The sequence below is a fragment of the Lacerta agilis genome, chromosome 14 (genome assembly GCF_009819535.1).
Source record: "Lacerta agilis isolate rLacAgi1 chromosome 14, rLacAgi1.pri, whole genome shotgun sequence".
Lineage (NCBI taxonomy): Eukaryota > Metazoa > Chordata > Lepidosauria > Squamata > Lacertidae > Lacerta > Lacerta agilis.
In genome coordinates, this window is record NC_046325.1 from 1,233,120 (window position 1) to 1,786,898 (window position 553,779).

At 53.3% G+C, this 553,779-nt stretch overlaps 24 protein-coding genes and 1 non-coding gene across 48 annotated transcripts in view; 14 read left to right on the plus strand and 11 right to left on the minus strand.

The window, feature by feature from the left end:
- Positions 1 to 12,130: 12,130 nt before the first annotated feature.
- On the plus strand, positions 12,131 to 16,952 carry PSMB6 (proteasome 20S subunit beta 6). Its single transcript, XM_033170552.1, has 6 exons — positions 12,131 to 12,252; positions 13,963 to 14,030; positions 15,484 to 15,615; positions 16,133 to 16,262; positions 16,438 to 16,582; positions 16,698 to 16,952. The coding sequence occupies exons 1-6, from the start codon at positions 12,169 to 12,171 to the stop codon at positions 16,823 to 16,825; spliced, it is 687 nt and encodes a 228-aa protein (XP_033026443.1). The 5' UTR covers positions 12,131 to 12,168; the 3' UTR covers positions 16,826 to 16,952.
- A 3,255-nt stretch (positions 16,953 to 20,207) lies between these two features.
- PLD2 (phospholipase D2) lies at positions 20,208 to 55,455 on the plus strand. The gene is made up of 25 exons (XM_033170150.1): positions 20,208 to 20,580; positions 25,706 to 25,828; positions 25,944 to 26,071; positions 30,584 to 30,726; positions 32,693 to 32,789; positions 33,795 to 33,860; positions 34,150 to 34,208; positions 35,204 to 35,296; positions 35,398 to 35,550; positions 36,880 to 37,029; positions 37,149 to 37,232; positions 38,620 to 38,698; positions 38,791 to 38,901; positions 39,653 to 39,832; positions 40,333 to 40,465; positions 41,342 to 41,460; positions 42,016 to 42,132; positions 42,966 to 43,070; positions 44,856 to 44,944; positions 46,526 to 46,639; positions 48,047 to 48,096; positions 48,589 to 48,723; positions 48,840 to 48,993; positions 54,657 to 54,768; positions 55,046 to 55,455. The coding sequence occupies exons 1-25, from the start codon at positions 20,223 to 20,225 to the stop codon at positions 55,268 to 55,270; spliced, it is 3,177 nt and encodes a 1,058-aa protein (XP_033026041.1). The 5' UTR covers positions 20,208 to 20,222; the 3' UTR covers positions 55,271 to 55,455.
- Positions 55,456 to 59,534: 4,079 nt separating this feature from the next.
- MINK1 (misshapen like kinase 1) lies at positions 59,535 to 112,334 on the plus strand. Of its 10 annotated transcripts, XM_033169099.1 has the most exons (34): positions 59,535 to 59,602; positions 78,264 to 78,329; positions 83,360 to 83,416; positions 83,686 to 83,811; positions 84,652 to 84,762; positions 84,904 to 84,994; positions 85,553 to 85,683; positions 86,800 to 86,854; positions 87,901 to 87,979; positions 88,369 to 88,544; positions 88,755 to 88,824; positions 89,411 to 89,621; positions 91,141 to 91,257; positions 92,270 to 92,356; positions 92,752 to 92,964; positions 94,804 to 94,989; positions 95,685 to 95,981; positions 97,048 to 97,145; positions 98,136 to 98,300; positions 98,511 to 98,623; positions 99,729 to 99,817; positions 100,615 to 100,638; positions 102,397 to 102,569; positions 103,834 to 103,948; positions 105,150 to 105,296; positions 106,203 to 106,314; positions 107,073 to 107,231; positions 107,355 to 107,498; positions 108,190 to 108,324; positions 108,671 to 108,771; positions 109,168 to 109,317; positions 109,411 to 109,570; positions 110,772 to 110,911; positions 112,106 to 112,330. In XM_033169099.1, exons 1-34 carry the CDS (start codon positions 59,546 to 59,548, stop codon positions 112,187 to 112,189), a joined length of 4,239 nt encoding a protein of 1,412 aa, XP_033024990.1. In that variant the 5' UTR covers positions 59,535 to 59,545; the 3' UTR covers positions 112,190 to 112,330. The 10 variants fall into 10 exon arrangements, with proteins under 10 accessions (XP_033024990.1, XP_033024989.1, XP_033024992.1 ...); XM_033169098.1 differs by having other exon boundaries at positions 109,168 to 109,570; positions 112,106 to 112,334; XM_033169101.1 differs by lacking the exon at positions 92,270 to 92,356 and having other exon boundaries at positions 112,106 to 112,331.
- TRNAN-GUU lies at positions 69,542 to 69,614 on the plus strand. The gene has a single exon. It is a non-coding gene; the product is annotated as a tRNA-Asn (tRNA).
- A 5,687-nt stretch (positions 112,335 to 118,021) lies between the features above and the next one.
- On the minus strand, positions 118,022 to 120,406 carry LOC117058818 (platelet glycoprotein Ib alpha chain-like). Its single transcript, XM_033170187.1, has one exon. It carries the CDS (start codon positions 120,404 to 120,406, stop codon positions 118,022 to 118,024), a length of 2,385 nt encoding a protein of 794 aa, XP_033026078.1.
- A 5,273-nt stretch (positions 120,407 to 125,679) lies between these two features.
- On the plus strand, positions 125,680 to 138,540 carry CHRNE (cholinergic receptor nicotinic epsilon subunit). The gene is made up of 12 exons (XM_033169114.1): positions 125,680 to 125,883; positions 126,512 to 126,651; positions 128,960 to 129,004; positions 129,299 to 129,408; positions 129,575 to 129,730; positions 130,407 to 130,510; positions 130,707 to 130,907; positions 132,373 to 132,487; positions 132,965 to 133,079; positions 134,619 to 134,832; positions 136,481 to 136,611; positions 137,966 to 138,540. The coding sequence occupies exons 1-12, from the start codon at positions 125,835 to 125,837 to the stop codon at positions 138,122 to 138,124; spliced, it is 1,539 nt and encodes a 512-aa protein (XP_033025005.1). The 5' UTR covers positions 125,680 to 125,834; the 3' UTR covers positions 138,125 to 138,540.
- Positions 138,541 to 140,582: 2,042 nt separating this feature from the next.
- LOC117058144 (platelet glycoprotein Ib alpha chain-like) lies at positions 140,583 to 143,048 on the plus strand. The gene is made up of 2 exons (XM_033169111.1): positions 140,583 to 140,648; positions 142,040 to 143,048. Exon 2 carries the CDS (start codon positions 142,040 to 142,042, stop codon positions 143,033 to 143,035), a length of 996 nt encoding a protein of 331 aa, XP_033025002.1. The 5' UTR covers positions 140,583 to 140,648; the 3' UTR covers positions 143,036 to 143,048.
- A 3,477-nt stretch (positions 143,049 to 146,525) lies between these two features.
- Positions 146,526 to 159,632, minus strand: SLC25A11 (solute carrier family 25 member 11). The gene is made up of 8 exons (XM_033169112.1): positions 159,480 to 159,632; positions 154,569 to 154,721; positions 153,469 to 153,675; positions 152,490 to 152,580; positions 151,112 to 151,202; positions 150,806 to 150,905; positions 150,170 to 150,221; positions 146,526 to 146,712 (listed from the first exon to the last, which is right to left on the minus strand). Exons 1-8 carry the CDS (start codon positions 159,551 to 159,553, stop codon positions 146,557 to 146,559), a joined length of 924 nt encoding a protein of 307 aa, XP_033025003.1. The 5' UTR covers positions 159,554 to 159,632; the 3' UTR covers positions 146,526 to 146,556.
- A 12,784-nt stretch (positions 159,633 to 172,416) lies between these two features.
- Positions 172,417 to 189,179, plus strand: RNF167 (ring finger protein 167). The gene is made up of 10 exons (XM_033169109.1): positions 172,417 to 172,550; positions 179,817 to 179,947; positions 180,144 to 180,224; positions 180,872 to 180,994; positions 181,527 to 181,614; positions 181,718 to 181,808; positions 182,908 to 183,013; positions 184,640 to 184,733; positions 188,194 to 188,274; positions 188,587 to 189,179. Exons 2-10 carry the CDS (start codon positions 179,852 to 179,854, stop codon positions 188,994 to 188,996), a joined length of 1,170 nt encoding a protein of 389 aa, XP_033025000.1. The 5' UTR covers positions 172,417 to 172,550; positions 179,817 to 179,851; the 3' UTR covers positions 188,997 to 189,179.
- A 4,135-nt stretch (positions 189,180 to 193,314) lies between these two features.
- Positions 193,315 to 200,538, minus strand: PFN1 (profilin 1). Its single transcript, XM_033169113.1, has 3 exons — positions 200,342 to 200,538; positions 195,298 to 195,490; positions 193,315 to 193,516 (listed from the first exon to the last, which is right to left on the minus strand). The coding sequence occupies exons 1-3, from the start codon at positions 200,471 to 200,473 to the stop codon at positions 193,419 to 193,421; spliced, it is 423 nt and encodes a 140-aa protein (XP_033025004.1). The 5' UTR covers positions 200,474 to 200,538; the 3' UTR covers positions 193,315 to 193,418.
- Positions 200,539 to 221,973: 21,435 nt separating this feature from the next.
- Positions 221,974 to 230,053, plus strand: ENO3 (enolase 3). The gene is given in 14 exon segments (XM_033169108.1): positions 221,974 to 222,059; positions 223,416 to 223,502; positions 223,640 to 223,735; positions 224,464 to 224,522; positions 225,339 to 225,408; positions 225,497 to 225,630; positions 226,479 to 226,701; positions 228,064 to 228,219; positions 228,222 to 228,260; positions 228,621 to 228,822; positions 228,921 to 228,948; positions 228,950 to 229,030; positions 229,273 to 229,331; positions 229,772 to 230,053. Coding segments are annotated over 13 exon segments (1,491 nt in total). The 5' UTR covers positions 221,974 to 222,059; positions 223,416 to 223,417; the 3' UTR covers positions 230,031 to 230,053.
- Positions 230,054 to 233,339: 3,286 nt separating this feature from the next.
- SPAG7 (sperm associated antigen 7) lies at positions 233,340 to 240,085 on the minus strand. The gene is made up of 7 exons (XM_033170518.1): positions 239,937 to 240,085; positions 238,441 to 238,508; positions 238,246 to 238,334; positions 237,220 to 237,304; positions 237,007 to 237,096; positions 235,210 to 235,366; positions 233,340 to 233,745 (listed from the first exon to the last, which is right to left on the minus strand). The coding sequence occupies exons 1-7, from the start codon at positions 240,022 to 240,024 to the stop codon at positions 233,459 to 233,461; spliced, it is 864 nt and encodes a 287-aa protein (XP_033026409.1). The 5' UTR covers positions 240,025 to 240,085; the 3' UTR covers positions 233,340 to 233,458.
- Positions 240,086 to 242,384: 2,299 nt separating this feature from the next.
- Positions 242,385 to 293,651, minus strand: LRCH4 (leucine rich repeats and calponin homology domain containing 4). Its single transcript, XM_033170253.1, is given in 21 exon segments — positions 242,385 to 242,541; positions 245,210 to 245,287; positions 246,195 to 246,238; positions 246,241 to 246,331; positions 247,233 to 247,339; positions 248,060 to 248,167; positions 248,723 to 248,771; positions 250,064 to 250,124; positions 251,006 to 251,140; positions 252,150 to 252,226; positions 252,801 to 252,922; positions 253,058 to 253,145; positions 253,688 to 253,761; positions 253,764 to 253,783; positions 253,994 to 254,112; positions 254,414 to 254,550; positions 254,698 to 254,803; positions 255,911 to 256,037; positions 256,608 to 256,650; positions 256,653 to 256,751; positions 293,406 to 293,651. Coding segments are annotated over 21 exon segments (2,001 nt in total). The 5' UTR covers positions 293,599 to 293,651; the 3' UTR covers positions 242,385 to 242,418.
- Positions 293,652 to 296,440: 2,789 nt separating this feature from the next.
- Positions 296,441 to 306,964, plus strand: FBXO24 (F-box protein 24). 6 transcript variants are annotated; one of them, XM_033170890.1, is made up of 10 exons: positions 296,441 to 296,640; positions 297,948 to 298,046; positions 298,370 to 298,556; positions 298,834 to 299,049; positions 299,793 to 300,054; positions 302,604 to 302,762; positions 303,802 to 303,923; positions 304,952 to 305,083; positions 305,505 to 305,675; positions 306,496 to 306,964. In XM_033170890.1, exons 1-10 carry the CDS (start codon positions 296,567 to 296,569, stop codon positions 306,823 to 306,825), a joined length of 1,752 nt encoding a protein of 583 aa, XP_033026781.1. In that variant the 5' UTR covers positions 296,441 to 296,566; the 3' UTR covers positions 306,826 to 306,964. The 6 variants fall into 6 exon arrangements, with proteins under 6 accessions (XP_033026781.1, XP_033026783.1, XP_033026780.1 ...); XM_033170892.1 differs by having other exon boundaries at positions 297,951 to 298,046; XM_033170889.1 differs by having other exon boundaries at positions 296,445 to 296,779; positions 297,951 to 298,046; positions 298,811 to 299,049.
- Positions 306,965 to 312,849: 5,885 nt separating this feature from the next.
- On the minus strand, positions 312,850 to 313,986 carry LOC117058821 (membrane progesterone receptor epsilon-like). Its single transcript, XM_033170196.1, has one exon. It carries the CDS (start codon positions 313,984 to 313,986, stop codon positions 312,850 to 312,852), a length of 1,137 nt encoding a protein of 378 aa, XP_033026087.1.
- Positions 313,987 to 318,740: 4,754 nt separating this feature from the next.
- On the minus strand, positions 318,741 to 328,648 carry PCOLCE (procollagen C-endopeptidase enhancer). The gene is made up of 9 exons (XM_033170554.1): positions 328,475 to 328,648; positions 327,339 to 327,447; positions 326,685 to 326,946; positions 324,168 to 324,292; positions 323,787 to 323,923; positions 321,689 to 321,963; positions 320,341 to 320,412; positions 319,556 to 319,726; positions 318,741 to 319,083 (listed from the first exon to the last, which is right to left on the minus strand). Exons 1-9 carry the CDS (start codon positions 328,564 to 328,566, stop codon positions 318,923 to 318,925), a joined length of 1,404 nt encoding a protein of 467 aa, XP_033026445.1. The 5' UTR covers positions 328,567 to 328,648; the 3' UTR covers positions 318,741 to 318,922.
- An 834-nt stretch (positions 328,649 to 329,482) lies between these two features.
- Positions 329,483 to 334,507, plus strand: MOSPD3 (motile sperm domain containing 3). The gene is made up of 5 exons (XM_033170199.1): positions 329,483 to 329,498; positions 330,806 to 330,928; positions 332,235 to 332,360; positions 333,467 to 333,631; positions 334,428 to 334,507. Exons 1-5 carry the CDS (start codon positions 329,483 to 329,485, stop codon positions 334,457 to 334,459), a joined length of 462 nt encoding a protein of 153 aa, XP_033026090.1. The 3' UTR covers positions 334,460 to 334,507.
- A 3,005-nt stretch (positions 334,508 to 337,512) lies between these two features.
- KIF1C (kinesin family member 1C) lies at positions 337,513 to 379,280 on the minus strand. 3 transcript variants are annotated; one of them, XM_033168882.1, is made up of 22 exons: positions 378,984 to 379,280; positions 360,118 to 360,262; positions 355,100 to 355,176; positions 353,936 to 354,115; positions 353,205 to 353,270; positions 352,909 to 353,087; positions 351,479 to 351,590; positions 350,859 to 350,936; positions 350,216 to 350,281; positions 349,369 to 349,447; positions 348,593 to 348,671; positions 348,131 to 348,276; positions 347,129 to 347,301; positions 346,545 to 346,624; positions 345,266 to 345,341; positions 343,628 to 343,707; positions 343,327 to 343,421; positions 342,699 to 342,782; positions 341,598 to 341,778; positions 341,311 to 341,383; positions 339,199 to 339,840; positions 337,513 to 338,581 (listed from the first exon to the last, which is right to left on the minus strand). In XM_033168882.1, the coding sequence occupies exons 2-22, from the start codon at positions 360,221 to 360,223 to the stop codon at positions 337,829 to 337,831; spliced, it is 3,405 nt and encodes a 1,134-aa protein (XP_033024773.1). In that variant the 5' UTR covers positions 360,224 to 360,262; positions 378,984 to 379,280; the 3' UTR covers positions 337,513 to 337,828. The 3 variants fall into 3 exon arrangements, with proteins under 3 accessions (XP_033024773.1, XP_033024774.1, XP_033024775.1); XM_033168883.1 differs by lacking the exon at positions 378,984 to 379,280 and adding an exon at positions 376,977 to 377,089; XM_033168884.1 differs by lacking the exons at positions 360,118 to 360,262; positions 378,984 to 379,280 and having other exon boundaries at positions 353,936 to 354,141.
- A 6,881-nt stretch (positions 379,281 to 386,161) lies between these two features.
- Positions 386,162 to 401,397, plus strand: INCA1 (inhibitor of CDK, cyclin A1 interacting protein 1). Its single transcript, XM_033170739.1, has 6 exons — positions 386,162 to 386,286; positions 390,039 to 390,143; positions 391,094 to 391,136; positions 394,984 to 395,195; positions 397,634 to 397,835; positions 399,372 to 401,397. Exons 1-6 carry the CDS (start codon positions 386,246 to 386,248, stop codon positions 399,522 to 399,524), a joined length of 756 nt encoding a protein of 251 aa, XP_033026630.1. The 5' UTR covers positions 386,162 to 386,245; the 3' UTR covers positions 399,525 to 401,397.
- Positions 401,398 to 405,658: 4,261 nt separating this feature from the next.
- On the plus strand, positions 405,659 to 451,841 carry CAMTA2 (calmodulin binding transcription activator 2). 6 transcript variants are annotated; one of them, XM_033169564.1, is made up of 23 exons: positions 405,659 to 405,737; positions 406,771 to 406,880; positions 407,913 to 408,016; positions 412,308 to 412,375; positions 415,134 to 415,269; positions 417,137 to 417,208; positions 418,886 to 419,039; positions 419,530 to 419,670; positions 421,138 to 422,324; positions 424,156 to 424,282; positions 425,096 to 425,224; positions 433,223 to 433,392; positions 437,382 to 437,560; positions 438,504 to 438,582; positions 439,509 to 439,812; positions 440,844 to 441,205; positions 442,068 to 442,255; positions 443,697 to 443,937; positions 445,824 to 445,895; positions 446,048 to 446,068; positions 446,860 to 447,086; positions 450,764 to 450,838; positions 451,650 to 451,841. In XM_033169564.1, the coding sequence occupies exons 2-23, from the start codon at positions 406,853 to 406,855 to the stop codon at positions 451,714 to 451,716; spliced, it is 4,131 nt and encodes a 1,376-aa protein (XP_033025455.1). In that variant the 5' UTR covers positions 405,659 to 405,737; positions 406,771 to 406,852; the 3' UTR covers positions 451,717 to 451,841. The 6 variants fall into 6 exon arrangements, with proteins under 6 accessions (XP_033025455.1, XP_033025459.1, XP_033025457.1 ...); XM_033169568.1 differs by having other exon boundaries at positions 446,860 to 447,053; XM_033169566.1 differs by having other exon boundaries at positions 445,839 to 445,895.
- Positions 451,842 to 458,653: 6,812 nt separating this feature from the next.
- Positions 458,654 to 464,860, plus strand: SAP25 (Sin3A associated protein 25). Its single transcript, XM_033170201.1, has 6 exons — positions 458,654 to 458,835; positions 461,577 to 461,686; positions 462,171 to 462,310; positions 463,255 to 463,393; positions 464,081 to 464,181; positions 464,458 to 464,860. Exons 1-6 carry the CDS (start codon positions 458,660 to 458,662, stop codon positions 464,698 to 464,700), a joined length of 909 nt encoding a protein of 302 aa, XP_033026092.1. The 5' UTR covers positions 458,654 to 458,659; the 3' UTR covers positions 464,701 to 464,860.
- Positions 464,861 to 475,821: 10,961 nt separating this feature from the next.
- LOC117059165 (insulin receptor substrate 1-like) lies at positions 475,822 to 491,885 on the minus strand. Its single transcript, XM_033170716.1, has 5 exons — positions 491,418 to 491,885; positions 488,671 to 488,697; positions 485,820 to 485,830; positions 483,791 to 485,441; positions 475,822 to 476,144 (listed from the first exon to the last, which is right to left on the minus strand). Exons 1-5 carry the CDS (start codon positions 491,770 to 491,772, stop codon positions 476,137 to 476,139), a joined length of 2,052 nt encoding a protein of 683 aa, XP_033026607.1. The 5' UTR covers positions 491,773 to 491,885; the 3' UTR covers positions 475,822 to 476,136.
- A 14,172-nt stretch (positions 491,886 to 506,057) lies between these two features.
- LOC117058677 (rhomboid-related protein 4-like) lies at positions 506,058 to 508,319 on the plus strand. Of its 2 annotated transcripts, none has more exons than XM_033170002.1 (3): positions 506,058 to 506,537; positions 506,930 to 507,071; positions 508,171 to 508,319. In XM_033170002.1, the coding sequence occupies exons 1-3, from the start codon at positions 506,180 to 506,182 to the stop codon at positions 508,238 to 508,240; spliced, it is 570 nt and encodes a 189-aa protein (XP_033025893.1). In that variant the 5' UTR covers positions 506,058 to 506,179; the 3' UTR covers positions 508,241 to 508,319. The 2 variants fall into 2 exon arrangements, with proteins under 2 accessions (XP_033025893.1, XP_033025894.1); XM_033170003.1 differs by having other exon boundaries at positions 506,061 to 506,537; positions 506,936 to 507,071.
- Positions 508,320 to 511,383: 3,064 nt separating this feature from the next.
- AGFG2 (ArfGAP with FG repeats 2) lies at positions 511,384 to 524,902 on the minus strand. Of its 2 annotated transcripts, none has more exons than XM_033169926.1 (12): positions 524,676 to 524,902; positions 522,073 to 522,166; positions 521,405 to 521,520; positions 521,050 to 521,170; positions 517,222 to 517,357; positions 516,324 to 516,449; positions 515,296 to 515,398; positions 515,070 to 515,134; positions 514,819 to 514,905; positions 513,642 to 513,773; positions 512,660 to 512,745; positions 511,384 to 511,816 (listed from the first exon to the last, which is right to left on the minus strand). In XM_033169926.1, the coding sequence occupies exons 1-12, from the start codon at positions 524,864 to 524,866 to the stop codon at positions 511,745 to 511,747; spliced, it is 1,329 nt and encodes a 442-aa protein (XP_033025817.1). In that variant the 5' UTR covers positions 524,867 to 524,902; the 3' UTR covers positions 511,384 to 511,744. The 2 variants fall into 2 exon arrangements, with proteins under 2 accessions (XP_033025817.1, XP_033025816.1); XM_033169925.1 differs by having other exon boundaries at positions 516,312 to 516,449; positions 524,676 to 524,901.
- Positions 524,903 to 544,905: 20,003 nt separating this feature from the next.
- The window catches only part of NYAP1 (neuronal tyrosine phosphorylated phosphoinositide-3-kinase adaptor 1), an 18,743-nt gene continuing 9,869 nt past the window's right edge, over positions 544,906 to 553,779 (minus strand). The window contains 6 exon segments of the mRNA XM_033170750.1: positions 544,906 to 545,709; positions 546,501 to 546,610; positions 547,386 to 547,598; positions 548,123 to 548,924; positions 548,926 to 549,425; positions 551,483 to 551,775. Coding sequence (XP_033026641.1) covers positions 545,452 to 545,709; positions 546,501 to 546,610; positions 547,386 to 547,598; positions 548,123 to 548,924; positions 548,926 to 549,425; positions 551,483 to 551,775 — 2,176 coding nt within the window. The 3' untranslated portion in view covers positions 544,906 to 545,451.

Here is a 553,779-nt window from a genome sequence, read left to right on the forward strand (position 1 = left end):
CCTGGGAGACAGTCTGGGAGAGCAGAAGGGAATCTCCTTCTCCTGCACTTCCCCCTGGAGTATTTTATTATACACAGGCAAAAACATTACAGATTCAAACAAGCCAATCAAATCAAAGGAAATCCCACGTGGAATGGCATAAGGTAACAATGGTCTCATGGGGGAAAATCAGGAAGCTCCTTACACATCAAAGCACTAGAATAAAACAGAATTGCCGGAGATTTAGCATCCTTGCACCAGAATCCCTGTTGTTTACTAGGGTTTGGGAATGAAAAGAGAGAAAGGAATTCATCCTGAGATTAAACACCGGGATGCAGAGGTTAACATTTGGTTTGCTCTTGGGGCAAGACTCTTGTTCTCCTGGTAAACGTGACTTGCCAAGTCGGAGAAATGGAGAATAGAAAAAAAAACCAGATGGATGCTACAGAGGTTGACAAGCTGGAAACGGGTGCAGAGGATGATAAAAGGGTCTGGAAGCCAAGTGTGATGAGGAACAGTTGAAGGAGCTGGGGATGTTTAGCCTGGAAAAGAGGAGACTGAGAGGAGATAGGAGAGCCACCTTCAAATGTCTCGAGGGCTGTCCCATGGAAGAGGGAACAGGCTTGTTATCTCCTGCTGTGGAGGGTAAGACTCGAACTCATGGCTTCAAATTGCAAGAAAGGAGATCCTGACTACAGCTCAACTGCCCCATTTTAAGCGGGACATTCTGGAATTACAGAAGCCGAACCCGGCTTCTGACATGATCCCAGAACGTCCAGCGTTTTTGGCCTGGCACTCTGGCTTATGCCAGGACGCTGGACCGAAACACGCTCCTTTTTCAGCCTAGCGCTGTGGCGGGAGTTTGGTGGGCTGCGTCAGAGCGCTGGAACAAAAACGAGCATCTACCCCCCCTTTCAGACAAAAACTCTTGGCATAAAAAGGCGGGTCCTGATTTTGGTCCCCAGGATGTTGGAGGGTATGCGGTCACTGGCAAAAAGGGCAAGGGACAGGGGGGTGCAGGGATGAATCCCCCCCTCCATATGAAAGCAGGGTTTAAAATCAAAGGCTCAATGGTCCTGATCCTCCACCCCCACCCCCCAAATGGACTGGGGTGGAGGAGCAATGAAACTGCTGGTACATTTGCAAAGCTAAGCAGGGTGCAGCACAGTTTCCAACAGAATGGGTAGATTCCTGCCTTTCCAGGGCTGGACTAGAGGACCTTCAGAATACCTTCCAACTCCATGAAAAATTGCACTGGCCTACATTGCAGGGTGGTTTTTATTGTCGGAAAAGCAAAAGAGTTGGAACATCTCCCCTGACAATGTGCCTTTCCAGGGCTGGTATGCAACTATTATTTACTCAGAGTAGACCCAGTGAAATGAATGGGGTCCTCTCAAGCCGTTTACTCCGAGCGGAGCCTGCGCAGAAAGCCGCCTCTTGCCTCGTATGGGCGGCTGTAGCTCCTACTTCCGCCCTTCCCTGACGAACACAGGAAGTGGCCTCAAAGGGAATAAAAAAAGGGGGGAAGCTAAGGAAATGCCCTTCTAGGACTTCATACCTAAAGGTCTATGGTTGTGAGGTCAGGTGAACCCCAGAGATAGGAAAGGGAAGGGTGATGCACCCAATTTTCCAAAACATCCTCCGAGATGCCATTTTCAGTTGGGGGGGAACTGCTGCCCAAAGTGGGGTCCTCCTGCAAAGGGGAGTGCAAATCTCAATACAAAGAGTGCCCCCCCCCATTGAAGGTTGGAGGGGGCTGGGAGCGAGTCCTGCAGCTTCGTGCGCTTGGGAAGACAGCAAACAACAGCCCTGCCTTGTACCTCCAGGGGGGGCCAAGTTGAATAAAATGTTGGGGGGTCCCAGTTAAGACCCGCCCTGCATAATCGACCACAGGACACGGTGCACACACACTAACCGGGATGGCAATGCCCATCAACATTGGGGTTTACAACAACCCTGCGGTGCAGGCCACCCTCCCCGCTGCTGGAGTTCGGATGAAGCTGCGAAGGGATCCTGGCCCAAGAGGCAGCAGCAGAGGAGAAGCGACTTCTCCGGTGCCGGGGCTGCCACCGGGTTTGTTTTTTTGGGTGCCCAGTTCAAATTCTGCATTTCTCCCTTGGGAGGAGCAGCTGTGCAATAAAATATAGACTTATAAACAACAGCCTCTGCCTTTTGAATGTCCTTCTGGAAGCGGCTGCTAATTTGCTTTCGCCCGTGTTTTTATTATGGGCTATGTGTGTGTTTATGCTGTGATCCTCCCCGAGGGATAGCTGTCAACTTTCGGGTTTGAAAATAAGGGATCAGCAGCCTCACCTGTCCCGGGGACAGTCTACGATTCTCAGGGACAGCCCACGCCACGGTAATCCCCCCCCCAGGCTACAAATTAATTTACACCAGGCTACACACCATCATCTTTCCCCACCTCAGGGCCTCTTCTCTTCTCATGTGATGCTTCAGGATCTGTCCTTCCTGTGAGCAGCCAGGGCCGATGTCCTTCAGAATGGATCTTCTTGCAGTCCATGGGACTCCAGCACCACAATTCAAAAGCGTCAGTTCTTCACAGGGGGGATTATCAGGTTCCCAGCTGTCAACCTTTCCCTTTTTTTTTTGCAGGAAATTCCCTTCTTACAGCATTGGGAAACAGCAAGAAGGGTTGACAGCTATGTATAGATCAGAGGGGAAGAGCAGGGAGGGTTGACGCTCTCTGGCCTGCATTAACGACTTATTATTCAAACGTGTTGCAGACTTTGCATCCTTTAACACTCTTTTGGAAGGAGTGTATTTGTGGGCCGGGCCAGAGTGGTTGATTTTGCACGCCAGCAAAGCACAAACGGTGCTGTTGTCTAATGACATCCTATTCTCCGTCACCATCTTTCTCACCATACTAAACACCCTTTCGGAACTGGCATTGCTGTGGGGAATACAGAGTAAAGCCTTCATTAATCTTGTCAGCTCATTGAACCTCACATCCTTCCCTAGCAGGCCCCAGAATCTGTCAATTTTTCCTTCTTGGGGGAGTTGCTTGTTCTCTGTGAGCTGGTAGTCGATGAGTTCCTCTCTCAGCCTATCTTCATTCAAGCTCAACTGAGGGAGCAGGGCCACGAGCCTTTCCACTGTAAAACAAAACAAGTGTTTAGAGTGAACACTGCTGGTCTAAACTATGCACGGACTCAATCGTTCTATCAATGGGGAAACTGTCCCAAACATCTACCTGCCCCTGGAGTAATGTCAAGGCGAGCGGCAGGATCCAGCACTTTCAAGTCCCTCAGGAGCGGGTTGTCGAGGGGAAAGGAGGAGAACATCTCCTGAAGCGCTGCTTCGTAGAATCTTCTCACAGATCTACAACAGCATGAAGAGTGGAAAAAACGGATTAGTGGCAACATTTGAGGCACACAGCCTATAACAGTGGTGGCGAACCTATGGCACGGGTGCCAGAGTGGGCACGCAGAGCCCTCTCTGTTGGCACGCGCCATCACGCCACCAGTGCCGTTGTTTGGGGATTTCAAATTGGCCAGCAGCTTCCCCCCCCACCTCCTTATGAGTAAACTGCTCCCACCCGGCCGGCAGCAGCTTAGAGGCAGTTTATCTCCCCAAAGCAGCTATATTCCTGCCTCCCCGCCCCCCCGGCCATTGGTGGGATTTTTTTACAGCCAGCAGGCTATAGTTTGCATGATTGTGGTTTTGTCAAGGGTTTTTGTTGATTGGTTGCTGCCTGCAATCCTTGAGACTATGTGTTGTTTCTGCTCCTTGTGCCATAGGAAGTGTTTATAATTCGTGTGAGTGTTCTTCTCCCCCCCAAAAAAACAACTGTGATCCAAGCCCCCCCAAAAGCTCTGCTAGTCTTGGCAACCCCCCCCCAAAAAAACTGGGCAATGCCCCCCCAAGCTGAATGTGTTGTTTCTGCTCCGCGTTTATAAGGTGTGTGAGTGTTTTTCTCCCCACCAAAAAAACTACTGTGATCCAAGCCCCCCCCCTCAACAACTCAGGGCAGCCCCCCCACTCATTTTATTACAGTATATTAATTATTATCCCATATTAAATTGCTGTGTTGGCACTTTGTGACAAATTAGTAGATTTTGGGTTGCAGTTTGGGCACTCGGTCTCCAAAAGGTTCGCCACCACTGGCCTACAATCTCATACTGAGATGATACCATGATTACGTAACTGCTGGGTGATATACTCACTGAAAGATTTTCTTCTTGGCGGAGGCAGGGAACTCTGTGCTTCTCATGAACGCCTTTGTGTCTGCCCCGATAAAGAGGTCTTCATCAGCCAACTGGTGTCCTTCTCCGTACTCCACCTCCCTGAGAGGGACACCCACGATGGCCCCGGCTGGTACGAGGTAGCCCAGGATCCTCCTGATCAGCCGGCACATCTCCTCTTGAAGCCTGTGAATTTGCACTTCCTCCGACTGCAGAAAACGCCAAAAAAAAGAGAATTAGGAACATTACAATTAGCACAATCCTATAACTTGTTATGAAAACTTCCCGCGGGGGCAAGTTGAGAGACTGACCCCCAAGGCGGACGAAGCTTCTGTGCCCTCTGGCTTCTGGAGTCCAGGGGCACAATGTAATATGCGGTTGCTCCCAACTTGAAAACAACACACACAAGCCTCTTGGCTAAAACCTACTTTATTGTATATAAAGAGCAGAATGTCTCTGCGTAGCCAGCTCGTTATTTCAGAGCTGTCTATTAAAGCGTCTGCATCTCCTGACGCAGAACAGAAAGTAAAGAGTACAAAAGTAAATTACAATGACATCACATGTGTGGAATGATTGTTGGATTTCCCACAGTGTGAAACATGACTCTTGAGTCAAGTGACCTCACTGACGAAGCTCATCGCAGCTCGGGTTGTACTGATATCACAACATAGAATCATAGAATCATGGAATCCTAGAGTTGGAAGAGACCCCAAGGGCCATCCAGTCCAACCCCCTGCCAAGCAGAAAACACCATCAAAGCATTCCTGACCGATGACTGTCAAGCCTCCGCTTAAAGACCTCCAAAGAAGGAGTCTCCACCACACTCCTTGGCAGCACATTCCACTGTCCAACAGCTCTCACTGTCAGGAAGTTCTTCCTAATGTTTAGGTGGAATCTTCTATCCTGTAGTTTGAATCCATTGCCCCGTGTCCGCTTCTCTGGAGCAGCAGAAAACAACCTTTCTCCCTCCTCTATATGACATCCTTTGATATATTTGAACATGGCTATCATATCCCCCCTTCACCTTCTCTTCTCCAGGCTAAATATACCCAACATATCATGCAAACTGTCAGGGATTGCCTGGCCCCTCGTGAGGAGAGGGCGAGGGGAGGTCCTACTCGAGAGGAGCGCTGGGGCAAAGGTATTCCTTGTGAGGAGCGAGGAAAGAGAGATCCTCCTCTCGAGGAGGAGGGAGACAGGAGAACTACTTGAGAGGAAGGGCTGGTTGGAGGTCCTGCTCAGGAGGGGGGAAGGGAAAGAAGTCCTCCTCGGGAGGAGGAGTGGGAAAGCAGCTCTTCGCGAGAGGAGGGCTCTCTACGTTACAGGGAACCCCAGCCGCTTCTGTTGACGGACTCCTCCTCTTCCTCTAGCCTTTCCCCTGAGCTGTCTCCAAAGGAGGGGGACCCAGCACCACCAGCCAGAGGATCTGTGGAAAACAGCTGCTTCCGGTGCCTGCACAGCATTGGGGGGTCAGGAGGCGCCACTGACGTCGTTTTAGGGTGCCGAGACTGTGGTGTTGGCCAGGAACTAGGAGAGGGGCACTTCCGGATTCTGCAAGTGACTGAGCAGTCATGTTTTGAGCTAGCTCCACACTGTAAATAACTACGCACAATAAATGGTCTTAGCAAAAGAAGGCTCTGTCGTTACTCATGAGCAACCCTCTGGGGAGATTCTGAGACATACATACAATGTCATGGGTACCCACCTGGAAGGCAATATTAAATTCAGAGAAGGGCTTAAGGGCAGCAGCCAGGAACAAGAAGTAGATCTTCACAACCGGATCACCCAGATGGCTGGCTAGATCACGTAGTTTGGCACTCTTCTCCACCTCCTCAAGGCTGTGAAAGTAGGCCTGCGGAACGTAATTAAAATGAAAACAAAGCACAATAAAGCTTGTATATATCTGCTGCACTTACCATCAGGGTGGATAAAAATCAAAGATTTTTTTAAAATCGATTTTTTTAAATAAAATGCTTATTGAGTTAAATATATTACCATCCAAAGGTTATTCAATCATGAAATAAAGATTAGTTTTTTAATTATGTAGAATAAGGCTGTATATGTTCAATTTTTTCCCCACAATGTCATTTATGCTCTTCCAGAGGTTTTTGTAAGATTATTGGGCAGTTTCTCTGCCTACAAGATATTATCACAGATGCTTGGTTTACTTTGGCAGTTCTCAAAACTGAATTTGACTCAGCAGAGATCACATGCCTCTTCTTCACAGAAAAAATGTTATAACATGAACAGAGTTGAGAAAAAGACCTTAATCCTATTGTTCTACAAACCTATGAATACAGAATCAACCCCTTCAGTGTTTCAAGAAGTTCAGTGAATAGAATAGAAACAATATTTTTCTGATTGTTTGGAGTGGAATGGATCTAATAAATCTATTTAAATTGTTATTATTAAGGTAATGATTATTTTTCTCCTTCCTAAGTACAACAGAAAAGTTGTCCAAATATGAATGATTAACCTATTAAACTGGGGATTAAAAAAACTAAAATGAAAAGTTGTTATTCTAAAAATCTTCATCTACTTGCATATTAAAGTTATACCAGCATGAATTAGAGTTTATGTAGAAAACTGTGATTTAAATCAAGCCTTACTGACTAGTGATTTAAATCAAGCCCACCCTGCTTACCACCCTCACCTTTAGTACGGCCCATCGGTTCAACACTCTCTGGATGCAGGTTAACAGACTCAGCCACCGGCTGCTGCAGTCCTTGAGCTGCTTCAGGTGCTCCGAATCAGTAAAATCTACAAACTCCTTGTAGATTTCACATCTTTTTGCACTGCAATGTAGAAAATAATTTCATTAGTGGCCGGATATGCATGTGTATGTTTGCAAGGCCTATCTAATAAAAAAACGTGCATGAATTTCACCTTTTATCGAAGTGGGTGTATATTTTGACCAGGACGTCTTCAACAGGCACCTGTGCTGCTCTGATGGCACAGCCGGCGGCCAGCTGTGCAAGGTGGCAGATGCAGCCCAGATCCTGAACGTGGGGCTGTCTGGTCTTCAGTCGGCTGACAACAGAGTTGTGTTTGTCTTTCATGACACTCGCATTTTCTGAGTTAAAGGCTATCAGGTTCTCCCACGGAATGTCTCTTTTTCTATAGGAAAAAAAATGCAACAAAATGTCAGACAAAAGGTTATAGTTAGGAGCAAACTACGGCACACGTCCAGAACACACTGCGGCTTCCCTACCTTAATGCCTCACTCAGCTTTTCATAAAGATTTTCTGCATTTCCAACGTTGCATATGGGCATCTCCAATAATCTGGTCACCACCTCCAGATTGGCCTCATCGTAGACTCTAGCCAAGATGACGAACTCTTTGTCTGCTTTTCTGTTGTTCGATTCGTCACACATCAGTGAAAAGGGCTGAGATCGGCATGTTTTGGCCAACTCTTCATCCAGCTCTGCTGCTATGGCACCTGTTGAGTAAGAGCACAGTAACGTTAGCTAACAATAAGCTGACAATATTACAGTGGTACCTCAGTTCTTAACCCAAGGTACCATTGTTTTCTTAATTTGAATCAACTCACCTTTTATGATTTGCGTAGTTTTGGTTTTCCCCGCAGAATATTTTCGTGCAATGGCAGAGTCCGGGAACATGTCAGCTACACACTTGTTGAAGTCGTCGCAGAAGGTGAAAGAAATGTTGTTTTTGGCACACAGCATGGCCATTTTAACCTCTGCATTTATGACCTGGTCAGCCTCTGTGGTATTCCTAGTCACAAATGCGGACATCGTCGGGACATGTTTCTGTGCCTCTAGCCCGCGCTTGTGCTTGGCAGATTTTCTATGCTGAGTGACATCGGTCCTTCCCCCGTGGGAGACACTAAAATTGCAACGGCAAATTGTGCAGAATGCGTGACCGGGGCCCACGATGCTCTTCCTCACGAAGCTAAATTCGCTTTCCCATTTCTCAAGATACTTGCACAACTTCTTTGGTTTTTTCAAAGGAATGTCTTCTCCACCTCCATCCATCTCTCTCTTTGTTTGAAAAAGAAGAAAAGCGACACATCAGAGTAGCCACACATGCAATTTGCAAAGAGATTGCTCTCCTGTAGCAAGCCTACCTTCTCCGCATTCACACGTGGGGTTTGATTGGAGTAACATAACACATGACTGGAAAGGCTGGCAGTTCCGCAAAAATAGGTGTGCACTGCCTGGAAATGAAAAGAAGTGAACAAGAAGTCTCACTAGGGGGGGCATTGCTGGAAAGAAACGTCAACTTTGTAACCAGAGACAGGTGGGTAGCCGTGTTGGTCTGCCATAGTCGAAACAAAATAGAAAATTCTTTCCAGTAGCACCTTAGAGACCAACTGAGTTTGTTCTTGGTATGAGCTTTCGTGTGCATGCACACGAAAGCTCATACCAAGAACAAACTTACGTTGGTCTCTAAGGTGCTACTGGAAGGAATTTTTAAATTTTATTTTGTTCTGACTATGGCAGACCAACACAGCTACCGACCTGTAACTGCCTTTTTCTCAGTAGCCTGGCCCTTCCTTTGAGATTGTAAACTTCTTTAATTCCTGGGACAATTAAATCCCTCACCCCTCTGTAATAAGGAAAAATCTGCCCTTATTCCCTTATGGGGTACACAAGAGCCCTTGCAAAGTCCTTTGCAGGTTCTCCATTGGTAAGAGTAAAAAACAGAGGCCAACCAGAGAAGATTGAGAAGCAAAGCAGCTAGTAAGCTTGATCTTTATTGAAGCGGTGATTTTCAGGGTAAAAGACCCAGAACAAAGCAGGCATGCTCTTATAAAGACATTTCAAAATCCCTCTTGGAATCTAGTCCACCCCCAGAAACAGCATCCAATCACAGAAGAGATGTAACCCAAGACCACCACCCCATACATCTGAGCTACATCACAAAATGCGGAGGGTCAGAGGAGGTAACTTGGGAATTTCCCACACCTGTGCCATCTCTCCTTGACCCCTCCCAGACACACATTTCTGCAAAACAAAAGGTTTCCTGCCCTGGCTGGTAGGGCTAATGGCTGTTCCTTTGTGAGGGAAATGGCCCATCACCTGGCCCTCAGGCAGAGACTTCTCACCTGCTCCCTGAAGATGAAAACACTTGGCCAGCTAGGAGTCAAAGTGGAGTGAGGCCTGTCTTCCTGCTCTGTTTTCAGACATGTGGCCTTATTTGTTTGGTACATTAATAACAATTATTATATATGAAAGACCTTAAAATTCTTACAACACCTCCTTCCTTGCAGAGACCCATTTGGTAAACATTTGGTCAGTTTTGAGAGTCAAAACTATCTTCCTGTGCTGCTTCAAACACTTGGCCTTGTTTGCTTGGAAGACTTACGAACATTTATTTTATATATATATATATACACAGTGGTGCCTTGCTAGACAAATGCCTCGCTAGACGAAAAACTCACTAGACGAAGGCTGCCTCACTAGTGGAACGCTGCCTTGCAAGACGATTTTTTTGGGGGGGGGTTGCGAAAACCTCCGCGCTCCATTGCCGCTTCGCTAGACGAAAAATTCGCTCTACGAAAAAACTTGTAGAACGAATTATTTTCATCTAGCGGGGCACCACTGTATACACACACACATATATATTGTTGCTGTTCAGTTGTTCAGTTGTGTCCGACTCTTCGTGACCCCATGGACCAGAGCATGCCAGGCCCTCCTGTCTTCCACTGCCTCCCGCAGTTTGGTCAGTCTCATGTTGGCAGCTTCGAGAACACTGTCCCACCATCTCATACTCTGTCGTCCCCTTCTCCTTGTGCCCTCCATCTTTCCCAACATCAGGGTCTTTTCCAGGGAGTCTTCTCTTCTCATGAGGTGGCCAAAGTACTGGAGCCTCAGCTTCAGGATCTGTCCTTCCAGTGAGCCCTCAGGGCTGATTTCTTTGAGAATGGATAGGTTTGATCTTCTTGCAGAATGGATAGGTTTGATCTTCATATATATATATATATATATAAGACCGTAATTTCTTACAGAAATTTCTTAAAGAAATGGGAGTGCCGGATCACCTCATTTGTCTCCTGAGAAATCTCTATGTGGGACAAGAAGCTACAGTTAGAACTGGATATGGAACAACTGATTGGTTCAAAATTGGGAAAGGAGTACGACAAGGCTGTATATTGTCTCCCTGCTTATTTAACTTATATGCAGAATTCATCATGCGAAAGGCTGGACTGGATGAATCCCAAACCGGAATTAAGATTGCCGGAAAAAATATCAACAACCTCAGATATGCTGATGATACTACCTTGATGGCAGAAAGTGAGGAGGAATTAAAGAACCTTTTAATGAGGGTGAAAGAGGAGAGCGCAAAATATGGTCTGAAGCTCAACATCAAAAAAACTAAGATCATGGCCACTGGTCCCATCACTTCCTGGCAAATAGAAGGGGAAGAAATGGAGGCAGTGAGAGATTTCACTTTCTTGGGTTCCATGATCACTGCAGATGGTGACAGCAGTCACGAAATCAGAAGACGCCTGCTTCTTGGGAGGAAAGCAATGACAAACCTAGACAGCATCTTAAAAAGCAAAGACATCACCTTGCCGACAAAAGTCCGTATAGTTAAAGCTATGGTTTTCCCAGTACTGATGTATGGAAGTGAGAGCTGGACCATCAAGAAGGCTGATCGCCAAAGAATTGATGCTTTTGAATTATGGTGCTGGAGGAGACTCTTGAGAGTCCCATGGAGGGCAAGAAGATCAAACTTATCCATCCTTAAAGAAATCAGCCCTGAGTGCTCACTGGAAGGGCAGATCCTGAAGCTGAGGCTCCAGTACTTTGGCCACCTCATGAGAAGAGAAGACTCCCTGGAAAAGACCCTGATGTTGGGAAAGATGGAGGGCACAAGGAGAAGGGGGCGACAGAGGATGAGATGGTTGGACAGTGTTCTTGAAGCGACTAACATGAGTCTAGCCAAACTGCGGAAGGCAGTGGAAGACAGGAGTGCCTGGCGGGATCTGGTCCAGGGGGTCACGAAGAGTCGGACACGACTGAACGACTGAACAACAACAACAAATTTCTTACAGCATTCTGCAGCCTCAACTTAAGATGGCTCCCCTGCCTGCGTTCAAGACCCCCCTCAGCTTGCATCAACTGTCAACCTTTCCCCTTTTTTGCGGGAAATTCCCCTTTTATAGCATTGGGAAACAGCATGGAGGATTGACAGCTATGAGACACACACACGAAAGAGGCGGTGGCAGCCTCCCCGCCCACCGCCATTTCAGCCAAGCAGCTCGTTTCCTTCCCCCCACAACAGTCAGTCCCTCGAAGGAGCCTCCAAAACAAATCCAAAAGCAGCCGCCCCCCCCTCCCACGAGACCGCCATTGTGCTCCTTCCCTCTCCCCCCAGACAGACAGACAGACCTCGTCCCCGCCCAGGGCGAGGGGGGCGTCCATGTGAGCATCCATCCGAGCCCAAGGCAGCGGCCCGACGAAGCCTCGAGGAAGCGACCCGGAAAAGGGAGACGGGGGGGGCGGAAGCGGGGGGGGGGGAGTGTGTCCCACCCCCCAGCAAGGGGCACGAGGCAGGCAAGCTCCGCCCCCCAGACGCTCCCAGGCTCCTGATTGGCTCCCTGGCCGGCAGGGAGGGAGGGAGGGAGGGAGAGGAGCTGCTTCCTTTCAAATCAGGGAAATTTGCCGGAAACGGCGATGGAAGAAGGGAGTTTCCCGCCCCCCCCAAAAAAGGATTTATTTTTTTTGAAGAAAAATGGGGGGGGGGACTATGCCCCGAGGTACACTCAATTGTAATACGCAGTGGAATAAAACGAGAGAATAAATAAAACCCGGAGTATCGGCGCAGGCGTCCCTTCTGCTCCTTACAGCTCTGCGGCGCGACAAATCCCCATCGCTACGGGGACCCGGAAGCTGACCGCAGACCCCGCCCCTCCCTCCTTTCGTGCTCGCAGCTCTACATGCGCGGCTCTCCCGTAAAGCGCGCCCCGCGCGATGGCTCGGCTCTTTCGCGACAGTGTCGTGGCTCTCAAGATCCAAGATGGCGGCGCCGGCGATGCTGAGACCGAGCGTCGGGATGGAGGCGCGGTGCCCGGACTGGACCCAGCAGGCCGTCACCACCGGGGTGAGTGGGTGGGAATTGGGGGGGGGGAGAAGGAGGGGTCAGGGTGCTCAGGTCCCTGCCCCGAAGAGGCTGCTCTCCCCCATGGCTGGCCTGGGAATGAGCTCCCCGTGCCCCCCCCAGTGTGGCTCCCTGTCCTGTGTAATGTAGGATCGTCCCCTCTTTCGATGCAAAAGGCTTCGTCGTCCTGCCTTGGAGCAGCTTCGTCCCGCGTTTCCGGCCTCCGATTTCCCTCTCAATGGCAATTTAGGGTCGCCCCCCCCCCCAATGCCCGTGTATGAAAGGGTCGCGTGTCTAAGCTCTGCGTAGCCCAAGCCCAGGCAGATTTACAAGGTCCTGTGTGTGTGCTATAATAATAATAATAATAATAATAATAAATAATAATAATAATAATAAATAATAATAATAATAATAATAATAATTTATTTGTACCCCGCCCATCTGGCTGGGTCTCCCCAGCCACTGTGGGCGGCTTCCACCAAACATTAAAATACATTTAAAATATCACAGTTTAAAAACTTCCCTAAACAGGGCTGCCTTCAGATGTCTTCTAAAAGTCAGGTAGTTGTTTATTCCCTTGACTTCTGGTGGGAGGGCGTTCCACAGGGCGGGCGCCACTACCGAGAAGGCCCTCTGCCTGGTTCCCTGTAGCTTTGCTTCTCGCAGTGAGGGAACAGACAGAAGGCGATGGATCTCAGTGTCCGGGCTGAATGATGGGGGTGGAGACGCTCCTTCAGGTATATGCTAGAGCGGCCGTCCTGTGAGGCTGCAGTAGATTGTAATGGATTGCTTTGAAGACCCTTGAGAACTAGATTTAAAATAAAAACCCTTACCCCCCCTGCCCTGTATTTTCCAGAACAAAGGTGGCAACCCTCTCTCTCCACCCTGCGCAGGCAGGTTTGCTCCCTGGTAGGCACACGCAGAGGACAACTTACCGGTTATTTATTATTACTGCCTTATTGTTGTGTTGTAAGAAAAAATTGTTATTATTACTGCCTTATTGGCATGAGTTTGGCCCAACTGCGGGAGGCAGTGGAGGATAGGGGTGCCTGGCATGCTCTGGTCCATGGGGTAACGAAGAGTCGGACACGACTGAACGACTGAACAACAACAAAATAGTTGTTATTTATTAAATTTGTATGCTGTGTGAGTGTACAAACATGTTTGCAACTACATGCTGGCACAATTAAAAGGGGGTGTGTGGAATCGTGTTGGTTTGTGTATACCTGAAGCCATGGGACCCAGGCTTCAGAGTCTAGGGCTTGCTGATCAGAAGGTCGGCGGTTCAAATCCCCGCAATGGGGTGAACTCCCGTTGCTCAGTCCCAGCTCCTGCCCACCTAGCAGTTTGAAAGCACGTCAAAGTGCAAGTAGATAAATAGGGACCGCTCCGGCAGGAAGGTAAACGGCGTTTCCGTGCGCTGCTCTGGTTCGCCAAAAGCGGCTTTGTCATGCTGGCCACATGACCCGGAAGTTGTACGCTGGCTCCCTCAGCCAGTAAAGCGAGAGGAGCACCGCAACCCCAGAGTCGTCCGCGGCTGGACCTGATGGTCAGGGGACCCTTTACCTTTACCCAAAGCCATTCCAAAGCGAGATGCGTAAAGCAAAATAAAATAAATCACACTGTGAAAATAATAATAATCCGAGCTTTGCACTCTGCCACATTAAAAAACGGTCCTTGCTTGTTCCTCACCCTCTTCCTCCCCTTCCTCAGACAACCATCATGGCTGTGGAGTTTGACGGTGGGGTCGTCATCGGCGCTGACTCCAGGACCACCACGGGGTGAGTGGGGGAAGGGGGGCCTCCCAGCCAGCACCCTCTCAGAAAACCAACTCCACATGGCTTTTTTGTGGGGCTGGCTGTGCCTGAGGAGGCATTGCCCTCTGTTCTCGGGGGGCTGGGAGCAGACTAAGAATAATTGGAGGAATTGCAACAGCATGAAGCTGGCGCTATCTTGTGAAGGGCCATAGCACAGCAGTAGCTTCATGGTTAGGGCTGGGAATGTCACCCTGCCTGAAATCCTGGAAAGCCATTGTTTAAATAAAAAAAGAGTTTCAAAGCTTTACTGCAAGCAGCCTTAGCCTAGTTACCGTATTTTTTCGCTCCATAGGACGCACCGGACCATAGGGCGCACCTCATTTTTAGAGGAGGAAACAAGCAAAAAAATATTTTTCTGGTTTTCCTCCTCTAAAAGCCCTGGGTTTTTTTGAGGATCAGCTAAAAGCTTTTTTTGGAAAGGGAAAAGCCCTGGTTTTTTTAGGATCAGCTAAAAGTTTTGCAGCTTTTTTTGCAAAGGGGGAAAAGCAAAGCTCCTTTTGCAAAGGGGGAAAAGCAAAGAGGAAAAGCCCCATTTTTATGGGGTTTAACTCACATTTCTGCAGCTGCTAAAGGAAAGGGAGCCTTTTCTACAGTTTCCAGACAGATAATCTAATCAGCCAGTCACATGTGGCTGGGGAAGCAAACAACCTCCCTCTGCAGCACATTCAGCAATGGAGGGCGGGGCTGAAAGGGAGCCGGGGACTCTTATCTCTCTCCCGATCTCTTGCTGATCAGCTGCTGAGCGGGGTCCTTTCAACACCCCCTTTTTCTCTTTGTAAAATAAAAACCATGATCCTCTTTTTGCCCCTGGGCAATTCAGCTCCAGGGACCACCATTCGCTCCATAAGACGCACAGATATTTCCCCTTACTTTTTAGGAGGAAAAAAGTGCGTCTTATGGAGCGAAAAATACGGTACATAATAAACACTGCAAAATACAAAGAAACTCATTGCTTTTAAACGAATCCGCCGTGCAGTGAGCCATTGGTGCTGGACAGTGAGGTCTGAGTTAATGTGAAGCTGCTTCCTTGGGCCTTTTTCGATTCTGCCCTTTCGCAAGAGCCATGAGGACCGGAATCTTGCTCTGACTTTGAGGGAGGGGGCGTAGGTCTGCGTCAGAGCCCCTTCATTGCACGCAGGAGGCCCCAGAGTTCAGTCCACAACAGCATCCCTGGGTAGGGCTGGGAGAGAGACCCTTCAGAGCCAGGTCAGGGGGGACGCTGGCTGAGTGAGGGGGACCCTGAGGGTCACGAGACGCTATCACAGGGCAGCTTCCAACTTCCTAAAAATGTGTGATTTCCCCTTCTGGTTCGGGAGGTTGTGGGCGGCTTCTGGGCCCCTCGGACGCAGCCGCCCTGAAATTCTTTGTGCGCCATGAGCTCCCAACGCTGCTGCCACCCCCTGCCTCCCTCTTGCAGTTCGTACATTGCCAACCGCGTCACGGACAAGCTGACGCAGATCCACGACCACATTTTCTGCTGCCGTTCGGGCTCCGCTGCCGACACCCAGGCCATCGCGGATGCTGTTACGTACCAGCTGGGCTTCCACAGGTACGGAGGGTGGGGGCGCTGGGGGCAGGGGAGGTAGGTGGGGGTGCATCTCTGACCCCCAGGCCTGCTGGGGCTCCACAGAACCACACTGCTTTTCACTTGTGACAAAACTCGGCTCTGGAAGAAGGAGAGGCCTCTTAACATATTCTCTTGCTTTTCTTGGGGAATGTTATTCCCAGCTCGAGATTCTGCCAAGTCAGGGGTTCACGCGGATCAGGGCTTGAAGAATCCAGAGACGTGGATCTAATGATTTAACTTTGGGGGATCAGAGAACCGTAGAGCTGGAAGGGACCCCCAAGGGCCCCCTAGTCCAGCCCCCTGCAATGCAGGCGTTGCCGGGAGGGCTGTGCTTAACGCACAAAGGCCACAGTAGAAGCCTTTTCTACACACTAGAGTTGGTGGTGTGGGGTCTGCGTGGATGTTCACAGCCCACTGTGGGTGCCGGTCTCCGCCCTGCTTGCTCTGTGTGTGACCCGTTTCTCTTCTTCCACCACCCACCCCAAAAAATCCTGCACAGCATTGAACTGGACGAGCGTCCGCTGGTGCATACAGCCGCCAGCCTCTTCAAGGAGATGTGCTACCGCTACCGAGAGGACCTCACGGCCGGGATCCTCGTGGCCGGCTGGGACAAGCGCAAAGGGGGACAGGTGAGGAGGAGGGGCGCCCCCAAGCAAGCAAGCAGGCCGGCCACCTGCCCACCCACAGGGCCAGGCCTGGATCCCCGGCACGGGCAGCCTGTGCCTTGACACTCTGAGTCCTGATGGCGGGCGGGGTCTGTATCCTCTGGATTGGCTCATAACTGTGTTCCCCCCCCCTTCCCAGGTGTATTCTGTCCCCATGGGGGGCATGATGGTCCGCCAGCCCTTCTCCATTGGGGGCTCCGGCAGCTCCTACATCTACGGCTTCGTCGACGCCACTTACAAGCCGGGCATGAGCAAGGAGCAGTGTCTGAGCTTTGCGGCCAACGGTAAGGATGCAAAACAGGGGGGGGGCCCCTCCGGCCCTCAAATTGGGGTGTGTGTGTGTGGAGGGGTGTCACATCCCTCCTGGGGGGGGTCCTGTCTCACTCTCCTCTCTTCCAGCCCTCGCCCTGGCCATGGACCGCGACGGCTCCAGCGGGGGGGTCATCCGCCTGGCGGCCATCACCAAGGACGGCGTGGAGCGCAAGGTCATCCTCGGAAACGACCTGCCCCGGTTCTCCACCCTCTGAGAAGCAGCGGGGGGGACGGGACGGGAAGCGCCAGGTCTTTGGCAGGAAGCAGAGGGGTTTGGGGATTCCGTATTTTGTTCTGCTGTCAGATTGGCTTGATGCTGCATTAAAATTATGGGAGTTGAAAGCAAAGCGCCTTTGGTGGTTCCTCTCAAACGCCCGGGTTTTGTTGGGACAGAATCAGGGGGGGGGGTTCAGAATTATCGTTTATATCCCACATTTTTCTGCAAGGAGCTCAAGGTGGCGCACGCGGTTCTCTGTCTGCTCCTCCAATAACTTACGCATCTTCTGTATTTTCAGCGTTTTTTCTCTGCAAGCTGCCTCAAGTCTTGTCAGGGGGAAAGGCAGGGTAGCAAGAAATATATAAGCACCCCCACGATGACCCTGCGAGGTAGGCTGGCCTGAGAGGCGTTGTGACTGGCACCCAGGCAGCTTCAGGGCCCAGTGGGGAGGATTAGTCATCATCGTTTCCATTATTTATGCCCCGTCCGTCTGGCTGGGGTGCCAGATCTGAACCCTGGTCTCTTCCAGGACCTCATGCAGCCCTGACTACCGCACCGGACTCGTAGTTTGATGACATGGTTAAACTGTGGAACTCCCTCCCACAGGAGGCAGGGACGGCCACCAACCTGGGTGGCTTTGTGAGAACAGGATGTTGGGCTTGATGGGCCTGATCGCTGTCTCACGTCCTTATGAATTCCTGGAAAGGGAGGGGTGTGACCTTTCTCTGTCCCTCTGAGGCTTAAGAGCCCAGCGCCCTGCTCTTCTCCCTGTGCCCTCCCAGGAGCCAGCAGAGGGCGCTGGTGCCTCCCGTCCCCCTGCGAGGGTGGCTGACTCCGCAGGGCTGGCTGCCTCCCTCCCTCTGCTCCCCATTGAGGTTTCTCCATCTTGCCCGCAATTGTTCCCAGGCTGTGATTACCCTGGTGAGATAAGGGGTTACGCCCAGCCAAGAAGGAAGGTGCCCAGCCGCCCTCTCCCAACCCCCCCCCCCTTTTTGGGGGTGTGGAGGCACAATGCAGAAAACAAGGATCCTTGAACCACAATTTCGGGGTCTGCCGTCCTTTAATTTTCACTTTCAACGGCCGGGCGTGTTTTCTTCTCCGCCGCCTGCCTGGTTTGGTGGGTGGGGTGTCTGGTTTCGCACTCGGTCCTTCCCTCTTTCCTGCTCCAGCCTGCCTTCGGCTTGGACCGGGCTGGGCGGGCTGGGCCCAGCGCCAGTGCCAGAGGAGAGGCGTCGACACGCAAGCGGCTCACAACACTGGCTGGCCCCCCTGCCCAGCAGCTCAACGTGGCAAAAAGAATGGGGACCTGCCCCCCCTCCCTCGGCTTGGAGCCCCAGACCCACCTGCCCCATGTGTGCTGGGCCTAGTTTGAGAAGCGCAGGAGGGACGGCGGCTGGAGCTTGACTCTCGGGGTCTTGGAAGGGGGAACCAAGGGTCATCTAGCCCAACCCCGACTCAAAAAAACACCACCTGAAACGAGGATGGGGGAGTAACACCTTTTATTGCTCCATATCCGCTGCTGGGGCTCTGGGATCGGGACCCAAGCCCGCAAACCTATCTGCTTCGAGTTACACCCATCTGAGCCCCACAACTATTCCGCTCCAGTTTGGGGTCGGTGCCCAAATCCTGGCCCCCTGACCCCTTCCTTATTTGACCTCCCCATCTTCCGCAGCAGGAGGGCTGATCGTTGGGGGTGGGTGGGCTGGGAAGCAGCCAAGCCTCCTCTTCTCATCCCAGTAGCTTCCAACAGGCAGGCTGCACTCTCTGTCAACGAGTTTGCTGGGGGGGGGGGAGTGGGGGGCCTCCACTGACCCCCCATCCTTTATTGCCAGCAGTCTCCTGTGGGGCCCAAGCTCAGTCGTCCTGCTCCAGGGGCACCTGCTGGGTGGGGGGAGTGTTCCTCTGAAGATGGGGGGAGCTCAGCTGGTCACTTCCCTCTCGGAGTCCAGCTGGTGGCGGAAGGAGACCCTGGCCTTTCCGCTGAAGTAGGCCCGTCCACTCTGGGAGTCCGTCTCGCTGCTGGTGGACGGCGTGGAGCGTGTCCGGGGCGCTGCGGCTTCGGGGGTGTCGGAGGAGGAAGAGGAGGAGGTTGCTGCAGGTGGAGGAGGAAGAGGAGAGGCTCAAAAAGAGTTTGCAATCCCTGCTCTCCAGGGGGTTGGTCTGGATGACCGCCTGGGGTCCCAACTACAATTTGGTGATTCTCCCAAAAGGCACCCATGGACTGTGGGGGACGGGACCTGGGATGGAGGGACCAGGTCAGCTCTCTGGCAAGAGGGCAAGGGATCCCCACAACCCTGCCGTGGGGGTTGGGCTGCACCTAGGTCAGGAAGAAGACACCCAAGGGGAGTGCAAGGGACTTGGGGGGCCTGGGACGCCCTCCTTACCTGTGGGGGGCTCCTTCTGTTCCGTCTTGCTGTGGCGTCTGGAGCGCCTGCCCCGGGGGAAGCAGCTGGGGAACTTTGATCCCATCTTGTCGGATCCTGAGGCAGACAGAGAGACGTGAGAAGGGGGGGCATGTGGAACCTGGGGGGTGTGTGCTCTCCCTGCCCCCCATTGTTGCATTCCCACAAACACGGAGGATTGCAGAGGAGAATAAGGTAGGGGGCTTTGGGTGGGGAGCACAGAGAGAACCTCAAAGCATGCCCGATCTGTCTCTCCCCCCCCCCATTTTTATTTTTATTTTTGCAAAACCCCTTTCACATTTGCAAAGGGCGGGGTTCTGCCTTCAGGGCTCTGCCCCCCTGCTGGCCTCTTTCTCTCCCCACCCCACCCCAAAGTAGAGACACCCCCCCCCCGGTTTCCTTCCCTTTGGCCCTGGGGTGGGGTCTCCCCTGGGTCCCTGCTCACCTGCCTGCGTCTCTCTCGGACTCTCGGGGCTCCCGGAGTGTCAAGACGGGGAGCTCCCCGCCCCCCCCCCACGCCCTGGGTGGGCCAGGCCAGGGGAGCCGCCCCCCTCTCCGCCTCCTTTGGCAAACAGCGCCCGGTACCGCCTCCCTAACTCCCTCCCTCCGGCCAGCCGGAGCCTCCGGGGTTGGGGAAGCACCCCAAATATACCTGCTCGTCTCCAGCACCCCCGACGCACCTGGAAGCACGCAGGGCGGCTGGGAGCCCCCCCCCAAAGGCGCCAGACACCCCTTCTAAGCACCCAAGAAGAAAAGCGGTGTTTGGGGGGGGACGGGAAGGGGGCAGAGGACCCCCCATCCAACTCTCCAGTTCTGCCACAAACTCGGGGAAAACCGGCGTGGGGGGGTGTCTGTGCGCAGGAGGGGACCTTGGTAGGCGTCTAAAACAAATCGGTCCCCCCTTTTTGGATGGGGGTGGGTGGGATTCCAAAATAAAAAGCAAAAGTGCCCTAAAATGGCCCCTTGAAACCCTGCTGGCCGGGGTTGCGCTAGATGACCCTCCGGGGTCCCGAGAGCAGAAAAGCGCGTCTCAGGTTCTGGGAAGCGAAGGCGCTCTGTGCATGCTCGAGAGGCCTCGGGACAAGCACCCTTTTTGCGAGGAAAGTGGGGGACCCCATCCTCACCTCGGCTTGGCCGGGGGTTGGGCGGAAGGTCAGGGACGGCGTCGCCGGCCCTCTGCACATGGCTCGGGGCCCTCTGGGCGGCTGGGCGGGGCTGGGGCGGCCCTCCTTCCTCCCCGGGACGGCCCAGCTCCCTCCCCGCACCCACCGCCGGCCGGCTTCCCAGCAGCTGCAGCAGCGACGGCGCCCTGCTCGCCCCCCGCTGGTCCCTGCAGGTCCCTCCGCCCCAGGTGAGCCGCGGGAAGCGGGAGACCCCCCCCCCACACACACACACCTGGCCTCCCTCCCCCATCTGTAAATTTCCACGAGGTCCTCCCCCCGCCCGCGCGCCTGCCTCCCTCCCCACCCCACGGAAAATCCCAGGAGCTCCCGTGTGGTTGCGCCCCCCCCCCAGGTCAGAAGGGCTCTTGCTTCGGAAAGACCCCCTTCCCCACCCAGGAAAATCCCCAGGCCCCTCCCCTTTCTCTCTCTCTCCTCCCCCCCCCATCCTTATGACTCGGGATGAGTCAAAATCTCCGCTACTCGGAGGAGAATTTGGCACAAGGGGGGGGGGGTAGGCGGTACTTCCTTCTCCTCCTCCTCGGAAACTGAGGCCGGGTGTGGGGGGAGCACTGCGCTTGGGACAGGGGCCCGGACGCCTGGGTTCTTTTTCTGGGGAGGAGGAGCAAGGTGGGGGCGTCCCGTCTCTCTCTCTCTCTCTTTCTCTTTCTACCCCAGGAATGTGGGCGCGGCGGTGGATAGGTGCCGGGGCTCAAGCACGGTTGGGAGGAAGGGAGGGGACGGCTCCGGGGTCTCCTCGCACTAAGTCCCGGGGTCCTCAGCGCTTCTGGGTCTGGCTTCGCCCGCTTTGCAGGGCTTCTGGGCGTCCCCGCACCGTGCGCACAGAGACGCGTGTCGACCCCCTGACTGAGGGCCCAAACCTCCTGCTGCTTTTGGAGGGGGGGTCATGAGTCTTTTGATCCATCCCTGGACTCCTGGGCGGGAGTCTCTGTTAGCTCCGGAAAGTGCTATTCATTTATTGATCTATTATTGCACTTATATGTCAAGGAGCCATCCACGTTGCCCCCTCCTCCCCTCGTTTGATCCCCAGAACTGCAACCCTGCGAGGTAGGTTAGTTTGAAAGAGGCAGGGACTGGCCCCCAAACTCCCCCCTCCAGAGAGCATCATGGCCGCCTAGTGGGGATTTGACACTCTCAGAGGCTAGCTCTAACCACTGCGCCACACTGCCTCTCTAGTCAAAGCCCCAGGGCACCTACCTGAGCTGCTCTTGGAGCTCAAAGCGGACCACCCTCATTGCCTACTCCCAAGTAGACCCGAGAGCATAGTTCTGAGTCATTATTGCAGGAATCATAGAACTGTAGAGTCGGAAGGGACCCCCAGCGGTCATCTAGTCCAACCCCCCTGCAAATAGGAAACAAGCAGCTGAGGTTTGAGAAGTCCCCGGCTCCTTTTGACTTTCAGCCTTTCTGTTGGACCTTAATGAAGTTTCATGACTGGACTTGCAGGGTTTGGGAATCCCCCACGTGCCTAAGAGATCCCTTTCGGTTTCCTGCATTTGGAGGCCTATGATCCAGAGGGGTTCAAGTCAGATTTTTCTCTTGGGGAGAGGCAGGTGGCTCTGTGCTCTCTGGCAGGGACTCCCAGGGGTCATCTAGTCCAACCCTCCCTGAAATGCAAGAATCTCCAGTTCCTCGCTTTTCTGGTGACCTGCATCTTCCAGGCAAGGCCCGGAGGAGGCAAAAGAGGAACCCCTGCCTGGGGCTGTTGTAATTCTGGGATTCCCAGTTTCAGTTCAGTTCAGTTCAGTTCAGTTCAGTTCAAGCCCTCTTTTAACCTTCCGGTATGGGGATGTGTTGCTTGGAGGGCGCAGTGCCAGGTGGCGGGTGCCAACCAAGGGTGCAGGCAAGTGGTATTTCGCCTGGACTTGATCACTCCCAAGGCATCAATAGGAGTATAGCGTCTAGATCAAGGGAAGTAATAGTACCACTATATTCTGCTCTGGTCAGACCTCACCTGGAATACTGTGTCCAGTTCTGGGCACCACAGTTCAAGAAGGATACTGACAAGCTGGAACGTGACAAGAGGAGGGCAACCAAAATGGTCCAAGGCCTGGAAACGATGCCTTATGAGGAACTGCTTAGGGAGCTGGGTATGTTTAGCCTGGAGAAGAGAAGGTTAAGGGGTGATATGATAGCCATGTTCAAAGATATAATAGGACATCCTATAGAGGAGGGTGAAAGGTTGTTTTCTGCTGCTCCAGAGAAGCGGACACGGGGCAATGGATTCAAACTACAAGAAAGAAGATTCCACCTAAACATTAGGAAGAACTTCCTGACAGTAAGAGCTGTTGGAGGAGTGGGATTTGCTGCCAAGGAGTGTGGTGGAGTCTCCTTCTTTGGAGGTCTTTAAGTGGAGGCTTGACAGCCATCTGTCAGGAATGCTTTGATGGTGTTTCCTGCTTGGCAGGGGGTTGGACTGGATGGCCCTTGGGGTCTCTTCCAACTCTAGGATTCTATGATGCTAAGGTTGCCCGGCTGAGCTCCCAATTTGGAGGGGGGGGAGAAGATCAAGCTAGGTTCCTGCATTACAGGGTGTTGGACTAGATGACCCTCGGGGTCCCAACACTACAATTCTATGCAGAGTTGAGACCCTCTCCCCTGGCATTACTCTTTCCCCCTCCGAGGGGCTGCCCCTCCCTGCTGCCCTTCACCCCATAGAATTCCTGGGCGGTGGGAGTTTAACATGCCAGCAAACCAAGCCCCAAAACAATCTTCCCACAAAAGACCCAAGCCGTTGTGTTGCTCCTAGAGAATTAAAGCAAACCACTTTACTGCAGCAAAAGGATTTGGGGCATATGATTTGGCCTTCTCCAAGAGGATTTCGAGGGGCCAAGTGGGCTGATCATTGGGGGAAGCATTCCTTTGCAGATTTGGGTCCCAAGTCATTCGTTCAATTGCATTATCCCGCCTTCCGTCTCCGAGGACTGTGGTTCTCCACCCCCCCCATCTCAGGTGATCCCCTACAACAGCCCTGTTGGGTAGGTCAGGCTGAGAGAAGGCAGGGTTGCTGTTGTTGAGTTGTTCAGTCGTGTCCGACTCTTCGTGACCCCGTGAACCAGAGCACGCCAGGCACGCCTATCCTTCACTGCCTCCCGCAGTTTGGCCAAATTCATGTTAGTAGCTTCAAGAACACTGTCCAACCATCTCATCCTTTGTCGTCCCCTTCTCCTTGTGCCCTCCATCTTTCCCAACATCAAGTTCTTTTCCAGGGAGTCTCCTCTTCTCATGAGGTGGCCAAAGTACTGGAGCCTCAAATTCAGGATCTGTCCTTCCAGTGAGCACTCAGGGCTGATTTCTTTAAGGATGGACAAGTTTGATCTTCTTGCAGTCCATGGGACTCTCAAGAGTCTCCTCCAAGGCAGGGACTCACCCCCAAACTCACAGCCAGGGAGCTTCATGGCTGCCAGTTGGGGGGGGGATTTGAACCCTCGTCTCCCCGGTCCTAGTCTGGCACTAACCACCCCACTGTTCTGCCTCTATCATATAGAGGTTTATGAACTCACACCAGTGCCTTGTCTCAGGCAGCCAGTGCGAATCCTGGAATATTGGTGTTCGAAGGGCCCAATTTTCCTGCACTCTCACAGGACCATCTTCACAGTGTATTGCAGTAGTCTAGTAGGTTACCAGGGCATAGTTCGCTGTGACTTGGTGAACCTAGCCTAGGAGCTGGAGCTCACCCCCCACTGCCCCCAGGCAGCCCCACATGTGTCCCTCCTCCAGGCAGCCCCACAGAGAAAAGGCGGTCCCTCCCAAAAATAATCCAAATATTATGCAGATACCGTGCCTCTTCCTCTAGTATCCTACCCACCAATTTGCAGAGTCCTCTCGCATCGGAGAGAGTTGCCTTGCATCAGGCCCATTTCACCCCATGACGTCTGCACAGACTGGCAGCAGCACTCGGGGGTCCCTGGCACAAGGCAGAGTTGAACTGCGGAACTCACTGCCGCAGGAGGCACATGAGTCAACCGTGTGATGCAGCAGCTAAAAAAGCCAATGCAATTCTGGGCTGAATCAATAGGAGTATAGCGTCTAGATCAAGGGAAGTAATAGTACCACTGTATTCCGCTCTGGTCAGACCTCACCTGGAATACTGTGTCCAGTTCTGGGCACCCCAGTTCAAGAAGGATACTGACAAGCTGGAACATGTCCAGAGGAGGGCAACCAAAATGGTCCAAGGCCTGGAAACGATGCCTTATGAGGAACGGCTTAGGGAGCTGGGTGTGTTTAGCCTGGAGAAGAGAAGGTTAAGGGGTGATATGATAGCCATGTTCAAATATATAAAAGGATGTCATCTAGAGGAGGGAGAAAGGTTGTTTTCTGCTGCTCCAGAGAAGCGGACACGGGGCAATGGATTCAAACTACAAGAAAGAAGATTCCACCTAAACATTAGGAAGCACTTCCTGACAGTAAGAGCTGTTGGACAGTGGAATTTGCTGCCAAGGAGTGTGGTGGAGTCTCCTTCTTTGGAGGTCTTGAAGCGGAGGCTTGACAGCCATCTGTCAGGAATGCTTGGATGGTGTTTCCTGCTTGGCAGGGGGTTGGACTGGATGGCCCTTGGGGTCTCTTCCAACTCTAGGATTCTAGGAGGCAGGAGCGGCCACCCACCTGGATGGCTTTAAAAGAGGATGGGACAAATTCCTAGAGGAGGAAGGGAGCTAAGTTGGAAGCAGGAAATGCTTCTGAATGCCAGAGGGGTTAGTGTTCCTCTTACGCTCGGATCCTGCCCGAGGGGCTTCCCTTTGGGGTATACCAGGATGCCGGGCTAAGGTGAGGACCCCCTTTGGCCTCTTCCAGCGGCACGTCCCTTCTGCTGTCCTTAATAGACCCTCCTGGCGCAGAGGCAGTCTATCTGGATTGCTAGGTCCTTTGGGACATTTATCCGCTGTGAGTGCAGGAGGGGCTGAGCCAAGATGGGGACCCCCTTTGGCCTCGCCCCGCAGGGATCCTCGGACGTCCTGGGCGAGGCCCCGCTCCAGCCAGCCTGCCCTTCCGGCCCAACACGTCTGTCCGGCATCCAGACCCGCCTGGGATCAGCGGGGAGGGTGGGATTGGCCCCCCCTTTCCCGGAGCGTGAGTCAGGCGGACAAGGCAGGGTGGGGCAGGAACTGGCTGCCTGGAGGGCCGGCTGCAGCCTGTGCACAAAATTTTCCAGCAGAATCGGGGAAAGAGAGAGAGAGAAGGAGAATTTCCTGTGCGGAAGAGTTTGGAGACGGGAGAAGGCTTTATCCGCCGAGAGCCAGTAGGGCTGGCATGAGGGCTCGGACTCCTGGGTTCTTTTTGCTCCTCCTCCCGCAGCACCCCAGCAGGACGGCCCCATGCTGACCTTGGAGAGACCCCACCCCGGGGGCGAGAGCCTGGACGATTCGGACCTGGAAGCGGACGACGAGAGAGATGGTCTCCGCCGGGACGAGGCGCCAGGTCAGTTGACGCAGGGACAAAAACCGCCCTCCCACTTTTTGTAGATTATGGGTTAGCAGCAGGGGCAGGAATTTGGGGTTCCCTAACCGTTCCTGCTGCCTCCCTTGCTCCCCAGGTGACCTCAGCCCCTTCCTGGCCGTTTACCAGCAGACGCCCCTCCGATCTCAGGGACCCCTTTTTCTTAGGGGGGTCCCCGTCACTGTGCGGGTGGAGAGCGCCGAGAGATATGCCAGCGGCTCCAAGGTAAGAGCAGGGGGCTAGGGGAGAAGTGGGGCGGGGGCTGCATGGGGGCGGAAATCGTAGAGTCGGAAGGGGCACCCAAACCTCATCTAGTCCAGCCCCCTGTGGTGCGGGAATCACAGCAATTAAAATCACTAGAGTCGGTCAAAAGATATATATATCTTCCGAAGGCAAGCTGGACTTCCTAATTCAGCACATCAACTGCAGAGTCTCATATATTTTTAATTTTTTCCTTGGGAGTGAATGAAAAACAGGACATCAGGTATGGTTTTGCCAGCCAGGCAACCTTTGGCTTTTGGGAGGGGGGGTGCCACTGCCTCCCTCTCCCACTCCCGGTTCTGCCCCAGGGAGGATCCTGCGCCCCTGAGCAGACAAGTCCTGTGAGTCTCAGGTTACACCCGGTGGTGGCTGGGACAAAGAGAATCCGGAGAGGGAGGGAAAAGGAGCTCTCTTTGCAAATTCCCAGTTAGCAAAAAACAACAACACAACCTTTCTCAAGCACCAAGAGAGCAGCAGCAGCATCAGGATCAGGCCCAAGGGGGCCCCAGCTAGCCCCGCACCCTGTCCTCACAGCGGCTAACCAGGTGCCTCAGTGGGAAACCCGTGAACAGGATTCGAGCGCAAATAGGATTCCTGCAATGCAGGGGGTTGGACTAGATGACCCTTGGGTCCCTTCCAACTCTACGCTCCTACTCTTCTGTGAAACGCTCCCTGACCACTGAGCCAGGAGTGGCCTTATTTGATCTCTTTGCTTGCTTACTGCACTGATATCCCACCTTTCCCTCCCAGGAGCTCAAGGTGAGCTATACCCAGTTTAGTTCCCCATTCCTCATTTAACCCCTGCAACACCCCTGCGAGGCGGGTCACGCTGAGAGGCAGGGACTGTCGTGGCCCCAGGTCACACCCAGGAGGCTCCATGGCTGAGTGCAGGGATTTGAACCCTGTTCTCTCCATGGAACTCGTCCGGCGCTCTAACCACTACCCCACACTGTTGCTCCAGCCCCCAATCCTTTTTAGGAATTTGTGAGTGCTTAGACCAGGGGTCAGCGAAGTTTTTCAGCAGGGGGCCGGTCCAGTGTCCCTCAGACCTTGTGGGGGGCCGGACTATATTTTTTTGGGGGGGGAAATAAGAATGAATTCCTATGCCCCACAAATAACCCAGAGATGCATTTTAAATAAAAGGACACATGCTACTCATGTAAAAACACGCTGATTCCCAGACCGTCCGCGGGCCGCATTTAGAAGGCGATTGGGCCACATCCGGCACCCCAGGCCTTAGTCTGGGGACCCCTGGCTTAAACTGAGAGGCAGTGACTGGCCCCCCAAACTCACACCCGGTGGGACCTCTGTCCAAGGTCCTCAAGGAATCCCTGCAACAACCCTTTGAGGAGGGTCAGGCTGAGAGGGGAGTCCAGTGAGAACTTTATGCTCAAGTTGGGGAGATCTGAACCCAGGTCTCTCCCAGATCCTCAAATTACACTCCCCTCCGTGTAAACGGTCTCCCTTGGGAGGTGGCATACTCTCTTTCCTTGGAGGTTTTAAAGCAGAGGTTGGGTGACCCTCTTGTCATGGATGCTTTAGCTGAGATTCCTGAATTGCAGCGGGTTGGACTGGATGACCCTTGGGGGTCCCTTCCAACTCTACAATGCTATGCTTCTAAAGCAGGTGCCATGCGGTTGAGCTGTGGGCACCTCCTCTTGGCTGGCAACACCGAACCCGTGCAAATCGTATGCAAATAGTTTGCCCCTCCCTTGCCCCCTCCATGTCCGTTACGCAAATGAGGCGTGGGTTTTGTTGACAAGCTGTTTTTCAACAAAACAAAGCGCTGCACAGATTTCTTAATGTCAACACCGAGAGACTTGTGAGCTGAATGTTGGAGGATTCGGGGCAGGAGGGGAGAAAGGAAGGGCTTCTTCACACAGTGCGGAGTTAGACAGTGGAACTCCCTCCCACTGGAGGCAGGAGGATGAGACCTAGTCAGGATGGCCCCACTCTGCCTCCTCATTTGGAGGCAGAGATGCTTCTCAACGCCATTTTCTGGAAACCCCTGGAGGGGAGAGTGGCTCTTGTGATCGGATCCATCTTGCCGGTTTCCCATCATGGAAATGCTGGCCAAGAGGGGCCACGGGCCGGACTCTGCAAAGCTCTTTTGATGTATTTCATTGACTAGTCATCTCTCAGCCAAACAGAAACAGCTGAGCAGATTCCCTCCCCCCCCCAAAAAACGACCATGTCAAAATCCTTTGCCTGCTGTGGCTCTGGGCCATTTTGGGGCGCTTTGCTCGGATCTCTGGCCTGATCCTGCAACCTGCACCCAGACCTTTCCCTCAATGCCTCCCCTTCTGATCCTGCCGCCACCAGCTGCTGCTTCTCCCATTATTTTATTTTTAAAATGTGATTTTTATTGTGTTTGTCATCATATACAGGGTGTGTGTATACACACACTCACACTGTATACATAGTTTCTTCTGGACTTCCCGCCCATCCTATCCTGATGTTTAAACAAATACATAAATCAATAAAAATTCCTCCCAGTCGCACCTTAGAGACCAACTAAGTTTGTTCTTGGTCTGAGCTTTCGTGTGCATGCACACTTCTTCAGATACACTGAAACGGAAGTCGCCAGACCCTTCTTTACTCCTTTTTCTTAGCTGTTTCATATCACGTATGTTTGAATTGCCTAAGCCCTGATATCGATAGCTGCTGCTGCTTCTCCCTTCCTGAGCTCATGCCGCCCTCTGGCTCCTCAATTGGCAGGGAGTTCCGTGGGTGCCCTTTGCAAGCGGGCTCCACCTCTCTGCCAGGCCGCTGGGTCCCCTTTGAGGAGGGTGCGAGAGGCCTCTTCCTCCTCCTCCTCTTCCTCCTCCTCCTCCTCTTCCTCCTCCTCCTCTTCTGGCTCCTTGTGACAACAAACTTTGCAGACAACAAACCGGCCAGCTCTGAATGCGCCACTAAATAAAGGGGATTGCAAGGAGGAGAGGAAGGAGAAGCGGATGAGAAGGAAGCCTCTTTTCCGCTTGGTGTGGATTTGACCAGCTGCAGGAGGGGAGAGCATGTTATGGGGCTTGTGTCCCGCTTGCAGGTTTGCCTCCGTGGGGGCGCCTGGCTCCCCCCACCCCCCGGAGAACAGGATGCTGAACCAGAGAGGCCCCTTTGGCCTGATCCAAAAAGATATTCTCGAGGCCCTTCTAGGAGTTGTTTGAGCTTGGTTTTTCGTAGAATGGTGGCCTCGGAAGGCCCTCCAAGGGTCATTTAGTCCAATCCCATCATCACCACCACCTGTTTGTGGTTTCCGAACGCAGAATGTCTCAGAATTGGGGGAGGGCGTGGAAAGGGGAGGGCAAATGGGAAGGGTCAGGAGGAGAAAGTCCTTGGCTAGTGGCATAGCTGGAGGGGGGGCTAGCTGGGTGTTTTGCCCCAGGGGAAGCCTCATCAGGAGAGCCAGGCTGCATGAGGCCAATGGGGGGACCCCCCAGTCCAGCCAGATGCCCGTCACGGGACCTGAGTGCAAGAGGAACACTCTTCCTCCCTGTGGTTTCCTGCAACCTGCCTCCGTCTGCGGAAGCAGAGAAGAGCCACGGAGAGCCCTTTCCTCCATTCATTTCTCCGATCCATCTCTCCAGCTCTCCACGTTGGCAGCCATCCCTGCCTCCTGTGGCAGGGAGTTCCGTAGATAATCCAAGGGGAGGGTTTTCTTTTCCGTGTCCCGAATCTCCCACTGTTCAGCTTCATTGGATGATGGTTCGTGAGAGAGAATTGCCGTTTTTCTTTTGCACTCCCCCTCCCCACTTTCTCTTCTCCTTTTCGCTCTTTGGCCTCGAAAAAGCACCGTTTCTGCGTCTCTCCCCTATAATTCCCTGATTTCATCAGAAGTCTTGCAGCTCAATATCCGCTTTTCTCAAGGTGCCCTGAGCCGGTTGGCAAAGGCATCCTCTCTGGCTTTTCACAATTCCTCCGTAACCTTACAGCAGCGATCCGTTTCTCTCTCTCTCTCTCTTTCTCTCTGTGTTACCTCGCCAGCAATTAGGCTCTTGACTCAGAAAGCATGAGGGTCTCCTCTAGAGGTGCTCTGCCAGACAGAGAGAGGTTCCCCTCCTCCTCTCTCGCAACACCAAACTCCTGGTCATCGGATGAAGCTGAATGTTAGGATAGATAAAAGGAAGTCCTTTTTCATGCGGCGCAGAGTTAAACTGTGGAACTCCCTGCCACAGGAGGCAGCGATGGACGCCCTCTTGGATGGCTTTAAAAGAGGATGAGACAGATTCATGGAGGAGGAGACAGCCTGTTCCTTTTCCAAGGCAGCTTCTCACCCGATATCAGATGCACGGCCACCCTCCAAAGGGGGACCTTCATGTCACAACTGCCCCGATTCCCAGGGGAATCATATAAGTGCAGAGTTGGAAGGGGACCTCCAGCGAACATCTAGTCCAACCCCCTGCAATGCAGAGTTTTGTCCGGACGCCGCAAAGGACTCATTGTGGTGATTTCAGCTGCCGGCTTCTCTCTCCTGGGCAGGTGCGGCCAAACACGGTGTACTCCTTGCGCCTCACGCACGGCGAGTTCACCTGGACGATGAAGAAGAAATTCAAGCACTTCCAGGAGTTACACAGAGATCTCATGAGGCACCGCATCTTGATGAGTTTCCTGCCTCTGACACGGTGAGGAGAGAACCTGCACAGGCGAGGGTTTTTTTAAATTTTATTTATCTATTTATTCCATAAAACGCACACTGCGCTCGCTCGCTCGTTCTTTTCCCCTGCTAAACCCTCGGAACAGTTTACAAAACGATAATGCTATCGGTAACGGCAACATTCGAGAGATAAAATCAGCAATAAAGGAAAAGCAGATTAAAATGTACCCTGCCAGTCTGCATGTCTGGGCAGGCTTGTGTAAACAAAGGATGTTTTTAGCAGGCGGGGCGGGGGGGGGGGGAGAGAACAGGGCAGGCGCCTGCTGGGTCTCAAGTGGCAGGGAGTTCCAAAGGCCAGGCGCTGCCACACAAGTTCTTACAAGAGCGGAACTGGTATTGTGTGGCGCCTGTTGTATTTATTTATTTGCTGAATTTATATAGTGCCAATTCTGACAGGTGGGGTCCGCATCCTGCACCAACTGCAGCTTCCGGATCAAGGGCAAGGGAAGCCCCACAGAGAGTGCATTGCAGTAGTCCAGCCTTGAAGACGCCAACGCATTTCAGGGGGTTGGACTAGATGACCCTCGGGTCCCTTCCAACTCTACAATTCTTGGATTTTAGGAACCAGGCTTTCCCTGTCCAGGAACGGCCATAGCTGTCGAACCAACCGCAGTTGGTGGATCTGCCGTCTCTGTTTGTGTGTCCAAGTCTGTTGTAGCTGGACTTGGTAGCCAAGTGACCTTTCCCAGTAGCCAAGCTGAGAAGCCGGGGGGGGGGGCAAAACGGTCATGGGTGTTTTTTCAGCAGGGATATCCAGTCGCATGAGAAGGATGTAAGAGACTCGAGCTCAGGGTTTATCCCGGGTGACGGGCGTGTCGAAACGGTTTTGGGCAAATGCCTAACCTGCGGTGGGTTGCACAGTTGCGGTTGTTTAATTGCGCGCATAAATTGTTGCTATTAATTTGCAAACAGAAGTGTAAACGTAACAGGAAGAATAAGAAAATATTGTTTATATATATATATATATATGAATGATTTATTGGTATTTCCACACAAAATAACAAATAAAAACATACATTCTACATATAAAACAAACGCACCACAAAATACAAATAACAAATAAAACTAATACATACCTATCACCCTACAAAAACACTAAAACACACCAATCTGATTATTATAATCTTATTTCAAATCTTTCTTGGGGGACTTCCTCACGTTCTCTCTTCTGCCTTCAATTCTAATTTACTTTAGTAGCTTTGTAACTATTTTAACAATCATTCACCATTATTCTTAATCTTCAATTAACATCTTATCTGATCTCTATCAACTTATTCATAACCATAACTTCTAATATAAAAAACAAATTCTTAACTTCTTATATACTATTTTAACCTAACATTGTATAGCTATCGCCTATTATATTCAGAATAAGAAAATATTGAAATGTCACAGCCTGGAAGGACTGGAGTGGCAGAGGCAGAGTTGGCCCCCAAAGGACTGGCCCTCCTTTCTATTATTCCGCGATAGGCAAACCTCCCCCTTGCCAGAGGGGATTTCCTTCTTCCAAGGAGAACCGAGGGGATTCTGAGCAGTGGCCGCATCCCTCCGGCAGCCCCAGGGTCTTTCGTCAGGCAGCTGAACTGTGGAACTCCCTGCCACAGGAGGCCTCCAACTCGGATGGCTTCCGAGAGGATGAGGCGGATTGCAGGAGGAGGAGGAGGAGGAGGAGGAGGAGGAGGAGGAGGAGGAGAGGGCTAGCAATGTCTGCCAGCCCCCGGGGCCACGCTCCGCCACAGCAGGAAATGCCGCTGAATCCCACTTGCTGGAAACCGGGGAGAGCAGCTCTTGCGTTCGAATCCAGCTTGCCGGTTTCCCTAAATGGGCACCCTATGAGAACAGGATGCTGACCTCGATGGGCCACTGGCCTCATCCAGCAGATGTCCCCTTGATGTTCTAGAGCGTCATTCGTTGCCTCTCTCTCTCCTGCCCAGGTTTGCCGCACTGGGTTCTCGGTCCGACGGAACAGTCCTGGGGCTGCCCTCTTTGCCCCACGGAGGGGAGGTGTCCCGGCGACCGTCCAGCAAACAGGTTTGGGGCTACGGCATGGGTCTGCGCGCATGTGGGGCGAGGAAGGCGGAGCGGAGAGGAAGAAGCGTGGTCAGTGGAGCAGGAAAGCAAAGCAGCAGCGCCACCTGCTGGGCAGCTCCGGGAGTCGCAGCACAATGCCCTTCAGTGCGCTTGAGAGCTTTCCAATTCACTCCAGGGCTCTTAGTTTGCAAACAGCGGAAAGCATAGCTGTCAAGTTTCAGATTTGAAAATAAGGGATCAGCACCCTCACCCGTCCCGGGGACAGTCTACGGTTCTCAGGGACAGTCCACACCGCGGTAATCCCCCCCCCCCCAGGCAACAAAGTAATCTACACCAGGAAAGAGCTCCCAGGAAAGAGAAATCAGGGCAGAGAAAAGAAAGCACTTATTCACACAGCACACGGTTAACCTCTGGAACTCCCTGCCACAGGGAGCAGCGATGGGCACCAACTTGGATGGCTTTAGAAAAGGATTAGGCAAATTCATGCAGGAGGAGAGGACCGCTGGTGGCTTCTGGCCAGGTTGGCTCTGCTCTGCCTCCAGTTAGGGGCAGCAATGCTTAATCTGAGCACTTGTTGCCGAGAAACATTCGTCTATTTTATCTTCTTCTTTATATATCTGTCTGTCTGTCTGTTTGTTATTAGGTATTTATATTCCAACTTTTTCTCCAAGGAGCTCCCTGGTCCTAGTCCTCATTTAATCCCCACAACAGTCCTGTGAGGTAGGCAGGCAGGCAGGCAGGGCTGAGAAAGGCAGGGACCCAAGGAGTCCCCAGACTCCAACTCTCCTTCCCGGAAATAAGGGAAATTTAAGGGATATCAACAATAAGGGATGGCAGCGGGAAACGGCTTGGAATAAGGGAGTTTCCCGCAAAAAAAGGGAGACTTGACAGCTATGGCGGAAAGGAAGAGGAGGAAAGCGTCGGCCTGGCTGCTAAGGGACACACACAGGGTTGCAATATCCCCAACAACCCACGGTAATGTGTCTTCTCGCTTGTTCCTTGCAGAAGCAGCTGGAGAATTACCTCAACACTTTGCTGGATATGAGCGTCTACCGCGACTACCATGCCATGGTGATGCCCCTTTTCTCTGCCACCCACCCGTGCCAGGAGGGAGGGTGCCCTATTTTCTCTTGGGGGGGGCAGAGGGGCCCTTCCCCTGGGCTTTAAGAGAAGGCTTTCCCTTTCCATCTGCTCGCCTCCTTGAGCTGCGCATTCCCCCGATACGCCAGCCGCCGTCTTCCTAGAAATGCAGGATTGCGCGGGCGGAAGGGCCCTGGTGGGTCATCTAGCCCAACCCCCTGCCATGCGATTCCCGGCGCTGACTGATGCTTTTCTCTCTCTCTCTCCTTCTCTTGGGCAGGCAGAGTTCCTGGATGTGAGCCCGCTCTCCTTCATCCGGGACCTGGGACCGAAAGGCCTGTGAGTGAAGTGGGGTCCTGGCTGTGTGTGGCCTGATCCTGCCAGGGGGCAGAGAGCTTTGCTCCAGTGCCTGCGAGGACCCCTGGCAGGGGAGAGGTTTGGGGGCTCCTCCGGCATCCAGACCAGCTGTTTGCGAACGTTTTGTGCCAGTGGATATATAGCGCTTACGTGGCAAAACGGCTTCTGAGAAGCTCATAAAATTGACATGCAGAAGGGAGCCCCTGATTCAAATATAGTTAATATACCACTTGAAAGGTGTAACTTTTCAGAGAGTTGAGAACCGATTCCGACCATTAGACCAGGCTTCCTCAAACTCGGCCCTCCAGGTGTTTTGAGCCTGACCACTGGTCCTGCTAGCTAGGGGTCATGGGAGTTGCAGGCCAAAAACATCTGGGCTCCCTCCCCAGGTGGTGGTCTCTCCATCCTTGAAGGTTTTAAGGCAAGGATTAGGGAGCTGCGATTCCCGCATTGCAGGCGGTTTGACCAGATGACTCTCAAGGTCCAAACTCTGCAGTTCTGTGATTTCTCCTCTCCCCCGACCCTTCAGACAAGGGTAGCCGGCGGGATTTCCCCTCCAGACATTATAGGAGGGACCCTAGGGGTCATCTAGCCCAACCCCAGCAACATTGTGGGACATCTCCAACCCTGACCATTGGCCGTGCTGCGGGAGGGGGCCGATGGGAGGAGGAGTCCAGCAACACCTTTCAGAGGGGGCAGGAAGCCATGTTGGCTGCCCCTCCCTCAAGAGATCGACAGAAAGTTGCCTTTCCTATTGGCTTTGGTCCCTGAAAGGCAGGGGGTTGGGCTGGATGACCCCTGGGGGTCCCTTCCAGCTCTGCAGTCCTTTAAAGAGGGTCCCCTGCCTGCTTGCTCCGGACCACATTTTGCATTCAATCTGCATGCACCCAGCACGGAAAGCTAGGCGCAGATCCCTGCGGGTGGGGTGGCCCCTGATCCGCAACTCTCTCTGCGTTTCCCCCCCCCTCTTTCTCCAGGGAGGGCATGATCCTGAAACGGTCTGGAGGCCACCGCTTGCAGGGCCTCAACTGTGCCGGGCGCCATCAGTTCTGCTACCGCTGGTCGAAGAGGTGAGTCTCCCAAGGGTGCTGCTGTGGGGAGAGGGGTGGGTGCTGCCCTGGGTGCTCCTCTCTCGCCCCCCCCCCTTTACACCTCCGGGACCCCTTTCTAGGTGGCTGGTGGTGAAGGACTCCTTCCTCCTCTACCTGAAGCCCGAGTCGGGCGCCATCTCCTTCGTGCTTCTCTTCGACACCGGCTTCAACATCCAGGTGGGAAAGAAGCCCACCGAGACCAAGCACGGCGTCCGCATCGACAACACCTGCAGGTCAGGACGCCTGGGTCCCCGTGGCCTGGGGAGATCGGGGAGGGCGCCTCGAGAGAGAGTCCCGTCCGAGAGGCGGAACCCGAGCCGAGATGAAGAAATCGCTCCTCGAAGGGAGTGGAAGGGCTTGGTTGTTTACCTGCCTCTTGGCTCAAGAGTCTCGGGGGAAGAGTGTTTTCTGCCCTGCCCCTCCCAGGAATGAATAGGAGGAGAAGGGGAGAATCGGAGAGTTTGAAGGGACCCCAGGGGTCATCTAGCCCAACCCCCTGCAATGCAGGAACAATAAATGAATAAATAAATAAATAAATAAGGTGACCCGGAAACTGCAATTAATCCAGAATGCGGCAGCTAGACTGGGGACTGGGAGCAGCCGCCGAGACCATATCACACCGGTCCTGAAAGACCTACATTGGCTCCCAGGATGTTTCCGAACACAATTCAAAGTGTTGGTGCTGACCTTGAAAGCCCCAAACGGCCTCGGTCCTGTATACCTGAAGGAGCGTCTCCACCCCCATCGTTCAGCCCGAACACTGAGGTCCAGCTCCGAGGGCCTTCTGCTGGTTCCTTCCCCGCGAGAAGTGAGGTTGCAGGGAACCAGGCAGAGGGCCTTCTCGGTGGTGGCGCCCGCCCTTTGGGAACGCCCTCCCGCCAGATCTCAAGGAAATAAACAGCTTTCTGACTTTTGAAAGACACCTGAAGGCAGCCCTGTTTAGGGAAGTTTTTAATATTTAATGCTGTATTGTTTTGAACACTTGATTGGGAGCTGCCCAGAGTGGCTGGGGAGACTCAGCCAGATGGGTGGGGTATGTAAGAATGAATGAATGAATGAATGAATGAATGAATATTATCTGGCTGGGTTCCCCCAGCCACTCTGGGTGGCTCCCAATAGAATAATAATACTAATACTAATAATAATAATAATATTTCAGCTAAAGCGTTTGTGACGGAGGGCCACCCAACCTCCGCTTTAAAAACTCCAAGGAAGGGGAGTCTATCACCTTTTGAGGGAGCCTGTTCCACAGTTGAGCACCTCTTACTGTCACAAAGTCCTTTAGAATATTTAGTCGGAATCTCCTTTCTCACAACTTGGAATCTGTGGGTTCGAGTCCTGCCTTCCGGGGCAGGGGAAAACAAGCTTGCTCCGCCTTCCATGTGGCAGCCCTTTGAGATATTTGGAGATGGCTCTCCTATCTCTCTCTGTGTCCTCTTATGGAACCTCCAGGTCTGGAGGCAGTCTATCTCGATTCCGAGATCAGGGCCGGGCGCTGGTCCTCCTGGGCCCCCTTTGGCCTGACCTGGAAACTGGACTCTTACGCTGCCCCCCCCCACCAGGTCTCTCATCCTGAAGTGCAGCAGTTACCGGCAGGCCTGCTGGTGGTGTCAGGAGATCACCGAACTGGCCGAGGGAAAGGGCAGAGACTTCCTGCGGCTGCATCGCCACGAGGGCTTTGTGCCCCTTCGCAAGGAGACCCCCGCCCGCTGGTGAGCGCTGGGGGCCGTGGTCTGGGCAGGCGGGTCCTCAGCACCCCAGGGTCTCCCTCTCTCTCTCTCTCCCCACCCCCCATCCCTCACCCCTCTCTTTCTCTGCGACCCAAATTTAGGTTTGTAAACGGTGCTGGATATTTTGCGGCGGTGGCTGAGGCCGTGGCGCAGGCGAAAGAGGAGATCTTCATCACGGACTGGTGGTCAGTGCCGGGGTCTTGGGGAGGGGGCCGTCCGAGGGGAGGGCGGTGGGCTGAGCTGCCTAGCTTCCCAAAGTGTCCCCCCCCAATCTCCATATTTTTGAAGTTGTGGAACCCCCCCCCAGGAGATTTATGGGTGGTATACAAATGCAATCACCGTGTTTTTCGCTCCATAAGACGCACCCGAACATAAGACGCACCTAGTTTTCAGAGGAGGAAAGGGGGAAAGCCCTGTTTTTTTGAGGATCAGCTCAAAGTGGTGCAGCTTCTTTTGCCAAGGGAAAAGCCCTGTTTTTTGGGGGTCAGCTCAGTGGTGCAGCTTTTTTTTGCAAATGGAAAAGCCCTGTTTTTTTGAGGATCAGCTCAAAGTGGTGCAGCTTTTTTTGCAAAGGGAAAAGCCCTGTTTTTTTGAGGATCAGCTCAGTGGTGCAGCTTTTCTTGCAAATGGAAAAGCCCTGTTTTTTTGAGGATCAGCTCAAAGTGGTGCAGCTTTTCTTGCAAATTTAAAAGCCCTGCTTTTTTGAGGATCAGCTGAAAATGGTGCAGCTTCTTTTTCAAATAGGAAAGGCCCCTTTTTTATGGGGTTCAACTCACAGTTCTGCAGCTTCTAGTCCTACAGCCATTTCTACAGTTTCCAGACAGATAATCTAATCAGCCAGTCACATGTCGCTGGGGAAACAAACAGCCTCCCTCTGCATTCAACAATGGAGGCCTGGGGCTGGAAAGGGAGCCTTATCTCTCTCCCCATCACTTGCTGAACAGCTGTTCAGCGGCTTCCTTTCAACACCCCCTTCTCTCTTTGTAAAATAAAAAGAGCACGGTCTGCTTTTGGCCCCTGGGCAATTCGGCTCCAGGGACCATGCATTCGCTCCATAAGACACACAGACATTTCCCCTTACTTTTTAGGAGGAAAAATGTGTGTATTATGGAGCGAAAATACGGTAATCATAATAATAAATATGTTCTCTCCTTTTTTAAAAAAGGATATATTCCTGCTCCAAAAATAGGGGTGCCAGAAATGGACCCCTTCTCTTCCCCTGCCTGCTCCCTTCTCTCCGCAAGGCCAGCCTGTGGGAGACTTGGGTGCGAGGCTTCTGTGGCCAGCCAGAGGGCAGCAGCTAAAATTATTATTTATTAAATTTGCATTCCGCCCTTGAGGTCACGGGGGGCGGCTCACAACTCAGCTTCTAGGCTAATCCCAATTGAATGGGGAATGGGGCAAATGATCCGGGGGCGGTGTGACTCTTACTTTAAAATGCAACCAGCACGGACATGCTAAATGCAGGATGGAGCCCCCGCCCCACTCTCTTTGCTCCCTGCATTGCAGGGGGCTGGACTAGATGAGCCTTGGGGGTCCCTTCTAACTCCACGATGATTCTGTGATTCCCAGGCTCAGCCCGGAGATCTACATGAAGCGCCCGGCCCAGTCGGACGAGTGGAGGCTGGACCTGCTCTTGAAACACAAAGCGGTGAGCGCCTGCCTGCCTGCCTGAGGTTTGGGGTTGGGCTAGATGACCGCTGGGGGTCCCTCTCAACTCTGCCCGTTCTGTGATCCTTTCAGGAGCAGGGGGTGCGCATCTGTGTGCTGCTCTTCAAGGAGGTGGGGTTGGCCTTGGGCATCAACAGTGACTACAGCAAGCGGGCCCTCATGCTGCTGCACCCCAACATCAAGGTAAGGGAACCCCCACTTTTGCACAACCGGCTGGGGCAAATTCGCACCAGGGATTTTGCCCTCTTCCCGCTGTGTCCCCAATGGCCGTAGCCCCACAGCCCCGTTCGTGCCAACCTGGGCAGTTCCCAGTGGCACCTAGTGAGCTTGATGGCCGAGAGGGGATTTCAACCCTGGTCACTGCAAGTTCCTAGTCCTCATTTAGTCTGCACAACAATGAAGACGATCTGGAAACCAAGCCTTGTGAGGAATGGTTGAAGGAGCTGGGTGTGTTTAGCCTGGAGACGAGGAGACTGAGAGGAGATATGAGAGCCATCTTCAGATATCTCAAGGGAAGATGGAGCAAGCTTGTTTTCTGCTGCTCCAGAGGGCAGGACTAGAACCCATGACTTCAAGTTACAACTTGTAGATTTTTAAGCAAAGGTTGGATGGCCATCTGTCATGGATGCTCTGACTGAGATTCCTGCATTGCAGGGGGTTGGACTAGATGACCCTATGGGTCCCCTCCAACTCTACAATCCTATTATTCTATTCTAACCCTGTGAAGTCTGAGAGGCAGGGACTGCCCCCCGAGGCCGCCCCTAGAAAGCTTCACGGCCAAGGGTGTGTCTCCCAGGTCCAACCCTCTAACCACTACACCACACTGCCTCGGGGCTCAGGGCAGGAGGGTGGCTTGGTGGACTCACAGAGCCGCTTCCCAGACCCCCACGCAAGGCTGAGCCACCCCGAAATGTCTCTCTCCCCCCACCGGCAGGTGATGCGCCACCCCGACCACGTCTCCTCCATCGTCTTCCTGTGGGCCCACCATGAGAAGCTGGTGGTGGTGGACCAGTCCGTGGCCTTCCTGGGCGGCCTGGATCTGGCCTATGGGCGCTGGGACACCCACGAATATCGCCTGGCGGACCTGGAGGAGGATGACTGCCGGGGCCCCAAGGTAGCATAGGGGGGGTGGGGTGGGGTCCCTCTCCTCGCTGTCCCCCTTTTCCGGGTGGCAGAAGGTCGCTCCTTCTTTCACCCCCAGACCCCCAGCCTCGTTCCCCCCCCCCAATAGATTCTTCTCCACTGTTGGCTCCCCCAGATCCCCCAAGCACCGAATTGCAGCCTGATTTCTAACTCCTGGGGTGCATGGGCTGTGTGCGAATTCCCCCCTCTTTTTCCTCTTGCTTTTCTCTGCAACTGCTGTTCTGATTCGTCTACATTCCGTGACATCACAGCCGCGCTCGGCCAATGGCTGGCAAGCGGGTTCAGAGCAGGCGAATGGGCGCCACCTAGTGGCCGGGAATGCTTCTTTTGCTTTCCTCTTTCTCCCTCTCATCTTTCTCCTCCTCCTCCTCCCCCTGTTGCTTTCCTTCTCCCTCTTTCGCCCCCTCCCTCCCTCCCCACAGGGACGCTGGTGGCCGCCTGCTCCTCCCGCTGACCCCCTCTCTCTCTCAGGGCGGAGGGGCTGCCCTTCCAGGGGGGGACGAAGCCCCCGTTGACCTGGCCACCAACCAGCGCCTCTGGCTGGGCAAGGACTACAGCAACCTCATTGCCAAGGACTGGGTGCAGCTGGACAGGCCCTTCGAAGGTGGGTGAGGGGGCCGGGAGGGAGGGGGTTGAACCCAGGTCCGGCGTAGCTGCCCCAAAGCCACGCTTCCCTCCTCCCCCGCCCCCAAACGGGGGGTCCATTGCAGCTGTGGATCTCTGGGGTTTTAGGCAGGAGGGGCTGGAGGGGCTGTCAGGAGTCGAACTCGGGACCTCGGGCCTCCAAGGTGGGTGCTCCACAGTGGCCCTTCACTTTGAGTGATGGCGGTGTAGGGAGCCGGGGGGACACAGACCCAGAGGGATGGCTGCTCTCTGGGGATAAACAAGCACCCACACAGCAGCGCCCCCCTGAAGTTTCAAAGTGGTGGGGGCACCTGTACTCGTGCACCCTCCCCCCCCCTCAAAAAAAGAAATTTATTTGCTTTTACGTTTTGGAAAGTTACCCCTCCCTCAGCTTCTAGGTCTAAGAAGTGCCTGCAGGATCAGGCCCATCTAGTCCAGCGCCAGTAGCCACCCAGGGGCCCCAAAGGGAAGTTCCCCCCCCCCCAAGCAGGATCTGAGCCCCCTCCGGCAGCTTTCTCCTCCTCCAGGAATTTGTCTCATTCCCTTTTAAAGCCATCCAAGTGGGTGGCCGTCGCGGCTTCCTGAGGCAAGGAGTTCCACAGTTCAACTGTGTGCTGTGTTATGAATGACTTTCTGAAAAGAAAACCTCCAACGTTCATCTTCGTTGGGTATCCAGTGTTAGGAGAGAGGGAAGAAAATTTCTCTGTACCCTACTATGCCGTGCATATTCCCTTCCCTCCAAAACAAAGCCCCTGGGTCCATCAATGGGTCTGGTATGTGGGGGACGCCCCCAGAGGCAGTGGGGGCTTCCAGGGCCCCAGCACCTCCCCGATCATGCTGCCTGGGTGTGGGTCAGATTTCATTGACAGGTGCCAGACTCCGCGGATGCCGTGGAGGGACGTTGGGGTGGCCGTTCACGGCCTGGCCGCGCAGGATGTTGCCCGGCACTTCATCCAGCGATGGAACTTCACCAAGGTGAGTCCTGGAATCGCAGAACGGTAGAGAAACGGTAGAGAATTGTAGGGTGGGGAGGGACCCCCCAGGGTCATCCAGTCCAACCCCCCTGCGATGCAGGAATCGCAGCTAAGAATTCCTGGCAGGTGAACGTCCCCCCTCCGTTGGGAAACCTCCAAGGAAGGAGAGTCTATCTTCCTCTCCGGAATTCCCCCCTGCGGCTCAGTCGTAATCTTCCCTTCTTGCAATTTGGATCCTGCCCTCCGGAGCAGCAGGAAACGAGCTTGCTCCGTCTTCCGTGGGGCAGCCCTTCAGGTGTTTGGAGGTGCATGTTGAGAGGAAGGGGGTGTAGAGATGGTGGGGCTGGACAGCACCCCACCACCCCCAGATCTGCTAGCGGATCCGACAAATATCTCTTCTGCCCCCCAGCCGATAAGCCCCCCTTGCAAATAAATACAATTCCAGGGTTAAGACTGCCTGAGTGCAGCAGATCTGGGACTCCATGGTCTCCTCTGCTGGGTAAAGATGCCTCTGGGGGGTGTCTCACCCCTCCTCCTGTTTTCCTTCCCCCCCCAGACCATGAAGCCCAAGTACAAAGGGCAGGACTACCCCTACCTGCTCCCCAAGTCTCCTCGAGCGACACCCCTGCAGGTCCCGTTCGTCGTGCCCGGGGCTCAGACCGCCAACGTTCAGGTGAGAGGCTGGGTGGGGCTCTGATCCCATCATGGGCACCTGGTTGGCAACCGCAGGGACAGGATGCTAGACCAGATGGGCCCCTTTGGCCTGTTCCAGCAAGATATTCTCAAAGCCCTCTAGGATTAATTTATTTTTTTTTTTTACAAAGATTTTATTGGTTTTCCACAAAGACAAAAAACAATACAGTAAAACAAATACAACATCAACAAATACAACGGCTAAAACAAAAATAAACAAAGATACAAACCTAGACTGGAATACCAACATTCCTTTTACTAATAAAAAAAATCTTGTTTCGAATCTACTTGGGGGATCTCCTTTGCTTCCAATTCTAATTTACTTTAATAACTTCTCATCTCTGAAATTTAAATCTATCACCATCAAAATATCCAGATATAACTTCTTAATATTTATTTTTACTTCATAATACAACATATTACTTCTTAAATCAAATCCTACATCTTATTTTACTTAGACTGCTGCTAATAAATCAATTCACAAAGCCCTCTAGGATTTTGAGCTTGGTTGTTCGTGGAGTTGGAAGGGGGCCCCCCAGGGTCATTTAGTCCAACCCCGGCAAGGCCTGTTTTTGGTTTTCAGACACAGAGTGTCTGGGAATTGCGAGGGGTGCGTGGAAAGGTGAGGGCAAACAGGGAGGGCTGCAAGGAGAAGCCCCAGGCCAGCCGTGCCGGGCTCTCTCTTGCACCTTCTCCGGCTTGGGCTGCCCCGCCTCACAGGGCTGTCGTTCTGTGGCTGTAGGAGAGGAAACCGTAAAAAAAAAAGAAGTTGAACCAAAGCTGCTTTTTTTTGCCTCCCTCTGCTTCCTGCAGGTGTTGCGCTCTGTGGACCGCTGGTCGGCCGGCCTCCACGAACACTCGATCTACAACGCCTACCTGAGCGTCATCAAGGAGAGTCAGCATTACCTGTACATTGAGGTAGGTCTAGGGACAGGTGAGGGGAAGGCGGGGGGAGAGACTGAGACCCGGAGGCCGTTTGGGGACACTCTTCCTCTTCCCAAAGGAGAAGGGTGGGGGAAATAGGAATCGGGGAGCAAATTCAAATTTGTGGGTGGAATACAATAGAATACTGTGTCATTATTTCCGCGATTGTGAGCTGCTTTGAGCTGCTCTGATTTTAGTATATTTTATTTTACTTCGCCAAACCTTTATCAGGCATTACAAATATAAGCCACCCTAAAACATCCATGGGACCCAGGTGGCGCTGTGGGTTAAACCACTGAGCCTAGGGCTTGCTGATCAGAAGGTCGGCAGTTCGAATCCCTGCCACGGGGTGAGCTCCCGTTGCTCGGTCCCAGCTCCTGCCCACCTAGCAGTTCGAAAGCATGTCAAAGTGCAAGTAGATAAATAGGGACCGCTCCAGCGGGAAGGTAAACGGTGTTTCCGTGCACTGCCCTGGTTCGCCAGAAGCAGCTTTGTCATGCTGGCCACATGACCCAGAAGCTGTCTGTGGACAAACGCCGGCTCCCTCGGCCTATAGAGCGAGATGAGCGCCGCAACCCCAGAGTCGGACACGACTGGACCTGATGGTCAGGGGTCCCTTTACCTTTTTAAAACATCCATATATAAAATTTTAAAATATATACAAATAAACAGCCATGCAAAAATACAGGTGAAACTCGAAAAATTGGAATATCGTGGAAAAGTCCATTTATGTAAGCAATTGTTTTCATTAGCTACTGGAGTTTAATATATGAGATAGACTCATGACGTGCAAAGCGAGATATGTCAAGCCTTTGCTTGTTATAATTGTGATGATTATGGCGCACAGCTGATGAAAACCCCAAAGTTGAAATTGTGAATTTGGGGTTCTCATCAGCTGTACGCCATAATCATCACAATTATAACAAATAAAGGCTTGACATACCTCGCTTTGCATGTCATGAGTCTATCTCATATATTAGTTTCACCTTTTAACTTGAATTACTGAAAGAAATGAACCTTTCCACGATATTCTAATTTTTCGAGTTTCACCTGTATGTAATAACGAGGATTTTCATTGGAATTTCTTCCCGCTAAATAGTGGGAAGCCGAGAAAAGTTGAATCCTCTGACAAATCCAGATTTGCTAATTTTCACATATTTTGCACAATGTGGGCTATTTTGTACATTTGTTGGGTAGGGAGCTTTGCAGGGCAAAGGGAGTCCTGCTTTTAGCTCCTAGAAATTCTGCTCAGCTGCTTCTCCAGAAGCTTCTAAAGGTTCAGCAAGCATTGCCCACACGCTGTCAAGCAGCATTTACAGATGTGAGGGCTAGGAGGCTGCTTTTCAAACAGCTTCTTGGGAAGCTTCTCAATACCACGTTCCTTGCTTTGATGGGATTTTGACACGCACATCGCCTCGCCTAATTCATTCTGCATGCAGCCCAGGAACTCTCTTCACTCTGAACTGCTTTTAAGGTAGCAACCCACTTTGGAACCAGAGTGGAGTGCAGATGATCAATCACAAAAAGCAAAGAACGATGAGCAAGAGGGTCTCTGAGGAAGGGCAGAGTGCTGCTTTTTTATTTTTAATGCAACCCATGTTCCCCAGGCAGCTAAGAGGAGCCCTGGGAGGGAAAGGCAGGGGGTTTCTGTTGATTTCTTTTGCAGCACAGACACACACACACACCTCTCTCTCTCTCTCTCTCTCTCTCTCTCTCTCTCTCTCTCTCTCTCTCTCTCTCTTTCTCTCTCTCTCTCTCTCTCTTTTCTTTCTTCCCCAGAACCAGTTCTTCATAAGCTGCGCAGACGGGCGTTCGGTGATCAACACTGTGGGAGACGCCATTGTTGACCGAGTGCTGCTTGCCCACAGGTCTGTCCGATCAGCCACTGTTTTGGCCCAAATTGAGATTGGCTGCAATGGTTCACTAGCAGGGGGGCGGGGTAAGCACTCTGCGCATGCTCAGTGGTGCACACCTCTTCCCTTTCCAGGGATGCATTGTTTACACACTCCAGGCCTCCAGGTTCAAGTTGCTCCCTTCCCTAACTCGGCTCAGAGGCGCTCCCATAAAACCCAAACACCAATGCCGGCCTGGCAAAATTATTCCTTTGATTATACCATTGATTATTCCTTTTATAAATGGCTAGAGACCTGATAGATCGGTTCCAACTAGCTATAAAATAGTTTGGCTTTTTTTAAAAAGTGAAAATAGGATCAGCTGAAGGAGGGTTAAATGAATTAAGAAAAAAGAAATGTGGATCTAATTATTGGAGCCCTTTGTTTTGATTGCAATGGTACCTTGGCTCTCAAACTTAATCCATTCCAGAAGTCCATTCCAAAACCAAGGCGTGCGTTCCCATAGAAAGTAATGCAAAATGGATTAATCCGTTCCAGAATTTTAAAGACAACCCCTAAAACAGCAACTTAACATGAATTTTACTATCTAACGAGACCATAAAATTAAAGCAATAATCAACGTACTGTACTGTAAAATAAATAAGACAGCATTGTAGATGATAAAAATTAAAATTATTTTTTCTTCATATCTGCACTGATGATAGTCATTTTTGGATGGGAGGGGGGCTTTTATCCATTTCTACAGTCATACAATCAATCAATCAATAAATAAATAAATAGCTGAACTGGGTTCCACACAGTCACAAAAGCAAATTAACCGAAAAAGCCTTTAAAAACGCAAAATAAATAGCAAAAACAAAAGTGCCAAACTTAATCCATTCCAGAAGTCAGTTTGACTTCCGAAATGTTCAAAAACCAAGGCGCAGCTTCTGATCGGTGCAGGCGTGCCGGAAACAATAGCCAACAGCCACATTGGACGTTCGGCTTCCGAAAACCGTTGGAAACTGGAACGCTTACTTCTGGGTTTTCGGCATTTGAGTAACAAGGTATAGATAATTGTAGAGTTGGAAGGGGGCCCCCCAAGGTAATCTACTCCAACCCCCTGCAATGCCATCTGAATTCTGAAAATGCTGTTCATGGTGGGAGCAGGTATAACTTGTGCTTATAGTGTGGCAGCCCCTACACTCTGGAACTCCCTGCCGATTGATGGCAGCCTTCAGCTGTATACTTTCTGACACCTGCTGAAAAACATTCTTGCTTCGACAAGCCTGTCCGGATGTGAATTTTAACCAGCATTCAGTACTTGAACCTTTGCATGTTTCAAAGTATTGATAGTTTTATTGGTTGTTGTTTTTAAGGGTTGTTCCTGGCTCCCTCTTTTTCCCTATTTGATATTTACTTCTGTAATAATGGTTTTGGTATGGGGGGGGGGGATAATTATAAAAATGGGGAAAACAAAAAAAACCCAAGCAATCCCAGAGGCATTCCCACGGTGCCATGCGCAAAGAGTTTTTTTGCGAGGGACTTGGGGGCCAGGAAGTGCTTCCGGGGGCCACGGCCGCTAACCACGGTGGGGGCTTTTTCCCGCACTTGCAGTGAGAAGAAGCCCTTCCGGGTCTTTGTCCTGCTCCCGCTGCTGCCTGGGTTTGAGGGAGACATCGCCCAGGGCGGAGGGAACTCCATCCAGGCCATTCTGCACTTTACCTACAGGTGAGTTTGGAAAGCGGGGCTGGGGGGGGGGAAACAGGTGCAGGATGGGTTGGTGGGAGTGTGGAAGGCAACTAAAGACACAGCTCGAAAAAGCTCTTTTAGCACCACATCCCCTTTGGGTAACTGGCGCCGTCTTTGAGCCATCGGCCTTTCTTGAGGAACAAGGGTAAGTTCTGGGCATCGCAGGTCCCCTTGAGATCTTGTGCAAGCTTCCCAGATCCCTGTGAGATCTCACACCATCTTCTCTGAAGAAGTGCGCATGCACACGAAAGCTCATAAAAAGAACAAACTTAGTTGGTCCCTGGTGGCGCTGTGGGTTAAACCACAGAGTCTAGGGCTTGCTGATCAGAAGGTTGGCGGTTCGAATCCCTGCCACGGGGTGAGCTCCCGTTGCTCGGTCCCAGCTCCTGCCCACCTAGCAGTTCGAAAGCACGTCAAAGTGCAAGTAGATAAATAGGGACCGCTCCGGCGGGAAGGTAAACGGTGTTTCTGTGTGCTGCTCTGGTTCGCCAGAAGCGGCTTTGTCATGCTGGCCACATGACCCGGAAGCTGTCTGAGGACAAACGCCGGCTCCCTCGGCCTATAGAGCGAGATGAGCGCCGCAACCCCAGAGTCGGACACGGACACGACTGGACCTGATGGTCAGGGGCCCCTTTACCTTTACCTTTACCTAAGGTGCTACTGGAAGGATTTTTTTGTTTTGTTTTGTTTTGACCGTCTTCTCAGATTCCCACGAGATTTCGTGCAAGCGTCACAAATCCCCACGAGATCATAGAATCCTAGAGTTGGAAGAGACCCCAAGGGCCATCCAGTCCAACCCCCTGCCAAGCAGGAAACACCATCAAAGCATTCCTGACAGATGCCTGTCTGAGATCTTTCAGAGCTTCCCAGACCCAGTGCACTGAGCACGCCTTTCCCCCCAAGAAAGGAAAAGAGTTTAAGAACTCTTTTTTTTTTTGCAGAAGCAGGGCCACTTAAAAGAGCTTTCATGCTTTCTCTCCACCTTGTTTGGGGAGTATTGGGCCCCCCACCAACCTCTCTCGCCCCCTAGCCATGGGGCAGCTTCCAAGGGTTTGGGTGTCCAGGATTTTCATGTATGGGCCGAATCCTTGGAAGCAAACCCCTGCGTAAGATGCGATTGCACTGTAGATTACCCCCAGCCCACCCCAGCCCACCCCAGCCATTCCCCATTTTCCCTAAGATGTTGAATGGCTATCTCAGGGTGCCAAGGAGGGTCCCCAAGACAGGCTGGGGGGGTCTGTCCACATTCCCCATTCTCAGCAGGGTGCTTTGGGTTGATATCTGGAGTGGGGGGGGCAACAGGGTGGTGGGGAAGGAGGTGCATTTGTGGGGGGGACACCCCCTAAGTGACTCCACTCTCTAATTTCCCCCTGTCCTCTTTCCCAGGACCCTCTGCCGTGGGGAGGCATCCATCGTCAGCCGGCTCAAGGCAGTCAGTAAGTGTGACGAGGGGGGGTGGCGGCGGCGGTATAATCCTTCTTCTGCCCCCCTCCTAGCCTCAAACTCACGGGTGGGGGGAGGACTTCAGAACTCTTTGCCTGAGACTGCATGGGGCAGGGTGTCTCTCTGCCAGTCGTAGAGTCGGAAGGAGGACTCCCGAGGGGGGCACAGAGGGGGCTCGTGGTTCTGCTGTGGGGCTGTGCTGTGCTGCCCCTAGCTAAAAAGCCCTCTCCTGCAATCCCAGGTACTGTCTGGGCTAAGTCATAGAATCGTAGAGTTGGGCGGCACCCCGAAGGTCATCTATTCCGACCCCCTGCTTCCACAGTGCCGAGGGGAAAGGCTCTTTACACATGCTCTGAGGCGCTCCTGTTTCCGCGCTCTTTGCAAGCTCCAGAGTTTACCCCCTGGAATCGGAAAGGGAAGCCCCCACAGGCGGGGCGCAACGCTGTCCCGCTAACACCCACCTCTCTCCCTCTTTCCTCAAAAAGTGGGGGATTGCTGGAAGAGCTACATCTCCTTCTGCGGGCTGAGGACCCACGGGGAGCTGCAGGGGAAACTCCTGACGGAGCTGGTCTACATCCACAGCAAGCTGCTCATTGCGGACGACCGGCGCGTCATCATCGGTGAGGGGGGGGGGGGGGCCCTGGGAACGCCTCTCCCCACAGGAGGCCACTTGCAGCATCCAACGTGGGCTGCCCCCCCTTTCCCTTAACGGTTCCCTGCTTTCTCCTGCCCCAAGGCTCCGCCAACATCAACGACCGGAGTCTTCTGGGGAAGAGGGACAGTGAGCTGGCCGTCCTGGTCGAGGACACGGATCTGGTGCCGTCCGTCATGGGCGGGCAGGAGTACCAGGCGGGGAAGTTTGCCCTGAGCCTGCGCCTCGACTGCTTCAGGTGGGTGCCAGCAGGGTTGTCTTCTAGGGGTAAGGGAGGAACCGAGGCAGGGATCAGGGCCATGGGGCCTAGAGAGACCCCACCCCACTGCGGGAGTCTGGCTGGACAGCAGGGCAGGTGAGAAGGAACTCGGGGTCCTGGTCGGTGGCCTTTGCTGCCTCCTGCAGGGGTGAGTTCCATAGTTCAACGAGGGGCTGCGTGGAGAAGCACTTTGTTTTATCTTCCTGCATCTCCCAACGTTCACCCTCTTTAGTTGCCCACAACTTCTGCTGCAATTTTGACAGAGGGAGCAAAACTGTCCTCTCTCCACTTTCTCCCCGCCTTGCCTCTCTTTCTCGGCTGCTATTGTGTTCTCTTCTCTAAATTATTTTTTTTTGAATATAATTTTTATTAATTTTAATTAAATACCAAACATAAAACTTTACATTCAAAACCTTAATGGATACAAAATGAAATATTAACATATAAAAACATACAATTCCAAACTATATCTGTAGACTTCCTTTCTTTCATGTTATGTCTTCTTTATATCTTATTTCTAAAATTCGCACGTCGATTTACTTCCTATTTCCTTTTATTTACCAAATTTCACTTCTATGACTTATAGATCTCTCATGTTGTAATAATTCCACTTGTAAACTAAGAATTTACAATACATTTTCCATAAACTTTATACACCTTGAGTTGTATGCCAATCTTTCACAGTTTGCATATCTTATCTAAATATTCCCTGTATTTTTCCCATTCGTTTTTAAATGTTTCCTCTCCCTGTTGCCTGACCCTCGATGTCATCCTTGCTATTTCCATATATTCAGTGGTTTTTTGTTGCCACTGCTGAACCGTTGGAATTTGTTTCGTTTTCCAGACCTGGGCCAGCAGAAGCCTCGCCGCTGTTGTCGCATATAGAAAAAACTTATGGTCTATTTTTTTTATTTCTGTTCCTACCATTCCTAGAAGGAATGCCTCCGGTAATTTTTTAAAAGTGTATTTCAATATTTTCTTGAGCTCGTTGTATATAATTTCCCAGTACTGCTTTACTGGGTCACACGTCCACCACAGATGGAAAAACTCCCCGTCATGTACCTCACATTTCCAACAATACTTAGTTCCTGTTTTAAACATTTTCCTTAATTTAATTGGGGTGAGATACCAACGGTACATCATTTTATACAAGTTTTCTTTCAATGATGAACATGCCGTAAATTTCCAACTATTATTCCATAGATGAGTCCATTTAACAAATTCGATATTATGCCCGATGTCGATAGCACACCTTGTCATCACCACCTTAACCTCCTCATCTTTCAGGTTCCATTCCAGTAGGTAATCATAGGTTTTAGATAATATTTTTGTATTGTTTTGAATAACCTCTTTTTCCAACCATGACTTCTCTTGTTTGAAGCCTTTTGTTTTTTTATCTTTTAAGAAAACACTATGCAATTGATGATACTCCAACCAACTTCTTACCTTCCCTTTTATTTTTTCGTATGACTTCATCACTTGTGTATTATTTTCCATCTCTATTAGTTCATTACATGTTAACCAGTTCCCTTCTGTGTCGGGTTTTATAATTGCATAGGCTTCCTGTGGTGACACCCAGCCAGGTGTCTTCGCCTCAAACCAGTCTTTATATCTGCTCCATACCTGAAAAAGTGGTTTCCTGATGGTATGATTTAAAAAACCTTTATGTACCTCTACCTTGTTATACCAAAGGTAGGCATGCCATCCGAACCTATTACCTACCCCCTCCAAATCAAGTAAGTCAATATTTTTCAGTCTGAACCATTCTCCCAGCCAATCAATACATGCTGCCTCAAAATAGATCTTAAAGTCAGGTAGTGAAAAGCCTCCTCTTGTCTTTTTTTCTGTTAGTAATTTGTATGCAATTCTAGGCTTCTTCCCTTGCCAGACATAGTTCGAAATGATCTTCTGCCACTCTCTGAAATACTTTTGGTTGGTTATAATGGGTAGGTTTTGAAAAAGAAAAAGGACCTTGGGTAGAATCGACATCTTGATGGCCGCTATCCTCCCTAGAAAGGATAGGTTCAGTCTTCCCCATATTTCTAACTTATTTCTAATTTCTTTCCAGAGCGACACGTAATTATCATTAAATAAGTTTACATTTTTTTGACTTAACCAAATACCTAGATATTTAATCTTTTTAACAATCTCAATTTCCGTATCTCTTTGGATTTGTTCTAAATATTGTCCCTTTAGATTTTTAATCATCATTTTTGTTTTATTTTTATTGATTTTTAAGCCTGCCAGATCACCAAATTCCGTGATTACCTTCAGGGTCTCTCCAATACATAACTGTGGTTCTTCAATTGTGATAACAATATCATCAGCATATGCTTTGACTTTATATTCTTTAATTCCATATCTTATGCCTTTAATTTGCGCTGATGTTCTAATCCTTTATAATAGGACCTCCAAAGTCAATATAAATAAAAGAGGAGAGAGTGGACAACCTTGCCTTGTACCTTTACTAATATTGAAATTTTGCGTCAAATCATTATTTACAATTAAACTCGCTTTTTGTTCTTTATATATCGCATCTATACCTCTTCTAAATTTAGTGCCAAATCCTAGTATTTCCAAATTTGTTTTCATAAAGGTCCAAGACAGGTTGTCAAATGCTTTCTCAGCATCTAAAAAAATTAGTGCTGCTGGCTTATTAATCCTCAAATCTAGGTAATCAATGATGTTCAACATTGTTCGTATATTATTTTTCACATGCCGCCCAGGAAGAAAACCCGCCTGGTCCTGGTGGATAAAGTTCGTCAAAATCTTTTTCAGTCTTAAGGCCAAGATGCTAGTAAACAATTTATAATCGTTATTTAACAGTGATATTGGCCTATAGTTCCTTACATTTGTATGGTCAGAATCCTGCTTTGGGATAAGCGTAATATGTGCCTCTTCCCAAGACCGAGGCAACTGTCCCTTTTCCAAAATATTATTCATAACTTCTTTCAGTGGTGAGACCAGCTGCTGATTTAGTTGTTTATAATATTTTATTGAGATACCATCCGGTCCAGGGGCTTTTTCATTTTTCCCTTGTTTTATTACCTCTGAAATTTCTTCTTCCGTAATCTGCTTCTCTAGTAGGTCAATTTCCTCCTGTGTCAACTGTCTTAATTTATGTTGCTGTAAATAACTTTTTATCTTGTCAATTGATTCTTTTGGTGCTCTATATAGCTCCTTATAATACTTGAGGAAGATGTTTTTTATCTCTTTTTGTTTGTCCGCTATTGTATTATTATCAATCAGTTTATTGATCGTACTCTGTGCCCTTCTTTTCTTTAATTTCCATGATAACCATTTCCCTGCCTTATTTGCAGTTTCAAAATGCTTCTGTTTTAATAATTTTATTCTCCATTCCACTTCCTGATTTATCAAAGTGTTAATTTGTATTTGTAACAACTTATAAGTTTGTTTTAGTTTTAAGTCTGTCGGTTTTTCTGTAATTCGTTTTTCTACTTCCTTTATTTTAGATAATATCTCCTCCTTATTTTTCTCTCTTTTCTTTTTGAGTATAGAGCTTTGTTGTATAAAAAACCCCCTCATAACCGCCTTACTGGCGTCCCAGACCACATTTATGTCAGTCCCTTTGTTCAAATTTAATTCAAAGTATGTATTCAACTGTTCTTTAGCTCTTTCAAGAATTTCATTGTTATCTAAAATACTTTCATTCAATCGCCAACTCGATTGTTTAGGTCTTAAATTTTCGAGCTCTAACATGACCGCATTGTGGTCTGATATAATTTTCGGTAGTATCTCTGCCCTTTTAACTTTAGTTGTTAATTCTTTAGAGATCCAGATCTGGTCTATTCTACTCCAACTTTGGTTTGGTTCTGAGTAGAAGGTGAATTGTTTAACCGTTGGGTTTTTAAAACGCCATATATCCACTATTTCGTTCTGTTCTATTATCTGCTCAAAAGTCCTTGGTAGTTTCCCTAAATTTATTTTCTGTTTCTTACTCGACCTGTCCATTTCTGCTGAGGGAACTCCATTGAAGTCACCCATTATTATGGTTTTATACTCCACATGCTCTATCAAGATTTTTTTAAATTTTTCATAGAATTCAGTTTTTTTATCATTTGGAGCATAAATCCCCACCACCAAAAACGTCTGGCCTTCCAACTGAACTTCCACTCCTATAATCCTTCCTTCGTTATCCTTAAATTTTTGTTGAGCTGAATATTTACTTTTAATATATAACACCACGCCCCTTTTTTTGTACATCTGATGATATAAATTCGTTTCCTAATTTATAATTTTTCAAAACCCTATTGTGTTTCCTAGTAATGTGGGTTTCTTGCAGACATATTATGTCTGCATTCAATTTATTTAAAACATGAGACACCCTGTTCCTCTTGGCCTTATCGTTCAAGCCATTTGTATTCCATGATATACACTTTATAGTCATTTTTTATGCTCAATTAAATATTTTTATTAGAGAGTTTCAGAAATTAATTCTCAGCTGTTGATTGTATCTGTTCTTTTTCAATAACTTCTTCCTCATCTTCATCCTCGTCTTCTTCCTCTGTCCCTCTACGGAGTTCTTTATATCTTCTTCCAAATTTCTTTAATTCTAATTCTGACCTTATCTTATGTTTCTTTTCTTTATAGTAGAACGAAACTCCCCCTGGATATTCCCAACGAAATTTTATTTTCTCTGCATTTAGAATATTAGTTAACTCTTTATATCCGTTCCTCTTTTTCAAAAAATGATTTGGGATGTCTCTGAACACCACAATTTTCTTTCCATCCATAATTAATTTGCCTTCTCTAGCTTTCTGTAATATTATATTTCTTCTCTCTATTGAATTAAATGTCACTAGACTGCCAGTCAGAGCGGAGAACAAAAACCGTATTTTTCGCTCCATAAGACGCACCTTTTTCCTCCTAAAAAGGGGAGTTATCTGTGTGTCTTATGGAGCGAATGGTGGTCCCTGGAGCCGAATTGCCATGGGGCCAAAAGCAGATAGTGCTTTTTATTTTACAAAGAGAAAAGGGGGTGTTGAAAGGACCCCGCTCAGCAGCTGATCAGCAAGAGATCGGGAGAGAGATAAGAGTCCCGGCTCCCTTTCAGCCCTGCCCCCTTGCCCAGGCCTCCATTGTTGAATGTGCTGCAGAGGGAGGCTGTTTGTTTCCCCAGCGACATGGGACTGGCTGATTAGATTATCTGTCTGGAAACTGTAGAAATGGCTCCCTTTCCTTCAGAAGCTGCAGGAATGTGAGTTGAACCCCATAAAAATGGGGCTTTTCCTCTTTGCTTTTCCCCCTTTGCAAAAGGAACTTTGCTTTTCTCCCTTTGCAAAAAAAAAGCTGCAAAACTTTTAGCTGATCCTCAAAAAAACCCAGGGCTTTTCCCTTTGTAAAAAAAAGCTGCAAAACTTTTAGCTGATCCTCAAAAAAACCCAGAGCTTTTCCCTTTGCAAAAAAGCTGCAAAACGTTTAGCTGATCCTCAAAAAAACAGGGCTTTTAGAGGAGGAAAACCAGAAAATTTTTTTTTCTTTTTTCTTCCTCTAAAAACGAGGTGCGCCCTATGGTCCGGTGTGCCCTATGGAGCGAAAAATACGGTAGTCTGCCTGGGGGCTGAAGCGCCTTCGTGTGTCGCTGACCTGGGCAAAACTCCTTTCTCCTACCCCGCTGGCAGGTGCGTTTTGGGGGTGGACTCTGACCTGGACATTCAAGACCCTCTCAGCGACCGTTTCTTCTGGGATGTCTGGGAAGCCACAGCTTCGTCCAACACCAGCATCTACGACAAGGTGTGTAGCGGACCCCCAGGGGTCATCCAGACCAGCCCCCGGCAATGCGGGAATCACGATGGAAGCGTCCTGGAGAGGCAGCCACCCGACCTCTGCTTAAAATCCTCCCGGGAAGGAGGGTCTTAGGTTCCCCATTGCTGCCCCATAGCTTTCCCTTGGACCAGGATCTTCCTTGGGGACAGCACCAGGACTGTACCTCCTTGAACAATAGGGCCTGCGCCTTAATGTTGAGCATTTTTTTCTCTTTCTCCCCGCAATCCCTCCTCCTCTCTGCCAGGTCTTCTCCTGCCTCCCCACCGACGCTGTGAAGTCCCGGAAGGACCTGCACAATCACATCAGCAAGACGAGCCTGGCTTCGGAGAGCCCCATCCTGGCACGGGACCACCTGCAGAAGGTGCAGGGCCACCTGGTCCACTTTCCTCTGGAGTTCCTGGCCGAGGAGTATCTCCTGCCCCCTCTCAACAGCAAGGAGGGCATGATCCCCGTGGAGGTGTGGACTTGACGCAGCAGGCGGGGGGAGCCCCGAGGGGAAAAAAAAGAGGAGACACACAGAGAAGAGAGCATTTGCACTCTGTGCGCGACCCGTGAGCCTCTCTCCCCCTTAGGACTGATAGGGTGCATTTGCAGGTCCGGCTTTTCTGGACAAGGAATGACTCTTGTCTTCGGCCAGATGTGGGTGATGAGACACCACCCTCGGGGGTGACTTCCGCCATTGCGCCCCCCCCCCAGGAGACATGAATTGGTTTAAGGCCTTTCGCCAACCTGGTTTAAAGCCACAAAATGCATCTCTTCCACCAGCACTAATTTTGTATTCCTTTTTTTTAATAAACTTTATTTAGATTTAACAATTTCACAACAAATTTGAAAACCATTCGTAGGTACAAATACAAAGGAATAGCAACAACCACAAAAGATAAAAAACAAACAAACAAACAAAAACAAAAACAACAAAAATAGAAACCACAAAAAGTTGAAAAGGAGAAAGGAAAAAAAAAAATAAAGAAAAAAGAGAAGGAAAAAAGGGTAAGACTAAGTGTATAGTCACGTAAGTAGCTTCTACCAATGCAAGAGAGACACAAGCAGAGGAAACAAAAAACAATAGTTAATTCTAATTACACATTATTCAACTTTTTTCCTTTCCTATATTCCTCCCTGCATTGCTACAATTCTACACAAATAGTCTATACAGTGACTTCCACCTTCCATACAGTACTTTGCTTCAGATTCATCATTCCGTCTGTTTTAAATCTTTTTCCTATCTTTCATCTTTCTTAATTTTAATTCAAAATAATTTTGTATTCCTAAGTGAGGAAGGTCACGTCTCATTTTCCAAAATCCCAAAAGCTTCCAGGAGGTTGGCACTGGAGCACCCCACCATTTTTTGCACCCCATAGTTTGGCGACGTAGGCCTAGAGACCCCCTCCTTTCTCTCAACCTCCCTCGCTTCGGAACCACTTTCCGTTTCAAGCCGGAGCCTTAAGTTGGGTGTGAAACCGGTTCGGCTGCCGCTCGGAGCGGGAAACAGCAGGGACCGTGCGAAACATTACTCCGTTGCAGCAAGAAACGAAAAACGCTGCCTCCTTGGTGCCTTAGGAAGAGTCTCCGTTTTAAAGCAATAATAAAGATTCCATTAGTCCTGAAAGCGCCCTAAGACTTTCTGTCGCCATTTCTGCCAGTGGGATCCGGAGAGTCTCACAGACGGCTGCAAACATCTTGGCCCGTTTTGAATCTGGCGCAACTGTGTAAAGACGAGAAATTGGCATATAACGCAGTAGAAAAGGCTTTGAAGGAAAACACGGTGGAGGTGGAACTGTTGAACTGGAAGTTAGTTTGTAAAAAATAGGAAATCGGATAAAAAATCATATTGGGGGGGTAAGGAGGGGAAATGGCTCTGGCCATTCCTATGATAACAAGGCAGGTGGGGGGCACTTCGCCCCATAGTCTAGTAACAGGGTGGCCATGTGTCGTCTTTCCCCAGGACAGGCCCTCTTTTTCAGGGGTAAAATTTGAGACAAATTGCATTTATTTGCTTGGAACGGCTGCCACTGCATCGTCTTCTTTGGCAACCCTCTTAAGAGCGATGATGGGGCTGATCCAGATCGTTTCCATCGCCTACATTTGAGGGGGGAGAGGATCCGTAGCAAATTTTGCCTCTCAACAAACAGCACAACACAACACAAGGTCCTCCTGCTGCCCCTCTCAGACCTGAGAGGAGCTTCATGGGAGGATTCGAACCCTGAACTCTCCCAGGTCTTAGTTTGGCTCTCTATCTTTAAAAGCATTGACAAACGGCCTGGTATTTAAAACATAGCTTCCGTCTCCCTCAGAGCAGCAACAGGGGCCCATCTTTGTTTAAAGTTTAAACAAGCCTGGCCAGATATCCAAAATGCTGGTGCACCTTTAGTTGTTGTTTTTTTGCTTTTATTAATGATTTTATTGTCGTCGTCTTTTGGCAAACCTCTTTTGGGTTTGTTTGGGGTTTTTTAATCCAATTTAATAAATAGTAAGAATGAAGTGGCGTATTGATTTTACAAAGTAAAATAACAATAAATACAATCTTTATTTTGGGCCGTGTTGTTTGCGATGGCGCTGTGGTTATTTCTGAAGCGCTAAGAAGCGGGACGGTTAAGATTACGCGAAGTAATCCAATTGATGCATTAAAACGAGAGCGGCAGTTTTAATTGTGATAGGGAAATTTACCCGCCACCACCTTCCCCCACTGCTATGCCTCCCCGGTAGCGAGTGCGGGACTCGTGAACTCGCTAAAAGCCCGACGATGAGCGGGCATTCTTTCCCCCCCTTTTATGTCCATCTCCCTACACTTTACATGTCACACAAGCACCACATAAAACCCTCGTGATGAAGGGTTCCCCCAAAACCCCAATCTGCGTTCCGAAAAAGCCCCTGGAAAAGCGCTTCTGTCAAACAGCGCTCCGCTGGTCTCCATTTTCTCAATGAACGGGAAACCCACCAATCAGGAGCATGCATTCAGCTCAGCCTGCAAAATGGAACGTTCAGCTCAGCTACTATGATTCAATCATCACCTTCACGCTTGACTGAACGCTAAGTGGGTATTGACAGGCTCCCTGCTGCGAGAACAATGGAACCGAAACCAAAATGTATCTAGTTTGGGAAACTATTAATTATGAAGTGCAACAATGTTGCAAGTGGACTTATTTAGACTGTGGGTGGCCTGTCTGACAGCTCAGACAGTAAAATAGCATAAAATTCAATATCTCAGCAACGCAAAGTCCGATCTGCTTGATTCGAGTGTCTATCTGCTCCTTATAAAATAACCTTTCTGACCCCTCGGTCCCCGCCATCCTCCGATCATCAGAAGTATATTATTTCGATACTGCATAATTTTTGGACTCTCCACTCAGTAGCTTTCATAATCCCCTAAGCAGCGAGTCACGTCCGCAGGAGGAGATACACCCCTCCCGGTAATCCATTCAAGCACCCATCCATCAGTTACCATAGCAGCAGACATCCTCCTAGGAGCGTTCTATTGTCCCGACGCAGAGGAAACCTTCAATGTGTATTACACCCCACCTAGATCCATTCACCGGTTCCTGCCATCCTTCCTGTTATGCAAAACTTGTTTTTCCTATATGTAAATTCCACTAGAACCTCCTCTCCCTCCTCCCATTTCTGACGTTTTTGTGATGTATTTCGCTATGTATTCTGGGCAATGGCGGGAAGTTTTAAAAGTCCGTGACACCCTTTGTTCGGGGTTCGGACCCTCCTGAACCTTGTTGCGCAATAAACTCCTTTGCTTTTGCTCCAATCTCCGGCTGGTCTCCATTGCCTCCGCAGTGAACCACGGGCTTCCTCCGTAGGACCGGGAGCTGAGCCTCCTCGACCCGGTAATTTCCGTAACAATTGTTTTAGACAGCATTAGAAGGTGTTTTCTGAGGAAATATAGATCTCGACAGGGACAATGTCTGGGCGCATCTGGTGTCTTGTCCTTGAGTTTCTTCACACGATGACTCTGTGGGGCTTTTTCACCTCACGAAAAACAGCCGCTGGGGGAAAAAAGGCGGGAAAAGCCGGCTCTCCGCGCCGCTCCACGGAGCATGCGCCTCGGAGATCTAGCGTCGACCCTCCGACTTCCGCCACACTTCCATGAAGAAGTGTGCATGCACGCGAAAGCTCATACCAAGAACAAACTTAGTTGGTCTCTAAGGTGCTACTGGAAGGATGTTTTTTTATTTTTTATTTTGTTTTGGCTACAGTACTGTATTCCACTACAGTATGTGCAAGTCCCCGCCTCCCGTACGTGTTTGCACGTCCTTTTAGCCACATTCCTTCCGCCACCCTTTGCCTTCTGCGCACGCTCGGGAAGGCGGGGCGGGACCGCGCCTGCGCCGCCAAGGGCCTCTCCGCGTCGTGACTTCCGCCGCTCCCAGCCTCTTCCCCCAACTCAAGCTCCGCCCTTCCGTGCCCTCCAGGCGCTTGCGCGGGAGCCGCCTCTCCCCGCCGCCGCGCGCGCGCCGTGCCTCGCGCGGGCTGCCCCTTGCAGCGCGCCTGCGCGGAGCGGGAGAGCCCCCGCCCACTCGGCCCCCCGCGCCTGCGCAGTGCGGAGCTTCTTTTCCCTCCCTGGCGCCTGTCAGTCCGTCCGTCCGTCTGTGAGGGGGAAAGAGCGAGGCGAGGGAGGAAGCGGCGGAAGGAGCAGCGAAGAGGAGGAGGAGGAGGAGGAGGAGGAAGAAGAGCATGGGGCAGCAGCAGCACTGAGGAGGGGACGAGCAGCCGCCTCCCTCCCTCCCGCCCGCCCGCCATGGCCGACCCGGCCCCCGCCCGCAGCCTCGACGACATCGACCTCTCCGCCCTCAGGGTGAGCGGGGGAGGGGGGGTCAAAGGTCAGGGGGCGGGAGGGAGGGAGGGAGGGAGCAGGGATGGTGAGGAGGGGGCTCCGTCCGCTCCTCCCTCCCATGGCACAGGCTAACCCCCCACCCCCACCCCCAGAAAAACCTCCCGTGGGGCTGGGAGGGGAGGCGGGGGCCGCAGCTGTGACGCCCCCCCCCTCCGGTGTAGCCCGTGGGTTGGGTTGGGTTGGGGGGCGCGCCAGGAGGGGGCCTGGCGGGGATGGCGGCAGCGAGGAGCCCTCCCGGGGCCCCCGCTCGCCTTCCCTTTGCAGTGTCATCCCCTCCTCTGGCAACCTGCAGCACCGGGGGGGGGGGGAGGGGGCGGGTTCGCCTCTTCCGCCTCTCTTCTTCTTCTTCTTCATCTGCCGCCTCCCCACCCCACAGCGCACCCTACGCAGCCCCGCTCCGCTGCTGCTCCTTCTTCCCTCCTGGTTGCTGCAGTCGTTTTTTGTGGGTGGGGGTTGCCGTCTCGTTTTCTCTCAGCTGCTTATGGGGGGGGGTGAGAGATTAGGGAGAGCCAGTCCCCCCAGCAAAGGGATGGTGGGGGGTGAGCAAAGTAGGGGGTGGGGGACAGACCTACCTTCTCTCTGCCTAGGTCGCTTTCTGTCTCCCAATCGGAACACACACACATTTTGGGGCGGGGTGGGGGACCACAAGCGTGTGCCTTGCTTTTAAAAGCCGGATTGTGCTAATGGGTAGGCAAACCTTTTCCCCCCCCCCTCCACCATTTCCTCCCTTGTGCTTTCAAGGTCCTCTGCTTATAAAGTCTTCTATCTGGGCCCTGCAATCTCCTTCCTGCTTAACCCTTAAACTGGCAGGCAGCTCCCCACCTTCGGCTGGGTTGGTTCCATGGTTGTTAGCTAGCCTGCGCAATCTAACTTGTTCTATGAATATTCGTCATCTGTAATAACTCTTGCCACCTGAATTTGCTGAGGTTCCCTTTCCACCATCTCGCTTTACCCCAGAAGAGTATCACCCTGGTTATTCAGTGTCACTGTTACCCAGGAAGACTCCTGAGAGTTTTTGGATAATTGTTGCCTTGCTATATTTCAGACCCTCTTTTAAAAGTGTGCCTTTTGGTGTTCCGGAGCCCTTGGGGTCCCCACAGCTCAGTTCAGGTCTTCATGCTTTCCTCTGTGAGCGGGGAGGAGAGACTCAGACTGGGATCACCTCTCCCTTTCCTTCCTCTGTTTCCTCCCACAGCAGTGAAAATGATTGGTATTGGAAGCTCCTTGCTGCAGGGACCTGCCTCTTGCTTATGAAGCCCCATTTAGTACCATGCATAACTGCTTATATCTCCTAATAACCTGATCAGCAGGCTCTTTGTAATGCTTTGCAAAATGACCCTTTTAAAGAGGAAGTCTGCACAGAAGAAGATTTGACTGTCGTTGCTTGCAAGGTGGCTCTGGGGATACAGGGATGGGAGAAGAAACTTTCCTCTTCCTCCTTTCCTTTTAACCTTCATGCTGCGCCTGCTGCAGCTGATGGGTTTGCCTAAAATGCCCCCCTTTGCAGATGGCACATGGGAGGGGTGCCGGTCTGAGGCCTGTTTGCCCTCTTGCTGAGTGTAGCAGTGGGCTTTTTCGTTTGTGTGCGGGAGTGTGCTTGTGGCTCCTGTTCCTTGCAGTTAAAAGGGAACGTGGTGAGTCATGGCTGGTGATGTGCAGGGCTGGATCGTTGTGGCGAGATTGGCCACGGTGGGGTTTACGAGGTGGAGTTTTTCACCTGTTGCCTCCTCCCAAGTTGTTTTCCTCACAGGCTCACACGCATGCGTCATTTTTTAGGAAGGGCTGTAGCAGGATGGGCTGCTTTCATCTGTGCGCTGCTGTCAGCAGAATCGGGGAGCCGAGGGAGCCCTTTGGAATGCGGCCTGCCTTTCCCTTTCATTCAGGGAGGGAGCCTCTCGGTATCTGGAATCATCACCTCAGGGAGGTTGCACAAGCCGTGTCCTGAAGGATGGGGGAGCGCAGCCCTCCCTCGCCTCAGCTGATCCCATGTTTCCCCATTTTGGAAACATAAGAATATATCCCTGCTGGATCAAGCACCGTCTAGCCCAACATCCTGTTCTCACAGTGGCCACGGGAAGCCCACAAGCAAAATCTCGGCACAACAACAGCAAGTGATATTCAGAGAGGCACAGTCTGTCTCCGACAGTGGAGGCAGGGCACAGCTGGCATGGCTAGTAGCCATCGACGGCTCTCCTCCTCCTCCTCCATGAATTTGCCCAGCCCTCTTTTAAAGCCATCCAAGTTGGCGGCCATCCCTTCCTCCTGTGGGAGGGAGTTCCACAGTTTAACTATGCGCTGCGTGAAGAAGGACTTTGTTTTATCCCTTCCTCCTGTGGGAGGGAGTTCCACAGTTTAACTATGCGCTGCGTGAAGAAGGACTTTGTTTTATCTCTCCTGAATCTTTCAACCCATACATACACCTTGTGTGCCTCCTTGTCAGGATCCATCCCAGGAGGATATGTGGATGAAGGAAAGGATAGGAGTGGTTTTCTTGAAACCAGGATCGAGAAATAGCTTGTTGTGGTGGCTTCCTGTCAGAATGTGTGAGCTTCCCAGTTTCACAAGTTCTCACTGTACAGAAAAGAATCAAGTTTTTCCCGCTGTTTGAAGAGATCTGTGAAACTCAAAAGCTTGCACACTCCTGCACCAACCTAAGTTGGCACAATAACAATATCTTCATCTGTTCTGTGTGGCTTACGAACCTCTGGGCCCACAGGACAACAATCAGCTATTGAGCTGGAAACCGAGAGGCAGGAAATTCAAAGCTATTTAAACTTACTGCTCCTCATTTGGCCCACCCTCCTGTCAGGCTGAGGGCCTCTCATCTACAAAATCTCAACAGGCAGCCTGGAACTTGGAATTAAACAAAAACCTGGTCCAAGAGAATTAAGGCTCCTTAAATGGGACACACTTGCTTCTCTTTGCTTGTGAAGTTTCAAGTCCACCCAGCCTTTTAGACTCCCTCTTTCAAGGTGCAAAATGAGCATTTGTTCAGCATAGGCTGCTCTCGTTGCAAAATAGGAAGGTTTTTGTTGTTGTTGAGAAACTGAGTAATTCTCTTTCAGAAGAAGAAATGGTTAGGCAGTCTGTCTTCAAGTGTTCTGCAATTCCACACACCACGAAGGAACAAGGTTCCACCTGGTTTTCCTCTGCAGGGTATAGAATTTTATGACTGGCATTGCTGAGCAGAGGAGTGAGTACCTGGACATGGCAGTTTTTGTGACAGCGGAGTGCATTTTTGTGGTAAAAGGCATGTGTGTCAGGCAGGGTAGCTTTTGCAACTGGTGCCCTTTTCTCAAGGAGCTAGCAGCATTTGAGAAGCACCGTAGAGCACCCCGCTCCCCCCCAAAAAACCCCACACTCTGTCATGGTGAGGGGTGATTCTCAGGCGGATACTGCGATGGGTGGAGGTCAACTGCTGCTGGTTAAGCATGGCAGCCCCCCACCTCAGTCAAGCAAAGCGCAGTGGCAGTCGCCAGCCGTAAATTCCTGCTCACCTCCGGAGACCTCACACACACGGCATTTTTGCTCCCTCAGGCGCTCTCAGCAGAAACCGCCTGCCAGCTTTCCAGTTTTTCGTCTGCCACGGTGAGGTCTAGAGCCTTGCTCCGCTTCCTTGAAAGTCCCCCGTTTAATAACTGGAGGGCCGGGTTCTGCCCTAGCTGAAGCTGGCTTCCCGCACTTTGGGTTTAATTTATGTCCCAGAAGATGCCACTGAATGCACCTTGGCGCTCACTGCAGTGAAAGTGGGTCAAGGAGCCCTTCTGCCCTGAGGTGTGGCAGGAGCCAGAGGAGATGCCATCGCAGCTCCCGGGGCGAGGAGAATGCCAGTTAGGCAGGTTGGTTTTCACGAGGGAGGGGAAGGCTTCTCACTTGGAGGGAGCAGGCAGGAACAGAGCCTGGCCATGGGGAGGGAGGCTGAGAGGGGTGGGCGCAGGCCTTCACCCTCTCCTCTGGAGCTGCAGGGGCGGAGGTGTGCGTTTGTGGGGGGGATCTGCTGTGGCAGGGATTTGGTGATTCAGCTCGAGGGGCCACGGTGCCCTTGCCTGAGCAGGAATTGCTGGGTGGGAGCGAGGAAGAAGAACGTCTTTAAAAACAGGTGACATGTGAGGCTGGAGCTTTGGCGGGTGACAGCCTCGCAGAATCGACCCACCAGCAGAAAAGCCACTCGGCCAGAGGCCCTTGCACCACAGCAGAAATTAAATTTCCTCTTTCGGCAGTGTCAAGGACGAGGAGGGGACCAGCCTGGTGCAGCAGGCCTTTCCAAGTGGGCTGGGGGCTTCTGCCTGCCTAGGAGGCTTGGTCCCTTAAGCCGGCACCTCCATTGAAGTTCTGCCACAGGGAAGCTCCCGGGGCTTCCCTTCCTTGTGGTGTGCATCTAGGAGAGACAGCAAAGACTCTCCTTGAAGGGGCCTGCTCCCTGAGAAGGAGGCCAAGCAGCAGAGCCCAGCGGAAGGCAGCTTGCTCTTTTGTGCCTGGGCTCCGGCAATGAGTGTGTGAAAGCCAAGCTGCCCCTGTTGGCCCCTGGTTGTCGTCCCCCCCCCCCCGAGGACCCACCAGGCCCTCTGCCTCCTCTTTTGCTCTCTGACACCCAGCCCATCATCACTTGCTCCTTTCAGCACACCTGCTCTCTGGCTGTGCCTCCGGGTGAGGCAGGGGTCTTTGCTGCGCCTTAGCATCACAGGACTGCTGCGTTGGAAGGGGCCGGAGGGTCATCCAGCCCAGCCCCCTGCAATGCCCCTGCAGGGGTGCGCTTGTGTGCCTGCCTTGGGGAAGGTGTTTGGCTCCTGCCTGGCCCTTTCCCCCTTCCGGCTCTGGAGTTCTCTGAAGGATCTAATATTTTAAAAAAACAAAACAAAACACCTTTCTCTCTCGGTTGCCTCTCTCCCCTTCGCCCCACTGTGCTGGTTTCTGGCTCTTATCTGAGATGCACAAGCCTGCAGCAGACTGTGTGTGTGTGTGTGTGTGTTTGTGTGTTCCCTTTGCATGGCCTCCGCGCTTGAAAAGGGATCTCTGTGCAGGGCTGCCTTGATGCTGCCGCCATGCTTTCTTGTTGCTAGGGAGAACTTGTTGACTGCAGCATGTTAGCCTTGATTGAATTACAATCCTCCCTTTCATGCTTTTATATATTCTCTCTCTCTCTCTCTCTCTTTCTCGCTGTCCTTGAACCAGGCAGCACACACTCGGAGCGAGGCAGATTGTTACTGGCCTCGCAATAGTCGCCTTCCTCTCGACTTGCAAAGAACAGGCTCCCCCAAGACAGTCTTGGCAGGCAGGCAGGCAGGCAGGGGAACCAGAGCTCCAGTTTCAGCTCTGTTTCTCCCCCAGCAAATCTGTCTCCAGCTCCTGGTTCTGTCTCGTGTGAGTGCTCTTGCAGGGAGGATGGAAAGGCAGGAGAATCCACAGTCGCTTTTTTGGGTGGGGGGGGTGAGAGAGAGGGAGAGGGGAAGGAAGGAGTCTGTCTCCCCCACCCAGGGTGGCTCTTCACCTGCTGCTTGAGATGCACCCCACTTTTCCCCAAACCTGCAGGATTCAGGAGAGAGGCCCTTCAAGCTGACAAGGGGGTGGAGGCAACATTTGGGTGTGTGTATGGGGGGTGCTGTCCTCTCAGCTCCTCTTCTGCATTTTGTCAGCACTCGCATTTTGTGTGTTGGGTGGGGGATAGAGAGAGAAAGAGCGAGCCCCCGTGGTGAGCGCCGCTGGTGTGTTTGGGGGGGGGCGGGATGCAGGGTGGCTCTGGAGGTTGATGGATTCAAACGACAAGGAAGCAGGTTCCGAGTAACCATTAGGAAGAACTTCCCTTTGACCACAGAGCGGACTCCCCCAGGTGGTGGTGGGCTCTCCTTCAGTGGGGGGCTTTTAAACAGAGATTGGGTGGTCGTCTGTCAGGGATTCCTTAGCTGTGATCCCTGTGTTGCAGGGGGTTGGACTAGATGACCCTCAGGGGTCCTTCCCAACTCTACAGTTCTATGATTCTGTCCACCAGTGGGGCCACCGTGTTAGAGAGGAGCGACAAGCCCCACCCCCCGAACTTCTGGAAGGCTCAACAGAGAAGTCATGGGTCGGCTGCCAAAATCAGGAAGACATTTCAGCATGTTTCTCTCCTCCAGTGTCCCTGCAGTGTGCAGTTTGGCTGCATTGCTTCCTGAAATGCAAACCATGAGCCCCCCCCCAAAAAAAAACAGGTGCAAGCTGACCTGACATGGTGTCTAGGCACCCTGACAGCGAAGTCCTTCTTCATGCAGTGCAGTGTTAATCTGTGGAACTCACTCCCACAGGAGCCAGGGATGGTCAACAGCCTTTATGGCTTGAAGAGAGAACTGGGCAAATTCATGTAGGAAAGGGCTATTTATTGATGTCTGAAAGCTGTGAGCGAGGCTCTGCTCTGCTTCCACAGCCAGTTGCTGGAAACCACAGGAGCAACGAGATCTCTTGTGTTCGAATCCCGCTTGGGGGTTTCCCACAGGCATCGCATCTGGTTGGCCCCCTGTGAGAACAGGATGCAGGGCTAGATGGGCCCCCTTTGGCCTGTTCCAGAAGGCTCTCCTTTTGCTCTAAGAAGGGGTTGGGCTGCTAGGTCCCCCTTCCACGTGGGGCTGGAGGGAGAGTTCTGGGCAGCCAGCTGGCTCTGCTCTCTCTCAGCCCTCCTCCTCCTCCTCCTCCTCCTCCTCGTGTTGCATGAGATGAAGTGGCCCTGCTCCTTCCTTCTCTCCAGGGTGGGGCTGAACCCTTTGCTCAAGGCGGACCTGCCCCAACCTGCTTTTCCTCTCCCGGTGGTGGCTCTGGTTGAATAAGCATTTTGCAAGCAGGCTGGCTGGGCTACAAGCGATCAGGAGCCCGTACTGCTTCTCTTCACCCCCATGGGGGGGGGAGAGATTAAGAGAAGACTGCCCAGTGGATTCCTTTGCAATCTTAATGCCTTTGGTGGAAAGGCCTCACCCAGATGAAAAGGAGAAAAAAACCCACCCCAAAACACACACCGGCCTAGTCCTAACCCTCCCTCAATAAAACCCTTCTCAGAGGTGAAGAAAATGAGGTGTGTGGGGGGGTGAGTCTTCCACCTCTGCAAAAATGCTGGTCCTGGAGATTCTTGCCGACTCGGTCTGATAATGCTTGTAGGTCCATTTTACATATTTATTTATTTATTGCTTTTATATTCCACCTTTTTCTGCAAGGAGAAACGTGTGTCCCCCCTTCCTCATTTAATCCCCACAGCAGCCCTGTGAGGTAGGCTAGGCTAAGAGGAAGCAATAAGTGGCCCAGAAGGTGGCACCCAGCGAGCTTCATGGCTGAGTGGGGGCTGGATTTGAACCAGGCTGTTCTCTCCTGGGTTCTCTCCCGACACTCTCACCTCTCGTGATTTCTCCAGCAGAGATGGGCAAGTAAATGCTGCAGATATTTGAATCAAACTGAGACAAATTCATGAGTGATAAGGCTTCCCATTGGGGCACCTAGCTGGCCACTGGGCGAACAGGACGTTGGACTAGGTTTATTTGAGGGTCTCTCCTCCCAGCTTGCCACTCTGCCTAGGAGGCACCTTGACCAGGAGGAGAGTTTGGGCTGCTTCGGGTCTCAAAAGTCCCACAAAGTCACAGGGAAGTGGTGATTCCTCCTCCTGCTGGCCCAGTTGCCCAGCCGGGGTTGCCCCCCACCCTCCCCTGCTCCCCTCCTGAGTTTATCCGTGCACCGTCTGGTGAAACCTTGGAAGGCAAAGGGACTGTGCAGGAATTGGATGGCGTGGATCGGTGCATTGGCAGGGTTTGGCATTGTCCTCTGGCTGTGAATCGCAGACCGAACCACAGACTTGCGGGGTTGGAAGGGACCTTGAGTGTCATCTAGTCCAACCCTCTGCAATGCAGGAATCTTTCACCCTACGTGGGACTCTAAAGAATCCTGGGCTGCAGCTGCCGTGTCCAGGCCACAGTGGGCCCCAGCTCAGCACCTGACACCTTAGGTCAGGCACCCCCAAACTCGGCCCGCCAGATGTTTTGGGACTACAATTCCCATCATCCCTGACCACTGGTACTGTTAGCTAGGGATGATGGGAGTTGTGGTCCCTAAACACCTGGAGGGCCGAGTTTGGGGATGCCTGCCTTAGGTGTTGCTGTGCGCACGGACAGACACTCAGAGGTATCCTTGCCACCCTCTCTTGGAGGCAAGGACAAGCTGGATTCAGCGAATCCTCAAAGGAATCAACCCACCCACCCACCCCGCTTTGTGCTTGGGGGGTTGTTGTTGTTTTGAGACCAGTGGCTGTGCTTTTTCTGTGTCCCGGAAGCTGAGGTGGTGCATCCTGTGGCTTGATCTCCAGTGGGGGAATTGGAGGTGGTGGTGTATCCCTCCAGGGTCACGAGCTGCTCCGCCACTGCGGTTCGCCTTCAAGTGTCCCCCGGGGACGTCTGTGCAATGAATTAATAGGGAGCCCAAGTGCCTGTCTGGGGAGGGGCCTGGCTACCTCCTGCCGGGGAGACCTCACGCCCTGGCTTGGTGGTGGTGAGGGAAGGGAGTGCTGCAGAAGCAGCAGAAGCGGCAACAGAGGAGGTGGAGGAGAAGCTCCCTTTCTCCAAAGGGCTTTCTCTTTGCAGAGGGGACGCCCAGGAAGGCCGAAAGGGGCGTCCACCTCCAGTGCCGAGCAGGAGGCAAAGTCCTTCCTAGAGGCCCATGGCGGAGGAGGAAGGGAGGGCAAAGTCTGTGACTTGGGCACGGAGCCAACAGCCCTGTAGGGAGGCCTCCCGCTGTGTGTTCCTCTGGACCACATGAAACTGGGAACAAGTTGCCTTTTGCCTGCATCCAGCCATGCTTTAGAAAAGAATCCTGGGGTCACCCAGTCCAACCCCCTGCAATGCAGGAACCACAACTAAAGCATCCCTGACAGGTGGCCATCCAACCCTCCAAGGAAGGAGAGTCCAGCTGCTTGTGCTGGTGGGGGTGCACCTCAGAACGGGGGGTGGGGGGTGGGAATGGTTGGAGCCACAAGAGGAGCCCTTCGTTTTCTGAGCTGTCTGATGCTAAGGGAGTTTCCGGCTGGCGGGCTGCAGGATCCGTTGGTGGGAGTGTCGTGGGGAGTGGCATGGCCAGGGGCTGCCCTGCAGACTGCAGGGGTTGTTTCCTCCCAAGTTCCTGGTCCAGAGAGGAAGCTGCCTTAAAACCGAGTCAGATCCTTTCTCCATCCAGCTCAGCATTGCCTACACTGACTGGCAGCAGCGGCTAGCCAGGGTTTCAGGCAGAGAATCTTTTCCAGGCCTGCCTGGCCATGCCTCTGGGGATTGATCCTGGGACACCCTGCACACAAAGCAGATGTTTAGAAAGCTCGTGCAGGTTTTAATCTGTTTTTAGAATCATGGAGTTGGAAGGGACCCCAAGGGTCATCTAGTCCAACCCCCTGCAATGCAGGAATCTTTTGCCCATTGTGGGGCTCGAGCTCGTGGCCCAGAGATTCAGAGTCTCATGCTGTATCACTGAGCTATGGCTCTTCCCACAAATGCCTTTTACTCCTCCCCCTCCCAAGCCCAATGTCAGGGTTAGATTTTCAGTTGCCAGTCCATTCGAGTGCCAGGCAGTGGCAAAATACTCATAACACTTGAACTCATGGACATCCAATGAAGCTGAGTGCCGGAGGATTCCGGTTAGATGAAAGGAAGTACTTCTCCACGCAGCGCATAGTTAAACTGTGGAACTCCCTGCCACAAAAGGTAATGATGACCGCCATCTTGGATGGCTTCGAAAGAGGAATAGACAAATTCATGCAGGAGGAGAGGGCTGAGGGTGGCCACTATCCAGGGTGGCTGTGCTCTGCTTCCGCGGTTGGAGACAGCAACGCTTCTGAATCCCAGTTGCTGGAAGCCACACAAGGGGAGAGTGTTCTTGTGTTCATGTCCCGTCTGTGGGTTCCCCACAGGCGCCTCTGTGGCACAGTGGGTCAGTGTCTCTGGCTGTTAACCAGAAGGTTGGTGGTTTGAGCCCACCCAAGGCAGGATTGCAGGGGGTTGGACTGGATGACCCTTTGGATCTCTTCCCTCTATACAGTTCTATGATCCTGTGGTTGGCCGCTGTGAGAACAGGATACTGGACTAGACGGGCCCATTTAGGCCTGGGCCTGCAGGCTCTCTCCTTACGTTCCTATAGTCAAATGTCTGCTGGCAGGAAATGGGGTGGAGGGCTGGGGAATTGCAGAGGCTTCTGGGGAGAACCCGCCCCCAGCCCCTGTGTGGAACTGGATCGGATGTGGAGCAGGAGAGGGAGGGTGGGTTGGCATCTTGTTGGCAAAGCTGTTGATCGTAGGCCTGGCTGCTCCAATTTCTCTCCTGCATGCACTGCTGCCCCCCCCCCCGTCCCCTGCCTTCTTATTCCTCTTCTCCCCACCCACCCTTTTCTCGTTGCCTAGTCTCGAGGGGACGGACACACACTGCAAGAACCCAGAAGGTGACACTCTCTGTGAAATAACGGAGCCCGTGGGAAGCGTGCCGTTTGTCCAAAGTGTGGTGTGGGGCTCGCGATGCGACCTAGATGCTCTCCTTGCGCCTAGAGCCTGGTGCTGAGGGACAGGGGCCGTACCTGCCAGGGCTTCTGTCGGTTAATGCAGCAAATGACACCCCTTTTGGGGTGGGGGGGTGGACAGGAGGTTGTGTCCTGGCAGAACAGGAGGGGCTGTAGCTCAGTGGCAGACCACTTGCTTTGAATGCAGAGGGTCGCAGGTTCAATCCCCGATGGCATCTGCAGGTAGGGCTGGGAGAGACTCCCCTCCGCCTGAGACCCAGGACAGCCACTGTTGCCAGTCAGTGTAGGCAGCACTGTCCTAGATGGACCAAGTGTCTGTTTGGTGGTGGTAGGTCCAAGAGGGGCTTTGCGGCAGGGCTGCCTGGGGGCCACTCCTCCTCCCTGCGATCCATCGGAACAGGCTGAGCTGGAGGCAGGCAGGGGAGCAGCCAAAGCTGCATCTAATTCCGGAAGGCTGCCATGGAGACTGAGGAGGCAGCTGGGTGGGAGCCGCCTCTCTGCCTCTTCGGCGGAGTGGGGGGGGGGGACACCTCTTGGCGCAGTCTCTTGCTCAGCCTGCAGCTTCCCTCCAGTGTGGATGAGCCCGGGGAACAGGCCCCCTCGCTTGGTGCTGGCCTGGCCTGAGGCTGCTGGGCCCAAGCCAGGCTGGGTGTGAAGCTAGCTCCCTTGGGGGTGGGCTCTCGTTCCTTGGAGGTTTTTGAGCAGAGGTCGGGTGGCCTCCTGCATTGCAGAGGGTCGGCCTAGACAACCCCGGGGGTCCCTTCCAGTTCTGTGACTCTCTCACTCTGGGGTTGCCAGCGGTGGGCACCTTATCTTAAAGCAGCCTTCGCCAGCCTTCATCCCCTGTGGCTCTGCTGGGTGGCGGCTGGTGGGAGTTGTGGTGCAGAGCGCCTGGAGGGCACCAGGTTGGCCTTGGGTGAGCTGCCTGTCTGTCCAGTCTGAGAGGAAGCTTCTCGTGATCCTCTCTGAGGTGGATGCAGAACACGGGCAGCGCTGGTGGCACAGGGAAAGGAATACCTCTTCATGTAGTTAAACTGTGGAACTCCCTGCCGCAGGAGACAGTGATGGCTGCCAACCTTCATGGCTTTAGAAGAGAACAAAATCCTGGAGGAGCAGAGGGCTTTCGGTGGCCCCTGGCCCTGATGAAGGCTGTGCGGCTGGAGGCAGCGATGCTTCGGTGTGCCGGTTGCTGGAAACCCCGAGGAGGAGGGAGGGTGGTTCTTGTGCTGCAATCCTTCCGGTGGGATTCCCAGTCGAGGCCTCTGGTTGGCCACTGTAAGAACAGGGTGTTGCATGCTGGCCAAGATGAGCCTTTGGCCTGATCCAGTCGGCTTGCCTTACGTTCTCCCTGCCAGGTGGGCTTCTGGGACTCTTTACACATGGAGAAGAGAGACCAGAAACGACACCCTCTTCCCCTCCAGCCTCCATTCTCTGAGAGTCGCTGCTCATCTTGCGCTGTGGGTGTTATAAACCCCTTGAGGGGGGGGGCAGCACTCCTTCTCCCCACCAGAGCCAACTTCGCCCAGCACCTCTAGGAGGGAAGTGTGTGTGTGTGTGTGTGTGTGCCTTGCCACTCCAAGAGCGGAGAGAAGCCACCCCCTGGCTCAGACCTGTGGCTTGTCAGCAGGAGCTGGCTCCTTCTCCATCCCACAAATCGGCTTAGGGGTCTTTGCCTAACCTGATTACAAGCCGGCAACCAGCAGGTGATTTGTAATTAAAAGGCAGACGGGAAGCCTCTGAGCAGAGCCCTAGGGCAGCCCTTCCCCTGCCCCTCCGCCCGCTTGCCCCCCTGCACTTAACACCCGGGAGGAAGCAGGGCGAGGGAGACCCTGGCAGTGTGCAATGGGGGAAGAGTAGAAGAGAGGGAGGAGCTGGGCATTGGCAAGGGAACAGGAGACCCTGAACTGACGCAGAGGAAGGCCACCCCGGAATGTGCCCCTTGGCCAAATCGGGAGGGAGCAGCGCCCAGGGTTCAAATCCCCACTCGGCTGTGTGACCTTGTGAGCCAGTCGCTGCCCCTCTCGGTCTAGCCTACCTCACAGGGTTGTTGCAGGGAACCGTGTAAGCTGCCTTGAGCTCCATGGAGAAAAAGGTGGCGTTTAAATGCAACAAGTCCACAATAAATAAAAAGGAGGACTTCAGCAGCTGGATCCTGTTCCTTGCAGGTGCCCCAATGGGAAGCCCACTGGTGGGTGTCCTGGGCGCAGCGGCCACGGTCTCCACACACACACACCCCGTGCCCCACTCTTGCTCTGGGGCTCAGAGGTGCTGCCTGACCCTCACCCTGGAGGTTGTGCACTGCTGGAGATCTGCCCATTTTGCAGGAGCTGCCACTGTGCACCACAAAGGGTCCGGCCACCACCGGGTTCAGCCAGCCCCTCCCATGGGTCTCTGTTTTTTGGGTTGGGTGCTGCTGCGCTGCTTTTCGTGAACAGTTGCTGTGTCACCTGCATGTTGGGGCTTCTTTGGTTGATTTTTCCTCTGTGTCACAAGCAGGCTCAGTTCTGGTTTCCAGGTGAGGGCGGCTGTTGATGCCGCATGGAGCCTCCTCCTCCTCCTCCTCCTGGCGCATGGCGTGGGCAGGGCCTGTGGAGAGAGCTGTGCCAGTGGGCGGCTGTTTCTGCTCGTCCATTTTCTCCCTTTCTTTCCCTTTCTGCCTCTCCCCGCCGCCTGACTCACAGCCGCCCCCCCCCAAAAAAAACTCCCTCCCAAGTGCCAAGAAGCATTGTGCTGCCTTCCCCCTCCCATTGTCTCGCCTCCCACGCCCCCCTCCTCTGACCCCAAAGGGAGCAAGCGCCTTGTCCTGCCTCTGCTCCCCCCCCCCACTTCCAACAGGTGTGCCCCACGCAAACCACTCACTTCCCTTTTCCTGTGCAGATTGTCCCCCCTGACTGGGTGGCACCTCCCCTCCCTCCCTCCCCCCCCTCTCCACAACCAAGAGACCCCGGAGTCCTGAGTTCCTGGAGATGGCAGGTGGCCTGAGAGATTTGCTGCTTCTGGCTTCCTTCCCAAGTCAAGCCTTGTGACGGACTTTGCTGGGAGGCCTGGAATCCGAGGGAGGCTGAGAGCCAGCTCAGAAAAGGGTCTCTTTGTCCTACGGGGGGGCGGGGGCACGGCCAGGAGCCACGCGCTGGATTTGGCAGGCTGGGGAAGGAGGGAGGTGGGGGTTAGAGGCCCACCACCACCACCAAGAGAAACGGAAGGGGACTGGCTCATTCCCCAATGCGAGAGGGAGCCCTGCGTGGCACCTTGGAGCAAGGAATGCTGGGGAGGGGGTGTGGGCTGAAAGCCAGGACCCACTTAGAACCTCTGTGAAGAAAGGGGAGCCATGCCTGGGCTGGGGGGGGGATACTTGGGCTTCACACAGTGCCCAGTTAACTTGTGGAACTCATTGCTGCTGCTTCTTTTTTTCTGGAAAGCTGTTCGTTTCTTGAAAAGGGTCTGCCTTCTGCACCTTCCAGCAACCCAGTTTCCTGGTCCTCCTTGTTGGAAACTGGGGCAGGGCAGAGGTAGATTTGCAGATTCGTAGCCTCGTCTCCTAACCTCGTGTGCCGCAGGAACTCTTGGCACGCAGTGAAAGAAAAGCAGCGCCTTTAACTGGGGCACCTCTTCCCTCAGTTGGCAACTCGGTCAGGCAAGCCTCCAGGAGGGACTTGCCCTTGCCTTGGCAACCCACACACCCCAGCGCACGGGGATGTTTGTACCTTGGACTGGGTGTGCGTTGTGGACGTGGGTGTCGGGCGGAAAGAAAGGACGGCTTGGTTCTTGAGCTGGTGGGAGGTGGGCTCCTAAGACCACAGGAAGAGCTTGCTGGATCAAGCCGGTGGCCCCTCTAGTCCAGGATCCTGTTCTCGCAGGATGGGGAACCCTCAAGCAGTTGCTGAGTGCAAGAGCAACTGCGACTGGAATTCAGAAGCAGTGTTGTCTCCACCCGGGGAAGAGCCATATTGGCTGGTAGCCATCGATTGCCCTCTCCCCCTCCATGGATTTGTACCGCCCTCTTTTAAAGCCATCCCTGCCTCCAGTGGGAGGGAGTTCCACAGCATAGCTTTGTGCTGTGCGTAGAAGGAGTTTCTTCTGTCTGTCTGAACTATCCCAGCCTTGAATGAAGAGAGGAGAGGGCCATGGAAGGCTCCCAGCCACGATGGCTCTGCTCAGCCTCCACTGTCTGAGGCATCAGTGCTTCTGAAGACCAGTCCCCTGAAACAAACAGGAGGGGAAAGTTGATCTTGTGCTGGAATCCTGATGGTTGGGCCCTGTGAGAACAGGATGCTGGACTAGGTGGGCCATGGGCCTGATCCATATGTTCTTATTGGCGGTCCCTGAGTTGTAGTGTTAGAGAAGATGCTACAGTGGCAGGTGTATTCAGGAGGGGCATTAAGCCCTCGCAGAGGTGCAGGGAGGTGTGTGCTAAAGCCTCAGAGGTATCCGCACATGCCTTTCACGCACACATGCCTGTGGGACGTCCGTCTGGTTGTGTCCTCCCCCTGCAGGGTTCTGCAGCTGCTATTTTGGTCTTCTTAGCTCCAGTTCCCCTGTGGATGGAAGGAGAGGGGTTTTTTCCTACCTGGCCCAGATGCAGAGGCACAGAACATTTCGGAACAGCTCGGCTCACCTTGTGTTGCCGCTGAAGACTTTGCACTGGGGTGGAAAAGTTCGGCTTTCGTTCTTTGGAAGGTGGCAGCGGCACTCCCCTTCTCAAACCCTGCAGCTCAGGACTGGGTTTGTCTTTTCAGCCGGGAATCGGGACCCTGTTTAACTCCTGCTGTTGTTGCCCTCTCACTTGCCCCAGCCAAGAAGACCAGCAGCCAAAGAGCTGCTCATGAGGCGGGAAACGCTAGCCAGCTCTAAACACCCCCTGAAGACCCAGCTATCTCAGCAAGCGTGTTCTGTTCTGTTATTGATCAATACTTTATCGATACTTGGCTGAACGTTTTATCGATGGCTTCTGTTTTTAACCGATGCATTTGCTTGAAATTTTTGGTTTGAAATGTTGCATAAAAGCTATAGAACTCCTTCCTGCAAGAGACAGCAGCCGTGGCCACCAGCTAGGATGGCTTTGAAAGAGGATTAGGAGGGGGGAGCTATGGAGGGCTGCTAGCCACAATGGCTCTGCTCTGCATCCACAGCTGGAGGCAGAAATGCTTCTGAACACCAGTTGGTGGGAACTACAGGAGGGGAGAGAGTAGCTCTTGCCCTCCAATCCTGCTTGCAGGTTTCCTGCAGGCAACTCTTCCGCCCCTGTGAGGACAGGAAGCTGCACCGGGTCCAGCAGGCCTCTTCTCACATTCCTTTTTTCTTTAAAAAAATCCACCACAACGCGTTTCATGCAAACCACTTAGGGATTTTGCCTGTTAAAGATAAAGGGACCCCTGACCATTAGGTCCAGTCGTGTCCGACTCTGGGGTTGCAGCGCTCATCTCGCTTTACTGGCCGAGGGAGCCGGTGTACAGCTTCCGGGTCATGTGGCCAGCATGACTAAGCCGCTTCTGGTGAACCACAGCAGTGTACGGAAATGCCGTTTACCTTCCCGTCGGAGAGGTACCTGTTTATCTACTTGCACTGTGTGCTTTCGAACTGCTAGGTTGGCAGGAGCAGGGACCGAGCAACGGGAGCTCACCCTGTCGCGGGGATTCGAACCGCCAACCTTCTGATCAGCAAGCCCTAGGCTCTGTGGTTTAACCCACAGTGCGTCCCACATTTTGCCTATTAGGCGGTACATAAATATTGGCAGTGGTGGCGGGGATTGTCTTTGCCTTTGCAATAATAAGCTTGTGAGGCGGGTCTCTCCGCAAAGAGGAAACCAAGGCACCCTCTCCCTGGTGCCTGCGCACAGAGCCTCAGCCGGTTGTAATCCTACCTCGTCCTCCTGGCATCGGAAGCAGCCCCCCCTCTCCCCCTCCATCTGCTTTCCAAGCAGGCGGCTGGCGCTGGGCCACAGGTGCTACTGGGCTGCTGCACTCCTGAAACCAGAGGAGGAGGAGGAGGAGGACAGCAGCAGTCAAGGTATCCCATTGCACCCAGCAGCTGCTGGCTGGCGTGGCCTGTGTCCCACTCTGGGATCTCCTCTCCAGGCTGGCTTTGGGCCTCCTCCTGCTGAAGAAGCTCACGGATCTCTCTCCCCTCAGTGGGTGTTCACTCGGGGTCTCTTGGCAAAGGGCTGCCTGGCCAGCATGAGCTACCAAGGCCTTTGAGCTCCCGCCAAGCCTCATCTTGAAAAGGGCATTTGCAGAGTTGGAAAAGTCTCGGAAAAGAGCCACCAAAACGACCGAGGAAAGGGGTGCAGCGCCCGGGGATCTTTAGCTTAGAGGGAAGGCAAGTTAGGGGCAGCAAGTGTATGAAATTGCGCGTGGCATTATTGTTTTTATTTTAAATTAGATTCCTATACCATCAAAAGATGTTAGGGCGATTCACAAGATAAAAAGCACGAATACATAGCAGGGAGAAAGCACATAGAGAAGGGTTTTTCTGGGGCAATCCGTACAGGCGGGCAGGGTACAAATAACAAAAGTTGCTGAACTGCAACCAATTACCAAACTCAAAACCATGGAGAGACCCGGTCTGAACAAAGATATTGGATTCTTATCTCATTATACATGACAAAGCTATCTTACCCCTTGCTTTTTCCTGCAATACCAATTGCAGTCGTTAACAGTCGTCAACACGGCCAATCCCCCATTCCCACCCCCCTTCTGAGTAATACCCCTCCCCACTCTCTCACTATATATAAGGGTCTGGTGACTTCTGTTCCAGTGTATCTGAAGAAGTGTGCATGCACACGAAAGCTCATACCAAGAACAAACTTAGCTGGTCTCTAAGGTGCTACTGGAAGGAATTAATTTTTTTTTAATTTTGTTTTGACTATGGCAGACCAACACGGCGACCTACCTGTAACTAAAATTATTCTTAAATTTGTCTAAAACGATTCTTCTCCCTCTCTCATAATGCCAGAACTTGTGGGCGCCCAATGAAGCTGAATAGTGGACAGATAGAAGGAAGTCCTCCTTCGCACAGCGCAGAGTTAAACTAGGGAACTCACTTCCACAGGAAGAGGCAGCAGCTTGGAAGGCTTTGAAAGAGGATGAGACAGAGACACGGAGGAGGAGAAAGCTATGGGTGGCTACTAGCCAGGACGGCTGGGCTCTGCCTCCACTGCCAAGAAGGCAGCATATGCCTTTGAATCCCGGTTTCTGGAAACGGCAGGCAGGGAGGAGAGTGTCTCCTGTGCTTTGCCTTAAGGGCATCTGCCTGGCCCCTGTGAGAACAGGATGCTGCACCAGACGGGCCATGGCCTGATCCAGCAAGCTCTTCTCGTGTTCCTAAACCTCTGCAGGGGGAGGTGGGAACTCAGCTCCTCCAGGGGCAGGGGGTCCTCCTTCCCCTCCATTCACTGCAGTAAAGGTCTGCTGCTGCTGCTGCCTGCGTATGTCTTCAGTTGAGCAGGAGGAATGGTGCCAGTGGCCCCTTTCAGGTGCACCTCCCTCAAGGCGTCTCGGCCAAAGGGTTTTCTCAGATCTGGATCTGGCCCTCAGAGACAGAAGCGGCTCTTCCTTGCAGATCTCTCTCTCTCTCTGTCTGTCTCTTACCCTAATGAGAAGCTATTAATACTGGCCTCCAGGGATGCGGCCCACTGTCGGATCATGGCTGTTGCCACGTGACGGCCCGTAGCCTAGATAGGAGGGGGTGGCCCTGCAAGGGTCCCAGAGGTTTGGCGTTGGGCCCCTTCTTGGGCGGGGGGGGGAGAGCTGTGGCAGGGCTGGACGTGCCCACTGGAGGGGGGCAGCGGCCTCTGAACCATTTCCCCAGGGGCGCTTGCCTCCTTGTGCTGAGCTGAGGCACAAGTATCTTAAGAACATCATCATCTATTTATTTATTTAAATTTCTATACCTCCCTATACCTGCAGGTCTCGGGGCGGTTCGCAGGATAAAATTGCAATATAAAATCACAAAATACATAATCGGAACAAAAACAACCCAATTAACAACCCCCCCCCCCAAAAAACCACACATTTTAAATGGGCATTGAATGTCAGTCAACCAAAGGTTTGGTTAAACAGGGAGGTTTTTGCCTGGCATCTGAATATATGCAATGAATCTTAACACACCCACCGCTCTCCCTCTACAGGATCCTGCTGGAATATTTGAACTGGTGGAGGTGGTCGGCAATGGAACGTACGGACAGGTGTACAAGGTAAGCAGGGAGGGACCCTCCAACCTCTGCTTTTAAACCTCCAAGGAAAGAGAGTCCACAATCTTTCGTGGGAGTCCGTTCCACTGTCTAATGGCCCTTGCTGTCAGAAAGTTCTTCCTGATGCTTAGTCAGAATCTCCAACTCCCTCAACCATCAGAGCCTTCATCATCTTGGCTGCCCTCCTCTGCACACCTTCCAGCTTGTCAACACCCTTCTGAAATTGTGGTGCCCAGAACTGGACACGGGACTCCAGGTGTGGCTCTGGCCAAGGCAGAACTGAGCAGCACTATTCCTTCCCTTGACCTGAACAGCAGACTTCTGTGGATGCAGCCGAGAATGGCATTCGCCTTTTTTGCTGCTGCATCACACCGTTGGCTCATTTAAGCACCCTTACCTGCTCCAGGGGCGCTTAGGACTTGGCACCTTCAAATCGTCACGTAGCCCAAGTGTGGAGGACTCAAAGGGGCCCTTTGGTTGACACCCACCCCTGTGGGGCTGGACCCTTCTCCCACACACCCCTTCCCTATATCAGCCCTGCAGCCAAGTTCACAAGAGGGAAGGTGCAAAGAGGGAGCGGCGGGGATGGGGCCTCCCCCAGGCCTGTTTCCTGCCTTCAGGCTTAGTGAGAGTGCTTTTGAGCATGTGCAGAGGACTTTCCCCTCACTGCTGAGCTGCCCCCAGGGTGGGACTGGGAGGCTGTGTGTGCAGAGGTCCGTTTCCCAGGCTTGCAGAGCTTCTCTCCTGAGCAATGCAGCCTTGCTGTCCCTGCACTCACTCCATCCTTGTTCCTATGGGAACCAGCAGTCTGCACGTTTTTTTCCTCTGCAAGCTCCCCACCCCAATTTCTTGAATTCGGTCCATGTGTCCCAATTTTGGTCCCAATTTCTTGAATTCGGTCCACACACACACCCACACACACACCCCTCGAGGGACAAGATGGGGAGAGCAAACTGCTTGTTGCCCTGGGCCCCCTCCCCTCCATCAGGGCAGGAAGGCCTTGTCAAAAGCAGAGACAAGGAGGGGGGAGACCGGGGGGCTGCCCCTCCCCTCCCTCCCCCCCCCCACCTTGCCATGCCTTTCCCTTTGAACACGCCGCCTGACAGGTTGGGGAAGGGAGTCTGGCTGTGATCTTGGCAACGCTGATCTCTCCCTTTGACGGCAAACCTGTTTTCTAGGGTGTGTGTCTGTGCGAGGGGTGGGTGGGCTTCAGTCAGGCTGTCTGGGAGCAAAGAGGACAGGTGGTGCTTCCTGCAGACGTAGCCCCACCCCCACCTCCAAAGAGGTTTTGCACAGACACTCCCTCCACCTGGAGAACCCTGCCATTTGCTGGGCCAAAAGATCTTCATTCTCTCTCTTCCCACCCAGAGTTTTGAAACAGGAAAAGCCAGGCACTCCTGTGCAAACTTAAGCCCGGACGCGGTTCTTGTTCCCCACTTCTCTCCCAGAACCTAAGCCAAGGCTGCCGTCCTCCTCCTGGGTCACCTGGCCCTTGGGGAGCAGGAGGGGAGGCATTGCCAACTGACCCCCTTCTCTTCCGTCTCTCCCTCTCTCCATGCCCACGAGAGGCTCAGAGGGTGTACCAGATCATTCTGTTCGCACAGCAGTGATTTTTATTTTATTTGGGGAGAGAAGAGAGGCTTTTCAGTGCCTCTCTGAAAGGAAGAGGGAGGCGGTTGCCAGGCAACGGCTTCCCACGCGTGAGGCTGCATGGCACCACAGACAATGCCAGCACATGGCTGAGGGCAAGCGGGGAAGTGGCGGGGGGGGGGAGAGGGAGAGGCTTTGCAGAAACGCTTCGCAGCTCTCCCTGTCCTTCTCCCCAGCCCCCAGTAGTGCTCAAATAGCCCCCACATGGCGATGGAGGAGACGCCAGTGGGACTGGATGGGGCCATGGAGGATGCAAACACATGGGGGTGGGGTGGGGTGGAGGAGGCCTGTAGGGTGTGTTTGTGGATGTGGTGAAAGGTCCTAGCAGGGCAGCGAGCCACAGAAGCTGGTGGAGTGTGGGGGGGAGCTTTATTTCTGCATTGCAGGGTGTTAGACTGGATGACCCTTGGGATCCCTTCCAACTCTACAATTCTATGATTCTTCCCCTGCAAAAGGAGGCAGCCCCTAGGGCCTGAGATCCCTTCGCTCCCCAGTAAAGTATGATCCCCCCCAAAGTTTATGGTCATTGTCCTTCAAATAGCGTGTGTGCACCATATCTTATGTGTGGTGTGGCTTACCTCCTCTCCCCATATTTTATTCACCTTGGCACCACTGTTTCCACACACACCCCCACTGTCCCTTCTGCTACTGGTGGGTCTCTGACCTGCCCTCAAAGTTGCCCATTGGTGCTTGGTGTTAAAGGAGAAATCTGAGGGCAAAAGAGAGACTTCAGGCAAAGCGTTGGAGCAAAACAGCAGCCAGTCGGCTTGTTTTTTATTGATGGAACTCCACCCGCCACAAGAGGAAGCAAGATGGAAGGCCAGGAAGAGAACCCAGCTTTCGTTAGTTACTAATCCCCCAAGTTACGCCCCCAAACTACATCATCACTACATCACAGATACATCAGAACTACATCACAAATTGGGAGGGTCTAGGTATTCTGGCACCTGTGCCATCCCTCCTTGAACCCCTCCCAGACACACATTTCTGCAAAACAAAAGAGTGTTCATGGTTTTAGTCCGGAGCTGAATCCACTTCCAGGTGATGGGTCCTTTGTGAGTGTAATGTCCCATAGTCTGGCAGCTTTGGTTGGGTACATCCTGCTGGCAGGGCTCTGCTGTGGATGTGCTGGTACGGTTAGGGGATTATGGCTGCTTTGTGAACACACCAAGTCTCCCCTTAATATTTGTTGTTGTTCAGTCGTTCAGTCGTGTCCGACTCTTCGTGACCCCATGGACCAGAGCACGCCAGGCACCCCTATCCTCCACTGCCTCCCGCAGTTTGGCCAAACTCATGTTAGTAGCTTCGAGAACACTGTCCAACCATCTCGTCCTCTGTCGTCCCCTTCTCCTTGTGCCCTCCATCTTCCCCAACATCAGGGTCTTTTCCAGGGAGTCTTCTCTTCTCATGAGGTGGCCAAAGTCTTGGAGCTCAGCTTCAGGATCTGTCCTTCCAGTGAGCACTCAGGGCTGATTTCTTTAAGGATGGATATGTTTGATCTTTTTGCAGTCCATGGGACTCTCAAGAGTCTCCTCCCCCCTTAATATGGTGCAGAACAAAAGTGGAACGGTTTAGATCGGACATACAGTTGAATGTATAGGAATTTATAACAGAAACACTATAGAGAAAGAAATATTTTCACTCAAGTGTGTCTGTGTGTGAGAGAGAGAGTCGTGCTTGTGGAACTGGGTGGTTCGGGAAAATCCCTGTAACATTGGGATCACGGGGGTCATTGCAGGCCCCTGCCCCATGACCTGCATCCCCTCCCTCCCTCCCCCTAGCTTGCTGTCTGTTGTCTTCAAGCTCAGTCTCTTTTCCTGCCCCTTTCTCTTACGCAACTTAAGGCAGTACCGCTCAGTTGGCAGAGCGTAAGACTACAAGAGGAATTTGCTGGCTTAGGCCAGTGGCCCATTTGGCCCAGCAACCCGTGGCTCACAGGGGCTGAACAGTAGCCTGTGGGGGACCTGCATGCAGGACCCAGGCGTAAGGCAACCTGGCGAGGGAGCAATAAAACGGCTAGCACATTTGCAAAGCTAAGCAGGGTCAGGTATGGTTTCGGATTGGATGGGAGACCATGCGTTGAGATTCCTGCATTGCAGGAGTTTGGACTAGATGACCGGAGGGGGGCGGGTCCCTTCCAACTCTTCTCTGGACACCCAGAAACTGGTCCTCGGAAGCATTGCTGCCTCTGACTGCTTGGCATGCAGAAGGTCCCAGGTTCACTCCCCAATGGTGGCATCTCCTGGCAGGGCTGGGAGAGGAAACCCACCCCCACCCCCCGTTTGAAGCCCCGTGGCGTAGCACAAGGCTGCTTCTTAGGTTCCTTATGTGCCATGCCCCCCCCCCTGCTTTATGCTCTCAACAACCAGCAGAGATGCTTAAGTGGATCAAATTCACCCTGCAAGCTTTGTGGCTGAGGGGGATTTGGAGCCAGAGACCCCCAAGCCTGATGAGTTTGAGCTCACCTAGCCCCACCCCCCCTGCAATTAGCGGTCACGTCTTGCCCTCTGACGGGAAATTTGTATCTCCCCCTGACCCGCAACAGCTGAGCTTGCGGGGCAAAACGCACACTTTGAGATTCCTAGAATTGTGGGGTCGGAAAGGGCCCCCCAGGGGTCATCTAGTCCAACCCCCTGCCAATGAATCCTAGGCAGATGGCTGCCCCACCTTTGCTTAAAAGCCTCCGCTGAAGAAGAGCCATCCACCTCCTGAGGGAGTCCGTTGTGCCGTTGCACAGCTCTTGCCTTCAGAAAGTTCCTCCTAATGTTTAGTCAGAATCACCTTTCTTGCCATTTGAATCGGTTGCTTCAGGTCCTCCCCTCTGGGGCAGCAGGAAACAAGTTTGCTCCCTCTTCAGTGGGGCAGCCCTTGAGATATCTGAAGACAGCCCTCGTGTCTCCTCTTCCCCAGGCTAAGCACCCCCAACTCCCTCAACTCTTCCTCCCGAGGCTTGCTTTCCAGACCATGTCCTTCTCTTTGTGAAAGGACCTCTCTGCGTTGGGGCTATTGAGGGGTCTGTCCTCTGTGTGTGTGTGTGTGTGTGTGTGTGTGCCTTGGGGCTTGGTTTCGGCTCCCTTTCCTGTCCTGATGAGTCCCAGCCATCCTTTTAAGCCCCTCCATGGGTGGGGGGGGGGTCCTGATCAGGCAGAGGGACTTAGCTTGGCCAGACCTCTGGCTCCCTCTGCCGGGCCTGCGCTGCAAGGATCTCGGGAGCGAAGCCCGTCACAAACACACACCACCCCCCCCCAAGTACATAGGGCTGCCCACGCTTCCCAGCCAAAACCAATCAGGTCTCTGCCCCCCAGGCGCTTGCAGTCTAAAAGCAGGACAACCCAGAGAGGTCCATGTTGACCTTGCCTCCTTCTCTCCTCTCTCCTCCTCAGGGTCGCCATGTCAAGACGGGGCAGTTGGCCGCTATCAAAGTCATGGACGTCACGGAGGTACAGTACAGCAGAGCGGGGCCTGGGGGGTGCTCGGTTGGCCCCTCCCCTGCCCTGTTTCCCAGCTGGGCTGCCAGCTGGGGGGGGGCGGAGGCGCAGGCGATGCAGCTTCACTTGGCATCACCTGGGCCAGGAGGCAACCACGCCTGCCCTGGCAGCAGCCCGAGCAAAGGGTGGCTGTTCTCGAGATAATTCTGAGTGGGGAGGGGTGGCGGCGGCTCTGGCCTCCTCTTGACACCCCCTCTCCCTCCCCCCCCCCACAAAAACAGGACGAAGAGGAAGAGATCAAGCAAGAGATCAACATGCTGAAGAAGTACTCTCACCACCGCAACATTGCCACTTACTACGGGGCCTTCATTAAGAAGAGCCCCCCCGGGAATGATGACCAGCTCTGGGTAAGGAGGAGGGGGAAGTGAGGCTCAGGGGGTGGAGCTGGGAGGTGTCTGCTGGGGCTCAGGACCACCTTAGGAAACCCTTGCATCTGCAGGCTGTGACTGGACCCTGGGGGAGTCCTTTGGGGGGCTGTGTGTAGGTATCTTGGTTTATTTGTTTCATGGATTTTCTTGCAGTGCTTGGTTCTGTTCTGTTCTGCCCAGAGTGACTGGGGCAAGCCAGTCCGATGAGCGGCTTATAGATAATAAATTATTATTATTTAAGCCCCAAAAGGCAATTTACAAAAAAGATAAAACAATAAAATTATCAATGTGTGTGTGTTTGGGTATCTATTTATTTCATGACATGTTTTCACTGCTTGATTGCAAACCCACCCGCCACCTCAAGGCAGTTTACAAAAACAGATAAAACTGTGAAATTTTCACTAAACAATTAATAGCAATAATTTAAGGCTTTTGAAAAGTTAAAATTAGCACTAGGCCAAAAGCAGATTGAAGCCCATGCTGGCTTTCTGAACGTTTGGGCAGGCTTGTCTAAACCAGGATGTTTTGGGTACAGTGAAGCCTGATATCAAGAGGCAAAGTCTGTGGATGGTGACCCACTAAAATATCAAGTTCTTGCAAAAGCGGAACAGGGATTATTTCACACCCTTCAACAGGGCCAGTTCTGCAGACCAGAGAGCTCAAGTGGGGTCTTTGGGATGTTGGCCCAGGGAGATCTTGGAGGGAGAGAGGGGGGGTGGCATAGGGTGCACCCCCTTTGCTCGCCCCTGCCAGGAGGGCTTCAGAGCTTATCTCTCTCCTCCCCCCCCCCAACCGCTCTGGGCTTTTGTCTTCCTGCAGCTGGTGATGGAGTTTTGTGGCGCAGGCTCCGTGACAGACCTGGTGAAGAACACGAAAGGCAACGCCCTGAAGGAAGACTGCATCGCCTACATCTGCCGGGAAATCCTCAGGGTGGGTGGGCAGGGCAGAGGCTCCGCTGGAGGAGGGTGGGGGGCAGCCTCTGGGCAGCCCAGTGTGTGTGTGTGTGCTGCGGAAGCTGTGTCCTGGCCGGGGACCCCCTCCTCACGCCTGTCTTCTTCTCTCTTCCTGCAGGGGCTGGCCCACCTCCATGCACACAAGGTGATCCACCGAGACATCAAGGGCCAGAACGTCCTCCTCACCGAGAACGCGGAGGTGAAGTTAGGTAGGTGAAGGGAAGACACACACACCCCCACCTTCATTCCCTCAGTCCCTGTCCGCATTTATTTGTTCCCCTGCCTTTATATCCCACCTTTTTCTCCAAGCTGCGCCTCAGACTAGTGCCAGCTCTCACTCGCCCAGAGCAGCCGTAGCAAAGGGGCTCTTAGTTCTGGTGGCTGGAGTGTGTTGCACCATGTCCTGGGAGACCGGGTTCAGATCTGCACCCAGCCATGAAGCTCACTGGGTGACCTCGGAGTCATTCGCTGCCTCAGCCTCACCTACCTCACAGGGTTGTTGTGAGGACAAAAAGGGGAGAAGGAGAACCAATCCCCCCCACCCCCGCTTTTGAGCTCCTTGGAAGATAAAGGGGCTATTAAAATGTACAAATAACAAATCTCTGTCTGGTCCGAGGTCCTTTCATGCCTCCGTGGGAACAGCTTTTGCATGCCCTCCCCCCTGTGGATCTGCCCCTGCCCGGGTCTGTGTCGTGCCCTCTCCCCCTCCGGGAGCCATGCAGCCTTTGCAAACAGCTGACTCCCCATCTCTCTTCTCCCTCCTGCAGTTGACTTTGGGGTCAGCGCGCAGCTGGACCGCACGGTGGGGCGTCGGAACACGTTCATCGGCACCCCTTACTGGATGGCGCCAGAGGTGATTGCCTGCGACGAGAACCCTGACGCCACATACGACTACAGGGTAGGTGCCGCCTTCCCAAAGCTCGGAGTGCCTCCCTTCCCCCCCCCCAATCCTGCTGCCCTGAAGATGTTCAAGGGACGGAGTCGGGTTCAAGAGGATAAGCGGAGCCCTGTGTCAGGGTCCAGGGGGTCCGCCCAGCCTAGCCCACCCCAGTCTGTCCTCACCGTGGTAGCCCAGGTGCCGAGGCTGCTGCCCTGCGAGGAAAGATGGCGGCATTTGGGACTTTTCATTTCAGGGGGAAGCGGGCGAGAGGTGACACGACAGAAGTTTGCAAAATGATGCACAGGACAGAGAAAGCGGATAGGGGGAAGTTTTCCTCCCTCTCTCGTAACACTGGAACTTGTGGGCATCCAGTGATGCTGAATGTTGGAAGATTCAGGATAGATTTCCATGCAGTGTGTCTTTAAACTATGGGATTCCCTCCCGCAAGAGGCTGTGACACCTGCCATCCCAGATGGCTTTGAGAGAAGCTCAGGCAAATGCATGGAGGAGAAGAGGCCGGTCAGGGACTCTCTTCTGCCTCCATAGACAGAGGCACCCATCCTCCTGAATCCCAGTGGATGGAAACCCCAGGAGGGGAGAGTGTTGCTCCTGTGCTTGGATCCTGCTTTTGTGTTTCCCATGGTCAGCCCCTGTGAGAACAGGATGCTGGACTAGCAGAGCTGTCATTTTGCATTGGGAAATGGCGCTGGAATAAGGGAATTTCCCGCAAAACAGGGAAAGTTGACAGCTATGTGGACTGGATGCGATGCTGGACTCATTCAGCATAAGCAGAATCGGGTGCCCCAGGGTTCCCATCCAGTCCAGCACAGCCCACCCTCCTTGTGGACCATCAGATGCCCCCACCCCCTGGAGGGGAGAACCTCACATGCAGCAGCCCAAACGCAGGAGCAGCCTCTCTCCCCTACTGCAATTCCTAGAGACTGCCGTATGGTGAGGCAAGAGCAGGAGGATTTGTGAAGCCAAAGAGCAGAGGAAAAGCTTGCTGCTGCTGCTGCTCTCCAGGCGAGGGAGAGGGGGGTGAGAAGGAGCAAGAACGAGGGCAGGGAAGGACGAGGACAGGGAAGGACGAGGCTTCTGCCTTTGCGACAACCTTTCTCTGCTTCCTCCCCGCAGAGCGACATCTGGTCCCTGGGGATCACCGCCATCGAGATGGCCGAGGGAGCGCCACGTGAGTGTCTGTGCGGCAAAGCGGGGTGGAGAGAGCGAGAGGGAGGGGCATGCTTGAGGCTGGGATTGGCTGGTCTCGAACCCAGGGCTGGTAGCATCCTGTGGCTCCCTTCAGGAAGGCTGGCGTGTGGGGCTGGGCTTCTCCAGAAAGGGGGAGGCCTGGATTCGGTGGGGCCTTCGGGGATAGAGGGCTCCTCCTTTGCCTTAACAAGCTCTAATCCACATACATGGCAGAGATGTGGGGAAGTTCTGTGAAGGTAAAACATCTCCAGATGTCCAGAGCCAGTTCTCTTCAACCTTTTCATGGGAGATCATGCTAATTTGCAGCTCCATCTTGCAGTCAATGTTCTCTCTTGCCGGCAGGCAGGCTCATAACAAGGAGACCCTGGAAGAACTTAGAGGAGGCTTATCTCACGAATTGGTACCACGCAATATGGCAAACGGCACTTTTGCTGATAAATTATTAGTATTATTATTATTACTGTTATTATTATTATTATTATTTTATTTATAGGATTTGCATACTGCCCTTGATCCGTAGGTCCCAGGGCATAGAAATACAAGATAACAACACAAAATACATAATAAGCACAGTAACAAAACAAAAATCCTCATGTAAAAACATTTAGAACGATAATAGGACGTTAGTCAGCCAAAAGCCAAACGTGCAGAGACTTCTTTGTAATTGAACGGTCCAGCTTTATTATGAACCTGGCTGGAAAAAAATGAAAAGAGAGGGCTTAGTTCACATTAGACAACATTCTGGTTAACATAAACTGTGTTTTGTTGTCTCTTTTACAAATAGTAGCCTGGGAGAAAAACTTACCTGATTGTTATTTTACGTGCCTGGCCCTAAACACCAGCTTTTCGGTTAGGGTGGGATGCTTCATTGCTCACCTGTGCGATGTTGTTGTATGCTGAAAAAATGTAATAAGAATTAGAAAACAAATGAACGCAGTGAAATAAAACGGCCTGAGCCGTGGGGGGCGAGGGGTGGTCCTGCTTCTCACCTCTCCCTCCCTCTCTCTCCCTCCCTCCTCTTGGCAGCCCTGTGCGACATGCACCCCATGAGGGCCTTGTTCCTCATCCCTCGCAACCCGCCGCCCAAGTTGAAATCCAAGAAATGGTAGGTCTGCCGCTGCCCCCCCCCCCACCCAGGAAGAAGAGCCCAGAACTGGGCGCTGGCCCGCCTGGCCATAACAGCTCACGGGCTGCACTTCTTGTGCTCTCTGCTGGCTGGCATCACAGCCGAGTTCAGCAGAATCGTCAAGAGGGGAGGGTACCCAGGTTTTGGCCCCCAGAGGGCAGGGATTGTATCCCGGGCACTTCTGGGCTTTGGGGCTGGTCCTCCCCCACAGAGCAAATGGGAGCCGATTTTGCTTTCCTCCCAGCAGGGTGGGACAGAGGGAGGTTCCTCAGGTGGGGAGGGGGGCTCAGAGGCACCTCGCCTGACCCATTGAGCTCTGCCTGCCCGCCTGGGGAGACTGAGACCTGCCTCGGCCCCCCCCTTCGCAGGTCCAAGAAGTTCATCGACTTCATTGACAACTGCCTGATCAAGGCCTACACCAGCCGCCCCCCGACAGAGCAGCTCCTCAAGTTCCCCTTCGTCCGGGACCAGCCCACGGAGCGGCAGGTCCGCATCCAGCTCAAGGACCACATCGACCGCACCCGCAAGAAGAGGGGGGAGAAAGGTGCGTGGGGCGGAGGGCAGAGGGGGAGCCGAGGGAGGCCAGGGAGGCTGTGGCCGTGATTCCTGCCCTGCAGCGCGGGGTTGGGCTGGAAGACCCTTGGGGGTCCCTTCCAACCCTACCATTCTGTGGGGCAGAGGTAGGGGAGGCATTGAGGGAATGAACCACCCCGCGTACTCCACTGATTTTTGCCTGCGTTGCCTCTTCCGGCAGACGAGACGGAGTACGAGTACAGCGGCAGCGAGGAAGAGGAAGACGGGCGCGGCGAGGAAGGAGAGCCCAGGTGAGCAGGGCAGAGCTGAGAGTGTGCTGGTGGCAGAACAGGAGCCCCCCAACCAGCTCCATTTCCTGGTGGGTTTGGCAGGTGGAATGAAGCGGGGGGGGGGGTCTGGCAAGCCCCTCACTCCACACCTGAACTCTGGCATGACAAAGGGCGTCAGTGGCAGAGTGTCTGCCTTGCCGGCGGAAAGTCCCCGGTTCAGTCCCCTCCGGCAGTATCTCCAGGTAGGGCTGGCAGAGCCTCCTGCCTGAAATCCTGGGGCGCCGTAGCTGCCAGCCATTGTAGGCAGTACAGAGCTAGATAGACCAATGGTCTGACTCTGCATAAGACAGCCTCAATGGCTGTGCCCCGTCCTCCCCTTTCGGAGGCAGCCGTGTTCCTGAATCCCCCTCATTGGAAACGGCAGCAGGGGAGAGCCGCTTTCGCACTCGGGTCCCGCTTGCTGGTTTCCTGCTTGGCAGGGGGTTGGACTGGATGGCCCTTGTGGTCTCTTCCAACTCTATGATTCTATGACGGGCACCTGGTCGGCCGCTGTGAGAGCAGGAGGCCGGCCTGATCCAGCGGCTCACCCTGCCTCCCCTCCCGCCAGCTCCATCATGAATGTCCCCGGGGAGTCGACGCTGCGCCGGGAGTTCCTCCGCCTGCAGCAGGAGAACAAGAGCAACTCGGAGGCCCTGAAGCAGCAGCAGCAGCAGCTGGCAGCCCAGCACCGCGACTCCGAGGCCCACATCAAGCACCTCCTGCACCAGCGCCAGCGGCGCATCGAGGAGCAGAAGGAGGAGAGGCGGCGCGTCGAGGAGGTGAGCGGGAGCGGAGGGGGCGCTGGGCTAAAGTAAACTTGGCAGGCCGCTGTTTCGTGAAAGGCATCGAAGAGGTTTGCCACAAAAATGCATGGGATCATATTGTTAAAAGTTCAAAACAGACATCGGTTAACCATTGTGTGCTGGTCCCAAGGGTTACCCAAGAGGCAAAGTCCTAGTCCGGTCCGTGGTTCGTAAGTTCAGGGTAGAGACAGGCTGAAGCTGGGAGCAGGGCAGGGCATCAGGTGAGGTCAGGATCAAGTACATAGGTCGGGAACTGAGGCAGGACAGGAGCGCAGGCAGGAAAGCAAGGCAGGGTCACAACCAACAGTGCTGCTCCCGCAACCCAGGGCGGGGTCTGGCTAGCTTTTATCTAGAACAGGGTAACAGACAGCCCCGATCCCCTGGCGACTCATTCCCTCACCTCGCCTGGAGGCGAGCACTCCTCCTGCGAGAACTCAGGACTCTCCTTCTATCAGCCCTGTGTCTCTACAGCTCAGGAGACGCCGGTGGGTTACAGGACCCAGGAGCCGCCTCAGCCCCAGCCGGCAGTGGGCCAGCTGCTGGTGAGGACCCCGGCTGATGGCAACGAGGTATCCCCTGCATCTGGAACCAAGGCCGACCCAGGCCCTAGACTCGGCTCAGCTGAGTCTTGTTGCAGGGGAGGCTGAGCAGACTGAGGCTCCTCAAGACCAGGCCCCAGACTTGGTTCAGCCGATGTCCCAGGCGGAGGGTCCGGTGCAGGCTGCGACTCCTCCGGCTCCGAGTCTGAGCCCGGGTCCCAGGCCATCACACATTGTGGAAGGACGTCTTCTTAATTGCCTGCCTTGGCCTGGCGGAATAGAGAAGTTTTCAACAGGCGTTTAGACATTGGGTCTCTAGTGGCAGGGAGTTCCACAGGCTGACGGCACTAAAGGCTCCGTTTCCCATTGCCGTCAAATGTTAAGGAAAGGCTATCCAGAAGTATCCAACATTAGCAGCAGCAGCAGAGGGGTGCTCCGGCTCGGTAGCAAAGCAGCCAGAGTCTCGCAGGGAGGGTTTGTCAGAGAGCGTTTGACGCAGATCAACTTGCAGAGGAGCTGAGGATTTTCAAGGGCTTCTCTGCTTTGACCGAGCTCATTTGGCAGCTGAGCACACAGAGGATCTGAGGCATCAAGAAAACAATCGCTTCGGTTACAAACAGATATAAAAAGAAGGAGAAGAGAAATAATAATATCAGCCATGACAACAGCAGGTTGGAGTACAGAGCCCTCACAGAAAGGGAGAAATATAATAGAAGAAATCCCAGTTGTTCTTGGCAACTTGTGCTGTTCCACCGTCCCGGGAAGCCCTCGCCACGCAAAGTTAGAACTTAAAAGTTGAGGGTAGAGGGGCAGGGCATGGTTTTCCCCGGGGCCGCTGAGGCGGTGGCCCTCAAGTCGATCCCTCCTGGCCCTGGCCTGCCTGCTTTCTCCTGCTGGAGCTCGGAAGACCCTCCTCTGACCTCTCCCCCCCCGCCCCTCTCCCCCCCCCCCCGCAGCAACAGCGCCGAGAGCGGGAGCAGCGCAAGATGCAGGAGAAGGAGCAGCAGCGACGCCTGGAGGACATGCAGGTCATGCGCCGGGAGGAGGAGCGCCGGCAGGCTGAGCGAGAGCAGGTGGGGCAGGCCGGGGGGGGGCTCGGGAAGGCGGTGGGGGTGGAAGCAGCAACAGCAGCAGCAGCCCAGGTGGGCAGGCAGGCAGGACCTGGCAAAACGCCATCACAGCTCACTGGGTAGAGCGCGGGTTTGGGGGTTCCATCCCCGGGTAGGGGCTGGGAGGGGCTCCCCTGCCTGAAAATGTGGGGAGAGCCCCTGCTGCTGGTCAGTGTGGGCCCCAGTGGGTCTGACTCAGTACAGCGCGGTGGCATCTGACGCACATTTAAGTTTTGCGACGAGTGGGATCCCAAGCGAGGCAGAGACCTTAGAAGCTCTTTTTGCTCTCTGGCAAAGGTCTGCTCCCCACAGGGGCTCTGAAAGTATGGGGGATTCTCTATCTGTGTGTGTATGTCTCCCTCTCCAAGTCACCCACCAGCTATGAGGGCACCTCTGAAATTTTTTTCATACCATAAGGTTGTGTATATGCAGAACCCTTGGGACCGAACCCCTGCGTGAGAAGCAGCTGTACCCTATAAAGCAGATTTTCTGTTTTCTCAGCAGGACATTGAGTGCTTTCCCTGGCCCTTCGCCTCCCCTGGCCCACCGCAAAAGGTGCAGGATAAGCAGGGGTGGGGGGGGTGTTAGGGGCGGAGAGAGGCGTTGACTCCTAGAACTGTAGAGTTGGAAGCGACCCAGAGGGGCATCTAGCCCAACCCCCTGCAATGCATTGCCCCACCTCCTACACAGGAAGCCCAGATTCTGCCCCTGCTCCTGGGTGTTTGGGTCTGTTTAGCTTCCATGGGGTGGCAGGTTCTGCGAGGTGGTGGGAGGCCTCTCTGCTGCTGCTGCTGCTGCCACCGCCTCCTCCTCCTCTGCTCTTTGGGTGGCGGTTCTGCCTGGGCGCGCTTTGCCTCCTCTTCCTTCACCTGTTGCCCTCTCTGTCTCTCTGTCTCTTTCTCTCCCTGCCTCTGTCTCTCTTTCTCTCCCTTCCTTCTCTTTCTCTGTCCCCTCTGCCTTTTCCCCCTCTGTCCAGGAGTATATCAGGCACAAGCTAGAGGAAGAACAGAGGCAGCTGGAGATTCTGCAGCAGCAGCTCCTCCAGGAACAAGCACTGCTGTTGGTAAAGAAAAGGAGGGGGGCTTCTTACTGCCCCTGCTGGGGACCCCCCCAAAAAAACCCCACTTCTCCCTGAACTCTGAGGGGGAACCCCCAAGGCCCTTCTTCAGCTGGGCACAGGGCACCGGTGGGGGCAGGTGCTGACCCATTTTCGGGGGGCTTGCAGACGGCTTATGCAAATGAAGGCTCTGCTCTGTTGGAGACAGTGCCGGCTGCTGGAAGCCACAAGAGTGATCTTGTGTTCGAATCCTGCTTGCGGGATCCCCACAGTGGGCATCTGTTTGGCCCCTGGGTAAAGATGGGGACCCCTTTCGGCCTGATCCAGCCCTCTTGGCCTGCTCTGGGAGCCAGGCTTCCCCCCCCCCCAGTGCCCTCACCGGCTCCCCTTCTCCCTTCCAGGAGTACAAGCGCAAGCAGCTGGAGGAGCAGCGGCAGTCGGAGCGGCTCCAGCGCCAGCTGCAGCAGGAACACGCCTACCTGAAGTCCCTCCAGCAGCAGCAGCAGCTCCATAAGCAGCAGCAACAGCAGCAGCAGCAGCAGCAGGAGAAGAAGCCCCTGTACCACTACAACCGCAGCGCCAACCCTGCCGACAAGCCCACCTGGGCCCGGGAGGTAAGCCCCAACGCAGTGGGGTGCGCAAAGAGCCACCAGGCTCTCTCTCTCTCTCTCTCTCTCTCTCTCTCTCTCTCTCTCTGCAAACGCAGGGCAGCCAGAGGGATGGAGCAAGGCAGGGAGAGAGAAAAAGGCAGGAAAGATCTCTGGGGTGGAGTAGGTGGCAGCCCGTGGTTTTCTTCCAGAGGCACAAGACGTTCTGGGGCAGGCAGGGGCTTGAGGGAAACTGGGCCAGCATCTGCCTCCTCGACCTCCTGGGCAGGTCAGATGGAAGATGGAGCCAGCTTGCTTCCTGCCGCTCCAGGGGGTTAGTAACAGTACCGCTCTGTTCTGCCGTGGTTAGACCCCACCCGTGTCCGGTTCTGGGCACCACGGTTCCCGTGTCCGGTTCTGGGCGCCACAGTTTCAGACATGATGGTTGGCAAGGGAAAATAGACGTAGGAAAGGAGAATTCCTGGGTGCCAGGATCCAAGATTGGCTCAAGTGCTCTCTGGTGCGTGAACCCCAGCAGAGATTTAAAATCACAACACACGCAGCAAAGGAAAGCCTGGAAATATAGGCTTTAAACCTTTAAAATATAGCTTTGTGAGTTTGTAAGGAGGTTCCCCTCTTCCCCTAGCATAGAAAAAGACATGTTTAGTAAGTTAGAAATGGTTTACTTGCAAATGCTCCGAAGGTCAGGTTCATGTGCTTTTCCGTACGTCAGCCAGAAAACACAGGCAGTAAAACTTGGCATACCCGTATTTTTCGCTCCATAGGGTGCACCTCATTTTTAGAAGAGGAAACAAGAAAAAAAAATATTTTTCTGGTTTTCCTCCTCTAAAAGCTCTGGGTTTTTGGGGGGGGGGTTGAGGATCAGCTAAAAGTTTAGCAGCTTTTTTTGCAAAGGGGGAAAAGCAAAGAGGAAAAGCCCCATTTTTATGGGGTTCAACTCACATTTCTGAAAAATCTTAAGGAAAGGGAGCCGTTTCTACTGTTTCCAGACAGATAATCTAATCAGCCAGTCCCATGTCGCTGGGGAAACAAACAACCTCCCTCTGCAGCACATTCAACAATGGAGGGGAGGGCAGGGCTGAAAGGGAGCCGGGACTCTTATCTCTCTCCCGATCTCTTGCTGATCAGCTTCTGAGCGGGGTCCTTTCAACACCCCCTTTTCTCTTTGTAAAATAAAAAGCACAATCTGCTTTTGGTCCCTGGGCAATTTAGCTCCAGGGACCACCATTCGCTCCATAAGGAGGAAAAAAGTGTGTCTTATGGAGTGAAAAATACGGTAGTTACAGAGGTAAGTTCCTAAACTATTGGCACAGGAACACAGGAGTGGCTTGTGAGAGCCATGAGGTCTGAGCTTGGAGCAACCAGCTCAGACCTCTTCACACAGTGAGCTCCTCAGGTAGACTGAAGGGGCACCATAGCCTTGATTGCCCCCCTCCCAAGGTAAGGAGGAGTGACCTAGCTAAGCCTGGCCGGACAGCTTGCTCTATGGCATTAACCCATTAATTACCGGTAGACTGTGAGGCTGGTTATCCCACAAAAATGGAAATTGAGGGGTGGGCAGAGCAGGGAAGCCAAGATGATGAAGGATCTGGAAGCCAAGCCTTGTGAGGAACGGTTGAGGGAGTCGGGCATGTTTAGTCTGGTGAAGAGAAGACTGAGATGTTGCCACAACGGCCATCTTCAAGTATCTCAAGGGCTCCCACGTGGAAGGTAGACAAAGCTTGTTTTTTGCTGCCTAAACCAACCGATTCAAATGGCAAGGAGCAAGATTCCTGCCTTGCGCGGGGTTGGGCTAGATGACCCTGGAGGGGAGAGCCTCCCAACCCTGCCATTCTGTGATTCCAGGTGGAAGAACGGACCCGCATGAACAAGCAGAACTCCGCCTCGCCGGTGGCCAAGACCAAACTGGGGGGTCCCGGGCCAGAGTCGGCATCCCAGTCCCGCTCCGAGTCGGTGTCACTCAACTCCTCCCCAGCCTCGCAGACCCCGCCTATGCAGCGCCCTGTCGAGCCCCAGGAGGGGCAGCACAAGGTGAGGGTTTCTCCCATACACCCCCCCCCAAGCGAGCGCAGGAGGACTTGCACAAACACCGGCCAGTCACCCTCACCGCTCATTGCCATCCGCTGCTGCTTCTCCTCCTCCTGCTCCCCCCTCATTGGCTGTGCTTTGACCTCTTTATCCTTGGGGGGGGTGAGGGGGGAGGATTAGCAGTGGGTCACCCCTTGGCTGGGCCCTGAGGATACACGGGAGGAGAGAGGGGGCACGTGGGGACCCCCAGGCCTGCCGGGGGTGGGAATCCAGCAAGCAGCACACACACACACACCCCTACTCAAAAGAGGGAGCCGCACTGTGGTCTAGTGTTTAGAGGGTCCAACTTGGACTTTGGAGACCAGGGTTCAGACTCTCCCTGGTGGGAGGGGTGCTCTTGGGCTCCCAGCCTGGCCTTCCTCGCAGGGTTGTTGTTGTGGGGATGAAATGAGGAAGGGGAGGAGAACCATGGGCATTCTGCCTTCCGGAGGTGGACTTTGAGGGCAAGCAGTGAATGAGGGGGCAAGACTCTTCCCAGCCCCGAATGAGATCTCTTGGGGAGGGCGGGGGAGGCTTCAGAAGAGGGTGCAAGAGGAGGAGGAGGTGGCAGGCCTGGTGGGGGTGCAGCTAGGCCCCCCCTCCCCGCTCTCAGCATCTGCCCCCCTCCCTCCCCCCCGCCCCCCCCTCTCCTTCCGCAGAGCCACCTCGCCCACCGCGTCCCCCTCAAGCCATACGCAGCCCCCGTCCCTCGCTCCCAGTCGCTGCAGGACCAGCCCAGCAAGAACATGGCCGCTTTCCCCGTCCATGACTCCTCCTCCTCCTCCGCCGCCTCCTCCGCCTCCTCCTCCTCCTCCGCCCCATCCCCACCAAGGGCGGGCATGATCCGGCAGAACTCCGACCCCACCTCGGAGAGCCCCGCCCCACCGCCGAGCCGGCCCACCGCCGCCGAACAGCGAGGACCCTGGGTCAGAATGGATCCCGAGGCCCCTCCCAAGGTAACGGCGGAGGGGCAGGGGGCTTGGGGTGTGCTGTGGGGGGGGAGGGGTTGTCGTGGCAAAGCTTAGGGCCTCTGGGGGAGAACTGTGGAGTTGGAAGGGGCACTCCAAGGGGCATTTAGCCCAACCCCAAATTCCAGGCAGAGGCTGGAAGGTGACCCACCGGGAAGGTCTGCCCAAGGGTGACCAATGCTGCCCCAAGAGCTGTGGGGTTCGCTTCGCAGATCCACCTCCCTCTCAAAGTGAGCTTGCTCTTTTCGTGAAACGACCGCATGTGCAGGAGAATGGCCCTGTGGGTGGGTGGTGTGCATCATTTGAACAGCGCATGCACCCACATGCACCCCAAGGTCCCTCCTGTCCCGTCCCCCCCGACACGCCCACCCCATCTCTCGGGGGCTTTTTGATTGAAAGTGGCAGGGGCGTGCGAGTTGAAGACTCTTTCTGCTCTGAGAGGCAAGGAAGGAGGAGCTCAGTTAAGCCAAGCCCGTAGGCCAACTGTGGAACTCCCTGCCACAGGAGGCAGAGATGGCCACCAACCTTAAAAACAGGTCTAGACAAAGAGATGAGGAGGAGGAGACGCCTATGGGCGGCTACTAGCCAGAGTGAGGCAGCCTCTCCTCCCTCCATCTGGGTTCTCAGGCTACTGGCGGAGATGGGCAAGGGTGGCAAACTGCAGCCGCCTCGTGCCACACGCTGCTGCAAGGGTCAGCCCTGACCTTTGGCTTCTGCCCTCTGAATCACAGTGATCATAGAATTGTAGAGTTGGAAGGGACCGCCGGGGGTCATCTAGTCCAACCCGCTGCAACGCAGGAATCTCAACTCAAGCATCCAGAGCAAAACACTCTGCTTGCCCTTGCAGGGTAGGAAACTCGCGTCCCTCTTTTTCCTGATGGGAAGCTGAAGCGGGGAGAGAGAAGCCCTGAGCCCCAAAGGGTCTTACAAGTTGCCCCCCCCCCATATCTCTCTGTCCCCAGACCCTTGTCCTGGTTGAGGAGACAGCAGGTGGCTCCCCTGGGCCCCCCTCCACCCCACTCATGCTTCCCTCCTCCTCCTCCACCTCTTCCAGGTCCCCCAGCGAACGTCCTCCATCGCGACGGCACTCAACACCAGCGGGGCAGGGAGTGGGGGCAGTGCCATCCGGCCAGTCCACGCAGTCCGAGCCAGGTAAGAGGATCCTGAGGTGCCCCGGGGGTCCAGCGCTGCATGCTGGGCCTCGATCCTGAGACCCACGTCTTGTGGGGAGAGGCTGCAAGAGTTGGGGGGAGCTGGGTCCTCTCAGGGAGGGAGGGCCAAGGTGTCTGGGGGGGGGACACAGGACCCAGGGGTTCCTATTTATAGAGGGACCCTCGTGCCAAGGCCAGATTGGACCACAGAGTTTGCCTGGGAATGCCAGCCTGGCGCTATCTTTTGCAACTTCCAGGCAGAAACATTTCTGGGAGAGTTTGAGGCACTCTCTTGTTTATTAACTTGCTTTGTCAAAATTATAAACCTCTTGAGATAGATAGATAGATAGATAGATAGATAGATAGATAGATAGATAGATGAAACATTGGGAAAACGGAATCTGCAGTAAACTATAAGAAACAGATTAAAACATTCTGAACCATTCCGTCACTCTAAGCAGCTGGACAGGCTTTACCTAACCAAAAACGTGTTTCACAGGCACCAAAAAGAGTCCCGTGCAGATTCTTTTCTGCCTGGTGTCAATAGGCAGGGAGTTCCGGAGTGCAAGTGGGATTCATTAGGCTGCTCCTTGTGCAAATCCATGGTTTTAGTTTTTTTTAAATATTGTTTGGCTTTATTTAGGTTTGCAGTTTTGTGTAAAGTCCTTTTAAGTTTTTTTTTTATGCAGCCAACAAATAATAGCAAAATAAGGGTACCTTGGGGGCCAGCGCTCTCTCTCACCCCCCCCCCCCCACCGAACCCCTCCACTTCCAGCAAGCGATGGATCCAGAGTATCCTGAACTCTTCTTCGGGAGGGTTGCCAAGGCTGAGGGAAGCTCCCCCTGACCCACGGATGTCCTGGGGCCAGAGCAGACTTCGCACTGGCCTCCCCACCCCGCACTGCAGGGCAGTAGGCACCTCTCATCCTCCCCCCAGCACAGCCCCCCCCCCCGCCCCCTTGACGTGCTTGTGTGCTCCTCCCCTCCGCAGGCCCCGTAGCAAGTCTGCCTGGCACATCCACATGCAGAGCCGGCTGGAGAGGGGCCCCCGGTGGGGGGGCCCTTCGCCAGCCCCTCCTCCTCCTCCTGCCCCCCCGCAGCCCGCCCGCCGGACCCCGCCCCGGGACCCTCTGGCCCCCGTGCCAAACGCCAGTAGGTAATGACGGAGCCTTCTTGCTGGCCAGCGGGGCTTCCTCTGCGGTGCGCTCCCTCTCTCTCTGCGCGGTGACGGGTTCTCTGCTGCTGTTGCTGCTGCTGGAGGTGCTGGTGGTGGGACAAAGCGATGCGGAACGAGGGGGTGCGTGGAGTGAGTTGGGGGGCTGGGAAGGTGGCCTAAACTCAGTGGGGCGCCCTCTTTCCCCCGCAGCAACCCCGACCTCCGGAGGAGCGACCCAGGCTGGGAGAGGGCGGACAGTCTGCTGCAGTCCGGCACGGGCAACCTGCCCCAGGCTGGCTCTCTGGAGCGCAACCGCATAGGAGGTGAGGGGGCGGCTGGATCTGGGGTGACATGGGGGGGGGACGCCCAGTTCCCTGGGCATTGCTCCTTGGCATCGCAGGAAGCTGCCTTCTACGGTGTGGTCCACACCGGCTGGCGGCAGCGGTTCTCCCAGGCGTCTGGCGGGGGGGCACTCCTGTTGTAATATCAGTACAAGCCGAGCTGCAAGAAGCGAGGCACCTGACTAAGAGTCATATTTCACCCTGTGGGAAATCCAACAATCATTCCACACATGTGATGTCATTGTAATTTACAGATGTACTTTACTTTCAGTTCTGCATCAGGAGATGCAGACGCTTTAATTGACAGCTCTGAATATCTGAGCTGGCTACGCAGAGATATATTCTCTGCACTTTATCTACAATAAAGTAGCTTTAGCCTAAAAGGCTTGTGTGTGTTGTTTTCAAGCTGGGAAACACATTGTGCCCCTGGACTCCTGAAGCCAGAGGGCACGGAAGCTTCGTCCGCCTTGGGGGTCAGTCTCTCAACTTGCCCCCGCGGGAGGTTTTCACAACATTGGTAGCAGATTTTCATAACAACTCCCACCACCCGCAGATGCTTAGTCCATCTGACCAGCAAGCAGTGGCTCGCTAGGATTTCAGGTGGAGTCATAAGGTTGGAAGGGACCCCACCGGTCATCTAGCCGAAGCCCCTGGCACACAGGAATAACCTGGAGAGGCCGGCCAGGATTGAACCTGGGACACTCTCCTTTCACTGACGGTCTGGAATAGGTAGCAAGGCACTAAGCCCACAGCCCCCCCAGGTGAACCACGGCCCCCTTTCCTCCCACACCCAACCCACCCAGCATCCTATGGGTGAAAGGAGCCGGCGCAGAGAAGTTCTGAAATGGTGCCCTCTGAATGCTCTCCTTCGCGATCAGGGCTTGGTGTTTCCGTCACCTGGTGTCAGATGATTGACAGGTGGGGGACAGTGGTCCGTGGAGGGTCGGCCGCTTATAGATCCAGCCCGCTGACCAGATTTGGTTCCCCACTCCTGCCTAAGCCCTACTTGATCAATTGGAGTTGGGGGGGGTGTTTCACAACATCTGTGCCCTTTGGGGTCTCTCTGACACCTCTTCTGCTTCTCCAGCCCCCCTGAAATTGGACAGCTCTCCGATCCTGCCGCCAGGGAACAAGCCCAAGGGGGATGACCACCGGTCCCGGCCTGGGCGGCCAGCGGTGAGTACTCTGAGGAAGGGATGGGACAGACCCGTGGCCCCTTCTGTGTCCGCCTCCCCTCTCGCCTGAGAAGTCCACCCAGAGGGGGCCCACTGGGCTCCATCATAGAATCATGGCACTGTATGTTTGCAAGGGACCCCCGAGGGCCATCCAGCCTAACCCCCCCTGCAATGCAGGAATCACAGCTCGAGAATCCCACCCAACCTCTGTTTTAAAACCTCTCAACGTTTAGTTGGAATCTCAGAAAGTTCTCTGGGATGGGGGGGGGGATGGGATGTTGCACTGCAGCCCCGTTTTGTAGGGAGGAGAGGATTGCGGGGGAAGCCTGGGGAGGGGGGGAAGGAAGCTGGGGTGGGGAGGAAACACACCTTTAGTTTTTGGGCAAAGGGAGCATGTAATCTCTTGGGCCGCTTCTCTGTGGACGGCTCTTAATGTGTGGCCTTCCTTGCATGCTCTTCCTTGAAAGGGTTTTAAACAGAATTTGGGGTTTTCTTGACTCCCCTTTTTCCTCTGGGGAAGGGCATGACTGCAGAGGGTGTGGGTGTGGGTGTTTGTTCTCAAATCCTACCCTCTGACCCATAGCCCAGCCATCTTCCCTCCTGGATTTCTCCTTCTCTTCCTCTCTCTCACTATTGCTCTCTGAAACTTACAAGCGACCAGGGGGGAGGTGGCTGGGGTGTTGACCCCCGAAGGCTGGGGCTGGGGGGTGGGCAGGGGGACAGAGCATAGGGATCTAACTTCTCTGCCCTTTTTCTCTTCCTCTTGCTTCCCTCTTTCCCTCCTTCTGCACGACTCAGAGTTATAAGCGGGCAATCGGAGAGGTTAGTGCCCCCCACATCCTCAGTCTCTCTCTCTCTCTCTCTCTCTCTGCTGCCCCCAAACCACCATGTCCTGCTGCCGCATTGTGAGATCATGAAGTCTTCCCTGATCCCCCTTTCTCTGTGGACATCAACCCCCCCTGCATCTTTACCTCCCCCCCTTGGACATTTCCCAGTCCCCCTTGCTGCTTTCGCTCACAGCTTCTGGCTCGGTTGGGGCAGGGGGTGGAACTGTGGCCTAGAGGAGAAAGGACTGGCAGGCAGCACAGCCAATCGGCCGCCGTTCTATTTATTTATTTACGCCATTTATATAAATCCCCCCCCCCCGCTTCATTGAATGTTTTCAGCCCCAGAGCAGGGAAGCAAACTCACAAAACTGAAACGGAGAAAAGCGATGCGCAAAATGTACAAAATCACGTAAACGGGATCCGTAAGCAACTGAGCACTGAGATGAAATGGGAAATCGTATTTCCAGTTTAACGAATTTCGGGCCTCGAGCTCAGCAGGGCTGGCAGGTGGAATTGCTGGCCTTCCCCCCCCTCCTCCTCCCCAGCTGGTTTGGGCCCCATTTGGGGGTCACCAGCCTCACCCTACGGATGGAGCACCCCGGAATCTCCTGGACTTCCCTCCTCCCCTTTGTGGGTCCTACTGTCAAGTCATTTCCTCCTGCGTCTTTTATGATAATCCATCTCCATTGTGTCCAAAATTCGCCATGAAACTACAAGTGATATTCCAGTCCTACTAACGATTTTAACTGTTTACAATGGTCTTTAAGACATAGCTGTCAAGTCTCCCTTTTTTGTGGGAAACTCCCTTATTCCAAGCCGTTTCCCGCTACTATCCCTTATTGTTGATATCCCTTAAATTTCTCCTTGGGTCCCTGCCTTTCTCAGCCCTGCCTGCCTGCCTGCCTACCTCACAGGACTGTTGTGGGGATTAAATGAGGACTAGGACCAGGGAGCTCCTTGGAGAAAAAGGTGGAATATAAATACCTAATAACAAACAGACAGACAGATATATAAAGAGACGAATGTTTCTCGGCAACAGGTGCTCCGATTAAGCATTGCTGCCCCTAACTGGAGGCAGAGCAGAGCCAACCTGGCCAGAAGCCACCAGTGGTCCTCTCCTCCTGCATGAATTGGCCTAATCCTTTTCCAAAGCCATCCAAGTTGGTGGCCATTGCTGCTCCCTGTGGCAGGGAGTTCCAGAGGTTAACCGTGTGCTGCGTGAATAAGTGCTTTCTTTTCTCTGCCCTGATTTCTCTTTCCTGGGAGCTCTTTCCTGGTGTAGATTAATTTGTTGCCTGGGGGGGATTACCGCGGTGTGGACTGTCCCTGAGAACCGTAGACTGTCCCTGGGATAGGTGAAGGTGCTGATCCCTTATTTTCAAATCCTAAACTTGACAGCTATGCTTTAAGATGAGCTATAAATTTTCCCCATTCCTTATTAAAAAGGTTGAGCGGACCAATAAAGAGAGAGGGTAGGGGATTGAGAGGTGGGGTTTTAGTTGGGGCAGGAGAGGGTGGCGCCGGCTTCCTGCTATGCCTGTCCCCCCAACTGCGCCCACTGGGCAGTCCTCCTGGTGGGGTGGGGGCTCCATTGCAGGCAGGCCCACTCCCATGCAAGCTTGCTTGGTGTTGTTCCCACCTGCTGTCTTCTCTTTCTTTCTTTCTCTCTCTCTCTCTCTCTCTCTCTCTCTCTCCCTCCTTCCTCCTTTGCCTCCCCGCGGGAGCCGTGACCCCCTTCCTCTCCTCTCCGCAGAACTTTGTGTTGCCCAAGGACCGCCTGGAGGAGGCGGCCCCCAAGCCCCTCAAGAAGGCCATGGACTACTCCTCCTCCAGCGAGGAGATGGACTCGAGCGAGGAGGAAGAGGAGGAGGAGGAGGAAGGAGAGGGGGAGCGCTCCGAGCCCACGGCAGACACTCCGGGAACCAGGTGAGGCGAGGGGCCGTGAGCACGCTGGCACTGTTTGGGAGGGCCTGGGTGCACGCAAGGAGGTCAGGGGAGCCCCGTGGTGGCAGGAGGATCAGGGCCAAAGGGCCTCCTGTCCAGTGGCAGTGCTCTTCCTCCTCGTGAGTCTCTCCAAGGGGCTTTCGGAGAGGCCTGAGGTGCATGAGAAGAGCACCTGCTGGATCAGCCCGAAAACCCACCCAGACCGGCATCCTGTTCCCGCAGCCAGGTTGTGGGAATGTTTAGGAATGTGGATGAGTATATATTATTTATATATCTCAATCCCAGCTTGTGTGAGCAAGCTCCAAACTTAGCAGAGTATCATTCCCCTTTTAAAACACAGCAGAAAACGGTTGCATAGGCTTGCTAAAGCCTCTATAAGAAATATATATTCCTGGTATATTCCCCTTGTTCCCTCTTAAAAGCAAAGACACAATACAGTACTGATTATAAGATATAAAAGTTTACTTACAGTCATTGTCTATGAGATACAGTACAGGCTCAAAGAGGCAGATAAGCTTAGATAAATCTATTTACATGTGGTGAAGCTGCTTCCATAGGGGAACAGGCTTCACCTCTGCTTCTCTCAGCTGCAAGCTGAGAGAGAGCATCCTGCTTGTTCAAAAGACGAGGCAAAAAGGAGAGTGTTCTTTGGGATCTGGTTCCCAGGTAAGACCACACCTACTTCTGGTTCCTGTAACTCAGTCCAGGTAAACAGGAAGTTAAGCCTGGAGGACTGAGTTACCTTCATGTCCACTCTAGCAGTGTTGGGTTTGGCTGCTCTGTGTTTACATCCCACAGCCAGGTGCCCATTACGGGAAACCTGCAAGCAGGATCCGAGCGCAAGAGCAGCTCTCCTCCCTCTTGTGGCTTCTGGCACCCGAACCATCGCTGCTTCCATCTGTGGAAGCCGAGCCAGCCATCTCCTCCATGAATCAGTCTGATGTGTCCGAGTTGTTGGCCCTCACTGCCTCCTGCAGCGGGGAGTTCCATAGTTTAACTCAGTTCAGTGTGAAGGACTTTCCCCCCTTTTCTTCTATTCAGTATCATTGGATGCTCACAGGTTCTAGTGTTATGGGGGGACGGGACTTTCCTTTCTCCTCTTCCATTTCTAGTTGGGCCTGCTTCCACGTGCGGAGCATTTTGCTGCACCCCACTTCGTGGTCTCGGCAGGGTTAACGTGGCCTCTGTCTGCCTCGGGCCGCTTCTGTGTGTCTTCTGACCCCCGCTCTCTCCCTCCCTGTGGCAGAGACGGCGACACGGACTCCGTGAGCACCATGGTGGTGCACGACGTGGAGGACCTGACGGGCGGCAGTGGCGGCTCAGAGAGCTCCTATGGCGAGGGCACCATGCTGGTGCAGCGGGTGAGAATCACGCTTCGCAGCCTCCGGCCTCTTTGTGTATGTGTGTGTGTGGAGGGGTGGTCCCTCCCCTGGCCTCTCCATCTTCCGCCCGGGAGGGGCAGGAACTGCTTCCTGGGGGTACGGAAGTCCTAAAATCATCTAGCCCAGCCCCTCGCAATGCAGGAATCTCGACTCAAGCATCCATGACAGACACCCATCCATCCAACCTCTGCTTAAAAACCACCAACAAAGAGAGTCCACCGCCTTCTGAGGTCATGGAATTGTAGAGCTGGAAGGGGACCAGTGTTTTTTTCCTGGGGGGGACGCATACCCCTAAACATTTTGGGAATCTAAGTTTGGCCTCATTGAGGGGCAGTATGAGTCGGAAAAGGAGAGTACCCCTAAACATTTTTAAAGGGAAAAAGCACTGGAAGGGACTCCCAAGGGCCATCTACTCCATCCCCCGGCAGCCAGAGGAAGGAATGCCACCTCCTGCCTCCTCACCCCATAGGACCCCTTGCCCTCCTTTTCTCCGCAGCTTAAAGCAGGAGAAAGGGCTGCCGTTGGAAGGGCTGGCCCGGTTTGATCCTCCATTGCTGGGGGCTGGGCTAGATGCCCCTCGGCCCCCTCCCTTCCAACTTCAATTCTGTGAAAAGGACTCTCTGCAGGGGGGGAGCGTCTCACTTTTGGGTCCCGAGGCTTTTATATTCGTTCATTTGTTACGTGCCCTAAGGCCCCAGGGCAAGCGTGCAGCGTTAAAGCACAATATCTGAAACAGCTTGAGGCCGTAAGAACGAGGCGGGTCCTGAAACATTACGCCTCAGGTGTCAAAAGCCGGGGCAAAGAGGTGCGTCTGCAGCTGGTCTCCACCACAGTGGAGGGTTAGACCAGGCATAGGCAAACTCCGGCCCTCCAGGTGTTTTGAGACTACAATTCCCATCATTTCTGACCACTGGTCCTCTTAGCTAGGGATGATGGGAACTGTAGTTTCAGAACATCTGGAAGGCTGGAGTTTGCCTATGCCTGCGTTAGACGCTTGCTGGATGATGGGGGGGGCGGCAGGAGGCTCAGCACTCTAAACGAGATACCAAAGTCTGCCCCTACCGGGCCTGTGTGTGTGTGTGTCGTACTCTGAGCGCCGTGGGGGCTGCAAGACCCTCCCCACCACCGATGGGGCTCCTTTCCTCCGTCCCCGCTGACTTGACACCCCTCCCTCTCGCAGACGCCCGAGGAGGAGCGGGGCCTCCTGCACAGCGACAGCAACGGCTACACCAACCTGCCGGACGTGGTCCAGCCCAGCCACTCGCCCACCGAGGCCAAGAGCAGCAGCAACGGCTCCTCCTCGCCGGCCAAGGACGCAGCCACCGACGTGAGTTTGGGGAAGGCGGAGGAAGGCTTGCTCCAGGCCTCCCACTTTCTCCTTTGGCCTGCAGTGACTCCTCCTCGTAGGGCCTTGGCCACATCCCTCCAGCTCTCTGCATCTTAGCGAGGGGGGGGGGCAGCCGTGGGGCATTTTGGCTGCTCCCCACTCCTTCCTGCCGCAGTGCCTTTGGGGGGTGGAGTTGCAGCCCTTTGCTCTTAGCGAGCAGGTGAGGGTAGCTTGGGAGCTGTCTGTGGACAAACGCCGGCTCCCTCGGCCTGAAAGCGAGATGAGCACCGGAACCCCATAGTCACCTTTGGCTGGACTTAACCGTCCAGGGGTCCTTACCTTTTTCCTCCTCCTCCTCCTCCATGAATCTGCCCAGTCCTCTATTAAAGCCACCTGGGTTGCTGGCCATCGCTACCTCCTGTGGCAGGGAGTTCCATAGCGGAACTCAGCATTGCAGGAGCCCTTCCAAGCAGGACTTAAAGCAGAAGGAGGTGGTGGAGGTTCTGGTTCCTTTTTTTAAAAAAAAAAAAACTGTTCAATGCAAGATTTTACAATTCTTGGGATACTCACGGCAATTATTCCAAATCAGGTTTGTGCAGAATCACAAACGGCTTGTAGCTAGTTTTTTTAAACGTAGGCAGTAGTTGTAATAAAATGTGAGATTCTGCGAGCTCCAACCTTTTATCCAAAGCTGGCAGGGAAGGAAAGTACAGGGAGTTAAAGCTAATTAAATAAACCATGCATGGTCCTTGGGCGTTTGGGCTTGTTGGGGCTGTGCAGGGGCCTGGCATTGGAACCCTCCCCCTCCAGGAATTGGATATCGTCCCCTAACCTGCTTCTGTCTCTCTCTCTCTCTCTCTCTCTCTCTCTCTCTCTCTCTGTTCCCCCCTCCCCCCTCAATTGCAGTACCAGTCAAGGGGGCTGGTCAAGGCTCCCGGGAAGAGCTCCTTCACGATGTTTGTGGACTTGGGCATCTACCACAGCTCGCCTGGAGGGGGCGACACCATCCCCATCACTGGTGAGACGTTGCAGGGAGGCTAGATGGGAAGGGGAGGAGAGGGGTGTCCCTTGGCCTGCTTCCTCCCGCACGAGAGCCTGTGCGGCACAGACTTGTCGTTAAAAATAGATCCATGTTGTGGGCCAATATTTTTTTATTTCAGACAATACCCATAGTCAGTGGAGTGGGACACTTCAAATAATGGCAAAAATATGTTTCTAGATTTGTTTGGCAGGGGAAGAAACAAAGGATTAAATTTCAATTACTAACAGATGCAAAAGAAAGAGGTGGATTTTCCCTGCCGCATTTGAAATTATATTATGAAGCGTCCTGTCCCTGCTGGCTGCAGGAATGGATAACTTTAAAAAATACAGATATTTTGGACCTTGAGGGTCATGACAACAGAGTTGGATGGCATGCATATTTATGGTATAAGAAGACCAAAGTGCATAAATGGTTTTTGAATCATTTGGTAAGAAAAATCAATTCATGGAAGGTCCCAGGTTCAGTCCCCGAAGGCAGCATCTCCAGGTAGGGCGGGGAACTTAGGAGGCAAGTCCTCACATACAATCGTAGAGTTGGAAGGCACCCCAGGGGTCATCTAGCCCAACCCGCTGCAATGCCGAAAGCGCAGCTCAAGAATCCACGACGGACAGCCGTCAAGGCTCTCTTGAGAAGAGGCCGTCACGTCAGGCTGCTCAGTTCCACCCTCCCCCCCCCCCCGGAGCAAACCAGGAAGGCTTGACCTGTGTGATTTCTCTCTCTTTCCACCCGCAAAGCGTTTGACCCAGGGCGGCTGGAGCAGCTGCAGCTGGAGGCGCGGAAGGGCTCCGTGGTCAACGTGAACCCCACCAACACGCGGCCCCACAGCGACACCCCCGAGATCCGCAAGTACAAGAAGCGCTTCAACTCGGAGATCCTGTGTGCCGCCCTCTGGGGTGAGAAGGCCGGGGCCGGGTGGGGAGGGAGGGAGGGAGGGCAGGTGGGCCAGGGCACGGCTGCTGCCCCTCCCAGTCCCCCTGGCCCCTCCCTCACCCTCTGCCTTGGTGCCCACCCTCTAGGGGTCAACCTGCTGGTGGGGACCGAGAACGGGCTGATGCTCCTGGACCGGAGCGGGCAAGGGAAGGTCTACACCCTCATCAACCGGCGCCGCTTCCAGCAGATGGACGTCCTGGAAGGGCTCAACCTCCTGACCACCATCTCGGGTGAGGAGTGGGGCCGGCCTCCCCATAAATCCCCCCGGCAGCCCTGTACTTCTTGATTGATATGGGTGCACAGCAAGGTTCAGGGAGAAGAAGAGGGAAAGCCTGGAGTCCCAGAGGGAGAGGGGGCCACAGGATGTCAGAGAATGGCAGGACGTTGCGGATGGTGCACCCCAGGGGAAAGGGGGCTGGAGTCTGACTGGGGAGAGGAGGCCAGTGATTTGTGGGGAGCTGTACCAGGAGTCAGAAGCAGGAGCAGCTTCAGAGCTGGAGGGGGGCAGGTCCTGCAAGGGAAGGGTCCAGGGGCTTCCCTGCTCCTTCCCCCCTGTCTCCCGGAACCAAGAGGGGATTGAAAAGGGAGGAGCAGAGGACGTTTCCACGCAGGCGCAGTCTCTGGCTGCGTGTGTTGCAGGGAAATGCATTTTAGGGTGGCAACTGCTGCATAGCTCCCGGACCTGGGAAAGAGCTGTGGAAGCGACTCGTCCGTGTTAACTTTGGCAATAACGACTTGACTCTCTGCCGTGGGCGTCCCTTGGGCTGCCTAGTGCCTTGACACAGGAGCACAGCCCTGCCCAAGGAGAGGGCTCTGGAACTGTAGAGCACACGCATCTCTTGCACACACATCCTGCAGGGAACCCTTTTCCTCCCCTGACCTGTGAATAAAGGATCCTTGGTTCTCCCCCCCCCCTTTTAGGGAAGAGGAACAAGCTTCGCGTCTACTACCTCTCCTGGCTGCGGAACAAAATTTTGCACAACGACCCTGAAGTGGAGAAGAAGCAAGGCTGGACCACCGTGGGGGACATGGAGGGCTGTGTCCACTACCGCGTGGGTAAGTGGGGTGCAGGTCCCCGGCTGAGCGGTCAGGGCCAGGAGCCCCCACCCCACCCCAGGGGGGCGGACACAGTCCAGCCCAGAAGCCTTCTGCCCCAGGAAGTATTAAATTGTCAAATTTGTCCCGTCCTCTGTTAAAGCCACCTTGGTCGGCAGCCATCACGGCCTCCTGTGGGAGGGAGTTCCGCAGTCCAGCGATCTGTCTCTCATGGCCAAGCTCGCCCTCTCTCTCTTGAAACCAGCAGGGGGAGCCCCTTGGGCCTGGAACTGCCCCAGGTTATGAAGGGAAGGTGTGGAGTCCAGCCCTAACATTCCCCCCCCCCTTTCCTGGTTCTTTCCCTCAGTGAAATACGAGCGGATCAAGTTCCTGGTCATTGCACTCAAGAACTCAGTGGAAGTCTATGCCTGGGCACCCAAGCCCTACCACAAATTCATGGCCTTCAAGGTACTGGGGAGGCTGGAATCGGGGGCTCCCTGGGGGAGAAGCGAGCCTTTGGGACTCATCTGCACGGCAGGGCCCCTGGTTTTCAGCGTGGGGAGCGGGAGCCTCACAAAAGTGTGGCTTGGCTGGAAGGACCAAGGGAGAGGGGACTGATTTGGTGATCGGGAGGGGAGCGTTGGAAGGGGCACCCAGGGGCCATCTAGACCAGCCCCCGGGTGCAATGAAGGGGTGACCGCTGAAGAACCCCTGACAGGTGCAGCGTCCACCCCCTTCCGAGGTCATAGGATTGTGGCATTGGAAGGGGTCCCGGGTGGCTCCTCGTGGCCACCCTCCAGCCAGAAGCCCCCCACCCCAACACCCTTCCTGCCTCCCCCCACCTCACCATGCTGCCTCTTCCAGTCTTTTGCTGACTTGCCTCACCGGCCGCTGCTGGTGGAGCTGACGGTGGAGGAGGGCCAGCGGCTCAAAGTGATCTACGGATCCTGCGCCGGCTTCCACGCCATCGATGTGGACTCAGGAAACAACTACGACATCTATATACCAGTACATGTAAGTCTGGCCAGTGGGCGGAAGAGAGGGGCAGGCTGTGGGGTGGGGGTGGGTTCCTCATTTAAGCCTTCCTTCTCCTGCTGCCGCCCCCAGATCCAGTCGCAGGTCACCCCCCATGCCATCATCTTCCTGCCCAACGCCGAAGGGATGGAGATGCTCCTTTGCTACGAGGACGAGGGCGTCTACGTCAACACCTACGGGCGCATCATCAAGGACGTCGTGCTGCAGTGGGGGGAGATGCCCACCTCTGTCGGTAAGCCTGGAGCAGCAGGGGGGGGGCTGCATGCAACAGGGGGAGTGTGGCAGCTCTCTGCAGTGGGGCACCTTTTCCTGCCGAATGTCCCAAGTTCAGTCTCCAGCAGCAGCCTCACAGAATCATGGAATTGTAGCGCTGGGAGGGGACCCCCAAGAGCCATCTAGTCCAGCCCCCTGCCAGTAAAGAAAAGCAGCTGAAGGGTCCCTGACAGATGGCCATCCAACCTCTGCTTAAAAACCTCCAAGGTATCGGGAGTCCCCAAACTCCCAAAGGCCTTCCATCCATCGTCAAACAGCTCTTACTATCAGAATTTTTTTCCTGGTGTTGAGTTAGAATCTCCTTTCTTCTAACTTGAAGTCATGGGTTCGAGTCCTTCCCTCCGGAGCAGGAGAAAACAAGCTTCTTCCACCGTGACACCTCTCATTCTTCTCTTCACCAGGCTCAATATCCCCAGTTCCCCAGGTGGGGCTGTGAAATACTCCTGGCCTGAAACCCCCCCCCCCTGAGTCACTGCTGCCAGTCAGTGTTGACATTTCCCAGTGGCTTATTATTCATTTGCTTCCTGCCAAAGGAGCCCCAGGGTTGTGCAAACATCAAAACACACAGAAACCATGCCGTATGTTGAAAGACGGATCTGGATCAATACAGTGGTACCTCCGGTTGCGCATGGGATCCGTTCCAGAGCTCCGGTCGGATCCCGAGGTGTGTGTATCCGGAGGTGCCGCTTCTGCGCATGCACGCGGTGCGTAGAGCGCTTCTGCGCGTGTGGCAAAACCTGGAAAAATGCTTCCAGGTTTGCTGCGCATGTATCCCGAAGGATACATAACAGGAGGTGAACATAAGTAGAGGTACCACTGTATATACAAGGAATAATGTGACTGGTGCGTTTTGGACCCGTTTCTGGGTCATCTTCAAGGGCAGCCCCATGCAGAGTGTGTTTCAGTACTCTAATTTGGAAGCTGCCGGAGGGTGGTGGCCGGGTCACCTGTGCCCCAAAGGGGCTGCAGCTGGGCAGAGGCGCTCCTAGCCCCCGGGGCATCGCGTGACAGAGTTGCATTTAGGACTCATTGCTGAGCTGCAGCCGCTTCCTGTCTTCCTTGAGGGCTTGGGACACACAGGGACACACACACACACACACGCACACCGTGCTCAAGGAGGAAGACTCATGCCTCCCCCTTTCTCTCCTCCTGCCCCTCAGCTTATATCTGCTCCAACCAGATCATGGGTTGGGGCGAGAAAGCCATTGAGATCCGCTCGGTGGAGACAGGGCACCTGGACGGCGTCTTCATGCACAAGCGGGCACAGCGCCTGAAGTTCCTCTGCGAGCGCAACGACAAGGTGGGTGCGAGTCGCGCCTCCTGGATCGAGCCCCAGCTGGACTCTGCCTCAGCCGAGAGCTGGGGGCCGGTGGCGCATGTGCGTGTGTGTTGTGTTGCCTCAAGGCACAACAGCCCCATCCCGGCTGGCTCTACATTTGCTGACCCTCCCCCTGACAATCTCCCCTTCCTCTTTGCTGCATCAGTCAGGGTTCTGGATCAGGCCCAAGAACCACATTTTTTGGGGGGCGGGTCTGTCTTGGGAGACCCGGTGCTTGGCCGTGCCTTTGAAGGCCGGATCCGGCACAACGGTGGAGGGCTTACTTTCATTTTCAAGCAAACAAGTAGATAGCTGTTTATTTCATTTCATGTATGAGTGGTGTATGGAGATTATGAAATCATTTTTTGTAAAGTGCTTTGAGGTTTTATATGTGTGTTTGGGGGGGGGGTTTCCTATGAACATTATGAAATGGAATAAGTATAAATAAACAGCCTCAAAGCACTTTACAAAGAAAAGGTAAGAGGAATTAGCAGCAATAATTTAAGGCTTTCGAAAAGTATAAGAAGCTGTAGGCTAAAAGAACTCGCACTGAACATCTGGGTAGACTTAACGAAACAAAAATGTGTTTTGTAGGTACCAAGAAAGAGTGTGGTGAAGACACCTGCTTGAGATCAATAGGCAGGGAGTTCCAAAGTGCAGCCACAGCAAAAGACAGATTTCTTTCTTCCCAATGTGGAGCAGGTGGCAAGTGTAACAGTGCCAGTTCCCTTGATAGGAGTGGCCGTGGAGTAAGGGGTCTTGGTTGGAAACTCTAGCAAATGGCCCAGCAAGTGGCAGTTTGCCGTTTGGGTAAAGCGGAGATCTGAGCAAAGAGGAAGGCAGAGGTTTGGTCATGGGGGGGGGGGTCAAGAGATGGGGGGACAGTCTACCAGGAGCAGGACCCTCAAGAGAGTTGAACTTGGAGCAGCCGCCCCTGGCACAAACGGGTGGAGAATGCAGGCATCCGTCCCACGGCCTGCAAGCAGTAGCCGGGTGGGGGCCCACATTCTCCACCAATCTGGAGACACCCCCAGCTCCCTTGAGCCGTACCTCCCACCAGAGCCAGCTGGGAGGGCCACTGCTTGACTGCAGAGGAACTGGGGAGGGCCACTGCTTGATTCCTGACCCCCCCCCCCACGGACTGCCTGCTCTTCCTCCCTTCCTCCCTCCCTGCAGGTGTTCTTCGCCTCCGTTCGCTCTGGGGGCAGCAGCCAGGTCTACTTCATGACCCTGAACAGGAACTGCATCATGAACTGGTGAGGGCAGGGGGGCTCGCCCCAGCCCGCCCCTCCTGCTTGCCCCACTCCATGGAGGATCTCGTCAGATGCCCTGCTTGAGCTCAAGGCGGCCCAGAGAAGACCACCCAGTGAAAGTGGAAGCCATGCCTTGGAGGGTCACTTCTCAGCCCCGCCCTCCCCTCCTCTCGTTTGGGGGGCTCTGCGTCTCCCCCTTTAACTCTCCTGTTTCTGATAGGGAAGAAGTCGGGTGCTTGGCTGGGGTGGGGCGGGGACGGGCGTCCAGTCCTAAGAAGGACAGCCACCCCTTGCTGCATCCAGACCCCCAAAGAGATGCCTGCCGTGGGGAGGGGCGGGGGGAGAGGCGTCTGAATTACTCCCCCTCCTCATCCCGGAATTCAGCAGTATTTCAGTGTCCCAAAGAGGATGTGGGGGGAACGGCCTCTGGGGCAGGGTTTAATTATCAAAGCCAAATCATGTAAATAGAAGCAGCTGGGAGTCCCCCACCCACCCACCCACTTTCCTATCTTCCAATCAGAGGAGGAGGAAAGGCTGCAGCTCCCCACAGCTTATGGGGACGGGGTGTTGGGAGTAGCTGGGAGCCACTTTTGCGGGGGGGGGGGAGGAAGTGGGGGTGTTCTCCCATTCTGAGCCACTTTCCCCACATCCCTTGCAGGCAGACCTCCTTGGCTTTGTGAAACCTCCCTCACCCCCCAAAAAATTAATCTTGCAGCACGTGCCAAGCATCTCCACCTGCTGGCTTCCCTCTCCCCCCCCTTCTCTCGTATCCGTGGGGCTGAGAATGAGGTTGCCCCCACCCTGGCTCACCAGTAAGTTTCGGGGGGGGGGGCAAAGTGGCTGGCACCTCCCTCCTGACCCGCCACCCCGACCAGCCGTGGGACGTGTGTTGGATGTATATCAGAATTCTCTCCCGCCCCCCCCAGCCCCCCATGGGGGAACGCTGTGTATATTTTGCTTTAAATATTCCTTTTGTAATGGCAATTAAGTAATTAACTAACAAAGCACTTTAACTGGGCCCACCCAATCAGGGTGGTTAGTGGATTGGGAAGGGGGAGCAGGAAGCTGAAGGGGGGGGGGCTTGGCAGTGTCTCCCCACCCCACCCCACCCCAAACCCTGCAAGGCCTCAGCAAGGCAGCTTTTTCCTTCCCAGGGTGTTGTGGGGGAGGCAGGAGGTGAAGTTGGCTTCTCGCCTAAGCAGAAGCAAACAGCCTGTCTCCTTCCTTCCTTCCCTCTCTCGATTCCTCACTGGGTTTGGGGCTTCCCATGGGGGTGGCTGCTGGAGAGAGGCGGGGGCCACGAGGCCAGATCCCCTTGCGCAACCCTCTCCCCGCCCCCCCCCCTTCCTTGGGCAACTTTGGTTTCTTGTGTATTTTCGCTTGCGTTTGTATATAACCCTCCCGGACCCCCGCGTGGGCGAAGGGAGCTGCCCCCCCACCCCGCCCTCCAGCAATCAGCGGTGGCCTTGGGATGATGATGATGATGATGAAGAAGACGACATCTGTTTAATAAAAGAACCAAAATCTGTGAGTCCTCCTCGTGTGGCTGTCTCTCTTTTCCCAGGGCGCCCCAGTCTCTCTATCCTCGCGCCCAGAAGGAACCTGGAAGTGGCGTCTTCAGCAGGGGCGTCGCAGGGTGGGGGCGGGGGGGCGGGCCGCCCCTATGTCAAGGGGAGGTGGGGTGACACTTTGGCCGACCCCTTTTGCCCCGCCCCGCCGGGCGGACCCGAAGGGGGGGGCATGTAGCCTTTTCCCCCTTCCAGCCGCTATTTTTCGGCGGGAGGGGGGGCGACCAGCGAGGGGGTGTGTCAAACCTCTCACCCCTTCCTCGCTGGCCACCCCCCCCCCGCCAAAAAAACCGCGGGGGGGGCGGGGAAAGGAAGCAGAACAGGCGCATTGAAGCGCTTGTTCTGCTTCTTTTTGCCCTTTCCGACGCTTTTTTTTGGAGGGGGGGTCAAACATGTCACCCCTTCCCCGCTGGCCACCACCCCCCACCGAAAAACCGCGGGGGGGCGGGGAAAGGAAGCAGAACAGGCGCATTGAAGCGCTTGTTCTGCTTCTTTTTGCCCTTTCCGACGCTTTTTTTTGGAGGGGGGGTCAAACATGTCACCCCTTCCCCGCTGGCCACCACCCCCCACCGAAAAACCGCGGGGGGGCGGGGAAAGGAAGCAGAACAGGCGCATTGAAGCGCTTGTTCTGCTTCTTTTTGCCCTTTCCGACGCTTTTTTCGGGGGGGGCCGACCAGCGAGGGGGGGTGTCAAACCTGCCACCCCTTCCTCGCCGGCCACCCCCCCCCCCGCCGAAAAAAAAGCCTCGGAAAGGGGGAAATTCCCCCTTTCTGCATACACGTGCATCGTGACGTCATGATGACGTCACGGCGCACGCGTCGTGCCCCTCCCCCAAGGGGTGCCTCTGCGCTGCCGCCGCCCCCAGCAGCACTGAGGCTAGCTACGCCAGTGCTCTTCAGACAAAGATGGTTCCCTCTGCCCTTCTCCTCCTGTGTTCCTCTTGCTCCCTCCTTTCCCACTCATTCCATCCCATGCGTGGCTCAGAACAACCAGCCCCATGTGGAGAAGGACGAGCGCTGCTCCATCTCCTGCCATTTCTCTTAAGCCCCTCTCTCACACAGCGCACAGTTTAACTGTGGATCTCCCTTCGGCAGGAGGTGCTGACGGTCACCTTGTGGGGTGGCTTTGGGGGGGAGCATTAGACAAATTTGGGGAGGAGGAGAGGGCAGCCGGGGGCTACTAGCCAGGAAGGCTGCGCTGTGTTTCCAAAGACACAGAGGCAGCGAGGCTTCTGAAGACTCAGTTTCCCGAAACCACAGGAAGAGAGATTGGCCCTTGTGCTTGGATCCTGTTCGCAGGTTTCCCAAAAGAGTCACCTGGTTGGCCCCTGTGAGAACAGGATATTGGACCAAATGGGCCAGAGACCTGACCCAGCAAGCTTTTTTTTATTAACCAAAATACACATACACATAAAACAGATACACCTACACACACATATATAAACCAAAATACATCATCATCCATATATTTTTATTACAAAAACTATTTAAAAAATATAAATTCTTTCTAGCCTTCTGTCCACTTCAGTTGGGCTAGATTTATACATAGTCTCATCCTTGGGCTCCCCACTTTTATCTCTTCATTAAATTGTACATTAGATTTGTTTTCCATATGTGAATTTTTGTGACTCAGGCCTGATGTAACTCAGCTTTTCTCATATTTACAATAACATGACGTTTCTCCAGCCGCTCTGGGTGGCTTCCAGCAGGTATAGAAACACAATAAAACATCTCAGATTTAAAACGTCCCTCTACAGGGCTGCCTTCAGGTGTCTCCTGAAAGTGAGTTGTTCATTTCCTTGACATCTGACAGGAGGGCAGCTCAGCTTTTATAGAAGCCTCTCTCCCTTCTCCTGGAAGGAGTGACCCCCGGCTCTTTCTGGCCAGAGAGATCCGGAGTCCAGTTGCTCAGGTGTAGGCAGCTCAAGCACACACACACACCTTAATTTTTTTATTGCATTCAAGTGGAGGTCATCCGCTGCATCCCAGCAATTCGTCTTGCTTGGAGACCTTCCGGAAGGCACCCCCCCTCCTGTTTCCCTATCACAAAGAGGCTGGGAAGTGAGTGGCGGGCTTAGAGAAATGGTGGGGGGAAGATCCGGGCCTTTCTTCGCTCTTCTGGGTAACACTCCCCCCCCAAAAACACACTTCTCTTAGCATTTCACCCCTTAAAAATCCTTTATATTCCTCCTGCAAAACCTTTGCTGTTCCCTGCAGCCTCGCAGGGCCTCCCACAATGTTGTTTGTGCCGAAAATAAGAAATGGAGACCATTATATATATCGTTAAGCTACTTCATAGATACAGATCTATAGGTGCTTAATGGGGGGATGGAAAGAAGAGGAGGCCCCTCCCCACCCACTGCGGAATGGGGGGGGTCATACCTAAATGTGGGGTGCAGGGCAGATGGGCCTGGCAATGATCTCTGTTGGGCCCCTGCCCAGGGGGCAGGAACTGAAGCAATGGGTTCAAATGGCAAGCAGATGCCAACACAACCTTAGGAAGAACCTCCTGGCAATGCCAGCTGGTAAGAGCCATTTGGTGGTGGCACAGAAGGTGGCGGGCTCTCCTTTTTTGGGCTTTTTAAAACACGTTTGGTGGCCCATGCTTTAGCTGTGTGCTTCCTGCATCAAAGGGGGTTGGACGAGATGACCTTTGGGGTTCCCTTCCAATTCTGTGGTTTCCCCACACTCTGTTGCCAAGGGAAATCTCCCTGAGGGGGTTGTGGGTGCCTTTCCGTTCTGGAGTTGGTGCCGAGTCCTTAAGCCCAGTGGTGGCACCATGTGGCTTCTCCAAGAACTGGGCCAGACCCCGCTAAAAGGCACGGATTAATTCTCAAATGGTCAGCGACCACAGGGTTTATAGAATCCTAGAACTTCAGAGCTGGAAGGGACCACGAGAGTCATCTAGTCCAGTGTTTTTCAACCTTTTTTGGGCAAAGGCACACTTGTTTCATGAAAAAAATCACGAGGCACACCACCATTAGAAAATGTTAAAAAAAATTAACTCTGTGCCTATATTGACTATATATAAAGTAATTCTCTTGAATTTTTCAATTTTTCCCACGGCACACCAGGCAACATCTCGCGGCACACTAGTGTGCCGCGGAACAGTGGTTGAAAAACACTGATCTAGTCCAACCTTTTTTACCCAACACGGGACTCAAACCCACGACTCTGAGATGAAGAGTCTCGTGCTCTGAGATTGGGTTTCACAGGGAGGCATCCCAAGCAGTGGGGGTGGCTTCCTCTGACCCCTTTTTTCCGGCTGCAAGCTAGAAGTTTATAAAATAATGCATCGCCTGGATAAAGTAGCTAGAGAAATGTTTTTCTCCCACTGCAACTCATGGTCATGCCATGAAGGTGCCGGGCAGATAAAACAAAACCCTTCTTGACCCAGTGCAGAGTTAAGCTATGGAACTCCCTGCCACTGGAGGCAGGGAAGGCCACCAACCTGGGTGGCTTTGAAAGAGGATGGGACAAATTCACGGAGGAGGAGAGGGCAGCCAATGGCAGCTGGACAATCATGCTTCTGAATCCCAGTTGCTGGCGATGCCAGGAGGAGACTGGGATTGTTATACTCAAATCCTGCTTGCCAGTTCCCCATATTGGGCATCAGGTTGGCCACTGTGAGAGCAGGATGCTGGACTTGATGGGCCCCCTTTGGCCTGACCCGGCTTTCCTTATGTTCAAGCTGATTTTGTCCATCCCTTTTTAGTACATGTCTCTGTGTGTTCGCACGTGCATATGTGCTTAGAAAAAAAATATTGGTACTTTATCCAAAATACACAGCAGTTCATACTCATTACAAAGCATTTTTTTTTATAAAACACTGAAATAAATCAGCTATCTAACAGGAAAGAAAAGAAAGGCAGAAAGAAGAAAGGAAAATCAGAGAGATGGAAAGAGAGAGGAGAGATTAAAAGAAAGATAATGTGAAAGGACTTCCGGTTCTCTGTCCTGCAGCTAAATCCACTCATAAAAATCCAACCATTCTATCTTCCGGAAGCCAGTCTTTATTTTCAGTCTCCAAATCCTGATATTACAAGTTCATTTTCTCTCTTCATGCAAAAAGACCTTGCCTCTAAATGGAACGGTCTCCTTCCGGAGGTTGCGGACTCTCCTTCCTTGGAGGTTTTTAAGACGGTTGGGTGTTCATCTGTCTAGCTGAGATTCCTGCATTGCCAGGGGTTGGACTAGATGACCCTCGGGGTCCCTTCCGATTCTCTCATTCATCCCTGCACTTGCAGGGGGTCCCTTGACCCTCGGACCTCCCTACAAAGTGGCGGTGCCATGCTTCACCCGCACAGCCCCAATGGCGTCTTGCCCGCGATCCAAGCTGTAGGAAGACGGTGCCCGGCCTCGCCTGCGTTGCCAGGGCCACTTTTGCGTTGGCCCCGGCAAGCTGACGAAGAGCCAGCTGACGTGGCGGGAGGGGGCGGCCTCAAACACCTTGCAGACGCGGTAGGTGCGGGGCGTGGCGAGAGGACTCTGCGCTTCCAGCCCCTCCAGCTGCCACCCTCGGGGAGCGCCCTTCTTCTGCAGCTGGCGGTACTTGACCAGCCGGGGCCCCGGACCACCTCGCAGGGTTGGGCGCTGCCAGTTGGCATACAGCCACCCCAACCAACACAGCAGAGCCAGGGTGGGCAGCACCGCCAGTGCCAGGCAGGCAACGTAGAGGACCAGGCGCACCAGGCAGCAGTGGGCAGCCAGCCTGCCGGCCCAGGTCCTGGGAGACCACTGCCAACTCCGCTGCGGGGCTGTGGCTGGCAGCAAGGAGCAGTGGCAAGGGGCGGGCGGCGCAGCGGGAGGAGGGCAGCGAGTGGGAGCAGCAGCTGAAGTGCCGAGAGGTGGCAGGGCTGGCGAGGCCGTGGCACTTGGCAGAGGGTGGGACGTGGCAGCCATCGCTGTCGGAAGGGGTGCGGGTTGGAGAGTTGTTGGGGGCAGCATGCGGGTTGTGGAATGGACTGGGTCCGGGGTGGAGGTGAGAACAGGACCGGGAAGGTTTCTTGGAGCCGTAGTGGGGATACTGGGAGATGGTGCGGTGGTGCTGGGCGCAAGGGTGACGACGCTCGTGGTCGGAGCAGCGGTGGAGGGTGTGGCGCGGACACTCGTGGCAGGCGCAGAGGTGGAGGGTGTGGCGCGGACACTCGTGGTCGGAGCAGCGGTGGAGGGTGTGGCGCGGACACTCGTGGCAGGCGCAGAGGTGGAGGGTGTGGCGCGGACACTCGTGGTCGGAGCAACAGTGGAGGGTGTGGCGCGGACACTCGTGGCGGGCGCAGCGATGGAGGGTGTGGTGCGGACACTCGTGGCGGGCGCAGCGGTGGAGTGTGTGGCGCGGACACTCGTGGCGGGCGCAGCGGTGGAGGGTGTGGCGCGGACACTCGTGGCAGGCGCAGAGGTGGAGGGTGTGGCGCGGACACTCGTGGTCGGAGCAACAGTGGAGGGTGTGGCGCGGACACTCGTGGCGGGCGCAGCGGTGGAGGGCGTGGCGCGGACACTCGTGGTCGGAGCAGCGGTGGAGGGCGTGGCGCGGACACTCGTGGTCGGAGCAGCGGTGGAGGGTGTGGCGCGGACACTCGTGGCGGGCGCAGCGGTGGAGGGTGTGGCGCGGACACTCGTGGCAGGCGCAGGGGTGGTGGAGGGCAGTGTCGTGTGGACAATGGCGTGGGGCTCAGGGGTGGTGCCGGGGGCGCCCCCTGGACTCTCCCCCCAGGTACCCCCTTCGCCCCCGTCGCTGTCTCCCACGGGCCCCTTGCAGTGCGCCTGGAAGTGCATGACCGGGCGCCCCTTCTCGGAAGCGGGCTCCTGGCACTCCACGCTCTCGGGCTCGTTGTCGGTGATCTCCTTCCCGGGGCCTTGCACGCGAGTATACACTTTGTCCTCGTTCTCCACGATGTAGTCGCGCAGGTAGGCCAGCGCGCAGTCGCACACCCAGGGGTTCTCCGCCAGGTACAGGTAGACGAAGTAGTTCTCCGTGGGGAAGAAGCCGGTGGGCACCCTCTGCAGCCGGTTCCTCTCCAGGCGCAGGATCTCGAGGTTGCCCAGCCCGGCCAGCAGCCCCCCAGGCAGCTCCTCCAGCAGGTTGTCGGCCAGGTCCACGTCCTTCAGCCCCTGCAGCCCCTCGAAGGCTGCCTCGGGCAGATCCCGGATCCCGTTGCCCTGCAGCTCCAGATACTCCAGGGCGCGCAGGGCGCGGAATCCCCTCGCCGGCAGCCGCGAGAGCGCGTTGTGCGCCAGATCCAGGTGCTTCAGCGCGGGCATCCCCTGCAAGGCGGGCAGGCTCTGCAGGCCGTTGTGCGACAGGTCGAGCTCCTGGAGGCTGGGCAGCGGGGCGCCGCCGGTGTCCAGGGCGGTCAGGCTGTTGTTGGACAGGTCGAGCTCCACCAAAGCGCTCAGGTGCTGGAAGGAGGCCAGCGAGACGCGGCTCAGGCGGTTGGAGCGCAGCAGCAAGATGCCCGTGTCACTGGGCAGCCCGGCGGGGACGCTGCTCAGCCCCTTCCCCACGCAGCTCACCTGCAGCAGGTCCTTGATCTTGTTCATCTCGGACTCGCAGGGGGGCGCGGGGTCCGGGGCTCCGGCCACGGCCAGGAGGGTCGCCAGAAGGACGCTCGGGGCGCACGGAAGCATCTCTGGGGAGGCGGGGAGAGAGGAAGGCATTCGGTCACTCTAGGGGGCCATGGGGGCTTGGGCGCCCAAAATAATAGACTCTGCGTCTCCGAGTCCCTCCCCGCGGAGAAGGGGGCCTCGCTGGCTGCAGAGACAAGGCGGAAGAGGAGCTACCACCCGCTGGCCGCTGCAACACGGACATGCGAGGCCACAGGTACATGCCTGCACATGGTGCGTGTGACATCGCGCACACTACGTGTAGGCATGGGCAGGTGACGTCGCACGTCTGCGTTACGATGGCGCGCCCCCACGATCCTGACGATGAGGTGGGAACCCTGTTCAGTCTCGTCTGGGGTGTCAGGGGGAAAGGGCGCAGAGATGCCGCGTCTGCTCTGCTGAGCTTGAGCGCATCGCCTCGAGGCTGGAACAGGCCGAGCAAGGAACAAGGTTATCTCTGAGCACATGCAGAATACTGTTCCTTCACCATGGGAAGCCAAGCCAGCAGAGTTTCTGCTTTACTTCTACATGCTGAGAGGGGCGTACGCTCCTCCCTGACCTTTTTTTTGGGGGGGGGTCTCGGGGCAGCTGCAGAAGCATCACTGCCGCGTCCTCCGCCCAGCCTGCACCCAGGACTTGCCCCCCCCAGGGTCCCCAGGGGCAGGCCAGGGAGGAGGGCCTCTGACGCCAGAGCAGGGGTCGCAGGGGTCCTATGAGCCCCCGAGCCAACTGCATTCTGTCTCAGAGAAGGTTTTCCAACAGGCAATGGAGGGAACTATATTCCACCACACCACGGAATTTGAAGGGACCCCCCCAAGGGACATGTAGTCTAGCCCCCTGCTGTGCAACCAAACATTTCTGCAAGCGAGGGTGGTTTGCTTGTCCATCTCTCTCTCACACCACACGCATGCACACTTTCCTTTGGGCTGATGCTGTTCGCCAAACTGGATGGAACCACAAATCTGCAGATGCGCCCCAAACGACAGCTCGATTGGATTTTGACCTTCCAAATATAGAAACCCCAAGGGAAATGGCTTTGACTTGAGGTGCCTCTCGGGGCGATCCAGAAACACAGGCTGGCCTCATGGGGAGGCTGGGGGGGGGGGCGTTATCCAGGCTCCTGGGCTTACCTCTGAATTCCAATGGGAATCCCCAGGACACTTGAAACCCAACAGCCAGAGCGAGGGGAATTCCTGCACTGGGACCGACGCGGGTAGCGAGCCTTCTCTTCCGGCGATGACAGACAAAGCTGGGTTTAATGAACCTCTTCTGTCACAGGAGGGGTGGGGAAACTGGTGCCCCTCCTCCAGCTCTTGCTAGACTACAACTCCCATCATCCCTGACCATTGGCCACGCTGGCTGCTGGGGCTGCTGCCTTGGAGGTTGGGTGCCCATCGGTCATGGATGCTTTAGTTCAAGTTCCCGCATCGCAGGGGGTTGGACTAGATGACCCTCGGTCCCCTTCCAGCATTGTGTTTTGATGCTGCAGCCCGTCCTGGGACCTTAGGATGACCTTAGGATGAAGGCTGGGTATTCAATCAATCAATCAATCCATCAATCAATCAATCAATCAATCAATCCTGACTGCATAACAAACAAACACTCCATTTTTCAGTGAGCCAACTACAAGCTTTCTCGCCAGAGCTAAGAATATGGTTTCTCCTTCTTATTCCAGCCTGACGAATAACTCTGTTGCACCCAAAAGCTTGCCCGCTATTTTTGCGGCGGGGTTGGCAAGAGCAGGCTGTGTGGTCAGAACTCCCTCCCCTCTGCAAAAAAAGAAATGTATTCCACACACCCCAAATATTACCTTCCTCCTGTGCTTCTCCTGGTCACACTTAAGACTAGCTCGCTCGCTCGCTCACTAGCTCGCTCTCTGGCACCCTAACTCGAACCCACAGCCCAATCTCCTGCGCCCTGAGTAGCGGAAGACCCACTGTGGTTTCCTGAGCCCACACCGCCCTCCCTCCCCTTTCAGCGCCCTCCCCAAGCAAAAGACAACATTGGAACTGAACCTATGTCTGCCGGCATCTGATTAGCTATTGTCTCCTCCTCTGGTCTCCTCGCCTCCAAAACATAGCTGTCAACTTTTCCCTTTTCTTGCGAGGAATCCTATTTGGAATAAGGGAATTTCCCTTTAAAAAGGGAAAAGTTGACAGCTATGCTCCAAAAGGGCTCCCGGCAACTGGGGTTTAGTGTGGCAGCGGCTGCCCTACGGAACTCCCTGCCTGTTGAGATCCAGCATGCGCCTTCCCTGCATTTTCAGCACCTGCTAACAACAGACGAGCCTGCCCAAAGGCGCTTAGAAAATTGAGGCGAGTGCAAAATAGTTTCAGCGCTTTAATCTTTTGTACCTTTTAAAGCGCGGCCGTGAATTTCTCGATCTCCTCCTTTTATCCCTTTTTGTAATCTCTCCTTTTCTTTTATTACAATCAAGCGGCGTACATAGGTTTTGTGAAATGAATAAATTAAGAAATGAACGAGGCGGCAGCAGCCCCCCTCCCGCCTCATGGTTCCCAGCAAATGGGGTTAAAAAAAAAAGGACACGGGCTCCTGCTAAGAATCCAGAGACGGGAGAAATAGCATTTTTAAAAGTAAGATTTATCCGAGAAGGTCTTTGATTTCCCTAACGAGGCATAGTAATCCTATGGGATGTGTCATCACTGATGCAGCCAGACACAACATTTCCTGTTGCCCAGAGGGGACACCCAGGGGAATGTGGCTCCAGCCAGGAGGACTTCCTGTCACACCTGGTCTGGAGGTGTGTGACCAGGTAGAGGGGCGTGACCCCGGCAGACCCTGCAGAAAGCACCTCCCTCTCTTTTTGCTCTCTTGCCAGCACACGGCTCATCCTTACGGAGTCTGGAAGTCACAAGGTAGAAAGCCTCAGGCTTAGCTCAGACTTCTTTTCTCTGCAAATTTCACTGTAACCTCAGGACAAAGCCTGCCTTTCAGATTTACTGCTGTGAACAGAATGTAAGTAAACTTTACTCTTGCTTTTGAACAAGACTGTTGTGTTATTATTATTATTTTGAGGAGAGAATTAAAAGGGGGAATCTGCCAGCGACAAGCCAGACTGCAATGCTCAACTTAAATTATTCCAACGAAACCATCAGTTTGCTTCCAGCAAATGTGCAAGGAAATGTGCTCTGCTCCTTTCTCACAAGTGTGAGTGAGGAGAGGTAATATTTAATCCGTATATCCTCTCCTGCTTTCCTCAACATTCCCACATTTCTACCCCTTTGGCTGATTTTTTTTAATTATGATTTCTCTTGCTATCTTAAAAACCACCATCATCATTTGTTATTTCTACCCCACCCATCTGGCTGGGTTTCCCCAGCCACTCTGGGCGGCTTCCAACAAAATATTAAAAATACACTAAAACATCAGTCATTAAAAACTTCCCTAAACAGGGCTGCCTTCAGATGTCTTTTAAAAGTCAGATAGTTGTTTATTTCCTTGACATCTGATGGGAGGGCGTTCCACAGGGCGGGCGCCACCACCGAGAAGGCCCCCTGCCTGGTTCCCTTTAACTTCACTTCTCGCAGGGAGGGAACTGCCAGAAGGCTCTTGGAGCTGGACCTCAGTGTCCAGGTTGGATGATGGTTTAAAAGGCTGAGGGGAAATGGCTAGTAGCATTTATGTGGGCTGTAGCCTTGAAACTACAGTAAGAAATTTACTTTCTTGGGCTCCATGATCACTGCAGATGGTGACAGCAGTCACGAAATTAAAAGACGCCTGCTTCTTGGGAGAAAAGCAATGACAAACCTAGACAGCATCTTAAAAAGCAGAGACATCACCTTGCCGACAAAGGTCCGTATAGTTAAAGCCATGATTTTCCCAGTAGTGATGTATGGAAGTGAGAGCTGGACCTTCAAGAAGGCTGATCGCCGAAGAATTGATGCTTTTGAATTATGGTGCTGGAGGAGACTCTTGAGAGTCCCATGGACTGCAAGAAGACCAAACCTATCCATTCTGAAGGAAATCAGCCCTGAGTGCTCACTAGAAGGACAGATCCTGAAGTTGAGGCTCCAGTACTTTGGCCACCTCATGAGAAGAGAAGACTCCCTAGAAAAGACCCTCATGCTGGGAAAGATGGAGGGCACAAGGAGAAGGGGACGACAGAGGATGAGATGGTTGGACAGTGTTCTCGAAGCTACTAACATGAGTTTGGCCAAACTGCGGGAAGCAGTGGAGGATAGGCGTGCCTGGCGTGCTCTGGTCCATGGGGTCACGAAGAGTCGGACACGACTGAACGACTGAACAACAACAAAGCCTTGAAAATGGCCTCTCTGTGTTCCCGGGGCTGGTCTAGATGAGCCTTGGGGGGTCCCTTCTAATGCTACAATTCCGTGATTCTATGGGGCCTCTGGGGAGATGGGCCTCCGCCCCAGAAGCAGCTGCAGCTCAGACCCAGCCGCCATCGTCTTTCATATCCGGGGCTAAGAATGGGCAATTTATTATTAGATCCAGGAAGAGGCTTCACATTTTATCTGTGAGGACCAGACGGATCTGTGAGCAAGGAGGAGACCAGGGTGGTGGAAGGAGGGTGAGTGGTTCTCCCCGTCCCTTGGAAGGGAGCCCGGACTCCTGGGTCCTCTGAGAGGGGAGGGGGATTGGGTTGCTCAAAGTGGAGGGGGAAAGCAAGGCTTCCTGGGTTCTCTGGGGGTTAACCGTTTCCTCGCACAGAGTCAAATTGTTGGCCCAATGAGCTCAGTATTGGCTACTCTGACTGGCAGCCTCTCTCCAGGGTTTCAGGGATGGGTTGGAGGCACCAGGGTTCGAACCTGCAACCTTCTGCGTGCCAAGCAGGTGCTCTGCCACAGAGCTACGGCCTTCTCCAAGTGGGGATGGGGGATAGGGTTAGTCAGGCCCCTGGGATCATCAGGAAAATAACTCAGCAATGGAATAAATGGGTGAGGAGGGGGCGTCTGGGAGCCAGAACAAGAGTGCCTCTGAGAATATGCAGAGTGTGCTTCACTGACTGCCTGGGGTTGCAGGACAGGGCTGCCAGCTGGATTTCATAGAATCCTAGAGCTGCGAAGTTGGAAGGGACCCCCAAGGGTCATCCAGACTGACCCCTGAGAGTGCAGGAGCCACAAGCCTCCCTAAGCCTGAGCAGGTCAGGTGGGATGAGGTTGAATTAGGAAACTCTTCCAGCAGGGGCAGAGAGGACTGAGGTGATTCTGACCCCCCAGCACAGCTCCATCGGGGCGGATCTACAAAGCAGCCGTCTCCTTTGACCCTCCTAGAGAAATTGGAGGTATTTGGAGGGCAGAGAGCTCAGCTTTCCTGGTTCCCCTTCTTCCCCTGTCCCAGAGATCTGTCCGGCAGCCATATAATCCACCGACAGGTGCAGGAAGTGAGCCCAGCCGGAGCAGAGCTCTGAAAGCAAACACCCTTCCTTGGGAGCCAAGAGCGACCTCGAAATAACCTCAGGAAAAAAGACTTTGCAGAGCCTGCCATTGAGGCGAGAGACGCCATGGGGCGAAGAGTCTGGCTGGGGGCTCTCCTCTGCTGGGGGACCTTCTGTAAGAAAGGGATGGGGGTTTCATGGTGGGGGGAGGGAGAGAAGAGGGTCAGGCATAAAGGGGGAGCGGAGGTTTTGCCGGGAGGGGGTAGTTTTGTATCTATTTGAAGCAAGGAGGGCAGAAAGGTGGGGGGGATAGTAGGATTGTCCCATCGGAAGGGACCTCTGAGGGTCATCCAGCCCAACCCCCTGCAAGGAAGGGAGGCCAAATGGTTTTAGGGTTAAGTTCTTGCTCTCCTGGCAACTGGCAGGTGGGTGCTCAGGATTCTGCCTCCACACAATCCCAAATACGAGAGCCATCTTCAAATACCTGAAGGGCTGTCGCATGGAAGAGGGAGCAGGCTTGTTTTCTCCCGCTCTGGAGGGCAGGACTCGAACCCGTGGCTTCAAGCTACAAGGAAGGAGATTCTTACTAAACACCCGGAAGAACTTTCTGACAGTAAGAGCTGTTGGACTGCGGGATCGAAGGTGGCGAACTCTCCTTCCTTGGAGGTTTTTAAGCAGAGGTTGGATGGCCACCTGCCCTGTATGATGCAGTTGAGATTCCTGCATTGCAGGGGGTTGGGCTAGATGACCCCTTGGGAGCCCCTTCCACCTTTACAATTCCACGATTCTGTTGAATACTCTAGGGCTGCTGGAGGCCAACGAGGACCTCCGCCTCTACAACCACCTTTTCGCCAACTACGACAAAAGGATCCGCCCGGTGCGCAACGAGGGGGACGTGGTGGAGGTGAAGATCAAGATGACCCTCACAAACCTCATCTCCCTGGTAAGCTGGGCTGCGTGTGTGTTCCCCTTCCCAGACCCCCCAGAGCCACCCAACCCGCTTAAGGGGCTGCCATCCAGAGTCACCCGGATCGCTTTCTCTCCCTCCATGAATTTGTCCCGTGGCCATCCCTGCCTCCTGTGGCAGGGAGTTCCACTGGTGAACGGGGGCAAACCTGATACTCAGGTTTCTGCCAGAATTATGACATAGTTATGACACATGTATGATGTTTTACTAAGGGTGTTATGGGTAAAATGGGAAACATAAAAAAGGGAGCCATCCTTTGTTCGGGGCTTCATTCTAATTCTTCCACGTGGTATTCAACATCTTTATCAATGACTTGGATGATGGGCAGGAGGGCATCCTGATCAAGTCTGCAGATGACACGAAATTGGGAGGGGTGGCTAATACCCCAGAGGACAGGATCACACTTCAAAATGACCTTAACAGATTAGACAACTGGGCCAAAGCAAACAAGATGAATTTTAACAAGGAGAAATGTAAAGTACTACACTTGGGCAAAAAAAATGAAAGGCACAAATACAGGATGGGTGACACCTGGCTTGAGAGCAGTACATGTGAAAAGGATCTAGGAGTCTTGGTAGACCACAAACTTGACCTGAGTCAACAGTGTGATGCAGCAGCTAAAAAAGCCAATGCAATTCTGGGCTGCATCAATAGGAGCATAGCGTCTAGATCGAGGGAAGTAATAGTACCACTGTATTCCGCTCTGGTCAGACCTCACCTGGAATACTGTGTCCAGTTCTGGGCACCACAGTTCAAGAAGGATACTGACAAGCTGGAACGTGTCCAGAAGAGGGCAACCAAAATGGTCAAAGGCCTGGAAACGATGCCTTATGAGGAACGGCTTAGGGAGCTGGGAGAAGAGAAGGTTAGGGGGTGATATGATAGCCATGTTCAAATATATCAAAGGATAAACAAAATCGAAAATTCTTTCTAGTAGCACCTTAGAGACCAACTGAGTTTGTTCCTGGTATGAGCTTTTGTGTGCATGCACACTTCTTCAGATACACTTCTTCAGATATATCAAAGGATGTCATCTAGAGGAGGGAGAAAGGTTGTTTTCTGCTGCTCCAGAGAAGCGGACACGGGGCAATGGATTCAAACTACAAGAAAGAAGATTCCACCTGAACATTAGGAAGAACTTCCTGACAGTAAGAGCTGTTCGACAGTGGAATTTGCTGCCAAGGAGTGTGGTGAAGTCTCCTCCTTTGGAGGTCTTTAAGCAGAGGCTTGACAGCCATCTGTCAGGAATGCTTTGATGGTGTTTCCTGCTTGGCAGGAGGTTGGACTGGATGGCCCTTGGGGTCTCTTCCAACTCTAGGATTCTAGGATTCTAGTTTGATGTCTTGCTGCATCAATAAAGATCAGGCCTATTGGCTGCTGTTTTGCTCCTATAATCTTGGCTGGAGTCTTTGTTTGACAATCCAGGTGAGCCGAGGTGTTTTCCTTTAACAACTCTGTGCTATGTGAAGAAATGCTTTCTTCCGGCTTCTCGCGTTATGAGAGGGGCAGGAAAACCTTTTCTCTGTCTGTTGTCTGCACGCCACGCACCACTTTCTATCGGGTCGCTTCCAGAGACTTTTTATACGATTTGACATTCCTTGATTACATAAACAGGAGAACCATCATTTTCAAGGCAACCTGGCAAGTCTGGAACTGGATTGACAGAGATAAATCTGATCTCCTTTACTTGGGCTCTGAGATCCAAAAGGACTGGAGTAAATTTATACGATATCTGAAAGATTATTGTAAGCAATTAACATCACTAGCAGGGTTGTCTGACGACTTGTAATGAGAATTTTTCTATCTTTCTATAGTCATTTAAATTTTGAGCATTTTGTAATGAGTGTAATTAGAATTGGAAAACATATAATATGCAATGATATAAAGGTTAATTTTGAAAACCATGAGGCGGGAGGGAAGGAAGCTGATAGGCTCCAAAGAGCCAGTGCGGTTAAGTAGATAATGATGGTGTGAATGTATAATATTAAATGGAAACTAAATTTTACACACACACACACACACACACACACACAGGCTCTGGGATTCGAACCCCCGTGCAAACACACTCCTGCATTTTTCAGTTTTTCACCACGCGATTTCCGTCTGTCGTTACGACAGTTCCCTCTGTTTTCTGTGCATTGCAAAATGAAATCGAAAACCTTTACCATTTTTTTAATGGAAAGAGAGAATTGCAGAGTTAGAAGGGACCCCCAGAGTCATCTAGTCCAACCCCACCACCGGGCAGGAATTGCAGCTAAGGCCCCACCCCCTTTTCTCTCCGCAGAACGAGAAGGAGGAGACCCTGACTACGAACGTCTGGATTACGCATGTAAGTCTCAGGCTGCTCCTCTCCCTAGAGAGCATGGGTGTTTGGGGCTTCTGGTCCCCAGAGAAGCCCTGGGGTGGGGAGGAGATTCTGGATCAACATCTGGGAGAACTTTCTGACAGTAAGAGCCGCTGGGGTGGAAGCTGGTGGACTCTCCTTCCTTGGAGGTTTCTAAGCAGAGGTTGGATGGCCACCTGTCACGGATGCTTCAGCTGAGATTCCTGCATTGCAGCGGGTTGGGCTGGATGACCCTTGGGGGTCCTCTTCCCCGACACCTCTGTGGCTCTGTTATCTCAGGAGTGGTACGATTACCGGCTGGAATACAAAAGCGAGGACTATGGTGGCATCAAGGCCTTTCGGGTCCCTGCAGATGAGGTGTGGCTTCCAGACATCGTCCTGGAGAACAAGTGAGTCCTTTTTTTGGGGGGGGTTGCTGCATTCTCAGGGTGAGTGTGTGTGTGTGCCTGAGACCCTTGGCTGCTTGCTTGGAAAAGGAGAGCTCGCCCTCCCTTGTCTTCCTTTCCTTCCAAACCCCTGCTGCCCCCTTTCTTCTCTCTCTCTGCCCCCCTCCAGCATTGACGGGAATTTCGAGATGGCTTACTTCTGCAACGTCCTGATCTACCCCGGGGGGTACATGTCCTGGCTGCCCCCGGCCATCTTCCGCAGCACCTGCGCCATCGAAGTCACCTTCTTCCCCTTCGATTGGCAGAACTGCTCCCTCGTCTTCCGGTGAGAGCCTGGGGGGTGGGGGTGGGGAGGGTTCGAGGCCCACGCCTGGATCATCTGCGCCCAGGAAACTCTGCCAAGACATTCGAGTCGGGGCTGCAGAAGGGGTGGCTGGGAGGGACCTGCTTCACCCAAAGATGGATTTAGCTCCTGTGGCGTGTGAAATACAGCATAGAATCATAGACGCTATACTCCTATTGATGCAGCCCAGAATTGCATTGGCTTTTTTAGCTGCTGCATCACACTGTTGACTCATGTCCCGTTTATGGTCTACCAAGACTCCTAGATCCTTTTCACATGTACCGCTCTCAAGCCAGGTGTCACCCATCTACTTGTACTTGAATCTACTTGTACTTGTCCTCCGCTCTTCCCCAGTAGCATGTTGGACGCCTTCCGACCTGAGGGGCTCATCTTCCGGCGTCATATCTTTTATATGCCTGTTGTCTTTGTCCATGGAGTTTTCTTGGCAGGGATACTGGAGTGGCTTGCCAGTTCCTCCTCCAGGTGGATCACGTTTGGTCCAAACTCTCCACTATGACCTGTCCATCTTGGGTGGCCCTGCACGGCATAGCTCATAGCTTCCCTGAGTAATTCAAGCCCCTTCGCCACGACAAGGCAGTGATCCATGAAGGAGAAGTCTCGCTGTCGCAGCCGTGAATTGCCCTTGATCTCTTACCAGGTCCAAATCGTACAACGCCAAGGAAGTGGTGCTTGACTTTGGGGCCGACGACAACACTATGGAGCCCGTGAAGGAGATAATGATTGACCCAGAGGCTTTCACAGGTAGGGGACCAACAGCATCAGCCTTGGAAGGGGGTGCTGGGGAAGGAGGGGGGGCAACACTGGAGGGGCAGCGAGTCCAAGTCCAGACTTGAAGGCTTGCCATCCTGGAGTGATGCTGGAGGGTCGCTTGCCTCCCCGACCCTCTCTCTGTGTCTCTCTCAGCCCCGCCGCCATGCTCCCTTTTGTCTCTCTCCAGAGAACGGGGAGTGGGCCATTCAGCACCGGCCGGCCCGCAAGGCCCTGGCCCCCGTGTCCGGGGCGGAGGCCCCCGGCTTCTCCGAGGTGCGCTACTTCCTCATCATCCAGCGCAAGCCTCTCTTCTACATCATCAACATCATCATCCCCTGCGTCCTCATCTCCTCCCTGGTGGTGCTGGTCTACTTCCTGCCTGCGGAATGTGAGTTGTGAGGGCCTAGAGCTGGAAGGGACCCCCAAGGGCCATCTAGTCCAGCCCCCCTGCAATACAGGAATCAGAGCGGAAGGATGCCCTCTCCAGCCAGCCTCTGCTTAAAAGCCTCCAAGGATGGAGGGTCCGCCCTGTCTTGGGGGAGTCCACAGTCGAATGGCTCCTATTTAGTTGGAATCCTGTTTCCCTGCAACTTGAAGCCACGAGTTCGAGTCCTACCCTCCAGAGCAGCAGAAAACAAGCTTGCTCCATCCTCCATGGGGGCGGGGGTAGTCCTTGAGATATTTGAAGGTGGCTGTCATCATCTCTCCTCTCAGCCTTGTGGGAATGTTTAGGAGTGTGGATGATGATATATTACTTCATATATCTCATCCCAGCTTGAGTTAACAAGCTCCAAACTTACCAGAGTTCCATTCCCTTTTAAAACACACACAGCAGACGCGCTTGCACAGGCTTGGTTAAAGCCTCTATATGAAATATATATTCCTGGTATAATTCCCCTATATCCCTCTTAAAAGTAAAGACACAACACAGTACTGTTTATAAGATATAAAAGAGTTTACTTACAGGCATCCTGAGCTACAGCATACAGTCTCAGAAAGGCAGGCAGGCTTAGATAAATGTATTTTTACATGTAGTGAAGCTGATTCCATAGGGCAGTGTTTTTCAACCACTGTTCCGCGGCACACTAGTGTGCCGCGAGATGTTGCCTGGTGTGCCGTGGGAAAAAATTGTTTATTTGATTCCTATTCAAGAGAATTACTTTATATATAGTCAATATAGGCACAGAGTTAATTTTTTTAACATTTTCTAATGGTGGTGTGCCTCGTGATTTTTTTCATGAAACAAGTGTGCCTTTGCCCAAAAAAGGTTGAAAAACACTGCCATAGGGGAACAGGCTTCACCTGTGCTCCTCTCAGCTGCAAGCCAAGAGAGCATCCTGCTTCTTCAAGAGACGAGGCAAAATAGGGGGGGGGGTGATCCCTGGGATCTTGTTCCCAGGTGAGACCACACCTACTTCTGGTCAGAGAGGAAGTTAACTCAGTCCAGGTAGTAGGAAGTTATGCCTGGAGGACTGAGTTACCTTCATGTCCACTCTAGCAATGTTGTGTTTGACTGCTCTCTGTTTACATCCCACAAGCCTCCTCTTCGCCAGGCTAAACATAGCCAGGTCCTTCAACCGTTCCTCATAAGGCTTGGTTTCCAGACACCATGATCATCTCAGTCACCCCACCCCACCCTGCACACTTTCCTGCTTGTCAATATCCCCCTTAAATTGTGGTACCCAAAATTGGACACAGGACTCCCAGTGGGGTCTTCCCAAGGCAGGAGAGAGAAGGACTATTCCGTCTCTTGACTGGAACACAAGACTTCTGCTGAGACAGCCTAGAATCGCATTCGCCTTTTTTGCTGCTTCCTCACACCGCTTGCTGACCCTTGCCTTCTTCCCGGGCAGCTGGAGGCCAGAAAATTACCGTCAGCATCTCTGTCCTGCTGGCCCAGACTGTCTTCCTGTTCCTCATCGCCCAGAAGGTTCCGGAGACCTCGCTCAGCGTCCCCCTGATCGGAAAGTGAGTCCCTCTCCCCGGCCAACGGAACCAGGACTCCTGGGTTCTCGGGAGAGTGTTTGTCCATGTGTGGGGAATCTGTGTCATGGAGAGACCTGAGAGGCGGCAACTACACCTAGTGGGGTGGATTGTGGAGGGGAGGGGGCTCAGGATGCCTGGAAGCCCCACAACCACAGACCCACACTCTGGGTTTCTCCGGGAAGGGCCGTAGCTCTGCTTTGCAAGCAGAAAGCCCCAGATTCCTCCATGAGGACTAGGATCTTACATCGTTTTTAGGGGAAGGGCTGTAGCTCAGCAGGAGAGCCCTGCCTTGCACGCAGAAGGTGCGAGGTTCGAACCCCTCACCGCATTATCCAGCTGGGGCTGGAGGGAGAAAGACCCTCTGCCGAAAACCCTGGACAGCCGCTGCTGCTGCCAGCCCGTGTCGACAACACTGAGCTTAAATCAAGGCACCTTCCTGTGTCTCCTTCTGCCGGGCAGGTACCTGCTCTTTGTGATGGTGGTGGCCACCCTGATCGTCACCAACTGCGTCATCGTTCTCAATGTCTCCTTGCGCAGCCCCAGCACCCATGCCATGTCCAGGCAGCTGAAGCACGTGAGGATGGGGGGGGCTGGGGGTGGGTGAAGCCAGCCCCACTCAGCTCAGGGGCAATCCTGCACAAACCAAGCCCATGCAAGGGCGTTTAAACAGGGGCGTAGCAAGGGGGCGGGGGGCGGGCCGCCCCGGGTTCCATAATGGAGGGGGTGACAAATTATCAAGGAACAATTTTTTTGAATTTTTTTTTTGAAAAAAAATTTAAATTTCTTTTTGAAAATGCCTGCTCCGAAAGTCTTATCTTACTATACTAGGGATTATAGAGCTAAATATGAAATTTCATGCATATCGGTTAATATCTTGACCCTCCTCCACCAAAATAGCTGTTCACTTGGCTGTTTTCCTATGTCGTGAAGGCTGAAATTTCAGTTCAGTGGAGCACTTACTGTTCCCAACCCTAACCCTGTGGAAAGCCATCTAATTAGGCTTTAATTTGATTCTGAGATGTTTTTAGGAGGTAATTTAATGATTGTTTGATTTTATACCAATGTTATGTATCTGATGTTAGCCACCCTGAGCCCGACTTCGGCCGGGGAGGGCGGGATATAAATAAAAGGGTTTTTTTATTATTATTACTTGTTATTATTCCATTTTTAAGCCATTTTTGTGGAGGGGGATCAATGGGGGGGTTGACAAGAAATTTTCCGCACTGGGTACCACCTGACTTTCCTATGCCTTGGGGGGGGGGTGCCAAAAAAAGTTTTGCCCCCAGGTACCAATTTACCTTGCTACACCCCTGCATTTAAAGTTTTACGTTCGGGGGGTGTGGGGTGGGGTGGATCCTGGCAAAAAGCCCCTTCCTGCTGCTCAGTTGGGAAGCGCTGGGGATTTCTCAACGGGATCCTTGCAGGCTCCGGTCTCCAACTTCCATCTCTGGGGTTGGGGACTCTGGAGTTGTTCCCCAAACCGGCTGTTGTAATTTGAACCCAGGACATCCTGCTTAGAGGAAACATTAAAACTATTCGGCTTTCCAAAAGCAGCGTGCCTCTTCGACAAACCGAGCTAAATGTCGCCCGGTCACGAAAACGATAGCTGGTTTGAATTCCTCGCAGCCCAAAACATATTTTGCTTTTGTTTTTATAATTATCTTTATTGTTTAAAAATTGAAACATTTATAAGACAAACAAGATAGCACGGAAACAAAAAATTCACAAAAAAACCGTAACGCAAAAAAGAAAAAATCTCACATTTAAAACACTTTCCCCAAAACCTATAAAACAAACAATATTAAAAATGACTTCCAGTTAATCTCACTGTATTTTGCATATCGAATATATCAAGCAGTTATTTATTTCTTGTTTGTTTTCTTTTTATCTTTTGTTTATTTATTCTTTTTAAAAAGAGATAAAAAGCCCAAAACATATTTTGAAGACACCTCGCTGGGGAAAAAATGGCAAGAATTAAGCCCCCCCCCACACACACACACCCAAAATTGCAGGATGGGTGAGGTTGAATTTGGAACCGACAGGCCCAAATAGGCCCTATTAGAAGGTGCTTTGCAAACTGCGGCCCCCTCTCTCCTGTCGCCCCCCAACCCAGGTATTCTTGGAGCTCCTTCCGCGTTACCTGGGCTCCAGCTTGGAGCCGGCCGGAGAAGACACCTGGGACGCCCCCCGCCCCCGACGGCGCAGCTCCTTCGGGGTGATCCTGAAGGCGGAGGAGTATATCTTGAAGAAGCCGCGAAGCGAGATCCTCTTTGAGCGGCAGGGGAAGCGCCACGGGCTCCGGAGGGTGCCAGGATACAGCACGGCTTGTGAGTCTGGGGGTCACGGGTGGGGGGCAGGAAGGGGACAAAGGGCTGCTGGTGGACCAGAGTGGAATACAGCAATGACACCTGGCTTGAGAGCAGTACATGTGAAAAGGATCTAGGAGTCTTGGTAGACCATAAACTTGACATGAGTCAACAGTGTGATGCAGCAGCTAAAAAAGCCAGTGCAATTCTGGGCTGCATCAATAGGAATATAGCGTCTAGATCAAGGGAAGTAATAGTACCACTGTATTCCGCTCTGGTCAGACCTCACCTGGAATGCTGTGTCCAGTTCTGGGCACCCCAGTTCAAGAAGGATACGGACAAGCTGGAACGTGTCCAGAGGAGGGCAACCAAAATGGTCCAAGGCCTGGAAACGATGCCTTATGAGGAACGGCTTAGGGAGCTGGGTATGTTTAGCCTGGAGAAGAGAAGGTGAAGGGGTGATATGATAGCCATGTTCAAATATATAAAAGGACGTCCTATAGAGGAGGGAGAGAGGTTGTTTTCTGCTGCTCCACAGAAGCGGACACGGGGCAATGGATTCAAACTACAAGAAAGAAGATTCCACCTAAACATTAGGAAGATCTTCCTGACAGTGAGAGCTGTTCGGCAGTGGAATTTGCTGCCAAGGAGTGTGGTGGAGTCTCCTTCTTTGGAGGTCTTTAAGCGGAGGCTTGACAGCCATCTGTCAGGAATGCTTTGATGGTGTTTCCTGCTTGGCAGGGGGTTGGACTGGATGGCCCTTGGGGTCTCTTCCAACTCTAGGATTCTAGGATTCTATGGAGACACCCTGGCTCTCCTAGAACCGCACAATCAGAAGGGAACTCCAGGGGTCATCTAGTCCAACCCCCAGGAATCTCGGCTAAAGCATCCCCAACAGGTGGCCCTCCAGGTTCTGTTTAAAATCCTCCAAGGGAAGAGTCCCAGGGAGTCGGTTTCACTGTCAAATGGCTCTTACTGTCAGAAAGTTACAGTTACAGGTAGGTAGCCGTGTTGGTCTGCCATAGTCAAAACAAAATAAAAAAATAAAAAAGTTCCTTCCAGTAGCACTTTAAAGACCAACTAAGTTTGTTCTTGGTCTGAGCTTTCGTGTGCATGCACACTTCTTCAGATACACTGAAACAGAAAGTTAGTTTAGTTGAATCATTAGAAGCCATGGGTTCGAGTCCTCCCCTCGGGAACAACAAGCTTGCTCCCTCTTCCATGGAATGGCCCTTCAGATATTTGAAGATGGCTCCCACCTCTGTTCTCGGTCTCCCCTTCTCCAGGCTAAACATTCCTCCTCTGCCCACCTTCCAGCTTGTCTTTTTGTTTCTATTTAAATTTTATTCATTTGGTTTTTCAAATTAAAATTTTACAGAGATGTACCCAACGCGAATCATAAAAAGAAGATTCCAAGGGATCTCCTGGACTTCCACCCTCCCCTTTCTGGGCCCTATTATTAACCCTTTCCTCCCGCATCTTTTATGGTAACCCAAACTCCCTTGCCTCTTCCACTGTGTCCAGAATTCAGCCTTAAACCATAGGTTTAAGGTTGTCAACCTCATGCACAACATCTTTCTTTGGCGAAGGAGTTGGGAGGTGTGCATGCATGCGCAAAGTTGTGCGTCGCCAAGTTCGGCAAGCTCTTAAGGTATCCCCCCCCCCGCAGATGACCTGGGCGTGGGGGGAACCAGCACCCTCTACAAGAACCTGGCCAGCCTGGCCCCCGAAATCAAGGAGTGTGTGGACGCCTGCAACTTCATTGCCGAGAGCACAAAGGAGCAGAGTGCGGACAGTGCGGTGAGCCCCTGTCTTTCCTCCAAACCCCCTGCCTCCCCCTGTTGGGAGAGGACCTGGGAGAGACCAGGGTTCGAATCCCCCCCCACTCACTTGGCCTGGGAGGCTGTTACACGTGACCTTGGGCCAGTCGCTGCCTCCCGGCCTCACCTTCCTGGCAGGGTTGTTGTTGTGGGAATGCTTAGGAGTGTGGATGAGGATATATTGCTTAAGATATCCTATCCCAGCTTGTGTTAACACGCTCCAAACTTAGCAGAGTTCCATTCCCTTTTCTAAAACACAGCAGAGACGGTTGCACAGGCTTGCTAAAGCCTCTATAAGAAATATATATTCCTGGTATATTCCCCTTCTTCCCTCTTAAAAGTAAAGACACAACACAGTACTGTTTATAAGATATAAAAGAGTTTACTCACATTACTTCCTGAGTTACAGCATACAGTCTCAGAAAGGCAGACAGGCTTAGATAAAAGTATTTACATGTAGAAACTAGCTCCATAAAGAAGCAGGCTGGAAGCCAAGAAGGCATTCTGTCTCTAAGACGTTCTGCTCTGAAGAGATGGATCAAAAAGAGGAAATGGAAGTCTGGTCCCTGTGGTTTTTTGTGTAAACCTGCCCAGGTGAAGCCACACCCATCTCCATTTACATAGGGGAAGTTGTCTCAGTTAAAGCTGGAGGACTGAGACACCTTCATGTCCACTCTAGAAATGGTATGTTTTGACTGCTCTGTGTTTATATCCCGCAGTTGTGAGCATAGCAGGGGTGCTAGGGGGAACCCTATGCGCAGTGCTTTTCCCCCCTAAAAAAGATATGTTTGGGGTACTCTCATTTTGACTCAAGAAAATCAACATTTTATAGTGCAAATTGGGAAGAATAGATAGAGTAAATGGACAAAAGTACCAAGATTCACAAAATGTTTAGGGGTATGCGTGCCCCCCAGGACCCCCCCCCTGAAAAAAGCACTGCCTTGAGGAGGAAAATAAAAAGGGCACACAAATATAAGAAATCAAGTAAACACCTCTTGGTCTCAGCCGGGATTGTATTCCGGCAACTTCTGGGTGGCAAAATCTAGAACCGTAGAGGTGGAAGGGACCCTGAGGATCATCTAGCCCACCCCCCTGCATGGCAGGAATAAACAGCTGTCCCATGGGGGGGATCAAACCTGCAACCTTGGCATGACCAGCACCACGCTCCAACCAACGGAGCTATCCAGGCTGCATCTGCGGCCTGGTGCCTATTAGGGGATTGGAGGCCCCCAAACCTCTCTCCTGCCCCCCCCACCTTCAGGGCCTGCCCACCCCCCTGCACAGGCAGCACCAGGAGAGCTCTGACCCCCACACTTGCTGCTCTCTTTCCGCAGGAGATGGAGAACTGGGTGCTGATCGGAAAGGTGATGGACAAGATGTGCTTCTGGGCGGCCATCGCCCTCTTTGCCATCGGCACCCTCGCCATCTTCGCCATGGGGCAACTCAACGCCGTGCCAAGCAACCCCTTCCCGGGAGAGGAGCTCCAGAAGTAGGAGCGCTGCGCATGAATCAGCCTGGTCGGGGGGCACAGAGAGCCCCTCTCTGTGGCTCCAGGGGACCTCTGGGGTCTCCGACCTGCTTGACCTGAGTTTTGTGTCCCTGCACTCCAACAAGCAGGTCTGAACAGGAGGGTTTTCTGAGGATCTGGGAAGGTCTTGCTGGAGACACGAGGAGCTGTCTCTGCAAAGCAGATCTGGTTGTGTGCGATTGCAAAGTTTGCGCATTTTTGCAGAGCCCAGATAAAAGATAATGTGACCAGTGTTGTCTGATGGTGCTGTTTTGAACCCCACCCCACCTCCCCTGAGCTGGCTTCTGCAACGTCCTGGCAAATGCCTCATGTGTCTTGCCTTTCCATCTGCGGCCACCTCTGCATAGAATCCTAGAACTGGAAGGGGTTCCCCCAGAGGTCATCCAGTCCAACCCCCTGCAACGCAGGAATCGCACCTCAAGCACCACTGACAGATGTCCATCCAGCATCTCTTCGAAAACATCCAGGGAAGGAGAGACTGCCAACTTCCAAGGTCGTCTGTCCCAATTTCAAACAGCTCTTCCAGTCGGAAGCTCCATCCTCATATTTCATAGTAATCTCCTTTCTTGTCATTTGAAGCTATGGGTTCGAGTCCTACCCTCCACAGTAGCAGAAAACAAGTTTGCTCCTTCTTCCATGGGAGAGCCCTTCAGTCTCCTCTTTTCCAGGCTAAACATCCCCAACTCCCTCGACCGTTCCTCATCAGGCTTAGTTTCCACACCCTTGATCCTCCTGGTCTCCCTCCTCTGCACACCTTCCAGCTTGTCAGCATCCTTCTTAAATTGGGGCCCCCAGAAATGGACACAGTATTCCAGAAGCCCGTGTCTTTTTTTCTTGTTTGCAGTGGAATAGTTTTGAACCCCGGTATCTCTGGGAATCATGAGTGAGGCGGGAGGGGGGCTGCTGTTGTCTCGTTCATTTCTTACTTTATTCATTTCACAAAATCTATGTACGCCGCTTGATTGTAATAAAAGAAAAGGAGAGATTACAAAAAGGGATAAAAGGAGGAGATCGAGAGAGAGAAATTCACGGCCGCGCTTTAAAAGGTACAATAGATTAAAGCGCTGAAACTATTTTACACTCGCCTCAATTTTCTAAGCGACTGGGGGCAGGCTCGTCTGTTGTTAGCAGGTGCTGAAAATGCAGGGAAGGCAACTGCTGGATCTCAACAGGCAGGGAGTTCCGTAGGGCAGCCGCTGCCACACTAAACCCCAGTTGCCGGGAGCCCTTTTGGAGGCGAGGAGACCAGAGGAGGAGACAATAGCTAATCAGATGCCGGCAGACATAGGTTCAGTTCCAATGTTGTCTTTTGCTTGGGGACGGCGCTGAAAGGGGAGGGAGGGCGGTGTGGGCTCAGGAAACCACAGTGGGTATTCTGCTGCTCAGGGCGCAGGAGATTGGGCTGTGGGTTCGAGTCAGGGTGCCAGAGAGCGAGCAAGTCTTAAGTGTGACCAGGAGAAGCACTGAAGGAAGGTAAGATTTGGGGTGTGTGAAAGACATTTCTTTTTTTGCAGAGGGGAGGGAGTTCTGACCACACGGACTGCTCTTGCCAACCCCGCCGCAAAAATAGCAGGCAAGCTTTTGGTGCAACAGAATTCTTCGCCAGGCTGGAACGAGAAGGGGAAACCATGTTCGTCGTAGCTATGGCGAGAAAGCTCCCTGGAAAATGGAGTGTTTGTGTGTTATGCAGAAAGGATTGATTTGATTGATTGATTGATTGATTGATACAGCATCAAAACACAATATAATTAAAAAGAACTTTAAGTAACTGAACAACCGCAGAAGTAAAAAATAACCCTCAAGTGTCAAAAGAAGTCAAGCCAAAGAACGGGAGTCTCTGGCAAGGCGCCGCTCCTTAGGCAGGGAGTTCCACCGCTCAGGGGTCGCCCCAGAGAAGGCAGGCCCCCTCCCCCTGTCACCACCCACCCAGGCTCTAAGGATGGAGGGAATACCGAGAGGGCCTCCTCTGATCCTCTCAGCACTTGAGAGGGTCTGGAGGGAATGAGGGAGGGGCGTCTTTTAGGTGTTTGGGGATTTTGAATATTTCAGGGCTTGAAACGTCAATGTGAGCACCTTGAATTGGGCTGCCCGGAAATGAAACGGGCAAGCAGCGCAGCTGGTGATCATAGAATTGAGGCGCTGGAAGGGGACCGAGGGTCATCTAGTCCAACCCCCTGCGATGCGGGAACCTGAAATAACTAAAGCATCCATGACCGATGGGCACCCAACCTCCAAGGCAGCAGCCCCAGCAGCCAGCGTGGCCAATGGTCAGGGTCCAGGGATGATGGGAGCTGTAGTCTAGCAAGAGCTGGAGGAGGGGCACCAGTTTCCCCACCCCTCCTGTGGCAGAAAGGGGTTCATTAAACCCAGCTTCGTCTGTCCTCGCCGGAAAAGAAGGCTCACTTCCCGCGTCAGTCCCAGTGCAGGAATTCCCCTCACTCCGGCTGTTGGGTTTCAAGCTTCGTGGGGCTTCCCATTGGAATTCAGAGGTAAGCCCAGGAGCCTGGAGAACGCCCCCCCCCCCCAGCCTCCCCATGAGGCCAGCCTGTGTTTCTGGATCGCCCCCGAATGGCACCTCAAAGCCATTTCCCTTGGGGTTTCTATTTGGAAGGTCAAAATCCAATCGTGCTGTCGTTTGGGGCGCATCTGGAGATTTGAGGTTCCATCCATTCTGTGGTGAGGGAGGCTGCAGTCTTCAATCCGAGGTGGTGCTTGAATGGGGTGAATTGCCGCAGTGGACGTCCAGGCTTTTTTTGCCCTTTCTGTGACAGGGACCAGCAGTCTGCCAGACCATTCTACTGTTTCCTTGCTGGCTGCTTCCTGTGAACATTCCCAAAAGTGTTTATTCCACTTCCCCAAAGCAGACTTCCTGGTATTTGGATATGTATTGTTTGTTCATGTTGCTGTTTGTCTTTTTAATTTGACATTTGCACATAATTCATTTAAGGGTAGGAAAAACAGTGTGCTTTTTAATGTATTGTGAATTTGGCGAACAGCACCAGCCCAAAGGAAAGTGTGAGAGAGAGATGGACAAGCAAACCACCCTAACTGGGAATCGCTTGCAGAAATGTTTGGTTGCACAGCAGGGGGCTAGACTAGATGTCCCTTGGGGGTCCCTTCAAGTTCCGTGGTGTGGTGGAATATAGTTCCCTCCATTGCCTGTTGGAAAACCTTCTCTGAGACAGAATGCAGTTGGCTCGGGGGCTCGTAGGACCACTGCGACCCCTGCTCTGGCGTCAGAGGCCCTCCTCCCTGGCCTGCCCCTGGGGGGAAGTCCTGGGTGCAGGCTGGGAGGAGGACGCGGCTGTGATGTTTCTACAGCTGCCCCGAGACACCCCCCCCCAAAAAAGGTCAGGGAGGAGCGCACGCCTCTCTCAGCATGTAGAAGTAAAGCAGAAACTCTGCTGACTTGGCTTCCCGTGGTGAAGGAACAGTATTCTGCACGTGCTCAGAGACAATCTTGTTCCTTGCTCGGCCTGTTCCAGCCTCGAGGCGATGCGCTCAAGCTCAGCAGACGCGGCATCTCTGCGCCCTTTCCCCCTGACATCCCAGACGAGACTGAACAGGGTTCCCACCTCATCGTCAGGATCGTGGGGGCGCGCCATCGTAACGCAGACGTGCGACGTCACCTGCCCATGCCTGCACGTAGTGTGCGCGATGTCACACGCACCATGTGCAGGCATGTACCTGTGGCGTCGCATGTCCGTGTTGCAGCGGCCAGCGGGTGGTAGCTCCTCTTCCGCCTTGTCTCTGCAGCCAGCGAGGCCCCCTTCTCCGCGGGGAGGGACTCGGAGACGGAGAGTCTATTATTCTGGGCGCCCAAGCCCCCATGGCCCCCTAGAGTGACTGAATGCCTTCCTCTCTCCCCGCCTCCCCAGAGATGCTTCCGTGCGCCCCGAGCGTCCTTCTGGCGACCCTCCTGGCCGTGGCCGGAGCCCCGGAGCCCGCGCCCCCCTGCGAGTCCGAGATGAACAAGATCAAGGACCTGCTGCAGGTGAGCTGCGTGGGGAAGGGGCTGAGCAGCGTCCCCGCCGGGCTGCCCAGTGACACGGGCATCTTGCTGCTGGGCTCCAACCGCCTGAGCCGCGTCTCGCTGGCCTCCTTCCAGCACCTGAGCGCTTTGGTGGAGCTCGACCTGTCCAACAACAGCCTGACCGCCCTGGACACCGGCGGCGCCCCGCTGCCGGGCCTCCAGCAGCTCGACCTGTCGCACAACGGCCTGCGGAGCCTGCCCGCCTTGCAGGGGATGCCCGCGCTGAAGCACCTGGATCTGGCGCACAACGCGCTCTCGCGGCTGCCGGCGGGGGGATTCCGCGCCCTGCGCGCCCTGGAGAAGCTGGAGCTGCAGGGCAACGGGATCCGGGATCTGCCCGAGGCAGCCTTCGAGGGGCTGCAGGAGCTGAAGGACGTGGACCTGGCCGACAACCTGCTGGAGGAGCTGCCTGGGGGGCTGCTGGCCGGGCTGGGCAACCTCGAGATTCTGCGCCTGGAGAGGAACCGGCTGCAGAGGGTGCCCACCGGCTTCTTCCCCGCGGAGAACTACTTCGTGTACCTGTACCTGGCGGAGAACCCCTGGGTGTGCGACTGCGCGCTGGCCTACCTGCGCGATTACATCGTGGAGAACGAGGGCAGCGTGTATACTCGCGTCGTGCAAGGCCCCGGGAAGGAGATCACCGAGCACAAGCCCGAGAGCGTGGAGTGCCAGGAGCCCGCTTCCGAGAAGGGGCGCCCGGTCATGCACTTCCAGGCGCACTGCAAGGGGCCCGAGGGAGACAGCGACGGGGGCCCGATACTGCCCTCCACCACCCCTACGCCAGCCACGAGTGTCGCTCTCTTCTTTTCCTTTCTTCTTTCTGCCTTTCTTTTCTTTTTTTAAGATTAGATAGCTGTTTTATAAAAAATATACTTTGTAATGGATCCAGTGGCTGGGAGTTCCATAGCTGTTTTATTTCAGTGTTTTATAAAAAATATACTTTGTAATGGATCCAGTGGCAGGGAGTTCCATAGCTTAACTGTGTACTGTGTGAAGAAGGGTTTTGTTTTATCTGCCCAGCATCTTCATGGCATGACTATGAGTTCCAGTGGGAGAAAAACCTTTCTCTAGCTACTTTATCCAGGCGATGCATTATATTATAAACTTCTAGCTTGCAGCTGGAAAAAGGGGGTCAGAGGAAGTCACTCCCACTGCTTCGGATGCCTCCCTGCGAAACCCAATTTCAGAGCACGAGACTCTTCATCTCAGAGTCGTGGGTTTGAGCCCCGTGTTGGGTAAAAAAAGGTTCCTGGATTGCAGGGGGGGTTGGACTAGATGACTCTTGTGGTCCCTTCCAGCTCAGAGGTTCTAGGATTCTATAAACCCAGTGGTCGCTGACCATTTGAGAATTAATCCGTGCCTTTTAGTGGGGTCTGGCCCGGTTGTTGGAGAAGCCTAGATAGTAGGTTTGGGGGGGGGGGGCGATGGGATGATTTTAAGGAGCAGGAATGTGCTGCAAAAGTTGTAGAGAGACTGAAAGGGTTTGCTTTGGTGCCACGTAGGTGAAATAGCTACCACTGGGCTCAAGGACTCAGCACCAACTCCAGAACGCAAAGTCACCCACAACCCCCTCAGGGAGATTTCCCTTGGCAACAGAGTGTGGGGAAATCACAGAATTGGAAGGGAACCCCAAAGGCCATCTCGTCCAACCCCCTTTGATGCAGGAAGCACTCAGCTAAAGCATCTCTGGCAGGTGGGCCACACAACATGTTTCAAAACCCTCAACAAAGGAGAGCCCCCCCCACCTTCTGTGCCACCGCCAAATGGCTCTTACCAGCTGGCACTGCCAGGAGGTTCTTCCTAAGGTTGTGTTGGCATCTCCTTGCCACTTGAACCCATTGCTTCAGTTCCTACCCTCTGGGCAGGGGCCCAACAGAGATCATTGCCAGGCCCATCTGCCCTGCACCCCACATTTAATTTTGACCCCCCCATTCCGCAGTGGGTGGGGAGGGGCCTCCTCTTCTTTCCATCCCCCCATTAAGCACCTATGTATCTGTATCTATGAAGTAGCTTAACAATATATATAATGGTCTCCCTTTCTTAATTTCGGCACCAACAACGTTGCGGGAGGCCCTGCGAGGCTGCAGGGAACAGCAAAGGTTTTGCAGGAGGAATATAAAGGATTTTTAAGGAGTGAAATGCCATGGGTTCGAGTCCTACCCTCCAAAGTAGAAAACAAATTTGCTCCTTCTTCCATGGGAGAGCCCTTCATAGTTGAAAATGGTTCTCATGTTTCCTCCCAGTCTTCTCTTTTCCAGGCTAAACATCCCCAACTCCCTCGACCTTAGTTTCCATACCCTTAATCTTCTTGGTCTCCCTCCTCTGCACACCTTCCAGCTTGTCAGCATCCTTCTTAAATTGGGGCCCCCAGAATTGGACACGGGACTCCAGGTGTGGTTTGACCAAAGCGGAATAGAGTGAGACTATGACTTCCCTCGATCTGGACTCTACACTTCTGTTATGGAAATTACAGGGTAGGGCGCCCACATCTTTAAAGTTGTTAAATGTTACAAATATTATGCATGAATGTATTCTTTAGACTTGACAGCTCAGGGAAGTTACCTAGCTTTAAAAATAATATAAAATCAACTCCTTTGCCAGTTCCCTCCATTCAAATGCTATTTTTCCCCTTGAAAAGGGAACTCCAGGAAGTGCCCAGAGGTAACAATTGCTGAGCTGGGCAAAGGCTCTCCTCTGGACTTGCCCAGGTGCCTGACTATGCAAGCCATAGTTCTAATGATATTTTTGTAGCAGGTGCTTAGAATGTATTTCCCAATACATATCCTGTATTTGCCTGCTCCCCTGACACGTTCCTCCTATGTTAATCATGTATAACCCTCCTCTTTGGCGACGTTGTGATGATGTAGCAATGACGTAGTGATGATGCTCAACCAACTGTATACCTAGATAAGGCAGAAAGTTTTACAAGTTCTTGTCGCCCCGTTCTCAGGGTTCAAAAATTCCTCTTTGAACCTGTTGTGCAATAAACTGTGGCCGCGCACCCCTTTTTGGGAAAGAAAAATCAGCAATAAAAACATGGCTATTATGTGGTGAAATAGGGTAGCCATCGCAGGGGCCCCCCGCCCGGTTTTTTTTTTTAAGGCTATTTTTGGTGCTGCTGGGGTGGAGCCGCAGGGGCCGCCAGCGAGTCGGGGTGTCACCCCCCTCGCTGGCCATTCCTGCGGCTCTGCCCCGGCAGCGCCGAAAATAGCCCCCGCCCTCCAGTGGCTTTTTGCGCCGCTGGCTAGCTTGCGGAGCAGGGGCAAGGAGACGGGCTGGTCAGCAAGGAGGGGTGACACCCCTCTTCGCTGACCCGCCCCTCTCCCTGCCCCACTTGCGCTCCCCCGAGGGGGCCCGGGCGGCGGCTTCGGGAGTCTCTGCGGGCTGCAGATAGTCTCGAAGCTGCAGCCTGGCACCCCTTTGTGCTACAGCAGCGGCTTCAGGACTCTCTGCAGCCCGCAAAGGCTCCCGAAGCCCCCGCCTGGCATCCCCCAGGTGTGGGGCGTCACAGCGTGTGCGTGCGTCATGACACACGCACGCACCGCGATGCCCCCGCCCCCAGGGGTGCCTCTTGGCTTCCCGCCCCGGGCAGCCAAGGGGCTAGGAACGCCCCTGAGCCATCGACGGCCCTTTGCTCCTCTTCCATGATTTGGTCCAATCTTCTTTCCAAGCCACCTGGGTTGCCGGCTGCCTCTGCCTCCTGCGGGAAGGAGTTCCGCACTTCCACTCTCCACTAGAAGGACTTCCACTTACCGGTCTTGAATCTCCCAGTGTTCAGCCGGGTGCCCGACCAAGAGCACCCCCCACCCCACCCACCCCAGACTCCGCAGAAGGACCTCACAGCGGACCAAAAAGTTTTTAAGACCATGATTGCTTTTTACTAAGTCGAAAGCAAAGTTGGGGGTGAGGTGGGGGGGCGGCGGAACCGTTTCCGGCCACAACCCAGACGGCAGTTTGGTTGGGGGGGGGGAGGGAAAGGGAACGTCCCACCGGCGGCCCGTGGCCCAGAACTCCCCCCTCCCCTGGCAATAAATAATTTTAAATGCATTTTACCCCCCCCCCCAAAAAAAAACCACAGCATTCGCCACCATCTGCCCACAGTGCACCAGGAGGGGAGAAATCCTTCCTCATGATTGGCTAGATGTGTGTGTGTGTGTGAGAGAGAGAGAGAGATGGGGGGAGGAGGCCTAGACACACTCTGAAAAAAAATTGAATTTTTAAGGGGTGGGGCGAGGGAGAAGGCAGGCACCCCTCCCTCCCCCCTCCTCACAGGTAAGGGGCTCTTGGAAGGTGTGCTCATGGCACTTGAGAAAGGGGAGCTCCAGGAGTCTGGGGGGGGGTGTCTCTCCTTCGCTCCCCCAAACTCAGGCACTGAGGAAGAACTGCTTGTAGAACTTGTTCATCTGCTCGAGGAAGATGAAGGTGAGGACGGTGTGGGGCCCCAGGCGGGCGTAGTAGGGGGTGAAGCCTTTCCACAGGCTGAAGAAGCCCTCGTAGCGGATCACTTTCACCAGCACGTCCTGCAAGGCAAAGGGAGGCGGGGGGTCAGGGGCAGCGGTGGTGCAGTGGTTAGAGCCAGGGCTGCGGTGCGAAGGAAGCTCGCTGGGGGAGAGCTTGCGGGCCGGGGACTCGCTCTCTCCGGCTGACCCACCTCGCAGGGGACTGAATGAAGTGAGGAGAGGTGGTATCTGACTCCTAGTAAGTTAGCAAAAATGTGGAGGACAAGTTCAAATATCTGCTGGAAATGTAAAGAAAAAGAAGGTGCCTTTTATCATTTGTGGAGGAACTGTAAGGTAAGGAAAGCTTTCTGGGAGATGATATATAATGAAATGAGGAAAATGTTTAAAATAACTTTTGTTTAAAAAAAACCAGGAGCTTTTCTATTAGGAATTGTAGGTACTGACATTCCGAAGGATCACAAAAGACTTTTTACGTATGGAACAACAGCAGCAAGGATGCTACTAGCCCAGAGGTGGAAAGAAGACAAGGTCCCTACCAGAGAGGAATGGCAAACCAAGCTGTTGGACTGTGAAGAAATGGCAAAACTGTGCAGAAAGCTCAGGAACCAAGAGGACAAACACTTTAAAAAAAGAATGGGGGGGAACTCTAATTTATTTACAAGAGCACTGCAAGCAGATGAAAACACTGGCAGGATTTTAATCTCACTTGTAATGTAACAAACAATATGTATAATATGGATGGATTCAAAATATAGATTATGGAATACTATGCAGTTGTCAGTGTTGACAATAGGACCCATGGAGGAGATTGGGGGGAAGTCTAGAGATTCAGAGTGATCTCTATATAGGGATATGCATTTGGATTGTTATATTTGCAAAATCAAATAGAAATGATTTCAAAACCAACAAAACGAATAAATGAGGTGGGGAGAGCCATGCAAGGACGCCCCCCTGCACCCCATGGGGAGAAAAAGGTGGGGTGCAAATGTGATGAGAAGCAAGAGGCTGGCGGGAGAGGCTGGCTTCAGGGCTGGAGCAAAGGGGCTTCCCTCCGCGGAGGCCAACAAGCAGGAACCCGAGGGATTAGCTGGGATTCCTCCCCTGCAGGGGGTTGGGCTGGATGACCCCTGGAGGTATGAGAGAGGACGGGGCAAAGAGAGACAAGATGAAGGAGTCTTAAGATTGTTTGAGAAGGAATCAGGGAAGAAGATGGGGACTGAGAGAGCTGGGGGGGGGGTGAAGGCAACTGACCTACTAGGAAGAGTCGCCCATAGGCCTGAGCTGTTTTGCTTCTTTCCGTAAAGAGAATTTCACCAGCCATTTGCGATTTATTGCTGGCAGTGGGTAGGTTGGTGTCTGGTGGGCAGATATAACAGTGGGGACCATCCATGGGAGAGCGGGGGGGGGGGCTGAGTGGGTCACCATCCCCCGTGCAAACCTAGCTCTCCAAGAAGGGAAAGAGCGACCAGCCGCTTGGACTTTGGCCTCTTGTCTCTTCCAGCAAATCAAGACACACCGGATACTGATGGGGCAAAGTCCCGGGCGAAGAGAGGTCTGTTTTGTCCCGGCCAAGCAGCCCCCTCCCAATCGGCTACGGCAAGAAGCGAAACGCCTCTCCAAGGGCAAGAGAAGGGAGGCCGGCACTGGCCCCCACCACTGGCGGAGCAGCGAAGAACATAAGCGAAACCTTGCAGGATCCGACCATTGGTCCACCCAGCCCAGCGTCTGGTTCCCACTGTGGCTGACCAGATGCCCCCAAGGGAAATCCAGAAGCAGGACCCGAGTGCAAGAGCAACCCTCTCCCCTCCTGCCCACAGACTCTCTCGCCAGGGTGGCGCATGCTCTGGTTATCTTCCGCTTGGACTACTGCAACACACTCTGCGTGGGGCTACCTTTGAAGGTGACCCGGAAACTGCAATTAATCCAGAATGTGGCAGCTAGACTGGGGACTGGGAATGGCCGCCAAGACCATATAACACTGGTCCTTGAAAGACCTACATTGGCTCCCAGTACGTTTCCGAGCAAAATTCAAAGTGTTGGTGCAGACCTTGAAAGCCCTAGGCCTAGGTAAAGGTAAAGGGACCCCTGACCATTAGGTCCAGTCGTGTCCAACTCTGGGGTTGCGGCGCTCATCTCGCTTTACTGGCCGAGGGAGCCGGCGTGCAGCTTCCAGGTCATGTGGCCAGCATGACTAAGCCACTTCTGGCGAACCAGAGCAGCGCACGGAAACGGCATTTTTACCTTCCCGCCAGAGTGGTACCTATTGATCTACTTGCACTTTGATGTGCTTTCGAACTGCTAGGTTGGCAGGAGCAGGGACCGAGAAATGGGAGCTCACCCCGTCATTGCGGGGATTCGAACCGCCGACCTTCTGATCGGCAAGCCCTAGGCTCTGTGGTTTAACCCACAGTGCCACCCTAAATGGCCTCAAAGGCCCAGTATACCTGAAGGAGCGTCTCCACCCCCATCGTTCAGCTTGGACACGGAGGTCCAGCTCCGAGGGCCTTCTGGTGGTTCCCTCCCTGCAAGAAGTGAGGTTACAGGGAACCAGGCAGAGGGCCTTCTCGGTGGTGGCACCTGCCCTGTGGAACGCCCTCCCGTCAGATGTCAAGGAAATAAACAACTCTCTGACTTTTAGAAGACATCTGAAGGCAGCCCTGTTTAGGGAAGTTTTTAATGTTTGATGATTTATCGTATTTTTAATATTTTGTTGGAAGCCGCCCACAGTGGCAGGGGAAACCGAGCCACATGGGTGGGGTATTATTATTATTATTATTATTATTATTATTATTATTATTATTATTACCAGCAAATAGCGTTCAGAAAAATTGGTGCCTCCAACCGTGAAGGGAGAGCATAGGCTAAGAGCCCTCCGTGGGTTTTTCTGCCCAGTGACACAACACAAGCAAGGAAGCGAGCGAGCGAGGGAGGGAGGGAAGGAGGCTCCTCCCGCCCTGCAAAATCTCTGGGCTCCGTGATCCGTCTCCAGGGCCCCTGGCTGGGAAGGCAAAGTCCTCCTCCTCCGAAGGGAGAGGGGCCTGGGGTCTAAAGTCTGGCTCCCCTTCCAGGAGAGAAGGAGCAGGAAGCAGCTTCCTCCTGCCAGCCAGGGAGAGAGGCGGCCCTTTGAGCTGCAGGCACTGGGCTTGGCTCTGGCGTGGGGCACGAGGCAAGCTGTGGGGAGAGGCAGGGGAGCCCGGGGTGTGTGTGTGTGTGTGTGAACCCAGCCTCCCCTCTTCTCCGAAAACCACAAGACGTCCCGAGAAGCCCGCTGCAGTCCATTCCAGCTGCTGAGCAGCCGCTCGCTGTCAAACTGACGTTGTGTATCCTTGAGGACTAGAAACCTCTTTCCCCCAAGTGTCAAACCATAGCTGTCAACTTTTCCCTTTTCTTGCGAGGAATCCTTTTCGGAATAAGGGAATTTCCCTTAAAAGAAGGGGAAAGTTGACAGCCATGTGCCAAACGCCACGGGGTGGGGGAGGGAGGCAGGATCCCCCGAAAGAGCCCGGCCCGCACTCACCAGCCCGTTCCGGTACTCCGGCTTCCCGTCAATCATCCGCATGTTCTGGATCCTGGAAGGGGAAATGCAAAAAAGAGGAGGGGGTGATTGGCCTGCTCTGCTGCTGAAGCAGCTTCCGGCCTGCGCGGTACAGTTGTGGGAGCGTTGGAGCAGGAGCTGGGAGAGGCTGGGGTTCGAATCCTCCACTCGGGCATGGAGCTGGCTTGGGTGTGACCTTGGGGGCCAGCCACTGACGTCTCTCGGCCTGGACTACCTCACAAAGTTGTTGTGGGGATTAAACGAGGAATCACCGTGAGCTCCTTGGAGGAAAAGGCAGTTGAAATGCCATAAATAAATTAGAAACAAATTGCCTGTTTGGCACTTTTCTCTTGCAATATTTCTCTTCTTGCCTTTTGTCTCCATACCCTCTTCCAGATCGTGCTCAATTGTTTGTTTCTCTTGTTGATATTTGGGAATGTTCTGCTTGTTATGCATATAATAAAATAGTATTCATTCATTTATTTTAGAAAGAAGAGGGCCAATTCCAGGCTGCCCTCTCCCTCCCTGACCTCATTCCCACCCCACAAAGGCTGCTCTTCCTTCCTTCCACCCCCCCAGCGGACACAAGACCCGCTTCCTGCTCTCCCGGACCCTGACCTGGTCTTGGCAATATCCACCGGCATGGAGGCTGCAGTCGTCACCAAACCGCTGATCATGCTGGCACAGAAGTGGCACAAGATGTTGTCCCGGAAGTAACCTGCGGACGAGGCGGAGAAAGTTTCGGCTGCCGCCGCCGCCGCCTCTGGGACCCCTGAACCTCCCTCCCCTCTGAGAACCCTCAACCCCTACAGGGAAGAGGATGGGAGAGCTTGCAGGGGCCTGACCGGGCCGGCCGAGAGGACAGAGACCCCCTCCAGGCCTTCCTCGCCCCCAACTGGGACGCCTGCCTGAAATGCCACTTACCCGAATCGAGGAGGAACTGCTTGGACTGGGAGTAGGAGGCCAGCTGGGCTGCGTTGACAACGACGGCTCTGGCCATGGTGGGGACGCAGCCCTGCGGGACGGAGAGGAGAAAAGCCATTAGGGGCATCGGAAGCAGCCGGCCCTGCTTCCCCCTCAAGGAGGGGAAGAGGGGCTCTCGCCTCGCAGTGAAGGGCAGACCAGCCAGACCATTGGGTCCGTCTAGATTAGTGCTGTCTACACCGACCGGCAGCAGCAGCTGCCCAGGGTTTGAGGGAGGAAGCCTCTCTGCCAGCCCTGTGCGCAGGTGCCGTCAAGAGATTGAACCCGGAGCCGGCTGAGCTGTGGCTCTTCCCCTCCTGGGTTGGCAGCCCCGAGAAGGGGCGAAAGGTGGAGGCTGGCGAGCTGAGGCCAGCCTTGTGTCCAGGAGTGGGCAGGGCCAGGCCAGAGGGATGGGAACCCAGAAAAGAGTCTAAGGTGCCTCTTCGATGGTTTATCTTTTTGCAGAGAGACTAGCCTGGCTGCAGCTACCTCAAGCCCTCCTAGATCCCCTGGATCCCCATCTTAAAATGGATGCTGGAGATCAGGAGGAGGAAACCCCTCGCCCTGGCAGAGGCTTGGCTCTGTTTCATCCAGAGTCACGTGGAGCCGCTCTGTGTTTTGGGGCGAGGAGACCACCGGCTGGCTTAGCAGAGCCCAGAATTAAGGCGAGAGCGAGCTGTTTTTCCAGGCCTGACAGGGAGGACCTGCCCCTCCTTATTTCGCCCCCGAGTAAGTTTAAATAAGGGCACATAGCTAAGGGGAAAAGACACTTGGAAAATGCAATGGGGGAGACGAGAGGAGGAGAGGTGGCAGGAACAGCCCCCACCCGATACAGTGGAACCGCGGAAGTCGAACGGAATCCGTCCTGGAAGGATGTTCGACTTCCAAAACGTTCGAATTCAGAGGCTTCTTTGACAGCTAGGCTTTTTGCAGATCAGAAGCCGCGTCGGACGTTCGGGTTCCGGGGAACGTTCGAAAACCGGAGCATTTGCTTCCGGGTTTTCGGCGACTGGGAGCCGAAACGTTACGGAGCGGTTCGAGAACCGAGGTCCCAAGGGAGGTGAGCGAGGGAAGTCGCATTTCAAGAGTGGTTTGCCCTTCGTACAGAAAGCAGGAAGGTTTTTTTTTTTTGCTCCATTATCGGCATCGGATAGCCATACCAAAAGAGGAATTTTCAAGCTCGCCTCTGTGCGTACTCGCAAATGAACGAGAGCCCGTTTCCTCCGCTGTTAAATTGCAGAAGAGGCCCGAGCCTCCTTGTTGGGTGAGGCTTCATCAATCGCGAGGGCAGAGTCAAAACTTTCTCCCCAAGCCCAACCCTCTTCCTAAAGGGCCGTACCCTCCAGAGCGTGGGAACCCCCTCCTCGCGGGTTATCCGCAGAAGCGCGTTGAAGACGTTTGTGTAGCCCCTCCTCTGGTCAGGAGGCAACCTGGAGCAGAGAGGAAAAAAGAAGAAGAAGAGAGGGAAGACGTGAGAAAGAGAGAGGAACAGGCCCAGATCCTCCCAACCAGAACCAGCCTGCATTTTTGGCATTCCTTGATCACACGCACGATGGAGGAGCCTTCGTTTCCAAGACAAGCCGGCCAAATCCGGGACCGATCCTCAGATAACATTCTTTGCTTGGAAACAGCTGGATTGTTTCCAGCTTTCTTAGGGCAAACGCCTTGAAATCAGCACACAGACAATGACACTTTTCAAATGTCAAAAATGTTTTCTTCCAAATTGCTGGAGGGACTGCAGTAAACTTGGCACATTTGTGGCAGGAGAGTAAGTCGCTGAAAGGTTTCGGGGATCCGGTTTCGACAGAAACGATCCATGTTACTAAAGGAGCTACCGTTTGCTACCCAAAATTAAAGTTACTGAGTATTTTCGGTGATACCAATGTGGATCTATTGCCCAAAGAATTGGTCTCCTATATGATCTTGACAGCACAAACAATAGTTGCAACTCAAAGGGAAACAGCCCCAAATCTTACACTTTCAATGTGATCTGGCATTCTTTCAGTACCTAAAGAGCGAAACCCTGGTATGTGTCTCTGGAGCAAGACTGGACTGGAAAATGCTGACACTCTTTACTCGGACTCTGGTTATTTCAACCCTGAACTCATTCTACCTGCCAATCTTCTATGTTTCTTATCTTTCAATGTTCACCCGCTGTTCTAACCGTCCTCTCTTGTTTTATGCACGTTTAAAAACGAAATAAAAACCATTTGCCCAAACGGAAAAGAGAACCGGTCTGCATTTCGCCGCCCGCACAAGGCCGAAAAAGATGGAGGCGGCACCCACTTCCGCCGCAGGGGTCTCCCCCACCCACCCACCTGCCGTCGGCCGTCATGCGGATGAGCGCCACCTCGGCAGGCGTGCCCACGAAGGCCCCGATGGCGCCCGCCGTCATCCCGATCACAGCCTTCATGAAGAAGTTGGGGGGCGTCCCGTCGGAGGAGGTGAGCTTCTCGAAGAGGATGGTGTAGATGCCCAGGCGGGTGGTGGTGTAGGTGGCCTGGCGCAGGAGGCCAGCGGACAGCCTGCCAAGAGAGAGGGGGGGACGCGGGGGGAACCCCCAGACTGAGAACCAGAGCCAGCGGAGCCCCTCCTGCCGCCCAAAGCCCCACACGCCTCTCACTGGCACTGAACGGGTTTGGGGCTGCAGCGCTTTGATTCTTCCAGGCTGCGCATTTTGAGCCGTGTTCACGCTCCGGGGTCAACTTCATAGAATCCTAGAATCCTAGAGTTGGAAGAGACCCCAAGGGCCATCCAGTCCAACCCCCTGCCAAGCAGGAAACACCATCAAAGCATTCCTGACAGATGGCTGTCAAGCCTCCGCTTCAAGACCTCCAAAGAAGGAGACTCCACCACACTCCTTGGCAGCAAATCCCACTGCCAAACAGCTCTTACTGTCAGGAACTTGAACAAATACTAATGATAGTAATTTTAGTGTTTATATGCTGCTCATCTGAATGGGTTGCCCATTCAGTATTAAAAACAAGATAAAACCTCAAACATTAAAAACTTCCCTGTAAAGGGCTGTCTTCAGGTGTCTTCTAAAAGTCACAGTTTATGTTTGACGTCTGACGGGAGGGCATTCCATGGGGAGGGGTGCCACTATCGAGAAGGTTGTGGGGCTACGCGCCACCCAAATAAAACAGGGCAGTCGGCAGCTCAGCCCCCAAATGGAAACCAGGCCCTCAATACGTCCTGCCAGGGACAGCTTTCAAATGTCTCTTCCTTCTGCCCCCACAAAGGAGAGGGAGGGAGGACAGACGGAAGGAAGGAAGGAGGAACTGTGCTGCCGGTATATACGTAAACTGAATAAACAATAATGAAAACCACCTGTTCTGTAGCCAGGTGTCCCTGCCACCCTCCTCCCTCCCTCTGCCTCTCCCACACAAAGGCCCCCGCTCCCCTCGGGGAAGCTTACCCGGTGTAGATGCCCCGGACGCCCTCCTTGCGGAGGATGCTGCCCACGGCGTGGAAGCTGGTCTTGTACTCCTTCGTCTTGGCGCCTTCGCCGCTCAGCTGCATCCGGTTCTTCACCAGGTCCAGGGGCTGCACAAACACAGTGGCCGCCATGCTGGGGGGCGGGGTGAGGAGAGAGAAGGGGCAGGAGGTCACGAGGGCTGGGGGGTAACCGTGAGGGGCAGCAGAACGGACTGCACCAACGCCATGTCACCCAGATTTCTCTGATTAAGGTCTCTAACACATTTTGAGGATGGCCAGCGGAGTGAGGGTTCCCCCCCCCTACATCCCTGGAATGAAGTGACTCTCTTTCCCCCTCCTCCTCGCTTGCCAGACACTCTAACCTGCTCCTCCAAGCAGCTTCCTTCCTACCCTCCAAGAAAGAGAGGCCCAACAGGCTGGACTCAGGGGGAGTCACCGATAGCCCTCTCCTCCTCCATGAACGTGTCTCATCCTCCTTTAAGGCCATCCCTGCCTCCTGCAGTTCCGCAGTTCCACTATCAGTTAGAAGGACTTTCTGTTCTCCGTCCTGAATCTCCCAATGCTCAGCTTTGCTGGATGCCCACCAGTTGCTGTGTTACGAGAGAGGAAGAAAACCTTTCCTCCATGCCACGTGTTATTTCTTGAACTCCTATGGTGTATCCCAGGGGTCAGCAAACTTACCTGGCCTCGGGCTGGTTCCTCCGGTGCCAATTGCGTGGCGGGCCGGAGGGCGGGGGTGCGTGCACCCATACACACGTGCACTCGTTTTTTCTGGTGCACTTCTGGCATGGTGCTGGAAATAGCTTGTGTGCATGCGCAAGAGTCATTTCTGGCGCACTTCTGGCGCGGCGCGGCACCGGAAATAGCTTGTGCATGTGCGCACGGGCCTCCACAGACCCGGAGGTGCACCGGAAATGACGCTTGCGCATGCGCACAAGCTATTTCCGTTGCTGCACCAACCCGGAGATGGGTAGCCGCACTGCACCGGTAAGAGCGGGCGGCGTTGGGGGCTGGATAATTGGCTCGCTCGGACCGTATCCGGCCCGTGGACCTTAGTTTGGCGACCCCTGTTGTGTCCTCTTGCTCGACTTTGCTATAAGAATTCTAAGGTCTCAAATATAGAATAAATGTTCATAAATGTACAAGGCAAGCACATTCGTAAGTATATAACCCACGTGTCTGAAATAGTGCAGGAGAGCAATCCTGAGGCCATTTTGACTCTCCCAAATTGACCGCAAATATTTCTCTGCAAGGAGGAAGGAAATTAGGAAAAGCTTTCCAATTGTCATAGAATCCTAGAATCCTAGAGTTGGAAGAGACCACAAGGGCCACCCAGTCCAACCCCCTGCCAAGCAGGAAACACCATCCAAGCATTCCTGACAGATGGCTGTCAAGCCTCCGCTTCAAGACCTCCAAAGAAGGAGACTCCACCACACTCCTTGGCAGCAAATTCCACTGTCCAACAGCTCTCACTGTCAGGAAGTTCTTCCTAATGTTTAGGTGGAATCTTCTTTCTTGTAGTTTGAATCCATTGCCCCGTGTCCGCTTCTCCGGAGCAGCAGAAAACAAACTTTCTCCCTCCTCCATATGACATCCTTTTATATATTTGAACATGGCTATCATATCACCCCTTAACCTTCTCTTCTCCAGGCTAAACATACCCAGCTCCCTAAGCCGTTCCTCATAAGGCATCGTTTCCAGGCCTTGGACCATTTTGGTTGCCCTCCTCTGGACACGTTCCAGCTTGTCAGTATCCTTGGATTGTAGGGGCTGACACCTCCCTGCAAATACAGCCTGGCAAATAAGTTCGGTTTACGAACTTAATCTGTTCTGGAGGTCCGTTCTTAAACCGAAACCGTTCTTAAACCAAGGCATCCTTTCCCTAATGAGGCCTCCCGCTGCCGGTGCCCTTCCACCGTTCGGATTCCGTTTTTAGGCCGAGGTGAAGTTCGCAAACCGGGACGCTACTTTAGGTTTTGCGGAGTTCTTAAACCGAACAGTTCTTAAACAGGGCTGTTCTTAAACAGAGGTACCACTGTATCTGTTAAGCTGAGCAAACTCTCATTATGTGTTAGAGATTTACCATCTCAAAGGAATGGCCAGGCTACCCAGAAAATGCAATCAAGTGAGGCATAATCAGGTATCCCAGCAGACAAGGAGAGAAGTAACACTTTCAAATTTCTGCTGCAGACTGCCTCCTTCTGTGGTGTATGTTTGGGGGGTGGTCTTGGGCCACAGGGTGGGCAATTTCAAAAGTCTCTATGGGGCTTGTGCACCATTGTCTCTCCTACCTCCTTGCAAGGAGAGGAGGGAGCTCGGCTGCAACAGAAAAACTAAGATCTGCCTTGCTTTCTGGGGATCTTCCATTCATCTCTGACCGATCATGGACTTAGGGGACTCAGTCCCTTGGGGAGCTGGGCAGCAGAAGCCAACCCCCCCTATTTTTTCTATAACAACTTTTCTCCCAAACAAGGCAGCCTTTCCTCCTAAGGGAGCCACCCCTCTCTCCGCACAGGTAGCAAGGGAAATATTTCCCTTGCCCTACTCAGGATTCAAACCCGGAAGCACCCCCCCCTCCACCCCACTTCAGATCCTTCCAGAAACCTAAATAAGCCAGATTCCCTCTGTGTCCCTCTCCCCAAGGCAGCCTAAATCTGCTTCACACACCCCTGAGTTACATAAGAGGCTTTAGGGAGTCCCAGCACCACAGGGTGGCAAGGAAAGCACCCCAGGAGCTAGAGGAGACCCCGAAACCTTCCCCCTAACCCTTTCTTTGCCACACCTCTTCCTCCTCTCCCCAGCTGTTCCCCTGTGAGACACCCCGATATTTGACCGGAGGGGAGTCAGAGCAGTTGGCATTCCATCGCCCCTTCCCCTGACTCGGTTTAATCCCTTGCTTGGCGCGTAAGCGGATTAGCAGTTTTGCCAGCACATTAAGTACCACTCCAATCACAGAGTGTAGCTCAGGCCTGGATCAATGAACCGTAGAATCATCGTCGGATGATCGTAGAATCATCTAGTCCAGGGGTCAGCAAGGTTTTCCAGCCATGGGCAGGATCATTCCCACGGAGATCGTCCGTGGGCCGGACATACGCAGCGTGCTGCCAGAAATCGCTTCTGCGCATGCCCAGATGCGCAGATACCATTTCCGGCACCACTCAGTGAGTCCCCACGCTGTGCTGCTCTGGTTTAGCGCAACACGAGGGGGACTTGCTGAGCGGGCAGCTCATGGGCTGGTAAAACGATCTTCGTGGGCCGCATCCGGCCCATGGGCCGGACGTTGCCGACCCCTGATCTAGTCCATGCCCCCCTACAATGCAGGAATCGCAGATAAATCATCCCTGGCAGTGTAGAACCTTAGCTCCATAGGCAGAGCATGAGAATCTAATCTCAGGGTAGAGCCACGCTGGGCGAACCGATTCCTGCACTGGCACTGCACAGAGTCGGACCACATGACCCTCATGGCCCCTTGCAACTCTATAATTCTAAGAGCGGATGGCGTCTCTTTAAAAACAGCAAAGGAGCATCCACCACTTTCCAAAGTCATCCATTTCCAGCGTTGAACACCTATTGCTTTCATAAAGTTCTTTCTGATGTTTAGTCACAACCTCCTTTCTTGTAACTTGAAGCCATGGGTTCGAGTCCTACCCCCCAGAGCAGCAGAAAACAAGCTTGCTCCATCTTCCATGTGACAGCCCTTAATATATTTGAAGGTTGCTTTCATCTCTCCTCTCAGTCTCCTCTTTAAACTTACCATGCTCCTTCAACCGCTCTTCATAAGGCTTGGTTTCCAGACCCTTGATCCTCTTGGTCTCCCTCCTCTGCACACCTTCCAGCTTCTCAACATCCTTCTTAAATTGTGGTGCCCAGAATTGGACACAGTATTCCAAATGTGGTTTGACCAAAGCAGAATAGAGTGGGACTATGACTTCCCTTGATCTGCACACTGGACTTCTGAGAATGCAGCCTAGAATAGCACCTGCCTTTTTTGCTGCCGTATCCCCCCCCCCCCTGTGGGCTCAGGTTCAGCTTGTGGTCCCCAAGACCTCCCCCCTTGACTCTTTCCTTATGTGCTGCTGCTCCCCAGCCCGGTGTCCCCATCCCATAGTTGTGCACCTGCTTCTCCCTGCCTCAGTGCGGACCCCCTAGCAGATCCTTTCCCTTCGTTGTGGTGCCAACGATTGGGAGGTTGGGAGAAGGGGTGCCTTTGGGGCTGGGGGAGACCCCCATTGCCTATGAGCCTTTGCGGCAGCAAAAAAACCACAACCGTTTCCCTTCCAGGTGCCTCGTACTACAACTCCCAGCAGGTGGGAACTGTAGTACGAGGTGCCTGCAGGGCCCCAGGCGCAAGTCTGTTAAGAGAAGAGACCCCCATTACCCGTGAGCCTTTGCGGCAGCAAAAAAGCCGTTTCCCTTCCAGGTGCCTCGTACTACAACTCCCAGCAGGTGGGAACTGTAGTACGAGGTGCCTGCAGGGCCCCAGGCGCAAGTCTGTTAAGAGAAGAGACCCCCATTACCCGTGAGCCTTTGCGGCAGCAAAAAAAAAAACGTTTCCCTTCCAGGTGCCTCGTACTACAACTCCCAGCAGGTGGGAACTGTAGTACGAGGTGCCTGCAGGGCCCCAGGCGCAAGTCTGTTAAGAGAAGAGACCCCCATTACCCGTGAGCCTTTGCGGCAGCAAAAAAAAACACGTTTCCCTTCCAGGTGCCTCGTACTACAACTCCCAGCAGGTGGGAACTGTAGTACGAGGTGCCTGCAGAGCCCCAGGCGCGAGTCTGGGGTGGGGGTGACAGACAGGAGACCCCCATTACCCGTGAGCCCTTGCGGCCGCAGGGGGGTGCGCGCGCAGCCGGGCATGGGGGGGGGTCGGGGGTCGTGAGGCGGCTCTTACCCTGCGAGGCCCCCGAAGAGGAACTTGACGGACTTGGGCGACGTTTTGGGCTTTTCGGGTCCCGACGCCGCCATGACGGCTCCGCTCGCGCCGGGACCAAGGTGACTCCGGCGGGCGAGAGCGAGGGGAACAGGTAGGAGCCAATGGCTGCGCGCCGAGAGGGGCTTCCGGGGCGGGACTTCCGCCTCGAAGGAGGAGGAGATTTAGTGGAGATTGGGAAAGGGAAGCGCCTGCGCAGTAGGCATCGCGAAGCCGCCGGAAGGGTGGGCAAAAGGAGGGCGACGCGCTGGGCCAATCGGAACCTTCCTTGGCTTCTCTAGCGAGGAGGCCCGTGTTGGACTACAGCTCCCATCAGCCCCCGCAGCAGGAGAAGGGGCTGTGAACTTTGGCTGAGCCGTGTGAATGAATTGACCCGTGTCAAGAATTGCGAAAACAAAATAATAAATAATAAGAAATTCCTTCCAGTAGCACCTTAGAGACCAACTAAGTTTGGCAGCGAGGGAATCGATTGACTCAGAGAAATAATGCATTCATTCCTAGGACACACCTTTATATATACACACACAGGGCTTTTTCGGGGGGGGCGCTGGGGGGCGCATTTTTGTTGTTATTGTTCAGTCGTTCAGTGTGAATTTGTACTTTTGTCTATTTAGTGTACTGTATTTATTTTTCCCAATTAGAACTATATACTGTACAGTAATGGGTGATTTTCTTGAGTCAAAATGAGAGTACGCCTAAGCATTTTTTAAAGGGAAAAACAGTGTTTGTTTTTGTGTGTATACTGTAATTTGCTAAAGTTGTTTTAGGCTTATATATATATTGATGTTGCCACCCACCCTGGGGCCTTAGGGTGAAAGGCAGCGAGATGGATTCTGTTATGGAAAAATTAACCAGCGATTTCTTAGAATCATAGGATGGTCGAGTTGGAAGGGACCCCGAGGGTCATCTAGCCCAACCCCCTGCCATGCAGGAATCTTTTTGTCCCACGTGGGTGCAAACCGGATTTAGGTTTGATCAGGCCCTAAGCTGCTGAAGGTAGCTGTCCAGCTGTCCTTTGTCAACAACAAATTGTCGCTGTTTTTTGTGTTGAATATATGCTATATGGTCATTTATGGACCTCATAGGTATCTCAAGCCATTTGCCCATGTTGCCGGGCAACCAGTCCATGCAGAATGTAGGCACCCTATATATAGAAAGGAGCAAACCAGTGATATTTGAGGGAGCGGGCTAGCAGACAGGGCCCATGACTTACATCATAAGAGCCTACACAACACAAAACATGGCTGCTGTATGCACGTTTTATTTTATTTGTTTTTTATCTTATATTTTGGAAATGTACATCCAGTTTTTGTTCTTTAAATTTTTTGGGGGCCCCCAAGAGAGTGGGGCCCTAAGCTATAGCTCTATCTCAACCCACTTTGACAGCCTCTTGTGCAGAGGTGTGTGGGGGGGGGGGAGCTCTTCACCTGCCAGACACCTGCCTGCTGAGGCCTCTGGCAGCAGCCACAACTGGCTGGGGGGGGGAAGCTTCAAAACGGGGCAGCCTCCACTCAGGGAAAAGGTGAGATCAGGTGCTGTTTTGGGGCTGTTGGAAATGTGTATTCAAGTCTCCTGGATGACCCGCCCACCCTGCTGGATTAACCAATAGGCAGACTCACCCAAAAATTAGCATCCTCCCTGTTACGGAAAAAATCCCAGGTGTGGAACTGCCCAGGCACCTGGCCCTTAGGGATAGGCCCACTGGTTTCTGCGGAGTTAAATAAAAGAAGTCCAGCCACTGGAGCAAGGACAAGACAGGGTTTATTGCGCAATAGGTTACAGTCAAACTGCACACCCAGAACAGTGTTACAAGAACTTTTAAAACTCCTATCATATCCCAGAATACAGTTTGGAAACATCATCACTACATCATCACTACCTCACAAAAGGGAAGGGTTATACATGATTGACATATAGGAAAACAGGAAAGACAAGATTAGCATATGGGGGAAACAGAGCAATATCAGGGAGATAGCCCTGAGAAGTGTGAATGGGTGTTAAGTATTGGCAAGGATACCTTGAGCACTTATCTGGGAGAGAACAATGGGATTCTGGTTGAGGGATATTAGCCTGAAACACCCAGAGATTACCTGCTGAGGCATTTCCCTGTGTACGTGGTCTCTCGCCTACTGGATCATGGCAGAGAGATGGGTCCCCTTAAGGGCATCACTCCATACCCCAAATGAGTTTACTCAGGAGGAGACTTTGCTTAGGTGACCCCCCCCATAATTTCCGTATCACTCCCACTAAAAAAAATCAGGGCAGATTTGATTCGGGGGGGGCGGGGGGGTTTCCCTGCAATACTGTGCTGTGAAGCGGAGGTAATTTCCCCATCAAGAAATCGAGGAAGTAGCTATTTTTAATTTCCGCATGCATATAAGTTTTGCATCATTTGGGGGGAAATAGAATGTTAGCTTGTGGTTTCGTAATGTTCTTATTTTGCATGACCTAATACTCCTATTATTATTATTATTATTATTATTATTATTATTAATTGCATTTATATCCCACCTTTATCGTCTGGGTCTCCCGCCTCCGCACCTCCTCCACCTTTGTCGATCTCCTTCTTAAACTGGGGTGCCCAGAACGCAACATGGGACTCCACCATGAAGCAGAATGGGCTGGGTCCATCTGCTTCACCCCAGGGTACTCGCTCTTGTTCCGCCACGACCCACTCCATCGCCTTCCTTAAAGATTAAATTAAATTATGCCCACTAAACAGTGAGAGCCGTTCCCCACCACCACCACAGGGAAAAAAAACCCACCCCATAATTATTTGCGGTAAGAAAAGTGGCAAGGATAGTGTGAGCGAATACTGGGGGTTGTTGAGCAAGGCCGTCTAATGTCTGAGCAAACATGTAGGAACAAACCCGGCCTCGTAAAATGCAAATTTTGTGCAAATAAAACAAGGAGAAGGGGAGAGCCCCAAATGAAACGAAACAAACCGCGGAATAACTCAGCCGCCCTATATATATAAAATAATCAGGCGGCAATTTGCCAAGCAATCGGTTGCAACCTGTTCCTCCTGTCCGGCTGCTTCTCATCCCTGGAACTTGTGGGGGAAAGTGCCACTTGGTGGTTGTTGTTGTTTTGTGTTTGTTTTTTTTAATTTATGCTTTTCAAAATTTATACGTTTCATTAGTTTTGCAATCGATCCATCATTTCAAAACCTGACTTCCTCCCCCCTCTTCCTGCGGTTCCTTCCATTAATTTATTAATATCTTCTGCATACCCGAATTCATTTAACTTGCTCGTTTCGTTGTCTACTGTACAGTGGCGTAGGAAAGGGGGGGGCGAAGGGGGCGGGTCGCCCCGGGTCCCGCCCTGAAGGGGGTGACACTCTGGGCGCACACACACCCCCCAGCGCGACACCCAAGCCAGCCCCGCGGACGCCCGGTAAAAAGCCACCCTCGGCAACGGGGCTCGAAAACCTGCTCGGTGCGCGCTTTGCTATTTCTGGCTCGGGCGGAGGCGAGGTGCGGATCCGCCTATCCTCCACTGCCTCTCGCAGTTTGGCCAAACTCATGTTGGTGTCTTCGAGAACACTGTCCAACCATCTCATCCTCTGTTGTCCCCTTCTCCTTGTGCCCTCCATCTTTCACAGCATCAGGGTCTTTTCCAGGGAGTCTTCTCTTCTCATGAGGTGGCCAAAGTACTGGAGCCTCAACTTCAGGATCTGTCCTTCTAGTGAGCACTCAGGACCGATTTCCTTGAGAATGGATAGGTTTGATCTTCTTGCAGTCCATGGGACTCTCAAGAGTCTCCTCCAGCACCATAATTCAAAAGCATCAATTCTTCGGCGATCAGCCTTCTTGATGGTCCAGCTCTCACTTCCGTACATTACTACTGGGAAAACCATAGCTTTAACTATACGGATCTTTGTCGGCAAGGTGATGTCTTTGCTTTTTAAGATGCTGTCTAGGTTTGTCATTGCTTTTCTCCCAAGAAGCAGGCGTCTTCTAATTTCGTGACTGCTGTCACCATCTGCAGTGATCATGGAACCCAAGAAAGTGAAATCTCTCCCTGCCACTGTTAGGGAAAAATTCCAGCCACCACCTTCCCCCACCGCGCAGCCTCCTCGCGGGACTCCCGCGCTGCCAAATGCGGGACCTGGAAGCCTCTTTTCTTCCTTTCCCCCCCCCCCGACGATGAGCGGGTACCCCTTCACATAAGTCGCACAAGCACCACACAAGCCCTCGCGATAAAGGGCATCCCCAAAATGTTCCGATCTGCGCCCCGAAAACCCTCCGAGAAGCCTCCTGTCAAGCGCTCCTCGTATCGTCCATTTTCTCAATGAACGGCAAGCCGGCCAATCAGGAGCATGCATTCAGCTCAGCCTGCAAAATGGAACGTTCAGGTCAGCTACTATGATTCAATCATCACCTTCACGCTTGACTGAACACTAAGTGGGTTTTGACAGGCTCCCTGCTGGGAGAACAATGGAATCGAAACTAAAATGTAACCAGTTGAGGAAACTATTAATTATAACTTGCAACAATGTATCAAATGGACAATTTAGACGCTGGGTGGCCCCATTTTGACAGCTCGAAATATTTATTATTGTAAAAATCCACAACTCCTGAACGCAGTGTCCGATTTGCCTGGTTCGGGTGTCTATTTGCTCCTTGTAAAATAACCTTTCTAACCCCTCGGTCCCCGCCATCCTCCGATCATCGGAAGTATATTATTTCGATACTGCATAATTTTTGGACTCTCCACTCAGTGGCTTTCATAATCCCCTAAGCAGCGAGTCACGTCCGCAGGAGGAGATGCCCCCTCCCGATAATCCAGTCAAGCACCCATCCATCAGCTACCATGGCAGCAGACATCCTCCTAGGAACTTTCTATTGTCCTGACGCAGAAGAAACCTTCAATGTGTATTGCACCCACCCTGGATCCATTCACCGGTTCCTGCCATCCTTCCTGATATGCAAAACTTGTTTTTCCCCTATGTAAATTTTACTGTAACCTCCTCTCTCCCCTCCCATCTCTGACGTTTCTGTGATGTATTTCGCTATGTATTCTGGGCTATCGCGGGAACTTTTAAAAGTCCAGGACACCCTTTGTTCGGGGTTCGGATCCTCCTGAACCTTGTTGCGCAATAAACTCCTTTGCTTTTGCTCCAATCTCCGGCTGGTCTCCATTGCCTCCGCAGCGAACCACGGGCTTCCTCCGTAGGACCGGGAGCTGAGCCTTCTCGACCCGGTAATTTCCGTAACAGTCTTGGTGCCGAAACCCGGGACCTGCGTTCTCCCGTGGTGGCTGGGGACCCCCACCGAGCCTTCAGCCGGCAACGGGACCCTTTTCTCCCGTGGAGACTCGACGGATCCCTGGCCATCCTCCGGGCGGTAATTGCAGGTCTCAAGGGGAGCCAACCGGGGAGCAAAGGCAAAGTTCAGCCGGCTTCGTCTCCAACGATCCAGCGGATCGCGGTGGAAGACGCGTAAGTATAAATCCAGTGCACTGGTGATTGGGGGGAGGGGGGAGGTAAGCCTGGCAACCGCAATCTACTGCTCTCTTGCCTATCATTTCTTGCCTGTCTCTCAGTCTGTCCCGTGGACTGCTGCTCAACTCGAAAGGGGAGTCCTGAGCTCTATCTCTTTTTCTCCAATACCCAGTCAGCCGCCCCGTTAGCTGGTCTAACGAACGCAAGGGACTGGGCTCTTTTCTACTTTGCCAGCTGCCAAGGGGCAAAGGACTTCTCTGCACTATCCTAAACCTCAGCCGCCCCGGTCGGGCCATGTAAAACACGCTGGTCGTGCGTGAGCCCGCTTCCGAACGCAAGGGAGGTTTTTCCGGACCGTTTAACTCTATTTAAAGGGCTGCCCGATCTGGCACTGCAGTGGCAGGCGTCCAGTAGGGTTCCCTTCCTTAGCTGTTAACGATAGGCAGGAGGTTGCCAGGTGGGGGGTACCCTGTAATGGGTGGAAATGGGGGTTGAGAAGTAGGAATAGATGAGAAGAAACGGAAGAGAAAGGAAGAGGAAAAGGGAGCTCCAGAAAAAGGAAAGGAAGAGGTAGTTTAGAGTAGATCCCCCTGGTCAGCCGCCCCGCTAGCCGAACTAGTGAACGCAAGGGACCAGGCTAGATTATTGGAACGTCGTGTACTGTATTTTGCTTATGTTAAGAAACCCCCCTGTCCCACTCCCTTAGCAAGAAACCCTGACTTACTAAGATACCTCTCCCATTCCTCCTTTCCAAAACCCCAGGTTCCTCTTAAAACCAAGGAACAATGGGCGCCAAGGCTTCGAAGCCCAGTCGTACTTCCGCTGGGAGGAAGGCTTCTTGCAAGCCTTCTATAGCCCAGCCGGAACCCGACTCCCCCCTCGAGTTTGTACTAGATCACTGGAAAGAGATTCCGGGCTCAGAAATATTATCCAGGCAGAAGTTGCAAGAACTCTGCGGAAACACCTGGCCCTCTTTTACTGATAAAATGACATCTGAACTCCGCTGGTCACCGGAGGGATCCTTCAACCAGGATCGTTTGAATGCTCTAAAGAAGCACTTACTAGAGGAAAGACCCCGCCAATTGGACTACCTAAAAGCTTTTGAGGTCGTATATCAAATCCTCACTACTCTGAAGGATTCCCCGGCTCTCCAGATGCCTATGATAAAACCTCCTAAGAAAGCCTCTAGGAAACCCAAGGGAGGTCCTGCACCGCCCCCTTATGAGGATCCATCGGACGATGATTCTATGGATCAGGCCATGGCGCTATACTATAATAGACCCAGACAAGCACCCACAGCTCCCCCTGCACAGAATGATGTCCCTGGGCAAAATAATCTCCCGGGACCTGAAAATGATGCAGACCCGAACAATCAGGCAGGAGCTCAAGGCGGGCAGCTAATAGTCCAGCCCATGGACCAGGAAGAGATAGCCACAGTATCCAACGACCAAATGGAACCTGACCCGGTCTTAACGCCAGTCAGTGACCACGCTGCTTATACTCTGTCGCCCCACTCCAATCTTCTTGAGAACGTGGAGGGCATGACCACCCGCTCTATGGTGCAGACTGCTAAGGACCTTGCCATCCGCATCCAGGGTGCCTTTTCGCCATCTGCTTCCCGGCAGCCAGTAAAGGGAAAGGCTAAAGGGAGTGGGGGAATCAATCACCAGGCGACCTCCTACCAGATGCCCCTACGTGCCTTCCCCATCCCTCCTGCAACTCCGGATGGGGCCCCGCGGATGATTTACACCCACCAGCCCTTCCGGACTGCAGACTTAGTAAACTGGGCAAACGTGATGCCCTCTTTGAGGGATGACCCTGACAAGTGCCACCGGCAAATCGCTACAATCTTCTCTTCCCATCACCCTTCTTGGACGGATGTCCACGTACTCTTAAATGCCCTATTCAATGAGGCTGAGAAGGCTGACATTCTCAGTAAGGCTGAAGAAGCCCTAAACCAGGAAAACTACCAAGAAGGAAGACCTCAAGGGGTGGAGGCCCTGACACCTAGGGATCTCCGTATTGAACCCAACCCTGCTTGGGACTTCAATACCCCAAATGGCGTCTGGTGTCTGAACCTGTTTAAAAAGGCCATCTTAGACGGCATTAAAGCTTCAGGGCAGCGCTCCATAAACTGGACTAAAGTTCAGACTGTGATCCAGGGTCCCAATGAACACCCGTCGGACTATTATTCTAGGTTGGTGGCGGCTATTAAAACCTGGGGCGGAATAGACCCCGAGAATCCGCACCATGATATAATAGTAAAAGGCTTTTTTAAAGACCAAGCAACGCCAGATATAAGGAAAGCCTTAAATCTCCTAGTTGGCTACGATGGGAAAACTTTTAGCGAAATACTGTCCATCGCCAAGTCCGTCTTTAACAACCGGGACGAAAAGAAAAGGATGGACACCAGGGCAGGGGAGGAGGCAGTGCTTGCCCTCAGTATGGAAACCCCTTACTTCCCAGCTCCAGGGTTCCCGGCCAGGGGAGGAGGCAGGGGGCGAGGAAGAGGGGAAGGATTGAATGCAAGCCCATCCATGCCACGACCCTGGGGCCCATCCACTGGCCTTTGTCACCTGTGTTTTCAACCAGGGCACCTAAGACGAAACTGCCCATATTTATACCCGGGGAGCCCATGGGTTGGAACCAACTCCTACCCATTCCCCGGAGGAAACTCACCATACTCCACCTTTCCTTCGCACCCCCCTTGGGCCCAGGGTTATGAGAACCAGCAAATGGTGCCACCTCATCCCCAAGGGAATTGGCCACCCCAAGGCACCCAGGTCTCGGTGGCCCAACCAACCGCAGAGTCACACCCTCCCAAATCCTTTCCGTGCCCCTCTGCCAGCTCAAACTGACCCGCAATTCGTTCAAGCCCCTCCTTCCGACTTGAGAACATAAGGAGAGCCCCAACAGGACCTTGAAGCCCTTCCCCTTTGGACTGCGCTCAATTCCCACCCCTCGTATACCCGGGGGTACAGCCCACCGTACCCCAGCACCGCACCCCAGCATCGTACCCCAGTTCCTGTTCCTCGTACCCCAGCAACGCACCCCAGCAACGCACCCCAGCAACGCACCCCAGCATCGCACCCCAGTTCCTGTTCACCGCACCCCAGCATCGCACCCCAGTTCCTGGTCGTCGTACCCCAGTTCCTGCTCGTCGCACCCCAGTTCCTGTTCGTCGCACCCCAGTTCCTGTTCGTCGCACCCCAGTTCCTGCTCGTCGCACCCCAGTTCCTGTTCGTCGCACCCCAGTTCCTGCTCGTCGCACCCCAGTTCCTGCTCGTCGCACCCCAGTTCCTGTTCATCGTACCCCAGTTCCTGTTCGTTGTACCCCAGATCCTGTCTACCGCGCCCCAGTCCCTGTGTCACCGTTCCCAAGTCTTCAGGCATCGTTCCTGCTTGTGTTTTTGGACTTGCCGCTATTGACAGCTTTTGACAGCTGTTTGACAGCTCTCCGTGTTTTTGGACTTGCCGCTATTGACAGCTTTTGACAGTTGTTTGACAGCTCTCCGTGTTTTGGACTTGCCGCTATTGACAGCTTTTGACAGCTTTTTGACAGCTCTCCGTGTTTTTGGACTTGCCGCTATTGACAGCTTTTGACAGCTTTTTGACAGTTCTCCACATTTTCGGACTTACCGCTTTGACAGCTTTTTGACAGTTCTCCACATTTTCGGACTTACCGCTTTGACAGCTTGCCCTATTCTGACTGCTTGCCGTTTGACAGCCTTTTGACAGTTCTCCACATTTTCGGACTTACCGCTTTGACAGCTTGCCCTATTCTGACTGCTTGCCGTTTGACAGCCTTTTGACAGTTCACCACATTTTCGGACTCACCACTTTGACAGCTTGCCTTGGTCTACCTGCTTACCGTTTGACAGCTGTTTGACAGCTATTTGACAGCACATCCTGTCTCCTCGTTGGCCACCTTTGACAGCTCGCCAGTGTGACTACCTGCTACTTTGACAGCCGTGTGACAGCTCATCATACTCTCCGATCAGCTGGCTTTTGACAACCCACCGTGCCTGCACCCGATGTTGGCATCTAACCATGACCGGCCCGCTCTCCCTGAATACGACCAGCCGAGGCGCGTGGGGAAGGTGAGTACCAAGTCTCGAAGGTGTAGGTGTGGAGAAAAGGATTTGTGGTTCTGCGAACCAGATACAAATCTTATCTCCAAATGCGGGACTGTTAGGGAAAAATTCCAGCCACCACCTTCCCCCACCGCGCAGCCTCCTCGCGGGACTCCCGCGCTGCCAAATGCGGGACCTGGAAGCCTCTTTTCTTCCTTTCCCCCCCCCCCGACGATGAGCGGGTACCCCTTCACATAAGTCGCACAAGCACCACACAAGCCCTCGCGATAAAGGGCATCCCCAAAATGTTCCGATCTGCGCCCCGAAAACCCTCCGAGAAGCCTCCTGTCAAGCGCTCCTCGTATCGTCCATTTTCTCAATGAACGGCAAGCCGGCCAATCAGGAGCATGCATTCAGCTCAGCCTGCAAAATGGAACGTTCAGGTCAGCTACTATGATTCAATCATCACCTTCACGCTTGACTGAACACTAAGTGGGTTTTGACAGGCTCCCTGCTGGGAGAACAATGGAATCGAAACTAAAATGTAACCAGTTGAGGAAACTATTAATTATAACTTGCAACAATGTATCAAATGGACAATTTAGACGCTGGGTGGCCCCATTTTGACAGCTCGAAATATTTATTATTGTAAAAATCCACAACTCCTGAACGCAGTGTCCGATTTGCCTGGTTCGGGTGTCTATTTGCTCCTTGTAAAATAACCTTTCTAACCCCTCGGTCCCCGCCATCCTCCGATCATCGGAAGTATATTATTTCGATACTGCATAATTTTTGGACTCTCCACTCAGTGGCTTTCATAATCCCCTAAGCAGCGAGTCACGTCCGCAGGAGGAGATGCCCCCTCCCGATAATCCAGTCAAGCACCCATCCATCAGCTACCATGGCAGCAGACATCCTCCTAGGAACTTTCTATTGTCCTGACGCAGAAGAAACCTTCAATGTGTATTGCACCCACCCTGGATCCATTCACCGGTTCCTGCCATCCTTCCTGATATGCAAAACTTGTTTTTCCCCTATGTAAATTTTACTGTAACCTCCTCTCTCCCCTCCCATCTCTGACGTTTCTGTGATGTATTTCGCTATGTATTCTGGGCTATCGCGGGAACTTTTAAAAGTCCAGGACACCCTTTGTTCGGGGTTCGGATCCTCCTGAACCTTGTTGCGCAATAAACTCCTTTGCTTTTGCTCCAATCTCCGGCTGGTCTCCATTGCCTCCGCAGCGAACCACGGGCTTCCTCCGTAGGACCGGGAGCTGAGCCTTCTCGACCCGGTAATTTCCGTAACACCTCCATTTCTTCCCCTTCTATTTGCCAGGAGGTGATGGGACCACTGGCCATGATCTTAGTTTTTTTGATACAATATTTTGCGCTCTCCTCTTTCACCCTCATTAAAAGGTTCTTTAATTCCTCCTCACTTTCTGCCATCAAGGTTGTATCATCAGCATATCTGAGGTTGTTGATATTTCTTCCGGCAATTGGGGTCTAGCAGAGCCCGATTTGAGTCGCACAACGCCAACGGATTAATCTTCTGTTGCGTATATTTCAACGATCCCAAAGTTTGAGAGTCAGGTGTTGTCAGGGGGGCGTGTTGTGGTTAAGTTGTCCGTTCTGCTTCAGCCCACGTATTTCCCCCCCACCATGCAGAGGTCAAGACCTTTGAGGAATAGCAAGGAGTTCACAAAAGTACTTAAGTGGAGTCCCAAATTCGTGGGGAAGGTGGGGCGATCTGTCGTGGAACAAGCCCATTGAAGAAGATGACTGTGGTTTCCTGGACCTCGCCGGTTGCAAAGGGGGACCCATAACCATTCAGGCTTCAGGACCCCAAAAATGTGTGTGAAGGACGTCCTTTTACCTTTCCTAAATCCCCCAATGTCCAGCTTCTTGGGATGTCCATGACTTCGGCTGCGATGAGAGAGGGAGAAAAAAAATCTTCTCTGTCCACTTTCCACATTATTTCAAATAAACCTCTATCCTGTCTCTTGTTACTCTCCTTTTCTCTAAACTAAAAAACCCCAAACGCCTCCCACCTCTACCATATCCCTTTTGAGGCGAGGCAACCAGAACCGCACACAGCCTCCCAACCTGGTTGTGCCACAGATTTGCAGAGATTTGCACAGTTCCTTCTCCTAGCATGCAATGTGCCTTTTTTGCCGGGTTGATGTTCATGTGTGCGAACCACTCGTCCGTATAGGATCTCGGCCTGGAGACGCAGATGTTTTGTTGGGGGGGGGGCCTTCATTCCAGGCGCAACCACCACATTCCTGCCCTGCTGTTCCGGCAGCAATTCCTCCACCCTCGGCATTCCTTGGCAGAGGGATCGCCTGTGGCGAGAGGAGAGAAAAGGCAGGACAACAGCCAGGGAGGTGGAACAAACAAGGCGGCCCCTTCGGGTCTGCCATTTCCCAGCTCTCCATCTCCCACGCGAAGCCCCCCAAAAAACCCAGGCACCCTGGGTCCCCATTTCAAACATAAAGAATCATAGGGATGGAAGGGACCCCCAGGGGTCATCCAGCCCAACCCCCTGCAATGCAGGAATCTCAGCTGAAGCACCCGTGGCAGGCGGCCCTCCAACCTCTGCTTCTGCCATTACGGCATCTCTGTCCCACCTTTCGTCCCCAAGGAGCTCAGGGTGGTGTGCCTGGCCCCCCCCTCTGGATTTAATCCCCTAACAACAGCCCTGCGAGGTAGGTCCAGCTGAGAGGCAGCAACTGTGGGCCCCCCCCCAGGTCAGTCCCTGAGGAATGAGGGTTTGAATCCCCCCCCCACTTGGTCATGAAGCTCCCCGGGTGGGGGGTGACCTTGGGGGACAGACACACCGGATCTCTCGGCTGCCTACCTCGCAGGGTTGTCGTTTGTGGGGATGAAATGGGGGGGGGGGAACGGAGCACAAGGCACCTTGGGGGGGGAATGATGAAATAAATACGAAATAAATAAAAAGGTGATGACTCTCAAAGCCCACCCCCCCTCCAGTTGCTTGCAATTTCACTGCGTGGAGGAAAATATCTTTTTTTCCATTTTAAAAATGCCGTGTTCCTACTGTGAATATATAGCAAAATAAGGCAGACGAATAACCCCCGCCCCAGCAATAATAACACAAGAAAACTGATTTAAAAGGGGGGGGGGTAAAGGGTTTTAATGTAAATACGATGCAATGCAAAGCACACTAGAACAATTACACAAAACTGCTCAGAACACAACAAGGAAATGGACTTTTTCTGCTGTTTTGCAACGAGAGAAAGGGCGCGTGCGCTCCAGGGTCCGCTCCTCTCCGTCTTGAGAACCCAGGCGTCCGAGGTGGGAGGAGGAGGAGGAGGAGGAGCTGCTCCCTCCCTCCCTCCCCGCCCTCCTCTCTCCTCTCGCGAGATCTCCCAGCCATGTTGCAGCGGAGGGGCTTGTAAACAGAAGGCAGCCCAGGGGAGACCACCCTGTGCGCCCCCCACCCCACGCAGCGCGAGTGTCGCCCCCCCACGCACGAGCCCCGCCACCTGGGAAGGTCAGTCACCTGCGGGGGAGGAGCCTCCCCTTTCCTCCTCTCCAGGACGCCTGGGTCCCCTGGAAGGAGGTGGGCGAGGGGCGGGCGCCTCCTTGCCCGGACTCCTGGGTCCTCAAGGCGGGAGGAGGGTCGTGCCTTCGCCCCGCAGTCGAGGGTTGGGGTGGAGCAGCCGCGCGTGGCCCAGGTGGGTGGGTGGGTGGGTGGGTGGGGGCACCCTCTTGGCACCCTGGCGGGGGATGGGGGAGCGCCCTGTTTCTAGCCCCACGGTCAAGGGTTGGGGGGCCACCCCTTTGGGCTGGCTCGGGTGGGTGGGGGCACCCTGGGGCGCCTCTCCTGGCGGTGGGGGGGGTGCAGGAGTAAGGGAGGGCCCTGCTTTGATGGTGGGTGTGCCGGGCAGAGTTTGGGGGCAGCTTAGTATCTCCCTCCCCCCAAAATGGGGGAACTGGGCAGGGTGTGGGGTGGGTGCCCTGCTCCCCTCGTTTGGCACCGCTCCTTCCTCCTCCTCCTCCTCCTGCAGATTTGGGGTGCCCTGCCCTCGTGAGGGTGTACCCCCCCAGTCTGACTAGTCCAGGGTCACCCGGAAGCAGGGCGTAAAAAGGGGGGGGCATTTGCCCTTTGGCAGGACCTCAGAGGCCAGAGATCAGGGCAAGACCCCCTTTCTGGTGCCCAAACCTTGCGCTCCAACCTTGGGCGCCTCTGTGCAGCCTGGCGGTCAGGACCACAGAGTTGGAAGGGGAACCCCTGAGGTCATCCATTCCAACCCCCTGCAATGCATGGGTCTCAACTGCGGGTTACGGGACCGCGGAGTCGGGAGGGACCCCCAATGGTCATCTAGTCGGACTTGCTGCCGTGCGATGACCCTGATCCTGCCAGCTCCGTCTCTTTCTTTCTTTCTGTCTCTGTGTTTGGAGTTTGGCAAAGTAAGTTTGCAATTCAGCAGCAGGAAAGAGATGGGAAAAGAAAGAAGGCAGGAAGATAATGTGTTTGTTTTGGTTCTCCGGGATCCAGGCCCCAGAGGAGGAGGAAGGGGCAGAGGAAAGGTTTCCTTCCTCTCCTGTAACACTCGATCCAATGCTGGAAGGTTCAGGGTTCGAATAAAACCGCGTTCGAAATCCCCCCCCCCGCATTTTGCTACTGGTTTGGCTCCGGTTGTGTCAGTGTGGAGATTTCTGGGCACCACGTTGGCGACCCCAGTTTAAAAAGCTCTGCCTGAGTCCAGAGTCAATAGCATGCCCGTTTCCGCCGTGTGCCTCCCTCCTCCTTCCATCGTGGGGCAAGGGAATTGTGAGAGCGAGCAATGGAGTTGAGATCGTAGAGCCGGAAGGGACCCAAGGGTCATCCAGTCCAACCCCCTGGCAAAGAGGCAGTGTTAGAAACTAGCCAGGCGCCAGGCGCATTTTGCAACTGGAATGGGCCCAATGGCGAACACACGGAGATCTCTGGGTGCTGGGTTGGCGGCTGTGGAAAGCAAAATGTATTTCTTGCAGTTTGAATTGATTTGATTGTGCATCATTTAATTTGATGTTTTAATGTGTTGCAAACTCTTTAAAATGTTCAGCTCTTTAAAATACACTCCCAGGAGTCCAGCCCCTTCTGCAGGGAATCCCTACAACGACCTTGCGAGGTAGGCTAAGGGGCTGCGACTGACTCCAAGGTCACCCCTCGACGGAGTAGGGATTCGAACCCGGGTCTCCCAGGTCCCATCCCGACACTCTAAGCACTACACCCCACTGCCTCCCTAGATTCCTCCCGCTATGGGGCAGCTCTATAAAAAAAAAAGTAGGTAACTAAATGTATGGGAAAAGCAAAATGTCCCTTAGAGCAGGATCTGAACTATTTTCCTGGGAGGTGCTTGAGTTGGTTTTATTCCGGTTTGTCCTATTTGATGTGTCGTAAGCGGCTTTGAGATGATTTCTTTAAGACAGTGTTTTTCAACCACTGTTCCGCGGCACACTAGTGTGCCGTGAGATGTTGCCTGGTGTGCCGTGGGAAAAATTGGAAAGTAATTATAAAATACTTTCTTTGTGTTTATTTGATTCCTATTCAAGAGAATTACTTTATATATAGTCAATATAGGCACAGAGTTAAATTTTTTAACATTTTCTAATGGTGGTGTGCCTCGTGATTTTTTTCATGAAACAAGTGTGCCTTTGCCCAAAAAAGGTTGAAAAACACTGCTTTAAGATATCAAGCAGTATAGAAATGAAATGAAATGATGGCCCAAAAATGTGCCTTATTAGATTGATTTCCTCCGGCTTTTTTCCTCCCTGCTTCAGGGAACCTTGCAGCTAAAACAGAAACAGCTGAAAACATCTTTGGGAGGGTGGGAGGCAATCGTTAAAGAACAATTATACATGAATATACACTAGATCTGCTAAGAACAGACAGGCTATTGTTATATTGTTGGCCTTTCCTGAAAGCAGTCGGCTCCCCAAAGTCTCCTCGGTGGCTGAATCTCCTTCCGTGAAGGTTTCCTAAGCAGATGTTGGGTGGCCACCTGTCAGGGATTCCTTGGGGTTGGGCTAGATGACCCCCGGGGGTCCCTTCCCGCTCTATAATTCTATAAGAACCTGGGTGTCTCTTTGGAGAATCAGTTTTGTGGTTCTTCCCCTGCCGGCGGAAGGACAGCAAGGAGGGAGCCAGTCTGGCTTCTCTAGGGAGGGAGTTCCAAAGTAATCTGGAGGAGCCACCACCGAGAAGGTCCTGCCTTGTGCCAAGCTGGGTCTTCGAGGGCGGCAGGACCTCCACCCCAAAAGTATCCAAACCCAGGCGGGTTCGTCTGAGGGAATATGGCCTTTCAGACAACCTGGACCTAAACCGTGTCGGGCTTTGTTGGTCACGGGGTGAAAGATTCCGGCTTGGCAGGGGGGTTGGGCTGGATGACCCTCAGGGCCCCTTTCCAACTCTACGATTCTGTCCAGAAACAGAACAGCAGCCAGTGGTGCTCTTCTGGCAAGGGGGTGTGTGTGGCACCTGCTCCCTCTAGACAGCCCCAGTCGGCAATCTGAGTCGGCCGCCCGAGGTTCCCAAGCACTTTTCAAAGGCAGCCCCAGGAGCAGCGCATGGCAGTAGTCCAGCCTTTGCACAACTAAGGCGTTCATTGCTGTGGCCAGCTCTGGCTGAGCGGGTGCGGGGTGGCGCTCTGGCTTCGGCTGTGTAAATGCACCCCTGCGCCTCCAGTCTCCCTGACTCGACCGCTGTGGCAGCGCATGGAGGCTTGTGGGTGGCGCCCAAGGTGGCTTTGGAGGGTGGGCGGAGAGAGCTGCGCATGTGCTCTGGAGGACGGACCCCGAAGCAAGGGAGAGAAGGCGGCGTTGCGGGGGGGAAGCAGGGTGCGCCTCGAGGGTGGCGTCTCCTGGCTGCCGCGTGCGCTGCCCCCCTTATCGCCCCAGGCGCACCGATGCGCAGTGCGCAAAGGAAACATGGCCGGTGGAGAAGAGGTGGCTTGGCTGTGATGTTGAGGTTAATGGGAGCTGGGCTTCCTAGGTAGGCTGAGTTTCCTCGCTGGCAGAAGCCGCTCCCACCGCATGTTTCCTTGCGCTGCACATTCTGAAACCCTTCCAGGAATCGTGAGCTGGAACATTTGGGCTCACTCTGTGATCATGACTTAGCTGCGTTTGTATTCTCAAGGCCGGCATGTGTATTGTTCTGCCCACAACCACCCTGCGAGGGAGGCTAGTCGGAGAGGCAGCGGCTGGCCTCCCAGGTCACACCCAGTGAGCGTCATGGCGGCCCAGGGGGGTGGATTTGAACCCAGGTCTCTCCCGGGTCCTGGCCCGGCACCCTCACCACTGCTCCACCCTGCCTCTCAACGACTTTGCTGTGTGGTGAGGAGGTGAACTTGTGGGTGAAGAGGGACGTGTTGGGCAGGTTCCTTCCAGAGGGCACGGGCTTCAGAGAACTGTCGAGCGGAAAGGGACCTCCAGGGGTCATCCAGCCCAACCCCCTTGGCATGCAGGAACGGCAACGAAGGCCCCCCTGCGACGAAGGAGAGCCCAGCACCTTCCAAGGGAGCCTGCTCCACTGTTGAACAGCTCTTACCCTCGGGAAGTTGTTGTTGTTCTGCCACCCCCGTGACTTAGTTGGAATCTCCTCTCTTTCCATTTGAAGATGTGGGTTCGAGTCCTGCCTTCCAGCGCAGCAGCGGGTGCCAAGCTTGCTCCCTCTCCCCTGTGACTTCCAATCCCGGCTCCGTTGCCCTTGGGGGGTTTGGCTCCAGGCAGGGCTGGCCGATTCGTCTCGGGACAGAAGTAGCCGTGGACTTTGCGCTGTCCTTGTGTCCCTGACGGGCGTGGGGGGGGGCACAAACCAGGTTCCTCCTTGTGGCGCAGCCCCCGCCTGGCCCGGCCTTGTGCCAGAGAGGGGTCCCTGCTTGGCTCAGGAGACCGACACCCGTAGCAATGCAAAATTGCCGGGTTGCGAGGGACCCCCAGGGGTCATCCAGCCCAACCCCTGGCAATGCAGAAATGGCTCCCACCCAAAATGCTCTCTTTCAGGAAGGCCCCAGAGTTTTCCCATCGAGAGGAGAGACTGTTCTCTTGCATGGTGCCAGGCTGCTTGCCCTGCTGTCCGATGGCCTTATCCTGGCACCGGCCTCTGCTTAAAAACCTCCGAGGAAGGTTCCAAGGTCATGGGATGGAAGAGTTGTCAGGGACCCCTGGTGGTCATCTGGCCCAACCCCCTGCAAGGCGGGAATGTCAACTAAGGCACCCATGGAAGGAGAGCCTGCCATCTTTGGAGAGGGTCCTTTGGACCGTCGGAACAGCTCTCTCCACCAGAGAGTTCTTCCTCATGCGAAGGGTTCTCCTCCCCTGCAAGAATCCCGTAGCCTTGGGCCGGGGCCTGGTTGTTCCCATTCTACAGATGGGGAGCACTGAGGTTGGGACGCTGATCCTACGCCTGTTCCAGATCCAGGGCCTGCTCGTGGCCTTCCCACAGCGCTGCACCTCCTTTGCCTCTCCGGCTACCGGGACCCACCAAGGCAGTGCCGCATAGTGGTTAGAGAGCCAGGCTAGGACCTGAGAGAGCACGGTTCAAATCCGCCCCCATTTGGCCATGAAGCTCCCTGAGGGTGACCTTGGGGGCCAAGCCCCTGCCTCCCGGCCTCGCCTACCTCGCAGATTCGGTCCCGGAACTGATTTGCGCTCCCCAGAATTCGCATGGGGCCTGCATTGCAGGGGGTTGGGCTGGGGGGCCCCTGGGGGGCCCTGATTCCAGACACCCACCCTCCCTGATCCGAGCCCTCCTCTGCCCTCTGGCAGAGAACGCCCGGCCGGCCCCTCCTAGCTGTGCGGCCTCCTTGCCTCGTGACGGATCAGGAGGAGAGAGGTCTCCCTCTGTGAAGCTCGGCGGACCCGGAACTCGGTGCCGTTTTGGAGCCAGCGCTCGGCAGCCATGAAAAATGTGCCTTCCATGCTAGGGAGCATTGACAGACAAGGACGCTGCTGGTGTCACATAATGTCGTCTGACAGGCCCTTGGTGCAAGCGCTTTTGGAATAATGCCGTTCTGGTCGCCTCGTCTCAAAAAGGATATCGAAGAGCTGGAAAAGGGTTCAGGAAGGGGCAGGATGGACCCTGGCGACAGATGTAGGCCGTTGGACAAGAGTAATGATATTTCAGTGTACAGTAGTGGGTCATCCAAATAACTTTATATGTATTTGGATGACAGTAGCTAGACGGGCAGGGTACAAATAATAAAATGATGATGATGATTATCACTATATACATTTGTGCCTCGGAAGTTGAACTGAATGTGTTCCGGAAGTCTGTTCGACTTCCAAAGCATCCAGGAACCAAGGCGCGGCTTCCGATTGGCTGCAGGAAGCTCCTGCAACCAATCGGAAGCCGCGTCAGGCGTTCGGGTTCCAAAAACAGTTCGCAAACCGGAACGCTCACTTCCAGTTTTGCGGCGTTCAGGAGCCAAAACGTTTGACTCGCAAGGAATTCAACTTCTGTATACCAGGCAAGCATGTATGAAATTGCAGTGGATTGCGTATATAGTGCTATAATATACCTTTCAAAACTTTTCTTAGTGCACTTTTAATTTTTACTTGGTTCGATTGTAATGCTTTTGCTAAGAAATCAAAATAATGTTCTTTTTTAAGAAAGGAGGGTTTTGTGCTCAGGGCCAGAGGCGTGTTAGAAATTCAGATATATACCGGTAAGCCGGTATCCAGGAACCTTTTTTTTTTTTTTTGGCGATGAAATTTGTAATCATTATCACTCTTGTTAATTTCCGTTCTCTATCACTTTATATTTTAAAGGGGGAAAAGTCTCAAAGCAGTTAAAACGTCAATCCAGTTCTATTTTTGAGGGAAACATTTCAGATCCTTCTCCAAATGGCATTTTGTTTCCCCCATATTCAATTACCGGCTTAATGGATAGAGCTGCCCCCCTAGCAGGAGAAATCTAGGAAGGCAATGGGGGGGTAGTGGTTAGAGCAGAGTTCCCCAAACTTCGGGTCTCCGGCTGTTTTTTGGACTACAGCTCCCATCATCCCTGACCGCTGGTCCTGCAACTTTGGGAAACACCGGGTTGGAATGTCAGACTAGGAGATCAGGGTTCGAATCCCCACTCGGATGGAGATGCCCGTCGCCAACCTGGCGCCCCGAGATCGCAACGGGACTCGTGCCAGTTGGAAAACGCGCCTGGCACCCGGCGGATGGAGAAGGCAGGGGGTTCCCTTCTGTTTAATTTTGGGGCGCTGCTCCTTTCTCCCCTGGTCCAGCCTGGCATCCACGTCCTCCAGATGGTGGGGGGTGGCAGGCACTCTGGACATGGTCAGAGGCTGCCTGGGCCTGCTCCTTCCTTTTAAAAAATAACAATTTTTTTAAAAATTCATTTTTAGCTTTAACAATTGCCATCGCGAATAAGTCATCATCATACACACATGGGATTCTCTGAATCCCTGGACCCTGTTTTTTTAGATTCCTGCCCATGTTTTTAATTGTTTGCAGTGTTCCTTTAGGTAACATAAAAATTCCCCCCATTCTTTATCTAATTTACGGTATTATCCTCTTGATCTCTGATCTTCCTGGTGGTTTTCGCCAGAGCCTTTCCCCGCCATTCTTTCCTTGCAGGTACTTTTATCTAAAGAACTTTTACCTACGTACGATTATTATGTTAAGCGTACATAAAAACAGGCTTTTCTGCTTCCTTTGGGATATCCGGACCTAGATATCCTACTAAAAAAAGCTTCTGGTTTTCTCGCAAAAAGCTTTTTTTTAAACTCCCCTGACTCTCCTGCGATGGTACTCTTTGCCCTAGGAGTCGCTGGTCCGCCCGCCTGCCTGCCAGGCGTCATGATTCGAACGCAGGGCCCGCTTCCGGCGGCGTTCCTGGCCCTGCCGTTTTTCCTGCTCCTGGAGCTGCCGGCTGCCCAGGGATACATTCACGCGGTGAGTCTCCGGCCTCCGGCCACCCCCTTCCCCACGGGAAGACCTAGAGGGGCCCCGCTCCAAATTCTCCAACAGTGCCGTTTCCCCAAACTTTGATTTCCCCTCACCTTGTTAGTATGATATATATACATATACATTTATACCCCTGTTTTCCTGGTTGTGCCTCTTTTTCTCTTTCCGTCTCCCCGAAAAGCAGATGTCGGATCACAATTCCAGCATGGAGTTCAACGACCTGCCGGCCCTCTTTGGGGACCCCCTGCCGCACGAGGGGCTCGTGGTGAGTCTCCCCGGAAAGCGGGTGCCGCAAAAAGCGCCAGAAATCAATTTTTTTTCCAGTCCGCCGCTGTGGAACTCCCTGCCTCATGACAGCCCCAAACCCTTTTCAGGAGGCTCTCCCCAGATTTCTGTTATTATTATTATTATTAGGATTATTATTGATTGGGTTTTTATACCGCTCTATACCTGGGGGGTCTCAGAACGGCGCTGCATTTCTTAGTTCAAAACTGGTTTTTTATTTCATGGATGTTTTAAATAGTCGGGGTCTTTTACCTGTGGTTTAATCATTTTAAAAATATATATATTTCGAGGGATTTTTTGGGGGGGCAATCAAGCGACAGATAAAAATGTTAAGAGAAATAATTAAATAACCGGATTTTGAGGAGCAGTTAAATGAATAAACCTTTTTTTTTTACAAAAATGGGGTGGTTTAGTAAATAGAGAGATGCGTTTTGTGAAATGACTGAATAGGCAGCAGGGATTTTGCAATGGGAAGGGGCCGTATTCCTGGTGGGGTCATGCCAGCCTCTGGGTCCTTTGCCCCCCAACCGCCGCTCCCTGGCACTCTGGGGCAGAACTTGTGCCTGGTCCATGAGGGTGGGGGGGCACCAGGTTGACCCTTCTCCCGCCCCCCCATCTCCCCTCCAGGGTTTTCTGGTGGAAGCCAAGCCGGCCAACGCGTGCCAGGCCATCGAAGGCGCCCCGGTGCTGTCCAACGGGACCGTCTTCATCGCCCTCATCCGGAGGAACGACTGCAGCTTTGACCTCAAGGTGACCCGGGGGTTCGGGATGAGCCCCCTTTTCGCTCCGGGGTGGGAATCCTGCGCGTCTTTAACGTCGGAAGATTCGGGGCCGATAGAAGTCCTTCCTCGCGCAGTTAAACCGTGGAACTCCCCGCCACAGGAGGCAGCGGGGGGCCACCCACGTCCAAAGAGGACTGGGCAAGTTTGGTGGAGGAGAATCAGGACGGCCGCACAGAGGCGGCCAGTGCTTCTGAGTGTGCGCTTGCCGGAAACTGCAGGAGGGGGGATTTGCTCCCGCGTTCGAATCCTGCTCTCCGGGATAAAGTCAGCTGGGCTTGCTATCATGGGCGCCTCGTTGGCCCCTGTGAGAACAGGAGGCTGGACCCTGATGTTCTCGTGGAACCTCCAGGTCCGGGCGCAGTCTATCTCGATTCCTACGTTCTATGGGGTATTTAGCCCCCTGGAATACATAGGCCCCTTTCGGCTCGGAACACAGCACCCTCCAAGCATGCGCAGAGCGCCTTTCAGGGCTTGACGTCCTCCTCTTCCTCCTCCCGCAGGTATTCCACGCCCAGCAGGCCGGCTTCCTGGCCGTCATCGTGCACAACGTGGGTTCGGACAAACTGCTCAACATGGTCTGGGACAGCGGTGAGCTCTTTCTGGGGGGAGGTGGTGTGCCCCATTTCCTGAACCCCTCTTTCCGGCACCCCTCTGGGGGCTCACGACTGACTCCCCCCTCTCTCCCCCCCAGAGGAACTGCGCAAACTGGTCACCATCCCCTCCGTGTTCATCGGGGAGACGGCCGCCAGACTCCTTCGCGACTCCTTCACCTACGAGAAAGGGTAGGAGCCGAGGGGCAGCGGGAGGGGAATGGGGGGGGGAACCTCATTTATCGGCACGCCGAAATTCCCGGCACTGGGCAGGGGGGGGGGCAAGGTGGTTGCCTGAGCTGCCCCCAAGCGCCCCCCCCCCGGTTTAGCTGGAAACCCCAGGAGCGGAGAGTGTTGATCTTGTGTTCGAATCCTGCTTTTGGGACTACAACTCCCATCATCCCTAGCTAACAGGACCAGCAGTCAGGCTCTCCTTAGGTTTTTACGTTCTTCCTTATTGCAAACTGTCCAGCAGGTGGCATTTTGAAACCATAAAAGCGCCAGGTTTCCCTTCAAAAGCCGGCTTCTTCCTTTTCAAAAAAAAAAACATACCCCAAATACTCTCTGCCATTCCTGGGCTTTCGGAGAAGGGCTGCAGATTCTTCCGACGCAACCTCACTTTCTCAGGGATTTTCCCGGCTTTTCCTGGGCAAAAGGCACAGAAAAGGGAGAGATTCTTCCTCTGGGGCTCCTTTTGGCTAAAGCTTTGGAGGAAACGGCAAAGGGGATTCCTGGCTTATTGCAGGGGGTTGGGCCGGATGACCCCCGGGGGTCCCTTCCAACTCTACAGTCCTGCAATTCCATTATTCTCTGGAGGCTTTTAAGCAGAGTTTGGGGGGGCCCAATCTTGTCTGGCATTTTTGAGCTGCGATTCCCACCTTATTGCAGGGGGTTGGGCTGGATGACCCCTGGGGGTCCCTTCCAACTGTACAATTCTACCATTGGAGGTCCCAAAAGCACAAATTCGGTGCTAGGTCCCTACCTGCTCCTTGAAGCCTGAAATTACGGGAGAGGCAAGAAGGGGAACTTCACCTGAGCGCCTCTCCTTTTTAAAATATATATAAAGCAACCCCTCTTTGTGAAAATATCAGGGGAAATAAATTTTTCATTTTTATCTTGAAGTGCCCAAGGGGGTGATATGGGTCTGATGGCATTTCCCCCCTTCTTACAAGGGGAGAGGGGGCACTAGGCAGAAGAGGAGAGCTTGCAATGGGGGGGGGATCTGGGGTTTGCTGGGATCTTTGGGGTTTCTGAATGCCCTGGTTGAATCTTTCCTCCTCCTCCTCCGCAGAGGTCAAGTGATCCTGATCCCGGAATACATCTTCCCCCTGGGCTATTACCTGATCCCTTTCACGGGGGTCGTGGGGATCGTCATGGCTGTGATGTGTGCCATTTTGGTGAGTGAGTTTGCGGGGAAGACGGGGGGGGGGGACACAACGGGAAGGTGGACGGACGGACGGACATCCGTCAATGTGAAAAGGGATTGAGGGATCTTGGGGGAGCACAAACTGAGCAGGAGGCCACCGGGCGATGCAGCAGCAAAAAAGGCAAATACTATTCCATCTCTCTTTTAAAAATAATTTTTATTTGATTTTACAAGTAAATTTTTTTATATAAAAATAACATAGCACATACCCACAAATGGGAGATTCCTCCGAATCTCTCGACTTCACACCTTCCGGGGTTTTTTGCCATTTCTACTGCATCTTTTTAAATATTCCATTTTTATCTTCGTTATCTCCATAATACCCGTTAAATTACAAGCGTTATTGCGGTCCTGCTAATGTTTCCATCTGTTTACAGTGGTCTCTCCAAGATAGATTATACTGTATATATATATAAAAATTCCCCATTCCTTATTAAAGTTTTGGTCTTCTTGGTTCCTGAGCTTTCCGGTCAATTTTGCCATTTCGGCGTAGTCCCACAATTAAATTCGCCGTTCTTCTCTGGTAGGAAAGTTCCTACTGGCGAATGGTGTTCTCGGCTGCATCCACAGAAGTCTAGTGTCCGGATCAAGGGAAGGAATAATTCTGTCTTGGTCCTGTGTCCAGTTCTGGGCACCACAATTTAAGAAGGGTGTTGATAAGTTGGAACGGGTGCAGAGGAGGGTGACCAAGAGGATCAAGGGTCTGGAAACCAAGCCTGATGAGGAACGGTTGAAGGAGCTGGGTTTGCAGCTGGCCTCTTGCAAAGCTCATCTCAATGGGCAGCTGCGCTCTTGCAAAGCACACCCACCTCAACAGCTTTGCCTCCAGGTGTTCCTTCTTCCTGAAATCCTAATGTTGAGATTCGGGGAGTCAGATTCGGGGAGTCAGATTCGCTCAGACCCCCAGGTGCAGGGCTGGAGTTCTGGGCACCCCAGTTTGGGAAGGAGATTGGCAAGCCGGAAGGTGGGCTGAGGAGGGGGGTGGAGATCGTGAGGGGTCTGGGAAATGAGCCTGATGAGGAATGGTTGAAGGAGCTGGGGGTGCTCAGCCTGGAAAAGAGGAGACTGAGAGGACATGGCGGAGGGAGCAAGCTTGTTTTTCTCCTGCTCTGGAGGGTAGGACTCGAACCCGTGGCTTCAAGTGACAAGAAAGGAGATTCCGACTAAACTTTCAGAAAAAAACTTTCTGACAGTCCGAGCTGTTCAGCAGTGGAACGGTCTCCCTTAGGAGTTGTGGACTCTCCCCCCTTGGAGGTTTTTAAGCAGAGGTTAGATGGCCATCTGTCTTGGGTGCTTGAGCTGAGATTACAGCATTGCATGCCAGGGGGTTGGGCTGGATGACCCCTGGGGGTCCCTTCAGACTCTACGACTCTGTGATTCTAGAGAGGGAGGCCAGCGGACAGTTGGGTCCTGGGATCTGTTTTGCATAATACAAAGTCACCCTCCCTGCAATAGCCCGCAGTAACCCCCCCCCTCCCGAAGGGCTCCTTGAAGCATAGAATCGTAGAGTGGGAAGGGTCCCCCAGGGGTCATCCAGTCCAACCCCGTGCCATGCGAGAAGAGCCACTCAGGAATCCCATTTCTCCCTGCGGAGCAGATTGTGCGCTGCATCCAGCACCGGAAGAGGATGAGGAGGAACCGGCTCTCGAAGGAGCAGCTGAAGAAAGTCCCCGTTCACAAGTACAAGAAAGGTAGGAGGGGGTCCCTTGGGGGGGGGGGAAAGGGCTGCCGTCTGGGAGGGGGCTGCTGGCCGGATCCACGCGAGGAAGCTTCCTGGGGCTGGCTGGCGGGAGGTGTAGTCCAAAACTTTTGGATCGGGATACTAAGAGTTGGAAGGGACCCCGGGAGGTCATCCAGCCCAACCCCCCTGCAATGCAGGATTTGAATCGCAGCCGGTGGAGTTGCTGGTGGCGGTGGAGGGAGAGGGCAGGTGTCCCCAGGCAGAGGGAAGCAGACTCTGGCAGTGGCAGCTCTGCGCACCCAGAAGCAACAGCGAAATTCCTTTTTCCAGTTCCCCTGCGGAACTCCCTTCCACAGGAGGGTCCACCGACCTGGATGGCTTTGAAAGAGGAGAGAAGGGGTATCGGTGGCCACTGGCCATGTGGCTACTGTCTGCCACAAGCAGCAAACGCTTTTGAAAGCCAATTGCTGGAAGCAGCAGGGAGAGGGCTGCTCTTGTGTTCGAATCCTGGTCGCCGCCTTGCCTCGGATCTCAGGCGGGCTCCCTGGAGGGGGAGGCGCTGACCCAGCCGGGTTGAGGAAGGAGCAGGAGAAAGGGATGGCAGGAGGGGGGGGAAGGGGGCTTGGAAAGGTCTAGGACAGGCATGGCTGTTTTGGGACTACAATCCCCATCATCCCTGACCACCGGTCCTGGATGCTAGGGATGATGGGAGTTGTAGTCCAAAAACAGCTGGCCCATGCCTTGTCTAGGAACAGGAATTTGCCCAAAGGAATATGTTTGTGTGTGTGTGTGTGTGTGTGTGTGTCCCTGCAGTGCCCCCTTTCCCCGCCAGAGGGCGCCCTGGCACCCTTCCTCTCCCCCCCCCTTCCCGCCAAAGCTGTGGGGCTTCCTTCCCCTTTCAGGGCCAAAGGGGGCGGGGGGGGCGGGGAGCGGCTGCGCTGCAACAGCCTTGACTGCGCTGCAACCCCCACCCCCACCTTGGGTTTTTTTCCGTTCTCTCTCTGCCCGGCTTGCGAAAGGGGGAAGATCTCTGCCTTTTCACCTTCTTGGGACTGGAAGGGGACCCCCAGGGGTCATCCAGCCCAACCCCGGGCAGTGCAGCGTCCCCGAAAGGCGGCCGTCCAACCTGATCGTCCTCTTAACATCTTGCCTTTCAGGCAGCAATTTCCTCCGCAGCAGAAAAGCGGCAATTAAATTTGACGGGGAGAACATTGGGACTCCTCCAGCATTTCAAACACACAAATGGATGAAAGCAGCCGCTTTCCTTTCCTTTATTCCGAAAGAGGGGGAGCTGGAAATTTAACCTCGGCCCCAGGGGGGGCTCAGGGGCAGAGCAGCTGCTTGGCATGCAGAACGTCCTGCTTGTAGGGAAGGCCCCCTGCCTCGGACCCCGGAGAGCGGCTGCCGGCCAGTGGCAGAGATGCTGAGTCGGTAGGAGGCCGCTTCCTGTGTTCCTACGCTGAGCCGTCCCGCCTGGCCTGGGGGGCGCCGAGTTGTCGGCCGCAGCCTCCTTTTTGACGCAGACGGCGCTCGGCAGGGGCAGGGGTGCGAGTCGCGCACTTCTGGCGCTTGCAGGAAATGGAATAGGAATGGTCAAGAGAGGGACCCAGGCGTCCGGGCAGCCAGGGAGCCCACGACACGAACCCCTCCCACCCGGCAGCGGGCGACTGTAGAGACTTGCCGGGGTGTCCCCAAAAGGGGACGACTTTCCCCTTTGCATTGCAGGGGGTTGGGCTGGATGGCCCCTGAGGGTCCCTGGCTTAGCTCTGCGCTTCTGTCCTCATTAGGCACTAGCAGCTTGCAGGGTTCCAATCGGCTCCTCTCTGAAGAAGAGCCGCTCCGGAGAGGGACAGTCTCCCTCGTTCTCCTTCCTTTGTAAGCAGAGTTTGGGTGGCCATCTCTTGAGAGAATCGTAGAACCGTCGAGTCGGAAGGGACCCCAGGGGTCATCCAGTCCAACCCCCCGCCATGAAGGGATGCTTCGGTTGAGATTCCTGCATTGCAGGGGGGGGGGGTGTTGGACTGGGGGCAAATTCACGGAGGGGAAAGCAGGCTATTGGAGGCGATTGCGAGAGGCAGCCGTGCTTCTGCGCAGGTCCCGCGTTCGAATCCCGCCTTCGGTTTCCCCTTTGGGGTCGGCGCCTGTGAGAACGGGACGCTGGCGAGGCCGGGGCCCTGATCCGGCGGGGCTCTTCTTCCTCTTGCGGCCTCCCCGCCCCTTTCGTTGGTCGTGTGTCTCCAAGGCTGACTCAGAGCGGGAGGGAGGGAGGCAGGGAGGGAGAGGCCGGCCGGCCGACCGGCTGCCGTTTGCCTTATAAGGCCCGGCAGAGAGTTTTGCAGGCTCCAGCTCAGCAGCAGCCCGGCTCTGACCGCTTCCCTTCCCCGACGCCGCTGCTGCGAGGGAGGCCGCTTCCTGTTTTTGCAGGGTTGCTGCAGGGGAAAGAGAGAGAGAGAGGCCCGTGCACAACTTGGGGACCCCAAAGGTCCTCCAGCCCAACCCCCCCTGCAATGCAGGAATCGCAGCTCCGGAATCCCAGGCAGGTGGTGCAACATTTGGAAATTCAGGTCGTCCCCCCCCCGCACTTCCTTTTGAGGTTAATAAACCCCCCCACACCTTTTAATGACCCCCCCCAACCCCACCCCACTGCACCCTTTGCTGCCTGATGTAGACGGTGCTGGGAGCCTCCTGCTTCTCCGCTTCCTTCATCTATAGAGTTATGGATGGGACCCCCAGCGGTCATCCAGCTGAGCCCCCCCTTGGGCAATGCAGTGTATATTTCTGTACTTCTAGCTTTGCGATTCAGTGGATATCACCCAGCCCAGGACCTTAACAGTGGAAGGCAAGCAATTAATTAATTATTATAACAACAACTAATAATAATAGTGGTAATAAATAACCGCAGCAGGCGCTAATAATAATAATTACAGCGGCAATAAATGACAACGCATAATGATGGATGACCAGCTAATAATTAATAAGCGAGACGACAATTAACGATGGGTAATAGCGGCCCGTCCAGAGAATCGAGGGCTGCTGGGGTCTTGACTGAAAGGGGGGGGGGGCAGCAGCCTGAGCCGGACTCCCGGACGGAGGGAGTGGGTTCGAATCCTTGCGCAAGCAGAATAGCCTTCCCTGGACGCCCTGCACCCAGATAACAGACCGTGCCTTGGGTGGGAGGGTGTTTCTGAGCACGTGGAGATGGATAAGAGGCTCTTAACTTTTATGGCTGACCTTTCAAAACACGGAGAAGTGGGTGCCCAGTGGTCAGGGAGGAGGGGGGCAGGCTCCTTTGTTGGTTGGGTGGCTGTCCGCCTGTCACGGATTTCTCCAGCATTTCCTGGGGCTGGGCTGGATGACCTCTGGGGGTCCCTTCCAACTCCACAATTCCATGACTCTTTGAGGATGACGGGAGCTCAAAGAGGAGAGCTTTTCCGGGTTGCCTGACGCATGTCCCTGCCTCCTTCCCGTAGGGGACGAGTATGACGTCTGCGCCATCTGCCTGGAGGAGTACGAAGACGGGGAGCGGCTGCGAATCCTGCCTTGCTCTCACGGTAAGGGGAACCCAACTCCAAAGGGCTCCCTCGCCCGGATGCATCCCAGATAGTCTGCAAACGGGGATGGCCCTTCGCTCGGGATCCTATAGCTGCAATTGGGGTTGGGCTGGATAACCCTGGGGGGTCCCTCCCAAGTCTACAACTCCTGTGACCCCGGAAGGCGGAGGGTTCTCCTTCCTTGGAGGCTTTTGGCCGGCCATCTTATGGGGATCCTTGAGTTGCACCCCATGCATCTCCCGGGGGGTTGGGCTGGATGACCTTTGGGGTGCCCCTTCCTGCAGACCCCTCAAAACTCCTCTCTTCCCCCAGCCTACCACTGCAAGTGTGTGGACCCCTGGCTGACGCAGACCAAGAAGACCTGTCCCGTCTGCAAGCAGAGGGTGCTGCGCTCCCCGCACGACTCCGACTCGGAGGGCGAAGAGGGCCCCCGTGCCCCCCAGGACGAGGAGGAGGCGGCAGGGGGCCAGGGGGGCCGTGGGGAAGAGGAGGAGGAGGAGGAGGACGAGGAGGAGGAAGGAGAGGAAGGGGGCGACTCAGAGCGCACCCCCCTCCTGCGCCCCTCGCCCAGCGCCGCCCTGGGGGGGCCCTCCTTTGGCAGCATGGGGCACTCGCCCCCCTCTGCCGCCCCCCAGGGCCTCCCGGAAGAGTCGGGGGGCGAGGGGGACCAGGACCGGGACCAGAGGAAGGGGCTTCTCCCCAGGGGCCCCCTCCCAGTCTAGCGCCGCGTTGGGCCTGGGGGGCGCAGATGGGGCACGCGGGTCAGGCACCCCACAGCCCACCCTAAAGGGAAGCCAGAAGGGGGGGGCAGAAAAGACACCCCCCCCTTCGTCCCTCTGCTTTTTACCACTGAGCTTCCACTATATGTTAACTTTTCAGGGAGGGGGTGGTGGAGTCTGGGGGTCTTTGCAGCATTGGGGGGGGGACACAGGCCAGGAGTGGAGTGGGGGTGGGGCCCAAGATCCCTTCGGGTGTCTTTTTTTGGGGGGGACAGGATGCAAAAGCCAAGAGGGAGGCGGCAGTTGTTGCCTGCTGGACTCCAGCCTCGTTCCTTTGCAGGGGGGGGGGCACACACCTCCCCCCCCCCGAGAGCACAAGCCACCCTTTTTTCCTGTGGGACCCCATGGCAGCAGAAGCAGAGCCCCCCCTCCCCGAACTGGGTGCGGGGTGTGTGTGTCCCGATTATACATGGATAACAGTATTTGTTTTTTTGTGGGGAGGGGGCCAGAAAGTCCTGTATCCTTTTGGGCAGCGGGGGAGCACATGATGAAGGGCAGTATATGGATGGGGAGCCTTCCCCCCCCCCCGCAAAGCATGCCAACCCCCCCCCCCCAGTCCAGGGTGGGGGAGTCCTTTGGGTGCAGACCCCCCCCCCGGATCTGCCCTGCATTGCAGCGCCCCCCCACCTCCTCCCTCTTGCGATTTTGCACTTTTCTCCCCATTGTGTGCCAAGGAATTGTGGGGAGGGGGGGCTTCTTGTTCTCTCTGCCTCTCCCCCCCCTCCCCAATAAAAAAAAAATCCTCCTCTTGGGACTGCTGATCTTCTTCCTAATTTTCCACACTAACTTCCAAATTTACAGGGAAAGACTTTAGCATCCTATAATAATGATTATTGCGGGGGGGGGACACACTACCCTACTTTTGAACCCCCTTTTTCCTCCCCCCCCCAAGGAAATTTCTGCCCGGGGTCCGTTCTTTGCCTTCCCCTGCAATGGGCAGAATACTGACCCTCTTTCTGCGTAGGAACTAACAAGCAACGGGCATCGGGGTGCTGGGAGTTTTGGGGCGGGGGTTTCGGGTGCTGGGGGGGGCACCAAGGAGGCGATTTCTGCTCTCCCTCCTCCCCCCCCCCCAGCTGCTGCCTAGCCTCCTCTCGATCGCCTAGAATAATTTTTACTGTAAAGGACTTTTTTATTTTCAACTGTACATTTTTATTGTGCCGTGGTGGGATGCGAAGGGGCTGTGGTGCTGGGGGCTTTTGCTGGTGGTGGGGGGGGGGGAGAGAGTGGGGAAGACCCCCGTGCCCCCCCCGCACACACCAGCAAAGGGCTCAGACATGCCCTGGATGCAGAGGGGAAAGGAAATCAAGACTTCAATAATAATTATAAAAAAAGAGAGAGATTTAAGTTGGAATAAACGAAAGATGGTTTAAAATAAATTCGGCTTGGCTATTTGTGTTTGCAAAGGGGGGGGGGGGCGGTTTTCTGCTGCAAGGATTGTGCCTAAGTAGGGCAAAAGAGGAAGAGGCTCCGGAGCGCCACCCCCTTCCTAGCCGGGCCCCATAAAAAAGCAGAGGAAGAGGTTTGACGCACAGCCCAGCCGAGTTTGGAGAAGAGGCAATGTTTATTAAAATGATGCACACACACAGAGAGAGAAGTTTTTCCTCCCTCTTTCCTGACACTGGAACTTTCGGGGCAGGGGGGGGGGAATAAAAGCCCTCCTAGCCTATGGAACTCCCTGCCACAAGAGGCAGGGGCAGCCGCCGAACTGGATTAAACCACTTCTTGGAGGGCTGCTGGACAATAATACACGGAGAAGAGGGCTTTTGCAGAAGGGGGTACCCAGGGTCATCTAGCTCAACCCCCTGCGAAGCAACCTTGAACCTGCAACCTTGGCAGTATCATCACCGCAGGCCCAAATTTAGTGGAAATTGAGGTGTGTGTGTGTGTGTGTGTGTCTTGCACCCGCGTCCTGCTTGCTGGTTCTTCATGGGGGTTTCTTGATGCCGGACTAGAGGGGACCCTCTGGGCCTGATCCTGCAGGCTCTTCCGCTCACAGGTTAATCTGCTGCCGAGATCTCTGCCTCGCAGGGGGTTGGTGTAGATGACCTTTGGGGGCCCCAACTCTGCAGTTCTCGGCTTCAGTGGAGGGGGGCCTTTCACCAGGAAACTGCCTGATTTGTTTTGGACTCTTAGCCCCCACCACCACCAACGCAGAGAAAGCGGTAGTTTGGGGAGCGGCTGCGGTGAAAGGCTGCGAGTGCGACTCTCTCAAAGCGTCGGAAGGTGGAGGTGGTTTTTTCCGAGAAATAAAAGGTTTCCTGGGGTGGAGCGAGAAGCCAGAGCAGGTCTTTGCAGGGCCCCCAGCAGCTCAGGAAGGAGGCTGCTTCACAAAAGGGCTGCCAAAATGAGGCAGCGTGTGGGGGGTGTGGCTTTTAATCTCGGAGAAAAGGCAGAAACAGTAGCCAAAAGCCGATCCTTACAGGGAATTGAACCTGCAACCTTTATCACCGTCATGCAAGATTTTGCTGAATATTGCAGGATTCAGGACAGGTATGTCCACAGTTGACCTGTGGAACTCCTTGCCACAGGAGGCAGCAACGGCCAACAAGTTGGGATGGCTTTATTTCCCATAGGGACACCCCCTTGGGTCTGGAAGCTGGAATAGATGTGCACCCCCCCCCCCCCAGCTCGATCCAGGACATGCAGGGCTCCCTTAGCACTTATTGGAGTAAAACTCTCATCAGCCACAGCTACCTTGGCCAAGGATACATGGAGTGGTAGAACCTAGGGAAGCAAGGTTGCAGGTGGTGGGAGCCTCCCTCCACTGGAGGGTTTACAGCAGGGCTCCAGGGTTTTCGCGGGTTGGGCTGGATGGCCTTTGGGGATCCCTTGCCAACTCCACGACTAGCCTGGCGCCCTCCGATGCCAGGGCAACGGCACACACCCAAAGCAGCGCCTGGCAACGGCTCCCAAACAGATGAGTCACCGGCCACATCTAGTGTTGACAAGGAGGGTTAGGCCAGGCCCAGCGGGTGGACTTTGCGCTACAGCTCCCAGGCGGGAAAGGCGCTCTCCTCCGCCCTTCCTAAACAAAGCAGGGGCCGGCTCCAAGGGAGGGCAGGTGGCTTTTTGGCAGAGCTGCGTAAGGGGTCCAAGCAAATGCCCACTGCCACCACCTCTTGGGAAGCAAAGCACCCCCTTTCCCTGCTGGAGAGGCTGGGAGTTGTAGCGCAGCAACGCCTGGCTGCTTTGCTCCTAAAATGGAGCAACTGGACCTGCTAGGGCTGGCGTCCCACAGCCTGGCGCCCTCCAAAGTCCCGCACTACGACTCCCTTCACGGCCCCCAACCGGCACGCCCTGTGCTGGCGGGAGTTGTAGTTCCGGAGGGCGCCAAGATGTTTTGCGCATTCTTTTCTGCCAGGAACCCTCAGCCCAGCCACCTTTTCATCCTTCCCCGCCCCGAGGCACCCGGCGCAACCAGCACTTGTGGGCGCAAGGCCCTCGGAGGACAAAGGCTCCTCGGCTGTCGGCTCCCATTGTTTGCCAAACAGGCGCCTTCTGTGCTGGAACTGCGGCTGAGCCATTGTTTCCCACAGCCTAATAGGGAAGGGAGACGGGCCCCTTGGCATCGGTGTCAGGGACCCAGGAGTCCTGCCCCAAGACTGGCTCTTCCCCCAGCGGAGGTCTAGCGGTTAGAGCACCGGACCAGAGGGGGTTAGAGCGCCGGACCTGAGGGGGAGCAGATCCTCCGCTCAGTGGCAGAGAGGCTCACTGGGCAGGGCCTTCGGGGCTGGTTGCCACTGCCTCCCTTGCAGGGTCGTCGTGGGGATTAATTGAGGACTAGCACCTTGCGTCGACCAGGGTTCAAATTGCGCTGCTCAGCCTCGAAACTCTGCCAATCAACCCACCAGTTTCCCCCTTCAAACTGGCCCTCCCAGTTACCCCAGCACCCTCGATAACTCCCCCCCCCCCGCCCCCGGCGCCACCACCACCACAACCACGCTCAGAATTCAATTTCTCTTTATTTCGTTCGTCTTGTTCCAATATAGTTTTTTCTTTTCTTAACCCCAAAAAAAGCTACACCTTGTAACCATCAGAAAATTTTGGCAGCGATAAGGATTTCTTCGTGATAGAAAAAAATGGCCCAAAGGGGGGGGGGAGGAGGAGAGAGAGACGGGTGGAGGGGGGTGCGATTCCAGGGGGGGGGGTTTAGAAAAAAAAATAATAACCATTGAGAAAGCAGGAAAAGGGGGAGAGGAGGGATAAGAGTGGCGGTCCGGCGCCGGGGGGGGGTTGGGTTGTCCCACGCTGGTCAGGCCGGGGCTGGGCTGGGGGTCCCGGGTGGTGGGTGGCAGCCCCCGTGGGCATCGTCCCCCCCCCGGTCCCTCAGTAGTACCGCAGGCGGGGCAGGGGGGGCGCGCCTCAGTATTGCGACCTCCGCAAGTGGTTGGCCATCTCGTAGCACTTCTTGTTCACGCAACCGCCGTGGACGCCTTCCTTCCCCATCACCAGAACTATCGCTGTGGGGGGGGGAGAGACGAGGGGAGGGGTGGGTCAGTGCAAAAGGAAAATGAGACCCCCCCCCCAAGGAGGACACCCAGGCGCCAATCGCCCCATCCGCACCCAGGCGCTGCGTTTCTCCAGCTCAGGGCCCGCCAGTTCCGTGCTGCGTTTCTCCAACTGGGGGCAGAGGGACTACAACTCCCATCATCCAGTGCGAGCGGGATGGGCGGGTCAGCGGTCATGGCAGGTGTAGTCCACCCCGGCAGCAAGGCTGAGGAGCGCCGAAAAGGTTTCTGCCTTCCGTAGGGGTCCCATCGTCCCCGGCGAGGACTACAACTCCCAGCCCGCCCGGCAGCTAGGGATGATGGGAGGTGTAGTCTATAGAGACAGATGGGGGCAGAGATCGAGAAGCGCCGAACCAGTGCCGCCTTCAATGGCGGGGTTCCCAGCTGGTGTCGGAACCACAAGTCCCATCGTCCACAGCAAGGAGGATCGGCGGTCAGGGGTGATGGGAGTTGTAGTACAACCACAGCTGGCGAACCAAACTTGAGAAGCACCAAATTTGCACTGCTTTCAATGGGGGAACCTCAGCTGGGGTAGCACTACAAGTCCTATCATCCCTAGCGAGCAGGACTAGCAGTCATGGGCGATGGGAGTTGTAGTCCAACCACAGTAAGGGCACTCATGGTATTGTTGGTACCCCAACCATTCTGGGCAGCCCTGGACTTTTTTTATCGGTCCTTCAGGGGCATTGAAGGAGAAGCCTTGGAAAGTGGAAAACCCCTCTGCAATTGCAGGCCAAAGGTGAACCACTGCGGAACTCCCTGCCACAGGAGGCAGGAAGTGCAGACAGATCGGGCAGAGAAAATTCACAGAGGAGAGCGAGGCTTTTAGATTTTGTGCAGAGCTGCCCAGAACGGTTGGGGCTACAAGGAATTAATAATAATAATAATAATAATATTCTCTGCCTCCAGAGAGGCTCCTGAACGCCTGGGGCGGGAGAGGGGGAGGGTTGCAGTGGCTTTCTGGCCCTGCTTTGGGGGCTTCTAGAGAACCTCCAGGTCCCAAGGAAGTCTATCTCAATTCCCAGATTCTTAGGATGGGCCTGATCCAGGAGGACTCTTAAAAGGTGCAACTACAGGGTGGTTTTTTTGGGAGGGGGGGGGGATCCAGGAGGCCCCCAGGGCCCAAGGCAGGGCTTCTCTAGCCGGAACCATGGGGGCACCTTCAAGTTGAGCAGCGGACGTCCGGCTAGCCAGAAGCCGTGACAGGCGAAGGATGCCAAAGTTGACTTGGGAGGGACCCCCGGGGGTCATCCATCCCAACCCCCTGCAATGCTACAGCATCCCTTACCAATGGCCATTGCCTTGCAGGGGGTTGAGCTGGATGACCCCCCCCGGGGGGGGGGTTTCCCTGCCAACCCTGCAATGCGCCCCAACCTCAGGTGGCGGCAGACTTCTCCACTGCCTTGCAGGGGGCTGGGCTGGATGACCCCCCCGGGGGTCCCATTCCTTTCCCCCTCCAGCTAAAAACCCATTAACCCCAGATTTATGGCCCCCTGCAGCTGTCGCGACAAGACAGAGGCAGCCTTCTCTGCCTAGCCGGGGGCTGGATTAGGAACAGCTGTCCACCCCCCCTTGAAGCAGAGGGACCCCCCCCCCCAAAAAAAACCCTCCACAGCTGTTGGGGTAAAGAATGCAAGTTGTCCGTCCCCCCGGCAAGTGGGGAAGGGATGGACAGCTGCAAGGAGATTCGGGATGGGGAGAGTGGTGCGCGGCCCCCCCCCCGGCGAACTCACTCTTGGCCGTCATGGCGGCTGTGATGTTGAAGGTGGGGGCCCCCCCGGTGCTCTTGGTCCTCAGGTCCATGGTGCACTCTCCGTCCGTGTGAAGGCTGTCCCGGATCACGGAGCACTTCTGACCGCCCAGAGTCAGGCCGTTGACAAACAGGTTGCTCCGGTCTTTGCCCACTAGGATGTTCACTTCCGCCGGCTGCGGGGGGCGCGGGAATAAAAAAAGAAGAAGGGAGAAAGTGAGAATCCACAGCCGGCCCGGCAGCCCCCCCAAAAAAAATAAAGACCCACTGAGGATCCCAATGAACCCCCCCCCCCAAGCCGCAGTACTGAGTCGTTTCCCCCCCCCAAAAAAACTAAACCACAGGTTCCCAAATGGCTTTAGCATCTTCTGGCGGGGGGGGGGGCATTAAGAGGCATGGGGCATGGGTGGGGTTGATGTGCCTCTGTCAGTAGAACCTCATAGTCACGGGTTCGAGACCCACACCGAGCCAAAGATTCCTGCCTCACAGGGGGTTGGGATGGATGACCCTCGGGAGGGCCCTTCCAGCTCTAGGATTCTAGCAAAGTTTGGATCAAGTTCTTCAGTTTGGTGGGCTGGGAAACCCAGCCAGATTTTTTTTGGGGGGGGGGGATAAATATTAAAAATTGTTTATGAACTTCAGTCAATACATAAAGAAAAGACGATTTATGGGAAGTAATTAAATAATACGTATAACAGATTTTAAAAGCAACGAAGAATAGAAGAAGCCGTGTTGCGGTGGACAGAGGTCACAATGGTAGGAATAAGGGAAAAAGACATTCACAAATCGACAAATATACATGGTGTAATTCTGAATGTGCTGTAGAGAATGTGTAACTGAATGTAATTTTCAAAAAAATAAAATAAAAATAAAACATTAAATTAGTAAAACTATTATTTCTCAATTAAACTAAATAGCTTATTTTTTATTTAATTGGGCAATTAAATTGTTGCCTTGGGGAAGAAATGCAAGCCTCTCACCTGAGCGGTGCTTTTGTGAAAAAATGGGGGGGGGTGCTCGGTGTGAGTTTTCTGGGGCCCCCCCCAAAAAAGTTTGGGAACCGCTGGGGTGGACTTAAAAGTGCCAAACCAGAGAATGAATGAAGATGGGGATTCAGGGGGCCGGAAGGGGCTCCCTTGGGTCATCTAGCCCAACCCCCCCAATGCAGGGACGGCAGCTCACTTGGGGGGGGCAGCGCAAGTCATGGGTCTGACCTTTGCATCTGAGGACACCCAAATGCACAGCTGCAGGCAACAACTGTTCCTTGTGGGGCGAAGGGAGTCTGGGCGGAGGGCAGAGAGACAGAAGGACTTACCCCCCCAAGGTAAGCCCTTTCTCTCCTGCCCCCTTGGAAGCTGGAACAGGACCCCCCCCCAGCACCTGTTGCCCTGCAAACAAACTTCCCTCTGTCTCCTCTTCTGGCCATTCAGACCAAAAGGGAAACAGGGGAAATCCAGGGGAAGTCCAGTTTGTGGGTCGAATTTCCCCCCAAAGTGTGTTTACGTATGGGGAGGTCTTTCTCCACTCAGGACAAATGCCCCCCCTGCTGCCATGGCCGCTGGAAGCCCCCCAATATCTAGAGGTGCTGTCCCCCCCATTACAGGGGAATGTAGTCGGCGCACCCCATGACTCAAGGGATGGCTGGGTCTGGGGGGTGGGGGAAGAACTGCAGACCCCCCTGCCCCCCTTTTTCAGCTGCTCAACTTGGAATCGCAGAAGAGTCGGGTGGGACCCCCCAGGGTCATCCAGCCCAACCCCCTACGTGGCAAGAACCACAGCTGAATAATTTGTTGGCACTTTCTCCGTCAAAGATATGTAGGACGCCAGGTTTTTTTTTGGGGGGGGGAATTTGAAGTGGACCCTGCCTTGCAAATACTCTCTCTGGGTTTACTGCTGCCCCCTGCCCAGTAACAGATGATGCCCCTGCTTAGAGGGGGGGGGTGGGCAGAGAGAGGACACCTTCCTATACACACAGCAAGCAGTTTACAGCTCAGAATTCTCATGCTGGAAAAGGGACCCCCAGAGGTCATCCAGCACAACCCCCCCCTGCAAGGCAGGTCTTTACCCCTCCCCTCCCCACAAAATGCTCTCTCCTCTGCCCCCAATTCCCCAGGAGGAGCAGCAGGGCTGAGCGCATTCACAGCAAGCTTTATTTTATTCCTTCCCCCCCCCCATGCCAGTTGAGGGCTGGGCTGGCAGCGACTCTGGTTCCCAGGTTGCACATTAACTGCAGGAACACACAGAATAGCCTCCCTGAGTGGAGGGAAGAATGGAAGAGGCAGCGGGGGGGGGGGCGCAGGCCCGGCCGCCTCCGCCCATTGCGCCACACTCCCCTCCAAGGAACAGAGGAGGCGAGAGGAAGGAATGCCAGCAGCGGAGGAAGCCCCCTTCCAGCTACCCCCTGCCAACCCCAGAGGGGAGAAATGGGGTCTCCCCAAGAGACCCCCCCCCCGGGATTCAATCGGCCAAGGGGGGAATCTCTGGGTTGGGGGGGGTTGAGGCTAGCCCAAGTGGCCACTTTTGCAAAAGGTCGGCCCCATCTCTGACCCCCCCCCCAACTCACATAACCCCCTCCCTGAAAAAAAAATCAGGAGCGATGAAGCTCAGTTGCCAAATTTGGAGAAATGTGAGAAACTGCGGAAGAAGCTAGAAACGCCCCCCCCCCCAAAGCACACACAGAAGTTGCACTTCTGCTAAGGAATTGGGAAGTTTGAGGCCTTCCTTTTTGGGGGCGGGGTAGAAGGAGCACTGTGGGGCACCCCTTCTTCCCCTCCCCATCACAGGGCAACGCTGGGGATCCAGGGATATTGTGGGGTCTCGTCGTCCCCCCAGCACTGAGCAAAGGGGGCACAGATCCCCTGCATCAAGGGGGGGGGGAGATTTTAAAGTCCTTTGATCCTCTCCTCCACAGGGGGGGGAGTGGATCCTGAAAGTGGAACAAGGGAAAGCAGTGGATCCTTTGCAGGGGGCGCCCCCAGGCCAGCTGCTTTGGGCCCCACCCCAGAAGTAACTCCCATCAAAGCATCCCTCCAGATTCTTCCAGGGCTGAGGGGGGGGGGGGAGAGAAAGGGATCCTTTGCTCAGGATCTGGAAAGCAGGAACAGAGGAATTAATCTGGGAATTTTTTGGGGGGGGTGTATTTTTTTTTATTTGCACAGGTCCCCGCAGTTTTGGAAATGGAAAGTGGGGAATCACACACACACCCCTCTCTCTCGTCGCAGGAAAGTTCAACGAAAATGCAAAAATCTGTGTTTGTGTGTCCCCCCCCCCCCTGTTAAAATTCCTGCCGGAGGCCCAGACACGGGATTGCTCGGAGATTAGCCGCAGCTGAAAGGAATCCAGATCTGGAGACGTGGCACATTGGGGGGGGGGGGCAGGGAAGAAGAAGAAGAAAGGAGAGGGGGGACTCCCCGCAAACCTGGCAAGGCGATGGATGCCCCGACGGGGCGGTTTGGGGTTTTATGCAAAAGTTCCCTCCGGGCTCCACTCTGCGCGCCGGAAGCGCCCCAGAGAAAGGAGGGGGGGGGGAGAAATAGTTTCTAGAACTTTGCAACTTCTTTTCCGCCCGGCCTTTGCGCAAGGGGGGGGGAGGAAAGAGAAGTGCGGGGGGGGGGAATGTTTGCTTGCGCTCTTGAAAGTCTCTCCAAGGCCTCCAAGCGACGCTCCTTGCAGCGCAAAACCCCACCTGTATCCTGTTTTGCAAAGAAAGATTGAGAGGGAGGCGCGCTTGCCCCACATCCGGGGGGGTGGGAGCCAGCCCTACGGTGCAGAGGGAGGTCGTGGCCCACCCCCCACAAGGACTCAGCTCAAGTCTTTTTTTTTGCCACCGCAACTTCGCCCGGGAGCCGCTTTTGTGGCGTATCTGAACAAGTAAAGCGGGAAGATTTTTGGCCCGGGATCTCCAGTCCCCTTTGCCAAATCGGGGGTCCGGGGTGGGGCGCGGCAGGTCAGGCCACGAGTCAGCCCCGGCTAGACGCCCTTGCGCAATCGCGGAGTGGTCGTGGGGGGGGGGTGGGAGAGAAAGAGAGAGAGAGAGGAGGACAAGAAAGGTGCCGGGGTTCGGCCTCCGCCCCGCGCACAAAGGCACGTGGCGGCCGTGGCCCCCCGGGCGCCTGGGTGTGGCCCGCGGGGATCGGGAAGCGGCCTTGGAAGCCACGCAAACTTTGCGGGGGGGGGAGTGGAAAAGTTGGCCCCGCTCCCGCCGAAGTTTCCACGACGCCGAGGGAGCCATGAGTCAAATCCCGCCCCACCCCCCCACCCCGCAAATCTGGGCCTGGATTAGAGATCCCATAGCGCACGGAGAGGTTTAGGGGGTCCCTACTCGGACGGTGTTTTTTGGGGGGTGTTGTTGCCCCCCTTCCCCGCCAGCTCCTTTTCCCCCGAGGGGGGAGGGGCGGCCTGCCTCCTCCCCCCTCCCCCCGGCTTTTGAGTCATTTCCTCTCCCGGGCTGGGCGCGGGCAGGGCGCGGTGGTGGCGGCGGCGGCCGCCAAAGCAGGAACCGCGGCCGCCTGGCGAGCTTCTCCCCCCAAAACGGGGAGAGGGCAAGATGCAGGGGGAGGAAGGAGATGAAAGAGATGGGGGGGGGGAATGCGAGCGATTGCGGGGGCCGAGCAGCGCGCGCCTCTCCCCTCCCCCACGCCCCCCCCTTTCCCGGGCCTGCAGGCTGACTTTGCAAGAGGAAGTGGCGGAGGCGCTTTGCACAAAGGCGGACGGGGGGAGGGGGAGCAGGAAGAGCCCCTCCCTCCCTCTCTCTCCCCCCCCCCCAGCCTTCGGGGGAGGGTCGCCCAGGTAGCGCCTCGTTGCAGCTGCTTTGTCGAGGCCCCGGGCCGCCGCGCGTCCCCCGCAACTTCGCCCGGGAGGAAGCAAGCAATCGCCCGGCCCGCCGAGGACCCGGGGCGCGCCTTCGAAGGGGCCCCTTCCCTTCCTCCTCTTTCCCGCCCCCGGTGCAAATCCCGCGGCGGCCAGGCCGCCCCCCCCCACCTCGCCGCGCCCCCCGGCTCCCCGCAACCCCCCGCACCGGGGCGCACCGTGATGTTGGCGAAGGTCTTCCCCGGGGCGGCGGCCCAGACGGACGGCACGTCCTTGTAGCCCACGATGGCCGCGTCCTGGCAGGTGTCGTCCGCCATCAGGTTGTCGATGTAGCTGTTCCAGCCGCTCATGGCCGCGGAGTGGGCGATGCGGGGGGATGCAGGCGCACGGAGGAGGAGGACGACGACGGGGAGGCGAGGCCGCTCGCTGGCTGCTGCTGCTGGGCCCGGATGCAGAAGCCTGGACGGGGCGGCGGCGGCGGCGGCTGCTGCTTCTGTTTGCAGGGGACCCCGGGGGAGAAGGGGACGCGCGATCCGGATGTGGCGCGGGCGGCGGCGCGAGCGGATCTGGGGCTGCTCCGGAGCAGCGAGCGAGCACAAGGCGGCGAGGGCGCCGGGCGCGGAGGAAGGGGCCGGCCCAGGGCGGGGAGCGGGGCGGGGAGGCCGGGCGCGCACACGCCGCGCGCGCACGCCCACCTCTCCCTCCGCCCCCCAAGTGCAGCTCCCTCCTTGCAGGCCAGGGGGCGCCGCGAGCGGGAGCGGCGGCGACTTTCGGGGGACGCTCCCCCAGCGTTGCATTTTGCAGGGGAACTTTTGCGCAGACTTGGCCCCGCGATCCTCTACTGCTGCGCGGGAGCCTGGCTGGTTTTCGTGCCCATGCGATCTGCCCTTAAAGTTTCTCCAGCTGTCCGTGCGCCCCCTGCACCGCTGCGTTGCGCAGACCCCTTCCTCATAATTCCTTGCGGACCCAGATTCCCTCTGTTTTGCTAGGTGGGCTGGTAAGGAAAGCTCTGTTGGTGGATCAGGCCCACCTAGGCCAGCACAGTCTGCTTTCACGGTGGCCACCCGAAGGGGAGAAGAAGCCCCCCAAGTTGGACTGGAGCTTCATCAGCAGCAAATCTCCCCACTTGGGATCCCCAGCCACTGGCACCCAGACACCCTTGGGTGCGTGCTCCCAAGGCAACCCATGGGCCACGCTCCGGGGGATGAAGCGGGACAGGTCAGTCGGTAGAGCAAGAGACTCTGAATCACAGGGTTGTGGGTTCGAACTCAACCATTGGACAAAGAGATCCCTCCATTCCAGGGGGTTGGGCTAGATGACCCCCGGGGTCCTTTTTCCACCTCTATCTATGATTCCACCCCAACCAGGGCCTCTTCCCTCAGTTTCTCTGCCTCCATTGCCCCAGGAAAAGCTGCCTTTTTGTGGAAGCTGGCTCTCAATTTAGTAAAAATTAAAAAAAAAAAAAAAACACCAGGACCCCGTTTGCTTTCATCTAGAATTGCAAGCTAGCCGGTTCTTGCAACAGGGGAGAGGAGGGAAGTGTGCGGGAATCGCACTCGGGGCATGAATGGACATTGCAACAGTGTGTGTGGTTTGGGGGGGGGGTCAGGAAGAGGGGCCTCAGCGCATGTGATTATACATTCCTTCTCATAATCTGCTGCATTTATATCCCACCTGTTTGCGTCGTGGGGATGCACTCTGTACGCCCTCAGAGGAAGCAGCATTCGGCACAGCACTTCAGGGTGTCAGCTAGCGCATGCGAGAGCGCTGGGTCTGAAGCTCCCTGGGTGTGACCTTGGGGGCCAGTCTCTGCCAGGCCTCCCTCGCAGGCTTGTTGTGTGGACTGAATGAGAACCGTGTGTATGCCACCTGGGGGGGAAAGTGCGTTGTCAGCTGTAGAACTTTAGAGTTGGAAGGGACCCCGAGGGCCATCCGGTCCAACCCCCTACAGTGCAGGAATCCTTTGCCCAACCAGGGACTCGAACCCATGACCCTGGAGATATTAAGAGACTCATGCTCTACCGACTGAGCTCTCCAAGCAGTGCAGTAAATGAATAGGTAAAAAGGATCAAGGTAGAAGACCCCTGGACGGTTAAGTCCAGTCAAAGGCGACTAGGGGGTTGTGGCGCTCATCTCGCTTTACTGGCCGAGGAAGCCGGCGTTTGTCCACACGTGGCCAGCAGGACTAAACCGCTTCTGGCGCAACGGGGCACCATGGTGTGTGCCAGAGCGTGTGGAAACGCCATTTACCTTCCTGCCGCAGTGGTAACTTTTTGTCTGCTTGCACTGGTGTGCTTTCGACCCTGCAAGGTTGGCAGTAAATGAATGATCCTGCCTTGCAGGGGGTTGGGCTGGATGATCCTCCGGGTCCCTTCCAACTCTCCGGTTCTATGATCTGACATAAGAAGCTGAGCGTTGCAGGATTCGGGACAGCGCAGAGTTAAACTGCGGAACTCCCTGCCACTGGAGTCAGGGCTGGCTTCCGAAAAGGATGGGGCCGGTCCCTGGCGGAGGAGGAGAGGGCCCTTGAGGGCTGCTTTCTGCCCTCCCCAGTCAGAGGCCGCGATGCTTCTGGGTCCCGGTTGCCAGAGACCAAGGCGGGGGAGAGCTGCTCTTGCACTCGGATCCGGCTTTTGGTCGGCCACGTTGAGAACCGGATGCCGGGCTAGAGAGGCTCCTTGTGGCCTCCAGGAGACACTCTCTCTTCTCCATACATGGGCATGCGAAGAGAGACAAGACCGGCTTCCTCTGGTGGCCAAACGGAGCCGGTGCAGCGGGAATGAAATTGGCGGGGAGAGAAAGAGCTGAATTTTGCATCTCTTGTGCGCCTGCTGTAATAATGCAAAACCAGGCAGGGAGATTCGTCTCCAGAGAATTGCAACGCGATCCTGCACACCTGAGTAGGCCCTACTTTGGGCCCGCAGGATCGAGCCCGGTATCCTGTTCCCACAAGGGCCAAGCGGATTGGCCGTTGTGGGCAATGGCAAGGAGGATTCGAACCCACAGCCGCTCTCCCCCCCCCGAGGTTTCCGGCAACTGGGATTCGGAAGCCAAGCCCTTTGTGAATTTGTCTCGGCCTCTTGTGGCGGGGAGTTCCGCGGGTTAACGCGAGTTCCAGGGTCGCGAGAGAGGGAGGAAAACTCTCTCTCCTTCCGCTTGGGGCCAGTGGATCCCAGCCTTGCCAATTTCCTGGATTTATTCCTCCACCGCTGAGGCATCGATTGCAGACAGTTAAAGAGCAACACCCAGAGGCTGCAGTCCCGCCAGCCCTACTCAAGCCAGGAGGGGAAAGGAGAGCAGACTCAAAGATTTCCCTTTTTTCATATTTAAAAAATGCAGACGCGGCATCTGAAAATGCTCAGAGAGGCGAGGCTGTGTCTCAACGGAAGTGGTGGCAGCCCAGAGCGGCCTCTCTGGGGAGACGGGTGCAAACCCTGCAGGAAGAAACGGGGGTCCCTTGTGCCCGGCTGCCCCTCTTTGGACACGAGGGCCCCCATTTCTTCCTGCAGGGTTTGCACCCGTCTCCCCAGAGCTGCCTTGCAGGGGGGGCCCTGCATATTTATTTTGTGGGGACAGTTTGGGTCATCGTTTCATTTCAAAATGTGTGAGCAGTGATCAGAGCAGGTGGCAATAGAAAGAGGAGAAGCGAAGCTATAAAATGGGCATACAGAATTCTGTGGTTAAAATAACTGTAGAATCCTAGCATTGTGGAGTCAGATGGGACCCCCCGGGGTCATCTAGCCCAACCCCCTGCCAGGCAGGAATTGCAGCTGAATTATCCCTTTGTCTTTGGCTGGGTGAAATCAGTCCAGGCACAGCCCAACACGCACCCACCAAGTACTTCTGGGGCCCGTGTGTGCCTGGGAGCTGATCCCCAAAGTTTGCCAGCCTTTCAGAAATGATTGCCATTGTTTCCGTCCCGGCAGAACGGTTTGCCTTCCTGTCGTCTGCTTGTCTGAACCCTGGGAGAGCTTAGTCGGTAGAGCGTGGGCCTCTGAATCTCAGGGCCATGAGGTTTGAGCACTATGTTCAGCAAAAATATCCCTGCATTGCAGGGGGTTGGCCTGGATGACCTTTGGGGGTCCCTTCCAAATATTTCAAATAGCTCAACTGGTAGAGGGTGAGACTGTTCATCTCAGGGTCATGGGTTCGAGCCCCAGGTTGTGTGTGAGGGGGAAACTAGGGGCTGTTATGTCAAAGAAAGTGCAATCCACTTTCCTTTCACTTTCCTTACTGCAAATAGATCTTTTGGGGAAGCATATTTATTATGCAAAACCTCCCAATAATTTCACACCCTCAATTTGACAGCATGTGTAACTGCATTGCATTGGGCTAGATGACCCTTCGGGGGACCCCTTCCGACTATGATTCGAAGAGAGAGAGAAACCAGGGTGTCATCCACACAGACACATCTGGTCTCACTCGCAAGGTCTGGTGTCCTGGGTTCGACCCTCTGCCTGTATCCCTGGAGAGATGCTGCTAACCAGACACAGCTGAGCTTGGTGGACCCCAATGGCTGGACTGGGGCTGATGTCTCAGCTCCTTCTCCACTGGGAATTTCTACTGGGGGTGGGGGTGGCATATTTGCCCCTGGAAGGGCCTTTGTTAAACTGTGAAACTCCCTCCCACAAGAGCCAGCGATGGATTTCCAAGAGAATCTGGCAGATCCCTGGAGGCTCTTGGTGGCTACTAGCCAGGGGGGCTCCTCTCCGCCTCCCCAGCTGGAGACAGCGATGGGTCGCAGGGGGTTCGACTAGATGACTCTGGGGGTCCCTCTCGACTGTTCTGCTGCAGAGACCACAGGATGGGAGAGAGGTGCTCTTGCGTTCGAATCCCGCTTGCACGTTTCCCACCACGAGTGTCTGGTTGGCCCCTTGTGAGAACGGGACGCGGTGTTCTTCCAGTTGCTTCTCTGTCCCGGATGCGATTCCTGCCTTTCAGGGGGTAGGGCTGGATGACCCTTGGGGGGTCCCTTGCAACTCTTCCATTCTAGGATTCTGCTTTCTCACGCAGCAGTGGCCAAACCCGGCGGAGAGGAGACGCAGCATCACGAAGGCAGCGTGCAACGTGCCAGGCCTCAGCCTCCAGAACCGCGAAACCATTTTGCAACCCGGAGCCCCTGCCTGCTGCCTTGCAGCCGCCCCTCGACCCCCCTCACATCCTGTTTGGGCAAAAGGGGCTTGCGGTTTCCCTTCTCCCACCGCCCCTTTGATGTGGGGCAGCTGCTGGCCCCGGAGGGATCTGCCTTTGTCGCAACTGGGCCACGGTCCGTGTTCCGCTTTTGGCAACCCTACAAGGGTACCCAAGTTGCATCGCTCTGTGTTTGTGGCCTGAGCCACTTAGCAAACCTGGAGCCGGTTGATGGGATTACCGGGTTTGGACACCTCCGAGGTTAAGTCCCATCCTTGCTAATCAACTTAATCCACCGGGATAAGACGCCGGACTCGTTTCTTATTTTCTTTGAAAGCTTGTTTTAGCATTTCGTTTTATCGTGCGTAGAAAAGGGACGGAACTATGAGGTTGCAATCCAGGGTTGTCTTCGGACTACAACTCCCATCATCCCTCACCCCTGGACCTGCTTGCTACGGATGGTGGGATCTGTTTCCCATTGAGTTGCAACTGTTTTGTTTTGTTTTGTGAAATTTATGCACTGCTAGATGGTAAGGGGAAAAAAATCTCAAAGTGGCTTACAGGAAGATAAAAGGAGAAAACCCAGAAAGGTTTGCAAGCATCCTTTAAAACGTACACAAGTTTAAATACAAAAACGGAGGGCGTTGTCTCAGCTTCCTGTAAGCATCTGGGTAGAGGAGAGGGAAGGCAACTGCTTGATCTCAAGAGGCAGGGAGTTCCACAGGCCAAGGATCCAGTTCCTGCAAATGTGGAATGGGTACCGTGTGGCATTTGTAGGGGTACCATTTCCCCTGATTGAAGTGGGCACGTGGGGTCAGGCGACCTTACCTCAGGTAAACTGATCCCAAGTTGTTAAGGGCCTTGTATACTTATAGCAGCACCTCGAACTCGGCCCTGGAGCAAATTGGCCGCCAGTGCAGGTCTCTGTTAGATGCTAACCAGGCCTCCCTCCTGCCGGCAGTCGTAAAAATAGAGCCCCAGATGTCTCCTGGGCGGCTCAGTCGGTGAGAGCCTGGTGCTGTGAATGCCAAGGTTGCAGGTTCGAAGCCCATAAGGGACAGCTGCCTTGTAGGGGGTTGGACTAGATGACCCTCGGGTCCCTTCCGGCTCTAAGGTTCCATGTGCTTTCCTGGCCCTGGCGCAAGGCCCGATCCTGACCGTGTCCTGGACGGCATCCTGATCTCCGAAGACCTTAAGGTCGCTCAGTTTCCACCTCCTGTAAGAAGACGGGTTCCCACCCAGAGGAGAGCGAAATGCACTTGGGAAACAAACAAAGGCTGATTCTCCCTGGGATTATATTCTTTCAACTCCCAATTAAGCAGAATAAACAAAAGGGGGAACGGAAGAAGGGAACAATTGAACAATGGGATATCTTGGTCTTGTGACATTTACTCCCCTCTCCCTCGAGATACACTGGCTCCAAACTTTTCCTGACCCCCCCCAGATTTGCCATGGTCCCCCAGCCCCAACCTGGACTCCCTTTTCAGTCCAGGTGGAGAGCGGGTTGGTTTGACTGATGCCCTTTTAACATGTTTTTTGGGGTGCGCAGGTGGGGATATTGGGTGGTTGCTGTTGTTACTTTGATTCTGCAACTTGCGGTTTCATGTTCTGATTTTATTCTGTGAACCGACCTGAGAGCCCTGCATGTACCGGGCAGTCTAGAAATTCAACAAATAAGAAGGCGAAGGGAAACAGACGCGCTCTGCTTTGCCTCTTCTTCTCCTTCCTTCCCTCTCTGCTCTCCGTTTGGGGTCCCTTTGCGGAAGAGTCTGGGGTTCTCCTGCTCCAGACGTCCAGCTGTGCTGATGCCTAGGAGCTGCTTCTCTGCTTGCAGGTGTAACTTCGCTTCCAAGCTCTGACACTTTCGCTCTGGGCCCTAAGCCAATCTTCCTTTCGTCCTCTTGCATGGCAGATTCTGGGGAGCATCAGTCTTGGAGTCAATGCATATTCCTTGCAAAACGTGCCTCAGCTATCTAGCCACACAACAACTCAGCTTGTGAAACACAGACCACATAAATGCCATCGCCAATTCCTTGAAATACCACATCAACGGTGTCTCCGAAAATTTGTACACATCACCTGGGAAGACACGTGAACTAATGCCAGTGTACTGGAAGAAGCAAAGATCACCCGTGTCGAAGCAACAATTCTTCAACATCAACTTCGTTGGACTGGCCATGTTGTCCAAAGCTACTAAAGGACCCCTGGCCATCAGGTCCAGTCGTGTCCAACTCTGGGGTTGCGGCGCTCATCTCGCTCTATAGGCCGAGGGAGCCGGCGTTTGTCCGCAGACAGCTTCCGGGTCATGTGGCCAGCATGACTAAGCCGCTTCTGGCGAACCAGAGCAGCGCATGGAAACGCCGTTTACCTTCCTGCCGGAGCGGTACCTATTTATCTACTTGCACTTTGACATGCTTTCGAACTGCTAGGTGGGCAGGAGCAGGGACCGAGCAACAGGGCGGGAGCTCACAGGGATTCGAACCGCCGACCTTCTGATCGGCAAGCCCTAGGCTCTGTGGTTTAACCCACAGCGCCACCTGGATCCAAAGCTACTACTCTATTCCAAATTTAAAAATGGAAAGCGTAATGCTGGCGGTCAACAAAATAGGTTTAAAGACTGTCTCAAGGCAAATCTTTAAAAACGGAGTATAAACACCAACAACTGGGAAACACTGGCCTGCGAGCGCTCCAGTTGGAGAACAGCCTTTAGCAAAGGTGTCGTGGCCTTTGTAGACACTCGAACTCGGGACGCAAGGGAGAAATGTGCTAAGAGGAAGGCACGCCTGGCAAATCCACACCGTGATCAACTCCCATCCGGGAACCAATGTCCCCACTGCGGAAGGACATGTGGATCCAGAATTGGCCTCCACAGTGTTACACTTACGGACTCACTGTTAAGACCGTGTTCATGGAAGACAATCTTACTCGGCTACGAGGGATCGCCAGAGAAGCTGCTTCGTGAACATCGGTTGCGAGAAACTGCGAGAGGGAAGATCTGCCAGGGACCCTTTAGCTACGATTCCTGCATCGGGTCAGACTAGATGAGCTGTGGGGTCCCTCCAACTCGACCGTTCCAACCGTTGACCATCTGACCGTCTTCTGGGTGTCCGTGGCACCCTGTGCCAAGCCGAAATTTGGCACCCGAAACCGCCACTTTCCTTCCATTCTGCTCATTTCACGACGTCATGCAATGCCCTGCGACACCCCCTTGGCTCAACCCTGCTGCCTGAAATCCGCCTCTTGCTCATGGAAGGTGAGAGGAATATGGAGGGATCTGTTCCCCTTCCCCTGTTTCTGAATATCAGTTTCTGGAAATCCCAAGTGAAGAGAGTTGAAGTGGAGGGTGCCTCCCCTTGGGCCTGATCCCGCAGACTCTTCTCCTGCTCTGATGGCAGCAAGCCCAGTCTGTGCCAGCTGATCTCATAGAATCATAGACTGGGTTTGGGACCCCGAGGGTCATCCAGCCCAACCCCCTGCAAGGCAGGAATTTTTTGCCCAATGCGGGACTTGAACCCATGACCCAGAGATGAAGAGTCTCAGGCTCTGCCGAATGAGCTGCAGAAACGTCTCGATTCGATTTATTTTATTTCCACGCAGCTTTTCTGTCCAATGAATCCCGAAGCAGCTGGCAAGCGATCCGTAACAACAGCAGGATAGAACGTCACCAATGAAGCATAAAGAACACAGAAAAATTAACCAATTGCCGGAGGAACAGTTATACTCAAGGAAACACTGTATGGATCTACACATAGGGGAAAAGCACTTTAAATAAGTCAGAAATGAAACACTAAGGAAATTTGCTTAGATTTTTTCTTTGCTCTCACCAGCGCCATCTGGTGTTGTATGTTTATAATGCATAACACAGTTTTTTGAAACAAAATAATCCCCCCCCCCTTCAGTAGCACCTTAGAGACCAACTAAGTTTATTATTTTCTTAAAGAAATGGGAGTGCCGGATCACCTCATTTGTCTCCTGAGAAATCTCTATGTGGGACAAGAAGCTACAGTTAGAACTGGATATGGAACAACTGATTGGTTCAAAATTGGGAAAGGAGTACGACAAGGCTGTATATTGTCTCCCTGCTTATTTAATTTATATGCAGAATTCATCATGCAAAAGGCTGGACTGGACGAATCCCAAACTGGAATTAAGATTGCCGGAAAAAATATCAACAACCTCAGATATGCTGATGATACTACCTTGATGGCAGAAAGTGAGGAAGAATTAAAGAACCTTTTAATGAGGGTGAAAGAGGAGAGCGCAAAATATGGTCTGAAGCTCAACATAAAAAAAACTAAGATCATGGCCACTGGTCCCATCACCTCCTGGCAAATAGAAGGGGAAGAAATGGAGGCAGTGAGAGATTTCACTTTCTTGGGTTCCACGATCACTGCAGATGGTGACAGCAGTCACGAAATTAGAAGACGCCTGCTTCTTGGGAGAAAAGCAATGACAAACCTAGACAGCACCTTAAAAAGCAGAGACATCACCTTGCCGACAAAGGTCCGTATAGTTAAAGCTATGGTTTTCCCAGTAGTGATGTACGGAAGTGAGAGCTGGACCATAAAGAAGGCTGATCGCCGAAGAATTGATGCTTTTGAATTCTGGTGCTGGAGGAGACTCTTGAAAGTCCCATGGACTGCAAGAAGATCAAACCTATCCATTCTCAAAGAAATCAGCCCTGAGTGCTCACTAGAAGGACAGATCCTGAAGTTGAGGCAGTAGTACTTTGGCCACCTCATGAGAAGAGAAGACTCCCTGGAAAAGACCCTGATGTTGGGAAAGATGGAGGGCACAAGGAGAAGGGGACGACAGAGGATGAGATGGTTGGACAGTGTTCTCGAAGCGACTAACATGAGTCTAGCCAAACTGCGAGAGGCAGTGAAGGATAGGCGTGCCTGGCGTACTCTGGTCCATGGGGTCACGAAGAGTCGGACACGACTGAACGACTGCACAACAACAAGTTTATTATTGGTATGAGCTTTCATGTGCATGCACACTTCAGAATTTTATTTTGTTTCGACTACGGCAGACCAACACGACTACCTACCTGTAACTAGCAGGGTTTTTTTTTTTGATTAATGAGTCAAATGTCACAGGAAAATCCATATTAGACAATTAACAAATCAAGGCTGCATTTATAATCTGTAAAACAATATTAACATAAGCTAATAGCAATAAAAAAAACTCAGCCCTGCTCCTACACAGACTCCACACCCCATGACTCACAATATTTCCACAGGGTTAAGTTGGTGTATACCTGCCATTTAAACCACATTTCTCCCCTGGCTCCAAAGATCCCTGGAACTGTAGGTTGCTTTCTATGGGTGCTGGGAGCTGTAGCTCTGTGCAAACTACTGTTCCCAGGATTCCTGGATGGGTGTGTTGGAGGCCTTAGATTCTAAACAGATCATCCTTCCTTGCAGAAGACCCCAGATCTGAGTTTAAAGGATCTCTTTGAGCGCCTGGGCGAATTACAAGCCACTCAGCCAATGGGAGTTGTGATTCCTGCAGGGGTTGGGCTAGATGACCGCCGGGGGTCCCATCCAATGCTCCCATTCTGTGCTTCTCTGAATTGATGAGCTTTAATGAATTGCTCCAAGCAGAGTAAGATCCCAGAGTCACTTTCCCCCTGCCTCCCTCCTGGCAACCGGGGGACAATGGGGAGGGGACCCCATTATTTGTGTCACAATCCTGAGCCAGGGCGGGGGGGGGGGGGAGCAGCTGGTCCCCAAGACCTGTGCAGGTTGCTCACAGGGCCTTAAAGGAAAGGGGGAAATATGGCGGGACACAGCTCTGCAGCCCTCCAGCCACAGATCCCCAGGACACGAGGTGAGTGGAGGAATCTGGGTGGGCGAAACGTTGCGTGCGTCAAAGGGAATTGCAGGGGTCAGACTGGATGACCCTGGGGGGTCCCTTCCAGGTGACTTGGCAAGCCACCCTCAGCCTCCAGCCCCTCCTCTGCTGATGGGACACAATACAGCTTGCAAGGTTGTATCATCATCATCAGTTTGTGGGGTAATTGGTCCATTTTTGTTTTCACTGTGGATTTTGGGTTTTTTATCTTTTATTTTTTGTGAACCGGCCTGAGCATCTATGCACCAATTTAATAAGTGATAATAACAGCAATAATTTACCGTACTTTTCCGTGTATAAGACTAGGGTTTTTTTTTAAAAAAATCTAAAATAATGTTAAAAAACGGGGGCCGTCTTCTACATGGATAGTATCTCTCCCCCATTTTCTTAAACTTGAGCCCCCCAAAATAGAGGTAGTGCTATGCACAGGGGCGTGTTATACAGTGAAAAATATGGTATATGCACGTTGGTCTCGGCACGGAAGCAGATCTCATCTCTTTGCACGTTTCTCTCTTAATGCAAACAGGGACAACCTCCTCTTCTCCCACATTTGACCTCAACCTTCCCAGGGCAGCCTCTCCACCTTGCAGGGTTGTTGTAAAGGAAAAACGCCCAAGGGGAAGGGACCAATATATATATATTGGTTTTTACACATATTTCCAGACATAACATCCCATTTTTTAACCTTTGGCTGTCATGGCCTAAGACTTCCATCAACCTCGACTGATGGTTTTCTAACCCCCTTTCTAATTTTGCCTTTTGTTGTTAAAGTTATTGCTATTAAATCCGTATCCTAAATGAACAACTTCTTAAATCCTCTTCCCACACTCCATGCTTTTCCTAAAGGGATCTCCGTTTTTTTGCACCAGCCACTTTTAATTACCGTATTTTTCGCTCCATAAGACACACTTTTTTCCATATCTGTGCATCTTATGGAGCGAATGGTGGTCCCTGGAGCTGAATTTCCCAGGGGCAAAAAGAGGATCGTGCTTTTTATTTTACAAAGAGAAAAGGGGGTGTTGAAAGGACCCCGCTCAGCAGCTGATCAGCAAGAGATCGGGAGAGAGATAAGAGTCCCAGCTCCCTTTCAGCCCAGGCCTCCTTTGTTGAATGTGCTGCAGAGGGAGGTTGTTTGTTTCCCCAGCGACATGTGACTGGCTGATTAGATTATCTGTCTGGAAACTGTAGAAAAGGCTCCCTTTCCTTTAGAAGCTGCAGAAATGTGAGTTGAACCCCATAAAACGGAGCTTTGCCTCTTTGCTTTTCCCCCTTTGCAAAAAAGCTGCAAAACTTTTAGCTGATCCTCAAAAAAACAGGGCTTTTAGAGGAGGAAAACCAGAAAAATTTTTTTTATCTTGTTTCCTCTAAAAATGAGGTGCACCCTATGGTCTGGTGTGCCCTATGGAGCGAAAAATATGGTATTCTCTGAGGAAGAGGAAAAGCGGGACATTGCGGGTTCAAATCAGAAACGGGCACGGCTTCTGTAATTCCAGGAAAATCAGGACGCTGGGAGGGTCTGCAGATCTCTGAGGGTGGGGGGGTGGTGTTGTTATTTATTAAATTTGGATCCTGCCCCGACTGGGCTTCTGCCTTGAGCCCAAGGGAAGCCCCACAGAGAGAGTCTGGCAGGAGTCCAGCGCACCAAAAGGATGCTCCCTCCGGCCCATTCTGGATTGTGGGTTCTATTCCGACAAGGGCATAAATGTATATTTTCCTTTATCGATGCTGGTTGGCTGCCCAGAGCGTCTGGGGAAAACCCAGCCAGATGGACAGGCTGTAAAAAATAAAATTATGGCGGTGATTATTAAGTCTCGACGAGGGCAACAGTGTAAATAGGGTTGCCAGGTGTCCAGTATTTGAGTGGACAGTCCACTTTTTCACATTATGTTCACTATTTTCTCCCCACAAAATAGTGGACATTTTTTAATTCAAAAGCTTTTTGATGAAATGGTATTTTAATACATGTTAAAATGTTTGTAAGAAAATATTTAATTTAATTTAACCCCCCCCCTGCTTGTCCGCTATTTTTTGGAAGCAGTAAAACACCCCTATATACAGTGTTTTTTCCCCTTTAAAAAAATGTTTAGAGGTACTCTCATTTTGACTGAAGAAAATCACCATTTTATAGTTCCAATCGGGGGGAAATAAATACAGCAAACAGACAAAAGTAGGCTACCTGTACAAAGATTCAGAAAATGTTTAGGGGTATGCGTCCCCCCAGGAACGCTAGTACTGCCTAGATAGATAGATAGGTGTAAAACCATAGTACTATGTAGTGGGCTTTTTAAAATAAAGAAAAATTGGGGTAGGTTTTCTGGGGGGGTGGGGTGAGGAAGAGACTGTGGAGGGTGGTTGCCATGGCAACGGGGCCTTGCGGCTGAGGCAAAGCCTGCCTTCAGTGAGGGCTGTGGTTCCTTTGCCCCGGGGAATTGTGGGTAATTGGTTGCAGGAGAGGCAAGCGAGGGGAAGGGGGCTGTTATGGGAGGGGGGGGATTGCATATTTGGTCGGATTTGAACTCTTTGCCTATATATATATATATATCCCAGCAGGAGGTTTTATATGAAAAAAAGCAGATTGGTGATTGAGGCCCAGGGGATTGTGGGTATTCCTGAGAGGGGCAGAGGGTGGCCGGCCCAGTGGGCAGAGGGGTGGACAAATACCTCAGAGAGACCAGGGTTTGAGTCCCCCCATTGAGGGGCCATGTAGCCCCCCCGGTGACCTCGAATGGCAGCCACAGCCTCTCCTGGCCTGGCCTACCTTGCAGGGTTGTTGTGGGAAATAAGGGAGGACTCAGAGCTTGTCCCTCCCCTCAGAGGCCATGATGGCCGGAGGGGAGGGTGGCCTCTTAAGGGCAGCCCTGCTGCCTCTCTCTGCCCAGCCCGCCTCGCAGGGCTGTTGTGGGGACTAAGGGAGCAGAAAGGTGGAGGAACCAGGTACCTGCCACCTGGAGCTCCTCAGAGTGAGAGAGAAATTGGGGTGTCAATGCCATCGATCAGTCAGTCAGTCAGTCCATCATTCACCCCCAAGTGACTGGCGCCCCATTTGAACAGCAGCTGGAGAGGAGGAAATCCAACAGATGCAGTTCTCCACCACCACCTCCTCTGCATGTTAATGATGGGATAGGGGGACACTTCTGTATTTCTTAAAAGAGACCCCCTTTTCCCTCCTCACAAAATGTAGTCGTAATAATAATAATAATAATAATTTTATTATTAAACCCTACCCATAATAACCTCATCTCTCTCTCCCTCTCTCTTTGTCAGCTGCACCATAAACCCTGTATCTCTTCAGTGATTATATATATATATATATATATATATATATATATATATATATATATATATATATATATATATATATATTTGTGGAGGAGACAATATTTCAGGAAAAGGTGAGCAGATTTTTCTTTATTGGATTAAAACATTTATAGGTTGGCCCTTCATCAAACTGGACTGCAATTACTACTGGCTGTTTAAAAATGTGTCCACATTTAAGAAGGACCCCCCCAAATTCTGATTTTTTTAAAATAGCAAATTGAACAGCTGCAAGCTAAGTCATGCCAAAGGCTGGGGTGAATCTTTCTTTTATATATTTTTGCCTGGGATAGCCACATTGGGACCGCTCTTTGATTCCACAGCTTCCTTGGCCAGCCTGCCATTATTATTACTGTATATTCTGGCGTATAAGACTACTTTTTAATCCAGGAAAATCTTCTCAAAATTTGGAGGTCATTTTATATGCTGGGTGGAGAATCTGCGGTCGAGTATATCTCAAACTCTATATTTTAACTGGAAAAGTTGGGGGTCGTCTTATACGCCCGGTCGTCTTATACGCCGGAATATACATTGTTGTTGTTGTTGTTGTTGTTAAATGTGTTAACTGCTTTATTTTGCCCAGGGCAACTCAAAAGCGACTTAAACCAAAAATTCCCACATACATACATTAAAACCCACCCACTTCTAAAAAGCCATAGATTGTTAAAAGTCAAATGCCTGGTTAAAAAGGAATATTTCTATTTATTTTATTTTACTTATGAGGTTTCTATACTGCCCTCCATCTAAAGCTCTCTGGGCGGTTCAGCAGATTTGCCTGGCGCCTAAAGATATGTAATGAATGTGCCACAAACAGGGAACCACCACGGAGAAGGCCCCGCTGTTCTCTTGGCCCCCCCCCCCCCCCCAGACACAAAGTAGAGCCCCCAGATGAGGGTCTCAGGGGCTTCATATGAGGAGATACAGTCCTGGCACCAAGGATCATACCCAAACAGCAAATAACTCTGCAGTGGGGTTGCACCCACTTATCGAACCCTGTCTGCTTGTGCAGGGCTCTCTATGCGTATCCAAAAACAGGTATGCTGGCCCCGTCACAGGGACCACATAATACCCATTTCTGCTTTTGTAAAAACTCAGTATTTTAGTGTGGCGGCCCCTGCACTCTGGAACTCCCCGCCTCTTGAGACCAGGAATGCGCCTTCACGTCTCTAAAAATACTCATTTAGACAAGCCTGTCCTGATATTTCAGGAGCTGGTGCGAGTTTTTGTCGCTTTTTTAGCCTATCGCTATTTTAACTTTTCAGAAGTCTTCCATAGTTTGTCCAGTCTTCTTACTGATAATTTTATGGTTTTATCCTTTTTTCGTAAACCGCTTCGGGGTGTTTTTATTTCCCATTGCATAATTTTTAGGAAATAAATAGTTCCATAAATACCATAAAGACAGCTAACGGTTTACCGGGCATTACGAGAGCAACAGTTTAAAATGAAAGCAGTGTCTGATGCCACGTTCTAATATTTAAAAACATTAAGCAAGAAGGCTAAAATTGCCGTAATTCATAAAAATGTTATCAGTTATATATGTTTCTCTCTCTCTCTCTCTCTCTCTCTCTCTCTCTCTCTCTCTCTCCCATCTTCGTGTGCAGAGTAATAAACTCCTCTTCCTTGGAGGCTTTTAAGCAGAGGTCAAATGCCCCTGCATTTCAGGGTTGGACTAGATCAGTGTTTTTCAACCACTGTTCCGCGGCACACTAGTGTGCCGCGAGATGTTGCCTGGTGTGCCGTGGGAAAAATTGAAAAATTACTTTATATATAGTCAATATAGGCACAGAGTTAAATTTTTTAACATTTTCTAATGGTGGTGTGCCTCGTGATTTTTTTCATGAAACAAGTGTGCCTTTGCCCAAAAAAGGTTGAAAAACACTGGACTAGATGACCACTGGAGCCCTTCTAACCCTACAATTATATGATTATATGACTTTGGACTCTCCTTCCTTGGAGGTTTCTAAGCAGAGGTCAGATGGCTGCCTGCCAGGGATACTTTAGTTGAGATTCCTGCACTGCAGCGGGTTGGGCTGGATGACCCCTGGGGTTCCCTTCCAACTCTACATTTCCCTGACTCTATGCTTCCGTGAAATGCCCGGCGTGTCTAAGTCAGGCCCGCTAGATGGCACCGCAGCTGCCCTTCAGCATGCCCACCCACCCTCGCTCCATATCTGGGCTCCTTGCAACCCTCTCCCGTGAAACCCCATGCCGGCGGTCCTGAGACATGCCAGGAAACCTCACCCTGGTGACCTTTGCCTGACGGAGCTTCCCAGACCCGCTTGGAGGCCGTGCCAAGGTCAGAGAAATCCACACACACAGAGAGAGTCCCGCTTCCCAGCTGCCCGCTTGTCTGGGGTCCCTGGGAAGCTCATCGTCCACCAGGGCAACTCCGGAACACAGATCCACCACCCGGGCAGGCTAGGAAGAATATTTGTTCATTTCGAAAAAGGCTTGGTTGCAAAAAGCGGGGGAAAGAAACAAGAGCATCCAAACCCTCAAAGCGGTTTACAAAAGAGTTAAGTTTACCAGTAGGAGAAACTGGCAGAAATAATGTCTAGACCAGGGGTTAGCAAACTTCTTCAGCAGGGGGCTGGACCACTGCCCCCCAGACCTTGTGGGGGGCTGGACTATATTTTTTTGGGGGGGAATGAACAAATTCCTATGCCCCACAAATAACCCAGAGGTGCATTTTCAATAAAAGCACACATTCTACTCATGTAAAAACACCAAGCAGGCCCCACAAATAACCCAGAGATGCATTTTAAATAAAAGCACACATTCTGCTCATGTAAAAACACCAGGCAGGCCCCACAAATAACCCAGAGATGCATTTTAAATAAAAGCACACATACTACTCATGTAAAAACACCAGGCAGGCCCCACAAATAACCCAGAGATGCATTTTAAATAAAAGGACACATTCTACTCATGTAAAAACACCAGGCAGGCCCCACAAATAACCCAGAGATGCATTTTCAATAAAAGGACACATTCTACTCATGTAAAAACACCAGGCAGGCCCCACAAATAACCCAGAGATGCATTTTCAATAAAAGGACACATTCTACTCATGTAAAAACACCAGGCAGGCCCCACAAATAACCCAGAGATGCATTTTCAATAAAAGGACACATTCTACTCGTGTAAAAACACCAGGCAGGCCCCACAAATAACCCAGAGATGCATTTTCAATAAAAGGACACATTCTACTCGTGTAAAAACACCAGGCAGGCCCCACAAATAACCCAGAGATGCATTTTAAATAAAAGCACACATTCTACTCATGTAAAAACACCAGGCAGGCCCCACAAATAACCCAGAGATGCATTTTCAATAAAAGGACACATTCTACTCGTGTAAAAACACCAGGCAGGCCCCACAAATAACCCAGAGATGCATTTTCAATAAAAGGACACATTCTACTCGTGTAAAAACACCAGGCAGGCCCCACAAATAACCCAGAGATGCATTTTCAATAAAAGCACACATTCTACTCATGTAAAAACACCAGGCAGGCCCCACAAATAACCCAGAGATGCATTTTCAATAAAAGGACACATTCTACTCGTGTAAAAACACCAGGCAGGCCCCACAAATAACCCAGAGATGCATTTTCAATAAAAGGACACATTCTACTCGTGTAAAAACACCAGGCAGGCCCCACAAATAACCCAGAGATGCATTTTCAATAAAAGGACACATTCTACTCGTGTAAAAACACCAGGCAGGCCCCACAAATAACCCAGAGATGCATTTTAAATAAAAGGACACATTCTACTCGTGTAAAAACACCAGGCAGGCCCCACAAATAACCCAGAGATGCATTTTCAATAAAAGGACACATTCTACTCGTGTAAAAACACCAGGCAGGCCCCACAAATAACCCAGAGATGCATTTTCAATAAAAGGACACATTCTACTCGTGTAAAAACACCAGGCAGGCCCCACAAATAACCCAGAGATGCATTTTAAATAAAAGCACACATTCTACTCATGTAAAAACACCAGGCAGGCCCCACAAATAACCCAGAGATGCATTTTCAATAAAAGGACACATTCTACTCGTGTAAAAACACCAGGCAGGCCCCACAAATAACCCAGAGATGCATTTTCAATAAAAGGACACCTTCTACTCGTGTAAAACACCAGGCAGGCCCCACAAATAACCCAGAGATGCATTTTCAATAAAAGGACACATTCTACTCGTGTAAAAACACCAGGCAGGCCCCACAAATAACCCAGAGATGCATTTTCAATAAAAGGACACATTCTACTCATGTAAAAACACCAGGCAGGCCCCACAAATAACCCAGAGATGCATTTTAAATAAAAGCACACATTCTACTCATGTAAAAACACCAGGCAGGCCCCACAAATAACCCAGAGATGCATTTTAAATAAAAGCACACATTCTACTCGTGTCAAAACACTAGGCAGGTCCCACAAATAACCCAGAGATGCATTTTAAATAAAAACACACATTCTACTCATGTAAAAACACCAGGCAGGCCCCACAAATAACCCAGAGATACATTTTCAATAAAAGGACACATTCTACTCATGTAAAAACGCGCTGATTGAGAAGGCGATTGGGCCGCATCTGGCTCCCGGGCCTTAGTTTGCCTACCCATGGTCTAGACCAGGCATAGGCAACCTTCGGCTCTCCAGATGTTTTGGACTACAATTCCCATCATCCCTGACCACTGGTCCTGTTAGCTAGGGATCATGGGAGTTGTAGGCCAAAACATCTGGAGAGCCGAAGGTTGCCTATGCCTGGTCTAGACTTTCAAAAGTGGACCAAAACAGATGAGAGCTCTTCTTGGCTTTCTAAACACCTGGGTTGAATAGTCTAAAACAGTTTGGTTTTATTCTGCGAACCACCCTGAGATCTCATGATGAAGGGAGGCATCTAAATCTCATAAGTAAATTAAAAAACGTTTTTAGCAGGCACTGGAAAGAGTACGGGGAAGGTGGCTGCCTGATCTCAAGAGGCGGGGAGTTCCAAAGGGCGTATGGGTTCTTACAAACGTGGACTGGGTGTAACAGGGCAATCTTTTCGACATATTTATTGTGCTTATTTTTGAAATATCTATGAAAAACCTGCCCTCTTAGAACAGGGCCCTGGCTCTTGCTTCCTGACCATCCCTTGTTTCCTTTTCCTTAAGCCACACTTCTCGAACCCTCTGCTTTCGTCCATCGGAGCTTCTGTGCCTTTCGCCCAGTGAGTCCCCAGCCCTTACCAGACACCACCCGTTGAATTTCTGCCTGGAGCCCTCACAGGAAGCCCCCTCCCCAAACGCTTGGTCTCCAAGCGGATCCCTCCTTCTCCTCCTGGATCCGAAGAAGGGATCCCCCCACCCCATGGCAGGCCTGTGAAAGGTGAGCAGCAGCTAAAGTTTCACCTCGTCCTTTAAGCCGCTGCTTGGAATGGACCCTTTGACCTTTAGCAGCCTCTAAATTTAGGCCAAGACATTAGAGGGAACTGGGCCAAGGGAGCGTCTGCAAGTGGCAGGAACAAGAGGGGCCCTCAAGTATCCCATGCCGCTGGGGGAGGTGGAGCTCTGGAGGCAGTGGAGCTCAGGGGTTAGAGCAACCGGGCAGCCTCCAGATTCATAGACTTGGAAGGGACCCTGGCGGTCATCTAGTCCAACCCCCTGCAATGCAGGAATCTCAACGCACCAGACCGGATCCTGCTGGGCTTTGCATGTTGTGGACTACAAGTCCTATATCTGGAGGGCACAAGGTTGGCGAAGGCTGGGCTTTGGTAGCAATTGCCCACCGGAAATGCCATTCTTTCCCTGCCTCGGTTCCCCCTCCGTTGAAAGGGAAAGGGGTGCAACTGATTTGTTCTTCCGTTTAGGCCGTAACGTAGGAAGAAAGCCCTCAGAGCGGTTGGCAGAAAAGAGGGAGCAGCCAAGTCAAAACCAGAATAGAGTAAAACAAACAAAAGCGCCCTGAAAATTAATCCAGCTTTTTTGGGGGGCTGAACAGGAGGGCGGAGGAATTGTGAGCCTCTGTGATCCCACGAAAAGCGAGGGGCAGCTGATTCGGGATGGAGGACAGTGATGTCAACAGCGATTCGGAGGAGTGCACCATCAACACCGTGCAGTTCACCTCGAGGACGAGCGAGGGAGGCCGCCGCCAGGTCTTCAGCAGGGTGTTCCACCAGTGCAACCAGTGCGACCAGTGCACGGGAAAGGCGGAGAGGTCGATCATGGGAGGAGAAGGAGCAGGAGCAGGACAAGGACGAGAAGGAGGAGGAGGAGGAGCAGGAGGAGGAGGAGGAGGTGGAGGCAGTGGAGGCGGTGGCGGAGGAGGTGAGCTTCATTGAGTCATGGAGCTGGAGAGGTGGAAGTGAGCCCCAGGGTCATCTAGTCCAACCCCCTGAATGGCAGGATTGAAACAAGTCCAGCCTTCCAGATAAGCCCCAAAGTGTGTGTGGGGGGGGGGGGAAGGTTGTTAATATTGTTATTTGTTAAATTTCCTGTTCTCGCAGGAACAGAACTGGGTCCGTTATTACTATTCTCCCTTATCAAATTCATATACTGCCCGTCGTCCTCCAAGGATCACAGGGGGGTCTGTAGTATGAAAGCACAAATATACATACCATAATAAGGAACAAAGCAGTAGCACCCTCCTCATGTAAAAGGCCACAGACGGGGGAAGAGGGACGTTTTTGCCTGGCGTCTCAAGGTGCATAATGAAGGCGACAGGTGGACCTCCCCGGGGAGAGCATCCCACAAATGGGGAGCCACCGCGGAGAAGGCCCCGTTCTCGTGAGAAGGGCCTCAGCGGATGATCTCAGGTTCCCAGTGGGTTCCTATGGGGAGAGGCCGTCCTTGAGGTACTGCGTTCCTGAGCAGGCATAGCCAAACTTGGCCCTCCAGCTGCTTGGGGACTACAACTCCCATCACCCCTAACTAGCAGGACCAGTGGTCAGGGATGATGGGAATTGTAGTCTCAAAACAACTGGAGGGCCAAGTGTGGCCATGCCTGGTTTAAGGCTTTAGAGCTCGAAACCAGCACTTTGAACGGGGAGCCAGTGCAGTCGGGCCAGTCGGTGTCATAGGATCAAACCCTCTTGCCCCGGTGAGCAACCTGGCTGCAAAACCCTGCAGCAGCTGAAGTTTCTGAACCGTCTTCAGAGGCAGCCCCACATATGTAATCTAACCTAGCGGTTACCAGAGCATAGGCAGAAGTTAGGCTGCCCCTGTCCAGTTAGGGGCACAGCTGGGCCACCAGACGAAGCTGAGGGAAGGCCCGCCAGGCCCCAGCGCCATTCCATCCTCCTGCCTAGAAAAAGCAGCATCCCGGGAGTCTCTCTGGGGACATTTGGCCCCGTCCTTGCTGCCCAGCCTGGATCTGTGGGATTGGTCCCAGCCCCACAGCTGCTGGGTGCACAAAGGGGCCAGGGATGACCCTGAGATTCAGAGTTTCATTCTCTACCGACTGAGCGGTCCCAGCTGCCGCAGACTTTTGCTCCGTCCAGCCTGCTTTTGCTGACAGTCCCTAGCTGGGCTCTGGGGGGGCGGAGCTGCACAACCTCTGGGTATAAAGGCGGGGGTCAGCCCTCAGCCTGGGCACTGTCAGCAGCTCCCAGCTACAGCCAAGGACCCCCAAGCCAGCCCTACGCAAGTGAGCGAGTGAGGGCCCCTTCTGGAGTGGGGTGGGGGAAAGGAGCCGTGGGGTGGGGTGGGGGGGACCCCGAGGCAAGCAAGCGGGTGTCCTGGGCACCTTGCCTGCAAGGGGGCAAATCTCTCGCGGTCTCTCTGCGAAGGAATGGGGGCAGCCCTCCTTTGCGTAGAATTTCTGAGTCCCCCGCAAAAACTCTCTCCACGTTTGGGGTTATTGGCAGTGCAGATCAAGGCGTATGTGGCAGACCCATGAAATGCTACCTTCCTGGGGAGGGTGGGGGCGCCGCTTTGGAGGTCCCTGGAGGAGGCCTGGGAGGGGAGTGTGTCTCTTTGGGGTGCAGAAAGGGCCCCACATCTCCCCAGGCCTCCAGTCCTGAGGCACCAGCTGCTCTTCTTTTCTGCCTTGAGCCAGAGGCCCAGTGACATTTCCCTGCTACCAGAAGAGCGGGGGGGGGGGGCGACTTCTATTTTTAATCCTGGCAGCTGCTCCGTCCTTCCCTTCCCCCTCTCTGCCAGCACTGGGTCCCTCCCTGGGTGGCGGAAGAGCGTCCCTGGCCGGTGGGCTTGGCGCTCTCAGGGCGCAGCTGAAGCACTGCCCGTTTTGCAATTAACGCATCTATGGCACTGGTACCCCCTCGTGGTCCTGCAAGGAGCTCCAAGCGGCTTCATTTGAATCCCAACACCCCTGCGAGGCAGGCTGCGCTGAGGGGGAGCGACTCGCCCAAGGACACCCACGGATGAGAATCGGACTTACGTCTCTCTCGCCCTCTAACCACTGCTCCACGCTGCTTGGGAGAGGCCTCGCTGCACACTTGGGCTGAAGGGGAATCTGTGAAACTGGGCAGGAGAGGGCCGGGGGGGGGGCTCCTAGCCAGGGTGTCTGTGCTCTGCCTCCACTGTCCTCGGAGGCAGAGATGCTTCTGAATGCCACTTGCTGGAAACCCCAGGAGGGGAGAGTGTTCCTCTTGCACTCGGATCCTGGTTTTGGGTTTCCCTTAATATGCATCTAGTTGGCCCTTGTGGTGCTGGACCGAACTGGATCCCTTCTGGCTTGACCCAGGACCTTTGGATGTTCTTGTGGAACCTCCAGCTCCAGAGGCAGTCTATCTCGATTCCTAGCTTCTTTGGGGGATTTGGACCCTTTGCGGACAGGGTGCTGGGCCAGCCTCCTGGTTCATAGAATTGTGGAATCATAGAATTGAAAGGGACAACGAGGGACATCTAGTCCAATCACAGTTAAAGCATCCCTGTGGCAGTTGAGCCCCCCAACCTTTGCCAGTGCGAAGTGGGCGCTGGGAGGCAGGAGGCCTGGCTGACATCCGCTGACACCCCCTGCCCTCCCTCTCTCCCACCCCAGGCATGTCTATCCAGCACATCCACGCTCGCGAGATCCTCGACTCCCGGGGGAACCCCACAGTGGAGGTCGACTTGCAGACGGCCAAGGGTGAGTCGTGTGGCAGGAGAGCGGGCAAGGGGGCAGGGTGTGTTCTCTTGTGGGGAGGGAGCCAAGGAGGGCAGGGAGGGTGCTGGGCGTCTGGCGCCCAGCTGACCCTCTTCTTTCCTCTCTGCCCTGCTCTCCAGGTCACTTCCGGGCTGCCGTGCCCAGCGGTGCCTCCACCGGCATCTACGAGGCCCTGGAACTCCGTGATGGGGACAAGAGCAGGTACCTGGGCAAAGGTGAGGGGTCACCAGGACGTGGCAGCTCACGGAGTGGGGTGTGTGAGTCAGTGCCCCAGGGAACATCAAGATTAGGAGGATGGGAAGTGGGGCCAAGGGGCACCGACACTTAAGTTCTTCTCTGCACACAAGATGTGCTGTGGATCTGCGGAACTCCCTGCCACTGGACGGTTACAAATGGCTTGATGTCCATGAGGGGCTTTGGACGGCTGCTGCCTGCAAGGGCTGGAAGGATCGGGCTTCAAGGACAGGGTGGGGGCTTCCTGCCTCCAGATAGGGGCAGGCCATCTCTCTGTGCCCCCTTGCTTGGGGAGGGGGCCTTCCCTGGGGCAACTGGCCAGATGCGGAGTTGGGGGGAGTGCTGGCCAGACCAAACAGCCCAGTTCCTGTTACAGGTGGGTAGCCGTGTTGGTCTGCCATAGTCAAAACAAAATCGAAAATTCTTTCCAGTAGCAAGCTCATACCAGGAACAAACTCAGTTGGTCTCTAAGGTGCTAGCCCAGTTCCTGGCTCCTCTGTTCCATTGCACCCTCTCCAGACGCACCACCGTAGAACTACCTGCCTGCTCCAAGCTCCTGAAGCCTCCCCCCTTAGCGTTTCCTTTCTTCCTCTGCCCATTGGCCCCAATTCTGCCCCGTGTTTAGGGTAGCGTGGGAGGGAGTGGGCTTGTGCCTTGCGCTCCTGTGGGGTCACCTCTCCGTCCCCTCACCCATCTGTTCTGCCCGCAGGGGTGTTGAAAGCCGTGGATCACATCAACAAAACCATCGCACCAGCCCTGATCGAGAAGGTGAGAGGGAGGGAGAGGGTGGGACCCAGGCAGGACTTTGGCCGGGGGGGGGGGTTCCACCCTGAGCAGTACTGGGCTCTCAGTTCCCCAAACTGTGGAGTTGGAAGGGACCCCCAAGGGCCATCTAGCCCAACCCCCTGCAAGGCAGGCAACACAGAGAGAGAGAAGCCAGGATTCGGGGTGGGGTGATGCAGAAGCCCTTTCCTACAGCCCCACAGAAAGTCCTGAAAGCCCCTCCCCCCCAGGACCAGGCCCTTGCTGGTTCAAAGAGCCCCCATGGACTCCCCAGGCAGTCAGGACACCCCCCCCATCACTGAGCAAATTTCCCCCCTTAACATCTTTATTGAAAGTTCAAAAAGCACATAACTATACAGCACGTGCACCAAACGTGGTGACACACACACAAAAAAGAGAAAAAGAAAATGAGCAACAGAACCTGAACCCTTGTCCCAAAGGCATTTTATCGGATGCAACACGCCCCCCCCATCCCCATTTATTCCCAGTTTCACGGGGTTCTTACTGGTGGGCGCCTGAGAGGGAGAGGCCAGTTGGGGGGAAGGAAATCCCCAGGGAAGGGGGGGTCTCTCGGGGATTCCTGCATTGCAGGGGGTTGGACTAGATGACCCCCTGGGGTGGGGGGCTCCCCCGTCTTCCAACTCTTCGATTCTATCTGGCATGCTAACCTTTGGCCCTTTTTAAATTTTGGCCCACACGCCTTAATACTCTCTTGAGTTTCCATATCAGACTTTCAACCTCGGTTGGATTCGAACCGGGGTTCCCGGGAAACAAACATCCCTTTTCTCTCTCCTCTCTTAGAAGCTGAGCGTTGTGGAGCAGGAGAAGATCGACAAGGTGATGCTGGAGATGGACGGGACAGAGAACAAATGTAAGTGGGGGCCTCTTCTGCCTCGCCCCCTGCCCCACTGACTTCCCCCGCAGCCCCTCACCCAGCACCCCATCTTTCCTCCCCACAGCCAAGTTTGGGGCCAACGCCATCCTGGGCGTCTCCCTCGCCGTCTGCAAGGCGGGCGCAGCTGAGAAGGGCGTCCCCCTCTACCGACACATCGCAGACCTGGCTGGCAACAAGGACCTCATCCTGCCCGTGCCAGTGAGTGTCCGAGGGGGGGTGGGGTGGGGGTCTGGCGCCAAGGGGGTGGAGTGCAGGCTCCCCAGACGATTGGGCTGGATTGGATTAATATATCAACAACACCAAAGGGGAAACGTAGCAAAAAGGATAAAAAATATCAGTGTGATCCTTGGGTGAAGTGTGGCATATTAATGAAATAATAATAATAATAATAATAATAATAATAATAATAATAATAATAATAATAATAATAATAATAATAATAATAGAAGTGCAAAGATGCAGTGCGGCTTGAAATGGATTATCAGGTTTTAGCTGATAGAGGTTCCCTTTGCAAATAATCAGAGATTTATTTATTTTTTCACAAGTGAGTCCCCACCCCCACCCCCCTGCTTTCGGAGAAGGAAGGGTCTCTCTCAGGGCAGCCCAACTTCTCATATCAAGGGGGTCGCAAGAGTTCTTTGACCAGGAACCTGCGCCCACCCCACCCGCCTTTTTGTAAGGTCGCGAATTAAAGCCGCACTTGTAACTTTTCACGGTCGGAATTTTTTTTTTGGGGGGAGTGCGGCTTATATTCAGGCCAATACGGTAATTTGTCGTCTGAATGATTGGTATTACTAACTGTATTATATTTGGCATTGTTATAATGAGGCTATTATTGGATTGTTGTAATTGAAAACTAATAAAAATGATGATACAAAAAATATTTGCAGGAGAAATGAAATTATGCCATATAGATAGATAGATAGATAGATAGATAGATAGAGAGAGAGAGAGAGAGAGTCCTTCAAGTTCTGCCCTTTAGCTTGTGAGATGTCTTCCCCTCCGGATCCTGACCCCTTCCTCTTGCCCCCCCTTGCCCCCGCCAGGCCTTCAACGTGATCAACGGAGGCTCCCACGCCGGGAACAAGCTGGCCATGCAGGAGTTTATGATCCTGCCCGTGGGCGCCAGCAACTTCAAGGAGGCCATGCGGATCGGGGCCGAGGTCTACCACAACCTGAAGGCCGTCATCAAGAGCAAGTACGGCAAGGACGCCACCAACGTGGGCGACGAGGGCGGCTTCGCCCCCAACATCCTGGAGAACAATGAAGGTAGCGCCTTGGGCGAGGCGGGGGGCAGGGGGAGGCAGGCTACTTTTAGCAGGTGGCAGGCAGTGGGGTTAGGGTTTCACGCCACCCTCGCCCTTTAAAAACCGCTGCGGCCGGAATTAGCTCGGCGGCTGTAACCGGAGCTCCGGGGAAAGGGCAGCGGGGAGATGCCGCCGGGCTCGCCCTCAAGGGTCAGGAAGGAGCCCGCGGCTCAAGGCCCAGGCAGATGAATTCAGGATACTGCGGGCGGTTCTGGTCGCCTCGCCTCAAAAGGGACATGGGGGAAAAAAGGCAGCCCGAAAGGTCGAGGGAGGGGGGGCAGAGACTCGCCTGTGAAGGAAGGGGGCAGATTTGGGGGGCTTTTCAGTTTAGAGGAAAGGCGAGGGAGAGGCCACAAGATGATTGGATTGGATTTATTGGGTTTCTATGCTGCTTTCATTCAAATGAATCTCATTTCAAACAAGAAATACCATAACGTAATAGCACATCGTGAATGCATCATATAAATTAATCGATAAAACAGTTGCAATCTATAAAAAAAACTTAACAAAACAGCAACTAAAAAATGAGCCAAATCTCGCAATTACAGCAAGTCGTGTGATTAACAAATCAATGCGGCATTTAGAATCTATAAAACAATATTAAAAACCAAAATTGCAACTAAAAGATAAGCGGATAAGATGGAATTACTCAGAGAGAATCGTTTTCCTCCTTCTCTCGTGGCATCCGAGGAAGGTGAATGTGGGGAGAAAAGAAAGCTCTCCTCTTGCGGAGTTAGACTGCCAGAGGCAGGGATGGATTTCCAAAATGAGGAGGAGGAGGAGGAGGAGGAGGAGGAGGAGGAGGAGAGGGCGACTGAGGGCTTCCCAGCCACCGTGGCTCTGCCTAAAAAGCCAGAGGAGGCCCTGCTTCTGAATACCAGTTTCTGGAAACCTCAGGAGTGATGCTCTTGTGTTCCCATGCTTGTGGGTTCCCCCATAATGGGCATCTGTTTGGCCCCTGTGAGGACAGGAGGCTGGGCTAGGTGGGCCCCCTTTGGCCCCCTGATCCTGCAGCCAAGCTCTTCTTATGCTCTTATGGAACCTCCAGCTGCAGAGGCAGTCTATCTAGATTCCTCGGTTCTTAGGGGTATTTGGCCCCTGTGAGGACAGGATGCTGGACCGGATGGGGCCCCTTTGGCCTGATCCTGCAGGCTCTCCTTACGTTCTTAAGTCTTCTGGATCTCGGTTGCCGGAAGCCCCCTGAAGCAAGAGGGCTCTTGTGCTCGGCTTCTGTTCCTGGGCTTTCTCCCCTGGGCAGAGGATGCTCTTGGTACTGGGGCGCCCCCAGTTTCTCACTCTCTCCTCCTGCCCCCCCCCCCGCCAGCCCTGGAGCTCCTCAAGAGTGCCATCGAGAAGGCCGGCTACCCGGACAAAGTGGTCATTGGCATGGACGTGGCGGCCTCCGAGTTCTTCCGCAAGGGCAAATACGACCTGGATTTCAAGTCCCCCGACGACCCCAACCGCTACATCTCCGGCGAGAAGCTGGGGAGCTTTACCAGAGTTTCATCAAGAACTACCCTGGTGAGTGAGTGTGAGAGAGAGAGATGGCCAAGTTGCTTCCGGGTGCCACAAAACCCAGGGGGCAAAATCCTGCTGAAATATCTCATTTTGTAACTCTGCGGAACTCCCCGCTTAAGATTGCGCTCTTAGAGGCCGTCCCGCTCCTCTTCTGGACCCCTTCCCACACCCGTGGCGAGGGACAGGCTCTCTGTGCATGCCCAGGGCGCTCTCTTCACTCCTCCGGCCCCGCTGGGCTGACCCCAGGCCTTGTCCATCCGGGAGGTGAGCCTGAGGGCTCTGGGCAGGAGGCGTGGGGCAGAGCGGGGAGAGAGGTGACTGGGGGGGGGTGCCTGCCTGTAACGCCATCCCTCCCCTCCCCAGTCGTCTCCATCGAGGACCCCTTTGACCAGGACGACTGGGAGACGTGGTCCAAGTTCCTGACGCAGGTGCAGATCCAGATTGTGGGCGACGACCTGACAGTGACCAACCCCAAGCGCATCCAGCAGGCCGTGGAGAAGAAGGCCTGCAACTGCCTCCTGCTCAAGGTCAACCAGATTGGCTCCGTCACCGAGTCCATCCAGGCGTGAGTGTCGGGGGAGGCAGGGCGTCCTCTGGGGAGGGGCAGGATCTCCTCCCGGGACACCCCGCAAACCGTCTCCTCCTTCCTCCCTTCCTTCCCAGCTGCAAGCTGGCCCAGAGCAACGGCTGGGGGGGTGATGGTGAGCCACCGCTCCGGGGAGACCGAGGACACCTTCATCGCCGACCTGGTCGTGGGTCTCTGCACAGGGCAGGTGAGAGGACCAGGGTGGGGATCAGCCGGTGGAGGGGGGGCGCCTGTGTCCCACCCCACTCCCCGTTTTAGGACGCTTTTACCTCCTCAGCCTGCTTCCCCATTCAGGGCTCCTTCGTGTATTCTGTGGGGTGGGACTGTGTGGGGTGTTAAACTTCGCAAGGCGTCCTCAGCGATGCGCCGAAAGGGCACGGTGCATGTTTTGCCAATCAATACATCAATATCTTTGGTGCCGTTATGCAGATCAAGACCGGAGCTCCCTGCCGCTCCGAGCGCCTGGCCAAGTACAACCAGCTGATGAGGTGAGGAGATTCGGGGTCCCTTCTCTCCCCGCACAGGCTTGCTGGGGGTGGGGTGGGCATTCCAGTTCAGCAACTCACAGAATCGTAGAATGGTAGGAATTGGAAAGGGTACCCCAGGGGTCATCCAGCCCAACCCAAAATCACAGGAATCACAGCTCCAGAATACGCGACAAACTCTCCTTAAAAACCTCCAAGGGAGGAGAGTCCATCATCTTCCAAGGGTCTCCTGATGTTTAGTCAGAATCTCCTTTCTCGTAACTTGACGCCATGAGTTCGAGTCCTCCCTTATGGAGCTGCAGAAAACCAGCTTGCTCCACCTCCTAAGCAGCAGCAGCCCTTGAGATCTCTGAGATGGGCCCTGTATCTCCTCATCCCTGTTCCTCCCGAGTCTTGCTTTCCAGACCCGCACTGATCTTGCTTCCCTTCTCCCTTCCTTGCAGAATCGAGGAGCAGCTGGGGAGACAAAGCCGTGTTTGCCGGCCGCAAATTCCGCCACCCTCTGGCCAAGTAAAAGCAGCGCCTGGCCTGCAGCCCCACCCCAGAGACCCACACCACCCGCTCTCCTCTCCTTGGAGGGCATCTCCACAACACCCCCTCCCCCCACTGGCCAGGGCTGGCTGGACCCCCTCCTGGGCAAAGGCCCTGGTGGCGCAGCTGAGGAGCCTCTGCCCCGCCATCCCATCTCGGGGCAGCCAATAAACAAGGCCGTTGTGCCACAGCAAGCGGCGTCAGGGTCCTTCTTTCGTGTCTCTCCTGGGAAACGGGACGGGGTGTGTGTGTTTGTGTTAGCCAGGCAGAGGCGGATTTAGGGATGTGCGGGCCGGTTCAGCCACACTGGGCGCCACACCGGGAGGGCGGTGCAACAACAGAACGGAAGGCGAGTGTGCCAGTTTGGTGCCAGGGAAATTGGGAAGCACAAAGTCTGCCCCTGAGCCGATTTCCCCTTGTGCTTCAGGCAGGCTCCTCTCGCCTTCCTCCATCTCTCTGCCATCTCTCTGGGCAATGTTGGGATACACGACCTGCTAAACAGCATGATATATCGAGATATCATGATGTCTGAAATAAGGATGGAGCTATGCAGAGGCTCTGCCTGGCTTCACGGTTTCCCCCACATCAAGATTTCTGCGTAGCACACAAACACACGTCACGATTCGAAATATATTCCAGGTCAAAAACTATGAAACCAACATCTCAATATGGGTTTGAGACTATATAGTATCTCCCCTTCCTACTCTCTGCATGAAGGCTTTGCAGGAAATGGTCACAGTTGGGGCTCCAAGTTTCTAGGCCTCAAGTCACTTTGCACACACAAATGAAATTACTTGTGCATGTGAGGTTTGCTGTGCAAAAAGAGCGTTATGGTAGCTGACTCACGCCGCATATCGACTGGGATTAGCCGAGGCTACGGAGGGTCTTTCTGGAGTCACAATGGGGCCCACATAAGCCAACGAAGCCCACAGAGATGGAGGCAATTTAATGTCGGGTCCTGCGGTGGCAGCAGGATTGGGGCCCCACTGGCCCAGCACACTCATCCTCCTCCATTCCAAAGGGAAGTTGCCCACAACTTCATGCAAGGATCCCAACATGCAAGGATTTGGGGCGATCCTGGCCTGTGAGCCTGTTCAGCCATTATGGCAAAGAGCTCTTGGGGAAGAAGGGCTGCTGGAACCCCTGCCTGGCATGCAGAATGCTGCTTGAAACCCTGAAGAGTTGCTGCTGCCAGTCACTAAGCAGTACTGAGTGAGATGGACCACAGCAGGGGTCAGCAACCTTTTTCAGCAGGGGGCCGGCCCACCGTCCCTCAGACCATGTGGGGGGGCCGGACTATATTTTGGAAGAAAAAAAATGAGCAAATTCCTATGCCCCACAAATAACCCAGAGGTGCATTTTAAATAAAAGCACACATTCTACTCATGTAAAAACATGCTGATTCCCAGACCGTCTGCGGGCCGGATTGAGAAGGTGATTGGGCCGCATCTGGCCCATGGCCTTGGGTTGGCTACCCCTGGACCACAGGCAAGATTCCCGTGTCCCTGTTTAAGGAACCACGAGGACTAGAATCTTGGCTTTATCTTAAGGAACCGCAGCTTGGTGGGAGAGCATCTCCCCTGCATGCAGAAGATCCCGGGTTCAAGCCCCAGTTGGCATCTCCAGGCAGGGCTGGGAGAGACTCCCTGCTTGAATCCCCGGAGAGCCAGAGCTAGGTAGATTCCTTACCCCTGCCAAGACCCTGGGAAGGCACCTGAGCCAGCAAGGGGGCAATCTTTGACTCTCCCCACAGGCAGCGAGATGCAGTGGTTGGAGTGCCGGGTGGTATCCTGGGAGAGACCTGGGTTCGAATCCCCCCTCGGCAATGAAGCTCACAGGGTGTGTGACCTTTGGCAGTCCCTGCCTCTCAGCCTAATCCACCTCGCAGGGCTGTTGTGGGGATTTAATGAGTGGGAGAACCGTGTATGAATTCCACGCCTTGTGCTCTGGGGGAAAGGTGGTCTAGAAAGGGAAGAAACGAGATGCACAGGGCGTGGGGCTGGCGGGGGTCCCACATTTGGATAAGGGCCACAGGTGACATCCCCCCACCCCCACCCCAGCCGGGCAACTTCCTTGCATCTTGCACCAGCGAAGGTCCCTAATTCCCAGTTACGGAGGATGTGAAACACTTATCCATTTGTTCTTGTGATCCGCCCTGAGGTCTTGTGGTGAATATAAATCATTAAACCACCACCAAAATGAATATCGCACCATGAGACGCACTTTAGAGCAGGAAAACAAGGAAAAAAATATTATAGCATATGCAGGTGACGCTGCGAGCACTCCGGAGCAAGAGGAGGAGCCGCGCACAGCGTCAAGCAAGCGGAGCTCCTCTCCCTGGCTGCTTTGAAGCAAGTGGGGGGGGGGAGAGCCGCCGTGACGCTGTTTGTTCCTCCTCTGCCCCCCCTGGAGCCATGGGTCCGGCGGCAGAGACATCCCTCCGCTCCATAGACGCGGACTTCCCCCATTCCTTTTTAGGCAGGAAAAAGTGTGTCTTATGGAGTGAAAAATACAGCAATACTTGACTGCCCATTGCCCCTGTTGCCCATTCGAGCCCTGAGTTCGAATGGCGGTATACACTTTTAAGCGCTATTTATCTCCCCGCTAAACTCCCCCCCCCCAACGTCAAAGCTCTATGGGGCTGTGAAGTTCTCGCTCTCGACGCGGAGAAAAGGCAGACGAGATAGCATCCAAACAAGCATTTAATGTCGTCCACACACATATACGGCCCTCTGCCCAAACACCGATGGCGTCTCCCCGGCTCCAACATCCACACGGCCAGGCCCCCTTGGGAGCCTGTGACGCGTGGGAGCAGGGTGTGTGTGTGTGCAATGGGGGCATCGTCTCCCCATAGGCAGGAAGGCAGGCAGACAGAATTCTTTAAATATTTACACACTGAATTAAAAACTCCAGACCTGGCAGGGACGTTGGGAGAAGAGCAAAAGGGAGGCAGTTGTGTTTCGGCCTCGCACCCGAAGACAGAAGGGACCCCCCCCCCGTCAAATGCAGCAGGGATCCCTCCCTGCAATGCACACAGGGGGCAGACAGGCCCCTTTGCCCTCCCACCCCACAGCGGGGTAAGGGGGGGCTCCACTGTGCTGCTCCCCGTTAAGGTCGTCCGCCAGGAGTCAGTTGGCCGCCCCAAGAGGAAGGAAGGAAGGAAGGAAGCGGAGGAGCAGCAGCGGCACCTGCTGGAGGAACGTGGCGCTGCAACTCAGTTGCTCCCCCTGGTGGGGCGTAGGGAGTACTGCAGCTCAGAGGGGGGGCCCTCTCTGGTGATGGAGTGGTACTGCAGTGGTAATAAAAATTGGGGTGGGGGAGTTTTAAGATGGGGAGAGGTAAAGGTGGGGGGGCTTTAATGCAAGGGGGGACCACACTATAGGGTTAAAAGGGGCAACTTAAGTTGTGGAGGTCTGAACAGCACACAAAAAGGGAAGTGTGGGGGTTTTTTTTGGGGGGGGGGTATATTGCTACACCATCTCGGCCCCTTTTCTCACACGCAGAAGATAAAAACTTGTACAAACCCCCTCCTCCTCGCCCGCCAGCATGCTAACGCCACCCTAGCTAGGGGTCAACTACTCAAAACGGCTGGGGTACACCTAGGGAGGAGGGGGAGGGATGTTTTGTGGGGGTCCCCCTCCTAATCCGCTCTGGGGAGCCCCCAGGTGGGTTCCACAGAAGTAGCAGCAGCAGCAGCTCCGGAGGCGAGTCCCTGAAATCACCGACGGGAGCAAGCCCAGCCACTGCCGGCGGCCCCGATCCCTACGGCTGCTGGCGGGCGGAGCGGGGCCCTCGTCCTCAGTCTGGCGGAGGCGCTGCTTCTTGGCCCGGATCTCGTTCATGGCCTCCTCGATGGAGCGCGTGTCTCTCTTGTTGGCGACGGGAACTGCGAGGGGAGAAGGATGGGGGGGGGGAAACGGGACTATGTCAATAATCTGCCAGCCTGGCAAAGATCGACCTCTGAGAAAGGACTCTGCATTTTCTGTTTTTATTTAGGTGGCCCTTTTATGTCTTGTATTAAAAAAGGTGGAGAATCGCCCAGCCCAACCACGAAGGCCCATTCAGCCCACTCCGAAGACACAGGAGCCTCCCAGAGCAGGCATTGAGGAGGGAGAGAGCCTTCCTGGTGTTCTGGACTACATCTCCCAGAAGCCCTGCTGCCCTGGGACTGATGGGAGATGTAGTCTGAAACACCCGAAGGCACACCATGTTCTCAACGTCTGCTCCAAAGCTCCGTCTACGATGCTTTCCCCTCCTCTTGCCATGGTTTAAGAGTCCCATCGACCCCGGAATTGTGTTCATCACAGTGGCCAACCTGGTGCCCCCAAAGGGAAACCCGCAAGCAGGATCCGAGTGCAGAGCAGAACTCTCTCCTCCTGTTGGTTCCCAGCATCCCTGCCTCTGGCCATGGATACAGAGAAATAGTTATTGCAGCCGGCAGCCATCAGTAGCCCTCTCTTCCTGCATTTTATTTGATTAATCCTCTTTGAAAGCTATCCAAGCTGGGGAGTTCCACAGTTCACTGTGTGCTGTGTAAATACATTATTCCTTTTTTCTTCTATCATCATCATTATTATTATTATTTCATAATATGTTTACTGCCCCATATCTGTAGATCTCAGGGCGGTTCTATATTCCCACCCCCCTAATTCCCCCCACTCCCCGCTTTGCTGGTTTTCCTATCACAAATCCGTATCCTTATTTTTTGGTTGTTACAAGGAATATTCAAACGGTGGATTCAAACTACAAGAAAGAAGATTCCACCTAAACATTAGGAAGAACTTCCTGACAGTGAGAGCTGTTGGACAGTGGAATTTGCTGCCCAGGAGTGTGGTGGAGTCTCCTTCTTTGGAGGTCTTTAAGCGGAGGCTTGACAGCCATCTGTCAGGAATGCTTTGATGGTGTTTCCTGCTTGGCAGGGGGTTGGACTGGATGGCCTTGTGGTCTCTTCCAACTCTAGGATTCTAGGATTCTATGATTCTATATAGCTCAGCTGACCAGAAGACGGTGCCGTTAATCCCAAGCTCGCATCTTGGGCCCCCTTACAAGACAGCTGCCTTCGAGGGGGCTGGACTCGATGACCCTTGGGGGTCCCTTCCGACTCTACGATTCAGAGGAAACCAAGGAAGAAGGAAGCTGCGCTCTGAAACGGGGGGCGGCCGGAGATTGTTTCGTTTCCAGCGAGCGCCGTGGACCTAAGGATTCTTGAGGGACAGCACCCTGCGCACAGCTGGGATCGCGCCCTGGAAGGGCAAGGGCCCAGTCCAGGCTGCTCTTGCTGCGCGGTGTCCCTCTGGGCCCGTGGGAGCCAACCAGAAGAGTCAAACCCACCCACCCCCGGCCGACTCACCGCAGCCGTAGGCCTTGTTGGCCTCCATGGTGTGGGCTGCGTCCTTGGCGGCCACCTTCCCAATCAGGTGGCTGTACTTGTCCTTGTAGTCGGTGTTGGGGTTGACCACGGTGGGGCCTTTCAGGGCTTCCTCCTCCGCCTCCCGCTGAGCCAGTTCCTGCGAGGCAGAAGCCATGAAGGATCGAGAGACAGACACCCACCTGCCCACCCCACCCCACGGTGCTTGGAGGGGGCACGCACTCTGTCCCCGTAGCCCAATTGCTGGGGCTGCGTGGCGCGTTTGTCACAGCGGCTGTTTCATCCTGCGCCTCTCCACCTTTCTTTTTTCCATGCATTAATTCATGTGCTGCCCTTCCTCCCAGGGAGGATTCCGCTATGAAAACACAAACACGCACGACGTTTTCACCTGGGGAACCGCCCTGAGATCTTTGGATGGAGGTTGGCACATCAATTGGCCTGGTTAAAGAGGAACATTTCCGCCTGGCGCCTCAAGGTGCATAATGAAGGTGCCAGGTGGACCTCCCTGGGGAGAGCATCCCTCAAAATGGGGCGCCACTGCAGAAAAGGCCCCGTTCTCTTGTTGCCACCCTCCAGACATAACGAAGAACCTACGACATCGCCTCATAAACACCTCACAAACCCAGTTTCGGATTTTTCCACAAATCAGCACGCTCCTCAGACCTTATGTAGCCAAGCCCAATACCACAAACAGCATACAGAGAAATCAAAGAGGCTGGTTCGATGGGGAATGCAAGGATGCAAAGTGAAATCTGCTAAGGGCTATTAGAATCTATTGGAACAGGGAGCCAGTGCAGTCGGGCCAGGGTCGGTGTCACAGGATCAAACCCTCTTGCCCCGGTGAGCAGCCTGGCTGCAAATCCTGCAGCAGCTGAAGTTTCTGAGCCGTCTTCAGAGGCAGCCCCACATATGTAATCTACCTAGAGGTTACCAGAGCATAGGCAGAAGTTAGGCTGCCCCTGTCCAGTTAGGGGCACAGCTGGGCCACCAGCCGAAGCTGAGGGAAGGCACTCCAAGTCTCCTGAGTCTCGAGCAACAGCAATGGATCCAGAAGTATCCCAAAGCTAGGCCACCGTTGAGCTCAGTACTGTCTACACTGACTGGCAGCAGTGGCTCTCTGGGAGGCCTACGCGGAGATGCCACTGGGACTGCATTTCTGCATGGAAGACGGACGCTCTCCGTGTCTCCCATTCCCTCCCTCGCCAAACAGAGGCGCAGGAGTCCCGCCGCAGAGCGCAGGGGCCCGAGAGGGCTTCTGGACGCGCTCTAGCCTGCCACTGCACGCTGCAGCCCGGCGGCCTGTCCTTCCCCTCAGGGGAATGCTAAAATGCTGCAGACCAGAAAAAGGGGAGGACAGTCCACCTGCCGCTGCTGCCAGGAGAGGCAGAGAAAGGGCAGGGAGTCCCTTGGGAGATGCGCTGGCTGCTGGGCCTGGTGCTGGACATCCCAGGAAAGGAAAGGAGAGTGCAGGAGGAATCCTTAAACAAAGAGCATCTCTCTCTCTCTCTCTCTCCCCCCCCCTCACAGAGACCCACGATAAGAAACCCACAAGCAGGATCAAAGCATTCAGAACAACCCTCTCCCATCCTATGTATTCCCAGAAACCAGTATTTGGAACCACCGCTGCCTCCAGATCCAAGTTTCTAATGTTCTTATGTTTTGGGGTGTCTATCTCTGGTTCCGCAGTTCACAAATGCTCCGAGGAGCACCCTGGGGTGGCACTGCAATTCTTGCCTGGCAGGACCAATCCTGTTCCCCATTTAGAGGAAAGCTGCCCACCTTCAGCCGGCGTTTCTCCTCGGCCTGCTGGGGGTCCCACTCCTCTCCGCGGCGGTAGGCGTCCAGCTCTTCGTCCGAGGGGGCAAATTCCTGAAAGAGAGGCGGGTGGGGCGGTCAGAATGGGAACATGGACTCTCCAGGGGGCGGAGAGAGGAATGGGCGACCCCCAACGGGTGAAACAGGGACGGGCAGCGCGACGGATTTCCCACTTGCCTTCTTGAAAATCATGACGTATCGGGAATCCTCGTCGTCACCAAAGGAGAAGGAGGTGAGGCCTGCGACCTCTACCACGTCGTGCCTAGAATGGGAATCAGAGAATTGCACAGTTGGGAGGGACGCCGAGGGTCATCTAGTCCAACCCCCTGCAAGGCAGGAATCACAGCTAAAGCATCCCAGACGGAGGGCGACCTGCCCTCTGTTTAAAAGCCTCCAACAAAGGGGAGGGCAACACCTTCTGAGAAAGCCTCTTCCGCTGTCAAAGGGCTCTTGCACTCAGAAAGTTCTTCCTGAGGTTTAGTCAGAATCTCCTTTCTTGTCACGGGTTCAAGTCATACTCTCCGGAGCAGGAGAAAACAAGGTTGCTTCATCTTCCTTGTGACAGCCCTTGAGGTATTTGAAAATGGCCATCACATCTCCTGTCCTTCTCCAGGCTAAACACCCCCAACTCCTTCAACTGTCCCTCACAAGGCTTGTCTTCCAGACTCTTGAACCTCTCGCTCAAACCTCCTCTGCAAACATTCCAGCTTCTCAACATCCTTCTTAAATTGTGGTGCCCAGAACTGGACATAGGATTCCAGTTGTGGTCTGACCCAAGGCAGCAGAGAGGGGTGATATGATATCCCTTGATCTGGACACTAGACTTCTAGTTGCCGCAGCCCAGAACGGCATTAGCTTTTTTTGCTGCCGCATCACACTGTGGGCTCTCGTTCAGCGTGTGATCCACCAAGACCCCCAGATCCTTTTCACATGTACTGCTAATAAGCAGGTGCCCCCCCAGCCTGTATTTGTGCATCTTCTTCTTCCTGCCTAAGTGGAGAACCTGACATTTGCCTCTATTAAAATTTATTTTCCTAGCTCGCACCCAGTCCTTCAATCTGTTCAGGCCGCCTTGAAGTCGGAAACCCAGCCAAGGTCAGGTTTGCTTCACCTGGAGGCTGGATTTCACCCGCCCAGCTGCAACGGCACCTTTCCCCCCCCTCCCCTCCCCACCCCCCCCGCCCCCCACCCCAGTGGACTCACAGAATACTGCGCTCAATCTTGTTCATGGGCCGGAACTTCTTCTTGGTCTGGCTGCTGTCTTGGATGAAATCGGAGACCTCCTTCTCCATCTGTGGGGCAGGGGAAGAGAAAGGAAGCTGTGAGCAGGAGAAGAGGAAGCCAAGGTGGTCTGCACGTTGGGGACTCATGACCTGGGGGGGGGGGGCCGGGACGCACCCGCTTCCTGAACTCGATTTTCTGCTTCTTCTCTTGTTCCTGAAGTTTCTTCAGCTGTGCTGTTTGCTCTGGGGAAGGGAGAGAGAGAGAGAGAAAGGGGGGAGAGTCAGAAAAGGGTGTTTGAGTGGCTTGGGGGATCCTAGCAAGAGATCTCTTGCTCCTGGTTCCAACCTGGGTCACCGACGGCAGCCTGGGAGCCAGATCTCAACTCACTCAGGGGCAGGGACCTGCGTCCAGCCCCGTGGTTCCCAAAAGTTATTAACAGTTAATGGCCTTTTAGGCTTCTTCCACATGAATAGGAGTTCACTTTTCGAATAATAAGGATTATATGTCACAAGAGGAGGCATCAGGATTTTAGAGATGCTTAGGTGGGGCATGGCCCAAAAAAGATTGGGAACCACTGGTCTAGCCGCTTGCTAACTGAGAAGCCGTAGACCTTCCAGCTCTACAGAATGAGCTCAATTCTACAGAAGGAAATGGGGAGGAGAGTCCCGCTGGATCAGGCCCACCAGGTCCAGTATCCTGCTCTCATGGCGGCTGACCAGATGCTCCGACCATAGAAGCCCTAAAGCAGGGCAGGGGTAATGCTACCCCCAACTGTAGAGGGAGGCCTAGGAGCCCTTGAAATCCTTCCCCCTCATTCCTTCTCATCTTCTTTGAAGGCCGTCCCTGACTCCAGTGGGAGGGAGTTCCACAGTTTCTCTGTGCTTCGTGAAGACGGATTTTCTTTCCTCTGTCCCGAATCTCCCAACATTATTCAGCTTCCTTGGGTGCCCGCGAGTTCCCGTGTTAGCAGGGAGGGAGAAAACCTTCCCTCTCTCTGTCCCTCTTCTCCGTGCCCCTCGGTAACTTTCTAAACGCCTATCATGTCGCCTCTCACTTGCCTTTTCTCCAAACCCCAAATGTATCATCCACTCTTGCAAAATTTTTATCCACAAAGCGCACTTTATAATCTCAAAATAGAGGGCAAAAACATTTGTAACACACAACTCGAAACAAAGGTATCTAAAATACAAAACGAAACACGATAAACACGGCCAGAGAAGCACAAGATCTCCAATGTGTTTCCCCCTTTTTCATTTCCCCCTTTGGGGTCCCTGGTCAGCCTCTTCGAGGTCAGGGGGCCGGACTAGGGAGAGCCCCTTTCGGCCTCATCCAGCTGCAGGGCTCTCCTTCTGCTGCTGGGCTCCCATCAGCATCCAGCCCGGGGGGGGAAGCCAGGGGGCAGCTGGGATCCAGCCTCCTCCTCCTCCTCGGAAGGAAGGGCGGGCCTTGCAGGGATGGAAGGGGTCATGGGGGTCATCTAGCCCCTCCCGGCGCCCCCCGGGTCTCGCTCTCGCCCCCGGAGCTTCGCAGGCTCCCTTGGGCCTCGTCTCGTGGAGCCTCCAGGAGGGGAGGCAGTCTACCTGCGAGGGCAGGCGGCGCTTGTCCCGCCCCCCCCACTCCTAGGTTCCCCCCCTCCCGGACTCCTGGGTCCCCACCCCTGCCTTCCTCACCCTTGGCCCGCTTCGCCTCTCGGTCGCCCAGCGCCGGCGGCGGCTCCATGGTGCTCAGGATGGAGCCCAACAGGTCCAGCTCCGCCATCTTGGCCGCCCGCCGGGAAGCCCCGCCCACCAGAACGAGCGCGGCGACGTCACGGCGCCTCGGCCTCGCAGGGGCTGCCGGGAAAGTGGGCGTGGCGAGGCGCGCGTGACACCAGAAGGGAGCGCCTTAAAGGGGAAGGAAATTCCACCGCCCTGTTGGAGGAGGGGCGGGGTCTCCCGCTAGCCACGCCCCTTCGGAAGGGCGAGGTCTCTGCCCCGACCGGTCTGCATTGGGGAAAGAGCTCCTTCCAGCCAGGGAGAGGCAGCGTGGCGCAGTGGTTAGAGCGCGGAAAGGCGGGCGAGATCAGGGCCCAATCCACCCGCTCAGCCCGCGGCCCTCCTCGCTGGGGGTTGCGAAGGTTCAGTGGGGAGTGGAAGACCCCCCCCCCGTGTTTCCCGGCCAGCGAGGCGCCTTAATAGGCAGGCAGCGATAACCCACCCACCCCCTTTGGAGGGCTTCCGTGTAGACGAGTCCTTGGTGGGCGACGAGCCTCGAAAGCCGCGCCCCACCCGCGCTAGGAAGCTTCTGGGTCCCGGGTGCTGGGGAGCCACCGACCTGGGCGGCTTTGAAAGGGGGCTGGACGAGGCAGGATAGCTCAGTGGGGGAGCGAGAGACTCTCGATCTCAGGGTCGGGGGTTCCAGCCCCATCGGTTAAAAAAAAACTCTGCCTTGCAGGGGGTTGGACTAGATGACCCTCCGGTCCCCTCCAATTCTATGGTGCTAGGGCATATTGGTGGAGAAGATGGCCATTGGTGGCTCCTCGCTCGACCTACACGTTCAGAGGCAGTTATGCTCCTGAATCTTAGGTGCCGGAAACCACAGGAGGGGAGAGGGGCTCTTGTAGTCAGATCCAGCTTGCAGGCTTCCCCTCTGGGGCATCTGGCTGGCCATGGGGGAGACCAGGAGCCTTGTGTGATGTTGGTGGACCACATCCCCTTGCCCGCTGCCACGCTCTGGGAGGGCACCAAGCCAGGGGAGGCTGGGTAGTGCATTTCAGGGGCTGCCATAGTGTGGGCTGCAGCCAAACCGCTTTCCCCAAAGCTGCACAGAACCCACGCCGCCATGGGGGTGCTAAGACCTAGCAGAGGGGACGTGTGCCATGAGACGGGCAGTATCTGCTTAAGGCTAGCTTGACCAGCCCCCTTGAAGCCCCACCACCCTCAAGAAAACCCCACTCGCTTGCAGGGCTATGTACATTTACTGTGGAGTCAACTCCACCGAGCGAATTCCCCTGTGGAAGATGGCGGGGGGCTTTCCTTGGGGTATTTGCTCGACCCCCGTGGCCGTTCAGTGCTGGGCACTTGGACTGACCCAGGTGCAGCAGTGGGCTCTTCTCCTGCAGGGTGTGAGGAACCTTTGGCGCCTGGGCTGCGGCTGAACTACAGTTCCCACCCACCCATACAAATGCGGCAGCCATGCTGGGAAGGAAGTGCAAGGGGGGGGAGAGGGTGGCTCTTAATGCTCCAGTCCTGCCTCTGGGCTTCCCAGAAGCGGCCCCTGGTTGTCCCTTGTGAGAGCAGGAGGGGGGACTCCACAAGCTCTTCTCCTGCTGATGCCGAGCTCCTCCAGATGTCCTTTGGTTAGAAGGAAAGCTTCCACCCCACCCCACCCTCCAATCGGACAGGGGTGTTCTCCGGACTTCTGGCTGACATGCAATCGCCCATTCAGACATGCAGCCGCTCAGAGGTTTGGATCTTTGGAGATGGAACAGAAAGCCCTGTGGAGAAGCACTGGAGGTCTCACCATGCAAGGGAAGTGGGAGGGACTCCCTCGGACGCTGGTGGACCCTTGGAGGTTTTTAAGCAGAGGTTGGATGGCCACCTGTGAAGGACGCTGCAATTGGGATTCCCGCATTGCAGGGGGTTGGGCTGGATGACCCTCGGGGGTCCCTTCCAACTCCACGGTTCTTTTTCCGTGGAAGGAAACAAACCTGGGCTGGGAGTGAAGGAGGGCTGAGTGCTGAGAGTGGTTGGAAGTTTTTAAGAAGAGGTCAGGCCTCCCTGCCCTGTATTTCATAATCCCCCCAAGGACGGCCCAGGGCCGATAGAACAGGCCGATAGAACAACTGAGGCAGCAGCTTATTTAAATGCAACCTCACAGACGTGCACAAATGCAAAAAACACATAAATGTTCTTGTTAAATTTGGAGAGAAGCTTTCCCATCCATGGGAGGAGAGCATGGACAGAGGCGTCTTGTCCCCTTGCCCCTTTCGAAGGAGGAGTCCGTTTCCCTGTGGGGGAAGCGTCTGGCTCCTCTGGCTTGGTCCCGACGAAGATCCCTGAGCGATTACACCGTGGAGATTACACCATTCTGCACCGCCGCCCTGAGGAGGTGTCGGCTGAGCGCAGGCCCTGCTGCTGTCCAGTCCGCCTAGGCCACCCTGTCCGGTGCCACCTAGGTCTTCTGGCGCCCCGGAGGTGGGGCAGCGCAGCCCGTTGCCAGCAGAGTCCGAACCGTCTTGGCCACGCGGGGCAGACCCTCCTCTTCCAGCACGTGGTGGGGGGAGCAGAGAGACTCCTGAGGGGTGGGGGGGCACGGGAGGGGGGGCAGAAGTTAGCAAAGGGGGGCAGGGGGGCGGGCACCCAGGCAGGCACCCTTACTGGACACAGGAGATGGTGGGAAAGTGTTCCTGCACAGACAAGGTGTATATATGCGCACACCTGAGGTCAGGATTGCAAAAGCAAACTCCCTCCCACCACCCCTGGCGGTTACAGGAAGAGAAAAAATACAAAGACAACCGAGAAGGCGAAGGAGGCCGAAAGGAAGAGACGCCACGAAGAGGCTGCTGCTGCTGCCGTCCTTTGGGGGGGAAATGAATTCATTTTTTGGTATTTTACAATGTACAGAAATCGAGGCGGAGAGGAACAAAACGCAGGAGCTGCCCTCGAGAAGGAGCGCAAGGAAAAAGCAAGAGGAACGCAAACGCAGAATGTACAGCAGTCCTTTTTTCAGTGGGGTAGGGGAACCGTGAAAAGTGGGGGGGGGGACAACAAGAACCCCAAAGCCCTTGAAAAAGATTTTTGCCCCCCCCCTCAAGGAGGGGGGCAGGCAATCGATGAAGAGCACCAAATATTTACAATTCTGTACATGCTTAAAAAGACAAAAAACCTTTTCTTTACATTACAGTATTCCATAATCATCTTCTCTTCAATATATATATATATATTTATATATTATATAAAATATATATGTATAATTTAATATATTTAAGGCAGCGGAGATGGGGAGCGAGACTAGAAGGGGCTGGAATTGGACTGCAGCCGTCCCTAGAAAGAGGAGCCGCTTTTGCCCTGAATTAAGGAGATTCCTGTCCCCACCCCCCACCGACTTGGGGGTGCACCGTGCCAGAGAGATTATGGGGTGGAACACGGCAATGCCTCCCATCTCTCCCTCCTTCCGTGGACCTTCGGAAATTGCACGTTTGGATTAAAGGCAGGAGTTCGAGTCCAGCATCGGATGCCCCTGGGAAGCCTCCTGGGTGCCACCAAAAGGGAAGAGGTCCACAACAGGCTTGAGAGGGGGCAAGGGCATTTGAGGAGGTAGGGGGCTTTAGCCCCAAACCAAGGGAGGTCTCGGGGCCTGCGTGCCAGGGGAGTTTGAGCTGCACACTTTGGGGTGCGAAACAGCCCCCCCCCCAAAAAATCCTGCAAAGGTTTCCCAGCGCAGGGGATCGGGCAGAAACTCTGGGGTAGGGGGTGACATTTGCTTTAGGAACACCCTGCCGTTTCCAATCAAAAGCACAGCCTGCTAGGGCTCCCTTGCCGCATGCACGCAGCTCCCCACTGCAGGCACTCGTGAATTAGTGCAACGCAGTTTTAAGTGCACATGAACCGAGGGGCGGAGGAGGCTGGCGGCTTCTCCTCCCGGCGAAAAGACGGCACCCAAAACACCTTTCGCTAGGGGAACAAGGCACAGAGGATTCCGGGGTGCTGGCAGGGGACTCACCCCCCCCCCTTGGGCCTGGCAGAGGGACTAATTCTGACTGGGGAAGGGAGAGCTCTTATTAAGGGGGGGGGAATTGCAGGGATTGCTGGCCTCAGAAAAAAAGGTTTTCGCCTGTGTCCCGCTTCAACTGCACTGCTGACACCCCGACTTCCACCCCTGTGCAAATAATGCAGCTGGGGAGTGTGGGGCGTGCGCCCTGACCCATGTCTGTCCTGGAGAACCTCTTCCTGCCCGGTGGGGGTGGCCAGGGACACCCCCCCCCCCCGCTCAGCAGCCGCAGAGGTTGCGATAGGCGAAGTAGAGGAGCAGCATGAGGACGACATAGAAGACGCCAAAGCCAGCCAGGTGCTCGGAGAGGGCGGGCGGGGCGAGGGGCCTCCCCACCCCGGGGTGCAGGGTGGCGGCGACGGCAGCGGCGGCGGCAGCAGGGCCTCGAGGAGGCGGAGCAAGCCGCGGACGTTGCCTTGCAGGAGGGCGGCCACGTCGGAGGCGGAGCAGAGAGAGACCTGTGGCAGAGGGGAGAAACAGGACACACACAAAAAAACACGCTGGTAGCACACGGAGGCACACGCACGGAGGAAGGGCCTGCGGGTGGGGAGGGAGGGGGCTCAAAGTCTGCAGAGAAGGGCAGCCGGACCGGAAACCGGGCCTTATTTGGCCAACTGCCCCCTTGAGATTCCTGCATTGCGGGGGGTTGGGCTGGATGACCCTCGGGGGTCCCTTTCCAGCTCTACCATTCTATGATCCTGTGGGTGGTGGAGCCAGGTGGCTTTCTGCTGCCCAGAGGGCAGGAGCTGAACCCACGGCTTGAAACGGCAAAGGAGGAGATCCATTCCAATGTCGGAAATAACGTTCTGACGGCAAAGAGCTGTTTGAGAGTGGAACCGTTTCCCTCGGAAACTGGCGGGCTCTCCTTCCTAGAAGGTGTTTTCAGCAGGGGTTGGGTGGCCGCCGGAGCCAGGGCTTCTCCAGCTGTGTTTCCTGCACTGCGGGGGGTTGGGCTGGATGACCCCCGGGGGTCCCTTCCAACTCTACGGTTCTAAGTTGTACTGGGGGGGAGTCGGTGGGGGCCGTGTGTGAGCAGGAATGGAAAGGGAGTGTGTGCGTGTTTGTTGTGTAAAAACAGGGCATGGGGGCCATTTCTCAAAGGAGGGTCTTCCTGTCCCCCCCCCCATCCTCCCTCCCCAGCAGGCACAAGCAGCAGCACGCAAACAAGGCCCCCGCAGAAGCCCAACCTCACCTCCGGGAGCCCCATCTGGCGGCAGGCGGCCAAGAAGCTGTCCACGTTCTTCCGGCTTTTGATGGCGTTCAGCTTTGGCTGTTTCGAGAGGGAGCGAGAGAGCAGGTCAACCCAGCAAAGCCCAAGGGGAAGAAGGCTACCCGCTTGGCATGCAGAAGGTCCCGGCCTCAATCGACCCCCGGGATGGCCTGGCCGGGATTCTTCTCTGCCTAAAGTCCTGGGCAACCACGGCTGCCGGCCAGTGCAGGCCGTACTGAGCTGGTTGAAGCTTCCCGGACCCCTCGGGCTGGGCAGACGTGGTCTAGCTGCCCCTGGGGTGGGAGCATTATCTAGTGGGGAGCTCAGAGGCAAGGGGGGTGACAGGAGGCAACCGTGACCCAGTGCCCATCCATTTTGTTGAATTAATCCAACTTAAATATTGAATTTTGACTCAGCAGCAATTGCTACCGTTTTGAATTCTATTGTTAATGGCGGGTCGTACAAACAAAACCGCTATTCTAAATTATGTCCTTCGTGGGGGAGGGCTTGAGTTTATGGGCCCAAGGTCTTCCTGGTTTCTGATTCTTCCGGCCATTTTTGCCATTTGCCATCAGGAGCACGAAATGTTAATAAGGAATGGGGAAAAATTATAACTAATCTTAAGGACCATTGTAAACAGTTATAAAGTAGGATTGGAATAACCCTTGTAGTTTAATGGTGAATTCTGGATATAATGGGGATGTAAAAGATTTGATTATGAAAGATGCAGGAAGGAAATGTTTAATAGTAGGACCCACAAAGGAGAGGAGAGAAGTCTGAGAGATCCTTTGGAATCTTGCTTTTATGCGATTGTAAAACTCTAATTTGAAAAACCAAATAAATTTATATATAAAAAAGAGTTTATGGGTCCAAGGAGGCAGCTTGGGAGGCCCTGTCCTGTCAGGAGCACGGGGGACGTTCTTGTGGACTTGGGGGTGTGGCAGGCTCCCCGACCCCAAAGGCTCACCACAGCCGGGGAGGGCACGTGGATGAAGGGCACAGCCCGAGGGCCAGGTGGTTCACCAGCTGGCAGAGGACCACCCCGTTGGCCAGCGCCTCGCCCAAGTCTTCGGCCAGAGTGACGTTCAGCTGGGACTCGATGGCCTGCAGGGAGGAAGGGGAGAGAGGAGCAGTCAGCAAGGGGGGGGGGGAGAAGAGGCCAAGGATTGAGGGGTCCCTGGGCGTGAACCTCAGCGTCCTCCGGAGCTGTGCGTCACTAATGCCGGTCATCTCTTATCGGGAGAGGCTAAGAACTTACAAAGGGCCCTGCTGGATCAGACTCAGCATCCGAAGAACGGCAGAACGTAAGGCGAGCCGGCTGGATCAGGCCCCTGGGGGCTCATGGAGTCCAGCCCCCTGTTCTCACGGTGGCCAGCCAGATTCCTCCATGGGGAACCCGCAGGCAGGATCCGAGCACAAGAGGAACGCATCGCTGCCTCTGACTGGAGAGGGCAGAGCCGAGCCACAGCGTCCCTCCGTCGCTGCTCCCTCAAGGCATCCCCGCTTACTCCACCTTCAGCCGCCTTCTGCAATGTTTAACAGGCAGCTAGCTCCCCATGGACACGCTCCAAGGCACCTTGCATTTCGCTGAAATCACCTATCTTTGAATCACCATCGAAAAAGCCAACACCCTGTGCTGTCTTGCCCCTTTTAGAGATGTTTTCTGCTCACTCCTGAGCTGGGCACGATTCGAACGCGCCTAAAACGGTTTGCTGCCTGCATTTCTGAACGTTTCGCCTGATGTATTAACAAAGGTTTTAAACTGCTTGGACATTTTCTCCCGTAAGAATATAAAACGGCATAGGAGTGCTTTTTCTCTTGTTTTTATTCTGCATTGTACTTTTTTATTGCACTTCTGTGTTGTGAGACCCCTGAGAGCTACGGGGACAGGGCGGTATCCCTATAGAGCCCACCGTAATCCTAATGCGAGGTTCTGTTTACTGTTGAGCCGCAAGGAGACGTGCCCCTTGGAAGCTCCTTCCTCCCGGCTCTTGGGGGTCCGTACCTTGCGCAGTTGAGCCGCGTGCTCCCTCTCGTCCTGGGCCTGCGATCCGGCACGCAGCCTCCGCTGGTTCCTGAGCTCAGAAGGGGAGAGGTCTGGCGAGAAGGAACCTGGGGAGGAAGGGGGGGGGGGAAGCTCATGCAGAAGGGCCCAAGTTACATCCACATTGTGCCCCTCGCAGCTTCTGCCCTGTGCGGGTGCTGCCTCTTGAAATTAATGGGGGGCCCCCTTGAGGGCTGGATGGATGTGGGGGTTACTCCAAAGCAGGCAGCAGGGTACCAGAAGCAGTAGAGCCAGTGTGGTGCGGTGATTAGAGGGTTCAATCAGGACCTGGGTTCAAATGCTCCCACTGGGCTGTGAAGCTCACTGGGCGTGACCCAGTCAGCCTCGCCTCCCCTATAGGGTTGTCGCGGGGATAAAAATTGGGGGGACGGCAAGCTGTGCCACCTTGAGCTCCTCAGAGGAAAGGGCGGGGTGGAAATGCAACGAGTAAACTGTCATAAACCTGGGGCCCTTCGCTCCCAAAGAAACAAGGGCAGCTCACGGTCTGCCACAGCCCCACTTCGTTGGCGAGAATTGATGCTGTCAGCGACACAAGTGGGGTTCTGAACCTGCCATGGACGGTGTTGGTGGAGGGTGGGCCCCTGGGACTGCACTGACCCCAATCCCAAGCCCCGTTTGGCTGCGTCAGGAGGCCAAACCCTTTGGGGCGAGGGGGGAGATGCGCGAGGGCGACTGCGCCACCACTCTAGCCGCAGAGGGCCAGTAGCCCCGCTGCCCAACGGAGGGGGCGCTTCCCCACAGAGGCTTCTCCCCTTTCCCCTACTCACCGGAGCCCCGCTGCATGTTGTTCCGGGAGGAAGAGCGGAAAAGGAAGCTGGAAGGCTTCTGCACGGAGCCGGGCTCCCGGGACGAGGGGTAGGCAGGGTGAACGGGATCTGGAAAGGAGGCAGAGGATGAGGAAGAGGGGGGCGAGCTGGGGGGTTTGCACTGGAGGAGAAGGAGATGGCAGGGAGCAAAAGGACCCCTTGACTCCACAGAGGAGACCAGCCTCCCCAACCTCAGTCCTGTGACACACACACACACACACACACACCACCCTCCTCTTGAGGAAAGGGGTCAGTGCAGAATGCTGCAGCCCGATTGCTGACTGGAGCAAGGCCTTGTCTGGTGCATGCAACAACCATGAAGCGGAACGGAAGGCGAGAGAGAGGCAGGGCGCCACACAGGGGGACTCTGAAATCCGAAAGCCCAAAATCCACCCCTGGAGTTTAGACAAGCCTTCCCGGATGTTAAGAAAGTCGACGAGAGTTTCAATTTGTTTTTAGTCTAGCACTATTTTAACTTGAACGACGGCTGTTGATTTTTTCATTGCAAACGACTTTGAGGCTTTTGCTTCTTACCAGATTTTATGAAATAAGTAAATGCTTCCCCCTCTGCTCGCCAGGAGACTCACCTGTGCCCCACCCCAACCCAGATTAGGAGGGACTCACCTGCAGAGTGCAGAGTTTGCCTGGGGGAGCCAGACAGCTGCTCTGGTCCCTAAAAGAGAGATGGGGGGAAAGGGGGCACCGTTACTCGGATTCTAATAATAATAATAATATAATAATAATAATAATAATAATAATAATATAATTTATTATTTATACCCCCCATCTGGCTGGGTTTCCCCAAGCACTTTGGGCGGTTTCCAACAGAATATTAAAAACAACACAGCATCCAACATTTAAAACTTCCCTAATCAGGGCCGCCTTCAGTTGTCTTTTAAAAGTAGAATAGTTGCTTATTGCCTTGACATCTGGTGGGAGGCATTCCACGGGGCGGGTGCCACCACCGAGAAGGCCCTCTGCCTGGTTCCCTTTAACCTCACTTCTCGCAGTGAGGAACTGCCAGAAGGCCCTCAGAGCTGGACCTCAGTGTCCGGGCTGAACGATGGGGGTGGAGACGCTCCTTCAGGTCTACTGGTCTTTGAGGCCGTTTAGGGCTTTCAAGGTCAGCACCAACCCTTTGAATTGTGCTCGGAAACGGACTGGGAGCCAATGTAGCTCTCTCAGGACCGGTGTTATGTGGTCTCGGCGGCTGCTCCCAGTCCCCAGTCTAGCTGCCGCATTCTGGATTAAGTGCAGTTTCCGAGTCACCTTCCAAGGTAGCCCCACAGAGAGCGCATTGCAGTAGTCCAAGCAGGAGATAACCAGAGCATGTGCCACTCTGGGAAGATAAAACCAAGCCCTTCTTCATGCAGTGCATAGTTACACTGTGAAACTCCCTCCCTGGAGGCAGGGATGGCCACCAACTTGGATGCCTTTCTAAGAGGATTAGACCAGTTCATGGAGGAGCAGCGGGCTATTGAGGGCTCCTAGCCTCAGTGGCTATGGTTTGCCTCCACAGTTAGAGGTGGCGATGCTTCTGAATGCCCGTTTCTGGAACATCCCGGGGGGAGAGGGCTCTTGTGCTCGGATCCAGCTTGCGGGTTTCCAGCAGGCACCTGGTCGGCCTCTGTGAGAAGAGATGCTGGGCTAGACGGGCCCCTTTGGCCTGATCCAGCAGCACAGCTGTTCTTATGGAGCCTCAGGTCTGGGGCAGTCTACCTAGAGTCCTAGGTCCTTAGGGGCAATCGGCCACTGTGAGAACAGGATGTTGGACTACTAGGGAGGGGAAGACGGCTGAGCGATGCGGCTCAAGTTGCACAGCAGAGGCCAGGCCTCCTATCTGGCAGGGAGCCTTCATTGTGACGCCACGAGAAGAGCACCTGAAATGTTCTGAAAGGAAAGCAGACACGGGGGGGGACATGCCCCCCTCTCTTTCTCTTTCTCTCTCTGTTCATCCATCCTTACCTGGCTCCGATGCTTCAGCTGGGAGAGGCTGCTGCTGCTGCTGCTGCTGCTTTCTGCCAGGCTGCCGTGGGGGGAGAAAAGGAACCCGGAGTCAAGGAGAGAGAGAGAGGCTGGACCCGTCTAGCTGGTGTCCTGGGTGGCGGGGCTGCATCACCCAGACCCCCCCCTCTCCCACAGCCATGCTGGCGTAGCGTTTTACAGGGTCGGACCCCGGGAGGCCCGGGTTCAAATCCACCCAATCGGCCGTGAAGCCAGCCACCCCCACCTCCCAGCCTAATCTACCCCGTAGGGTCGTTGTGGGGATTAAAGGAGGAGGAGAACAACAACAACACAGACCACCTTGAGCTCCTGGGCTATCAATGCAATAAATGAAACGGAAACGAAATACAGCGGGACCTCGGTTGTCGGACGCGATCCGTTCCGGAAGACCGTTTCGACTTCCGAAACATCCGACAACCGAGGGCGCAAAGGGCGGTTGGCAAAGTCAATGGAGAAAAATGAAAAACACGCCCAGGAAGCCGTTCGACTCCCGAGGTGCGTTCGAAATCGGAAGCAATTACTTCCGGGGTTTCCGGCGTTCGGCTTCCGAGACGCTTCGAAAACCGTAGAAACAACCGCCGGCTTCTGGGTCTTAAGACGGGAGTCCCATCTTATTTATTTAACGAAGAGAGCGATAGCAGCCGCAGCATGAAGCGGGCAGAGGATTGGGCTGAGGAGGCCTGGATTCAAGTCCTCCCTCTGGCAGGCACGGGTGTGTGTGTGTGTGCGTGGCTTTTAAGGGTGCCTCCTTCCGCAAGGGTTAAGCGGTGTCTGCTCCTAACTTCTCGTGTCTTTATGGCATGGTTTACTTGCTGCATTTTTTTAAATGATAGGGTGGTATGCAAACCCGTTATAGACAAGCAGAAGGGCCAGCCCCCCCCCCCGACCCCTCCCGGCCGTTACCTCTCCCTCCTCTCGGCCCCCTGGCTCCACAGCGGTCGCTGCTGCATCTGCTGGCGCTCCCTCTCCTGCCACAGCTGCAGGATCTCCGGGCGACGGCGCTCCTCCCCAAAGGGCTCTGGCCTGGGCAGGCTGGCCCTGGAGGAGAGGGGAAGCAAGAGGCAGGGGTGTCACAGCGCGGAGACCGTGGAGGGGCAACCGGCACCCACACAAAGGCATGGGGGCCCTGCCCATCACTGGCTGCCCGCCTGGCCCCCTGCAAAAGTTCTGGTGTGCGGCCGCTAGAATGTTAATTGGACAACATTGGAAAGGGGAAGAGGTTCCATAATTACGGGAATGGCACTTAAGATTGGTCGAGTTTATGAATTTGGCAAGAATGACAGCAGCTATTAGAAATTTCAAACCAAAAGTGACAGGAGAATGGAAATACGTAGAAGAATATATGAAAAAGGAGGAGTTGAAACAAAATTGCTGATCTGTTTGGAATGATTCACCCACAGGAGTTAAGAAAATGTAGATATAAATAATAGTATCTGGATATAAGCTCGATTGGGAAAAATAAAACAAACAGCGTTGACTGGAATATCTGTAAGGAACACGAAGTAGAACTTTAGGAAGTCTTTAATTTATATCTTTAACTTTTATCTCTAATCTATCTATTATTATTTGTAACTTTTTTCTTTTTTTAACTGGATGTGAGCTGTTGTGTGTAACTTACCTTTTTCTTTTGCTTTTTTCTTAGCTTTTTTCTTAGTTTTCTTTTTTTGTAATTCTTTAAGTTCAATGTAACACTGTATGATTTGTGTATGTAACTTTTACCTTTTGTTCTTTTTGTATTTTTTTTTAGTTTGAATGCAATATTGTATGAATATTGGATTTTATTTTTAAACATATTTCAATAAAATTGTTTTTAAAACTAAACAGCAAGTGGCCTCAAATCCCAGAGAGCATGTGGAGTTTGGGCCATTACTGGCAGCCACGAGGGATTTGAGGACCCCACACCCCCAAGCTCAGGATTGAGTATGGGGCAAAGGCACCCTGGGAGGAAGGGCTGGAGGAGACGGAAAGGAGACTCCGCAGGGACGCTCTGCTCCACGAGATCCCACCCGCCCGCAAAGGGAGCTGGCCGCAAGGTGGCGCCACACACCTGCCGGTCGGGCCCTGCTCCGCAAGTCCTGTTTTCTGGAGGGAAGTAGAGGAGCTCTTCCTGGGCTTCTGGAAGTCCTAGAAGAGGCCAAGAGGGCGGGAAGAGAGGAAAGTGTGAGCAAATAAAGGGGGGAGGGGAGGGATTTGCTGGTTGAAGCTGCAACGTGACAGCTCAGAAAATTATGCCCGGGAAGAGAAAGCGGATAGGGAAAAGCTTTCATCCCTCTCTTGTGACGCCAGAACTCGTCCCGCGAAGCGGAGCGTTGGAGGATTTGGGAAAGAGAAAACAAAGTCCGTTTTTCACAGCTGAACTGTGGAACTCCCTCCGGCAGAACACAAAGACGAGAAGGTGGTCAGGACCTCTTCCTTTTGGCAGTCCAACCCTCTTGCACGCCCCCCCCCCGGTGATAATCTTGTTCAAGCAAAACAAGATGATTCGGAAGCTTTTGCCCCCAGCCCACCCCCCCCCAGCACCCAAACGCCACACGCTGCCCGCCCAGGACCCCAAAGTCGTTCCTCCGCTTGTGGAGAGTGCAACAGGCCTCGCCATCCTCGGACTCTATCCCTGCCCTCCCTTCCAACTCTCCCAGCAGGACATGGGAAAATCCGGCCCCGGGAGGTCTGCCAGTAGGAGGGCAAGCTCCATTCTCACCTCGGTGGGTGCCGTCCCCAGAGAGGCGCTCTCTGGCTTCCCCACGGAGACCTCGTCCTCCTCTTCCTCCCCATTGACGCTGCTGTCGATGTAGTCGATCTGCTCCAGATCAGCGGCATCCACTGTGTGGAACAGAGGAAGGAAGGAAGGGAGGAAGCAGGTTAGGGCTCAGGGCTCCCTCTTTTTCTCCCTCCGGGCCCAGTCAGGTCTTGCTGTTAGCAACACCCACACCCCCCCCCATTTGCCTGGCTCCTCACCTGTCCCATTGCGCTTCTCCCTCAGCTGCTTGGGGTCTCTGGCCAGCTCAGCAATGCGGAAGGAGAGGTCCGAAAACTCATCTGTGGACTGAGAAGCAGGGAGAATGGGGGACGGTGAAGGAGAAGAGAGAAACAGCAAATGACGGGTGGTAAGGGCCGTCCGACAGCTGAACGGACTCCTTTGCTGGAGGCTTTTAAGCAGAGGTGGCACGGCCACCTGGCAGCGATTCTTGAGCAGCGATTCCTGCACTGCAGGGGGCTGGACTAGATAACCCATGGGGGTCCCTTCCATCTTAATGATGCTTGAATTCTATGGCCCTGGAAGGTGGTGGGCTCTCCTTCGCATTTTAAGCAGAGTTTGGATAGCCTTCTGTCAGGGGTTACTGAGCTGTGATCATTGGCCGCCTGTCAGGCATGATGGAGCCACTGCAGGGGGCTGGACTAGATGAGCCTCGGGGGACCCTTTCCGGCCCTGCAATCCTATAACGCTGTGACTAGGATGGAACCCAACCGGCCAGAGGCTCACGTCACACCCCGCTGGCTGGAGGGCCCCCTGCAAAGCCCCTCCCTCTCTCCCCTTCGTAACTGTAAAAAACATCCCCGCAAGCACATTCGGAAAGCGTTCCGCACCTCGTTCCCCGACCACCGCTTGCTCCCGCTGTCGACGCTGTTGAAGCCCGAGTCGAGGCCGCCGTACTGCCGCACGGGTAGAAATCGTCCGGGAGGCTGGGGGAGCAGACACAGAAACAAGCCTCTTGGAAACTATGCTCTTCTGGCTCCACTCCGGCGGCCAAAGCAGCTCCAGAGCCCCCTCCTCCCCGGTGCAGCCTCTCTCCTCCCCCTCCTGGCCCCAGACACGCTGCTCTTTCCCATGGGGTGGAAGCAGCAATAGCAGCTTAGCAGAGCCTCCCAGGACCCCCCCCCTGCCCGCCTTACCACGTCCCGAAGCCGGCGGGGCGGGCTCCTTGTGCGAACTCTGCCAGGTCCGGCCGCGCCTTGCTGCAGGCCTCAATGTTGAGGTATTTGAAGATGTGGATTTTGCCTTTCGAGCAGATCTGCGGGGAGAACGGAGGCGCCGGGTCACAGGGTGGCGGCGGCTCCCGAAAAACGAAGGCCGCCTGCTCCTTTCGGCAAGGAGGAAGTGCAACAAGTGGCCGGATCGCGCCTGCCTTCCCTGCCAGCCTGCTACGCCCTAGCCCCGGGCCCCACTGAGAGCCCTGGCCCCTGCTCTGCCTTCTCCTAAGGGCAGGATAAATGGAAAGGGTGGGGTGTGTTTGGGGAGAACCACAGGCCAGCTCCGCCCTTCCTTCCAAGCAATCTCTGCTCTCAGCCACCCACCCCCTGCTTCCCTGTTACCTGCGCAGGTGGGAACTGCAAAGGGTTGTTCTCCAGCAGGATGGACTGCAGGTGCCGCAGGTGGCGGTAGCAGGTGGGAATGCGGACAACGCGGTTGCAGGAGAAGTCCAGCCGCACCAGGGGCAGCTCCGCCAGCTCTGAAATGGGGAGGGGCAAAGCACAGGGTCCATGAGCAAGGGGAAGCAGGGCAGGGAGGGCTCCCCCCATTGCCCGTTTAGAAGCAGGGGATCTGCCAGTGCCCAGATGGCGGCAGCAAAGGAGGGAGGCTTTGGGCAGCCACTGACCTTCAGGCAGGATGGCGATTTGGTTCCTCCGGACGTTGAGGTCCCGAAGAGACTCCAGGCCGCCCACACTCGCCGGCAGGGACTGCAGCTCATTGCTGCTGACGTCCTGAAGCAGAAAAGAAGATTTGGGAAAAGGCCACAGGTGAGCTGAGCCCCATCCCAGTGGGGGGGGGAGGGAGAGCCCTGGAGGCAGGGAGAGAGCCTGAGAGGTCCCAGTACTAAGACTGCTATGGAGACATCTCACATGGGGCAGGAGAGAAAGCTTATTTATTTCATAAAATTTACATACTAGTAATTTCATTTTATTTTTAAAAAACCCAACCACCCACCAACTCAAAGCAGTTTACCAAAAAGATAAAACAATAAATTAAAAGGACATAGGTTGTCTAATGGCTGATGGGCTGGGTACAGAGGAGGGTTTTTGCCTGGCACCTAAATACATGCAATGGTAGTGCCAGGCGAGCCTCTCTGGGGAGGGCATTCCACAAATGGGGAGCCACGACAGAAAAGGCCCCGTTCTTGTGTTGTCTTGGTATGTTTGAATGGGCAGAGAGGCCCCCCCCCCCACAATTCTACCTAGGCGTCTTCAAGGTGATTTGGGGTGAGAGAGGGATCCAAGCAGGTTGTCTGCAGGGGGTTGTCCTAGCAGATTGAAGCATGTGATGGTTGTGTGTGTTGGGTGGTGGTGGTCCTGCCGCCTTTTGGGTTCAGGGCGGGGGGGCCTTGGGGATCCCTCCCACCCCTCACCCTCCATGTGGCTTCTGGCCTGTCCCCTTATGAGGAACGGCTTAGGGAGCTGGGTATGTTTAGCCTGGAGAAGAGAAGGTTAAGGGGTGATATGATAGCCATGTTCAAATATATCAAAGGATGTCATATAGAGGAGGGTGAAAGGTTGTTTTCTGCTGCTCCAGAGAAGCGGACACTGGGCAATGGATTCAAACTACAAGAAAGAAGATTCCACCTAAACATTAGGAAGAACTTCCTGACAGTGAGAGCTGTTCGGCAGTGGCATTTGCTGCCAAGGAGTGTGGTGGAGTCTCCTTCTTTGGAGGTCTTGAAGCGGAGGCTTGACAGCCGTCTGTCAGGAATGCTTTGATGGTGTTTCCTGCTTGGCAGGGGGTTGGACTGGATGGCCCTTGGGGTCTCTTCCAACTCTAGGATTCTAGGATTCTATGAATTCCACACACACACACACCCGGCGTTGCCGACTCACCAGTTGGCGGAGGGTGCTGAGGGTGCCAATGTCATCGGGCAGGGAGACCAGCTTGTTGTTGCTGGCGATGAGGACCTTGAGGGGCAGCAGGCTGAGGCAGGAGGGCAGGGAAGAGAGCTGGTTCCGGCTGCAGGGAAGAAGACAACAGTGGAGGAGGAGGAGGAGGAAATCTGGCTTCCCAAATATCAGGGGAGACCGGCAAAGCAGTATGGGTGGGGGGGGATTGAGGAAGCGAGCGGGGGCACTTATTCCACCTCGTCTTATCTATTTCCCGACTTCCACCCCGAGGTCCCACGGCAGGTTGCATCATTAGCAGCAATTTGAAAAGATGCGAAACGGCATTGCCATAGTGGGGCTATTGTTGGAATAACCTTGGGAAACTGAAAATAAACGAACAAAAGCCCATTCGAAACAGCTTGCAGCCAGGAAAATAAGGTGGGTCGTAAAAACACGCAGCCGGGCGCACCTCTGTGGGGAGGAGGGAGCCCCACAGCTCTCCTGGGGCAGGCCACCACCACCCCCGAGCCTCCGAGGGCAGAGGAACTTCCGAGAGGGCGCCCTATGCCGATCTTGGCACCCAGGAGGGTCTGTAGGGAAGGGGGCCTGAGTCGTGCAGGGAATCCAGAGAACTCTCACCACACCCCTGGAGAAACACCCCGGGTCTCCCCCCCCCAGGCTTCCCCCTTGTGCGAGTTACCTGACGTTCAGGTAGGTGAGGGCTTGGAGGTTGGCGATGGCGGGGGGATGCTGCGGAGGCAGTTGTGGTACAGGCTCAGCCCCTCCAGGGACATCAAGTGGCAGGCGTCTTCGGGGACCTCGGCAAAGCGGTTTCGGGAGAGGTCTGGGAGGGGAAAGCACAGGGTCCTTAAACTCCCAGGGAGCCCCTGGAGAGTCCAAATGGAAAGCCCCCCCCCCAAGACTTCCAAGTGACTCAGGCTGGCTGTCCAAGTGACTCAGGGGCACTTTGGACAGCAGCAGGAGGAGGAGGAGTCAGGCAGCCCCACAGCGAAGCCTCCCCGGGGGGGGGCAGGTCGCTGGAGGCTGAAGGGGAAGGAGTGTTCGAAATCCCCCAGGTGCCAGGCACGTTTTGTGACTGGCGTGGGTCCAATTGCGACCGTGTGGATCTCGGGATGCCAGGCTGGCAACCGACATCTCCAACTGGCTAGCCTCTCCTGCTCTCTTACACAGGTCGGCCGAAGGGCAGATTCATTGCATTTATACAGCGGAAACTCGGTTGCCGAACGCTTCGGCTTTCAAACCGAGGCGCAATTCTCCATTTTTTCAGTGGGTTTTGCCGACCGGCAATTGCGCCTTGGTTGCCGAACACTTCGGAAGTCGATGGTCCTCCGAGGAAGACACAGTTCACCCCTTCAGTCAATGCCTACAACGACCCTGCGAGGGAGGTTAGGAGGCCGCGACTGACTCCAGGGTCACCCAGGAAGCTCCAGGGCTGAGTGGGGGTTTGAGTGGTGTATTTTATTTCAACCACACTTTTATTGTTTCAAGATTCAGCATGGCCCAGCTTTGGAGTCGCAGAAGTGGGCCACCTAGTCCAGGAATCACAGCTGAAGAATCGCTGGCAGCCTTAAAAACCTCCAAGGGAGGAGAGTCTGCCCGCTTCCAAGGCTGTCCGTTCCCCTGTCAAATGTCCCTGACCCTCTGAAAGTTCCTCCTAATGTTGAGCCAGAATCTCCTTTCTTGTACAGTAGGTTGAATCCCTCGCTTCGGGTCCTGCCCTCTGCAGCATCAGGAAACATGGTTGTGCCCAATCTTACAGGGGAAAGGCCTTCAGATTTCTGAAGGTGGCTCTCCTATCCATCAACCATTCCTCACAAGTCGGACCACTTCCTCTCCAGCCGGGCAAACCACCGACTCTGCTGCCCCTCCGGGAGTCTCTGGCCAGCTATGCCTCGTGGCCCCCTCCTCCATGAGTTTCCCCACCCTCCGCCTGGGGGAAGACGGCGACAGAGACAAGGCCTTGGGGGTGTGTATGAATCTGCAAGCAGTCCTCCCTCTCTGAAGTCCATGAAGGGTGGGAAGCCCAGACGGCACAGCGCTCGTTTCTGCTATGTGTCTGCTCAGATGATGTTTTGGAAGGAGGAGGAGCAGCAGCTAAATTTAGAAGCAGCCCTTCCAAGTATCCAGGAAGAGGGCTCCTTCGAGTGACCAGTGTAGGAGGAGGAGGAGGAGGAGGAGGAAGAGGCGGTGGGGCTGAGGCCAGCCACTCCTCCACTGGGGTGGGCTTCCTTGCAAGGAGGCTACCTTGGCAGCTGTAAGGACAACAACAGAAACCGCCCAGCCTCAAGTTCCCGGCTCAGCGTTTGCTCCTGGAAACATTTTGCGTTAAAAATGGGTAGGTTCGTGGGTGAGGGGAATCACAGGCTTTCTGCAAGGGGGGAAATCTCAAGTGTTAGAAGCTCAGGTGTGAAAGCGAGGCGCCAAATGGGTCCTTAAACCAGGGTTACAGTCGCCAAAACCAAAGGCCTGGTTGCCATTTGGGGGCCAGGCAGCTCTTAAGTTGTATTTTTTTCCAATACGGCGATTTGGCTCCTGAAATTCATTCTGATAAAATGCAACGGGAGAGAATTCTACAGGATGTGTTGCTGGTGTGTGAAAACGGTCCAGATCCAAGGATCCCCAGGCGGGCGCCTCCAGGTGGTGGAGACGTCAGGCGCCACCCTTGCGCCCACGCACCTTCACTTGGCCCCCCAGTGGCTGATAGCCAGGTGCCAAGTGCGCCTGGTGGATTTCGAAGGCTGCTCAGAACAGACCACCTGAAAGCATGGAGGCTTTTGCAAAACTCAAGTGGGAAGCTAAGCTCTCCTGCCACTCTGTAGTCAGATGCAGAAAAGCCACAGAGTGCCCTGGAAGGAGAAACTTCTGAAGATCAGCAGGAAGAGCCTGAAGGAACTCGGTGTGCGTTGCCCAGAGGAATGGGGTTTTTTTTGGGGGGGGGGAGAAAAAGTATGATGAATCGGCTGGATCCAAGGACAAGAGCAACTCTCCCCTCCTGCAGTTTTCCAGCAACCAGGATTCAGAATCATTACTATCTCCAACCGTGGAAGCAGAGCAACACACCTGGAGGGCGAGGTTGGCAAACGGGTCGAGCCGGGTGCCAATGGTGCTCGGAGGATGCTGATCAGCTCACCTAGGCTGCTGCCCCCACCTCCCAAAGCAGGCAACTGAAGGCAGCGTTTTTTATGGGGTGGGGGGGAGCAGGCAGAGAGAGGAGGGCGCTGCTGCAGCAGCCTGGCAGATGGCGGAAGGGAGCCAGCCTCAAGTTAACAATAGTGGCAGAACAGCTGGCGCACATGACCCTGCCCCAGACACAGATGCCCCTGTGTGCGCCGGGAGGGCCAGCTGGGTAAACGTTTTGTCAGCCATATGATCCGGAGAGGGCGGCACGAGGCCGAGAAGAAGGGAGCGTTTTGTTCTCAAGGGAGCCCGGCTCCAGAGCCCGAGGGAGACTCTGCTGCTGGCGCGACGGAGAAGGGAGCTGCCAGGAGCATGACGCCGCCCAGGAGGAGGAGGAGATCGCAGGGAAAGGGCTTATCTTTGGGCAATGCCCCTCAGCCGGCCGCGATGAAGAAGCCGCAGGAGATGCCAGCTTGGATGGGGGCACCAGGCTCTGGACAAACAGGGTCTCTTTGGGCACCAGTGGCTGTTGGCATCTGTCTGTCTCGGAAGACACTGGAGGAATACGCCTTTGGGGGCGAGCTCAAGCGATTTGCAAGAGGCAGCGCGCGCCTCTAGAGCCACAAGTATCCCCAACAACCTAGGAAGAGGATGAAGGGCCAGCCCAATGGTCCAACTCGCCCCGCGTCTGTTCTCCCAGGGGCCGACCTGCTGGGAAACCTGAACGTGGGGCCCACACAAGGGATGCCCTCTCCCCTCCTGCGGTTTCCAGCCACTGGGACCACTGACAGCCTTCTCCTCCTCCGTGAATTTGTCCAGTCCTCTCATCATTTCTCTGCAGCTGCTTGATGTGAGAAAAGCCTTTCTGGACCAGGCCAAAGGGGGGAGCCCTCCTAGCCCAGCTTCCTCTCTTCCCAGGGGCCAACAAGATGCCACAAAAGGTCCGAAAGCAGGGTGCGAATGCAACAGAACCGCCCGCCCGCCCGCCTGGGACCCCCAGCAACTGGCATTCGAAATCCCCCAGCCTCATTTTGCTACTGGTTTGGCTCCAGCTGCGTCAATGTGGAGATTTCTGGGCACCAGGTTGGCGAACCCAGTTTAAAAAGCTCCGCCTTAGTCCAGAGTTAATACCATTTCCATTTCCACGGTGTCCCTTTCTCCTCCTTGCAAACTGGGACAAGTGAATTGTTGTGAGCTACACTCAAGCTATGTAGCTGAGATCGTAGAATGGTGGCGTTGGAGGGGGACCCAGCGGACCATCCTGTCCAACCCCCTGGGGAACAGACATTCCGTAATCTAGATTTATAACCTGACTGTGGAGGGAGAACGTGGTTGTTGCGGTTGGTGGCCAATCAAAGCTTCACGCTCCATGCACTTGCCCAAACCAGGGTTTCCCAAACTTGGGTCTCCTCCAGCTGTTTTGGACTACAACTCCCATCATCCCTAGCTAGCAGGACCAGTGGCCGAGAAGATGGGGATTGTAGTCTGAAAACAGCTGGAGACCCAAGTCTGGGAAACCCTGATCTAAACTTATTCCGAAGTCATCCATTTAGCTGCAGGAGTAAATTCCACGGTTTGCTGGGAAGAATCGATGGCCCCTTCTCCCTGCCCTGTCTCCTCTGCTCCCCCCCCCAGGTCTCCTCTTCTTTTGCCCCCTCTGCCCTCCCTCATACGGCCTTTCCGACCAGCCCACGTGCTGCTTTGCAACCGTTAAGAAATAAGCAGAAGGGGCCTGTTTTGTGTCACGCTAGGAAGGGGGCGTCCACAGGAAGGATGAGCGGCAATCTTACTGGTGACCCGCTCAGAGTCTGCAATGGGATGTAGCTCCCTCTGGGGACTTGTGTTTTATGAACATGGATCAGGTCCAAGGGGGCCCCCTAGTCCAGGATCCTGTCCTCACAGTGGCCAACCAGATTCCCATTATGGGAAGCCTGAAAGCAGGATCCGAGCACAAGAGCCACTCCCCCCACCCCCACCCCGCAGTTTCTAGCAACTGGGATTCAGAAGCACCACTGTCATAAAGATCCTGACCCCCAAGTGCGGAGGCAGAGCAGCCATCCTGGCTAGGAGCCCCGAAAGCCCTCCAGGGATTCGTCAAATCCCCTCTTGCAGCTGTCTAGGTCAGTGGCCATCGCTGCCTCTTGTGGGAGGGAGTTCCACCGTTTAACTACACAATGCTTGAAGGAGGACTTATTTTCTCTTCCAACATTCAGCATCGCTGGGTGTCCCCAAGCCATAGCGTCATGCAAGAGGGTGGAAAAACTTCTCCATGCTTAATTTGAGACACCGCTTTCATGTCCACCCTGGATCCTCACCTGGCCCTACTTTTTTCTAAACCTAAAAAAGCCCCAAATGTTGAACCTGTCCTCAAGGAGGAGTCCCTTCCCTTCCCGAGATAAGGACGAGGGATGCAGGAGATATAGTTAGGCATCAGACCTGCCCCGAGTAGGGATTTCCCCCCTTTTAGGATGGGGGACAAGGAGCGTTGCCAAGAAGCGTTGCCGCCGCCAGCTTTCTTAGAAAGGTGTGCAGAGATTCTGGCTGGCTTTGGGTGGCTGCCCGGGGCCTTGCCCCTCCCTCAACAGCGGCAGGCGAAAGAAGGAAAAAGGATCCCCCTTATCAGTGAACATGCAACTGCAACACAGATTAAGCAATACTGGGGAGCTGTTCCTCGGGAGGTGGGGGGGGGGAAGGAGGCAGGCACAGCCCTGACTCCTGGAAATAAAGGCTGCTTTCTGCTTGCCCGCCTGTGCAGTATTACAATAGCGGTTGGCAGTGCCAACAGAGCTGACCTGAGCAGCTGCCTGACATGGCACAGCAAAAGCGCAGCCAGACGAGACCTGGAGGAACTCCACCGGTAACTTTGGCACAAATCCGCTAATCGGAGCTTCGTTGAATCGCAGAATTGCAGGTCCATCTAGGGCTCATCTAGTCCAACCCCCTGCAATGCAGGAATCACGGCTAAAGAATCCCCGACAGGTGGCCATCCAACCTTTCTATTTTAAAAAAACCCCTTCCAAGGGAATCCGTTCCACTGCTGAAGGGCCCATGCCGTCAGAAAGCGCTTCCTGGTGTTCAGTCACAATCTCCTTCCTTGGAATCTGAATCTGCTGGGTTCGGTCCTACCCACCTTCCAAGCTGTGTTCGAAATTAGCCAGGCGCCAAGCATTTTGCACATGGCTTTCGGCCACTTGCAACCAAGTGAATATGCCAGGACATCTCCAACCTCTGGGATCCCTGGATCTGGACTGTTTCCGCACACCAAGACCCACCCTGTAGAATTCCATCAGTTATATTCAAGCTGCACAACTGGATTGAATTTCAGAAATCAAAATGCTTTTTTTCTGCACAGCCTTAAGAGAAAGAGGTCGGAATAGGCCATATATGATCAAGAAGGAAAGTTCTGAAAGCTCTTAAACGAGCTCAAGGTTGTCCTCTGAACCAGCCAACTGGCGTTCAACTGAGAATCAATCACAGCCGGCCCATCGCTTGAAAAGTAAGACTTTAGAGCCGGCAATGGCAACTGCAACCTGGTTTAGCCCTGCTTCCGATTCTGGTGCCAGGAGATTGCAGGAGAGCGTCCCCCGCAACCGACTGCAGCTACTGTGCAACCAGGACTCTAGGCCCCACCTGAGCGCTTCCCTTTCGGAAGGCAGGTACAAGTTCCCCAGATAAAACCCCTCTCCCCGCAGCTGGAAGGGACTGAGCGGGGAAGGGAGGGATCCTGCCACTGTGATGTGTTGCAGATGCTGCCTCCTTCCCTGGGGCAGGCCGAAACCATGTGAGAGACAGAAATGGGAGCTTGAGAAAGGTTTTGGTCTGGAGGGAAGCCCGTCCCCCCCCCCGCACCCCCCGCCTCTCCTTGGGAGTTTCCTTCCTGCCTTCCTTCCTTCCAGCTCTTGCTTCAGATCCAGAGGCAGAGAGAGGAGCTACGTGATGCTGCTGCTGCAGCAGCAACAAGACCAGCCCCCGTCTCCCTCCGTCTGTGTCCTGCGTCTGAACCCCTTGGCGTCCTTCCCTGCACACACGACTGCCACCCCCCCCCGGCAGGAAGAGGGGGGCTTCGCTCAGCTCAAAGGCAGAGACAACACACAAGCCCTGGATCAAGTCCGCTCCGCTGTGCAGCCCCAATGCTCCTGAGATCATAGGAGGAGCATCTGCAAGACCAGGCCAAGAGGGGCCCACGCAGCCCAGCATCCTGTCCTCAGAACTGAGGAATCTAGATAGACTGCCTCTGGCCCTGGAGGTTCCATAAGGACATCGGAAGAGTCTGGCTGCTGGGTCAGGCCTAAGGGTCCCCACCTAGCCCAGCATCTTGTCCTCACAGGGGCCAGAAACTGCCACCTTCTCCTCCAGGAATTTGTATAATCCTCTTGTAGATTCCCGAAAGGAGGACATGAAGGGGGCAGAGGGGAACGAGAGAGAGGTTAAGGTGGGGGGGGCAAGGTGTCTTTTCAGCAGCATTCACAAACTGGGTGCTTTCCAGATTTGGCATTTTTTGCACTACAACTCCCACCAGCCCCCAGCCAGCATGGCCAATAGTCATGGAGGGTCCTGCCGCTTGTGGAGAGCGCCGGGTTGGGGAAGGCCGCATCACAGGGTTGCAAGCAGACTCAGGCCCGGTTTCTTCTGCAGAAAGGGTGTCCAGCTTCCTCCAGTTTCAGGGAGGGACGCAAGTTGAAGCCCTCAATCACACACACACACCCCTTGCAGCCTAGCTATAACAGAGAAAATCACACATAATTTGAGATTTCAGCTACAACCTCCAGGCGCTATTTATATACGATCTGGCATTCCTTTCTTACATACACAGCGGAACCATCCTTTTCAAGACAACCTTCGTCACAAGCCTGGCAAATCGGGGACTAGACTTGATCACCTAAGAACGCTGATAGTCTTTACATGGAGACAACACATCTATTGTTCCCACTTTCTCTCTTCACGCCTTGGACCCTGTTATTTTAACCCACGTACTTATCCGACGTGCCCCTTTCATAGTTTGCTTTTCGTCTTTAATCCCCACCTCCTTTTTTAATGGCTCTCCCTGTTTAGACACATTATAAAAACCAAATTTTAAAAGCTTTACTAGGGCTGGGCGACAGGAAATAACCTAGGTTTGAGCTCCATATTGTGATAATGGTTTCGCAAGATGTGACCTGGCAATATATCGCGATTCATGATGCGTGTGTGTGCTTGTGCTCTGCAAAAATCATACTGCGCGAAAAGCCGTGAAGCCAGCCAAGGCCTCTACATAGCTCCATCTTTGCTTCAGACATTGTGATATGTTGGTATATCGCAATGTTCAGCTGGTGGTATATCACGATATTGAAAACCAGACACTGTCTAGCCCTTTACCCAAAAGCCTACCCCAAATGTATTTTACCAAAAGCCTACCCCTTTACCAAAGCCTACCCCAAATGTATTTTACCAAATCTTTACCAAAAGCACTACCCAAAATGTATTTTTCAAGGCCTTAGGAACTTGATTTGGAGAGATATCTCCAGTAGGCAGACCACCTGCAATGGACAGGGGTGCAACTGCTGGTAGATACGACCCATAGATTGTCACCTGAGGCCCCTCTTTGTGCTGCCTCCTCCACGGAAGGAACAATCAAAACGGGCCTTTTCACCAGTGGCTCCACCATTTGCAGAATGCTCTTCCTTAGGCAAGCTCGCCAGGCGCCATCCACGGTATATCTTTCAGACGCCAAGCAAAAACTTCCTCTTCAACCAGGCCTTCAGCCTTTAGCTACCTGCAGTGTTTTAGAGTCGAGGCGGGGTGGGCTGCTTTTAATGCATCCCCCCGCCCTGGTTTTAACATATATTTATTTTCGTACGTCATTTTGTAAGTGGCTTGGAGTTGCCACGGCAAAAAAAAGAGCGACTAATTAATTTAACTAATAAATAAAGAGCAGCAATCATCATGCCATGCGCATGGAAGGAGTTGCCATGGCAAAAAAAGAGAGAAGCACAAATTAAAAAATAAATAAAAGAAATAGAGGTGAAACTCGAAAAATTAGAATATCGTGGAAAAGTCCATTTATGTAAGCAATTGTTTTCATTAGCCAATGGAGTTAATATATGAAATAGACTCATGACATGCAAAGCGAGATATGTCAAGCCTTTAGTTGTTGTAATTGTGATGATTATGGCGTATAGCTGATGAAAACCCCAAAGTTGAGATGGTGAATTTGGGGTTCTCATCAGCTGTACGCCATAATCACCACAATTATAACAAACAAAGGCTTGACACATCTCGCTTTGGCATGTCATGAGTCTATCTCATATATTAGTTTCACCTTTTAAGTTGAATTACTGAAAGAAATGAACCTATCCACGATATTCTAATTTTTCGAGTTTTTACCTGTAAAGGGCAGCGATGGTCGTGCAATGCGCCTAGATGTTCCACCCACTCAGTTGCCCCCCCCCACGCGGAAACGGGCCCCACGGCCCACCCCCCAAAAAGGAAGGAGGGCCGCCTTGCATAGCTGATCTCTTGCAGCCCCGCCAGGCATTTTGCAGCTGCCCCTTCCTCTCCCTCTCCTTCCCACCCCCCCCCCCCCCAGCCAGAGCACAGGGGAAGGGGAGGGGGAAACGCCGCCACCCCCACCCCCGGCTAAAAATAAGAGCTGGGGGGGGGAAGAAACCCCCAGCCCACCAGATGTTTCCTTCTAGGAGAAAAGGAGGGCTTTTTGAAGAAGTCGCTGCTGGCCGGCGGCTGCAGGTGGAAACGTTGGGTGGGAGCCAGGAGGGAGCAGCTCTGGCTCCAGGGGGGGGTCTGGCTTTTGGGGGGGGGCTTCTCCTCTAGCTAAAGGTGCTTTGATGGTGGGGTGCACAGGAAGAAGCTTCCCAGAAGACAAGTCTGAAAAAGCCAGCGGTCCCCTCTGGCTCACCCCCAAGGATGGCTTCACGGGGGACATGGAGGCCACTTCTTAGTATCTTCATATTTATATCTCACTTAAACCTTGCAGGATATCTCCGGGAGGAGAAACGGCACAGGAGTAAACCCTATGTAAATCCAGAGAGGAGTCCCTAAGGCGGTTGGGTGGCGCCTGGTACGCCTCCTTCCGGCATCTCCTGCAGCCAAGCTGGTGCCCAACGTCCTGCTCTGCGAGGCTGAGACGGGGGGTGGGGGGTTCTTCCTCATCTGGCAGCCCGGGACCCCCAGGACACTCCGCCCAGGCTTGGGCCCCGGGGAGGCCACTTTGACTTCACCCCAGAGCCGCACTCCGTTGTCTCTCGAGACAGACAGATGCCAGCATCATCTACCTCTCAACCTCCTTCCTTCAAAGAGAACAAGGTGGCGTATATATTTCTCCCCCTGCATCGCCACAACAACCCTGTGAGGCGGGTAATCATAATAATAATTTATTATTTATACCCTCCCATCTGGCTGGGTTTCCCCAACCACTCTGGGCGGCTCCCAACTGAATATTAAAATACAGCATTAAGTATTAAAAAACTTCACTAAACAGGGCTGCCTTCAGGTGTCTTCTAAAAGTCGGGTAGTTCTTTATCTCCTGGACATCTGATGGGAGGGCGCCACCACCGAGAAGGCCCTCTGCCTGTTTCCCTGCAACCTCACTTCCTCGCAGGGGAGGGAACCGCCAGAAGGCCCTCGGAGCTGGACCTCTGTATCCGGGCTGAACGATGGGGGTGGAGACGCTCCTCCGGGTATACTGGGCTGTTTAAGGCTTTAAAGGTCAGCAACCAACACTTAGACCGAGAGTGAGGGACTGGTTCCCCAGACTGCTTCCTGACGGCGAGCGTGGGGTCTCCCCTCACCCCAGCCCAGCAGCATGCAAGGGGCACCCAGCAGCGGAGGCAGGGGAGGCATGGATGGGATGGCAGGGAGCCCTTGGAGCAGCAAGAGAAGGGGGTGCAAGGAAGATGTTCCGGGGCGTCCCTGGCCAAAGATTGCCTACAAGGCAGAAGGAAGAGGGCTGGGGAAACCATGGTGGGGGCTATAGGATAGGAATGTAAGAAGCCGCCTTTCACCATAGCGAGTCAGACAAATGGTGCACCTGGCCCAATACAGTCTACACTGGCTGGCAGTAGCCGCTCCCCAGGGGTTTCTGGCACCCCTACCTGGAAATGCCGATGGGGGCTGGACATGGGGCCGCATGCATGCAACGCTAACGCTCTCCCGCTGAGTTAAGAAGGCCCTTCCCCAAAGCAGAGATTCGCAGAACTGCGGGGTTGGAAAGGGCCCAGGGGTCATCTAGTCCAACCCCCTGCGATGCAGGAATTGTGGCTGAGGGATCCCTGACAAAGGACCACCAAACCTCTGCTATAAAAACGTGCAAGGAAGGAGAGTCCACCCACCTTCCAAGGCCATCTGTTCTTGGTGAACGGCTCTCATTGTGAGAAGTCCTTCCTGATGTTCAGTTGGGATCTCCTTCCTTGTGACTTGGAGCCCTGGGTTCAGGTCCTCCACCTGCCATGCGACAGCAGCTCTCCGTCACCCCCAACTCCCTCAGGAGCTGTGCCCCACCAGCTGCCCGTGGCCATGTGGCCCTGCAGGGGCTGATGGGAGTTGTAGTGTGAGAGATCTGGAGGGCGCCAGGAATGGGGAAGGCTCACACACACTCCCAGGGCTGAGCTCTGCAAATTGTCAGCAGACAGCTGAGAGGCCTGGCATGAGGGGAGGGAGGGGTCTTTGGGGACCCCGTCCCTCTCTGACAGCCGTCTCTCTCCCCCCACCCCTGAAGCAAGAGTCCCATTTCACAGCTGCCGTTGGCATTAAACATTCCTCAGGCAAGAAGGCCAGGCCGGCCGGTTCCCCACGACACCCTCGGGGGGGGGCTGTGTGGGCTGGAACAGTCCTATTCCCCACTCACCCACCCACCCTGCAAGCCCACCTCAGGCTCAAATCACAGATTTTGACACACCGGGGTGCTTGTGTCCTTGCCCCCCTCCACAAATGGGAATATCCCGGGGGGGGGCATCCCTTCTGCAAACATCACCGAGGAAACGTAATAGCTATGATCTGCCTCCGCAGTTTACTTATTTATTTTCATAGGATCACAGAATTGTAGAGCTGGGAGGGAACCCGAGGGTCATCTAGTCTGACCCCCAAAAGGATATCCCACCTTATTATTGTATCTATTTTATATCCCGCTTTTTCCTATAAGGAGTTCAAGGCGGCGTACATGCGCCTCCTCCGCCCTCATTTAATCCCCACAACAGCCTTGTGAGGTAGGGCAGACGGATAGAAGGCAGCGACCAGCTCTAGGTCAGCCAGCAAACTGCATGGCCAAATGGGGATTTGAACCCTGGATCGGTGCCCCCGCCTCCTCCATCTTCACTTCCTGCAAACCTCCCCACCCCCCCAGAAACTGGGCCAGATCTCTACCTAGCTGAAGACAGGTGGATAGCACCTTCCCTTCCCCCCCCCCAAAGCCTGACCCCTCTTGCAGTCAATCACAGAATTGCCAGGGCACCCCAAGGGTCATCTAGCCCAACCCCCTGCAATGCAGGAGTCAGCGCTAAGTCATCCCTGACAGATGGCCATCCCCTCTGTTTTAAGCCTCCAACCAAGGCCCCCCCCCACCTTCCCAGGGAGTCCGTCCCACTGTCAATCAGCTCTGATCTCACCCCTCCTGGACCCTTTATTGGGATGGGGGGCCGAGATCCGGACTGAGTAAGAGGAAGCGTTTGTGCCTCTGCTGTGGTGGGCAGCCCCTCTCCCCGACACAGATTCCCATCTCTTCCCATGTCCCAAACAACGCCTTCTCCTCTCTGTGGGGTCTCTCTGCTTTATCTCCCGAGTTTGCTGCACTGCGGGAGAAGGAAGGAGGCCTCTCAGCCTCTGCGCTCTTTCTCACAGCCCTCCTCTCCCAGATAAGCAGCTCAAAGTGTGGGAAACCTCCCTAATCTCTCCTGCTGAGGCCGCCAGCACCCAAGGCGGGGGGGGGGGGGCGGCTCCTCTTCCTTTTCCCAGCCACTGTCCCTTGGTCTCCCGCAGAACACATGCCAAGGGCAGGAGCCACACTGGCGTGCGAGGAGACCTTGAGCTGGAAGGGAATCCTGAGGGTCATCTGGCCCAACCTGCTGCAATAGGCAGGGATAGGGGATCGAACCTGCCACGGGCCCAACACGCAGCCACTAATAATAATAATAATAATAATAATAATAATAATAATAATAATAAATTATTATTTGTACCCCGCCCATCTGGCCGGGTCCCCCCAGCCACTCTGGGCGGCCTCCAACAGATATTAAAATACATTAAAATATCACAGGTTAAAAACTTCCCTAAACAGGGCTGCCTTCAGGTATTTTCTAAATGACAGGTAGTTGTTTATCTCTCTGACCCCTGATGGGAGGGCGTTCCACAGGGCGGGCGCCACTACCGAGAAGGCCCTCTGCCTGGTTCCCTGTAGCTTTGCTTCTCTCAGGGAGGGAACCGCCAGAAGACCCTCGGAGCTGGACCTCAGTGTCCGGGCTGAACGATGGGGGTGGAGACGCTCCTTCAGGTACACTGGGTCTTCGATGCCGTTTAGGGCTTTCAAGGTCAGCACCAACACTTTGAATTGTGCTCGGAAACGTACTGGGAGCCAATGTAGCTCTCTCAGGACCGGTGTTATATGGTCCCGGCGGCCACTCCCAGTCCCCAGTCTGGCTGCTGCATTCTGGATTAATTGCAGTTTCCAGGTCACCTTCAAAGGTAGCCCCACGTAGAGCGCATTGCAGTAGTCCAAGCGGGAGATAACGAGAGCATGCACCACTCTGGTAAGACAGTCTGCGGGCAGGGAAGGTCTCATCCTGCGTACCAGATGGAGCTGGTAGACAGCCGCCCTGGACACAGAATTAACCTGCGCCTCCATGGACAGCTGGGAGTATGTATAACCCGTTCCAGCCACCAAAGAGAGGCTAGCCCAGAGAACGCTTAACTACCCACACATGGCTTCCAATGCTGAATCAACTCCACGAGAGGACCAGGCCCCATGAGCCCTACATCTACATTTTACAAGAATTAAGCTTCTGGTCCTCTGACCACCACCAGCCCCTGTCCTGGCCAGAAGAAGAGCCCTGCAGGATCAGAGAAATGGCATCCCGTTCCCACTACGGCCACGCATGTGCCCATTATGGGAAAACTCTCCTAAATAGCTGCGTGAAGGCCTTTCTCCTTCTTGAGGCCGCCGCAACAAAACCGGGACTCGGGTTCAAGATTCTGACAGATCGCGTACGTCAACGAAGCGCGGTGATAATCCAATTTGTTCCAAAAGGCAGAGCTTGGGGTTTCCTTCCCCATCGGCCTTCCCGACTCCTAAATGCTGAGAAATATCTGCAGAGAGAACCTGCGCAGGAGCCCGGGCGTTGAACCAGCACCCGGTGGGGTGGCCTGCCTGGCTTTCTGCACCCTTTTCTAAGTGGGGAGTCCAGAGGCGCCCTCCTCCCCAGCAACGCTTCTCCCCAGGCTGCTGGCTCCCCAGCCAAAGGCGGCCACACTCCATGAACACGAACAGTGTGCACACTATCTCCGCACGCTGGAATAATAATAATAATAATAATAATAATAATAATAATAATAATAATAATAATAATAATAATAGAAATAATTTATTTATACCCCACCCATCTGGCTGGGTTTCCCCAGCCACTCTGGGTGGCTTCCAACAAAATATTGAAATACAACAGTCCTTCAAATATTAAAAGCTCTTCTATCGTTTCCTGCGCTCACCCAAACTTGACTTGGGCTCCTTTTCCTCCTGGCAAATGTGGGCTTGGCTTCATTCTGCCCCTTTAATTCTTCCGCAGCTTCCCTTGGAAACGCAAGAGGAGTTGCTGGCGAAGCTGCAGAGATCCAAGGTTTGAAGGGATCTTCAAGGGGAGGTTTGAAAGGGAGGCGTGGGGAGAGAATCGCTTGACCCTGGGTCAGACCCTTGTTCCTTCCAGCGCGGTTCTGGGTGGGAGTCTCTCCCAGCCCCTACCTGGAAATGCCAGCGGGAATCGAACCTGGCACCTTCTACTGGGCAAAGGACTTGGGGCATAACATTCAGACTGCGGATTGGGAAAAGCTGTGAAAACCGACCTGAAATTTACGGCATGCTGTACGCTGAAAGAAAATTACATGGAAATGATGTACCGGGGGTAATTTGACTCCTAGCGAGCTAGCAAAAATGTATAGAACAGGTACGAATACCTGCTGGAAATGTAAAGAGAAGGAAGGTACCTTTTTATCATAGTGGTGGACTTGTAAGGTGGTAAAAGCTTTCTGGGAGATGATAGATAACAAACGGGGGTGTGTGTGTTTAAAATAATTTTTAACCAGAAGCCTTTTATTAGGAATTGTAGGTAGCGATATACCAAGGAGCAGAAAGGACTTTTTATGTATGCGAGAACAGCTGCAAGGATGGAAAGAAGCCCAGAGATAGAAAGAAGAAAGAGTCCCTGCCAGAGAGGAACGGCAAATTATGCTGTTGGACTATGCCGAAATGGCAAAACTGACTGGAGAGCTCAGGAACCAAGAGGACGAAAACTTCAAGAAGAATGGGATTTTTTTTTTAAATCATTTATCTAGGAGACCACTGTGAGCAGATGAAACATTAGCAGGATTTTAATCTCACTTGTAATCTAATAAATACTATGGATGATATGGACAGATACAAAATATAGATTAAGATATAATATGCGGTTGAAAACGTTAACCTTAGGACCCACGGAGGGGATGGGGGGAGGTCTTGAGATTCAGAGAGATCTCTGTATATGGAAATGTATTTGGTTTTATTATAAATGTGTATTTGAAAAATAAATAAAAAAGATTTTTTTTAATAATAAAAAAAGCTTTGCTCAGGCAAGGACCAGCTCAGCCCCAGCAGGAGGGTCCCAAATTTGCCAGCCAACAGCAGACAAGCAAGTGGTGGATGGCGACCTCACAGCCCATGGGGAGGGGTCCCCAACCCCATCCGCCACCACGAAGAGCAGCTGTTAGCCAGGGTCACTCTGGAGTGCAGTGTTTGAGGACCGGGACATTCGCTGGGAAACCAAATGCTTGTTTACAAAGCTATTATACTACCAACCTTACTATATGCTTGTGAAACATGGACCACTTATAAACGCCATCTCCATCTCCTCGAAAGATTCCATCCACGGTGTCTCCGAAAACTTTTACACATCACTTGGGGAAGACAAGCAAACTAATGCCAGTGTACTGGATGAAGCAAAGATCGCCCGTGTCGAAGCAATGATTCTTCAACATCAACTTCGTTGGACTGGCCATGTTGTGCGAATGCCTGATGATCGCAACTGCTCTATTTCAAACTTAAAAATGGAAAGTGTAATGCTGATGGTCAACAAAAGAGATTTAAAGACTCACTCAAGGCAAATCTTAAAAAAATATAGTATAAACACTGACAACTGGGAAACACTGGCCTGCGAGGGCTCCCGTTGGAGAACAGCCTTTAGCAAAGGTGTCACAGGCTTTGAAGACACTCGAACTCAGGACGCAAGGGAGAAACGTGCTAAGAGGAAGGCACGCCTGGCAAACCCTCACCGTGATCAAATCCTGCCCAGAAACCAATATCCCCACTGTGGAAGGAAGGACGTGTGGATCCAGAATCGGCCTCCACAGTCACTTACGGACTCAATGTTAAAAAGGTGTTCATGGAAGACAATCTTACTTGGCTACGAGGGATCGCAGAAGAAGAAGAAGAAGAAGAAGAAGAAGAAGAAGAAGAAGAAGAAGAAGAAGAAGCAGCTCTGCCTGCAAAGTCCAAGGCAGCCATGTTCTGAATGCCAGTTGCTGGAAATCGCAGGAGGGGAAAGTTCTGCTCTTGCTATCGGGTCCTGCTGGTGGGTTTCCCTTGTCTTGGGGGCATCTGGTTGGCCACTGTGAGCACAGGATGCTGGACTGGAGGGGCCTGATCCAGCAGGGCTCGTGGTTTGTTCCTGTGTTGTTGCAAAGGAGGAAGCAGGTTCGGCACACTCGGGGGCCCTGAAGCTACGGAACTCGGGTGTCTGCAACGCCCAAGCATTTCAAAGGCCAGGAATTCAGGAGAGGTGCCAGGCCTGCATGTGGACAGAGGAAACGTCTCCGGTGACCAAAGGGGGAAATACCTCTTGGGCCGTTCAAAGCTCAAGAGCAAAATGCACTTCCTCATAGTGGAAAAAGCACCCCCCTGCACCCCCAAACCAAGCAGGGACCAGCTCCAAGGGGATCAAAGAGGCTTCCCCAGTTAAAAGGGAGCACACCAAACTTTCCTTTGTCCACACGGAGGTGTCTGGAATCCCCTGCAGAAGGGGGAGGGAAAGACCATACCAGATGTCTTCCACTCCCTGAAACCAGATCCAGACCTCTCTTGGCGTGCGCGCTTTTGTCTCGGCCTTCTTTTCTTTCTCCAAATCCACTACGACCCAAGCTTACAGCCCTCGACTGTGGAGAAGTGTTTGGAAACGAGATTGACAAGTGTTTCCTGAAAGGGGGGGGTGTTCCAGGGTTCGGAAGGAGGGGAGGAAGGGGAGCAGGAGGCCTGTGCCTTGCGCGCTGCGGCCGCCTAGTCTCCCTGCACCCTCCTTTCCACTCGAAACCAGACCTTTGCCACCCTAATCCTCGCCGACACGCTAAGCCTGCCAACCAAACCCAGGAGCAGCTGCAGGTAAAAATCTCACTGTGCTGAGAGCTGGCCTGGGGGCTTCCACGTCCCCAAATAATGTACAGTCCCAGGCCCTATGCCAGACCTGCACCCCCACCAGCAAGCCAGGGCCCCTCCCCTGCCCACAAACCTCCAGCAGGCTGCTCCTTTGCACCACACCCTTCGCCAACCTGGTGCCAGGTGTTTTGGACTACAAATCCCAGCATGGCCAGGCTCCCCCCAGCGCCAGCATCATATGGCTGATGGGAGTTGCAGTTTCAAACCCCTGTTGGGGGAGGTTGCTCTGCACCCTGTTTCAAGGAAGGAACCCCCCCGGGGGGGAGGGGGTTGAGGCAACTTGCCATATCTCCAACACAGGAGCCCACATGTTTGGGAGGGATGCTGCTTCGTTGCGGTTACTAGGGTCCCTCGCCAAGGCAAATATTAGCTCACAGCTTCGTCCCAATAGTAACAGGGGGGAGACTGTTGGCGCTCAGGAGTCCTTCCCCAGCACCAAGGAGACCTAAACAAATCAGGGTGAATTCTCTCTCTCTCACACACACACACACACACAAGCTTGTACTAATGAGAAATATTTCGAAAACTGAAATGGGATGTGTTCAGTTTAAATTAAGTGCTGCTTTTTAAACCCAAGTCTGGTGGGATGGGTGCTGCTTTCAGGGCGGTGGGGCAAACGAATAGGGTAGGGATCAGTGGGGTTTTGCTGGCCCTGTACAGGGTGTGGCTCCTGCCAAACTACTCAGGGGGGCTTTCTCCAGGGTTGGCTTGGCCTGTGGCTTGAGTTGCGGGGTACAGCTGCAACGAAACACATCTCTCTTGTGCTGTAACTATCCAGGTTTGATTTCACCTCCGAAACGCACTCTTCCGCCATCTCCCGAGACAGGCGGATGCCAACCAGCCAACTTCAGCCGTGCAAAACGTAGACCGAGGCTCCTCCTGCACGCCCTGTGAATGAGTGGGGAAGGCAGATGCCCCATGGGGCCCTAGACTGTGGTCGGCTGTTGTGTTGGTGCTTTTGCGGGGGGCTCAAGTCCGGGACCTTCCTCTCCTTTGCCCCCAACACCACTGGGGTGTTTTCTTTGCATGTGGAAGCTGAAAGGGGTGGGGGGGGCGCTCCCCTCCGACGTGTCTGTGACAGGGCTCCATCCCTCTCTCCTCCTCCCCAATCCCATGCCCCACGGAGCGAGGGCACTGCGATCCGGCTGTGGGACGTTCTGTGCCTTCTTGACAGCCGTGGCATCGCCAGCTGCCACCTTCTCCTCACAGGGGCGTCGTGGCTGGCAATATCCATAACTGGCGAAGTGGGCCGCAGATTCCCTTTATGCTTGGCGGCGGAGAACCCACCTTTCTTTAGCCTTTCTGCCCTCCACTTCCAGGTATTTGGCAAGCCGATCCCATGTTGGCTTACCTGCAAAAGGTCTCTGGAGCTGGCCATCCACCTGTTAAATCCCATGCATGTGAGAACATTTCAGAACGTTACCGGAAGAGATGAAGATGGGACTCGCTCCCTCTGCCGCCTCCCAAAAGGTCAATTTCCCCGGTTGTTGTCTGGTGTTGTTTTTTGGGAAACAGACAGGGAAGTGCCTTGGGAAACATCCACAGACTCCAGCAGACTCATGCCAGAACCAGATGCTTAAATAGGTCAGGACAGGTCCTGGGGGCAGATTCGCCCCCTACAATTCCCCCCTTTCCTCTGCTTGCTCTGACACTCCAAACATGGAGACACAGAGGGCCTTGCTTCCGTTTCCAAAACACAAGCCGAGAAATTCAGCACCAGGAAACACTCTGTGAAGCCAAGGAACTTGTTAAGGAAACATAAATCCTTAGAGGAACCCACATCGCATCACAGGCTACGAGAAGGGTCACCTACGGCTGGTGTAAGATCGCCCATTAATCCAGACAGCGGTCACTCCCACCTCCCCCCCCCAACACAAAATCTTTCCAGCTAGCTTAAATTTTCACCCAGGCAGGATTGCCATATGTACTCTTTTTCCAGGACGCATCCTCTTTTTCATGGGTATTTAAAAGGAGAGTTGCCATAGCAATCCATAGTTAAAAGTAGAAGTCGGCAAATGCGTCCTCTTTTTTGCTCTTCAAAATGTGGCAGCCCTAAAAAGGGACCCCTGACCGTTAGGTCCAGTCGCGGACGACTCTGGGGTTGCGGCGCTCATCTCGCTTTACTGGCCGAGGGAGCCGGCGTACAGCTTCCGGGTCATGTGGCCAGCATGACTAAGCCGCTTCTGGCGAACCAGAGCAGCGCACGGAAATGTCGTTTACCTTCCCGCTGGAGTGGTACCTATTTATCTAATTGCACTTTGGCGTGCTTTCGAACTGCTAGGTGGGCAGGAGCAGGGACTGAGCAATGGGAGCTCACCCCATCGCGGGGATTTGAACCGCCGACCTTCTGATCGGCAAAGCCCTAGGCTCTGTGGTTTAACCCACAGCGCCACCCGTGTACTCCATGGCAGCCCTAGCAGGCCCCTAAAAATATTGGAAAGCAGCCCGTGAGTATATAGAAGAGGGCAGAGGGGGCCAGGCATGCTTACTCCAGAGAAGAAGACACCAGGAGGGATGGTAGATGCATGAGAGCAGGAAGGGGAAATATGATAAGGGGCTTCAAGTATGCAGAAGTGGTTCTTCCCAGCAGCGAAGAGGAGGGGGTGGGTGGGAGAAACAGGAGAATCAGAGGAGGTTGTCTGGATCCTCGGCCAGCTGCAGCAACACTCCCAATTATAATCCAATTGACATTCCACAAAAGGAGAGCTTCATTTCCACAGGATGTTGCAATGGGCCGCACAACTCTCTTTCGTGAAAAAGCACATGGAAGGAGGCATGTGAGAGGAGGGCCCCCCCCGGCTGCAAAGCGGAGAAGCAACTGCCCACCCACCCCTCTTTCTCCCCGGAAGGGCAGGCAGGCACACACACACACACACAGGCCAGGTCTCTCTGCCCGCTGTGCATCTGACGTGGGGTGAGATGACACAACCCAAGTGGGCTTGTCGAGACAGGTGTCTTGGAATGTGGCGCCCAGGGCAACTACGCCTGGGCTTAGCTGTGGGCACCCGGCGGGAATAGCTGAAGCCGCAGGTGGCGAGAAGGGAAGGCCCAGCACACCTCACCTCTCGGAAGGCGGGCGGCTCAGCCTGGGAGGACCACCTCCCAGCGACACGGCCACCAGATCTCCCCATGCCCTGGCAAGCCACTACGATTTCCAGGTCCACTTTGGCACAGCAACAATGCATCTGGGGAAGGGGGAAGAATCCAGCCGAATGATCCCACCAGCAAGTCGAGAGAGGAATAAATATGGAAAACAGCCCCAAAATCCTACACTGGGCGCTTGCTGCCACTCACTCTGGAAAGTAGCTAGAACGGAGAAAACTGCACCTCTTTTGAGATTTCGACAAGGGCTACAACCTCCAGGCGCTTTTTAATACGAGTTGGCATTCCTTTGTTGGACATACAGCAGAACCACCCTTTTCAAGACAGGCCTCGTTGCAAGCCTGGCAAATCTGGAACTGTATTTAACAATCTGATAAACGCTGAATAGTTTCTACTTGGACTCGTATGCAACTGCTCGTCCCACATGCGTGTTTTATAGTTTTGTTTTCCGTCTGTTTTTAGAGCTGCTTTATATACATTATAAAATGAAATGATAACAACAAGAAACCCTTCGCCGAGAGAGAGAGAGGGAGAGAGAGAGACGTATGTGTGGCGAACTAGCCCAATGCCAGGTAGGGGTTAACATTTCTGACAGTTAGAACCCTCAGGGGCGGGCTTAGCCTGGGTATAAAACACCCCTCCCAGTGGGCAGTAAGGCAGTTGAAGTGTGGGCAGGAGGAGTTAGAGTTAGTTAGAGTTGAAGTTAGAGCTGGAGGGAGAAGTGAGAGTTAGTTGGTGGAAGTGGGAGAATTAGTTGAGCAGTGTGAGTCCGGAGATGGAGCTGGGAGCTTAAGAGTCTTAGGTGGAAGTTAGCAGAGAGGATAAAGAGATTGTGAAACGTGTTGTTATTGCTATTTAGTTATCTGTTAGAGGTAATAGGCCGGTAACATTTAGAGGTATTAGGCCGGTATAGGACAACTGTTATAAGCTTATTGAACAACCTTTTATTTATCAGCAACCACAAGCTTTTGTACTCAATAAACAACTTTTTAGTTCACAATATCCTCGTCTGTGGTGAATGAAATAAGCAGGATCCAGCTAGTAGTCTGGAGGGCTGCAGCTGGGGTCCGCGGGCCCAGTATGGATGACACAGAATCATTTATTCAGGTCTGAATCTTCATCCCCCAAAAGGTCTGAGCAGTCAGCAATGCATTTTATTCTTATTTTGAGAGCATCTGCAGCCCCTCACACAAGCTTTCCTGTTTTCCTGTGATTTTAATTAGTGTTAGCTGCCCTGAGCCCGGTTTTTGGCTGGGAAGGGCAGGGTATAAATAAAAATTTATTATTATTATTATTATTATTAAGCTTGCTCCGGACCACTTTCAGGATTCAACAAATCCCTGAAATGTCAATGTAACTAATAAAAGTTAGATTTAATTTCCGTTGCCACAAGAAGAACAAGAAGAAGAAGAAGAAAAGAGGTTTCGGTCTCCACCTTCAACGGCTGCCCAGCTGAAAATGAAAGGGTGGCCAACCCGCCTAAGTGGCACCTTGGCAGGAGCGTCCTCTCGCTTCCACCAGAGCAGCTGACGAAGGCAGACAGACGCCTGAAGGTTTTGCAACAGAAACTGAACGGCTGCTTTGTTAATCATAGCATCTCTAGCCATATACGTGTGTGAGAGAGGAAAGCCTTGAATGCCTGGTGTCTCATTGTGCTGGAAGCTGCTCAGAGCGGCTGGGGCAACCCAGTGAGATGGGTGGGGCGCAAATAATAAAATTATTGTTATTATTAGACACTGTGTGTGTGTGTGTGTAAATATATAAACACACCCCAATCATCAAGAGCTCCACTACGACTTACTTATCTTCCCTGACCTGGCGCCCTCCACCTGCATCAAACTACAACTCCCAGCAGCTGGTGCGGATGGGAATTGCGGTCCAAGTAAGGGGCAGGCGACTGAGGCTTCCTGCTGCCAGGACTTGGCCTTCAGTGCCAAGGCAGCACACGGCACAACGGCTGCGGGCAAAGAGAATCGCAGAAAGAAGTCCCTCACCCCTGAAGCCTGGGCGAAGGGATGGGGAGGGAGAGGACATTTCACCCCATAGCTGCCCCTCGACTTTCCCCACGGAGGTGGCAGCGCTCACCTCTGTGCGTGCACCAAGGAGCTTTGGCTGGCAAGGGGCAGGCTGCAGTGCCCACCGGGGCAGCTGCGGGCAACACGCTACCCCCCTCGCAGGGCTGCCGTGAGGATTCTTGCACGCATGCATGCCCGCCCCCCCCAAATCCTCAGAGGCAAAGCAGGAAGTCCATGTGCCTTGACAGAGACACACCCTTGACTCAGGGACTTCCGCCCCCCCCCCCCAAGTCTGAGATTGCGCCACACAACTCTCCCTCCTATTGTGTAAGCTGGCCAACTTCCCCTTGCAATCCAGAGGTCCTTCACCCTCAAAAGCGACACAGAATATCTGCATGCGCACACACACAGGAGAGAGAAAGAGAGAAAGAGGGCATGCGTTGGAAACAGAGCCTGGGGTGGTGCATTTCGCCCGCGGGAAGAGAGAATCCGAAGCCTCGTAATTGAATTTGGGCCAGAAACTGCTCAGCCGCTGCCCGTTCCTCCCCAGATCCAAAGGCTCCTCCCCGGGTCACAGGGAGGCTGCGGAGAGAAAACAGCCACTTCTGCTTAGGCAACACACAGCTGCAAGGTGTGCCTGCAGCCCTGGGCTTGGAGGCAAAAGGGAGGCCACCTCCGCAGCCAGGAGGCTGGCAGCTCTCCTGCCCAAAGGCACAGGTGTAAAAAGGAAGGGGTGCTGCTTCACCAACAGGGCTGAAGAGATGCGGGCGGTACTTAGAAAGGGAGAGCCAAGATCTGCTGCGCAGGATGGGTGCTGAAGGGGGGCCGGTGGCTTCTCCAAATAGAGGCAGGGACACTTCTCAGAACGCAGGGCTGGCTCAGCTGTTTTGGGAATGTCCCCCAGGGGGACATTTCAGTCCCCAACCCCAAAGGACAACAGCCCCCAAAGGCCCAGGCCCAGGCAGCTGTGTCCAGGTCAAGGGAAGCGACAGTCCCGCTCGATCCTGCCTTGGTCAGATACTGTGTCCAGGGTTCGAAATCCGCCAGGCTGTTGGCCACCTGTGACCAAGTGAAGATGCCCGGATGGCGCCTGACGTCTCCACCACCTGGAGGTGCCCGCCTGGGGATCCTTGGATCTTGACTGTTTCCACTCCCCAGCAACACATCCTGTAGAATTCTACCTGCGATATTCTACCTGCGCAATCAGAACGGGCTTCAGGAGCCAAAAAGTCACACTGAAAAATAAGACTTCTGAGCACAGAAATGGCAACTAGAGATTCTGTTTTGACAACTATAACCCTGGTTTAAGGAGCTGTTTGGTGCCTAGCTTACAGTATTTAGCAGAGCTCCTAATACGGCCTGAGTCCAGTTCTGGTTTAAGGATATTGACAAGCTGGAACATGTCCAGAGGAGGGGGACCAAGATGGTCCAAGGATCTGGAAACCAAGCCTTGTGAGGAAAGACGGAAGGAGTTGGGGATGTTTAGCCTGCAAAAGAGGAGGCTGAGAGGATATGAGATAGCCATCTCAAGGGCTGTCACAAGGAAGATGGAGCAAGCCTGTTTTCTCTTGCTCCGGAGATTACGACTTGAACCCGTGGCATCAAGTGACAAGAAAGGAGATTCTGGTGGCAACAAGAGCTGGTTGGGAGAGAAACCGACTCTTCTTCATTGGAGGTTTCTAAAGCAGGGCTTGGGAGGCCATCTCTCAGGGATTACTGAGCTGTGATTCCTGCACTGCAGGGGGTCAGGCTAGATGACCCTCAGGGGTCCCGCGCAAAGCTACAATTCTGATTCCACGAACTAACCGCAATGTTTGCCGGTCTCGCTCCCACACCACAGCAGCAACCATCATCCCGATCATGACCCAAACAATAAAGGATTTCCTACTGCCATTTCCACCCCTTCCCAGCAGGCCGAGGTGCGAGGCTGACCTCCGGAAGGGTAGCTTCCGATGGGCCGGGATCTGCTCACCCTCCAACGAGCCGCTCCCGGGCTCAGGACAGCACCCTGGGGTCAAAGGTCCCCCTCCAGACCTGCCACTTGATTTGAGAGCCAGAAGCGGATTTTTCAGGCACAGAGCGTTGCCAAACTACAGCAAAAGTCGGCTAGGGAACTGCGATTCCACACACCGCCCTCAGTTCCTCCCTCTGCAAAATGGGAGCGGTGGCGGAATGACCTCTCACAGGCAACATAAAGAGGGAAAGGGGATTTGGGACTTGAAGACGGGCTTCCCAGATCAGTGGCCAACTCTCTTTTTGGAGGACCACGCCCTCGTCGGCTCCTCCAGACTCAGGGCGCTTAAACTGCGGAACTCCCTGCCACAGGAGGCAGTGATGGCCACCAACATGGATGGGACAAACAGATACTGGAGGAGGAGGAGGCTGTCCGTGGTTGCCAGCCCCAATGGTTCTGCTTCTGAATACCAGCTGCTGAAAACCACTCCGAAGGGGAGAGTTGCTCTTGTGTTCAAATCCTGCTTGCAAGCAATTGTTTAGCCACCGTGAGAACGGGATGCAGGACTAGATGGGCCTCTGGCCTGATCCAACAAGACATGCACACCCTCCCCAGTTACCCCGTTCTTATGTCCCCAGACGAGCAAATTCTGATACCCCCATTTCCCATGGCTTCTAGGCAGTGTTAGAAATTCCCCAGGTTGAAATGTGACCACATGGAGATCTCTGGATGCCAGGTTGGCAACGGACATCTCCACCTGCCTGGCCCCTCCGGCCTTCTGAAGCAGGTGAGCAGAAGAGCTTATTAACTGCCTGGACCTCCTACCTTTTCCTCCAAGAAAGACACGGTTCACACACACACACACACACACCCTCAGTTAATCCCTACAACGACCCTGGGAGGGAGGTGAAGAGGCTGCGACAGGATCCAAGGTCACCCGGGGAGCTTCAGGGCTGAGTGGGGATTCGAACCCTGATCTCCCAGGTCCTCGTCTGACACTCTAACCACTGCACCACCCTGGCTTCCCAGAGCTCCTCTGCTATGGGGCAGCTCTCTGAATTAAGTCATCGAATCCATATGGGGGAAGCAAAACGTCACCTAGAGAAGGATCTGAAATCTGAAGCTTAAACTTGTTTTATTCTGGTTTGTTTTGTTTTGTAAACTGCTTTGAATAATAATAATAATACCGGTAATAATAATAATGATCATCATCATCATCATCTAGGCACCTAGACATTCCATGGTGGCAACCGTAACATAGGTTTAAGGTGCCATTTGGCGATTAGATTGGGGCTGGGAGGGAAGGAGGGGGTCACAAGGCTCTGCAGGGAAAGCCCTCCCCAAAACTAGACCGCTGGCCTGCCGCCCTCCCACTTCGAATCTCGGGCACCATACTTGTCCAACCTAACCATCCCAAAATTTAGGCGGGCCTTTACACTGGCCAGACTAAATATGTTACCCTCAGCTGTTCTTGAAGGTAGATACCAAAAAATTCCAATCGAGATCCGGCTATGCCCCTGTGGATCCGGCTATGTAGAGACTGTGTCACACGTACTCTTGTCCTGCCCCCTATATAAAGATCTGAGGGATGAGACCATCACGCCGCTCCTATCTGCCATCCCGGGCCGCTCTTGTGAAGCCAAATTGTTTTCACTTCTAGCCGACCAGAACAGCTCGATAACAGAGAAGGTTGCCAGATTTATCGAGAGAGCAATGAGATTGAGAGCTGCTATCTGAACGACAACAGTGTAGTCATCCGGATTCCCAGCATAGGATTTTATTATTATCATTATTATTAATATTTTACTATTTATGCTAAGTTCCAAGGAGCTATTACCTTGAGTTTTAATAGGTTATAAGGTTTTATTGGTAACCATATTTGTTGTATTTTTGTTGGTGTTTGTCTTTTAGATGCCATGGCCAGTCGGCTACGCAAATAAAGTTTGAAATTCCATAGACCGCTGGGCACCCGCCTCCTTCCCCTGGCGATCAAGAGCCCAAGGCTGCCCTGGAAGAAGCGCGTTTCTGAAAGCAACAAAACGGGTTTGCAACCTGGCCCTGCTGCGCACCCCAGGCCGCCGAGAGAGAGCAGAGCAAAGGCCTCCTTTGTCCAAGGACTGGTTTGAACAGGTCCTCCGGCACCTCCCCACCCCAGCAGGGCCACCGTCCTTCCTGCTCCAGAGCAAAACAAGAGTTGTGCATTGTGAGAGTGCGGCAGAAAGGAGGGCTAGGAGATACCAGCCTGGGGGATTTGGGTGGAAAGGCCACCCCAATGTTCAGGTCCCCTGTTGCAGCGCAATTATTTGGGCTATCCAGGTCGGGAAAGGGCAGGTTGGTTAAAGGGGAGTGTTTCGGAACATGCTCAGCTGGGGTTCTTGCGTTGCAGAGAGTTAAGACTAGATGCCCCTGGGGAGGGGGTGATCTCTCCCATTTCTCCAAGTCAATAAATAAGGGCCAGCAGGTGAAGGGAAAGAGGCTTCTCTGCCAGTGGTCCAGAAAGGAGACAATCCTGGGTTTTGATGGGTCTGGCTCAGTAGCAGATTTGCAACCAGAGAACCCCTGAACTTTAGGGGGGTTGCAGTGCGGGGCCAGTTCTGAATCCTTCAGGACACCAGAGTTGGCCTCAGTAATGCCCCACTCACATTGGCAGCCCCAGAGGAGTCAGCTGGATCAGGCCAAAGGCAGCATCTTAGCGCCGAGGGCCTTCTGGTGGTTCCCTCACTGCAAAAAGCCAAGTTACAGGGAACCAGGCAGAGGGCCTTCTCGGTGGTGGCTCCCGCCCTGTGGAACGCCCTCCCACCAGATGTCAAAGACAACAACAAGTCTCTGACTTTTAGAAGACATCTGAAGGCAGCCCTGTCTAGGGAAGCTTTTAATGTTTGATGGATTATTGTATTTCAATACTTTGTTGGAAGCTGCACAGAGTGGCTGGGGAAGCCCAGCCAGATGGGTGGGGTATAAATAATAAATTATTATATATTATTGTTGTTGTTGTTGTTGTTGTTGTTGTTGTTGTTGTTATTATTATTATTATTATTATTATTATTATCCTGTGGCCAAATGAAGCCCTTTCTCCCCTCCTGCGGCCTCAAGCAACTGCTCTCCAGAAGGGTCGCTGCCTCCAGCCATGGAGCCACAAACACAGCACAGCCATTCTGGCTAGTAGCCACCAAAAGCCCTGTCCTCCGCGGCTGCTGCAAACGGGGCAATGGTTGTGCTGCTTCCAGGCTACATTTGGATGACAGAAACCACCTTCTACCGGGACGGACTATTGGGGTCCATTCAGCTCAACCTCGGGTCCCCAGATATTTTCGGACTACAACTCCCAGCACTCCTGTCCAGCGTGGCCAGGGGTCGGGGTGGTGGTGGAAGTTGTAGTTCAAGGACACCTTGGAGACCCAAGGCTGGTGCGCACCGACAGACAACAGTACAACGGTACCTCGCTAGACGAATGCCTCGCTAGATGGAAAACTCACTAGACGAAAGGCATTCGCTAACGAAAGGGTGACTCGCAAGACGAATTTCCCTATGGCCGCGACTCGCAAAACGTTTTGCGTTCCCCCCCCCCCGGTCAAACCGCGCTTCCTCCGACCGCGCTTTGCAAGACGAAATTTCCGCTATACGACAGCACTCGCGGAACGAATTAATTTTGTCTTGCGAGGCACCACTGTACTCCAGGTTTCTGAGCAGGTGTCTCACCTGGCCCTTCCTGGAGATGCAAGGCATGGCCATTCCCTAAATTCACACCCCTTCTGGGAAAGACGACTCCAGAAAGTGGACTTGGGCTGTGGCTCCATCAGAGGTGACCTCTCTCGGGCATCAAACTCTAGCATGGGACAGGGTTCAAGAGGGGGAGGAGGACCAATTATCCCAAGGTCGGCAGAAACGGGACAGCTCTCTCTCTTGGGGTGCTGGGACAGTGGGGGAGAGTGTGCACCACAAAGGGTCCTGCTGCCTGGAGTGGCGGGTGGGTGGGGGCAGCTTCCCGACACAAAGACCCCCTCCCTGGCCTCCGCGTCAACTTAACCGGAGTTGACAATCCGCACCAAAACCAGAGGCCGTCGCTCTGGCCTGCCCCTGCGCCTGCCGGAATGAGGAGGGCAGCTGTTCACTCCGGCCGACAAAAGCAGAAAAGCCCCCCCCCCCCGCCATGCGCTGCCTCCATTGTCTTGCCTGGCAGCTGGACTGATGGGGGGGAGGAGAAGAGAAGGGCTCAAGTGCATTCAGCAAGAGGCAGAGCGGGAGGGACAGGGTGGGGCAAGACCCGAGAGAGCCCCTCCCCGGATCAGGCAGGGGACTCGCCAGGGCAGCCTTCCCCAACCTGGCACCCCTGAGAAGTTTCGGACTGCAGCCCCCATCAACCCTGGCCAGCTGCTGTGGATTCCCCACGGTCCCTGGGCGCCACGGGAGTCACTTGGTGGCCTCTCTCTTGGATGGGGACCGGCAAGAGAGACTTGGAAGGGGGAGTCCTGCTTTGGAGGAAGGCAGCCCTGCTTCTGAACACCAGTGGCTGGAAACCACAGAAGAGGGAGAGGGCTGCCGCTCGTGGGTTTCCCAGAAGAGGCAGCTGCTTGGTCACTAGGCTAGGAACTCATAATCTAATTGCCAAATGGCACCTTAAACCGTGGTTATGGTTGCTGCAACGGAATTCTAGGCTCCCACATTTCTAAACCGCTTTATATTGTAAAGAACGAATCTTCAAAGCAGTTTACAACACATTATCAAAAAAACGATCCAAATTCAAGCTTCCAGGACAACATTTCAGATCGTTCTCTAAGTGACATTTTGCTTCCCCCGTATGGATTTGCTGACTTAATTCAGAGAGCTGCCCCATCGCAGAAGGGCTCTAGGAAGCCAGGGTGGTGCCATGGTGGGAGTGCTGGACCGAGACCTGGGAGACCTGGGTTCAAATCCCCACTCAGCCCTGACGCTCCCCGGTGACCTTGGAGCCAGCCGCAGCCTCTTCACCTCCCTCGCAGGGTCGCTGTGGGGATTAACAGGGGAGAAGGGTGAACCATGGACTCACTGTAGGGATTAACTGGGGAGGGGGGTGAACCATGGACTCCTTGGAGGAAGAGGAGGGATATAAATGCGATGAATAAACTCTTCTGCCGACCTGCGTAAGAAAGCGGGAGGGGCCAGCCAGATGGAGATGTCCATCGCCAACCAACCTGGCGTCCAGAGATCTCCAGCTGGTCGCAACTGGACCTGTGCCAGTCGCAAAATGCGCTTGGCTTACTTCTAACAATGACTGTGAGAGCAGGGCGCTCTCCTGAATGGGCCATTTGCCTGATCCACCGGGTCCTTCTCTTAGGGAAGGGGATGCTGAGCCTCGCTAGGTGCGTTTCCAAGCCCCATCACCACCCTGACCACTGGCCCTGGTCAAAAGGGAGATTCCAACTTGCGCTTTCCCATCCCTCCCCCTTGTTCCAGCTCTCCCAGAGGGAAACCCACAGCTGCAAAAGGCCCCGAGGGCCCAACATTTCCTAACTTTTTCTCACGGAAGGCGTGGATTCCTGGCAGCCAAGGCGAGGGGGAAGCTCAGCGAAGCTCTTGCCTCCTTTCTGGCCTCGGAGTCTCAGGCCCCAAGTTCCCACTCGCTTCTGGAATCAGCGGAGCAGCAGAGGCGGACGCCCGTTTGGGACACAGGCTGGGGGGTGGTTAGCTCCGCACGGAGCCTCAGGTGAGGCGAGACAGGGGGCACCTGCCTGGCACAGAAGCCTCGCAGAGACGGCGAGCCTTGGCCATTTGGGCAGAATCTATCGGAAGGGGAAAGGAGCCGTCCACATTTTTGTTCCAAAGCTGCTCTGGAGTGCAGATGGCTTCCTGGAACAGCCTCTCGCTGCTTGGTTTTGGAGCAAGCAGGCTCCCCTAGCCACGCAGGCAATCTGGACAGACCATAAGGCACTTCCAAGTCCCAGGGAATTGGGGGGGGGGAGGTGGCACGGACATAAAGAGGGGGACGGAAGCCCCTGAGTCAGTTTTAACAACCTGTCTGGGAGACCCAGCCAGATGGACAGGGGATAAATTTAATAATAATAATAATAATAATAATAATAATAATAATAATAATAATAATAATAATAATAATAGTAATAATAATAATAATAATACAGAATTACATAGGAAGGCAGATTATTCAGCACGAAATATAATTCAGCATGAATTATCGTAACAGCCCACTAGTATTTCCATGATTTGAGGGTTTTCTTCTTTTAATTTTTTTAAAAAATAACCTCTCCCGAGGCCTCAGGGCAGCAGAACTCAAAGGTGGCTTGGTGACAGTTGCTTGCCAGCAGCAAGTTAAGAATGATCTCCAAGCAAGGAAGGCTGAGAGGTGCTTGAAAACTGGACCTGGCTGGCAGGGTTGGGTGGTATCTGGTTTTCAACATAGTGTCTGAAATAAGGGTTACAGGTAGGTAGCCGTGTTGGTCTGCCAGTCGAAACAAAATAAAAAAATTCCTTCCAGTAGCACCTTAGAGACCAACTAAGTTTGTTCTTGGAATGAGCTTTCGTGTGCATGCACACTTCTTCAGATACATGCACATGAAAGCTCATGCCAATAACAAACTTAGTTGGTCTCTAAGGTGCTACTGGAAGGATTTTTTAAATTTTGTTTTGAAATAAGGGTGGAGCTAAGCAGAGGCACTGGGTGGCTTCACGGTTTCCCCCGCATTGTGATTTTTGCATAGCACACACCCACACATCACGATTCGTGATATATTGCCAGCTCAGAAATTATGGGACCAATATCACGATATGGACTTCAAACTGGCTTCGGACAATATATCGCTGTATCGCCCAGGTCTACTGGATGGTAGCTCTGCTCTCCACACACACTCAAGGGGCTGCTCTTTGGGGGACAGTAACTTCCGTGAACTTATTTGCAAGGCTGCATTGAAACGGTCCTGCAAGATGCAGGGCAGTCGGGTCCAAAGGACTCAAGGGTCACTTCAGAAGTGTTGGATTATCTGCAAGCACAACCCACCAACCCAGGCAATCCACATTTTGCTGCTCTCCACTTTTGTCACAGAAACATCTAAGGGGATTTTTTTTAAAAAGCATAATCTCAGGCAGGGCACCAAAACTTCCCCAAGCAGCTTGGAACTGGGAGTGTGCTGGGGAAAGGGGCAGGCCATAAGCACAGCCCCCTGCCACACAACCAGGCTGCTGAGATACTCAAGCCTCCGGAGATCACCTGGGCCTCATCTATGCAAGCTCAGTGCTTCCCTTCACAAGTCGGTCACAGGAGCAACTTACAGCATGCTGGAAAAATGCAGGAACTCTCTCACTTTCTGCCCTGGGCATGCCAAGCTTCTCGTCCTCCAAGGAACTGGCACCCCAGCAGGCCAGCTGGGCAATTGGCAGGCCAGCCCCCTCTCCCTCCTACTTTCCCTAACACATAAGGGCTTTAAGGAAGATGACTCCAGGACGAAGAAGACCGAGCTCATGGACATGGAAAGGGTGCCCAGATCAGAGCCACTGCAGGCTCAGAGCGCAAAGAAAGAGCCAGCCACCCCTGCCAACACAGGCAACCGTGTTTAAAGATTGGGCTCACTCTTCTTTCTAACAGGCTAACAACACTCAGGAACCAGGAAAGGGCCCAAGAGGAATGCAAAAACAGGCCCAGGCGTTTGCAAAACTGCCAACGGCTTCGCTCACAAAACAGCCCTGATCTGCAAACTTAGCGGGTTATTCTGCAGCAAGGCAAGGTGGAAGGGAGAGGAGGCTGCAACACTCCCAGTCAGTTTTTCCATGCCAGAGTCACCTCCAGCAAGATCTGTCTGCTTGTGCCAGCTGGGCGTGGCCTCGAAGCCGCCTCTGCCAACCTGGTGCCCTCTGGGTGCTTTGGAGTCCCAAACCTCTGGGGGCCAGAGGGGAGAGGCGAAGGCTGCCTTTCAAGGATGCCATCAGCTCCAAGCCCAACATGAGAGAGAGGCTCCCTGGCAGTTCTGGCGGGGATAAAACGGCACCTTTTAGTGGACTCCCCAGGTTGAAGAAGAGACAGCACTCCAAGGCCCTCCTAAGCAGCCTTGCCGTTTCATCCAGGAAGGACATCTTTTATCTAGTTGCGAATGCCACCCCCTTGCAAATCCAGCCTTTCAATAATTATGTTCCCAATTCACATCACTTATTCTCTCTCTCTCTCCCACACACAAGTCTGTTCTGTTACACAGTGTGTCACAATTCAGATATCACACCAAACCAAGGTTAAGAAAGCTAACATGCTGCCAGGTATAGCGCGATGTCCGTATTGTCCAAAGTGTTGGTGCTGACCTTGAAAGCCCTAAACGGCCTCAAAGGCCCAGTATACCTGAAGGAGCGTCTCCACCCCCATCGTTCAGCCCGGACACTGAGGTCCAGCGCCGAGGGCCTTCTGGCGGTTCCCTCCCTGCGGGAAGTGAGGTCACGGTGAATCAGGCAGAGGGCCTTCTTGGTGGTGGCGCCTGCCCTGTGGAACTCCCTCCCATCAGATGTCAAGGAAATAAGTAACTATCTGACTTTTGGAAGACATCTGAAAGCAGCCCTGTTCTGGGATGTTTTTAATGTTTGATGTTTTATTGTGCTTTTAATATTCTGTTGGGAGCTGCCCAGAGTGGCTGGGGAAACCCAGTCAGATGGGTGGGGTATAAATCATAAATAATAATAATAATAATTACATTGACAAACCAAGGTTTCCAATTGACAAGCAAACCTGAATTGGAAACCATGGTTGGAAGGGAATTTGCAAGCCACGGTTGCTCTATGTTTGGGGGGTGTGAACTGACAAACCACCCCGAGCAGCTGCTGTTCCTCCTTTGGAGCACAATGTGCCTTAGAGACTGAGCAGGCAAAGCGAAGGCAGAGGGGGCTCCCTCCCAAGTCGAGGACCTTCCTCTTCCAACAAACCTTTTAAGTCGAGATCTTTCCTAGTCTGCATCTGTATTGGAATTGCTTTAAATATGTTTCTAAAACGTATATCGCTTGCTGCCCTGGGTACCTTCGGCAGAAGAGCAGCGTATACATTTAACAACAAATAGGTAAGTAATAATCCGTGGCAGCCTGTGTGTTTGGGAGCTCAAACTCTGGTTTGGCGTGATGCATATAAACTCAGTTGAGAGTCAAGAAGGGTGTGATCTTTTGCCGGAATCCAATAAAAAGATAGATATTGATATAGATAGCGCCATTGACTAATCCCAGCAGCATCTGAGATGGTCACAACATCTCTCTGGGTTCTTTGTCCCGCCTCTCACTGGTCCCAAGCACAGCGAGGTCCAAGTTTTCACACAACCAACAAACCTAGGAGGACCCCCCCCCCACCGCCCCACAGCTCCCGCCTCTCACAATCTTGCAAACGCAGACGCAAGGCTAGAGTCCTACATGCAATTGCCTTTTTTAATTTGCACGACTAGAGTTCTACTCCACCTTTTCTCCAAGCAGTTCAAGGAGGCGTAAACATTTCTTCATTTTACCCTCACAACCACCCTGTGCGGTAGGTCAGGCTGAGAGTGGGACTGGCCCATGGTTGCCCAGTGGGCTTTATGGCCCTGTGGGGATTTGAACCCTGGTCTCCCCCAAGTTCTGGATTAATGTTTGACCACTACATCAGGCTGGCTGAACTCAAGTGTTCCTTACTTCTGGGCAGGCATTGCGGGGGGTTGGACTGGATGACCCTCGGTGTCCCTTCCAACTCTACAATTTTATGATTCTATGACATGGATAGGATTTTGCTATAAACTGCAGAGGAAAGTAAGATCAGGATGACTGCAAAAGAGGCATTCACACCCCAAAAAACCTCAGAGGCGACTTGGTCTGCTTCTGCACCGCCACTTCCCCATGACCTAATTCTGAAGGGATGGAAAGGGGCATGCTGCTCAACTGTTTCTTCCCACCCCAAGGACAGAAGTCATTACCTCATGCCATCTGTGCTGAACAAAAGAGGAAGAGCCCCCTGACACAGTGGCGCCATCCTTGCCCACTGGAACTCCCTGCCACAAGACCCAGCGTTGGGAAGCAGCTTGGCTGCAGCCCAAAGAGGGCTAAACCAATTCATACCTGCTACCTGTCCTGACCAGATTACCTGTGGGATACCCGCAAGCTGGATTTGTGTGCAAGAGCAAGTCTCCCCTCCTGCGGTTTCCAGAAACTGGAATTTGAAAGCAACTTGAGGAAGAGGAGAAATCTGTCCGTGGGCCACTTAGCGCACAGAACAGGCTTCTGCCGGCACACCTCTAGCTTCCGGGCTTCCGGGAACCATTTGGTCGGCTGCCGTGGGAAAGAGGATGCCGTCCCTGATGGATCCTTCACCTGGAGGGGTTGGGGAATGAAAGCAGGGAGATCTCTCAGCAGCTAACTTCAGACCGGAGAGCAACGCTAGCCCCGGAAGTCATTTCAGCAGCCAGCTTGGGAGGCTGCGAGAGCAAAACACGCTGCACAGCCTCTGCTGACTCACCTCTTCCAAGGGGGGGGGGAGATATTTCCCCCTCCTCCACACCCCACCCCCAGCCCCCCTACCCACCAAGCAGCACTTGCGCCAAGAGAGGGTGCGGGTGGCAGGGATTTGCGGGTGACAGGAGGCCTCCCCCACTCCAAATGGCAGAAGCATTGCGGGGGGGGGGCGAGTGGGAGAGAAGAAGTCAGCCATCGACAGCAGAAGCAGCACATTTGCGTGAGTCTGCGAGGAAGCTATGCAAAGCGGCACAGGAAGAGAAAGCGAGGCTGGTGCATGCAAAGGAAGGCTCCCCGTCTTGCCCCTGGGCTGCTCTCCCCCCTCGCAGGCTGTCTCTGCCACAAGTGTCACACGCTGGAAACCAGAAGACACCCCCCCAACACACCTTGGTTGAAGCAGTTGCTGTCGCTGCCACCACCTTCCTCCCCAAAGAACAAGAGACCAGGGTGGTTTTAGTGCCAGAAAAACATAAATTAACTCATGGCGTGTTCCTTGTAAAAAAAAAAAGGAAGGATTCGGCTGAAGACAGCCTGTTGTGTAAGCCGACTTTGAAACGCTCTCCTTGCACAGAGAGGGCAAGGCGGATGCCAAGGCTACCCGCTTGGGAATGGCAGCGGAGGGCAGGAAGGGGCCTTTCTCTCTCCCACCCCCCACTCCCCATATCACAAAGATCTGCCAAGCAAGGCTCGGCTTCTGCAAGAACCAGAGATTCATTCTCCGGAGATACCATCAGATACGCCCATTTCCTTCGCCAGAAAGAGAGAGAAAAACCTCGCCCTCAAGGTGAAGGAAGTTGCCTGCCTTGGCAGAGACACTCGAACGCACTCACTAAAGTCTTTCTGCCAACTCCACTGGGGTGCTGAGGCAGGAACAGGGAGGCTGTGGCCCTCAGATGGTGGCGCACTACAACTTTCGGCATCATGTCACCCACGCTGCCGGAGGCGGAAGGGAGCTGGAGTCCTATGTGTGGAGGGCCACAATTTCCTCCATCCCCAGGGTAGAATCATGGAGTTGGAAGGGACCCCCAAGGGTCCTCTAGCCCAACCCCCCGCAAGGCAGGAATCTCAACTCAAGCATCCATCCAACCTCTGCTTAACCCCACTCTACTGCAAATCCTGGGGGCTACAGTTCCCAGAAGCTGCCATTTGACTTTGGGTGCCCCTGTTATTTCAGCTGTAGTGACCCTCTTGTTTCTGGGGTGGGAGTTTTTCATGGGCAGAGTTCAGGTCCGGCTCCTGGGCAAAAGGGATGGACGGTACAACGAAACCGGAAGACAGGCTCCCGGCTCCTCTCGGCTTGGAGTCCCCATTCCCCCAGAGCCAGCCCCCCTCGCACGGCCTCTTCCCTCACGCACAGGCAGGCGGGAGAGATGGGATATCCTGCCTGCAGGACCTGGGCACCCCCGTGTGCAAGATTCTGCCACATCGCTCCACAACCACCCCAAACACCACTTGGCATTCCAACACGCAGCGGCAACCTAAGTGCCTTTCCTCACGGAGGACAAGGGAAAGCCTTTGGAACTCCACAACACAAGAGTGACTGGAACTGGCCAGGAGGGCCCAAATACGACTCCTTGCCTAGCCCATTCTCATCTTAGCCTGCCTTGCAGGGAAGTTGTGTAAATAAAGAGGAGGCGCTGGGGAATCTGGATCTAGAAGCCCCCTCAAATACTCTGCCATGCCTTGGGGGGGGGCAGTCAATCCCTCTCAGGCTAGCCTACAGCACAAGGTTGTTGTGGGGATTAGATGAGGGCAAGACCAGGGTTCAAATCTTCCACTCAGCCCCCATGAAGCTCCCTGGGTGACCCTGGGCGCCAGTGCCTCCGTCTCAGTCTCACCTACCTCGCAGGGTTGTTGTGGTGGCAGGAATAAATTATCATGGGGGGGGGGGGGACCATGCACAGACCAACTTGGAGGGGGGGAAAGATGCGATACCAGCGCAATACAATCAATCGATAATTTCGAAAGTGGGTGTTTTGGGAGGGGGAGGGCGTGGCCAAAAGAGGGGAGTGGCCAGGAAGATGAAGACCCCCTTAGGGGAGGGGGAAGTTTCTCCACCTGTGGGCGGAGTTGGCAAAGGGGCGTGGCTAAGGGTTGGTTGCTGGGAAACGAGATGGGAAAGGGAGGGAGCGGAAACGGTGCTCCGGGGGCGGGGTCAAAGGCGCGTGGCCGGGAAGGGGGGGAGGTGGGCGTGGCCGGTCTGCTCACCCGCTTGCGTGGTGTCGCTGAGGTCCCAGCGCCGGGCTGCTCCTCCGGGGAAGTGTCTCAGGCGCCGCCCGGCCAGGCTCAGGCTGCCCGAAGCCGCCGCTTCCTCCAAGGCCCGCTCGGGCCCAGGGAGCGGGCCGGGCAAGGAGGGGGAGGGCGGGGGCAGCGCGTCGGCCCCGCCCTCGCCCGCCGCCATCCCGCAGGCTCCGCTGTGCTCGCTGAGGCAGCCGCTGGCCGAATGAGAGCTCGCGGGCAGGAGCGGCGAGACCCCAGCCAAAGGGGGCGGGTCCTGAGCAGCCGCCTTGGCCTATGAGGAGCCGGCCACGCGGGGAGCCACGAATCGCGGCGCGTGAGGCGGGGCGCAGCCGAAGCAGGCAACCAATGGCGTGAAAACGGGCCGTGGGGTTCTTCCTCCTTTCGCTCCAATCAAGTGCTCGGGCAGAGGAAGAAGTGAGGGGGCGTCGGTTGGCGTCTAGCCAATGAGAGATCCGTGAAGGGCGCTGACTACCGCTTCGGCCAATCCATTACCAAGGAGGCAGTTCCTAAGACCCACCACCCCCAGACTGAAAGCGCTCCGTGATTTTGCCTCGCGCCTCCCTCAGCCAATGGGATTCATAGAGGCAGGGCGTGAAACTATTGACCAATCATTAAGCAAGCAAAGTGAGTCCGGGCTTATCACAGCGCTCGGAAGGAGAGGGAGAAGCGCGACCTATCAGGAAAGTGGCCACGCCCACCCGTAATTTTGGCGCCAAGGTTGAAAGACTGAGGCGGCCTGAGGTGACTGAGGCGGGGCAGGTCCTTCGACGGCCTTGTGGTAACAAGGGGGCGAAGAGTGGCAGCGAGACGGACCAATCAGCAATTTCCCTCTGGAAGAGTGGTTGCTGGGAGTCTGAGGGAATAAGACGGAGGCCAATCAGATTTAGCCTCACCTCAGCAGAGGCGGGCACTAAAAGTTTGAATGCCAACGCAACTAACCAATCTGCACTAGGAAAAGGTGGGACGCGTTCAGACTGGCAGGCCGTTCTCCCAACGGGATGCCGGTCTGGTGGGGGGAGGGGGAGCGGGAAGCCCTCAGGGAATTACGACCTGTCTCCCTTCTCTGGGCATGTGCAGAGTGCCTCCGCGTCCAAGCCCGCGCCTGAATGATGTGAAGAAAGTGAGGCGCATCTAACAGCCCAACTCTTTTGAAGCCTAGCAGGAAACTCCTCTGGGCATGTGCAGAGTGTTGATGAACCTCAATGCAGCTGGGGGGGGGGCAAGGGGGGAAGCTTTATTCTCAGATTAATTTTTATGCATTTCAACGATATATATATATATATATATATATATATATATATATATATATATACTCTGCTTCATTATGAATCTGGGACCTTGAGGCGGTTTGCAGAACCGTGTGCCATGGCTTGAGGCCTGCCTTGGCCAAGGTGGTGCCCACCAGGCGCTTGGGACTACAACTCCCACCAGCCAGGGATGTGCCGCCTGGGGGTGGCTGGGAGTTGTAGTCCCAAAGAGCAGAGCGAGCCTTGTGCCGAGGAGAGAGGCTCCCAGGCAGCCCAGCAAGGAGGCCCAGCATCATCTTTCGTGTATCAGATGCCCAGCAGGGAAGGAGGAAGGAGGGATGCCTGGGTGGGTGAAGGTGGCAGGCAGGCAGGCAGCCAGATACGGGGACGGAGGCCCAGAGGAAGGGGCTGCCAAGATCCAGCCCCTGGAAAGCTGAGATTTGCAACTGGGAGCCCCCGTTCCTCAGCCGGTGGTTTTCTCTGTATTAAAAGCAACTTTAATAGCCCGTTCTATCTTATTGTTTCATGCTTTTTCTTGCTTGCAGGCAGGTTGGGACGGCGGCCATCGCAAACGCAGGATCAGGCCCAAGTGGGGGCAGATATGGCCAGCATCCTGTTCTCGCAGCGGCCAACCGGATGCCTCAATGGGGAAGCGCCCGAGCAGGATTCGAACGCAAGAGCAACCCTCTCCTCTCCCGCAGTCCTCGGCAGCTGGTATTCAGAAGTGGCTGGCCATCCTGGCTAGTAGCCATTGAGAGGCCTCTCCTCCCATGGGAGGAAGGAAGCTCAGACCATGGCAGGTAAAAAGAGAGAGGCGAGGAATCCTTCCCTTCCCTAACCTGGTGCCCTCTGTCCAGATATTTTGCAGGAAAACTCACGCACCGGCTGAGTTGCTGAAGGCTGCAGCTGTGACACTTGCCGGTGAAAGGAGGCGTTGGGGAGCTGGAGGACAGAGCGGGCTCTAGTGGGCCAAGGGCCTGGATGCCTGCCTTCTCTGGAATTGAGAGTGGAGACTTGTGGATTATTAGAACTAGGGGGCAAGATCTAGAATTCCCGAGTCCTCTGGAAGGGTAGGCTAGAAGCTCTTGACGCTCGGAGGGTGGAACGGCCAGCTGGCAACATCAGACTTTGCATTTAGCGGCAATGTGTGTTTCCATGGTATGTTTAATCACTTTGGGCAGCTGTAAAAACATGGGCATTACTTAAGGCAGCCTTCCCCCCAACCTAGTGCCCTCCAGACATTTTTGGACTATAACCCCCAACAGCCTCAGATGGCTCAACCGTATGGTGCTGGGGCTCTTGGGAGTTGTAGTGCGGAACATCCAGAATGCACCAGGCGTTGGAGGAAGGCTGGCCCAACCCTCCCAATACCTCTCCTACTCTCAGAATAAGAGGAATCAGAAGCAACTACGAGAGTAAAGCGAAACATTTCCCCTATATGCATTCAGAAGCCACTGACAACACCTCGTAGGAGAAAGGACAGAACTGATACTGACCAATCCACCCTTTGTCACTCACCCCTTTCTAGTTTAAGAATAACCCTCGGTGCATCGACGAAGCATCTCATTTAACATATATTAACAACGAGAGGTGTCGCTATGACTCCAAGGAGAGAAAGTACCGGCCTTAACCCCCATAACTCACTACCCCTTAGCGGAGGAGCACAACAGACTGTGGAGTGCTGGTACAAATCAGAGCTGTTAGCACGATCCTGGCCCTTCGATGCACACCTTGCCTAGTCTTTAATCCCAGGACCCGGCGGTACCTAATGCACAGGTCATAAAGACAGTCCCAGATAGGTGCTGATGTCACAGTGCCCCAGTTACCAGGGGAACTCCTGTCTCTGTGAAGCCATCAGGACGGCCATTATCACATAGTGCCATGTCCCCCGGGGTGATTCACCTTGTGGGCAGAGGCATTCATAAGCCTTGGCCATGCTGGGCCCAGCAACAAGGGTGGGTCTGAGAGCTCACACCCACCGCGCAAGCGATGGCTGGGCGGGCAGACATGAGCGACAGGCGCATCGTCCGAAAATTCAGAAGGAGAAAGCTCCAGCGCTTCTCCCACATCTCTAGCATTGAGGAACCGCTTGGAGTGAGCATGCTATATTTTGGCTGCAGGGCAGGGCAGACACCTCTGTGGGGATTTTTCCAACAGCGGGAGGAGGAGGAAATGGTTCAGCGGAGCAGGGAGCTTTTCCCTTTCAGTTGACTGGATTGGGGGTGCTGCTTGATTGCATGTGCAAATTAATTTAAAATAAACTTGTCTAGCCAAATCAGTAACCAAGCTACACAATATTTTCTTTAAACTTGTAGAAATCCGCACAAGCTGACTACTTTGACAAGTCAGCGCTGTGACTCACCACGTTGTGAAAAATCTTTCAAAAGTGGGTTGGAAAAGATTTGTCACACACACAAAAAGACAAAAAAAAACCCTTCAACCCAGAATTGTATTGTGGCAATTAATTATGGCATAAGCTTTCATGGACTACTACAGAATGCAAGTCACACTCTCGTCATGCCTGTGTGCCCAAGTCCAGGTCCAACGCAGCAAAGCAACTGCACGACAACTTTGTGTTGCCTTTGCTATGTGAAAGAAGTGTCACATAAGTTGTTTCTAATGGGACAAAGTAGCTTTTCCACATCAAATGTGTAATTATCTTCAAGGGAGGGAGAAAAATCGCAGCTAGATGTTGATTTCTAACGTAGGGTCCTGTTGCCTCCTGGTGTGCAACCAGGGAAATGCACTTGCAAGGCTGCCCGCTATCTCTCGAGGCACTGCTGCTAACGTTCTTCCTCCATCCGCAAGGCAGATATGAATTATTATGAAACTGGTTTCACCTTGATTGAATGAATCATGGTTTCCCTTAAAGTGCCCTGGGCAATCATGGTTTTGGGCCGGAGCTGAGAACGCTTTGGCAGAGATTGTGAGTCAGCCCACTCTTGGAACGCAAGACATGATATGACAGAGGAAGCCCCTGGACCGGACAGAATCTTGTCACTCTCTTCTGTGGGTGTGACAGCCAGAAATTCAACTGGGGGAGACATTTTTCTGACACTATGTCCATGTAGTGATGGGGAAGCTACACCTTGTGAAATTCTGCTGTGCAGTTTTTAAAGGCAAGGGATTCCTAGGGATAGCAAAACTTGAGGCCCAGCACTTTTCTGCTTTGAAACTAAGCCCTGAAAGAGAGGGGGGGAAAGATTCCTCCTGGCTGCTCACACCCTTGCCTCCCTCTCCATCCTCCTTCCCCTCCCCTCAGCAGCCCAAGAAGAAGCGGCGCAGCTCATCCACTGAAACCACAGAAGACAAGAAGGGCAGAGGAGATTCCATCTCTATCCAGGTCTTCCCTCCAGAACTGGTGAGTGAGGCTGCCTGGCTGTGGTTTAGGAGGTGGGGACAGCAAGATCATAAAAGAGCCTGTTGGATGAGGCCAATGGTCCACCTGGTTCCAGCATCCTGTTCTCACAATGGCCAACCAGGTGGCCTTTATGAGAAACCCGCTAGATGGACCTAAGCATAAGAGCAACTCTTCCCGTCCGGCAATTTCCAGCAACTGCGATTCAGAAGCATTGCTGTCTCCGACTGCGGAGGCAAGGCAGAGCTAACAGCACACTAGTCCAGCGAAGTGTTTGTGAGACCCTCCCTGCGCTCACCTTGACTTGAGTCCCTCCTTCTCTCCAGCTGTACTACATTATCTCCTTCCTGCCTGTCAAGGATGTGGTGGCTCTGGGCCAGACCTGCCGGTACTTCTATGAGGTGTGCGACAGTGAGGGGGTCTGGCAGAGGATCTGCCGCCGCCTTTCTCCTCGCCTGCGGGACGAGAACTCTGGTGGCAGCCGGCCGTGGAAGAGATCGGCCATCCTCAACTGTCAGTATACCTCAGTGGTGAAGCGGAGGGCAAGAGGAACAGGGGGAGGAAGGGGGTGGGGTTTTTTTTTTTGGCTGTGTGAGAAAAAGCCCTACATCTGCCTGGGCTGGGGGCAGCTGAAGAGGGTTGGCCGATCCCGCAAAAGGGGATCCCATCCTGCCCCCATTCCCCAGGGAAGGGAGCTGTGTAGCCGTGGCAGCTCCTTCAGACAGACCCACTTGCTCTGCCCCTGGGGGGGTCTCTCTGTCCCGCAGACACCAAGGGCTTGTACTTCCAGATGTTCAGCGGCCGCCGGCACTTTGTCAGCAAGACGGTTGCCCCGCTGCTCTCGCACGGCTACCGGAAGTTCTTGCCCACCAAGGACCACGTCTTCATCCTGGACTACAACGGCACCCTCTTCTTCCTCAAGAACGCCCTGGTCTCCTCTACCATGGGCCACATCCAGTGGCGCCGCGCCTGCCGCTACATGGTGCTCTGCCGCAGTGCCAAGGACGTAGGTGCCCGGCAGGAGAGAGGAAACCCTGCGGTGGGGGGGGGGGCTGCCTGTCCCCACTGCTTCCCAGAGGCGGAAGCAGGGCAGGACATCCCAGAGCCATGGCCTGGCATCGGAGCTGTGGGCAGAATGCAGTCCCGGTTGAGAGGGAGGGCAACCTAGGTCAGCTCCAGTTATTGCTTGCCTGGCCGCCTGCCTTGAACAGCTGCTTGAAGAAGTGCAGCTGACCCCATTGGCCCCTACCCATCTTGGAGGGAGCTGCAGCGGGTGGGGTTCAGAGAATGATTAATGCTACACTGGAGGGAAGAGGAAAGGTGCCATCTGCCTTGAAGGAGGCAGTGGTGGGCCAAATGCGGGCCAATCAAATCAAATCATGAAAAGGTGGAGGTGTTATGTTTTCAAGTCCAGGAGGTCCATAGCCTGGACCCAAGTCTGTCGCTGAAGGCTCAGGTGCCTAGGAGTGCCTTTTTCGATGTGAGCTCCACGCTCTGGGCACTTCCAGACCCTTTAGTACCTCTCTTTAGGGAAAGGCGTCAAGACAGTCCTGCGGCACCCCAGTTTGTTTCACCAGAAGCTGGTTGCCCCAGGGCTCTTTGTGAGAGGGGAGGGTCTTCTCTGCCACCCCTGAGCGCACAGCCCGGACTTCTTCCCCCTCTAGATCCCTGATCAGTTCCTGCAGCATCCCGGGATCTCCGGCCTCCTGACTCTGAGTGCCTCCTCCCTCCTCCTTCTTCTGCCTGCAGTTTGCCACGGACCCCCGGAGCGACACTGTGTACCGCAAGTACCTGTACGTGCTGGCCACCCGTGAACAGCCGCTTACGGCAGCCGTGGGGCGCAGCGAGGGCTCCAGCCCGGCCGGCAGCGGGCGCCTCTGCGACTGCGTGGAGGTCTACCTGCAATCCAGCGGGCAGCGGGTGTTCAAGATGACCTTCCACTTCTCCATGAAGTTCAAGCAGATAGTGCTGGTGGGGCAGGAGACGGAGAGGTCCCTCTTGCTCCTGACAGGTGAGCCCCTCTCCATAGAGACAGGAGCAGCAAAGCAGGTCATGTGGCAAGAGTGGCTGCAGGGAGAGAGAGAGAGAGAGAGAGGGTATAAACACAGCAAAATAGAATAACAGGTGCCGAATGAAACAATACAGAAGTAGAGTAAGAGGGGATATCTGGAGCCAAATGTATAGAGACAGGAATCCATACCAAAAAAACAAATGTAATAAATTAATATCGCAAAGTTCCAAGTAACACAAATGGGTTTACATTCTCCGGTAACTTATTACTCCAGTACATTAGGTGAAGACTCCATTTGTCAATGAATATATCATATTGTTGTTTATCCTCTCTGGTTCTTACCATGTGCAGTCGTACCTTGGTTTTTGAACACCTTGCGACTCAAACGTTTTGGCTCCCGAACGCCACAAACTTGGAAGTGAGTGTTCCAGTTTACAAACATTTTTTGGAAGCCGAACATCCGGCACGGCTTCCACTTGAGTGCAGGAAGCTCCTGCAGCCAATCGGAAGCCGCACCTTGGTTTTTGAACGTTTTCAGAAGTCGAACGGACTTCCGGAATGGATTCCCTTTGAGAACCAAGGTACGACTGTATCTAAGCTTAACCAAACATACGGTGTCCCAGTTTTTAGATACCCATTCTCTCATGGACTGTGTTCTCATTTTAATTCCCGTTTTGAGAAATAATAATTCTGGCAGCAGTTAACTGCTAACGGTGGCTGCAGTTTAACAAACGCTTCACAACCTGGACCTCATTCTCACAGAGGGATGTGCGAAAGCAGCGGTTCCCAAACTATTTAGTTTAATTAATTCAGCAAAACAAATGAACTTGAACTGGCAATAGTACCACTCTATTCTGCCTTGGTCAGAATAGACCACACCTGAAATATTGTGTTCAGTTTAAGAAGGATGTTGAGAAGCTACCAAGGAGTGTGGTGGAGTCTCCTTCTTTGGAGGTCTTGAAGCGGAGGCTTGACAGCCATCTGTCAGGAATGCTTTGATGGTGTTTCCTGCTTGGCAGGGGGTTGGACTGGATGGCCCTTGAGGTCTCTTCCAACTCTAGGATTCTAGGATTCTAAGCTGGAAGGTGCGTGGAGGAAGGCAACCAAGATGATCAAGGGTCTGGAAACCAAGCCTGATGAGGAATGGTTGAGGAAATTGGGGGTGTTTAGCCTGGGGAAGAGGGGACTGAGAGGAGACATGATAGTCATCTTCAAATATCTGAAGGGCTGTCACATGGACGAGGGAGCAAGCTTGTTCTTCTCCTGCTCTGGGGGGTAGGAATCGAACCCATGGCTTCAAGTTGCAAGAAAGGAGATTCTGACTAAACATCAGGAAGAACTTTCTGACAGTAAAAGCCGTTCAACGGTGCAACAGATTCCCTCAGAAGGTTGCAGACTCTCCTTCCTTGGAGGTTTTTAAGCAGAGGTTGGATGGCCATCTGTCTTGGGTCCTTTACTTGAGAATCTATGGGTGGGCCTGATGAAGTGATGCAGTTCCCCCAGTGTCTGGTTTAAAGTCGCTTAGCAGGAGTCTTAAATCTGGAGGACCACATTAAAGCCGCGTTGCACCAAATATGCTGCTGGAAATGCAACAAGGGCCTTCTTAACCCCTGTCCCTAGTGCAGGAGAGCAATCAGAAATAGCTTTGAGAGCCGTAAGGGCAGCGAAACGTTAAATGCGAAACAAGGAAGGTGTTTTGCTTTAGGCTCTGGCCTAGTCAGTCATATATAAACGATGCATGCACTTCTGTACTGGAGACCCTGAGATGCCCTCCCTCGAATTTGGCTGCATCTATAGGAGTATAGCGTCTAGATCAAGGGAAGTAATAGTACCACTGTATTCCGCTCTGGTCAGACCTCACCTGGAATACTGTGTCCAGTTCTGGGCACCACAGTTCAAGAAGGATATTGACAAGCTGGAAGGTGTCCAGAGGAGGGCAACCAAAATGGTCCAAGGCCTGGAAACGATGCCTTATGAGGAACGGCTTAGGGAGCTGGGTATGTTTAGCCTGGAGAAGAGAAGGTTAAGGGGTGATATGATAGCCATGTTCAAATATATCAAAGGATGTCATCTAGAGGAGGGAGAAAGGTTGTTTTCTGCTGCTCCAGAGAAGCGGACACGGGGCAATGGATTCAAACTACAAGAAAGAAGATTCCACCTAAACATTAGGAAGAATTCCTGACAGTGAGAGCTGTTCGGCAGTGGAATTTGCTACCAAGGAGTGTGGTGGAGTCTCCTTCTTTGGAGGTCTTTAAGCGGAGGCTTGACAGCCATCTGTCAGGAATGCTTTGATGGTGTTTCCTGCTTGGCAGGGGGTTGGACTGGATGGCCCTTGGGGTCTCTTCCAACTCTAGGATTCTATGATTCTATGAATTACCAAACCTGGTCCTCCCCTTGCGGGGAAAGGGGTGAATACAGAGTGTATGCGCAGGGCATATGCAACAAGGCCCTGGCCTGGTCCCTCGCGCCGGACTCCTTTGCGCGTGTGGAGGCAGCCGAATTCCACCGTCACTTTTTTTGTGGGGTGTTTTGTTCCCCCCCCCCCACAGAGGAAGGGAAGATCTACAGTTTGGTGGTGAACGAGACCCAGCTGGACCAGCCGCGCTCCTACACTGTGCAGCTGGCTCTGCGCAAAGTCTCCAAGTGCCTCCCTCACATCTCCGTCCGCAACATGCACTCCAACCAGAGCAGCGCCGTCTACCTCACAGGTAAGCAGAAGGTGCCCGCCAGCCAGGCCAGTCTCTGCCCAGAGGCCGCCACAATCAATAGGGTCCAGAAACCAAGCCTTATGACGAACGGTTGAGGGACCTGGGCATGTTTCACCTGGAGAGGACAAGAACCGAGAGGGGACAGGAGAGCCGCCTTCAGGTTTCTGAAGCGTCACACAGAAGACGGAGCAAGCTTGTTTTCTGGGCCAACAGATCCCAACCTGACAAGAAAGGAAATTCCAACTATTGAAGCTATTTGACCGTGGGGCAGATTGCCTGGGAGCCGGGTGGACTCTCCTTCACCGGAGGTTTTTAAGCAGAGGTTGGGTGGCTTCCTGTCAGGGATTCTTGAGCTGCAATTCCCGCATTGCAGGGGGGTTGGACTAGATGACCTTATAGTGGGCTGTACATGCTCCTCAACTTTGTGCCATTGCTGTCACTATTGGCCATTCCTCTGTCCTCATCAAGAGGCCAGGGATCACATGTGGCAATGTGGTCTGCCCCCAAGAGGTGATATCAGAAAGCCCAAACTGAGCTGAGAGAAGGCTGAGAAGTGGAGATTTGGAGGGGGGTGGGTTAGGTGGAACCTCCAGAGGTTGCATGCGGAAGGAACCGGGGTGGGGGGTGGGGGTGGGGGGAGGCTTTGGTTGGAGAAGGAGAGAGGCCTTACCAGTTATTGGTTCCAGTGGCCCCTATTTCAGCTCTGAGAAGGAGAAGCTGCATCAGAGGCAGCTTAGGAGAGGGACCATGGATGAGAGTGGGAGAAGGCGGCAGTGGGGTGGTGGGGTGGTAAGAGCCAAGTCTGCCTGAGCAAGTGGGGCTTAAGAGAAAAGTAGCGGGAGGGCACCATCCTGAAAGCAAGGAGCAGGAGCTTGAACCCAGTGCAAAATGCCACAGGCAGCCACTGCAGTGAGGAGCCCTCCACCAGCCCAACCCCAACCTCCTTGCCTGGGATAGTTGGATTCTGCTCTGGGAGAGCCCTTCTGCCTCTGTGCAGGGCTAGGGTTTGGTCAGCAACGATCTTGTGTCTCCTCCACAGACGAGGGCACCGTCTACTTTGAGGTCCACTCGCCCGGTGTTTACCGCGATCTCTTTGGCACCCTCCATGCGTTCGACCCGCTGGATCAGCAGATGCCCCTGGCCCTCTCCCTCCCGGCTAAGGTAACCCAGAGGTGGGGCTCTGTTTTGCTCCCCGCCCTCCTGGGGAGGACTTACTTCTTCTTCTTCATGGAATTTGTCACTCGCTTTATCTTGCCCAGGGCACCGCAAAGCAACTTAACAACCATCCAGACAGACAGAAAAAGCCCACCTTGCATGCCACCCTAATCTCTGAGCAGTGCAAGATTCCAGGGGTTCCCGGTGCTTACCCAGGGTCCATGTTTCCTTTTGAAAATGAGGCACAGCAGAGACTGCAGTGTCTTTAGGATATACGGTTTATTTAGAAATATATAGCAGTACATGAGCCTACAGTGGAGGGGTTCATAGCAAGAGGGTCTTGTAGCCAATGACATTGGATTCAAACAGACACCAGACCTGGATCTCAAAAGTTGCTCTGACTCGCCTGCTTGCTGCTTTGTCTCTCTGCCACATGACTCTTACCCAATTCTCACATTGCTTCACCCATTTGCCATCTCAAGCCAACTCCTTTCAATCCCTTTGTTCTCTTAATGGCCCATCGCCCAGGCAATCGCCTCAAAACAGGAGGAGAGCCTGGCTTAATTAGCTCTTAGCACATGCTGGATCAAATAATTAGAAGTGTCTGGCATGCGGCTTAAAGGAGTCTGACACTTGCTGGGTCCAGAGATGAAAGTGGTCTGACACCAACAAACAAATCTTCCTCACCTGGTGCCAAAAAGTTGCTGGAAACCACAGAAGGAGAAAGTGTTACTGTGCTCAGGTCCCGCTTGCAGGTTTCCCATTGAAGCATCTGGTTGGCCAACATGAGAACAGGAGGCTGGATTAGGCAGGCCAATGGTCTGATGCAGCAGGCCCTTCTTAGACTCTTACAGAGAGGGAACTGCACTCTGCATGTGCTCAGGGGCACTGATTGATTGATTAATACCATGTGTTTCAAGGAGCACTGGTGACAAGATTCAGGCTGAATATGATGGGAGTCCTACTTGAGATTAAGCCCCGTGTCCTCACTCAGGCCTTAGGTGTGGGTCAGACTCTCTCCCGCTTTGTGGCAGGTCCTCAGCTGTGCCCTTGGCTACAACCACCTGGGGCTAGTGGACGAGTTTGGGCGGATCTTCATGCAAGGAAATAACCGTTATGGCCAGCTAGGCACAGGCGACAAGATAGACCGCGGGGAGCCTGCCCAGGTGAGAGGAGAGCAGACCATCCTTCCGGGGGGGGGGGGACACCCTCAGAGCTCCAGGAAGCATCTGAGCCTTTGCAATGTTCTCATGGCCATTACTAATTTGGGTCACCTGGCATTCTGGTCTGGGCAGAACCAACTTTATGGGCCGTGTCACGCTCAAATCAGGCATTGTGACACTGTAAGAAGGTTGTCCCTTATCAGCCTTTGAGTCTCCTTCATGGGAGGTTTTTAAAAGCATAGGTTGGGATTGTCTAGCTGGGATTCCTGCATTGCAAGGAGTCAGGCTAGATGGCACTCAGGGTTCCCTCCCAACTCTACCATTCTGTGGTTCTACGCCCCATTTCACCTGAGCCTCCCTCCAGCCACCGTGGTGGCGGCGAATCCTCAGCCACGCTCTGATGCCGCTGTGCTCCCTGTTCCAGGTGCACTACCTCAAGTGCCCCATCGACCTCTGCTGCGGCCTCAACCACACGCTGGTGCTGAGCCAGAGCGGGGACTTCAGCAAGGACCTGATGGGCTGTGGCTGCGGAGCTGGAGGGCGCCTGCCCGGGTGGCCCAAAGGCAGCGCCTCGTTCGTCCGGCTGCACACCAAGGTGAGTGGGAAAGAGGTGGGATGAGGCCAAAACATGGGGAGTCAGGGCCTGGGAGGTGGGCTGGGTGGGCTGCATAGCTCGGGAGTGCCTGCCGTGAAGTCTAGTCATTCCTGGCCATCTCTCCTGCCCCCTTCTTGTGTTGTCCTCCAATCTTTTCTCTGTACATGGTTATAATAATAATATAATAATAATAATTTATTATTTGTACCCCGCCCATCTGGCTGGGTCTCCCCAGCCACTCTGGGCGGCTTCCACCAAACATTAAAATACATTTAAAATATCACAGTTTAAAAACTTCCCTAAACAGGGCTTATTTTAGTGCGGCAGCACCTTCACTCTGGAACTCCCTGCCTCTTGACCTCAGGCAGGCGCCTTCACTGTGCTGCAAACATTTTTGTTTGAACAAGCCCACCCAGACATGTAGAGTGCCCATTTATTTGCAGGATCCACAAAACTGCTTCAAAACCCTGAGTGTGGTTTTATCTCCTAATCCTCAGCATCAGGGCTGGAGGGAGGGTCCCTCTTGGACACTGTCCCCAACCCCTAGGTGGATTTAAAATATAAATCCATGGAGATGGAGGAGGAGGAGAAGACTCCTAGCCAGGAGGGCTATTTGCTCTGCCTCCACAGTCAGAGGCAGCCATGCTTCTGAATCCCAGTTGCTGGGAACCACGGGAGGGGAGAGGGCTCTTGGGTTCGGATCCTGCTTGCTCGTTTCCCACAGGCACCTGGTTGTCCGCAGTGAGAACAGGACGCGGGCCTAGATGGGCCATTGGCCTGATCCGGCAGGGCTCTCCTTAGACGCGTCTCCCCCTCGCAGGTGCCGCCCTGCGCCCGCCGCATCTGCTCCACCCGCGAGTGCCTCTACATGCTGTCCAGCCACGACATTGAGGAGGTCCCCGCCTACCGCGAGCTGCCGGCCAGCAAGGCAGGGGTGGCGTCGAGCGACACGGAGGCCATGGCTGCCCGGGCGTGCGAGGAGTACCTGAGCCAGCTGCACAAGTGCCCGACGCTGGAGGGGCGCATGGCCAAGATGAAGGAAGCCGTCGGCAGCATGCCCCTTATGACCTTCCAGAAGGACTTCTTCTGGGAGGCTCTGGACATGATCCAGCGGGCGGCGGAAATCCAGGAAGCCCCTGCGCCCAGCTAGCTGTCGCCGGTCGCGGCTCCCTCTCACCCCACCCCTCCTGTCACCCCACCCCACCCGTTATACGCATCATGGATCATGATTAACCGATAGAGAAGACTTCAGACTGAACAATTGGGCGTAAATAAAGCACAAGGCCTAACGCAGCCTCCCCTGGAGGTGTCCGTGACGGGGTAAGTGATGAAGCGGTGGGGCTGGGGCGTCCTTGGAGGAGCCCGGAAGGGGCGGGGGTGCGCGGATGCAGGGGTGCGCGTTGCCGACACTGTAATGTTCTTCACATCTGTGGTGCTCGCCTCATAAAGGACATGGGAGGGTTGGGAAAGCTTCGGGAAAGGGCAAGGCGCCTATGAGGAAAGGTTGCAGCGTTTGGGACTTTTGAGTTTGGAGGAAAGGCGAGGAAGAAGTTCTGAGTGGGCTGGAGAAAGCAGACGGCCAGAGTTGGGGGCATTGATGCTTCTGAGGACCAGTTTCTTCCTGGAAACCACAGGAGGGGAGAGCGTTGCTCTTGTGCTCGAATCCTGCTTCCCATAAGGGGCACCACCTGTTTGGCCACTGTGAGAACAGGATGCTGGACTCGATGGGCCCACTTTGCCCTGATCCAGCAGGCTCTTACGATGTTCTTTTCTTTGGGAGAAGAAAAGGCTCCGGAGTAAACCGTACACAAATCCAGAGTGGAGTCCCTAAGGCAGTTGGATGGTGCCTGGTACGCCTCCTTCTAGCAATTCCTGCAGCCAAGCTGGTGCCCAATGTCTTGCTCTGCTTTCCTTTGGGACCACACCAGCTAGGTCGAAAAGGCGGCGGGTCTAGTCATCAGGGCAGCCCAGGACCTCCAGAACTGCCACTAACGCAGCAGTTTGACTTCACACACACACAGAGAGAGAGGGGGGGGGTGCCAACAACACTGCGGGTGGTGTTGAAATCTGGGGGTGGGTTTCACAACTGGCCTCGGGCATTCTGGCTGATGACTTCCCCGCATCATCCCTGCTCCAAATTCTCCAGCGTCAGTTCCCCAGTCGAATAAGAATAAAGATAACTGAGCAAAATTTTCGCCAGGAGCATAGACACTGCAGAGCAGCCACTCCCTCGGTGGCTTCAGGGCATCGCCTGGCAATGGGGGCACAGTTTCATGTGCTCTGTCGACCTGCAGGGGCTGTCGTGCCACGTCTCTCACCCAGGGAACAAAGGCCACCTCTGCCCTCCCCCCCCCCCGCAGAACTGCCCTCTGCTCTCTGGACAAAGTCTGCTGGCAGACCGGTGCCCAGGGACACACAGGCATTGATGGAGAGCGACCGATCTTTCCAGGTCAAAGTTCCCAGCGTGCACTGGGGGAGGGGAGGGGAGGGAGAGAGGGTGCAGAGCTGCCTGGGATGAAGCTGCTGTCACAGAAGCCGTTGTGGGCCCTTCTCCTGTCTGAGAAGGGCCTTTGAAAGCTGCTGGATGTAGGGGGCCAACAGTGAGAGTCCCAGGGGGTCCTGTTGCCCACTGTTTGCAGTGCACATTCCCCTGCTAGGCAGCCCCTCTGTGCTGCTTTTCAGGAGAGAGATGTAGCGCAGCCGGGCAAGGGAAGCTATTGATCAGTCCCGGTGGCTGTATTTCAGTCACACACTGCTGTTTCCAGAGCCTCCTGGCCTAGATTGGGGTCCGATGTTCCCTTAGTGGGAGAACATTTCGATTTCAGAAAGTAGGAGAGACTAGGACATCTGAGAGGCCACAGGACTCCCAAGGTTTAACCCTCTTTCTCTCTAACTAACTGGGGCAGCAGCCTGACATTGTGCAGACCGGGATTTGCATCGTCCTGCCCAAGTGGACCCTCCGCCCCAGGAAAGATGGCTAGATTGAGTTTGGGAGGCGCTGTTACTCTGGCAGAATACCTGCTTTGCACACAGAACGCCCCCAACTGAACCTCTGGCAGCATTTCCAGGCAGGACAGAGAGAGGTGCCCGTTGGAGACCCTGGAGAGTCCCTGCTGACCAGTGCAGAGGATACTGAGCTGCAGACGGACGGCTCATTATGAGTCAGCTTCCAATGCTGCATCTGTATTCAGACATGTATTTGTCCCCTGCAGCTAAATTGGGGGTTTGGTGCTGCTGGTGGCAGAGAAATCACCAGATCCCAACCCCACAAACATGCGCTGCAAATTCTTAACTGCTCTGCTGTAAATTTCAGGCCTTATTTGGTGCTGGGGCTCAAAACCGCTTGGCCCCAGGACATAACACCTGTGCAGTGGCTTCAACAAAAGGGAGGAAAACAGCTTCCCCTGTCCAATAGATTTGGAGTGGGTTTCGGAAACTGTGCTTTGGTGATCCCTGCCTAGCCCTGAACTGCATCAGGCTGCCTTGTGTCCCAGAGGCCCCTCTGTGATTCCACTTTCACCTTGGTGCACCCTGGCCAGGGATTTCCTCCTTTTGTCCTTCGCCCCACCAGGTCTCCGTTCTATATTTAAACCCCCCTGGAGCTCCTGCTAACTTCCCACATGCTGTGATTCAGAGCAGCCTCTCAGTTCTGCATCTCACAGTGGAAGCTTAGTGGGAGGTGGGGAGTGTTCCCCCCCCCCCTCTCTCTCTTTTCCTCCGAACCCACTTCAGGAGCTTCTGGCAAAGGGCTTGAATGCTGGTCTCAGCTGTCCTGGGCCAATTTTCCATGCATCAGCAACTTAGCTCATAGAATCTCCGCCCTCATAGTACCATAGAGTTGGAAGGGGCCCCAACGGTCATCTAGCCCAACCCCCTGTAATGCAGGAACCTTTTGCCCAATGTGGGGCTCGAACCCACGACCCTAAGAGTCTCACGCTCTAATGACTGAGCTATCCCAACTCCAGGGAGCAGTCCTGGCCTGGGCCAAAAACGGAGGTGCCAGCTGCTGCCCTCCCAAGTCTTATCTCCCCAGCATCTGGGGAAAGGGGAATTCCTGCACTGCAGGGGGTTGGAATAGATGACCCCAGGGGTCCCCTCCAGCTCTGTGATTCTATGAGGGGCAACCTGGAAGGTCTGCTGGAGATGTGAGGGGCGAGAGCCTCAGAACGGCCCTGGCAGGTTTGGCTGCGTTGGCTGCCTTCGTTCTACCAGAGGCCCGAGATGGGCTTGGGGAGGGAGAGTGATGGCGGAGGGACAGCGGAAGCTGCCTTGTATCCAACCTAGCCAGGGGCGCCTCTCCTTCCTCATTCTTCGCACTGACTGGTGGTGGCTCTGCATTTCCCAATCCCAAGGTGCAATGCAGCGACCTGCTTTTGCTCTAGATTCGCGCAGGTGCAACGCTCGACTTCACCGCCTCTTTCCTCTCGTCTTCTCTCCTACCTCTCAAGCAAAGCAGTCAAACACTTTCCCTTCCTTGTTTTCCTCCCGCAAATGGCGCTGCTCAGCCAGCTTCCCCCAGGACTACTCTGGAGGGGCCACCACCAGGCTTGCAGCAGAGGTCAAGGCCAGCTGGGCAACGTGTGGCCACGCAGTGTTGTGCCGCAGCCTTGGAGTCCCCCAGAGGGGAACACAGTTCAGCTCATGAAGGCAGGGGAGAAGTAGGCTGCCATAAGAACACATAAGAGCAGGCTTCCTCAAACTCGGCCCTCCAGATGTTTTGAGGCTACAATTCCCATCATCCCTGACCACTGGTCCTGCTAGCTAGGGATCATGGGAGTTGTAGGCCAAAAACATCTGGAGGGCCGAGTCTGAGGAAGCCTGCATAAGAGCCTGCTGGATCCAAAGAGAACCTGGACCCGAGCACAAGAGCACACACACACACACCCGGCATTCAGAAGCATGTCTGCCTCTGATCTTTGAGGCAGAGCACAGCCAGCATGGCTGGTGGCCATTGACTGCCTTCTCCTCCTCATTTTGTCCAGTCTTTTAAAGCCATCTAGGTGACTGCCTCTTGTGGGAGTGAGTTCCACTGGCTCCTGAACTGAGCCAAGGAGGAGCGAAAGCCTAGTAGAGACCACCATGGCTATATGGTGAGGGGAAGAAAGGGACTCTGCACAAGGTTTTTCTGGGGGGACGGGGGAGTACTCTCTTCACCGTTACTTCCCAGGGGTGAGACCTGGACCCTTTCACACTGGCAACAGGTTTCCGGGTGACAAGCCCCGTGTGGAGGATTTGCAATGCTGGCTGTGGGCAGAGCGTGAGCCTTGCTGCCTCGCCTGCAGCCAGGGCTCCAGCCTGCAGGCTACTGTTTGGACTCTGAGATGCAAATAATCCCTTGCCAGGAAACCAATTCCCCTTGGGGCAGCCGAGGGGGATGAAGGAGGAGGCTCCTGAGGAAGGGCTTTGAGAGACCAGGAGGCCACCTCCTCCCTCCCTCCCTCCCTCTCTGCTCATTTCTCAGACAAGCCCCACCAGCAAAGAAAACCCACTTTTGGAAATTTAGCCACTCAAACCAGAGAAGGATGGGATGGAATGGGGGGGGTAAACTGGGTGCTGTGGGACGCAGCAGGGGGGGGGTACAATGCTTTTGCCGCCGTCCCGTCCCCCAGTTTAATACAGAAACTGCAGGCCCTGTTGCTGCCCTTTGCCCTGCCTGCTTTCTCTCTCCACTACCAGCAGCTGCAGTCCAGCAGGCATAGCAGCGACCTTAATTTCTCCCAGCGTTTTTGGGGGAGATATTGTGGGGGGAGGTAGAGAGAGAAAGGAAGGAAGGAAGGAAGGAAGGAAGGAAAAGTACCTTCTCTGCCCAAAAGAACAGGGAGAGCCAGAGCCCACCCCCAACTTTTCCATCCTGCAGTGACCCACCACCACCCAGGGAGCCGGCCTTTGGAGCTAGCAGCTGAAGTTTCCACTGGGGCTATTTTTGCTGCTGCTGCTGCTCCTTCTTCCCCACGTCCGCACACATTAAAAAACAAACAAAGCAAAACTATTTTTGCGCCCTTAAACTCAACACAGCTTCACGTGCACACGGAATAAATTTAGGGATGAGCGAAACCTTTTCTGAAGTTGCTCTGAGCCTGGGAATCGGGCAGATACCAGAATCGGGCAGATACCCTGCTCTGGAGAGGCTGGGGCAGCAGGGCCCCTCGCTCAGAAGAGGCTTCCGAAACCATTTCTGCTGCTGCCGCTGCTACTGTTGTTACTTGTCTTGCAAGAGTGCAGAGACTGGGGTAAAGTACAAAAATTAGATGCACTCGATAGCCCGCTAAGCACCCAAGCGAGTTGCTGCCAGCCAGGTCACCTCCATAAGAAGAGCTTGCTGGATCAGGCGAACGGCCCACCTGGTGCAGTATCCTGCTCTCACAGGGGCCCACCAAATGCCCCTGTGGGAAACCAGCAAGAACCACTCTCCCCTGCTCTTTGGGAGCCTCACTGCCTCTGACTGTGGAGGAGGAGCAGAGTCCTCACGGCTAGTAGCCTCCTTTAAAGCCATCCAAGTTGGAGACCATTGCTTCCTCCTGGGGGAGCGAGTTCAAGACCTTAGACTCCAAACTTCCATAAGCCCCAGCTGCCAGCAGGTTGGCTGAGAACTTGGGACCCCTGAGATTCTGGCTCCCGGCAGGAGCTGGGCCAGGGAGGACCTAAAGCAGAACCAAGAGGTGCCAGCCTTCATACCTGGCCATGAGGTCGCCGCCACTCCTTCCCTAGCCACCCTATTGATCCAGGCCCCCAAGTTTACCTTCCCACTTTCTCTCCTGAGGGAACTCGGCTGCTTCCCAGACAGCACCTCCCACCCCTGACTGATACAGGATTGCTACCTGACGCCACTCCCAGCGGGTAGAAGAATGGAAAACTACCCCTGCAGGACTTTGAATTTGCCTGTAGGAAAAACAAACCCCGCAGTCCACAATCTCTGGCCTTTCAAGTTGCTCTTGCACGGCTCCTCCAAGATCCTGTTTGCCAAGTCCAAGAAACTGCATAGGGGTAAAGGGAATTATCTGCAAGGGACACCTAATATGGTTCAAGTCACATCTTCCTTTTATTTCAAGCTTCTCTGTTCCCCCTCCCCACCCCAGAGTTAAATCCAGTGCGAGTTTGAGAATTTTTCAGTTTTCAGCAGTGCGCGGCATCCCTTGCGCCTCACCCAGAAGCCATGCAAATGAGCCGGTGCGCCTCAGTCCCCTTTCCTGGCCTTGCTCCGCTGGTGGCTGGCGTAAGCCCTGAGCCCGAACCAGCCCACGATGCTGGCGAGCAGGATCAGTAGCAGTAGCATCACACCAAAGGTGGAGAGGAAAGTGGGCGCCCTGGGCAGGAGGGGCAGCCCGGCGCCCAGCTCACGGATCTCCCCTCGGATCATGTGCAGCTCGTCCAGGATGCTCATGAAGGTGCAGCAGTGGAACCACTGGTGGCTGTGGCCCCAGATGTCGAACTTCCCCGGGCTGAAGCGCTCGGGGATCTTGCTTACGTTGAAGATCCCGGAGGCCAGGAGCCAGAAGCAGTGGCGCAGGAAGAAGCGGCCCGTCCCGTGCCCGGCAGCGGCACCGCCCCCACCCCTCCACAGCTTCTGGAAGACGGGGATGGAGACCACCCCAAAGGGCAGCAGGAAGACCAGCGTGCGGATGAGGTAGCGGTAGCGTGGCCACTGGTGGCGGGTGCTGCAGCAGGCCAGGGTGCAGAAGAGAGCGATCAGGCAAGCGCTGGGCACGTAGAGGGCCTCAAACCATGTGCCCACCTGGCCCGCCAGGGCAGAGAGCCAGCCAGCACCTTCCCAGCTGGGCCAGGCGCTCAGAGAGGAGACGTTGCCGGTGCCCTGTAACGGTGGTGGTGGAGATCCTCCTCCTCCGCCCCTCGGGTGGATGTAGTAGAAGTAGGCCAAGGAGGAGCCCACCGTGTAGGCGCTGATGGTGCCATAGTCGATGTAGAAGCAGATCTCGCGGATGACCAGCGACATGGAGTTGAAGAGGTGCGCCATGCTGCTCGCCACCAGCAGGCCGCAGACCCCCAGGAAGTAGCTCCAGAGCGGGTAGTAGAAGGGGTCCAGCAGGCCCTCGGGGGCCACGGGGCCCTCACCCCAGAACTGCTCCAGGAAGTGGAAGGCGAAGACAAAGACGGCCAGGAAGTGCGTCCAGAAGTTGCCCGTCTCGTTGGTGGGCCGGAAGGCCGAGGCCAGGCACTGCGCAAAGGTGTAGCCCGGACAGCGGTAGCCGCTCAGGATGAAGCTCTCCGTCATGCTGGGGGGCACTTCGCTCCAGCGCAGGAGCAGGCCCCCTCCCTTGCTGGGGGCAAGGGGCATCTGGGCCCCCCTGCCCATGGAGGCCCCTACTAACCTTGCCTCTTCGCTGCGGCTATAGGGTGCAGGAGTGGGGGGTCAGCCCCAGCCTGGTGCTCCGGCTTCTCTGGCCACGGAAAGAGACACTGCTGAAGGGGGTTCAATCAGCTGAGCACCCAGCCCCACGCCTCCCGGGCTGTCACTCCAGATCCCCGCCACCCTCGACGGTGTTGGCGGCGACGGGCGGTTGGGTGCGGGGAGCAAGAGGAGAGAAAGCGCAGATTGCAAAGGCGGAGCTGCTGCCTTTGGCTGGGGAGGGGGGCGGCGAGGATGCGGCTGCTTTAGCTGTTGCCATGGAGAGTCTGCCTCCGCTCCGCCATCTGCCCCAGTGGAGTGGGGGGTGCTTGGGAGGGGGAGCCCACAGAAATACTGCGGAGGGTGGGCTTAAAATCTCGGAGCGGGGCTCTACTGCAGAGCTGCATTTGCGGGGGGCACTTTGGCAGGCGTCCCCTCCGTCTGCTAGAGCGCAACCACGTCCTGCATAAAAAATACCTGCTAAAATCACGCGGGGGGGGGGGTAGCGCAGGTGCGGCCTCTTCTTCCAAGCCTCCCTTCCACCGGGGTAAATCTGCAACCGGGAGCTGGCGCGCGGGGACGGGCGCCGCCGCGTCTTGCTGCCGCTGCTGCCGGAGGCGCGCCGGACGCCGGAGCGCGGGAGCCGGCGACGCGGCCGGGTTGCTGGGCGTCGTGGGCTGGCGCGGGCGCCCTTGCCGGGATCCGCAGGAGGGCGCGCGGCCAAGGCGCTGCTTTTATCTCCGGCATGCCCCGCCCGGCCGGCCTCCCGCCGCCCCAGGCCTGGGTCCAAGCCCCGCCCCGGCCCGCATCCACGCAGGCGAGGCGCAAGGCTGCAGGTGCCGTCTCCGCCAGCCGCGCGCCCCGCTCGCCCTCTTGGTTTGTGCTCCACCAACCCGAGGAGGAAGAAAGGCACGGACTGTGCGCCGAGCAAACGGCGGGGGGCGAGTCCAGGTCCCATAGTGGCGGAGGGCCGGGCGGCTGTTTGGGGCGAGGTTAACGGATAATAATAGACTGTGGTTTGTGGGTTCCAGCCCCATATTGGGTGAAGTCTTCCTGCATTGCAGGGGGTTGGACTAAATGACCCTTTGGTCCCTTCCGACTCTCTCATTCTAACCTGGATTTGAAACTTCTCCAAGGCCTACGGAAGGTGGGACGGGCATTTTTTAAAAAAAAGAAATTACCAATATCCTTTTATAATATCCCCCAGCCTGGCCTCCTGCACGTAAGGAGCTCAAGGCACGAATCTCTCCCAGAGTGTGGCCTTGGGGGGCGGGGGCGGTCCCTGCCTTCTCTCAGTCCCACTTACCTGCCTCGCAGGGCTGTTGTGAGGATTGAATGGGGAGCGAGGAGAACCAGGCACGTCTCCACCTGGAGCTTGGAGGGAAAGGAGGGATATCCGTGCCACAAGCAAGGTGGGCCGAGCGGTGTAGAGGGAAGTGGGGTCGGGTTAGGGCTGCAGCGTGGAGGCCCCACGGGTTAGGGCGGCAGCGGCTGGGTCAGGCCCATAGAATGGCACAGTTGGAAGGGGCTCCCCACGGTCGTCTAGGGAATCCTCCGGTTCTCACAGCGGCTGACCAGGTGCTTCCAGAGCTTGTTGGCTGCCCAGAAGTGCAACGGTGACGGGCCCTGGCTTAGACGGCTTTGAAAGGGCACCGAGGTGCCAATCCCACGAGGAGGAGGGGTCTCTTTGTGGAACCAGGCAGAGGGCCTTCTCGGTAGTGGCGCCCGCCCTGCGGAACGCCCTCCCACCAGATGTCAAAGAAATAAACAACTATCTGACTTTTAGAAGACATCTGAAGGCAGCCCTGCTTAGGGAAGCTTTTCATGATTGATGAATTACTGTATTTTAATATTTTGCTGGAAGCCGCCCAGAGTGGCTGAGGAAACCCAGCCGGATGGGCGGGGTATAAATTTCATCAGCATCCCTGCCAGCCGTGGTCTGGGAGCCTCCAAGTGCAGAAGCACTCTACCCTCGCGTCCCGGGGCTTCTTTCTACCCGTCACTGTGAGAACAGGATGCTGGACTAGATGCCCCCCTCCACTTCGATCCGACCTGCCGACTGCAGGGCTCCCTTGATGTGGGGCCGCGCCTGCCTTCCCCATGGACGTGGGGATATCAGCCTGGGCTGCCCCGCCGCGTCTCTCCTGCCCGCCCATCTCCTCCTGGCTATTTTTAGGCGCATCTCCCACGGAGGACTTCGGGTCCCGGCGCAAGGAAGGGACGGCCCGACCCTGCAGACGGACGGGGCCACCTGCTCCTCCCAGGCCTGGCTCGGGGCCCGGCTTGGGGGTCGCTCGGGGACAGGCGTTGAGACGCGGGAAGGGGTGGGGGGAGCGAGAGGGGAAGGCCAGGCACTTTCGCTGCAACGAAACCTCCCTTTGCCCCCGCAGTCCCGCTTGCCGACACAAGGCGGCGCCCGGGACCCACTTTCCAAATAGGCACCACCTGAGAAGACTTAAATTGGAAGGAAGGTGATGATGGAGAGCTGGAAGCGGCAATGGAACGGGGCGGGGAGGAAGAGGAGGAGCCAGGACGCCTTGGTTCCCTCATCAAGGTGGTGCACCAGCCCCAGGTAGAATTATAGTAGAGTTGGAAGGGACCACGAGGGTCATCTAGTCCAACCCCCTGCAATGCAGAATCCTTTGGTCCAACGTGGGGCTTGAACCCGCAACCCTGAGATTAGGAGTCTCCTGCTTTACCGACTGAGCTATCCCGGAACTGGAGTAGCGTAGGGCTAGAGTTGTTGGCAGAGTATTGGCCTGGGAGAGAGGTCAGGGTTCAGCACCTGCCTCAACTTCTCCACGAAGCTCGTTGGGTGTGACCCGTCACACTGGCTCTCAGCCTCGCCTACCTCACAGGGTCGTTGTGGGGACTAAATGAGGAGAGGGAGAAGAACCACGTTCATGCCACCTTGAGATCTTTGGAGTAAAAAGGTGGGAGATCGGGGAGGAAACGGTGGTAAGCAGAGACTGTGATACAGCAGGGGGGGAAAGCCACCGTAATGCTATTCTAGGAGGCATCAAGAAAAGTTGCAGGACCACTCTGTTCTGCCTCCGTCAGACTATTCTTGGAATCCTGTGTCCAGTTCTGGGCACCCCAGTTTAAAGAGGAGACCGACAAGCGGAAAGTGTACAGAGGAAGGCAGCCAGGATGATCAGGGGTCTGGAAACCAAGCCTTGTGAGGAACGGTTGAGGGAACTGGGGGTATTTAGCCTGGAAAAGAGGAGATGTGAGAGCCGTCTTCAAATAGCCGAAGGGCTGTCCCATGGAAGATGGAGCACCAAGCTTCTTTTCGGCTGCTCCTGAGCGCAGGACCCGAAGCCATGGCTTCACATTACAAGAAAGGAGATTCCGACTAAACATCAGGAAGAACTTTAGAAGCCATTTGACAGTGGAAATTTGGAAGCTGCTTCGTAGTCGGTCAGACCGTTGGTCCATCCAGCTCAGTATTGTCAGCAGCAGCTCTCTGCAATGTTCCTTTTAGGCAGGGTCTCCCTCTCCCCCCTGCAGCCCCACCTGGATGCAAACCTTCTGCTCTGCCCACTAGGCTACACCCCTTCCTCTCATTTTGCAGCACGGCAGGCAACCCAGAAGTGGTTGCAGCTTGCAAGGCACAGAGCAGGCCAGTTGGGAGCCAGAAGGCCTGCTTCCTTTGCAAGGCTTGGAGACAGGCCAAGAGGTTTTTGCAGCCAGGAGGAGACGTCTTCCACAGGCCTGGCTTGGGGTCCTGGCTCCAAACCCCGTCTCGAGGGTGCTCTCTCCCCCTTTGCCTTTCTCCCCACCCCCAGCTCCCCTCCCAGGGGGACTTGGCTGCCCTTGCAGCTCAAGTGATGTGGCAGAGCTTTGCGGTTTCCCCTTGGCCCGCTCTGCGCCCGCGTGGGTGGAAACTTAATCTGCTCTTTCCTCTAGAAAGTAGAAGTCGCCAGCAGCTGCTGTTTGCAAGGTGGCGGGGGCTTCTCGTTGGCCCTTCTCTCGTTGCCCAAAGAGCAGCTTTTGCCCCCTCCAGATGTTGGAGTTGGTCGAGGGCTTTGCACCTTTACATTCTGCCACACCTCACACAGGGCAGAGGACTGGACAAATTCACGGAGGAGGGAGCTAACAATGGCTTCTAGCCCCGATGGCTGAGCTCTGCTCCCACAGTTTCTGAATGCCAGTAGCCGGTAACAGCAGGAGGGGGGAGTGCTGCTCTTGTGCTCGGATCCTGCTTGCAGGCTTCCCATGATGGGTATCTGGTTGGCCCATCCTGTGAAAACAGGATGCTGGGCCCCCTTTGGCCTGATCCAGCAGCCTGGCTCTTCTGATTCCCTTATGCGTTTCCCCTGGAGCTATTACTTCATAGTAACAGGGGTGAGAGCTTGGCCATCTTCCCTACTCGACCCCCAACTAAAGAACTGAATTCCTGCATTGCAGGGGGCTGGACTGGATGACCCTTGGGGTCCCTTCCAATTCTACAATCCTATGATTTTTTGAATTGTGCACACGGCACCCCTTGCTAACACAAGCACGCCAGAGGATCCACCCAACACATGAGCGGGCTCCCAAGTCGTTGTGCCACCTCCTTGCCAAGGCAGAGGGCTTAGGAGTGCTCCGTATGTGACCCCCAAGCTCCTGGGGTGTGTGTGTGTGTCAGGCATCAAGGGGAATGAGGGAACGTGGATGCTCGCCAATTTGTGCAGCCATTCCAACACGTGGAGTTGGATATGTAAAAATACGGAAGCAGATATGTAAAAATACATTTAAGAGAGACTTGCGTTTAACACTCAGACCCCCCCAAACACAAGCGCAGGGCGGTGTGCGGGTACATTCCCCCTCCCCTCCCCCGTTCATTGGCTATATGGAGGCGGGTGCCGCTGGGCGCCCCCGGGGTGGCTCTGTCCGTAAGGGAGACGCGGGCAGGGCAGGCTCAGGTCCTGTTCCTGGCAGCTGGCGGGGCAGTGCAAGGGCGCTTGCCGAGGTTGGCGAGGATCTTGTGCTGCGGTTGGCGGAAGGGCACCACAAAGCTGGTGGGGGGAAGCTGCCCGCTCCCGTCTGCGCCGACTTTGCCCATGAAGACGTAGGTGGCACCTGCAAGGGGAAACAGAATAATACATGGAGCCCTGGGAGATGAGGCATTGGGAGCCCTTTTGCTTAGGCCCAGAGCTGATGGCAGAGGGACCTCTCTGAAGGGCTGTCACGTGTGGAAGACGGAGCCCACTCTGCAGGGTAGGACTCGAACCCACGCCTCCAAATTGCAAGGAAGGAGATTCCCACCAAACTTAGGGTTAGAATGCCCTCGGAAGGCGGTGGTTTCTCATTCCTCGGAGGCTTTTAAGCAGAGGTTGGGTGGGCATCTGCCAGGCCTTCTTCACTAGCAGTGATTCCTGCAGGCATGGCAGGGGTTGGACTGGATGACCTTCGGGGGTCCCATCCAATTCGACAGTCCTACGAACTCGAGGAGCTCTCCCGCCCCTCTGCTTTTCTGCACAGTTTGCATAAGGAAACAACCGGTGTGGGGCATGAAAGGACACATGAGGGGTGAGTGTGGGGGGTCTCTCACCTTTCTTGAGGATGGGGCACTGCCGGCAGGGGGCCTCGAAGCGAAGAGTGGCTCCGCTGCCCTCGGCGGGGAGGCTCAGGGCTCCTGCCTTGTACGTATTCCCGAGGGCGACGGTGACGGTGACCTTGTTCCCTGCTCCTCGGACGGCCGTCTTCACCGTCCCCGAGATCACTGCAAAAGCGGGGTTGGAGGGTGAACAGAGGAGGAGCCCTCCCAGGTTTGATCCAGAGCAGCCGGCAGTTCCCAAACATTATTGGAGGACCCCTCACCCCCTTGCTTCCAGGATCTCATTCCCATTGCCCCCATCCCATAATGCTATAAAAGGCGTTCTTCAGAGTAGCAGCTTGCAGCACCCGGCACTTATCAAAACACTTGCAATTAATCACACACTCGTTCAAAACCCAGTTAAAACTAATTGAATTAACTCCACAAAACTGATGACCAAAACTGATAAGTCACTGGCACCTCAAGCGCCCCAATGCTGCCCCCTTGCCTCTTCACACCCCCTATGTAATTCCACCGCCCCCCACCACCCGCAACTGGTCTAAGAGGCTATGGGGTCTCACTCCAGGGACTTTTGGGGTTCATTCTGCTTGACAGCTCAACCCCAGCCACTTCTCTTCTGCCCCCCCTGCCCAGTTTCATATCCAGGAGATAGCAGAACGAGGGTGTGCGCATTTTCCCACTTTGCCCCCCCCCCGCGTCTGTTCAAATGGGTTGCATTGCAGGGGGTTGGACTAGATGACCCTTGGGGGTCCCTTCCATCATGATTCTAAAGGGCTCACCAAAATCGCTGGCGCAGAAGTTGCTCTGGAGCGTTCCTGTCCGGCGGCACTTCTCTGGGCAGGTGATCTCACCTGGGGGGGGGAGAGAAACAGAGGGGAAGAGTAGAATCGAGACAAACACCCCCAACTAGCACTCTGCACATGCTCAGGGGCACGTCTTCAACGTCACCTGCTGCAGGGCAGCTTTGGAAACTTTTACCTTGCTTCCTGGGCATCCAGAAGACACATTATGCATTGAATAATATAAAGGATGCAGACAATTTTGTATAAATACTTTACGGATAAGTCTGAAGAATGGCAACTACCAAAACCACAGATTGGACTCTGGCAAACTAAACTAGATTGATCTGTCCTGGAGGGGAAGAAATTGGGATTTTGTTTTTGTATCCTCCTGCCTCTTTTTTGGTAATTGTCATATATTGGAAATCAATAAAACTATATTTATTTAACAAATAACTCATCCCAGGAGAGAGGCTTGGTAGCTGCAGACTCTGTACAGTGGGGCTTTTTAGCTTGGAGAAAATGTGAGCAAGAGGCGACATGATAGAAACTTATAAAAATTATGCTTGGCAGGGAGAAAGTCTGGAGAGGAAAGTTTTTTCTCCCTCTCCCATAACACTGGAAATCATGGACTCCCAATGCAGCGGAATGCTGGGAGATTCAGGACCGATAAAAGAAAGTGTAGGGTTAAACTGCGGAACTCCCTGCCACAAGAAGCAGGGATGGCCACCATCTTGACGGCTTCCAAAGAGGATGAGACAAATCTATGGAGTAGGAGGGGGCTCTTCCCCCCCCAAAAAAAATTATTGCTTTCCCTGCAAATCCAAGAATGACATATTCCTACAGTAACTTGCCCAGCGCTGCATTCTTATCAAGTTTCACATGCAGTACACGGTACGCATAGCTTCCAACATTTATCCAAGGAAAATCGGAATATTCTGGGATCAAATCGGGAACCGGGACAGCTTCTGTAAATCTGGGACTGTCCCTGGAAAAACCGGATTTCAAGGTGGATTTCTATGGATTGTTTGCCAACATGGGGTTAGAGGGGATTGGCCTTGTGTTCAGATCCTGCTTGCAGGTTTCCCACTGGAGCATCTGTGAGGACAGGATGCTGGACTAGATGAGCCACTTTGGGCCTGATCCAGCAGCCAGGCTCTTCCGATGTCCTTATGGAGCCTCCAGCTCCAGAGGCAGTCTATCTCGACCCCTAGGTTCTGAGGGTTATTTGGCCACCGTGGGAACAGGATGCTGGGCCAAAGGAACCTATGTCCGGATCCCACAAGGCTCTTCTCAGGTCCTGACACCCACACACCCTGCGGTGATCCCATGCACAGATGCCTCTTACCTGTGGCAGGTGGTGCCGTGGGCCGTGTGGGGCTGGGGCGGGGCTTGGGGGTCGGTTTGGGGCGCGGTGCCGGCTTGGGCTTGGGGGCCGCTGGTTTCCTGCCTGGCTGGTCTGGCTTGGAGCCCGGGAAGACGCGTCCCGTGGGCTGGGAGACACCTTTGTCCACCGCCTCGTCGGGGCTCTTGAAGACGTAGGAGGCCGAGAAGCCATCTGCCGTGACGCTGAGATCCGAGACGAACTGGACCAGCAGTTCATTGCCATTCGAGGAGACGGTGCTAGTTGACCGCGGGAGAAGGAAGGGGTTGAGAAGAGCAGGGAAGTCCCTCCCTGGCCCTAATCTAACATCCTGGAAGCCACAGGGATGGCAAAAACCTCCAAGGTCTGCTACGTCTCTGAGATGCTTCTGGTTCCATGCAGAGGACCAGGCAGGCAGGTGGAGCTTGGTGGCCTCAAGGTGGGCAGGAGAGGAAGGTGTGTCAAGACGAGGGACCCTGGGGGTCATCCAGCCCAACCCCCTGCCAGGCAGAAATATGCCGCTGCCCCCATACGGGGATTGAACCTGCGGCCTTGGCCTTATCAGCCCCCCCCCCCCGTGCTCTAACTAACTGAGCTGCCCAGCAGGTACTTAAAGGTGGCAGAGCAGTTTTGAGGCTGGTTGGTTGAGGGAAAGCCGGTTCAGAAGCGATCTCCCCCCCAGGGATGAACACAGAGGTGGTGGGTTTAAAAGAGGTGGAGGGAAATTCTCGAAGGAGGAGGAGGAGGAGGACAAGGGGTGGCTCCTAGCCAGGGTGGCGGTTTAGACGCCCAAATGCCAGTTGCTGTAAATCGCAGGTGGGGAGCAGAGCCGTCTCATCCATTGGGGCTGGTGGCGCGGCGCGCCAGGGCGCAATGGCCTGGAGGGCGCCTCCGTCCTCCAGCCCCGCTGGCAGCGCCTGCCGGCAGCGAGCTGGCCGGCCACGCCACGCCCTCTGGCTGCCCAGCAGAGCACAGGAGCACAGCTCTGCGCGCCCTTCCAGCGCTTCCGGGACGGGAGGCGAGGGCGGGCGGCTTGCGCTCCCGCGCGCAGCCAGGTGGCGCGGCACAGCCGGGCAGCTCGCGCTCCGCGCGCAGCCGGCCGCCCACCCAATGGGGCACAAGCTGCCCAGCCGCGCCGCGCCATCCGGATGCGCGCGGGAGCGCGAGCCGGCCGCCCTCGCCTCCCGTCCCGGAAGCGCTGGAAGGGCGCGCAGAGCCCTGCGCCGCTCCAGCGCCACGCCCCTCATCCCCCGCTCGCCCACCCCCCTCCCAAGGGGCGGCAAGCGCAGGAGGGAGGCGGCGGAGAGGCGGCATGGCGGGGGCGCCGGAGGGATAGCCGCGCCAGGGCGGCAGATCCCCTTAAGACGGCTCTGGTGGGGAGAGTGTTGCCCTTGTGCTCGGATCGTGCTCGGGGGTTTCCCCCACAGGCAACGCTCAGCCTGTAGGAACAGGAGGCTGGGCTACATGGGCTTGAAGCAGCAGGCTCTGCTGATGTGCTTACGAAGACGGTGAAACAGACGAAATGGGGGAGACGCAGAAGGAGGCCCTGTGAGGCCAGGGGCAGAGGGGGCAGTTCAGGCGATGGGGGAGAGAGATTATTTGCCAAAGCAGGCGAAAGGGAATGCTTGGTCTTAGAGGACGGCACGGATGCCGTGGGAATGACCTGCGGAAGGGAGAGAGCCAGTGGGAGGCCCTTATCCGTGGGTGTAAACTCTCCAGGAGCGGCAGGGAAGGGTCACCGAGGGCAGGGGTTCCAGCAGGCTAGAAATCCCCCAACAGGGCAGACTCCTCAGCCCCAAGAGGACGAGGGAGATGATGAAGCGTGAAGCCGACTCCCCTTCCTTGGAGGTTTTTGAGCAGAGGCTTGCATGTTGCGGATGCTTCAGCTGTGATTCCTGCACGGCAGGGGGTTGGACTGGATGACCCTCGGGGGTCCCTCCCAACCCTACAATCCTATGATTCAAGGAAGCATCCCAAAGAGGAGACGCGCTGAAGCAACGGGGCACCGCAACAGCCCTTACGCTGGCTGCCGGTGTGCTGCAGTCGCGACAGAAAGGGAAATCCGGGCGCTGCCGAGCCTCACCTGGGCGATTCGTCCCCGCAGAACTTGCCAATGCGCCTGGAGTCGTCTCGGTCTCCGCCGTTGAAAACCGCCACGTAGTCGTAGCGACAGTAGGTGTCGGGCTCCACGTCAAACTTCCCGAAGGTCAACACAATCACCTGGGCCGGAGGGGAAGGAGAGGGAATTGGCTCCCGTTACGCCGGTGGGCCTGACCTGACTCATAAGCTTTCCGGGGAGAGAACAGAGGTGGTTGCTGGGTGCCACACCACCCACCGCCCTGGGAAGAGCGGCCCCAGAGGAAGCTGCCAAGAATCCCAAAACTGTCGAGCTGAAAGGGACCCCCAAGGGTCATCCAGCCCAACCCCCTGCGATGCGGCTAAGGGGACAAGCAAGCAGCCTTACCTTGTCCCTTGGGGCAATGATGTGCCATGAGCAGCTGATGCCAGGTGGGTAGTCGCTCTCAGGCCAGTTGGGGGTCTTGAGGGTGCCCTGGGGTTTCTCCAGCTTCCCCCCACAGAACTGGTGCTCTGCAAAGAGAGAAAGAGGGGCGGGGCGGCCAAGGGGGTCAGCGGAACGGGCCAGGCCAGGGATGTGCAGAAATCCATTGTGAGCATGTGGCCCTCGTCTCTCGAGGTGGCACACGGGAAAACCTTTGGATCGCCCACTGCAAGCGTGCACACACAGAGAGAGAGACCCCACGGGGTCCCATGCCACCCCCCGACACATGCAGAGCCTCCGGGAGCCGTGGGCACATCCAGCCTTTTGAACCAACAGAGGAAGTGGGCTCAAGTGTGCCAGTCGCTGCCTGGAGGGATCGTGCCCGCGTGCCCATGTGCAAGCGGGCAAAACCCCTGCACGCCCTCAGGCCGGCCATTCCTGCACAAACCTCTACCCACATGCTGCATGCCAGCCAATATTCTACACGCCCCCAGGAGAGCCCCCTAACTAAGCCCAATTCAGAGGCCAGGCCTGTCCTACAGCCAGCGAGGGCTTTGAAGGGGCCAGGGATCAAAGAACCGAAGTTGGCAACGGGATGGATGGGGGCTTTCAGGGAAGGAAGGTGGGGGTGTTTTTATTTTACAGGGGGGTGGAATCAAAGCAGGGCCGGCGTCTTATGGTCTGAATGCTTGTTTGCTCTGCAAACATTCCAGGGGGGCAGAGAAAGAGGCCCCCAAAGGGAGCAGAACCGCAGGACGAAAACAGCAATTTGGGAAACCGCACTAATGACTGGTTGCAGAAGGACCAGGAATGGGAAGGAGAGACTGGCATCGTCTTGGGGGGGGGGAAGCAGGCTGAGAAAGGCAGGGATGGAATGAGAATTTTTTTTTGGAGGGGTGTCCCGTCCCATACTTCCAGCCCCTCCTGAGGACCGTGGATGGGGTCTCCACTTCCCCTTGAGCAGAGGACACCCCCCCAACCCTCCTGACTATGGGCTTCCAAAAGCAACAGGAGCACCCCCCCACCCCTGCCCACCACCCAAGAAGCCAAGCCAAGCCCAGGCCTTGCCCTCCTTGGAGGGGCAGGAGGGGGTTCCCTGTAGCTGCCACTGCGGGAAAGAACTGGGGGTCTCATACTCACCGTCCCAATAGTCCCACGGCTCCCAGAACCCCCAGGAGTCTATATGATGGGCACCCCCTTTTCTTCGTCCCTTTGGGCGCCCTGGAAAAAGGTCCTGTGCGTTGGGATGGGGCGGGGGGGGAGGAAAGTGGGTGCGAGAGACCTCCACGCCCACCCACCCTTTCCTCGTGCCACCCCAGGGTGCAGAGCGCCAGCCTCCCCTCATTATGCTGCCAGATGAGCAGCTGGTTCGGCCTAAACTCTCCCTGCCGGCGGCAGGATCCTTTTTACTCGAGGTCAAAGGTCAAATGCTTGACATGATCCAGGGAGATTCCACAGCAGTCCTCTCACGCTTTGAATATTCCAGCTGGCAAACACTCCTATCCCAAAACCTTGCCCCCTGCAAACTATTTGTCAGTCTCTTAACTCTTGTTAAATTAGTTTTTGAGATCCGGTCCTTCTAGGATCCCGTTAGTGGCTGCTTGTAACCACTTGTTGAGTGGGTGGGTGCAATGTTAATTTTCAAAACTCATCTGTGCTCTCAAAATAAGAAGTTAGCAAATAATGAATCATAAGAGTTAGAAGAGCTCCCAAGGGTGACCCAATCCAACCCCCTGCAATGCAGAAATCTCAACTAAAGAATCCCTGGCCAGTCAACCTCTGCTTAAAAGCCCCAAATGAATCATAGAATTGTGGAGTTGGAAAGGACCTCAAGGGTCATCTAGTCCAACCCCCTGCAATGCAGGAATCTCAACTAGATCATATAGGACCGGTGGCCACCCAACCTCTGCTTAAAAACCTCCAAGGAAGGAGAGCTCCCCACCTTCCAAGGGAGTTGGTTCCTCTGACAAATGGCTCTTTCCGTCAGAAAGTTCTTCTTCCTGGTGTTGAGTCGGAATCTCCTTCCTTGTCACTTGAAGCCATGGGTTCGAGTCCTACCCTCTGGAGCAGCAGAAAGCAAGCTTGCTGCATCTTCCATGAGACAGTCCTTCAGATTTCTGAAGATGGCTCTCGTATCTCATTTCGGCCTCCCCTTCTCTAGGCTAAACATCCCCAACTCCCTCAACTGTTCCTCAGAAATCATCATCATGATGATCTCAGCGCGACTCACAATCTCAGGATTTCCTGACTACTAAAAATACGAATGTAGTTTGATGGGGAAACAGATTGGCATCCAAACTGTGAGCCCCCCCTCCCCAATCCTCCTTGTTCTCAACACAGGGGCCAAAAGGATCCTGGGTAATTTGCCAGAGGAATTGTGGGTATGTCAGCAGCCTTGGCCAACCTGGCGCCTGCCAGAAGTTTGGAACTATAACTCCCGCCAGCCCCGTGCTGCCGGGCGCTGCAAGCGGGGTCTCTTACCGTCGACGTGAGGGAGCCCCCCGCTGAACCACACCAGGAAGCCCCTCCCTCCAGTGCCCTCGTCGGACACCATCCGCAGCATCATCCGGTTGCTGGTGGAGAGGACGGCTCCGGGGCGGAAAGTGCCGCAGAAGCGGCCCAGGCGCTGCCCCTCCACGGCCGAGTGTCCGTTGTAGACCTCCAGGTAGTCGTAGCGGCAGACGGGGTCAGGCTCCATGTCAAAGACCCGGAAGGAGAGCATCACCGCTTGGCCTTGTGGAACCTGGGAACGGGGGGCAAAGGGGCTCTCAGGTGCCAGGGGAGCGGATGGATGGATGGGAGAATCAGGGGCACCCCTGGAGAAAGGAGACTGGGATCGATGCCAGGGATGAATAAAATTTGAAATAGCTGCAGACACAGCAGGCAGAAGGGGAAAGGAGCGCGTTCCCCTTGCGTGACCTTAATTAAGCATCACACTTGCGCAGCAGGATCAGGGTTCGAATCCCCCTCCCCGGCCAGGAAACGCACTGGGGGACCTCAAGCAAGCTAGCCTGCCTCACAGGGCCATTGGCAATGGTCAGCAACTGGCGAGAGCTGGAGCACGTGCGTCGGCCACCCTCAACTGCCGCTTCCTCTGTCCCCCTGCCCAGGACCCCTGCCCCAAGGGAGAGTCACCGTGATTGTCCAGGTGCAGGTCTTGCTGGGAGGGTAGTGGCTGGGGAATCCCTCGCTGGCGATGTAGCCGTTGTCGCCAGTATGGTCGCCCCCGCAGAGGAAGATGGGTCTGGAAGGGAGAGGGAGAAGCCTTGAGAGAGGTGGGGAAAAACAGGGCGCTGCAGACAAGACCATGCCCCACAGAACCGTAAGAGTTGGGCGGGACCCCCAAGGGTCATCCAGCCTAGCCCCCTGCAACGTAGGAACTGCAGAATCCCCGACTCAGTCGCCCCCCCCTCCCCGACCTCTGCTTTGAAACCTCCAGCAAAGGAGAGCCCATCGTCTTCTGAGGGAGTCCGTTCCACTGGGGGTCTGGGAGTTATGGGGCAGGGCGTAAACAAGCTGACTTATCCCTTCGGGGTCCGTCCAATAAACTCAATGTTGTCTACACTGGCTGGCAGCAATTGTTCCCCAACCAGCCCTGCTACCGGGACCCAATGAACACATGGCAGATTCTCTCCTCCCTGAGCTGCGCCCCTTCCCCAATCAGCCCCTTGGCCTATCTAGCTCAGTATTGTGTACACTGGCGGGCAGCAACGGCTCTCCAGGATTTCCTACTTGGAGGGGGCCTTCTGCATGCCAAGCAGATGTCCTGCCCCCCCTTTTCCTACACGGGAGAAGAGAAGCCTAGAGACAGACAGGCCGGGGCTAAGAAGGGGGAGCCCAGCCTCAGCCTGGAGAGCAGAGCACCCACCCACATCGGGCTGGGCAGCGTGGCTGTGGGCGCCCCCTCCTCCCAGCCTCTCTGCCCCTGACCCAGAGCCGCCCCCCGGCCCCGCCCCCGTTCCCAGTAGCTCTCTTGACACCCCGTCCAAGAATTCCGGGAATCCGCTTGGCTCATCCCGGCTCCTGGCAGCCGGACCAGCCGCGTCTCGCCTAAACCCTTCCAGATGTGCTGCGGACGGACACAAAACGTCGGGGGGTGGAGCGCGCAGCAGCAGCAGGTCGTGTGTCCCCCCCCCCGCAAGCACCCCCTGGATGTGGAACTGGGAAGGGGGCATGTAAGGCGCAGAGTCACCCCCGGCTCCGATCTTGGGGGTATTTTTTTTGGGGGGGGGCGGCTGGCTGCCGTCGCAGATGAGACGGGTCGCAGGTACCTGGTGTTGTTTCCGGCGGGGGGGTCCTGGGCCCGAGCCAGCGGCAGGAGGGCGAGCAGCAGAGGCGGCAGGAGGGAGAAGTGGGGCGCCATCGTCGTCGCTTTCGGGGCGCTTCCTTCCCTGAGCTGGACGGGGCGGGCGGCGAGACGGGGACGGAGTGGCGTCCGAGCAGCGCCGCCTGCTGCTTAAGGGGAGCCGACGGAGGGGTGGGGGGAGCCTGGCGCCGGGGAGGGGGCGGGCCGCCGAGGGGGCGGGCGGAGAGCGACGGCCAGGCCGAGCATGTGCAGAGCGCGCTCTGCTCCGGGGGCAAAGATTCCCAGGAGCCCTGCAGGGCTGGCGCGGCGGGGGAAGCTCCGTGCCCTCCACCCGGCCTGAACTCCCAGGGGCCACGCGGGGTCTCTTTTGGGAAGCCCCCCAAAGCAGGGCCCGAAGGGGCGCCCTTCCCTCCCGCCTGGGGGTTCCAGCAACTAGGATCTCCTGCCTCCGAGCGGGGAAGGAGAAGGCGACGACACGGGTCGTGAGAAGGGCGCCCCTAAGATCGCGCCTGGGCCCCCACCTGCTGCCAGCCGTTCCCTTTGGCCGGAGGACCCCAGCCGCAGCCCCAGGAGGGAAGGGGGCCTCTGGGGTCTGGCTCTCCTCTCCTCCAGCAGCGAGGCCCACGTGGAAGCCTGCGTGACCCCGCCCCCCAGAAAGGGTCTCTACCCCGGAGGAAGCTGCGAGGGGCGTTTCTTTGGGAGAAAGAGACAGCGGCGGCCTAGTGGTTAGAGCCTGTCGCACCAGGACCTCGGAAAGACCAGGGTTCAGCACACACCCCTCCTCGGTCATTGCGAAGCTGCCTGGGTGCGACCTCGGGGGCCAGTCACTGCCTTTTTCAGCCTAACCCACCTCGCAGGGTTGTTGTTGCGGGGGTTAAATGAGGAGGGGAGAGCAGAGCGCTTGCCACCTGGAGCGCCTTGGGGGCGGGGAAACGTGGGGTATAAATGCAAAAGGAGAGAGACATGCAACAAGATGCCCACTCAGACGGGTGCATTCGTGACCAATTTATCTTTCATTTTTAAAATATAAGATTGTTATATAATCTTCCTTCGCCAAGATTTTTATTTTTTATTTTTTTATCATTTGTCAATTAAAACACAGCAGATAATATAATAACATTAACTAGCTCGGAACCTGTTCCATTTAGGAACAAGAAGAGTAGAATACTAGAATCTTAGAAAAGTAGAGTTGAATGTGGGACACTCCAGGGGTCATCTAGTCCAACCCCCTCGCAACTAAAGAATCCCGGGCAGGTGGCTTAAACTCTCTGCTTAAAGTTACAGGTAGGTCGCCGTGTTGGTCTGCCATAGTCAAAACAAAATAAAATAAAAAATTCCTTCCAGTAGCACCTTAGAGACCAACTAAGTTTGTTCTTGGTATGAGCTTTCGTGTGCATGCACAGTACTTATTCAGATACCAAACTTACGGTAGTTGGTCTCTAAGGTGCAACTGGAAGGATTTTTTTTGTTGTTGTTCAGTCGTTCAGTCGTGTCCGACTCTTCGTGACCCCCTGGACCAGAGCACGCCAGGCACACCTATCCTCCACTGCCTCCCGCAGTTTGGCCAAACTCATGCCAGTCGCTTCGAGAACACTGTGCAACCATCTCATCCTCTGTCGTCCCCTTCTCCTTGTGCCCTCCATCTTTCCCAACATCAGGGTCTTTTCCAGGGAGTCTTCTCTTCTCATGAGGTGGCCAAAGTACTGGAGCCTCAACTTCAGGATCTGTCCTTCTAGTGAGCACTCAGGGCTGATTTCCTTCAGAATGGATAGGTTTGATCTTCTTGCAGTCCATGGGACTCTCAAGAGTCTCCTCCAGCACCAGAATTCAAAAGCATCAATTCTTCGGCGATCAGTCTTCTTTATGGTCCAGCTCTCACTTCCGTACATTACTACTGGGAAAACCATAGCTTGAACTATACGGACCTTTAGGAATTTTTTATTCTCTGCTTAAAAACATCCACTGAGGAGAGTTTTAAGTTCAAAGGTATTATTTACTATTATTATTACACTATTATTAATTATCAAATAATGATTATCTTCCGGTGGCTTAATATAATTAATAATAAAAATTACTATCATTAATTACGCCCCAATTGAGGCGCCAGAACACTCTTTCAGGTGGGCGACCCACGTCGGAGGAAACCTCCGCCCGCGGTGTGTGTGGCGTCACAGGAAGCTCCCACCAATCAGGGCCTGGTGGGCGTGGCTTAGTTGCCACGACAGGAAGGCGGCGGCGGCGATCAAAGGAGACGCAGGAGGCGCTGACGAGTTTCCCTGTGGCGCTTGACCAATAGAAAAGCGGGAAAGGGATAGCCCCGCCCACCAGGGGGCCGGAGCAGGAAGCACTTGGACCAATCGGGAGAGGGGAGGGCGGGGCCGGAGGGCGGACGGACAGCCGGAGGAGGAGGTGGCAGCTGGTGAGAGAGGGGCGGCTGCCGGGGGGTGGTGGGGCACGGGCTCCCGCCCAGCAAATGAGGGGTGGGCTTGGTCAATGCCCCCTCTGCCCCTCCGCAGCAGCGATCCAGGGGCTGGGAAAACTCCTCTCTGGCATTCCCCTCGGGGCAGAGACCGCGGCAGCCCCTGGGGGGGGGGCGCGGGGGGAATCGGGACGGTCCCGGAGCTGAGAAGGGGCTGGCAGACCCTGCAGAGCCCCCCACCCCTCCGGGGCATGGCAGCCCCTTAGGGCGGGGAGGGGCTGCTGCAGCTGCTCCTCGGGGTGGGGGCATCCCTCGGTGGGGAGGGGGACGCCGGAGCCGAGAGGACTGAGAAAAAGCGGAGGGAGGGGGGTATCGGGGGAATTAAGACGCGGGGTGATTGGAGCAAGGGAGAATAAGGGACCCCCCACGGCACCATCCAGGGTGGGTGGGTGGGTTCTCATCATAGAATCCTAGAGTTGGAAGAGACCCCAAGGGCCACCCAGTCCAACCCCCTGCCAAGCAGGAAACACCACCAAAGCATTCCTGTCAGATGGCTGCCCAGCCTCCGCTTCAAGACCTCCAAAGAAGGAGACTCCACCACACTCCTTGGCAGCAAATCCCACTGTCCAACAGCTCTCACTGTCAGGAAGTTCTTCCTAATGTTTAGGTGGAATCTTCTTTCTTGTAGTTTGAATCCATTGCCCCGTGTCCGCTTCTCTGGAGCAGCAGAAAACAACCTTTCACCCTCCTCTAGATGACATCCTTTGATATATTTGAACATGGCTATCATATCACCCCTTAACCTTCTCTTCTCCAGGCTAAACATACCCAGCTCCCTAAGCCGTTCCTCATAAGGCATCGTTTCCAGGCCTTTGACCATTTTGGTTGCCCTCCTCTGGACACGTTGCCCTCTTCATGCCACCTGGCGATGCCCCCCACCCCCCGTTCGAGGCGCAAGTGTGTTCCGCTGTTGCGCTGCAGTCTCCTTCCCTTTGGGCATCTGGGTGCCCACTCTGAGAAGAGGACGGCAGGCTGGGCAGGAACCTTCCCCCCCCCAACCCTTCCGAGGCTCCTCTTTTGCCTTCCCGACTCTTAAATTCTAGGACTCTTCCCCCAGCGCTGGGTGGGGTGGGGTGGGGGGTCACCCTGGGCCTAGAACCTTTGCTCCCCTGTGCATACGCAGAGTGCATTTCCCACCCCGCTGCTGGCCCTGGGCAATGACGGCCTCTCCCATAAGGGGAAGAGGACTTCAGGCTCAGAGGACAGCTGAGGAGACCTCTGCCACCTTCTTCTACCCCTTGCCCAGGAACATCTGCTGGCGGAGAGCAAGCGACGACCCTGCGCCCAGGAAGCAGTCAGCCTGGCCCGGCAAGGAGAGGGCAGCAGCGGGCAGTCATTCGACATGGGGCACCCCTTTCTCCACAAGGCCTGGGTGAGTCTCCCGTGGGTGAGCACAGGGTTCAAGAGGCTAGTCCCTGCTGTGGCAAGACTGCCCCATGCCCACCTGAAGCTGCCCCACACATATAAAGGCGCAGGGTCCCTCTAGCGGCTGCGTGCCTCTCCCCAGTGTTGTTGCTGGACTCCAACTCCCATCAGTCACTAGGGGGGATGGGGGCGGGAGAGGCAGGTCAAAGGTTATCCGTGGGAAGGGGCTGCAGCATTTGCTCTGCAAGGCAGAAGGTCCTGGATCTGGTCGCCAGGTAGGGCTTACATGAAACGCTGAAGGCTAGCCAGAGGGCAGACTAGCAGTGGGGACACTTCCCATGTGTTGCAGGACTCCAGTTCCCATCATGCCTGGCCGCTGACCGTAAGGGTGGCTGATGGGAGCCCATGGGGGGTGGAGAGAGATAGTGGGAATCTGTATTATTTATTTACTGCATTTCACGCCTCGCCTTTTTCTCCAAAGAGCTCAAGGTGACGCGTGTGTTTCTCTTTTCCTCCTCGTTAATCCCCACAACAACCCTGCGAGGCAGTGATAGGACCATGGTCACCGGGTGAGGTGGGGGGATTCGAACCCTGGTCTCTCCCAGCTCAGAGTCCAACACTTGAACTTATTATAAAGGAAAGGGACAGACTTTCCTCTGAAAGGAGCCACGCAGCAGTAAGAGGTTGACCGGCAGGCTGAGTTAAAGATGGGGTGGGGGAGCCCTTGACAAGGGCACACGGCAGCCCCCTCTCGCTGCTCCCACTCACCAAGGGTGCAGGTGTGGATCCCCCAAATGGAAGGCGGGGGGTTCAGGCAGCCTGCAGAGCAACCCTCACTCACCTGGCTCAGGTTAAAATCACTCAAAGTTCCCTATCTTCCCAGAGAGGTCAAACTCCATCCACCGAAACAGCATTTGTATTCATAGAGCTGGAAGGGAGCCCCAGTGGTCATCCAGTCCAGCCCCCCTCCCGGCAACGCAGGAATCCGCAGCTACAAGTTGAGAGCACGGCTCTTCCTTTTCCCTCTGTTCCATTTGGAAAGAACCCTTCTCCCTGCTGCAACTGAGACAAAGACCTTTCTGCTTCTTTCCTTGCTTCCCTCCTCCCTTCCAGGCCGCGCTGAGCCCATCCCTCCCCGGATCTTCGTCCTCTACCTGGCGCTGGGCAGCACTTGCTTGGTTCTCCTGATGCTGCCCCTGGAGGGTCAGCCCAGCCCGTTGGTGCCCCCTGCCCTCCACGTCACCCTCCCTCAGAAGCTGGTGGCTGCTTATGTCCTGGGTGAGAGCTTCTCTGGGGAATGGGGGGGGGGTCTCTCGCACTCAGGTTTGCAGGTTTCCCATCATGGGCTGGCCACTGTGAGGACAGGATCTTGGACTAGATGGGCCCCTTTCGGCCTGATCCAGCAGCCAGGTTGCTTCTTTCATTCCTTATATATTGTATTCCAATTATGGCATTCAAATGGCTGTACAAGAAAATGCAATATACAATAAGCGATGAAAATGCAATCAAAAACCGTACAGCATCTAGCCTGCAGCACGGTACCATGACTGCCGCGGGGGGGGGGGGGGGAGAAATCTGCTAAGATGCTCAGCAATTTCCAAGTGGTCCTCAGGGTAGAATAATAGAATTGTAGAGTTGGAAAGGACCCCAAGGGGATATCCAGTCCAACCCCCGGCAATGCAGGAATCTCAACTGACACATCCATGCCTGGTGGCCATATCCAAACTATGCTTAAAAACCTCCCAAGAAGGAGAGTTCACAACTCTGAAGGGAGGCGGTTGAATGGCTCTTACTGTTACGGGGGGGGGGGGGACAGGACGTTTGCAGTTTACTGAGTTAGACCCAGTTCCTCTATCCATCCCAATGGCTGGTGTGAGCAGTGGTGGAGGGATATTCCCATCATGCTTTGCTCCAAAGCATCCACTAGAACAGAGACTATACATCTTCCAATAGCACTAGCCACCACGTTTTGGACCTCAGCCTTCTGGGGGCTGATGGGATTTGTGCCCCTCCCTGGGATCAAGGCGAAAATTCCTGATCTCCACCTCTCTTGCTCTTCTTCCTCTTCTCATAGGCCTCTTAACCATGGCATTCCTGCGATCCTGACCCCCTGGGGGGAGGCGACAACTTGACCAGTAGGGCTATGAATCCTCTTCTCTCTTCCCCCCCCCATCACCCCCACCAATGGGATCTGTGCCCGGCTATCCACCATGGCTGCGGAAGGAAGGAGAGCACCCTCTGTCTCACCAGGGTCATCCACCCTTCCTCCCGAGTGCGAATGCTGACAGGTTTTTGGAAGCCCAGGTTGTTCTTTCTCCCCGCTGGCTGGGTCTGGAAGGGGAGAGACATCGGGGAATGGGTCTGGGGTGCAGCATCTTGAAAAGGGGCAGGAGTTTTGGGGGACGTGGGAGATCAGCCCCCCCAACAACGCCTTTTCGACACATTGAAATAAAAGCGAGCCACCCAAACGGAGCCAGTGATGGAAACTCTTGTGCTGCGACTCTTCACAATTCACCAGCTGTGTCTTGTCTGGACGAGAGGTTTGCGGGGGGGCCGGGGGGGGGGACATCGTCCTCAGCAAGGCGTGAGGAACAGAAAACAGGAGAGGGCTTGACCTTTGGGGTCGTTGGCCAAGAGAAACAGGGATTTGCGTCACCAGGGAGGGAAGGCGGGGAGACTCGAGTCCTGGTTTTGCTGAGCAGGCCAGAAAATGAGCAGGACCAGACTGGGAGGCTCTCTGGTGGGGGGCTTTGGAGGGGGGTCTGCCCTGCGGTGCTTGGATTGTAGAATCACAGGGTTGGAAGGGGCCCTCCAACTGACTGCAAGGCAGGGGTCACAGCTAAGGAATCCCTGGCAGTTGCCCCCCCCCCTGCAACTTTTGCTTTAAAACCTCCAATGGAGGAGAATCCCGCACCTCCCAAGGGAGCCCATCCCAGTCAAACGGCCCTTGTGAGTTAGTTATTCCTGGTGTTTGGTCGGAATCTCCTTCCTTGCAATAACAAGCCATGGATTCGAGTCCTACCCTTTGGAGCAGCAGGAAACATGCTTGCTCTATCTTTCACATGGCAGCCCTTAAGATATTTGATGTTGGCTCTCCTATCTCCTCTTCTCTGGGCTAAAAATACCCAGCTCCTTCAACCGTTCCTCATCAGGCTTGGTTTCCACACCCTTAATCCTCTTGGTTGCCTTCTTCTGCACACCTTCCAGCTTGTCAATGTCCTCTTTAAACTGGGGTGCCCAGAACCGGTCACAGGACTCCAGGTGGAGTTTGTCCAAGGCAGAATAGAGCGGGATTATTCCTTCCCTTGACCTGGACATGAGACTTCAGAGGACGCAGCTGAGAATAGTATTGGCCTTTTTTGCTGCTGCATCACCCTGTGGACTCGTGCTCAGCTTGTGGTCGATCCTTTTCACATGTGCAGCTGTCAAGCCAGGTGTCCCCATCTCAAAGGAGGTGATAAAGACCCCCCCCCCGTGCCAGCCCAGCACCCCACACCCACATCACCCCTCAAACCACCACCGTTTTCAAAGAAGGGAGGAGAGTCTCCGTTGAGAGATGCGGCAGGTTGTTCCCACCTTTATTGGAACACGATAAGGGTAGAGGGTCTTCAGCCACGTTTCCAGGGCAGCAGCCACTCAGCCCCCCCACGCACACACGTGGACACACACAGACAGGCACCCCCTGCCCCGTACATACTTCCCACAAATCCCTATCATGAAAGAGGGGGGGGGGGGAAATCCCACAAGAAAGCCCTCAGGGGACACACCACAAAAAAGCAGTTTTGGAAGGGCTGGACAGACCCACTTAGAGCCCTAGCACTGTAGAGTTGGAACGGACCCCCAAGGGTCATCTAGCCCAACCCCGTGCTGTGCTCGTGCAAAGCTTGTGGGGGAAGAGAGTGCACCATGAGGCACCCCCCTCTTGGGTTTCCATAGGATTGCTGGTCGGGGGCAGGCCTTTGGCTGCAGTGAGAAAGCAAGGGGGTCAGGGGACAGTAGCAGCCAACAGGCGGAGCCGAGCCCCACCCATCAGCTTCCCCAAGCAGGTTACAGTGGGTTTTTTTGGAGGGTGTGTATGTGTGTTAAAAATAGGATACTGCAGCCGCAGAGATAGGAGGCTTGCCCCTCTTCCGCCCGTCTCCCGGGGGGGGGGGGGAAGCCCCACTGAACGATAATTAGACAACTTGCCCTACTGGGTTGTAGGAGTAGCCCCGTTTCATAGAATCGCAGAATTGCAGAGTTGGAAGAGACCCTGAGGGTCATGTAGCCCAACCCCCTGCGGTGTGGGAGTTGCAGCGGAAGAGGCGCTTCCACACCCCAACCCACAGCTGACAGAAGAAAGACTGACAGCACAGGAGTGGCAAGGGAAAATCAGAGGAGGAGATCTTCCTGCCCCCTCCACAGAGGGCAGGGAAATCTTTTCTTTTTTTGGTGGTGGTGGGGCTTCTCAGTGGCCACAACCTTGGCCACTGAGAAGTGGACTTCAACTCTCCCCCCCCCCGGCAGTATTCCAGCCACAAGCAAAGTGTGTGCTGCTCCAATACAAAGCGTGTGCCTCTCTGACAAACGACCCCAGCCCTCAATAGCCCCAGAGAGGTTTCCTCTGCCCCATAACTTCCCCTCAACAAACAGGCTGTTACTTGGGGTGGGGAGGGCTGGGCAGCTCCAGTTAAAAGGCCGCCAATGTGCTCCAGGCCACCTTCCACACAAAGTGGGGGGTGGGGGGCGTCCCAACGCAGCAGCCGCCCCTCCACCAGCGAGCCAAGGGGGGTGGCTGAACTGCCCCTATGCCCCACTTTGGAATTGTCTAAAATAGGCAGGCAGGACACCCATGCTTTGACTTTAGGGAGAGGTACAACTGGGGTGCGGAGGGAGCCCCTCGGCCCCACCCCACACCCCCACATTCTTACCATGGCCTTCTCTGGACAAACCCACCCACTCTTTCCTTATAGGCTTGTAGAGGTGGAAGGGACCCCCAAGGGTCCTCTAGTCCAACCCCCGCGATGCAGGAATCGCAGCCCAAGAATCCCTGACAGGCGTCCGCTTAAGAGGCCTCTCGCGCCAAACTCTCCTGACCTCCTCCCACAAACCTGCTTTGCACAAACCCTCCACAACTTCCTCTATCGCACAACCTTAAAACCAAACATCCTTTCCCCCTCCTAAACCCGTTCCTATTACAAAAAAAAACCAACCCTACAGCGACCTCTTTGGATTTTCTCACCAGGAAAGACCCTGCTGATCCGACTCAGCACCTCCTGAAACCGCAGCAGCGCTTAAACACCCACCCTCCATCACCCAGGTTTCCCACGCCCCACCCAAAGGAAGCTCTGTGCTGCAGAACAAGGGTCATGTCCGTCCATGGCAGGTGGGCAGCGGTCCGGGGGGGCTCCCACGACCTGAGGCTACTGCTGCCACCTCCCTGTGCGCCCCAACCTCCTGCTTCCGTCCGGCCAGGGAGCGCCAGATCCTCCCGGGTCACACGGCGCTCTCACGCTCTTGCTGCAGGTTGGGGGCTGACCTCTGCCGGCGCATGCGGGGCGGGGGGCCGCCGTCCGGGGGGTTGGCAGGCCGGTGCTGCGGGTAGGGCTGGTGCTGGCGGGGGTAGTAGTTGTGCTTGCGGGCCTGGTAGTGCTCCTGCGCGGGGCCCCGCCTCCCACGCGCCTGCCCGCCTTCCAGGGAGTTGCGGCGCGGCGGGCCAGAGCGCCTGTTCTGCTGGGGCGCGGGGCTGCTTTTCCGGGCGGGGCGGGGGCTGGCGGGCCGCGGGGGGCAGGACTCAGCCCCCTTCTCCTCCTTCGCCTGGCCGGCGGCCGGCTCGCTCTCCACCATGAATGCGGAGCCGGGCGCCCAGGAGTAGCGGTGCTGGGGGTTGCTCTTGAAGGGGAACCGCAGTTTGCAGTCCTGTGGGGGGATGAATTTGCCCGGGGCGGCGTGGGGCTGGGTGCGGCGCAGGGCCTTGGCCAGCTGCTGCTGCTGCAGGCTCTGGAGCCGCGCTTGTTCCTGGCGCAGCCAGCGGAGTCGCCCGCGGCGGAAGGCCGGGTCCTTCTCCATCAGGCGGGAGACGCGGTCACAGCAGGTCGGGGAGGGCGGGGATGGGCCCCTCCTCTCCTCCCCGGGGGTCAGAGAGTCCTGGCCACCCGCCCGGTCCTCCTTGGGGTCCTCCTCCTCTGACGGAGCGAGCCCCTCGGAGAAGAGCAGCGAGCCCCACTCGTTCTCGAGGTCTTCGTCCTCCTGGGAGAAGAAGAAGAAGCGCAAGGGCCTGAAGGAGATTTCGTGACAGCCTTTTTGTAATGCAATGAAATACACTAATCCAAATGGAAACAGGAGTAAGAAGAACTTCCGGTTTTCTGCCTGTCCGTTACTTAGGAGGAATTATTCAAAACATTCACTCTAAGATGGCATCCAACTATTCTACTTTCTGTTAAGCGATGTTTTCCCAATCTCCAGACCCAAATGCGTCTCCATTCCTTCATTTTTCTTTTCACACAAAAAGTCCAAAAGGAGTTCTCTAATTATTGTGACTGCCTCCACCCACATCGGACTAGATGTCTCTCCTGGTCCCTTCCAACTCTACCATTCCATGATTGCTGCCCTCAGCTGAGACTCTCTGTGCCAACACCCTGTTGCCCCACTTCTGGACATCTGCTGCCCAGCCAGATGGACAGCCTCACTGAGCCACACGGCCCCTGGGGGTTTTAGCAAGCCGCTACAATCTCTGCCAGAAGTCAGCGGCCAGATTCCTATTCTGGTTTGTGTGGGCAAAAAACAGAAGAACATTTCTCTGCAACACCATTCTTCACCTTACCATCACTGCCCCCACGCCCCTTATAGCCCCCCCCCCAGCTCACCTGGGCTGAGATGGGGATGACACGCTCCATCTTGACCACACGGTCCCTCAGCGCCCGGATCTCCTCGTCCTTCATGTTGTTCTGGATCTTCACCTCCTGCAGAATGTCGGTCAGCTTGTCGATGTGGGCCCGGAGGTCGTCCACATCTGTGCCGGGTGTGCCTCCCGTGCGGACCTCCGAGGAGCCCCCTCCTCCTCCTCCCCCCACCGTGCCGTCAGCCTCGCCCACGCCCACCGTGTCCCAGACGTCACGGGCCACGGCGCGCCAGCTGTCGCGCTCGTTGGGGTCGCGCTTTCCGTAGAGGCGGCACAGCTCCTTCATCTTGACGATGCTCAGGGCCTCGATCTCCTGGCGCGAGTGGCGGAAGTCGTTGAGGGCCACCTCGTAGCAGATCTCCTTGACCGCCTGCATCTTGAGGTCGGCCAGGGTCAGCCAGCGGGGGTCCTTCGCCGCCCGCCGCCGCTGGGGGATCTGGTAGACGCGGAGCGGCTCCCGCTTCTTGCCTGAGCTGGGCAGGCCGCAGCGGCGCACGATGGTCTGCACCTTGGTGGCCGGGAGCTTCTCGCGCAGAGACGAGATCAGGCGCCAGCTCTCCTCGCAGGAGCGCTTGTCCGAGTCGTCCCCGCTGTCGGAGTCTGCGTACTGGGGAGACAGAAGGGGGGGGCACAGCTGAGTTTCTGCAGGGGGCAGCAGGAACTGTATTGGGCAAATCCCAGGAATCCTCCAATCTTAATGGTTTAGTATTCAAGGGTTTAGCAAGCTGCCCTTCTTGAAAAGATATTCTCATATCTCATTTATACACCGCCTTCATCCACAGGCCACGGCATAAAATACAAAATACATGATGTAATAATAATAATAATAATAATAATAATAATAGTGGGTGGGACAATACCCCCACTGCTTTAAAAGACTATAGATTAACAGCCAAAGGCTTGGTTGAAGAGGAACGTTTTCGCCAGGTGCCTAATGAAGGCTCATGGCAAATCTCCCTGGGAAGAACATCCCACAAGCAGGGAGCCACCACAGAAAGGCCCCGTCCTCGTGTTGCTGAAGCCCCCTGGACCTTTTGTGGAAGAGGCACATGAAAACGGGCCTCGGATGAAGATTGCAGGGTTTGGGTTGGGTTCCTCTGGGGAGAGGCTATACAGTGGACCCTCTGGATACGAACTTAATTTATTATGGGGGTCCGTATGTTCCCTGAAAAGTCCGCTTCTAGAGGCGCCGCTTCTGTGCATGCACGTGCAGTGAAACCCGCAAGTATACACTTCCGGGTTTGCCACATTCGCAACCCACCGGAAAGTTACGTTACCCGAAGGTCACGTAACCCAACGGTCCACTATATTGGGGTCCTCAGCTGTTTGAAATTTTATAGGTCAAAGCCAGCACTTTGACTTGGATCCAGTAACTAATTGGCAGCGGGTGCAGTCGGGCCAGGATTGGCAATATAGGCTCAAGCTATATCTGGCCGCCGAATTCTGCCCCAGCTGAAGTTTCTGAACCATCTTCCGAGTCAGCCCTACGCATAGGATTCAGCAGCACTGCTTCCCCTGAGCGGAGTCAGAGTCAGTGCAGCCATTATATGCTCAAAACGGTTTTGCCTTGGTGAGCGGAGCTCCAATCTCTCTCGCTCACAGGTACAGAATAGGTTTGTGTCTGCAGTTGTGTTTGTGCGGGACATGGTTTCATTTCCTACTGAGGCACACGGTCACTCAGTGCCATTAGTATATATACAAATTTTATTGATTGATTGAAACCTTTATTATTTGTAAAGGGAATATTTTGCACGAGTTGATACTACTTTCCCAGCCCTTTGGGGCTGTGCCGAGTCTTTGCCCTTGCGAAAAGAAACACCTGATGGTGTGGGGTGCATAGGGGCCGCAATCAGCCCCGGAAACAAGATTGGCTTTGAGATTTATAGGCAGAGCTGAAACAGGCTAACCAACTGCCTGTTTGCTTCCGGCCCGCAAACTCTCTGCACCCAGGTCCGCCCCCTCCCCAACAGAATGCCAACAAAGAGGGCAGCCTATCAGGTCACTCCTGCCCTGCCTGCTCCTCCCACCCTACACTGGAGAGGTATGGGGCAACAGAGACATGTAGACATGTACACACCAGTCTTTGCTGCTCCAGAAGCAAGTCCGCCTCCTCCTTCTCACGACGATACTGCGTCTCCAGATCCTGAAGCCTTTTTGTAAAAAAAAAAAAAAAAGTCATGGGGAAGGAGAGGACGGAAACGCTAAATTATGACAGAGAGACAGGAGAGGTCCCTGACCCAGGACAGGGCCTGCTCTGCGGTGGCCCCTGAGCTCTGCAACTCCCTCCCCACAGCGGTGCGCCTGGCACCTTCATTGTGCAAGCTTCCGGCAAATGATATCATTGACTGGCCAAGACTCGCCCACCTCTTCTCCATCTCCAGCTTGATGTCGATTCCTTGCTTCTCCAGCAGCTCCCGCTGGGCAAAGTTCCAGTCGACTGGCTCGGCCTGGCTCTCCGCGGGGGTGTTGCGCTCCCGTTCCAGCCGCGCCTGCTCTGGGTGGTTGAAGCGGAAAACGTGGTTCTTGCCCATGACGATGCGGTTGCCTAGATAGGGAGGAGGAGATGGAGGAGGGAAGGAGACGTGTCAGCCAAGGAGGAGGAGAAAGAATAATTAGGGCGCTCTGAAGGCATCCATATTTCGGGGTGTGCGGACGGGGTTTATAGCGGCACCCACAGAAACCAGCACAGGCCTGTGTGTGGCAGCCATTGCTCACTTATGTTCCGGCTTTTTTCTCCAGGTGCCTAATGTGGTTCTCCCCTCCCCCATTTAACCCCCGCCCCCAATAACCATGCAGGGTAGGTTAGACTGAGAGCAAGTGACTAGCCCCCAAGGTGAGCTTCATGGCCAAGTGGGGGGATTTGAACCCTGGTCTCTCCCGGGCCTTTGTAGCTCAACACTCTAACAAGTGCTGCACCACCTCTGGCTTTTGGGCATGTTTTTCCTGCACAAATACGTCGTGCGCACAGATGGGCCCAAGGAGAGTCTAGCAGGAAGCGAGGCCCAGTTCTGCTCTGTTCAGATCAGGATTCTCCCGTTTGATGGATGTTTAGGTGCATTTTAATGAACAGAGTGAAATATTATGAGTCACTGCAAGAATGAGGCGTGTGAGTGTGTATGTCTGGCTTATTTTTTAGTTGTCATCTTGTAAATACTGTTTTACACATTATTAATGCCTTGTTGATTTGTGAACCATCTAATATGACTTATGCTGTAATTGGGTATGTTCAGCTAATATTTTAGCTGCCGGTTTGCAAACAGTGTTTTATAGATCGCGATGGTTTGACTGATGATTCGTTAATTGCATGGTGTGATTTATACCGTTCTGTTCTGTTCCGTTCTTGTCATTTATTGTTTGCAAGCCGCTTTGGGATTCGTTTGATTGGAAAGCGGCACAGAATTCCAATAATTCAACTGGTAAATCGAACCAATTGCTCCCTGCACCACTCAGGAAAGAAAAGCTGACCTGATCTCAGCACCAGCGGCTCCAGCACCTGCTTCCCATTGACGTAGGTCTCAGCACCTTCGCGAGGCTCCAGGGTGACGACCACTGAAAGAGGGAGGAGGGGGAGGCAAAAATCAGGGCACACTTTCCCGGAAAGGGTGGGCTGGGGGGGGGTGGTGTTAAGGAAGCAAGCAGCACCCACTACCCCCCTCCCTCTTCCCCTAAGTCTCAAAGCCATTTACACCTCCAGTGCCCCCCCCCAACCCGCCACTTTCTTGCCCCTTAGCAGTGGCTGCTTCCCACCATTAATCCCACTGACCCCCAGGGGGGAAGGCCTCCAACTTTGGGAATCACTGACGTACAGCATGAGAGACTGAGAGGGAGGGAGGGAGGCATGAGACAGGGGTCCGCAGCTCAGGCCCCCGGGTCGGCGGACCCACACGCCGGCACCTCCCCGCACCCCTGCCAGGACCCACAGACACCCCAGTACCTGTTGGCATGTGGCCCCACGGCGAGGCCCCCCTGCTCCACGCAAGCACAAAAGAGATGGGAGAGGAGGAGGAGTTATTACAGAAAAGGAACTCGGGGTCCCAAAGGAGTTCTTGGAGGTCCCTGAGCTCCTTAAGCCACCCACCGGCACCCGGCTCACCTTCTCCAGACTCATTGGTGACGCTGCAGAAGACACAGTGCTGCTCTCTGATGAACTGCCCCGTCAGCTTGATGTCCACGTTCTGCTGGCCAACTCTGCAGGGGGAGAAGGAAGGGTCCCCGGAGAGACGGGGGGGGGGGGAGAGAGAGAGAGAGATGGAGATGTTTTTTTGTTGTGAGCTACCCTGGGCTCTTCGTACGAATGCAACATTAATTCATTAGTAATATGAATAAGGATCAGCTCAGAAGGACCCCTTTCGCCTCTCCGTCCCACAAACCCGCCACAGCCCCGAGGGCCTCACCGGGTGACGCCGTCCTTGATGTGGTAGAGGAGGCACTCGGACATCAGCGGATCCTCGTTCAGGTTTACCAGGTGCGGAGTCTGCGTTAGGACAAGAGGCAGGCAGAGATCAACGGAAGCCCTCCTTCACAGATATGCCACATGCTCCGCCCTCCACAGTCGGCGTTGAATAGCTTCTTTAAATGTTAGGGTTCACTATTGTTTCACAGGATGTGTACCACTTTAAAAGCCAGGGTGCATATCCTGACCTAGTTTTTACAGCTGTGTAGCAGGTGCTGATAAGTCACTGTAATTAGCTGTGTCAGCAATTGTGAATGATATATAATACATAGCTGTCAAGTTTTCCCTTTTCTCGCGAGGAATCCTATTCGGAATAAGGGAATTTCCCTTTAAAAAAAAGGGAGAACTTGACAGCTATGATAATGTGTAGTATGTACCTTACTCTGCCCTGGTGGATAGATGGGTGACGATTATAGACACTATGTAAGATGTATGTTTGGGAAGTTGTTATTAAACCTTGCAAAGATATCTCTGCGTCTCTTCAATGTTTACATCTGTGTGGTCCACTCTGCACGCACTCTGTGGCATGTTTCAATGCCCAATAGTCAGAGGCAGCAATGCTTCTGAATCCCAGTTGCTGGAAACTGTAGGAGGGGGGGGAGTTGCTCTTGTGCTTGGATCCTGCCTGCAGGTTCCCCATTGGGGCATCTGCTTGGCCACTGTGAGGACAGGGTGCTGGACTGGGTTGGCCCCCGTGGGCCTGATCTAGCCGGGCTCTTGTGTCAGGAGGAGGCCAGGAGAGGGAAAGAACAGCGGTGCTGCCCCCTCTCGGCCAGAACAAAAGGGTGCATTTTCACACCTGTGGCTTTTAAAAACCACTGCCCAGACCAGAGCCGCCTGCTGCAAATGCATCAGCTGGGAGAAACTGGCACCACCATGTGGCCATCACTTGCAAACACACACACACACACACACAGAGAGAACATACTAAGCTAGTCAGCAAACCCTCCCACAGGCTGATTTTACAGAAGCATAAAATTGGACGGGGTCCTGAGGATCATCCAGTCCAACCCTCTGAAGTGCAAGAATTTTCAGCTATCCCTATCTCTGAAATTGTGACACAATGGAGTGCATTCTCAAACTGCTGGGGAATCGCAGCACCTGCTGTGGCTGCAGAGGCTGGGATCTCATGGCGGTTCCTTGCCATGTTGCTTTTGCTGTGTTAGCAGCGCCGAAGTGACCTTCCCCGGGGGGCAAGCCTGGGGGTCCAGGGCTGCCCAGCCGACAAGTCCCCCATCACGGCCTCATGGAGGGGGTCCAAAGGAAAGCAGAGAAAGACGTTGGGCACCAGCTTGGCTGCAGGAATTGCTGGAAGGAGGGGTACAAGATGCCATCCGACCACCTTAGGGACTCCGCTCAGGATTTGTGGAGGGTTTGCTTCTGAGATGGTTTCAGGCTATAGAAAAAAAACTCCCCCCACCTACCCACCCACCCCAGCTCCATCCCAGGAGACCCTGGGAAGCTTTTGCTTAAATGGGGCAAGACTGAGCCCTGAGGCTTTGACAAGTTGCAGGCCTCACCCCACCAGCCGTGCCCAGTGAAGCCTACGGACGCCTATCACTGCAACACCAATGCTTACCTTCTTGGGGGAAAAGACCCCCACAGTGCCCCCATCCTCCCGGAGAGCCACGCCCATCTCTGCCAGGAGAGCCTCTCTGCAGGGAGAAAAGGGAGACTTACAGACAGGTTTCAGGTGGGGACGGGTTCAACGTTTCGGCAGTTCCCAAAAGGGCAGGGCTGCCCTGTGTGTGCCTGGTTGCGCGAGAATCAAAGGAATGAACCATAAAGGTTGGAAGATTCAGGACACGTGAAAAGAAGTCCTCCTTCACGTAGCATGCAGTTGAACTTCGGAACTCCCTCCCACAGGAGGCAGGGGTGGCCACCAACACGGATGGCTTGAAATTCATGGAGGAGGAGGGCTATTAGTCATGGTGGCTCTGGAGGCAGAAATGCTCCTGAACACCAGTTGCTGAAACCGCAGGAACAGAGAGTTGCTCTTGTGCTCGGATCCTGCTTGCGGGCTTCCCACAGGCGTCTGCTTGGCCATTGTGAGAACAGGATGCTGGAGTGCAAGGGCCATTGGCCTGATCCAGCAACAAGGCTCTTATGGCCTTTCAGAACCTCCAGGTCCAGAGGCAGTGTATCTCGGTAGTTTGGCTCAGATCACTTTTTGGCTTTGCATGATTCATCCGCTGGCGCTCAGGTGCGTCCATTCCCCATTTTCACAGCCAGAAAGAGCTTGAAGAATTATTTCATGCTAATATCTGTGGGTGGTATCCAACTCAAGTTTTCTTCTCAGAGTAGGCCCATTAAAAATAAGCAACGTGACTAAGTTATATCAATGGATTTCAATGTGTCTACTCTCCGAGTCTGTGGCGGTGTAATGGTGACACTGTCGGACTAGGATCTGGGAGAGGACTAGGGTTCAAATCCTCCCACTTGGCCATGAAGCTCACTGGATGGTGACTTTGGGTGCCAGTCACTGTCTTCTCTCATCCTAACCTTCCTAGCAGGGTTGATATTTGGGGGATTCAATGAGAAGGAAGGGGAGAAGGAAACACAGGCCACTTTGTGCTCCTTGGAGAAAGAAGGAGGGGCGTAAACGTGACAAAACGAATCAATGATCAAACAAAACTCAGCTGAACACCACCTTGTCTGCCTACAACAGCCTTGGCCAACCTGGCGCCCTCCAGGTGTTTGGAACTATAATTCCTTCCCACCCCAGCCTTGAGGGAAAGAGACTACACGCTGCTCGGATACAAGGGAGCATTTCCTTCCTCAGCAGGGCTCTTGCTTGGGGAGGGGGGGGGGGGTTGCAAGGGAGACCCCCGTGCCAGAGGGGTGTTTATCCCACTCACCGCTCCATGCGGATGGCCTCTGTCTTCCGCAGCTTTTCCTCCCAGGTCTCGTTGAGCTCCGCGATCATCTTTTCCGTCTCCTATGAGGACAGGGAAGCAACTCAGGGCACAAGCGAGGAAAGCAGCTCTGTTTACCACCATTCCCCACTGAGCTACTCCCTGCGGCCCATTAGAAGCAAGTGCCTGCGGTGCAGAAAAGACCAGGCCGCAGTGAGTGAGAGTTTCTGCCGCAAGTGATGCTGAATTGGAGAAGCTCGAAACGGCAGAATGTGGGGAAATGGCTAAAGGCTTGAAGATGTGTCTGATGGGACACAGGTGGGCATGAGGGCCCTCAGCCCAGGACCACCTAGAAAGCCAGCCCAGGCATTGGGTGAGGTGACCAAGATAACTGAGGGTCTGGAAACCAAGCCTTAGGAGGAACAGTTGAGGCAGGGGGGTCAAGGGTTGGAGGAAGAACGAGACGCGCTGCCTCCTCCCCAGCTTTCCCAAGCCTGGGGCTTTTCCCTGGATCAGGTTAGCTAGACGCAAGTCCCCCTTTCCAACTGGTTAGGAGTTACGTGCCCGCCCCCACCCCCCAATCTCACCTGGAGCCTCTCCATAGCCTCTTCTGTGCAAATCATCTCCTCCTCCATGTCGGGGTATGACTCAGACTCCCCGTTGAGGGGCAGGGGCTCCAGGAGGAGGGAGGAGTCCTCACTCGGGGCAAAGGGTGAGATGGGGAGGCCCAGTCCGCCCCCCGGGTCGTCAGGCTTCGCGCCTGCAGGGGAGAAGAAACGCCACCATCAGGCATGCAGAAAGCCAAGCGTTGCGCCCCTTCCCTTCACCCGTCACAGAAACGAGGCAGGCTAAGCTGCGTTTGTGGCACTGCAGGGGGTTGGGCTAGATGACCCCTGGGGAACCCACCCAACTCTGCCGCTCTGTTATTTGAATCTGTCAGAGAATAAGAAGAGCCTGCTGGATCACGCCGAAAGGGGGCCCCATCTAGACCTGCATCCTGTTCTCTCAGTGGCCAGTCAGGTGCCTATTATGGGATCCAGGCAGAGGAGCAACTCTCCCCTCCTGGGGTTCCCAGCATCTGGCAATCGGAAGCATGGCTGCCTCCAAATGTGGAGACAAAATAGAGAATTCTTTCCAGTAGCACCTTAAGAGACCAACTGAGTTTGTTCTTGGTATGAGCTTTCGTGTGCATGCACACGAAAGCTCATACCAAGAACAAACTCAGTTGGTCTCTAAGGTGCTACTGGAAAGAATTCTCTATTTTGTTTCGACTATGGCAGACCAACACGGCTACCCACCTGTATCCAAATGTGGAGGTAGAACATAGCCACTGTGGCTCGTAGCTTCTCTGCCCCAGAATCCTAGGTGTGTCACCTGAAATCACCTGCAGGACTTTGGGGTTTGCAAGCTGTTCTCAAAGCTGCCGCATCAGCCTCCTTCCTTTTCCCTCTTCCCTCCCACACACCCTTTCCTTGTGTAACGTCTACCCCGATGGGAGAGTACCGGGGAACTTGCCTTGGCTAAACCCCCAGCACTCAGACGTCGCCCCTTTCCCTCCCTTCCTCTGGGGCGCTCTCCTGCCCCCTTACCAGCAAAGGTGGTGGCCGAGAGCCCCTGGGCAGAGAGGAGGTCTCGGAGCCTGGCCACCTCCTCTTTGAGCTCCCGGATGAGGCGGGCATTGGGATCTTCGTTGATGACGGCGTTGCAGCGAATCTGCTTGGTGCGGTCGGCGTAACTGGATGGGGGGGGCAGGATGGGGGAAAGCCGGCATGTTTATTTGTTTACTGCATTTATCTCCCACCTTTTTCTCCAAGGAGCTCAAGGTGGTGTACAGCTCTTCTCCCCCCCCCACTACAATTCTATGATTCTTTGAAGGGAAGGCGAGTGTGCGAGAGAAAGAAACAGAGAGGGCATATCCAGGCTGCTGTGGTCTTTGCCCCCCCCCCCAAATGGAGGAGAAACACTCTGGCTACATCAGGAAGGAGGTGGGCAGTGGGAACAGAATGGGACAAGAGCCCCCCCGCCCCAATTTATTTGCTTCTTCGGCTCACCGGAGGGTGCTGAGTGTCTCCTCATAGTTGATGTCAGCTGGGCTGAGGGCAGCGATCATGGCTGTGCGGGAATTGCCCCCTGAGAAATAAAAAAAAAGAAGAAGGGGAGGGGAGAGAGGGTAAATGGAGGGGAGGAGGGAGAACTGGAAGTGCTTCTACTTCCTAGTTTATTCCACCACCACCCCTCACTTGCAAAAGTCCGAGAAAGCAAACAGACCGTATGCAAAGGTTCCTAGGAAATCTACGTTTTTAGAAATCCACAGGAAAAATGGCAGAGAACACGGAAACTTATTATCTCCAACCCTACAGGAGCAGCGTTCTCCCCCCCCCCCCCCGTTTATAACTCTCTCTCTCTATCTCATTTACATGCCACCTTTCCCTTCAAGGAGCTCAATTTGACCTGCACCCACCTCCTCATTTAATCTCCACAATAACCCTGCGAGGTAGGCTAGGCAGAGAGAAGATAGAGACTGGCCCCCAAGGTCACCCCCAGTGAGCTTCATGGCCGCCGTGTGGGAGGATGACTTGAACCCTGGTCTCTCTCGGATCCTAGTTCCGACCCTCTAACCGCTATTCACCACCAGGGGCAACAGAGGCTCCCAAAACCAGGGAACCTTTTTCTCCTCCAATCTAGGATCGTAGATGGAAGACTGGTTGGGGTTTTTGTTGTTGTTGTTGTTAAATCCATCCAAAATCATCTCTACCTGCTTTCCAGCTCCCTGCACCTCCCGTCTCTTCCCCACACCTTGCCTCACATCCCAACCCCAAACACTCACCCAAGTTCTCTTTCAGCAACCAGGTGAGCACCGAGTCACGATAGGGGATGAACTCAGACTTCTTTTTCTTGTTGTTTTGCTGGGGGGGGGGGTCAAGAAGGAGGGAGGCAGGTGAGGAAAGGGGGGACGATTCCTCTCTTTGCCCTCCGCCCCGCCCAATAACACCACCTGCTCCCTGTTTTTATTTATTTTGCATTATTATTAATAATAATCTTTAAAAAGGGAATAAATAAATAAAAAGGGGAAATGTGTATTATAACACTTTATATGCAAATGACTAGAATTATGGAATTATATGCATATATATGCTTCTCTAGTATACAGGTTTAAAAGTGTTATTATTATCCAGATTCATGTGTGGTTACAGTCATATCTCTGGTTGCGTTCACTGCGGGTTGCGTTCGTCACGGGATATGAACGCGCCGAACCCGGAAGTACCAGAACGGGTTACTTCCGGGTTTGGCGCTTTGCGCATGCGCAGAAGCGGCAGGCAGATGCGGCACTTCAGGTTGCGGACCTTTCAGGTTGCGAACGGGGCTCCGGAACGGATCCCGTTCGCAACCACAGGTACCACTGTATTTATAAGCTACTGGTTTTTTTAATAAATGCATTCCAGGTATTGCTTTTATTTATTTCGTAAAATTTAATACACCGTTTGATTTTGTAAAAGAAAGAGCGGTTTACAAAAAAGAAAAAAAGCAATGAAACTGCCACTAGGAAAGCATTGCATCGGTGATTAAAGCCTTTGGAAGTTGAAATAAAAATAAGACTAAAAACGGGTTAATCCTGGAACCTCGAAGAAGAAGAAGGACCCCCACCCCACCCCCCTCACGAGAGGGTCACTCACCATCTCTGCCAGCGCGGAGATAACTTTGCCCAGCGTGGTGAGAGATTTGTTGATGTTGGCGCCTTCCTGAAAAAGTGGGTGCAAATAACTTAGAGAATCTTACAATTGTAGAGCTGCAATGCAGGAATCACAGATGACTTGTTATAATTAACTTCTCTGTCTGTCTGTCTTTGTCTCCTTCTCTCTCTCTCTCTCACACACACACACACACATACACACTCCCCCTCTGACAGACACACATGCGGCCCATTGGCAGGGGAGGCTTACTCAAGCCCAGTGGTTCCCAAACCTTTTAGGAGCTCCACTACCCACTTGGTTCCATATACCCACCCCCAGTGCCCCCTCCCCTGCCCTATAAAAAAGCATTATTCAGAACAGTGGTTTGCACGACAGACTGAGGAAAATAATAACCCTACGAAAGGCAAAGCAGCAACAGATAATTGCACATATATTAATTCAACAAATCTGACCTGGCGATGCCAGCTTTGCAAAGTCTGGTAGTCACAGGCCTCTTGCTTCTTGGCGTCCCCCCTAGGTAATCCCACTGCCCACCCTAGTGGATGGATGGAAGCACCCACTTTGGCAACCACTGCTGTAGGTTGCAAAGATGGCGGCTTCTCAGCATGCCAGGCGGAGCGCTCACCTTTAGCCTCGTGCCCTTGGCTCCTGACGAATCCGCCCGCTCGCTCCCTGCCAGGTCCACCAGGCTGATTTTGCTAACCTGAAAAGAAAGGACCCAGATAGGAAGGGAAGAAGGAAGGAAGGAAGGAAAGAAGGAAGGAGAGAGAGGCTGCCCTCCCTTGTTCCGTGGTGTTGTATATACTTGGGATCAGGACCCCCTTTCTCCCTTTCTGTCCCAGATGCTGAATCACAGGAGGTGACAACGGCAGAGAAGCGGGCATATTTTCTTCCCTTATAGATGTGGACTCCCTTGGGAGGTTGTGGACCCTCTTTCATTTGAGGTTTCTAAGCAGAGGTTGGATGGCTGCTTTAGCTGAGATTCCTGCACTGCAGTGGGGTGGACTAGAGGACCCTCGGGGGTCCCTTCCAACTCTACAATTCTATGATTCTACACCACACTGCTACCACAGAGCTGGGAGAAACGGGGTCCTGGGCACGAAGCTGTCAATGCACAGGCGTTAACGTGGCAGAAGAAAGAACAGGAGTAGGCCGTCTATCTGCTCCAGTTGAGTAGCAGGAGTGCAGTCTGCCCATTGCCCCGAAGGCTCTGCACCCCACCCCCCATGGCTGCAGGGACCTCACCTTCTCTGTGTCGAGGTCTGTGAGTTCGTCGTGGCGGCGCTGCGTAAACACGATAGTGAAAACGGCATGGGAGCGGCTGCTGGTTTCGTTCATGTTGGTGGCTGCGACAGTCCTGGGAACAGGGAAGAATATTCAGGTGTGTGCAAGAGAGATAGAGAGCTGAGCATTTCCACCTCGGATGGTGGTAGACTCTCCTTCCTTGGAGGTTTCTAAGCAGAGGTTGGGTGGGATTCTGGAGCTGTGCTTCCTGCATTGCAGCAGGGGGGTTGGGCTAGATGACCCTTGGGGACCCCATCCAACTTTACAACTCTGAGTCGATGGCTCCCATCCCTCCTCCTAACCAGCCACAGATCCAGGCTCACCGCCTTCTTTTAGGTACCATGTCACTTGAAATCTTCCTTTTGGTTCCAAAAGAAGCCAGGGATATCTTGGTTCAGGGTCCCTCCGCTAAGCCCCATCTCCTCTCATAGCTAAGAGGGGAAACCCACAACTCCCCACACAAAAGGTTCGGCAGTGGCCAATGCAGTACCAAGGCCACCAACCTGGGTGGCTTTATGACAGGTTCGGACAATTCCATGAAGGAGGGGGCTCTTGATGGCCACTAGCCAGGGTGGCTTTGCTCTGTCTCCACGGTCCGAGGAAGCAAGCCTTCTGAATCCCAGTTGCTGGAAACCACAGGAGGGGAGAATGGGTCTTGCATTTGAATCCTGCTTGTGGGTCTCCTGGTTGGTCACTGTGAGAACAGGCTGCTTGAGTAGATGCCCCCCCCCCTTTGGCCTGATCCAGGAGGCTCTCCTTATGTTCTGATGTTCTGGGGCCCCTGCTCACAAGAATAGCCTGCTGGATCAGGCCGAAGGGGCCCATCAAGTCCAGCACCCTGCTCTCACAGTGGGCAACCTGATGCCCAGTATGGGAAACCAGCAAGCAGGATCTGAGCACAAGAGCCCCTCTTCCCTCCTGCCATTTCCAGCAACTGGCCTTCGGAAGTGTCGCTGCCTCTGACTGTGGAGCCAGACCAGAGCCATCCTGGCCAGGAGCCGTCAACAGCCCTCTCCCCCTCGAATTTGTCTCTTTTAAAGCCAACCAAGTGGTTGGCCATCCTTGCCTCCTGTGGCAGTGAGTTCCAGAGTTTGTGCAGCATGAAGAAGGACTTCCTTTTACCCATCCTGAATCTCCCAACCTTTATGGGATGTCCACCCAGTTCCTAGTGTTGGGAGAGAGGGAGAAAAACTTTCCTCTGTCATCGTTTTATAAACTTTATAAACTTCTATCGTGTTGCTTCTCACCCGCCTTTCCTCCGAACTAAAAAGTCCCAGGCGCTGCAACCTTTCCTCATAGGGTCATCACTCCACTACCACCCCCTCAATCATTCCAGTCGCCCTTTCCCAGCTCCACAATACCCTTTCGGAGGCGAGGCCACAGAGGCATACCTGGCTTTGTTGCCACAATCCATAAGGTCAGCAACGTCTTCGTAGGAGGTGACGGCCAGCTTGGAGAGGTCCTCGACGTAAGGGCCCATGATGGGGTGTTCCCGCACACGGAGGTTCCCGCGGCTCTTGGGGTTGAGGAGGTCGCGCACGCGCTCGCAGTAGATTTCCATGTAGCTCACCTGGGAAAGCGGGCAAGGCGGGAGGGGCAGGCTGTGAAAAGGGCGCAGCCGACCAGCCGGGAAGGGCAGCGGAGACAAGGGGCACAGGGGTCGGGCGGGGAAGTGGGAAGGACTTACCTCCACGGAGTACGAGAGGTTGGGGCATTTGTTCTCGTTCACTCGGGCAAAGAGGTCTTCGCAGAGCTGGAGAGGGGAAATAGAGGCGGAGGAGGTGAGACGCCCCAGCCGCACCCCAGGGGGAACCACAATGGGACGGGACCCGGCTTCGATTCAGCCGGGCAGAAGTGGCTGTTTGTTTCAGGGTACGGGTTAGTATTGTGCACCGTGTACAGTGGTGCCCCGCTAGACGAATGCCTCGCTAGACGAAAAACTCGCTAGATGAAAGGCATTCGCTAGCGGAAGGCTGCCCTGCAAGACAAAAATGTCAATAGGGCTGCCTCGCAAGACGGGGGGGGGGGATTTTCGTCGTGAAAACCGCTTTCTGCCTTGGTGCTTCGCTAGACAAAAAAATTGCTAGACGAAGACACTCGCAGAACAAATTATTTTCATCTAGCGAGGCACCACTGTACTTGCTAAAACCGTAGGACGTAAATCAGCCTTTTGGTCATTTCACCATTATTGCCTCCTCTCCTTTCAGGGGAGCGGAGTGCAACTTATTTGGCTGAGTGGTTAGAACGCTCAGCTGCCCCTTAGCTGTGATTTCTGCACTGCAGCGGGTTAAACTAGATGACCCATTGGGTCCCTTCCAACTCTACAATTCTCTGTTTCTATGCTATAACGGTGCGCTTGCAGTGGATTTATCATCCCGGGGCTCCCGCACGCCATTCCGCCTCTCCCTCCAGGCCCACCTGAGGGATGATGCCTTGCTGGTCCTTCTCCTGCTTGCCCATCATGGTGTAGGACTTGCCGCCGCCCGTCTGCCCGTAGGCGAAGATGCAGACGTTGTAGCCCTCGAAGGAGTGCAGGAGCATCTCCTCCCCGATGTCCTTGTAGACCTGCCTCTGGGAAGCAAAGTTGGGGTCCTCTTCCTGGAAGGGAAAAGAAAAACCCAGCACTGCACCGAGTGCAACACCTTAGAAAAACCGGGGAACGAGACATCAACGCACAAATCCTCCCCAAGAATTGGAACAGAATCTGGAGGTCGTGGTCCTTAAAATCTGTTTCCAGTTTTTTTTGGGGGGGGGGTGGGGGGCTCGTTGAAATCTCCACACAGATGGCATCGCACCTCTTTGCAAATGCCAGAAATGTTTTCTTCTGTATCACCTAATCGTTGGAGGGGTTGCAATAAACTTGGCGCATTGTTCTCATTTATGGTGGCTGAAGCGAGGTTTTTGGGATTTAATTTCGACAAAAACAATAAGTATCGCTAAGAAAACCATTGTTTGTCGTCCAAAATTAATGCCACTGAACATTTTTGATGGTACCAATGTAGATATGCTGTCAAAAGAATTGGTCTTATGCAGTATATGAAATATGAAAAACAGCCCCAAATCTTACACTTGGACGCTACAAAGGAGAAAATTACGCATAACTTGAGGTTTCAACAAGGTCCACAAGGTCCTGACACTTTTTATGTGGTTTGGCATTCCTTTATGACATACGCAGTGAAACCACCATTTTCAATACTACCTTTGTTGCAAGCCTGGATCTAAACTTGATGATATGAGAACGCTGATAGTCTTTCCTTGGACTTGGTTATAACAAAGAAAACTACCCCCCCCAAAAAAAGCCTTGCACCAGGTTCAAGGGGCTACAACCACCAATGCCACCTTCCTCCTGGCCCCCATTCCCAAGGGGCTGGCAACATCCTCATCCAGCCTCCCCAAAGTTCTGCACTACAACTCCCATCATCCCCCCAGCCAGTACAGCCCTTTGGTGCTGGTGGGAGTTGTAGTCCAGAACACCCAGACGGAAGGCCAGCTTAGGTTTCAACTCCATTCTGCCAATTGGCCATCAGCAATAGTTCTGCACCCGGCCCTCATCCCACCTGCCCACCTCCCAAAGAAACTCACCGAGGTGTGAGACCAGTAGGAGTAGTCAAAGGTGAAATTCTTGAGGGCATCTTTTGCCTGTTTGGGGTTGGCGATACCTGCGGGGAAAGAAGGATTTAAGCGTCGAGCATTTCCGAAAGAGCCAGACTTTAGGGATTTGGTACTGCTGAGGTCGGGTGGCTGCCTGCCAGGGATTCCCTAGCTAGGATTCCTGCATTGCAGGGTGGGGTTGGACCAGGAGACAAAGGCGTAGGAAGGGGGATGGTGGGGGTGGTCTGCCCCAGGTGTCATCACTGAGGGGGGTGACGTCTGCCCACCACCTCGGCCACCCTACAGCTGAGGGGGAGGCTGTGGAGAGGCTCAACGCAGCGCACCCTAACTTGGCTCGCCCCACCCCAATGGACAGCTCGCCCCGCCCCCGGCTGCAGGACTCGCATGCCAAATTGGGCACCTGAGCGCTGCCAGGAGACCCTTGGGTTCCCTTCCAACTTTACATATTCTCTGGCTTAATTGCCCTTCTTTTCCCCGTGGACATGGAAGGTGCAAGAGGTTAAAAAAGAAAAAAGAAAAAAAAGAAGAAGATTTGGAACAAGAATTCCTTTTATCTGTAAAAAGTAAAGGGATGTAGGTGTTTTGTTATAGATGTATTTATGTTTAGGTTTGTTTGAAAAAAGTTGTATGTTGTATTTGTGTATTGTTTTTGTGTTTTTGTTTATATGGAAAACCAATAAAATCTTATTAAAAAAAAAAAGGAAGGTGCAAGAGGTTAAGTAAGTGGGGAGACGCCGCTAATATTAATGATTGCAACTGTAATTTTGCAGGGGGTCAGGCCAGATGACCCTCTGCATCCCTTCCATCTCTACAGCTTTTTATCGCCTCTGCTGGGTCGCAGAAGACAACGCTCTTGGCTCAGAGGCTGGATGGATGCCCAGAGCAATTCAGCCTGCAACCTACCTGGCAGGGTTGTTTGGGGGATTAGAGGGGGACTCCATCTTAAGAGCATATGAGCCTGGCTGCTGGATGAGGCCTCTAGCCCAACATCCTGGAAACTCGCAAGCGGGATTCGAGCAGAAGAGCAACTTTCCCCTCCTGTGTTTTCCAGCAGCTGGTATCTGGAAGCATTGGTGCCTCCAACTGTGGAGGCAGAGCACAACCATCCTGGCTAGGAGCCATCAATAGCCCTCTCCTCCTCCTCTTTTAAAGCCTCTAATCTTGAGTTCCTTGGAGAAAAGGCAGGATATATACGCAAGAAATAATAAAAAATAAAAATAACAAAACACTACAAGGGCTCTCCTCTCTCTGGTATTTGGGTTGGGTGTTGGCCTTTAAGGAGTGGAGGTTTGTCCCCTGAGTATAATAATAGAATTACGGAGTTCATGGGGACCCCCAAGGGCCATCCAGTCCAACCCCCTGAAGTGCAGCAACCACAGCCAATGGTTGCAACTGGGAGGAAATGGAAAGGAAGCTTCCAAAAATCTGAGGTTCTCCTTCCTCAAATTAGAGCCAGGGCAGGACCAGCGGAGGAGGAAGCTGCTCGGGCGCCTGGGGCAGCACACCCAGGGGCAGCATGAGACGCCCATAGGGGCGGGGCGCACCGCAGGGCGTCCAGAGTCTGCCTGCCTCCTCCCACTCAGCCGCCCTACAGCTGGGGGAGGCAGCGGGTGGACCGTTTGGGCAGCGCAGAGCCCGCACGCGCCCAAACCACCACGTCTCTCCCAGGAGAGACGCGTGGCTCGGGCGCGCTGCAGGCCCCGTGTTGAGTGCCGCCCGGCATTTTGCCACCCCCCTCAGTGGTGACACCTGGGGTGGTCCGCCCACACCGCACCCCCCTTCCTCCGCCCCTGGGCAGGACAGGGCGAAAAGCATCAGGGAACAAACATAGGCAACGTCCGCCCCTCCTGTTCCCCCCCCCCCCCGCATTCAATGTGCGTTCTAGGAAATCCGCAGATGGATCAGCGCTGCCCTCCCCTCCTTGGAAAGCCGGCCCAGTGACATTACTCAGCGTCAGCTCTTGGAAAAACATTCCCTGCATAACTGGAATAGCTGCGGCTTTGAAGTTGCCCTCTCAGCACCCCGCGGGCCGGGGTAAGGCGTTTGGGGAAAGGGGAATGGCTTCCTCTCTGTGGGAAACCCGGATGCCCCTGTGTGCCACCCCCAAGGCCACCAACACCTCTTCCTCCTCCAACAGGTACCCCCTGCACAAGGGCCCCTCAGCTGTCCCGGGGCTAAAAATAGACGGGGGGTCAAGCAGCTGGTGGGGAGGCCTGACAGGCACAGCAACAAACGCCAAGGCCAGGGAGTGAGATCAGGCTGGGGCACAGGGTGCTCCGGGATCTGGACAAGGTCCTCTCGGGGTCAACATCTTCTTCCTCTAGTAGAGAAAGACAAATAGAGTTGGAAGGTAACCCTGAGGGTCATCTAGTCCAACCCCCTGCAATGCAGGAATCTTTTGCCCGACATGCGGCTTGAACCCATGACCCTGAGATGAAGAGTCTCACGCTCTGCCGACTGAGCTGTGTACTTGGGACTCCCCTATGAGGAACGGTTGCAGCGCTAGGGGCTTTGTAGTACAGGAGAAAGGTGAGTTAAGAGGCAACATGATGGAAGTTTGTAAAATTATTTGCAGCTAGGAGAAAGTGGATAGAGAAAAGTTTTTCTCCCTCTCTCTCTCTCTCTCTCTCTCTCCCTCATAAAAATGGAACTGGTGGACATGCGGTGAATGTTGGGAGATTCAGGACGGATAAAAGGAAGCCCCTTTTCACACAGTGCAAAGTTGGAACAGTGGAACTCCCTCCCACAGGGGGCAGTGATGGCCACCAACCTGGAAGGCTATAAAAGAGGATTGGACAAACACATGGAGGATGAGAGGGCTGTCCCTGGCTCCTAGCCACAATGGCTATGGTCTGCCTTCGAAGCTGGAGGCAGCGATGCTTCTGAATTCCAGTTTCTGGAAACCACAGGAATGGAGAAAGTGCTCTGGGGCTCAGGTTGTGCCTGCGGCTTCCCCACGGAGTCATCTGAGAGAACAGGAGGCTGGACTAGGTGGGCCACTGGAACTTGAGAAGGTTCCTTTGCGTGGCCTTTCTCAAAAGTTGGCTGGGATGTTAGTGACTCAAAAAGGGCAAAGCAGCCAGTCCTTTCCATTTTGTAGGCTTCGAAGGGGCTGTTTGCACAAGGACAGGATGGGAAGAGGGTCTGGCATGTCCGCAAAGCCCACTCCCCACCCCTCTCCCAGCCACCACCAGGCGACAGGATTAATTCAACTTAAATGAGCCCCAAAAGAGGTTTATCCAGGCTGTTTTTATAAGCCCAGGACTTGTTGACTTGCTCAGTCAGCCAGAATCACACACAATTCTTCTTCCCATATAACGCTTTAAAAAAAAACAAAAACCTACAACTTTCTCATCAACTTCCTTTCACTGGCAGAGAAGAGGACAGTTGTTTATCATCGGAAAGACTCCTTGGAAGAGGTTTTGTAAGATGTTTCAAAGGCTTCATATAATTAGCAAATGCAAGGTCCCCGTCCCCTGGCACCGCCTTAACAAAATGACTCCCTCTCATGTGATTTTTATTCTCTCCCCCCCCCCCGTCCCTTCCTGATCCCGTTGCAAACTTTTTTTTCCCAACTGGGCTTTGTTTTGCATAAAGTTACAGAGCAGGAAAAGAGGGCTGGTTGGATGCAGCAGGGGTGGCGGCGGAGGGGGGGGGGAGAAGACCAGCCAACCAACCCCCCCCCCCCCCACAAAAAAACCTTTTGAGGCTGGAGGTGTCTGAGAAGAACTCAGGAAGCTTGGCACAGGCAGCTCTTGGCAATTAATGCTTTGCCCTGATTAACTGATTTAATTAAGCCAGGACATGTGGCAGGCATTACAGGTGACATTTTGGGGAGATTTAATTAAAGTGAGCAGCAACTCAAGACAGCAGGCAGCTTGTTCAGAGGGAACCCCACAGGTGGAGACTTGTTCAAATAGGAACTGCAGAGTTGGAAGGGACCCCCAAGAGCCATCTGGCCCAAACCCCAGCAATGCAGGAATCACAGTTAAATTATCCCTAATAGGTGGACACCTGACCTCGGCAGTACCAAATTTCTATAAAAGGGGGAGGGGTGGATTTAAAGTGCAAAACCGAAGGAGATGATGGGCTGCTGCTCGTGCTCCCCCCCCCCCAAAAAATACCCCACTCCTCACTCTCCCTTTGTTTCCTCCTGGGCAAGAAAAGTCACCAAAAGGAAAGGGAAGCACCGGTCTTTTTCCTGGGGAGCAAAGGGAGGGAATGAGCCTAAGTCCCTGATGGCATTTCCAGGTAGGGCTGTGAGACACTCCCTGGCTCTGAAATCTTCTGAAAGCCCAGAAGGTTGCTGCCAGCCAGTGTTGCCAATACTGAGCTTGGTGGATAGTCTGGCTCCATGTTAGGGAGGGTAGGAGGCTTCCTTGTTTTTCAACAGCTTCTTCCCATAACATGGCTGCAACCCCAATGATTTGGGTGGTTTTTGGTGGGATCCAAACTTTCGCATTTTTTTTTTTTAATTTCACAAAATTATTACGCCGCTGGATAGCAGAGACTGAAACAACAGCAAGTGTCAGTAAAAGCAACATTCAAAAAAATAAAATCAATCAATAAACTAAATACAGTGGTACCTCGGGTTACAAACACTTCGGGTTACAGACTCCGCTAACCCAGAAGTAGTACCTCAGGTTAAGAACTTTGCCCCAGGATGAGAACAGAAATCGCGTGGCGGCAGTGGGAGGCCCCCATTAGTTAAAGTGGTACCTCAGGTTAAGAAGGGTTTCAGGTTAAGAACAGACCTCTGGAACGAATTAAGTTCATAACCAGAGGTACCACAGTACAGATGAAAACATACACGATGCACATTCAGGGCAGGCTTGTCTAAATAAAAATGTTTTCAGCAGGCACCAAAAACAGTACAGTGAAGGTGTCTGCTTGGCGTCAATTGGCAGGGAGTTCCAAAGTACACTAAAAAAATTGATTAGGCTCAAAGTCAGATAGAAACACACATCCACACCAACAAGGCCACTTACAGGTTGTTTTCCCCTGCATCTGAATGATACATTTGGCGTCCCGGCTGATTTCGCGGGCGTTGAATGGCCGGACCCGGACGGCCACTTTGACGGAAGCGCCGGCCATTTTGGGTCAAATTTGGCTGCAGCTCACAGGTGGGATTACCTGCAAAGGCGGGGAGGGGAGCAGAGGGGGAGAGAGAGAGAGAAAGCAAAACACACTTTTTTTATTTTCAGCACTTTTCATCCGAAGTTATTTTAGTGGGTGGGTGGGCAGGGAGGGGATAGACACACACATCCTGCCTCAAGAGCCACAAAGGAAATTTGCACTGACTGGGGATGAATGATCACATGCTGTCCCTTTTGTAGGTATTCACTGATAAAACTCCATTCTGTCCTGTTTCCAGATTAAGATAGCCCATCTTCACATAAGTTTAACATCAAGGCTAGTTGGGGTTTTTTCCATAACAGGGTGGGGTGGAGGGGGGTGCATTATTTCTGCAACATGATTAAAGGAGTCCAAATTATAGCCCTCAGTGAATCTCCTTATGTTTATAAAGACACAAGAAGAGAAGAAAAGCCTGTTGGATCAGGCCAAAGGTGGCATCCTGTTCTCAGAGGGGCCAACCAAGCACAAGAGCACTTTGTCTCCTGCAGCTTCCAGCAACTGGCATTTAGAAGCGTCTCTGCCTCCAACTGTGGAGGTCAGAGCAGAGCCATTGTGGCTAGTAGCCTTCAATAGCCTTATTTCCCTCTATGAATATGTCCAATCCTGCTCTGAAGCCAGCCAAGTTGGTGGTCATCCCTGCAGGAGGGAGTTCCGCAGTTCTACTATACATGCACACGCCTTGCAGCTCTCCAGGAATTACATTTCCAAGGTGCACAGGAAATGTACCAAACGGTTTAAAAGCTCCAGGTGATTATAATTATACTGAGTGCCAGGCACCTTCAAAGAGAGGGAGAAGGGCAGCAGCACCGACTCTCCCCCCCCCCACAAGCAAAGCCTTGGAGCTGTTGCCGAGAAAAAGTCACCACCGCCCTTGGCTCCAAGCCGGAGACTCAGGCAGGCAGGCATCTCGGAGAGACAGGTGAGCTTGTTTAATAGGCTTTTAAGGCACAACAGCCTCCCAGGGTAGTTTACATTCACATGAAGCCCAACAACAAAACCAGATTAAAATACCCCAATTCCACCCCAAGCGTACCAAACGAACAAAAAAAATAACCTATTCAGCTCTGAAGAACACTGCCTGATGTCCTAGATCAGTCCTCTAGATTAAGCCGAAATTTGAGGTTACCTTTGAGGCCCATTTAAAATTAGAAGGATGAGGCCCTGGAACAGAGATCTGTAATTGGCGGGGGGGGGGGCAACCACTGAGGAGGTAACCCATGCAGTGTTAGAAGCTCAGATATATAAACTAGGTGCCAAATGACTCCTTAAGCCAGAGTTACAGTCGCTGAAACAGAATGCCTAGTTGCCATTTGGGGGCCAGATGCTCCCAAGTCATATTTGTCAATATGACTTTTTCGTTCCTGAAATTCGATCTGACTGTGCAGATAAAACATCACAGACAGACTTCTACAGGATGTGTTGCTAAAGTGTGAAAACAGGCAAGATCCAAGGATCCCCAGACAGGCACCTCCAGGTGGTACAGATGTCAGGCGCCATCCGGGCATCTTCACTTGGTCGCAGGTGGCCAACAGCCAGGTACAAAAAGCACCTGGTGAATTTCGAATGCTGCCCACAAGTCTAATTGTTCTTACATGTGGGTGCTCCAGCAGCCAATCTGACACACGCCCCCTGCCGCCCCCAAGAGACACCCCTTCCTGTGTCAGATAGAGAGGAGTTTTGGGAGCTAAGTTGTGGGTACTCAGAAGCGAGACAATGGCTGCTTCTACACAGCAGCCATTAAACTAAAAAAAAAAAAACATTTTAAAGCTCACAATGGAACATTTCAAAGTTCCAATTTCAGCTCTACAGCACCATTGGTTTCACAGCGTTATATCACATTTATAACTTGTTTCATATACTAATGTAGCCGAGTCCAATGTCACTCTGGATGTGCTCAAAAGCAATCTTTCTGTTGCACTGCAAGCTGTCATTAAAACAGGTTCCATGAATGAGCTGCAGAGAATTAAATTAAATGTTTGCCTGCCACCTGAAAACCAAAACATTGAATCATAGCTGTCCGGCAGCAGGGTAATCATAGCCTGGGCCAGGACACATCATGCGTAATGCATGTGCGCAGGTGTGCTTCTCCAAAACAAGTCTCTAGGGCCCACCCCATTCCTGTGACTGTGATCTGTTTTAGCTGCTTTAAATTGTGACATTTGGATTGTTTGACATTTAAGCTCTCCTGCTGGTGACGGCTGGGGGTTAATAAATATGAATAATTGATGATAATAATAGTAATAATAATAATAGACATTCATACAAGTGGAGGTCCACATTCATAAGAACATAAGAAGTGTCTGCTGGATCAGTCTAATCTGGCATCCTGTTTTCCCAGCAGCCAACCAGATGCCCCAGTGGGAAACAAGCAAACAGATTCGAGCACGAGAGCAACTCTCCCTTCCTGTGGTTTTCAACAACTGGCATTCAGAAACATTGATGTTTCCAGCTGTGGCAGCCAAGCCAAGCCATCCTGGCTAGGAGCCACCCATAGCCTGATACTTAATCCTCTCTCAAAGCTATCCAAGTGGTCATCACTGCCTCTTGCAGGAAGGAGTTCCATAGTTTAACTAGGCACTGCATAGAGAAGGATTTTCTGCTATCTGTCCTGAATCTTCCAACATTCAGCTTTATTAGATACCCATGAATTCTCATGTTGTGAGAGACTGGGGGGCGGGGTGTGTGTGTGACTTTTCTCTACTGACTTAATTCTATAAACTTCTATGTCGCCTCTTCTCCCCAAAGCAGGCAGGTACATTTGTGGCGTTTGCAAAAACAGGCTCAACGTCACATTTTCAGTTAATCTAAAAATGAGGAGCAACATCTTCAAAAGGAACTGATCAGGTTACTGGAGGGGGAAAGTGGCCTACAGCAAGACATCAGAGCTGCTGATTTTAATCTGCCAATCGCAGTGGGAGCTCTTAAGCAGGGCAAATCTAGGGGTGTTTGGGTTGGGACGTTCTGCAAATTCAACACAAAGGAAGCAGATAATTAAGTCCTGGGCGCACAAGGCAGCAGCGTTTGAAGGCTCCCAGCTGCCACAACCACCATCGCAAAAGAAAGAAAGAACAGAAGCAGGCTTCTAGCCCTTAAAGCTGGGAGGACACATTTGAACTTGGGCATACTTTGCGAAATTTTAAGGGCAGGGAGGCAGGAATGATGTTTAGCAGGATTCCCAGAGGTCAGGCAGTATTCTGTCCCTCTGCTGGACCAGGACAAATACATACTATGAGTAAATCTGAAAACTTGCATGGAATCATAGAGTTGTAGAGTAGGAAGTACCCCCAAGGGTCATCTAGACCAACCCCCTGCAATGCAGGAAGCACAGCTCAATAATCCACCACAGAGGGCTATCCAACCTCTGCTTAAAAACATCCAACCCAGGAGAGTTCACCACCCTCCAAGGTAGTCAGAAACGTCTTCCTATTACTGATGTTATGCAACATACATCTGCTAAAAATAGCACAGCATCTAGAGCTGTTAAAAAGAACACAGCACTCCTCCAACAGTGAGGGGAGAACACAGCCATCGTGGCTAGTAGCCGCTGGTAGCCCAAGCATCCAAGTATACCTGAAGGAGCGTCTCCACCCCCATCGTTCTGCCCGGACACTGAGGTCCAGCGCTGAGGGCCTTCTGGCGGTTCCCTTGCTGCGAGAAGTGAGGTTACAGGGAACCAGGCAGAGGGCCTTCTCAGTAGTGGCACCCGCCCTGTGGAACGCCCTCCCACCAGATGTCAAAGAGAAAACCAACTACCAGACTTTTAGGAGACATCTGAAAGCAGCCCTGTTTGGGGAAACTTTTAATGTTTAATAGACTATTGTATTTTAACATTCTTTTGGAAGCCGCCCAGAGTGGCTGGGGAAACCCAGCCAGATGGGCGGGGTATAAATAATAAATTATTATTATTATTATTATTATTATTATTATTATTATTATTATTATTATTATTATTATTATCCTGGCAACCCAAGTAGCCGGCTGCGGTTTCAGCCTGCAAGGACGCTGCAAAAAGTCTTTGGGCACATGCTGCCAGTGCCTCAAGCTCTCAGACAACTTTGCGGCATTCTTAACAGCAGCGGTTTCCCCCGTTCAAAAGCCACAAGGCGGGGAATGCACCACACGAGCAAGCCCACAGAATTTGCATAATGTAGAAAAGTAGGGTTTGAACAGATTTCAGGATCTGGGATTGGGAGAGAGAGAACATGCGTACGTCTCTAGGCCCCTTCTGCTTCCTCCCCACAATGGAAACCCCCCCCCCCACATCTGTGTTTCCAAGCTGGGATTCCAGGGGGAAATTTTATGTCGTATTCTGACTTTAAAATACAGAGGTGGACTTTTCCAATGTTAGAAAAAGGCAGGTGTTGGATGACACCTGAGCAGAGCTCACCATTTTCATTCCTTTACCATCAGGCACTACATTAAGTACAAGCCCCCCCCTCCCTAGCTGACTCTTCTTCCACCCTCCCCACCCAAACCATGAATCATAGAATCACAGAATTCTAGAGCAGGAAGAGACCCTCAGGATCATCTAGTCCAACCCACTGCATACGGGGACAGCACTTATTGCTTCCACAGGTGTGCGTTGTAAGCAGAAGAGGTGATCTGGGTGCTCTTCAGGACTCAGATGGGACCCACCCCCACCCCATTTTGATCAATTTGATAGTAAACACAAACAAACAAAGAAGAAACCTGCCCGCAGTCTTCAAAAAGATAAAGCAATAAAATTATCGGTAAGTAAAATAAGCAGCGATAATAACGATGAAGACTAAGAACAGATTAAAACTCGCATCAGCTTTCTAAACACCTGAGCAGGCTTGTCTAGACAAATATGTTTTTAGCAGGTGCCAGAAAGAGTACAGTGAAGACACCTTCCGGATGCCAACAGGCAGCGAGTCCCAAAGTGCAGGTGACCCCACACTGAAGTATCTAGTTCTTACATGTGGAAGGGGTACTATGTATATTCACTTGTATATAGTGCCAGTTCTGCTGATGGAAGTGGTGGAGTGAACATCTTCTGAGGCCATTTCACAAACCATTTTTGGAAGCCTCCCCTAACATGGGATACCATTCCAGGAAGCCCAAAGCCCCACTGGGTGTGCATGAGCGCAGCATCACTCTCGCAGGTGGCCTTGGAGGGGACGGCAGCCACAGACCCCCCAAAGCCAGGGAACCAGGCTCTCATGTTTAACAGCCGAACCTAGGAAGAAGAGTCCTGTCGGACTAGGAAGAGAACCCAGCTAGTTAGACACCAGCGGACTACAGTGGCCAGGCTTTCCCCATCTAGAAATGGCACCAGCTGTTGAACCAGCTGCATTTGGTTAAAGGTACTTCCAGCACCTGAGGGTACCAGAGTCTCCAGGGACAGAGCTGGATCCAGAAGCACGCCCCCCCCCAACTGCAAACCTGCTCCTTCAACGGGAGGGCAAGCCCATCCAGGGTCAGCAACTGATTTCTCGGACACAGGAGCTAGTCACCCACAGTGCCTCCATCTTGCCAGGATTCAAGATCAGCCTTTTGCAAACCTGGCTCCCTCCAGGTGTTCTTGACTACGATTCCCATCGGCTGCGCTTGGCTGGAGGCTGATGGGAATTGTAGTCCAAAACATCTGGGCGGGGCATAAGGCTGATCTGGATAAATACCTGGGAACTACGCTTGAAGGACTTGTTGTGAGTCTGGGCTGGGCGAGGCCTGCTGAGTCACGGCAGATAAAAACATGTATGTTTCCCAACCACCCTGCTCTCGCCTCTCTCTCTCTCCACACATGCACACCTGTTTATAGCTGTCATTTGGAGTCAGAGGAGCACAAGTTTTCCTTTCCCAATAGCAAGCCGCCAACACGCAGGCAGCGGCGAAACTGAAAACTTGGGAAAGGTACTTTGGACTGCCCCCAGTGCCAAGCAGGAGACGGCACTCTCGTAGCAACTCTAGAACTCGTGAGCATCTCGTGAAGCTGAATGCTGGAAGGTTCAGGACAGAGAAAAGAAAGTCTGCTGCACGGAGCAAAGTTAAACTGTGGAACTCCCTCCTGCAGGAGGCAGGGGTGGCTACCAAAGAGGTTGGGACAAATCCACAATGGCTGCGCTCTGCCTCCGAAGTTGGAGGCGGAGATGTTTCTAAAAAGCCAGTTGCTGGAAACTGCGGGAGGGGAGCTCTTGTGCTCAGTTCCTGCTTGTGGGTTTCCCATAAAGGGCAACTGCGAAAAGAAGATGCTGGACTAGGTGGGCCACTGGCCTGATCCAGCAGGCTCATGTTATGTTCTTATGCCTTGACCAATGAGTTTTATAGTCCCTCTTCAACACCAGAATAGGCAGCTTAAAGTATGACTCTTTCCTGCAAAGGAAAATTGGGTCGCAAGTTGAATATGGGGTTGAGTCAAAGCACAAGTCTGCTTTTCTTCAGAGAAAGCAGAAAATATAGAGTGGGATGAGGGTAAAGCCGCCCCCCTCCCCAAACGCTGCTCTACTGAGCCCCTTTTAAAAACACAATAACACGTGTGCCTTCTCCGCCCACAATGTGATCCCAAGGACATGAAAGGAAGACAAGGGGGGGGGCAGAGATAGAGGAATAAAACTACTTGCTCACATGATGGCCGATGACAGCTAAAATGGGATTATTTTTAGCCAAGACAGCTGTTCCCTGGCAACCGAGAGCGGGAAGGGAAGAGAGATGAAACAGGCCAGGCGTGCATTTTGCACAGAGGCTCTGGAAAGAGGCTATCAAGCTCGCAACTCCTCCGCCCCACCCAGCCAGCTTACAAACAGAGCCTGGGCACCTTGCCCCCCCCCCAAAGATCACGACCTTAAGAATATCAGAAGAGCCTGCAAAGGGAGCCCATCTCGCCCAGTATCCTGTTCTCACAGTGGCCAGCCAGGTGCCCATTGCAGGGTGCATGCAAGCAGGATTCAAGCACAAGAGCACCCATCCAGTCTCCAGCAACTGGGATCTGGAATCATAGAATTGTAAAGTCAGAAGGGACCACAAGGGTCATCCAGCTCAACCCCCTGTATGGTTGTGTTTTGCTATGTTCATGCTACTGCTGATGACTGCTCTGAACATCGCTTGTCAGAAGGGTGGGACACGGGTTTAACTTACTGGCTAGCAAATAATAAAGCACTGCTTCCTCCAACAGCCTTGCAGGTGTCAGGCTCCTGTCCATTTCCTCCTCTTCACAAGGTTAGGTTGATTTAAATTTATATACATTCAAAATCCCTATCCCAATCAGAATCCTTTTGCAGAACCGTAAAACGGGAAGGGGAACACAGGAGTCCCGTTTGCCCTACCCGCTGCACCAAGCTAAGATATCCTTCACTTATCTAACATTTTCTTTGAAACCTCAGTTATTTTATCTGTGTTTTTCTCCTTCTGCCCCCAAAGCAGAGAATGAAAGCCGAAATGGCACTACATTCAATAAGCAGCAATCGCTAAAACGTAATGCCGGGACGCTGGAACAAAATGGGACACTGGAGGAGGCGGGGAATAAATAATCACAATGGGGGAAAGAGCCTCTTGAAACAAGGTGGTCTTCGCAAGGTGTCTAAAGGTGTCCTCGCGGGTTTCCCCCTGTGCATCTGCCTGACTGCTGTGAGAGCAGAATGATCAGCAGCCAGCTTCCTCTTACATTCCTCAGGGAGAAAGCTCCGCCGTCTATGCACCCCTGTCCTGTCTACTCAGGCCTAACCTTAGGTGTTGGTGGGACACAGAGCAGAGCATCTTCTGAAGATCTCTGCAAGAGCCACGCTCATCACCTGCCACGCTCATCACCTGTGAGAACAGGATGCTGGGCAAGACGGGCCATTGGCCTCACGCAGCAAGCTCTTCTTACCTTCTCAGGAAACCAACCAGCTTGCCAGCTGTGATCCATGAGGTTGCTGACTGCTGAGCCACCCCGTTTTAGCAACCCAGAGTGTGCTGGCCTGTCTGCAGCCTGCAGCATTTCCTTTTAAACAATGCCCTTTTTTTCAAAGATGGCCGGCTGCTTACATTTTTTAAAATTTTATTTTGCGGTATCAATTCGGCCAAGACGAAAACAAGCTGAAGGAAGAATATATTTCCTCCTTCCCCCCCCCACCTTTCTTCACTCTAGACCCTCAATTTGCATTCCTCCAGCCAAAAGGGCGGCCAGCCAAAGTGCCGGCATTCCTGGAGGGTGTATATTTGTGTGTGTAAGAGAGAGCACTAACATAAGTGAATAAGCGTACTGGAATCCCAACAAAGAGATCCTTCCTGTTCTGAGAGCTCCTCCCAGCCAGATCAGCCCAGCCCAACTAGTTCATCTGGGTCCACAGGCAGTGAGTGAAGGAGAAAGGCATCAATAAAACCCGCAGCCCCTGGTGCCAGCCCAGGCACTTGCCACAGGACGAAAGCAACACGGGGGCAGGCGGGGGAACGCCCTTCCCCAGACAGAAACCAGACAGTCCATGCTTGCCTCTGTTCGTGGCAGAAATATGAAGACCAGCGCTTGCAGGAGGATGTGGGTGGGGAAGGCAGGGAGGGAGGGGAGTCCCCCATAAAAAGATCAGGTCAATGGGGGGGGGGGAGATCCAGCCCAGCATCGTGTTCTCACAGGGGCCAACCAGATGCCCCAGTGGGAAACCAGCAAACAGGGTCCCAGCACAAGAGCAACTCTCCCATCCTGGGGTTTCCAGCAACTGGCATTCATTCAGAAGCATTGTTCTGATGTTCTTAATAGCCCGCAACGACTGGCGAGCCTTGCCACAGCTTTTGAGCAACGTTCATAGAGTTACAAATAAAACTAAATAGTGTTGGGCTGGGCCCAGGTTTCCAGCTGAGCACATCAGAAAGGGAAGCCAACCTCACCCTCCAGATGTGGCCGAACTACAATTCCCATCAGCCCCAGCCAGCAACATCTGGAGGGGCAAAGGTTTTCCCATCCTGGTCTCAACCTTTCTCTCAACAAACTTGAATCATTGAATTGTAGAGCTGGGCCATCTAGTCCAACCCCCTGCAGTGCAGGAATCGCAACTCTCAAGCATCAATGACAGGTGGCCATCTAACCTCTGCTTAAGCACTTCCAATGAAGGCAGCCCACTGCAGCAATATTTAAATGCTCTGTATTATTACTATTATTATTATTATTATTTTTAAAAACCTTCCCTTTTGAGTAAAATGCTTCCCAGAAAGATGATTCAGGTGGGAAAGGAGAAACAAAGAGATTGGTCGAGTTGAAGAAGAAAGTGGCCTTTGACTGGGCTTAGATCATACGAAGGCAAACTAAGGCCCAGGGGCCAGATCCGGCCCAATTGCCTTCTAAATCCGGCCCACGGACGATCAGCGTGTTTTTACATGAGTAGAATGTGTGCTTTTATTTAAAATGCATCTCTGGGTTAGTCGTGGGGCATAGGAATTCGTTCTTTTCCCCCAAAAAAATATAGTCCGCCCCCACCCCAAGGTCTGAGGGACGGTGGACCGGCGCCCTGCTGAAAAAGTTTGCCGACCGCTGGCTTAGATGGACCCCCCTCCAACACCTTCCAAGCCCCTCCGCCTCCCCGCGAACTCTGACCCTGGCTTGCAGCATCCTAACCCCCTACCTGTTATTCATAGCAGCCACTCTTCTGGCTGGGACCCCCACCTGCCTGAATCTTCACCCTCCGCTGCACACTGTGGGGCAGGGGGAAGCTCACCCCCTCCATTCGGCTTTCCTCCTCGCCCGAAAATGTTCCCAGGCACTCTGTAGTGCAAGCCTTCCCCCGAAAAGCCTCTTCCCCTTCCTATGCAAGACAGGCACCTTCCTCTCTCCCCCCCCCACCCGCCAACTCCACAAGCAGAGATTTGCACGGCAGCTTAGGGTTGTATGTTTAAAGCATTTGCTGCTTCAGCTCTGTGCTCTGAGCCACAATCCTGTTACAAGCCCATCCCGGGCCCCTTCTGGCTGCAGAACCATCCTGGACAGAGAAAGGCGGAAAGGGGGGGGGGGGCGAGATCTTGTAACAACAATAGCTTTGGGTTGGTGGCATTACTTTTTAAAACAAGTGAAAGTTCTCTGCACAGAGCTAGCAAACGGAGGTTTCATGCTCCAGAGCCACAGTCCGACCACAGAGAGCAGCTCCATTGTGGTCAAGAAGGGAAGAGGCACACACACACACACATTCAAGCTCCGCTTGGCTTTGTGTTCAGCCTTTCCCAAAGTCTGCCCCAGCCACGTGGAATAGTCTTACAGAAGATTTGGGTGTGCCTGCAAAGGCATCCACCTCCCAACGCACCTGGAGTGATTCAGGGCAAAAGGATCCCAGGTATCTACGGTATCTATCTGCTCACCTGCGCAAAAGGGAAGGGTGTTTGCAAATGGGAAAGGAATAAGCCTTGCCTGTGCTCCTTGGGCCCTTTTTCAAGAAGCCACACAAGCTCATCTGATGTGCTCTTTCGCTGCAAGATGACTTCTGCTTCTTCCTCACCACTCGGGTTTTTAATTTTTGATTTCTACGAACATAAGATGAGCCTGGTGGATCAAGCCAAAGGAGGCCCACCTAGTCCAGCATCCTGTTCTCACAGGGGCCAACAAGCTGCCCCAATGGGGAACTGTCAAGCAGGACCAAGCCCAAAAGCCTTTGTCCCCCTCCTACGGTTTCCAGGAACTGGTATTCAGAGGCATTGCTGCCTCCGACTGTGAAGGCAGAGCATAGCCATTGTGGCTAGTAGCCACCGATAGCCCTTTTTAAAAAGCCAATCGTCTTTTGAAGCCATCCAGGGCAGGGGGAGGGGGGGGGAGGTTGGCTGTCACTGCCTCCTTCCTGTGGGAGAGAGTTCCATAGTTTAACTCCGCGTGAAGAAGTACTTTCTTTAATTTCTTTAATGGATTTCTTTTCTCCCTTGCTCGACTATCTTGTCTTTGGGGTCCACATCGCTCTCTGGCTAGCACTAAATAAATTATAATGAAACTGCACCAGGGCCATGTCTCCATATCTGCACTTGAAAGTACACAGAGAGACAGACAGACAGCGCACAAGAGATAGCACAAGGATATCCATGCGCTTCCAGAAAGGTCCTCCTGGTGCTTAGGCCTGCTCAGGGAAACCAGGCTTTCCAGCCACTTAGCTATGCCCCTTAGCTTGTGCTGATGGACCTACAAATGCACCCAGAACATGCTCAGAGGTCTTCCTTACTGCAGGGGAGTTTAGCAGGGCACCAGGCTATGTGACTTAGATTCTCTGTACTGGACCAGAGTGACACACCTCTCAGTCGGCCTAAGTGTGTTTGCTCCTGCAGAAACAACAGCTGACCCTGACCTCAGGAAACAGCCTTCTGCTCCCACACCCATCTCTCGCTCATACACACACACACACACACACAGAGAGAGAGAGAGAGAGAGAGCTGCAGCTATTGCTATAAACTGGCAGTCAATTCAGCCTCTCCTGCTGCAGGGAGAAACCACCCATGCAACTCAGCAGGGAAGGCAGCGATAAGCCTTTAATTAAAGCTTCTGGACCATCAAGTCGTGTTAATTACCATAATCACAGAGCTGGTAGGAAACAAGACACACGCCCTGAATAAATAAATAAAAAGCGCAAGTGAAGCATCCATCTTTCATTCAGCCGGAAGAAGGCCTTGCAGCAGCCTGCCTGCCTCTCTCCGAGACAGAGGCAGAACACACACACACACACACACACACACGAAATATGAGGCCAAGGGATGAACTACAGACATCTCTAAGATGTTCTCAAAAGTGGTCAGGCGCTTGCAAGTCCAAGGATCCTGCAAATCCAAGTTGCTCACGTGGCGTCACAATCCTCTCCAAGCTGTTGGAGGGGCTGTGGGAAAAGGGGAACCTTTTTCCACCTGTGGTGGGAGTTCCCACAGGTATTCCGATTCTGGATTTGTCCAGAAATGACCAAAATACTCAAATGTCCCCTATTAACTTCACCACAGATTTGTTAAATAAATCCATACGGCGATCAGCTGAAAGGTTTCGGCTCTCAGGAACTCTTAATACCGATGTTGGCAGCCGCCAGAAACTCAACTGACCTCCCAACTTTATAATTCTGTGATTCTATGACTTGCAGCTTTTGGTTTGGTATAAGCACATGTGGAGTTTAGAACTAGCCAGGGGAAAACAACTCATAAATTGTGGGTCTCCCTCTCCACAGGAGAATGTGAAATTTGGCTTTCTTAACGGTCTTAAATGGGGCTTGTACAGAAGCAAGGGCACTTCAGAGTGCAGTAAGGAAGCAAAGGCCGCCCAGAAGTTATACTGAGTTACTGGGCAAGCATAACAAACATCCTTGTTGCACCTGGAGCAGTATTGTGGCAAAGGTTTTTGTAAACTACAGCACACTCCAGATGCGTGAGGCATTATCCTCACTGGGCAGATTATATAACTGTTAGACGGGAGCACTGGGTACTGCCCAGGAATTTTCAGAAACCAATTTTTTTTTTAATGAATAATGTAATTTGTGAGTTTGCAATGGTCATGCCAAAAATTGAGTGATGTCATGTTTTGTTCCACCACCTTGAATCAAAATGGCGCTCACCTCAGGAACCCTCATGCCAAGTTTGGCGACAATATCTCAAAGAGCTGGCCAAACGCACAGAGAACAGACAATCCATTTTCCAAAGTATATAGTAAAGGTAAAGGTAAAGGGACCCCTGACCCTTAGGTCCAGTCGCGGACGACTCTGGGGTTGCGGTGCTCATCTTGCTTTACTGGCTGAGGGAGCCGGCGTACAGCTTCCAGGTCATGTGGCCAGCATGACTAAGCCACTTCTGGTGAACCAGAGCAGTGCACGGAAATGCCGTTTACCTTCCCGCCAGAGTGGTACCTATTTATCTACTTGCACTGTGTGCTTTCAAACTGCTAGGTTGGTAGGAGCAGGGACCAAGCAACGGGAGCTCACACCGACCTTCTGATCGGCAAGCCCTAGGCTCAGGGGTTTAGACCACAGCACCAGCCGCATCCGTAAAGTATATAGTAGATCTTACCTAATCTCTCTCTCTCTCTCTCTCTCTCTCTCTCTCTCTCTCTCTCTCTCACACACACACACACACAAACACGTGTGCATGGGGAGTTGGGTTGTAAATAGTGGAGCCAAATGGCTATCAAATGCAAAACGTTCTGTCTGCACCCACTCTACGCAAAGTTCAAAATGCATACACATCAAATGTGTTGGCCATTCGAAATTGCCGGTTAACACAAATCACCCAACCTTTACAATGCTAAGTCAACATCTGTATCAGGAAAACAAAACTGACACCTTGATTTTCAGGTCTAAACAAACAGAATCAAACTCCCTGACAAGCACCAAGTTTGTTACAAACTTTGAAGGAGGGAAAATTGTGTTACCACTGCCATCCGCAAGGCAGAATCCCACAGGGTGCCCAAAGGTCCCACTGCATTCCTGAATAGCTCAGTTGGTAAGAGTGTGGTGCTGATATTGCCAAGGCTGCAGGTTCGATCCCTATATGGGACAGCTGCATATTCCTGCATTGCAGGGGGTTGGACTAGATGATCCTCGGGGTCCCTTCCAACTCTACTATTCAATGATTCTATGGTTCAGTATCCTTTTACTAGGGAGAAAGCCTCTCACTACCTCAGGGCTGCCAGGAAGTCTGCCTCAAAATGATCCCAGTACCGTACTTTCATCAAGCTTCAGGTAGCTGCCGAAAGAGAGCAACTGTGTTAGGGCCAAAGGGATAAGAACACCAGAAGATGTGAGGCAGGTTGGGCTCAGAGGCTGTGACTGGCCTCCAAGGTCACCCAGGGAGCTTTATGGACAAGTGGGGATTCGAACCCTGGTCTCTCCGAAGTCTTAGTCCAACAATCTAATCACATGACCATCTCTGGCTCAGGTTGATGGGAGCAGAGGGAGGAGAAAGGGAAAGATGAAGACGGAGAGGGTGAGGTGAAGAGCAAGATGGAGATCCCTTCCTTGTCGAGCTGAAAGATTTAAGGGCCAGGACTTCGCAGTGCCACAAACCTCTAAGGGGGCAGGATTGACAGGCTGCGGAATGACAGGGTTGACTCAGCTGGGGAGGAGCCAGTCAGAACACCAGGGCAGCTGTTGTGTCTGCCGTGTGCGCACATCAAATGGCACTCCCAGTATTTATGCAGAGAGCAAAGAACTGACATCCAGAAAGGCATCCAGAAAGAAGAGTTTGCTTCTCCTTGGCAGGACTGTGAGCGTGAGTCTAACAGTAGGCAATGTCTAGTCCCAGGCAACCACTGTCTTCCTAGGGCCTGCTTGTGATGCTGTGAAGGAGCCACACCTGGGCAAGGGATGACAACGCTGGATTTCCCCCACCCCACCCCATCAAAACTAGACAAACCAGCCATTCACAGAACCTTCCCCATTCCTGGACAGAGGCAGGGAAACTGAGGCCTGGGGAGAAGGGCTATAGACCAGCTGTTCCCAAAGGGGGAAGTGGGGTTACCTAGGGGCAAGAGGGTGGCACTGGAGGTGTCAAAGACTATCTACAGCAGGCATGGTCAAACTTGGCCCACCAGATGTTTTGGGACTACAATTCCCATCATCCCTGACCACTGGTCCTGTTAGCTAGGGATGATGGGAGTTGTAGTCCCAAAACACATGGAGGGGCAAGTTTGGCCATGCTTGAACAGGATTTGACAAATGCATAGAGGAGGAGAGGACTATCAATGGCTACTAACCAGGATGGCTATGTTCTGAAGCAGCGCAGCTCACCCACGGGGCAAAGTGCCTTCGACCCACAAGACCTTCTTCACAAAGCAAGCTGGGCGAGGGGCGGAGTCACTTTCCTCCACACCCCCTCAGCAGCCAAGACAGCAGGACCGCCACCACCTTGAAAAGCACCGTCCCCAACCAACTGCAACCCAGCATTATAAGAAGACAGCATAGGGAGACACACAGCAGACCTAACTGCTACTGGTGAAATGGATCCTTGACTTGCAGAACTGGCCACAGAAAAGGGGGAGGGGAGAGAGAGAGAAGGAGAGAGGGAGAGAAAGAAAGAGAAGGTGGAATTGTTTTTCTGCACAGTACTGCCCATGCTTTCACAGGGAAGGCAATGTGCAGCGCATGATGAAGCAAGCATGTTCCCATGCCAAGCTAGCTGAGCAAAGCTTTTTGCCGGGGCACTGCAGCTCTCCCTGTACCCAGAGGCTTTCTGGCGAAGCAGGGGATATTTGATCAGCTGCCTGGACCTCAAAGAGCAGTCATGAGAGACAGGATCAGGAGGGCTTTTGCTTAAACAGGCCAAGGCAGATGGGAACGGCTTGGACAGATAAAAAACAGGCACACACATACAAGAGGCAATGATCACACACACACACACCAAGGCAACTGGGGAAACCTGTTAGAAAAGCAGCACAAGAAGTTAAAGGAAGCCGTGTTGGAAAAGGGAAAACTCCAAAATCCATGTTTGGTGACCAATTTGGGCAACAGGTGGGGGGGAAAGCAGAGGCTTTCCAAGACGTTTGGGTGTAAAACTCAGCAGCCACAGCCACAGAAGGCTACTCCAAGGTACCCGCAAGCAGAACTGAAGGAACTGCCACAGCAAGAGGGAGATAGGTGTTGCCAACCATACCTGGGACAGAGTCGCACAGGGTCCAAGTCAAAGGTCATCTGGTCCAGCCTCCAGCCCAAGGGAACCAGCCTCCTCCCTTGCCACTCCGCCCAAGCGACCCAGACATCAGTGGGTGCCGAGAGGAAAAGAGGACGCCCTGCGAGAGCTGCTTCCAGGGCAAGCAGCCTGAGCAGCTCAAGGAAGTGAGCCAAGCCACGCGATGTAGGGGGAGAAGCAAAGGAACGGCAGCTCAGGATCACCATCCGTAAAGAAATCCAAAGAAGGGTCTATTGCACACAACCCAGCATGGAAACGCAGGCATATAGGAAGCCATCTTAAGCAGAGTCAGACCAGCAGTCCGTCTCACTCAGTACTGACTACACTGACTGGCAGCAACTGCACTTCAAGGTTTCTGGAAAGAGAGAGGGGGTTCACCCCCAGCCCTATCTGGAGATGCCATCAGAACCTGGTTCCTTCTGCATGCAAAGCGGATGCTCTACCACTGAATCATGGCCCTTTCCCTGTCCTTGGGTCACTGCAGGCCCTAACATCCAATGGAAAGGGGAGGGCAAGAACTAAGGTCATATAGGACAGTGGGGGGCCCTCCTCAATTCCCAATATGCCACAAATGCAGCATCAGAGATTCTTCTCACTGGTAGAGAGTAAGCAAAATGGCCTTTCCTGGAAACTGAGAACATAATTTAGAACAAAGTCAATTTCCCTAGAATTTAGCAGTCACATTTTCCCCGCCCCCCCCTCACCTCTCTCCCAAATATTCATAGAATCATATGATCACAGAGTTGGAAGGAACCCTGAGCACAACAGCCGTCCCTGGGTGGGCTCGAACCACCAACCTTCTGTTTAACAGCCGGACGCACTGACCCACTGCGCCACCTGAGGGATTAGATAGCACCAAGCTGGACAGCTTCTGAACTGTTTAAACTGCGGCAGGATTCAAGGTCAGGTGGAAGGGCCCTCTCTGAACAGAGAGCCTGGAAACCTACCCACCCCTTTAAAATTTTTTAAAAAATGACATTTTGTGAGGATATTAGGAGAACGTCCAAGCTTTTAAGAACATGCCATGGGCAAAGGGAGGGGGGGAAGCACTGCCACTATCCAAGTTCACAAATACAACACACGTTTTTCTTTGTTCAATGTAAAGCCAAACACTTTCCACAGCACCAGGGAACAACCCACCAAGCACTGCTGCCTCCATTACCTTGTTAACAACGGATGAATATTTGGGAAGAATTTACAATCAGCCACAGGAATGGTTTCAGGCCGCAGCACGCTCCACAGATACCAGAAAATTTTCCTGACCGCTATACGAAGGGGACTCAACGAAGTCTGTATACATCCACCTCAGCTGACCCAAATAAGCGGTGTCGTTTTACCCATCTTGTTTTCCCAAGAGGAGAACGCAACAGTGTGCCCTTCGATAGGACCCAGGGACAGAGCAACTTTGCATTCTCCCTCTTCCCCAACGCACCCCCTGGATTGGGAATGTTTCTGTGTATTCGGAACATACACGAAGGACCGGTCATTCTCCTAAAAATAACTCCTGACAACAAGGGACGCGTATCTTATGCTCCCAATCTCCACCTCCCGACTTCTCAGTTGCTCGGGGATGACCTGGAACCCACCACCAACACCCAGCATTGCCTCCACCAACATCAGGAGACTCCAGAGCGTCACACCCCTGTGGATTTAAGAAGGGAGGGGGCAGTCCAGATTATGGTATCCTTTCTGCTACTGGAACTCAGGTTCCTTCATTTGCCTGAGGGCAGGGTCAAGGACCAGAAAAAAAAATTCCCAGTGACATTTTAAACTCCTTAATTCATACATCCTACAGTCTTCCCACCCCAAACAGGCACGGCCTCCAAACCCACAGAACATCTCCAGCCTACTTCAGATTAAGCCCTTTGGTGTTTTCAAACAGGAAGAGCAATCAGAGAATGAATGTCCTCCTCCTAGTGTTTGAGGGTGGTTCTGGGAATGGCTGGGACATTGGAGTGGCACTAGCACCCTATTCTGTCACAAACTTCACAGAGGCCTCTGCAAGTGGGTAGGAGGATATTAGAACCAACAGGACAAATGGGCCATCAAACCCAGCACCCTAAAAGCAAGGCAGGAATGCTTCCCTGCCTTCATCAACCCCCACATCCAAAATTAATGTACTGTAGAGCCAGCAAAGAAGAGCATCGAACAAAACAGGCTCTACTCCATGGAAGCTTTTTCTGATGCAACGAACCTGTGACGTTTCTCAGGTGCCACAACAAGCAGAGAGAACAGCTAACAGGCAACTTAAGCAAGCGAGACAAGCATTACTGGGGTGCTACTGCTAGCTAGCTTAACCGGAGTCTGGTTATAGCACTATGTTTGCTAAAGGAAGAACTTTTCCCAGCCTCCCATTATAAGTGGGTTTAGGGAAATGTTCCAGGGATTGGGGGGACCCCCTCACCTAACCCCACTGGGCCCCACAATAACCCCCCCCAATGGATTCAAAAGACAATAAAGGAGATTCCAAACATTAGGAAGAACTTTCTGACAAGTAGCAGCTGTTTGACAGTGGGATGGTCTCCCCTGGAAGTTGGCTGGTTCTCCTTTCTTGGAGGTTTTCAAACAGAGTTTGCATGATCCTCTGTCAGGAATCCTTAGCTGCGATTCCTGCATTCCCACTCTACAAATCTATAGCCATAAGTTAGGAGTCTTGGTACAAGTGTCAAAAGCAAGACTTGAAGCCCTTGCTCCGACCTCGCAGGGCTACTTTTCCGCAAAAGCAGCAAGATGAAAGGTGGGGGGGGGGAGCCAGCGCCAGGGGAAGTTTTCGCTCTGCACCCAACCTCCCGCCTCCCATCCTCCAGCGCTTTAAAGCTTCTCCGGATGAACGCAATCTCGGTTCCCCTACCCAGTCCAGACTCCAGCCGCCCTCCTGCTCCCGCTCCCCGTGCAGGAGATCCTCCTGCGTTGCAGGAATCCCTCTGTTTGTCTTTAGGGCGCCGCCGCCGCCGCCCTCTCCGCCGACGGACACGGGCTCTCCGCCTGGCGAGCAGGAGAGGCGTCCTGGAGGGGATCCCGGCGGACTGAGCTCCAGCTCGGCCTCCCCCGGCATTCCGATACAAGGCGCTGCCCGTCCGCCCGCCCGCCTGCCTTCCTCCTTCGCTCTCTCTTTCTCCCCGGGGATGCGCCCCCCCCCCACCGCCGCATCTCCCCCAGAAGCGCTCACCTTCCTGGGCAGGGGCCCCCGCCAACTTCGCCCCGCTCCCCGGCGCCGGAACGCCAAACTTTCGCTTTTCTGTTCCTTTCCCCCTCCGCCCCCGAACTTTTTTCTCGCTCTTAGGGCTGCGGATGCTGCATCACTGCCGCCGGGGGAAGGGAAGGCTTTGGGGCGATCTTCGGGGGCGGGGGGGGGAGCCTTCAATGGGGCGCCCTCCCCGGCCCGCAATGGTGGCGAGGTGGAGCAGCAGCAGCCGCCGCCGCCGCCACAGTTGCCGGCGCCCGCCGGGCAGGGCAAAGGGGAAGCGGGGAGGAGCACGCGGGAGAGGACCGGCCCGGGGAGGGGAGGGGGGTCGGGGGGGGGGAGGAGAGAGAGAGAGACGGGCTCGGGAATGTCGCGAGACGGGAAAAGTTTCCTGGCCCCTCCCTGGGAGGTGGGCAGTTCTTAAAAGGGCAACGCGCCCTGCGCGCTTGGAGAGCCGGGGTGGAAGATGGAGGATGGAGAAGAGCGCTTCCTCCGAGGCGATCCAAGCGGCGGGCGCAGTGCGATGCGCGCAAGCGGGGCAGGCGACCCAAAGGGAGAGGGTCTGCATGCGCCCCCTCGGAGAAGGACGAGGAGGAGGTTCAAGGTGCCACATAAGCTGAGCGAACACACCCCTGGGCGCGCTGGGGGGAATGGCAGCAGGGAAAACACATTCCCACAAGGCGCCACAGACAATAAAACATTTTTTAATTTTTTATTTTACTATTGCTGTTGCTCTTTCTGGATCACCCTTCTTGCAGAAACCCTAGGGTGGTGGGTAGATAATATATATAAAACCCCTAAGACAGGGGATCAGCAACCTTTTTCAGCGGGGGGCCGGTCCACTGCCCCTCAGACCTTGTGGGGGGCCGGACTATATTTTGGAAAAAAAGTATGAACGAATTCCTATGCCCCACAAATAACCCAGATAGGCATTTTAAATAAAAGCACACATTCTACTCATGTAAAAACGCTGATTCCCGGACTGTCTGCGGGCCGCATTTAGAAGGCGATTGGCCCCCAGGCCTTAGTTTGGGCACCCCTGCCCTAAGAGATCAGAACATGAACGATCTTAAAACATCATAAGGCGGGCTGGGGAAACCCAGACGGATGGGCGGCGTAATAATAATAACATTATGATTGTTATTGAGCAAAAAAATAAGCGCCTAGAATGCCATCGTATTATGCTTGACCTTTCCGAAGAACTGGCCCACTTGCTGATTTACGTACAACAGACAAACACCGCTGTTGTTATTCCGATTTCTTGCCCGCCCTTCACCCAACATTGTAAGAAGGCATCCCATACTAAAACAGAATTTCAGTAAAAATAGGCAGGGTGATATTCTGTATGTGTTATGATGCAAGACGTGAGCTAGAGGCGGAGAAACCCTGTTGTTGGTGAGTTCGTTGGCTCAAGGAAGAGAGTGCTTGTGGGTGGTGTTGTCCCCGCACAGCTCCTGAGCATGTCTAATCCTTGTTGCATTTGGCTCTTGCTGCATCTTCTTGGCTGTTTCCAGCACCACCTCTTTTGAGCTGAGCATCTATTACATGTCTTGACCTAGGGTTGCTCTTCTGCGCCCTCATCCCCTCTCCATCTCTCTGTCTACCGTAAATTAACTCACTTATTATTTCAAATGCATAATTTATACCTAAAAATACTAGGGTTTTTTTTATTAAATAAAAGCAAAACACACATAGGCCTCTTCCTTAGAACCCTGATTCTCCTCTTGTTCCTTTGCAAGATAAAAATAAATCAACAACAAAATCTATTCTTCCTCCCTCTTTCTCTCTCTCTATATATATCACCAATGGCGCATCTTTGTGCCTGCAAAGTTGGGACGTGGGTAGAAGGATAAGGACATTCATAAGGAAACGTGGATAATGGTTACCCCCCCCCCATTATCCACATGTTTTAACCTCCCACGCCTATTGTAAATTTTATGGCAGTGTGAACTGTATAAATATGCAAGGCAAGGGTTTTTTTGTTTTTTGTTTTTAACAAAGGTTCATTTCCCCCCTTTGACTGCCACACAGCCTTTATTCCAGGCAACACTGCCAAAGAGAACTGCCAAAACCAGAGGAGTGGAGGGCGGGGTGAGATCCTGCCCTAACTCAGCCCACTACTGGAGAAAGCACAGCGAAGTCAAGATTAGCTCTGCTAGATCAGGCCAAAGGAGGCCCATCTAGTCATCATAGAATCATCATAGAGTTGGAGGGGACCCTGAGGGTCATCCAGTCCAACCCCCCACAATGCAGGAATGTGCAGCTGTCCCCTTACAGGGATCGAACCTGCAACCTTGGCGTTATCAGGTCCAAGGATCCTTGGGGTAGGTGGACTCCTCTTTCTACATCTTTCCAGTTGGAGAACTGTCTTATTTATTCCTGCAAATCAAGCAATTCCTAATCTACAAGAGGACCTCTCCTCTTACTCCTCGACTGCTAAGCTTAACTCAGGAGCCTTTGGTGCGGCACTTTGTCAAAAAAGCTTGTGAGTGACCTTTATCTATATGCTTTTTCGGGAAGAGCCTCCACAAGGAAGGCAGGTCTGTGCTGCTGCGTTAATCTGCCTAGGGCTCCATCTGCTGGAATCCATTTGCACTGCTAAGTGAGGGAGAAAGAAAGGCGGGTGCCAAATGTGAGCACCCTGAGCTTTTCAAAGGAACAAGTGTCACTGTCTACTCCTGTGTAAACCTGTTTACTGCGTTCTCACATGGGAAAGTCGACTACCACTACTATATCACTGATTTATACCAGGGCCTAACAGGCCAGGAGGCAGCGATGGCCACCAACTTGGATGATTGTAAAATATTATTGGGCAAATAAATGGCTAACAGGGCCAGCCCACCTGTTAGGCAAGGTGAAGCGACTGCCTCGGGCAACAGGATTCACAGGAGCAGCAGATCCCAGTGTAAGCCTTCATTCCAGCCTTTTTCCTGATGTAGATCTTCACTCATCTCTTATTTCCTAGCAGGGAGGGGGCGCCATTTTGTGGTTCGCCTAAGAGGCCAAAATGTCTTGGGCCGGCCCTGGCTATCAATGGCCACACTGGCCACAATGGCTGTGTTCTTAGAATAACAGGACCATAGAGCCGAAAGGGGCCGTGAAGGTCATCCAGCCCAACCCCCTGCGATGCAGGAATCTCAGCTAAAGCATCCCGGACAGGTGGCCATCACCGCCAAGGAAGAAGAATCCACCACCTTCCGAGGGAACCCGTTGCACTGCTGAATGGCTTTTACGGTCAGAAATTTCTTCCTGATATTGAGCTGCAATCTCCTTTCTTGTCACTTGAAGCCATGGGTTCGAGTCCTCCCCTCCAGAGCAGGAGAAAGCAAGTTTGCTCCCTCTTCCATGTGATAACCCTTGAGATACCTGAAGATGGCTATCATATCTCCTCTCAGTCTCCTCTTTTCCATGCTAAACGTTCCCAACTCCTTCGACCGTTCCTCATAAGGCTTGGTTTCTAGACCCTTGGTGCTCTTGGTCAAACCTGCTTTGCACACCTTCCAGCTTGTCAACACCCTTCATAAATTGTGGCGCCCAGAACTGGACACAGGATTCTAGGTGGATCTATGACTCATCCCTCTGTGAATTAAAGAAATGGTGGGCTCTCCTTTGGCCAGAGGAGGCCTCTTGTTCTTTCTCCGCTGCCCTTGGCTACAACAATCCGCACACAAAGTGGAAACCGGTTGCTGGCTGAGGCTTGTGAGGGAAGGTTTTCTGGAGGGGAAAACAAACAAACAGTGCAGGAATCAAATCCCAGGTAATGGCTATGGCCCTTGGCGGGAGGAAACAGTATGGCAGGAAACGCTCCTGTGCATTTCCTCCCGGAGGTAGCCACCAGGAAACAGATGGACAGGAGTTGGCACCCGCCGTGTCAGCTGGAAAATGCCATTCATGGTGGGTGCAGGCTTTGCACTCAGATGCCAAGTCCTAGGATTGTATAATTGTAGAGCTAGAAGGGTCATCTAGGTTCATCTAGTCCAACCCCCTGAAATGCAAACTGTGTGGGGGATCTTGCCACTCTGGGGGGGAAACACTCCACATTTCCTAAGCATCTTTGTACAAGAGCTTATTGGAGAGCCAGTGTGGTATAATGGTGCATTGGTGAGGGTGTTGGACTACTAGGACCTGGGAGGCCAGAGTTTGGATCCTCCTCACTCGGCCATGAAGTGTGACCTTCGGCCGGTCCTCATCTCTCAGCCTCACCTACCTCGCAGGGTTGTTGTGAGGACCAAACGGGCAGGGGAGGTCTCCCTCAAAGAATTCTGGGGGTTGTAGTTCCATCCTCATGGAGCTACTGTTCCCAGTAACCTTTGACAGACTACAGTTCCCAGAATTCTCTGAGGGGCAGGGAACGTGGTACGAATGTGCTCAAGCCCCAAATAGGCCTACAAAACAAAAACTCTTCTCCATTTCCGAAATCGCTTCAGTCTAGGAAACTAGCCATACATAATCTGAGTAATTACTTCTTCCGTTTGCCTGACCAGCAGCAATCTTGTTAGTCCCTCGTTTTCTCTTACATATCCGAGGAGAATAACGGCCCCCATTGTTTTCCTCATCCTCTCTGTGGTGGCCTCTGTTTCCCTCACTTTTGCCTACATACAATATTTGAGAACAAGCTGCCCCTTCCCTACTGTTTGGTAAATGTTGCCCCATAGCCTTTCCCCCTAACAATTTGGCCGCCACACACCCTTGTTCTTTGTTTCTCCTCCTTCCGCTCCGGCCATTGTTTCCCCCTCTTCCTTTCCACAGCCTCCCTTTCCTTCACTTTCTCCCCACCTTCCTCTACCCCCACAACCCAAAATGTCCCCCCTCCACTTATAATTACAGCGCAGCTCGCACTGCCCTGCCTACCCAAGCTGTTCCTTCGGTCTGTTCTGAGGGAAAATATGGGGAATATTTGGCTGAGGAGGAGCTAGCCAAGGAGAGGGGCAAAAAGAGATCCACCCCCCCCCCAAAGACATGCCCCACTTTCCCCCTTGAACCATGTTTTTTCCGTCATCCCCACATCCTTTAATTTCCTTATCTTTACCGCTTAAGTCCCTCGTGTTTCCCCCAAAAGCTGCCCTGTGGCAGGTTGCCTTGCTTTCTATCCCTTCCCACAGCCAATATCCAGCACCTTTCATTTTTCCCGCCTTTTCCCGCCTCCCTCTTTTGAGCAGCCTGAGGGAAATCTGTGAGGGAAATTGGGCCAACACAAAATGGAGTAACCTTTGTACCTTTGGCATACTTGAGAGACACTCGCCAAAAAAAATATGTTTATCTATCTATCTATCTATCTATCTATCATCTATCTATCTATCTTTCTATGGGGTGAATGGCCATCCTGTCAGACATTATTAGCATGAGGAGAAATAACATGAAGAGACCGTAATGCAGTATTTTTTTGGATAGGAAGCTGCTTCCATGAAGAAAATATTTGCCTTTAGTGATTTGTCACAGTGAGGGTGAGGTGAGGGGTACAAAAAGGTTATTTGCCTTGGGCAAAGGTAACAGGCAAGAAAATAAAGCAGGATTTTTTTTTTAAAAAAAAGTCTTTGCTTAAAAAAAATGGTGGTGGTGGTCATTTTGTGAGGCGTCATATGGCTGCCATAGATGGGTGTTTATTGGGGTTACGTTCAATAATTTTACTGAAGTATCACCAAAGGGGAACGGGGCATATTTTATACATTGGGACCCACAGGTCTTCTGCCTATTAATAGTTCAGATTTAACATGCTTTAAATCCTCACAGGAGGAAGGTAGTAGCTATGGTTTTGTTTAGTTTTTTTAAAAAAATCTCATTTATTATTTTTTCACAAAGAAAAAATAGCTTTACAAATTTTAACATAAACCATAAGTTACTTTGTCGTTTGACTTCCTGTCCTCCCCTTCCAATGTTTTCGCCTATACTATAAAATACATTCAATTTAACCTATTTATCTTAATAATTCACATATTTCAAGTCCTGCTCATGTTTTCATCTTGCTATAATAGTTATTTAAATAGTCTAAAAAAGGTTTCTGGTCCTCAAGGATTATTATTTTTTTGTCATTTTGGTCTCTCATCTTTGCTGTTACATCTTTCTAGTTCCACATACTCCATCATTTTCAAAAGCCAATTTTCCTTTGTTGGAGCCTCTCCTTCTTTCCATCCTTGGGAATACAATATCCATGCTGTTGTCATTGTGTACAGGGTAGTAGCTATGTTATTTGGGTCGCAAAAACCATTTTATTCTGTGAACTGCCCTGAGACCCCCAGGTATAGGGTGGTATATAAATTCAATTAATACTTGTTGTTTCGTCGTTTAGTCGTGTCCGACTCTTCGTGATCCGTAGCTGTCAACCCTCCCTGCTGTTTCCCAATGCTATAATAAGGGAATTTCCTGCAAAAAAGGGAAAGGTTGACAGCTATGGCCAGAGCATGCCAGGCCCTCTTGTTTTCCACTGCCTCCCGCAGTTTGGTCAGACTCATCTTGGTAGCTTCGATAACACTGTCCAGCCATCTTGTCCTCTGTCATCCCCTTCTCCTTGTGCCCTCCATCTCTCCCAACATCAGGGTCCTTTCCATCTCCTCAAAATCATTTCTCCTGCATATTCCCCATCTTACCTTAATAGCGCATGGTAATTTATCAGTAATAGCTAAATCCCCCACCTCTTTATACCATTCTTCCATTTTATATTCCCCTTGCCCCTTCCACTTCCTAGCTGTAATAACTCGTGCAGCCGTCAATAAATTTGTGAGCAAGTCCTTTCTAGCCTGTGAACCTTCCACCCCATCGTAAATCGATAGCAATGCTACCTCTGGACTTTCGGTCCGCTTTAACCCAGTGGTTTCTGCGCTATCTCCTTAAACACCCTTTGCCAAAAGAAATTGTACATATTTGCACCCCCACCACATGTGAACATAACTCCTGGACAGGCCACATTCCTCTGAGCCCCGGTTACTGGGAACTGCAAGTGGCTCTTGTGCTCAGGTGCTGTTTGGGGTATCTGCTTGGCCGTTGTGAGAAAAGGGTGCTGGACCAAATGAATTTTTTGGCCTCATCCTGCAGCCAAGCTCTTATTGTGTTGTACACCAAGGAATAGCCCTGTATACGGTGAAAATTATAGAGGAATGAAGTGCCGGTTTTGTGTGTTCAGTGTGTGACCCACAGATGGTTGCTATTCCTTCCAGGATAACACTGACAAGAGGACAGAAATTGTCATTGTGAGTCAGACGTAGGAGAACGGAAGAGCGGATCCTCAAGGATTGAAACCAGCCGGTTGCGCTATGGAAGGAGAGAGCAGCACTTCTTTCATGCCCTTTGTTAAGTAGGTTTCTTCCGTTTGCCACAGAGATACGTACATTTAAAAAAAAGAAACGAAAAGGGAGAAGAGATGTGTTGTGTGCGATGCGTCTTCTGCTCTTTGACAAATTGACATTCAAGTGGTGCACATTGTTAAACTATGGAACTTGCTGCCTCAGGAGGCAGCGACGGGCACCAACTTGGATGTCTTTAAAAAAGGATTGGACAAATCCATAGAGGAGGAGAGGAAGAATTGATCTTGTGCTCAGATCCTGCTTGCAGTTTTCCCACAAAGTGCACCCTGCTAGCCACTGTGAGAACAGGATGCTGGACTAGATGAGCCATTGGCCTGATCCAGCTAAAGACAGGGTCACAGATTGGTTTGGGTACTTTCCCACAATTGGAGGCAGCTCTTGGTAAGATGAAAATCCCCAAATACTGTTGTCAGCAGTGGTCTCCAAGGATACAGAACCCTCATTGATATTACTAAAGCTCTTTAAATTCATTACATTGCTCTTGGTCTCGTGTTACTGTATTTTTGGGTTCTCGTCAGAGTTGTAACACAGGGGTTCCCTTTTGACTTGTGGTGATGGGATTAGGCTTTCCTTGGCCAACAGTCAGCTCAGCAATTGTCACCTCTGGGCACTTCCTGGAGTCCTTTTTTCAAGGGCAAAATAGTGTTGGAATGGAGGAAACTGGCAAAGGAGTTGATTTTATATGATTTTTAAAGCTAGGTAACTTGCCTGAGCTGTCAAGTCTAAAGGATACATTCAGGCATAATATCTGTAACATTTAACAACTTTAAAGAGTTGTCCCGTTCCCCCGCCGTAATTTCCGTAACAACAGGTATTAGATGCTAACAAGGCCTCATGCTGCAGCATCCTGCACCAACTGCAGCTTCTGGATTGAGCACTTTGCTGCAGTCCAGTCTTGAAGCAATCAACACATGATCTGCGTCAAGGCTTCCCCAGCCCAGAGGGAGGGCAACCCCATGAGTGTAGGCTGGGCTGACTCACTGCTGCGAATGACCGGGCAAGGCAAGAGTTAGATAATGAAGTTAGGACTGCAAGAGGGAGAAGTTAGCCTTTTAAAACTTTATCCAGTGAGGTCATCGCACCAGATCTGCAGGAAGTCCTGCTGCTGCCTCTTTATTTAGCAGGGTGTGGAAGTGATAAAACAGCAATTTGGGAAAGTGTAAATAAGAAGCCGCAGGCAAAAGTTACCAGCAGGTGGCAGAGAGAAACTGAATTGGGAGATGTGGAGGTATTTACAGGAATCAGAATAATCCTCAATAACTCCTGCTTTTCTCCTGGAGGCTAAGAATAGCCTCTCATTTTGTATAAAGGTTGCTGTTGTGTTTTTGAGATGCTGGAAAAATCTGTGAAATGTCTTGCTCTCTGAAATGGTTTCCTTACTGAGGATTTTTCAATTCAGCGTTACTTCTGCACAGCCTTGAGATCTGCAGTCTGTGTGTTACATACATCAGATGGTGTAGAAATGTAGAATAATTTGGCTTAAAAGCGAGGGGGGTGGGGTGTTAAACAGCGTCAGAAGAACAGCCTAACAACCTTGAGAAGAGGAAGCTGGGTGCAAGACACAAGGGCTGCAACAGAGGGACAAAGGAAGGAAGGAAGAAGGGAAGGGAAGGGAAGGGAGGCATGGAATACCAAGCTTCTTTTAAAAAGAAAAGGAAAATCCATTGCTTGTGAAGGGGACTTTTTCAGTGATGTATTACTCAGTGGAGGCTGGTCTCCTAGGGCAAATGGGGCACCAGCCACCATGGTGTACCTCAGAACCAGGAGTACTAGCTTGGCACCATGACCGTGGGTACCTGGGGCCATGCGTGCCATGCAGCATGCATGGCCCTGAAATTTGTGGGTGCCCAGTCCCTTCATGGGGAGTTTTGTGGGTGCTCGGGTACCCAGGGCGCCAGAGAGTTGGCACCTATGCTCAGAACATATCAGATGGGGTGCTGCTGCCTCAGTGATGGTCTAGGGCTGTGGTTCTCTTTTCTTCTTCTCCTTCTCTGGGCCACACTTTCAGAATAAACATTTGCTTGTCCCACACCAATTTTTTTTTTATTGATAAGAAATACAGTGGGAAACAAAGAGAAACAACTCCTAGCAGTGCTTGAGTTATAGCTTACAACACAACTGTGGGACAACCAGGAAGTATAAGACAATGCAGCTATGTAACAACATGAATCATTCCCAAAAAATAATTATAAACAAGCCTCTTACATATCTACCTTAAGTATATGTGCAAACCCAAGGAGAGGTAACGGCTTGCTTGCAGTATCACTTGGAGCTCTTGCTTTTGTTTTGAAAAGGTATCTATCCATATTCTGTAAATAAATGGATAAAAATTGGCTACTATACTACACTGAAATGTTGAAATGTTTCTGTGATAGTCCTTGAATCTTCCTGCTACACTTTCCATCTTTTCCTGCCACACCAGGGTGGTGCAACACACCCTTTGAGAACCACTGGTCTAGGGCAGCAGTTGCCAAAGTGGGTGGTACTGCCCCCTAGGGGGGATTCCCTAGGGGGTGCTAGGAAGCTATTGGGCTTTGAAAACTTGGTTTCACTGGATCAAGTTCATCCAATAGTTTTAACTGGATTTTGACCGTTAAAGGTTAATGGTACCCCTGACCATTAGGTCCAGTCGCGAACAACTCTGGGGTTGCGGCGCTCATCTCGCTCTATAAGCCAAGGGAGCTGGCATTTGTCCTCAGATAGCTTCTGGGTCATGTGGCCAGCATGACTAAGTCACTTCTGGCGAACCAAAGCAGCGCATGGATGGGCAAGCCCTAGGCCCTGTGGTTTAGACCACAGCGCCACCCGCGTCCCACGGATTTTGACTTAATTGTGCAATTAATCATTGCTGTTTTCAATTCCATTGTGTTACTACCTTCCTTGGTGGGTTGTGCAAACTGCTCTTCTGCTTTTTATAGGGTCTGGCACACAGTGGGTGAGTTTATGGAACCAGGGAGGCGTTGGCCCAAAAAGGTTTAGGAACCACTGGTCTAGGAGGAGGCTTCTCCTATATCTCTCTGAAGCCCTGAAGCCGTTTGATCATGAACTATTTCAGTGTCTGTGGGCAAATAGTTTCAGTTTCTATTTTTTTTTAATCAACACCCAGTGCTGTAATAAAAAAGAGGTTGGGTAAGTAGCAATTAAAGAAGCAGCTTCCAAATAAACCCACATAAATTAAATATTAATTTGTTAACTTCAGAGAGTGCTGGGGGCAAGTAGGAAATTGGCAAGGCATGAGACAATGAGATACGGCCCATCCTCTGAGGAATAAATATGTTCCAAAGTCTTCCTTGTATATACCGGTATTTCTAAGATCTGCTGGGCTGGAACACTCCTTGCATTTAGTTGTTAACTCTTAACAAGCCGCTAGGCTAGTACATACAAAGGTTGTGAGGATGCCTGGAAAATATATATGATCTGCATATACTTGGTTATCTCATCATCCTGCATTAGCTGTACCTGAAAGGTGAGCTGATATTTTCCGAAAGGGACTTTGCGTTTTCTGCCCCTGCAATGCCAACACAGCCTTTCTCAAGTTCCTTTTACAGTAATGATATGCCCCTATGCATCTCTGCAGAAAAGCATGCAGATTTGGGGGGGTTCCCATCAAAGTCATAACTCAGTGAAATCTAAACGCAGCAAACAGGTAAGTTGTTGGAATCCATGCTTTGAATTGCCAAGGAAATGTTTGTGCTGGTCTCTGCTTATGTGTGATATAATCTGCTCTTTCTCCTTTTTCAAGACAGTCCAAGATGGTCAGCAGATACCAACACGAAGCAGAAGCAGAGGCTGCCGGCTCCGACTGTTCAGATAGCAACATTTGGGATGGTCTCAGCCAACAACCAAGGTAACACACACAGTACTGTGCATAATGGTCCAAAATACAGACATAATCCTTTCAGGAGAGCTTTTTTTAAAAAAAACTAATTCCCCTCCATCGGCCCCCCACCGCTGGTCCATAACTCAATACAAAATAAGGATGTTGTTTATGTCAGCATATCATTGCACTTTGGGCTACCCCCCCCAACATTCAGCTACTTCAGTCATCAAGGAGAGCAGAGGAATTTGCAAAGCACATGCAAATGCCTTTGCAAATTCTGATCCGTTTGCCAGGGCAGCCACTGAGCTGCAATATTGAAGCAGCAATAGTCTGAAAAAGCCAGCCAGGATTTAATAGTGCTGTTAGGTGCTACTCCAATCTCTGAGCGGCGATAGACTCCAGGGGTTGCTGCACTTACTCAGGTTTCAGTTTCCTTGGAATGAAGGCCATCAGAGACTGTCTTTAGGATATACGGTTTTATTGACACATATATACAACCTAAACATAAGATGTAGGGGCCCACAGCATCAACACTCAGGTTTTTGGTCCTTATTGGCATGAATATATGTTTGGAGACATGTGAGCATTGGCTGCTGGAGTGAGTTGGGCAAGAATCTTCAAGGGCCGAGGAAGCTAGGCTTTATTTATTTGTTTGTTCAAATTATGCCCCACTCTTCCTCCCAAAGGAACCCAGGGCAAAATATAAGTGAAAAATTTGTGTTCTGCATAGTTCCTTGACCACCACTGTGGTTAGCAGGAGCCAAGCACATAGTGAAAAATAAACCAATTATACAAATGTACCTATTCAGAACAGTCAGCTTCTGTTTAGTGAGATTTGGATTCTGTGCACATAGCGTAACCCCATTCCTGTGCTTGTTGACTGCCAAGGAGTTGCAGCCCCCAAGTTATGAATGTGATATATAAGAGGTATTTTGAAGTAAAAGCCAGTGGTACTTAGTTGCCCATTTATCTTTCAGCTCCTGCTGGATGGAAGAATATCACGAGGCACCGTCCCTGCTGGTAAGTTTTCATGGATGGCAAGATGAGGAGGCTTCCTTTGAAATCATTTGCTTCTCCCCAGCGGAACTAATGCCCCATGTAAAAATAGGAAAATGCAAATAGAGTTTGCCCTGATTAGTGAGCTCAGCTGTGTGTGTGTGTGTGTGTACTTCCCTTTGCAAACCTCATTTGCTCTGTGGAACCTGAAACCTTTCCAGCCGGAGTGTGTGCACTGCAGAAAAGATGGAAGGTAATTTTACGTGGAGCATTCCAGACACACTGAGCAATCCTACACGCAAATTATGCTGGGGGTGGAGAGGCGCACACAGCCATAACCCACCAAAAGGGGCTGTGCCAGTGACGATGCCCCCTTTCCACAATGTGCTCAAGCTCCTGTGCCTGTTCTGGAGACAGGCACGGGAACTTGCCCCCCTCCCACAGTAAGCAGTGACAGCCACCAACCTGGGTGGCTTTAAAAGAGGATGAGACATATTCATGGAGCAAGAGAGGGCTATGGATGGCTACTCTAGCTACGATGGTTGTGTTTTACCCCCCCAGTCGGAGGCAGCGATGCTTCCGGATACCAGTCGCTGGAAACTGTGAACAGGCAAGAGTTGCTCTTGTGCTCAAATCCTGCTTGCAGGTTTCCCACAGGCATATAGGTAGCCATTATGGGAACAGGATGCTGGACTAAATGGGCACTCTCTGGCCTGATCTAGCAGGGTTTTCTCATGCTCTTATGTTGGATTGGAAAAGGTGGACCAAGCATAAAGTTCCCTATTTTTCCCTTCCAGTTTAGAAGGGAAGGCTGGGGCTGGCAAGGGAATTGGGTGTTTTGCCCTCACCGTCTGATAGGCCGCTGGTGACGTCCTCTTGCTTCTTGTTGTGAGCCAGTTCCTGACAGTGATGTCACTTGTCCCACCTTAGAGAGTACAGATTCTCCTCACCCCCTGCTCTTTTCGATGAGGCTGGGTAAGAGGCTCCTTCACCACAGTCTGCCTCTCCGCTCCGAAACCTGTTCCCTCTTATATTCATCTTGCAAACAACATTCCTGGCTGCCCCCACAGTTACAGGAATAACACAAAAATGATACGTATGGCAATTTCTCATGTTTTGGGTATGTGACAGCAGCACTGCCGTCTCTCAAACCTTTTTCTTCCTTCTTTTTAAACAGCTTGATTGCTTTGCAATTCTAATTCAAATCATGGTAGCTCCCCCCCAAAAAAACCTATTCTCATTGAAGGGGTGGGACATTCCTGGAAGCCTTTTGAACTTCCAATTTCCTGGGGGGGGGGAGTAGGAAGCAATCACTCCTGAGAACAAAAGCCCCAGGACAAAGCACATTTTCAGTGCCACAGTTCCCTCTCCTTGCCATTTTCTGCCCTTCACTAGCTGTGGCTAAGTACATATGGGCAATAAGAACAGGTTTCTTGGATTGCCACTCCCCACCACCCCTTAAATAAACTTTCTCTTGGAGAGAAGTAGGTGAATATTGTTTTTAAAAAATAAAAAACCTGAACAACAAACAAACAAACAAATAAATAAATAAACACTGTCATAAATATTTATTGAGATGTATTTATTGGAGCTTGGGTCTTTCTCCTCACTTATGCTCCTTTGGATTAATTATCTTCTGACATGCACGGCTGTATCTTCAAGTGTTATGATTTCTCCACACTTAGCTCACTGGCAGTTGCTAATTAGGGATGCTCTTGCCTGAGTGAAACTGAGCTCATGAGGTCGAGGGCTGGCAAGTTAGCTGGTGCAGGGAGAACCCCCCTCCCTCCACACACCCCGGAAACTTGTTTCTAAATGACGCGCTGGGGTCTCACACCAGAGAACAAAACCATGGCACAAACAGTCTGTGTCCTCAATATATATTGATTGATTGCCTGAGGGTTTTAAGGGGCAGATTCCTCGAGGTGAGCCTCTGGGGAAAGTCCTCCCAGGAAGTTTTTGCTTTGGGGGACAGTTCCCTCCTAGCTCTCCTCTTTCCCATTCAGAAGGGAATGTAAACTCGCTTCCTCCCCGCTCCCTTTCCTCGGGCTCCTTAGCACCACGCTGGCTTCTCCTTGCCCAATGGGCTAGCGCTAGCCCATCTGAGGGCAATCCAGAACTGCCTCTGAAAGGCCCAGTTGGAGGGGGCTGATTGAGGCCTCCTGAAAGGAGCAGCCATGTGGCAACTGTACAGAAGGGGGCGAACTCCGTCAGTCCCCCGCAGAGTGCAACAGCATTCACCCACTCATGTTGCCCAGCAACGGGCATTCTCTGAGGCAGACTGTTCTGATATTGGAGGTGGTACACGTGACTCGTCAACTTGATCACCTTATCCTTCACAAATCTCTCACACATCCCTTTCCACGTTCATGGCCGTTACTACATCTCGCAGCAGCAAGTTCCATAGTTTAACTTTCTCTGGTGCAGGACACGTCATGGTCTTTCTGGGGTCGTTTGTCCACCTTTGGGCCCCACCCTACACTCAGCTCTCACCTAGAAGCTGTCAGCAGGCAACAGCGGCCACACCCTGCAAACGGCTTTGACTGGCCGGCTAAACCAGGTGAGGGTAGCCAGTGGGTCTCAAACCCTCGATGAATTAGGGCAGCAGTGGGTCCAACGGTCAAGAAGGCTGTGCTGTAGAGGGAAGTGAAGGGCAGGTGGGGCTTGTCCGTCTGGGAAGGGAAAACTCTGACCCTAAAGCTCCACTGCCTCAGGGGAAATTTTCAGGAGAAGAAAAAGCTGAGGAGTAAGCCTGACACAAATCCAGAGTGGAGTCCCTAAGATGGTTGGATGGAGTCTTGTACGCCTCCTTCTAGCAACTCCTTCAGCCCAGTGTCTTGCTCTGCTTTCCTCTGGACCACATCAGTGAGGCCGGCCGAGAGGGAGGTCTTGTCATCTGGGCAGCCAAGGACCTCCAGACACACTGCCCAGACTTGTGCCCTGGGCTGTTCACTTCAGTGCTGCTGATGCAACAGTTTGACTTCACCCCTGGAGGCGAACTGCATTGTCTCTCCAGGACAACAACAACAATTGAGAAGAAGCTGTTGCTTTAGTCTGTTCTGAATCTGCCAACATTCAGCTTCACTGGAGGTCCCTATGGGGCTCTTGCATTACGAGAGAGGGAAATTAACTGCTCTCTGTTCACTTCCTATACACACCAAGCATAGCTGTATACACCTCTGCCATATCCTGCCTTACTCACCATATTGACATACTGAAAAGTCACTGAATGTTGCAACCTTCCCTGAAAAAGAGAGCTACTCCATTCCCTTGATCAGCTTGGTTGCCTATTTCTGAACCTTTCCCAGCTCCACAGTATCATTTTGAGGTGAGATTACTAGAACTGCCACTTGATTAAATAAATTCTACTTTGTTAATCAGCCAGGTAGTCATTGACTGATCATTAATCAACTGATTTAAATCTGCACAAATGTGCATGTGCGAAAAACAATGTCTTCCGATATAAATAAAGCATACTTATCTTTCTTGTAAAATGATGCACCCAGCCACCTGCAGTTTTCATAAGTACTTGGAATAAAAATAACAAAAATCTGCTGAACAATTAATTAAAAGCAGCATCTTAGCTGATGGGAATGATTTTCATTGATTAGCGTGACTAATTGGCTAATCAGTGCAAACTTATTTTAGAGAAATCAAGTATCAGTTGTAGGTGCAATAAATTTTCAAGAAAGAAAGATGCTTGTGAAAACCCTTTGTTCTCTGAAGTATTAATCTGCCCAGTTGCCACTGAAGATGCACATTCCAGCTTTGGCCATTTCTGCCTCTGCGATCGTCATCATCACCAGTACCACAAAATAGTAATGTCATTTAATGAACCAGTGCCAAATTCTTGCTTTCTCTATCCCTTCAGACATCTGGCTGTGTAGTACAAAGGCCTGCTGAGGCTGAAAGAGACCCTTTGCCGTGGCAGATTATTTCAACCACACAGAAACTCCCACCGCCCAAGGAGCTGTGCCGGAAGAAGAGAAAGGAGACAAAACGAAAAAGACTTGAAAATGTCAGAGCCTTGTCTGTTTGCTATCATCTGGAGGAGCTGAGGCGGCGGCAAAGCAGCATGGACGAGTAAGGAAACAGACCTTTTGTCATGAATGGGAAGTTCACTTCCGACACCCCAGTCACCTGCTAGGGGTGGGAATCACGTGGTAGCTCAGCATGGTTGTATGAGGCCCCTTGGGGTCCCAGGGCCCTTCCAGACAAACTGTTTATTGATAATTCATCCTGATTTGTTCACACAGAGGGATTTGACGAGTTTGGCTATTCAGTCATAGAAATGTAGAGTTGGAAGAGACCCCAGTGATTGTCTATTCCACCCCCCTGCAATGCAAAGAATTCCTGACATTTGGCCATCCAACCTCTGTTTAGAAATCTCTGATGAGGGAGAGCCTGCTAGCTTCTGAGGGAGTCAGTTCCGTTGTTGAACAGCTCTTGCCACCAGAAAATTCTTCCTCAGGTTTAGTCGGAATCACCTTTCTTGTCATTTGAATCCATTGTTTCCTACCCTCTGGAAAACAAACTTACTGCTTCTTCAATGCGATAGCCCATCAGATATTAGATATTCAGATATTCATATCCTCTCATGGTCTTCTCTTCTCCAGGCTAAACATCCCCAACTCCCTCAACCATTTTTCACAAGGTTTAGTTTCCAGACTGGGCCGTCCTCCTCTGCACACATTTTCTTTGCCAGTGTTGTGTCAAAGGGAGCATTATCCCACAATTTCCATTGCATTTCCGCATCATTTTCCTTATAGCAAAAAGTCTGCTCTTTAGAGGAAGTGGGTTTGTTGCACAAGCACACCGAAACAACCACAATGGCACAACCTGAATTTGCCAGCATGGGATTGAATCACACCCCAAAGTAGTGAAAGCCTGGCAGCGCCTTCTCTGTTGTACTCTCGCTTTAAGTCTGGACCGCAGAGAAGTAGAGAACACACCTCTGGGAATCACACAATCAGACTTGGGAAGGGCCACAGCTGCACTACAAAACCTGTGCAGGGTTCGTTGGCACCTGTCTGTCTCGGGAGACAATGGAGGACTGCACCTTGGCAGGTGAAGTCAAACTTTAGGAAAGTTACTGTGCCAAGAGACTGATAAAGGAGAGACATGTTTTGTTGCAGCTGGGGCAGAGGAAGGCGTGCAGTGGTTCAAATGCAGATGCACCCTGGCATTCATTCTCTCTGCTCCAAATCTCTTCTCCCTCCAATCCTGTATCTTGTGTGGTTAGACAGCATTTCCCATCAAGCAGTGCTTCAGCTCTGCTTCATGCAGATACCACTGTATTTAAGAACACAGCAGTCCCTCGGGACTAGGAAAGGGAGAGCACACAGGCTCAAAAACCTAAATTATTTTAACAATGGCAGCGTTTGGACATCTGAAGCTGCCTTATACTGTTGGGCCATTGTTCCACTTTGCCCACTGCTGTTTGCTCTCTGACTAGCAGCAGGCAAATATCCAGCACCTCCCGGCAGCATCTTTAAAGGTAAAGGGACCCCTGACCATTAGGTCCAGTCGTGGACGACTCTGGGGTTGCGGCGCTCATCTCACTTTACTGGGCGAGGGAGCCGTCGTACAGTTTCCGGGTCATGTGGCCAGCATGACTAAACCACTTCTGGCGAACCAGAGCAGCGCACAGAAATGCTGTTTACCTTCCCACCGGAGCGGTACCTATTTATCTACTTGCACTTTGACATGCTTTCCAACTGCTAGGTGGGCAGGAGCTGGGACCGAACAATGGGAGCTCATCCCGTCACAGGGATTCAAACCACCAACCTTCTGATCGGCAAGCCCTAGACTCTGTGGTTTAACCCACAGTGCCACCCGCGTCCCTGGCAGCATCTTTAGCAGACCTTTTTATCAGAAAGCCTTCAGTCCTCAAGAGCTGATTGCAAGACTTTCTGCATGCATAGGTCCGAGGGTGGTTGGTTGGGTGAAGTTCGCCTTTCTGATGCTTGCCATTTTTAAAATGATCTACAGAGAGATGCGCTTGTGTGGTACCGTAAGGATGGGAAGCACTCAGCTCCTAAAGTTTAAAAAAACAGAACTTTACACACAGTGTGGTTATAGAAAGAGGAACTGTGTTGCTTGTCCCTAGCTATGTCTGGGCTCTGACCAGTAAGAATCACTATGGTTATTGTATATTATCTATGTATTTCATCTTGTATTTGTAAGCAACCCTGGAAGCTTCATTGCAGGGTGGCATATAAATATTTTATGTCAAATTCCTGTGAAACCAGCATACACTGTATTCCCGATGGCAGTGGCAACACCAAGATGGGGTGCAAACTGCATTTTCCCAGGAGCAAAGTATTTCATGTTGAATGCTTGGAATATGTTTTCCTGTAACAGAAGTACTCCCTTGAGGAAACTTGCCTGGATCCCGTGCAGCAGCTGAGTAATAATAACTGAGGGAATGATTGCACACAAAGATAAATATGCAATCTGGAAAAGCCTTAAATGTCAGCATTCCAGCCTTTGCAGATAGATACCTGTTTTCTGTTTTAAAGGCTGAAAAAGGCTAAATGGGGTGGGCTTGTCCCTCAGCCACCCTCCGAAGGAGCAGGAGGAACTGCTGACTCACCCACAAAAGTAACGTGCCATGATGATCATGATGATGAAGAAGACCCCCTGAGCCCCTTGAGCATGCTGAAGCCAGCTTTCCAGCTCTATGAAGAGCATCCAGTCTTCAGCGAATGCAGCAAGGCGCAGGTAAGCTAGAATTACGAGGCCACAAAAACCAAGGGTGCAAGATGGAGCACTCAAGCAGGGCACAGAGCACAGCCAGTGATGGGCGTGGCTGGCGAGAGGAGGCATGGCCTGGGGAGGGGCATGGCATAGGGAGAGCCCCAAGGACCAGATGGAAAGGCTGGAGTGGGGGTGGGGGCATTCAACTTCCCTGTCCCTGAGTTAGAGCCTGAAGGGATACTAGAGCAAAGTTAACAAGTAGAGAAATTCCTTTCATGGATGGGCAGAGAGATTCCTGCTCCTGGGTGGGGAAGGTAGCCTTCGTTCTGCCATGCTTTTAGGTGAATTAAAAGGCATGTGGGTGTTTAGAGACATCCAGAGTTGCATTGTGGTTGAGCCAGTATGGTGCAGTGGTTAGAGGTACCTGACTAGGACCTGGGAGACCAGGGTTCAAATCTCCACTCGGCCTCGAAGCTCACTGGGTGACTCTGGGTCAGTCCCTGCCTTTCAGCCTAACCTACCTCACAGGGTTGTTGCTGTGGGGATTAAATGAGGTGGTGGAGAACCATGTACGCTGCCACCTTGAGCTCCTTGGAGAAAAAGGTGGGGTGTAAATGCAATAAGTAAAATAAATAAACTGAGAGAGAGGGCTGCAGAATCCGTGGGTGGTTTCAGGTAGCCATCATTCCCCTGCTAGGACTTGTTGTCGCTTTCACTTGCCAGGTGATGGGAATTAATCTTAGCATCTTCCAATGAGTGGTGCTTGCTGAGTTTAAAGTTCATTGAATTCCCTTATTCAGCCAAGTTTCCCCTGTGTATCACTGCAAGAAGCCAGTAATTTCATTTCCTGCTGTGAAGTAGAAGAGAAAGAGAAGAGGTGTGGAAAACTTACCTAGCTGTGGCGTTTTAATTAAAAAGAGGAGTTGTTGGTTTGCAACTACTTTCTGCCATTCTAGAAGAACATCTGCTGAATCAGACCCAAAGGTGCATCTAGCCCAGAATCCTGACCCCACAGTGGCCAGCCAGGTGCCTCTGGGAAGCCCACAAGCAGGAGATGCAGGCTACAGCCCCTCTCCTGGGTCCCTCCCCACAACCACATCAACTTGTATTAGTGACTGACAGCTGTGATGGCTGCGCAGCAAGATTTTGTCCAAGCCCCTTTCAGTGCCACCATTGCATCTCATGGCAACAGATTCCATACACTTGCTCTTCATTCTGTGCAAAGTAATACTTTTATTTTGCCTGTCTTCAACCTACTTCCAGTCCACTCCACTGAGCGATGGAGGAGAGGACCGTCAATGGCTACTAGCCATGATGGCTCTGCTCTGCTCTGCCTCCGCAGTCAATGCTTCTCAACAGCAGTTGCTGGAAACCCCAAGGAGGAGTGAAAGGGCTCTTGTGATTGGGTCCTGCTGGCTGGCTTCCCACAGGGGCACCTGGTTGGCCTCTGTGAGGACAGGATGCTGGACTAGATGGGCCGCTGGCCTGATCCAGCAGGGCTCTTCTTATGATGAGGCAGGCGCAGAAACCCGCCCGAGTAACAGCTAGCTTCCATTACAGCTCCTTTATCCGGAGTGGAACCCTACCTTGAGAGAGCAGCTGAGGATCCCTCAAGAAAGCCCTGTGATCTCCTACACGATGGCTACACAGGACAGGTTCCCAGCCTCAGTAGGCTGCCTCTACAGGGGATTCAAACTGCAGTCGGAGGAATGACCCTGATGGCATATGTAGCCTGTGTGTGTGTGTGTGTGTGTGTGTGTGTGAAGGAAAACCTTTCTCAAAGCACTAATAGCCTGCGTGGGCGGGCAGGAGATGGCAGGCTGCTGTTGCTGATCCATGCATACTGAATTTAACAGGCAGGAATTAGGAAATGAGATGGAGAAAGTGAGGGGGTATATATCTCGAAAAGACCTGCCCTGTTTGACTCCTACCCATAGCAACTCCCCCCTGTTCTTTGGAAGTTTATTTTATTTTAGCAACAATTCTGTGACCTTATTTGCTTCACACACACACACACACACACACACACACATATGTCTAGAGGGAGTTTGCTCTCAGCAAATGTTCCACTGTAGGCTGGGGCGGGGGAATAAAGAGGGGGAGCCACTGCCATGGGAGACTTCAGGAGTGTTTCCATAGTAATGCAGCAGAAGAAGTGGAGAGGAGGCCTTGCTTGGATCCAGCTTGGCATCCTCCCTCCCTCCCCATATAGCGTAGGTGTGTGGTGTGCTGTGCCGTGTTTATTTGGAATGAAAACCCCACCAGGCAGCTTCCACTAGTCTGGAATCTTTTCCCCCTATCACCTGCAGCTCTCAGGTCTGGTAAAAGACATTACCATTCTGGGACGCTGGAATTCATACAAAGTACCTGGCTGATCTGAGGGGCTCTTTCCTTCCCACACACCTCTTCCTCAATTAGGCAACTTCTTGCTTGGCCTTTCAGCAGGAGCCATCTGTCCCCCGTCCCCCTCGTCTCCTGTATCCATTGAGAAGGATAACTTAAATTGTGCCCCTCTTTTTCTTACAAAAGAGCCAGGGTTCTTGGTTATGCTTTTTCTGCTTTGACAAGATCTGTCTAGGGGAGGTCACTGCAGTGGTTGCTGCATCTTCCCATTCCAGCAAATGTGATGCCAAAGGGGTCCCTCTCTGGTGCCTCACTTCTCTCACATCACTTCCTCCTCACCTCCAACGTGAATTATAAATGCTTCTGAGACTGACCAAGTCTTTGTTGCAAAGTGTCTAGCATGCCACACTGCAGACCAAACCGGTGGTGGTGGAGGACGAGGACGAGGGAGGGAGCCTTGTTTCCCAGGTTCCCCTTTTGATGATCCAGAGCAAAAGAGATAGAAGTTTAATTGAATTTTTGCTTGTTCTGCATGAGGGTAAATTGTATGTTTGGGGCCAAATTGATTCCAAGAAGCTCACGATAAAGGGCTTAGAACTGCTTCACAGCCACCTCAAAAGCCAGCCTGAGTTGATAAACAGCATTCTGCAATCATTTGTAATAATATGGAATGTCGAGTCCAAACACTCCAACCATGCCCCAAAGCGCTGTATCTTCAGTGGTTTGGGATGGAATTTAAAACACTGAAAATGTTTTAGGTGGGGGGGGGACCCTATAACCACAATTACCACCAGGCTTTTAAATGAATGGCTGCAATGTTTCTGAAATGCAGGGGATCTCTTTATAGGATATTTCAAATTTTAGCTTTTGCATGAGGCCATTCACAGGTGCTTTCACTGCATACAAACTCTTGCAATCTCAGAAAGGGTACTGCGATCCACAGACCGGGCAACAATATATTGCTAAAAAAATTGTTTTTAACCAAAACTCCCAAACCTGAACTATTTTATGGCAGCCAGTAGCTCTAGAGCTCAAAGCTTTTCAAACTGCTCAGTGATAACAGTTAATACATGGGTAGTATAGCCATGCTAGGACATAAAAAAACACAACCCCAAACTGCAGTATTCAGCTGCATCTCTTGTGTTGCATTAATGCAAGTTATTGTTGAAATACCATTAATGTGAAAGGAAATGCTGTGCCGTTACATTTAAAAGTTAGAGCGTTTCAGTTGTTTTAACTTTCTATTAAAGGCACAGTGTGACCAGACCGTGGTTGTCATTGTTGTAACTGGTTTACTCTGTATTGTTACTATGACTGGGAATATAGGCTAAAGCTTTCCTGTGCTTTGATAAGGACTTGAGTAGAGCCCTGCTTGAACCATTTAGTCCAGACTTTGTCAACCCTCACAGTGTTTTTTTCTGCCTACAACTCCCTTCAGCCCCAGGGAGTTGTAGGCCAAAACACAGTGAGGGCACCAGGATGAGGAACATCCAACATCCTGTCTTCCAGTAGCCATCTAGGTGACCCCTAAGAAGCTTACAGCAGCCCTCCCATTAACTTCTCCCCAGCCAGTGTCTGCTATTCAAAGACTCAGCTCCTGAAGATGGATCCATTTTCTTTCTTTCATACATACATACATACATACATAAAGGTAAAGGTACCCCTGACTGTGGGGTTGCGGTGCTCATCTCGCTTTATAGGCCAAGGGAGCCGACGTTTGTCCGCAGACAGTTTTTCCGGGTCATGTGGACAGCATGACTAAGAAGAAGAAGAAGAGTTTGGATTTGATATCCCGCTTTATCACTACCCGAAGGAGTCTCAAAGCGGCTAACATTCTCCTTTCCCTTCCTCTCCCACAACAAACACTCTGTGAGCTGAGTGGGGCTGAGAGACTTCAGAGAAGTGTGACTGGCCCCAAGGTCACCCAGCAGCTGCATGTGGAGGAGCGGAGCCGCGAACCCGGTTCCCCAGATTACGAGTCTACCGCTCTTAACCACTACACCACACTGGCTCTTTATACAAATATACAAATGGCGAACCAGAGCAGCGCACGAAAACGCAGTTTCCTTCCTGCCGGAGCAGTACCTATTTATCTACTTGCACTTTGACGTGCTTGCAAACTGCTAGGTGGGCAGGAGCTGGGACCGAGCAACAGGAGCTCACCCCGTCGCGGGTATTCGAACTGCCAACCTTCTGATCGGCAAGCCCTAGGCTCTGTGGTTTAGACCACAGCGCCACCCGCATCCCTACATACATACATATACATACACACCCCACCCATCCAGCCAGGTTTCCCCAGCCAATCTGGGCGGCCATCATTTCAATGATACAGTGGAAAACCTACCATCCATTGATTTATCAATTCAGCCATTGCCACAACTTGTGGTGTTGATTCCCTGCAGTGTGTTCAGTTAAGCTACCGTATTTCTTTTGTTTATCCTAAATCTTACTGCCCATCAAATGAACTGGGTGAGTCTTGAGTCCTGGTGTTAGTGAGAGAGAGAAATCATCTCTTAACACTCGGACTCACAGTCACCCAATTAATTCAGGGAGAGTGAGAAACGAGTCTTCATGATGGGAGGGCGAATCAAGACTCTGGGCCCTTCCTGTTCATTAAGCATGCATCCAGATTTTCAGGGAAATTAGACGACCTGGGAGCTATTTAATGAGCATTCCCTCTGGCTTTTTTTGTGGGGAGGCCAGATGACGGTGTGCCAAAGATAATGCACTTCCCCGTCATCACTTTCCTTGCCGCAAAAAGCCCAATTTGGGGCGGGGGAAGAGGCTTATTGCACAAGTCCTCCCATCCAATGACTGTCGTGCAGCCTGAATTTGCTGGCATGTGACTGAATACCACCCAGGAACAGCAAGAGACTTTTTTTGGCTTGGCACCAGCTGAGAAGAAGAGAGGCAGCGGGACAGACAAGCGGCGGAGTGCTGTTGCTGCTGCCTCAGCATGGCAGAGATGTGAGCACAAGGAAGAGATCAAACCGGGAAGACCTGTGTGCCTACTGAGCTGCTCAGCAAGGGCTAAAAGGAACCTAGTGGGAAGCGCAGCGCAGATCTTTCCCCCAACAAATCCTACAGGAGCCACGCAGAGAGGTGCAAACCCACATTCAGATGCAGCTCCTGTGTTGCCCTGCCGCTTGCCATGCCCAGGAACCCTTTCAGTGCCACTCCTGGACACAGAAGTGAGCCCACAAACCCTCGACAACGACAAGCTGTTGGGAATGTGCTCCTCTCTCTTATCACTGGTCCAGAATCATTGCACCCCACCCCCCACCATCCAGTTCCCCATCCCAAATCACTTGCTGGGCCTTACTCTAGGCACACCACCAGGCAGCCTGCCTGCCTTGAGGGCCATATACAGAACAGTAACGACCTTGGCCTCTGAATATGAGGAATAAATAAAGGTGGAGTTGGCGGTGTCAACTTCACCTGTAATGAGGAGAGGCTCTGTTGGAATGAGTGACAGAGCCTGTGCGAAACCCGGAACGATTTAACAAGTTGGGGGCAGGTGGAATCTCGGGGCGTTGCAGATTTGAGGGTCGGGGAGGGGCTCCTTGGATGGTCATTTCCGGAAGGTGACGCCTGGGGGCTGCTCTTCAGCCCTGCGCAGCCTTCAATGTGGGGTTCCTCAGGGTTTGATTTTATCCCCTATGCTGTTCAGCATCTACAGGAAACTGCTGAGTGGGGTCATCCAGAGTTTTGGAGTACGTTGTCGGCAATATGCTGATGACACACAGCTCTCCTTTACAATAAACTAAAGCCCAATCCTGATGGACTGAGGCCCTGTTGGTGGGTGGTTCCCCAGACCAGATGGCGGGGAGGTTGCCTGCTCTTGATGGGGTTACACTGAAGGAGCAGGTGGCTAGCTTTGGGATACTTCTGGATCCATTGCTGTCACTCGAGACTCAGGAGACCCAGAGTGCCTTCCCTCAGCTTCGTCTGGTGGCCCAGCTGTGCCCCTAACTGGACAGGGGCAGCCTAACTTCTGCCTATGCTCTGGTAACCTCTAGGTTAGATTACATATGTGGGGCTGCCTCTGAAGACAGCTCAGAAACTTCAGCTGCTGCAGGATTTTGCAGCCAGGTTGCTCTCCAGGGCAAGAGGGCTTGATCCTATGACACCGACTCTGGCCCAACTGCACTGGCTCCCCGTTCAAAGTGCTTGTTTTGACCTTTAAAGCCTGAAATGGCTCAGGACTGTGGTACCTCAATGACCGCCTCTCTCCATATGCTCCCCATATGAACCAACTGGGAACCTGAGATCATCCGCTGAGGCCCTTTTCATGAGAATGGGGCCTTCTCTGCAGTGGCTCCTCATTTGTGGGATGCCTCAGGGAGGTCCGCCTGGTGCCTTCATTATACACCTTGAGGCACCAGGCAAAAACGTTCCCTCTTCAACCAGGCCTTGGACAGATCCATGGCCTTTTAAATGTGTTTGGTGGGCGGCAGGGGGCGTGTTACTGGTTTGTTTTTGTTTTATTATGTTTGCTTTGTTTTATTATGAATTTTGTGTTTTTCTTTTGAACTTTTATATTGTGAATTGCCCTGTGATCTTCAGATGGTGTACAAATTTGGGGGGGGGAAACCGTAACAGATGGTTACGTTTTGGTTAGTTCAATGCCTGACTGGGTTTTGCCGTTTTTCTTACAAGATCCCTGCTGGATCCATCCAGGGGCCCGTCTAGTCCAGCACCCTGTTCTCACGGTGCCCAACTAGGTGTTCAAAGGTATGCTGCCTCGGAGAGAGAAGGCAGGATACCGCCACGGAGGCTAGCAGCCAACGATACCCTTTATCCTCCAAGAATTCATACAGGGGTGCTTAGTAGACATTCCTGCATTGCTGGGGGTTGGACTAGACGGACGACCCTTTGGGAGGGGTCCTTTCCAACGCTCCCATTCCACGATGCCTTCTCTCTTTCTGGACTGAGTGTCCTCCCGCGGGCTAAACTCACCGAAGCTCCTGGGCGAAATGCTTTGTGATTCCGGCGAGAATTGCCAGGCCTGGGGATGTTGCAACAAAACGATGGCGCGCGCGTGTGCGCGAAAACTCCGCTTAAACGCGCCCGCTGGGTCCTGGTTTGGGTCCATTTATATTTTGGGACCGCCTGGGCTGAGGGTGTGTGGGGGGGGCGCCTCTTGGGCTGCCCGACCTCCCGCCCTTGGGGCGGGGATCCGGTCACTCCCGCCTGGCTTGGAGTGCCGGTTGGCTGTTCTTAGCTCGGGACCTGGAACGGGAGGCGTGGGAATTTTCTCCGCGCGGTTCCCAGCGCCGATCTGCGCCCGGCAGCAGCGCCCGATCGCGAGGGGTCGGGGCCGCGCCGGCTTCCGCCTCCGGAGCCCCCTTGGCCCGGGCGGCCTCCTCCTCCTCCTCCGGCTCTCCGCCTCCGCCTCCGCCTCCTCTTGCGCGCTGAGCTCAGACGCTGCCGGGCCACGGCGAGCTGTCAGCGATCGGGGCGGAGCGCGCCTCTCGGGCAGGGGAAGGAAGCCGGTGCTGGTGGCGGCGAGAAGAATGGCGGCCGGCGGCGGAGCTCGGGCACGAGCAGCGGCGGCGGCGGCCCCGGCAGCAGCAGCAGCAGGTGCGCCCGGGAGGCTCCGCGGGAGCGAAGGATGCGCCCGGCGGCGGGGCTGGGGCGCGGCGCCGCGGGCCAGCCTTGCGCGCGGGGCCTGGCGGGGACCGGAGGGCCACAGGCGGGGGGCGGGCGGCCCGCCGATGGGCACGGCGGCAGGTGGGGCCGATGGAGCGCGGGGATGGGCGGGCGCGCCTCGGGGAACGGCTGGGCGGGCGGCGTTGCGGGGGTAACCGAGGTCTGGGGCTAGCGGGGGACGCGATGGGGCGGGAGGCGTGGTCTCTTGGCCACCGGGTTCGGTTCGGGGCTGGGGGCGCGACTGGGGCTGGCCGGAGCCACGTGGGGCGCTTGGCGGGGGGGGGGGTTTGCTGGATGTGTGGGGCTGAGCTAGGCAGCTGGGGCGGGGGAACGACGAGAGGCTCCTGTGGGGGTGTAGCTCTGAAATGGTCCCTATTCTGCCAGGAAGCTGGAGCACAAAGGCTGGGGTTTGTGGGTGGCTGCCCCCACTCACCCACGCTGGCAGAAGAGCCGGATCCCAGTTGTAGGGGGTGTCTGGGCGAGACGGGGGGGGGGCTGGCTGTGGGTGATCTCACTTGACTGGTTGAGGAGGGGGTCAAGGGAGGGAAGGGGCAGCAATAAACACTCCCTGCTTGATGTAGAAAAGTTCACCCCTTCGTAGTCCTTGGCAGGGTCTAAAGAGGGTCTCTTAAGAGAATGCGGAAGTATAGAATCGTTGCGTTGGGAGGGGCCCCAAAGGTCATCTAGTCCAACCCCCTGAAACGCAGGAATCGCAGTTAAATAATCTCTGAGATGAGGGTGCTAGCTATCCAATGTGGGTGGGGGTGCTTGTTTGCGCTGTGTGGGGAGGAGGGAGGAGAAAACCAGTGGATCCTGGATGAGAGAGGGTGAGGGGTGTGTGGGGCCTGTGGGGAGCTGGCACTCAAGAGTCAGGTGTAAAGTGGGTCATATAGGCAGGGGGTGGGGCCTGAGGGTACGTGGCTGCCTTCTTAAACACCCACCTCCCCACCTGCTGCCTCTCCAGGTCTGATCCCAGTCCTCATGCGCCCTGATCTGAGCCCCCCAGGCCAAAAACTCTAACGCTGTTGCCACTCAACGCTCTAAAGATGAACAAGGAAACCACAGAGGTCTCTGGTGAGTTGTTGGGCAGCCAAATATTTCACTGATGGGCGGCTTGGGTGCTGGATCCGTTCCTGTCTTTCCTCCGTCCTTCTCCCATTCCACAGAGACTCAGGAATCCTGCTTCCCTGAGCTCTCTTTCCTGTTCACGGAGCCCTCCCCTCCAAGTCTGGATTGTGCCCCTTGCCCCAATTGTATCTCCCCGAGGGCCTGTGTGGAAGAGACTCTCCATGCAGGCCGGAGAACAGCAGGGCCTTTTCAGTGCTGGCACCCCTGCTTTGGACTGTCCCCTTGTGGTTTTGCCGCTCACTTTGACGTCGTCTTTTGTCACCAGGCTCCTTCATCCAGGAAGGTTCTTCTGGGCTGCAGTGTTTGAATTTTTGCCGGCTGACCAAGTGGCCCGGTGCTTTGTACATTTTATTTAAAATCAGTGGCGGCTGTTGAATATTTTGGTTGGGTTTTTCCGTGTGTGTGTGTGTGTGTGTGTTCCATATGTATTTATTACTAATATTCACACATGGTTTGGAGCACTGGTCAAGAATGTGAGTCGTGGGTTGTTGTTTTTAAAGCAATCAAGTGGGGTCCCTCTCCAAAACTTAACAAGAGGACCCTAAGACCCTTCATCCCATGCCAGGAGTGCCTGCAAGGGCTACAGGAGGCCCTGCCAACAAAACGAAACCCTGGCACAGCCTTCCATCATGGCCTGGTGCCGTCAGCAAGTCTGTGCCCCAGAACATCTGAATTCTGCCAGGCTGGGGAAGGCCGTCCTTAACATATTGGGGTGAAAGGGTCTTCTATCCCAGCTCTTTTTTCTCTCCCCTGCTGGGTTCCTATCAGCAAGAGTTTTGGGTGGAGGTGAACAGCACCCTCTCTCTGGGCGCTGGAGCAACCACTCCCCTCGGTTCCCCTGGGATCTGCGGCCCCCGCCTCTCGCCCAGCTGCCCCCTCCCGGAGAGGCCCAGGAGCCTGCCTTCCCTCTTGCCACCACCCCCCTGCCCTGCCCTGCACAGCGCGAGTCTCACCCTCCTCCCGCCTCGCCCCTTCCAGAGAACAACCACCACTTGAAGGTTTTCCTGCCCAAGAAGCTGGTGGAATGCGTCCCCAAGTGTGCCGCCTTGCCCAAGGAGCGTCTGCGATGGAACACCAACGAGGTGAGCCGGGCGGGATTGGGGCCGCTGGCTGATTGTCAAGTCGATATTTTGTTTTATGGATAGTTAAATTGATATTTTATTTAAAGATTTTCATTTGTGAAGGAATAAAGTGATTAAAGAAAACGAAAAAAATGTGGAGGGGGGAAGAGAGAAAGGAATGTGCAAAAAGCACAGCGCAATACATTAAATAAAGTTAATTTCATTGCTATAGGTTATTATATATTTATTATTATTATTATTATTATTATTTATTATCTATACACGGTTACTAATATGGTTTCTAAGAGCCCGCTGCCTTCTGTATGAATTCGTTCCAGATATCAATATACTTGTCCAAACAAAGTCTACGCCTGTAGGCAATCCGTTTGTACGTTGCGATTGTTGTCAATCCACCGATTGACGGGAACCATGTCTTCATTCTTCCAGTTCATCGGTATCAATCTCTTGGCAGTCATTGGGGATTGTAGAATTCACAGAGTCCGTGTCGACCTGGGGACGCTGCGTATTCCTATTTACTTGTTGGAATATTTGAATCCCTAAGGTTTTTTTTCTAAGATAGTGTTTGGCTAACTGAAGGCCAGGAATGGGCAAGCTTTTCCAGCCTGGGGGCCACGGTTCCAGCCTGGGGAGGCCAGATGGCAGCAGTGGGCGGGGCCAGGGGCAAAAATGGGTGGAGCAAGCGGGAAGAATTGCTCACATTTGTACCGAGGGCTCTCTGTGTCACCTGTCCGGACAGTCAAGAAGCATGATCCGAAATCCAGCTAGGCAGCTACGCTTAGGGTGAAAAGCAGCACTGATGACAGGAGGTGGTGGTAACCCAGGCAGAGCTCTGAGGGCCACGTGGAAAGGATTGGAGGTCCGCATTTGGGCCTGAAGTTCCTGGCCCCTGCCTTAAGGACGCAATATTGGGAGTAGGACATGGAACTAGTAGCTCAGGCATTAACAGCAGCTAAGATTGGTGGATTTTGAAAATGCACCGCACACACAAACACAAAAAAACCACCCTCCGTAGATTCTTGGTCCTCGGAAGTTTGGGAAATACGCCATTTATGGTTAAGCTGACAAACTTGATAAGAGTAAAAGAAGGGAGACGAGGGGGCCGCAACTTCAGCGGTGGGAAGCGGAGTTTGTTTCTGTTTGTTTCGAACTGAATAATAAAGCACAAGATTTAGCAGACCTACATTTAATACAAGAAGACAAAGACACCCCCCCCCCCGGCTTTGCTGTCGTGGTCCAAAGGAAAGCAGAGCAAGACGTTGGGCACCAGCTTGGCTGCAGGAGTTGCTAGAAGGAGGCGAACCAGGCACCACCCAACTGTCTTAGGGACTCCACTCTGGATTTACATAGGGTTTACTCCTGTGCCTTTTCTTTTCCCGAAGATATCCTGCAAGGCAGTGGAGGTTTAGTATCAGGGTTTTCCTTTTCCCGGATGGGCTCCCTTCCCAGATTGATAAGCCTCTCTGCAGCATGTACAGAAACCACATTATTGACCCTTAGATTGAGGTCATATTACGGGGCTGGGGGAACATATTACAGAACATGTTTTCTTAAGTAGTCTGCATAAGCCTTCCCCCCCCCCAAGCAGAATTTGGAAGGTCAATAAATAAGACGGCCAGGCTGCTCAGAGGAGCAGGTTTTCATAGAATCCTAGTTGGAAGGGCCCCCCAAGGGTCATCTAGTCCAACCCCATGCAGTGCAGGAATCGCAGTTGCTGAGAGACGACTGAGTCTGTGGGGCTGATGTTTCCAACTCTTTTGCCCTCCGGAATGCATCGTTGTTTTATTACGGTTGTGTAACGGGGAGTGTTTTGGTTTTCTGATTGTGGGCAGGCCGCCCCGGGCTCCCTTTGGGAAGGAAGGGTGCGGTGAAAACGCCACGGAGAAAGCGGTTTCCACCCTGAAAAGCAAAACCCGAGTGTGCAATTAAATAATTGTAGCGGATGCACAAAGGGGAGTGAGTAGAAGAGTAGAAGAATAGGAAAATTTTATGAATCACAAATATATGGCAACGTTGGAAGCTTCCGAAACCCTTCCGGAAGCAGGGAGCAGGACTTGTGGATGTTACTGCTTTGTAAACCCAGACCACCGCCATCCAAACCTGTTGCATGGAAAGGGCAGGTAGCAAGGGCGAATGACCGGGCCTCCGCTGGGATCCTCCCGGGGAAGAGGCGAAGCTGAATATTGGAAGGTTCAGGGCAGATAAAAGGAATTCCTTCTTAGAATCATACTTGTAGAGTTGGGGGGGTCCTCCGGGGGTCATCTAGTCCAACCCCCTGCCATGCAGGAATCTCATCTAGATCATACATGACAGATGGACACCCAGCCTCTGCTTCAAAAACTCCAACCTTCCAAGGGTGTCCGTTTCCACTGTCGACTGGCTCTTACTGTCAGAAAGTTCTCCCTGATGTTTAGTCGGAATCTCCTTCCTTGCGACTTGATTCTATTAGTTCGGCTCCTACCCTCCGGAGGCAGCGCATAGTTAAACTGCGGAACTCCCTTCCACAGGAGGCTCCCGTGGCCGCCAACCTCCCATGGCTTTAAAAGAGGGTTGGGAAAATTCATGGAAGCAGTGATGCTTCTGAATCCCAGTTGCTGGAAACCACAGGAGGGGAGAGTTGCTCTTGTGTTCGGATCCTGCTTGCGGGTTTCTTGCCGGCATCTGGGAACAGGATCCTGGAAAAGGTGGGCCACTGGCCTGAGGGTCCCAGGACATGCAAGGTTTTTATTATTGTTGTTGTTAAATATATAACAAACAAGGCCTGATCAGTAACAGGTCGGCCTATCCCCTCCAGATTGTGACCATTTCCTATCGTCACCTCCTCACATAAACTGATGTGCTCCTGAGTGAGTGCAAAGGGCTTCCCAACAGTACCAAGTAAACAAGGCCAGTCTCTACTCACTAGGGAAAAGGGCTCCCCTGCCTTCTTCCAGAGAGCCAGTGTGGTGCAGTGGTTAAGAGCGGTGGACTTGTAATCTGGTGAACCGGGTTCGCGTCCCTGCTCCACCACATGCAGCTGCTGGGTGACCTTGGGTTAGTCACACTTCTCTGAAGTCTCTCAGCCCCACTCATCTCACAGAGTGTTTGTTGTGGGGGAGGAAGGGAAAAGGAGAATGTTAGCCGCTTTGAGACTCCTTAAGGGGAGTGAATGACGGGATAACATGTCCAAACTCCTCCTCCTCCTCCTCCTTCTCCTCTTCTTCTTCTTCTGCCATGCCACCTGCCCTTCTCCTGGGGGCATCAGCCACTGCCACAGCCAGAGACAGGGCACTGGGTGATGCGTAGCTGTACCAAAATAAATTTTGCTTCGGGGAGATCTGGTGGATGGGCATCATTCACATGAATTGCCGTGTTTTGAAATGAGGATGATATACCTTCCAGGTGCTGTAGAACCTCTGGGGATGGCGATTATTTTAATTACAATTCTCAGGTTCCATTTACGAACGGCTTCCCATAAAATACCTCTAGGCGGTTTTGCGGTAAATGCCCTCAAGAATCAGAACAAAACCAATTCCATACATGTGAACAATTAAGAGCTGCATGTATGCAAACAGTTAGGAGCCCATCCGTCTGCAAAAACAGTTTGAAATCCAATACAGATTCTTAAGACAGGGATAAATATCGCCACTGAAAAGCCTTTCTCCTTCCTTCCTTCCTTGACTGGTTTTTACAAACCATATAAAAAGACCCTGGTGCAGTTACCCCGGGGAAAATGGAGAAAGAAAAGTTTTTCTGTCATAACACTAGAACTCGTGGACGTCCAGTGGAGCTGAATGCTGGAAGATCCAGGACAGATTTATTTTATTTTATTTTAAAGTCCTTCTTCATGCAGTGCAGAGTTAGACTATGGAACTCCTTCCCACAGGAGGAGGCTTCAAAAGAGGCTTCATGGAGGAGGAGGAGAGGGCTATGGATGGCTTCTAGCCACAGTGAAGGATGTGCTGCCTCCACGGTCAAAGATGCTCCTGGGTACCAGTTTCTGGAAACGGCAGGAGGGGAGTCCCCCCTGGTTGGCCCCTGTGAGAGCAGGATGCTGGGCTGGATGGGGCCGCTTTGGCCTGATCCAGCAGGCACTCCTTATGCGATCTCTCTTGGGACGGCTGCCTTGTGGGCAGACTGAGATGCTTGCCTTCGGCCTGGTGGGTGTGTTGGGATTTGACTCGCCATCCTGTCGGTCCCACGATGGTTTCTGTCGTTCAGAAGTCCTGTGTGGGCTCCCCTCCCCATCCCTGGGTTGCTGGCAGAGTGACGTTTTTCTGACCGAGCCCCAAACTCCCTATTTCTTCTGTCATAGGAGATCGCTTCCTACTTGATCACCTTTGAGAAACATGAAGAGTGGCTCTCGTGTTCCCCCAAGACCAGGTAGGTGTGTGGGGGCATGCCTCTGACTCTGGGACATTTTGGGGGACATCTACCTGGGGCAGGGGGTGTAGGTGCAGCCCAGCTCCGTGCCAGAGATGGGAATCTCGTGCGAAGGGGGAGGCAAACTTGCTGCACAGTGGCTTCCAGCATGGACTGATGCCAGAAAGTGATTTGTTTTTGTTTAAATACCTTTACTCCGTCTCAAAGGCTCTGGCATGGCTGCCTTTGTCTTCGCCATGGTTCTCCCCCTGCAAAACTTTTGCTTCTCATTAATCTTTTGGAGGTCCCGAGCAACAAAGATGCTAGGTTGGCCTCAACTAGGGCCAGGGCCTTCTCAGTATTGGCACCGACTTGGTGGAACAGTCTATCACAAGAGACCAGGGCCCTGCGGGATTTGGCATCTTTCCGCAGGGCCTGCAAGATGGAGCTGTTCCACCTGGCCTTTGGGTTGGTTTCTGTTTGCTACTTATGCTTCATTCTTTTATTGGTGGGCTATTTGAAAATGAGACTTCAGTTTAAATTTTGAATTTTTAAATTTGTATTTTAATCTGTATTTTAAATTGATTGTTTTTATGTTTTGCTGTGATTTTAATTAGTGTTAGCCGCCCTCAGCCCGGTTTTTGGCTGGGAAGGGCGGGGTATTAATAATAATAATAATAATAATAATAATAATTATTATTATTATTATTATTATTGTATTTATATTGCACTAAAAGGGAAATAACCGTGCAACTTTTAGAAGGCACCTGAAGGCCACCCTGTATGGAGAAGTTTTTTTTAATGTTTGACGTTTTATTGTGTTCTTATATCTGTTGGAAGCCGCCCAGAGTGGCTGGGGCAACCCTGCCAGATCGGGGTGGTGGTATTTAAATAATAACATTATTATTAATTATTATAACGATATGCTGCCAAGGCCTCGCTCCCGTCAGCAATTGCGCTGCAGCGTTCTGCGCCGACTGCAAGGGAAGCCCCACGTAGAGCACATTGCAGCAATCCAGCGGAGCTGTTCTGGGGCTGCGCGGTGGCAACTCGTCCCCGCCAAGTCTCTGCCACCGCCCCCTTCCCCTCCGCCCTCTCCCAGAACTCCATTTGGTGCAGCTATCCTAGAATGTCTGAAGCTCAACATCAAAAAAACTAAGATCATGGCCACTGGTCCCATCACCTCCTGGAAAATAGAAGGGGAAGAAATGGAGGCAGTGAGAGATTTCGCTTTCTTGGCTCCATGATCACTGCAGATGGTGACAGCAGTCACGAAATTAGAAGACGCCTGCTTCTTGGGAGAAAAGCAATGACAAACCTAGACAGCATCTTAAAAAGCAGAGACATCACCTTGCCGACAAAGGTCTGTATAGTTAAAGCTATGGTTTTCCCAGTAGTAATGTACGGAAGTGAGAGCTGGACCATCAAGAAGGCTGATTGCCGTAGAATGGATGCTTTTGAATTATGGTGCTGCAGGAGGCTCTTGAGAGTCCCATGGACTGCAAAAAGATCAAACTTATCCATCCTTAAAGAAATCAGCCCTGAGTGCTCACTAGAAGGACAGATCCTGAAGCTGAGGCTCCAGTACTTTGGCCACCTCATGAGAAGAGAAGACTCCCTAGAAAAGACCCTGATGTTGGGAAAGATGGAGGGCACAAGGAGAAGGGGACGACAGAGGATGAGATGGTTGGACAGTGTTCTCGAAGCGACTAGCATGAGTCTGGCCAAAGTGCGGGAGGCAGTGGAGGATAGGGGTGCCTGGCGTGCTCTGGTCCATGGGGTCACGAAGAGTCAGACACAACTGAACGACTGAACAACAGTCCTAGCGTGAGTTTTCGCGGCTGTGCTAATCGCTCTGGCACAAGTGCCTTGGCCCCCAATTGATCTGTTTATTGTATTTCTGCGCGGCTTTCCGTTCAAATGAATCCCAAAGCAGCCGTGAAACAACAGTGACACAGTAGGGCATCACAAGCGCAGCGCAAATCATATGCTGCAGTTAACAAGCCAGCAACTCAAAGAGTCGGCCAAACGTCACAATTACAGCAGCTGACAAATCGATATGGCAAATCCGTGTGTCGTCATGGTTTAGAGAGCTGGACTAGGACCTGGGGGAGAGCAGGGTTCGAATTCTCCTTTTTTCGTATCATTTTTTTATTGGTTTTATAAAAAGACGTCGTTAAAATCCATCACATTATCTTTCATCTTTTAACATTTTGGCTTTTTCAAGCCGTGACTTCCCTCAAAACCCTTCACATGATTTCCTAACATCTATTCCTTTTATTTATGCTTCTTAAATCTATCATTGCTATATAAATCATCACATTCAACTTAATCGCTATAATTTCATAACTGCAACAATATTTCTTCATTAATCTGCAAAGCTTCTTGTAATCCTATCAACGTATTTAACTGAATACAATTGTCTTTTAGATAATCGGTAAACTTAGTCCAGTCTTTGATGAGTTTCTGGTCCCGCTGTTCTCGGATCCTTCCCGTCATTTTGTCCATTTCCGCATACTCCATTAGTTTCACTGTCCATTCTTCCTTCGTCAGGGTTTGAATTCTCACTCAGCTCCCTGCGTTTGACCTTGGGCCAGTCTCTTAGCCCTCACCTGCCTCACAGGGTTGTCGTGAGAGTAAAATGGGGAGGAAGAGAACCTTGGACGCCACAGGGCTGATAATCCTTCGGAGATAAAGAAATGGGATAAAGGGATCCGTAAATACAGTGGGTAATCTACAAAGCTCACTCCTCCCCTCTCCTCCTCCTCCTCCTCTCCAGACCCCAGAACGGCTCCATCATCCTGTACAACCGCAAGAAGGTGAAATACCGGAAGGACGGCTATTGCTGGAAGAAGCGGAAAGACGGCAAAACCACCCGCGAGGACCACATGAAGCTGAAAGTGAAAGGCGTGGAGGTAGGGGAGGGGAGGGCCAAGGGGAAGGGCAGGGGGAGGGAGGATTATACCAACGGGCAGGACACGGGGGTGGTGATGGATTGGCACCAGGGGCAGCATCCCACAGGCCACTGGTCCCAGCCCAGGATCCGGGAAGCAAAGCGAGGCCAAGAGGAGTTTCAGCCCTGGCAGTCGAGGTCCAGCAACAGAAGCAGTAGGCAGAGTGAGGCGACGGGGGGGGGGGGGGAAATGCCCCTGGTTCCGCACTTAGGCAGAAAGAACCAGACACACAGATGTGGGATGGGGGTGCCTGGCTTGCCAGCAGTGCCTGTGACAAGGATCCAGCCGTCTTAGGAGAGCACAAGCCTAACAGTGTGACGCAGCAGCAAAAAAGAGCTCATGCAATTCCAGGCTGCGTCAGCAGAAGTCTAGCGTCCAGATCATAGAATCCTAGAATCCTAGAGTTGGAAGAGACCCCAAGGGCCATCCAGTCCAACCCCCTGCCAAGCAGGAAACACAATCAAAGCATTCCTGATAGATGGCTGTCAAGCCTGTGCTTAAAGACCTCCAAAGAAGGAGACTCCACCACACTCCTTGGCAGCAAATTCCACTGTTGAACAGCTCTTACTGTCAGGAAGTTCTTCCTAATGTTTAGGTGGAATCTTCTTTCTTGTAGTTTGAATCCATTGCTCCGTGTCCGCTTCTCTGGAGCAGCAGAAAACAACCTTTCACCCTCCTCCATATGACATCCTTTTATATATTTGAACGTGGCTATCCTATCCCCCCTTCACCTTCTCTTCTCCAGGCTAAACATACCCAGCTCCCTAACCCGTTCCTCATAAGGCATCGTGTCCAGGCCTTTGACCATTTTGGTTGCCCTCCTCTGGACACCTCCTCCAGATCAAAGTCATAGGTTTCTTCTGCCTTGGTCAGATCACACCTGGAGTCCAGTTCTGGGCACCACAACTTAAGAAGGATGTTGACAAGGTGTGTAGAGGAAGGAGACCAAGTTGATGAAGGCTTTGGGAACCAAGCCTTATGAGGAATAATTTAGGGAGTTGCGGATGTTTATCCTGGAAAAGAGGAGACTGGGAGGAGATAGGAGAGCCACCTTCAACTACGGAAAGGCTTGTCGCAGGGAAGATGGATCAACCTTCTTTCTTGCTGCTCCAGAGGCGAGGACCTTGTTGTGTCGCCTCTGGGTGTTGTCGGACCGCAACTCGCCCCATCCCTGACTGTTGGCCAAGATCGCTGGCCAACATCTTGGTTGAAGAGCAGTCGTTCTAGGCCAGGCATCTCCAAACTCGGCCCTCCAGATGTTTTGGGACTACAACTCCCATCATCCCTAGCTAACGGAACCAGTGGTCAGGGATGATGGGAATTGTAGTCCTAAAACACCTGGAGGGCCGAGTTTGGGGGTGCCTGTTCTAGGCCACTGGGATCAGGTTCCCCCCCCCCCGCCTTCCCATTCCTCCTCCCCCTCCGAGCAGCCCTGCCCAGACGTCTCCGCAGGACTCGCGATGGACAGCCCCGATGGCAATCAGGCGGGAGAGGAGTGACCTGCTCACAGGTCCTCCGAACCCAGGGTCCAGGGTGTCTTGGGGTATGGCTATCTGAATCAAAGACCAGCAGAGTTAGAAGGGATCCCAAGGAATCTCAGCTGAAGCAGCCGTGACAGGTGGGGCCCCCCCAACCTCTGCTTAAAGACTTCCAACAAAGGAGAGTCCGTCCCACTGTTGAACAGCTCTTACTGGTTGGGTTCCAGGAGACCAGGCATAGGGGCTGGGTGCTGTGGGGATTGGCTGTGGGGGTCGCTCCGCCAAGCAGCACCTTCCTCTGCCTGCCGCCTCACCTGCCCGCTCTCCTTCCTCTGCCCTCCCCTCCGCAGTGTCTCTACGGCTGCTACGTCCACTCGTCCATCGTCCCTACATTCCACCGGCGCTGCTATTGGCTGCTGCAGGTACGTGCCGCGGGGCCGAGAGATATACATAGAATCGTAGGATTCATCGTACGGTTTGAACTTGGGAGGGGTCCCTGGTGTCATTTAGTCCAGCCCCTCCTGTGATGCAGGGATCAAGTTTCTGGGGGCTGGACAAGACAACCCTTCGGAAGAATAAGACGGAAGGCCTCTGCGCGTGCAGGAATTCATGGGCGGAAACAGTGGCCCATGGCTGGGTGGACACAGCCTTGCCGTGCCAGATTAGGCCTCCCGCTTCCTCCTCCGGAGTCCCCTCTTTCCCCAGAAACTCAGGAGTCTGGAACCACAGGCTCCCAAATTGGGTGGTTCGGCTCCCCGGGGAGAGGGGCACTGAGGTTTCCCAGGGGGAGGAGACATCCGTGGTTACGTTACATCTGTGGTAGGTGAAGGTTTGTGCAGGTTGGCTATTGATTTCATGCGTGGCCATCCAGCTTCTTTCCAAGCGAGACAATCGGCTGCAGATTACTAAACGTGGCGATTTAAGACCCCTGCTAAGTGAATTCAAACCAGACGTTGGGAAACTGGTGTCACTTCACCAAGCCCATGGATCGCACTAGGAATTCACTGAAGCAGTCCCTCAATGTGGCATCTGAGACGCTTGCTAAACACCTGGCAGGCTTTGAGTCCCATCCGTTTTTGCCGAATTGGTGAAATTAAATTAGCGGTTCCCAATTGGTGGTGCGTGGAGGCCAGGAAGTCCATATAACCCAGGCATGTCCAAAAACCTGTTAGGAGCGGGGCCTAATCCAGCCTCCCAGCTAGCTTTATCTGGGGGTCAAATTCTTAAAATTTTCACCTCTTTGAAAAAAGCTTGGCCACCCCTGATGTAACCCAAGGGTTTCCCAAACTTGGGTCCCCAGCTGTTTTTGGACTACAATTCCCATCATCCCTAGCTAGCAGGACCAGTGGTCAGGGATGATGGGAATTGTAGTTCAAAAACAGCTGGAGACCCATTTGGGAATCAGCGCTATAACGTGCCCGGGTGGTATGTAGCACATGCCTATCAGCTGTCTGGGACACCCCATTTTTTGGGGGGGAGGGTGCCCTAAAGCTCACATTACCCGCTCGGGAGCGTGACCCGGGAGATCTACCTCCCAATTTTGCACATGTTGGAGAGTCTGGTGGCGCCGTTCACATACCAAGAACTACCGCAGAGATATCAGCCTTTTCAAAAGTCGGGGGTCCAAGGCTTGGCTTTTGAAAAACAGGGGGTCCTCAGTACTTAGCTAATTGGGAGCCACGGAACTAAATCGTTTGAACTGGATTCTGAACAGATGTGCAGTTTATTGTTTTGGATTTCATGGTACCTTCCTAGGTGGATCAAACAAACCACTGTTCTGAAGAATGCTTTTTGGTAGGGTCGTGTTGGGGGACGCATGGTTGTGGAACCAAGGGGGCAGGGACCCCCAAAAGTGTTGAGGACCGCTGATCTAGACCTAGAAACCACCGGGACTTAACCGTGCGCTCAGCTCGAACGCCAGGGCTTAACCCTGAGTCCCGCGGGCCAAGGAGGACATGGGGAGAAGAGGGGCGACACCCGGACCTACACAGCAGGGGTGGTTGTAACAAGGGTTGCAAGGCCAGGGGGCTCCAGCCCCAGCGCCTCTCTGGGCAGAATTCACCCCCAGGCCAACACCATCTCTTTCTCCTTCCTTCCAGAACCCGGATATTGTGCTGGTTCATTACCTGAACGTTCCGGCCATTGAGGATTGCGGGAAGATCTGTGGGCCTGTCCTGTGCTCTATCAACAGTGACCGCAAGGAGTGGCTGAAGTGGTCGAAGGAAGAGCTGGTTGGCCAGTTGAAGCCGATGTGTAAGCCCAGGGTGGTGGTCTCTGGGGGGGTGTGTGTTTTTTTGGGGCGGGGGTGCTTTTGAGGGCTTAAGGTCCAGCGTGGCTGCTATGAGATCGCCCAACCCCACAGGTGCCCCCTCGACCGCTCCGACCTGCTGCAGTTGCCACGTGGTTCCCCTTCTGCGTTTGTAAGAAATCTTTGGAACTCCCTGCCTCTTGATATCAGGCAGCCTCGTCCCAACCAGGAAACGCTTCTTTCCGGGCTTCACTGGGAAGGCTTCCCCCCGAAAGAAACCCCGGGGATTGTAGTTTTGATGAGGTGCTGAGTTTTCAGAACCATCAGGTGTCCGTTTCCCCCTCCCCGGAGTTTGGCACGACAGCTCCTGGCAGGCCCAGGCAGCACCACCCCTTCACGGAAACTACGTTTCCCAGGCTCCTTCTTGGTGTAGGGTGGGGGAGTCGCACGAGTGCGAAACCTGACCCACACGCCTGCTTTCCTCTCTCCCTCCAGTTCACGGGATAAAGTGGACTTGCAGCAACGGAAACGGCACGGCCGAGTTCTCCATCGAGCAGCTGGTGCAGCAGATCCTAGAGAGCCACCAGGCCAAGCCCCCTCCCCGGACTCACGCCTGCCTCTGCAGCAGCGGCCTCGGTTAGTCTTTCCTGCCTGCAATACATGGAACCGTAGAACGGAAGGGACCCCCAGGGGCCATCTAGCCCAACCCTCTTGCAGTGCGAGAACCGCGGCTAAAGAATCACATAGATGCACAGATAGATTCTGGGTTTCTGTCTCTCTCCGACACACACCAGTCATTAAATTGGCTTCTGCACTACACATAATGATATAAATGATTCAGTCCGGTAAGCTTGTGCCGTACCCACAATCGATGTGTTTTTGTACACTGCTTGGGTATATAACTATATGTTTTTAAGGAAAACGATTAAAGGGACTAGGTATTAAGTGAATGATTGAGTCGGGGGGGGGACCCATTGCATGCCACCTCCACAGGATGCCCAGAGGCTGTCAGCACGAGGACGGGGCCTTTTCAGTGGTGGCACTGCGTTTGCGGGATGCTCTGCCTAGAGAGGCTCCCCTAGTGCCCAGTGTTAACAATTGATGACCTCTTTAAGAGGGCAGGGGATATGTTTTTAAAAGTAACCCCCCCCCCCAATCGCCAAGGTTTTAATAAATGTATGGGGTGCTCGTTTTGCTTTTTCGTAAAGTCGTTTTGAGTTGCCTGCGGCAAGGAAATGCTACCAATAAATTAAATTAATAACACTGATGATTTTTTCAAAACCCTCTGCAATCAGCAGTTGTTGTTTAATTTGGCACCAGAAAGCTCTCCTGCAAGGGAGAAAGGGAAAGGAGGTGGACAGGAACCGATAAATGGAGTTATTTTCACCCCAAGCTATCTACTGCTACACAAACTCGCAAACTCACCATGCGCACAAACTCCCTCTCTCCCTATCCCCTAGAGTGACCAGGTCAGTTTTCTCCAACCTGGTGCCTTCCTGAGGTTTTGAAATACAACTCCCATCAGCCTCAGCCAGCATGGCTGACATCCTGGTGCCTGATGGGAGTTGTAGTCCATAACGCCTGTTTCCTCTCCTCCCCCCCCCCCCACTTCCTGCAGCCACTTATTGCTGGTTTTGTGTTTGGGTGGTTAATGTGAGAGGGACTGGTGCCCTCCAGTGGCAAAAGGGCGAATTGCTGCCATGTTACATTTTTATGTTCCGTGGGAGGAGCACTCTTAATATTTTCAGATGAAAAGCTCCCCTAAACTTCAGCGTACGCCCCCCACGCGGCTCTTGGTGAGGCTCAGTTTCCAGACCCCTGATCATCTCAGTCGCCCTCCTCTCCACACCTTCCAGCTTGTCGATCTCCTTCTTAAAATGTGGTGCCCAGAACCAGACACGGGACTCCAGGCAGGGGGGCTGACCAGGGCAGGAAGGATCAGTGCTGTCACTTCCCTTGACCCGGAAACGCTTTATTTCCATTGACACAGCCTGGAATTGCATTTGCCTTCTTTGCTGCAGCATCGCCCCATTGGCACCTGTCAGTTTTGAGACCCCCCTCTCCCCCCGACCTCATTCGCTCCCTTTTCTCTTCCCTCCCTAGGGAGCCCCGGCCACGTCCCCCACCGATGCAGCAGCACGAAGCACCGGATCATCTCCCCGAAGGTGGAGGTCCGCCCGTCCCCCTACCCCGCCCTGACCGAGGTCCAGAACATTGCTGGCGGCCCCGAGGTGAAGGCTGAGACGGAGGCGGCCAAGTCGTCCGGACCTGATGGCAAGGAAGCCAAGCTGGCCAAAGCCTCCTCCTCCTCCTCCTCCCCTGGCATGGCCGAGGCGTCCCCAGACTCCACACAGCCCTCGCCCGGCCTGGCACCCCCAAAGGGCTTCCCCAAGCAGGAGCTGCCGGCCGTCACCCTCTCGGTTGGCCTCCCTGGCAGCGCCATCCTGGTCATGACTGGGCTGAGCGGGGCTGAGAAGCCGCTGGCGCTGACCCCCAGCCAGCACCTGGTGTCCGGGGAGTCGGCCGCTGGCGCCCCTGCGCCCCCACTCGGCTTGGCCCTCTTGCCCGGACCGGGCCTGGTCCTCTCTCAGAACCTGGAGTCCACCATGGAGACGAGCGAGGCAGGTCCGGCCGCCTTCGACCCCGACTGCTTCCTGAACAGCCCCAAGCAAGGCCAGACCTACGGGGGCGGGGCGGGCCTGCAGACCAAGCCCGAGCCCCAGGAGGCGCCCGCAGGACCCCCGGCGGCCTACCCTCTGTACATGCCCACCAACCGCTTCTTCATCCAGGACGACGGGGCCGGGCAGGCACCCATGCCCACCTCGCCAGCCTCCTCCTCCTCTGCTGCTACCGCCACCGAGTCTCCGTTGCCGCCGGCGGAGGTGAAAAGCAGCCCGGAGGTCACCCCCATGGAGACGGCGGCGGCAGAGGGCGAAGGGGGCAGCCAGGAGGAGGGGGACCCCGGGGAGGCCGGGCGTCCGGAGACAGAGATGGCCGCCACGGAACTGCAGGAGGAGCTGTACTCCATGATCCAGACGGCCGCCGCCGCCACGGGGGGCTCCTTCAGCCTCTCCTTCGACAACCACTTCCCAGACCTCATCCAGGAGCTCATGACCGAGGAGGGGGCGCCCGGGAGCGTGCAGAGCGCGGAGGAGGACCCCGGCGCCAGGCCGGGGAGCCCCAGGCCCGCCCTGGCGGAGGCCTGCTTCGCGGCGGACGGAGGTCCCGTGGGGTCCCCGCAGCCGCTGGTGTCTATTATTGACTTCTCCCCAGAGTGGTCCTACCCGGAGGTGGGTACAGAGGGGGGTGGGGGCTCTGCAGGGGTGGGTGGGTGGTCCCAGGAAAGAAACAGCCTCATTGGGTTGAGGACAGCGGTGGGCGTGGGTACTATGGCGCCCTTTGCGGGGCCAGAATTTGGCACACCCCCAACCCTTGCGCTGCCTTCCCAACCCTGGGTCACTTTGAGACCCCCCTGCACCCCTAAGTCTACACACCTGGGGGGCAGAAAGGCTCAGGGCAGCCTCTGGCCTCCAGCTGCTTTAGACCGCGACTGCCGCCATTTGCCAGCACAGCTACACGATGGGAGTTGTAGTCTAAAGCAGGGATTATTATCACCGTGAGTTTAATTGGGATTATTGTAGGGAGTGAAAGTGAATCAAGAAAGAATATAAAAAGGGAGGGGAAAGAGAATCCATAAAGAACGTTTTTAAAAGCAGAGGAAACCAGCAATTAGAAAACCCGTAAATTATAATTAGGGCAACAAAACTGTCATATATATGTGTGTGTGTGTGTGTATGTATGTATGTATACACGTGAAACTCGAAAAATTAGAATATCGTGGATAGGTTCATTTCTTTCAGTAATTCAACTTAAAAGGTGAAACTAATATACGAGATAGACTCATGACATGCAAAGCGAGATATGTCAAGCCTTTATTTGTTACAATTGTGATGATTATGGCGTACAGCTGGATGAGAACCCCAAATTCACAATCTCAACTTTGGGGTTTTCACCAGCTGTACGCCATAATCATCACAATTATAACAAGCAAAGGCTTGGCCTATCTCGCTTTGCATGTCATGAGTCCATCTCATATATTAAACTCCAGTAGCTAATGAAAACAATTGCTTACATAAATGGACATTTCCATGATATTCTAATTTTTCGAGTTTCACGTCTATATACGTGTGTGTGTGTGTGTGTGTGTGTGTAGATAGATTCAGGTAGGTAGCCGTGTTGGTCTGACGCAGTCGAAATAAATGAAAAAATAAAATAAAAAATCCTTCCAGTAGCACCTTAGAGACCAACTAATTTTGTTCTTGGTATGAGCTTTCGTGTGCATGCACACTTCTTCAGATACCTTTCATATATGAAAACTTTATTTCATGTATGTAGATAGATAAACTTATTATTTCCCTGAAGTATATGATAATCCATGTGTCACTTTGGCTTTGACAAAAACATTCCAAATGTTCTTAAATTTGAAAGCAGGGTGTGTGTGTGTGTGTGTGTGTGTGTGTGTGTGTGTGTGTTTTGGGGGGGGTGTAATAGTTCAGAGGAATGGTGAGTAGTTATGAAATTATTAGGTGTGGAGAGAGAGAAAGAGAAGGTCCTCCCCCCCCCCCGCCGCCTCCTGTCTCATAACAGCAGAATCCGTGGGCACCCAGTGAAGCCGAATATATTGGGAGAAAAGGAAGCCCTCCTGCACGCGGCGCAGGGTTAACCTGCGGAACTCCCTGCCTCAGGAGGCAGCCATGGCCACCCACTTGGATGGCTTCGGAAGAGGGTGGGACAAAATCCATGGGGCCAGAGGTGGCTATGGATGGCTACTAGCTAGGCTGAGACTGCTCTGCCTCCACGGCCAGAGGAAATAACGCTTCTGAATCCTGATAGAGTGATGTAGGAGATGCTCCTCTTCGGAAGAGCATCAGGCTGGGAGGCGGCTGGCTTATATCAGGGGCTTGGAGGCAGGAATGGGATCTGCTGGTCCAGACTCCTCCTGGGGTCCCAGGGGAAGCGGGGATGGGGTGTTCTTGTGGGGAAAGGGGAGCCGTCAACAAGCGCACTGAAAACACCCCTAACCTGTGGTCCTCTCTGCCTCTCTCTCTTCTGTGTGAGCAGGGTGGGGTCAAAGTGCTCATCACCGGCCCCTGGGTAGACGAGACCAAGCCGTACAGCTGCCTCTTTGATCAGATCACCGTCCCTGCCGCCCTCATCCAGTCCGGGGTGCTGCGGTGCTATTGCCCAGGTACGGGGCCTTGTGTCTTTTGGGGTGGGGTGGGGGTGAGATCCAGGACCCCCTGCCTCTCTCTCTCTTCCTCACTGGAGCAAGGAGATGGGTGGGCGCTTCCGGTCTGTGGCCTCCTGGCTGGTTCCTGTGTCTCTCCTGCCGTGGTGCTGGGGGCAGCCTCCTTAGAAACCTCAGGTGGGGGGTGGGAGAGGCTTGGCTTGGTGTCTGCTTGGTCTCAGGTTTAGTGCCTGACGGCATCTCCAGGGATTGCCCCCCCCTCCTCCTAAAACCCTGGAGAACTATTGCTGCCGGCCCGTGTGGACAGTACTGAACTAAATGGACCAATGGTCTGACTCATAGAATCGTACGGTCCCCCGGGGGTCATCTGGTCCAACCCCCTGCGATGCAGGAATCGCAGCTCAAGAACCGCTAACAGACGGCCGTCCAACCTCTGCTTAAAAGCCTCCAACGGAGGAGTTCGAAATCTCCTTTCTTGCAACTTGGAGCCGTGGGTTCGAGTCCTACCCTCCAGAGCAGGAGGGGGAAACAACCTTGCTCCATCTTCCACGGGGCGGTCCTTGAGATATTTGAATCGCTGTAAAGCAGCTTCCTACTTTGGAGGGTTAATGCCATCCTTAACCCCCCCCCAGTCTTATGCTCAGCTCTCGTGTGTTCAAATAAACCCCCCAAAAAACCCTTCATATCGCAGCCGTGACTGCTGAATCGTAGGGGGTTTGGCTGGATGACCCCTGGGTGCCCCTTCCAAGCCTACGATTCTATAATTCTGCGACGTGCGGCCTTTTTACCTTCTTCTTCTCTTCCGCCCCGCAGCCCACGAGGCCGGCCTGGTGCCCTTGCAAGTGGCCCACGATTCTCGCCTGATCTCCATGTCGGTCCTCTTTGAGTATCGCGCCCGGAACTTCATGGCTTTGCGCAGCATGGATTGGCTCTCCCTGGACGGTGAGTGGTCTGCTTGGTTTACTTGCTGCGTTTATTTACTGCACGGATACCCCCCCCCCGCCCTTTTCTCCAAGCTCCTCAAAGTGTCTGTGGTCTCCCCCCCCACCGCTCCTTATTTAATCCCCACAACAGCCCTGAGAGGTAGGCTAGTCTGAGAAACAATGACGGGTCACCCAGGGAGCTTCGTGGACACCAAGGGGCCATTCCATTGTCACGGGTGGGACACTTGGACCATGTTTTTTTGGTATTCACTCATGTGTAACAATGTAAATATACATAAAAATTAACAACCACAATTTAGACTGTGTTCTTAATAAGATACTGAACATTTTACTAATTTTTTATTATTTTTATGGATATTTTTGACAATTTTATTAAATGTTAAAAGTGTTGTCACGGGTGGGACAAAAAAAGGACACGGAGCTTGAGATAAGTTTGATTTATGGAAAAACTCTGTGAGTTGGGAGATGATAAACTCAGCATATCTGTTTAAATCAATGTTTATTGGTTAGAACTATGCAATCAGAAATTAAGTTTAAGAAATTTAACAATACAAAATTAAGGAAAAAATGCTGTCACGGGTGGGACAATCATCAGAAAACTTTAAAGTTGAACACTTCTGTGAAGACTACATGGGTGGACTTTTGAAAAGAAGGTCCATAAACTAAACTTCTTTTGTCTTTAGCTTTTAAAAAATGGTTAGACTGCACGTTTAGAATCTTCCTCACCAAAGTCCAGCGCTCATCTAGCATTCTTATCAGGCTCATTTTTCATGGAATGGCCCCAAGTGAGGATTTGGACTCTGGCCTCCCCAAGATCCTAGTCCTCATTTAATCCCTGGGAGATAGGTTAGGCTGAGAGAGGCGGTGGCTGGCCCCCAAGGTCACCTGTGTGAGCTTCCCAGCCGAGTGGGGGAATTTAAACCCTGGTGTGTGTGTCCCCCCCCCAGGACCTAGCCCAATACTCTAAGCATTCCCCCCACCACTGGCTCTGTACCCCACCTAGCCTCTTCCATGGGGATGGGACCCAGGTGTCCTGAGACCCCTCCCTCGACTGCTGACCCTTGCATCCAACCCAGGAGCCCGGAGGCCCTGTGTCTAGACTTGGGGGGTGGAGTTCCCCCCAATCTCTGTTGCCCAACTAAGGTCTGAGTGCAGCGTGGCATCTTCAGTTGGGGGGGGGGGGTTTGGATGCAGTGCCTAAACCTGGGGGTGGCCGAGAGGGGTGGAGATTGTTTGTGGCTTTACTTTTGGAAAGGAAAGAAAAAAAACTTCACCGTCCAAGCCTCGCCAGGGGACGGTTCCAGGGTGTCACCTTACTGGGGATATTCCTGGCAGGCTGGTTTGTGTGCAATGGAAAATGAACGGCTGGGTGTTTTTTTTGCGGGGGGAGGAGAAAGTCTGGAGTTTCCATGACGGGGCAAGACAGGCCAAGAATAACACCCGGGGAGGAGGGCTGGCTCTCTGCCTGCTTCTCCCCTCCAGCAGAGCCCAAGACTGCCTCCCGGCCTCCCCTTTTCCATCCTAATAAACCACCAAGGAGGAGGGCTCCTCCAAAATCAACCATCCTGCAAGACTTTCATTCGGCCCCACCGAAACGTGACGCGTGTGAGCTTCTGGGTTCCGCAGAACGCTTCTCCCGGCGAAGTTTATAAAACTTGTCGGCTGGCCAGCGAGAAAGCGAGGGGTGGGGTGGGGGTGGGGAGAAAGAGAGAGAGAGAAATGTTATTTTTCTCCTCTCTCTCGTAACGCTCAAACCCGGGGACGTCTCACGGAGCTGAGCGTTGCGAGAAAAGGAAGCCCTTCCTCCCGCGCAGCGCAGGCTTCAGCTGTGGAACTCCCTGCCGCAGGAGGCAGCGGCGAACTCTGACTCAGTGCCTTTAAAAGAGGATTGGGCAAATTGGTGGAGAAGAAGGATAACTCTGCCAATGACTTACTGGCTGGGATGGCTAGGCTCTGTCTCCGCTGTCGGAGCAGGGGTGGACTTTGGTAATATGGCACCCTGAGCGAAGATAAATATTGGTGCCCCCCCTCTGAATATTTCTTATTTTCACAATAATTACATTTTGGTACAGTTGCTTTTGAAATGGAACTTTTCAGTAGGTATTCGTCTAAACTTTGGTGGTGGTTGTTGCTGCTGTTTTGAGCCCGCTACTCTCTGAGGCCATAAAATTTTGGAATTGTAGGGTTGGCAGGGTCAACGCTTCTGCAGTGAAGGAATCGCAGCCTTTGCACCCCCTCGGCCCAGTGCCCTGTGTGTCAGCCCCCCGCAGCACCCTAACTTTGGCGCTGGCCAGAGGCCGCCATGCTTCTTGAATCCCAGTTGCTGGAAACCACAGGAGCGGAGCGTTGCCCTTGTGTTCAGGTGCCGCTTGCTAGCTCCCAGTTTGGGCATTTGGTTGGCCCTTGTGAGTCCTGAGTCATGCAGGTGGGGATGAGTCTGTGCTTGCCCGTGTCAGGGGGCACCTGCCTTCACCAACCTGAATTCGCACGTCCAGATGCTTTGTCCAAGACATCTGGAGGTGCACTTCCGGGCTGGCAAGGGCAAGATTACACCTTGGTAGGATCCTGGAATGGAGAAGCATTGGCTGCTCCCCGTTTTGGGAAATGCTGTGTTAGACCCTCACCCCGGAAGTGATACCTGGCCAGCTCCTGGTTGGGTTAAAAGCTGGTTCCAAGAGAATCGCAGCAGAGCCAGAGGGTGGGAAGAGTCCTCTGAAGACGAGCTGTGAAGTATTCTCCAAGCACCCTCCCTGCAAAACAGCCTGGGCGCTTTGAACTACAACTCCCATCTTGCACCAGTGCTGACTGGGGGGGGCTGATGGGAGCTGTAGTTCGAAGCACGGTTCCGCAAAACTGGCGCAGCGATTTCACGCACTCTTCTCTGCCGGGAAAACCAGGGTCCCTGGATGCCAGCAGGGATAAGGAAGGGGTGTCGTTGCCCAGAGCTTAGAACGCCTGCTTGGCATGCAGAAGGCCGAAGGTCCACTCGCCAGCTGGCATCTGCAGGTAGGCCGGATTCCAAAACCCTGGTGAGCTCCTGCTGCCGGTCAGTGTCGACAGCAATGAGCTAGACCAGGGGTCCCCAAACTAAGGCCCGGGGGCCGGATGCGGCCCAATCACCTTCTCAATCCACGGATGGTCTGGGATTCAGCATGTTTTTACATGAGTAGAATGTGTCCTTTTATTTAAAATGCATCTCTGGGTTATTTGTGGGGCGTAGGAATTCGTTCATATTTTTTTTCCAAAATATAGTCCAGCCCCCCACAAGGTCTGAGGGGCAGTGGACCGGCCCCTTGCTGAAAAAGTTTGCTTGACCCCTGAGCTAGACAGGCCAACGCTCTATCTCGATATAAGTCTGCTTTCTCTGCTCCTAACCTTGAGATAGGGGGCAAAATCTGCAGGCGCATATTTGTGCGATAAACCAGCCTGCTCCTCTTTTAGGTGCTTTAACCCGCCTCACCCTGGAGAAACATCTGTGGACACCTTTGCCCCCCCCAGCACCGCCACCGCCCCCGGGGTTTAAAACTCCAGGCACCCACTTCCGTGGCCTCCTCCGGGGACCCCCTGCTTGGGTTCCACGGCAGTCTCCGTTTTGCATTGTTAGCGCGAGCTGTCTGCCTGTCGGTCTCGCAGACGGAGGAGGAGAACAGCTGCCTCCCCCTCGCTGCCCCCCACAAACCGCCGCTGCCCCCCCTCCTCACAACCAAAAATTCCTTCCCTGAAACATGAGGTCGCCAACCGCGCCACCGCCACGAGCATTCAGGCGCCAACGCCACCCCAAGGGGAAGAGAGACGCCCTTATTGTCACAGGACTCGGGGTGGGGGCCAGTTCTTTGGGGTGGGGGCCCAGGGGAAGCCCAGCAAGTCTGCTTTTCAGCCTGTGGCAGGCAGGGGCCTCGTCGCGAGTCCAGGCCGGTGGTTTTGCCGGCGTAAGAAACTCGGGTGTAGAAGCTAATCGCCAGACGGGACCTGAAACCACAAGGGAACGTCTAGGTGCCATTTTCTGCACTCAGTGAGATTTGTTGTTCCTTTCATTTCTATATTTTAAAGAGCAAATCTCAAAGCAGTTTGCGACGCGCTAGAACGTCAAGTAAAACAAACCAGAATAAAACGAGATTCAAGCTTCAAGGAAAATAATCAGTGGCGTTTCGCTTTCCCCAGTCGCCAGCCTCTTGTGCGGAGTCACAAAAATGCACCTTTTGCTAGTCACAAAATGTGCCTGGCGCCTGGCTAGTTTCTAACACGGGACATTTCTGACCGTGGAAGCAGAGCATTTCCTTCATCCTAGTTAGGAGCCATCAATCACCCTCTCCTCCTCCATGAATTGCCCAATCCTGCCTAGGTTAGGGCCATCTCAGCCTCCTGTCTTACCTGGTCAGGTGTGCATCCTGCTTGTGGGCTTCCCTTTGGGGCATGTGCTGGGGCCCCTTTGGCCTGATCCTGCAGGCTCTTCGTACTTGCCCTCATGATGGTACTGGGGGGGGGGGCAGTTATCTGCCACCTGCCTTCCCTTCCAAGAGCGTTGGTGCCTTCTAAGTTTGAGGCTGGGCCCTGCCGTTTTGCTTGTCCCTTAACTTCCTGCCGAAATCCCACAGGTTTTGTTTAACGCCCCAAATTCCTGTGATTCTGCCCCTGCCCTGACTCTATAGTGCAAGACAGCGGCCCTTCAGAGGGCGAGAGGGCGGTGGCATTTGGGGAAAGCATAGCAGAACGTTGCCTGGATGAATCCACGACCGATGCGCTATTAGGGCATCGTTGACTTGTTGCGGAAGATACCTGCAAGAAAAAAACAGTGTAGAAGGGCCCCCTGGTAAACCGGTAAGTAGGAAAAATGAACAGCAAACGTGTAAGACTTTCGAAGAGTTAAACTACCGGTGGACCAAAAACAGATTAAAACCTGCACGAGCTTTCTAAACATCTGGGCCAGCCGTGTCTGAAGGAATATTTGTTCACCAGGCACCGGAAAGTGTACGGGGAAGGCGCCTCTGCCTGGTATCCATCGGCAGGGAGTTCCAAAGTGCAGGTGCTGCCACGCCAAAAGATCGAGTTCTTGCAAGCTCAGTTGGGAGAGTATGAGGCTCCCGCTATGGACGGAAGGTTCCTGCCTTGCAGGGGGGTTGGGCTAGATGGCCCCTGGGAGGCCCCTTCCGACTCTACAGGCAAGCAAGCACTGACCAGCCGCCCATTGCCAGAGTGATCTGTGGGCCTCAGGTCAAACACGGCTTTTCGGCCTGGCCTTGGCCACGCCGGGCAAAGTCCACCCGCTGCCCAGCCGCCCTCCCAGGGAGAGATTTTTAGACGGGAGAGCAGCCCCATCTAGGACCCCTTGGGCTTCTCCCGGAGGAAGCAAGCTGCGCGTGTTGCGGCGGGGGAGGTTGAGATCCTGTACTGGCCGACGTGAGAGACCAGGCACCCCTCTCGCCTTTGAGACAGGGCCGGAGGAGTCTCCACCCATTTCATTCCCTGGAGAGCAGAGGTCGGGCGACTGCCTGTCTGTCCGGAGGGGTGCTTTAGCTGCGGTTCCTGCATTGTGGGGAGGGGTTGGGCTGGATGACCTTTGGGGGTCCCTTCCACGTCCACGACGTCCTGCCCAAAGAGTTAACTCGGGAGCAGAGCCTGCCGCGTCATGTGCAGCTAGCTACATAGCTAGCGTGAGTGCCTTAGATCTCATTAAGGGATTTCCGGGTGCCCCCCCCCCCTTGCCGTTGGTGGTGGTGGCTATTTCGGGGACGGTCTGAGTCCTGTCACACTTTCCAGCCTGACTGCTGCTCTCTCGCTGCCACCGTCCCACTTTGTCTCGTGGGCCAAGCGGGGTGGAGAAAGAGAGACAGAGCCTGCTTGACCCCCCCACCCACTCCCTCCCCACAGACCTACCTCCTGCCAGCTGGGCTGGGGGGGGGGTGTGTGTGAGAGGAGGGGGCAGCAGCAGCAGCAGACCCCACCCTCCATGCCGCTCTCGCCGTCATTGCATGCCAGGGAGGGCTGGAGGGCTCTGCTCCGTCCTCATTCTCCAGCCCGCCCCACCCCGACTCGTGCCCCACACGCGGGGGGCATGGTGCTAACCTGGGATTTCTCCAGAGCCCCTGGCAGAGGAGTTCGATTCCCGCTGGGAGCCGTGGGGCAGAGCGACCTGAGGGCTTGGTTCGCGGGAGAGGGGCGCGCCCCCTCTGTTTCCCCGGGCGATGGACAAAGCAGGTACATGGGATTGTTACGTGCGGCGGGGGGGGGGGGGGAGAGATGCCGTGGGGCAGCGGCTGTGCCAGGGGGCTGCCGGGTCCAATGGGGCAGCATAGCAAGGTTGGCGTGTGGGCAGAAGAAGGCGGCTTGTGTTCGGAGGAGTGCATTGCGGGAGCTGCAGGTGTTTGTGCTCTGTGGGGGGAACCCTGAGGGCATCCAGCCTGGCCCTCGTTTTAAACCTGGGTTTCTTTTTTGGGGGGAGGAATTCTGTTAGATTGGGCCCTGGGGGGGGGGGGAGAGAAAGAGAAGGGTGTGCTAGTGCCTGCTTTTGCACCTTTCCTGGTTTCCAAAATGAAACGTGTGGTTTCGGAGAAGGCCGTCTGTTGTCGGCGGTCTGTCCTTCCCCGTTCATCCGACAGCCCGTCTCTTGTGACTGGCAGCCTGGGTAATTGCACACACACACACACACCCCTCCATCGCTGCGGAGGAGATGAATGAAGTCTGTTTGTATATGTGGAGGGAGAGAGAGGGAAATGAATGGACTTTGGGGGGAGCGTCCCTCCAGGCGCTCAGCGGGCCAAAGGACTGTGTCACCCTCGAGGAAAAACAACCCGTGGATTTATTGCGGTTTGGAAAGCGACAGGGAAATGCGTTGAAAAAAGCACGAGATGAGAGAGAACGGGAGCCACGGAGTTGGAAGGGGACACCCGAGGGTCATCTAGACCGACCCCTTGCTGCAACGCAGGAATCGCGGCTAAAGAATCCCCGACAGGCGGCCGTCCAACCTCTGCTTGAAAAGCTCCAGCGGAGGAGCTTCCGTTTTTGTCCTGGACGGCCGTAAGCCCACCAGGGGCCGGGGTCAGGAGCCCGGTTGCTCCCATCTCCAGCCTGCCAGGAGCAGGCTACTCTCCGCCCTCCTTTTTAACGGTACCGAATGATCCAGAGTTGCCCCCCTCCATGCTCTGAAGGTGCCCATCGTTCTGCTCCAGGCGGCCTGTTCTTTCTGCGCCCCCCCCCCAGATTTGCTCACGCAGAGGTTAGATTATACCCAGTCGCTACTGAGCATTGGATGGTTTGCAAGGAGCCTAATAAGAATAATAATTTTATTCCTTATATATGTTGCTCATCTGGCTGGGCTGCTCCCGACGATTAAAAACACAATAAAGCACCAGCGATTAAATTTTAAAAAAACTAAAGATGTATTCTAAAAGTCCAGTAGTTGTTTATCTGTTTGACATCTGACAGGGGGGGCGTTCCACAGCAGCCCTCGCTGTGGTGGGCCCTCCTTCCCTGGAGGTTTCAAAGCAGAGGTTGGATGGCTGCCTGCCTGGGATTCTTGAGCTGAGACTCCTGCATTGCAGGGGGTTGGACTAGATGACCCTCGGGGGTCCCTTCCAGTTCTTCGACAAAGGCTCCAGAGAGCTGCTTCCCTATTCCAACAGCCGGAGAAGGGGGTTTTCGGGGCTGCGGGTGCTGGGAGTCCCTCGGATGCGCCCCCCCTTTTTTGCGGAGTCTCGGAGTCTTTTGCCCAGGGTGCTGCACATATACACAAGCCGACCACGAAACTGCCCCCATCCCGCTGCGCAGGATTACAGCGTCCCTTTCCCAACCCGGGGCGGGGGGGGGGGGAATCAGGCTGGGCCGGCTAATCAGCCTTGAGTCGGGATTAGTTTTAAGATACCTCCCGCACCCCCCACTTTGACCTTCTTTCTTTCTTCCTCCCTCTCCACCCAGAGCCTGATGGGGAGGTGGCTGGGGGCTCCGGGTGGAGAGTGGGCTCCTGACCTCACCGCCCTCTCTTTCCCCCTCCCCTCTCCAGATAACCAGTTCAGAATGTCCATCTTGGAGCGCCTGGAACAGATGGAGAAGCGGATGGCCGAGATGATGGCGGCAGCAGCAGCAGCGGCCTCTTCTTCTTCTTCCTCCTCCTCCTCCTCCTCTGCAGCCCCCGCTCAGACCCAGCAGCGAGGGGAGAAGCCCCCCAGCCAGGTGAGATGTGGGGGCAATGGCGGCGAGAGGCTCAAGCAGCGTCTGGGAAGGCAGGGCTGGTGGCTAGCGGCAACTCGTTTCGGTAGCCGAGGTCTCCCGGAAGTCTCTCCCGGGTCCTAGCCCTCATTTAAAACCCCACGACGGCCCTGCGAGGTTGGTGAGGCTGGCCCAGGGTCACCCGGTGAGCTTCATAGAATCCTAGAGTTGGAAGAGACCCCAAGGGCCATCCAGTCCAACCCCCTGCCAAGCAGGAAACACCATCCAAGCATTCCTGACAGATGGCTGTCAAGCCTCCGCTTAAAGACCTCCAAAGAAGGAGACTCCACCACACTCCTTGCAGGCAGCAAATTCCACTGTCCAACAGCTCTTACTGTCAGGAAGTTCTTCCTAATGTTTAGGTGGAATCTTCTTTCTTGTAGTTTGAATCTTTGTGGCTGAGTGGGGAGACTTGAACCCAGGTCCCTCCCAGGCCGTGGCCCGACACTCTGACCACAGCGAGCCTCTGCTGTTCTGCTGCCCCGAAGACCCTTTTCCCACCTTGGCAGAGCTCAAGGCAATTTCCAAACTGAGGGTTTGTTTTTGCGGGGTGTGGATAGATCCATCCGATCCATCCATTCAAAGCCTGGGCTGCCAGGGGCCCTAAATATGTTTGGGGGGGCCCACTGCAAAGTCTGTGGGTTTGATGGGGCTGCCTTTCCACCTGCCCACTCTGCCTCACGGAAACACAGAACTGTAGTGCTGGAAGGGACCCTCAAGGGTCATCTAGCCCAACCCCTCTTCTCATGACGGTCGGCACCCTTATAGCATTGAAGAGCTGGAAGGGAGCCCTTCGGCTTTCTAGAACCTGCTCCCGGCACATGCACCCACCCACCCACCCACTTCTGTATCACAGCTGCGGTTCCCGCATTGCAGGGGGTTGGACTAGATGACCCCAGGAGGCTCCCTTCCAACCCTCCCAAAAGGGTTTTATGATTCTTTGTGACTGAGGCAAACGCGCCCAGCTGCTGCCTCACTTCTATGCCCTTTGCCCTCCTCCGGCCGCTCCTGGGATTGGGGGTCTACGCAATGACCCCCTCCCAGCCTCTGGGGGCTTTGGCCAGGCCAGTGGGGGCCCCTCGGGGAGCGTCTGCATGGCACCCTCCTCCCCACCCTGCTTTTTCCTGCCCATGGGGGGAGGCTTCTGCGGAGTTCCAGCTCCGAAGCTGTTTTTTAACTCTCTCTGCTTTTAAATTGTCCTTTTTTAAAAACGGTTTTATTTCTAGTATGGTTTTGAAATCTTTTTAATGTCGTAACCAGCTTTGCAATTTAGTAGTACATAAATACTTTTATAAAGGAAAGGAAAATAAAGAGGGGGGTGTTGTCACAACAGGGGGCGGGTCTCCCCACAGCTCCCGGCACCCTTAACCAAGCACAGCTCCCAGAATCCTCTGGGGGGGGGACGCCATGACGGTTCCAAGGCGCTTTCAAAGTAGGATGTAAATGTGGCCTTTGTGGCCTTACAGGGCAGGGAGTGGGGCCTTATCCCTGCCCCACTGCTCATTCCACTGACCTCTGCCCCCCCCCCAGAGGGCACCCCTGGTCCCCGAAGGACAGATAAAAGGAAGTCCTTCTTCATGCAGTACATAGTTAAACTGTGGAACTCCCTCCCACAGGATGCAGGGACGGCCACCAACCCAGATGGCTTTGAAAGGGGATTCGTGGAGCAGGATAAGACCCTTGAAGGCTTCCAGCCACGATAGTGATGCTCTCTGCTTCCACGGTCGGAAGCACCAGTTGCTGGGAATCTCAGGAGGGGAGAGTTGCCCTTGCGCTCGGATCCTGCTTGCTGCTTTCCCATAATGGGCATCCGTTTGGCCCCTGTGAGGACAGGATGTTGGGCCAGGTGGGCCCCCGTTGGCCGGATCCAGCAGCCAGGCTCCTCCGCCGCCCTTAAGGAACCTCCAGCTCCAGAGGCAGTCTATCCAGATTCCTCGGTTGCCCCTGCTGGACTAGATGAGACATGGGCTGGATCCAGGGGGGCTCTCCGTATGTTCTTAAGGACGGTGTGTTTGCGTTCTGTGGACTGAGAGATTGAGGTGGATGGTTTTTATAAAAAGAAACGCCACCCCCCCAAAAAAAGTTTAAAAGTGAGGACAGCCAGAGGACGCTTGGGGGACCTTTGCATCTCGCAGTCGTGCCCCTTGGACATTTTGGGGTGGGGTGGGGGGCGGCCAGCCTGGGTTTTGCGCTCCCCCCTCCCTCCCTTTGATCTTGCATCCCTTTCTCTTTGGCGGACAACGCGCCTAAATTTAGCTCCTTCTCTGGCGTCAGCGCTCAGGTTTCAGTGGGATTGGCACCTAGGTGGCCGGCCGGGCTATTCTTGGCGCTCTTGGGGCGGAAAGATAAGACCCAGGCAGGCAGACACCGCCTCTCCGTCTGTGGGGATTAGGGCCGGGGTGGGGGGTGGGGGGGGGAGAGAATGGGCTGGGAATTCTTTCCATTGAGATCAGCAGGGGGTGGGTGGGGTGGGTGCTGTTGTCTCAGGACCACTTGGCCTCCTTTGTCAGGGGGCTCCTGTGTGTGTGTGTGTGTGTGTGTGGTTGGTGTCCGTCCCCACCTCCTGCGGCAGGGAGTTCCATAACTGAGCTATGCCCCTTCCTTTCCCCTGTCCCGAATCTTCCTACATTCAGCTGCATTGGATTTCCACCGGTTCTGGGGCGCTGAGAGATTTCTCTGTCCGGTTTCCTGCATGCCGGGCGTAACTTTACAAACTTCTTACTCACTTTCTCTCTAATAAACTAAAAAAAAAAACCCAAACGCTTCATAAGGGTAGTCGCTCCCACCCCCTTGAATATTCTGGCTGTCCGTCCCTGAACCTTTTCCTAATCTATTAAAATGCAGACGGGGATAAGAAAAGGAGGAGGCTGGCACCCAGGGCAGGAATTTGTCCGAAAGACACCCCCCCCCAACACACACACACACACCTGGCTACCCACTCCAGAGGGTCTCAAGTGGGGCACTCTCTTTCTCTCCTCCCAGCCCAGAAAATCCCCAAATGCACTGCAAATGGGAGAGGGTTGGACTAGATGACCGCTGAGGGTCCCTTCAGGCTCTCCCCAGTTCTGTGGTTCTGTGTGCACAGACCTCAGAAGGGCTCTTGCCCTCTGGCGGAGGGGGCTGGTCCCCTGTGGTTTGCGGCTGGGGAGGGTCAGACTCCCCCCCACCCCACCCCTGGCAGGTCACTGCACGATACGGAGTCACGGTGACCCAGAGACCGATTCTTCGAGCGCCGCGACTTGGGTTTCCCCTCCACGGTGTCCGCTGTGGGTGGCCACCTTCTCCCCCCCCCCCGGCCCAGCGGGCTTTGCACCCATGGCCTCCCTCTTGGCGATAATGCGGGGGCTCTGGCGCCCTTTGCAGTTGGGCTTGCCTTCCTGCAGCCAGAGAAATTTCCCCTTTTGGAACGGGGGTCCGGGCTCCTTCTGCCCCCGCAAACGGGACTTCCGTGGGTCTCGTGGCCCCTCGCCCCTTGTGGGGTGACTGGGGGTGCCTGTAATTGGCAGGGCCATGCCTGGGGTAGGAGAGCCAGAGAGCACGGGGTTTTTTTTTGCGGGGGGAGAAAACAGACCCAAGGAAACTCGATGCCCGAGCAGCTGCCTCTCTGACATTTCATTGTGGATTTTGTGACTGAGAACCTCTGTGGCCGGCGATGCCTTTGAAGCGCCGCCTGGGACTCTGGGCAAGGGCAACAAAAACCACCTGTCGGGCAGCCTCTGAAACACTCAGAAGGCGGGCCTTCGTCAACCTGGCGCCCACCGGACTACAACTCCCATCAGCACCCTGCCAGGGCAGCCGTGCTACCCAAGTACGGAGCGCGATGATGGAGAGCCCACATCCCTCCAGCCGTTAAGATCTGATGGGATTTGTGGTCCGAAACAGCTGGTTGGTTCGGGGGTGGCGCCGCCGATGCTCCAGTCTCCTCACCGGCCTCCTCCCTCTTCCCAACCCAGGCCGCCTTGGACTCCTTCGAAGACCGGATCGTGGCCCTGTGCGAGAAGATGATGTCTCAGTCCTGCTGGCTGCGTTCGGAGACCCTCGTCCACCACGTCAGCTTCCGGGGCATGACCCTCCTCCACTTGGCCGCTGCCCAAGGGTACACCCGCCTCATCGAGACCCTCATCAAGTGGCGGTGAGTCGCGCCGCCCCCCCCCCACACTTCCTGGCACCTGAGCACTTCGAACACTATTTTTAGGTGTTTTCTTTTTACCGGTAAGCGGAGTCTCCCAGCTTCCCGAGAAAGTCTGAGTTTCAGCCCCTGGCAGGGCCGCCAGTTAGATGGCAGTGTGGCGCAGTGGTTAGAGTGTTTGACTGGGATTAGTATGTTGAAATGAGGCAGCTGAGTGCAGCAGGCCAACCAGAGACTGGCAACCTGGAGGCTGAGCATTGCGGCTGGTCGCCTCCGATAGCCCTCTCCTCCTCCTCCTGTGGGTTTGTCCAATCCTCTTTCAAAGCAGTTGGCCACCCTGCCTCCTGCAGCAAGGAGTTCCACAGTTTGACTGCGCGCTGCACGAATAAGTCTTTCCTTTGGCCTGCCTTTAACGCCCCAATTCTCAGCTCTGCCGCATGCCCCCGAGTTCCAATGAGACGGGGAATATCTTCTTTCTCCATCATTTTACAAACTCCTGATCACATCACCTTTTCTCTAAACCGTAAAGTCTCAAACGTGGCAGCCTTTCCAGATGGGGGCGTCGCTCCATCCCCTCATTCAGATGGGCAGGGTACAATTATTATTATTATTATTATTATTATTATTATTATTATTATTATTATTATTATTAATAATCTGAAGTGCTTCCTTACGTTACTAGCAGACAGCATCTTCCCAGTCCGGCGCTCAGTTCAGGGTGTTGAAAGAGTAGCCTAGATTCTCCCGCCCCACCCCTGCTTTTTTTGAGAGCCAGCTGTGCTCGTGGCCTTCCTGTGGCAATGAGTTCCATATGTTAACTGCGTGTTGTGCACAGAAGCACTTCCTTTAGTGCCGCCTCTGCCGGCGCGATTCACAGGGACTGGAGGCGAGGCTGTTGCTGGCCTGACCCCCCCTCCCTGAGCCTGACCTGATTCCTTCCCCTCAGGAACCTCAACGCCCAGAGCCTCGACCTGGAGCAGGAAGTGGACCCCCTCAACGTGGACCATTTCTCCTGCACCCCCCTGGTGAGTTGCGCGTTGAGATCGGAGCGGGGTGGGGTGGGGGGCTCAAGCAGCAGGACCTGAGGACACCCACTCACCCTGGAAAACAGCACCTCTGCAATCCCACTTCTCATAGAATCATGGAGTTGGAAGGGACCCCCAAGGGTCATTTAGATCAACCCGCTGTGACGCATCACCTGTTCCAGATGCGAAATCTCACTTAAGGCCTTTCCTCCCTCACCACCTCCCTGCAGCCTTCCTGGGGTTGGAATCTGGGGGTGCAGGTGGAGTTTGGGGTCCACAAGAATTCCATTAAAATACAACACATTAAAGGTGTTTTTTTAAGTGAAATAACATCGTATTATTATCGTCATCATCATTATTAAAATAAAACACATAAAAGTGTTTTATTATTATCATCTACTGATCGATCGTGGGGTGTCCCTGGTCAACCCCCCCAAAAAAAGCTCAACAACTTTGGCTGATCCAATGGGTCCAGTTTTTTTAATAGTGGGAGTAGATCGCAGTCTCTGGGAAGTTGGATGTGCCTGGTATGGTATATCACTATAAGAATCGCTAGCAATTAACAATTACAATTTTCAACCTGCTTTGCTTTGCATAAACGAGTTGCAAATTTATAATGAAATTTGCCCATGCAGAGACTGCGCCCATAAGCAATCCGCTCACAGGTGGGTCTCGATTTGGGTTGGGGCAGCAAGGACTAACTCCCTTCTCCCGCTAAGTGTCGCTGCCCAGTTCCCGCCCTGTGTGCTTTCCTCCAAGAGGGATAGGAACTTGCTTTTTGAAACAAACGACAGCTCTGCTGCCCTGTGCCCCTGCCATCTAGGGTGCCACCTACTCCCCTCCCCATGCATGCATGTTGCACCCGTGCTCACCCTCTTCAATTCCTCCTCCCACCCCTTGTTTCCCCCCCACCTCTCTCCTGCTAGATGTGGGCCTGCGCCCTGGGCCACCTCGAAGCCGCCCAGCTCCTCTACCGGTGGAACAGCCACGCCCTCGCCATCCCCGACTCCCTGGGCCGCCTCCCTCTCACCGTGGCTCGCTCCCGGGGCCACGTCAAGCTGGCCACGTGCCTGGAGGAGCTGCAGCGCCAGGAGGAGCGCCTGGAACCGCAGCCGGCCACGGAGCCGCTCCTGGACGTCTCCGGGGGTGCCGCGAAGGCCAGGAGTTGCCCACGCCAGCCGGCCGAAGCCCTGCGCATCCCCTCCCCGCTCTCGGCCAGTCCAGACACAGGTAGGCGCAGGGCCTGGCCGCCCCGTTTTTGGGCATCTGTCTGGGCTCAAAAAAAAAGGCTTCTGCTACCTTATGGGGGGGGGGGACACACGACACAGGATTATAAACATATGCCTGACTTGAATGGAAAGAAGTTTTCCTTCCTCTCTCCCTTGGAACTCCAAGGGAAGCTGAATGTTTGAAGATAATATAGAAACCTAGAACCAGATAGTACATTGGCTCCCAGGACATTTCTGAGCACAATTCAAAGTGTTGGTGCTGACCTTGAAAGCCCTAAACGGCCCAGTATACCTGAAGGAGCGTCTCCACCCCCATCGTTCAGCCCGGACACTGAGGTCCAGCTCCGAGGGCCTTCTGGCAGTTCCCTCCCTGCGAGAAGTGAGGTTGCAGGGAACCAGGCAGAGGGCCTTCTCGGTGGTGGCGCCCTCCCACCAGATGTCAAGGAAATAAACAACTATCTGACTTTTGGAAGACATCTGAAGGCAGCCCTGTTTTTTAATCTTTGATGTTTTATTGTGCTTTTAATATTCTGTTGGGAGCCGCCCAAAGTGGCTGGGGAAACCCAGCCAGATGGGTGGGGTATAAATCATAAGTTGTTGTTGTTGTTGTTGTTTTGTTGGAAGGGACCCCCGAGGGTCATGTAGTCCAACCCCCCTGCGACGGAGCAGATTTATTTGATCTTTTTTTGTTTTATTTCTTCAAAATTACACCCTGTTTGATTGTGGTTTTTATATATATATAAAAAAAATGGCAACGCCTCAAGGCGGCTTATGAAAAAAGATGAAGAGCTATTGGGAGGGAAGAAAGAGGAAGAGCAGGAAGTTTAAGTGGGAAAAAATGACAGGATCAGCACAGGTTGAGACTCCCGTCCTTGGATCAGACCAATGGGCCACGTGGTCCACCAAGCAGGTGCCTCCGTGGGGAACCCAGCAAGCAGGATTCGAACACAAGAGCCGCCCTCTCCTTCTCTGTGGTGGGAGGGGAGCCGGGATGGCGAGACCCTTCTCTCACGTCTCCCCTTCCTCCGGCAGGGCTGAGCACCGCCAGCGGGGTCTCGTCCCCCTCTGAGCTCTCCGAGGGCTCCGTCTCCATCACCTCGGCCTACTCCAGCGGGTCGGCGCTGCGGGAGTCTCCCGCCTACAGCCCCGAAGCGGAGGGCGCCATGGACGTGTGCCACGCCCCGGCCCCCGAGAGCATCTCCGGCTGGTACCTGCGGGAGAGCCCCAGCCCGGCCCACGCCCTGCCCCACGCCGCCCCCTTCTTCATGGACTACGATGAGGTGGGGGCTGCGGCCCACGCGGGGGCCCCCGAGTCAGACCTGGAGCCGGAGCTGCTGGGCTACGGCGAAAACGCCGAGAACGAGGAGTACCTGCCGGCCACGGACGTCCTGCAGGTGCACACCTTGGGACCAGAGAGCTGGAAGCGGGTTCCCTGAGGGTCATCTAGTCCAACCCCCCTGCCACGCAGAAATCGCAGCCGTCTGACCTCGGCTTTAAAAACCCCAACCTTCTGTTTATTATTATGATTGTTATTTTGGGTCCACCGCTTTCTATGGTCCTAAAATCATAGCATCGTAGGGATGGGAGGGACCTCCAAGGGTCATCTAGTCCAACCCCCCCCCCCCCCCCGGCGATATAGGAATTGCAGCCAAATGATTCCTAGTGGATGGCCATCCTGCTTTTTAAAAAAAAACCATGAATAAGAGTCTGCCACCTCCTGAGGTCATCCGTTCCGCCATCTAACAGTCAACTGTGGCTGTTCAGGGTCCAGGGTCCTTGTCTCTTCTCGTCAGAGAGGCAGTGGTGGTGTAGTGGTTAGTGTCGGGCTAGGTGTTAGGAGAGACCAGGGTTCAAATCCTCCCCTCTGCCACGAAGCTCGCTTGCGTGACCTCGGGGGGCCAATCACTGCCCCTCTCGTCTAACCTCGCAGGGTTATTGTGGGGATTCACTGAGGTCTAGGGAGAGACCAGGGTTCAAATCCCACCCCCTACTCAACTCGGTGGCCGTGAAGCTCACTGTGGAGGCCAGGCACACTGCCTCTGTCAGGCTAGCCTAGAATTGCAGAGTTGGGAGGGACCCCCCAAAAGCCATCTAGTCCAACCCCCTGCAGTGCAGGAATACGAAGAAGGGGAGAATAATGCTCATGCCGCCTTGAGCTGCTTGGAGAGAGAATCCTGGGGTTAGGGATTCAGGAAACCTACCACAAAGGGGACCCTGCCGCCAACGGCCTCTTTCTCTTCTCCTGCCCCCGGCCAGGTGGACATGATCACTTTGGCCAAGCAGATCATCGAGGCCACGCCCGAGCGCATCAAGCAGGAGGGCTTCAGCTCCTCGGAGGCGCCCCTCCGAGAGCGCCCGGGGAACCTGGGGCTGAACGAGACGATGAGCTGGCTAGCCAGCTACCTGGAGAACGTGGACCAGCTGCCCAACTTCTCCCAGCGAAGGTAAGCGGGCCCCTTCCTCCTAGGTGGGCGGGCTTCCCCTCTCCCAGAGGATTGTGGAGTTGAGAGGGGCCCCCCAAGGGTCCTCTAGTCCAACCCCCTGCAGTGCAGCCATTGCAGCCGAAGAACCCGGACCAATGGGCACCCAACCTCCGTTTTGAAACCTCCAGCGAAGGAGAGCCCACCGCGTCCTTCTGAGGGAGTCCCTTTCTAGTGTTTAGCTCTCTTGCCCTCCAACTTTCCTCATCCGATTCAGTGCATCACCGCTAAGCATTTCCTTCCGGGCAAGTGCAACGTTTATTAGAGGAAACGCACGAAACGGCAGTATTTTAAACACCTTTGGATTTATGTGCAGCGGTACCTCGGTTTACCAACTTAACCCGTTCTGGAAGTCCGTTCTTAAAACGAAACCGTTCTTAAACCAAGACACACTTTCCCTAATGAGGCCTCCCACCGCTGGTGCCCTTCCACCGTTCAGATTCCGTTCTTAGAACGAGGTAAAGTTCGCAAACCGGGACACTACTTCCAGTTTTGCGGAGATCGTAAACCGAATAATTCGTAAACGGCTGTTCTTAAACCGAGGTACCACTGTATTGCATTTGGAGAAGCCTGAGCAAAAAAGAGAACCCTAAGTCAATTTATTATTATTATTATTATTATTATTATTATTATTATTATTATTTTATTTATACCCTGCCCATCTGGCTGGGTTTCCCCAACCAACTGGCAATGATGCTGGTGTAGAACAGAACGTCCCTATTTTCATCCGAGGAATGTTGGAGGCTACAGAATCTCTTTTCTTTCGCCTTTTGAAGCCATGAGTTCAAGTCCTTCCCTCCTGAGCAGCAGAAAACAAAGTTGCTCCCTCTTCCATGCGACAGCTCTTGAGATACCTAGAGGTGGCCCTCCTATCTCCTCTCAGCCTCCTCTTCTCCAGGCTAAACATACCCAGCTCCTTCGACCGTTCCTCACCAGGCTTGGTTTCCAGACCCTCGATCCTCTTGGTCACCCTCCTCTGCACACCTTTCAGCTTGTCAGCATCCTTCTTAAATCGTGGCGCCCAGAACTGGACACAGGACTCCAAATGTGGTCTGACTAAGGCGGAATAGAGCAGAGCTATTACTTCCCTTGATCGGGACACCTCAATTTCTGAGCGGGCAGCCTACAACAGCATTCGCCCTTTTTGCTGCTGCATCACACGGTTGGCTCATGTTCAGCTTGTGGTCTCTTCAGACCCCCCAGATCCTTTTCGCATGGGCTGCTGCTTAGCCAAGTGTCCCGTCCCCCCGCCCTGTATTTGTGCCCCTTGTTCTTCCTGCCGAAGTGCAGAACCTTCTGGGATTCATTTCTATCCAATCCTTCAGGTCCTCTGGAGTCCCGATTCTGCCGTTGCTCACCCTTCGCCGCCGTCTCTCTCTCTCTCCCCCCCCCATTTCTCTTCCAGGTCTCTGGCGTCCTCCCCCTCCAGCCACTCCTGCCTGAGCCCCCTGCCCTCCCCGCTGGGGGAGCTGTCCTTTGACCGCCTCCCCCCGCCCCCCACGGCGGCCAGCTGGGCCGAGTTCCTCAACGCCTCCGCCAACGGGAAGATGGAGAGCGACTTTGCCTTGCTGACCCTGTCGGACCACGAGCAGCGCGAGCTCTACGAGGCGGCCAAAATCATCCAGACCGCCTTCCGCAAATACAAGGTAGGTCTTGCCCAGGGAGGTGCCGTGGTGGATGGGGACCTGCTTCTTCCTGGGTTTGCGGGTCAGTTTCCCTGCCCACCCCAAGAAGCATCCGCCTGCCCCTCTTGGAGGCTGGGCACTGGGGTAGGCGGGCCTCTGCAGGGCATCCATGCAGATGTTCTTTATTTGTAATAATAATAATAATAATTTATTATTTGTACCCCGCCCATCTGGCTGGGTCTCCCCAGCCACTCTGGGCGGCTTCCATCAAATATTAAAATACATTTAAAATATCACAGTTTAAAAACTTCCCTAAACAGGGTTGCCTTCAGGTATTTTCTGATTGTCAGGTATTTGTTTATTCCCTTGACCTCTGATGGGAGGGCGTTCCACAGGGCAGGCGCCACTACCGAGAAGGCCCTCTGCCTGGTTCCCTGTAGCTTTGCTTCTCGCAGTGAGGGAACCGACAGAAGACCCTCGGAGCTGGACCTCCGTGTCCGGGCTGAATGATGGGGGTGGAGACGCTCCTTCAGGTCTACTGGGCCTTTGAGACTGTTTAGGGCTTTAAAGGTCAACACCAACACTTTGAATTGTGCTGGGAAATGTACTGGGAGCCAATGTAGCTCTCTAAGGACTGGTGTTATATGGTCTCGGCGGCCACTCCCAGTCCCCAATCTAGCTGCCGCATTCTGGATTAATTGCAGTTTCCGGGTCACCTTCAAAGGTAGCCCCATATAGAGCGCATTGCAGTAGTCCAAGCGGGAGATAACCAGAGCATGTGTCACTCTGGTGAGACAGTCTGCGGGCAGGGAGGGTCTCATCCTGTGTACCAGATGGAGCTGGTAGACAGCCGCCCTGGACACAGAATTGACCTGCGCCTCCATGGACAGCTGGGAGTCCAAAGTTTTATGTTTTAAGCTGTTCTTTTTTTTTATCCGTAAGCCGCCTTGAGTCCCTGCCCAGGGAAAAAGGCAGGGTATCAATAAATATATAATAATAGTCCGACACCCTCTAACCGCTATACCACGCTGCCTCTCGTTCTTCTAGCGCAGTATTTGCTGGCTCTTGCAGAACAGCTCAGATTTCGCAGTTGGAAACTCTCTAGGCTGCAGTGAACAGTCATAGCCCAAGACATTATTATTATTATTAATAATAATAATAATAATAATAATAATTTTAAAATTTGCATGCCGCCCTTCACTCATAGATCTCAGGGCTTTTCACAACATAAAAATACAAGATAAAAAACACAAATGACCAATAACCCCTCTCCCACAAACACATCTAAAAGACCAGAGAATATTAATCAGAGAAGGGACTATAGAGAAATGGGAGCCACTGCAGAAAAGGTCCCGTTCTCGTGTGGCCACCCTCCGGACCTCTTGTGAAGAAGGGCTTCACATGATCGCAGAATCATGGAAGTAGGAAGGGACCATGAGGGTCATCTAGCCCAACCCAACCTTTTGCCCGGTGTGGGACTCGAACCCACAACCTCGAGATTAAGGGTCTCAGGCTCTACCGACAGAGCCACCTCAGCTGATCGCAAAGTCTGGGTCGGCTGCTATGGGGAGAGGCAGTCCTTGAGGTCTTTCAGCCCTGAGCCGTTTAAGCCTTTATAGGTCAAAACCAGCACTTTGCATTGGGCCCGGAGACTGCCGGCCACTGAATTCTGCACCAGAGGGCATTAGGTTTGGGAGAGAAGCTGCATTGCATTCCCTTTCAGTTTAACTTGCTGGCTCTGGCGCCCCCTAATGTTGGCCTCCGGGACCTCCGCCCTACCTGTCCCAGCCGCCACCTGTAGCCTCCGCCTTCCCTTGTGCTCCTTGGAGGGGGTCTGCGTTGGGGGTCTCACCTGACCTGCCTTTCTCTCTCCCCCCGCCCCGTCCCACCCCCTCGGTCTCTGGCAGGGTCGCCGGCTGAAGGAGCAGCAGGAAATGGCTGCCGCCGTCATCCAGCGCTGCTACCGGAAGTACAAGCAGGTAAGGCCCAGCCAGGAGGGAGAACGTGGGGAGAGGTTGGGGGGGGGGTTGCTCTGAGGGAAACTGCAGAATCCGAAGGGACCCCCAGGAGTCATCTAGCCTGACCCGCCCACGAACTAACCTGCTCTTGTTATTTCTCTCTGTCTTGCAAGCTAACCTGGATTGCCCTGAAGGTAAAACAGGAGAGGAGGGGGCCGTGTGTGTGTGTGTGTGTGTGTGTGTAGCAGGGGAGAGCCTGCCCCTGCCTTGGAGGGGAGGGGGATATGCGCCCTTGATTCCATTGGGGAGCCCAGAAAAACCTTTTTCCAGGTGACCAACCTGTTGCATTGATATGCCGCCCGTTCCCCCCAAGGAGCTCAAGGGGGCACCTGTGGTTCTCGTCCGTCCCCTCGTTTAATCCACACAACAACCCTGCGGGGTAGGCTAGGCCGAGAGGTAGTTCCTGGCCCATGATCGCCCCATAGGAGCCTCATGGCCAAGGGGGGATTTGAACCCTGGTCTCCCGGGTCCTCATCTGACAGCTGCAGGCAGTTTGGGGGGCCTTGCTGCACCCAGGGAGAAGCATCTAGGGAGATGCTCCTCTCCACGGTTCATGGAGGGGCATGTGCTGAATTCTTGAGCGGCAGGGACCCCCAAGGGTCATGTAGCCCAACCCCCTGCAATGCGGGAATCACAGCAGAATAATCCCTGGCAGGTGGCCACCCGACCTCTGTTAGAAACCTCTAAGCAAGTTCCTCCCTTGTGGGCTCAATTCCATGCGGATGGAGCCTAGAATCACAGAGTCGGGAGGGACCCCCAAGGGTCATCTATCCCAACCCGCCGCAATGGTTGAAAAGGTGCTGATTTGGGTGAGGTGGTGGTTGGTTGGTGGGGAGGTATCCGGGGTGTTTCAGGCTTACAGGGGTGTCAGTTTGGAGACGGGGCTCCCCGAATAACCGCTTCCCGCCTCCCTCCCTCCGGTCAGTACGCCCTATATAAGAAGATGACTCAAGCGGCCATCTTGATCCAGAGCAAGTTCCGCAGCTACTACGAGCAGAAGAAGTTCCAGCAGAGCCGCCGCGCCGCGGTCCTGATCCAGCAGTACTACCGCAGCTACAAGGAGTACGAGAAGCTGAAGCAGGGGAGGCGGGCCTCTGCCGCCATGCAGCAGAAGATGAAGTGGGTGCCCGGACGCCTGGGTCCCCCAGAAAGGTGGGCAGCGGTGGCGGCGGGGAGAGAGGTGGGAGGGACCCCCCAAGGGTCATCTACTCCAACCCCCTGCATTGCAGGACTCCCAGTGCTTGGAGGTTGCGTAACTAGGCCCCAAAGAGAATCCCACAGCAGGATCCGACCACAAGAGCGTTTCGTTTCAATTTGTCTACTGCATTATTATGAACAGTGCTTTTTTTCTTTAAAAAAAAATGTTTAGGGGTACTGTCATTTTGAAATACTGCCTCTCAATGAGGACAAACTTAGATTCACAAAATGTTTAGGGGTATGTGCACCCCTGCGTCTAGTCCCCCCGAAAAAAAGCACTGACTATGCATGAGAAATGAGAAAACACGCTGCGAACAATATAACAATCTGATCCAATACTAAAAAAAAGGCAGAAAAAACATGCCGGTACATTTAGAAGCAACGGCTGGCATCCCATAAAGTAACGCAGAAGAATCCGTTAGAATATAATAGCCCACAACAAAATTAACTCTCGGAATATCTGCAAATAATAACCGGCCGGAATCTCACTCTTGGCAATAATTGCTAAACTCTCTTTATTTTGCTGGCACCTGTCCGTCTCCGGCGGCGATGTGCACCTTATAATAGCAGCGAGTCACAATGCATAAAATAATCACAGTCCGTACAAAACCATTCAGTTACAGGGAACCAGGCAGAGGGCCTTCTCGGTGGTGGCCCTCCCACCAGATGTCAAAGAAAAAAACAACCACCAGACCTTTAGAAGACATCTATTTAGGGAGGCTTTTAATGTTTAATAGATTATTGCATTTTAATGTTCTGCTGGAAGCTGCCCAGAGTGGCTGGGGAAACCCGGCCAGATGGGCAGGGTATAAATTATTATTATTATTATTATTATTATTATTATTATTATTATTATTATTATTTTATTTTATTAAAAAGCTTCCAATGGAGAAATATTCCCTGGAGCTGCCCTTGTCTACAGCTGGGGGGGGGGGTGCCCCTCTCCCCCTCCTGCGGTTTCCAGCAGCTGGGATCCAGAAGCATTTCAGCCTTGATATCCCTCTCCTTCTCCTCCTCCTTGGATATGTCCCATCCTCTTTGGATTTGGCGGCCCTCGCTGCCTCCTGTGGCAGGGAGTTCCACAGTTGAACCCTGAGCTGCAGGATGAATGGCTTTCTCTCAGCATCAGGAAGGGAGGAAGGAGGAAGGGAAGGGCCACCGCGGCCCCGACTCCTCTCAGTGCCTGCCCAGGTGAAGCCCTGGCGTGGCCCCCGCCTGACCGCTCACGTCCCCCCAGCATCCTTGCCGCAGTTGGCTTCTCCAGCCGGCTCCCTGCCAGGACCGAGTGCGATATTATCCACCCTGGCTGAGAGGGAGTAGTAATTTTAGACGCTGTGAGGTCATTCCTCTCCTTCCCTCCCACCCCCTCTAGGCTTGACCGTGTGGCCTTCTCTCCCCACCCCCCCACCCCGATGCTCTCTAGGGACTGGAAACTTGGCTAGTCTTCTGCCTCTTGGGGGAAGGACCAAACCGCCCCTTCCCTGAGCCTCGGGGATAAATGGCTCACGACTCCCCTTTCCTGTCAGCTGACTGAAGGCCAAGCAGGGGATCCGTCCTAGTCTTGCGTTTCTGTTTTATTTATTTATTATCTTGCTGGGGGTTCGTTTGTTTTTAATTTGTATCCTGCCCTTAATAATTCCCGCCACCACCACCCCTCCTGCAGACACGTTTTAAAGGCCATGGAACGTTAAGGCCTGGTTGTAGAGAAACGTTTCGAATGCCACCTAAAGATAGGTAACAAAGGAGCCAGGCAGGCTTCCCTGGGGAGAGCATTCCCCAAGCGGGCAGCCACCACAGAAAAGGCCCCGTCCTTGTGTTGCCGCCCTCCGGACACAGAGAAAGGCATCGGGTGACGATTGCAGGATCCGACGGGTCAGTTCGTATGGGGAAAGGAAAGTTTCCCCTAATGCTGAGCCAGAATCTCATTTACAGGGGAAACACGAAAAATCAGAATATCGTGGATAAGTCCATTTATGTAAGCAATTGTTTTCATTAGCTACTGGAGTTTAACATATGAGATAGACTCATGACATGCAAAGCGAGATATGTCGAGCCTTTGCTTGTTATAATTGTGATGATTATGGCGCGCAGCTGATGAAAACCCCAAAGTTGAGATTGTTAATTTAGGGTTCTCATCCAGCTGTACGCCATAATCATCACAATTATAACAAACAAAGGCTTGGCATATCTCACTTTGCATGTCACGAGTCTATCTCATATATTAGTTTCACCTTTTAAGTTGAATTACTGAAAGAAATAAACCTTTCCACGATATTCTAATTTTTTGAGCTTCACCTGTATTTCATTTCTTGCTGCCTCTTCCGTGGGAAAGCCCTTTAGATATTTGTTTTTTTCAAATAATTTTTATTACATTTCCAGTTAAACAAATTCAGCAAATCATCAACATACAAACACACACACCTTCTCGCTCTATCAAGCAACGACTTCCTTCCCTCACATCAGCAGGTTTTGTAGTCCATTCTCATCGCACAGTACTTAATTTAATCCTATCAACGCTGTCATAGGGTCATTCCAATCCTGCTAGTGTCTTCAAACTTCCATAATCAGATCTTAAATAATCCATAAATTTACTCCACTCTCCTTGGAATTTTGATCCATCCTGGTTTCTGACCCTGCAGGTCAGTTTTGCAAGTTCAGCATAGTCAATCATTTTCACCTGCCACTCCTCAATCGTTGGCACTTCCTGTAATTTCCACCTTTGGTCTACAAGAGTCCTTGCTGCGGTTTTCGCATACATAAACAATCTTTGGTCTTTTCCCCCCAATTTCTTCACCCGTCAAGCCTAGCAAAAAAAAGCTTTCAGCTTTTGGGGGAAGGTATACTCAAACATCTTTTTCAACTCGTTGTACAGGTGAAACTCGAAAAATTAGAATATCGTAGAAAGGTTCATTTCTTTCAGTAATTCAACTTAAAAGGTGAAACTAATATATGAGATAGACTCATGACACGCAAAGCGAGATATGTCAAGCCTTTATTTGTTATAATTGTGATGATTATGGCATACAGCTGATGAGAACCCCAAATTAACAATCTCAACTTTGGGGTTTTCATCAGCTGTACGCCATAATCACCACAATAATAACAAACAAAGGCTTGACATATCTCGCTTTGCGTGTCATGAGTCTATCTCATATATTAAACCCCAGTTGCTAATGAAAACAATTGCTTACATAAATGGACTTTCCCACGATATTCTAATTTTTCGAGTTTCACTTGTATATCAGTTCCCAAAATATTTGAAGGTGGCTATCATATCTGCTCTCAGTCATACCCTCCTCCTTCAACCGTTCCTTATCAGGCTTGGTTTCCAGAACCTCGATCGTATTGGTCGCCTGCCTCCACCTTTGTCAATCTCCTCCTTCAGCTGGGGTGCCCAGAACCGGACACAGGACTCCCGGTGGGGCCTGGCCGAGGCAGAAGAGAGCAGCAACATGACTCCCCTTGATCTCAAGAGTGTGTTGACTGCCTTCGCTTTTGTTGCTGCTGCATCACACAGTGGGCTCACGTTCAGCCTGGCCTCCAGTGAGACGGCTGGGTCCCTTTTCATGGGCGCTCCCTTGAATCCCAGCACCCCCCCCCCAACACACGGCTCTCTCTTTCTCCCCCCACAGAGGAACGTTCCTAACCAAGAAGCAAGACCAGGCAGCTCGGAAGATCATGAGGTTCCTGCGACGGTGCAGACACAGGTGAGTAAGGAAGGGAGGGAGCAGAGCAGATCTAGCACGGAGGTGGCAGGATTAGGTGGCTGAAAAGTCTTTGGGTGGACTGTCCTGGTCTCCTTTAAAAGCAGAAGTAGTAATTTTAATTTTTTAAAAAATGTTATACAATATTCTGCAAAATGCAGTGCAAACAGGATCTGCTGGCAATAGGCATTCGTCCTGTTTGCAGAGTAGGCGAGAAAGATTTGGCATATTTCCGCAGGGCCTGCAAGACGGAGCTGTTCCACCTAGCCTTTGGGTTGGTTTCAGTTTAACCCTGATGTTTCGTTCTTTTGGGGTGATTGGTGGGCTACTTAAAAATGAGGCTGAAGTTTAGATTTAGTTTTAAATTGTATTTTAATCTGTATTTTAATGAACTGTTTTATGTTTTTGTTGTGATTTTATTGGTGTTAGCCGCCCTGAGCCCGGTTTGGCGGGGAAGGGCGGGGTATAAATAAAAATTTATTATTATTATTATTAAAAGGCTGCTGACACTTTGAGGCTGCCTCTCTGCCTTCCCCCCCCCCCAATAGAATAATAGAATTGCATTTCATAATTTCCCGAGTTTTTAAGGGCTTTATAGACTAACAGCGACACCTCGAACTCGGCACCTGAAGCAAATTGGCCGCCGGAGCAGATCTCAGAGCGTCAAAGGTGTCCCGTCTGCCGACAGGGCCTCCTCCCTCCTGCCGGCATCCTGCACCGGCGGAGTCGGAAGGGACCCCGAGGGTCATCCAGCCCAGCCCCCTGCCGCGCGGAGGAACTCTTCTCACGCTTGCCCTCCCATCTCTCCTTGCAGGATGAAGGAGCTCAAGCAGCGAGAGGAGCTGGAGGGGCCCTCACAGAAGCGGGGCCTGGCCACTTAGCCCCCCCACCCGCCCTGAGCCCGGCGGCCGGAGAAGGAGAGTCTTAAGCCCAGGCGAAGAAAGAGCTGGGGCGGGACTGTGCAATAGAGACTGGCTGAGTGGGGGGGGGACACAAACTCCCTCCCTCCCCCAGTGCCTCCCCCCACACTTCGCCTTACATTGGTGCCAAGTCTTCACCCCGCTTCCCTCCCCCCTCTTACCCCCACGTGTGGGGCAGGGGCAGAGCAGACGAGGTTTGGTTCAGGGTGGGGAGGGGTGGGGGGCAGGCAGCTGACCCCTCCTTCTCCAAGCCCTGAGTGCGCAGGCTTTGCTGCGTAGGAATCTGCCCCCCCCTTGAGCCAGGCCACTGGGCCGCCCACTCAGCTCAGTATTGCCTGCACTGGCCGGCAGCATCACCGTCAGGGTTTCAGGCAGCCCTGCTTGGAGTTGCCAGGGTTGGACCTGGGACCTTCTGCGTGCGAGGCAAGGGGCTGCAGCGGCCCTCCTCCAAGTCACTGACCATTGGTCCATCCAGCTCAGCATAGCCTACACTGACCGGCAGCAGCGGCTCTCGGGGATTTCAGGCTCCTCACTCGGGAGTTGCTGCCAGGGGTCGAACTTGGGTCCTTCTGCATGCAAGGCAGCTACTCTGCCAATGAGCCACGAGGGCACTTCCCATTGGCCCAGCTAGTTCGGTATTGCCTGCACTGACCGGCAGCAGCAGTGGCGGCTCTCCCACAAGCCAGAGAGGGAATCCCTCCCAGCCCTTCCTGGAGGTGCTGTTGGGGATTGAACCTTCTGCATGCCAAGCAGCTGTTCTACCCACTGAACTCCGATGCCCCTTCGCCTCTCCGAGGGGCCGTGTGCCCCCTGCTTACAGAGGGTCCTCATTGAAGAAGGCCCCCCCTTCCTACTCTCACTCCCACCCTCTCTCCTGCAATGCACTTTTGAATCCCCCCACCCACCCTCAAAAAAAAGCCTGCCCACTTTCTCCTGTGTACATCTACCGTCTTCACAAGTGTACATATCTAGCCTCTCGGGGTCCGAGCTGGTGGATCTCACGGGGTCCCTCTCTCCATCCCACCCCCGCAGCCCCCTCACCCTCTATCTCCAAACCCCACCCACCCACCCCCTTGGCCTCCCCTCCTGTAAATATCTGTAACATATGGACAAAAGAAGAAGAGAAAAGCTATACTTCAGAATCTATTTAAAATGTGAAGGCATCTTTGCTGGGAGGGGGGAGCGGGGAGGAAGGTGCATGGGTTTTAATTTCAGAGCCACGCCCACCGCCGGTGTGTATTTAAGCCCCGCCCACCCCATCGCTTCCCCCTCCCCCCTTCCATCTGTCATTTCTACCGTTTTTTGCATGAGTTTTCATTTGTTTGTACAAATTTACATTAAACCGCCAAAAAAATTTTTTTTGTGCGTGAGTGAGTGTAATTAATTGGAAACGCTGTCCCATACGGGGATCGAACCTGCTACCTTGGCGTTATCAAGCACCAACTGATCTGGGGGGAAGGAGCTTGTCCCACAGCAATGCACAGCTCTGCATATTTTCAGCGCCAGAGTTGTGCAAATCGGAGCTTCCAGCAGCAGTGCCCCTGAGCATATGCCGAGTGAGTTTTTGTCATTGCGGAATCGCAGAGTTGGAGGGGACCCCCAAGGGTCATCCACGCACCCCTCTCCCTGCAATGCAGGAATCACAGCTGTGATATTTTGGAGTTTTTTATTTGCACACACACAGGCTGAGCATAATATGACTCTAAAACAGGGGTCCCCAAACTAAGGCCTGTGGGCTGGATGCAGCCCATTCGTCTTCTAAATCCGGCCCGTGGACGGTCCGGGAATCAGCATGTTTTTACATGAGTAGAATGTGTCCTTTTATTTAAAATGCACCTCTGGGTTAATTGTGGGGCGTAGGAATTCGTTCATCCCCCCACCCACCCACCCCAAAAAAGTATAGTCTGGCCACCCACATGGTCTGAGGGACAATCAATGGACCGGCCCCCTGCTGAAAAAGTTTGCTGACCCCTGCTCTAAAACCTGCACCTGGCCAGGTAAGCAGGGAGGGGAGTCCCCTTCCTTGGCTATCCACAAAAGGCAACAGCTGAGCTGATGATCCTCACCTCTGGAAGATAAAAGCCAATGCAAATCCTGAATCTTTTGACCTTAAAGATCCACTGAGATCATTGAGCCCATCCCAGTCTCATTACAGCCTCATTCATCCACACAATGTTATCATCCTGCAGAAGGGAAATCCCGCCTATTGGCACCTTCCCTGGGGGACGGATGGACAAAAACTCTGCAGGGGAGGTACCAGGAGATACCAGGCAGCTGGCATGAACCTCCCAAGAGGCTTCCTGGGTCCTGAGGACCAGGGCAGGAGTGCCAACTTGGCCCCAGGACTGTGGGTGCCCCAGGGCAGTGGGTGCCACCGAAATTTGTGGGTGCCCGGCCCCTTCATGGGGAATTTTTGGGGCGTTCAGGCACCCAGGGAGTTGGCACCTACGGTGCAGTGGCCTATCTGGGCCAGCATCCTGCTCTCGCAGTGGCCGGACAGATGCCCCCAAGGGAACCCCAAATTGCAAGAGCCCAGAAACAGCAGCAGCAACAATCCCTCCTTGCGATTCCCAGCCACTGGTTTCCAGAAGCATAGCTGCCTCCGACAGAGGAAGACGGAGGGGGAAAAAATATTGCTTTTGGGGGGATAAGGCTAGAACTTGTGGACTTCCCAGAATGGTAGATCTGTACCCTGCAGGGTCATTGATTCGAACCCCCTGCAATGCAGAAGCTGCATGTTGGGCAGTGAAATTAATAGGTAAAGGACCCCTGGACAGTTAAGTCCGGTCAAAGGCGACTATGGGGTTGCGACATTCATCTCGCTTCAAGCCGAGGGAGCCGGCGTTTGTTCACAGACAGCTTTCCGGGTCATGCGGCCAGCATGACTAAACCACTTCTGGTGCAACTGCACACTGACGGAAACCAGAGCACATGGAAACGCCGATTACCTTCCCGCCGGAGGGGTACCTGTTTATCTACTTGCACTGGTGTGCTTTCAAACTGCTAGGTTGGCAGGAGCTGGGACAGAGCAACGGGAGCTCACCCCGTCATTGCGGGGATTCGAACTGGGCAAGAGGCACAGCGCCACCCGCGTCCCTTGCAGAGAAAACAAAGTCCTCCTTGATGCATTGCAGTGTTAAACTATGGAACTCCCTCCCACAGGAGGCGGGATGACGACACCCACCTAGATGAAAACAGATGAGACAGACAAGTTGCTAGAAACCTCAGAAGGGGAGAGTGTTGCTAGAAACCTCAGGGGTGCCGGGATTCCTTTAGCAACTTGGAGGGGTTGTCTTCCACAGATGGTATCTCTAAAACGGCTAAAAACATGGGAAGGGGGAGCAATAATTAAAAATAATTAAAAATAATAATAATTTAACATTAGTACACAATCTATTGAAACATACAGGTGCAACGAACACGGCCCAGCCTTCCATTGAAAGCGGTTAGTTCCCCAAGACCTGTTGAAATAAGAAGGTCTTCACTTGCTGGGAGAAGGACAGCAAGGAGGGAGCCAGTCGGGCTTCTGTACGGGGAGAGATCCAAAGTTTGCAGCCACCACCAAGAAGGCCCTGCCTTGTGTCCCCCCACCATGTGGGCTTGGGAGGTTGGCAGGACTGAGAGAAGGGCCTTGAATAACAGCGAAATTATTAAGAACGGTGCATGTAGCTTTTTGGAAGCTTCAGCCTGGCTGCAAAAGCACAGCACAGACACTCTGAAGGAATCTAACCTGTGCTGTGCCCTTCTCCCAATTAACCTCCATCTTCGGGGATGGCCCAGTGGCTAGCCTCCGCTGTGACGTCAACACGGAGCCGCCCGTAGGCCTCAGGTTTGGGCCCTGAAATCTCTGGGATGCTCCTGACCTGGCAACCGTAAGCCAGAGAGAGAAGCAAAGACCAGGGCTTGCAGCCGGATGGTCTCCAGGTACAACAGAATTGTACCTGCAATGCAAGAATATTTCACCCAACGTGGGGCTCGAACCCACAACTCTGAGATTAAGAGTCTTATATGCCAGGTCATGGTCGTCCAGGAAATGAGAGAGAGAGGGGGGGGGAGAGAAGCGGGGACCATGTCATGATCCGCCGCCCCTAAGGCAGAGGGGGTTGGGCTAGATGACCCTTAGGGTCCCTTCTGACTGCAATCCGATGATTCTATGTTCTGGTGGCCTCCTTCAGTTGGCTGCAGCCTCCAAAACCTCTCACTTTGCAAAAAACATCTAAGGATCATCCCCAGAGTTTATGGGGGTTTATTCCCTTGTGAATGCCTTTGAGATTGAAAGGTGTGAGACTTGAGTTTTGACACCTCCTTGACAAATGGGGGGATTATTACTGGAGACCAGATCTTTCCCGCCACCCCCCCCTGCACCCCTGGGGAGCAATTAAAGATGACCTGGTCTCTTTCCAGACTCTCAGATTACTACTACAGAGCTAAGCCCTTTTGAACCCAGGGGAACTCATTTTCATTCGTTTTCATTCATTCAATTTAATACACCACCTTTCGCCCAAAGACCACAGGGCAACAAATATCAACGCAGTACATCATATCTATACAAAGCCAAAGCATTTATTGCTTCTGAGTATACATGCCTAGGAGGCGGTGATGGCCAGGATGCAGAGAGAATTGTTTTATTTCTTAAAAGAAAGAAATAGCTAATGTAGATAATATTTCTGTGTTTTTTAAGCATGCATGATAACCGGGAGGACCATTCATTTCCTGTAAATAAATGTATTGAGCAAGGCTCTAGTCCATCATGTCATGCGGATAATAGCCTCTGAGGAGCCAGATTCATGGAGTTATAGGAGGACAGAATTGTGGAGTTGCAAGGGGCCTCCCAGGGTCATCTAGTCCAACCCCCTGCAATGCAGAGTCTGGGGTTTGAAACCGCAACCTTGAGATAACAGAGTTCCCTGTTTCTGCCAAGGTGTTTTAGCATTTGAAAGAAACACACAAATAATATAATTGAGTTGTGGGGTGGGGGGGGGGGAGAGGCAGCAAAAGGGAACCTCCCCACCCCACCCACTTTTGAGGAGGATTTGAAAGCCAGGCTGGATGTCTTGCAAAAAAAGTGTTGCAGCAGGAGGAATTTGCTCCCAACTGAGCCGGGCCCAGCTGAGCCCACTTGGCTCCTAATGAGGCCCTTTTGCAGAGAATGATTTTGCTGCATTTAAAAATTGAGAAGGTTCTCTCTCGGCTGCGGGAGGAAGGAGCAGGACCTGGAAGTGTGAGTTGAAGAAGTTGGTCAAAGGGGGGACTCAACCTTTGCACAAGCGGTGCCTCATTTTCTCTTGAATTATTATTATTATTATTTTAGAGGTTCTTTGTGATTTATAAGGGGTGGGTGGGTTAAAAAACAATGCCTTCCTCTGAAAAAAGTGTGCATGCACACGAAAGCTCATACCAAGAACAAACTTAGTCGGTCTCTAAGGTGCTACTGGAAGTGTTGTAAGAATTTGAATTTTTTAATTTTGTTCTGACTATGGCAGACCAACACCTGTAACTCGCTCTCTTTTAGTGACACCCCCCCTCGCCCCACTCTCCCCCCTAGTAGAAAGGCCCTGTTATTTCGAGAATTCACTGCAAGCTTAAATACTTATTCCATCGAATAATTCCAGAAATACTTAACTTCCTTTTGCAAGCATTTGTTTTTAATGCTTTCAATTCTGAGTACCTTATAAAAAAGGAAGTCCCCCAGTATCCCGTCCTACAGATGTGGTGTCCCCAAGGAGGGGGGGTCTTGGCCTGCCGCCCTTCTCTTCCTGGCCCCCTCCCCAAATTACCAATGTCAGGTTAGAGGAGCCTCCAGCTCTGGTCAAGCCAAGCTGCGCAGCACCTAAGGAGGCCGCATCCTGCCTCGAGAAACCTCTTGAGTTCTCTGGGATTCAGCCAACAATTTATTTGTTTTTTTTTTTTGATGTATTTATTGAATTTACACATCTTCCTACCTTTCTCTCCCCAGGACTCTAGGTCACCTGCGTGCTTCTCCCCACCTCCTCAGTTCCCCCGCAACAACCTTGTGAGTTAGATTAGGGTGAGTTTTATGGCTGAGTTGGGGATTCAGACCCTGGATGAGGCCAGACTCTGCCTTTGCCCCCACCCCATATTTAAATATCTAAATGATCATCATCGTCATCCTAGGGATAGCTCTGTCAGTAGAGCATGAGACTCTTAATCCTTAAGGCTGTGGGTTCGAGTCTCACATAGGGGAAAAAGAGTCCTGGGGGGTTGGGCTAGATGACCCTTGGCCGGGGGGGGGGGGTGTCCCTTCCAACTCTGCAATTCTACGACCACTGATTTATTAGCTGCCTTCTCAACCCTATTGACTGGTGAGATGATTTAAAACAAAAAAACAAACCCACCCCAAATGACAAATCTGTTAGAAACAGGTCTATATAATATTTAGAAAGAGGGATAAGCTTTGCAGTTGAAATAAAGCTTGGCTTTTGGGCGGCTGCAGTTCTAATCCCTCAAAGGGCCCATTGTTTTAATTTTATTTTCCTGGAGAACTGAGATTTCCTCTCCCAAGTAGCTGAAGACGATGCCCCGGGGCAAAAAGGGCAGCTCAGGTGGGCAGGGCTCCCTCCCCATGCCTCCCCCCCCCCCGCTACCTCCTATATAGGGTGCTCCCTTGACCCCTCTCCTCCCAGGCAAAGAGGTGGGTCTTTTTTTAGGAGGTTGGGTCCACAAAGCTGCCCCCTTCTCAATCTTGGACTATCCAAGCTTTGCAAAAAAAGGGGCCCCTGTCCCACCCTGGAGGGGGGGCAGCTTGGCTCCTGGCTTGCACCCCACCTCCCTGCCCCCCAGCAAGTGGGCCTATTGCCAGGTCTTCTGGCAGAGAAAGACCAACAGGTTTTCTTCTTTTCTGCTGACTTTTTCCCCCTTCCTCCTCTTGCAAGTTTTGCAAAAAATGTTTGAAGGCACTGACCCCCGGCATGAGCTCTGGGACACAGAAGAGGAAGATGAAGATGATGAAGAGGAGGTGGAAGAGGAGGAGGAGGAGGAGGAAGGGGGAGATAGTGACTCCAGCTCAGATGGCAGCAGCGACGATTCGCACGCCGCAGAAACCCAGGAGTCCGGGGAACGGTGAGTGAGGCTTTGGGGCCTGTGGAATGGGACTTGTTGAATTCTGTTGTTTGGGGGTTTGTAATCTCTCTGGGGCAGGGACTGCAGAGAGGGCCTGGCACTCCCCAGGTGTTGAATTAACAGGGAGTCGCCATAGAGGGCTTTTTGGAAAGCAGAGTTGGGTGGGAATCATAACCAGAGCGTCTTACATCTGCGTGTGCTTCAAATACAATGATATCTCCCCCCTACAAAACGCAGCACCCTTTCGGTGGTTGCTCTTGGGTGCAGGGGGAATTCTAATTTGCCGGGCACGTTGAACCCTGAAGGGTCCTGGAGTCAGAGGCCATATTCCCAATTATTCACTACATTCAGTGCTTTTTCCCCCCTTTAAAAATGTTTAGGTGTACTCTCATTTTGACTCGAGAAAATCACTATTTTACAGGTGAAACTTGAAAAATTAGAATATCATGGAAAAGTCCATTTATGTAAGCAATTGTTTTCATTAGCTACTGGAGTTTAATATATCAGATGGACTCATAACAAAATAAAATTAAAAAAATTATTTCCAGTAGCACCTTAGAGACTGAAGAAGTGTGCATGCACACGAAAGCTCATACCAAGAACAAACTTAGTTGGTCTCTAAGGCGCTACTGGAAATAATTTTTTATTTTATTTTGTTTTGACTATGGCAGACCAACACGGCTACCTACCTGTAGATAGACTCATGACATGCAATGTGAGATATGTCAAGCCTTTGCTTGTTATAATTGTGATGATTATGGCGCACAGCTGATGAAAACCCCAAAGTTGAGATTGCTAATTTGGGGTTCTCATTAGCTGTACGCCATAATCATCACAATTATAACAAATAAAGGCTTGACATATCTCCCTTTGCATGTCATGAGTCTATCTCATATATTAGTTTCACCTTTTAAGTTGAATTACTGAAAGAAATGAACCTTTCCACGATATATTTTTAAATGTATTTTAATGTTTGGAAGACGCCCAGAGTGGCTGGGGAGACCCAGCAGATGGGTGGGGTACAAATAAATTATATTATTATTATTATTATTATTATTATTATTATTATTATTATTATTATTATTATTTGAGTTTCACCTGTATAGTTCCAATTGGGGAAAATAAATACAGTAAATGGACAAAAGTACGAAGATTCACAAAATGTTCCCCTGCTTCTCCCCAGAAAAAAAGCACTGATTACATTGATAAACCGACACAATTCCGCCCCCCCTTCCCAAGAGCTTCCGAGGTGGGGAGGAATTTCAAAGCCTGGTTTCTCCAGGGCCCTAGCCTTCATTTAATTCCCCACAACCCTGTGAGGTAGGGCAGGTTGAGGGGCAGGAACACGGGTCCGTGGCCTAGTGGGGAGATTTGAACCCTGGTCTCCCCAAGGTCCTGATCCCGCGCTCTAACCACTAGGCCACTCACTGGTGTTGTGGTTTCCTGGAAAAAAAACAAAAACGCAGTGAGGCTTTTAAATATCCCTTTATTTTTTTAAAAAATGCGTGTTTTTTAAATCTGCGCCAGGCCTTTTGAATGGTTGCCCTGTTCCGTTACCCCAAACCCAGCATGGCGTAGTGGTTAGGGTCCAGGAGAGACCCGGGTTCGAATCCCCATTTAGTCACTTGAGGGGCCAGTCACCACCTTCCAGCCTAACCTTCCCCACAGGATAAACGATGGAGGGAAAGAACCACGTCAGCTCATGGGTCTATAAATGGGATAGATAGATAATTGATTTGGGGTTATAGTCAATTAACAGAGCAATTCCTCAACGTGCCAAGAGGGTTTAGGGTTTTTTTTTTCATGTGTGTGTGTGTGAACTGCCTTTTCTGGACCCGACCTGCCCAAAACTTCCACAGGGAAGATTTCTGGAACGAGATATATGACGAACTAAAGAAATTACTCAAGATTTCTTTTACTAAAAAACCAGAATCATTTCTATTACGGTTAATACCTGATGACATCCGGAAAAAAAATGTATTTCTTTCTGCTACGGCTGCGGCCAGATTGTTAATCGCAAACAAATTGGAAGGGGGAGGAAATTCCGACATTAATAGAATGGAGAAGTAAACCTTGTGAGTTTGTAGAAATGGCAAAATTGACAGCAAACGCCGGATCAGGAAATAATTAAGGAATGGGAAGGAATGAAGGAACACATGGAAATGTATTGCTCTGGAATTGATATACCGGTGGGTAGGGTGTAAAACGCGCAGTGGGAAATAAGAATGAAAAATAAAATGAAATGGATGATAAATTAATAAAAATCAACACAACTAAAGAATAGAAAGTGATAGGTTGTTTGTTTTTTTTTAAAAAAAGGTTTGTACAATGTAAAGAAATTACTAAAGATGAATGACAATGAGCGCAGGATGGGCGGACGTGAGGAAGTCAATTTACAATGTTAAGGAAAGAATCCATTTTTAACGAATAATTTTTTATTTTTCATTTTTGCAATTTGTAACAATTTTTATTTTTATTTTTCTAGTTTGTAATAGCTGTATCTTTGTTTGTTATATGTATTTTGTTTATGTTTTGAAAAAGTTAATAAATATTTTTTTAAAAAAAGAATAGAAAGTAAGATATAATACAATCTATTGATGCAATCTATTGATATAGAATTTCTAATGGTGCTGAAAACGTTTCAAGAATTTTGGATTTGGCAGGTGTGTTTTTATTTTATTTTTTCTTTGAAATGGGATGTCTGTATGGATTTGAATTTTTTTTTTAAACACCTTCCACAGGGGTCAGGATCCAGCCCCCTGCTTCCTGCCAAAAGGGCACCACCCGGGAGCCCACCGCTGCCGCCGACGCCTTTTCGCCCCGTACGCCTTGCAGGAGCGGCGTTCACCAGGTGAGTCGGAGGGGAGGGGGGCAGAGGGGTCGGGATGACGGGGAGAAACCGCTGCACTTGCTCCGGAGGTCCTTGAATCCTGTGGGCCGGCAGCTGTAGCGCAACACTGGCCGACCTCCTCCTCCTCCAGATGTTGCCATCATCCCCCCCAAAAAAACACCTGCACGGTGCCAGGTTCACCTGGTCCCAGAATAGAAAGTTCCCCTTGCAGTGCAGGTGGGCAGAATCTGCTTCGCAGCCATCCTGGTCGGTGCCCATCGCTGCATCCTGTGGCAGGATGTTCCGCAGCTTGATGAAGAACTTTCTCTTATCCGTCCCGAATCTTCAGCCTCGTCGGGGGCCCCCAAGTTCTGGTGTTATGGGAGGAGGAAATATTTTCTCTGTCCATACTCCCCGTGCCATGTGTGATTTCTTATCCCGGAGCTTCTCTTGTCTTCCCTGAAACTTAACTTTCCTATGTGCCTGTCACTTTTATTTCTTGAAGGTGCGTTTGCAGCGCCCAGGAGCTGCTGCAGGGTGGACCACAGACCTTGGGGCAGAGAGACCCCGCCTTGGGAAACCCCCCTCTCCCACTGGGTGCAGGATACAAAAGCCATCTGCGTAAGAAATTGGCCTACACAGCAGGTGCGTTTAGGGATGGGGTGGGGCTTCAGTCCCAGGGGGGTGGGGGGGCTCTTGTTATTTCTTTGGAGGTGGGGTGCACTCAACTCGCCCCCAGAAACGCTCTGCACATGCTCAAACACCCTCTCTCACGTACGCTAGGGCCGAACTGTTTTGGAGGCCTCTCGTCTGGGCTCCTGCCTTGTCCACGGAACATAGAATGGCACCTAAAGGGGCACCTAAAGGGTCCTCTAGACCAACCCCCTGCCATGAATAAATCGCTGCAAACGTTTCACTGGGAGGTGCCATTATACCTGCCCCTGGGCTGACTTTCTGTCTTTATCCGCCAATGGTGTATAATTGCATATATCGGCCCACCTTTAACCTGGTGGTCTGCAGCTGTTGCAAACTACAACTCCCAGCAGCCTCTTGGTTGCCAGGGCATGGGCGTCGGGTCTCCAAACATCTGGAGGGCCGCAGTTTTGGGAAGGTTGACCTATCCTCTGCTAAATATCTCTTTGATGGCAGATTGGTCTGCTTTGTGATGAATCCCGAATAAAAGGCAACTGGCGCCCCGACTTTGTCCAAAGGTCTTGTGGATCGTATCCCTTCCCTCCCTTCGTTGCTTATAGCTCATAATCACGCCCATAGCTGCCGGATTTTCACAGTATCAAAAAAACCGTAGAATTGGGAGGGACACCCAGAGGTCATGCAGCCCAACCCCCCTGCAACGCAGGAATCACAGCTAAAGAATCCCTGGCAGGTGGCCGCCCATCCTCTGCTCGAAAACCTCCGACGAAGGAGAATCCACTTTCCAAGGTGGTAGAATCCTAGAGTTGGGAAGGGGCTGCCAGGGGTCATCTAGTCCAACCCCCTGCCAGGGTTTGGGGCGTTGAACATGGCTGTGTGTGCGTATGTGTGTAGGGGGGGAGTCCACACTCATCTCTGCTTGATTTCTCTCCCGGCAGGCGACCAGGTTCTGCTCCCGCACTCTCTCCCACCCTTCTTTCCAGTCGTTCTACACCGCTGTCTCCACCTGCAGCTCCTCCTCCCCAGCTGCGGCCGCAAACCAAGGCGCCTCGCCCTCGGGACTCGAACCCAAAGCCAGTAAGCAGCAGGGGGAAGGCAGAGTAGAGTCTGCTCTCTTTCTCCGTGGGCTGGAGAGGGGCTTCCTGCTGTTGCCTGAATGATGGAGGGGCTCCCCTATGAGGAAAGGTTGAAGGGGGGGATTTTTAGCGTTTGCAAAATGATGCAAACTAGAACTCCCTCATAAAACTAGGACTCAGTGAGTTTCCAGGGGAGCCGAGAGTTGGAAGATTCAGGACAGATAAAAGAAAGTCCTTCTATTGCACAGTTAATCTGTGGAACTCCCTCCCACATGAGGCAGGGACGGCCCAGATGCCTTTGAAAGGGGATCTGGCAAACTCATGGAGGAGGAGAGGCCTATTGATGGCTGCTAGCCAGATGGGCCATTGCCCTGATCCAGCAAGCTGCTCTTAGGTTGGACTACAACACCCATATTGCACACCTAGCCAGCAAGGATCAGCGGTCACGGGTGATGGGAGTTGTAGTCCAACTCGAGGTTGGCGCAGACTGCTCCTGTGGGGGAGTCCTTCAACCTTGCGTCCCCGGATGTTGAACAGACAACAACTCCCATCCTCCCGAGTCAGCTTAGTCCAGTTGTCGTGGATGATGGGAGTTGTAGTCCAACGGCTTCTGGGGACCACAATTCCCACCAGGTCCGGCGTCGGCCGATCTCACCTTCTGCCTGCATCTCCATTTCTCCTTTTGAAGCCCCTCTCCCCCCCGTGGACTGCAGCGGTTTCTTCTACACCGACCCAACGATGCCACCAGGACATCGGATCTACAACTGTCTTTCGGTCTCCACCCAGGAAGTAAGTGGCCTTTCCTTCACACGCCCGGAAACTTGGGTGGGGAGAGAGGTGGGCGGATGCAGCAGCAGCAGCAACAACAAAAGCTTTGAAAAATTATGCATTTCAATGTAGGGTGTGCAAAACCTTTAGGAACAAGAATCATGTGGCAGGTAGTTCCACTGGTTAAAACTCGCATTTTTTTTTTAAAGACTTTGTGGCGCAGGGAACAGTCCTGCAGCAGGGAGTTCCGGAGAGCGGCTATGCCTCAACTGTTTGCCTTGCTCGCTTTTCTTTCAGGTCCTCCGCAGCCTATCGCTGGAGACCCCGCCACCCATCATGTCCGTCTGCACAGCTTCCCCGCCTCGCAGGGCCGGTGCCCGCACCCAGTGGCTCTCTGAGCTGGAGTGCAAGGCGGTCTCCGCTCTCATGGAGCTCCCAGACAGCGCCAGCCAGGATCCCGGCGGGTGCCAGCCCTCCCCTTGCTTGCCAGGAGAAGCGGAGGGGCTCGGGGAAATGGAGACCTCGGACGGGCTGCCCTAGCGCTGCAACGAGGTGTCGTAGCGCTGCAGATGCTTGTGTGAAAGGGAGATTCCTGCATCTCCCCCCATCTTTCTGGCCTGGCGCTGCTAAACCCCTCAATTGGACAGTGAGTTCTTGGGGGGGCACAGCCTGCCCCTCCTGACTCAGCCACCCCCAAGTGCCATTTCTTTCGCTTTCATAATGTGACAAAACATTGTGGGAAAGGGTTTTGCGCTAGGAAAATGCTCTTTTGTGGGGGTGGGGGGGGGCTGAAATCGCACCCAGGATCCTGGCATGACAAGGTTTTCCTTTTTTGTTTTTTGGTGGGGGGGTGGGAGGATAATTACATTCCTCAGTCTTCTGGAATCTGGGCACCTTCCAGCTGCTCTGCACTACAACTCCCAACCGCCCCCCCTCCATCCTGGATATGGGAGTTGTAGTCTAAGGCACCTGGTGGAGGCAGGTTTGGGCAGGCCTGCGATAAGGCTTTCTTTTTCTTTTTCCTTTTCCTCACGGCAGCTACGGATCTGCCCACCGGAAGACATTGAGGCAGCAGCCACACAGGGCAGGGGAGCGAGGCCAATGGTTAGAGCCGCCTCCTTCAGCTTGGCACCCTCTGGCTGCTTAAGGACGACAACTGCCGCCAGTTGGAGAAATGAAGTGGGAAATTTGCCCTCAAAGAAGGATGCAGAGCAGCCTTGGTGCCCTCCAGCTGCTTCGAGCTACAACTCCCATCAGCTGGGCGCTGTTGGGAGTTGTAGTCCAAAACAGCTGGAGAGCCCCAGGTTTTAGGTGGGGCAGGTTACCCAGCGTCAAAGGGGAAAAAAGGGTCTGTTCTTCCTCCCTTGAGTGATTGTTCATTTGAAAAGATAGCAAACGACTCTTCTCCTTATTTTCCCCTGCTAGGACTTTTTTCGCCTCTAGTGGGGTGAATAGGAGGATTCTGGATATACTTGTTGTTCTGTGTTTTGAGGTTTTGCATGTGCGATCGTTCCGGGTTTGTTTTTGCCCGTTTATACGCAACTGAGGGATTGTTGCCTTCCTTGAGGTGGGGAATAAAGTGAAGTTGACCTTGATTCCCTGTGTGCCTGCAAACTTAAATTTTGAGTCTAAGGGGGGGCGTCTGAGATATCAAGGGTTGAACCCCCACACACACACCCAGTCTCCAAGGATTTAATTCCTGGGGTGGGGTCAGTCACGATCAGGCCAAAGGGTCTACTCCAGCCACCTCGTTCCCACAGTGGCCTCTGAAAAAGCCAAATGCAGGATTCGAACTCGAGGCCCCTCTCTCCCTCCTGCAGTTCCCCGAAACTGTAGGGAGCATTTACTGCCTTTGACCTTGGGGAAATTGCAGAGCCACTGTGGCAAAGAGCCTCTGGTCGCCCTCTTCTCCACCCAGGGCGGTGGCCATTCTTGCCTCCTGCAGCAGGGAGTTCCGCAGGGACCAAGCTGGCTGGGGCTGATGGGATCTGGAGTCCTGCATCAGCCGTGAAGGGCCGCCCTGAAGTTCCCCGGGTCCAGTCTCCAGAGGCATTTCCAGGTAGGGGAAATGTCCCCGTCTGAAATCTGGGAGGGCGGCTGCTGCTGCCGGTCAGTGCGGGCAATATTGAGCTGTGGGGAAGCGCCCCCTGATTCGCATGCAGACGTCCCCCGGGTCCAATATCTTGAGGGCCTCTCTGGGTGGAGCTGGGGGGGGCGATGTCCTACGTGGAGCCCTGCGGAGGAGGGCGAAGCTGCTGCTGCTGCCGGCCCGTGCAGGCTGTCCATAACGGGCTGGCTTCCTTTGGTGGAAGAGAGCAGGACACAGAGCGCGGCAAAGGGGTGCGAAACCAGAAGGGAGCCCCCCGCCCCATCCAGTAATTCCTGGGCTACCAACAGAGGGTCGTTTTCACGTTTTATTCCAGTTCTCTCTCTCTCTCCTGCTCCCAACTCAGCTGGAAGCCTTGGCTGCCCTCTGCCTCCTCTCCAGACAGACCTGGTGGTGCCACATGGTCTCCATCACGGCATCCAACAGGTGCAGCACCTCCACCAGAGCCTTCTCTTCGGGGTCTCCTTGCTGAGGCGGCTCCCTTTTATCTTGCTTTGCGAATCGGGGAGTTTGGGGGGGGGAGAGGAGAGGAGAAAGAGAGTGTTGAGTAACCTCTTGCTTTCTCCCTTTATCGGTGGAAAGGCCCTCAGGAGGAGAGAGAGACAGACAGACAGACAGAAAGCGTTTTCCAAGGCACCTGGGAATCATGAGGCAGGGAGTTCCGCAGCTCCGCGCCAATTCCTCCATGGTGTGGGTAAAAGGAGAGACAGCGGCTAGCCCAGGGCTACCACCTCCACCTCCCCCCCCCCAGCAAATTCCCAAGTGGGGGTTGGAACCCTGGTCTCCTAGGTCCTATTCCAGGTCCATAACCACTAGGCCACACTGCCTGTCTCCGTCTCTCTCCAGTTTTGTCAGTACAAGGCAACAAGTGCGCGGAACTTTTTGGCCTGCTAGAGATGCTGCTGAAGCACAAGTCTTGCTTGGCGTTGTTATTTATTAAATTTAAAAACTGCCCTTCATCTGCAGATCTCGGGGCGGTTCGTGATATAACCCCCCCCCCCAAAAAAAAACCGTGGTAAAAATAAGAAATAACCAGCACAGCCACTAACACATTTAAACAGGTGTCCATCAGCCCAAGGCCTGGTTGAAGAGGAATGCTTTTGCCTGGCGCCTAAAGGTGTCTCTTCCTGTTTCTGCTACAACAAGCTCCCCTTTTTTCAGGGTCTCCCAGAACCAGGAGAGGCGTGAAGAGGGCGGAGGAGAGGTGGGCTCCTTGCAGGCACAGTCTCTGATTGCTTGCAAAAAAAAAAAAAAACTGGAGAGGAGGAGACTCTCCGGGGGCTATGTGCCTAATTTCTGCCTTCTCTCTCTCTCTCTCTCCTTCTGCCCCCCAAAATAACCCACTCCCCAAAATACCTTCTGGGCCCGGAGAAATTGTTTGGTGAAGTGGACGACCGCGGAGATGGTAATAACGGCTAAAACGCTGATGATGACCCAGTACCAGTAGCAAAGGAGCGGCTGAGGGCTGAAGCGGAAGCCCAGCATCTTCGGGGAGGTGGCCAAGGTCGTGCCGAAAGGGAAGTCCATTCCCCCGTAATACCAACGGGGTCTCTGCACCCCACTGATGCCCCACAAGCTACTGTTCATCAGAAGACCCACGGCCCACAAAGCCATTGTCTCGCCCGGGAGGGCACAAAACTCCTCGGTTCTGATCCTGGTTCCGGAACCACCACCCCACTGTTGCCGGGTGACTCGGGAAGACACCATAAAGAGGAGGGGGGGGGAGAGAAAGACACCCCCCCACACACACACATTCATCCCAGCTCCCCTCACGCCAAGCCCTTAGGGGCACCAGGGGATTAGGCTGTGCCCTGGAAAACCCGCAGCCCCGAAATATTGAGGGTGAGTGAGCATCGGTGAGGCACTCTGCACGTGCACCGGTGGCTAGTGGCCAGGCTAACAGGCAGTGACGCTTCTGAACGCACAGGAGGGGAGAGCGCTGCTCTTGCACCCGGATCCTGCTTGCAGGTTTTCCCCACTTGGTTGGCCAGGCTAAATGGGCCCCAGGGGTGCCAACTTGAATAAAATATTGGAAGGCCCAGGCATGGGCACAGCCAGGAATTGTGTTGTTGATCTGTTTTTTCTTTCTTTCTGGAAATCTAAATCACTAAATATTTTATTGGGACATCGGCCCCTAGGAGTCGGCTCCTACGATGGGCCCCACTATGGCCTGATCCAGCAGCACGGCTCTTCGGGTGACCTTATGGAGCCTCCAGCGCCAGAGGCAGTCTACCTTAGATTCCTAGGTTCTGAGGCCATTGTGAGGGAAGGACATTCCTCCTTTGTCCTTAGGTTATTAAAAAGAATGGCAGCACACATCACTGTGATGGTAAAGGGCAAGCCCCCCACCCCACCCCACAACAAGCACAAAAAAGTCAAGGCTTTATCAAAATGAGCCCCCCTGCCCTTAATCGTCACACCAGCCCTTTAAATTTCTAATGGGGAGGCATCAATCCCACAGGAGGCGATAGGGGGTGGTGGCCAGCAGGGGGCAGCATTGGATTGGTTGTTGGAGGATAGGATTTTTTTTGCAGCTCAGACCTGGGGACTGAAGTTCTTTCCCGCCATGCAGAGCTACAGTTCCCAGCACCCCTAGAACTACAGCTCCCAGGATTATTATTTTTTCTTTGTGGAGTTTCTTAGACTAGCGCCCTTCAGAAAGAGGACTGCTGCAGCAGCACTCTAAAAGAAAAGAAAAAACTCTGGCGTATGTAATGGCTGGGTGGGTGGGAATAACAATTTATTAAAAATGGGTTGAAGAACATCTTTAAACCCCGCCGGGAAAGTGAGTAGAGACGGAGACAGATGCCCCTCAACCGGGGGGGGGGAGGCATTCCACGAGCAGCCAAATCGACCCATGTCTGTGGGGCATCTGTGGGGTTGGACCCCAAATTAACCCCTGCTGGGCTCGAAATGGCTCAGGGTTTACAGAGGAGTATTCATGTCCCCTGGAGAAATATTCATGGCTGTTCCTCCATACTCTGAAACTGGTTGGTTTGGCCAACGACGGGGCCTTCTTGGTGGCGGCTCCCTGCTTTTGAGGACCATCTGTCTCCCACGTTGCTCACTTTTCAGGAAGGGTTTAAAACCATTCTAGTTCAACCAGGCATTTTGGTGACAAAAAAGATACTCGTGGAATCATGAGCACCTTCCACACAAATCTGTGTCATTTCTTTTTTTTTTTTAAGTGGTTTTCTTTTAATGCGTTCCTGTCCTACACAGAACATCCTGTCTGAGAAAGAGCCCTGTTTCACTCAAAGGCTTGTGACATTTCTGTGCTAAGAAGGCCCTGCAGGATCAGGCCAAGGGCACATCAAGTCCATCTTCCTGTTCTGTTCAGCCGCTGTGAGTTGCCTGCGGGGAAACACTCCCCTCCTGCGGTTTCCAGCAAGTGGGATTGAGAACGATTTCTGCCTCTATCCATGGAGGTACAGAATAGCCATCATGGCTGGTAGCCATCAGCTGCCCTCTCCCGCTCCGTGAATTTGCCCAACCCTCTTTCAAAGCCTTCCAAGCTGGTGGACATCGCTGCCTCCAGTGGCAGGGAGTTCCGCAGTTCAGCTATTCATTGCGTGAAGGAGGACTTCCATCCTGAATCTGTACTTGTTGTTGTTGTTCAGTCGTTCAGTCGTGTCCGACTCTTCGTGACCCCATGGACCAGAGCACGCCAGGCACGCCTATCCTTCACTGCCTCTCGCAGTTTGGCCAAACTCATGTTAGTATCTTCAAGAACACTGTCCAACCATCTCGTCCTCTGTCGTCCCCTTCTCCTTGTGCCCTCCATCTTTCCCAACATCAGGGTCTTTTCCAGGGAGTCTTCTCTTCTCATGAGGTGGCCAAAGTACTGGAGCCTCAGCTTCAGGATCTGTCCTTCTAGTGAGCACTCAGGGCTGATTTCTTTGAGAATGGATAGGTTTGATCTTTTTGCAGTCCATGGGACTCTCAAGATCTCCTCCAGCACCATAATTCAAAAGCATCAATTCTTCGGCGATCAGCCTTCTTTATGGTCCAGCTCTCACTTCCATACATTACTACTGGGAAAACCATAGCTTTAACTATACGGACCTTTGTCGGCAAGGTGATGTCTTTGCTTTTTAAGATGCTGTCTAGGTTTGTCATTGCTTTTCTCCCAAGAAGTAGGCGTCTTCTAATTTCGTGACTGCTGTCACCATCTGCAGTGATAATGGAACCCAAGAATGTGAAATTTCTCACTGCCTCCATTTCTTCCCCTTCTATTTGCCAGGAGGTGATGGGACCAGTGGCCATGATCTTAGCTTTTTGATATGAAAAGAGTGAGAAAAACATTGCCCCCTTTCTCTGTGCCAGGCATGATTTTTCTGAACTTTCATCGTTTTGCCAATTGGCTCTCCAAAAAGCTCCGGATCCTGCAACCATCTCTCCCCTCCATCCTTTTTGAGTTGCTCTTTCCGAAACCTCCTCCAACCAGGCAGTACCCCATTTTTTTGGCACGATACAACCGAAAACGTCCAGTTTTCCCCCTCTCGTGCCTTTTGGGCATCGCCAGCAGTGTCGACTGTTTGCATTTCAGGTACAGAAAAAATCCCCGGCAAACGTTACGGCGCAGACTTGGCTGTTTTCGCAGCGGAATGGCGTCCACCCAGTTTGGAGCCGTGTACAAAGGCCTGCTTATTCGCAGCCGTTTCGGAGGAGCCAGAAATAAAACGCTTGGGTGTTTTTTTGTTTTTTTTAAGCAAGTGGGTAGGATGCATGCCCAGGAGCACGTACTACGTGGCAGCCCAGAGAACTGCACTCTGCACCTGCTCAGAGGCACCCCCGAGCATCCGAAACGGAGCTTATTTGGCAACTTTCCCCCTTCGTTTTTGTTATTTTCGTAATCGGGAGAATCGTTTCCTTTCCTTTTCACTTCCATTTTTTTTTCCTTGAAAATTTTCAGTTAACAATATTTCAGTTTTCAGTTAACAATATTTCAAAAAATTAGAAACACAGAAACTGAAAAATTTCAGTTAACAATATTTCAAAAAATTAGAAACCCCCCCCCCCCCAGGCTCATCTAGTCCGACAGCCTAAAATTGGTGCAAAACTACAGAATCCCCATTTTGAAACCTCCGATGGAGAGCCCACCACGTTCCGCAGGAGTCAGTTCCACTGTCAAATTTTAATTTTCATATTTTATTTTATTTTTTTAAAAAGCCCAAGTTGGAAAATGGCTCTGCAGAAAGCCGGGTGCTTTCCAGATGTTCCAGGACTCCCATCTCCCAGCAAGCACAACTGTGCCGATGGCTGCCATCGCCCAAAACATCTAGAGGGCACCAGGTTGGCAAAAGCTGGCTTGGGCTGGAAAGGGCATGTTGGCCTCACAGCTGATCCAGAAGCTGCAGGATGCTGCAGCACGATTGCTGACGGGAGGGAGGCCTAGTCAGCATCTAAAACTTGTGCCCAGAGATCTGTGCTGGCAGCCGGTTTGCGCCAGGGCAAAGTTCAAGGCGTCGCTGTTGGGACAAGCTTACCTGCCAGATTGTCTGACCCAACGATTGCCTAATCGGCAGAACTGGGGCTACCACAAACTGCATCTGTAAGAACTTGACCGCTCATTGTGGCAGCACCTGAACTTGGGAACTCCCTGCCTCATGACACCAGGCAGGCGCCTCCACTCTCCACTTCTCTGTGCCCGCTAGAGTCGTTTTGGGTTAAGATGTGCCAACCCAGATGCTTAGAAAACTGGCACCAGTTCCAGCCTGTTTTTTTTAGTCTATTGTTAACTTTCAAAAAGTCTTAAACGGCTGTAATTATTTGACTGCTTTTATCTTTTCCGTGAACTGCTTTGAGGTTCGTTCCGGGTTTTGTTTAGTTTTTTTTACAATCAAGCGGAGTGTAAAAATTTTTACGAAGCAAATAAATAGCAAGCGATGGGTAAGGCAGAACGCCACGATTGGAGAAGACTCCTGTGTGACTTGGAAGTCTGCACGCTTCCTCTGGAACACCTTAATCCTATTTGCTGCCCTGCCCCCCTGCGTGACAGCAGCTGGAGGGGGCTGTTCCCACAGGTCCCTGGACGAGGCTCCCTTCTCCTCCTCCTCCTCTCATCTCTCCTTTCCCAGATCGCTGGCTTCCCCCTTTCCTCAGGGATCAGGTAACCCACCCAGCTGCTGCCTTCTGTCAACACCGGGGTCCGGCCGGCTCCAGCTGCTCCTTTTCCTTCCACATCCCAGAAATCCATAGACACATTTTGCACAGAGAAATGACACACGAGGGGCTGGTGTTTCCCACCCAGCTTAAACAGGATGTGGCTGGAGCTGGGTTCGAATCCTTGCTCCCACCGACGCAAAAGGAAATAAAGGAGATTCAGACTAAACGCCAGGGTGGGTCAGGGGCGTTCAGAAGCGGCCGGCAGCTCTCCCCAAGTTTTGATTCTCCGGCTGCGATTCCTGCGTCACAGCTTGGGGTTGGGCTAGATGACCGCTGGGGGAGCCCGTTCCAACCCCACAGTTCAATGGAGGGAGGGAGGAGAAAGTTACCGTAGCAATGTGGTGACTGAATCCTGCCTTCCTCCTCTGCAAAAACCAGTTTTTCACTTTGTATCACATCTACGGTGCTTTCGAAGCCAAAAATAAACAGTGCTTCTGCCGTTTTGGCAGGGAGGTGCGTAAATAAATTTGTGTATATATTTCTCAGTTCAAGAATCTCGCAACCTTTTCATAGGGAGCTGCCTTAACTTGTTCCTAGGCCCACCCTGCTGCTAAGGTACTTAATAGGGGTTTTCACCAACAAGACGGGACCCAAACACAACGCTTCAATCTCCGAAGCCCCAGACTAGGCAAATCAAATCCTCTTGGCAGAGTAACTGTTGAATCACTGCATTTTAGTGTTGGAAGGGACCCCCAGAGGCCATCCAGCCCAACCCCCTGCAATGCAGGAATCTCAGCTAAAGCCACCCCCCCTGGCCATTCAACATCTGCTTTAAAAAATCCTACAAGGAAGGAGAGGCCACAACCTCCCGAGGGAGCAGAAAAACAGAAATTCTTACTATGAATTTCTATTCCTGGGGGTTCCTGGAGGGCGATACCCGGTATATGGATGTCTGCTCCTCTCTCTCACGTAGGTAGCATGGGTAGGGAAACTGAGGCACGGGGCCAGATCCGACCCAATCGCCCTCTCAATCCGGCCTGTGGACGGTCCGGGAATCAGCTGTTTTTACATGAGTAGAATGTGTCCTTTTATTTAAAATGCATCTCTGGGTTATTTGTGGGGCATAGGAATTGGTTCATATATTTTTTTCAAAATATAGTCCGGCCCCCCACAAGGTCTGAGTGACAGTGGACCGGCCCCCTGCTGAAAATGTTTGCTGACCCCTGATCTAAAGTAACAGGGCTTCTGGTTTCCTGAATGCTGTTGACCGATCTACAGGTAAAATATTAGAATATTGTGGAGAGGTTCATTTCTTTCAGTAATCCACCTTAAAAGGTGAAACTAATATATGAGATAGACTCATGGGATGCAAACCGAGATATTTCAAGCCTTTGTTTGTTATTTTTGTGATGATTATGGGGTACAGCTGATGAGAACCCCAAATTAACAATCTCAACGTTGGGGTTTTCATCAGCTGTGCACCATAATCATCACAATTATAACAAGCAAAGGCTTGACATACCTCGCTTTACATGCCATGAGTCTATCTCATATATTAAACTCCAGTAACTAATGAAAACAATTGCTTACATAAATTGACTTTTCCACGATATTCTAATTTTTTGAGTTTCACCTGTAGGTGAAGACGGAGAGCCCAAGGTGTGACAAAGCTACTTCCTCGAGTGTTTTAGGGTTGGGGCAAAATTAAAATTAAAAAAAATAAATAAAAAGGAAAAGAATGGTGTATTTTGCGCTGAGCTCTCTGGAGCACAGAGGACCCCCGAAAAAATAGGGCAGGACTGGAGGAGGAGGATTCAAATTGGGAACCCTCGCTACCTGCAAGACAGGTGGAGCCACCCCATACGAGGACTGCCCCCCCCGGGACCTCCTGGGGAACAGCTCTTTCCCTTAGAAAGTTCTTCCTAATGTTGAGTCGGAACCTCCTTCCTTGTCACTTGACGCCATGGGTTCGAGTCCTACCCTCTGAAGCAGCAGGAAAGAAGATTGGCTGTCCCCTCTCCTCTCAGTCTCCTCTTTCCCAGGCTAAACATCCCCAGCTCCTTCAACCGTTCCTCACCAGGCTTGGGTTTCCAGACCCTTTGATCGTCCTGCGCACCTTCCAGCTTGTCAGTATCCTTCTTAAATTGTGGCGCCCAGAACTGGACACAGGACTCCAGGTGTGGTTTGACCAAAGCAGAATAGAGCAGGACTATTCCTTCCCTTGATCCGGACACCAGACTTCTGTGGTCGCGGCTGAGAATAGCATTCGCCTTTTTTGCCGCTGCATCACACCGTTGGCTCATGTTACGCTTGTGGTCCACCAAGACCCTGTAGATCAATCAGGCACAGGAAAACTCAGCCCTCCAGATGTTTTGGGACTACAACTCCCATCACCCCTAGCTAACAGGACTGGTAGTCATGGATGATGGTAATTGTAGTCTCAAAACATCTGGAGGGCCGAGTTTGCCTGTGCTTGCCCTGGATCCTTTCCACATGTCCTACTGGGAAGCCAGGCATCCCCCCCCACCTTTAAAACTGCTTGGGCCAGGGGTTTTGGGGAGCCTCAGGCCCAGGGCCCCCCACCCCGCTCCCAATGGGAGGTTGCGGAAAGAGAAATTCAGCCCCCACCTGCCTCCCTTTGGAACCACGGCTGAACAGTCCCCAAGAGGTGCCCATCCAACCTCCGTTTAAAAACCCTTGAGGTCATAGGATTGTAGAGTGGGAAGGGACTCCCAAGGGTCATCTAGTCCAACCCGCTGCAGTGCAGGAATCTCAACGGAAGCATGCACTGGGGGGGACGAGACGGGACGGACCACCACCCTCCTGTGGCCCCGCTCCAATCCACCCTGGCTCCAAGAGGGGCTGCCAGCCTCCAGGAGGACACCCCCCCATTGCCTCCCCAGAACTTCAACCCCACACCTCTGTTTTCCAGTTCTGAAAATCTCTTTTATTTCCAAATACGAGAGAAGCGAATAATGCCGTCGGTTCCCAACAGCAAAAGAAGTGCGAGGTGTTTACGAGTCGGGCCTAGGGGAGTTTTGGGGAACCCCAAAATATCCCCTCCTTCCCCAAGCGGCCACTGCTGCAGTGATTTGGGGGTGGGCATTCGGGGGGGGGGCTTAACAGGAGGGCACAGGCACTTGAGTCGGGTGGGGCGTTTGGCCACAAACGACACGGAGACGAGACACGGGTTCAAGGCGGTTCCCTCTGAAGCAAAAAAGCAGAACCCTTTAGCATTTCTTTTAGCAAGGGGGGGGGGGAACATGACGCACATGTATTTCCAAAGTAAAGCGAATAGGTTCTGGGGCGCACATTCTTCCTGGCACCCTCCTGCTGGGCTTTGCGCTATAACTCCCAGGGAGTTGTAGCGCAAAGCCGCTGGAGGGTGCCAGGCTGGGAAAATCCACCTTGCAGAATCGAACTGGCAATTCAAAGGGAGATTCCCAGACTTACAGAGCTGGCCAAACACACACACACACACAAAAACCCCCCACATGCACCAACAAACACATAAATGTCTTTGGCGGTTTGCAGGTTAGGGCACAATTGCAGAGTTCTCCCATATGGGGAAGGGGAGGGGGGAGAAACACCCTTTTCTCCCCTCCCCGAAAAAAGGCACTTTATGTCCAAAGAACCGCGGCAGGGAGGTGGAAAAATAAAGAAGCCAATATTGCTGTAGTGCAATAAACAATTACAACCCACGGAAAATCATGTCGGCGACAAGGGAGGCCGGTTTGCTTTTATCTTCCTTCCTGGCAGGATCAGGAATCTGAAATACAAGAGGAGAAGAAAAACAACAACTCTGTTTCAGGCACCAAGATGGGACGGGGTGAAAACGAGGTTTACGGGAAAATATTCAGCTTTTTCCCCAGGCACTTTGCGCATGCTCAGAGGGCCCCCGTCCCTTCCTTCCCGTTGGCAGAGGGGTCTTGGCAAGGCACAACCCAGCAGCCACAGGGCACTTAGAAAAGCCCAGTCCCCCCCCCCAAAGACGTCACACTATCCTTAATTTTTCTGCATGCAGAGGATAAACCCGCTATTCCAAACCCAGCCCCACAAGACCTCCCCCCAAAAAAAATCTCCGTAAGGGAGAGCTTCGTCCCCATAACCACGTCTCTTGGCGGACCCAGAAAGCGGCCAAGTTTCTGGAGCAACGTATAAAAAAGGAAAAAGGAGTTGTGTGTGTGTGCCAGGATTTGACCGCAGCAAAGCTCTCCATGGTATGAAAATTATAGTGTGGGCGCGACGGATTGGGAACAAGGTCCCAGTGTAATAAAAAAGAAAAGAAAACCAGAACGCCCAGCGCTGTGAGGGCCTGATCCGCTCACGATAAAGAGCCTCAGAACCTGGGAAGTCCTCAGGATCGGGCCCACCCCCGCCTCAACTGGGAAACTCGCAAGCAGGATTCGAACTCAAGAGCCACTCTTTCCCTGCTGTGGTTTCCAGAAACTGGCACCTGGAAGCCCGGTGGAGACAGAGCAGAGCCGTCCTGGCGACTGGTAGCCCTCTCCTCCTCTTCTGTGGCCATCCCTGCCTCCTGTGGCAGGGAGTTCCACAGTTTGTGCTGTGTGGAGAGGGAGTTTTCTTTTATCTGCCCTGAATCTTCACCGGATGCCCACGGATTCTCGTCTTGTGGGGAAGAGACATTTCTCCGCCTGCTGCTTAATGTCACCAACGTCTATCTTGTCGCGCTGCACTTGTCTTTTCTCTAAACGAAAAAGCCCCCAGTGTCACCATCACGGGGGGGGGGGGCTGAAGTTTAAGGGGGGGAGCAGAGAGACAGTGGGGGGGCTGCAAGAAGAGCTGGTGGGAAGGAAAGGAATAAGAAATAAGAGGGAGGGAGAGAAAGAGAAAGAGAAAGAGAAAGAGAAAGAGGAAGGAAGGAAGGAAGGAAGGAAGGAAGGAAGGAAGGAAGGAAGGAAGGAAGAAAGAAAGAAAGAAAGAAAGAAAGAAAGAAAGAAAGAAAGAAAGAAAGAAAGAAAGAAAGAAAGAAAGAAAGAAAGAAAGAAAGAAAGAAAGAAAGAAAGAAAGAAAGAAAGAAAGAAAGAAAGAAAGAAAGAAAGAAAGAAAGAGGAAGGGAGGAAGATGAAGGAACGAAAATGAGGATAAAGGAAAGAAGGAAGGAAGGAAAGGGGAGATAAAGAAAAAGGGTGGGAGAGCAGAGAGACAGTTGGGGGGGCTGCAAGAAGAGCTGGTGGGAAGGAAAGGAATATGAAATAAGAGGGAGGGAGAAAGAGGAAGAGGAAGAGGAAGAGGAAGAGAAAGAGAAAGGAAGGAGGATAAAGGAAGATAAAGGAAGGAAAGGAATATGAAATAAAAGGGAGGGAGGGAGAGAAAGAAAGAAAGAAAGAAAAAGAGGAAGGGAGGAAGATGAAGGAAGGAATGAAAAGGAGGAGGAAGGAAGGAAAGGAGAGATAAAGAAAAAGAACAGAAGAAAGAAAGAGGAAGGAACGAAGGAAAGAAAGAAAAGAAGGGAAGAAATATGAAATAGGGAGGGAAGGAAAGAAGGGAAGGAATATGAAATAAGAAGGAGTGAGGGAGCTTTTGTGGCACATCCCAAAAAAGGAGTGAGAGGAAAATAGGTTAGAGGAGAGAAAAGGAAAGAAAGGAAGCCCTGAAGACTGGATGTGGCCCCCAGGCCTCCCTAGGTGGCCCTTGGGACTCTCTCCAAGGCCACGCCCCTCACAGGCCTTGCTCCGCCCCTTCCTCTGGTGATTTCCCAGGCCCTGAGAGGATGGAGAGGGGTGTGCAGAAACAGTCCCCCCACCTCCTACCCTCCCGCATTCAAAGGCGAGAAGGAAAGAATGGGAGGGAGGGAGGAATTGGGGTGGGGGGGAGAGGAGCAACGGGGGGAACCCCCCCCCCCCGCTCTCCAGGGACTGCAAGGCAGCCTCAGCTGTCGGAGGAAGCAGATAAATATAGAGAGGAATTTTAACAGGGCAGGTGAGGATTTGGGGAGCTGGGGGAGGACGTCTTATCTTCAAGGCCCCACACACCGGGGGGGGGGGCAGCCAAGCATGCAAACAGGTTTCTCCCTTTCCTAGAGTGCAGAGAACGAGATCTGCAGGGCCCTGGGGGGGGGGGGACGACATCATTTCCCCCCAAGCTGGTGCTCTTCTTCGGGGCGGGGGGGGGGGGGCAAGGCCTGGTGCAACTACAGCCCCCACCCTTTCCCCAACCAGATGCTTTTGCCTGGGGAAGGGGGCAGCCACCTACGAGATCCACACCTACTGCAATGGGCTCTCAATACGCGCCCATTTCACAGCCGGGGGAAACTGAGGCCAAAAGGGGGGCTTGCTCCTTTGTGGGCAAGGAGAGATATTATGGGGTGCAGAGCGCTCTGGAAATAACTCAGGTCGCGCCTGGTGGGGGGCAGGAGGGGACAGCCAGCGAACGATGGGAGATTAAGGACTGATAAAAGCACTTTTTTCACACGAACTACGGAACTCCCTCCCACTGGAGGCAGCAATGGCTGTAAAAGAGGACTGGACAAATTCATACAGGGGAGGGAGGGCTATCGATAGCCACCGGCCGCAACGGCTACGCTCCGCCCTCCGCAATTGGAGGCAGCGATGCTTCCGGATTGCTTGTTTCCGGAAACCGCAGGAGGGGAGAGCGCCGCTCCTGTGTTCGAATCCTGCTTTCGGCTTTCCCCCGATGGGCACCTGGTTGGCCCCTGTGAGAACAGGATGCTGCACTAGAGGGGCCCACTTTGGTCTGATCCTGCAGGCCCTTGAAGAAATCTAAGAACCGACACCTCTCTCTTAAAAGCAGAAACGGGTTTGTATTATGTCTCTGTAGAGGTGTGGGGGGGGGGAAATGTGGGGCTGGATGATTAAAGCCTGACGTGGCTCAGGGCCTCAATACGTTAAGGACCCCCCTCTCCCCATACGAAGCGCCCCGGACCCTGCACTCTTCTACGTCCCCTCCCCCCCAAGAGGTCGGCAACAAGAGAACGGGGCCTTTACGGTGGTGGCTCCCATGCTCTCCATAGAGAGGCTTGCCTGCCGCCTTCATTACATATATTTAGACGCCAGGCAAAAACATTTCCCTTCAATGGCCTTTGGCCATGAAATAATCTATGGCCTGTTAGAGCTGGGGGGGGCGGGGGGGCCTGTTATGATGATTATTTTAGAAGCTGCATTATGTTTTATTATGGCGCTCTGTAAAATGTGTTCTTAATGCTGCACACTGACCTGGGATCTTTTGACAAAGGGCAGTATATAAATTGAATATATTTATTATTATTATTAATTATTATTATTATTATTAGGCAGTCAGGGCAACAGCCCTGTCCCCCATTCTACCCACTCCACATTTCTCCCAGGCAACTGGCATTCTGTGGCAGGCCCCCTCTGAAGCAGGAAGTAACGTAAAAGCAACTAATTTATAATGATCGATCAATCAATCAATCAATCAATCGGCTGTGGCCATCAGGATTGGCCTAAGTCACCTTTAAAAGCCCCCAAAGCAAGCCAGTGACCAAGCCCTACATCATGTGTCAGGGAGTTCCACGTGCTAAGCAGAGCACAGAGGCCTCAGAGAGGGAGGAAAACGCCTCTCTCTTTTGTGCTCCTGCATGGGGTTTTTTCCCCCCCAATCCAACCTCTGAAGCCCGAAATGCTTCTGCCGGTCACCAGAGGGGAGGCCCCTGAGAGCCCCCCGCCCCAATTGTGTCTGGGGATCTTGGCCCTTCCAGGGTGGCCTCAGCTTAAACCTTAAAACATTCACAGCTGTGAAAACACCTCTCCAAATTAAGAGACCTGAAATTAAGACGGTCGCGGCTCTAAGAGGGGGATGGAGGCCGGCCAAGATTTTTCAGGTCACCCAACCCACGGCCAACTCCACCGCTTGCAATGCGAGAGGCAGCGGCGGGCTAGTGGTTAGAGTGCCGGACCAGAACCTGGGAGAGACCAGGGTTCGAATCCGCCCCCCCTCCCTGCAGCTTCCAGCACCTCCACAAATTTGCCTTCTAAAGCTATCTGGGTTGGTGGCCGTGGCCGCTTCCTGTGGGAGGGAGTTCCGCGGGTTAACTGCGTGCTGCTTTTTTTCATCTGCCCCGAAGCTCCCGACGTTCAGGTTTCGCGATATGCCCACGAGTTCGAGTGTTGCGCGAGAGGGGGGGAATACTTCCTTCCATCCACGCCGGGCTCGAAATTTAAGAATTTTGTAATTTCTGCACCTACTTGAGCTCCCCGTGGGGCGAAGAGGGGAGCTAAATGCAATTGAATAAATTAATATGCAGAAGCTGGACATGGTGCTCAGCCCAAATGCAGAGCCAGATTTCGCCCGCCCTCGCCCCCCTGCCATGAGGAGAGCGCAGGGGCCGCGGAGGAACACCTGGGTGCGTCGCCAGGGGTGCTCCTGGACCGCGTTGTGCCACCAGGTGAGCCTCGCGGCAGGTGCGCTGCAAGGGAGGCGGCTGATAAGGGAAGGCAAACATGCCCCAGGCCTTGCAGGGAGGTTTGGAAATCACCGTGGCTAAGGATGGAAGGAAGGAGTCTTGACTCAGGCCAAACCCAGACGCTTTTCTCGCTGGGCAGAGGAGGGAAGATGCTGGCGTGTCCCCAAAATCCCCCGAAATTGCAGGAAAAATGCTTAAACGGGTTTAGAGAAAAGGCAAACAAATGGTGGCGCTGCAGAAGTTTGCAAAAAATTATGCCCAGCAGGGAGAAAAGGGATGGGGGGACGGATGTTTTCTGCCCTCTTTCGTAACACTCGAACTCGTGTGCATCTCACACAGCTGAATGTTGTAAGATGGAGGGGGGGGAGATATTTCAGTCGGGGAGTATGACAGATAAAATTAGTTAGTCTCTCGATGTTTAATTGGTAGGTTTCTCCGGCATTTCTTTTCAGGAGGGGGGGGGGATACAGTAAAAACCCAAATGGGCGATTGAGATGGAATTTAACTTGTAAATATATTTTAGAAGTTTTCTCTACAGAGCCATGACGTTTATAAATTTTAATTAATTGACCGCCTGTTTTTATGTTCTTTGTATACTGTGTTAGTTTTAGGATGTTAGCTGCCCTGAGCCCTGCTCCGGCCGGGGTACAAATAAAAATTTATTATTATTATTATTATTATTATTATTATTATTATTATTGAGATTCCAGAGGTGATTGTTAACTACACCTGCTCTTTATTACTTATTAAAATGTATGTCTGCAAAAAAGAAAAAGAAAAAGAATGTTGGAAGATGAAAGAAAGCATGCGGTTGAACTACGGAACTCATGTCCACAGGAAACAGTGACAGCCACCGACCTGGGGGGGGGGGGCTTCCGAAGAGGATGGGACAAACCCACGGAGGATGAGGAGGGGGCTCTCGATGGGCTCCACTCTGCCTCCACAGCACTGCTTCTCTGGATATAGAGAATGCTTCGAGACAAATTAGGAAGGCCGTGCTTTAAGAAAAACAGATAGCTGCGCCGGAAGCACAGTATCTGTGCCTTTCGACCTGCAATTCTATGGCCTTGGAAGGGGGCAGACTGTCCTTCGCTGGAGGGTTTTAAGCAAGAGGCTGGGTGGGCCCCCCGTCGCCAGCGGTTCTGGAGCTGCGACTCCTGCCCCGCAGGGGGTTGGACTGGATGACCCTTCTTGGGGGCGGGTCCCCTCCCAGCAGTTCTACAGCCAAGGGACCTCCAGGCCACAGTGTCGAAGGAGAAGCGCCCCCCCCCCCAGCTCTAGGGACACGGAGAGCATCCAAGCTAGGAGCGGCAGTGACCTTTCTCCCCTCCACCCCCTAAAAAAAATCACCGCATGTTTCTCAATGCCGCCAGGCTAGGAATAGACTTTTAACAGCCCCTAGTAAATGCTTTCGCGAGAAGCCTGCCTGTTTACCCGGGAGAGGAGCAGCCGCGGAGAGAGGTAAGTCTCTCCGCGTCAGCAGGTTTCGTAGAATCACCGGATTTGTAAAGTTGGAAGGGGAACCCGGAGGCCATCTAGCCCAACCCGCGCGCCCCCGCAATGCAGAGAAATCGCGGCTGAAGAATCTCGTGACAGGTGGGCACCCAACCTCTGTTTAAAAGCCTCCAACGGAAGAGGCTTCATGAGGAAGAAGCGCACAGCTTTAAGCAGACACGGCTTCCCCCAGAGAACCCTGGGAATTGTAGTTCGTTAAGGGTGCCGAGAGGAGACCCATATCCTCATCCCTGAGGTTCCCAGGGAAGAGGAATTGCAGGTCTGCGAGGGGAGAAAGGGAGTCTCCTCAAAGCGCGACTCGCAGAATGCTTTGCGGGCAGGGGCCTTTATGGCTTTGAGTCTTCATTCTCGTTTTTTGTGTTTTTACCCAAGTGTTTTTATGCTGCGAACTGCCCCGAAATGTTGGCAAATTTAACAAATAATGGAACGGAACGGCCGAACTTTAAACAGATGCAGCCGTCCTTGCCACACGACCCAAGCACCCTCTTTGCCACGCTGCAGAGAACGGCTGCGTGGCGTATCGATAGATCGCCCAAAACTGATTTGAAGTCCACATCGCGATATCGGTTTCAGAGTTTTTGACCTGGCAACGTATCATGAATCACGATGTGCATCAGGGCTGGGCGATATGTATCTTCCAAAACTGGTTTCAAGTCCGTATAGTGAGATCAGTTTCCTAATTTTTGATATGGAGATACATTGAAAAATCATGATGTGTGCCTGTGTGCTTTGCAAAAACCACAAAGCCAGAAAATGCCTCTAGGCAGCTCTGTCCTTATTTCAGACATCGCGATACAGTCGTACCTTGGTTCTCAAACGCCTTGGTGGTTCCCAAACACTGAAAACCTGGAAGTAAGTGTTCCAGTTTTCAGAAAAAGAAAAAAAAAACTTGGAAGCTGAACGTCTGATGCTTCTGTCTAATCAGAAGCTGCGCCTTGGTTTTCGAACATTTCAGAAGTCAAATGGACTTCCAGGAAGGATTAAGTTTGGCGGCGTTTTTCTTTTTGCTATTTATTTTGCGTTTTTTGTTTTCGAGGCTTTTTCGGTTAATTTCTTTTCGTGACTGTGCGGAACCCAGTTCAGCTACTGATCGATTGTGTGAATGCGGAACAATGACTACCATCAGCGCAGGTAAGAATTACTATTTTTTAAAATTTTTATTATCATCTACAATACTGCCTTATTTATTTTATAGTACAGTACGTTGTTTATTGCCTTCATTTTGTGGATCCGTGGTCTCGTTAGATAGTAAAATTCATGTTAAACTGCTGCCTTAGGGGTTGTTTTAAAAAGTATGGAATGGATTAATCCGTTCTGCATTGCTTTCTATGGGAAAGCGCGCCTTGGTTTTGGAACACGCTTTGGTTTTGGAACAGACTTCCGGGACGGATTCAGTTTGAGAACCAAGGGACCACTGTATACCAGCACATTGCGATGTTTAGATGGTGATACAGGCAAGTTGTGGGAAACCAGGCCTTAGTGCTGAAACCACTCACCTGCCTCCTCTGAGCTCGTCTCCTGCCCCCGGAGCTCCCCAGAGCGGTGGAAGTCGATGCTGGCATAGCTGTGGATCACCCCAGCCGGGGCGGGCACCGCTGGCAGACGCAGGACAGGCGCCGCCTCATTCGCCAGGTCCAAGTCGATGTAATTCAGGCCCGGCTCGACCTGCGCCTCTCCGGGCCGGGGCCCTGCCCCATTCCTCTCCGCCTCGGGGAACGTCTCCGAGCAGTGCCTCCTCCTCCCTTGCGTGCGGGCACGTACCAGCCGGGCCCCGGGCGCCATCTCGGCGTAGTTGTCGCCCACTGCCCCCGGGGCGAGTCCCTCCGGTGCGGGCCCGGCCGACATGTTGATGTAGTCTGCGGCCGCCCACGACCCGAACTCGATGCCGACGTACTCGCCAGGGCTGCGGGACGGCGGGGCCGCTTCCCGGCACGCAAAGAGGGCCCGCGGGTGCCCGCCCGCCTCCTCCAGGCTGTCGGAGCTGGTGGAGGAGGAACCGGAGAGGTGCCGGGGGTCGAAAGGGCGCGGCGCGGCCTCCGGGACGTGCTTGAAGGAGCGGGGCAGGGAGAAGAAAGGGGCGCCTCCGGGCAAGGGGCTGCGCTCCGGCGGGGTGCTGGAGGCCGAGTGGCTAGCAGGAGACATGTCCATGTAGTCTCCGCCGGCGGGGGATTTGGCCCACCGGGCCGCCCCGTCCGGGGAGCTGCTGCCGCTGGGGGACATCAGCATGTACCCTCCGCGCTCCCGAGATGGCGAGGCGCTGCCAGGCGCCATGGGGACGTAGCCGCGGTCCTCCGCGGACACGCCAGGCAGCATGGCCATGTAGCCGGGGTCGGAGCCGCGGAGGTTGAGGCCTTCCGGGTAGCTGGCGGAGAAGGCGGGCGGCTTCCTCCGCGGCAGACCGGGGACCTCCTTCTCCAGCGCCACCGGGGGCAGAGAGGCCCGCTTGTTGGCCTCCGCCGCGGACGCCCACCGTGCCAGCAAGGCGCTGTCCGGGGATGCCCTCTTGCCCATGGTGACGTAGTCTAGCTCGCCTCCCACCAGCAGGTAGGCCAGGGGGTCGGGCGTCCCGGCAGGGCGGCACTCGCCCGGGCTGGAGCCGCCTTCGTCCGACGAGACGGCGCTGTAGTCGCTCAGGGAGCTCGGCTTCCGCGGCCCGGACGCCTTCGGCACCCCGGGCACGTGGGGAAGGCAAGGGGTGCTCTCCGGCCGCGGCCGCCAGAGGATGGTGCCCTGGGCGGCCGGAGGGTTTCCCGGGTGCTGCCGCCGGGGTGGCACCGAGATGGGCGTGGAGGCCAGCGGCTGGCTCTTGGCCCGCACCCGGAAGTCGTCGCTCAGCGCCTTCATGGCCTCCAGGATGGTCTCGTGCATGTTCTGCGCCACCACCAGGTCCTCCACCTGCATCCACAGCTCGCCGGGCCCCGTGGCGGCCGAGCGCCCGACTTCCATGAAAAAGTAGTTCTCCGAGTGGCCGCAGCGGCGGACGCTGAGCAGCTGCAGGACCACGGCGGCCACGTCCGAGTTCAGCCGGACAAAGTCGATGGTCTTCTCCGTGAGGCAGAGGAGGTAGACGCCGGCCAGGTTGCGCGTGTGGCCCAGCCCCCGGGGGCGCAGGCTGACCTGCCAGACCTCCTTGAAGGGCGGGTGCGGGGAGGAGGCAGAATCGCGGCCGAGGGGCTCATTTCCTGCGAGAGAGAGGAAAAGGCGAGTGAGAAGGAGGCCGTTGAGTCAGCTGCAGTTCCTGCCTCGCAGGGGGTTGGGCTGGATGACCTTTGGGGGTCCCCCTCCCAGCTCTTCTATGATTCTGCAAAGAAATAATTGTACAGGGGGAATGTACCCCTGCAAGGCAGTAATCTCAACTAAAGCATACATGATGGTGCGTAGAGAAGTTCCTCTCTCTTGACTCAGAAGGCACACCAACCAAGCGGAGTGTTGGAGGAGGGTTCAGGGCAACCACGGAATTGTAGAGCTGGAATGGGTTCCAAGGGTCATCTAGTCCAATCCGCTGCAATGCAGGATTTTTTTTATCCAACGTGGGGCTCAAACCCACAACCCTGAGGTGGTGGGTCTCATATCCCAGCTCATAGTAGTGGGAAGCAGACCAGGCCAGGTGGAAATGAGCAGAGGCACTGCAGACGGATTGGGGCTCAACGACCCTTTGGGTCCCTTTCTGACGGTCTCCTTCAGCTCACTGCAGCCGGATCCCGGACAGACGGCCATCCCACCTCTGCTTAGAAACCTCCGATGAATCATAGAACTGCAAGGTGGAAGGGGTCCCGAGGGGTCATCTATCTGAACCCCCTCAAGCAAGGCAGGAATCCTTCCGCCAGCCGTCCCTGGGTGGCCGCAAACTACCGACCTTCTGATTAAAAGCAAGATGCACTGACCCTGGACAGAGAAAAGGAAGCGCACAGTTGACCTGTGGAACTCCCTGCCACAGTAGACAGGGGTGACCACCAACCTGGATGGCTTTAAAAAAGGACGGGACAAATTTATGGAGCAGGAGAGCTATTGGTGGTGACTGTCCACGAGGGCTATGCTCTGCCCTCCACAATTGGGGGCAGCGGCGCTTCCAAGGACCAGTTGCTCTTGCACTCAGACCCTGCTTGCGGGTTCCCCCCCTCCCCCCAGGAAAACCCAGCACATCCCACCCAGACTCCTCCAAAAGGAGCTGGCCATGTGGCAAGGAGTGCCTTGGTTATTCAGTGGGCTGGGGGGAGGGGGGAGAAGAGGAAGGACAATGGGTGGGGGGGCACAGAAGGTGAAGCCAGTGGGCGGATGGAAAGAGAAACGGGTAAACAGACCCAAAAACAGCAGGGCGCCCTGGCAACAACCTCCGGACGCGTCACCGGTTGCCGGGGAGACTCCGGCAGGATAATTCAATGCCCCCCCCCCTCGCCAACCTGAGGTTAACTCAGGGGTTCGGGGAGAGAGCAAATGTTTAAGCTGAACAGTTCGGAAACAAGAGGAGGTGGAGAGGCAGGTGGGGGGGGAGAGGACAGAAGATGCTCAGAGAGAGAAAAAAAGAACTACCAGTTCCCAAGGGGGGGGAGAGAGATGGGACAACGGGATTTCATAGGGGGGTTGTGCCAAGAGGCAAGGGGGCGGCAGTGGGGCGTTGGAGGTGTAAAATCCGAGGAGCGCAGAGTCGGAAGGGGCACCCAAAGCTCATCTAGTCCAACCCCCTCCCACTCTTGCAAAGCAGGAGTCGCAGCCGACGTTGCAAATGACCCCCAGGGCTTCGGGAAGCTGGCTGCAGCTGGATCGCGTCCGTGCATTTCAGCCGAGCGGTTAAACCAGGCTGCGTTTTTAATAAATGCGCAGCTACCCATTGCCGCTTTCGAATTTTATCATTCGATTCCATCGCGGGCCAAGTGCAAACCACCGCTCAGGGTAATAATGGGTTTTCTGTAAGGGGCGCCGAGGATGGGGTTGTGGGACCAAGGTGTGTGTGTGTGTGTGTGTGTGAGGGGGTAGGCCTCCCCACCACCACCAAAAATGGGACCCAGAACTCCCCATGCGCCAGGAGAACCCAGGAGTCCTGGGGCCTGCCTCTCTGTTTCTCTCTCTCTCTCTCTCTCTCCCTCCCAGGAAAGTCAGCCTTCACCCCCCAAGGAATAGTATATGGGGGGGAGGAGAGAGAGAGAGAACATTATGTACCAGGCAGCGCATACCAGCTGTGCACACAAACATACATCGCCCAACACCGCAAGCTGCAAAATTGGAAAAGGGGAACGAGGGTTCTCAACGGGGGGGAGAGATTGCACCCAGGATAATTCTTGCAAGGGAGAAGGCTCTGGTCTCGGCGACACCCCCTCCGTGCACCCGCAGAGGCCAGCGCTTGGCACGGGACCCTCCTGACCCAGTTCCAAAGTTTGCCCAGAGCTGTGCGACGGCTCCCTGGCAGACCGCCCCCCCCCCAATGCCCACGCCTGCAAGCGCTTCTTGGCCAGGATACGGCTGGCTGGCCTGCAAGAGCTCTGATCTAGCCCAAAGGTCCCGGGGAAACCTTTGCTCCCAAAGCAGCCTCAAGCCGGGGGGAGGAGGAGGAGGAGAAGGGCGTCATTATCCCAAGTCAGGCCAACAGGTAGCTCAGTATTGCCTGCACTGGTTGGCAGCAGGGGGCGGCACCTCGCCAGGGTGGGTGCAGTGGCAGGACTGAATCCTGAAACCTTCTGCAGGTCTAGCAACCGCGCTGCTACTGAACTACAGCCCTTGCCCAGCCAGACTCTTGGGTCCCCCTAGCTTAATATTGCATACACTGGCCGGCAGCAGCAGCAGCAGCTCTCCAGGCGGGGGGCGGGGTCCTCTCTCCCTGCCGTACCTGGAAATGCTGTTGGGAAATGAACCATGGGGCCTTCTGCATGCCAAGCAGGTGTGCAGCCAAACCCCCTAGGAACAAATCAAGGTTCTAGCCCTCATTGTTTCGGATTAAATAAGGACATAGGAAGACGGTGCCGAGACAGACTCTAGGTCCGTCTAGCTCAATATTGTCTACACTGGCCGGCAGCCTCCCTGGCCCAGACCAAAGAACTATGCCTGCAGAGGAACAAGACCCTGGGGGCAAGGAGGAAATAAATAGCTTGATTAATTAGCGGGGGGGGGGCAGAGGGGGTAAACCAAAAAGGTTATGCAGCAGCCCGGGAATCATGCAAGGGGAGCAAAGCGCAATGGTTAGAGCAGCCTTCCCCTAACCTGACACCCTCCTGCAGGCTGATGGGAGTTGTCATCCAAAAAAGCTAGAGGGTACCAGGCTGGATCAAAGCACAACAAAATGGGTGTGTGTGGCGGCGTTACAGCGTGGGTAGGGCCCCCCAAGGGCCATCTAGTCAAACCCTGTGGCCTGCAGAGGATGTGTTTGTTTGTGTGCTTTGAGGACCATCAGGGTCTCTGCCCAGATCTTGGGCTAGGAGACTCGTTGAATCACAGTACCGCGGCAGGTGAGAGGGTCCCCCCAAGGGCCATCTAGCCCACCCCACTGCAATGCACCCCGTGTCTCTAGCCCTGTCACCTGCTCCCACCTGGAAGCGAGAAAAGTAGACCCCCAGGCAAGAGGCGGGTGTCTTTCCCAGCCTTTCTGGGATCAAACTGGGAACTTTCTGCATCCAAAGCAGTTGCTCTGCTGTACAGCTACGACAGCCCTTCGGTGCTGGCCATTTCTGACATTTATATCCCAAACTTCTCTCCAAGGTGTCAGGGCAGTGGCGTACATACCTGCCCTCCCCCATTTCATCCTTGCAACAACCACCCTGCAAGGTAGGCTAGCCTAAGAGCGAGTGACTGCACACACACACACACACACACACCCCGGTCTCTCCCAGGTCCAGCGCTCTAACCACTACGCCACGCTGTCTCTCCAAAACAGCTGGAGGGCACCCAGGTTGAGGAAAGCTGGCCTGGGCATCGGAATTAAGATGCAGAAGGTCCTGACTTTATCACATACCGCAGTCTACTTTGTGAGGCTGCCCCTCCAGGAACCCCTGGGGGGGGGATCACAAAACCACAAGTTTGGAGGGGGCTGCTAAAGGTCCTCTAGTCCAACCTGCTGTGTGGGCGGAATCGCCAGTTTAAAGGGTCGCAAATGTGGGCTTGCAGGAGGAAACAGACTGAAGGCAGCTTCATGGAGTAGAGCAGTGTTTTTCAACCTTTTTTTGGGCAAAGGCACACTTGTTTCATGAAAAAAATCATGAGGCACACCACCATTAGAAAATGTTAAAAAATTTAACTCTGTGCCTATATTGACTATATATAAAGTAATTCTCTTGAATTTTTCAATTTTTCCCACGGCACACCAGGCAACATCTTGCGGCACACTAGTGTGCCACGGAACAGTGGTTGAAAAACACTGGAGTAGAGCCTCCATAGCTCAGCAGGGTAGAGCCTCTGCCTCTCGTGCAGAAGGCTCCATGTTCAATCCCTGGCAGTATCATCAGGTATGGGTCTACCCAAAACCAGAGAGCTGCTGCCCGTCTGTGTAGGCAGTACTGCAGTAAATGCACCAATGGGCCATAAGGGGGGAGGTTTTTGGCTCGGTGGCAGGACACCTGCCTGGCATGCAGAAGGTTCAGCCTCCAGGGAGGGCAGGGGAAAGACTCCGGAGAGCCACCGCTGCCATTCAGTACCAGGCAGTATTGAGCTAGGAGGGCCGATGGCTGGCCCCATATAAAGCTTCCTATTGCGTCGCTCGTGTAAGTAAGCCACGCTTCTGGTGGGGAATTGAGGTCCCAGGGCCAATCCCTGGAGAGCCACTGCTGCCAGCCAGTGTGGGCCATGGCCTGATCCGAACAGGTTGCGACAGCAGCACCTTAAGAATAAATGGGAAAAAATTAAGAAAGCCCCCCCCCCCCAAAGACATGTTTGGCTTAAAAGGCTGAAGATACTCCAAGAACATAAGGAGAGCAAACCTAGTCGAGGATCCTGGTTGCACAGTTGCCAAATGCCCCTCACAATTAAAGAATCAAGATAGACTGCCTCTGGGCCTGGAGGTTCCACAGCAGTATCAGAACAGCCCTGCTGGATCAGGCCGGGGGGTGGGTGGGTGGGCATCTAGTCCAGCACCCTGTCCTCACAGTGGCTGAAAAATTGCCTGTGAGAAGCCAGAAAGCAGGATCCGAGCAAGAGAGGATCTCTCCCCTTCAGTGGTTACCAGCAAGTGGGATTTGGAAGATGCCTCTGATTGTGGAGGCAGAGCAAAGAGACACCCTGGCTAGCAGCCACTGACGGTCCTCTCCTCCTCCTCCAAGGATTTGCGCAGTCCTCTTTCAAAGCCTTCCAAACGGGTGGCCAGTCACCCCTGCCTCCTGCAGCAGGGAGTTCCAGAGCTGGAGGAATTCCCCCCAGCGCAGGCCAGGCTGAGTGGCATGGGTCAGGGTTTCACAGATCGCATGCCGCCCCTCCTGCAAACATAGACCCCCCCATCCCACCATAGCTGTCAAGTCTCCCTTTTTTTGCAGGAAACTCCCTTCTTCCAAGCCGTTTCCCGCTGCCATCCCTTATTGTTGATATCCCTTAAATTTCCCTTATTTCCGGGAAGGAGAGTTGGAGTCTGGGGACTCCTTGGGTCCCTGCCTTTCTCCGCCCTGCCTGCCTGCCTGCCTGCCTGCCTGCCTGCCTACCTCACAGGACTGTTGTGGGGATTAAATGAGGACTAGGACCAGGGAGCTCCTTGGAGAAAAAGGTAGAATATAAATACCTAATAACAAACAGACAGACAGATATATAAAGAGACGAATGTTTCTCGGCAACAGGTGCTCAGATTAAGCATTGCTGCCCCTAACTGTAGGCAGAGCAGAGCCAACCTGGCCAGAAGCCACCAGTGGTCCTCTCCTCCTGCATGAATTGGCCTAATCCTTTTCTAAAGCCATCCAATTTGGTGGCCATCGCTGGTCCCTGTGGCAGGGAGTTCCAGAGGTTAACCGTGTGCTGCGTGAATAAGTGCTTTCTTTTCTCTGCCCTGATTTCTCTTTCCTGGGAGCTCTTTCCTGGTGTAAATTAATTTGTTGCCTGGGGGGGGGGATTACCGCGGCGTGGACTGTCCCTGAGAACCGTAGACTGTCCCCGGGACAGGTGAGGGTGCTGATCCCTTATTTTCGAATCCTAAACTTGACAGCTATGCATCGCACTCACCCTTGGAGTGCAGCTCCACCAGCGCCGTGTACCACGCCTGCTGCTGTTCGGCGTCCTCGGCTGCCACCCCAAAGGTGCCGTCTCGCCCGTAGAGCACGACGAGGTGCCTGTGCCGGGCGTCGGCCCGCTTGTTGACGTTGAGGGCGCTGGCCAGCAGGTAAGTCCTCTTTGGGCGCGAGCACAGGCCCCCCGCCCGGAACTTCTTCTCGTTCTCGTAGTACTCCAGCCGAGGGGGGCCTCGGTCGCTGCCGCGGCGCAGGACGAAGAAGCGCCGCCGGTGGGACTTCTGCTTGCGCAGGTAGCCGCACAGGTGGACGTCTGAGAAGGCGGCGTCGGCGGTCGCGGAGGGGTCCATGGCCGCGGGGACACTAGAAACCCTCTGCCCAGCTCATGCCAAGGCCCTGGGAGGTCCTTCTCCGGGGGAAACGGACGGAACAGACTCTCGCTAATAAAGCGACGGACGGGGCAGAATCATCCAGTGTGATATCCTGAATACCGGAAAAGTTCGGGCACGTTAGAGAGAGACGGAGGCCAGTTTTGGTGCCCGGGATGAGGCAAGCCAAATCCACTCCAGAGGACCCCAGGGCACAGTGGGGACTGTCTCGCTGGTTCAGGAAGGGATGAGGAGGGGTAGGCCAGCTATATGCCCATGTAACCAACAAGAGAGACCACCTTTCAGGTGGAATGGCAAAAGGTCCTTCTGAAGCTGTGCCGAGAGGTCCAGAGAGAAGAGGAGGATCACATCCCTGGAGCAGCGGGTCATTCGTTGCAAATCGGAAAGAGTCTCAGCGAATCGCTTCAAGGACCCCTCCGCCCATCAGGTTGGCACAGAACAGCTTCCCTTCTACCTCTCAGGCTCAGGTATCACCAGCTCTCTCTCTCTTTCTCTCTCTCCAGGTGCCAGAGATGGAGCCTGTTTCTTCTTTCTAGAGGAAAACACACACACACACAAACATAAATGAGTGTGTCAGCCAAGTTCTTCCAACTCTAGCAAGTTGCAAAGTTACAAAAAAAGAAGAAGAGGGGAGGGAAAACCGACCAGACGCCCAAAGCGTGTTTGTAACCTGGACAGTTTTTGCCACGATCTTCTCCACACACACACACACGCTCCCAAAAAAAACCTTGTTTGCCTTGGAAGGAGAGTCCTTTTCCAGCAGACAAAGTCTCCTTTTTTTTTTTTTGCAAAAGCTGCCGCTTGCAGTTTGATTCTAATAAAAATCACATGCGAAGAGAGCAGGAAGGAGAAAATAAATCATCCCCGTTTTTTTCCATGGCAAGTGCGGGAGGAGTGTGGCGCTCTCTGGTCTTAGCAGCTGCTAAATAAAATAAAAAAATGTTTGCGCTCAACCTCCCACCCTTAAAAGAAAGGGGGGGAACAGATTCATAGCAAAAAAGTCTTTCAGGTGCCATTATTATCAATTATTAATTATTAATTATTAATTATTATTATTATTAATGGGATGGAAACAAGGAAGGAGAGGAATCAGGTCATGTGACTGTTTATGGGTCTCTCATTAACTTGGGTTTGCCTGGGGTGGGGGGGAAATGTGCTTTCTATGCACACACCCAACAGAGAACTTCTAGAGGGTTTTTTTTTTTTGCATCATCTCAAAACTGCAGATCGAAAAGGAACTTTAACAGGGAACATCTGCTCCAAAGGGGGAAAAATGTCAACCACAATCGCTGGCAAAATTTGGGATTGTGTGGCAAACGTCAGAGCTTATTTTGCAAGTTTATGGATGTCCCTTCCTACAAAGCAGGGGGGGGGGGAAGTATTCCACTGAATAAAAACAGGAGCGATTTATAACAGCGCTGAGGCACCGCAGAGAATCAAACACATACGACTACTCCCGATGTACCCAAGTGACACATATACACGTGAACAGAAAATAAAGTCGCCTTTAAACCTGCAAGATGAGGCTCCCCCCCCCCGGAGTAATGCACTCCGAAACAACCAAACTGGGTGAAAGGCGCGCGCGCGGTGGGGGGGGGGAGGGAGGGAGAATTGGCCAGTTTGACACACATGCGCGGAGGGGGGGGGAAGTGTCACTTTTATTTTTTATTTTTGCCAAGTGTTTTGCAAGAGCAACAAAAAAAAAGGGGGGGGAGCTGGCTTTTCAAGCGCAGAAAATGCAGCTGGCCTTTAAATAAATAAACAAGTCTCCGATTCGCTTCCCAAACCCTTTTCCAGAAGGAGAGGGGGGGAAAAGAAGGGGGGGAGGAGGGGCGCGCGCTCCAATGGTCACCAAAGATCTGCAAGAGGAACCAGCAGAGGAGGAGGAGAAATGCAGAGCGGCAAAAAAAAACTTGCGAGCCGCTTCTGCAGCCGCCTCTAGCCAAACAAGAAAAACAAATTATTTAAAAAGGGCTGGGGAGGAGTGCGGGGTTTACCAAACCAGGGGGTTTTTTTTTCTCTCTCTCTCTCCACCCCCCCCCCTCCACCCGCAAACACACAGGCGCAAACGCACCTTCCTCTCCTTTTAAATCGCAATTAAACCTCTCCTTCAATCTTGCTGCAAGGCGCAGCTACCATTAACCTGGCCGCGGCTTGCAATCCTGCGCCCTTCCGCCTCTTTCCTCCGCGCACCTAAGGGCGGCTGCAGCTGGTCAGTGGCAAGCGGTTTTTTTGGGGGGGACGGGGGGCGCTCCCCTCTTGCAAGCTGCCGTCGCCAAGCAAGGATGGTTCTGCGCCTCTTCTCCGCAAATCGACCACGTGCCTCTCTCCTTTCTCTTCCTTCTTGCAGCAAAGAAACCAGGATTTCCTCCTTCTCCTCCTCCTCGACGTCTTGGATCTTTAACTCCGCTCCCGGGTCCGGGGAGGCTGCGAGGAATTTGGAGAGGCGGCTGGGCGCGCCGGGGAGTCCGCGGCGCCCTTTACGCAGCCCGGCGCGGGCCGACGAAGGCTCCTCCGGGCCCCCCCACTTTGGGCACCCTCCCAGGCTGGTTTATATCCTCATGCAAACTGCAAACAGAGCCATGCCCGCCTGCCCTGCATTTATACACAGCGCTGGCTGCGGCCAACGGAGGGCGGCTGCGCGGTCCTAGCGCCCGCGGGGTCTCGGAGATGCGCGCGGCATGCGAAGGCGCGACGAGCAGAGATGCGCGCAGTTTGCAAAAGGCGTCGACTCCCAAGACCCGGGCAGGGGCGGGGAATATATATATCGCGGGGGTGTTGTTGTTTTTTTTGCACGCGAGGCGCACACGTATTAACCCCGGGGCCTGATCCAGCAGGGAGTTCTCCTGCTCTGAAATAAAACGGGATTTGCGCGAGTGAGCCTTGCTGGATCGGGCCCGGCATGGGTCAGATCTGCAGCCTTGTAGATAACGACTCCTTCACTGGAGCCTTAAAATAACGGGGATTCTTTAGCAGTTTTTCCTACATTGCAGGGGGTTGGGCTAGATGACCCTTGGGGATCCCTCGCAACAAGACAATTCTATAAACTTTCTTGGGAGTAGGACCGCTAAACTCAGCCCTGCTTTCTAATTCTTCACGCCTCCCTCGCCTTCCCCCCCCTCTTTCCAACACCCCCCTCCATATTCTAGTTATTTATATCTTTTTCCAACATTAGAAATCTGCCCAGGGGCCCCTGCTGGATCACACCACAGAGTCAAGCACACCCAGCTAAAATGCAGGGTAAAATCTAGTCCCGGAAGCCTAGACTACTGCAGTGTGCTGCCCGCCTTGGGCTGCCCTGGAAGACTGTTCCAGAATGTGCTGCTGCCCTCTCAAAAACTGTTTTAACCCGTGAGGGTTCGGGGGGGGGGGAACCCACTGCGCCCAGTTTGCATCTGGGCCAACCCAGGCTCTGGTTTTGTCTCTTTAAAGCGCTGCTGGGGGGGGGGGTGGCAACCCGGAGTTGTCCAGAAGGCCTGCCCCACCCCACAAGCTCTCCCTCCGCCGCTGAAGTCCTTTTGCTTGGCCATCGCAAGCTGAGAGAGAAAAAACATCGGTCCTCGTGGCCTACTCGCAGGTCTTCCGGAAGAGGTAGAACAGGACTGATTTCTGCATTGCAGGGGGTTGGACTAGATGACCCTTGGGGGTCCCTTGTAACTCTTAAAATCCTAACTTCTTCTCCTTCCTTCCATCCCTCCCTCCCTCCCTCCTTTTTCTGGCTCCCCACCCCTGGCGCCTCCCCCTCCTCCCGGTTCACCCGCTGCCTAATCTGCGCGCCAAATCCACTTTCCCCTCAATGGGTTAGTGTAAACGGCCGGGAGTGGCTCCGAATCGAAAGATTAGATCCGGATTTCGAGGCAGACGGGGCCCCGATTGCAAGGGCAGGAGGGCGCATGAATGCGGCGGCGGCGGCTTGCACAGGCGAGCAGCAGCCCGGTCCGCACCCGGCTGTGGGCAGCACCGGGGGGGACGGGGGACGGCGCTCCTCCCCGGAGGCGGCTGAATCAGGCGCGGGCCAAGCTGGACGTCAGCACCGGCGGCTCTGGTGTAGCCTCCGCTAGCCAATCCGCAGGCGGCTCCGGCTCTCCTTGCGCAATGTTGCCACCCAGCGGCCAATCAGAGGCGGCCTCCGCGCTCCCCTCTCCTGTCGCATGAGCTCCCCCATCGAACACGTGTGTGGCTGGCTGGTTGCGTGTTTGGGGCGCGTCGTCTGAACGGGGGACGGAGGTCGACAGCCAGGACCCCTGGGGTTGCAGTGTGTGTGTGGGGGGGTGATGACAGAGTCGTGACGTCTTTAGCGCACACACCCTTTCCAATTAAACCTTCCATTTTGTTGGCTCCCCTTTGGGCTACACAAAACACGTGTGGATGCAGCATACGGGATCATCACCTGCCGATGCCCGCGAATAACGAAATCCATAATTGCAGGGGAGGTTCGCTGGAGGCGTGTGCAATAAATTGGGTACGGTCAATTAATGCAGATTTTTATTCTTATTTTTAAAAACGATTTTCTGTGGATGCAGACGGACGTAGCCTTTCCCAAAAATCGATAAGTATAAATGAAGAAGAATTATGACGAGGTATCATTATGACGATGCATTCTTAGTAAAATGTTGAAGATATAATTGAATGTAACTATATAATTGAATTTAATTTCTTTTTTCTTTTTTCAGGAGAAATGGTTATAAAATAGATTAAGGATATAAATTCGAAGGTGAAAAGGCAGGGGAAGTCAATGGTCAAGATATGGAAATAGAATTTTTTTTTTTTTCTTTTAGAAAGATGCAATAAGAAAACTTGACATTGTTTGTATTTGTTTTATTTGTTTTGCATTTGTTTAATTGTAGGTGTGGGTGTGGGTATATGTTGTTATAGAAAAATGCCAATAAATTCTTACCAAAAAGGTAATTTTTTAGTGCGAGTGTTCGGAGAGTCGCGGGGTCTCTTGCCGAGACGTGTGCGCGAGAGATCCCGGAGGAGCCTCCCCCCGCGCGCCCCTGCAAAAAGGCTGCTTGTCTCCCAAGTCATGCAAACAAACAAACAAACAGACGCCCAGCTCGCTTGGTGCAAACGCTCAGATAATTCCAAACTGGGCGTCGAGTTGCATTTAAACAACAAGGGCTGGGGAAGGGCGATAAGGTGCCCCCCCCCACCCGCGGCTAGGAGCCGTAGGGAGCTGATCCAGGGGCTTTTCCAGCACCCAGAGTAGCTCAGGGCAGAGGAGTTTTGGCCAGTGAAACTCCGGAGGTGCCGCTCTGGCCTCCAATCCAGCAAAATTAGAGCACTTCACATTTTGCAGCTAAAGGAGGCAGGAGGGAAGAGTTGCCTTTGCCCTCTGCTTTTGCTTTGGGGGCTTCTCATTGGGGGGCACCTGGTTGGCCACCGCGAAAACAGGATGCTGGGCTAGGTGGGTCATTGCCTCTCCCCATGTTGTGGGGACACAGAACGCCAGAACTTGCGACCGTCCAGTGAAACCCAGAATTTGCGACAGTCTAGTCTAAAATGTGGGCTAGACAATGCTACCATTCAGTGGATTTGTAACTGGCTGGCTGACCGAACCCAAAGGGTGCTCCTCAATGGCTCCTCTTCATCCTGGAGAGAAGTGGCTAGTGGGGTGCCACAGGGTTCTGTCTTGGGCCCAGTCTTATTCAACATCTTCATCAATGACTTGGATGATGGGCTTGAGGGCATCCTGATCAAGTTTGCAGATGACACCAAATTGGGAGGGGTGGCTAATACCCCAGAGGACAGGATCACACTACAAAATGACCTTAACAGATTAGACAACTGGGCCAAAGCAAACAAGATGAATTTTAACAGGGAGAAATGTAAAGTACTACACTTGGGGGGGAAAAAAATGAAAGGCACAAATACAGGATGGGTGACACCTGGCTTGAGAGCAGTACATGTGAAAAGGATCTAGGAGTCTTGGTAGACCATAAACTTGACATGAGTCAACAGTGTGATGCAGCAGCTAAAAAAGCCAATGCAATTCTGGGCTGCATCAATAGGAGTATAGCATCTAGATCAAGGGAAGTAATAGTACCACTGTATTCCGCTCTGGTCAGACCTCACCTGGAATACTGTGTCCAGTTCTGGGCACCACAGTTCAAGAAGGATACTGACAAGCTAGAACGTGTCCAGAGGAGGGCAACCAAAATGGTCAAAGGCCTGGAAACGATGCCTTATGAGGAACGGCTTAGGGAGCTGGGTATGTTTAGCCTGGAGAAGAGAAGGTGAAGGGGTGATATGATAGCCATGTTCAAATATATAAAAGGACGTCCTATAGAGGAGGGTGAAAGGTTGTTTTCTGCTGCTCCAGAGAAGCGGACACGGAGCAATGGATTCAAACTACAAGAAAGAAGATTCCACCTAAACATTAGGAAGAACTTCCTGACAGTGAGAGCTGTTCGGCAGTGGAATTTGCTGCCAAGGAGTGTGGTGGAGTCTCCTTCTTTGGAGGTCTTTAAGCAGCCGTCTGTCAGGAATGCTTGGATAGTGTTTCCTGCTTGGCGGGGGGTTGGACTGGATGGCCCTTGGGGTCTCTTCCAACTCTATGATTCTATGATTTAAGAAGGATGTTGACAAGCTGGAAGGTGTGCAGAGGAGTGAGACCAAGATGATCGAGGGTCTGGGAACCGAGGCTTATGAGGAACGGTTGAGGGAGTTGGGGATGTTTAGCCAGGAAAAGAAGAGATAGGAGAGCCATCTCCACTTATCTCGAGGGCTGTCCCGTGGAGGATGGAGCAAGCTTGTTTTCTGCTGCTCCAGAGGGCAGGACTCGAACCCATGGCATCAAGTGACAAGAAAGGAGATTGCAGCTCAACATCAGGAAGAACTTTCTGACAGTAAAAGCCGTTCAGCGGTGCAGCGGGTTCCCTCGGAAGGTGGTGGATTTAGTTGAGATTCCTGCACCACAGGGGGGTTGGACTAGATGACCCCTGGGGGGTCCCTTCCAACTCTGCAATTATACGATTCCTCTCCAGCTGTTTCAGACTACAACACTGGGAGAGGACAGGTTGGTGAAGGCTGTTCTGAAAGGTGGAGGTGGAAGGGGACCCAAGTCCAGCAAAAGGGGAGCTTCTGCTGCCAGGTTCATGCCCGGCTCTGCACATGGCAAAGGACATTATTATGGCCAGATGCCCATAAAAGCAGCAATTTCCCGTAAAGAGCAGCTGTTAAATCCCTTTACCAGGAAACGGTTCCCTTCTCTCTGCCGCCTTTTCTTTCCAGCGGAAGGAAAACAATTTTTAAAAAGCGCCATTCATAATAACAGTGTCTCATGGCTACAAATATGAGCTGTATTCATTTTGCCTCTTTACAAATTGCCATCTGTTTAAAAAAAATTTATTTGTAGGTTTGGGTGATTGGGTGGCGTGGAGGAAGAGGTTTCGGGAGGAGGGAGTTCTGCGTCACAGGATGGTAGAACTGCAGATTTGCAAGGGGGCCCCCCAAGGCTCATCTAGCCTACCCCCCCCCAATGCAGGAATCGTAGCCTATGTTCACATGCAGGTGGAAAAATCCCAGAGGAAGACTGCTTTGCTCTGTTAAATTCCAGCTAAGTGTTTGCATCCCCGATTAACGCGTTGATCGGGCAATTCCTGATTCATGCGATGCTATGATCCCTTCCGAACCAGAATATTAAACAGGGGTTTGGTGCAAGGATCAGGCACATACCCATTTGTAGACAGGGGAAAGGGGGGGGGGTCTCGGATGCTTGGCCCAGAGTTGGGGGCAGCAGTCAGCAATGAGAGACATCCTCCAGAAAGAGGCATCGAGATTAAACAAGGGCAGGCAGAGGGCAGGAAACTATTTACACCAAACACTTGGGCCCCTGATAAGTTATCTGTGCGGCAGGCGTTGCCCCCCCGCCCCTGCCCCCACCCCCCAACACCCTGAGAAAGAGCCTTGGACAAGTCCTTGAAGGTTAGAAAATCAGACAAGGTTAGTGGCCTCCCCTGCATCCATCCTGTGGGAGGGAGTTCCACAGTTCCGTTGTGTGCTGCTGTAGGAAAAGGTAAAGGGACCCCTGACTATTAGGTCCAGTCGTGTCCGACTCTGGGGTTGCGGCGCTCATCTCGCTTTACTGGCCGAGGGAGCCGGCGTACAGCTTCCGGGTCATGTGGCCAGCAGGACTGAGCCGCTTCTGGCAAACCAGAGCAGCGCACGGAAACGCCATTTACCTTCCCGCCGGAGCGATACCTATTTATCTACTTGCACTTTGACGTGCTTTCGAACTACTAGGTGGGCAGGAGCTGGGACCGAGCAACGGGAGCTCACCCCGTCGCGGGGATTCGAACCGCCGACCTTCGGATCGGCAAGCCCTAGGCTCTGTGGTTTAACGCACAGCGCCACCCGCTTTCTTTTATCTGCCCTGAGTTCCTGCACTGCAGGGGGTTGGGCTGGATGACCCTTAGGGGTCCCTTCTGACCCTACGTTCTTCTATGAATCTTCCAGCTTCCTTGGATGCCCTCGAATTCTAGCGTTAGGAGAGAGTTCGGATAGCTTTGCCCTGTGCGTTTTCCCCCACGCTGCGAGTAATCTTATAACAATCTGTCATGGGCCAGGCTAATTCGCGAGGCCCTGATCGTTAGGGGCACCTAATGATGATGACCTGGACTTCTGCTACATCTCCCCCCCCTTTGCTGGGACCCCAAACCTCAGGCCTCCTCTGCCAGCCCATGGTGCCCCTGCAGCAGCTTCACTCACGTCAAGCCCATTTACTGGAATTGGAGCTAATAAAATTTGTTCCTGGCTTGCGGAGAGAAAGGAGGAGAAGTGGAAGGAGGGAGCGATAAACAATTAGGGCCTTAATTATATTGAGCATGGCTTCCTCTGGGTTTTCTGCGGTGGTCTAAGTGGTTTTGGAGATGAGCTGGGGGGGGGGACGACGACGACGACACACGGCTTATGCCACAGCAGGGCAGGGGGTGGGGGAATCAAAACGTTGACACCCCTCCGCTTTCCCTGGCTAATTAATTTAAAAGGGGCTTATCACAGAATTGTAGCATCGGAAGGGACTCCCAAGGGTCATCCAGTCCAACCCCCGGAAATGCAGGAATCGCAGCTGAAGAACCATGGGATTTTACAGTCGGAAGGGACCCCTAAGGGTCATCCAGTCCAACCCGCTGCAATGCAGGAATCGCAGCTTGTGGCACCAGAAAGAATGGCTTTCGTGGGCTAAAGTTTCTTTCATCAGATGCGCATTACGTTCATATCCTTCTTGCTAGCAGGCCTCCCGTTTATCTTCACGGCAGCCCTGCGAGGATGGCTCGCCAAGAAACATAGCGGCTGGCCAAAGGTCACCTCCTGACCTCCGTAGCTGAGTCAGGAATTTGAGGGGAAGGATGTCTAGAGTTTGGGGCCCAGCGTCACTGTTAGGATGCGGTCTTCTTGTTCAGGGTTCTGGTTGCCTTGCCTCAAAACGGATATTGTCAAGTTGGGAAAGGTTCAGAAAAGAGCAACCCAAACGACTGAGGAGAGGGAGGAACTCCCCTGGAAGAAAGCTGGCAGACTTTGGGGCTTTAGAGAAGAGGTGACATGATGGGAGTGTTTCTCTCTCCCTTGTAACACCAGAACTCGTGAACGTGCAAGGAAGCGAAATGTTGGAAGATTCAGGGCAGATAAAAGAAAGCCCGTCTCCCCCCCTACTCATAGTTACTGTGGAACTCCCCGCCACAGGAGGCAGCAATGGCCACCAACCTGGATGGCTTTAAAAGAGGAGAGGGTGATTGGTGGCTATCAACCATGATGGCTGTTCTGTGCCTCCGTGAATGGATGCTGCCATGCTTCTGGATCCCAGTTGTTGGAAACTGCGGGGGGGGGGGGGGAGAGTCAAGGGCCGTTGGGAGTTGTAGCTCAGCGGCGCCTGGAGGGCAGCGCCTTGGGGACAGCTATTCGGTGGTGCGTTGACTTGGGGATGGCTATTCGGTGGACTTGACATGAGTCAACAGTGTGATGCAGCAGCTAAAAAAGCCAATGCAATTCTGGGCTGCATCAATAGGAGTATAGCGTCCAGATCAAGGGAAGAAGAAGAAGAAGAAGAGTTTGGATTTGATATCCCGCTTTTCACTACCCGAAGGAGTCTCAAAGCGGCTAACATTCTCCTTTCCCTTCCTCCCCCACAACAAACACTCTGTGAGGTGAGTGGGGCTGAGAGACTTCAGAGAAGTGTGACTAGCCCAAGGTCACCCAGCAGCTGCATGTGGAGGAGCGGAGACGCGAACCCGGTTCCCCAGATAACGAGTCTACCGCTCTAAACCACTACACCACACTGGCTCTGTACCACTGTATTCCGCTCTGGGCAGACCTCACCTGGAATATTGTGTCCAGTTCTGGGCACCACAGTTCAAGAAGGATACTGACAAGCTGGAACGTGTCCAGAGGAGGGCAACCAAAATGGTCAAAGGCCTGGAAACAATGTCTTATGAGGAACGGCTTAGGGAGCTGGGTATGTTTAGCCTGGAGAAGAGAAGGTTAAGGGGGGGTATGATAGCCATGTTCAAATATATCAAAGGATGTCATATAGAGGAGGGAGAAAGGTTGTTTTCTGCTGCTCCAGAGAAGCGGACACGGGGCAATGGATTCAAACTACAAGAAAGAAGATTCCACCTAAACATTAGGAAGAACTTCCTGACAGTGAGAGCTGTTGGACGGTGGGATTGGCTGCCAAGGAGTGTGGTGGAGTCTCCTTCTTTGGAGGTCTTTAAGCGGAGGCTTTGATGGTGTTTCCTGCTTGGCAGGGGGTTGGACTGGATGGCCCTTGTGGTCTCTTCCAACTGTAGGATTCTATGAGAGAACAAGGCACCAGGCCCTGCTGCAGAAATCCTGCACACATTCATGCGCCCAAACCCTCGACAAGCCTTGCGTCCTTCCTGGGAGATGGTGCGCGCACACCTGTCGACCTGTCTCTTGGCGCTCTGCTCCAGCAGCACCTGTAAGCTCTCCTCCTTGGTATAAAATCTGTTTCCTCCTCCTCCTCCCTCTGCCCCTCGACCCATCCTCGGCCTCCCCCAGAGAGGTGGTCTCGGGCACAAGACTGCGACCCACCCAACGCACCGGGGGGGGGGGTTGTTTTGGGTACCACCAGACTCCCTGTTTACTAAACCCAAAGTCTCCTGCTGTCTCCACGTCCCTCGGCGTTTGTGGGCAAACAGTCTCTGTTCCTGTTGCCAGCCTGCCGTGGCACATGGCCCAGGGCAAGCGCCTCTGTGTTGCCATCACACACACAAGGGTGTTGCACGGAAGCAGCGCTGACCTCTGGGGTCTGCTGCCCTCGGAGGAGATCTTCTTCTCACGCAGCTCCCGGTTAAACCGTGCAAGAGACACGGCAACGGCCACCCACCTGTGTGGCTTTGGAAGGGGGTTAGGCGATTTCATGGAGGAGGAGGCGGCGGGTGGCTGCTAACCGTGGAGGCGGCAGCGGGTCTGAAATGCCAGCTGCAAAGTTGTAGTGTTAAGTGAGAGGGAGAAAAGCATAGAATTGTGGAGCTTGAAGGGACCCTGAGGGTCATCTAGCTCAACCCCCTGTGATGCAGGAATCTCAACTAGATCATATAGGACAGGTGGCCACCCAACCTGTGCTTAAAAGCCTCCAAGGAAGGAGAGTCTACCACCTTCTGTTCCACTGTCAAACAGCTCTTGCTGCCAGAATGTTCTTCCCGACCTCCTTTCTTGTAACTCGAAGCCATGGGTTCGAGTCCTGCCCTCCAGAGCAGCGGAAAAAAGCTTGCTCCATCCTCCATGTGACAGCCCTCCAGATATTTGAAGATGGCTCTCCTGTCTCCTCTCAGCCTCCTCTTTTCCAGGCTAAACACCCCAAACTCCCTCAACCGTTCCTCATAAGCCTCAGTTTCCAGACCCTTCATAATCCTGGGCCTCCCTCCTCTGCAAACATTCCAGCTTGTCAGCATCCTTCATAAATTGTGGCGCCCAGAACCGGATACTTTCTCCATGTCCTGCATAATTTTTAAAACTTATATCGTGTTGCCTCTTATTTGCCTTTTTTCTAAACTGAAAAGTCCCAAATACTGCAAGTTTCCTATATAGCAGCGTCACACCTTATAAATACTTCCAGGATGTGGCTATAACCCTATTTGCTTCCACCAAGAAAAACCCAGTTAGTGGTTTCTCTACCAAGCCCTGATTCTCATTTAAATCCAGATTCAGTAACGCAAGCTCCGAAAACTTAGTAATTTTACTTTCCTTGATGGCGTGTATGTTTCTTTTTTCTTGGTTTTTTTTTTAAAATTCTTATCTGCCTTCTGTTTTATATTCTATTTATATAACTGGTTCAATGTTTAGCTGTACCACCAGTTCTGTGTATGTTTATGTTTTATCATCAGGGGATGTTGGCTGTTGTTGTTTTTCAACTGGAGGTTTTAAGCTTCTCCGTAGAGGGAAGTTCCTCGAAAAACAGCCTGTGTGCATTTCAATAAAAACAAACAAAAAAATAAACCGCTCCCAGCACTCGTGTTGGTCACAGGAAAGAAGAGCCTCGTGGCATAACTTTAAAATACTTGACTCAAATTTACAGTGTTATGCAATGGGCCAGCTTTCTCCAAGCTCCTGGTTTTGGACTACATTTCCCATCAGCTGCAGCCGGTGTGGTCATGTGATGCCCCAGGGGCCTGATGGGAGTTGTAGTCCAAAACATCTGGAAGAGGGCAGCCAGCTGGCTGGCATAAATGAACTCCTGCCGAGGAGAGAGAGTCCGCGTCCGCTTCTTCAGGCGTAGTGGGAAGGGATGGACACTAGATGGAGCGCTAGGATTTTGGAACAATGTTTAGGATACCTGAACTCGTGGCCGCCCAATGAAGCTGAGCTCCGAAGATTCAGAGCAGGCAAAATAATTAAACTTTGGAACTCCCTCCTGCAGGAAGAGGCAAGCATAGCCACTGTCCTTCGGCACTGACGCTTCCGAATGCCATGGGTTCGAAACCGCAGGAGGGGAGAGTGGCTCTTGGGCTCAGATCCTGCTTGCTGGTTCCCCACAGGCAACGGTGAGAACAGGATACTGGAATAGAGGGGCCATGATGGGCCTGATCCAGCAGGCACTCCTTGTGTTCTTGGACTCCCTGAAAGCGCAAGAGCCGTGCAGGGTCAGTCCACAGAGGTCCACCCTCTTCCCAAAGTGGTCACAGTGTGGGTGGGGTTTTGCGCTGGACGCAAAACTGTTAGGGGTGCAAAATTTCAAAACGGGGGGGAAAGGAAAGTAGGAATACCCTCTAGGTATTTGAAGATGGCTGTCCCTTTTGAGAAGGGGACGACAGAGGATGAGATGGTTGGACAGTGTTCTCAAAGCTACTAACATGAGTTTGGCCAAACTGCGAGAGGCAGTGAAGGATAGGCGTGCCTGGCGTGCTCTGGTCCATGGGGTCACGAAGAGTCGGACACGACTGAACGACTGAACAACAACAACAGTCCCTTTTGAATTCTGGTGCTGGAGGAGACTCTTGAGAGTCCCATGGACTGCAAGAAGATCAAACCTATCCATTCTCAAAGAAATCAGCCCTGAGTGCTCACTGGAAGGACAGATTCTGAAGTTGAGGCTCCAGAACTTTGGCCACCTCATGAGAAGAGAAGACTCCCTGGAAAAGACCCTGATGTTGGGAAAGATGGAGGGCACAAGGAGAAGGGGACGACAGAGGACGAGATGGTTGGACAGTGTTCTTGAAGACACCAACATGAGTTTGGCCAAACTGCGAGAGGCAGTGGAGGATAGGGGTGCCTGGCGTGCTCTGGTCCATGGGGTCACGAAGAGTCGGACACGACTAAACAACATCTCTCCTTTCAGTCTCCTCTTTTCCAGTTCCTTCAACCATTCCTCCTAAGGCTTAAATTCCAGGCCCTTCATCCTCTTGCTTTCCCTCCTCTGCATACCTTGAAGCTTGTCAATCTCCTTAAATTGTGGCACCCGGAAGGGAGTTCCACAGTTTAACTCTGCGCTGCGTAGAACCATAGAACTGTAGAATTGGAAGGGACCCCCAAGGGCCATCTATTCCAGCCCCCTACAATGCGGGGAGAAGTCCTGCCTTTTCCCTGCCCTGGGTTGCCTTAGTGAGCCACCCCTTCTCCCAGGGGGCTCTGGGAATTGGAGGAAGAGGGCCTTCTCAGGACTCTCAGCTGTCCTTAAGGAACTACAGCTCCCAGGATTCCTTGGGTGTGGGCGGGGAGAGGGGGCAGCGTCTTCTTAAAGGGGCCTGATGCTGTTTCAGAGTGATGGTCCAGGTGGGGCCATTAGGATTGAGGAGGAGGGAGGGTCAAAGGTCGTGGCCTGCATCAGGCTTGAGGTCACAGAAGGAGCCCTCCCCCAGCCTCCTCCTCTTGCTCTCCTGGCCCCCAGCCTGGGGGCAGGCAGCCCCCACCCATGGTGCCCTGGGCCACCCTGGCCCTGGTGGGCATGAACCTCGCGCTCTTCTGGCACCCCCTGCATGCCCCCGGGGCTGCCTGCCTGAGCGTGAGGACGGTGTGGGACCGGGGCCAGTGGCAGAGGCTCTTCCTGGCCCCCTTCCACCACCTGGGCCCCGCCCACCTCCTCATGAACATGGCCACGCTCCTGTGGCTGGGCCACGGGGTGGAGCAGGAGGTGGGCAGCCTGCGGACGGGGGTCCTGCTCCTGGCCTTGGCCCTCGTTGGGGGGCTTTTCCACCTGGCCCTTAACACCCTCCTGGCCGCACTGACGGGGAACCTGTGGTACAGGGAACACTGCGCCGTCGGATTCTCAGGTGAGCTGGCTCTCCCATCCTCAATGTGCTGCCCCCCCAGAATCATGGAGCTGTGAGAGTCGGAGGGGACCCCCAAGGCTCATCTAGTCCAACCCCCCCATTAAATTTTAGAATTGGAAGGGATCCCCAAGGGTCTTCTAGCCCAACCCCCTGCGATGCAGAGATCGCAGCTGAAAAACCTCTAGCGGGTTATCACCCCATCTCTTCTTGAAAACCTCCAGCAAATTTCAGGCATGGGGTTTTAGAGTCGGAAGGGACCCCCGAGGGCCATCTAGTCCAACCCCCCCTGCAATGCTGAATCATCTCTGTGAAAGGGCCACCCGACCTGTGTTCAGAGGCACAGGTTAGATGCTCCTTTTGTGTGGCTCCTCCATCTTCTCCCTCCTTCCAAGCTGCAGGGGTCCTCTTCTCCCTGGAAGCCATGGGCAGGCAAGTGGAATCCGTCCCTGTGGCGACGATGTCCAGCGGGTTCACGGTCACAACCAGGTGGCTCTGCGTCCTGGAATGCCTCCTCCTCGCCATCCTTTATCCCAGGTAAGCCCTGGATGCGAGTCGGGGAGGGGAGGGGAAAGAAACCCAAGCCTCCCCCTCTTCTGAGATCATTCCAACACTCTAGACACGCTCAGAGGCACTCTTGGCACTGCTGCTTTACATTTCCTCCGCTCTCTTAGGGCAGAATCCCAGCACGGAGGCCGCATAGTTAAACTGTGGAACTCCCCGCTGCAGGAAGTCCGGCCGCTGTGACTTTGGACTTTATCCAGCTGTGGCTGCAGAATTCTCCTTAAGATTTAAAAAACAGGCCACCTGCCAGGGGTTCTTGAGCTGTGGTTCCTGCATTGCAAGCAGGGGGGTTGGTCTAGATGACCGCAGGGGATCCCTTCCGACTCTACGGTTTTTATGATTTCTGTGATCACTGATGAGCTTGTGCTGTGAGCTCTTCCCCCTAGAAGCAGCCTGAGTCACAGGTAGGAGAGGCTGAGTCATAGTGTGTGTGTGTCTCCTCCTGCAGGTGCAAGGCTGGTGAAATACTTTTTGCAGCCTGGGGCAAACAACGAGATGCAGAATAACTGAGGGAACCACCAGCTGGCGACTGGACAGACCCTCAGGGCAGCGGAGCTAGGCTTAGTGCAGGTGGGGCAGGGGCACGGGGCACAGCCTCATTCTCATAGGACTGTAGAGTCGGAAGGGATCCCCTGGGGTCATCTAGCCCAACCCCCTGCAAAGCAGGAATCTCAGCTAGATCACACGTGGCAACCTTTTGCTTAAAAGCCTCCAAGGAAGGAGAGTCCACCACCTCTTGTGGGTGCCTGTTCCGCTTTTGAACGGCTCTTACTGTCAGAAGCTTTTTCCTGGCGTTTAGTCAGAATCTCCTTTATTGTAATGTGATGTCGTGAGTTCGAGTCCTGCCCTGCAGAGCAGCGGGAAACAAGCTTGCTCCGCCTTCCATGTGACGGCCAGGCCAGGATCGGTACCATATGCTCAAGCCGCCTTGCCCCAGTGAGACAGCTGGCTTCCGAATTCTGCCCCGGCTGGGTGTTTCTGAACAGCCTTCGGGGCAGGCCCCATGTATCCCGTGTTGCAGTAATCTAACCTTGAGGTCATGTGTCCCCTTCTTCCCTTCTCCACCCTCCAGGAGTTCTCTCACCGGCCACGTCTCTGGGATACTGGCTGGGTTGGCGCTCTCCGTCGTCCCTTTGAACTAGGGCAGCAACTGAAGAGGTGACCCTCTGGATGAAGACCACCACCCACCACCCGCAGGAGCCATCAGCCAGGAGGGCTTCAAAGGCCCCCCACCCACCATCTCAATAAAGCTGTGCTCCCTCTCTCCCTAAAGTGATTCCTGAACCCAGCAGTGCCTGGCCGGTTCATAAAAGGGTAAAGCAGACTCAGCCAGAGCAGGCTTCCTGTCCGAGGGCCGCGTTGGCAACCTGCCGGGGGCCGCACGGTGGCGAGTGTCCAGAGCGGGTCAACCATTGTCAATCTCCCTTCTGCACCAATAGGAGTGCCAGCAGTGCAAACCTTGGGAGAGGTTCCTCCACCACCCCCCTTTCTCGGTTCTGCATTGCAGGGGGTTGGACTGGATGACCCCTAGGGGTCCCTTCTGGCTCTGAAAAATTCCGATTCATGCAGATGAGCAGAAAGTGCCCGAGGGGAGGGCGAGGCCGGCAAGGGGTGGGAGCCTGGGGAGGTGCACTCCAAAGGCAACATTTGCCCCCCCCCCCCCGGCGCCAGATTTTCCCCACCCTCTATGCCTCAGGCAGGGAAGAGGGTCTCTTTTGCAGTTTCTGTCTATGAGGCTCCCGTTTCCAGGGCTAAGATCCACTGTTGAAAACAGGTTCAGACCGCCCAGCTTGTAGCGATCTCAATCTGCCTGGGCCCCTCCTTGCTATCTTAAGCAGGTCGGCAGAAGAGCTGGCTCACTGCATTTATACCCCTCCTTTTTCTCAAAGGAGTCCACCCCCCCCCCCTGCTCAGTTAAATCCCTACAATAACCCTGCAAGGGAGGTGAAGAGCCTGCGACTGACTCCAAGGTCACCTTGGGAGCTTCAAGACGGAGTGGGGATTCGAACCCTGAGCTCCCAGGTGCTAGTCTGACACTCCAACCCAGTGTTTCCAAAAGTTGGGTCTCCATTTTTGGACTACAACTCCCATCCTCCCCTAGCTAGCAGGAACAGCGGTCAGGGATGATGGGAGCTCTGGTCCAAAAAACAGCCGGAGACCCGAAGTTTGGGGAACTCTGCTCTAACCACTACACCCCACTGCCTCCCTAGAGTTCTCCTGCTAGGGGGGCAGCTCTATCAATTAAGCCGGTAAATGAATATGGGGAAAGCAAAATGCCGTCTAGAGAAGGATCTGAAATGTTTCCCTCGAAGCTTGAACTGGGTTGACGTTTTAACGGCTTCGAGACCTTTTTCTTTAAAATTTAAAGCGGTAGAGAAATGAAATCGATATTAGCAATTATAATGAATTTCAACGGGGGGGAGAAAAAGTGGGTGGCCTTGTGGCGAACATAACCCAGGTTGAAGGTGCCATTTGGCGATGCGGTTATAATATATCTGAGTTTCTAACGCTGCCAATGGCCCACTTGGCGCTGCCTGCTCTGACTGGCAGCAACAGCACTCCACCTCTGAGCTAAGGCCTTAGATTTAAGGCTTGCTCGCTTATCGGGAAATGCCTTTGGAGGCCAAGACGCAGTCCGCTCCAATCTCTTGGCGACGCTCCTCCGGGATTCAAGAGCCCACGAATCCAGAGGCCCTGATCCAGCCGCTTCCAGGCCCGCAACCCCAGAGAGGCTAGGCGTTTGCCGAAAAGAAGACTCAGGACCACCGTGTTTGTTTTTCCAAATAGATTTTTCCCCCCTTCCCCATATAGATATCTATAGACATTTTGAGTGCAACAGGTTCTGCGCTTATTATATATTTCGTGAGTATATATAGATATATATCTTTTAAAAACGTAGTCCATACTTTTGTCGAAAATATAAACTCCAGTCTTCCTTAAGGGGGGTGGGGAAACGCTTCCGTTCTGTTCCCAGGAGGGGCGATTTAAGGGTTACCCCCAAAGAAAGGGAAAAGCCTGGGGTAGGTAGAATACTTGTGCGTGGGGGAGAAGGGATTGTGGCCTTTGAAGGAGCCTTGGGTTGTAAGTGTGCGGGCGGCGGAGGAGGAAGAGCGGAGGTGGGAGCCGGGCGGACAGGTAACGAGCTACAGCACACTTAAGGAAGCACAACGAGAGCTGCCGCCATTCGCTTAGCAAAGCCGCAGTTTTCCCTGCTCCCGGGGATTGAGATCCAGCAAGCACATTCCCCCAACCCATTTCTGCATTCAGCCAAACGGAATTACACGGAAACTTGCAACGCTTTGGTCAGATTTCCTGAGACCACAAAAAGGGAGCGCCGGGGGGGGGGGGTTAGAGGAGGAGAAGGGACTTGCTTTCGAAAGATGCATAAAACCCCGCTTTTGAAATGTTGGGATTCTGCAGGCACTGTCTGACCAGGCGAGGCTGGTGAAAGACCTCCCGGGGGGGGGGGATGGAAGGGTGTCTTTCTGGGGTTCCCCCTAGGGCGGGAAAAGCAGGCGTCGGAGGGTTTTGTGGCTCAGGGCATCTTTTTTTGGCAGAGATACGACTCTGAGCGCGTGTCGGCTGGGAGAGGAAAAAGAGAGCTCTCCCTTCTGCCCCCCGCACATCTCGGAGGTTGGGGAGGGGGCTGCTCAGAGACCCTTGCCAAGGCTTTCCCAGAAGGCTCCCCCCACCCAACAAGGCAGAGCACACAGCCGGCAGTGCGGGGACCCAAACAAGGACTGACTGCAAAGTCTGGGTTTTGCACGGCAGCAAAGCCAGGGGAGGGGGCCCAGACCATACCCACTGCCTCTGTCTTTCTTCCACGGAGGGACAAGCCTTTGGGTCGATTCTGGGGCTCCGGCAATGCCGCCTGGAGCCTCCATTGCTCCAGCCCCACTTTGTCTGCTCACAAGCAGGCAGGTGTGTTTGTAGGCAACCCTGACTGCATCTCCCTGCCGCCTCGTCTAGTGCAATAAAACGATGAGAGGAAGAGGCAGGACGGGCACAGCAGAAGAGGAATCGATGCGGGAAGCCTTCCTTGTCTGCCTTTGGGGCACCTTAGCCCTAGAGGAGAAGGGGCCCAGAAGCCTCCCCACGGAGGCAGGCAAGGGAGCCCGGAAGAGGCCAGAGAGACCTTGAAGGCGGGTGCAGGCTGGTCTGTGCGGAGCCTGAACATCCTCCTCTCCTCCCCTCCAGACATGCCCCCCACCCACCCCGCAACAAGGGCTGCTGGGAAGCTGGTGGGAGGGGGGGCCAAGGAGGAAGCAGAGGGGCACCTCTTGACCCAACATGCACACCCACCTCTAGGTACTGAGCTTCCTCAGCATCGCTCAGAACTGCTTGCCGGCCCCCTCCCCAATCTTCTCCCCAGCCTGCATCACTGCCCTAGGTTCCAGCGAGCTGACCCAGCTCCCTGGCAAGTCACATCGTGCTCTGCTTTCTGGAGGGAGAGGACCTACGTCTGTCCCCCCCCCCCAAAAAAACCTTCTGAAAAGCACTTAAGCGCCCACCCCCAGTCCAAGGGGCGAGAAGAGTAAAGTGCCCAAGTGGCAGAGACGCTCTCTCCTATATGACACACACACACACACACACACACACTCTCGAGGCGAGTCGGGGGTCTCCGGCGGTCTGTCGTCTAGCCAGCGCTATAAGAAAGGGTTGGTGGGGGGGTGTTTCGCCAGGGAGAAAGGGCCAGCAGGCGAGGAGGCCATCGGGGTCTGTGGGAGACAGAGACAGAGAGGTGGGTGAGTGGGGGGGCAGGGGGGGGGGAGAGAGAAGGATCAATACACACACAGAGAGAGACACACACCCAAATAACTGAATGGAAAGATCATCTTGAAATATCCAAAGATTCTGTAAGCTAGGGAGGGAAACCCAATTTATTCCACTGCCACCCAAACAGAGGGAAATACTGTTTTCCTTGAGTTATTATCAATAACGTAAGGGCTCCCCCTGTCTGTTCCCACAGTGGCCTCTTCTGGGAAACCCAGAACCAGGATCCGAGCACAAGAGCAACACTCTCCCTTCCCGGGGTTTCCAGCAACTGGGTTTCAGAAGCATCGCTGCCTCCGACTGTGGGGTTAAAAGGCAACCGTTGGGACATCTTCCCCCACCACTGCCTCCTGCAGGAGGGAGTTCCACAGTTTAACTATCAGCTAGAAGGACTTTCTTTCATCTGTCCTGGATGCCCTCCAGTTAGGAGAGGGAGGAAAAATTTTCTCAATCCGCTTTTCCCATGCTATGTGGAACTTTTTTTATCATCTTCTGTGCCTTTCCCTGTGAACTGAAAAGTCCCAAACGCTGCAAGTTTTCTACATAGGGAGCCTGTTCCCACCCCAGCACCTCAAACTGAGGAAAAAACATTGCTTTCTTTGATTAATATCAAGATCATGTGAGTGTCACCTGCCTTCGTACTGGAGCCTTCACAGATGCACACACACACACAGAGATCTAGGGGCTGGGGTGTGGAAAGGTGATCACGAGAGATGGGGAACTGGCAAGCAGGAGAGGTTGGAGGGCTGGAAGAGAAGGGGGAAGGAGAGGGATGGGGGCTTCCTTACCACAAAAGGGTTGGTGGAGATCCCAACAGGCTGCCCAAGGGGTCTCTGTGCAGCTTTGGCAACAGAAAATCCACTGAACGGGGAACCTGAGGCAGGAAAGAGACACAGAGAGAGTGTGAGTGAGTGTTGAGATGACTTTTGCCGTAATGAGATGAAGCTTCGGAGAACATTCCTGCCACCCAGAGGGCCTAAAACACACCCAGGGAGGCTGCAAATGTTTTTTTTTTTTTTTAATTGCCTTTATATCGCCAAGGAGCTCAATGGTTCTCCTGGCCTCCTCATTTAATCCCCCAAACACCAGCCCTATGAAGTAGCTCGGGCTGAGAGTAGGTGGGGCAGGTTCAAGCCCTGGTCTCTCCCAGGTCCTAGCCTGACACTCTAACCGCTACAGACCATAATTGTCTCTCTTAAGACAGAGAGTCTGGAGCTCAAGATGACACGCTCATGGTCCTCCCCGTCCTCATTTAACCCCCAGAGCAACAACCCTGCGAGGGAGGCTAGGCTGAGAGGCAGTGACCGGCCCCAGATCAGGCAGGCCAGCCCTCTGCTCGAGACATATTTACACTCTGCTCCAAATCCTGTGGGAAGCTTTCGTGCCCTGTGCTGGTATTCCAGGGGCCCCCTCTCTGCTGCGCTGGTGGAAGGGGCTTAATCGGGGTCACCGGGGTCCTTTCCCCCCAGCATTATCTTCTTCTCCCATGAGAAACCATGGGAAGAAGGGGCAATGAGCTACGTGGGGACCCTGGGCGGCCTCCCTCTAGCCTCGAGAGATTTTGGCCACGCATGCAGAGCCCATCACAACCCCAACGAGGGATAGGACCTTGCCTGCCGTTTATTAATTTTTTTCTAGAAAGCTGAGGCTCAGGCCGCTGAATTCCGCAGCGCCTCAAATGCGAAAGCCCGCAGCTTCTCTGAGTGGGTGTGCAACGGCATGTCTACTTCTGGACTGAGGTTCCCCCCCCCAAACAAAAGCACCTCTTACCGCCATTCTGCTGCTGACTCAGCATTGCTTGGGTCTGGAACAGAGGCGGCTGCTGGTGCTGCAGTGGGGAGGCGAAGACGTTGGAGAGGGGGGAGGTGGAGAAGCTGCTGGGGGACCCCACCACGAAAGCGCCTGCAAGGAGAGAGAGAGAGAGAGAGAGAGCCAGAAAAATGAGGAGTGGCAGGAATAACCTGATGCATCAGTGGAGGACGCCTGTCTTGACGGCTGCACATGTGAAAAGGATGCAGCGGGTCTTAGGGGGCCACAAGCTTATTAACTTGAGCCCACAGTGTGACGCAGCAGCAAAAAGGGCTAATGCTATTCTCGGCTGCATCCACAGAAGTCTAGTGTCCAGATCGAGGGAAGGAATAGTACTGCTCCATTACGCCTTGGTCAGACCACACCTGGAGCCCCGTGTCCAATTCTGGGTGCCACAATTTAAGAAGGGTATTGTGCAGAGGAGGGCAACCAAAATCAGGGGCCTGGAAACTGGAGGAGTGTTGGAGGGTGTTGGGGGATGCCTGGAAAAGGCTGAGGAGAGAAGGCAGCCATCTTCAAACGTCTGAAAGGGATGTCAGGTGAAAGATGGAGCGAGCTTGTTTTCCGCTGCTCCACAGCGCAGGACCCAAACCGGCTGGGCTAGGTGGGTCATTGGCCTGATCCAGAACGCTCTTCCGGCTGTGTTCTATCTCCACATGTCAAAGGAGGTATTCCTCCAAATACCCGCTGCTGGGAACTGTGGGTGGGGAGAGCACTGTTGCACCCAGGTGCGGATTGGCGGCTTCCCTCCTGCAACTATATTTACACAAAGGTGCCTTTCGAAGGGTCAGGTGCTGTGAACTGGGTTGCGGGGAGCAGCGGGAGATGCCTGCCATGCCAGAGGTTGGGCTAGATGAGCCTTGGGGGCCCCTTCTAACGCTACGATTCTATGAGTTCTGCAGGGCGGAAGGCGGCTTACACAACCAGCCCCTACTCCTCCTTTGCCCGACTCGCCGTCTCTTATCCACCCTCCCACCTCCGCTCGAATGATAAGAACCACAGGACTGTAGAATTGGAAGGGACCACGAGGGCCCTCTAGCCCAAGCCCCTGCAATGCAGGAATCTCTCCCCCCCCCCCCGCAAAGTGGGGCTCAAACCTACGACCCTGAGAGTCTCAAGGCGGCAAGGAAGGGCTTACCTGGGCCCATGCCGTTGGTCTGGAAGGGGTTGGTGGAAGGCAGCGTCGGCTGAGCAACGGCAGGGGTGGCGAAAGGGTTGGTGCAAGCTGGAAGTCAGAGAGAGAGAAAGAGAAAGCGCCCCCGAGTTATAACACAAATTAAGCAACTGGCACCTGCTACACCCCAGGAAGATGATGACAGCAAGAGAAATTGAAGATGATGACGACAGCAGCAACCATCCAAACCGAGTGGAGGAAGGAAAACTACTTACCCCCGTAGGCCGTGGCTGGGCTGGGCGGGGGCAGGACAGGCGACTGGCTCAGGGCCCCAAAGACACTGGCAAAGAGAGGGGGAGGGGGAGGAGGAGGAAGCAGGTAAGTACAAGGCTCTCTGGGAGGTGCACCCAGAGGCCACTTAGACTCACACACACACACACACACACACGTTGCCCAAAGGCAGAAATGTCCCACCAGTCGATCAAGAGGGAAATGCAGTACCTGCTTGGGACTCCACCCACTCTGAAGGCCCCGCCCATGTCTGGAATGCCCACTCCTGGTTGGCTAGCAGGGGAGCCGGGGAAACCGCCCATGTGGGTTCCACCTGCAAGGAAGAGGAGGAAGAATATTAATTAATATTGGTTTGTTTGGGAGTTACTGTTTTGTGTTTCTTTGTTCTTGTTCTAATCATGTGTTTTGTGCTTTTATGTTGTATTTTTACACTGTGAACTGCCCTGAGATCTGCTGATGAAGATATACAAATTAAATATATTTTTAATTCCCCCCCCTATCTTCCCCCCCTTCCCGCCATTTTCCCAGACCAGGACTCAAGCTGGTTTACGCAAATTAAAACACAGCAGGTAAAATACAAAAGCTAAAAGCATGTAATATGTAACAGCTTAGTTACGGGACACGGGTGGTGCTGTGGTCTAAACCGAGCCCAGGGGTTGCCGATTAGGAGGTTGGTGGTTTGAATCCCCACAACGGGGTGAACTCCTGTTGCTCGGTCCCAGCTCCTGCCAACCTAGCAGTTTGAAAGCACGTCAAAGTGCAAGTAGATAAATAGGTATCGCTCCAGTGGGAAGGTAAATGGTGTTTCTGTGCGCTGCTCTGGTTTCGCCAGAAGCGGCTTAGTCATGCTGGCCACATCACCCAGAAGCTGTACACCGGCTCCCTCGCCCAGTAAAGTGAGATGAGCACCGCAACCCCAGAGTCGTCCGCGACTGGACCTAATGGTCAGGGGTCCCTTTACCTTTACCTTGGTTACATTCTAAACTATCTTTTGTATGTTTTCAAAGCAACACAAAAACAAATCTGTTAAAATGCAGGCAGTGGAAACATTTGTCAGTTCCCAAAGGCCTGTGGGAGTAAAACAGTCTCCGCCTTCCGACGAAAGGAGAATGAGTAAGGAATAAAACATTGCGAGGATAAAAGGGTGTGTGTGTGTGAGGAACTATAGGGGAGGTGGAATATAAACGGAATGGACAAAATAGCAGTAATGGTAACAGTGCACTTACGGGGCATGTTACCTGCTGCCATGGGCTGGCTCTGGAAAGGGCTGTGGCTGGCGGCTAACGCATCCCCAAAGGTCACTCCGGCAGGACTTCCTCCAAAGGCATCAAAACTGGTGAAGGCGGCCTGGGCTGGCACCTGGCCTGAGAGAGAGCGAGAGAGCACAAGAGGGATTATTTAGCCACAGGGTTGTGCATGGGTTAAGTTGCTTCTGTGGCCGGTCCTGAATCTACCACCGATGAATTTCTTCCCGCGTCGCAGGGGGCTGCGCCAGACTGCCCTTGGGGTCCCCCCTCCAACCCTCCAAGTCTATGGCTCTGACCTCCTCGAGCAAATCTGAGTACGGGGCATTAGGAGAAAAGGGAGAACGTTCTCATAGAATCGTTAAGCGTTGGAAGGGACCCCGAGGGTCATCCAGCCCAACCCCTTTGCAAGGCAGGAATACTCACACACACACCCCATCACACCTTCTTCACCCCCATCTGCAATTCCATAGGAAAGCAATAGTGACCCAGCTACTGCAGAATGCTAGGTTTGTAAGCGCACCCTGCATCTTAGTGGTCCGTTCTCTAAATCAGGGGTTTCCCAAACTTGTCCCTCTGGCTGTTTTTGGACTACAACTTCCATCATCCCTCGGTGCCAGGACCAGTGGTCAGGGATGATGGGAGTTGTAGTCCAAAAACAGCCAGAGAGCAAAGATTGGGAGTTTTCGTTTTTCTTTCCCCATAGGGGAAAAGGCAGCTCCCCCATCTCCCTGGATGCTTGGGTGCCCCCCCTTATGATGCCCATTTTGAAGCCTCCTCAGTTAACACACCACAGCTGGACTCCCTCCAGATCAAAACTGCCCAGACAGACACACACACCCTCTCTCTAGTGTGATAAAGAAGCTCCCGCGACCCACAAGAAGTTACTCACTCCCAAAAGCAGGGAAGGCTGGGAAGGCAGGTCCAGGCTGAGGGGCAGCGAAGGGGTCTCCCCCGATGTCGGCCAAGAGGTCCATACTGGCTTTCTTGGATGGCTGGGAGCCCTGTGGCTGGCTCCTATCTGCAATCTGGAAAAAGAAAAACCGGTCAGCCTGAAAGGCCAGGATCCTGCCCAGGAAGAGATCTCCCCCCCCCCGAGCCCGGCATTCACCGCAAATGCACTCTGAAGCAAGTTGTGGCCTTCTGAGGCGCTGAGGGAGAATACTGCATATTGTTGGATCGTAAGGAGATAGATTTATGCGGCATTTGCCCGCAAAGAACACACAACGGCTAGGTGAAGAGGGCGTCGCAAAGGTCTCCCTGGCATGCCATGCTTATTTTGAACTTGAGCAAATTTTCAAACTTGAGCAAAGTTTCAGAATCTACTGATTCTGTGGGGTGGGGTGGATTGTTGGTTGTTAACAGGCACTAGGTGAAAATGTTCCTCTACAACCAGACCTGTGGCAGTATGTTGTTGTTGTTGTTCAGTCGTGTCCAACTCTTTGTGACCCCATGGACCAGAGCACGCCAGGCACCCCTATCTTTCACTGCCTCCCGCAGTTTGGCCAAACTCATGCCAGTCGCTTTGAGAACACTGTCCAACCATCTCATCCTCTGCCGTCCCCTTCTCCTTGCGCCCTCCATCTTTCCCAACATCAGGGTCTTTTCCAGGGAGTCTTCTCTTCTCATGAGGTGGCCAAAGTCTTGGAGCCTCAACTTCAGGATCTGTCCTTCCAGTGAGCACTCAGGGCTGATTTCTTTAAGAATGGATAGGTTTGATCTTCTTGCAGTCCATGGGACTCTCAAGAGTCTCCTCTTATTTACTAAAGTACAATTTGACCTGTTTTTATTCTGGGGAATTTATATTTACTTCTCACTATTTCATTTTATTTTATTTTATATCACCCGTTGCTTGGTTCCTGCTCCTGCCAACCTAGAAGTTTGAAAGCACGTCAAAGTGCAAGTAGATAAATAGGTACCACTCCGGCAGGAAGGTAAACGCTGCTTTTCTGTTGTTGACAACATCACTGCCCCCTTGTGGGGAACAGTAAGAGGTGGAATATAATTCCAGGAGTCTTGTTTTCTGACAAGATGCTTAATTTGTCCAACCATCTCATCCTCTGTCGCCCCCTTCTCCTTGTGCCCTCCATCTTTCCCAACATCAGGGTCTTTTCCAGGGAGTCTTCTCTTCTCATGAGGTGGCCAAAATACTGGAGCCTCAACTGTGGCAGTATATGGCCTTTTAAACAGGGGGAGGGGGGTGTTTTGTTTGTTTGTTATTATATTACGCAGTTCTGTGTTTTATACTGCAAACCACCCTGCTATCTTTGGATGAAGGGCAGTATAGAAATTTCACCGTCATCATACTCGCCAGCGGCCATTAGCTCTGCTCTGCCTCTGAAGCCCCTTCCCAATACCAGTCACTGGGAACGGCAGGAGGGGAGAGGACTCTTGTGCTCAGGTCCTGTTTGCAGGTTTCTCATGATGGGCACCTGGTTGGCCGCTGTGAGAACAGGATGCTGGACGAGGTGGGCTCCCTTTTGCCTGACCCAGCAGGCGCTTCTTATATTCTCATGGGGGTGGCCGAAACCAGCCAGGAAGGGTGTGCTGCATTCAAACAGGTGGTGAGGCGCTTGCAGCACAGGGACAGTTTACATGAGTGCCACCACCTGACGAAAGAATGAACACGGCTCACCTTCCTCCTGCCTTCCTCTAGAGCAGGCGAGCTGCTATACTGTCAGCCATCATTAAGCCTTGCACAAAGGATGAGGCCAGAGCTTGAGAAGAGCCCTGATGGATCAGGCCAATGCCCCCCCCCCCCGTCCAGCATCCTGTTCTCACAGTGGCCAACCGGACACCTCAGTGGAAAACCCACAAACGGGATTCAAACACAAGAGCAACACTCTCCCCTCCTGCGATTTCCAGGAATTGGCATTCAGAAGCATTGCTGCCTCCAACTGTAGAGAGCAGAGAAGAGCCATTGTGGCTAGCAGCCATCCATAGCCCCTCTCCTCCTCCATGAATTTGCCCAACCCTCTTTCAGAGCCATCCAGGTTGGTGGCTACCCCTGCCTCCTGTGGGAGGGAGTTCCACAGATTAACAGTGTTGGAGTTAACAGGTTAACACAGGGTTAAACCTGGAGAGGAAGTGATGCTCCTCAGCTGGATGTATAGTATTGTTGTTTTTCTGTGTGTCGCAGTTCTGAATTGTGTGTGCCGTGAGCACCATGCAAGAAGAGTGTGCTCCAGGCTGATGTATATATATTTTTCTGCAATAAAGTAAGTCTTAGAGAAAGACTATGGACTCCGGGAGCCTTATTTAGCCTTACTTTCCAGGGACGAGCTGCGTTACTCTGCTAAGACAGTTAATTACGTGCCTCATCAGGAAGCCCACGGGACCCGAGATGACGAATGGCCGGGAGTGCTCGTTATGCAGCTGGATCGTGGCCACCCCATACTGTTACATTACGGAATAAACAGGTCACTGCATGGCCGTCTTTCACCTGCCCTAAATCTCCCAGCATTCAGCTTCAGGGAGGACTTTCTCCGGGCCGATCTTCATCTTTTAACCCTGTCATGTCAACATTGTGGCTAGTTGCCACGGACAGCCTTATCCTCCGTGAATTTCTTGTTTCTTGTTCCAGTTACAGGTGGGTAGCCGTGTTGGTCTGCCGTAGTCGAAACAAAATAGAAATATTCCTTCCAGCAGCACCTTAGAGACCAACTGAGTTTGTTCATGGTATGAGCTTTCGTGTGCATGCACACTTCTTCAGATACACTGAAACGGAAGTCACCAGATCCTTAAATATAGTGAGGGAGTGGGGAGGGGTATTACTCAGAAGGGTGGTGGGAATGGGGGATTGGATGATAGGTGTGGAAAACCTGTTGACAACCTTTAACAACTGCAATTGGTGTTATTTATGGCGTAGGGTTTGGCCTGTTTGTCCAATATAGAGAGCTGAAGGGCACTGTTGGCATTTGATGGCATACACAATGTTAGAAGGTGACCAATTAAATAGTCCTGAGATGGTATGTTTGATGTTGCTGGCCCCAAATAATAAATGGACATAAATCTGAAACCAGGAATCACAAGACAGAGAAACCAGTAGGAGAACACTTCAGTCTCCCAGGACATTCTATACAAGATCTCAAAGTATCTGTCTTAATACAAAGGAATTTCAGAAATAGACTGGAAAGAGAAGTTGCTGAATTGCAACTTATTACCAAACTTAAAACCATGGAGAAACCTAGTCTGAACAGACATTGGATTCTTATCTCATTATACATGACAAAGCTATTTTTAGCCATCTCACCCCTTGCTTTTTCCTGTAAGACCAATTGCAGTTGTTAACAGTCGCCAACAGGTTTTCCACACCTATCAGCCAATCCCCCATTCCCACGGCCCTTCTGAGTAATACCCCTCCCCACTCCCTCACTATATTTAAGGGTCTGGTGACTTCTGTTTCAGTGTATCTGAAGAAGTGTGCATGCACACGGAAGCTCAGACCAAGAACAAACTCAGTTGGTCTCTAAGGTGCTACTGGAAAGAATTTTCTATTTTGTTCCTTGTTGTCTCTTGCTCGTCTTTTCTCCAAATTACACAAGCCCCGAACACTGCAAACTACAGCCCACTGGGCCCTGCCCTGCTACTCCCCAACAGCTGTCAGAAACCTGATATTAGAGCTTGTGAAACAGGGTAGGGGCCTAGTCTGGGTTGGCCAGTGAATGGAAAGAATTTCTGAGCAACTTAGTCGAGCCAGAAGGATGCCAGAGACTCCAACCTGGCTAGGCTTGGATGCTGTAGGCATCGCTCCCGAGTCTCCCAGCAGCGTCTTCACTTCCACCGTGGAACTTTGGGATGTCAGCGAGGGTAGGCTTTTGGCTTGCTCCGGGGAGATGTACCTGCGGGGGGAAGTCAGAGGAGAAGATAGACCACCGCCCAGGATGATCTCCCCACCCTCTCATCCCTTGGGTGTGGGGGGGTGTGAGAGAGAAAAGTCAACATTTCGCCTATGGAGAAAGATGTGAAAATAAACAGCCCACACCAGTTTGCAGAGTTTCATCTGAGTCCTTTACCACCCAATAAGCTCCTGGGATTTGAGCTCCCCCTGAAGGACTGGCCGCTGTCATTCTCACCATCTCTTCTTCTCGTATTTCTCCTGCAGAAACTCCTTCACTTTCTGAGGGTCCTGGGAATCTGGCAGCAGAGACGTCCGCGAGTCAAAGGTGCCCAACCAGATCTTCCGACAGGCCTGGGGTGGGTAGGAGGCCCAGAATTATTTACTTCGTAAGATTTGTATGCTTGTAAGAGAAGGGAAAACTCAAAGAGGTATACAAAGAGAGACAGAAACAACAGAATCATCAATAAAAGCTACCATATAAAGAATTTTAAAAAAATATTCAAATCAGCTATAAACTAAAAAGGGATTAAACCACAAATCGACTGGGCAGGCTTGCGTAAACAAGAATGCTTTTTAGCAGGAGCTGGAAAAGTACGGGGAAGGCGCCTGCCTGATGTCAACAGGCAGGGAGTTCCAAAGTCTAATTGCTGCTGCGCTAGAAGATATGGGATCTTATCAATGCATATGAGGAATACAGAACTCTGGGGGTTCTTTGGGAAGTGAGTGGGCTTGAAGCAAGTACAGCAGGAGAGGACCATCACCTGCCCACCCTCTGAAACCTCACTCGTGCCTCCTCAGTCACCAAAACGAGCTTGCCACCTTACTATTATAAATTGTCTTATATACACATATGAGAAAGCAGGGCACAACTGCCATGAAGGCCCCAGGTGGCCCCCGACTCACCTCGTTCCCACGGGTCTGGAGGTACTGCACCTCGCTCTCCGTGAAGGTCGTCATGGAGATCGACTTGACCCGGTGAGGAGGGTTCAGGCCACGGCTGCATTAGGGGTGGGGTGGGGGAGAAGAATCACTAAACTGTAGAGCTGGAAGGGACCCCCAAGGGTCATCTAGTCCAGCCCGCCACAACGCAGGAATCACAGCACCTGCTGATTATAGCCACTGAGTGGATGCCAAGGCTCTCTAGGGGGAGAGCAGGAGAAACCAGGCCTTTGAGTTCAGCAAACTCTGTGTGCTTTTGCAAGAGAGACACCTTGGTGAGGAGAGTGATGTTGACAGCTCTCTGAGCTGCCAGGAAAACGCACAGAGTGCTGGGCATCCTGAGCTGCAGAATCCAGGAGAGGCCTGGGCCCTCAGGGAAGAGAGCCTAGATGTCGACTCTGCCCCACTGGGCTCCTCATGGCCCTGTCCCCTAGTGCTCTGACCTGCTGACGCAAGGATTCTCTCTGCCTGTGGCAGTTAATTATTAAGAGGGTCGAAAATGAAATATTCAGAATGCCACGGAGAGGAGGAACTGTGGAACCCATGTGGGGAGAACTTTCTCAGGGAGCAAACCTGGATTAGGGATCTGGGCAACCTCGGTGGGGCAGGTGGGGAGAGAAATTAAGGACTCGTATCACCACGATTTAAGAACACAAGAAGAGCCCTGCTGGATCAGGCCACTGGCCCATCTAGCCCAGCATCCTGTTCTCACAGAGGCCAACCACATGCCCATGATGGGAAAATCTGCAAGCAGGATTCGAACGCAAGAGCACCCTCCCCTTCTGTGCTTTCCAGCAACTGGTGTTCAGAAGCATTGCTACCTCTGGCCACCCAGTAGCCATCGAAAGCCCTCTCCTGCTCCATGAATCTGCCCAATCCTCTTTTAAATAAGCCATCCAGGTTGCTGGACATCACCGCCTCCTGTGGGAGGGAGTTCCGCACTTCAACTGCGCTGTGTGTGAAGACGGACTCCCAGTTATCTGTCCTGAATCCTCCAGCATTCGGCTTCATTGGAAGCCCATGAGTACCAGAGAGAGGGAGAAAAGCTATTCTCTGCCCACTTTCTCTATGCCAGGCATAATTCTATAAGCTTGTCGCTTTTTACTCGCCAGGTTGACAACGGCTGGCTTAAAAGTATTCCACAGATTCCTTTTCCCCCCCACCCTCCCTCTCATGTCAGCCATACCCCTCACCATCCAGGGCAACAACCTCCACTCACCGAGTTTCTATTTACTTTGGTCAAAAGGGGTTTAACCTGCCTTTCTGCTCAAAGGGGAGCTTATGAAACTCTTATTTGTTTTAGCGAAGAGATGCCCCTGCCTCCCACTGGCTAGCGAAGGCCAAAGAGCAAGGCCAGCATCAGGGAGTGGCCCAGGATGCACTGCGCCGCCTTGCAGCAACCAATCCTGCAGTATCCCAGAGGTCCTTCCGCACCTCACACAAAGTGCAACCAGGCCTCTTCCAAATCGCTGGTGCCTTCTGTCTGTTCCATCATCCGCTGGCCTTCTTTTAATTGTGTTTCTATAATTTTACTTGCTGCTTTGTAACTCCCGCGGTTTGCTGAGGGTCGCAAATGGGGAGTGATGCTGTTGCACTCAAGTCCTGCTGGTGTGGGCTTCTTCCATTCATCTGGGCCATCTGGCTGGCCACTCATGGTTGCACTCTGCCTCCATGGTCAGATGCTTCTGAGTGCCAGTTGCTGGAAACCACACAGGGGAGAACGTTGCTCTTGTGTTCGGATCCTGCTTGCTGGTTTCCCGCAGGCATCTGGTTGGCCACTGTGAGAACTGGATGCTGCCCTAGAGGAGCCACTGCACTCCTCCTGGAAGACTCTTCTCCCGTCCTAAGCCTCCAGATGATTTTGCCTGATGGTCTCATGTAGGTCACAGAGATGGAAAGCAAATCCAAAGGTTGTCTAGCCTTCAGTCAACCTGGAGCTCCTCAGCTGTTTTGGAGCACAGCCCCCAACCCTTGGCCAAGGCTGGCTGTGGGGCTCATATTATTATTATTTATATTTATATATTAAATTTGCATACCACCCTTCACCTGTAGAACAGAAGGCAGTTCACAAGATCCAAACACATAATAAAAACAAGGGCAGCAACACGGACAAACAAACCATTAACCCCTTCCCCAGTGTGGTGAGTGGTTAAGAGCGGTGGACTCGTAATCTGGTGAACCGGGTTCGCGTCTCCGCTCCTCCACATGCAGCTGCTGGGTGACCTTGGGCCAGTCACACTTCTCTGGAGTCTCTCAGCCCCACTCACCTCACAGAGTGTTTGTTGTGGGGGAGGAAGGGAAAAGGAGAATGTGAGCCGCTTTGAGACTCCTTCGGGGAGTGATAAAGCGGGATATCAAATCCAAACTCTTCTTCTTCTTCTTCCCCCCACCGGGGTCCCTGACGCAGCTGGGAGGGCGCCCGGTTGAGGAAGGGTCGCCGATGCCCCGCCCACAGGAGGAACTCCGCGTGGGGATAGCCCCGCCCCCTCCCCTCGCGCATAGCCGCGTGGCCCCGCCCCCTCCCCTCGCGCATAGCCGCGTGGCCCCGCCCCCCTCGCCGCACTCACAGCGCCCCCGAGCAGGTGGTGCAGACGTAGCTGCCGATGGTGATGTCCACGTAGGTGACGCCTCGCTGGCCGCACTCGAAGCAGAGGCGGCTGGCCGGCTCGGAGCTGACGAGCTCCCTCACCCGGCGGGACCAGACCTCCGACTCCGAGTCCCGCGGGGAGCTCGGCTTCCTCGACCCGGACGCCGCCATCCGGGCGCGCACCTGAGCCCCCTCGCTCCCTGTCAGCGCCGCCGCCCGCCGCCGCGCATGCGCCCAGCTGCCCCCCGCCGCGCACGGCGCATGCTCCGCTCTCCTCCGGCTGGGGCTTCCCCCCCTCCCCGCCCCTCCCTCTCCCGCCGACCTTTCGATCCCACCCCATTCGTCCTCGCTGCTGATGCTGCCGCCGCCCCCTGAACCGCTACGCGCAGGCGCGCAAGTGGGGGAAGCGCGCGACCTCGCGTCGTCTGCGCGTGCTCCGGGTTCCGAAGCCGAGGGAGGCGTTGAACCCGCACGGGGAGGAAGGGGGCTTCCTTCAGTGCGCAGGCGCATCGTCTCCTGCCACTTCCCCGGCCGATAAGTAGCCGACGGTGGCCTGGTTTTAACTCTGGGAACGCATGCGCAGATTTCTCCCGCCTTTTCCCCTCGCCAAGCGTGCTCGTTGCCAGAGGACGGTTGCGGGAAGGGTGGTGCGGGTGTTTCCCGCCCAAAAGGCCACGTGACCCCTCAGGTTTTACCTCAGAATTCAGTCTCCCCCATTTTACAACTGAATTTTTCTGCTCGAGTTTCCAGTTCTGCCATTTAACTTAATTTATTTAACAAAGTTGATACATCTCTTGATTGTTAAAAATAACAGATATTAGCAAAGCAGGTTAAAAAAAAGAACTATTTAAAACATTCCCCCCCCAAATGCATATAAAGCAAGGATTAAGGTAATAATAGCCTGATGGTAACACATGTCTACGATTCTACATATCTGGGCAGGTTTGCCTGAACAAAAATGTGTTTTAGCAGGTGCCCAAAAGAGTGCAGCCTGATGTCAATAGGCAGGGAGTTCCAGAGTGCGTGTGCTGTTGGATTTCTTACCAACGTGGATGTTGTGTGGCACCTGTAACTGCCATTTTCTACCATTAAAATAATAGCCATGATTAAGGGCACAGCTGCTGGATCAGACCAGATGACGGGACAGGAGCGAGGCAAACACGGAGGGAATATATATATATATATATATATATATATATATATAATAGAGTGAGCAGAAGGAAAACCAGGCTGATTCCACACCCCCACCCCAGCTTGCAGAAAAATCAAACGATTGAGTGAAGCAAGAAATCAAGAGCTTGCCCAAAGAGTGAAAAGCAAAAGAAGGAAGTTAAACTGGGCAATCACTAAACAACAGGAATTTCCTGATAAAGTTTGTTTTAGAAGGGGAGCAACCGCAGCAGCAACCACAAGCTCTGTAGGAAATAGGAGAAAGACAGTGTGTGTGTGTGTGTGTGTGTGTGTACAGACACATACACACATATATATTTCTAATGGGGTATTTCCTACAGATATATATAGTAATGCATATTTATACATTTCAGAGAGAGAAGTAGAAAATCTGATTCAAGCAAAGAATCGTGTCAGAGGAATGAGCAAAATGGAAAACAACCCAGAAAAAACAGAGGAAAATGAAGCCCATTTGTGATGGATTTTAAAATTAAATCTGGTGTTCTTTCAAAGCATGGCTGCCTCGTCTTACTGAGCCCAGGCCCCAGGGGCCACTTACACCCATGGCTACACCATCCGGAGGCCACATGGCAGAGTGTGGCCGCCCATTAAATTGTGAATGTAATGAGGAAGGGAGGGATTTGTATTTTTGTCATGGCGCTGGGCTGTGCAGGGAGGTTTAATACTTTTTTGCACATCTCCCACCACTGTGTCGATATGTTATATACTCTCTCTGTTTCAGATGGGTAGGAATCTCAGATGGGTAGGAATTTGCTAAGGAACGGGTTCAAATCATGTCCGTGGGATGCAGGTCCTCCAGTCATTTTTCTTTTCTTTTCAAGGGCTTATCCTGGAATGGCGGAACTGATAACACTTGAACGACAAACCCATTTTGTGGCTTGCAAGACCAGCCACATTTTACTGCCCCACCTGACTGCACTGCATCCCAGCAACCTTTGTGAGCTTACAGGTAAATTTTTTTGGGGAGCGGGACACCTCCCGCATTATTTTGCTGTCTCCCCTTAAAAAAAACACGTTGCCCTGAGCAATGGGCAATCCACTTTTAATTGTTTGTTTTATTTATTTGTTTCATTAAAAATTATAGACTCCTTGGCTGTTAAGTGGTTTACAAAAAGTTAAAACATTGAAAGCCATATTTTAAAATACACGGAAAGTTAAAAGCCAAAAGAGAATAGCCAAACAGGCATGTCCAAAGTCCGTTTTGGGGGCCTAATCCAGCCCACCAGTTGGTTTAACCTGGCCCCTGTGGCATTTTATTTGCTGGGGTAAAATCCTAAAGAAACCGTAACAACTTCAATCCTAAAAGAAAGTTAACAACTTTGGTTGGCCCTCAAGCATGTTCATGTCATCAAATCTGGCCCTCTTTGAAAAAGGTTTGGGCACCCCACCTATGGCCTTTAAATTGTGAGTGTGGGGAGGGGGACTATTGATTTTGGAATAAAAAAGCTCAACAACTTCAAAAGGTCAACAACTTTGGTCGGCCCCCACAGCCCTTCACTTCATCAAATCTGGCCCTCTTTGAAAAAAGTTTGGACACCACAAATTAAAACTCATGCAAGCTTCCTACACAACAGGGTGTTGTGGTTGTTGTTGTTTAGTCGTTTAGTCGTTTAGTCATGTCCAACTCTTCGTGACCCCATGGACCAGAGCACGCCAGGCACCCCTATCCTCCACTGCCTCCCACAGTTTGGTCAGACTCATGTTGGTAGCTTCGAGAACACTGTCCAACCATCTCGTCCTCTGTCGTCCCCTTCTCCTTGTGCCCTCCATCTTTCCCAACATCAGGGTCTTTTCCAGGGAGTCTTCTCATGAGGTGGCCAAAGTACTGGAGCCTCAACTTTAGGATCTGTCCTTCTAGAGAGCACTCAGGGCTGATTTCTTTGAGAATGGATAGGTTTGATCTTCTTGCAGTCCATGGGACTCTCAAGAGTCTCCTCCAGCACCATAATTCAAAAGCATCAATTCTTCGGCGATCAGCCTTCTTGATGGTCCAGCTCTCACTTCCGTACATTACTACTGGGAAAACTATAGCTTTAACTATGCAGACCTTTCTCGGCAAGGTGATGTCTTTGCTTTTTAAGATGCTGTCTAGGTTTGTCATTGCTTTTCTCCCAAGAAGCAGGCGCCTTCTAATTTCGTGACTGCTGTCACCATCTGCAGTGATCATGGAACCAAATAAAGTAAAATTTCTCACTGCCTCCATTTCTTCCCCTTCTATTTGCCAGGATGTGATGGGACCAGTGGCCATGATCTTAGTTTTTTTGATGTTGAGCTTCAGACCACATTTTGCGCTCTCCTCTTTCACCCTCATTAAAAGGTTCTTTAATTCCTCCTCACTTTCTGCCATCAAGGTTGTGTCATCAGCATATCTGAGGTTGTTGATATTTCTTCCGGCAATTTTAATTCCGGCTTGGGATTCGTCCAGTCCAGCCTTTCGCATGATGAATTCTGCATATAAGTTAAATAAGCAGGGAGACAATATACAGCCTTGTCGTACTCCTTTCCCAATTTTGAACCAATCAGTTATTCCATATCCCGTTCTAACTGTAGCTTCTTGTCCCACATAGAGATTTCTCAGGAGACGGATGAGGTGATCAGGCACTCATAGTTTGCTGTGGTCAACACAGTTAAAAGCTTTTGCATAGTCAATGAAGCAGAAGTAAATGTTTTTCTGGAACTCTCTAGCTTTCTCCATAATCCAGCGCATGTTTGCAATTTGGTCTCTGGTTCCTCTGCCCCTTCGAAATCCAGCTAGCACTTCTGGGAGTTCTCGGTCCACATATTGCTTAAGCCTGCCTTGTGGAATTTTAAGCATAACCTGGCTAGCGTGTGAAATGAGCGCAATTGTTCAGTAGTTGGAGCATGCTTTGGCACTGCCCTTCTTTGGGATTGGGATGTAGACTGATCTCCAATCCTCTGGCCACTGCTGAGTTTTCCAAACTTGCTGGCATATTGAGTGTAGCACCTTAACAGCATCACCTTTTAAAATTTTAAATAGTTCAGCTGGAATATCATCACTTCCACTGGCCTTGTTGTTAGCAGTGCTTTCTAAGGCCCATTTAAGGCCCATCTCCAGGTTGTCTGGCTCAAGGCCAGCAACCACACAACTGGGTAGACTTGTCTAAATAAGAGTGTGTTCAGGTGCCGAAAAAAACAGTGAAGGTGCCTATCTGATATCAATAGGAAGGGAGTTCCAAAGTGTTGGTGCTGCTATACTACAGTTCTTACAGATGCGGTGGGGGCATTACGTGAAACTTGTAAAAGTGCCAGTTCTCCCCAGGCTTGCATCCTGCAGAGGTCACTTCGGTGTTGCTAGCACAGCAGTTTGACACCCGGAGGCGCTCTCCATTGTCTCTTGAGACAGACGGATGCCAACGACAACAACAACACCCCTAAACTTTATTAGCACGACGCACATGTTAAAAAACAATAAAATCCCTACCTGTGTGACTGCAATCTAAAAGGCACGGCCACAAATGTGATAGGAAAGTATGGGGAACATGGCCATCTTTACCATTCAGTGTAGTGAGTGGCGCAGTGAGCCAAGGCGCCAAGCTGTGGAGGACCACCAGGGCTGCCATGTCTCGGCGCGCCTGCCTGAGAGTGAGCCTCCCTGGAGTCCCAGGGAGCTTCCTTTGAGTAAGACATGCAGAGGACCCGGATCTTCCCCACCAAACACCCACCCCCCTTCCCAGGCACTGCCTTTCTACACCAGCTCAAAGTCCGTCAAAGGCGATGTTCTTTTTTTTACTGGGAATATTTGGGGTGGCTATGCTGGATGGCTGGTTTTTAGAAAGAATAAAAATCGTAAATAATATGAATGCATAGAACCAACTGTCTCTTGGGGAGGAAGAGGCGGGGGGAGAGAACAGAGCTTGTGATCCTAGCCTTTGGATCTGGAGAATCTTTCAGCCTTCTCTCCCCTACCCCTACCCCACCCCACCCTGCACTGCCTTCCCGCTAGCGGAGAGATCTAGGAGAAAAAGAAGCAGAAGAGATAAATTCATTTCTGCAAACTGAGTTTTGAATAGGACATTTAAAGCAGAATAACACTGTTTTGCAGAGGTGAATTTGATAATGCGTTGGGTGAAAATGACCTGGAGGAGGGAGGCAAAGTGTGCCTCCTAACACAGATCCACTGGAGATTTTGTTTGATGGCTGTTTCTGCCTCCTAGCTCCTCACCTCTGCAAAAGAGCGTTCTTCTGGTTTAAATGTCCCGTTCAAACCTCAGTTTGCAGAAATGAATTTATCTCTTCTGCCTCTTTCTCTCCTAGAACTCTCTGCTAGTGTTTATTTATATGGGAAATAATGGTCAACAAACCAACTAAACTAAAAAAAAGGTTGACAACTCTGGGAAACGGGTGTGTGTGTGAGTGTGTGTGTGTGTGGAGGGATCTTTGCACCACGGCACCGGATATGCTTAAGACGGCCCTGATGGGGAGGGAAGAGGAAGGTAACAAATTCAGGTACCGGTTCTTACAAGTTGCAAAGTTCTCATTTTCCACAGGAGGAACTGTGTGAATCTTTTCCAGCAAAAACAACGAACGGTCTTGCGGAATCTTAAAAGACTGACACATTTATTATGGCATAAGTTTTTTTTGGACCAGAGTCCACTTCATCAGGTTCATCCTGAGTCATAGGTATATAAACCATATGGTTTTGCTGCAGGGTGGGGGTTGTAAAAAGTGAGGTCAGAGGAAAAAGAAATGTGGGGAAACTGCAGGCAGTGGTAATCTCATACTTAGCAGTGGTAATTCACAAAACAGTTCTTGATCCTGGCACCGACAAGCCAATTGCCACATAGAGTGTGCTAAAAATCCTTTGTCTTTGTTTGGCCTGAAACACTTGATCTACCCAGCGCTTTCACAGAGCTTCAGTCTCCCTCTGAAGTTGTTTTGCTCCAGGAGGGCTATTTGAGGGTCAATTATCTAGTGTCCTGGAAGGTTGAAATGTTCCCCCATTGGGTTTTGGATGTTGTCATTTCTGGTGGCAGGGTGTGTGTGCCTGCTTATTATTTTGTGTGGAGACTGGCCTGTTTCTGCTATGCAGAAGGGCATCGCTGAAGGATGATAGGAATCACATCAGAAAGATGAGCAGGTGAATTAAGCCCTCGTGCTGTGGATGGCATTCCTAGGGCCTGTGGAGGGAAGATGTGGGGATGGCATCTGGGCCTGATTCAAGGGCTGCCCCCCTGGGTCTGTACCTCCCCTTGGGGAGGGGGCTGCCTGTGAGCCAATACAAGCCTCCCACCCAAGGACCCATTTGAATGCAATCAATTCAGTAAGAGGTGGAGCCAAACACTGTACATTTAACGCACATGGCTTCCCCCAAAGAACCCTGAGAAGTGTAGTTTGTTAAGGATGCTGGGAACTATAGCTCTGTTTGGGGTAAACTACATTTCCCAGGATCCTTTGGGGGAAACGCCTTGCACTTCCAATAGAACGATAGAATCATAGGGTTAGAAGGGACCCAAGGGGTCATCTGATCCAACCCCCTGCAATGCAGGAATCATAGCTAAATCTTCTTCTTTGGCGATCACTTGTAGCCGAGGAAGATTGTCTTCCATGAACACGGTCTTATCAGTGAGTCCGTAAGTGACCGTGGAGGCCAATTCTAGATCCACAGGTGTCGTGTGGATGTGACCTTGGTGCCTCAGATTAGCTTGGCTGCCCCATATCTCTCCCCATCTCTGCTCCTGGCAGGTGGCTCTTTCCTCCAGCCTTTGATAGTTGATATGTTCTGTTTTGTGGGACCCACCTTGTCCTTTGGATTTATGCTGTTCTGTTCCATTTGGAGTGGGTTGGTTTGTTTTATAATTATAATAGCTTTATCTGTTTTTCAGTCTGTATGCTGTAATGTTATCTGTCCTTACGGTGAAGGGTGGGTAAGAAATGTTATAAATAAATAAATAACTTGTGAGTGCATCTGCCAGGAATTAAGCTAAGCATGCTCAGATATTGTTAAGCTGAAGAACTGTGCGCCCTCCCCGGCTGAGCGGCTCTTACGTCTGGGCTATGAAGTTTTATTACTTTAAAAATAACTGAACAACTGTGAGAGGTGAGAGATTCTTTGAATGCCATCAGGGGGTGGCTATTTTCACTTGCGTTGCCCCACCCTCAATTCCCTAGGAGCCTTAATAAGAGAGTTGCTTAATGGATATTTGCAGCTTGACCTATTGGTAAGCTGTATGCATATTTAACATACATATTTATAACATACATACTTAGGCAGGAATAGCCAGATGCACAAAGATGGGGGGCACCTGGCTTGCCAGTAGTCCATGTGAAAAGGATCTAGGGGTCAGTAGACCACAAGCTTAACATGAGTCGACAGTGTGATGCCGTGGGGGTGGGGAGCTAATTCTATCAGACTGAATCAACAGAACTCAAAAGTCCAGATCAAGGGAAGGAATAGTTCCACTCTATTCTGCTTTGGTCAGACCACACCTGGAGTCCTGTGTCCAGTTCTGGGCGCCACAATTCAAGAAGGGTGTTGATAAGTTGGAACAGGTGCAGAGGAGGGTGACCAAGAGGATCAAGGGTCTGGAAACCAAGCCTTAGGAGGAACAGTTGAGGGTGTTGGGGATGTTTAGCCTGGAAAAGAGGAGACTGAGAGGAGATATGATAGCCAGATATCTCAAGAGCTGTCACGTGGAAGATGGAGCAAGCTTGTTTTCTCCTGCTCCAGAAGGGAGGACCCGAACCAATGGCTTCAAGTTACAAAAAGGGAGATTCTGACTAAACATCACGAAGAACTTTCTGACAGCAAGAGCTGTTCTGCAGTGGAATGGACTCCCTCAGGAAGCCGAGGACTCTCCCTTCCTTGGAGGTTTTAAAGCAGAAGTTGGGTGGCCATTGTCATGGATGCGTTAGTTGAGATTCGTGCTTTGCAGGGGGTTGGACTGGATGACACTTGGGGTCCCTTCCAACTCTACAATGAAACTGAAAGTTGGATGATTCAGGACAGATAAAAGAAAGTGCTTTATGCAGCACAAACTCTGGAGCTCCCTCCCAGAACTTGGATGGCTATAAAAGAGAATTAGACAAATTCATGGAGGAGGAGCTGCAATGGCTATTGCTCTGTCTCTATGGTCAGAGGCAGTGGTGCTTCCAAGTACCTGTTGCTGGAAACCACAGGAGGGAAGAAAGTGCTCATGTGCTCGAATCCTGCTTACAGCTGTTTAACCACTGTGAGAATATGGGCCACTGACCAGCAGGCTCTTCTCATGTTCTTAAATGAACTGTTAATTGTTGGCTATTTTATTTTTTTAGTGCTACGTTGCTGTGATATCTGCTTTATTGTGTTCTAACTACAGTGTAGTTAGACTTGTGATTTTTATGTGAGCCACTTTGAGCACATATTTGCTTGTGGCCAATGTGGTATGTAAATAATTAGACAATGATTTTTAAAGCCAGTCTTGTGAATTTGGGAAACGGTTTGTGCACCGGGGTGGGGGCATGGAATGGGTTTGATTTCATATTGTTGTTCTTTTTTTCTGACCGGTGTCTGAATGAGAATGAGCTTGTGGGGTTTATATTTTGTTGTTGTTTCCTCCTTCATTAAAAATACTACTTGTTGTCAGGAGCCAGGCTGTTTGCAGCTTTCTCATAACCAAAAGGAAGTAGGCGGCAGTGAGGAACTGTTTAGCTCTTCACACTTTGCTGCTGCGAATAAATTTCCCAGCCCCTAAACCTCCTGGAGGAATTCACAGCAGTGGCGGCGGCTGCCCATGCAGTACCTGACACCACCTGGGCACCAGAAGTTGCTTCTCTTAAGTTTTCTTGTCCACTCTGTCGCTGTGGAAATCTCAGCTTCACGGTCTTTCTGCGGAAAAGGCTTCATATCTTTTAGTGCAGACAGAAATTGAGCCATCTTGGGGCAGGTGAGCAGAGTGTTTGTGAGGTGCAGAGTCAGGGTTCAGGGCTACAACAAATGGGGCAGGGGCCCATTTGACCAAAACAGCTTAAAATAGCACCTATTTCCCCAGCTTTCCATTAAAAATAAAAAGAGGCAGGCCCCTATCAGATAGTTCAGTCTAGTTCTGTGTCTGTCCCCCAGGTGTTTACCCCTGTGAGGATTCACAGGCTGTAGCAACTCACATTCAGATCCAACATGCCCTGCTGGCCCTGCTGGGAAGAGTAAGGTAGATGCCCCGGCACATGATTTTGGGTGTCATGAAAGGGTAATGAAACAGGTTGCCAGTTGTTTTAATTCATTGCTAGGTGTGCTTTTACTCCCAGGGAGAGATGTTGGTGGGACTTTCAGCCTCAGGTGGACAAAGGTAGCCAGCCTTAGGAACTGCATTCTGTGCCACCATCAGTGCTTTTATTCTAGGGCATGGGTCCCCAAACTAAGGCCCAGGGGCTGCATGTGGCCCAATCGCCTTCTCAGTCTGGTCTGTGGACGGTCCTGGAATCAGCGTGTTTTTACATGAGTACAATGTGTCCTTTTATTTAAAATGCATCTCTGAGTTATTTGTGGGGCCTGCCTGGTGTTTTTACATGAGTAGAATGTGTGCTTTTATTTAAAATGCCTATCTGGGTTATTTGTGGGGCATAGGAATTCATTCATGTTTTTTTTTCAAAATATAGTCCGGCCCCCCACAAGGTCTGAGGGACAGTGGACCAGCCCCCTGCTGAAAAAGTTTGCTGACCCCTGCTCTGGGGGGGGGGGGAAGGTGCCAGTACTCACCATGAAGTTGAGGGGGGGGAAGCACTGGCCACCATCCAGTCAGTACCGGCTCCTGAAGACACTGTTGGATGAGGCAAGCATGCCCTTGAAACTTGTGGCTTTATTGCTTTTTAGAAGAGCTGTTTTAATTGCTATGCTTTTTAGCTCTTTGCTTTATTGTCTATTTTAATTAAGGTTGCTTGAATGTTAATGTGTGTTTTTAATTATGGTTGTATGCCACTTAGAAGCTGTTCTGGCACACAAGCAGTACAGTGGTACCTTGGTTCTCAAACGTCTTGGTACTCAAACAACTTGGAACCCAAACACTGCAAACCCGGAAGTACAGTAAGTGTTCTGGTTTGCGAACTTTTTTCGGAAGTCGGATGTGCTCCGTTTTGAGTGCCACACTTCTGTTTGGAGTGTTACACTGACAATTTGAGTGTTACGCTTCCGATTAGAGTGCTACACTTCCGTTTTGAGTGTTTGCTGAGGTGAGGTCTGTCTGTTTTTGCTATTTATTTTGTGTTTTTGTGGCTCTTTTTTTTGAGACTGTGTGGAACCTGGTTCAGCTACTGATTGATTGTGTGACTGCAGTACATTGGTTATTGCTTTCATTTTATGGATCCATGGTCTCGTTAGATAATAAAATTCATGTTAAATGGCTGTTTTAGGGGTTGTTTTTAAAAGTCTGGAACGGATTAATTTGTTTTGCATTACTTTCTATGGGAAAGCATGCCTTGGTTTTGGAATGCTTTGGTTTTGGAACAGACTTCCAGAATGGATTAAGTTTGAGGACCAAGGTACCACTTATATAAATGAATTAATAATAAATACACCCTTTCGTGGTGTGGTGGTGGCAGGGATGTGGTGGTGGAGCGGTGATAGACACCATTTGCTGTTCAGCCTCATGAACTGAAATTTCTCAGGCAAGCCCTGTCATTTCCCACGTCCCCTCCTCTTTTTCACCGTGCTGATTTTTAACTGGAGACCGGCAAGCTTTTGAAAATATTTAAAAATGAATGAATGAATGAATAAACAACAACGACTCACCCCCATGCTGCATGCTTTGCAAAAACTAAACTCTTTCTGATTTATTAATGCAGCACGTGCAGATGAGGGAGAGTGGGTGGGCAGGCAGTGCCTCTGTGTAGCTGCTCTGGGGTGAGGCTGGGGGAAGCGGCTGCATGTGTGGATGTGACTCAGAGAGCTCCTTGGTGTGAGGTGGGGATGTGCGGGCATCAAGCACTCCTGTTGAGTGAAATCTCCCACTCCCTTGCCTTCCCCGCCCTGCTTTTTGATATTCGTCAGGAGGCTGCCTGTGGAGGAAAGAGTCATGCCAACCTCAGCGCCATGCAGTGTTCTTGTGATTAGAGGCAACAAATTGTTCTGTGCATGCTCCATGTGAGAAAACACTCTTCATAGTGAGCAACCTGCCTTGGCAGGTGGGATGGCCAGCAGCTGACACAACCTCAGTTGTTCTCAGACTGGACCGCCTCTCCGTTGGGATGGGGTGTGCTAGTCATTTGGGTGGGAGGGGTTCCTGCAAGAAGTGGAGCCAGAGAGGTCCTTACCTCCAAGCAACACAGACGTACTGTTGGAGGCAGTAAATGCCTCCACATTCCAGTTGCTGGGAGTCGCTAAACAGACACTGTGAGCATAGGGTGCTGGACTAGATGGGCCACCTTTGGCTCAATCCAGCAGCCAGCCAGGCTCTTCTTGGGTTTTATGCTTAACATCACAGCCTTCATTCAGACCTGCTCTAACCATGACACATCAGTCATAGCTGGGGTGTGTGTGAGTGCCAAGCAGAACTGATTCATGGACGCATGGTGCTTTTTGTATTAGTTTAACTTTGTAAATAAAGGGGCGATGGTTCAGAGATGACTGGTTTCCTGCAGTTGCTGAAGAGGTGTACCAGCAGCAAGCTCTAGAGGCAGAGGTTCCAGCAGAGAGGAGAGGAGGATGACAGGAGGAAAGAGGAATTAGGGTGAGATCATCTTCCGAGGCCCTTCTTCGTGTGCCTCCAACTTGAGAGGTCTGGAGGGTGGCAACACAAGAACGGGCCTTCTCTGCAATGACTCTCTATCTGTGGAATGCTCTCCCCAGGGAAGTTCACTTGGCGCTTTCATTATACACCTTTAGGTGCCAAGCAGAAACATTCCTTTTTAACCAGGACGTTGGTTGATATTATTGACATCCTATGCCCTTTTAAAATGTGGTGTTTTGGGGGGGGGGAGGGGGGTGTTATTGGGTTGTTGTTTTTATTTTGATTACATATTTTGTGATTTCATATGTTGATTTTGTTCTGTGAACCGCTCTGAGACCTCTGGGTATAGAGCGGTACAGTATATAAATTCAATCAATAGGAAAAAATTGCTTCTGCTTGGATGAAATTCCCTAACCACGGAATCATAGAGTTGGAAGGGAACCTCTCTCCCCCCCCCACTCATCTAGTTCTACCCCTGCAGTGCCGGAATCACAGCTAAAGAATCCCTGACATTTGGGCATCTGAGCTCTGTTTAAAAACCTCCACCAAAGGAGAGCCTACCACCTTCCAAAGGAGTCCGTTCCACAGTCAAATACCTTTTACCACCAGAAACTTCTCCCTGATGTTCAGTTGGAATCTCATTTCTTGTCATTTCAGTCTGTTGGTTCAGGTCTTACCCTCTGGAGCAGCAGAAAACAAGCTTGCTCCATCTTCCATGTGATAGCCCTTAAGAGATCTGAAGATGGCTATCCTATCTGTCTGCTCTTCTCCAGGCTAAACATACCCATCTCCCATATCCAAGCTATGGAGGGATAGGGAATACGTATATAGGACCACCCAGCCACAGTTAATGTTAGTATGCTGCCTCACTGCCCCAGGCCTTGTAGAAAGCTGCATATCTCTCTATATTCATGACATTTACATACTGCCTTTTTTCTGCCAGTGCCCTCCAATAAATTCTGCTGAGTGTGAAGAGGCTACAGCTATGGGTGGGTGGGGGTTTGTAATTCTGGAAGGGATGCTCCCCCCCCCAAGTTCAAATATTTGAGACACCCTTGCTGCAAAGAGTCTATCATAAGCTGTCCTCAACAAAATGCTCCTAGTGTTTAGACCAAGCAGTGGCTCATCTCTGTTTCGTACTTCAGTACGCATGACTGACCAAGACATGCTCTGTCTATGAATATATGATCGTAGAATCATAGTGGAGTGGGTTTTTTTTTAAGAGGCCATCTAGTCTAGCCCCATGCTCAGTACACAACCTGCAGCCACAGCATCCATCCTTGACTGATGGCTGTCCAACCAATGCCTCCGACAAAGAAAAGCCCAACTTTCTGTTTCATTGCTGAACAGTTCTGGCCATTGTAGGACAGTTATTCCTAACATTCGGCCAACGCTTGCTCCCTCGCAGTTCCCACCCTTACGTTCTAGTCTGCTTTGTCTCCATCTGACCCACCAGACTCAGTTATTAGAAGACCACTATTGTGTCCTAAGGCTTAACCTTCTCTTCTCAACTCCCTAGGACTGCGGCACAACCCTCCAGGAGTGATGTGACCAGCCTTGAATAGGTTGGAACTATTAACTGTTTAAGAAAGGATGAGAAAGAAAAATGCTTCCTTCCGTTATTACTACGAATCCTCCCCTCCCTTTCTGGTTCCTATTGAGATCTTAACACCAGCAGCATTTCATCCAGGGCTGTCTTTGTCTTTCTCCCCTCCTCCCTTTTCTCCCCCCCCCCCACCTCTGAGGAAGAGCTTTCCACGTTCCATGCTGAGCAGGCAAATATGAAAATGAGCAGCCAGTTAATAACATTGTCTGGGGATAGGAGAGATCAGCATCTCATTCCGCTTGGCTGTGAACCTAGGCAGACTAGGCCCAGAAACCTTTTCCCAGGGCCTGGGTCTTAAGTCCTGGTGCATGTGAAATAAGACCAAGAGTGTCTCTGAGCTTGTTCTTATCATGTTTCCCACATCACTGAGCAACCGCAGCCTGTCTCCTCGCATCCCGGATTTATAGGACAGGGTTTGCACAGCCAAACAGGGCAGATTCCAGGACAGCTCAAATGTCCCAGCAGCAGCACCCCCCAACACACACACCTTTTTTTAGAAATTACGGTAAACTCATCAAGTACCTTGGCACTAGGAGAAAGGGGCTGTGGGCTCTTTTGCTGACTTTCACAAGGTGAACTAATGATCATCCGAGTTTGAGTGATGGCCACCAACATGGATTGCTTTAGAAGAGGATTAGACTAATGGCGGAGAATAAGGCCATTGATGGGCTACTAGCCACAGTGGCTAGGTTCTTGGGGGTAGTATTGCCTCTGAAGGTCAGTTGCTGGCAGTCGCAAGAAGGGAGAGTGCTGTCACACTCAGGTCCTGCTTACGGGCTTCCCTTTAGGGCACCTGGCTGACCTGTGAGGAGAGGATGCTGGACTAGACGCCCCCCCCTTTGGCCAGACCCAGCAGGTCCATTCTTATGTTTGCATGAGGACGTATCTACACCTCAGACCTAAGCCATGACTATTAAAGAAGAACAATCTTATAGTCTACTTAGCGTTGATACAACTAATATGAACCAGCAGCTTCCTCGTATGAACCACACCTAACAAAAATCAGGTTTGGGGGCTTTTACAGAGAGCTGTGGCACTGTGGGTTAAACCACAGAGCCTAGGGCTTGCCAATCAGAAGATTGGCGGTTTGAATCCCTGCAACAGGGTGAGCTCCTGTTGCTTGGTCTTTGCTCCTGCCAACCTAGCAGTTTGAAAGCACGCAGTGCAAGTAGATAAACAGGTACCGCTCTGGTGGGAAGGTAAAGGTGTTTCCGTGCGCTGTTCTGGTTCGCCAGAAACGGCTTAGTCATGCTGGCCACATGACCCGGAAGCTGTATGCCGTCTCCCTCGGCCAGTAAAGCGAGATGAGCGTCGCAACCCCAGAGTCGTCCGTGACTGGACCTAACGGTCAGGGGTCCCTTTACCTTTTACAGAGAGCTGGGAGGTTTTGGCTTAACTTCTAGAAAATTACGCCACAGGCTTGATGTAGTTTCCCCTGCAATTGCCTTGGTGTCCAACTTCTAAGCCTGTTGTGGAGAAAATGCAGCCTGCCTCTTGACATTTCACAAAACTACCTTCGGCAAACTGGGGCATCAAAGAAGCAGATTATATTTTAAGATTAGTTCTGGTGTTCAGAAAATGGGGGAGCCTCCAATTTGCTCACACCACCTTTTAAAGGAAGATAACAGCCAGTCTTGGGTGGAGCTGACTCTGAAACATGGGGGGGGGGGTGGAATGTCAGGTTAAACCATGGGTAGGCAAACTAAGGCCCCGGGGGCCAGATCTGGCCCAATCGCCTTCTAAATCCGACCCATGGACGGTCTGGGAATCAGTGCATTCTTACATGAGTAGAATTTGTCCTTTTATTTAAAATGCATCTCTGAGTTATTTCTGGGGCATAGGAATTTGTTCATTTTTTTCTTCTTCTCCAAAATATAGTCTGGCCCCCCACAAGGTCTGAGGGACAGTGGACCGGCCCCCTGCTGAAAAAGTTTGCTGACCCCTGGGTTAAACCTTTCAACCAACTTCTTTTGAAAAACCAAACAGCCCTGCTTAAATCAGGAGATAAAATATGTTAGTTAACTTGTATAATTCATGTGGCTAATACCCCAGAGGACAGGATTGCACTTCAAAATGACCTTAACAGATTAGAGAACTGGGCCATAGCAAACAATGAATTTTAACAGGGAGAAATGTAAAGTACTACACTTGGGCAAAATAAATGAAAGGCACAAATACAGGATGGGTGACACCTGGCTTGAGAGCGGTACATGTGAAAAGGATCTAGGAGTCTTAGTAGACCATAAACTTGACATGAGTCACCAGTGTGATGCAGCAGCTAAAAAAGCCAATGCAATTCTGGGCTGCATCAATAGGAGTATAGCATCTAGATCAAGGGAAGTAATAGTACCACTGTATTCCGCTCTGGTCAGACCTCACCTGGATTACTGTGTCCAGTTCTGGGCACCACAGTTCAAGAAGGATACTGACAAGCTGGAACGTGTCCAGAGGAGGGCAACCAAAATGGTCCAAGGCCTGGAAACGATGCCTTATGAGGAACGGCTTAGGGAGAAGAGAAGGTTAAGGGGTGATATGATAGCCATGTTCAAATATATCAAAGGATGTCATATAGAGGAGGGAGAAAGGTTGTTTTCTGCTGCTCCAGAGAAGCGGACACGGGGCAATGGATTCAAACTACAAGAAAGAAGATTTCCCCCTAAACATTAGGAAGAACTTCCTGACAGTAAGAGCTGTTGGACAGTGGGATTTGCTGCCAAGGAGTGTGGTGGAGTCTCCTTCTTTGGAGGTTTTTAAGCAGAGGCTTGACAGCCGTCTGTCAGCAATGCTTTGGTGGTGTTTCCTGCTTGGCAGGGGGTTGGACTGGATGGCCCTTGGGGTCTCTTCCAACTCTAGGATTCTCTGATTATCACGAGATGTGAAGATGGGCACTAAAATTAGGCTGCTTTAGAAAAGGACTGTGGGAAATGTTTGTAGAAGAGGAGAAGTATGTCCAAAAGTTACTAATAGCCATTGGACAGACCTCTCTAGCTAAACTGGTGTAGAGGCAATATACCTCTCCATATCAGGTACATGGAGATGAAGAAAACTATGTTCCCCCCTTTGGAGGCTATAGGAAGAGGCATAGCTAGGCTCTCTTGTACCCGCGGCAAGCAGCTGTATTGGCACACACACGCACTGTCCCTTGTGCCCTTGCCACGGGCTCCTAGCCACTCCAAGCCAGAGAGCCACGATTTTTGCACCTCCCTGGGCCTGGGCCCTTGGTGGGGGCCAACCTAACCAACCCCTAGATATGCCCCTGTATAGAGGTAACAGTCTGGTGGCTGTCTACTGTCTAGCCTACATGAAACTTGGTTTGATGCTGCACAGGCAATTCCTACAAGAGGTAAAGATTTGCAGGTGCCTCCTCTAAAATATCTATTAATATTCGTTCCTCAGGTGCTTGCAAGCAGGGCTATTCCCATGGGCGTAGCCAGGACTGTTTTGGAGGGCAGAACTGATGTGATCGGTCAGTTAGTTAAGTATTTCTATTGTTTTACGCCCATGGCTATTCCTGTCCATGGCAGTTGTGCTTCAACAGAAGCAGATCCTTTAAGGTGGCTGAGAGGATGAATCCATATGAACCACCAGGAAGCTGGCACCAATCTTTCTATGGCACTTTTCCATGGAAGGTCGTTGGGTCTTGTGTAGTCCCGTCTAAAGCAGAGGCAAAAATCCATTTGAATCGCTGCAGTTTTGCAATGATGCCTGGGTGTACCTGTGCATTGCTGAAATCTTTACCGTAACAGAAGATGTCAATAAAAATTGGGACAGGAGTGCACAGATTGGCGAATTCTTTGCTGCAAAACACTGAATTGGTAGCAGATAATTTCCTGTAAAAATGTATATTTTTAAAGGAAAACCTCAGCATTGAGGGCAAGAAACTAGTCCTTAGAAGAGCAACCCAGTGTGACAGTTTTATTTTTTCTTTCCATCATTTTTTAAATATATAAATACCCTCCCACGAATCCCCAGCATAAATATTTTTGCAAAGCAGTTTCATCATCTTGCTACGCTAGACAATCTTGTGAAATATTTAAATCGGGAGGGTTAAGAACATAAAACCCATGACTCCCAACTGGGTTCCCTCCCCCCAGCCCTACAGTGGTGCTGTATACTTCCCTTCTCCCCCCTCCCCAGTTTGTAACCCTAGTTTCTAATTCATGCCAGCGCCTCAACCGGTCCAGCCGTGTCTTGCGGACGCTAACAGGAAATTGTGGCTAATGGATTTACACTTAGTTGGAAGAAGACGTGAGAGAAAGGATGAGTCCAGTGGTGCTGTGATGGATATGAAGAAGACTCGCACCCCCTCCCATAACCCACTTAGGTTGGCAAAGATGAGAATTTAAACACACCAACTAAAAATGCTTGTATAGACAGATGTGGGAGGCGGGGTGGAAGGTCATCGTTTTAGTTCGACCTATAGACCTGCCCAGCTGAGGTTTCCCATCAAAGCACTGACTGCAGAAAGAGAAGTCATAATCAGGGAGGAAGAGGGTGAAGGATATGTTTTGATGCCAGGCAAATGGAAGGATATGGAAGGGGACACTTATGGGTGTTTGCGGAGAGGATGAGGCGGGTGGGGAAGTAGGCAGGAGGTGGCGGGGAACGTGGACCACTAAAAGGATGAGCATGATATTGCTTTGACCAAATCCCGCACTGGCCTAGGCTGCTTCCAGACAATGTTACAGGTGGGTAGCCGTGTTGGTCTGCCATAGTCAAAACAAAATCGAAAATTCTTTCTAGTAGCACCTTAGAGACCAACTGAGTTTGTTCCTGGTATGAGCTTTCGTGTGCATGCACACTTCTTCAGATCCAGACAATGCGTTTATTGAGCATTCATTCACACCAATTTGCTTGCAGGGCATTGAAGCAAGTGCTTCCCCGCCATGATTTCCTCATGGCAAGAGGACTGAAAGCGCCCTTCGCAACAGTCTGGAAGCGCTCTTCATGGTCTACATCTGTGTGAGTTTAAAAGGGTTACCAAGTGAATTTGGGGGTTGGGAATGGGGGAAAACAGGCCGGGCAACACTGGCTGGTCTTCTGGGGCACCCCCCACAATTAGCTCTGTTGACTAGCTCTACAAAGGGGGAAAGTGGGCAATGTCCAAATAACTTTATCCCCGCCCTCCCCCCAACATGAGGTGTTCAATGCATGTCACACTTAGCGTATTATGATGTCTGGCACTAGTTTACACCACGTTCTTTACCCTGTGTTTAACCTGCTATTAATAAAGCCCACAGAGTTCTTGAGTCCTCCAGTGCCCAGAGAGGGCCAGAATCTTCTTGCCACAGCAAGGAGCTAATGTTGAGCTGAGGATGGAGATTCACCCCTCTTAAAACGTCAAGAGAGGACGAAAGGCATCAAGGCAGTTCCGCCCACCTGTGTTTTTCTCATCAGCACTCTTTGAATTGTGGCAGAATCCTAGTACAGTCATTTGAACCTAAGCCAAGTCCTAGGGATATGCCGTTTCCATTGTGGAGTCTTCTCCAGGCTCTCTCAGACTTTCCACTTTGCTTTTATTGGCAGGAAAAATTAATCAGCTTAAAGGAATTCTTTAAGTAGACTTTAACTGAGTAGAATCAGTGGGAGATGAAAGGCTGGGCAAAGTCCATTTTCATGTCTTTAGTCTCTAAAATCAACCCAACCTGCTGGATCTGAAAAGTACTGGAAATGAAAAAGGTGGGGATAGAAGTATATTATCGCAGGCCACATCTGTAACTATTAAACATTTTTGCTACTTGAGAAAACATTAGATTTGGGTTTTTTTTGGTAGGGTATGGGGAGATCTGAAAAAGTGCATTTTCCACCAAAAGTCTGTTCCCTTTTCTCAGATCTAATGGATTAGAAAGCTGTGTTTTTATAATTCCACTGCCAGGCTCTGGAAGTGGCTTGATTTTGCTTATTTTATTTCATTTTCATAAGCCAATGGTGGGGGGGGGGGACATACCTTTTTTATAAAAAAAGTGCTGAGAACTGACAACAGACAAGAGTCTCCATGTGTGTAGAGAGACAAGGCTCAGCTCTGTGATTTATTTAGCTTTGCTATGAATTTTTTTTAACCTATCCCTGGTCTAAATAATTGTGTAAAAATACCAGGTAAAATATTACAGGCTTGTCAAAGGTCGTGACAACCCAAAGCATCAGGGTGGAACAGGATATCACCTTTGCTCCTTTCTCTCTCTCTCTCTCATTCTCATTGCAGGGAGTTGGACTAGATGACCATTGCATAGCTGTCAACTTTCCCTTTTTTTGCAGGAAATTCCCTTATTCCAGCGCTGTTTCCCACTGCAAAAAAAGGGAAGGTTGACAAGCTGTGGCCATTTCCCAATACAAGAAAAAGGAAGGTTGACAGCTATGCCATTAGGGTCACTTCCAACTCTACAATTCCACAATTCTCTCTCTCTTTCTCTCCAGAAACTGGCTAACCAAAAAACTCAGCACAACAGGTTTGGGAGCTCAGCCACTCTCTCCCCTCCCCCTTTCCTCCCAAATTGTTCAGGAAAAGCAGGAGAAATTTCAGGCACCTCTAGTCAGCCCCCACCCCCCACCCAATGAGAAGTTGCAGCCCTCCCTCCCTCCCTCCCTCCCCCCACCCCAAACATCCACTCCCAAGTGGCATTTTCAGAGATGGAAGGGGGGGAAACCGTGCGAGCGATTGGAAGTGCGCCTGGCACTTTTAACCACATCATCTTTTGGCAAAAGGAGGAGGCGGCTGTCTTTTCGCCCGACACACACGCAACCACAGCATGGCTACACCTGCCGCCCCCTAACCCCCCCCCCCACAACCTCCTAAGAAAGGCGAGTGTTGGTGTCTTAGATGTCAGTCAGTTGGCATAGATGCAGCTGGCTCTGGCGTGGGGGGTGGGGGCAGCTGTTCCAAACAGGCAACCTTTTGCTTGGCTCTGATATGCAGCTGCCTCTGTGGTGTGGCTGTGGCCACTGATGCAGGGATTCCTCGGAGGGAGGCAGCAGCAGCAGCAGCAGCGGCAGCGGTGGCGGTGGTAGCTGACTATCCACCAGGATGGGTGTGTCTTGCCTGGCGTTTCCAGCATCCATCCCTATCTCTTTTTCATCCATGATATCGCCAAGGAGAAATCCCCCACTCCTTCGCCAAAAGTCATAGCTCAGCAGGGAGCTCGCCCCCAGGCATCCCAGGCAGTCTCTGGTTAGTCCCAGGCCAGAAGGGCCCCTGGGGGGCAGGCAGGGCACCATGCTGCCAGCAGTCAGCCCTGCGGCGGACGACGTGTTCAGCTCGGCCAGCACAAGGCACAGGTTCCTTGGGGCTCAGCCCCCACTCACTGTCATATGGCCGTGTCCCACAGCACCGTCTGCTGGCGGCGGCAGGGCGGCGTCCCGGACTTGCGGTTCTCCGTGTTCCTCCGCCAGCTGGGCAGGATGGGCATGCTCTCCTGCTTGCACAGGCTGCGCTCTGGACGGTGCCGTGCTTTGATCTCCTTGCAGACGCACCGCTTGCGCTCAATGACCTCCAGCAGCTTCCCGTCCCTCTCGCGGGAGCTCTGGGGGGCTCCCGACGCCGGCAGCTGTGCATGCTGCAAGGCCTGCAAGGGGAAAAGGGGGTTGGGGGTACATTGTCACTGGAGGAGAAAAAATGTCCCCGGCAAGGCTGTCCTCCTCCCTCTGATGCAGCCTTTGCCAGCGTGGGGCCTGCCAGGTGTCTTGAGCTACCCCATTAGCCCCACCTGGCTTTAGTCCCATCAGACCATAAGATTTAGTTTGAAGTGATCTGGGGAGCAGCAGGTTGGCAAAGGCTGCTCTAACACACAAGCAGTTGGATCTGTTGCCCTCCCCAAATATGCTCTGGAGCGTGAGCGAGGAGAGGAGGAGAGGAAGTTCCTCTGCGCAGCTGAAAATCTTTGCACTAATGGAAGCACTTCACTCCACGTCCCCTGCTGTCTAAAAATAAACCTTGACGGGCTTCCCTTTGGGGGCATCTGTTTGGCCACCCTGAGAATAGGATGCTGGACTAGACTGGCGCTCCCCCTGGTCGGATCCAGCTGATGCGGGGCTCTTCTGGTGTTCCAAGAGACAGGATCCCTATTATTATTATTAGTAGTAGTAGTAGTAGTAGCAAAGCTGGGAGACTTGGCAAGATAAATTATGAACCCACCTTGGCATGTCAGCTGCCCCATGACCTGCTGAATTTGTAGTGTTGGTGGAGCGGTAAAGCAAGGGGGAAACCTCACATAAGCCGAGTGGGATGCTCCTCTCTCTCTTTATATCAGAGAAACACAGGCGTGTGCACTCACAGAATCCCTCGGTCTAAGCCACTAGGCCCCAATCCTTCCCAACCACTCAACCCCCACCCCACTGGCCTTCACTTCCAACATACCAGGCTGGCTGGGTCCCGAGCGTGGCTGCACGGTCTCTGCGCATGAATCATGGCATGTCGGACGCCAGAGGTGGATGCTGAGCGGCCCAGAAGGTATCCCCCTGTGAAATCTGGGGTGTGCAAGGGGAGAGCAGGAAACAGACCATTGAGCAATGGCCCCCAACTAAGCACTCCCCCCCCCCCCGTAATGGCTGGCCCCGATGTTGCCTGTCTTTCTAAGAGGAGGCATGCCAGGAACGTGTCTGAAAGGGAGCAACAGCCTTGTACACTGAATAAAGCAAAAATAATGAAGTCCCCCTCTCCCTTCCTTGGGGAATGTCTGTAGCTCAGCGGGAGAGCACCTGCTTTGCATGCAGAAGGTCCCAAGTTCAATCCCCGATGGCCTCTCTAGGTAGGGCTGGGAGAGACTCCCTCCTTGAAACCTTGACAGGTCCCTCCCAGTCAGTGTAGACAGTACTGAGTTGGTGGACCAATTTACACACTGACTCAGTATGAGGCAGCATCCTCTGTTCCCCCTCAACCCCAACAGCAAAGCAGGATTTCAGGGGAAACGAGGGACCCCTGGAAATAGCCCCCAGCAGAAAAGAGCCTGGCATGATGAACAAACATCTCTCTCTCTGTGTGTGTGTGTTTTCCTCTCTCTCTCTCTCTCTTCCTCTCTCTCCTCTGCATCCCACACTTGCTTGCTGCAGTCTGTCCTCATTTGAAGGTCACCTGCTCCTTTCTTTTGCAGCTGCATCGCATACAAGTTCTGCAGCCAAAACGAGGCAGAGAACAAAGAGGGATCCCTCACAACCCCCAACCCGCAAAAAGCAAGGCCGGGGAAGGCTGTGCCCTGCAAGCCCCCCGCCCCTGCCACCACCACCCCGGCAACGGCAGCCTCACCTCCATTACGATGACAGGCAGGGAAGGTCTGGCAGGGAATGGGCAAATTTGTTCTCCCCGCTGGCATCTTGGCAGCCAGGCCCTCTGGTCCCGGGGCACGGACTGGGATGCCCGACTGCAGGACAACCGGTGGCTGGTGGGCCTTCTCTTCCTTTTCCATTTTCGGTGGAGCGCCATCCCCACTGTCCCATCCTTGGGGGCCTTCTGCAGCCTCTGAAAAATCAGGGAAAGAGGAGCTCAAGGAGGGAGGCAGGGACGGGCACAAGTAGGTGGGAAAGCCCCTGCGTACGCTCACACCTGCCAGACAGGGTCAGCCAGCACAGGAGGGCAGTAGGCCTGGCTAATGTGCATCCCCAGGGGCTCAGCCTTGGGAAGGTTGGGCAGGGAGGCATGCCGCTGCAACCCCAAACTCTGGATCAGCTTCTTGTTAGATGGCAAGCCTGGTTCGTTCTGCAAGTGGTTGGAGAAAGGGTCCCCTAGGAAGGAAACCCACCCCCTCCCAGTGCTGGCAGCTGGGCCCAAAAGGGATGAGAAAACTCCGCCACATTCCCCAACAGAAGGGCACTTTGGCTGCTCTTCCTCACCACGTTCCTCCTCACTGGTTTAGTGCCAGCGTGCGGGTGAGCCCAGGCCAAAGGCAGCACCTTCCCCAGGAGAGAAGCTTCATCCTAAGCCAGAATTGTCTCCCTGCCCCCACCTGCCCCACCCAAGGGTTGGTGCCTCTGGACCACACTCACTCTCCGGCTCTTTCCCCTTCTGGCTGGCGTAGCCCATCCTCCTTTGCAGGACCCATCCAAAGGGCTCCTCCTCTCCCAGTGGGGGCCGGCCGCACTCCTCGCTGGACAGGACGTGGGAGCAGGCGATGCTGGTGAATGCTCGGTCCTGCAGCTGGATCTTGACCGCCGATGAAGCCTTGGTGCCCACGTTCTTGACGCTCTCGTATGCTGGCGGGCGCTTCATGCCCACGCACGGCGCAGGGTACGTCCAGACCATGCCCAGGGGCGGAGGGTCGGGCAGCGTGCATGCCCGCTGCACCTGCTTGCAGGACGGCACGGTGGAGGGGCGGGCGCACAGCAGGCCGTGCAGCACCGAGATCTCCTTCTCCGTCTTCTGCTCGGCCGGAGCGGAGTGCGTGGTGACCTTGACCGCCGAGTACACCATGGTGTAGGAAACAGCCGGCTTCTCTTTCACCGGCAGCATGGATGGGACGGAGGCTGCGGGTAGCACTGGCGTGGGGGCCTGCTTGGCCGGTGGGCAGATCATGCTGTGGGAGTTGGGGAGCTCCTTCTCTGCTTTGCTCTGCCCTGCGGGTTGCGGAGGGAGTGGCGTGGAGTGGCTGCGGGCACGGCCGGAGGGCCCCAGGGCGCTGCTCTCGCCACTCCGTGAGTGGTGGTGTTGGTGGTGATGATGACTGGGGACCTGTGGGGTCATGGGGGCGGAGGGCGCCTCCTTGCTGTGGCAGGGGACAGGCAGCTTGGAGCCGTCCTGACCTGTGGGTTTGTACCCCTTCTTCACCTGGGGGAACGCCAGCAGGGGGGGGCCGATGCTGCAGGAGATTGGGGAAGGGTGGGGGGATCTCGCAGGGGGACGTCTTGGCACCTGGCGGCGGCGCTGCCACCTTGGCGGCCTCCCGCTTCACAGGACGGTGACGCGGGGAGGCCGGGGCCCCATTGGGGCGGGACTCCCCCCCGCCTTCTTCAGGGAGCGGGTATTTCATCTCCTCATAAATGGCTTCGCTCTCGTCAGAGTCCTCGTCTGCTGTGGGGGGCGCCTGGGATGGGAGGCCAGGGCCCCGGAAAATGTCCCCGACCATCTCGATGTACACAGGCTCATCCTCCTCGGCATCAGAGCCCTTTGCCTGGCTGTGGGAGAAGGCGCGGCCGTAGCGCTGCATTGCCCCGGCCGCAGCGGGGCCTGGAAGTCGACCTGAATACGTCTCGTCGAACGAGACGGATAAGTGGGTGTTGGGGCTGCGTTTTGGCTTCTGCGGGGGAACCTTGCGCCCCGATTCTCGGCTCTCTGCACTTGACTTATGGGAAGCTGGTGGAGAAAAAAGGACATGCATTAAAAGCAAGACAAATGGTGGCCGGATAAGGAGGCAGGGGGCTCAGCTCCAGGTTCCACGGCCAATACTCCAGTTGTGTACACACCAGACATCAAAAACTTCTGCCAAAGGATCCAGGGAATGGTAGTTTACTCCTCATGGAGCTACAATTCCCAGCACCCTTAACAAGCTACAGCTCCCAGGATTCTCTGGGGGATGCCCTGTGCTGCAAAAGGAACAAGGAAGAGAGGTGGCGTCCGGGTGCAAACTGAGCTGCTGCTGGATCTCCAAGGTCATTATTTCTCTGGGAATGATGGACAGCTTCCCAGGCAGCTTAAGAATTGCAGGAGGGGCACCCATCCTCCACCCAGTCCCCCTGATGCTTCTCCCAGGGGCCCACTAGCACTGAACGATATCAGCTTTTCAACATTGCGGTGTATCGCCAGCAAAACATTGCCGTTTGGCGATAAACTGCGCTCTTGAAAAAACAAACTGCATTGGCCTCTGCCCGCGAGGTACCTGGTGAAACTGCCCCAGCTCTCAACTTGGGATCTGAGGCAGGTTCACCCAGGTGTTCACGGGCTGGGACAACGCAGCTTGTTTGCGTTCCTCCTCCCCAGTTGAGACAGCTCACAACGAAAGACCAGGCCCAAGCAGTGGCGTAGGAAGGTGCTCAGGCACCCAGAGCAGCAAACCTGACGTACACCCGGGGGCGGCGCTATGTAGCGGGTTGTCGGCGCTAGAGCTAGCGCCGCCACCGGCAAACCACAAGCAAGCCATGGTGCGAGGCTTTTTACTGGGCAGCTGGAGGTGCCGTTGCCCTGCCACCCGCAGCTTGCTCGCCTAACCGCTTGGCGCTTTTCTTCCTTCCTGCTTGGGCTGCGGGCGGAGGCGAGGGGCGGGAGGGGACGCTTCTCTTGGGCTGCAGACGCCCCTCCCTGGCCCGCCCCTCGCTTCTGCCTGCAGCCCAAGTGGGAAGGAAGAAAAGCGCTGAGTGGGCAGCCCCGCGGCCTGGTAAAAAGTCACAGGGGATTCGCCATGTGTCATCCCCCCTAAGGTGGCACACGGGGCGGAGCGCCCCCAACGCACCCCCCTTGCTCCGCCCCTGGGCCCAAGGCCCAGCTAGTTCAGCATCCTGTTCTCAGAAGCAGGACCTGAGTGTGACAGCAGCGCTCTTCCTTCCTGCAATTCCCAGCAACCGGCATTCAGAGGCGTGCAGCCTCCTGTGGTGGTGGGAGAACACAGTCATCATTAGAAGAGCCTGCTGGATCAGGCCAATGGCCCATCTAGTCCAGCAGCCTCCATGGAAAACCAGCAAGCAGGATTTGAGCACAAGAGCAACACTCTCCCCTCCTGGCGTTTCTAGCAACTGGTAATCAGAAGCATTGCTGCTTCCAGCTGTGAAGACAGAGCAGAGCCAATGTGGCTAGAAGCCATGGATAGCCCTCTCTTCCTCCATGGATTTGTCCCGTCCTCTTTTCAAGCCACCCCAGTTGGTGGCCACCCCTGCCTCCTGGGGCAGGGAGTTCCAAAGTTTACGCGCTGTGTGTGTGTGGGGGGGGGCTTTCTTTTATCTGTCCTGAATCTTCCAACACGCATCTTCATTGGGTGTTAGGAGAGAGCGAGGAAAACCTTTCTCTGTCCGCTTTCTCCATGCTAGGCATCATGTTATAATCTTCTACCATGTCCCTTCTTCTTCTTCGCCTCAAAGGAGTCCCTCCATCCCCTCCATCGTTCTTGTGTTCGTTTTCTGAACCTTTCCCGATTCTATAATATCCTTTTTGAGGTGAGGCAACGGGGTCCCTCGCTTTGTCTTCTGTTTGGGTAATCCTGGCTGCCATGGTTTCCCCCCACCATGTCCCCCCCCCATTGACTGGTTTTGTAAGTCCAGCAGGCAGCTTGCACCCCAGGGGTGGTGAGTCAGGCTGGCCTGTTTGACAACTTCTCGGAGCAACACGGCCCCACCACCCTAGATGCCACCCTGGGGTCCCGTCCCCCCCCCCCGGCACATTCTGTCTCTGCTTCCTAGGGCAGCTCCGTTCCCCCTCCTTACTTCCTCTCTTGCTCCCCGCCGGCTCCAGGGCGGACTTGGCCTCGGCGCTGAGCTTGGTGCTGGGGTGGCGCTTGGGCTTCGCCGGCGGCTTCCGGGATCCTGCCGCCGCATCCCCTGAGCTGTTGTCCACGCTGCCGACCGAGTGGCAGGAGAGGGAGCGGGGCGCCATGCTGCTGGCGCAGGGGTGCGGGGCGTGCTCCTGCGAGGCCGGCATGGTCATGAACCCCATCCTGAAGTGGCGGCGGAAAGAGGCCACGTCCCGCACCTTCCCCACGCTGGGCTCCTTGGTCGAACTGCGGAGGAAGAAGAAGCGGAGAGGGGTAAGGACAAAGCCACCAAGCCCTCAAGTTCATTAATGGGTGGTTGGGAGGGAAACACACACACACACACAACCTCATCTGCACCAGGGCTTGCTTATTTATTTCATAAATTTTCTACACCATTTGATGTGGGGGGGGGGGACTAACCACCTCAAAGAGTTTTATGAAAAAGGAGAAAACAATGATATTATCAGTAAGAGAAATAGGTATTAGCAATGTAAGGCTTTCAAAAAGTTCAAATGTCAGGAGACTAGTAATCTTGTTGTTGTTCAGTCATTCAGTCGTGTCCGACTCTTCGTGATCCCATGGACCAGAGCACGCCAGGCACGCCTATCCTTCACTGCCTCCCGCAGTTTGGCCAAACTCATGTTAGTAGCTTCGAGAATACTGTCCAACCATCTCATCCTTTGTCGTCCCCTTCTCCTTGTGCCCTCCATCTTTCCCAACATCAGGGTCTTTTCCAGGGAGTCTTCTCATGAGGTGGCCAAAGTACTGGAGCCTCAACTTTAGGATCTGTCCTTCTAGAGAGCACTCAGGGCTGATTTCTTTGAGAATGGATAGGTTTGATCTTCTTGCAGTCCATGGGACTCTCAAGAGTCTCCTCCAGCACCATAATTCAAAAGCATCAATTCTTCGGCGATCAGCCTTCTTGATGGTCCAGCTCTCACTTCCGTACATTACTACTGGGAAAACCATAGCTTTAACTATACGGACCTTTGTTGGAAAGGTGATTTCTTTGCTTTTTAAGATGCTGTCTAGGTTTGTCATTGCTTTTCTCCCAAGAAGCAGGCGTCTTCTAATTTCGTGACTGCTGTCACCATCTGCAGTGATCATGGAACCCAAGAAAGTGAAATCTCTCACTGCCTTCATTTCTTCCCCTTCTATTTGCCAGGAGGTGATGGGACCAGTGGCCATGATCTTAGTTTTTTTGATGTTGAGCTTCAGACCATATTTTGCGCTTTCCTCTTTCACCCTCATTAAAAGGTTCTTCAATTCCTCCTCACTTTCTGCCATCAAGGTTGTATCATCAGCATATCTGAGGTTGTTGATATTTTTTCCGGCAATCTTAATTCCGGTTTGGGATTCATCCAGCCCAGCCTTTCTCATGATGAATTCTGCACTAGTAATCTAGCCTTGAAGTAATCCATGTTATTGATGCAATGAGAGCGCATTAGAGGTGGGTCTATCCTGGACTGTTCACACATCGTTCTGCTTTATTAGCCGTGATGCTTCTCCCAATGTTACTGCGTTTTTGCCGTATGGAGGGGGCAACTCCTGCACCAACAAAACTGAGACAAAAAATAATAAACCGGGACGTTTTAGGCATGAATAGTTAATAAGATTCCAACGGGAACTCATGGAGCTTGCATCGGTTGGAAATGAAACCTGATGTCCGCCCTGAAAGTTTTGCAGACGCCGACCGTATTAGTTTATTTTTATGGACAAAAAATGCCCCCAAAGTAGGACTTCTGATAATTGTTTATAATGCAAGCAAGAGGACAAATAATCACACATCCACAATAAAAGTGATGTGGGGGTGGAGGCAGAGCTGGTGTCATGTGGCAGTTTTACAATGAGGAGGGAGATTGTCACAGCTCTGGCTTGAAGCTGCAAGGCTGCCCCCTCCTCAATTGGCCCCACACCCACTATAAGCTTCTGTTCTCCTGGGGTTTGCCTTGAGCAACACCTTGTGGCACCTCGCTGACCTCAGAAGAACTCTTCCCCTCAGGGTTCCCGCAAGGGAAGCCACCTGACTGTTTCTTTGTGAAGGAGATTGTTAGAGAATAGCCCAGAATGGCCCTTCATGGGAGCTAATTGGGAGGAGAATAGTGTGCAGAAACCTGCACATCACTGTGTATGAGAGAGAAACGGCTCGAAGGGGCAGGAAAACAGCTCATGCAGAAGGTCTAGGTCGGGTCCCCAGCATCTCCCAGTGGGGCTGGGAATGTCCCTTGTCTGAAACCAGGAGAGCTCAGC

What these genes read in the sequence shown, in the direction of transcription:
- INCA1 (XM_033170739.1), top strand. Translation starts at nt 386,246, where the DNA reads ATGGAAGGAGAGAGCAGCACTTCTTTCATGCCCTTTGTTAA. An exon ending in ACGAGGCACCGTCCCTGCTG is followed by an intron (nt 391,137 to 394,983) that starts GTAAGTTTTCAT and finishes CTATCCCTTCAG; the next exon opens with ACATCTGGCTGTGTAGTACA. An exon ending in CGGCAAAGCAGCATGGACGA is followed by an intron (nt 395,196 to 397,633) that starts GTAAGGAAACAG and finishes TCTGTTTTAAAG; the next exon opens with GCTGAAAAAGGCTAAATGGG.
- LOC117059165 (XM_033170716.1), bottom strand. Translation starts at nt 491,772, where the DNA reads ATGGACCCCTCCGCGACCGCCGACGCCGCCTTCTCAGACGTCCACCTG. An exon ending in GGTGGAGCTGCACTCCAAGG is followed by an intron (nt 488,698 to 491,417) that starts GTGAGTGCGATG and finishes CGAGTCTCCTAG; the next exon opens with CCCAAGATCTGGGCAGAGAC.
- CHRNE (XM_033169114.1), top strand. Translation starts at nt 125,835, where the DNA reads ATGGGGCGAAGAGTCTGGCTGGGGGCTCTCCTCTGCTGGGGGACCTTC. An exon ending in CTACTTCCTGCCTGCGGAAT is followed by an intron (nt 130,908 to 132,372) that starts GTGAGTTGTGAG and finishes CTTCCCGGGCAG; the next exon opens with CTGGAGGCCAGAAAATTACC. An exon ending in GCCAGGATACAGCACGGCTT is followed by an intron (nt 134,833 to 136,480) that starts GTGAGTCTGGGG and finishes CCCCCCCCGCAG; the next exon opens with ATGACCTGGGCGTGGGGGGA.
- LOC117058821 (XM_033170196.1), bottom strand. Translation starts at nt 313,986, where the DNA reads ATGGGCAGGGGGGCCCAGATGCCCCTTGCCCCCAGCAAGGGAGGGGGC.
- FBXO24 (XM_033170888.1), top strand. Translation starts at nt 296,675, where the DNA reads ATGGCTGGGCGGGCAGACATGAGCGACAGGCGCATCGTCCGAAAATTC. An exon ending in GCATTGAGGAACCGCTTGGA is followed by an intron (nt 296,780 to 297,947) that starts GTGAGCATGCTA and finishes CCCTCCCCTCAG; the next exon opens with CAGCCCAAGAAGAAGCGGCG. An exon ending in ACCGCGGGGAGCCTGCCCAG is followed by an intron (nt 305,084 to 305,504) that starts GTGAGAGGAGAG and finishes TCCCTGTTCCAG; the next exon opens with GTGCACTACCTCAAGTGCCC.
- LOC117058818 (XM_033170187.1), bottom strand. Translation starts at nt 120,406, where the DNA reads ATGCCTTCCTCTCTCCCCGCCTCCCCAGAGATGCTTCCGTGCGCCCCG.
- SPAG7 (XM_033170518.1), bottom strand. Translation starts at nt 240,024, where the DNA reads ATGGCGGAGCTGGACCTGTTGGGCTCCATCCTGAGCACCATGGAGCCG. An exon ending in AGAGGCGAAGCGGGCCAAGG is followed by an intron (nt 238,509 to 239,936) that starts GTGAGGAAGGCA and finishes TCCCTTCCCCAG; the next exon opens with AGCAAACAGCACAGCTGAAG. An exon ending in AAATCGAGTTCAGGAAGCGG is followed by an intron (nt 238,335 to 238,440) that starts GTGCGTCCCGGC and finishes CCTGCCCCACAG; the next exon opens with ATGGAGAAGGAGGTCTCCGA.
- PFN1 (XM_033169113.1), bottom strand. Translation starts at nt 200,473, where the DNA reads ATGAGCGGCTGGAACAGCTACATCGACAACCTGATGGCGGACGACACC. An exon ending in AGACCTTCGCCAACATCACG is followed by an intron (nt 195,491 to 200,341) that starts GTGCGCCCCGGT and finishes CGCCCCCCGCAG; the next exon opens with CCGGCGGAAGTGAACATCCT. An exon ending in AGCCGCCATGACGGCCAAGA is followed by an intron (nt 193,517 to 195,297) that starts GTGAGTTCGCCG and finishes CCCCCCCCACAG; the next exon opens with CGATAGTTCTGGTGATGGGG.
- PCOLCE (XM_033170554.1), bottom strand. Translation starts at nt 328,566, where the DNA reads ATGGCGCCCCACTTCTCCCTCCTGCCGCCTCTGCTGCTCGCCCTCCTG. An exon ending in CCCGCCGGAAACAACACCAG is followed by an intron (nt 327,448 to 328,474) that starts GTACCTGCGACC and finishes TCTCCCTTCCAG; the next exon opens with ACCCATCTTCCTCTGCGGGG. An exon ending in CCTGCACCTGGACAATCACG is followed by an intron (nt 326,947 to 327,338) that starts GTGACTCTCCCT and finishes CCCCGTTCCCAG; the next exon opens with GTTCCACAAGGCCAAGCGGT.
- PLD2 (XM_033170150.1), top strand. Translation starts at nt 20,223, where the DNA reads ATGACCCTCCGGGGTCCCGAGAGCAGAAAAGCGCGTCTCAGGTTCTGG. An exon ending in GACCTGGGACCGAAAGGCCT is followed by an intron (nt 34,209 to 35,203) that starts GTGAGTGAAGTG and finishes CTCTTTCTCCAG; the next exon opens with GGAGGGCATGATCCTGAAAC. An exon ending in GCTGGACAGGCCCTTCGAAG is followed by an intron (nt 40,466 to 41,341) that starts GTGGGTGAGGGG and finishes GGTGTGGGTCAG; the next exon opens with ATTTCATTGACAGGTGCCAG.
- MINK1 (XM_033169098.1), top strand. Translation starts at nt 59,546, where the DNA reads ATGGCCGACCCGGCCCCCGCCCGCAGCCTCGACGACATCGACCTCTCC. An exon ending in GATGGCCGAGGGAGCGCCAC is followed by an intron (nt 86,855 to 87,900) that starts GTGAGTGTCTGT and finishes TCCTCTTGGCAG; the next exon opens with CCCTGTGCGACATGCACCCC. An exon ending in AAGTTGAAATCCAAGAAATG is followed by an intron (nt 87,980 to 88,368) that starts GTAGGTCTGCCG and finishes CCCCCTTCGCAG; the next exon opens with GTCCAAGAAGTTCATCGACT.
- KIF1C (XM_033168882.1), bottom strand. Translation starts at nt 360,223, where the DNA reads ATGGCCGGCGCTTCCGTCAAAGTGGCCGTCCGGGTCCGGCCATTCAAC. An exon ending in TCTCCGCGCTGGCAGAGATG is followed by an intron (nt 349,448 to 350,215) that starts GTGAGTGACCCT and finishes CCCCCCCCCCAG; the next exon opens with CAAAACAACAAGAAAAAGAA. An exon ending in TCATCCCCATCTCAGCCCAG is followed by an intron (nt 338,582 to 339,198) that starts GTGAGCTGGGGG and finishes TTCTTCTCCCAG; the next exon opens with GAGGACGAAGACCTCGAGAA.
- MOSPD3 (XM_033170199.1), top strand. An exon ending in CCTTTCTCCACAAGGCCTGG is followed by an intron (nt 332,361 to 333,466) that starts GTGAGTCTCCCG and finishes CCTCCCTTCCAG; the next exon opens with GCCGCGCTGAGCCCATCCCT. An exon ending in GGTGGCTGCTTATGTCCTGG is followed by an intron (nt 333,632 to 334,427) that starts GTGAGAGCTTCT and finishes CTCTTCTCATAG; the next exon opens with GCCTCTTAACCATGGCATTC.
- CAMTA2 (XM_033169564.1), top strand. Translation starts at nt 406,853, where the DNA reads ATGAACAAGGAAACCACAGAGGTCTCTG. An exon ending in TCGTGTTCCCCCAAGACCAG is followed by an intron (nt 412,376 to 415,133) that starts GTAGGTGTGTGG and finishes CCTCCTCTCCAG; the next exon opens with ACCCCAGAACGGCTCCATCA. An exon ending in TGGCCAGTTGAAGCCGATGT is followed by an intron (nt 419,040 to 419,529) that starts GTAAGCCCAGGG and finishes CTCTCCCTCCAG; the next exon opens with TTCACGGGATAAAGTGGACT.
- RNF167 (XM_033169109.1), top strand. Translation starts at nt 179,852, where the DNA reads ATGATTCGAACGCAGGGCCCGCTTCCGGCGGCGTTCCTGGCCCTGCCG. An exon ending in CCCAGGGATACATTCACGCG is followed by an intron (nt 179,948 to 180,143) that starts GTGAGTCTCCGG and finishes CCCGAAAAGCAG; the next exon opens with ATGTCGGATCACAATTCCAG. An exon ending in TGCCGCACGAGGGGCTCGTG is followed by an intron (nt 180,225 to 180,871) that starts GTGAGTCTCCCC and finishes TCTCCCCTCCAG; the next exon opens with GGTTTTCTGGTGGAAGCCAA.
- SAP25 (XM_033170201.1), top strand. Translation starts at nt 458,660, where the DNA reads ATGTTTGAAGGCACTGACCCCCGGCATGAGCTCTGGGACACAGAAGAG. An exon ending in ACCCAGGAGTCCGGGGAACG is followed by an intron (nt 458,836 to 461,576) that starts GTGAGTGAGGCT and finishes CACCTTCCACAG; the next exon opens with GGGTCAGGATCCAGCCCCCT. An exon ending in GGGACTCGAACCCAAAGCCA is followed by an intron (nt 463,394 to 464,080) that starts GTAAGCAGCAGG and finishes CTCCTTTTGAAG; the next exon opens with CCCCTCTCCCCCCCGTGGAC.
- PSMB6 (XM_033170552.1), top strand. Translation starts at nt 12,169, where the DNA reads ATGGCGGCGCCGGCGATGCTGAGACCGAGCGTCGGGATGGAGGCGCGG. An exon ending in GACTCCAGGACCACCACGGG is followed by an intron (nt 14,031 to 15,483) that starts GTGAGTGGGGGA and finishes TCCCTCTTGCAG; the next exon opens with TTCGTACATTGCCAACCGCG. An exon ending in TACCAGCTGGGCTTCCACAG is followed by an intron (nt 15,616 to 16,132) that starts GTACGGAGGGTG and finishes AATCCTGCACAG; the next exon opens with CATTGAACTGGACGAGCGTC.
- AGFG2 (XM_033169925.1), bottom strand. Translation starts at nt 524,866, where the DNA reads ATGGCGGCGTCCGGGTCGAGGAAGCCGAGCTCCCCGCGGGACTCGGAG. An exon ending in CAGCATCCAAGCCTAGCCAG is followed by an intron (nt 517,358 to 521,049) that starts GTTGGAGTCTCT and finishes TTCTTTTTCCAG; the next exon opens with ATTGCAGATAGGAGCCAGCC. An exon ending in TCTCCACCAACCCTTTTGTG is followed by an intron (nt 511,817 to 512,659) that starts GTAAGGAAGCCC and finishes TGTCTCCCACAG; the next exon opens with ACCCCGATGGCCTCCTCGCC.
- LOC117058677 (XM_033170002.1), top strand. Translation starts at nt 506,180, where the DNA reads ATGGTGCCCTGGGCCACCCTGGCCCTGGTGGGCATGAACCTCGCGCTC. An exon ending in CTGCGCCGTCGGATTCTCAG is followed by an intron (nt 506,538 to 506,929) that starts GTGAGCTGGCTC and finishes CCTCCTTCCAAG; the next exon opens with CTGCAGGGGTCCTCTTCTCC. An exon ending in CTCGCCATCCTTTATCCCAG is followed by an intron (nt 507,072 to 508,170) that starts GTAAGCCCTGGA and finishes TCCACCCTCCAG; the next exon opens with GAGTTCTCTCACCGGCCACG.
- LOC117058144 (XM_033169111.1), top strand. Translation starts at nt 142,040, where the DNA reads ATGCTTCCGTGCGCCCCGAGCGTCCTTCTGGCGACCCTCCTGGCCGTG.
- SLC25A11 (XM_033169112.1), bottom strand. Translation starts at nt 159,553, where the DNA reads ATGGCGGCGTCGGGACCCGAAAAGCCCAAAACGTCGCCCAAGTCCGTC. An exon ending in GTCCGGGGCATCTACACCGG is followed by an intron (nt 153,676 to 154,568) that starts GTAAGCTTCCCC and finishes CTCTCTTGGCAG; the next exon opens with GCTGTCCGCTGGCCTCCTGC. An exon ending in CGGAGTACCGGAACGGGCTG is followed by an intron (nt 146,713 to 150,169) that starts GTGAGTGCGGGC and finishes TTTGCCTTGCAG; the next exon opens with GACGTGCTGGTGAAAGTGAT.